Genomic DNA, 576,716 nt, shown 5'->3' with positions numbered 1-576,716 from the left:
GTAGCTCAGTCGGTTAAGCATCTGACCCTTAATTTCAGCTCAGGTCATGAGGTCCCATGAGGACCCATGGGGTCCCAGCTGGGCATGGAGTTTGCTTAATATTCTCTCTCTCTGTCTCTCTCTCTCTGTCTCTCTCTCTCTGTCTCCCTCCCTCCCTCTCTCTCTCTCTCTCTCTCTCATCCACTGCCCCTCCCCAACCCATGCTTGCTCTGCTCTCTATCTCGAAATATAATATTACTAAGATAAGGCAATCTGAAAAGGCTACATGCTGTATGATTCCAACTACAGGACATTCTGGAAAAGGCAAAACAAAGGAAAAATATAAAATTAAATAAAAAGATCGGTGGGCTTCAGGAGTTGGGCGGGGGAGACAAACAGGCAGCGCACAGAGGATTTCGAGAGCAGTGAATACATTCTGTAAAATACTATACTGATGGATACATGTCATTATACATTTATCCAAACCCACAGAATGTACACCACCAAGAGTGAATCATAAATTACGGACTGTGGTTGATGATGTGTTAATGTGCTAATGTAGATGATCGACTGTAACAAATGCACAATTCTGGTGGGGGATGCTGATAATGGGGGAGCTATACATGTGTGGAGATAACAGGTATACAGGAAATCTCTGTACCTTCCTCTCAGTTTTATTGTAGTCTAAAACTGCTTTAAAAAATTAAGTCTTTTTTAAGAAAATAAGGTAAACAAAAGGTGGATCTTTGGTTAAGAATCAATCAGTGCTGGGCACTGGAGGCAAGTAGATGGAAGTGTGGAGCCACTTTCTAGCTTTCAAAAAATGGCTTTAGTTCCCACAAGGAAATAAGAAATATACACATAGTAAAGTAAAGCGACAGTGCAAAGCAGTGTGTGATTGGATGTCCAGTAAGGAGCCAAGACAGTATCCCCTGCAGTTTGGAGAAAGGCAACATGACTCTGGGCTAGAACGGGAGGGGAAGACTTTATGGAGGAGGCAGCACTGGCCCTGACCTTTAAAAGGAGTGCAGGGGCGCCTGGGTGGCACAGTTGGTTAAGCGTCCGACTTCAGCCAGGTCACGATCTCGCGGTCCGTGAGTTCGAGCCCCGCGTCGGGCTCTGGGCTGATGGCTCAGAGCCTGGAGCCTGTTTCCGATTCTGTGTCTCCCTCTCTCTCTGCCCCTCCCTCGTTCATGCTCTGTCTCTCTCTGTCCCCCCAAAAAATAAAATAAAATGAAATAAAAAATAAAAGGAGTGCAAATGGGGTGCCTGGGTGGCTCAGTCGGTTGAGCGTCCGACTTCGGCTCAGGTCATGACCTCACTGCTTGTGGGTTCGAGCCCCGTATTGGGCTCTGTGCTGACAGCTCAGAGCATGGAGCCTGCTTCGGATTCCGTGTCCCGCTCTCTCTCTGCCCCTCCCTCACTCATCCTCTGTCTCCCTGTCTCTCTCAAGAATAAATAAAACATTAAAAAAAAAAAATTAAACTTTGACTTTTCAACTTCCAGCGGCAGGACCCTTTGTTCGCAATAAGAACCTTTTAATGGTCACAGAAATAACAGGAGCTGCTGGGTAACCTTGAATAGGGCCTCCAAGCTCTCTGAGCTGCACTTCCCTCATCTATACAATGAAGGTCAAAGTACCCCTCACGGATTGTTGCAAAGATGAAAAGATAGATTAGGCGTAAAGGCTTTGTTTCTTTTTTTTTTTTTAATGTTTAGTTATTTTTGAGAGAGAAAGAGTGTGAATGGGGGAAGGACAGAGAAAGAGGAAGACACAGAATCAGAAGCAGACTCCAGGCTGTCAGCACAGAGCCCGATGCGGGGCTCGAACTCACGAACTGTGAGCTCGTGACCTGAGCTGAAGTCAGACACTTAACCGACTGAGCCACCCAGGCACCCCTAGACGTAAAGGCTTTTATGGAGAGCTCAATATATGGTAAATTCTCAATTCAGGTTAAATTTTTGAAAGGCACCAAAGGCAGAAACCTGGGTGTAATCTTGGAGCTCTGCCCACTCACTCTTCAATCTCACAAGTGATTCCATTTCCTTCGTATCTTCTGTTGCTCTCGTCTCCTCTCCATTGACAATCAATTTCTTGGTTCAGCCTGGAGTTGTCTCCTGTGGATAACTAACTGCAAGACTCCTCACCAGCCTCCCTTTCTCCATGTCTGTCCCCAGTACGTCCTCCATATTGGTGCAGAATAAAAAATGTGAAAGAAACCTTTAAGATGCCAATCCAATTGATTTTTTTTTTAAGTAAACCCTACCCTCAATATGGGGCTCAAACTCATGACCCCAAGATCAAGAGTCACAGGCTCCACTGACTAAGCCAGCCAGGTACCCCTGGTTGATACTCTTCTACTTTAACCTCCCAATGGCTCCCTACCACCTTCAAATAGTGATGCCCATGGCATGGCAGGTAAGACCCTTCACTCTCTGGCCCTTGCGCTCCCTCTCCCCTCGTCTTCTGTCATATCATTCTCTGCACCTTTTGATCCAGTCAAAATCAACGACTTGCTGTTACCCAGGGTGACATGAGAGATTGTGCCCTAGCAGTTTTGCCCATGTTGAGCCATCTGCCCAGCATCCCAGACCCTTTCCTCTAGCTAAATTCTTTTTCTTTCAGAATGGGCTCAAACATCACCTTTTCTGAGAAGTCCTCTGTGATTCCCTCAGTTGAGTTAATAACTCTTCTTATAAAATTAAGTATGTATCGGGGCGCCCGGGTGGCGCAGCCGGTTAAGCGTCCGACTTCAGCCAGGTCACGATCTTGCGGTCCGTGAGTTCGAGCCCCGCGTCGGGCTCTGGGCTGATGGCTCGGAGCCTGGAGCCTGTTTCCGATTCTGTGTCTCCCTCTCTCTCCGCCCTTCCCCCGTTCATGCTCTGTCTCTCTCTGTCCCAAAAATAAATAAACGTTGAAAAAAAAAATTAAAAAAAAAAAAAGTATGTATCAAAGCACTCACCATCAATTATAGTAACAGCTAATGTGTATTGAGTACTTGCTATGTTCCTAGAACTATTCAGTGCATTTTAACTCACTTAAATGTTCAGTGCATTTTAACTCAGCAATTAAAACTCACTTCATCCTCATTTTATGAAAGGTAAGGCACAATTGGTTGCAAGAAACACCATTATTTTATGTTCTAATTAAACTGCCAAGGGCGCCTGGGTGGCTCAGTAGGTTGAGCATCCATCCGACTTTGGCTCAGGTCATGATCTCACAGTTTTTGAGTTTGATCCCCACATCGGGCTCTGTGCTGACAGTGCAGAGCCTGGAGCCTGCTTCGGATTCTGTGTCTCGTTCTCTTTCTGCCCCTCTCTGGCTCGTGCTCTGTCTTTCTCTCTTAAAAATAAACTGCCAATTTAACCATAGCACACCATGTATAATAAGATGCATCCTTATTTTTGGAGATTTTTAAGTGAGGGGAGGAGGGTGCACCTAGATGGCTCAGTCAGTTAAGTGTCCGACTCTTGACTTTGGCTCAGGTCATGATCTCATGGTTAGTGAGTTCGAGCCCCATGTCAGACTCTGCACTGACCGTGTGGAGCCTGCTTGAGATTCTCTCCGTCTCCCTCTTTCTCTGTCCCTCCCCTGAGAGCATATGCGTGTGCTCTCTCTCTCTCTTTCTCTTTCTCAATAAATAAATAAATAAATAAACTTAAAAAAAAATAGTATGGGGGGAAAAGTGTCTTTGAATCATTGAAATAGAGTATTATTATCCAAATAAGGAAACCAAGGCACAAAAATGTTTAGCAATGGGCCCAAGGTCACACAGTAAGTGGTAAGGGAGCTGGGATTCATTCCTAAAGAGTCTGACTCCAGAGATCACGCTCTTAACCACTTCCCAATACAAGCGTCCAGTTGATCTGCCTGTCTTCCCACTGCTTACAGAGGCCCACAGGGGCTGAGATGGAATTTTATTTATTTCCACATGTCCCGTACTTGAGCACAAAAGGCAGCTCTCAAGAAATATTTGCTGAATGAAAGAATTTAAATCTCCAGATAATCTTTATCCACTTATTTTTTTCTACCGGATGAAAAATAAAAACACTTTATTTTATTCTATTTTTTTATTTTTTATTTTCTTTAACATTTATTTTCGAGAGACAGAGCACAAGTGGGGGAGGGGCAGAGGGAGAGGGAGACAGAATCTGAAGCAGGCTCCAGGCTGTGAGCTGTCAGCACAGAGCCTGGTCAGAGCGGGGCTCAAACTCATGAACCATGAGATCATGACCTGAACCGAAGTCAGATGCTTAACCGACGGAGCCACCCAGGTGGCCTTTTTCTTTTTTTAACTTTTTTTAATGTTTATTTATTTTTGAGAGACAGAGAGAGACAGAGTGTGAACAGGGGAGGGGCAGAGAGAGAGAGAGAAAGACACAGAACCTGAAGATGCTCCAGACTCTGAGCTGTCAGCACAGAGCCCGATGTGGGGCTTGAACTCACAAGCCGTGAGATCATGACCTGAGCCGAATTTGGTTGCTTAACCAACTAACTGAGCCACCCAGGCACCCTCCAGGTGTCCTTTAAAGGACTTTATTTAAAAAAAAAAAAAAAACAGATACAACTAAATCCATCAATTTCCAACTTCACCTAGTACATCACATTTAGATTAGTCTAAAAATAATTAATCTAAATCGTAATTTACATTAGTCAAAATTATCCCAGATGCAATTTATATAGTTAACCATAACATATCCCCACAGATGCCTTCCAACTCAATAAGTCATCTATTTCCAGGAACAAGTTAGTCAAGGAGGCCCGGGGAAGTGGCAAAGTTCGAAATGTTTAATCCTCACAGAAATTATGATAATTACACTTTGGTCTCCTAGTTTGGAAAGTTGCTAATTTTAAGTACAGGTTCAGTTTGCCCTAGTAGAATAATAACACTGTTCTAGGGTAAAGGTTAGAACTTTAAATGCAATTCAATCTGACCAATAAACCCTAGGCTAACGTGGAGAAAGAGCTAAGAGAGAAGAAAATCCTACAAATCTTTGGAAACACATCTTTAATATTGTTAACAATCTAAACAATAGTACTACTCCCAAGAGCAACAATGACCTCACAGAACTCTGGAGAAATTGGAAAGGTAGAAATGAGGAACACAGGTAGAGAAATCACTATGGAAAATAAGACTCGGGAAACTTCCATCAAGTGGATGTAGTGAACTGGGTGGGAGAAAAATGGGGTTAGGAAAGATGCTGCATTTGTTTGATCGGAGAACCAAGTAAGTTACGTTCTCCACACCTCCCTAGTGGTCTCCACAAACACTCCAAATTCAGCTCATGCGTTTCCTCCTTTACTGACCTGCCCTGTACTTCAATGTCTTGCCTGATATTCAAGGCTTTATTAAGTGCCCCAATTACTATAGCTTCCAATAATCTACTTCTCTAGGACCACACTGAATTTGAATGTCAGCACTCCACACTGCTCCCCGAAGACTTCCATGTCCTAATCCCAAGAAACCGTATGTTTCCTTATATGGCAAATGAAAATTTGTAGATATGATAAAATGAAGGGTCTTGAAATGGGGAGATTATCCTGGACTTATCTGGGGGAGCCCAATGTAATCACAAGTGTCCTTAAGAATGGAAGGGAGAAGCAGACAAGGGGCTCAGACTGATGTAATATGGGGGCACAACCAGCTGTTGCCGGCTTTGAAGATGGAGAAAGGAGGACACGAACCAAGGAATGCAGGTTGACCCTAGAAGCTAGAAAAAGACTAGGAAACAGATGCTCCAGATGCTCCAGAACTTCCAGAAAGCTCTTGCCAACACCTTGATTTTAGCCCAAGGAGACCCTTATCAGAATCTGCTATGGTCTGAATGTTGGTGTCCTCTCAAAATTCATATGCAAATCCTAACCCCCAAAGGTAATAATATTGGTAGGTGGGGCCTTTGGGAGGTGCTCAAGTCATGAGGGTCGTGAGTCTTAAGAATCACTTCCTTTATAAGAGAGGCTGCAAAGAGATCCCAGCCCTTTTCACCATGTGAGGATACAACAAATCTACAAGTGGAGGAGGGCTCTCACCTCACTGGTCTGGCACCCTGACGGTGGACTTCCAGCCTCTAGAACTATGGGAGAATTAAACTTCTGCTGTTTATGAGCCACCCAGTCTGTGGTAATTTGTTACAACAGCCTAAACAGACTAAGACGGACACCCAACCTCCATTACAGTTAAGATATGGAACGTGTTGTTTTACGTCGCTAAGTTTGTGGTAGTGTTACCACAGCAGTAGAGAACTACTACCGGGGACATTTGATACTAATGGCTCAATGGGATTCCAAGGATGTCTTATTTCAGGTGATCTGTGATTCGAAAGCAGACAGAGCTATAAGAAGAGTCAAGCTATGATGACAAAACAACTCTTATGAGGTACTTTTCATTTATTTATTTATTTTATTTTTATTAAAAATATTTTAATGCATATTTGTTTATTTTTGAGAGTGCAAGCAGGGAGGGGCAGAGAGAGAGTGAGAGAGAATATGAAACAGGCCTATGAGGTACTTTTTAAAGCTGTTGGTCACTTACGTGATGCCATTTTAAAACTTGAGAGTTCCATTATCCAAGTTGTTGCTGAATATGTCTATGGCTCTTACAATTTTCAGAATGTTCCCCCAAACTCTTGTATATCTTATCTGAGATGTGCAAATACCTAAAGCTACAAACGTAATAGTTACTTTCATCACAACTTGGAAAAGGACACTAAAACTACCAATTTTACAGGGCACTGATTTCACGGTAGCTGTTTACATGCTGCTAAAGGAAAAGCTCACTTAAAAAAAATTACCTAGGGGCGCCTGGGTAGCTCAGTCGGTTGAGCATCCGACTTCAGCTCAGGTCATGATCTTGCCGTACGTGAGTTCAAGCCCCGCGTCAGGCTCTCTGCTGATAGCTCAGAGCCTGGAGCCTGTTTCAGACACTGTGTCTCCCTCTTTCTCTGCCCCTGCCCCACTCATGCTCTGTCTCTCTCTCTGTCAAAAATAAACATTAAAGGGGCGCCTGGGTGGCGCAGTCGGTTAAGCATCCGACTTCAGCCAGGTCACGATCTCGCGGTTCGGGAGTTCGAGCCCCGCGTCAGGCTCTGGGCTGATGGCTCAGAGCCTGGAGCCTGTTTCAGACACTGTGTCTCCCTCTCTCTCTGCCCCTCCCCCGTTCATGCTCTGTCTCTCTCTGTCCCAAAAATAAATAAACATTGAAAAAAAAATTAAAAAAAAAAAATTAAAAAAAAAAAACATTAAAAAAAATTTTTTTTAATTACCTAAAGTTTAGTTATATGTACATAAAAATACTTGACTGTACAAAACTCAAGAATTGGGAGAAAATAAAGACAATTTAATATAATTTCAATCTGAGTCCGTAGTCATTTGGAAGTTTATAAGATGGTGGCAAGATAAAGCAAAAACAGATGAACTTTGATAGTATGGCACAAAAAAATTTGACCATGATTTAATTACGAGATTTCAATGCAGCCAGATTAAAAAGCACAGCAATTTTCTTTGCATTCAAAGGATAATGAAATAACAACTACTCCTTACATCAAGAATCACAATATCCCCAAGGCTCTGTGTCTTCAGAAATCACTCCATGGCTGAGGGCAGAGCTTCCATAACTATGTCCTGACATCCTGGGTGACACTTTCATTGGGTCCTTCTTGCTCTGAGTTGAACTCAGGATACTGTGTCTGTGTTATAATACTTTTTGAAATTTTTTTAAAGTTTTATTTATTTTTACTTTGAGGGAGAGAGAGAGAGAGAGAGAGAGAGAGAGAGAGAGAGAGAGCGCACAAGCAGGGGAGAGGCAGAGAGAAGGAAAGACAAAATCCCAAGCCGGCTCTGCACCATCAGCGCAGAGCCCGATGCGGGGCTTGAACTCACGAACCGTGAGGTCATGATCTGAGCTGAGATCAAGAGTTGGACGCTTCACCAACTGAGCCACCCAGGCGCTTTTGAGCCACCCAATACTTACTTTTTGAACCCAGTATGAGCCACCCCTACTTACTTTTTGAACCCAGACGATGAATTTCCTCCACTAGGAGGTTAACTTCGTGATCCACATTCATTGTTGCCTGAGGAAGAAAGTAAGACTATATTATTGCCATTTCTATATCCCATTAACCACATCTTGCCAAATCCAAGGGCCATTTCTTTTTTTTTTTCATGGTTGCATTTGTCATTGTTAATTTACCATGTCTCTCTTCCTAAAAATACTTGTGTGGTATACACGACACCAGACTACCTCCATTTCCCCTCTTTATATCTTTCCCTTTGGGCTGACCCTCTTCCTAGTCTACACAGGATAATGGGGACAGTGCAGCTATTTTCCTTGCACCCACTATTAACTCTAAGCCCATCCTCATGGTGCTCTGCCCTGCACCAAAATTACAAAGGCGAGTGACACAGGACCTGCCCTCAGGGAACTCACTGTTCTGAACAGAGAAAGACGTGGGTTGGAAAATAGCAATGTGATAGCGTTCCTTGAGTGGTGAGTCCAACCATTAGGGGAGGACAAAGGAGGAAGCCACAGAGGACTTTGTAGAGGTCAGTGGAGAGAGATGAACTGGGAAGACCATCAACAAAGGGTGCTCTATGAATGGGGAAGAGTGTGTGCAAAAGCCCAGAAGCAAAGGAGGAAAAGCACAGCGCGTTTGAGGCAGGTCCTCAGCCAGAAGCTGGAGTGCCAAGATAAAGGAACACACTCCCCACCTTCCCGGAGCCTGAGGACTCATGGGGAAAGCAGATCAATAAGGGGGCAAATTTTTTTTTTTGTAATTTTTTTTTCAACGTTTATTTATTTTTGGGACAGAGAGAGACAGAACATGAATGGGGGAGGGGCAGAGAGAGAGGGAGACACAGAATCGGAAGCAGGCTCCAGGCTCTGAGCCATCAGCCCAGAGCCCGACGCGGGGCTTGAACTCCCGGACCGCGAGATCGTGACCTGGCTGAAGTCGGATGCTTAACCGACTGCGCCACCCAGGCGCCCCAATAACGGGGCAATTTTAATACTCTTAGATTCGCGCGGTGATGCTGCTGGGTCACACGCAGGGCACCGCATCCTTCCCTGGGCAGTGCCCGCTACCGCCTGAGGGCAATGGAGACCTGTGGTGAGGACCATTCATCTCAGAGAGGAGTCCGGGACCAATAGGAGTGGAGAGACCTACCTTGGTTCACTAGGCCTTCTTCAGGCTTGTACACTAAAGACCCTTGACCCATGAAGTCAGTCTAGAGGAGACCTGCCCCTGTTTTTTAAAATGAAAGCTCCCTTGATGCATGTGTGTGATAGTGTGGGCAGGATGGATAGATGTAAGAGCCGATTGGGGAGCCATATAAGAGAACATTTTCCTAACAAGCAACACCAACAATTAGTTTGCACTTGTTATTGGTAGCATTGAGGCAGCAGTATGGATCTGTGAGGGCTACTGAGGAAATTAGCCCTCACTGGACAGGAAAAGGAGTCAAATGCCGAAGGGAATCATGATCCTCTCCAGTTCTGACTCTCTGGCTTCCTCCCGCTTGGAACATTTATCTCTTTAACACTACCCTCCCCCCCCCCTACTCGCCCCCATAATCAGCAGCACACTTCAGACCTAGCTCTCCTTTAATAATGAGACTCAACGAGGAAATCCCACTATTAATGTGAATACCTGCCTCAAATTAAGCAGATGTATGCAGGTTCCGTTTAAAGAAAGGAAAGCAACCAGCATTTTTTTGTATAGTTAATTACACACGAAACTCCTTATCTGTGTTAATTCATGTAATCCTAAGAAAACTTTGCAAAGTATTTATTATTTATCGCCATTTTACGGATGATGAAACTGGCTCACTTCAATGCTGTTGTCCCACAATCATATGCTGTTTCTACAACATCATTCTGGCTTTTTTTTTTCTTTTCTTCTTCTTCTTCCTCTTCTTCCTGGTTAGTATGCAAAGTGTGCTAAATATAATAGTGAGTCGTGTTTGAAATACTGCATGCTGAGCACTTACTAAGGCAGAACACTTGCAAAGCAAGAAAGGCTCCCTGCCCAGACCCCTACCAGTAGGAAAATAACAGGATTAGGAACTATTGCTACATACATAATTTGGCATGATGTATGTATGTATGTATGTATGTATTTTCTTAGCAGGGACAAAGTGGGGGCGGGGGGCAGGATACTCATTGTTGTTACACATTGGAAAGCCCATGACATTTTGTAAGGACAGAAGCCTGGGACTGGGGGTAAGCGGCAAGATCAAGAACAATGAGGAGAGGCCATCAGCAGAGCAAGTCTAAGGGGAAGAAAGAGATTTTCAGTGGGAGGCTCAAGCTCAAGGGAAGGCGGTGGCAGATGCTAGTCGGGCCCTCTAACTGTGTCAGAATCTAATTAGGCATTGTGCGTGGGCACCACAAAGAAAGCGGAACGTCGGAGGGTTGGCACACATGCTGAAATATACGCTTAATATATTTAATGACCTTCTCACAGTTTATGTCTTGTTTGTTTGTTAAGTTTAGAGGCAATACACGGAGATTTTCTCACGTTCGATGAATAAAGCCTGCTGGGGTGGGGACGCCTGGGAATCAGCAGCCGGCGGTACAGCGGCACGCTGGGGGCTGGCCACTTCTTTCAGCGGTCCTTCGCAGTCCCAGACTAGCAGCTGGTGGAGGTCAAAGGAGGACTCGGGTTCCTTCCTGCCAGCCCGCTGGCGCGCACACGCTCCATATTTGGTCATCACTGCTCCAAGTTTGGGAGCTGGCCCGGAAGGGGTCCCCAGCCCCAGTCCCCTGCAGGCCATCACACGGTCACCACCCGCACCAGTGTAGGGCTGGGGAGCGGGGGAGTCGGGGCCCGGACCGCACCGCGGACGCCGGGGCAGCCCCCGCGGGAAGGGCCGAGTCCCGGAAGCCTTTGTCTCCGCGAGTCCGCGCCAGCGCCGCGCGCCCCGCGCTGCCCCGGTGGCCGGTGCGCCCCGGCGAGCCGAGAAAGCCAGCGCCCAAACCGGGTGACGGCAGTCGACCCCGCTCGGGGGTCCCCGCGCCCCCAGGGTCTCGCATCACCCCCACCCTCCACACCCACGATTTGGAGCCTACGGGACCGCACCCACCGCCGGCGCCGCAGAGTCCGCGGCCGCGGGACCACCGCAGTCCTCGGGGGAGCCTGTCCCCTCACCCCCAGCCCTCCTCCGCCCCGCTCTGCAGATCGCGCTCCCGCGCCACCGGCAAGTGCAAAGCGGACACGCTGCACCGCGGAGCAAGCCTTCACCTGGCTACCGGTTTCTCTCCCCGCCCCCCCCCCCCCATTCCGGGCCGGCACGATGTCACGTGAGCCGATGCGGAAGTCGGCAGAACGGGGGGCGTAGGGGCGCGCCCACCCGATACCCCCTCTGCCGGGTCTCAGCCCAATTCCAGTTACAACCTCCACGCGCCTCGGTCCCTCCCGGTCCCGGCTCCCCACCCGCAGCCCCCGATCCCCCGTCTGCCTAGCCTCCACCGGACACCCCTGTCCATCCTTTATGACTGCCCATCACCTTCCCGGGAGACCCACTCACCTCTCCGCCTCTTTATCTTTTCTCGGAAAAAGCCGGTGCAGAGTCGGTCGGGACCTGGCTAATGTGTTCAACTCACCGAGGAGGAAGAGGCTGGGGAAGGAAGTGACTGAGGCGAGGAGAAAGGCTGGTGTGGAGGAGGGGCGGGGGGGGGGGGTGGGAGGTGAGTTTAAGCGCTCGGGAAAGGGGCCGCCCACACTCCCAGGGACAAGCCTATGAGAAGGAAACTCGGGAGAGGAGAACCGGAGAAGGGGGCCGACTCCCGGCAGGTGGCGGGGCGCCGGAGGCTTCTAGGAATACGGACGCAGAACTTCCAAGAGTGCCACCGTTCCTCCGCGCCACTCGGTGCCAATGATTCCCAACCTCCACCTCGGATCCTGGGCATTGATTTCCTGCCAGGATCTCTCTCTTTTAACATAAGAAAGAACGCGCCCACAACGTGACGACTGCTGAGATCTCCTAGGAGGAACGTGACATTGGTTCTCTTTGCCAGGAGCGGGGGTGTCCAGAAAACCAGGAACAGGGCAGCAGGATAGACTGATGGGGGGGGGGGGGGGGGCGGAGGGGGGAGTATTCTTGAAAACTAATTTGTTCTACTGCAAAGAAATTTTGTTTGGACAATGTTAGTTCTTGATCCTGAGTGAATATAACTTTCTTCTCTTCGTTCAATATCCTACATTTAACTGCACAATTCAATCTATTCATACTCCCTTTATTTTGGTCACTGTTGTTTTACTCAGTGTGTGTGTGTGTGTGTGTGTGTGTACGCACATGTGAGAGCACGCAAGACAGAAAGAAAGAGGAGAGAAAAGGAGAGAGAGACATACTTGCTATACCGAGAGTCCCTTCAAAAAGGAGGACACCTAGGTGGCCCAGTCCGTTAAAGGTGGGACTCTTGATTTCTGCCCAGGTCATGATCTCACTTTGTTAGATGGAGCCCACGAAGTTCGGCTCTGAGCTCAGAGCCTGGAGCCTACTTGGGATTCTCTCTCTCGCTGGCTATCTCTCAAAATAAATAAAGTTTGAAAAGTAAACAAAAGGAAACTGAAGCCCTGCTCACAGAAATGACCCAAACTTCCCTAAGGCAAAGGTTGCACTAATAACTACCAACCCCTCCCGAAGCTGATTGGATTAGTGGTGACCATGTGACCCAAGAGCACACGATCCATAAACTGGCCATCATCCAAGAAGGTGACCTGGAACAAACAAACAGCCCTCACCAAACAGGGACTCTGATAATTAACTAAGCAATCGGATTCTCCCTTGGAAATTGAAAGGGGAGAGCGGAGAATGAGCTATCCCATAGAAAGGCTGAAGCTGAGAGAGAACTTGAGGCTGGGGTAGAGAAAATGGGCCTCCAGAAAGCCAAGCATTTGAGTAAGCAGAAACTCCCTGGGGTGAAGCAGAAGGTGGGGGCAGAAATGGTAGAAGCAAAGTCTAAGAGAAGTGAGACCCAGTGATGGAATAAGAGCGACAAAAACACCTGCTCCCCAGGGGGGTGTGACTATCCAGGTCCCCAAGGCTGCGCTGGATCCCTCCACTTCCCAAACTGTATTCTAGTTACCCTTTCGTAGTGGATACCAAGCACTTGGGGCGTGACTTTGAATGCGTCTCTGTTCCCTACCACCAAAAGATTCTAATTCTGCCTGGGTTTCTCATGTCAGATGAAGTATAAGGTGACTCTCAGATCCTTTGAGGCCTATCTTTTTCTCACTAAAAGAAAGCTGAGAGGGTACACTTGGTATCTTTCAGAGTCTACGTAATGCAAAATCATAATTCAAGAAGATCTCATATCGAACACTTCTCCAAGCAGGACCTGGCTATTTGGCCTGGGGCAGTGATCATGGATCTTCATTCTGATAACAGCCGGTGAGATGAATAATCAATCTGTAGCCTGCTCCTTCTGTTATGACTAAGTAATTCGTGTTTCACAGTACTCTACCAATGGGGAAAAAAAAAAAAAGACTATTGAAGCAAGTAGAGGTCCCTATTAATATAAAAATGGATTCAGTCTTTGAAAATACTTTGTTTCTACGTAGGCTGCACTAAGTATAACATATACTTCCTATTACTCTATAATTCAAGACCGTTATTTTTGATGAAAGAAATATTAAAGTGTTTGCCAATTAACATTTTTCCTACCCAATTCCTACTCTTCAGTTTCTATACAGAATTTTGCCATCTTTTCCTATTCTCTCAGGAATATCAACATGTAGCTAAACAATGTGGAATTTTAACTTAAAAAAGCAAAAAACTAAGGTTTATCAAACAGTTAAGAAGTATTTATTATTATTATTTTTTTTAACGTTTATTTGTTTTTGAGACAGAGAGAGACAGAGCATGAACAGGGGAGGGGCAGAGAGAGAGGGAGACACAGAATCGGAAACAGGCTCCAGGCTCTGAGCTGTCAGCACAGAGCCCGACGCGGGGCTCGAACTCACGGACCGCGAGATCATGACCTGAGCTGAAGTCAGACGCTCAACCGACCGAGCCACCCAGGCACCCCAAGAAGTATTTATTAAATATCAGGGATGTGCCAGCAACAGTTTGCCAATATGGGAGGGTACAAAGTAGCCCGCAGCATGATCTTTGTCGAAAAGAACTTTCGGTAATGTACATGTGAAATATTAAGACAATCTTTATCCATTTATTTAATTGCATAATATAGACCAGTACTGTCCAATAGAAATATAACTGTGAGCCACACATGTAATTTAAAATTTTCTATTAGCCACATTAAAAAATGTGAAATTAACTTTAATAATATGTTCTAACCCAGTATAGCCAAGATACTATCATTACCACCTATAAAAATTATTAATGAGATATTATACATTCCTTGTTTTGTACCGTCTTTGAAGTCTAAGGTGTATTTTATACTTACAGAACATTTCAGGTGCTTGATAGCCTTACACACCTAGTGGCTACTATATTAGTCAGTGTTGCTATGCACTATTCCAGAATTAAGGATGGCGTATGTGCTAGTAATTTTCTTAAGAAGTTACATGTTCCTGGGGCTCCTAGGTGGCTCAGTCGGTTAAGCGTCCGACTTCAGCTCAGGTCACCATCTCATGGTTCGTGAGTTCAAGTCCCGCATCTGGCTCTGTGCTGACAGTTCAGAGCCTGGAGCCTGCTTTGGGTTCTGTGTCTCCCTCTTTCTCTGCCACTCCTCTACTCATTCTCTCTCTCTCTCTCTCTCAAAAAAAAATATATATATTAAAAAAATTTTTAGATAAAAATTTAAAAATGACATGTTCCTGGAATGAGAAAAATAGTAACATTATATTTAAAGGTTCATGACAAATTGAATTAGTCATTTTAAAAACATAATTGCTGCATTGTAATGAATAGAAAGCAATATTTGTAAGAAATCTTGAGGGTAACAATTCTATCCTGAGTATATACCCAAGAGAAAAGGGACAGAGATTCATCAAAAAATATGACAGAACAGGCACCTGGGTGGCTCAGGTGGTAAGCGTTCAACTTCCACTCAGATCATGATCTCACGGTTCGTGGGTTTGAACCCCGTATCGGACTCTGAGCTAACAGCTCAGAGCCTGGAGCCTGCTTCGGATTCTGTCTCCCTCTCTCTCTGCCCCTCCCCTACTCATGCTCTGTCTCCTCTCTCAAAAATAAATAAAAATTTTAAAAATGTAAAAAAAAAAAAAAAAAAGATATGACAGAAATAGTCATGGTAGCACTATTCAGAATATTTCTAAACTCAAGTTATCTAATGTCCAATAACATTAGAAGGGTTAATAAATTGTGACATATTCATAAACCGGAAAATGATCCGCCAAGGAAAAGCCACAACCAACAACTACATGCAACAATGCAGATGAACCTCACAAACACAGTGTTGAGTGAAATGATCTGACATAAAGTTTTAAAAGCAGGCAAAACTAATCAGAGGTGTTAAAAATTAGGGTAGCGGTTATCTTTGTTGGGTGGTAGGTGACTAAAATAGGGCACGGCGGGGGCCTTGTGGGTGGTGATCATGTTCTGCTTCTTGATCTATTCACTGGTTAAACAGATGTTTTGAGAATTCATTAAGCTGGACACTTAATTATTTTTCTAGTGGCTGTGCTGTTTTTAAATAAAACAGTAAAAAAAAAAAAAAAAATAGAGGATCTTGACCAAGCAAGGCCTATTCCAGGAATGCAAGGATTATTCAACAGTAGAAAATTTAATCAGTGTAATATATTAATAGAATAGAGGGGGAATCCATGTGTAATCATCTCAGTAGATGAAAAAAAGAAGCATTTGATAAAGTGCAGTACTCTTTTACAATAAAAACCTTCAACAAACTAGGAAAAGAAGGAAATTTTCTCAACCTAATAATAATAAGGGCAACTATAAAAACTCATAGCTGGCATTGTGCTTAATTGTGAAAAACTGAAAGCATTTCCCCTAAGATCAGGCACAAGACAAGAATGTCTGCTAAAGAATTCACAAAAAGGAGATAATAAGCCAGTTTAGCAAGGTTGCAGGATATATCGATATATAAAAATCAGTTGTAGAGGCACCTGGCTGGATCAGTAGGTGGGACATACGACTCTTGATCTAAGCGCTGAGTTTGAGCCACACTCTGGGTGTAGAGATTACTTTAAAAAGATAAGATCTTGGGGCGCCTGGGTGGCTCAGTCGATTGAGCAACCAACTCCCTCTCTCTCTGCCCGCCCCGCACTCATGCTCTGTCTCTCTGTGTCTCAGATATACATAAACATTAAAAAAATTTTTTAGGGGCGCCTGGGTGGTGCAGTCGGTTAAGCGTCCGACTTCAGCCAGGTCACGATCTCTCGGTCGGGTAGTTCGAGCCCCGCGTCGGGCTCTGGGCTGATGGCTCGGAGCCTGGAGCCTGTTTCCGATTCTGTGTCTCCCTCTCTCTCTGCCCCTCCCCCGTTCATGCTCTGTTTCTCTCTGTCCCAAAAATAAATAAAAAACGTTGAAAAAAAAATTAAAAAAAAATTTTTTTAATAAAAAAAAGATAAAATCTTTTTTAAAAATCAATTGTATTTCTATATACTAGCAATGAAAAATCTGAAAATGAAACTAAGAAATAAATTGTGCTTATAATAACATGAAAAAAATAAAATATTTAGGAATAAGTTTAAAGAAGTGCAAGGCTTGTACCCTTGTCAAAATACTGTTGACAGAAAAAAAAATTTTAAACCTAAGTAAATTGGAAAAATATCCTGTATTCATAGATTGAAATATCTAATGTTGTGAGATGGCAATTTCCCTAAATGATCTGCAGATTGAAGGCAATCCCTATAAAAACTCTAACTTTTTTTGACAAGCTAATCCTAAAATTCACATGGAAATTAAAGAGACCCAGAAGAGCCAAAAGAATTTTGAAAAAGAACAAAGTTGGAGGACTCACAGTCCCTGATTTCAAAGCTTACTACAAAGCTATAGTGAGTAATGTAAAACTTACTACATAGGTACAGTAAGTGTAATATAGACGTGTAGAAAATGGAATGGAATTCACAGTGCAGTAATAAATATATTTATTTATGGTCAATTGATTTTTTATAAGGGTGCCAAGACCATTCAATGGAGAAAGAATGGAATTTTCAACAAATGGTGCTGGGACCCTGGATATCCATAAGGAAAATAATTAATTGGATCCCTATCTCATATAATATAAAAACTTAAAATGGATCAAAGGTATAAACATAGGAGTAGAAACGATAAATCTCTTAGGACACATAGGTGTAAATCTTCATGACCTTGGATTAGAGAACATTTTCTAAGCTATGACACCAAAAGCTCAAGCAACCAGAGGAAAAATAGATAACCTGCATTTCATAAAAATTAAAAATGCCTATGCACCAAGGACAGCATCACAAGTAAAAGCTGGGACAGGCCCAGTCAATTTAGGACAACTGGTCACCCTACCCATATATCACCCTTCTCTTTTGTAGATTTTTTCATTTGGTTTTCAGTTCTTCCACTTTCTTTTTCCTAAGTCTTTGTTGCTTCTCCAGTAAGGGAGAGGCTACATTATCCTTTATTGAGCCTGGTCCAAATGGTCTGTGTTGCCAGCTGAGAGTTAAAATTTCAAGATCATTGAACTTAATCACAAGAGGTTAAATGCTATGTGCAAAGAGCAGCCAGACAGGCAGCTGTAGTGATCACAGTGGAGTCAGGAGGCAAGGTGGGCACCGAGAAGTAGACTTTCTAGACCAAATGTCCGAGGTGTTGTCTGAGGGTCACAAAGGCCTGGAGTGGAAGAGGTCAATGCCACAAAGCATGACAGTGGTAGTTAATCTGGCTACACATTAGAATCATTTGCCAACCCTTAAGAAGCAGTGCCCCAGACCTATCTAAACCAGTTAAATCATACTCCCTGAGACACCTGTATTTTAAGGTCCCGAAATAATTCTAATGTGCGGTCAACGTTGAGAACCAACTGGTCTAGTCAAGCCTATGAAGCCTGCAGAAATCTCGTGGCAGCAGTTTCGCTCCAAGGAATTCCAAGGGACTTCTGCTTTTTTTTTGTTTATTAATGCTTTATATATTTTTGAGAGGAGGAGAGAGGCAGAGGGCGAAGGGACAGAGGATTCAAAGAGCACTCCTCACTGACAGCAGTGAGCCTGATGAGGGGCTCAAACTCACAAACTGTGAGATCATGACCTGAGTTGAAGTCAGCCAGCCAATCAACTGAGCCACCCATAGTGCTTTTCAGCTGCTGCAGCTACTGTCTTTTTAGTTGATCCCACAGAATGTAATGGGTCTGTTCTAGTCTCTGCCCAGGCTCCCTCATTCATGTTGTCTCTGGTAGTGGCACTTTCCTAGTTTGAGCAGATGTCCCTTGGCAAGGTAGGGACTCAACAACATTATAAGATTTGAGAGGTGCTCAGGAAGGTCTCTTTCCCCCAAAGTATCTTTTCTACCACCATAATTTGCGCCCGGAATTCCAATCAGTATAGGTTGCTTTAATATAGAAGATGCAAATTCAAGGCAAATAATGCAGTCTTTCAGGGTCTCCATTCCGGACTCTTGAAAAAGTATCTGGGGTGCCTGGGTGGCTCAGTCGGTTGGGCATCAGGTCATGATCTTGCCATTCCGAGGCCAAGCCCCGACTCTGGGTCTGTGCTAACAGCTCAGAGCCTGGAGCCTGCTTCGGATTCTCTATCTCCCTCTGTCTCTGCCCCTCCCCACTCATGCTTTTTCTCTCTGTGTCTCTCAAAAATAAATAAACATCAAAAAAAATTTTTTAAGAAAAAAAAGAAAAAGTATCTAATAGACCCAATTTAGATTGATTATTATTGATTATTACTCTCAATTAAATCTAATATATCCAATATATATGGCTGCATTCCAAAAGCTGTAAATGAGATAGCTTCTCTACCAAGGAGGTGTGGGAGAGGAATCATCCCAAAAGACAACAGCAGCTCTATAGATCTGTCCTGTACAGTAACTAGCCACTAGACCCATATGGATATTTTCATTTAAATAAATGTCATTTTCATTAAATTAATTGAAGTGAAATAACATTAACAATTCAGACCTTCAGTCACAGTAGCCTCATTTCAAGTATTCAATTGCTACAAGTGGTTCAAGGCTGCTGTCTTACAGCACAGAACATTTCTACTTTTCCGGAAAGTTCTGTCGGACAGAGCTGTTAGAGATGGCAAAAAATAATGATAATAAAGATAAAAAATAAAAAATAAATCAACAAAATCTGGAAAATTGCTAAGAATCTTAATAAGATAACCAATATTTAGCTCTTGCAATATTTCCCCCACTCCCGACCCACCAGCCAAAAAACTTTACAAATTAGTTCTGTTCTAGGCCTCCTACTTTTCTCACATGAAACCTAAATTCTTACCCCGAAGTGGTAAATCCTCTAGAAATTTAATCCACAATTCCTCCCCTCAATCCTCAACCCTGCTGCTTGCTTGAGTTTTTTTTCTCTTTTTCTCAAGAAATTTCTTTTTTTTTATTTTTTTATTTTTTTTAATCTTTATTTTTGAGAGAGAGAGAGATACAGAGGGCAAGTGGGGGAGGAACAGAGAGAGAGGGAGACACAGAATCCCAAGCAGGCTCCAGGCTCTGAGCTGTCAGCACAGAGCCCGATGTGGAACTCGAACTCACAAACCACGAAATCATGACCTGAGCTGAAGTCGGACGATTAACCGACTGAACCACCCAGGCGCCCCGTCAAGAAATTTCTTCAGGGAACACTTCAAACTTGCAGCTGCTAGTCCTCATCATCCACCATTTATTTATCTTACTACTTGTAATCCAGCTTCTGCCTTCACCTTTTTGCCAAAGCTACTGTCTCTAGTCTTAAGGTCACTAATGACGCCCAACTGGCAAATGCAATGACCTGTTCCCAGTTCTCACTGTCAAGCAGCGCTCTGTAGCACCTGACATCATCATCAGTCCCCATGGTCATGATCACTACCCGATAAGGGAGAGTGAGTGGCTCAGGGCCACCACCTGCTTGAAGTCTAGGCTGCTGGAGCTCAGAAAGAAGTGGAGCCGTCAGAATGGATGCCGGGGAGCAAGCGGGAAGCAGGGGAACACAGGAAGCAGGGTCCACCGAGGTCTCTTGGGAAGGAAGTGGTAGCCTAAGGCTGAGTCCAAAAGAAGTACAACTAAAGCGGTTTGCAGTTGGAGTTCTGATCCAGAGTTTTCAGCCAGGAGAGAAGATACATGGCGTGTGCCTAGCACAGAGAACACTAAATAAACATTTACAGAGCAGAATTATCTCCACCCCATCCCCTCACTATACTCTGGACCAGATGCAGGAACAGACATTGCCACGGGGCCCAGGACTGGGGATGGAGGGGAGGAATCAGAGCAGGAAAGTCACAGCCCAGGGGAAGGAAATCGTGGGTCAGAACCCTAATCTGCACACCCTAAAGCTCCTAGAGGGACATCAGCAAATACTGCCAACCTGATGGGCACTCTGCCCTCTGGAGGGGACTCTGGGAGAGGCTGGGGTCCACAGCCTCAAGTTCCTTTAATCAGCAGTGGGCACACTGGCAAACACTAGCACTCGTGTAGGCACAGAAAGGCTGGGGAAGGAAGGACAGCTCACCAGCTCAGACACTTGTCAGCATCAAGGGCCGTTTCTTCCTTCTCTGACTCCTTCACTGGCCCCTTTTTACTGCCTAAGCAAAGAAGTCCTCACAGACGAGTCTACACTTGTCTTCTCATTCTGCCCAACCCCACCCTAGCCCACACCCCTCTGGTGTTTCTCTGTATGGGGGTCTTCGATCCCCCAGCCCACACCAGCTTTTCTGTGTCAGAATCTCTAAGGCAGAGAGCCGGTCAGACACGTGGAATCTCAGACTTACTGAAACAGCGTTGGCTTCACGTTTGAGTCTGGAATGCCCCGGTGCGGTCCATCTTTCACCCGACTGCCAGGTTAACTTTCTGAAAGTGCAGCCTTAGTCAGTCACTCAAAACCTTCAGAATCTCCCGGTGGTCTGTTAAATCAAGTAGACACTTTTCACCATGCCTTTTAAATCCTCCCACAACCTTCCAGATTCCTGACTACCCAAAACCATCTGTGAAAACCATGAATCAGTCAAATTGCACTCCATGCTTTTCCTGCGTCTGGTGCAGAGTACTGTGTGGGGATGAGGTGTGGATTAGCTTTCTTCTGTAAACATCTAGTTAGCACTTGCTGTGTGCTTGGCATACGACCTCGGACCCCCTTCTGTTCCTGTCCTGAAACCACCAAATCCCCACTTTCTTGCCTTTGCTCAGATTGTTCCCTTTGCCTGATGAGTCTCCCCTCCTCCTCCCCCACCATATCTTTGCCTACTGAACTTCAAGACCAAACTTGAATGCTCTCACTTGAACAAAATTCCATGTGTTACATAGGGCGGAGGTGACCCAGTTACCTAGTCGGGCTCCTGTCCTGACTGCGTACATCCTCGGGAAAGGAACTAAGTTCTATGTGCCTCAGTTCTCTTTTTATTTACGTATTCATGTATTTATTCTTTATTTAGAGAAAGAGAAAGAGAACAAGTGGAGGAGGGGGCAGAGATAGAAGGATAGAGAGAATCCCAAGCAGGCTCTTGAATCTACTCGGGGCTCAATCCCAGGACCTCAAGATTACAACCTGAGTCCGTATCAAGAATCGGGGACTTACCAGCTGAGCCACCCGGGCCCCCCTATGAGCCTCAGTGTTCTAATCTAAACATTAGTGATACTAAAACCTACTCACTGGATTGTTGTAATGATTAAATAAATTTGTGTCTCTTTTCGTCGTCCCTCTTCATTGCAGAAGGATTTGAAGGGAAATAAACTAATACAGGAGACGTGTCCAGCCCTGTTCTCTTCCTTCATTCCAGGCCCCTCTGCCCCTGATGTGTCATATCCCCCTTCGAGAGTCCTCCAGCACTTTGGACATCTTTTAGGACAATTATCCTGTGCCACCTTATGAAATGCAAATATCACCATCATTTTTGAAGTTTCATAAAGTCAGTTCAGGTTCACTATTCTAATCCTCTAGGAAGTCCAGTGCTCTGCCTTATATTTTTGCAAATTCTCGGGAAATACGTTCTCCTGCTTTCTGTTTGTTCTGAGTTCTCTAACCCTAGTTACAACTCACATTTCATGCATGTTCAGAATAAACATGGAAAAGCTCTATTTCTTTAATTCACCACACACACACACACACACACACACACACACACACACACCATTTCCTTCCCACCTTCCCCAAAAAACATTTGGCATTGGGTGAAGAATGGAAGAATGTCAAGGCAGCCATAATTTACAACATGATGTGAATTTTTTAAAAATACAAAGGTTATTAAAAATAAATTGCATATGAAATACGATAAGGAATGGAACACCACAGTAGTTTTGATGGCTTTTCCATAGTAATACACAGCTGTGAAAAACACTCTTACCTGGTTGTCCTAAACAAAGTGTGGGGTGGGGAGCCTGGCTGGCTCAGTTGGTTAAGCATGTGACTCTTGATCTCGGCTTTGTGAGTTCAAGTCCCATATTGGGCAGGAAATCTACTTATTAAAAAAAAAAAAAGTGGGTTTAGTCCCCATAAGGCCACCAGTATTCTCAAGATAAGATTTAAGGATAAAGGCAATTATATTAAAGCAAAGCAGGCAATTTATAATGGAATACGAGATACTGTGTTCAAAAGTCCTTTCATTGCCCTGTCTCTGGAATTGCTCACTGGCCCCTCTCTCTTCCTGCAGCTCCTACCTGCTGCCAGGCACTGTCCTCACATCTCCCTGTCTGTTTGCCAAGGTCTTGCTTCTCAGGCTCCAGAACCTTCAGTTCCTTTATTATGCAGAGAAGTTTCGCTTTCTAGTCCAAACTCCAAAGTCTCATTAATGTGCTCTGCTGAAAAGAAGCATCTTCTTTGACCCTTGAGCAACTTGGAAGACCTGGCAGAGGCTTTAGAATTTGCCTCTGTTTTTCTTTCTTTCTTTCTTCTTTTCTTTTCTTTTTCTTCTCTTTATTTTCTTTCTTTCTTTCTTTCTTTCTTTCTTTCTTTCTTTCTTTCTTTCTTTCTTTCTTTCTTTCCACATTAATCTCTATCCATGAAACGAAGCCTATAGCAATTTCTTTTCTGTGATATGAATTAAAACAAAATCCTTTTAGAAAAATCCTCTTAAGAAGACAAAAGATGCTGCAGTCTGTTGTTTTATAAAACACACTTACTGAAATTTGTATTGGAACTTGTACCACGGTCATTCCCCTTTGGTAGACTACGAAGTTTTCTAGAGTGGACAGTGTCTTATTCATTTTGTATCCTTTGCAATGCTTAGCACCATGCCTACCTAGCACGGAGTGGGCACTCAATGATTGCTTAGCTGGATGGACTTGAGGGCTGACTATCTAACCTTTTGACTCCTCTCAGGGCTATCTAAAATGAAAGATTAGGGGTGCCCGGGTGGCTCAGTCGGTTAAGCGTCCGACTTCAGCTCGGGCCATGATCTCACAGCTCGTGAGTTCCAGCCCCGCATCGGGCTCTGTGCTGACAGCTTGGAGCCTGGAGCCTGCTTCGGATTCTGTGTCTCCCTCTCTGTCTGTTCCTCCCCTACTCGCACACTCTATCTCTGTCTCAAAAATAATAAACATTAAGTTAAAAAAAATTTAAATGAAAGATTAGATGTATAAACCAGTCAGCTTAGCCATTGTAGTCTAGATTTCTTTAAATTCATCAAAACTTAAACAAGCTTCTAGGAAAGAGGTAATAAGAAAAAATGTAGTGTGTATTGAGTACATATAATTATCAGCATTTATATTCTCTCTTTTTTTTTTAAGTAAGTTCTATGCCCAACATGGGGCTTGAACTCACGACCCTGAGATCAAAAGTCACATGCTCTACAGACTGAGCCAGCCAGGTGCTCTTCAGCATTTATATTCTATTTCCACTGTTCTTTTATTGTGAGATTCATGTTTAGTTTCTACCCTCAGTATCAATGCCTCTGGATCATGTTCAACAGAAATAAGCTACTAAAACATAAAAATTAGTTGAATCCATGTTTAATGGGATACAGGGAAAGTTTCATTGATATTATATTATAGTTTACAACATGATGTGAATTTTAAATGTTAGCAATTACATGCAAAATTCTCCATAATATCTGTCTTTTAGCTGTCAGTTACTAGTAAGTATTTGTGATACACCATTTATTAAATCTTCCTGAGGAAAATTTCAGAGAAATATGATTTGATGGTTTTGTCTATTTAAATTTAAAAGATCTATCAATGAGTAAATTTCAAATGTCTTTTTGGCGGTTGTCACATGTATTTAATTAAGAGATGAAACAACAGAAATATGTGGGGAAGGTACACACACCACATTTGCTCCTTGCTTGTCTTAGCAGTGTGGATGCAACTGTTTGTGATGTTTTAAGTAAGTTATAAGAAGTATTTGAGGGGCGCCTGGGTGGCTTAGTCGGTTGAGGTCCAACTTTGGTCAGGTCATGATCTCGCGGTCCGTGAGTTCGAGCCCCGCGTGGGGCTCTGGGCTGACAGCTCAGAGCCTGGAGCCTGCTTCGGGTTCTGTGTCTCCTTCTCTCTCTGCCCCTAACCCATTCGCATTCTGTCTCTCTCTCTCTCAAAAATAAATAAGCATTAAAAAAAGAAGAAGCATTTGAGGGGCGCCTGAATGGCTCAGTTGGTTGAGTGACAGACTTTGGCTCAAGTGATGATCTCATGGTTCATGGGTTGGAGCCCTGCATCGGACTCTGCTGACAGCTCAGAGCCTGGAGCCTGTGTCTCCCTCTTTCTCTGCCCCTCACCCGGTTGTGCTCTGTCTCTCTCTGTCTCTCTCTGTCTCTCTTTCTCAAAAATAAATAAATATTTTTTAAAAAGAATTATTTGATAAATAGAGACATCTTTCTAGGACTAATTCCAATCTCTTCATTGATTTCTTAGGAACTCAGAACATGGCTTTCATTGCCACAGATATCCTTAAAATAGCTAATTACTTCCTTGGGCTTATAAAGTCTGATTGAGTTTGACACGTTATGTCACTCAAGCATTTAGATTTCAATTTAAAAATTCAAACATCCAGATGTTTCTAAATGGATTTCTCCTCTGAGTAGTTAAGTGGCTTCAGGGGGTTCCTCCAGGTTTGACACATCTCAGGAAGACTGGCTAGTATTAACCAAGTACTGTATATAGATGACTGTCTTTGCAATATCAATATTATTATATAGGAGGAACTGTAACTATAAAAGAGTTAGATTAGTTATCCACCTAGAGACATCTACAATTTGCAAACAGATTACTGTACTTGAAAAATCAGATTGGTTTTTACAAAGTGGCTTTATGAGCACAGAAATAAGGACAAAACAATTTGGATCATCCTAGAGGCTATTGAATTCCTGGAGCATTTGTAGGAAGTCAAAGCTTATGGGAGAGAAGAAAGGTATGTCATAGTAATGAAAGACTTGCGTATTAAAATCTGTAAGTTACGTTATATTTGCCTTTGATAATTTTAACCATTAAACAAACATTTATTGGGTGTCTACTATGAACTTAATAGATCACTCTTATCTCTAACAGGGATTTTCCATGTGCTGTCTAGGACCATTTACTCTTTTGAAGAAATATCTACTTGCTAATGCTTGAGCTGAGAGAATATAAGTCTCTTACCAAACCCTCCCTTTTTAGTATTCTGCAACGGTGTTCAGAAGCACCTGTTTGCAATTAAACCATTGTCCCCATGAGTAGAGAACCCCCGACAGCTAGCTAAGCCAGGCTGATTTTCAAACCAATGAAGGGCAGAGAGATCTTAAGTACACACAGGGTAGAGCCCTCAGTGTGGCAAGATTTGAGATTAGAAAGACCGATTGCTAAGAATACTGTTTGCCGACCTATGTCAAAGTACCTACTTGCATTTCCACAGGCCAAAGGTTGGAATTTGGCCATATTCGGAAGGTCACTTTGTTATTGGTGAAACACTGGTCTTATTTTGTGATACTTCTTGCTTTCAGTTAATGTTATTCTTCTTTTCAATAATCATAAATGTTAAGTATGCTTATGATTAATTATAAAGGACTTTCAGTTAAGTATATCATTCTTAAGTTAGTGTGTATTGTTTAATTTCAGGCTCCATACTTTTCTAATAAGGCATTGCCCAATGACATGTACTTTTGAAAACACCTCAAATTTGCTGTATGGTAACATTTAATTATACGTTCCCAACGCATCTCTACTGTTTATGCTGAGCAGGGACAGGGAGACAGGGAGAGTTCTGGCTGGTTTGGTCCTTGAGCCTAGGCAAGGGACTTCTCCAGTGAAGTTGGAGGTTCTGAGACTTCAGACTATTTTGGCTTCAAACACTGCCCCTCTTGGCAGGCCTCTCTAAGGTTTACTCACCCTGCCTTTCTTGAGCCAGGGCCCCAAGCCTTCTAAGCTGCTTCTCCCTGATCAACTCCCAGGCTCCCAAGGAGCGCTCTGATAAGCCCCTCTCATTGGAAAATCCCTCCTCCACTATTTTCTGTTTCCCTCCAAAGCATTGTCTTCCGTCACGTCACCGTCTTCTCCTGTGGCAGTTTCACAATAGACTTGATAATTTAGAAATTAATATGTTAATTAAAAAATGGAAAATTTAGCTCTCCTCGAGAGCAGGGAAAGCTTAACTCCAAACCCTCTGTGGATGTAAGGTGAAATATTTGCATTTCATCTTTCCAGTGCAGACAAGCAGGGCAAAACAAGGCTCTCAGCGTAAGCAGCCTAAAAGTTCACAAGCTACTGCAAAATGTTCATGCAAAAGGGGATCAAAGGCCATTAGAGGAGAACCAGACATCCTCAAACTGGGAACACAGCCAGTGTGAGACTCAGAGGTGGAGGGCGGGGGTGGGGAAGGGCACAGATACAACATTGAATGCAGGGGACAGGAAAACTGTTAAGTGACTGTCTCCTCCGCTAGACCATAAATTTGTCAATGGCAATGATCATGTTATTCAACATTCTGTTCTCAGCATCTAGTACGCTTATTAACACAGAGTAGGTGCTCAGTAAAGGTTGGCTTGAAATGAACTGAACTTCCCAAACTGTTTTCATGACAGGAATTTATAGGTATATGCAAAACCCCCAGGTTGTCTTAAAAGCCCTACACATCTCAGACAACTCTTGAACCTTTAGAGGGTTAGAGACACATTGAAGCCTTAAATAAATGCGTGTGAGAACAGAATGGCAAAGTATGGAAAGGCTGAGATAAAGGAGATGGGTGAGATACATAGGGAAGTCAGTGCATAACGACTATAATTTAAAGAGGAACTGCAAGAAGAAAACTCAAGTGAACAGTCAGATTACAAATGTATGAGCGTGGGACAAAGAGATCTTTGACGGCTGCTGTTTCGTGAGTTAACATCATGCAGTTGTAATAGTGAAACCTGCACTCAGAATATAAGCAGCTTCAAAATGACTTTACCAATCTTAAGATTTGACCACAAGTATCACATATATGCAGATCTGATATAAAACCAGAACTTGAACTGCATAGTTAAAATTATTTATGCATGACATTCAAGTGTGTGCATTACATACGCTTCCACAGTCGAGTCTGAGTGACAACTGTCTCAACGATTTGTTATTGAAAGCTGCCTTTGTATTCACTTTGAGTCCCGTACATATAAACTTTTTCTGAAAACTATGAGGTAAAACATTTTACTTATTTATTTTTAAGTAATCTCTACATCCAATGTGGGTTTCGAACTCACGATCCCAAGATCAAGAGTCACATTCCCTTCTGACTGAGCTAGCCAGGTTCTCCTCAAAATAAAACATTTTAAAACTGTGAAAAAAAAAGAATACACGTCAGTGAAGATCATAGAAGAACAGAAAGAAAGACAAATATAAATAGGCAGAAAAGTACCTGGGTGTAAAAAACTAAGCAGAAGGGGTGAGCCTCTGTTCCAAAGCTGGTCCCATCATACAATTCCTTTAACTCCAGTTGATCTAATGGAAACAGGCTTAGAAACATCGGGTACTAGTCTTATTTCCAAAAAAACCCAACTTTTTCTTAAAATGATGAAAGCGATGGGGCAGGAATTACAAAAAGGAAAATGTTCAAGTAGATTCTGAAGTCTGGCTGGTATGAAGAATCAGGCATCACTCTCAGCTACCTACAGCCTGCTCAACTCAAGGATTTGTGGCAACATTGTTGCTTTTGTTACTGTGGTAAGGACACTTACCATGAGTTCTACCCACTTAAACTTTTAAGTGCACAACATAGTATTGTCACGTGCACACCTACGAAGATCGCTAGAACTACTTCACCTTGTGTAACTCTTTTCCACCCTTCTCCCCCTTTTTCTTACTATCTTTCATTTACCTTGCCTGAACATCACCTCCAGTTTCGACCTCCATTTTCCCATCTCCAATCACCGAATTTGAAATGGCATTACCTTTTTTGTTTTACAGTTTTATTTATTTATTTTGAGAGAGGGAGGGACGGAAGAGAGAGAGGGAGAGAGAGTATCCCAAGCAGGCTCAGCACTGTCAGAGCACAGCCCAATGCGGGGCTCAAACTCACAAGTCATGAGATCATGACCTGAGCCAAAATCAAGAGCTTAACCGACTGAGCCACCCAGGCACCCCGAAATGCCGTCACTTTTGTCTTAACTCTCATGTGTCCCATTCTAATGTCAAAGAATTGCCAATCACCCCACTCTTCCTTCCTGAAGGAGAGGTCCGCAGCATTTAAGACTAACTTGACCTCACTTTTCACCACTCCAGGTCTGCGTAGAGCAACTTTTCTGCATATTCTAGTATTCTGTTTCTCCCTCCCAGACCGTGCACTACACTGTGTTATTATTACTAGTTTACTCCTAGTTTACTCACTAGCTTCTTACCTCTTTAAAGGCAAGAAATGTTTCCTTCAAATCCTCAAACTTAGCCTAGTGCCTGACATAAAGTAAATATTCAATAATTGATGAAAGAAATGGAGGGAGGAGTGAGAAAATGCAAAGGGAAAAAGGAAGGAAAGAGGAAGAAAGAAGTTAGTTAGTTGGGGGATTCTATTCATGAAAGAGGAGAATGTAATACTGAGTTTGTGGAAACCAATTATTCACAGACACTCTGACAGCAAAATCCTAACTTTGTCTCCTCCCCGGTCCCTTGAAATGTGATGGCTACTTAGGGAGCGTATCTGCAATGAGGTGGGAGGAGCCAGCTTTCACAGGAGCAAGATGTGTTCCAGCCCGCAGAGTAAGGTAGAAAATTCAATCAACTGTTTGTTTTTTTTTTAAGGGTACCGAATGTTACAAATACAATCATCAACAATAAGCACTAAACCAAACTAAGCCAATAAACAACGAACTTCATTTTGGTTACCGATTTCAGGGAAACTTTTGGGTTTGACTCCTTAGCTGCATTTCTCTATTCTTCTTATTTCCCTTTGTACAGATAATGGTTATTTTAATGACTGGCTTCCTCATAAATAATCCTCTTAACATTATTGTCGTTGAGTGAATGAACTGGTTTATTGAGTTACTTTGGTGAAATAGCTTTTTGTCTTTAAATCAAAGTATTGTACTAGGAAGCGTGGATATTGTGAACCCTGGAACCCCTGAGACTGAATCTTAGTGTGATTATCGACTTCTTGTTGAATTGACCTTTATGAGTTTCTTTTTTTTCGTTAAAACTTTTTTTTTTTTTAATTTTTTTTTTCAACGTTTTTATTTATTTTTGGGACAGAGAGAGACAGAGCATGAACGGGCGAGGGGCAGAGAGAGAGGGAGACACAGAATCGGAAGCAGGCTCCAGGCTCCGAGCCGTCAGCCCAGAGCCCGACGCGGGGCTCGAACTCACGGACCGCGAGATCGTGACCTGGCTGAAGTCGGACGCTTAACCGACGGCGCCACCCAGGCGCCCCTCGTTAAAATTTTTTTTAATGTTTATTTATTTTTGACAGAGAGAGAGAGAGAGAGAGAGAGAGAGAGAGATAGCATGAGTGGGGGAGGGGCAGAGAGAGAGAGAGAGGGAGACACAGAATCTGAACCAGGCTCCAGGATCTGAGCTGTCAGCACCGAGGCCGAGGCGGGGCTTGAACTCCAGACTGTGAGATTATGACCTGAGCTGAAGTTAGACACTCAACGGACTGAGCCACCCAGGCGCCCCAACCTTTATGAGTTTCTTTATCGTATGCCGCAAAAAAGTAGCATGCAGTTAATTGTATAGTTCTTAGCTGAAATGTACTTATCTTGGTAAAACCAGCTTTGCAACTGACCAAGTAATGCATTTTGCAATGAGAATTTTTGAAAAGGTTTTTTAAAGATTCTGTAAATCTATTTTTAAGTAATCCAAGAAATGAGTAAAGCTTCTCTTTTATACTGAAACTTAATTATATTCTGCCTTTAAAAAATTAACCATTTGATTTCTTTTTTATTTTTTTAAGTTTATTTATTTTGAGGGGGGAGGGGTGGCGAGAGAGGGAGAGAGAGAATCCCAAGCAGGCTCTGCCCAGACAGCGCACAGCCTGACATGGGGGTCGGTCTCACTAACTGTGAAATCACGACCTGAGCTGAAATCAAGAGTTAGGTGCTTACCTGACTGAGCCACTGAGACGCCCCCTTAAAGTTTACTTATTTATTTTGAGAGGGGGAGAGAGAACAAGCAGGGGACGGGGAGAGAGAGAGGGAAGTGACAGTATAGTACAGTGTGCCAACAACAGAAAGATGTGCCATTGGGTGAAAGAGAGAAACCCACTCTAAAGTAAATCCTCCGGTTAGTTATGTTCATTTTTTGTCAGTTACAGTATATATGGTTTTCAAAGACAAATCATTTTACATAGCTTATTCATTATAATGAGAAGCAGTGGGCCCTTCCATCAAGAAGTGGGATATAATTCTCTCATTAAATCTGGGCTGGCCTTCACGACTCGCCTGTGATCAATAGAATGCATTGAAATGATACTGAGTAATTTCTGCCTCCATCTCTTGGGAAACTTGCTCTTCAGGTAGTCTCTTAAAACCCAGCCATCATTCTTCCGGAAGCCAAGCAAATGGAGAGGCCATAAGATACTCCAGGAGGCAGCCCCCGGAGGAGTTTTCAGATAACAGGCAGCATTAACCACTACCCAGATGAATGAGTCGTCTTGGACATTTAGCCTAACCTTCAGATGACTGCACATGTCAGATATCACAACAGCTAACTACCTGCCTAGTCAAGCCCTTCCCGAATCTCTGACCCACAAAGTCATGTTTTGGGTCACTCAGTTTGGGAGTAATACATTATGCAGCGATAGGTAATCAGGCCACCTGCCTAAGGCCAAAGTCCCAGTTCTAAGAAATAATCTACCCCCACCCCCACCCGCATGCCCCACCCGAGTTTCTATTTGGACAAGTAGAACTACCACTGGGAGGGCTGGTGAATGACAGAGGCCTCCCGTATGGAGACTTGAGGATTAGGGTTAAAGGCTACGAGTGATTTTGTGATACCAGCCTGATGCCCTAAAAGGCCAGACTGGACCAGCTAACTCTGAGGATACCTCAATATAGACTTGGGGACCAGGACATCCCAGCCACCTTGCAGTGGAACCAGAGGACAGCACAGGGACCCCAGATTGTAGATTTAAGGTTCCTTCTCGATCTCACAGTCAAGAAATCACGTGAGGTCTTTCCATCCCCCACCCCCATATACCACCCTCCCGTGATATCTGGGAGAAGAACAAGGAAAAGAGGAAGAAATATGAATGGCTGAGCATTTAAGTGAAAGACTGAATTACTTAAATGATTACACTTTAAGAGAAAGATCCTGAGATATAACTGACAAAATTAAGTTAAATTGCACGCTGCTACTGAGGAAGATTATGTTCATTAGAGGAAATTAAAAAGCCACTTACAGTATTTTAATGTTTGATCCCACTATACTTACGTACCTGTACAGAAATAGTTAATTTTTAAAACAAGATACTTATCCTGATACAAGATTTTAAACACTAAATGTTTACTGGGTTATAACACTTGTTGAATGTATCCAAATCACTAGATACAGGTCAGGTTTTCTTTATCTAGAGGGTTTAGAGTATACTAACAACTTAAAGTCTAGTAGAAAATGAATATGAGAGCTGATAATGACTTTTTAAATAGTTATGTCTTACTAAAGGATATGACCCCTGGTTGCTTGAATTATTTAAACAAAGTGCAAGAGCAAAATTAAAAACAATCCAGAATCAGGGGCACCTGGGTAGCTCAGTCAGTGAAGGGTCCGACTCTAGATTTTGGCCCAGGTCATGATCTCATGGCTCATGAGTTCCAGCCCCACATCAGGCTCCATGCTGGCTGAGTGGAGCCTGCTTGGGATTCTCTCTCTCCCCCTCTCTCTGCCCCTCCCCAGCATGCTCTCTCTCTCTCTTTCAAAGTAAATAAATAAATAAACAAATAAACTTAAAAAAAAAATCCAGATTTTATTTATTTATTTATTTTTTTATTAAAAAAATTTTTTTTCAACGTTTATTTATTTTTGGGGGGACAGAGAGAGACAGAGCATGAACGGGGGAGGGGCAGAGAGAGAGGGAGACACAGAATCAGAAACAGGCTCCAGGCTCCGAGCCATCAGCCCAGAGCCTGACGCGGGGCTCGAACTCACGGACCGCGAGATCCTGACCTGGCTGAAGTCGGACGCTTAACCGACTGCGCCACCCAGGCGCCCCCCAAAAAAATCCAGATTTTAATTGATCATGCTTGTCACTGATAATAGCTGCCAGTTGTTCAACAGCAGTTAAATAACAACCTTTTATGTTCATTCTCTCTCTTTCTTATTTTGACCAAATAAAGCATTCCATTTTACAGAAGAAGGTGCTGCGGCTGAGAGACATTAAACTTGCCCTAGGTTACAAGGCTAATAATTGTCAGAATCAAGTTTCAAACCCAAGTGTATTTGGTCTCAAACTAGGATTATTGTGTGTCTATTACAACTTGATATCTTCTCATTGTTATCGCCATTAAGATTTGTATTCATTCTATACATTTTTAGTTTTTAAGGTTGCACAGACATAACCTCTAAGCATCCTCAGAAAATGAAATACTGGCAACAGCAAAGCACGATATAGGGTTAAAATGGAAAAAAACTTTACAAAGCAGAAACACCGTAGCTCTTTTTTTTTTTTTTAATGTTTACTTATTTTTGAGAGACAGAGAGAGACAGAGACAGAGCATGAGTGGGGGAAGGGCAGAGAGAGAGAAAGAGAGAGAGGGAGACACAGAATCTGAAGCAGGCCCCAGGCTCTGAGCTGTCAACACAAAGTCCAACCCAGGGCTCCAACCCACAAACCATGAGACCATGACCTGAACCGAAGTCTGACGCTTAATGGACTGAACCACCCAGGCGCCCCAGGAACACTGTAGCTCTTAAGCACTATGAAAGGTTACGAAATCCATGGCACTGTAAAATATTTTCATGGTAGGGTAATGGGAGTTAGCAGAAATTAATAAAAGTTGTAGAAGTAAAATAAAGGACAGATAATTTTGTTGTTGCTGTTAAATGAATAGTTTAAAAAGTTGATGTATTTGGAGGTGACCCAGCCCGAGTGCAGAGTTTTCACTTTAGAAAATGCTACTAATGGCAAGCAAACTGCATTTAGTATTTTTTTACAACTACCTCTGCAGGCTTCAGTATTACACAGAATAAGAAAACCATTTTGCTTTTTTCCTTGTTAAAAATTCATAATATTGGAAAAACACTAAATTGAGAATGTTTACAAAAGAAACTAAGAGGGGAAAACGGCCCTCCATAGAGTCAGTAATAAATATTTGTTGGGTTGATTTTTATTTGGAGGAAAGTGCATTTTCATTTTTGGCTAATCTCTTCTGAGAATTCTATTTCTATAAAGAATTGATTTATTTTTGCTGCGCCAACAAATTTGTATAGATTTTTATGCCTTTGCTCCTGATGAACCTCATGCTAATATGAAATCTTAAATTTATTTGGCATTTTCTATGTCATTATTGAAACACTGATTTACAGCTGCACCATCCAAAAAAATAATCATGTTATGATTCCCTCCTAGTTAGGGAATGAAAATAGATCCCATTGGCAATATAGGATAAGATTGCCTTAAGTGGTTTCTGGAGAATTCACTTGTGTTTTTTTAATCTGTTAATCTGATTATATCATTTATATTGATGGCTCCAAAAGAGGAAAAGAAATAAGATTCAAATTAAAAGAAAAGGAAGGCTCCTGTTATAAATACAATCTTGAGTAGAAAAGATTTGCTACAAAGGATTACAAAGAAATAGGCATCCGATGGCAAATAAAGGGGCAAATTATATATATAGTACGTAATAAAAACATGTAGTAATGTGTAATGCATCCATTCGGTTGACATATTTGTTTATATAATAAGTAGTAATATATATAAAATAAAATGTATATCTGTCTATCTATCTAATCCATCCCTTTATTTGATATTGTACATCTATCATTTTGGGTCAAGAGGTGCTTGGTTGGCTCAGTAGGAAGAACATGTGACTCTTTATCTTGGGGTCATGAGTTCAAGCCCTTCGTTGGGAGTAGAGGTTAAATAAATGAATAGATAAAAACTTTTTAAAAATGAAAAATATATAAACAAATGATATCAAGAATATTCACTTAAACGTTAATAGAAGTTGCCTGCAGATGGCAGGATTCCAGGTGATTTTTATTTTTTTCTTCATCCTTTTCTGAGTTGTTATTTTCACAATGACTGTGTATATTTTTACAAAAACAGTAAGAGATTTTTCAGAAACAAAACTTTTGCTTTTTTCAGAAACAAAACCAGAACTTTTGATTACAGATAGGAAACTACACTCCATTCTAAATTCTACATCAATCAATCAAACAAGAAGCACACACTGAATCTGCTGTGTACCCAACACATAGATACAGTATCATGTTTTCTTCCAACTCCAGTTCTTTCTTCAATGAGCTCCATAGCCAATTCCACAGCAACATTTCTCAGCAACTTACTAACATCATATCTTCCCAAAACATCAATTTTAGTTTTTATAAAATAGAAAACCGTCTTCCCGTTTTCATAATTAATTTGCTTATGTAATGCTTCACCCAATTATAACAATTACTATAATAAGTATAACAGGTTGGTAAGCACTAATGAACTCAACTTACTTAATAGGAGCAGAAGCGTGTGGGTGGTTCAAGTTGGTTTCCCCAGGAAACACACTGAAATGAAGATTTGAGTACAGGCAGTTCATTGATAATTGTTGTCAGGAACAGCACACACATGCGAGTGAAGTGGAAAAAGCTCATAATTGGGCAGAGGGAGATCGGCAGTGTGGTAACGTCAGAGGCACCCACCTATTCCTGGAAGAACTCTGGAGCCGAGATGGCTCTTCAAGTTGTCTCAAAACAGTGTGGAGACCTTTAGGCTCCTATATCCACTGGGTGGCCATTGGTTGTAATGCTGCCCCTAGAACGGGGGTATAAACTCAGGTGAGGAATCTTCCTTCTTCCAAGGGCACTTCCTGGAGAGGGGTTCAGCTGTGAGCCCCTGACATTCCAACATTCCTAACAGTTGAAAGAATAGTGTCTCTGTCCTGAGGGGTGGTAATTGGGGTCGCATCCCAGAGCAACCACCGTGGTCCAACTGACACGACTCAGACCATTTGCTTCATGTGATGTATTTACCCATAGGGGAACAACTCCCCCAGGATTGTTCTGGATGTTGTTTTCTAGAAATGTTTACAAGAGGAAAGAGAGGGGAGCGAACTATATCTGCCACAATTGCAGCTCATTTCAAGGTCACGTCTGATATCCATGATCTCTCTACTTCTCATTCTAGATTCCCCTTGACCTCAGCTAACTCCTCTGCAGCCCCAGGTGACTTATCTTGTAAGGTGACACAGACCTTCATCCCTGAGTGGTCTGCGTCCCTTGTCACCTTCTCAGATTGTGACAGTTACACTTGTTCATTTATCATTAAAATTGAACAGGGGAGCACCAGAAGACACCCCAGTGGTCTTCCGAGTGTGAAACATCTTCTTTCCTACTTCAACTGCATAAAGTAAGCACAGTTTTCTCCTGATTAGTAGGTTCAATTAACCTCTAGTATGTTGATTCTCTTTTTCTCTACTAATCTATTGGCAGGAGGTGCCCTAAGTGACTAGACCACATTTGCTGCTTAAAGGTTAGTGGGACTTATAATACGCCTCCTAGTGGCGGCACTCCCCTTTAAGAACCAGGACCTACAGATGCTCAAAACCTAGAATTGAGGGGCTGGGAAGTGCAACCTTCCCTCTCCCAAGTAGGTTGCTGAGGGCAAAGGCAAATGGGGCCAGTTTGACTTCTATCCCTTGGTTTTGTGTCTCGTTTAGTCAGTCTGCCTGGAGATCTGGTTGTATAGAGGGCCATTCATTTAGTGTCCTGGAGTGTAGGGATCCATACGTACAGAATATCATCTCCAGGCTGACACGTGAACTGCACCTTCAAAAGGCCATTCTGTACTCTCTGAAGTCAGCAACTTCTGGATGATGTGGCATGTGAGAAGTCCAGTGAATCCTACAGTAATGCATTTGTATTGCTATAAAGTGAGTCTCTCAGTCTGAAGTGATGTTATGCAGATTCCAGGTTTGTGATAAAAATGCTTAGACCCTCGGACTTCAGACTGTATTATAAAGCTGTAATCATCAAGACAGTATGGTACTGGCACAAAAACAGATACTCAACTCAGATCAATGGAACAGAATAGAGAACCCAGAAATGGACCTACAAACATATGGCCTGTTTTGAAGGGGCACATGCACCCCAATGTTTATAGCAGCACTATCGACAGTAGCCAAAGTATGGAAAGAGCCCAAATGTCCATCAACGAATGAATGGATAAAGAAGATGTGGTATATATATATACAATGGAGTATTACTCGGCAATCAAAAAGAATGAAATCCTGCCATTTGCACCTATGTGGATGGAACTAGAGGGTATTATGCTAAGTGAAATTTGTCAGTCAATGAAAGACAAATATCATATGACTTCACTCATATGAGGACTTTAAGACACAGAACAAGAGAAGGGAAGCAAAAATAACATAAAAACAAAGAGGGAGACAAAACATAAGAGACTCTTAAATATAGAGAACAAACAGAGCGTTACGGGGACAAAACATAAGAGACTCTTAAATATGGAGAACAAACAGAGTGTTACTGGGGGGGTTGTGGGAGAGGAGATGGGCTAAATGGGTAAGGGGCATTAAGGAATCTCCTCCTGAAATCATTGTTGCACTATATGCCAACTAACTTGGATGTAAATTAAAAAAAATAAATTAAATGGTAAAAAAATAAAATAAAATAACAAAAAATAAGATAAAGATATAGTATACTCATTTGATCTAAATATATATTGTATACCAGTATATGGAGTGGAGAATAGACATGATCATTATAAAAACAAAATTAAAAGATTAACATGGTACCTTTTGGATATACTTCATTAATAAACATAAATATATAGCAGCAGCCTACTGAGAAGAATTAAAGAAGACCTAAATAAATGGAGAGTAATACAAAAAAATTTTCTCTGAACAATCATCAAAAATATATACCCAAGAGTAGATATTTGGAAAGGTGTCTTTAACATTTTAAGTGGGTGGGGAAAAAAAATGCTGAGGTATTCAACAGTGTACATAGAATAAGATCCTTTTTGATTACAAACTAAAAGATCAAATATGAAAATCATTTTTTTCTAGTGCAATATACGAAAAACTATTAAATGTTTTGCTTTGGGAGGATGGAAAAAAATGCTTAGACTCTCTGAGAGTATATTGCTGGCTAAGGCTTTGTGTACAGGAAAACAAACTTCTGTCCAGAACATGTTTGATTCCAGAGCTCCTGGGTGGCTCAGTTGGTTAAGCATAGGACTGACTCTTGATTTCGACTCAGGTCATGATCTCACAGTGAGATCAAGGCTGGCAGTTGGGTTCTGTGCTGGATGTGGAGGCTGCTCAGGATTCTCTTTCCCTCCCTCTCTGTCCTGCCTCCACTTGTGCACCCACGCGCACTCGCTCACACATGCTCTCCCCCCGCCTCAAAAAGGAACATGTTTGATTCCAGGAAAAATAATCAACTTGTCACCAAGTGTCTGATTGATCTCCCCGAGGGATGATGGTGCATCAGAAACTCAATTTGGTGTTGAGCTGACACCGAGCTGAGCTGAGCTCAACTCTTGCTGGCAGGTTGATATTTGGCCTTGGTAAGTGGAAACCCATAACGTGGGGCCCATGCGTGCCTTCCATTGCTGCCACAGTAGCTCTTCAGTTCCCAAGCCAGTGTGCCAAGACGGGGGTGGCACCTTGCACAGGCTATTTGGCATCCACCAACCAGGTTGTTTAGTCGACTTGGTTTCCTTTGCCTTCTTCATAGCGGATGCTTTCCGGTGGGTGTCAGCACACAGTACAAAGATATTTACACTCCATGCCCCTTTCCATAGGTTCGACTGTATGCTTCTCCCTTCGACTTCCTCCTCCCTGATCTTCTAAACTGCTTTCTTCCATGCCCCCGCCCTATAGGCCCAACCATTTGTCACTCTCCATGGGTTTATGCATATTCTTGTCTAGGGCAATCTCTCTTACACAAAGTTAATGACCATGTGCACTAAATGAAACTCTCTCCAATGGATTTCCGCTCACTAATGTCCTTTAGGGTCACCCCTGAGTTAACCTGAATCCAAATTTTAATTCCGTCCTGCAAAAAATAAAAAAGCAAGCCACAGACTGTAGAAAATACGGACAAATCATGTCTCGGACAAAGGCTTGTATCAAAAATGTACAAAGAATTTTCAAAACTCAACAATAAGAAAACAAACAGCCCGGTAAAAAACAGGAAATGTTTTTGTAAATTATTTTTAAGTTTATTTATTTACTTGGGGGGGGGGCATGTGTGGGGGAGGGGCAGAGAGCGAGAGGGAGAGACAGAATCCCGAGCGGGCTCCATACTGTCAGCACGGAGCCTGATGTGGGGCTCCGACTCATAAACCATGAGATCATGACCCGAGTCAGAAGCCTAACCAACTGAGCCACCTAGGCGCCCCCAGGCTGGGAAAAGTTTTGAACAGACACTTCACCAAAGAAGATATTCAGATGCCAAATATGTACTTGAAAAGCTGCTCAATATCATTTGCCATTGGGGAAAATGCAAATTAAACTCACAGCGAGATACCACTACACATCCCTTAGGATGATGTTACAAGGGTCTGTGAGGATAAAGAGAAACTGAAATTCTATATATGGCAGGTGGGAGTGCAACGTGGCAGAGGCATTTTGGAACAGAATCTGGCCGTTTTTTTAGAGTTCAACACATACTTACCAGATGACCCAACAATCCCACTCCTCGATATTTACCCAAGAAGGAAATGAAGATTTAGATTCGCACACAAAACCGTACATACGTGTTTACAGTATCTTTAATAATAATCGCCTCAAATTGGCAACATCCCAAATGTCCTTCAATTAGTGAATCGAGCAACAAACTCTAATCATTCATGCAACAGAATACTATTTAGCAATTAAAAAAAAAAAAAAAGAACCACCATAGCAGCCAGAACGTGGGAGAATCTCAGATGCATTATGCTACGTGAAAAAAAAAAATCCAGATTCAAAAGGCTACATACCCCAGAATTGCATGTATAGAACATTCTGGAAGAGGTAAGAGTGTAGAAGCAGAAATCAGTAGTTGCCAGGGTCTGAGAGTGGAGGGCAGAGGTGAGTAAAAAGGGGCAACACAAAGGAACTTGGAGGGGGGAGTCACAGAATGGTTCTGCATCTTGATTTTGGCAGTAGATACGGGACTATATGCATTCGTCAAAACTCATAGAACTGTGTACCAGAGACAATGAATTTTATTGTATACAGTTTACCTTAAAAACCTAGAGATTTCCAGTTAAATAACAGTTGAGGCATTTGCTGGCAGTAACCAACTATTTGATCTTCCCCTGAAAACCCGCATCTTTAAATTTGTAGCTATATAATATAGACCATCTGTTTTAAAATAGCTTTCTCATGATGTCACTTTTAAAAATTGATGGGTCTAGAAATGTTTACTAGGGGGAAAAATTAAACTTGACCTCAAAGAGCATGTGTTAAATTGTATTTTTTTTCCCCTTTCATACCTGGAAATACAAATTTAAATGACAGATATAGAGAAAAATCTCTTTCATTTGTGAAATTGTCAAGCTCTCCAGCACCAAGCCCACCCAGAATACGGCAGGGGGCTGAGAAGGCAGGCTCCCTAGAGCAGGCCTCCCTGTCTTTCTGAGCGCCTGGCCTGCCGGTGTGGGGAGTGTGTACTTGTGGGGAGGAGATCTCACAGGCACAGTGCTCCGCACAAGCTGAGTGATGTTCAGGACTCCTTCGGGAACCTGGGGAGTGAGCCTGGGGCTTAAGCAGTGGTTGCTGGCTGTAGGGTCCATTTAGTTGCTTCTTAGTAAGCCCTTAGGGGTGGGGGTTTGACGTTGCTCTTTTTTGGGGGGGGGGATCACGTGGTCCTGGTGACTTTCCGTCCTCAGCTTGGTTTTGCTCCCACTGTGTATCCTATTAGGAAGGCCTCACAGAGCAGTGAGACTGCAGGAGTCCCCCCGCCTCAACATCCTGTAACTCACATGTTGTGGTCAATTCAGTTTTAGCATTTGGCAAGGAGGAGTGGGGAAGGGCAATGCATGAGGGAATCAGGGTGTTTTAGGGTGTCCCTGACATGACTGACAATGAGATCCCTAGATGGAGGATCCCCGAGGACAAGATCATGCAGTTTATTTTACATCGGTGCAAGATGCTCAAAGTACACTTTGAACACATGGAATACGTGTTAGGATTGGGAGAGAGGAACCCAAAGGTGGTAAGGAGCAGGCTTATTCAAGGAATGGGAGGCAAGACGAAAGGGATAGCACGTCGTGGACTGAGAAGGAAATTTCAGAATTCCAGAACTTGGAAGGGAAGCAAGTATTTTAGGTTGCTAAGGAGGAGTGGGGCTGGAGGTGGCTGGAGTTAAGGGAGCCGAGTTAGGAGATTAGGGTACCGACTGGCTCATCACGTCATTAGTTTGTTTGTTCATTCATTCATTCAACAAATAGTTCCTGCTGAACATTATTGGCCTTGGATCCATGGCAATGAACAAGTATTTTCTGATAAATACAGGGATAGTAGCTGGGAGACCTAACAAACAAGTAAGAAAGGCTCTAAGACAGTGATTTCAGAGTTGAGATTTCCTGGGTTTTGAATCCCAGATCCAGACACTTAATAACAATGTGACTTAATAAATAAATTACTTAATCCATTTGTGCCTCGCTTTTCTTATCTGTCCAATAAAAATATTAAGTGCCTACTTCATAGGATTGTTGTGCTTAATGTGGTCATTAGCATAAAGTTTTAGGACAGTGCCTGAAACATAGTAAGCACTCGGTGACTATTAGCTATTAAAAATGTGAACAGATATATACTTTAATGTCGGGTAGTGACAAGTGCTAGAAAGAAAAATAATTCAGGGAGGGGGATAGAGAGTGGTGGTAGGGCTGTTTCAGATCAGATGTGGAGAGGAAGGTCTCTCTGGGGAGGTGACAGATGAAAAAGGACCTGAATGGTGTGGGAGAACAAGTCATGCAAAGGTCTGTGGGAAGAGTATTTCAGGCAGCAGAAACAAAGGCCCTGGGGCAGGAGAGATTCAAGGCCTAGGAAAGGTGGTGGAGAGTAAGACGCTGAAGACCTTTGTGATCCAATCCCTACCCCAGTATGCTCCTCCAATTTACGCTTTTGGAAGACAAATCATCTGTGGGGGTCTGGTCACCTCCGGCAGGTCCCCTGGAGGGGTATGTGAGATGTCTGTGTGACAAATTGAAAGTTTTAGAGATAGGACAACTTGAGCTTAATGGCAGGTTTTATATATATACACACACATACATATGTATATGTGTATATACAAATGTATATGTATATATATATTACATATGTGTATATATTATATATATATATATATTATATACGTATATCTACCTAAAATGCTGCTGGTCAAGGGGTCCAGTTAGAAAGTATTTACAGCTCCATAGGCCTGTGTGTGTGTGTGTGTGTGTACATAAAAAATATATATGTATATATATACATGTATCTAGATACATGTATATAAATGTATCTATATACATAAAATATAGTCATACACTAGGTTAAAACCCTATGTATGTTTTAAAGACAAGTAATAAAATGCCTGTAACTATGCATATATTAACATCCCATAAAGGCCTGGAGTAAAATGAGTAAATATTGACACTAAGTGGCACAAATAAGATTATAAATAGCTTCATGTGCATTAAGATTTGGCCTCCAAATGAGGCAGAGAAGATTTTGCTGCCAAAGCGTTGCAAGAAACTTTTGGATTTTCAGCGCTTTTTGAATTTTGGATAAAGGATTGGGAACCTGTAATAATTTCCTCCTATGGGCCATCTATAGGATCAGAACTCTAGGGAGCAACATCTAAAAGACACAATAAAAGCCCAAATGGAAAAACCTGTATAACAAATAGCCTTAACCACTGTTTTTGAAATATTTCCTAAGTATAAACCCTTAAGATATTCTACTCCGGATATCTTACAACTCTGCTCTGATCGGGACCGATCAGAACAGGGCAGGATTTTCGTAAAGGAGAAAATTAGGAGTGGCAGGAACCCCTGAGGTCAGCCCAGAGCCTACGCGACTTTACAGAGGTGTTGCTATACATTTATGGCACTAAGTTCCCGGGGACCAGAACTACCTTGCACATAGAAGAAAACTTTGCCAGTTTTTCCCTCTATTCATCAAATTTTGCTTCTCAGGTAAACATGCTTGGAGTAAGAGTGGGAGTTAAGCCTCAGTGTTAGTGTCATTATGAAAGTTCCCAGATAGAATCTTCATAGTTCTTCAGAGCACATAGAAATATTGCATCTATCCTCAGAAACATCTGACATCTAGAAGGTAACAACAAAGGTACCAACAGATACAATCATAGTAACCTGAACAATGTTCCCCTTTCAGTCACCGTTTATGAATGAAACCTTTAGTGCCAGAAGCTTCGAAACAATCTAAACTGCAACCCGTACCTGAGTTCCCCAGGTCCTAGTGAGCAGCTTGCGGTGGACCCCTGGTCCGCGGCCCGGGGTCCCAGCTCCTCCCTCCGGGGCTGGGGGGCGGCTCTCCGCCGCGGGGCTCCGGCCACCAGGGGGCGCTGCGGCCCCCCTCTCCCGGGAGCGGCCGAGCCAGCCCGGTGGGTGTTTCTCTCCCTCTCGCGCTCTCTCCTCCCGGCCTCACATCCGGGTCTGGAGCGCGGCCGCCGCTGTCAGTGCTGGTGCGGGCGCGTCGGGGGCCGGGCCGGGGCGCAGTAAATGGCGGCGGAGGGAGGCGGAGCGGCGGCCACGCTCAGCTCAGAGCCCCCGAAACTTTAGACTCGAAGCCCCACAACTTTCCGGGAAGTGCCGCCGCTCCGGAGAGGGGGGGGGCGTGGACGGAAGGGGGAGCCGAGGCGGGAAGTCTGGGGGGAAGCGCCTGAGAGCCGGGGAGACTCGAACCCGCGGCGGGGGCGGTGGCGGAGTCCGCCTGTGCCTCGCGCCGCGGCGGCCCCCGCCTCCTTTCCCCGCGCCCTCCCCGCGGCCGCCGAGCCGGAGCCGGAGCCGGAGCCGCGCCGAGCCCGGGACTGCGCGGGGCCTCGCAGGCGGCGGCGCGCCGAGCCTAGCCGGGCCCCCTCCTCGCGACCTCCCGGCCCTGTTGCTCGGGCGCCCCCCGCGCGCGTGAGGCCGGGGCTGGGGCTCCCCGCGGCTTCGCGGGGCGAGGAGGAAGCCGGGCCGCGCACAGCCCCCGCCGTCCCGGGGTCGTGGGGCCGGGCTCCGGGTGTTGCATGCGGGGCGGGGCGGCCGTGAGCAGGAGGCGAAGATGGAAGGCTTGACGCTGAGCGATGCGGAGCAGAAATACTACTCGGATCTCTTCTCCTACTGCGACATCGAGAGCACCAAGAAGGTGGCGGCCAACGGGCGGGTGCTGGAGCTATTCCGGGCCGCGCAGCTGCCCAACGACGTGGTCCTCCAGGTAACGCCGCCGCCCTCGCCTCTGGTCGCGTCCGGGGCTCTGCCGGCCGCCGACCGGTCGCTTCCCGGCGGCTCCGGCCTCCAGCCGCCCGCCGCCAAGGGGGTGGGAGTGGGCGCCGTTTCCAGCAGCGCCGGCCGTGGGCTTGTGCCCCCGGACTCCCCAGCTGCAGGCTGGGGCCGCAGGTGCCCGGGTGGCCCGGACTCGCGGCGCGGTCGAGGGGGAGGGGTCGCTGTTAGAGGACAAAAGTCACGCAGAGATACGGTGGGGGGTGGGGGGCGGAGGTCTGTGTATTCTCGCTCAAGAGCCTAAGTCCAGTGTTTCTCGGCTGCCTCTCAAAATCTGTATTTTTCACAACTGGAAGAGCAACTTCAGATGAAGGATATCGGATTGTTACCATGCCTTTCTTTGAATCGTAGATCCTGATATATAACATAGCTCTCCGGATCCTGCAGAGTAGTAAAGTTATCAGTATAGGTAAAATGTTTTTTAAATTCTTGAATAAGCCAGCGGGCGAGACAAAGTGGGTTTTGTAGGAATCGAAGAAGCCTTTTTCTTAAGGAAGCTGAATTCTTGGGGAGATCAAAAATTTGAATTTATAGCTAGTAGTTTGCAAGTAGATATGGAAAGAACTTGTAATTATTGAACGTGTGGCTGATGTAAACTGGACAGTTTTTTGATGCACATTCGGTAACATTTAGTGGAACTTAGGGATTGGGGTTGGGAGATAAGTAAGTATTGAGCAGCTGGAAGTCAGACGTGCCTGTTTGCCTCAATCAGATCCGCAGCTCTAGAGGAGCAAGCAGAGTACATTTTAAGCTTTCTCTATCACATCTGTTTTTTAAAATGGAAGGTTTCCTAGAAGTTCTTATCTAATTTATGTGGTGAACATTATTGTTACTCTGTTTAATGATTCATCGCTGCTGGTAAGAGTCTGTCTAAACAGCATATCAGGAGCAGTTTTTAAGCTTTCATCTTTGTGATGATCCAAGCCACGTTACCCACCTCTCCAAAACCTAAAGCCGTATGCATGGGTGTAATGTAGTATACCCCAGAGGGCACTGAATCAGGAGGTTTGAGGCCTGGGTCTTTGACCCCATTTTATTGTGAACTGGCAGTGTGACTTTGGGCCAGGCACTTCCACTCTTCAAGTGTAAGCGTTGCTCATCTGAAGAATGAGAGTCCGGTTTCTTCCAACAGTTCTGGAGGTATAAAAATGTCCATAAAGGTCTCTGTTTTCGAAGTTAACCTGTGCATGAACTATGACCAAGTTGAAGGAGTTCTGTCCTTTTGCATAATTTTGTGTGTGTCATAATGCTTTTTAAAAAACCTTGGGAGGAAAAGTTGGGTGTCTTAGATAACGACAGCTGGGAGTCTCAAAGCCATGCTGCCATAAAGGGACAAAACGTAAATATTTTAGGCTTTGCTGGCTACTTATGATCGAACATTCTTCTTTGTTTTTGTTTTTGCTACTCTTTAAGAAGGTGAAAGCCATTCTTAGCTCAGGAGCATACCAAACAGGGCCTGTAGTTTGCCAACCCTTGCTAAAAAGAATGGTGGTGGCAGTGTGGGTTCTTTACTTCCTCGGATGGCTTTGGGGTTAGACTTTTAGCCAGAACGTGCTCATTAATGATACTCCTTTTTTTTGTAGCAATAACAAAACATACTTTCAAGTCATTTAGGAACTAAAATTAAGGAGAAACTTACCAAGTTCTGTTTTAGTTTATGTTTTTGGGGAGGGGGAGCTGAAATAAACTGACGTATATATATATATACATATATATATGTGTGTATATATATATTTAATTATATATATATTTAATTATATATATATATATTTTAACTTTTTAAATGTTTTTATTTATTTTCGAGAGAGACAGAGTGTGAGCAGGGGAGGGACAGAGAGAGAGAGAGGCAGACACAGGATCTGAAGCAGGCTCGTGGGGTTCGAACCCAGAAACCGTGAGATCATGACCTGAGCTGAAGTCGGACGCTTAACCGACTGAGCCACCCAGGCGCCCCTAAACTGACTTATATTTTTAATAGTGCATGAAGACTTTAGGACTTTTAATGTATTATTTAGTAGTATTTAGGATAGACAAATCAGCATTACCCTTTGCTTGAAATATGTTTAATCCAAGTTATTTTTGTGTTTTTCTCAGGTTTATTAATATTCAAAAAGAAATTTCTATTGCCTTTTTGTATAAAGAGAGGGCGTAAATACCATAAATATTCAGGATTCAGTTACAAGTCGGAAGCTGCAGAAACTTGCTGAAGCAGAACTCTTACAGTAATACATACTAAATAGTATGGATATCTTGAAGGCAGTTTACTTAAAAATCAGCCTAAAGTGTAAAATGTGAGCTAAAAGGGGAATTGGATTTAGTTCTTTTAAGAGAGTTTGGGATTGTCTGAAGACAGTCCTTTGTTGCTTTCTAAGTGGGATACATTTGGGTCAGCTCCTGTATATTGAGTGAGTTACTTAACTGGACTAGGTGTTGCAGGCCATCACAAGAGGAGTAAGAAGCTCTCAAGGACCTTGTAAATTACAGGGATACCCATGTGTAACATGAAGCACCCATGTGAATGCCATAGGAGAGGTGCAAAAGAGGCTATGGTCAGGAAAGCCTTCTTGACTTGAGATGGACATTAAATTAGTATGGAGGGAGAGCAGTGGGACGGATAAGGCTTTCAGACAGAGAAAAAAACAAGACCGAAGTTGGAAAGGGGAGGAGCCTTTTCAAGAACTAGCAGATTTAAGGTTTGCTGAAGCTGCAGTATATTTGGGGGATAATGGAACATAGAGTTAGAAAGAGACCATACTGAGGAAGACCCTAAAGAAGGCAGAAGATTTCATATTTCAGTAAGCAGTGGAGACTCATTAATGGTTTTTGACCTTGGGTGGGGGGTGAGGAGGAGGCTTTGCAGTGGTCTGGAATGGATCCTGGGTGATGGGCATTCCAACCAGGGTAACAGCTGTGCAATAGGAAACAGATCTGGATGAACAGGTCTGTTACTGAAGGGCTGCTGGCTAGACACTATGTGAGGTGCTTTGTTGGATAATGTTTAATTGAGGCCAAATTATCAAGGCTGGGTGGAGAGCTTTGAACTAATTGTGAAGGTAACAGGGAGTTGTAGTGTAAGAAATGACTCATAAAAGCCATGCTTTACAAGTGCAGCAGGAGTTAGAGGGAAGAAGCTGGAGATGAATTTGGGAACACATTCTCTGTTGAGAATGGTGAGGAGCGAGGCCACGGTGCTCAAATGCAGGAGTGGGGGAGACACCGGGGAGGATGATTTTATCTCCCAGGGGCATTTGGTGCTATTCGGAGACATTTTGGGTTGTCCTAACTTGTAAGGAAGGAGCAATTCTCCCGGCATCTAGCAGACAGAGGCCAGCGATGCCACTAAACATCCTACAGTGCATAGGCCAGCCCCCCAACAAAGATTTATCTAATCCCAAATGCCAGTCAGTGGTGCTGAGATCAAGACATCCTCACCTGGACTCTGGTGGTAACCGTGGAACAGCAAAGGAGGCTAGAACTTCATAGAAATTATGAAGGTAGATTTGATGGGCCTGGGTTACCTAGTGATATTTAGATGAGGGAAGGGTAGAGCAAGGATTATTCTTTGTTGGATTCTACTCACCGCCTAAAAAGGGGGCAGGAAGAGTCTGGTTTTAGGTAAAAGATACTGGCAATTTGACTTCTGGCATTTTGAGATGGCAATGGAAATCTTCAGGAGATATTTGGAAACTTATGGATGTTTGTCCCCACTGAGTGCTTGTTCTTACGGTGAAATTCAGATATTTGGGGTGTCTTCTCTGCTTTTCTCACCTAAGTATTTTGGGGGTAGGGGGGCAGGCAGCTTCTTACGCTGTGGGCATGCATGTACACATCAGGGCTTTGATTGATGTAGTAGTTTTCAGCATTTGTTAATAAAAGTCATGAGAAGGCTGAGTCATCTGGGAGAATGAGTGTAGAAAACAAAGAACAGAGGGCCGAGAACTGAAGGGGGAAGGAGCTGGCATTTATTGAGTGCCTATTATGTTTCTTTTACTGGGCAAATCATTTTCATGTAAGAACTCATTTGATGCTTACAACAACCCTGTAAAGTGTATTATTTTTTATTTATTAACTAGGCACCTGATAGGCAGAGAAGTTAAATCATCAGTTCGTGAATAAAGCGTCTCTCCTTTACCGTTATTCCTTGTTACCTTTCAGCTCTTTCTTACTTTCGCTGTTCATGTGATTGGTTTGCCCATAGTTCTCCTAAAGAGTGGAGATTTAAGATTGTTTGATTTTGAGTTATGTGTGGATTTCCTTCTCTGCATGGTCAATAGTTTCATGTATGATGATGTCTTGAGACATAGCCACTTAAGAGAAATAGGAAGATTCTTGTAGTTGGTATCCTATGCACACAGAGACACAATTTTATATTACTACAGCTGGCAGACATCTTAAAGTATGTTCATTACCCTGGTTTTGGAATGGTAGAGTCAGTGCTGTTCTGAGTTGAAAGATTTGTTTTGGGGGGTGCCTGGGTGACTCGGTTGGTCGAGCGTCCCACCCTTGTTTTGGCTCAGGTCATGATCTCATGGTTTGTGAGATTGAGCCCCTCGTTGGGCTCTGTGCTGAAAACTCAGGGCCAGCTTTGGAGTCTCTCCCCCTCTCTCTGCCCCTCCCCTGCTCACAGGAGCTCTCACTCTCTCAAAATAAGTAAATAAACTTTTTTTTTTTTTTTTTAAGAAAGGTTCGTTTTTAGAGACTGTCAGTAGACAAAGTGAATGAGCTACAGCTTTATAGAATTATGCTCAACAACAGAGAGGAACAGGACTGGGTGGAGAAAAATTTGGTTCATAGGATATAATCATGAGGAGTTTTGCTCTTTGCTGAGCAAAAAAAATTCATTGACTTCAAGATCACCTTATCTAGAAATAATTTATTTTATTTTTTAAAGACGCGGGAAAGTATGCTACCACACTAATCAGTATGTTTTCTTAGCTTTTACTTGGAGCCCCTACTTTGGGAAATGTTTTAAAACTACATACAAATTTTCAGTGTGTAATAGTTTGAGAAAAGGTTCTAGTACTAATGGTTCTTTTATTGAAGGTTCTAACCAGTGTATCCCTATTAATGAAGCTGAAGAAATGTCTTAGATCATTTGTGTTGAGCAACATCTTGGTAGAATATTTGAGTAACACATTAATTTAATGGGTGAAAATGACAACAGTGACACATAAACCATTTTGCTTTTCTCTTGAAATTTGTTCAATTATAAGATTTACTGATTAATGGTAGTATTAAAGTAAGGAAAGAGAGCCTCATTTGTTCACTGAAAGTTATAAACTTAATACAATAAATGTCAGGTTTGTTGTTCTGGAGCAGTGATTTCTTTTTTATTTGTAATTTCTGGATCATTGAAACAGTTACAACAAACTACAAAAACAATCTTGCCTTAATCAGACACTTTTCCTGTATATAGCTGAAAAGCGTACTGTTTGTGACAGAAGTGACACTTAATGGTTTTCTGTAGTATCCTATTTGCTTTTTAAATTTGTTTTTCCTATATCATTGCTAGTTTTAGCCTTTTCTTTTTGCTTTTAAATGAATAGCTCAGAGTTAGTGTCTTAGTATTTTGGGAATTCATGCTAAGCATTTTGATGGAGCTGTAGAAGAGCTTACAGGCCGGTATAAGGAGCTCTAAACATGGGAGGCAAGTTCCAGTCCTGTCTGTAGCCAGCCTTGTGACCTTGAACAGATCACTTAATGTCTGGATTTTCTTTTTCACAGCCTGAAGAGATTGGATTGGGTTTTTCTTTTCTTTTTTTTTAAATGTTTGTTTATTTATTTTGAGAGAGCATGAGCTGGTGGCACTCACGAGGCTGAAGAAGAGAGAATCTTAAGCAGTCTCCACCCTCAGCGTGGAGCCTGTCCCTGTCCCTGTCCTGGAGGCTCTGCCTCCCAACTGTGAGATCATGACCTGAGCCGGAAATCAAGAGTCCCAACGCTTAATTGACTCAGCACCCCTGGATTGGGTTTTTCAAAGAAACGTGTTAGAGTGTTGAAATGGCCACTGTGTCCAGCCACACCTTAAGAACATAGTGCACAGTCCTGAAATTAGTTGTCCACTGTTTTAACAGTAGAATTGATTTCTTTTACAAGTTTTGGAGATTTGATGAGGAGAATCTCAGCCTGGAATGCTGAAGGGACTTTGTATACATGAGGGAACTGCTGAAAGGTTTGTAAGGTCCCTAGATATTTGGCCAGTGAGAATTTGAAATGGTTGATAAAACTTGGCATTTATCACCTTTTGCCTCATATAGGTTTCATCGTCTGTAGCCTTTCCTGTGATATAGATGCATCTTCATTCATCTTTTCCCTCCTTTACCTCTATAAAAGAATCTATGGGGGCACTTGGGTGACTCAGTCGGTTGGGCATCTGACTTCAGCTCAGGTCATGATCTCACAGCTCAGGAGTTTGAGCCCCCCGTCGGGCTCTGCTGACAGCTCAGAGTCTGGAGCCTGCTTCGGATTCTGTGTCTCCCTCTCTCTCTCTGCCCCTCCCCCACTGGCACTCTGTTTCTCTCTCTGTCAAAAATAAACATTAAAAGAAAATAATCTCATCTGATCGGTTGAATATATAGGCGTGACATAAAAATCAGGATGTAATAAGTTCAGCTCAGAAATCTTTTTTAAATTCATACCATACACTAAGTTTCATTGAAATTTGGTAAATAGGACTTCGGCCTTTAAAAAAAAATACTGTATCTTTTCTTCGTTTTGTTTCAAGAATTGACTTTATGTTGAATTTGAATCTACCTTCTTAAATGATGAAGCCAGAATTTATAAGATCATGTATCTCCTACCTCTTTTGGGTTGTGGATTCCTTTGAAATTCTGGTGCACCTACACGACATCTGTCTAAAAAATACAATCACACAAAATTTTGCATATAATTTGAGGTTGCTAGCCTTCCTCCAATTTAGTCAGGCTCATCCCATGGACATCTATGTTAAGAAAGTTTTGAGGACGGGCAGACAGGCCTGTGAAATGCCAAACATAATGTTTGTCTTAAGTCAGTTTCGTATGTTTTCATGAATACTTCTTAATGGCTACTATTTATATTCAGGGTATATATATAATAACAGTGGTAAAATATCAGGAATTTTTCTTGCCTTCATGGATTATGCTAATGTTAAAAAGGAAAAGAACCGTGTATAGTTAATACAGAATCATTGCCGACTTGGGGACCTACTTAGTTGTAGGGGAAGGTTCCTCTGAGGAGAAATGGATGGAGATAAGGGAGCGAGAATGAGATGTTTCACATGGAGGGAAAGCATGTGAAGGGCCTGAAGTTTGAAGAGCTTAATGTGTTTGAGGAAATGAGAAGCTGGAGCCCTTGGGCAGGGGGAGAACATGGCAGGGACCACACACTGCAGGGCCTTTTACCCAGTGGTAAGGGGTTTGGATTTTATTTATTTTTTTTATTTTAAAAAAAAATTTTTTTTTCAACGTTTTTTATTTATTTTTGGGACAGAGAGAGACAGAGCATGAATGGGGGAGGGGCAGAGAGAGAGGGAGACACAGAATCGGAAACAGGCTCCAGGCTCTGAGCCATCAGCCCAGAGCCTGATGCGGGGCTCGAACTCCCGGACCGCGAGATCGTGACCTGGCTGAAGTCGGACGCTTAACCGACTGTGCCACCCAGGCGCCCTGGGTTTGGATTTTAAATATGCGAAGTTTCTGTTAAGGGAGTAGCATCATCTATATTGTTGGGTTTTTTTTTTTTTTTTTTGTTAACGTTTATTTATCTTTGAGAGAAGAGACAGAGTGGGAGTGGGAGAGGGGCCGAGAGAGGGAGAGAGACACAGAATCGGAAGCAGGCTCTAGGCTCCGAGCTGTCAGCACAGAGCCCGACGGGGGGCTCAAACTCACGAGTGGTGAGATCATGACCTGTGCTGAAGTTGGACACCCAACCGACAGAGCCACCCAGGCGCCCCTAGCTATATTGTTTTTTCAAGTTTCTCCCGCTGTGTAGAGCGAAGAGCAAACAGAAACAGATTGGCCAGTGGATATGCAGTAGCTCAGATGGGAGATGACCGTGGCTTAACAGTAGTGCGGTCGCAGTGGATGGAGAGGAGTGGACATAGTGGAGATACTTTGAGGTGGTAAAAATAGGAGGACATGATAATGGATTTGATATGGAACATAAGGGAGAAGGAAGAACTCAGGGATGTTGCGGGAAGTCACTATTCTTACGGTTGGGAGAGGAATGGGTTTTGGGGGCGGGTGGTTTGGTGTGTGGTGGAAAGGTAGTCGTGAATCCAGGAGGGTTTTTTTTGTTTTTTTTGTTGTTGTCCTGGGCTCTTAGAATGCTGCAAGATTGTCAGGGATGCCTCTACCAGAGGGGATTGAACATATTTGGCTTGCAGATGTCCATTTGAAGATTATCAATGACACTTAAAAGCCAAGAACGTAGATGAAATCAGGGAGGAAGAGAAGGAAGAGATGACAGGGAGGAAAGAAAAAAGACTGACTAGAAATGCAAAGAACCCTGAGGAATGCAGTACATTTCTAAGTTGGGTAAACTGGAAGGCCGCTAGGAAGGAAGCTAAGAAGGACAGTCAGAGAGAGGTTGTAGGGAAATTGGGAATGTATATTGGACCGTGCCATGGATGCCAAGCAATGCAAGTATTTGAGGAAAAGAATAGTTAACTGTGTTGAGTTTGGTTGGCTGAGAAGTTGGGAAGATGTGGGCAGAAATACGGCCATTGGATTTGGCAGTCTAGAGGTCATCGGTAACTTTGATGAGCCAATTTCATGGACTCGTAGAGATGGAAACCAGATTTGAGTGACTTGAGGGATATCCGATGGCCCAGGAATTAGAGACAGAGTGTATAGATAGTGTTTGAAAGCTGTTTGCAGATGAAAGGAAACAGACGTGGGGTAGAAGCTAGAGGTGTATGAGGATATACAGGAAGTCTTCCTTCCTTCCTTCCTTCCTTCCTTCCTTCCTTCCTTCCTTCCTTCCTTCCTTCCTTCCTTCCTTAGTATAAAACATACTGCAGCATGATTTTAGTTAGGATAAAAAGGGAAGAAAGGAAGATGAAGGAAGCATTGAAAAAGCAAGATTGTTCAGGAGCCCAACTGCACAGAGAATGGACTTAAAAGAAAAGGGATCCCTTCCTCAATTTTGAAAGGGGGGAAGAAGGAAGAACATGGATATAGAGACAAGTAGGTACATAGATTCAGTGCAGGAGAATTCTGATGTTCCAGCCTAATAGTTTCTACGTGTTTTACATACTGAGGCAAAAATAACAGTTTAGTAGTGGGAACAATCTGAATATGAAAGAAACAAAAAATCTACTTACAGTAGCATCAGAAAGAATACATACTTAGGAATAAATTTAACGAAAGATGAGGTGCCTGGCTAGTTCAGTTGGTAAAGCATGCAACTCTTGATCTTGGGGTTGTATGCTCGAGCCCCACATTGGATGTAGAGATTACTTAAAAATAAAATCTTGGGGCATCTGGGTGGCTTAGTGAGTTAAGCATCTAACTTGATTTTGGCTCAGGTCATGATCCCAGGATTGTGGGATTGAGCCCCATGTTGGGCTCTGTGCCGAGTTGAGCATGGAGCCTGCTTGGGATTCTCTCTCTCCCTCTGCCCCTCTCCCTTGTTTGCACGTGTTCTCTCTCAAAATAAATAAATAAACAAATAAATAATAAAAATAAGTAAAAATAAAACCTCAATCTCTCTCTCTCTCTTTCTCTCTCTTTTTTGTTAAAGAATCACTGGGCGCCTGGTTGGTTCATTCAGTTAACCCGCTGACTCTTGGTTTCAGCTCAGGTCATGATCTCACAGTCTGTGAGTTGTAGCCCTGCCTCGAGCTCTGTGCTAACAGTGTGGAGCCTGCTTGGGATTCTCTCCCTCTCACTATCCCTCCCTACTGTGCTCGTGCATGTTCTCTCTCTGTCTCTCAAAATAAGTAAATGATATTAAGAAAAAAAAAACACCCAAGATTTTTATACTACAAAATATTACTAAGAGTTATTAAAGATTTAGGGGCACCTGGGTGGCTCAGCCAGTTGAGCGTCCAACTCTTTGCCCCAGGTCATGATCCCTGGATCTGCTTAAGATTCTTTCTTTCCCTCTGCCCCTCTCCCCGAGTGGTCCACTCTTTTTCTCTAAAAAAAAGATTAAAGATTTAAATAAATGTTTTAAAGTTGTATTTATTTTGAGAGAGAGCTCACACATGCACGAACAGGATAGGGGTAGAGAGAGAGAATCCTAAGCAGGCTCCCATGTTCAGCATGGAGCCAATCACAGGGCTCGATCTCACAACTGTGAGATCATGACCTGAGTCGAAATCAAGAGTTAGAGAGGCTTACCTTGACTGAACCTCCCAGGTGGCTGAAGATTTAAATAAATGGAGAGACAGTCTGTTCATAGATTGGAAGATTGGATGTTGTTAAGAGGACAGTGGTTCCCAAACTGACCTGTAGATTCAACCAGATCCCTATCAAAATCCTAGTAGGCATTTTTGTAGAAATTGTCAAGCAGATCCTGAAATTTATAGGGAAATGTAAAGGACCTAGAATAGCCAAAACAAAGGAAATAGAAGATTTGCCCTACCTAATTTTAAAACTTACTTTAATCTACATTAGTCAAGACAGTGATTGGCATAAGACTAAGCATGGTAATTAATTGAACAGAAATGAGAGTCCGGAAATGAACACTTAGCATTTATGATCACCTGATTATTTTTTTTTTTCAATGTTTTTTTTTTTGTTTTTTTTTTTTATTTTGGGACAGAGAGAGACAGAGCATGAACAGGGGAGGGGCAGAGAGAGGGAGACACAGAATCAGAAACAGGCTCCAGGCTCCGAGCCATCAGCCCAGAGCCTGACGCGGGGCTCGAACTCACGGACCGCGAGATCGTGACCTGGCTGAAGTCGGACGCTTAACCGACTGCGCCACCCAGGCGCCCCGATCACCTGATTATTAAAAAAGTATCAGGACAATTTGATGAGGGAAGGATAGTCTTTTCAACCAATGGTGCTTCGATACCCATATGTTTAAAAAATAGACTTGGATGTATGGTTGTATATACTTCACACCATACACAAAAATTATCTCAAAATAATCATAGACTTAATTGTAAAATCTCCAAACTATAAAAATTCTAGGAGACACTGGAGAAAATCTTTTTGATCTTGTGTCAGAAATAGTTCTTAGATGACACCAAAAGCATGAATTGTAAAAGAAAATACAAATTGGACTCCATTAAAATGTTTAAAAACTTCATCACTCCAGAGGATATTTAAGAAAGTAAAAAGACAAGACGCAGACTGGCAGAAAATAGTTACGTATTACAAACATAGTATAGGTCTTTAATCTAGAACATACAAAGAAATTTTACAAGTCAGTTATAAAGAAAAAAACCCAATTAAAAATGAGCAAAAGATTTTAATAGATATTTCACCAAAGGAGAAAATATAAATGGCCAAGAAGCATATGAAAGGATGTTCAGTGTTGTTAGTCATTAAGGAAATGCTGATTAAACCACAATGATATGTTGTCACACACCCACGCGAAGGGCTGTAATTAAAAAGACTGACATTACATGGTATTGTGGAGAAACTGGAACCCTTCTACACTGTTCTTCGAAATGTAAGTGGTACAGCCATTTTGGAAAACAGTTTGGCTCTTCCTTAAAAAGTTAAACAAGCTTATCAAATGAATCAGTAATTCCACTAACAAGACCTACCCCAAAGAAATGAAAATGTGTGCACATAAAGAATTGCAAATGTCTCTTAAGAGCATTATTCACAACAGTCAGAAATTGGAAAACAATCCAGCTGTCCATCAAATGATGAATGGATAAACAAAATATGGTATATTCATATGATGGAGTACGATTCTGATAGGAAAAAATTGCTGGTAAATACTACAACAAAGGTGAATGTCAAAAACATTGTAAGTGATAGAAGCCAGATACAAAAGAGTACATATTATGTGTTTGCATTTATATGAAATGTCTAGAAAAGACATATCTGTACAGAAAGAACAGTGGTTACCTGAGGCCAGGGTAGGAGTGGAGACACTAGAGGAAAACATTTGGGGCGATAGTGAAGTTCTAACTTTGGATTGTGGTGATGATGTACAACTCTGTATATTTTCTTAAAATTCAATGAATCATATGCTCACCATGGTCTAACTTTATGGTATATAAATTATACCTCAAACTGTAAATTTTTTTGAAGATGGTTTTGCAGGGTAGGGTAATATGTATGAAATAGTCATCTTGGAGAATGTGAAAGGTGAGTGCTGTAGAGAATAAAGGACCCTCTACTGTGTGTATAATATAGTTGTAATTGCAAAACCTCAATATCGCTTATATAATGTGGCGTTTGTTAAGGACCTTCTGTTTTGGACGTGATATGAAAGGTGATACATTGGTAATTTTTATGTGTTGAAGAGATTGCCATATGAAGATTCATTACAGCCACGTATATTTACATGAAGCACCAGGATGATAATTCGGGCTTACATTTACTCACTGCTTCTGCGTGCTGGCTCTGCACGCCTTATCTGGTATTCGATTTTTTATATGTACTTTATTTAATAGATTTAGAAGGGGCTAAAAAGTTGTGATTTAGAGCGAATTGAGACCAGTTTCTATCTGTTGACTTCAGGTTGTATGCTGAATTTATACACACTTAACTAAGATATCTTAGTTTTTTGGAAAATTGTAGAAACATAATGCCTCAAAGATAGTGTGAGTTTGAAATAATCATGCCTGGTAAGTAGTGATTTGATGGAATAGTAGTTTTATTTTATTTTTTAAATTTAATTAATTAATTAATTAATTTTTTCATTTATTTATGTATTTGGAATAGTAGTTTTAATCTGTAGGAAGGACTGCTTCCAGTTGTCGTCTTCTATTGGAATAATCACTTTCACGATCATTAATCTTTGTGTAGCTAATCTTTGTGTGTCTACTGTTACTCCGAAGCACTGATTTGGCATCTTTGTGTTTCTAAATTTTTGTATCCAGTGTGAGTTTGCATAAGTACATAGATCTGGAACCAAATCCTCACAGTTATACAGTATTAATATGCTCCTTTGTATAAAAAATAGCTGCTAATGGTACTGATCTAAGAGAGATCTTTGCTTCCTGTCCATGGATTATGTCAAATGTTGTATGTGGAAATAGAAATATCTATATCCTTGACAAATCATTGTCTGTAAACTAAGGATTATTGATTTGTATCTCATTTATGACTAGAAGGATCAGAGGTATGTTTAAACTAGAGTGTTTATATTGTATTTTTTAATAGTTAACTTAGAAGAGTTCATATTTTTTCTAGAGCACTTAATTATATTCCATAGAAAAGTTTTTCATTATAACACCCTTATAATATTGTGTCAACAAGTATTGAGTCCTGTATAGTCAGAATAGCCTAGACTTTGGAATGTGACAGTTCTACATTTGAATATTCACTTGATGCTTATTAGCTCTCTTGCCCTGAACAAGTAACTGAACTTCTCGTAAAGACTCCCATTTCCTCGTTTGTAGACTGGGGATAATACCAGATAATGCCAGAAGTTTTCGTAATACCAAACTGAAATGAAGCGTAAACATCTAGCAGAGTGCCTGGTTCTAAGAGGGTGATCACATAAGTTTCATTCAGTCAAACTCTGCTTACATGAGAAAACTCCCAAGTTATAGGATCTTGTCTTTAATAGTAAAAATCTCTCCGTATTTCTTCCAACCTAGATTTATACCTTTTGTTATTTTTGTTGCACGAAATTAACAATACTGCCCCCAATCCTTTGATCCTATCAGTAATGCCACTCGTTTCACCATTTTACTGTGTAATTAGAGGATTTGTTCTTCTGAAGTGAAGTATACCACCAAAAGACTATAATAAAGGATGACTTTAAGGTTTTGATCTTATGTAGCTTGCAGAATGATTATAACCATTAACAGAAATAAAGAAGTGAGGAGGATTGCGTAGTTTTGTGGGGAGACATTGTGCTGAAGTTTGGATGTGCTGGGTGAGATGCCATGTTAGTCCGTGTTAGCGAGATTCGTGGGCATTTCAAAGCTGGAGAGTCGCAGCTTGGTGGCTTTAAAGCTTGTGTGGACCTGATGGTGATTTCTGACTGAGGCCGTTCACTAAACATGAGGATTGCAAACTTCATCATATCTGAAACGTTCTTTTGCAATAAATGGTAAATTGCACTTTTGTCATAGCGATTTTGTCACAGATTTTGTCATAGGTGTTCTCGCTTAAGTTCTCAGAGTTTTTGTGACATTTTTTTGAGACTGTTAGGAAGTATTATATTTGCCTGAAATTAGTCTAGCCTCCATAAAGTTGAACCTTGGATGTTAAACCCAGAAGCATTTGCATATTTAATGTAAGAGATTTTTAGTTTGTAAGCGGTCCCCAAAGACATCCACATGTAGTGTGATTGCATTTTGGCTGAGGAATGCTATCAGTATCTCACTGCAGCTTCCTGATTCTTACTTAACACAAGGTCTCATTTAATCCTTATAGTAAGCCTGCCAGGTATTGGTATTCAAATGTATGCTTTTAGGATACTCTAGAATTAGTGAGTTCTTGAAGATTTGTGGACAAATTCCTTGAAAGTCAGTTACCCTGTAGCATTGCTATACCATTTTGCGGCGGGGGGAGGGGGGGATAGATCTGTTGAACTCTGTCCATATATTCAAAATACTTATTTCCTATTTAATACCCTATAATTACATTGTCATTAACTCAACAATCACTATATAACACCTATCATCACCAACATATGCACTCAGAGCACGGAGTATGTAGAGATGAGGGAAAGATAGTTGGTTCCTGCCCTTTCTGTTAAGCTCCAGTGGTCTAGTACAGTAACTGTGCCTATCAGGTTCATGACCATATCCCAGACACATTTTTGGTAGTTACATGTTTGCTGAATGTTGAATGAGTGAGCATGAATTTATCTTTTTTTTCCCCAAAAGTGTGTATGCTTATCACTAACTTTAATAGATACTATAATAATAATAATAATAATAATAATAATAACAATAATAACAATAACAGTAATAACAAATGTTGTGTAGTACCTAATGTGTGCCAGCTACTGTTATCTTTATTTATTTATTTAAACATTTTGTTTTTTGTTTGTTCAAGAGAGAGCGCTCACACGCACGCACGTGTACCAGTGGGGGAGGGGCAGAGAGAAGGAGAGACAGAATCCCAAGCAGGTGGGACCCAAACTCACAAGCTACGAAATGATGATCTGAATTGAGATCAGGAGTCGGATGTTTGACTGACTGTACCACCCAGGTGCCCCTACTGTCCCTCTTTTTATTTAAAAAATTTTTTTTCAACGTTTATTTATTTTTGGGACAGAGAGAGACAGAGCATGAACGGGGGAGGGGCAGAGAGAGAGGGAGACACAGAATCGGAAACAGGCTCCAGGCTCTGAGCCATCAGCCCAGAGCCTGACGCGGGGCTCGAACTCCCGGACCGCGAGATCGTGACCTGGCTGAAGTCGGACGCTTAACCGACTGCGCCACCCAGGCGCCCCGTGTCCCTCTTTTTAAAATGAAGACCCAAAGGGGATAAGTAACTTCTCCAAGATCACACAGCTAGTAAATGGTAGAGTTGGGATTTAAGTCGTCCCTTTTTTAACCACTATGTTCTACTTCCTAAGTATTATATGAGTAATACTTATTATCCTACTTCTATGCTTCTGTCTTTGCCCTCTAGCATATCTAAAATACTCTAAATTCCCAAAGAAGAACTTTAAAATTACTTGACGTTTCCAGACCTTGTTGAGACACCCATACCTGCGTGCAGGTTGCCCGTAGTGCTGGGAGTCCTGTTAGAATCTAACAGCTAGAAGACCTCTTTACCTGTATCATTCAGGCACATGGCTTCCAACATTGTGTAAATAACTTAAAAATACTTTCTTCTGGGGGTGCCTGGGTGGCGCAGTCGGTTGAGCGTCCGACTTCAGCCAGGTCACGATCTCGCGGTCCGGGAGTTCGAGCCCCGCGTCGGGCTCTGGGCTGATGGCTCAGAGCCTGGAGCCTGTTTCCGATTCTGTGTCTCCCTCTCTCTCTGTCCCTCCCCCGTTCATGCTCTGTCTCTCTCTGTCCCAAAAATAAATAAACGTTGAAAAAAAAAATTAAAAAAAAAATACTTTCTTCTGCTACGTTTATTTAGATGACACTGATTATTTTCAGCTAAGTATATTAATTTTATTAAAGGGATAAAGTTAAAAACTATTTTTATGTAAAACTTTTATTTAAAGACTAAGAACATTCTAATAGATTGTTAAGCTGAGCACTTCTGTTTGCTAAAGCAAAGTTAGTCAAGATCTCCTCTAGGAAATCTGGGTAACATTCATTCATACGGCTTTTTTGAGGGCCTGCTTAGCTCCAGAGGATTGAAACTTGGAAGAAAGTTCATGGAAACATGGTTTGGATCTGCTTAGCATAGAGGTGGCAGCTTATGCCATAGGTATGAAGAAGATCAGACAGGATGACTTTGTTGAGTGAAAGAAAGAGGAAGCCTGAGGTAGCTGCTTGGGACGTTGGAGGAAAATGAACAGAGGCAAGGAAAGAAAGCGTGTCCTGGAAAGAGTAGTCTGTCACATGCCACAAAACTCAATATTGGGTTTCAGGGAGGTGTTAAGAGTGGAAGTCAGATTTCTTGCTGACAAGTTAGTATATTGCTTTCAAAAAACATTTTTTTAAATTTGTTTTAAAGTTTGCTTTTTTTTTTTTTTTGAGAGAGGGAGAGAGAGCACTTGAGTGTGAGTTGGGGAGGGGCAGAGAGAGAATCCCAAGCTCTGTACTGTCAGTGTGGAGCCCGATGCGGGCTTGAACAACAAACTTGAGATCATGACCTGAATTTGAAACTAAGAGTGGGATGCTTAATCAAGACTGAGCCACACAGGTGCCCCTCAAAAATATTTTTTAATTTAGACTTTTGGTTAACTCCTACTAGATTTTTTTTTTTTTAACATTCTCCCCATTGTTATTGAGGTTTTATTTTCTCTTCCGTGGTATTCAAAACAAATCCTTCTCATGATGAGTTCATTTCTGTATTGAGATATTTCCCAACTACGTTTTTAAAGTCCTTTGGTTTCCTTTATAATTTTTGTCGCAGACATAATATTTATTTAAATAATCTCTGAATCATCAAGAACATCTCTGTAATGTTGTATTGTTTTCCATGGAATTAGAAATGTATTTGAAATAATAATTTAAAAACTTTATAATATACCACTTGTGTTTTGTTTTGCTTGAATTTGACATCCTGCTTCTTACTTTTTCCTGATGGTCGCGACAAGATGGCCCCCGTCTGTAATTTTCCTACACTGTTCTGTATGTTTGCACTTCTGTAACACTTGTGCTTTTAGCCTCCTGTTCTTGTGTAGATCTTTTCCTTGATAGGTAGACACCCAAAACCTACTGGACTGGTTAATTGGCACTTCCCGTCTTCATCCCTCCTCAGTAGGTTGATGGGTCCTAGTGTAACCTGTTCATTTTATCATGCTCCTTTAAAAATTCCAAAAGACGGGGCGCCTGGGTGGCGCAGTCGGTTAAGCGTCCGACTTCAGCCAGGTCACGATCTCGCGGTCCGTGAGTTCGAGCCCCGCGTCGGGCTCTGGGCTGATGGCTCAGAGCCTGGAGCCTGTTTCCGATTCTGTGTCTCCCTCTCTCTCTGCCCCTCCCCCGTTCATGCTCTGTCTCTCTCTGTCCCAAAAATAAATAAACGTTGAAAAAAAAATTTTTTTTTAAAAATTCCAAAAGACAATGTATGAGCCCCTTTGAACAATATGAAACCTCTAAGACAAGATTGTATAGATCTTTCAGTTGGACTGTGAGTACACTAGTTAATATTTTTGAAATTGTTAAGTGACTCGTCAGATACAGTGATCATGCATACTAGTAACTTTTCTTTAAGGTGCTGTCTCTCAAGGCTGTTCTGTTAATTTTTTAAAAAGGTAATTAGAGTTCACTTTAGTGGTGAACTCACGAGTTTCTCTGCCCTTCAGAGGTACAATTTCTAATTCTTGAACTTGACAGTAAGCAGGAAGTGGTAGGCAATCTAAATAAGGAAACAGGTCAGTAGTTACTAATTTAATTTAGTTGACACTTAGGGAGGGAAAGCGTAGCACTCTCATAAAATGCCCAGCAACGACAGAGAGAGCTATCAAATCTGAGGAGTCCTGTCTATCAGTCTTAAAAATACCTACCAGCTCACCCCTGCATCTTGCAGTCTTGTTTCTGCTTATTCTCCTAACGTGGACTTTGTGTTCCCACCCAGCAAATCTGTTTTCTCTTTCTCACAGTTACTTGTTCTTTATCGGTTTCTTTTCATCATGCTCCTTTCATCATCTGCAGCACCTCCCCCAGCTTGCATCCTCCCCCTTTTTCAGAACACGACAGCTTTTGTAGGCTTTGGAAATCTAATTTGAACAACCTCACCCTCATTCTGAGACTTTTCATTTGTCTCCCCCCTCCATACTTGTGTGTGTGTCTTGCACTAGATTGCTTTTTGTAAGCAAACTGAATGAAATTCAGGTTTCTTTCTCTTCATGACCTCATGATGTCTAGAGCAGCAAAAGCACGTAGTAGATGTTTAGAAAACATAGCCAGCTTATTAGGGCAAGTCAGTTGCTTAGCCCTGCCTCTTGCCGTGCATTCATAGATGTGATTGGGATGATGAATTAAGGCGATTCTGGATCGCTCACTCAGCGAAGTAACAAGTGGGGGCGGTGAAGCTTGTAGCCCTGGATGTTCCTCTGCCAGCGCTATGGATACTCTCTCTCCCACCGCAGCCAACATTCTGGGCATGAGAAGAGAAGAGGAGGCAGCAAGAACAGGAACAAATAGCACAGAATTCTTGGAGCTCTGACTTCGGTGGTTTGCTGACTGACATTGCCAGTTCCCCCTTCTTCCCTTTCAGAACCCTCGCCCCCCTCCCCCATTTCTTTTTTTATAGCAGAGTGACTGTAAGTTTACAGACGAACATAACGAAGAGTTTGTTGGCAACTAAAATAAATTATGGTAGAATCTGGGTATCTTGGCATCACAGCATATATTGCCTTTCATAAAATGTAATAAAGCACCACTTCTGTCGAGTTCCAGCGTACCTGCCTGAAAGGAGAACACCACAGACCCGTTAAAGATGAGGGTGTGAGGCACCCCATGTGATGTCACACAAGGATAGCATATTCCCAAGCAGAGGCCATTGAGACTTGTGCCATGTCAGAATGACAGGTTATATACATTTGTCATGGCCTGTATAAATCTCACAGGAATAATAGAAACTGCTGATGTGAAACCTTGGAAATATAAGAGCCTACTGTTTTCTGTGCCTTCCTGCAAAGGCTAAGGATTTTAATAGCCAGAGGAAGGGAGTTTATGGTTGACTTTTCTGTTAGTACCCACAGTTTTGAACCCCTAGGGTTAGCAGTCTTCTTCCCTCATCACATTTCTGCAGATTCTCTGCTAGGACTTGATTCTGGAGTGAATCCAAACTTAGTGTTTCTCATTTGCATGTAAGAAATGACCAAAGGGGCATTGTCGTAGTTACTACTTGGGCTGTATCGTGGCTGTTTTCTGCATAGTGCTCTTTTTTGCTTCCTGTATTATTCATTTGACCCTGCACACCCATCTAGCTGCCTTCCCTATTTTTCTTCTTCCTTTTGCTGCCAAATAACAAATGACCCAGATTTCCTCTCTGCTGTGTATACTCTCCTTACCCACTAGTAATCTAACTTTTGTACTACCCCCTCTCCCGCATCCTTTTGAAAAAGGATATTCTTAAAGTTCACTTTTATCCTAGTCACCAAATTCTTAGGACCTTACCTTGTTTTACCATTTCCCTTGCAATTGACACTGAATGACTTCTTGGTGGATATTGTTGTTTGGGTTTTTTTGCTCGTGTGATCCTAAATTCTGTTATTATATGTCTTTAGCATCCTTTCTTCCCAGTGTCTCTTTCTCTTGTTCAGAATTAGCTTTGACTCCTCCTTTCCTTATGTCCAACCTGTGAGATCCTTCAGATTTTCTTTCTTTGAAAGGTTCCAGCTAATCATTCTTGCCTGTCTTTTGCGTTACCCACCTGAGCTCTTACCACCTTGTTGCTGAACTACTGCAGTAGCCTCAATTTAAACTAGCGTTTGTGTAGTTGTTAAAGAACAGATAAATGAATTTCTAAAAAATTTCATGATACTCTACAAAAATGTTCAGTAAAAATTAGTCGTATTCAGAGCTCTCACCGTTGAGCTCTGTCCAGTTTGCTACCTAGTCACCACTACAATCTTTGCTTTGACCTGTGCGCCCCGCCCCCCCCCCGCCCCCCGCCCCATTAGGATGCCCATCTTGTGTAGACTTTCCAAAAACTTGTCCGTGCTTTAAGGTCCAGTTCAGGCTTGCTTTCCCCGCCCCCCCCCCCCATAAATATTTTCAACCCATAGTAGTCCCTGTAATTCTTACAGCATCAAGTCCTAAGTATGTAGCATCTGTCACGGGCCAGGCATTGAGCTGTTCGACGTATGATCACTTATAAACAGGCATTGTTTCTGTTTTACAGCCGAGAAACCTGGGGCTCCAGAGGTTACATGCTCAGCATGAGCCAGGATTTGAATCTAGCTCCATGTGATGACAAAACTTTGTGTTCAAGACACCCAACCATTTTGATGTGTAAAATGACAGCCTTCTATAGTGGCTTATCTTTATCAGTTCTGTGTTATGCTCACAACTAGGCTAGAAGTTCCTTGAGAACAGGGGATGTGTGTTAGAACTTTGTGTGCTTCCCGCGGCCCACTATGTACTGTGAACGCTGTATGGAGTACCTTAGAGGAGAACATTTCGATGAGGTGTTCCTGTCGTGCTGCTAATTACAATAACCAGTCTGCCTCCTTTTTGGTGTGAGCATTCTCCAAACCACGAGTAGGGGAAAGACTGCAGGCATGGCTGCACACTTGAATTAAGGGAGGCAGTAGAACAGCCTTAGGATTTGTTTCCTGAAGTGTGGGATATGTACCCAGCAGGGTGTGAAAGCACACAGTAAGAAAGCTGTAACCTGTTCAGTTGTTTTACAAAATGGATAAAGGAGAAATTGTAGTTTGATACTAGTAAGTTTTTAACACCTTCCTAACACGTTACTCTCTTCGTAAAGAACAGGTAGGCCTTGATGTGGCAGCCACGAGCATATTTTGCAGATAATGGTATTTAGCTGAAATTAAATAGCAGTTTTGTTTTCCTTGAACTTATTATAGTTTTTATCTTCTATTTATTTCATGCGATACTTATTTTTTATTTATATTCTGATACAAGTTCCTTTTAAAATATATCTATTAGCTTAAGTGTCGTGATGTAAAGAAGACCTGTTAGGAACATAACAGCACAAGTGGCCTGTGGACATGGCAGAATTTGTGAAGGAGGTGTGCAGATGTCTCAAGTTTAAGAGACGGTGGCATAATGGAAAAAGCCAGACTTTAGAGTTTCACAAAGCTAGGTTCATATTTTGGCCCTGCTGATTTTTAGTCTGTAACCTTGGGCAAAAACTTTCTCTTTGCCTATTTTGATTTGTAAAATGAAGATAACAATACTCCCTTTTTTATGTTTATTTTTGAGAGTAGTAGAGAGTGCAGGAGGGAGGGGCAGAGAGAGGGGGGGACAGGGGATCTGAAGCAGGCTCCATTCCAGCAGCAGAGAGCCGAAAGCAAGGCGGGGCGGGAACACACGAATCGAATCAGGAGGTCATGACCTGAGCCAAAGTCAGATGCTTAACTGACTGAGCCGCCCAGGCACCCCACCAGTGCCTTCTTTTTAGGGTTATTTGAGGTTGTTTGATAAACCTCAAACAACCCAGATAAATAGTAGTTTTTTTATCATTATCAGTTTTGTTTATAATTTATTTCCTCATTTAGTCAACTAAAAATCTTTGATAGAATTTTAAAGGCACTGTTTAATTCTTAGGATATCTTACTCTCAAGCAAGTACTTAACTACTGTGGGCCTTCGTTTCTCTGGACATTAGTTTTTTCATCTGCATATTGGAAATAATATAGCACTTGCCTTATAGGATTGTTTTGAGGACTAAATTAATTGCTAAAATGCCTAGAATAGTGCCTGCTACTTGGAGCAGTGCTGTATAGCCGTTAGCTACTACTGTTAATACTTCCTTAGAAAGAATGTAGCTTTTTGGGAACTCCTAAGAATTTTTTTCTTTGTTCTTATCATTCTGATGTGGGGATGGAAGGTGTTTTTTGAACTTGTATATGTTTATTAAACACCTGCTGAGTATAAAGCATTGTTGCACTGAGATCATGGTAAACTGGCAAGGGAGAATAAGGAGGCCTTCTGCAAAACTAGTCTGAGCTACCTGTACCCTAAAGTTACTATAGCATGCAGTTAAACTCAACAGAAGATTTAATGAACTCCAGAGAATTGAGGGGACTGATGTTGAATCATTATGAATTTCTGGTATGTTACAGCATTTTCTAATTAAGTAAAATGCCACAGGACATTTGATATTGATATATATAATTTACTAGCATTTCTTTACAGTAGTGCCATGGATTCATATTAGTTCCATGGTTACATTTGCTACTATTCTTGTTCTTCAGTTTTTATCTATTTTGTAAAATATACCTGGTTTTACGACAAGTAGCAGTTTTTATTCTGTGGATTAGTTAGGTACCTAAGATGTTGGTTGTAAAACAAATATGAAAAGCCAAATCATTTCCCTATTTTTCTTGGGTAATTTAATTGGTACTCCTCTGATACAGAGGGAAATTGACCCTAAGACAATATAAAATTAGAGTGCAGAAAGTTTTCATTATCAAATATTTAATACAAAAATATGATAAAACACTCATTCACAGAAATACTGATGATTGAATTTCACACCAGATATTGTTCGTTTAGAGCTAGATTTACAGGACAGGGTTTTAGCAAGTCACGTAATTATTTCCACTTAAATCCCCAATTCAAACATTGAATTTATTAACTCCTTATACTTTTGCGTTTCATAACAATTCATATTTAAATACATATCTGTGTCATTTTTTAAAGGTGGCACATAGCTAGTAATCTATTTGATATTTTGGCAGAAACAGATTTTTAAAAATTAGATGTTTTCAGAGGGTACTTTGTGTTGTAATTATAGATTTGATAGGAAATTTGCATTCAGAGAAATAATATTTCCAATAAGAAGGGATTTTAGAGGTAGAATCCAAACCTTTCTTTTGTTTTGGAGGAAAGTTGAGATATCTTGTGTAACTTACCTGTTGTCACATAACAAACACTTATCAAAACTTGATTCTTTGGCCTACCCACCAAAACCCAAAAACTCTTGTTTTTATGATGTAACATAACATAGTAAAGCTCTGGTATAATTCACCTTATTATGTGAATTTACCACTGGGCAGACGTGATCGCTTAGAAAATACTGTAGTGGTTAAGAGCATTGGTTTCCATCCAAGTTCTGTTAATTTGCTGTGTGTCAGTTTCCTCATCTGTAAAACTGTACCTGCCTCATAAGTTGTTAGGATGATTATATGAGTTAATGTGTTACTGAGCTTGGATTGGTACCTGACATACTGTGTGTACACTATTAATGTTAGCTTATCATAATCCTCATCATTATTGTTATCATCCTTACCCTATAATAACCTGCAGTAGCGCATAGCACAGGTTAGACCACTATCCTGAGTGAATGAACTGTTTCTCTTTATCACAAGTAACAGTAAGTTCCCAGGCCCGTGTTTGCTGATGCCTGGCCGACCACTGGTAACGGAGAATATGTACTGGTGCTTAGCCTTGTTCATTTGGACTCTGCTCACGGACTGCAGACACTTTAGATCTCGGCTGTATTCTGTGGGTTTAGGAAGAATCACGCCCCCAGGAAAGGAGCAATAGTAGTAACAGAGTGTGTAGATAAGGGCATTCTGTGGGGCCCCCAGCTTCCCCACTTAATTTAACCTCTCTGTGCTTTAGTTTTCGCATATGTAAAATAGGGGTGAAAGGCCCTGTCCTTCAGGAATAAAAGTTCCCTCTGCGGAGACTGAATGAGCTAATTTGTAAAGTGCTTAGACTGACATCTGGTCTACAGTGTTCAAATGTTTTGACTTTTATTATATTTTTAAAATTTGACAAATTAGGGGTTACTGTGGCTCCAGAATAGTCCACTAGGCCTCCATGTAATAAAACAGGGGTTTGATTACTATTAACAATTCCTAAAAAATATTATTCCTCAACCAGAAATAAATATTGGGGCGCCTGGGTGGCTCAGTTGATTGAGCGTCTGACTTAGGCTCGGGTCATAATCTCACAGTCCATGAGTTCAAGCCCCACATCAGGCCCTGTGCTGACAGCTCAGAGCCTGGAGCCTGCTTCGGATTCTGTGTCTCCCTCTCTCACACTCTCTGCCCTCCTCCTGCTTGCACTCTGTCTCTCTCTCGAAAATAAATAAACATTTAAAAAAATTTTTTTAAGAAATATTTAATATGGCATATTTAAGGAAATGGTATAAGTGTTGGCCTTTTTTGTTGCCTTATGTATCTTACTCGTTAAATAGGATCATTTGTCTTTAAAGGTCTTTTAGAAGGGCAGTTATAAGCCTGGGCTTGCTTGTGACAATCTGGCTTATACCTCTTGTCCAGGTATAATTATAAATAGTATCCCCTTTCACTCTGGCAAATGTCCCAGGTTGGATGTACATTTTATGGTCACTCTAAGTATATTTACTGTCCGGATTTATTTTGCCAGACTATCCTCATGCCCCAATAATATTTTCTAAAGGCACAAACTACTGTTTAAAGCTTAAGTTTGAGATGGTTTGTGGGATTTTTCAACCCACATTTGCATTTTTTGTTGTTTTTCTTCTTATTTTTACTCTGTATTTTTTTATTTTTTAAAGTTTATTTATTTTTTGGTTAATGTAGAAGATACAAAAAAATCATTATTTTAATTGGGAATTTGGGACTTGAACTACCAACCAACTTTGTAGGCAGTCATACTATTTTTCATATCAGGGTCTTTGTGTTTAAGGCTGTCAGAAGTGTTTTATTTGTTTAGATAACTAATGACTGTGATACTGATTATAAGCTGTAAAATATTTATTGGTCTATATGTAGTACTCTAATCATAGTAGATTGCTAATGGGAGTTTATATGGCCCAAAGCAAGTAAGATTTGTAGTTAAAGAGTTAGGAGTCAGATATTGCTAAAAAGGATGAATTTCTTTAATTACCTACACTATCCAGAAGTTCAAGTTAAGATATTCCATGCAATTTAAAAATCTACCTCAGTCCTCTTTTGTGTTGACCATTTATTTAAGTCAACACATTCTTTATGGTTCCTTTCTTTAGCAAGTAGAATAAAATCTGCTTTCCGAATACTGATAAGCTTCGAGGTCCTATAGCAATAATCTGTATTGTTACAGTGTGTTCTTTTGATAAATTTCTATGGTAATATTAGTAGATGAAAAAGTATATAGTATATTTAAACTTTTTGTATTGAACAGTTATAGGAGACATTTGTAGTTTTTCTTTGTATTGAAAAATAGACCTTTTGTAAATGTAGAAAGGGGAGTGATACTTATCCATTACTTACCTGATACTTCAGTGCCTGATACATAAAAAGGGCTCGAAGAAAGACTGATGTTGCTATGTAACTATAGTAGTTATGACAGATTTTATACATTTCTTATTTTTGAGGTAGTCTGTAAAATAGTGTGTGCCATTGTCAACACAACAATGTATAACAGTTTGTTTTGTATTTTACCTAAGGACATACTGTTGAGCAAAGACTTGGAGAACTCCTCCTTAAGAGGATAGAAAAATGGCTGAAATATGAAATAGGAGTTAATGCGTGAAGGTACAAGTGAAAGAAAAGAATCAAGAGAATGCCTACTTATTTACAGAAGTGTTAAGATTAGCTCATAGCAGGAGAAAGCAAAGGAGTGTGGTCTTGAACCTCAGTTTGAAATCAAAGATCCTTGGAATTGCATAAGGAGAGCAATGAGCGCTAATGGTTTTGGATATGGAAGTGATGTAGCAAAAGTGTATTTGCTCAAGTACAACCGCGGAATATCTTGAGAAGGTTGGTAAGGCTGCATTTCACTTTAGATCTGTGTTTACTAGGGCATTGGCAGTGGAGTTGGCTAAAGTTATTTGGGAATGCAGACATGCTTCTTGAGTGTAGTGATACCCACTTGTTAGTTGGACAGGTTGTGTATTTAAATTGCTTTTATAGCAAAGGAAGATGCTAGAGATTAGTGTGTCTGCATAGTTTGTAAACAAACTAAACATCCTCTGTGTGGACAGCAGTGTTTAAAAGGAAGTTAAGTCTTAATGGAACAACTGGGCTTTCATGTATGCCCCTGTCTTCTTTGCCATTGACTTTTTTTTTTTTTTTAACCTTTTCTGTTTGCCCCTGTGTACTGCAGTGGTGAAGGTGATGTGCAGTGTGCGTGGATCATGTGTAATCTAAATTTCCTTGGACAAATCAAACAATGTTTACTGTTAGAAAATTTTCAACTTTTTTTTTTTTTTAATTTTTTTTTTTCAACGTTTATTTATTTTTGGGACAGAGAGAGACAGAGCATGAACAGGGGAGGGGCAGAGAGAGAGGGAGACACAGAATCGGAAACAGGCTCCAGGCTCTGAGCCATCAGCCCAGAGCCCGACGCGGGGCTCGAACTCGCGGACCGCGAGATCGTGACCTGGCTGAAGTCGGGCGCTTAACCAACTGCGCCACCCAGGCGCCCCGAAAATTTTCAACTTTTAAGGAAATGATAAAAATGATCTTTCCAAGTGAGAAAGATTTTTTTTTTTTATGTTTATTTATTTTTGGGAGAGAGAGAGCAAGCGTGTCGGGGAGAGGGAAGGGCAGACAGAGAGAGACAGAGGATCCAAAGCGGGTTGTGCACTGACAGCAGAGAGCCCAGTATGGGGCATGAGCTCTCAAACTGTGAGATCATGACCTCAGCCACCCAGGAGCCCCCAAGTAAGAAAGATTTAATTCTTATGCCAAAAAAAAAAAAAAAAAAAAAATGGAAGAAAGATTTACTTCCGGTGAAGATTAACAGAGTGAATTTGGTAAATCAGGAGTGTTTGGGCACCATGAGGGAGCAGTTCCCTTCAGCACTATGTGCCTGCCATGTGCACGGTACAATGCCAGATCTTGCATTGGTTCTGGTATGACTAAGTCGTCGTCTCTGCCCCCAAGAAGCTTAGTGGAAGGAGGGGGGATCAGAAGTGTGTGGTTGGTTAACATAATTACACAGATAATTCAAGTCAAATGGTAGAAGCTGGAGTACAAGTACAAAGAAAAAATCATTTGCTTATGGAGGAGAAAGGATAAAAAATGTTACAGGAAGAAGGAGGCTTTTAAGGTGTTCGTGAAGGAAGGGGTGTAATTTTAATAGGCAGACATAGGTGATCTGCTGAGACACAAGCACAAGTATGAAGACAGGATAGCCCAGTCTAGATTGGCTGAAGTAAAACTTGGGAAAGAATTTTGGGACTGTATTATGGAGAATCTTGAAAAATGGACTTAGAAGTTTATTCTTTTAAATATAAATATTATTTAGAGCTATATATTAGGATTGTTAATCTGGTAGCATATGTATGGGAGTGGATAGAGACTGCAGCAAAGTTGATTAAAAATATTTCTTTTAGGGTGCTTGGGTGGCTCAGTCGGTTGAGCATCCAACTTCGACTCAGGCCATGATCTCAACAGTCTGTGGGTTCGAGCTCCTCGTCGGGCTCTGTGCTGACAGCTCAGAGCCTGGAGCCTGCTTTGGATTCTGTGTCTCCTTTTCTTTCTGCCCCTCCCCCACTCATGCTCCGTCTTTCTCTGTCTCAAAAAATAAACAGACATTAAAAAAATACTTCTTTCATTTATTCTCTCAGCCAACAAACATTGATACTTGTGCAGTAGGAGTTCTAGGTGCTAGGAATGTAAGAGGCATTCCTTGTTCTCTGGAGTCTCGTTCTTGTGGGAGATGTTGACAATAAATAAGTAAACAGTAGGGTGCTCTAGAAAGGTCTCTGAGATTATGACGCTTGAGCTGAGACCTGACTGGCAGAGGAAGCCAGCGAAGGAAAGATCTGAGGGGAAAGCATACAGTGCAGGAGCAGAGTAAATGTGCAAGGACCCTGAAGCAGGAGCAGTCTTGATGTGCTGAAAAGAGGAAAAGGTGTTCCAGAATTCTTGTATTATTTATACTGTGGAAATCAGCGTGTAAGGACTGTACCTTCACTGGACAGACCAGTGAAGGATGAGGTAACACATTTTCTTACAGTTAATTTCCCTTGGTTACTCTTCAGTTGTCTCAGTACCTTGAGTCACTTTGCCAGGTAACAAGATCTTATATAAAACCATTATATAATGATTCATTAATGGCCTGAGAATTTTTGTTTTTTCTGTGCGTCCAGAATCTTAGACAGCTTGAACACTCTAGGACCATTACCTAAGCAGGACAGGTTAATATGTAACAATGTGTGTGTAAATGATTATCTTTTATGAAATTTGGTCTCACTTTTTTCCTACCGTGCTTGCTAGGGGACCTGAAGGGACATTATTGCAGGTTTGCCATTGATTTTATGCTGTTTTTTTCTTTTCTTTTCTTTTCTTTTCTTTTCTTTTCTTTTCTTTTCTTTTCTTTTCTTTTCTCTTCTCTTCTCTTCTCTTCTCTTCTCTTCTCTTCTCTTCTCTTCTCTTCTCTTCTCAATGCTGATTTACTTATTTTTTGAGAGAGAGCATGCGTGCAGGGAAGGGGCAGAGGGAGAGGGAGAGGGAATCCCAAGCAGTCTCTGCACAAGCCCGATGACCTGAGGCGAAATCAAGAGTCGGATGCTTAACCAACTGAGTCACCCAGGCGCCCCTAGGCTATTTTTCTACTATTAACCGTAGAACACCCTTTGTACAGAACATGTAGATGGGTGGCTCATTAGCATATGTTTTAAAAATTATTTTGAGTCCACATTAGCATTTAAAAATGAAAACATGTCATAGAAAATTCCAGATTTCCAGTGTCAGAAAAACCTGAAGATGGCATCATTTGGTAGATACTCTTGTCTAACAGCAGTTAGCTAGGGCTCGGTAGCATTTGTTTTCTTCATATCTGCTCTCCTTCGCACACTGCATCCATCACCTGGCCAGTTTCACTAATGTATGCTACTTGTTTGCACCCGTAGACGTTGTGTTTCCGGTGTCTGTTCTAGGGCAGGGAGTAGAGAGCATTGGCATCAAAGCAAGAGGTCCTCCTGTCACCGTTCTCTGTTTTTACTCTGTGGAAGAACAGGGTGTGTTCTTTAAAAGCATTCCTCAGAGTTTGGTCTGCAGACCCCTGGTGCGTGAGGGCAAAATTATTTTTATAGTGGGACACCTGGGTGGCTCAGTCGGTTAAACGTCCAGCTTTATCTCAGCTCAGGTCTGGATCTTGGAGTGGTGAGTTCAAGCCTTGCGTGGGGATCTGCACTATGCATGAAGCCAATTAAAAAAAAAATGTATATATATTGGTGTGTGTGTATACACACACACACACACACACACACACACACACACACACACACACACACAGTAAGATGTTGTTTGCTTTTTTTCCCCACCATGTTATTTGTGTCGATAGGACAAAAGTAGCGGTAGATGTAACTGCTGGTTCCTTAGCCCAAATCAGTGTAATTACCAAACTTTACTACTATTGTCTTCTTTCCTGCTGTGCAGTAAAGAAGCCAGTTTCACTTAAGAATGTTCTGTGTATAGAAAAACATTAATTTTATTAAATCTTAATGCTTAAGTATATGTCTGTTTAGTATGTCATGTAATGAAATGGTAAGTATTCATAAAGCACTTCTGCTGTATACTAAAGTATGGTGATTGTCTTGAGGAAAAGTACTTTGAGTTGTGAGCTGTACTAGTTTTTCATGCAATACCATTTTTCTTTTTTTTTTTATGAAAGGTCATTTATTCATCTTCTCAAACTATGCATTTTTTTCAGTCATCTATTCAGTTTTACTCATTAACTCACCGAACGAACGCATCAAGCTCTCACTAGGTCCGTGTAACAGATCTCTTGACTGCTTCAAATGGCTTAATCCTACACGAAGCACCAGTTGATTCAATATTTAGCATCACAGATCAATTCTTTCCTCCAGGTTTTCCCAAAAGTTTTACAATTCCTATAGTGCCACCAAGGGAATTATATTTGCTCCAAACTCCCAGCATTTTCCTAAGGGATTTTGACTTCTTAGTATGACTTAAGAGGGTATTATTGTAGATCTCTGATTTCCAGAATTCGTATGAAAGAGTTCAGGAGTACCTTTAGTGAACAGATAAGATTCTTCACAAATCCAGATGATTTCTCAGGGGCGTTAAATCGGAGTTCTCATTAGAAGGAAACTTAGGTTAGGGCATAATGTAGGACCAATAGAGGACCAGAAAGAGTGGGATTAACATCAAGGCTAGTCTGTGACTTTCCTACCATGAAATATATGAATGAATAATAGTAGGGAAGTATTATTATGTGTTCTAGGGACTGTTTGTTTATAAGACCTCTAGAAAATAACTAGCTGCAAATTCTCCTGAACAGCTAGCTTGGATATTGGGCAGATATTTTCTTGAAAATGAAGAAAGTGTACCTGATAACTTAAAACAACTGGTGCTTTTTATTACTAATGATAAAATTCAAGCTTTCTGGCAAAAAACTAGGATTTTGAAAAACTTATGTCTGCAACCATGTGCTTGACTGCTTCTCAATATTTCATGACTTTTCTGATGAAATTGGTAGTGATATTAACAAATGTGATTTTTAAACTATTTTATAAATGAAATGTGTCAGTATTTGCTTAACATACATACATAGTTAACCATATTTGGTCAACATACATAGTTAACATACAGCGTTAATATTGGTTTCAGGAATAGAATTTAGTGATTCATCACTTACATATAATACCCAGTGCTGATCATAGCAATTGCCCTCCTTAATGCCTATCACCCATTTACCCCATCCCCCACCCACCTCCCTCCATCAGCTCTGTTTGTTCTCTGTAGTTAAGAATCCCTTATGGTGGCTTCCCTGCCTCGATTTTCCTCCCTTCCCATATGTTCCTCTGTTTTGTTTCCTATATTCTCCATATGAGTAAAATCATACGATATTTGTCTTTCTCAGGATGACTTATTTTGCGTAGCATAATACATTTTAGCTCTATCCATGTCGTTGGAAATGGCAAGATTTCATCTTTTTGATGGCTGAGTAATAGTCCATTATATGTATATACCACGTCTTCTTTATCCATTCATCAGTTGATGGACACTTGGGCTCTTTCCATAGTTTGGCCATTATTGATAATGCTGCTATAAACATAGGGGTGCTGGGGCGCCTGGGTGGCGCAGTCGGTTAAGCGTCCGACTTCAGCCAGGTCACGATCTCGCGGTCCGTGAGTTCGAGCCCCGCGTCGGGCTCTGGGCTGATGGCTCAGAGCCTGGAGCCTGTTTCCGATTCTGTGTCTCCCTCTCTCTCTGCCCCTCCCCCGTTCATGCTCTGTCTCTCTCTGTCCCAAAAATAAATAAACGTTGAAAAAAAAATTAAAAAAAAATAATAAACATGGGGTGCATGTACCCCTTTGAATCTGTATTTTTGTAACATTTGCATAAATACCTAGTAGTGCAGTTGCTGGATCATAAGGTAGTTCTATTTTTTGCTTTTTGAGGAACCTCCATACTGTTTTCCAAAGTGGCTAGCTTTTCCAAAGTGGCAGTTTGCATTCGTACCAACAGAGCAAAAGTGTTCCAGTTTTTCCACATCCTCACCAACGTCTGTTGTTTTTTGTGTTAAGTGTAGCCATTCTGACAGGTGTGAGGTGGTATTTCATCATGGTGGTTTTGATTTGTATTTCTCTGATGATGTGATGTTGAGCACCTTTTCATGTGTCTGTTAGCCATCTGGATGTCTTCTTTGAAAGAATGTCTATTCCCGTCTTCTGCCCATTTCTTAACTGGATTATTTGTGTTTTTTTGGGTGTTGAGTTTGATAAGTTCATTACAGATTATGGATACTAACACTTTACCCAGTATGTCATTTGCACACATCTTCTCCCATTCCATAGGCTGTCTTTAGTTTTCTTGATTGTTTCCTTCACTGTGCAGAAGCTTTTTATCTTGATGAAGTCCCCATAGATCCTTTTTGTTTTTGTTTCCCTTGCCTCCAGCAATGTGTCTAGTAAGTCTAGTAAATTGCTACAGCCAAGGCCAAAGAGGTTGCTGCCTGTGTTCTCCCATAGGATTTTGATGGTTTCCTGTCTCATGTTTAGGTCTTTCAGCCATTTTGAATGTATTTTTGTGTATGGTGTAAGAAAATGGTCCAGTTTCATTCTTCTGCATTTTGCTGTCCAGTTTTCCCAACACCATTTGCTGAAGAGACTTTTTTCCACTGGATATTCTTTCCTGCTTTGTTGAAGATTAGTTGACCGTATAGTTGTAGGTCCACTTTTGGGTTTTCTATTCTGTTCCATTAATCTATGTGTCTGTTTTTATGCCGGTACCATACTGTCTTGATGATTACAGTTTTACAGCTTTGTAATACAGCTTAAAGTCTGGGATCTTGATGCTTCCAGGTTTGCGCTTCTTTTTCAGGGTTGCTTTGGCTATTCAGAGTTTTTTGTGGTTCCATACACATTTTAGGATTGATTGTTCTAGCTCTGTGAAAAAGACTGGTGGTATTTTGATAGGGACTCCAATGCATTTTATTTTTTTATTTATTTTTTATTTCTTTTTTTATTTTTTTATGAAATTTATTGACAAATTGGTTTCCATACAACACCCAGTGCTCATCCCAAAAGGTGCCCTCCTCAATACCCATCACCCACCCTCTCCTCCCTCCCACCCCCCATCAACCCTCAGTTTGTTCTCAGTTTTTAACAGTCTCTTATGCTTTGGCTCTCTCCCATTCTAACCTCTTTTTTTTTTTTTTTCCTTCCCCTCCCCCATGGGTTCCTGTTAAGTTTCTCAGGATCCACATAAGAGTGAAACCATATGGTATCTGTCTTTCTCTGTATGGCTTATTTCACTTAGCATCACACTCTCCAGTTCCATCCACGTTGCTACAAAAGGCCATATTTCATTTTTTCTCATTGCCACGTAATATTCCATTGTGTATATAAACCACAATTTCTTTATCCATTCATCAGTTGATGGACATTTAGGCTCTTTCCATAATTTGGCTATTGTTGAGAGTGCTGCTATGAACATTGGGGTACAAGTGGCCCTATGCATCAGTGCTCCTGTATCCCTTGGATAAATTCCTAGCAGTGCTATTGCTGGGTCATAGGGTAGGTCTATTTTTAATTTTCTGAGGAACCTCCACACTGCTTTCCAGAGCGGCTGCACCAATTTGCATTCCCACCAACAGTGCAAGAGGGTTCCCGTTTCTCCACATCCTCTCCAGCATCTATAGTCTCCTGATTTGTTCATTTTGGCCACTCTGACTGGCGTGAGGTGATACCTGAGTGTGGTTTTGATTTGTATTTCCCTGATAAGGAGCGACGCTGAACATCTTTTCATGTGCCTGTTGGCCATCCGGATGTCTTCTTTAGAGAAGTGTCTATTCATGTTTTCTGCCCATTTCTTCACTGGGTTATTTGTTTTTCGGGTGTGGAGTTTGGTGAGCTCTTTATAGATTTTGGATACTAGCCCTTTGTCCGATATGTCATTTGCGAATATCTTTTCCCATTCCGTTGGTTGCCTTTTAGTTTTGTTGGTTGTTTCCTTTGCTGTGCAGAAGCTTTTTATCTTCATAAGGTCCCAGTAATTCACTTTTGCTTTTAATTCCCTTGCCTTTGGGGATGTGTCGAGTAAGAGATTGCTACGGCTGAGGTCAGAGAGGTCTTTTCCTGCTTTCTCCTCTAAGGTTTTGATGGTTTCCTGTCTCACATTTAGGTCCTTTATCCTTTTTGAGTTTATTTTTGTGAATGGTGTGAGAAAGTGGTCTAGTTTCAACCTGCTGCATGTTGCTGTCCAGTTCTCCCAGCACCATTTGTTAAAGAGGCTGTCTTTTTTCCATTGGATGTTCTTTCCTGCTTTGTCAAAGATGAGTTGGCCATACGTTTGTGGGTCTAGTTCTGGGGTTTCTATTCTATTCCATTGGTCTATGTGTCTGTTTTTGTGCCATCCAATGCATTTTAATGTAAGATATGCAAAAAGGCTTATTGATAAGGCTTTGGATTCCATATAGCAGTTACCATTTGTTGAGTTTTGGTGTCGTATCAAAACATCAAGTCAGAATTATCTGAAAAAGCTATATAAATCGTCCTCTGTTTTCCAATACAAATCCTCATGAAGTGACTGTTCTCTTATGCTTGAAATAAAGCATCATATTTCAATGAATCAAATATGAAGCCGATATGAGAGTCTTCTCTTAAGCTGGACATTAAGGAAAATTTGCTTATATAAAAAACAATGTACTCTTTTCACTCAGGTTTTTTGTTTGTTTGTTTGTTTGTTTGTTTGTTTGTTTTTTAATGTAAACTCCGTGCCCACCATGGGGCTTGAACTTGTGACCCCAGGATCATGAGTCACATGGTCTTATTGACTGAGCCAGCCAGGTGCCCCCACAATCAGTTTTTGTTTTTGTTTTAATTTTGGGAAGTAGTTATTTTCATAAAATTTTATGTTACATGTAATGGGATTATTCTTATTTCTACATGAATTTATAGATACATAGTGTTAAATTTCACAGTTTAAATTCTAATATGGTAAATATCAATAATATAATCCGCAAAAGCTTTGGGGGAGTTCTCGATAACTTTTTATTAAAACATTTTTGTTTCTCAGTAATTTTTTAAAGCATGTATAAGGGATTTCAAGACCAAAAAATGTGAACATAAATGCTCTAGGCTCTCTACAACATTAGTTCTCAAAGTGTTTTATCCCAAGCATCTGATTGATGGACCACTAGCTCTGAAGCATTTTAATTGAATCTAAACCAAAAGGGGGTTTATTTCTAGACTATAGGATTTTTTTTAGCGTCTCTTATGGCTTAAAAATGCTTTGTGCAGTTTCCAAGGGGGCTGTAATATATCTCAACTTCTTCAACTACAGAGTCTTTAGCTTAACTGATGTTCTTTAGAATACATTTTGGAACTACTGTACTGTTCCATAAGCATGCCAATATTAAGAGTTCTGCTTAGCTATGCTTTCGAGACAGCTGGGAATGGAGAGCTTTGGACTTAAGACTAATAAGTCTTTGAATCCTGGGGTGCCTGGGTGGCTCAGTCGGTTAAGTGTCCGACTCTTGATTTCAGCTCAGGTCACGATCTTACGGTTCTTGAGATTGAGCCCTATGTCTGGCTCTATGGGCAGTGCAGAGCCTGCTTGGGATTCTCTCTCTGCCCCTTCCTTCTCCTGCTTGCTTTTGTACGTGCTATCTCTCTCTCTTTCTCTCTCTCTCTCAAAATAAATAAACTTTTAAAAAAATTATATAAAATAATAAAAATATTAATAAAAGAATAAATAAACTTTTAAAAAAAAGGGGGCCCCTGGGTGACTCAGTCAGCTAAGCATCCAGCTTCAGCTCAGGTCATGATCTTGCAGTTGGTGAGTTCGAGCCCCCCACATTAGGCTCTGTGATGACAGCTCAGAGCCTGGAGCCTGCTTCAGATTCAGTGTCTGTCTGTCTGTCTTTCTCTCTCTCTCTCTCTCTCTCCCTCCCTCCCTCCCTCCCTCCCTCCCTCCCTCCCTCCCCCTTCTCCTGCTCATGGTCTGTCTCTCACAAATAAAATTAACATTAAAAAAATTTTTAATAAAAAATTAAAAAGTTCTAAAAAATAAGGCTTTGAATCCTGGCCTTGCCCCTTATTAGCCTCATCTTCCTGTCCTATTAACTGGAGATAATGGTAGCCAACATTAGAGGATTCTTCTGATCATTAAGTATGATAACAAGTAAATAGCCTTCCTATTCCATGATCTTCCTGTTCCCTACCTTCTAAGTAAATGTGAATCTTCATTACAGATATTCCCATGTTAGTAAGGCTAATGAGTCAGAATGGTGTAGAAACTAGTCTAACAAGTGAATAGAACAGTAAAAGTTACACTGATTTGGGCAGCCAGATATAAGTGGTGCACATATGCAGCCTAAGCTGCCTGAGCTTTTAAGCCAGCAAACATATAGTCTGCTTTGCCACTGATTCAGTCCCACTTAAACTTTTATTTTAAAAATGAGAACAATGAGGTCACCTTATTTTTAACCTGATAATAACTAGAAAGGGAGGATTTTAGTTTTTAATATACAGTTGACCCTTGAACAATATGGGTTTGAATAGGGTGGGTTCACTTACAGATTTTTGGTTTTTTTATAAAGACAGGTACAGTACCGTCAATGTATTCTAATTTTCCTTATTATTTTCTTAATAACATTTTCCTTTCTCTAGCTTATTTATTGTAAAAATGCAGAGTATAATACATACAACATACAAAATATGTGTTAATTGATTTTGTTATTGGTAAGGCTTCCGGTCAATAGTAGGTTTTTAGTTAAGTTTTTAGGAAGTCAAAAGTTAGAAGTGTATTTTTGATTGCAAGGGGGTTTGGCCCCCCTAATTCCTGTGTTGTTCAAGAGTCAACTGTATTAAACACTCATAAAATTTCATCTTGGAGAGAATATAGGCCGATGCTTCTCCATATTTTGTGTAGTTTCAATATATTCCTCATTTTCTGTATTCTTATATTTTGAAATTCCTCTCATAGATTCAGGTTTATCTATGTAATTTGGCATCTACTTTGATCTTTCATATTTCGAATAAGAAACAACATCTCGGGGTGCCTGGGTGGCTCAGTCCGTTGAGCATCTGACTTCGGCTCAGGTCATGATCTCGCAGTTCGTGAGTTCCAGCCCCACATTGAGCTCTTTGCTGACAGCTCGGAGCCTGGAGCCTGCTCCGGATTCTGTGTCTCCCTCTCTCTGCCTCTTCCCCGCTCATGCTCTGTCTCTCTCTGTCTCTCAAAGATGAATAAACGTTAAAAAATAATAATAATAATTAAAAAAAAAAAAACTTCTCTACACCTTTATTGTTGTTAGCATTCCTGTACCTCATGTTCTGAGCCCAGAATTAAAGAGCCCTTCTTACATATGTAAAGTACTCTTTCATTGTCACTGTGTACTAGGCAGTCTGGACTATAAGACATGCTTTAGGAGTTAGTGAGGGTACTTGCCCTGAGGAAGCCGACATATCTTGGGAAAAAGACAACGTACAGCATGTCTTGGTAGAAGATTATTATAGGCATAACTTTGAATTATAGCTCTGCCCTTCGGGTCCTCTGGCCTTAGTTACTTGGCCAGTCTGATTCTCTTTCTTCCTCTGTAAATTGATAATGATACCAATTCTGCCCTATTATTTTTAGGATTAAATGGGAATACTTTGAGTAATTGGGTTTGTGCTTAGCATTATGTGTGCTCAATAAACGTTAGCCTCCCTCCCCAACCAACACACCTGGTTACCACCACCACTATATTTGTATATCCAGAAGTAAAATATAATACTTGGGTACTTTGCTCTTTGGTGAGCTCTTCTAGTTATAACTATTAAAGAACTAGTTATTCTTGTTTTATACGATTTTAAAAACTTGGTTCTATTTCTAAGCCATGGCATGCAAGGCAGAAGTCCAACAACTGGAAAGACCGCTGACAGAGCCAAAGTAAGAGCTTGGCAACAAGGAGAAAGTCACAAATCATTACCAAGAACAGAATAAAACAAAAACTCTGTGATAGTGTTAGTCCATTAGGTGAAGAAAACATTCCACTTTTTCTTAGCTTTAAATATATAACTGCAGTACAGTATAGTATACTAATCTGTTTATAAAATCTATACTGTCAAAAATATGAGTCTGTTTACTAGATCTTTACAGACTATATCCTTTCGGTTTTCATCAAAATAATAATCTGCATGTGATTAAAAAATCAAGGATTGTAAGGGCTTTATAAGAGCAACAATTTCTTCTCCTTCCCTATACTTCATATTGTTTCCTATAAAAACCACTTTGAACTTATTAAACTATTTGATGATTACTTCCATACTCTTTTTACAAATTCCCACTTTACTTTGGTTTATCAATTTTAGACATTATCTTGCTATATAGTAAGGGTTTCATTTATTTCTGTTCTTTGCCAAAATTTTGTTATATTTAGCTTCAAACTTTGCTTATTTCTTGTCCTATTAATTCTTGTTTCAGTTGAGAGTGAGTCCATGCCTTTTTTAAAAAACAAAAACAGACTTTATTTTATAGAGCAATTTAACATTCATAGCAAAATTGAGCTGAAGGTATATTTTCCATATACCTTCTGTTCCCACACACACATGGCCTCCACCATTATCACTATCCCCCATCAGAGGTGAAGTTGTGACAACTAATGATCCTTCGTTGACGTATATTGTAATCAACCAAAGGTCATAGTTTACATTAGAATTCACTCTTGGTGTTGTACGTTCTGTGGTCTTGGACAGATGTATAATGAATGACATGTATCTCTCATTATGGTAGCATACAGACTATTTTCATTGCTATAAGAATCCTAAATGTTTGTTTTTGTTTTTTTTTTTAATGTTTATTTATTTTTGAGACAGAGACAGAGCATGAACGGGGGAGGGGCAGAGAGAGAGGGAGACACAGAATCGGAAGCAGGCTCCAGGCTCTGAGCCATCAGCCCAGGGCCCGATGCGGGGCTCGAACTCACGGACCGCGAGATCGTGACCTGGCTGAAGTCGGACGCTTAACCAACTGCGCCACCCAGGCGCCCCCTAAATGTTTCAGTTTTTAACCCCCCACACCCCAACCCCTGGCAACTACTGATCTTTTTATTGTCTCATAGTTTTGCCTTTTCTAGAATGCCATTTAGCTGAATCATACAGTGTGTAGTCTTTTCATATTCTTTCACTTAATGTTATGTGTTTAAGATTCCTCCATATCTTTTCACGGCTTCATAGTTCATTTCATAACATTCCATTATGTGGATGTGCCACAGTTTGTTTATCCATTCAATCACTGCAGGATATTTTGGTTACTTCCAAGTTTGGGTAATTATGAATAAAGCTGCTATAAATATCTGTGTGCAGGTTTTTGTGTGCACATAAGTTTTCAACTCCTTTAGGAGAGTGATTGCTGTATGGTATGGGTACTTTTAGTTTTATAAGAAATTGCCAAACTGTCACATTCCCACCAGAATGACACTTCCTGTTCCTCCCTAGACTCACCAGCATTTGGTATTGTCAGTGTTCCAGATTTGGGCCAGTTTAATAGATTTGTAGTGGTATCTCATTGTTTTAATTTGTATTTCTTTGATGACGTATGATGTGGAGCATCTTTCCATATGCTTATTTTCCATCTGTGTATCTTCTTTGGTGAGGTGTCTCTTAAGGTCTTTGGTCCATTTTTTAATCAGGTTTTTAGTTTTCTAATTGTTGAGTTTTAAGGGTTCTTTGTATATTTTGGATAACTGTCCTTTATTAGATAAGTCTTTTGCAAATACTTTTTCCTGGTCTGTGGCTTATCTTACTCTCTTGACCTTATCTTTTGAAGACCAGATGTCCAGCTTATCAATTATTTCTTTCATGGATCATGACTTTGGTGTTGTATATAAAAAGTCATCACCATACCAGGCCATCAGGTTTTCCTCTTGTGTTATCTTCTAGAAGTTTCATAGTTTCATGTTTTACATTTAGGTCTGTAACCCGTTTAGAGTTAATTAATTAATTTATTTATTTTAAGTTTATTTTTATTTGAGAGAGAGAGAGAGAGTGAGAGTAGGGGAGGGGCAGAGAGAAAGAATCCCAAGTAGGCGCCGCTGTGCAGAGCCCAACGCAGGGCTCGAACTCTCTGTGAGATCATGACCTGAGCCCAAATCAAGAGTTGGACACTTAACTGACTGAGCCACCCAGGTGCCTCTGGAGTTAATTTTTTTTTTAAGTGTTAGGTCTACTTTTTTTTGGCACTTAACCCTGCTTGGTATTCTCTTAGCTTCCCGAATCTGTGGTTTAGTGTCTAGCATTAATTTGGGGAAATTCTCACTCATTATTTTTCAGATATTACTTCTGTTCATTCTTTCTTGTCTTCTCATTACACATTTGTTTGACCTTTTTTTAGCTGTCCCACAGTTCTTGAAGATTTCGTTTGTTTCAGTTTTCTTTTCCTGGTTGCATTTCAGTTTTGGAAGTTTCTATTGAAATATCCTCAAGCTTTGAGGATTCTTTCCTCAGCCATGTCCAGTCTAGTAATAAAGCCCATCAAAGACTCATTCCTCATTTCTTTACATATACCCATTTTTTTGTTTTTTGTTCTTCATAGAATTTCGGTCTCTTGCGTTGCCTATCTGTTTTTGCATGCTGTCTTCTTTATCCATTAGAGTCCTTCACATATTAATCATAGTTGCTTTAAATTCCTGGTCTGATAGTTCCAGCATGTCTACTGTATCTGAGACTTGTTCTGACGCTTGCTCTGTGTCTTCAGATTGTGGTTTTGGGGGGTTTTCTTTGTTTATTTATTTGTTTTGCCTTTCAGTATGTCTTGTGATTTTTTTTTTTTTTTTCTTGATAGCCAAGACATGATATACTGGGTTAATGAACTACTATAAATACATCTTTGGTAATGTTGTGGTAAGGTGTTTGGGGGGCTAGCATTCTATAGTCTTAAGATTATGCCTCAGGTCTTTTAGTATACCTGTGAATTTTGCAATTGCTTCTCAGTCCTACCTGCCTCTACTCTCCCCCATTTAGGTGGGAGAGGATAGATAGATAGGCTAGAGCTGGTGGGTATTTCCCTTCGTCCAGGTCAGTTAGGCTCCAATAAACCTGGGCAGGTTAGGCTCTGGTTAAGTAGGTTCTCTTGAGGATAAGCCTTGTTGAGAAGAACAAGTGGATTTCTGGTGGACTTCAGAATGGTTCCTTTTTCCTTGACTCTGCCAGAAGCACACAGGCAGGGACTTTTCTCTCCTATGCACTGTGAGAGCTTGGTAGGGCTCCGAGAGGTAAAACTCACAGTATGACGAAGGTCTCCCTATAACTAGGTCCCCCTGAAGTTTTTATCTCAGATTTGTATTCACTGAGCCTACAGCAATTCATCAGTTACAGTTCAGTCTTTCCTTCCCTGACGCTAGTTTCAAGGAGGTTAATGCTGATGGGTTTCACGTCTAATAAGTTATTATTCTTTGTATTTACCTTCTGTTAACCTTCAGTTAGGGGGACAGCAGTTTGCTCTGTGACCTGACTTTTACAGATCTAAGGAGAGTTCTTGGTTTTTCAGTTTGTTCAACATTTTGCTTGTTACAATGGAGTTTTTTGACTTCTAAGCTTCTTACATACTAAACCAAAAGCCAGAAGCCCACGCATTTTTCCTTATCCTTCACCTTCCTTATCCTTATCTCTTTAAACTTGTTAGCTATACTTTTACATATTTAATATTGAGAACATTTGCACATTGTTCTAAAACCATAATTCTTTTTTTTTTTTTTTGAGAGAGAAGGCGTGCATACACACGTGTGGGGGGGGGGGGCAAAGGGAGAGGGAGAGAGAATCTTAAGCAGGCTCCGAGCTTACCAGGGAGAGACCTCTCTCCAACTGAGAGATCAAGACTGAGCCCAAATCAATAGACCCTAAAGCTACTGAGTCACCTAGGTGCGCCTAAAATCATAATTCTTAATTGTTTAATATATTCTGATATTTTTTAAAAAATAAAAATATATTTACATTATGAAGATAAAAATATTTTTACTGCAGATCCATTAGTATAATATAGTACTATGATTACATTCTTCTTTTTGTTGTTGTTATTATTTTTTTAATGTTTTTATTTTTGAGAGAGGGAGAGAAAGAGCACAAGCAGGAGAGGGGCAGAGAGAGGGAGACACAGAATCAGAAGCAGGCTTCAGGTTCTGAGCTGTCAGCACAGAGCCTGAGGCGTGCCTCGAGCTGATGAACTACAAGATCATGACCTGAGCTGAAGTCAGACCTTTAATCTACTGAGCCACCCAGGTGCCCCGTGATTACATTCTTCTACAGCTTTCCCCCTCTAAACTTTCTTGATTGCCCTTTTTTTTTTTTTTTTTTTTTTTTTTTTTTTTTTTTTTACTGTTTGCCTTCATCTCCATTTCTTCCCCTTTATTTTTTCTGAAATCTTTCTGGAGCTTTCTGTCATTTTAATCTGGACTGGTTGCTTTCCAGGTCAATTGCATAGCTGTCAACCTGCAGCTTTATTTCCCTGCTTTCTTGCCGTGTATCTGTTTTTTTCCTGGATGCTCTGCCTCTAAGTTTTGCTGAATAACATCCTCAGATATTTTCTCAAGAAAGAGTTCATAGGAGATAGACTTTGTTTATTTCTGCATCTACAAAAGTGTCTGTTCTTTCCATCATCTTGATGCTAGTTTGGATACAGAATTCTAGGTTGAAAATAATTTTTTCTTAGAACCTTGAGGGTGTTGCTTTATTATTTTCTAATATTCAGTGTTACTGATGAGAAGTCTGATTCCAGTGCAGTTAATATATCTTCTTAGTGATCAGCACCTCTCCCCCTTACTCGCTTCCCTTATGCAGATTCTGGATGCTCTTAGGATCTTTGTTTTATCCTTGCAGTTATGAAGCTCCACAGTAATGTGTTCAGGAATTCTTTCACCTGTTGTGTGGAGCACTCACTAGACTCTGTCTGAAAGCTTGTTGTCCTTGGATTTGGGGAAAATCTCTTGTTCTTTATTACTCTTCTGTTTTCTCTACATTTTTTGTAGACCTCATTTAAGTAAATTTTGTCCTTTCAAATTAATTCTCTTTTTTTCTCCCATATTTTCTAATTCACCTTTCCTCTTCCTACTTCTGGAGAAATTTTCTTTATCTTCTAGTATTTCTGCCGAACTTTGTATATTTCCTGACATCTTGTTCTTTGTTCCTTTTTCATAGTATCCTGTTCCTGTTTTATGGAAGCATTAATTGTCTGAAATCTGGCAGAGGATACTGAATAGAGTATCTTTAAGTGTTCTTTCTTTCTTGAATTATATCTTTCCCTCAGAGTTTTTTTTCCCCCTGTTTTTAAATTTGACAGTTTTCTTCCATTATGTAGGTTTTCCATAGTTGCCTGTTGATCTTTGGTAACCTGTTTACATTTAATGCAGCAAATAGAATAACTGAGCTCTGTGTACTTGGGTTTAGCTCCTTAAAAGGCTGCCTTACTTTGGGAGGAGTGGTCATATGCTGACTCTTACTGGATTGCTAAATGCTAGAAACAGAAGCCTTTCTCTGGGGCAACAACCCCTATCCTTATCAGCTGACCTAGTACTTCCCTACATTTCATTCTTTAAAGAGAAAACTTCCAGTTTTTTGTTTGTTTATATTTGGAGGGTAAAGTCTGGTTGCTAATATTCTGTGAGCAGTTGTAGAGATAGGGATCTTAATCTCTGTCCCAATCTCCCCCTTAGTCATACCTGGCATTTCTGGGTGAGTCCCTGGATTTTGCAGGACAAATTGTCTCCATAGGTACTCCTGGCACTAATTTCTTCCACCTACTGTTTTAGGCATGACTCCCATCTCCTTTCTGATTGCTAAAATTTGTTGAGATTTCCTGTCTGCTCATTGTTGCCCCTTCTCTTTTATTTATTTTTGTGGATTTATTCCCTTAGTATCATTTTAAGAAGATTTTTGAAGGGAGAAGAGGTAATTTCCTGTGCTCAGTATATTGTCTTAAACCAGAACTTCAAAATACTTATGAAGGCTTGAAAGCATCTTATAGTTTAGAAGAATTTTCATGAAAAACTATAATAAGACCCACTTTGGTGCTTAAAGGCATTAGTTCTTGGCTCTCAAGAGAATGTGGTTTTCAAGAATGACTTAGTCTCTGAAGTCCTTGACTGAATAAAGTACATTATGATCAGGGTAGTGAATAAAAAATAATTATTATTTGTGGACCAGACACTTTTGTGTTTTATTAAATATGGTTTCATTGAATCCTCACAGCAATCCTAAGAGGTAGTATATTATTTTCCCCAGTTTACATAAAAGGAAACAGACACAGTAAAGTAATATAACTTGCTCAAATACTGTATAAATGATACAGAATGATTCCCTAACCACATTGATCTCTGTAAGTATTAAAATGAACTACAGTCTAGTTTATCTTTTCTTCCTGGAAGTTGGTGGCTTTTTGATAAGTATTATGGAACAGAGTGTTCAGACAAGAAGTCAATAGTGCCTATTTAGGATTGATATTCTTGTGAAGCCAATACAATTAATGAAAACTTTAGCCTCTCTCCTGTCTCATACTAGCAGCCAGGATTCTGTGCTGGTTAGTAAGATGCTACAGTCACTCAGAGTTTGTATTGCTTGGCTATGCTACATTTTATTTTTTTTTATTTTTTATTTTTTTAATTATATAAAATTTATTGTCAAATTAGTTTCCATACAACACCTAGTGCTCATCCCAAAAGATTTTTTTTTTAATTATATGAAATTTATTGTCAAATTAGTTTCCATTATGCTACATTTTAAAGTGTATTCCATTTCTGTGGGGCGCCTGGGTGGCTCAGTCAGATGAATGTCTGACTTCGGCTCAGGTCATGGTCTCACAGTTTGTGGGTTCGAGCCCCACATCAGACTCTGTGCTGACCGCTTGCTTAGAGCCTGGAGCCTGCTTCAGATTCTGTGTCTCCTTCTCTCTCTGCCTCTCCCCCGCTCATGCTTTGTCTCACTCTGTTTCTCAAAAATAAATAAATGTTAAAAAAAAAAAAAAGATTTTTTTAAGTGTATTCCATTTCTAGAAATTTGTCCTACTGTTCTACAAGTGCACAAAGTTTCATGCACAGGAATGTTTACAGCATTATTTATAATAGAAAGCTAAAAGAACCTAAGTGTCAGCAGGGGATTGGTTAATTTGTAATAGGTATATTCATGCACATAATGCTATGTAAAAAAAAAAAAACGAAAGAGATCTATGTATGCTGATATAAAAAGATCTTCAGGTAATACTGTGTGAAAAGTCATATATAGTATGACTATATGTGTGAAAAGTGTTAAGTATGCGTGCTCATGTGTTTGTATACGTGTGGGAAAAATGGGAAGAACATATGAAAAGAATTGTTACTTCTAATGGGGATTGTAGGCACTTCAATTCCATATCTTTAAGTACCATTTTATTTATTTTACTATGAGCACGTAAATTTTACAATGTTATGAAAATAAAGCTTAATGGTTTTCAGTAGCTGGCAGTAGTAGACTAGCAACTACTAACTGGCCCTGGGTTTCTTAGGTGAGTTAGGATCTAATGGAAGAGATCTGGGTATCTGTACCTTATCAAGGACTTTAAGTGGTTCTCAATATTAGGCAGCTGTGCAGTCATGCTCACAAATATGCATAATTTAGACTAAGGCGAAATTACCGCGGAGAGGCAATTAAAAGAATGAGACTGCTTTGAATAATGCCAGACTAATAAATTTCAAAATTTGGAGGCGATAAATGATGTTCCCAGAAATTATCAAATGTTTTACCTTTTAAAAATGTTTGTTTGTTTATTTAGAAAGAGAGAGCGAGAGCCAGCCAGGGAGGGGCAGAAAGAGAGAAAGGGAGAGAGAGTCTCAAGCTGGCTTTGCACTATCAGCACGGAGCCCGATTTAGGGCTCGATCTCACAACCCTGTGAAATCATGACCTGAGCCAAAATCAAGAGTCAGACATTCAACCGACTGAGCCACCCAGATGCCCCAATTACCAAATATTTTAGAGGTAGACAACCTAATTTATACCACCTGACATGGAAGAAATAGACACACATCAGGGATCCTGCTCAGGTGTGTCACAGGTGAATTCTTCCAAATCTTTACAGAACATGTCATTCCAAATCTATTTACAGTATTTCAGAGCAGAGAGAAAAAAAAGTAAAGCTTGTTAGTCGTGTTTACAAAGCCAACATAGCACCACTTCCAAACCTTTTAGATACAGGAGTGTTATTTTTTGGCCAAATCATTTTAAGATTGTGGTTAAAATTTTATAAATATAATTTGAAAAAATAATATATACCATGACTAAATGGCATTCATTTTAGGGATCAAAGGATGGTTTGATGTTAGGAACTCTATTAATTATTAGCATTAATGGACCAAAGAGAAAAATTATGATATTTTACTTTTCTGCCCCAAAATGCACACAATAATATTAACTTCTGTTTGTGGATTTTGAAAACCCACAACCCGAAACAAAACTCTTAGATGAGTGGAACTAGCTGAATAGTTTCACATAACAAAGGTGTTGCAGAATGTTAGCTAGTACCATGCTTAATGACAAAATACTATAAGTGGTCTCGTTGAAGTTAGGAAAAAGATGATGAATAAAATACCATTCCAATTAAAGTCACAATTTATTTTGATAAATGATTCTAGAGATTACCTGGGGGAATAAATAATATGAGAATAGTCTAGGAAATTCTAAACGAGAAAAAAAATTGAGGACTGGGCTAATAACTCTATCAGGTATTTAAATATTATAAATCTAAAGCAAGGAAAACAGTCAGAAAAAAATTCATGTAAGTGTGAGTGGCCTTTTCAGGTTACTGGAGAAAAGGAGATAAGGAAACACTCTCATATTGATAGTGGGAGAATAAATTTGAGTAACCTTTTTGGAAGGCACTTGGTGATAGCAAATGCATTTTTTTATCTTTTTAAGAGAGAGAGGGAAAGAGCACAGCTGGGGAGAGGGGCACAGAGAGAGACAGAGACAGAGAGAATCTTAAGCAGGCTCCACACTCAATGCAGAGCCAGATATGGGGGCTCCATCCCACGACCCTGGGATCATGACCTGAGCCAAAACCAACCAACTGAGCCACCCATGCACCCCACAAATGCATTTTTAAGTGTACTTATATTTTGGTCCAGCATTCTGCTTCTAGGAATTATTCCAAAAATTTCTTTAGAGACAAGTTTTGTTGCATTCACAAGATTGTGATGGGAAACCAGACCTGATACTGTTTCATCAGAGATTGTTAACAAATTTGTATTCACAGCTTCTTTCCTCCTCTGCTGCTTTCAAGGATTTGTGGTCTGTCCAATTGGGGTAGCTTGGAAACATAGTCCTCAGTGACACATATGCCTGACTTGGGCTACACAGTGAGTTTGTTTTAGGTGTCGTGGCCAGGATCAATCATAGGGAAGTGACTGCAAATATTTTGCCTTTGAGCTCTTTTATCTCCCCTTTTAAAACCTCCTTCCTGCGACCTGATGGGACAGTTTGATATATATCAACTCTTAAAATTTTGTTATGCCTGATATAGTAGAAAGGTAGAATCCTTCCTTGCTCTCCTACCCTCCAGCCCCTCCCCCCTCCCCCCACTACCCTCTAGTCCCTTGGAAAGAGCTTTGGGTTTGGAATCCAAGGACCTGGCTTCTAGAGCCAGTTCTTCCACTGACTAGCCCCAAGACTTAGGAGAAACAAGATTACCCTTCTAAACACTTTGTTTGAGAGTCAAGCATCCTAACCTGTTTTTGTACTTGTCTTTCCTCCTTGTACTCACCTTCCTCCTGTTAATTCCTTAATCCATTACAAACGAAATTGTACCCTACTGCATCTCTACTAGTGCTCCAGCAGCAAAAAACCTCCTAATTGCAAAATATCGAATGCGTTCTTTCCTTTTTTATTTGTTCCCATTAGTTTTCTTTTTTGAAAAGTATCTATCACTCTTCTGATTTGAAGAAATTAAATATTTTTAGTAGTAAATACAGACTCATGTAAAGAAAACATAGAAATATCCCTTACTCTCAGCACCCAGAGATAATCACTGGCATGTTCACTGCCATTTATATGTACATATCTTAATATATTTGGGATTATACTTCTATATACACTGCTTTGTATCTTCCTTTTTGTTTTCAAAACAATACTGTAAGCAATGGGTTTTAAATGTTGTGCGGTTTTCTCATTATATAGTTACTTCATAATCAGTTCTTGTGGTGAGTTTAGGTTGCTTCTCATTGTGAACCCCTTTGTACATGAATCTGTATGTGCAGTAATGATTTTCTTTCAGGCTTGCTTCCACCTTCCAAAACCTCTTTACACCCTTGATTTCCTCCTTCTGCTGGTCCTTTTTGCTACTGCTTCTTTCGTAGGCTCTTTTTTACGCCTACACTTAGGTTATGGTGTTATCCAGAGTTCCCTTTCGTGGCTCTGGGCTTGCAGGCAGTCTCATTCATTTACTCCCTCAGCTTCAGTCATCACCTGTTGTCTGGTTCCCGGGTATGGAGCACATCTCGGTAGAGTGCTCTCTTCTGAACACCCTCTCTGCATTTCTTACTGTTCCCTGGGCATCTCCTCCTGACTGTCCCATGGGCACCTGAAACGCACATAACAGGGATAAACAAACCAACTACATGCAATTTCCCTTTAGGTTGTCCCTTTACCTAGCATACGTACAAGGACGTATTTTAGATGTTTTACGTTTGTTTTATAAGCAAAAGTAGCTAAGATATGTAATGATCCCTTACAGGATGGCACGGGGGCAGAAAAGGATAATGGATAGGGGTGGTGATCCTAACAAAATGCCTGCGTATCTTTCAAGGCTTGTGTGGCCTTCTCAACTCTCTCTTTTCCTCTAGTCGGCTGATATGAATCTGCCTCCTTATCCTCCTTGCCCTTTTAAATTTATACAGAAGTGATGCCCCTTAGTGGCAGAATCAGGAACTTCCTCCATTGCTGATCAATCACACGAAAAATGTCTTCTTGTGTGCTTAAACAAATTGTTATTGTGATTTGACACATTGCTGAACTGTTGTAGGTGCTTGTTTTGCAATTCTAATAAATACTTCCGACTTAACCCGTGACGACTAGGTACCTTCGTCTTTTGAGTGTTTCAGGAAAAAAGAAAATAGACCAAATACGCTCCACAGGAGTGTGGAATGTGTATCTTTTGAGAAGGTGAGACAAGGACACTTAATACTTATTTTATTTTAAGAGTATAATGTCTGTACAGTAGACATTACTCCAGCTTTTGGAGTTGTAATTAAATCTCATAACCTAAAATTCTCTTTCTAGTCGGATACTTAACTTGTAGCTAGTCTAGAAATACTTGTTGAATGACCTAATGGTCAGTGGCGATCCTTGAAGACCTTCATGCTTTAAAAAAAAACAAAGCAAACAAAAATTTTTTTAAAGAAAATTAATATAACCACAATTAAATACAATCTGGGAAATTAGAGAAAAAAACCCTACTCTTGATCTCCCCTGACAAAACTGCCGATAGAGTTTTTATGTATCTGGTTCTTTTCAGATTTGTGTTTATGTGGTTAAAATTACATATCCTGCTTTTTTTTCCACTAACTGTGTCATTTTATGACTGTTACTTTAACTGGCTGCATAGTAATCTTTTAGTTGCAGGGACTTTTGGCCCTGTTGCATGTACAGTGTGTATGCAGAGTGGATGGTGCCTGGTTTCTGAAAAATATGACTCTTGAGCAAACACAGTAATTCTAATAAAATAAAATTGTGTATCACATAGATTTTTCTAAATAGGAGAACTATAGGGGCACCTGGGTGGCTCAGTCAGTTAGGCTACCAACTTCGGCTCAGGTCATGATCTCGCAGTTTGTGAGTTCGGGCCCCGTGTCGGACTCTGTGCTGACAGCTCGAAGCCTGGAGCCTGCTTCGGATTCTGTCTCCTTCTCTCTCTGCCCCTCCCCCCCCCCCCAAAAAAAATAAACATTCAAAAACATTAAAAATAAATACATAAATAGGGGAACTATATAACCCTCATATCGTAAGGTCAGTGCTTTATTTTCAGACTTCTAAGCCTGAAACCCGAGGAAGTTGGTTGTCAGTAAGTGTAATATGCTATGTGTCAGCTATGTATTTTGGAGAAGTTACAAACAGATGTTAGATACCTGTTTATTTGGGGGATTATTGTCATTAGTATTTAACATTGTGTTCTCTTACAGATTATGGAGCTTTGTGGTGCAACGAGGCTTGGTTATTTTGGAAGAAGTCAGTTCTACATTGCTTTGAAACTTGTAGCTGTTGCCCAGTCTGGTTTCCCTTTAAGAGTGGAAAGTATAAATACAGGTAAATATGGAGTACATTAGCAGCTGAAATGAAATAAAGTCCGTAGAATTGCTGAGTCTTCTTGATATTTTAGTGGCATTTGTGACCCTAAGTGTCATGGCTTTAATCTCACTACCATGCTTTTTTCATTTGCGAATATTAGAAAAATATCTCTTTCCTAAATCTGTTATGGCGTGTATGTACTTAATACATATTTGATGATAATACAAAAATTGTTAAAAGTGATGATTTTTCAGAACTAATTCACTAAAAATTGCTTAGAAAGAGGTTAGGTGAATAATTTTATCAAAGTAAATGATGAATTGTAGTGAGCATTTTCTTATATGCCTTCCTTATATTCTTCTTTTCTGCTGAGTATAAAATAGCGTTATACTTGTGGTTTTTTGTGTGGGAAAGCTATACACTTGAAATTAGAAACTATTAACCAAAACTTTCTGATAGAGACAATATTAAAATATCGGCAGACTAAAACCTGGTTACAGACATCTGGCTGCCTTATAAGTATCACCTAGGATAATTTGTTTTTTTATGCTTTGGAGGCTTATTGATGCCCAAGTCAGTGGAAATTCTGTAAAGGTAGGCACTTAAATGCAGACAGTTCTTTGGTTGTCATAGCAAAAAGAGGAAAGAGAACACTTGAGGTTTTCTGTAATGTTAGAATTTTTATAAATAGTTTTAAGCACCAGCTCAGTTTATTAGTCAGTGTGAGGTTTTCATTGTGGACTTCTGGTTTGCCACACATCATTCTTCTAGAATTGAGAGTGTATATTCTTTTCAGGTAATTTAGAATTCTTTTACTTACATCCTGAATAAGCTTGGTTTAAGTGTGGAGTTTCAAGGCAAATGCAGATAATCATAGTGGAGGGAAGTGTACTTTCTGTTAAAAATTCTGCTACTGTTTTGTTCTAGTCTAAAAGTATGAGCTATGATTGACCTGCAAAGAAGTTCTGTCTTCTTTCTTCTCTGTTTAAAATTGAATGTAGGATATTTGCTGTAGAAGTGTCATAAGCCAGACTAAAACGGATAGATATGATGCCTTGTGCTGTGTCGTTGGCAGGTGAACAGTAAAATATTTTCAGGAACTTGTGCCATGAAAATGTCTAGATTAATCTAGTCTCAATCTAGTGACATTTTCTATGTTTTACTTACAGCTCTAGCATCTTACTTAAGAGAATCAGTATGAGTAGAAACAGCCTAGCCTTCCCGGTCAGACTGACCTAGGTTCAGATCCTAACTGTCAGTTACTATCGGTGACCTTGGCATCTGGTAGCCTCAGTTGCAAGCATAGAGCCAGACAGGACAGTTATTACAGTTTTAGAAGGTCAGTTTAGTGTTCCTCCTACTTTCTAGGTTAGAGGCTCCCTAAACAGTGTAAGGGAGGTGGTCTAAATGTAGTGATAAACATGTGTCTGTGGTTTCTGTATCAGTTTTTACAAAGATTCTTTTTAATATCTAATTCATATTTCAGTTTTAATGTGTGCCCCTTTTTCTTTTAAAGTAATAATTATTTTTGTGGTTAACAGTGAAGGACCTTCCTCTGCCGAGATTTGTTGCTTCAAAGAATGAACAGGAATCTCGCCATGCAGCCTCATATTCTTCAGATTCTGAAAATCAAGGGTCTTATTCTGGTGTAATTCCCCCACCACCTGGCAGGGGGCAAGTGAAAAAGGGATCTGTAAGCCATGACCCTGTCCAGCCTCGTACGTCTGCAGATCAGCAGGTAATCATGTGCACGTAAACGTTATCGGTTGATGTGCTGTATAGATGTTCACATTAAAACTTATTGAGTGCCGTGTTGATTAAAATTTAAGTCTTAGAATAATAATAATATTCTTTCTAGGAACCTGCATCCCCAGTCGTTTCACCACAGCAGTCCCCACCAACTTCTCCACACACATGGAGGAAGCACAACCGTCACCCCAGTGGGGGAAATAGCGAGAGGCCACTTACAGGACCTGGGCCATTTTGGTCTCCCTTTGGTGAAGCTCAATCAGGTATTTTAAAATTCTTTAGAAGACAGTTATTTATTAAGGGTTGTAAATTAAAGGAAGCTTGATGATGTTCCTTCCAGAGTTTCCTCCAAGATAATTTTAATTATAAATTAAGTGCCTTAATTAGAAGCAAAAGCCAACCATGAAAATTTGTAGGCAGATGCATCAGTTTAAACAATGGTAATTGCATTTACATAATACATATAATTCTTAGACAAAGTTGGTAAATATCAGATGCTCTGAGGGTGAAATGGGTAAATAATAACTTCCCAGAATATTAGATATATATTACATTAGCTCCAGTATTGACAAGGAAAGCACACAGTAACAATTTAAAAAATTTCAATGAGGTATAATTTTATTCATTTTCAATTTTTTAATTAAAGCTCTTTTTTTGTTTTATTTTATTTGAGAGAGAGAGAGCGCATGTGTGTGCATGGAGGGGGGGGGGTGGGGGAATAGGGACAAAGAGTGAGAGAGAATCCCAAGCAGGCTCTGTGCTATCAGCACGGAGCCCCACTGGCCTCGATCTTGCAAACCGTGAGATCATGACCTGAGCTGAAATCAAGAGTCGGACACTTAATTGACTGAGCCACCTAGGTATCCTGAGATATAATTTTAAACTGACAGAAGAGATTCAGTTTGGAAATTGTTAACATTTCTTCAGAGTTAGAGTTGGAAAGAAAACTTCTCTAATATGTATGTGGTGAGTTAAAACTAAAAACCAATGGTTTAAAACAGTTGGCTTTTCTTCAAAAGTGAGTCGGCATGTGTACCATTCTCCCCCTAGGTTCTTCTGCGGGTGACGCAGTGTGGTCAGGGCACTCTCCACCTCCACCACAAGAAAACTGGGTCAGTTTTGCAGATACTCCACCAACCAGTACTCTTTTAACCATGCATCCTGCTTCTGTCCAGGTGTGACATTTTATTGGTATTGCATTTTTATTTGCTTCATTCAGAGTATTGCTGCGGTCATTGTTTTCATGTTTTGCTGTGGCACACTTGATAAATGCAAGTTCACTCCTTTTACAGAACACAGAACTCTGCTCTGTGCCTTTTCTTAAAGTCTCTTCTCATTGGAATGTTTCACTAAAAGTTTTGGCTGATTTTCTTTCTAATTATTCAGTGAAATTTTGAAAGTTGTCTGCCCCTAAGAATATCTCCTATTTGCTTGGCTTTCTTAGCACGTTTTTCATAACTTTCTGTTGCTTACATATTGCTATCATTCTATGCACTTATATAATCATCGTGCAGAAACATTCAGTAACTTGATTATAACAAATATGTGGTTTGCTGATGAGTTTGTGAAGACTTCTTGTATTTTAAACATTCACAGAAAGTAAGTTTTATTTTCAAAGATGAGTAACCTAGCAATCTTGGCCCATATAATCATTACAGATAGAAAATGTACTGAGGAAAAAAATGTTTCATTACAGGACCAGACAACAGTACGAACTGTAGCATCAGCTACAACTGCCAATGAAATTCGTAGGCAATCCAGTAGTTATGATGATCCTTGGAAAATAACAGATGAACAAAGACAGTATTATGTAAATCAATTTAAAACCATTCAGCCTGATCTAAACGGATTTATTCCAGGTGAGTTGTTAAAAACAGAAATTCTTGTAGATGGGACAGGACAAAGTCTCAGTTTCATAATCTCAAAGGCATGGTTTTTATTGGTCAGAGATTATAAAGAAAATCAGTTCTCAAGTTGTGTGTCTAAAAAGCTGATAATCACTGGAGACAAAAACATGACGTGCACACGTGTTAAGGGTACCTTTTTCCCAATGAAAAAAGTCTTAAGACTCTTACCCTCATTTTATTCTTGGATCTCTACGTTCAGAATAACATTAAACAACACTGTTTTAACATTTCAGGATCTGCAGCTAAAGAGTTTTTTACAAAATCAAAACTTCCTATTCTTGAACTTTCTCACATTTGGTAAGTGTGGTACTTCACATCAATCAGGTAATGTGGGTTGTTTCAAAGGAGTTTCCAGCAGGTCGATTTTTGAACCTTAAAAAATAAACTATTAGAGTAATCTTTTCAAGAATGTTCCCAAATAACTCAGTATTGCCTTCCAATAGTAGTCAGTTTCTATCTCACTCTCTGGAAAAGAAATAAATGATGCCAAAACAGTAGTTCTTTTTAAAGTGCTAAAATTCGTTAAGCCATATTAGCTGTTTAAACCATATTAGCTGTTTCTTCTTGCTTAGCATAATGCATGGAAGAAAAGCTAGTTGCTTCATACGTGGTTATCTTTATCCCATTTGGTTTTTAATAAGCCTATACCTGTTATGTATTACCTATACCTATACTAAGCCACGTGCTTAAGAACATTGCTTAGCTCCCATTTAAGTCCATACTAAGACTCACGAGAGCTGTGATGTAGTTGGAATTAGTTATTTAAAGCAAATTATAACCACAAGTTACTTTCTAAAAACAATTATCATATAAGCATAAATGGTATTTCTACTCGATATCAATCTATTTCTTTATATTTTAAATTATTTTGTTAGTAGGGTTTTTAGTAGCTTTGAGTGCTGTGGCAGAAGAAAGATAATGCCTAAAACTGAAAAATCAAGAACTGGCAATATACACTTGCTGTTTATGGTATCAGGCATTAACTACAAAATGGTTGCCTCTGCATCTAGAAAGTGGGACAATAGTTGAGGGGAAGGGGGGGGGGTTCTTCTGCTTTTTAATATCAAGCCTTGTAGTCTGTTGAATGCTATTTTTTTTTTTTTCATTTTCTACACTTTTATTTTGTGGTGATTGTGAGACAAACACAATCCCAACATTTAGACTTCTCATCCTCCTTCCTGAGGACTATCTGACTCCATGGCTCATGCACCCCAAGTACAGTAGGACTTTTTAGAACTTTGATAACAATAAAAACAAAGTTTTTAAAAATTTCAGTGACGTATTAAATGGGCCTGACTTTATCCTGTTACTAGAAATGCATATGAATTAAAGGTCCTTTTTTTTGGTGACCTTATGTATTGAGGGTGCTTTTCAGCATTTTATTATAAGAATTTCAAGTATTCAGAAAAGGTTAAAGAACTGTGCCTTGAACACTCACATGCCCACTGCCTGGGTTCCACAGTTAAACAGTTTGCTATATTTGCTCTATTATACTTTTTCCATCTATGGGGTTTTTTAGGTTATGGATTGTACTTTTTCTGGAAAAAGATTTCTTTTTCTTCTTTTTGAGACATAAAGGGATCCAGAGCAAATGATTATATTTATGGCAAGTTTGTGTTCCAGGGAACTTTCAGACTTTGATAAAGATGGAGCATTGACACTGGATGAGTTTTGTGCTGCTTTTCATCTGGTAGTTGCTCGGAAGAATGGCTATGACTTACCAGAAAAACTCCCTGAAAGCTTAATGCCCAAACTGATTGATTTGGAAGACTCAGCAGGTAAGTTCGGGAGCCTAAGGGACCTAGTTACAGGCCTTGATAAACATCATACTTGATTTGTAAGGCAAAATTAAGATAGATGTTAAAACTTAGCTTAACAACCTCAAGAGCATGTGGATTTAACATCAGAATGTAATATACAGGCTGAACTTGGATTAATGGTTTGTCTTAGCTTTAGAAAGATAAATAATTATATGCGCTACTATTTTACTTTACACTTTGGACTTCCTGAGATTTTAAGAATATTTCACAGAATCTTGTTATTTTGCCACAAGGCAAACGCTTTAGTTGCATTATATACTGTCTGAGGTGGGAAAGGTAGCCTGTGTTATCAATATTTTTCCATTTAATGCATCTTAATTTGTTGAAGGACGGTGCCTGGTTTATCACTAGACCAGCTCAGTCTGCAAGCATTTTCCTTTCAAAAGCCCAACTCTTTTCTTCAGACTCTAAAGAAATCTGGAAATTTTGCGTTTCATTGTAAATACCGCACTTTTGTTACCGTGTTTACAAGAATACTTTTGTAAATGCCCATATTTATTAGGCATTTCTTTAAAAGGAAACAAGAATATAAGGGGTAAAAAAGTGAGCATGTTGTTTTAAAATTCAGAATGAATAAAAGGAAATCTAATGTTAAATTTTTAATGAGACTAATTAAATTACTGTTTTCTGTTTTCCTATCTAAATTATCTTTTCGATATTGTGATAGAAAGAATTTTATACTTTTAAAAGAAAAGCTGAAGCATAATTTGGCTCTGCAAAGGGCATTTATCTATTAGGCAGTGTCTGTTTAATTCAGAAATGCAAATGATCTGACCTTATTGTCTAAATTATACAGAAGGAATCATATGCATGTTATTAATGTCACGAAGAGAACATTCTCCTTGATGTTAAGAATCTGAGTCTGCTTCTGGTTTTGCTAATTATTCCTGTGACCTCGGGCAAGTTCTGACCATTTATTTTTTGCCTTCTGTTTCTCCACCTGAAATGTGGATTTGATGCCATTCATGTTTCTGAATTGTACACTGACCTTTTGGCAACGAGGAAGTTGATTTAAAAATTGAGCATTGATTTTTATGTTTTTTAGAAACACTGTCCTATGAGAATCCTAGGATTTTTCTGATCATTTCAGGTAGCTATTAGGCAACCTCAACTTGAGCAGAAAGCTAAGTATTTTTGTTGACAATTTTGCTTCAAAGTACTTTGATTTCTCTAATTAAGAAATAAATGAAAACTCTATTTAGCTTATTTGATAGTAGCCAGAAGGGGAAGAAATTTTGGTAGCTACAAACATAGTGTATCATTTTAAAACTTGGGCCTTGTATCTAGAATTTTTCTGTGACTTTCTTTGAAAACTGGTAGGATACTAATACAAGGAATTAGTCAAGTTTATTCTGTTATGTTATTTTCTAGAGACTTGTCTGAACCTGTTATCTGTTGCATTCAGATTGGTGAATTTGGCTATAGCATGTAGTCAGTGGTGGCTTTTGTTTTTTATTTTTAATTTAAATAAATTCTGGTTCTTTATAAACTCGACTTACTGCCAGAATTTTAAGGTTGATGAGTCAAGAACTTCTTTTTTGGGCATTTGTCTTTTTATCCCTGTTAAATCTGTTTAGCTAAGAGACACTCTGGTGTGGTTTTAATTTTTTTTTTAATGTTTATTTACTTTTGAGAGATAGAGAGAGTGTGAGCCACCCAGGCTCCTGTAGACACTCTGCTTTTTGCCTACATATATCTGTTTACTATTGCTTTAACTATAATTTTAAAGATGTTTAAAGAAACAGATAATTTTGTCCCATTCCAACATAATATCATATGGTTTTCTGATCACCTTTATTCTAAACATTTGGCTACACAGTATTAAACTCAAATCTGCTTTGCCTACATATAAATGATAAATTTGGAATTCTGTTAATTTGGGGGTTGGAGAAACTGTTTAATATTTTTCCACCTACCTATCCTAAGCCTGAGATTCATATTTAAAAAAATATGAGCCTGGAAGAGCCTGGAGCCTGCTTCAGATTCTGTGTCTCCCTCTCTCTCTGCCCTTCCTCCACTCACACTCTGTCTCTCAAAAATGAATAAAAATGTTAAATAAATAAAATAAAATAAAATAAAATGATAAGCCTGAGATTCATAGTACACAAAGTCCTTTGTATACAGAAATTGTGTGACACTGTAGATCACTCAGTATCCACAAAAATAATTTAAAATAGCTGTGTTTTTAGAAGTTCACCTTAGAAGTTTTAAAAGTTAAAAGGCAGATACCCAAAGAGTTTCCTTTGGCGGAGCTTGCTTTGGGATTCTCTTTGGAGCCTTTCTGACTCACAGGCAAAAGTAGTTCCTGTTCCTCTGATCTCTCATAATATTGCCTACATGCTGCTTCTTCTAGCACACACATCACACTGAATCCTGTTTTGTTTTGTTTTGTTTTCCTCTTTCTACTACCTCTCTGAGCTCTTTAAAAACAAACAAACAAACAAAAAACAAGAAATGTATCGTGTTCATTATAGTATCCTAAGGACCTAGCACTTGGCCAGGCAGGTACTAATAAGTTGTTCAGCAAATAATTATTGAGTGAATTAATGGTAAATGTGTGCCACTTTTAAAGTAGGATATTTTTCTTAACACGTTTCTTTGAAATATGGCTGTTTGTTACCATAAATTTGTGATGTTGGGGCATACTAAATTATTAGCTCTGCAGGTATTCTGTGTTGGCAATTTAAGTAACTTAAAAAATAAACGATGAATACTGGTGACTTAAGTTACAGCCACTTGGGGTAACAAGTTAGGCTTTCTATATGCACGCAAACATGGGTTGGGTTGGGGACCTAAGTAATTTTTCCAAAATTATTTGATGAGGTTTTTAGGATTAAATGTCAGGTAAAACAGAATAACTAATGATCTGTAGGTGGAGTGCTTATGTGGGCCTGAATTAAAATACTTAATATTTAACATCAGCACTGAATCGGGCAGCTAGGGTAAATAAACAAGGAAACTTGGTTTTTATTGTCTTACCAAAAGAAAAAAGAAGCCTACAAAAATCCGTGTATGGAAACACCTTTGTGAAGTCTTCAAGGACAAAACCAAACATGTTGGGATACTGCACACCTTCAGCTCAATCCACAGAGAATCTTCTTTAGAGCACAGTTTCATTTTGACATAGATTTTTTGTGATTATTTGGTAATATCTCCCTCTTAAACTAGCCTGGAGGATCCTAGGCGGGTAGTAACTGGATCATTCTTGTTCATTGTGTCTCAGCACCTGGCAGGGTGCAAACTGAGTATGTAAGTAGGCGTTCACGTTTTTTGAAATGACTAAGTGGCTGAACCACTTGTTTTTAAAACTGTTCTCTGTCTTCATACCACCCTGCTCACATGAGTAGTAATACCTGGTTGGGACGCTCAGAGAATGGGTGAAGTTATTCCCTATTCTGTCTCCTCCTCCATCATCACTGCTTTGTAGTAAATTGAGCGTATTTCATTGTTGCTGAGATGATATGTGGTAGCACAGATCCCCAATCTCCTTGCAGTACTTCTAATATGAATAGACATTTTTTAATGTTTACTTATTTTTGAGAGAGAGCATGAGGGAGCACAAGCTGGGGAGGGACAGGGAGGGGGAACAGAGGATCCAAAGCAGGCCCTATGCTGATTGCAGAGAGCCCCATGTGGGGTTCGAACTCACAAACCGTGAGATCGTGATCTGAGTCCAAGTCAGACACTTAACTGACTGAGCCACCCAGGCGTCCCTAAACATGAATATTTTTTAAAGCCACAAACTTTTTATGGATAGTTTACCAAAAATCCATACTTGAGACTAGCTTTATGCCAATCATTGTTGACTTTTCTGTTTATCCAGAAACTTTTAACATAGAAAAGGCCAACACATTAACACATGCAGATACCTGTTTTCACACAAGTACGCGCTATGTATCCTTGATTTTTTTTATAGTGTTGAACATCTTCGCACTTTGTCGCATATACGGCTGTCATATTCTTTATCATACAGTGTATTCCATAATATAGATGTGGCTTAATTTAACCAATGTCTTATTAACGGATTTTTGGATAGTTTCTTGACTTTACCTTTTTTTTTTTTTTAATTTTTTTTTTTTAAACGTTTATTTATTTTTGAGACAGAGAGAGACAGAGCATGAGGAGGGGCAGAGAGAGAGGGAGACACAGAATCTGAAACAGGCTCCAGGCTCTGAGCTGTCAGCACAGAGCCCGACGCGGGGCTCGAACTCACGGACCGTGAGATCATGACCTGAGCCGAAGTCGGATGCTTAACCGACCGAGCCACCCAGGCGCCCCTTGACTTTACCTTTAAAACAGTGCTGCAAAAAAGATACATATATCTTTATTTTCTACAAAGAATCCTAAATCTTTATTTTAAAAAAGCTTTTTTAATTTTTACTTATTTTGAGAGAGAGGGAGAGAGAATCCCAAGCAGGCTGCACACTGTCAGGGGCTTAGACTCATGAACTGTGAGATCATGACCTGAGCCAAAACTAAGAGTCAGTGGTTCAACCAACTGAGCCACCCAGGTTTCCCTCAATCTTTATTTTTGAAAATTCACTCTCCCAAATGACTTTAGTTACAGAGGAAAAAATAAAGTAAACACTAATATTCATCGTTACCTTTACACCTAAGGAATTACTTCTCAAGCCTTCCCCTCCCCCCCATACACACATGTATACATTCTTAACATTAGTGTCCTTTTTTTCCAGATAGTTGGTTGTTGTATGTGACAAATCAGTACAATTCCAAATATTGGCAAAAAATGCACCATTTAATGAAATTGGTCAAAATGATTAGAACTCCATAAATTCCTGGCAAAGACACTGGCAACAAGATTAGATCATACTTGAAGGAGAAAATCTCTACAAGGATGACATGGTAGGGGCTTTAAAAGATTACGGTTTAGCACCACCTGGATGGCTGGATGGTTAAACATTCAACTCCTGATTTCGGCTCAGGTCATGATCTCGTGGTTCATGAGTTTGAGCCCGGTGTCAGGCTCTGTGCTGACAGTGTGGATCCTGCTTGGGATTCTCTCTTCCTCTCTCTCTGCCCCTTCCCTGCTCATGCTCTCTCTCAAAATAAATAAGATTAAAAAAAAAGAATAAGTAAAGGATTATGGTTTAAATATCAGAGCTTTAGTAATAGTCCTTGTGAATAACTATGATACTTTAAATTATTTTTTGTATAAAGGACAAATTTTGTACTTTTTCTTTACAATTGTGATATGAAACTCAAAAATGAAACAAAAGACCTCTATCTTCCTCTGTAGGAAAGAGAACTCCATGGAGGGGCCCCTTGGTGGCTCAGTCGGTTAAGTGTCTGACTTCAGCTCAGGTCATGATCTCACGGTTCATGAGTTCAAGCCCTGCGTCAGGCTCTGTGCTGACAGCTCAGACAGAGCCTGGAGTCTGCTTCCGTTTCTGTGTCTCCCTCTCTCTCTGCCCCAACCCTGCTCATGCTCATGCTGTCTGTCTCTTAGAAATAAATAAATGTTAAAAAAAAATTTTTTTTGTACATAAAAAAAAAAAAAAAAGGAAAGAGAAGTCCCTGGAAATAAATGAAAGCATTGTCATCTTGCTCAATATTTTGTCTTTATTTAGTGTGTTTAAATATAGGCCCTCAGTAAATGTTCACTGATTGAATTCTTTTATTAATTTTGCCACCAAATTGCACCCCAGAATTATAGCATCTTTTATTCTTTGGTCTTGATACTCATTTTCACAATTTTCTGTGTTGAGTTTTGAAAACAAAGCCCTACATAAATTATTTTTTCTTCATGAAATCTTAGTTATTTTAACTGGATTCACATAGATGCACTTCTTCCATTTTTAGCTGTTCTTGGATAATGGGAACCTTCTATGTATCTGTAGATTATATTCTTTGAAGTATAGTAGCTGAGTCAAATAATAGTTCCTATAAAAGATCAGTACTGCAAAAAAAAAGTCAACAGTTTACAATTTAATTAGGATTTGGAGTGAATGTTTCTTTTCAAACATTGTACACATTTTTGTACTTAAAAAATCCTTGGTTTTAATTTAAAACTGGTAAACTATGTAGGCTCTATAAAGGTCTGCTTACTGAAGAAGTTTCCATTTTGTGGAGTGTTGAACAAGAGTAAAATTAATTTTTCAAATAGAATGTAGTTTTTTAATGGGTATAATATCAAAACAAAGCATAGTATACCTTAAATTCTTTAATTTCTTTTTGCATATCCATTGTTTGTCCCCGTCTTTTAAGTCTGCATGAAAAATGTACCATTAGTAGTTTTACTTGAAGACTTAACATTTATCCAAACCAGTTTACTTTTTGTTTTAAATACTTTTTTTATAAGAATAATATTCACATTTCAAATAAGACATGTAGCTGCTTATGCTTTAACAAAGCTATTAAATGAGATTGCAGCTTTGACTGAGGTTTCATGATTGAAGGATTCTTCCTACCTTTATTTTGCTACTTGAAAGCAAAATCAGTTTTAAACCCTAAGACTCTAGGGAGCATATATATTTCTATCAGATTAATAACAACTGGCAGTCATTTTTGAAGCAGTGTTAGCATGTTAGTGTAACAATGGAAAGATAAACCTAGAATAAAACCAAAGGTCTTTGAGAAAGACCAGTGTTCACCAGGCACACTGTACTGACCCGAATCTGGGAACTTTTCAGAATCTTTGGAGGCTAGAAGGATGGAAACTACTGACAGGGTTTTTATTTTCTGGTGTGATCCTAAAAATACAGTTTGCACTCATCTAATATAATCATTTCTAACTTTAAATGTAGATTGACAGTATGTCAGTGTGATCACCCTGGGTTGTGTTTTCCAGACCCACTTTTATACATGGAAATACTTTTTGCGTAACAGCCCTTTTGGGGTTTACTTTAACAAATAATTTAGGCTCATGCTCTTCTTTTTCAGCCCTGATGCTCTGATGATGTCAGGGGCAGAGCAGAACCCTCAGGAGGGAGGCAGGGTTGACACAGTGTTCCAGCGGGAGGCTAGGTTGGAACACTGCATCAGGTAAGCGTAAAACTACGCCCCTGCCTCCGCAAGACACAGTCTTAAAGACTAACTTCTGTGGGTGGGCGTGAAGCTCTTGGTTGGCATTTATAGGGAGCCAGGTTGAAGGAGGTGCGGTTTACTTACAGACCTAGTGCTTCTCAGTCTCATGACTGTTAGTTTCTAGAACATAGGTAATGTGTTCTTTTTCTACTACCATTTGTTGTTCTATATAAGAGGCAATGTGTGATTTTGCTAATTTATTCTAGAAATAAATTTTGGATTTTCTAGGACAGTGAGTTTTCACACTTTTTAGTCTTAGGACCCCTTTACATTCTTAAAAATTATTGTGGACCACAAAAGAGTTTATGCGGACGAGATCTATCGGTAATTACCTATTCAACAAAATAGTTTCCCTTTTAGAAATTAAAACTGATGGATTTATGCTTTATTTTAAAATAACAATAGAACACCTTTTACATATTAACAGATATTTTTAGGAAAACAACCGTATTCTCCAAAATAAGAAAAAAAATTATAAAAAGGATGGCATTGTTTTACATCTTTGCAAACCTCTTTAATATCTGGTTTAATAGAAGACAGCTAGATTCTCATATTTGCTTTTGCGTTCAGTCTGTTGGATATGTTACGTTGTTTGAAATGTGTCAGGAATTGGCAAACTAAAGACTGAGGACCAAACAGTCTGCTGTCTCTGTGTAGTCCACAAGCACAATGGGGTGGCGGTGGTTTTTTTAATCGAGGTGGGGGGGGGCAGTATTTCATGATACATGAAATTTATATGAAATTAAAATTTTAGTTTCCGCAAATGAAATTTTATTGGACTACAAACCAACCTCATTCCTTCACAAATTATTTCTGGCTGCTTTTGCACTGCAATAGTTGCATGTTTGCAGCAGAGACCATATAGGCCGTCTGCAAAGCCTAAAATATATACTGTCTGGCCTTTGTAGAAAAAGGTTGCCAGTCTCTAATACATGAAGAAAACGTGGCCTCAGTAGTAAAAGGGAGGACTATTTTCAGATAATTACAGATGTTCTTTGGTACTACTCCAAAACTCAACAGATGGTAATTTCTTAAAGGTTAATTGAGAGCCGAAACCATATAGATGAATTGTTTGTACTGTTACATCAAAATCCATAGGTTTGCCTTAAACTTTGAATACACTTTGAGCAAATCTTTTACCCCATGCATGATTTTGTAACTTAGCGCATTGATTACTTGTAAAACATCAGTTTATTGAGTTACACAGACCTTTCTTTCAAACATTGGCACATTTTATTATAAAATGTCAAAAAAGCGTATATGTTAACATAACCTATCTTATCAAAGAAGCATTGTGAAGTTCTTGAGAGTATGGGCATGGATACACATTTTCCAAAATTCGTATTTTTTGCTTGAAAGCTCAAACTTTGTCATTTGTAACAAATACTGAAGACAGTTGGTTTTCCTGGAAGTGACAGGCTCACTTAATTCATTTTTGAGAAAATGCCTGCATCATATCCAAGTCTGCATAATTACAGTTTATCAGCTATTCTTTCAAGGAAAATGGTGTTCCATGACAAAAGTGGCCTGTTCAGCTGACAACTGAGTCACACAAGTACTTTTCCTTGAGACCACTGTAATCCTGGATATGAAGTAGAGTGCTTTATATACGTTCCCCCCCCCTTTTTTTTTTTTGCCATGCAGAGTATTGAGACGTGTTTTCAGGGTTGAGGTTTCATAAAAATAATTTTTAGTGTGATAATTGTGAGCGTTCTTCAGTGAAGTTGTCATGCTTGTTTATTTTAACTGGAATGCGTGGGGTGAAGGGTATAATGACTAATATATTTTGGTGCCACTGCCTTGATTTTTGCTTATTGATAAACCAGCAGTTTTACCCACCATTGCTTTTGCTTCATTGTCGTAGGTGCCGTCACAGGAAAAAGCATTATTATCATTACAAAAACCATTTTGACTTTTCAGAGCCCATAAAAAGTCCCCAGGAGTCCATGGACCACAGTTTGAGAATTGGTACTCGAGGAAAATAACTATTAGAATGATTATGAAGTACAATTATTTGGGTGGCTAACATTTCACTTCTCGGCCTCGAGAGGCTGGACCCAAGGCAGTTTTGTACCAGTGAACCAAAGAGGTTCCCAGAATCTACCCTAAATTGTAACTGCCCTGAAGTGGGGGTAGGGTGCAGTCTGATCCTAAATTTATAAGTAGAAGACTGAGACAGGAGAGCAGAAGTCTGGAAAGCTAAACCAGGGCCCCAGTTTGCCCTGAGATGACATTTCAAACTTCACTGATACAGTCTGACTTTAGATAGATAGGTTCTTTTGAAAATTAATCATTCTGTAGTTAAGACTATTCTAATTCTGCTTTTCTCCATATGAATACCTGCTTTGGGGTATCTCTGACGTTGCTTCATTCACCATCCTCATTTCACTTAGAGCGAACAGTCAAATTTATAGCCATTATCTTCCTTTCCTTAACTTCCTTTCCCTTGGTAATCATAGGGGGAAAAGTCCATAATTTTCGTTCACACTGAGAACTACAATGGATTTATCATAAATAATGTTTTCATTAGTCCTTCTCTGAGAGTTTTGAGCCTTCATAGAATATTATAGGAGGCATTGGTTCTACGCCACTCGGACACGTTTATTGACAAAGGGACAAGATTAAGAAAAAAGTAGCAACTATTCTTGATCTTAGAAAACAAAAGTTTATCAAAATATCATGCTGGACTGCAAATTAGGACTTAAAGAAGTTATATCAGGGTAAGCAAATGGCAAATTTGAGATAGCCGTGGAACAGAAATGGGGCAAAGAGAAATTCTGAGAACTTTTTCAAAATGTCAACAGGTAATTTTTGTTTTAGGAAAGTAACAGTAAAGAAGAATGAATTTAAATGGAGAACCTGAAAGTAACTCAAAAAATATTTGAGTGCCTGCTATGTATTAGGTCCTCTGTTAGGCCCTAAAATATAAAGGATTTGCTTATGGATAGGTTGAAAGGTAAAAACCTTTATATTGCTAAGTTATATGGCCATCTATTAGGAATTTGAAGTGCAGTGCTAAGTTAATGGCAAATGTCTTTCTGATGGAGAAACTCAGGTGCTGTTTTATTCAACTTGCCCATGGTCAAACAGTGAGATGGTGACAGATTTTAGAATCATATTTTTGTTATAGGTTCTCAATAGATTAAGTAGTCCCATTAATTTGGCAATTAATCTGATTTTCAGGCTGGGGTTATATTCAAAACCATGTAAAATTTGGGAAAATTGGATTCAGAGTTTAGTTGCCGTTGAAATTCCTTCTGTTTTTACATTGGAATATAATTACATTGTAATGTAATTATACATTGTAATGATAAAAGTTGGCTTATTGACTTTGCTTTTTGCCCAAGCCTGGGACCTTTCCTTTCCTTTTGCTGTCTGCCTTGCCAATATATGCTGCTTTTTGGTAACGGGGAGGTTTGTAGAGAAAATGTGAGTGAATGAGTTCTAAATCAGCAGTTTCCAAATTATATTCCAAGGGAATGTGGAAGGATTTTGTTTGATAAAAATGGTTTGTGTTCGGGAAAAACTGGTTAAATAAAGTTTATTTGTTCAAGGACATTACAAGTCTTTGATACACAGGTGTGCATGGGGATGTTCAACAGGGAGTTATAGTATCACATTTATTTGAACAGGAAGCGTAATTTTTTAAAGCACCTTAATGATTAATCTTCCATGAAATACACTCCGGGAACTGGTGTGAGATTATTAGAAAATGATTCAAAATAAACCATAAGAGACTCTGAAATAGAGAACAAACTGAGAGTTGCTCAAGGGGTATTGGGGGGGTGGGCTAAATGGGTGATAGACATTAAGGGGGGTGCTGGTTGAGATGAGCACTGGGTGTTATAAGTGATGAATCACTAAATTCTATTCCTGAAATCATTATTACACCATATGTTAACTAACTTGGATTTAAATAAAAAAAGACATCTAGTCAAGTAAGATAAAATTAAAATAAAATAAAATAAAATAAAATAAAATATTCAGAGCACGTGCCTATTCTATTTGTTGTTATGTGTCACACTCTTTTTCTCTATTTATGCCTGACTAGATTTTATTTTCATGGAAAGCTATGGTTCCGAGTAGACAATACATAGCATTAATAAGTATTGCCTGATTATTTGATTTTTAAAGTGTTTATTTGGGGAGCATAAGGAAAGGAAATTCAGTTTATAAATTACTGCTTTTGAAAATCTTCTGTTCGGTTTTCTTTTATAAGTAAATATTCCTAAACTAAAATGTATTGTTTATAGAGAATTTCTCTGTTTTTCAATTGCAGACGTTGGGGATCAGCCAGGTGAGGTAGGTTATTCAGGCTCTCCTGCAGAAGCACCTCCAAGCAAGTCGCCGTCAATGCCGTCACTAAACCAGACTTGGCCTGAGTTGAATCAGAGCAGTGAGGTTAGCAGATCTTCCCTTTTCTTTTACTAACATTAACTGTTTTAAGGTAAGAAGTTCCAGACAGAGTAATTTCAGCAGATAGCTCTGTCAGTATGCATGCATGAGAGAACATACCCAATATGACTGTGATAAAGGTTTATAATGACGTGACTGAGCTTTTCCAGGTATTTTTCATAATAAATACTATCGTTTGGTTTCCAGCACTTATTCCTGCTAAAGCCTTGTGAGTTAGATGGGGCAGACACATGAAGTTAACAAAGGGGTGGATATCTTGGCCCACATATCTCATAGCCAGAGAGGGTCTGGAGCTAAGATTTAAACACAGATCCTTTGACATTCAGTCAGCTGTGCCCACCGTATCACACGGTCTTCTCATTTCCTGTAAGCAAGGTATGTGATAATATATTCCGTATCTCAGCATTGGAAGTGAGTGTGAGAAGTCACTCTCCAGCTTTCCACATGAAAAAAGCATTTTCTACAACCCAAGCTATTTATAATAATTTAGTTCTATGCTATACAAAATGGAACGATTTAACTACCAAATACAGTGGCTAAAAGATAAATCGTGTCAGACCAAGCACAGCATGCAAAACAGAATTTGAGACCAAATACACTGCCTCCCCCCATTACTTGAGCTCCTCTATAGAAAACAATAGAAATAGGGCCACTCTGATTAGGAAAAAAAAAAAAAAAGCCCAGAGGCCCTCCCATAGGGCCACTCCGATTAGAAAAAGAGAAGGCCCAAGGTCCCCCGACTCTGCTAAACCTTAATGCTGTGTAAAACTCCTAGGAAACCACTGGCCCGGTCTGTGAGAGCAGTTTTCTTTGTGAACAAGTACTTTTTTTCTTCTGGTTTTTAATATCACTTTTATAGTGCTACAAACCTAGAAGTTTGTTGTTTCAGGAAAAATTCTAAGCTTTCTATGTTTTCCATGTATTTTAAAGGCTGAAAAACACTAGATGGAAGGGACACTAGTTAATTTTACATAGTTGGAAAGCAGAGAAGGAACTGGCAAGTTTTAAGTACTTGCAGCTGCTTTATGACATAATCACAGATACGTGTCTGAGACCTTATAACATACATTTATCATCAAATAACCATCTAAGTCCTTGTTAGAGGGAGGAATTAAGGCTTAAAAGAATTTACTAGTAGGAACAAAAATTTACTAGTAGGCTTTATAGGAAGTACGGTCAGTTTTCTTGAAATCACTAATTTTTGCTACATCTATTCATTTGTCATTTTTAAAAGCACTATCAGATTAAAGGAATATTTATATTCCATTGATATCAGTTCATAAATAAAAGCAACTCATTCTAAATCAACTCAGTTCTAAAGCCCATCTTCGTTCTCAGTAAAATTGCATGTGATCATTAAAGACGAATGGAGTCCCTTCCAAATTCTGATTTCAGTAGTTGCATTTTCCCTTAAATATTCCTAGCAAGTTTCATTTTGTAGTATTTGCTACAATGTTCATGAGTGTCACAGTTTTTTTTAACTACATGTGAAAAATCAGAATGTTACTAAAACTAACATTGATTTTGAGACAATTTAATAGTATTTATAAAAAGTATATATACTTAGGGTATGGAATTTAAATTACATTTTAATTTTCTACCACAAAGCACTAATACTCTTTCAGCAAATACTCAGCACCTGCAAACACGGACGGGGCACCGGTTAACACTAATAATGGCTCCTCACATTTGTCGAGCATAAATTTTGCTGTGCCAGCTCTGTCCAAAAAGCTCTCACATGTGTTAACTCCTGACAGCTTCGTCACAACCTTGTGATACAGGTATTATTAGCTTCATGTTACCGATGGTGAAACTGAAGCACAAAGAGGTTAAATAACTCGCCTAAGGTCATACAGCATAACTAGGATTCCAGCAGTCTGGTTCCAGAGCATGCTTTTAGCCATTATACTAAAGTAAAGATCTGGGTGTTTCTCTGCTCTCCAGGTAGCTTATATATAACCTTAAAAAACCCAAGTAAAACTTCATGCCACCAGATAAGATAGGTGATGCCTTTTTTTTTTTTTTTTTGGCAAAAATCTTCTGCATCTAAACTTTTCTCCATAATTAGATAATTAGGATTTTAAAAATTTCTTCTCTACCCCTGCAACAATAATTATTGAAGAAACTGATTATATTAACATCACTGAAGTGATGTCCGTGACAAAAGTGAATTGTTGTGGGTTTTCCTTATTCAAGAATCATTTTGAATGCATTAGTATTTCTATCTTAATTTTTATGAAAAAACTTATCTAGAGGGAGAGTTGTTGAATGATTTATATTATCTATTTTTGTAGATAATTTTCATCAGCGTATTTGCTAATCTTTAATTTCTACATGTCTTCTCAAATTGAATATCACTATTTTAAATAGTAAGTCGAACTTTGAAGCATAAAAATGTATACTTTTCCACACTGAATTACAGAAAGGATTTTGGCTAATAGAGTAGGGTGTGTCTGTGTGTAAACATTTGTGTGTATATATTGTACATGTGTAGATGTTTTTCCTTCTTCAGAGAATAACTGATAATTCTTAATCAAATTTTAATGCAATTTTGATATAAAATTCTTAGCTATTTTATTACTAAGATCTCCCAAACAAATGGAATTTACTAAAATTAACATATGATCACTCCACCTGTTTTAAGAGGTATGATATTTGTGTACCTCTTTTAGAGGAGTAGTATTTCATATCAAAATATATCTTCTATATATAACACAAACTCAGATGCTTGATTTGCTCTCATTGTGGCCGCATTCTGATTTTTCTAGCATGGGGTGGGGGGCGGTGCCTGATGGGCAGTTCTGTCTTGTGGTCTGGCATGGCCCTGTTCGTAGTGCTGATGGCAGGGGTTGACTTGCTACAGATTGACATAAGCTCAAACATATATTAATTCCGGAAATCTTTTCATTTTACCTCAATTATATTTTATTAAATATCTCTGCATACGGATAAAATATGTGCACGTACATAATAGAATCATCTTTCAGGGGTCGCACTGGCAAGTCACGGTGACTTGCTTTGTTTTGACCAAAACTTTGGTACGCAGGATTCATTTAGCATCACCAAATCAATACATTAACATTAGAATTTTGAAAGAAGGATTTGAAGTAATACTTTCTCTAATCAAGACCAACCCCTTCACATTTTTACTTTGTTGCCATTTATATCACTTAGATTCTCTTCCTACAGGGTGTTTTGAGTTTTAATTCTGTGACACTTTGAATCTCTCCCGTTGAGATTGCAATAAATTGTTATTCTACGTTGGAATGTGAAGCTGCCCGCCTTAACATTTTAAGATGACCCAGCATAGAGAAGTATAAAATGTTTATAGAAAAACAGCAATTACGGAATTTTGTCAGGCCTTTGAAACACAACTTGCAGTGCAACCTCTGAATTACTTTGCTAAATCTTCTCCAATGATCTTTGACTCCATCTTTCTCATCATGCTGACTTGTCTCTCCTCTGTCTGTTCAGCAGTGGGAGACATTTAGTGAACGCTCTTCAAGCTCACAAACTCTGACCCAATTTGATTCTAACATTGCACCAGCTGATCCTGTAAGTCAATCACTTAGCTTGCTTGTTTGAAATTAATTTTATTAACCCAAATTTCCATTCATTATGGTTTTTAGCTGATATGCATGATTGAGTGGAGTGCTTAGAGGGAAATGGTGGCAGGCTTTTCAATTTTTGTGTGCTTAATGGTGGAAAGAACATTTTTTTTTTTTTTTTTTATCATTCTCTGTATTTTCTAGTTATTTTGATGACAGAAAACTGTATGTTTTTACAATCTGGTATATGTGTCTAAGGAAGTATTTTGTGAAAATTGGTTTAGCTGACCTTGTTTTCATTTGCTAATTAAGTGTATGTTCTAGTAAACATATACTGTGTATCTCAGTGAGTGACACTTAGTAATACTGTTTTATTTGTATGCTTACACATCATGTAATATGTACTATGTATGTAAATATGCAGTGTCCTCTTTTATTTTAACAGTCCAGATGATATGGCTTTGACTTAATTAGTATGTTGAGTTCTGTTATACAGAATCAAGCTCAGCAAAAGAATACAGAGTTGTTGGTCACAGATTCCCATTGTGCAAGAGAGCCTCCGTCTTGTCTTCCTGTGGCTCACTGTGTTGCTTTGAAAATGCTACAAAGTTCACATCTCAGATTTAAAAAATAAATTCTATCCCCGTAGAATTAATTTCATATATGCCCAACTTGGCCCTCAAATTATTTGAAAACTTCAAAACCGTAGCTATTAACCATTCTTCTCACTGTTCACTCCTCCTTTTCCTTTTATTTTTTCTCTTAAAGAGAAGGACATGCTAATAAGCACCTTTCAAAAAGAAAAGAGGAAGTAAGTAGGAAGGAAGGGAAGAAGAGAGTAAAGGTAGGATTTTTTTTTTTTTAATGAGTTGAGTGGAAAGATACGGAAAAAGTGGCAAGGCATTCTTTATAGATGTTTCTGATCAAAGACAGCCATTAGTTTTTAATTAAATTTAGAAATAGCCTTATTTAATGTGGATTTAGAAGAAATGGCATTTAAAGATAGTAGTACATCTTAGTAGTTTAAATGAATGGATCTTTCGTGTGCTTCATAATTTTAAAAAATTTGTATCTGTGAAATAGTGAGGATGCTGTTGTATTGAAAACAGATAACTTATGGAAGTGTTTTAAGTGTCTGTTTCATAGTTCATTAACTATGTAGATCATCTGCCTTTTGCTTCTCTTACTGCTGTTTTGAGGGCATTAACCTTCAGTTTTGATCTGAAAATGAAGGAGGAATAAAAAAACAAAATATAATTTCTGCTGCTTATTAGGGCTGTAATTAAGCTCTTTTGGGAAGTGACAGGTGCTATGAGCTGAAAGACAGTTTACCTTTGCTCTAAGTTTTATTTCTCCATATTATTCTTGTCTCCTACTTAGTCAAGTTATTTTTATTTAAAATACTTAATGGAAGTCCTTTTTTGAGAAGGCAAGTTTGATGTAGCAATAAAGAAATGCTTTGTTTTATTCTCTAACCCTGAAGAGAGGTGAAAATAATCATGGTATGACGATTTTTTGTCAGGCCAGGAAAGAACATTATGTATAAAAATATAAAACTCAGAGGCAAAATAAATTGAGTCATGACTGGCAGGAAATGCCAGGAAATATTTGACTTCATAATATTGATGTTCTTGTAACCTTTTGGAAAAAAATACCCAAATTTATTAATTCTGGCTCTAGTGTTGAAAATGATATGGCTCCACACTTTGTGTTTTTATCTTCAGTGTGGCAGGAGGTTCTAGGAAATTGTTAATTGCTATTTTTAACTTGAATTTAGATCTATAAACTTGATAAAGTTGGCAGTCTTAACTATTTATAATCTGGTACCTAGAAATATCTTTTTTCTGTTACGGTGCTAAACTTAAATCTAAACTTTGTTCCCCAACTAGTAATCTCACTTTAAACCTGGCATTAGGAAAATGCCCTGCTCCCATCGAGGATCTAATAAGTTCTTACCCTTCGCTCAATGCTTATCTGGCGTACTGTCTTCTACAGAACACAGCCTATACCCACAATCCCAAATGATCCTTTGCAAGGCTTCAATAAATAATTACAAGTGAGTAAGGTCCACACAGATTAGAAGAGAGTCGCCTAAGAGAAAAATATCACTGCAGTTCTAATATGCATTTACATACCTTACAGTGTTGGAAACATTTAATGGAATGGTTTTTAAAAGCTAAAAATTATAATTAGCCATTCGCTCAACAAGGTGAAAGTCTGTGAAAAGCCCCACACTTCTCTGTAGCACATAGAGACATCTATATCACACAGTACAGTGACCCCACATGCACACTGAGATGGGTAATTTTTAGGCTCCCAGAATTGTGATGAAATTGAGTTTCTGATAGCTCATTTCCAGAAACTTGATTGCTTTTGTTGAACTACTTTATCATTAATAGCCTCTGGTAGAATCTGCTTCTGCTACTAAATTCTAGACTGATGAGAAGTGTAATGCTCTAGTCTTTGCCATGATGTATGCCCGATCTCGAGTGCCGCCGAACTTCTGAGTAATTCAGGGTATAAAAAGGAAGTGTAGTTTGCTTACAGATTATGCCCAGCCAACTCACCTGGTTTGGTGGGGCCCCCTTCTAAGTGCCTCTGATACTCCCTAGGGATGTAAAATGTCTCTCTCTCTCTCTCTCTCTCTCTCTCTCTCTCTCTCTCTCTCTCACACACACACACACACACACACACACACACACAAATTCCAGTCTTAAGTAGACCACAGCTTAATCATTATAAGTTGATGGTTATAATACAGCTGATTGTGATAATTATCATATATAGTCGTGAGCAGGATTGTGGGCAGAATACTGTGAGCTCACTCAATCCAGTGTATTTGGGCAAGTTTTCACAAAAGAGGTTATGTTTGTATGCTGAGGTTTGAGTGAAACTCTGAATTGGCAGGAGTGGACAAGGGCATCCCAAGCAGAGAGAATATCACAAGCAGATCTGGTAAGTGGCAAGAGTATAGGGTAGACATGTGGTTGGCGATTCGAATGATGGGGCTAAGGGTTGAAACCAGACTGGGAAGAACTTTGTGTGCTAGACCAGGGATCTGAACTTAATCTCCTAGACACGAGGAGCCAGCCGGGAGTGCCGTGACAAGATGAGGTGAGAAAGGCAGTTAGGGAAGATCACTCAGGCAGGAAACAATGTGAAGGATCAATGGGAACAAGAGAGAGCAAGCTGGTAAGTGACACAGAAGTGGAAAGTAGGCAGACTGGGTTCAGACAGGATAATGGGATGTAAGGCAAGTGGAAACTACAGATAAATGAGCATAATATATTTAAAATGTGTACGTGAAATCAGATGTCCAAATATATGACACAAATGTGCCATAAGTGATTAGGAATGAGTTTCCTAGAGGTGATGAGGTGATTTTAGTAGGTGGAAGAAACTGGGCAGAGCCTGCTAGTCAGTCTTCCTACTTTTTTCTCTGTAAATTTGGGGATGCTAATTTGGAGCAGAGAAGGTGTTACTTTGGCATCTTATGGCTCAGGATTCAGAAGCCTGTAGGCGTTCACGGTTCTTGATTTGGATGTGGAAATGCTCAGAGGCAAAGCTCTCTGTTCTGCTGCAAGTCTCAATCACAAGCGAAGCTTCTGACACATACGGCAGTTGTAGGTTAGGCCTGTCATCTGTGGAAAGCCCTGCGAGGGGCCGCCTTGTCCTGCAGCGGGTACAGCCGTTGCGGGCTCCCGGCAACCAGTGGTTGCATGACTGAAGTATGTGACCCAGAATTGATTTGCTGGCACAGAAACTTAACAGAAATTATTTGGAGGATGAATAGAACATTCATGATTTTCTTTTCTTGGGATCATTATCGTGACTTCCATGGAGTGTACTGGAAATATATGAAAAGGCTACTTAATCGTTCCAACTGTTACAAGTTCTATGTATCTGATTTTATACGCACGCAAAATATATATTAGATGAATATTAAAACATCTAAGAAGGTTTTTTTGCTTGTTTTTTCCTAGTTTGGGGTTTGGAGTTAAGAACTTATCACACGAACTATCATTTTTTTCTCCTTTGACCTTGCCTTACGAGGTTAAATTCTGATTCTCATGGCATTTATTTCTGCCACTAACATTGCGAGTTAAGAAAGTAGTATTTATCCCCTAAAGCCATGTTTTTTATAACTGTAAATACAACAAAGAACATCTTACGTGTATTGTTAAAATATTTCCCTGAGAATGGCTCTCTATTATATGAGAAATCTAAACTTGTATCCACATATGTATTTATATTTATAACTGTGATTTTAGAGTTGTAGAGGAAATGTTCGAACTTTGTCCAGAGCCTTGCTGGTATGGGGGCAGAAAATTGCTACGAATGGGTGTACCAGTACAATTGCAACAAAAAATTCATTTGTCATAAATTGGTTGGATGTAGAGATTACGAGAGTAAGCCAGGGAGACTTGTCAAACAAGAGACAGTGTCATGGAACTGAACTTTGTCTAGCAGAGGCTTCGTGTCGCCTGCTACTCAACCAAAAATGGTGTCTGACTTAAACTGAAAAGTCCTGATCCTTCACACTAAATCATAAACATAACTCATAACTGGATATCTGAAATTTCAGGATCTCAAGTGTAGTCTTTAGTAGGAGCACACACAAAATAGGAACTGAGTCTTCATAGAAGGAACTGAGCCCCCTAGCAGTACTGGTCAGTTGCTATTCAGCCAAATGCTTGATCCCATTCTGGTCCCTCCCCGTGGGTCTCAGCTGCCAGGGCCAGGTCTGCCTCGTACCCAGGTGCACCTTTCTCCTTCTCTTGTCTTTCCGAGAGGCTTGTCTCCATCCTCTCTTCTTACTTTGCTCTTTTCGTTCTTTTCGGAGGTCTGTTTGGCCAGTTTCCTTACTCCTTTAACTACACTTGCCACTCACAAAAGGATTTCACATGTATTACAGTCATGAAAAGGTTTAAGAAAAATGTGAAAATGTTGAGAGTAGGAGTCTTATTCCTCTTAAAAAACGCATGCCTTTGTGGAAGTTTTTTAAACAGTTCTGTAGAACTAATCTGTAGAAAGTACGTGTCGTGCCTACTGTTAAAATATAGCAAGGATTATTACCTTTGTTTTGTATAGGAAGAAGTAAATGTCCATTTTTTTCAGCAGTTTAGTGAAAGAGTTCAATCTGTTAAGTGTTTGGGTTCTCACGAAATAGTTATTCACTTTAACCTCAAAGGTTCAAATTCGTATAATTTCATGAGATCGTCTCACACTCTGCCTTCGATTATTGTCTTCAGTGGTAGTTTCATGGATCTTCTTTTCACTCAAACCTTAACCACTCAAGCTAAAGTGTATCTTTTGTCAAGGAAACCAGAATGTTAGGCACGCAGAGTGAACTGGACTTTTCGCTATAATTCTGAAACGTTCCATTAAGAAATTAATTTTCGCGCTTGCCTTCGCATGAATGAGAAAGTCTGTCCGCCAGTTTTTAAAGTGTCGTCAATTTTTACCGTTTCGTGGTGTCGGCGTGGCACTTGTGATGTAAAGTCTGTGTTTCCCGTGTGCCTGCAGGACACCGCTATCGTGCATCCGGTTCCCATCCGCATGACTCCGAGCAAGATCCACATGCAGGAGATGGAGCTGAAAAGAACCGGCAGCGGTGAGAGGGCTGCTGCCTGCTGCCGGGCCGGGCTCCGGTTGGGGGTTAGCGGCAACTAAACGCACAGTTCCTCTTCGGGGGTTCACGTCTAGTTCATCATTGTCTGTTTTTTAACATAGTCCTTTCTGCAAGCATGCATATACGTGCGGGCGTGTATGTGCTTTTCATCTTGTATCAGTTGAGTTTATATTACAAAGTCTTAAAGGAAGGACTCTTGGCATATGTGGCGTTCCAACACCCCGTGGGTTTTTATGATAACTGGTGTGAATTCACATTTTAAGCGTGTTGGGATTTTAACCAAAGAGGTTTACGGTTAAAATAAATTTTAGCTTTAAAATTGTATGTTTTGCTTGAACTCTTGAAGTTTCTCCCTACTTTAAATTTTTTGTTTTTAACGTTTATTCATTTTTGAGAGACAGAGAGAGACAGAGCATGAGCAGGGGAGGGGCAGGGAGACACAGAATCCCGAAGCAGGCTCCAGGCTCCGAGCTGTCAGCACAGAGCCCGATGTGGGGCTCGAACTCACGAAGTGTGAGATCATGACCTGAGCCGAAGTCGGACGCTCAACCGACTGAGCCACCCAGGCGCCCCTCTCCTTACTTTAGATTAAATGTTTTAGTTAGGGCTTCTCAGAGGTATATTTATTTTGTATATAAATCAGCATTATAAATTACCTTTTTTTTTTTTTTTTAGAGAGAAAGATTGTGTACATGGGAGGGGCAGGGGGGGAGAGAGAGAGAGAGAGAGAGAGAGAGAGAGGGAGGGAGGGAGGGAGAGAGAATCGTAAGCAAGTTCCATGCTTAGCAGGGAGGATGACACGGGGCTCGATCCCACCACCCTGGGATCGTGACCTGAGCTAAAAATCAAGAATTGGATGCTTAAATGATTGAGCCGCCACCCAGTCACCCCATAAACTACTAACTTTACAACCATATGTGGGGTGCTTTGTTTAATTACCCTGAAGGGGATAAAATTAATGAAGTATGAACATACAACTTGACTCTTCTGTTATAAAGTATCTTCTGTTACGGCAGAAAACTAAATTCTATATAAACAAGCTTATGTTTTATTAAAAATACTATTTTGTCTTATATCTCATGGCATACCTGCTACTTCTTTGAAATACCTAAATGAAGTCTTGAACTCTGAGATTTATGAATGTATTAATTCAGGTCTTGTACTTTCACCTATTAATTCTCTACTAGATCATACTAATCCCACTAGCCCATTACTTGTGAAAACGTCTGACCTGTCAGAGGAAAGTAAGATAAATTCATCGGTGAAATTTGCTTCTGGAAATACTGTAGGTAAGTGAAAAATAGCATTACAGCTTCCATTTGAAGTTGATTGAGTCTCAATTTAGAGTCTGAATAATTCAAATGTGTAGCTATTTCGTATTACCTTTACTGAATAAAGTAGAGATTAGTCAACCCTTTGACACCTCCTACCCTCTAGATGGGTAAATGGTTGCTCATTGCCTCCTGGACCTGCTTCCTGGAAGCAGGCAGGCTTTCTGTTTGCCATCCCTCTCGGTTAGCCACGTTTAGTCCGTGACTCCTCCCACCAGCTCCTTTCTCTCTCTCTCAGTAAATTGTGTGTACATTCATTTATGCAGCCTGTGTTAATGGAATACTGCGTGCCAGGCTCTGTTCTAGACACTGGGGATTCAGCAGTTAAAACAGAAAAAAAAAAAAATCTTTGCCCTAGTGGAGCTTACATTCGGTAGGGGGTGTAAAAGAAAAACTTAGTTTAAAAAAAAAAGGAGCTCGTATCTTAGGAGATAATTCACTCAGTTGATAAGGATAAAGCTGGGAAAGGGAAGAGGAAGTGACATTTTAAATAAGGTAGTCAAAGAAGAGCTTACCAAAAGATGACATTTGGGTTAAAATCTGAAGGAGATGAGGGATTCAGCTTTGAACATCTGAAGGAAGGACGTTTAAGGCACAGGAAAGGGCACATGTGAAGCCCTGGTTTAGAGTAGTCATCAGGGAACAGTGTAAGAATGGCTCTTACTGAATGAGATGAAAAGCCATTAGAAGGTTTTGAACGAAGAAGTATGTGGTTGGCCTTTATTTTTTAACAGGATCACTCTGGCTGCTGTATTGGTAACAGGCCTGAAGAAAGCAAGAGTCAAAACAGGGAAATAATAGAATAATATTTAGACTATATTAGAATAATACAGGCGAGAGAAGATGACAGCCTGGCCTGGAGTGGTAGCAGTGGGAGTGCTGAGAAACGGTCAGATTCTGACTCTGTTTGGTGGGGAAAGTACGTGGGACTTGCTTACCTGTGTGATCGAGGATGGGGGTGAGAGGTCAAGGGCGATTCAGGGAATTTTGGCCCGATACACTAGGAACTGAGGAAGGCTGTGATAAGAGCAGGTTTGTTGGGGAAGATTGGAAGTTGACTTTTGGACATCTCCAGTTTGAGGTGCCTGTTAGAACATCCAAGTGGAAATCGGGTAGTTTTAGTATCATTCCTGTAGAATTAAACAATTCAGTTATTTGATGAGAAAAAGGAACGGGGTACATTTTGAAATGAAACTAAACCAAATAACCAGTCCCTTTAATTTATAATCCTTGAAAGTGTGGAGTAGTATTAGTGTTCCTTCAGATCGACCCTGGAGTTTCTGTTTTAAAATCTGTTACTGTATCACAACCATTAGGCTGCCTCTGGAGTTCTCTGCTCCTCATAAGAGTTTGAGGAATTGGCAGTGATATTTTCTCAGGCGAAAAACGGTGAACCTCTGGCTAATTTCATAAGTTTTATTGTGGTCTATGCATATTTTTTATTCCTATTTACATTAACTTCTCTAGATTATAACTTGTTCCGTGTGCATAGTTTTGTTGTGTAAATATGCCATGATTTATTTGATTTATATTTAATTGTTAACATTTAATGACACTAGGATGAACTCTTAAGCTATTAGCCAGTTTTTAAATGTCTCTGATTTGAAGTAATAATTATCATATTTGTTTAGAGTGTCTAGAGTAAAAAGTGAATAAAAAATTATTATTAAATAGGGTATATTCCATTTATCAGCAGATGGGTACAGTAGTTCAGACTCTTTTACTTCGGACCCAGAACAGCTTGGAAACAATGTAACTCATCAAAGGTCAGTATTTCTGTCAATAAAAAAACACATGAAATATGTTGTCACATTGTAATATTGAGAATTATTTTAGAACCAAGTATACATTATTTTCCTCTATTCTTCAGTTCTCTGAACGCTGTTAGGTTGCCTCCTGGTTTATGTAGAAGGGAAATGATTTCGATTCTTTCCAACTCTAATAGGAAAACAAAAGGAACCCTTATCTTACCCCGCGGTAGTCTCTGGAAGGTTTGGGAAGTGCTGTAGTAGCATTAGCAGTTTAAGGTAGTCCTTTGTGAAGGTAAACAGCTGAGAGTCTAAATAGGTACTAGAGGTACAGATTTTCTTTTAAAGCCTTGGTGGCAAGTGCCAGCAATTCTGTTTTGAGATGCCATCTTTCTAGATGGCACACCCTCATGTTGGGCTACCTACCCTCCCTGAAGATCTGCGTGACATAGAACTTTTCAGACACAAATAGAAAAGGTGTGGGATAGGGTGAAGGTGGCCAGGGATTTGTCTGCAAGGGTTTAACTTAACCATCCACTAAAATCCGTGGACAGGACAGGAGCATCTTTTTCCCCTCTCCTGTTATACATGCTCAGTATCCTTTGGCCACGTGCCTGGAGGATGTATATAGAGACAAGTAACACAGAATCTCAGAAGAGCTTCTTGAGTCAAAGCCTGCTTCTTCATATAATTCTTTCTGTATATCTTAGAGTTCTCAGTCATCTTGAGTTTTATTCTCCTTTTTATCCCTATAAGTGAGGAGCAGATTGTCAGAGTCCGTGAGACTCTTTTTCAGAATACAAAAGACTTCGGTGGCAAAAAAGTGAATCTCTGGGGGGGGGGGTGTCGAAAATGAGGACAGTCCCCTATACGATGAGATGGCCTGTGGAGACACAGGAATGGTCACCTCAGATAGTTGAGCAAGATTCTGCTTCACTTTCCCAAACTTCAAACTTTAAATAAGTTGAAAGCTAACCATATCTGAAAGTGAAGTCTCTCTTTCTTGAAAATGATTTTTCAAACTAATATTACCTTTAATGGAATGGGAAAACCATTACTAGGTTTTCAGTCTACCTTGAATTCATGTTAATAACTTTCTTTTCAGATTTTTTAAATGTATAATTATCCTTTATAATAAAAGGGTATTTGCCCCATTAAATAATTTTTTGTTTAACGTATATCAGAAAGTCTTCTCTTTATTCATTGGTATACTTGTCATACCTACTTGAGAAAATGTCACACCAGTGAGATCATTTGCTGCTTAGCCAAGTTGAATGCTTAAAAAGAAGAAAGCTCCAATACCAGTAGCATCACGAAGTGTAATGGGTGGATTTTGTAGGTCTCATTCTGGAACGTCGCCTGATAACACTGCACCACCGCCTCCCCCTCCAAGGCCTCAGCCTTCTCATTCTAGATCATCATCTTTAGATATGAATCGGACCTTTGCAGTCACCACAGGTGGGTCAGAAGACCATAAAATCATTTGATTCTAAAGTTCATTAAAGAGCACAACATTTTATTTTCTTTTCTCTTAATATGTCTCATTTTTTTATCTGAAGAAGAATTTTGAATTTAAAAGGTGTCAAGTGAGAGGAATTTTTTTTCTTAATGTGATTGAGTTAAAATGATAAAAGATGGGAACCTGAGAGATGCCACCAGAGAGTTTAAAACAACCATGTGGAGAGAGATTAAGGAGGGAAAGCTGACAGAGGAGAGAGAAGACATATAACTTACTCCAAGGTTTTAATTTCTATGTAACTGGTTGTATTGTTGTTATGTTGATCAAAATAGAAAAGTTAGGACCAGGCGATGAAGATGTTCTGTTTTGGACATTATGAGTTTGGAGTGATGAGGAAAAGGGGACATGATAACAGGCTATTGGACTTGTGGGTTAAGAAAGATTGTATTATTTGGGAATCATTTACATAGAAACGATAGAATGAATGAAAAAAGAAAATTTGGACGTCTGCGCATTTTATAGCTGAAGAGCATTCAGAAGTAGGAGAAGAAAGCCAAGATGGTATAGTATTATGGAAACAGGCATGTCACGACTGTCTCGGCAGAGAACAAGAGAAACGAGGTCTGAGAAAGGGCCATGAGGCTTGGTTATTAAGTCCTACGTAGATAGTTTTACAGGATAGTAAATGCCTTCTAGTACTTATCAAACATTCTTACAAATCTTCATCATTTGATCACATTCACTCCACCTGTTTGTTGTACTAGCAAAGTGTGTATTTACTAAAAAGACAACTTGTGTGTTTACTCAGGACAACAACAGGCTGGGGTTGTTGCCCACCCTCCTGCAGTGCCTCCAAGGCCACAGCCCTCACAGGTAATCCTTCGGTGCTTCCATTACTGGGTGGTCTTATCTGTTAGGCGTTCACTGCTACTCTAGAATTACTTTGAAGATCAGGAATTACCTAATTGTCATTCTTTTTTTTTTTTTTTTAATGTTTATTTTTGAGAGAGAGAGAGACACAGAGTGTGAGCAAGGGAGGGGCAGAGAGAGAGGGAGACACAGAATCCAAAGCAGGCTCCGGGCTCCGAGCTGTCAGCACAGAGCCCCACACGGGGCTCGAACCCACGAACCGCGAGATCATGACCTGAGCCAGAGTCAGACGCTCAACCGACTGAGCTACCCAGGCGCTCCTCTAATTGTCATTCTTAATGAACATTTCATTCAGAGAAGCTAAGTCTTGTTTGGAAGTCAAGAATAATGATTGGAGTTATCTTTTGAAAGAAGCTTAAAAGTGGACCAAATGATAATGTCTTGATAAAGGAAGGTTTAGTGGAGAGAACAACAGGTTGGGTGACAGGAGATGTCCGTTTATGTCCTGGATCTAGCAGCACCTCAGTGCCCTCACTGCATCTCTCTGGCGATGTTATTCCAGCAGTAGAGGAAGTGTCAGATGACCTCTGTATCCCTGCCAGGCAGAAATTGTTTCCGTCTAATCTGTTCTAAGATTCTCGATTATAGCTGTTAGTTTTATGAGACTGGCTGGCTGACTACCTTTTACATGAATGAATTCGGTTGATTTGTCTGGGTTAGGTCCTTATAATGAAGTTGGTTATTTGAAGTTAAAAAGATGGTTTCTTAGTCTTTACGAGCAAGATACTGAAATTTGAAGATTTTAGTATGTATTTTACCTCAAGTACTAGCGAAAATATATATTGGGTTAAACTGGAAACCCAGGGAGTTGGTCACTTGATTCAGGAACCAGTCCAGCGGGGAAGACAGACCTGTAAACAACAATTACAGGACAAGCGCTGCTCCAGGCGTATTTGTAAAATGCTTCGCCACAGCTTTACTAGCTAGTGAAGTCAAGGGTCATGTTGAAAAGGTGTAAGTAAAACAAAGGAAGTAAGGCTTTAAGCAAAGACTTGAGAGATGAAGTAGTGTTTCTTGGGGAGAGGGCCCTCCAATCAGAAGGAATGACATTGCCTGGCATAATCAAGGGAAGACGAGTTAGTTCTGTGCAACCGGAGTGACAGGGAATGAAACTGTGGACATGGGGAAGGGGCAGATCATCTCCAGATCAAGATTTTTCTTACAGGAGATGGAGAATTTTTAACAGATAAGCAGGGAAGAGACTGCAGATTTATTCCTGTGTTGTCCTGTACTTCCATCACAATAAAACTGCTCACAGTGTATTTTAATTCCTTGTTTTCTTGTTCTTATCCTGCACTAGACTGTGTGCTTCATTAGGTCATGGGCCTTATTTTTTTGTTTGCTGTTATTTCCATAGTGCTTGGCCAAAAGTTAGATCCTCAATAAATGTATTTTTGGGTTGAAGATTTTAGAGGATTGCTCTGGCAGAGGAGTGGAAGAAAATTGAAGGGAAGTAATGCCAGAGTATTGGGAGAAGAGTTAGAGTGGTGGTTTTCACACTTTAACGTAACCTTTTTAGAAATATGATGGAACATTGTTTTAATAAAAGTAACTTTTTTAAAGCACAAACTGTTGTGCAGTGGCCCGATGAAAAAAAAAGAGACACAAGCGGAGAATCTGGGAGTAGGGCCAGACCCTCCCTGTCCTCGGATGTACTTTCTTTGTAATAAGAATTTTGTAAAAGTATCTTTTTTTTAAATCTCCTTGAAAAACTTATTTATTTTGAGAGCGAGTGCAAGCAGGGGCCGGGGGGTGTGGAGGGGGGCGCGGGGAGAGAATCCCAAGCAGGCTCCGTGCTGTCAACGCAGAGCCCAGCCGGGTTTGATCTCATGAGTCGGACGCTTAACCACCTGAACCACCCAGCTGCCCCTAAAAGTATCTTTTTTTATTGAAAGTTTGTCATCTTAACCTTTTGAGTGTCTCAGCATGTCACTTACGGTTTTTTAGAGGCTAGATGCTACTGTAGCTCACCTCCCTGAGTTTACAGGTAACAAGGTTATTTGTACAATGTATTTTCAAAGAAGGTTGCTGCCAGTGATACACTAATGTGTGTTCCTCCCTCCTAAACCATCGTGTAGGCTCCTGGTCCCGTTGTGCATCGCCCAGTGGATGCCGATGGCCTAATAACTCACACTAGTACCTCACCTCAGCAGATACCAGAACAACCAAATTTTGCAGATTTCAGCCAGTTTGAAGTATTTGCTGCATCAAACGTAAATGAAGAACAAGAGGATGAAGCCGAGAAACATGCAGAGGTCTTACCGGTGAGTTTTCAAGGGCTTAGCTGATTTTCTGCTGGGAAACGCTTCCCACATTATATTCATAAGTAGGTCTGTAAACAGAGGAACCTCTAAAAAGTAGATACTAGAATGAACATGAGTGAATAAAATATCTTCTGCTGCTGCTCTAGAGGATTTCCGTTCCCTAGGTCTGTGCTTCTTAATTTTTTTAATTGGTCTTAGACACCTGCTGGTTGCAATATAATGCTTAATAAGAATGAGAATCTGTGTGGAAGTTAGTTGTCGTGTGAAAAGATACAAACACAACCATCTGGTCATGGCTGAAACACTGCTCAGGGGCTTGCTTCTTAATGCTGAGCGTCTGATGTGTGATTTGGTGAAGATTTCCGTGTAATAAGTGGCTATGGTTACCATAGCTACACTCCATTTGTGTGACAGTAAGTCACTTCAGTTAGACAGCAGCGTTCCAGGAGATTCTGTTTAGTTCTAGTGGCAAGAACTTCTCTAGGGATTCCTGACCTCACTAAACGTAAATGTGAAGTTGGAGAGACTTATTAAAGCTTCTTACAGATCCGATCCATGGGAAATTTTCTACTAGCCGCTTCTTCAAGCCTGTAACTTTCTGCCTAGCTCTGGGGCCTCTAGGTGTGTGGGCTGTGCCTCCAGGAAGGCAGGGCGAGCCTGAGGGGAAGTCCAGGTGTGCCCAGGGCATTGGGTACTCGGCTCTCTGGGGTGGAGGCATCCGCTCCCCCAAACGCAAGAATTTTCCAGACTGTGCCGGGCTGCATTCTCAGCCCTCCCCTTCTCCCTCAGAGACCTGTCACCTTCCCTGCTCCCTGCCTTTCTGTAGGACAGAATAGTCATTGTATGGGGTTTTCTCAAATTCCTTATTATCAGACTGAACATTTTCTTAATATTTTACTCTCTGATTTGTTAACATATGTATTTATGCATAATTTTATACTGATTACATATAGTTAGGAATGATAATATATTCATCTCTAGGTTGAAAAAGCTTCTGATCCTGCAAGTTCTCTTCGAGTTGCCAAAACAGATAGTAAAATTGAAGAGAAGACAGCTGCTAGTGCTCCTGCCAATGTGGTAGGCGACAAGTCTTGTATAATATCGGTTATTTTGTACATATAAAATGTTATATGACGTCATTTTTACCTTGTAAGATTTTTAAACTGACAGAAATCTTAGAAATAAAGTTAACTGTAGAGCAACCTAACCCACCCACTGCCAGAACTGTAATATACTGAGTCGGTCTCAGAACAAGGTCTGCCCGTTTAAAAATTCTAGGAGATAATAGTCTGTCATCCAGTATAGACCATAGGTTCTCAGAACTCATGTTACTACATTGTTCACATGCGTAAAATAGAGCTTCCTTATTGGTCACATTCAGTTTGTTTTATTGCAGTCTTAAGTGTCATAGGGAAAAATGGTCAACCCTTGAAGAATGTTATGCTCTGGGCTCTTCTTCTTGACTGTTTTGGGGATTATTTTTTCCCCAGCACATTTCATGAAAATTTCTACACACACGGTAAAGTTGAGAGAATTTTACGTTATATACATCAAAAAACCCACACTTGACCGTACCATTACCAGTTTCCTGTACTTGCATTGTCATGTATCTCTCCGTCCTTTATCTACATCAGTTTTTCGTATCTGTTTTTTGCATTTCAAAGTAAATTACAGATACTGGCATATTTTTCTGTTCAGAGAAAAGTCTTGGTAATTTTTTTTTTTCTGTTCTCATCCAGATATTCCCAGTAGTTATTACAGCACGTGCCTCTGAAAGTACTTAAATTGTGCTTTCTGGACACCTTAGTTTGTACCGTATTTCTGTGATGTTTTTTAATAGTGTGTTTTTGTCAGCTCACGGCAACACATAGCACTTAACCAAAGATAAGGCAGTTGATTCTCATTTTTATCTATGAACAGTCAAATCAGGTTATGGTAAATGCCAAAATACCATATTCGAATCTCAGTTTCCAACAAAATGTCCACTTGTATTCAAGAGTTACAAATTACTGGGGCTCCTGGGGGGCTCAGTCGGTTAAGCGTCCGACTTCGGGGCAGGTCATGATCTCACGGTTTGTGGGTTCGAGCCCCACAGCGGGCTCTGTGCTGACAGCTTGGAGCCTGGATCCTGCCTCAGATTCTGTGTCTCCCTCTCTCTCTGCCCTCCCCGCTCATGCTGTCACACGCATGTGCGCATTCTCTCTCCCCCCCACCCCCAAAATAAACATTTAAAAAGTTACAATTATTGTGCATTTTAGTTATGAGTTTTAAAGTATTGCCTAGCTTTCTACTTCTTTATAAATTGCTTTATTATTGATATATTTTAGTATTTTTGAGTAGGAAATCCTAGGATAATGGATACATATTTCTGGAGACTCCCTTTTATACTTATTAAACAGGTATATATATTGAGCATGTTTCTTGTTAACATTTAAACTGTGAATATTATAGTTTTGAGTCAGATTTGGGACTCAAGGAACTCCTGTTGCCCTTTTTTTTTTTAATTTTTTTTTTTCAACGTTTATTTATTTTTGGGACAGAGAGAGACAGAGCATGAACGGGGGAGGGGCAGAGAGAGAGGGAGACACAGAATCGGAAACAGGCTCCAGGCTCTGAGCCATCAGCCCAGAGCCTGACGCGGGGCTCGAACTCCCGGACCGCGAGATCGTGACCTGGCTGAAGTCGGACGCTTAACCGACTGCGCCACCCAGGCGACCTGTTGCCCTTTTTAAAAGAGTATCTTGTTAGGTACATTCACAATTGTGATGTCAACAGCCTCTCCTATTGAAATGTAACTTAGCTGTGGTTACATCTGTATAAATTGTTTTAAAGTGGGACAGATGACTTTTAATTTTTGGAGAATAAGCAGTTTAAAGAAAGCAAATGATGTTGGTGAAGTGCTAATTAACCGTGAATGTCTTCAGGACATGCTCCTTGTTGACGGAATTCTTCTCTTCCAGAGCAAAGGCACAACACCCCTTGCGCCACCACCTAAACCTGTTCGCAGAAGATTAAAATCAGAAGATGAATTAAGGCCAGAAGTTGATGAACATACACAAAAGACCGGTGTCTTAGCTGCTGTTCTTGCATCACAGCCTTCTATTCCTAGGTAATCAGAGTAGTTCTGAAACAAATGTAATTACTAGTAACAAAAAGCACAGCAATTAAATTATCAGACTAGCTCTTTAGTTGAGCAGAGGTTCTCAGCTTCTCCTCTTTAAGCATTTTCTCTTTTATGAGCAGGTGCAATATGCTTTCCACTTTTCCTCTTTCTATTATTAAGTTCAATTCCATTTTAAAACCCAAACGCAAACCCTTGAGCAGATTTTTAAAAAATTGATAGTGTAGAATAACACTAATATTTTAACTACGGTTGTCTTAGATCCAGCTGACTCAGGGGCTTGTGCGCCAAATTCATCCCATGGCCTGTTTTTGTAAGTCCCAGAACTAAGGCTTTCACATTTGTGTAAAAAAGAGAAGAGCCAAGAGAAAGGAAAACAAAACAAAACAAAACAAGAATATGCTGCAGAAACCATATGACCCACAAATTTAAAATATTTACTGTGTGGTTGTATACAGAAGAGGGTTGCTGATGAGTTCTACAGAAGAAGAACAATTAATAATAATTAAGCTTTGATACTTTTGGCTGACCACTGAAACCAAGTAAGTGAGGTTGAACTATGCCATTAAGGCAAAAGATGCTCTTCTACTTTGTGGATTTAGTGATAGGTCAGGGAAGAGTGAGAGAACTTAAAGATAAGAAATGAAAGTCATGTTTTCTTACCCTCTTTATCTTCTCAGGTCTGTTGGGAAAGATAAGAAAGCAATTCAGGCATCAATTAGACGCAATAAGGAAACCAACACAGTTTTGGCCAGATTGAACAGTGAATTGCAGCAACAATTAAAGGTATTCTGAATCTCTACTGGGGAACTTCCATGGACTCAAAACATCTTAGAGTTAATAGGAACTTAGAAGTGATCCAGCAATTCATAGGCTATATGGAACTTCCCAGGTAGCAAGAGAAACAAACGAGTTATCGAAAATGTTCTTTACGCCTTTGAACCTTTTCATATTAGAAGGAATTTTGCATATTCAATTCTGGTCTGATTGCCATACCCTACATATATATGGCATCACTATTTCTGTAATATTCCTGAACTTTCATAATGAAACCCTAGAGAGGAAATGTCGTGACCTCAGGTACCTCCAAGATCATAGACATGGTGCTCTATGCTCTTACTGAATTCTAAGATGATTTGAGTATTGTTAGTTTATCCTTTTATCAAAGACAACTCAGAATCTATTAAAGGGACTCAAACAGGTCTAAAGAAGAAGGAGGCTGCGGACAATTTAGATCATGTCACATGTGGAAGAGAAAAGACTAGCCTTCAGTAGAAATGCTGCTTATGGCCAGCGTGTACTCCTGTCAACTGTACTTGAGAGGAATGGGTTTGTTTTTCTTACTACTGTGATTTCTTTGAATCCCTCCAAATAAAAATTAGCCAGAATCATTTATGGTTTACCAACATTATTAAATATTCATGTCTTGTAAACCAGTGGCTCTCAAATCTTAACATGTACACAGTTAATCAGGGGTCATGTTAAAATGCAAATTCTGGTTCATATTAGGTATGGCATGGGCCTTGAGAATTCTGCATTTCTCATAAGCTTCCAGATGATGACTGTTGCTCTCAGTTCGCGTAGCGAGGTTGTAAACCACAAAGATGAGAAAAGAGTCTGTGGAAGTATAAATTGAATTATGAAATTTGTAAAATAAATGCAGAGTTAGTTCGTTCCCAAAACATTCTGTTTATATCCCTCATCTAGCATTTATCACACTATCTGGAATTACTGTCTATGGCACATTTGTCTCTCTGGCCTACTAAAATGAACTCACTGAGAGTAAAGCATATTTTCTGCTCAGGGCGACCGTAATACATTGTCCAAATCAAAATACTTTTCAGAGAAAAGAGAGAGGGATGTGTTAATGTGTAGGCCAGGACATCAGAAATAAACTGGGGCTCCCCTAGATAAACTCACAACCGTATTGTCTCCATCCCCAAAACCTAGCGCATGTTAGGCATTTGATAAATACCTGTGAATGAATGGTATTTTTGTACAACTCTTTGATCAAAGAAGAGATTTGTAGTCTATGGTTATGAATTTGGTCTGTTGTAAAGGAAGAATGTAAAACTGAGAACAAGCTTGCTTACCATATCTTGACAATGGAAATCTTATCAGCACATGTTTTTCTGAAGAACTAAGGAAGCCTATGGAAACATCTATATAGAAGCTATGTTAAAAATCACTTTTCTCACTATATCTGAGAACAGAAAAAGGAAGTATGATATGAAATAGGAAGAGGTAGCTCTGGTTAAAACACGATACTATCAGGGTGATCGAGAAAAAGAAAAAACAAAGCAGGTGAGTTAGAATTTCCTGGCTGTCTGAAAAGACGGCTCAGAATCAACAGTGATTAGAAATTCTGATTGCAAAATAGATTTATTCTTTGTGAAACTGAAACTCAGATGAGGTTCAGGAGTTTTTATGACCAGATATCACCAGGAGAAAGAATCTGTTTAATTGATTCATCAGCTGTTATTGCAGGGGGTAGGTTTTATGCAAAATGCATGCATGAATAGCCATCATTTGCAAACTTTGGCTTTTCTAATAATTAAAAAACATTTTATTACCCTGATTTATTTTGTAAGAAAAAGATTTCAGTTAAGATCGTATCTTAATTTTGTGTACATTTAAAGAAACTACTTTTCTCACGTGAGGTATCCTTTTAAAATATGAATGACTATCCCTTCATCACAAGTTTAAATTGTTTTCTTAATGCTTAGTTGTTGTATATGTGCCTTCATTTTTGTGTACTTTGAAATATAACTTAGCTTTGCATCTTTTCTCAGGATGTTCTTGAGGAGAGAATTTCTCTGGAAGTTCAACTGGAACAACTTCGACCGTTCTCTCACCTATAAGCCAATTGCCGTTAACTGTGAACATACCCATTTTTAAGCAGTTCTGGGTCCAAGCCAATTTGGAGACCCAGACAGTCAGCTCACTGCTTAATTCAACATTGAATTTTATGATTCTGTTTTGCCCTATATGTTCACCTGTATTTAAGTATCTTTTATTTTTTAATTTCAACAATAAAAGGGTCAGGATGACTTTTTCTGGAGGTTATATTGTTTTTGTTGGCACAGCCCACTCTTCTTTACTCCGTAGCATCAGGAACTCGGAACATGGGTCCAGTGCACTTATGTGGCCAGAACCTCACACTGATTTGATTTACACTACGGCCTTCCCGTTTATATCTCAAGCACAGACTGAAATATTTGCAAAAGGGGAGACAAAATTAAATGAATTGTCAAGTTGTCTTTTAGGTTTACATAAAGCACCTATGGGTTTTTTTTTGTAAAAATCTTTAGAATGAGTTTCCTACTGAATTTTTTTATTCGAAAGAACTATATTGCATGAGGCACTCTTTAACCCTAATCAGCAGTCTTCGGGAGTCATGTGGCACTTTCAGGTTCTTCCATGTCCACTTGGGGGTCAGAATTTATCATTTCTCTTGTGAAAATTTGAGCCATTTTACCAGTAACTTAAAATTTTCGTGTGTGAGGTTTTGACTCAGCAGTCATGTAAACTTACAAGATAGCTACGAAGCCAGGCCTTTCTTATTTGTCTCCTAGAAGGGAAGGGAAAGCGTTGAAACCACCAACAACATAAGTACCGTCCACTTGGAAACATCACCATTTTTTGCATGATTTATGCACTTGACTCTCAGAAGCTTATGCTTATCAGTCACTACAGGGATTATTTTCAGGTAATAATGTTTTAAAACTTCTGAGGGCATTAATTATCACAGAATAAATGGAAATTTCTTGAGATTTCCAGTTTTACCTTCAGCTATCCTGTCCTTCATTCTTTTGCCATAGAGACAGGTTTTTTCCTATTAACGGAGCTTCTGAGGTGTGCCCTATTAAGAATGATATACTGTCTTAGAATTTGTTTTACATTATATGATAAATACATTTTGATCACATTTGTAAATTTGCATTCACTGCTGACCAACAACAGATGTTCCCTTTAATGGTTTATTCTGTCCGTCGGATCAAGATGTTAAGCTGCATGGATATATCATGACAGAATCAAAGTGTGATTTTACACTAATAAAACAGCACAATATTTAACTTCTGTATATTTTTTAACAAGAATTTAAGTTTTCAAGAATTAGAAGGAATCTATGTGTTTATTAAAGATGTTTAATATAGCCCCGTTCACAATCCTAGACTGTACTAGTAGATTTTATTATTATCTTAAAGGAGAACATGAAACAGGAAAGTGACAACTGAAAGCTTCCAATATGAATATCTACTTTAAGTGAAAAATATTATTACTGCATACATCAGCAAAAGTTTCCAGGTAGCTAACAGATTATGGCTTCAGTTTGTTAAATAATTGAATGAAGGCCTTTTAAAGACACAGAAAACTACTCAACACCTATTTTGCTGTTTCTCTTAAAACAGAATTGTCTTACTTCCTTTATTTTTGTTTCTTAAATGTTTTTTTTTTTTTCCCACCAGCCTTCTAATTTAACAATGTCTAATTTAACCTTTTAAAACTTACTTGGTAGGTCTAAAATTTTAATTTTGAAGCCAAAGAAAGAAAGAAAGAAAGAAAGAAAGAAAGAAAATTTTGAAGTTTGCAACCAAAAAACACTTAAGAGTCACAGAAAACTTTTTAGTGCTTTGTAGTGGTTTGTTTTTAATGCTCTCTGGAGGACTACATTCATATTAAGGATATAGACAAGTTTTTAAGTTATTTATATTACTTATACACATTTCTAAATCAATTATATCATGAAAATTTATAAAGATATGATAAGTCACCAACAAAATATTTCTCTAAACTGATCATTTAAAAAAGGCTTTTTATTCCAATTTTGTTTTTCATTAGATCACAAAATAAAACTTTCAAATTAATCAAAATAATATTGTCTATGAAAATAACTACCAAAAGAAGTGCTTCAAAATTTTGGACTCAAATTGTTACTGTACATTTCACATAGTTGAACATGGATGATAAAGCTTAAAAGTTAGGAGGGACTAAAGTCCCTAGGGATCATCCTAGTTCGTTCTCCTATCATCCGTGACAGATCGTCATTCTGCTTCCTGCTGGATCTTCTGGAATAGAAAATACATTGTGTTTGCCAGGGAGAATTAGCACCCAGAATGTTTTCTCACTTGTCCAAACTGCTTTTGATGGCACGTTGGAGTGCTGACAACCATAGGAATTTGTCGTCCCCAGCCTCTGTAGCACAAACCCATTCACGTTTTGGACCTTGAACAATAAATGCATTCCTGATATCTGTAAAAATATTTGAGGTATACTAATTAATGTTGGTAGGTCACAATCAAAATGTTTTAAAATTCAAGAATTGACCAAATCACTTTGAGAATTTTTTGAAAACTAAAAAGGGATTCCAACAAATACAAATCCAGTTTAGAATATAAGTTCCTAAAAATACTGAATAATTTAGATATCTAAGATAACTTTTGTCTTTGTAATTGTTCATTTGTAATTAGCAGTTAGTTTTAAAGACGAAATGGTAGATGAGGTAATGTTCCTTAATTTTTTGTCTCGGCCACTCCAGAAGAACTGGAATCAGTAAGGTCTGCACTAAGAGCTGGTGCAGGTAGAGATGTGAGACCTAGGCCTGCACCACGCCGGTATGAAGGCCGGTGTCAGAATTAAGCCAGTTATGTACTTGAGTGCCAACCGTCTAGCAGGTTATAGAATGATGTTTTGACACAGGGAAGAGCTTACTAAGGGGAGGTGAAAGCAGACATCCTACCCTCCTTAACCATTCCCGGTGATTATAGACAGCTTAACTCAGGTTATCTGAGTTTGTCTTCTAGGTGGAAATATTTATTTTCACCTTTGGTGTTCATCTTTCTTCAGGCTCAGATTTAAAATGGGGCTAACACTAATGGGAAGCATCCCTTTTAATTGAGTTCCTTCTCTAAGATCTTGCTTCCAGCTTTATCCTTACGTCCTGCCTTGACATGCAGTGAAAAATATTGGCCAGATTGTCTGGCCTAATAGAAATTGAGGAAAGAGAAAGATCCTTTTAAGCTTGGGAAGTAGAGTGCAGGATAATAACTAAAAATAGGCACAGTAGTGTTTTTAAGTAGGATTTCTTTTTGTAACAGACGATAGTTCTATTGAGGTTATTAATGAATGAAATGTTTGTTACTAAACATCCTTGGCAAATCTGTTAATTACAGAAGAACTTTCAACTTGAATATGAATTTAAGGAATAAAAGGTGCACAGATCTGTAATAATCACTTAGTCCCAGTGGAATGGGAATGTAGATAGAAATCTAAAATAGTAGCAAGTATAGGCAGTGTAGAGTCCCAGTAAAATGGAAAAGTGATGGATAATAATCTAAAATTGTAGCATTTACAAGAAGTAGCCAGTAGTGGTTATGAGGGCTCCAGCTCTCCTGTCAATTGCTTCAAAGAACTCAAGATGATATTCGTTCATGCCTCCCTTTGTGATTTTTGAAATTGTTTTCCTAATATGTAGGGTGCACATCTGAAAATGCAAGCATTCCTTTCTTTTGCTATTTCTAATAGATGAAAGTTTACATTAATGAAACCTAAAACACATTTGGATAATTATCAGCAAACTTGCAAATTAAAATCCCAGTCCTTTTCCCACTTTTATATTTTCATAGTTAATGAGCATTATATAATACAGTTTTCTGAAGGTATTTAACTCTCGGAAGAAAAAGAATACATACATTTGGAATCTGGAATGTCCTCTACAAGTAACCTATGAAGAGCCACCGACGCAATGAACTGGTAGGTTGATTTTGAAGTCCTTTCAAACGGAGTATGAGATGTGCCCCGACTCGAAACGAGTAGTGCATCATTGAAGAGAAAAAGACTGAGATCACGGGTGTGTTCATAGGTCCTGTGTTAAAAGCGAAGGAGGATTACGTATACATACATACATGCTTTGTGACACAATTCATCATCTTTGCATTGATAAGCCAGTTGTCAAGGCTTTTGCCCACTGCAGACCTTTGGAATGGCTGGTTGAAGTTCTGTGTAGTCCCTTCTGTCTCTCAGATGTGAATAGTCCCTCCTGTCTCTCAGACCAGGGCTGTGGGTGGGCCTCAAGGTGCCTCGATGGAATGGTCTGAACTTACTCATTGGCCAAGTGGTCAATCAGTGTGGGGCAAATGGACGTTGAACTCTTCCTCCTTTATGACATGAGTCGTGCGAAAGCTGTGTTTTCAAACTTCGGTCAAGTTTGGTATTTTAATGTTTGAAGTATTTGGGTAATCGGGAAAGTAAGTTTTTGTTTGGTTTCATCTTTAAGGGTAACAACAGTTTGGGGTAGAGAAAAACACAAGAACCAGTGTGGCACAAGGTGTCTTAAGCACAAAGCAGGGACAAATGCATTGAACTCCTAGGTAGGAAATTCGAATTTCTCTAATTTTGATTGGAGGGAAATCAATAGATGCTACACTTCATCGGTATGAAAGGTTAAGCGGCTCTTCATTTTCACTGAGATTGCTGCGATGGTTTATCAACAGGCAATACGTGACGTCCACCCCCGTCTCTGACCCTCTTTGCTGTTGTGTTGCTGGAGCCGGGTCTCTGTGTCTGGTAGGTGCCAGTGTGCCCTAGTAGGACTTCTCAGCAGGGAATCAAGCAACGGGTTGGGGAAGAACCAGGGGAGCCGCGCCTCCCCCGAAACACAGTGTCCCCGGCGTCCCCCTCCCCACACACCAGGAGTGGCTAAGTGAAGCCGGCTCAGGGTTTTACGAAAGGATAACCAAAAACGAGCAATCCTCAGTTACTCCAAGAAAGGGAGTCACTTTACAGGCTTGATGTTCACAGGAAGTCTCTTCATTTTTTATCTCAACCATCTTTGTTTAATTTTTAAATTGTCTATGAACATCCACATCAAGTTTTACATAAATGCTAAGGTGACATCAGTCCATACCCTTGGTTTTTTTAAGTGTACTTTTTTGGTCACTTTTTCTTTTTGCTTGGCTCCCTCCTCCCTACATTCAATTTATCCAAGTCACCAAGCTAGTACCTGGCTTTCTTCATTTTCTTCCCCGCTCAGGTAATCACACGCATATGCACGAATATACACATCTATTTATAGATACGTTGCCATTGTTTTACAAAAATGGAAATATTAGTCACACTTTTTTCCTGCTTTCGTCCACAATGGAAATCACTTCAAGTTAACTGGTATGGCTTTAATTTACCCTTTTTAATGGCCAACTAATACTTTATGGTGTGGGTAGCCCTTTCGATGCACATTGGTTTTGTTTACAGGCCTGGGTCTTTTTCCTCCCTTCCCTTTCTCTCTCCTTCCTTTCACTAGTTCTTTGTTGTCACTATGAGCGGTGTTCCAATAAACCGATCTTTACATGTAAACAAATCCCTTACATGCTGTTATTTCTATCAGATACGTTTTAGGGGGTTGGATTGATTGGTCACAGGGTTTATGTATTTTTATCGAAAACTTCCAGATTGCTGTCCCTAAAAGCTGCTATAATTACCATTTAGAATCCATTTTATACAATGGTTCTGGCTTGTACATAGCACAAACGTTTTTTTTTTAACATTTTTATTTATTTTTGAGAGAGGGTGGGGGAGGGGCAGATGGGGGGGGTGGGGACAGAGGATCCAAAGCAGGCTCTGCGCGGACAGCAGCAAGCTCCATACGGAGCTCAAACCCGTGAACCGTGAGATACGACCTGAGCCGAAGTTGGACGTTCAACTAACTGAGCCAACCAGGCACACCTCGTGGTACAAACTTTAATGTCCATCGAAATTACCTGGAGAATTTTGTTAAAATGCTAATTTTAGTGTAGAGCTACAGTAGCTCTGCGAATTTCTACATTTCTAAAATCTAATCGGTTTTCAGCTCATCTAATAGATGATGCTGATGTGCAGACCACATTTTGAACAGTGAAGCATTTAAATGATTTATTGGTTACAACCATGTCAAGCTAGGCAAAGGACTGGTTCCGGGAGTTAGACATTTTTTCAGGAGTACGATGCTTCAGATTCAGTTTTTTGGAGAGTATTAGGAAATACAGGTTATGTTAGATGTGTGGATAAATAGAAGAGCTGTGGTCACCCAACCGTAAGCCAGCTTTTTCTTTTTCACACATTCCCTTCCCATTTCTATGTGATTATGATTTAGGCTGGAAGGAGTTGGGGTGCTTGCAAGAAACAATATTCTAGGTCAAGTTGATAGGGTATTCTGACAATAGGGGTGAGGGAGAGAAGAAGCAGGAAAGGCAGGAGGTAACATTTATACAGATAAAGTCTGTATGTAATGGTCTACATGTGGTAAATGACCACTTTAAGTAGGTAAAGAACACCCATATTCTTGCCCTTTTTTGGCATTCATTTTACCATATGACTGATAACAATTATTTTTCCTATCGTAACCAGTTTAGAAAAATGTTCAAAGCTATAATAAAATTTTTCTGTTTTATCTCAGTTATCAGGGAACATGCATACAAGTTTGATTTAAAGAAGTGGCTTTGAAAGGAGTGTCTGCTTTGGTAAATGATCACTTTTTACCTTTGGAAGGGGTAGTATTGAAAGTGGAGGTAAATGAAAGAATTCCAGTTTTGTGACCCACTTGGAGCAGGTGTGTGGTTAGGTGGCCCAGGGAAGGGAAGGAGCGGGCACATTAACTCGTAGTTGAGGCCACTTGTAATCAGAGGACATGAACAGGGAAACAGGCTTGAAAACGCACAAAGAGGCTTCTGTTATTTCAATCTGATTTATAAGAATTTTGTTTAAAATACAGTAAAACCTTGGATTGTGAGTGACGTTCTGCGAATGTTCCGCAAGACGAGCAAACATTTCTAATAAGTTTTAACTTGGTAAATAATGTCTACGTGACGCCGAACATCACACAATCACAACTGAGCCCAGGGTTCTTGAAATTTGCTTTGATATAAGTTCTTTGGATTACAAGCATGTTTCTGGAATGAATTATACTCGCAAACCAAACTTTTACTCTCTCTATATACCTGAGTTCTATCTAGAAAGAAGGTTTTCAAAGCCATTTACTAAATTAAGCCCCTCAAGATCAACAGTTTTCATCCACAGACAAGAAACACCAGAACTTTTTTTTTTAAACGTAACAATTCCTCTACATATATAAAAGTAAATAATTTCATCTTTCATATTGACATAATAGCGGCTAAAGTGGAAACTATAGATCCCAGTAGGGTTTCAGAAAGCCACTTCTGCTCATACTGAAAAGAACCAACCCTAAGGGGTAGGGTTTTTCCTTTAAACTTGGATAGAATTTCTTTTCTTACTCAGAAGTAGGTCAAATGACTCAGCAAAAATGTAACAGCTCTGTTCTAGTTTAAATTCCTAACATCATCCTAGAAGTGTTTTGTTGTTATTGTATTAGATGGCCAAAACTACCAACTACCCAACTAGTATAAATACATAAAACCTTCAAAGGAATTTTCAGAATACAACCTCAGGCATGAACAGACAACTGAGCCATCGGTTCTGTGAGCTGACCTGAGCCAAAACTGTCGCTCCCATACATCCACACTCTGACTTGAGGGTTGTGTGGCTTTTTGAGTTTCCAGAATAAGAATCAGTTCAGAGTCCCGTATCCCTGGGAAGTCCCCCAAACACAGTGGCCCTGGTAAATGACTGTAGGTCTTTTGGGGTAAGGCTAAAAGGAAAGTTTACAATCTATATTGGCAGTGTGATAGGGTTTTTCCAAGTCCCAAGAGGACTTGGTCTGAGAAGTGGATGGCTCCGTTTGGTGATTCAAAGCCATGCCACTATTCACCAGTCCTAGAAGGCTCCACCTTTGGCCACCTTTGCATCAAGGTAGGAAAGAGGGAAGGAAAGAAAAAAAAAAAAAAAAGTCTATTTAAAAACCAGCAGGCTTAACATCACATAAATGAAAATTGGCGTTTCTGGAAAAAACTATATTATAAAAGTTCCAAATTCCATAATGTATTATAAAAGCTTAACATATCCCAAAACTCTGTGGGCGATATCCACAGAGGTACAAATAACCCCAAATTTCCTAACTCGAAAATGACTCTATGATTTCATCTCTACCCCCTGAGGAAATGTTTTCACTTACGGTGCAAATATTTACTTATTTTTACTGTGTCACAGTTCTTGTTTATTCGTTGTTTCATACCTGCTGCTCAGGTGGTGAGTTTATTATGAGGAAGGTTAATTCATCTTTCCACCTGCTGGTCTAATCAGTAGGAGCACTGAGACCTGGTTTTGAGTTTCAGATCAGCACTTATTCTGCAGCCTCAAACAAGTTAAATCCAGATTCCCACCCATAACATGGTTCCAGTCCTGCTTGCTTCACCAAGTGATTGTAATGAGTATATCAAATGAGAAAATTTAAAGCATATGATAAATTGTAGGGGTGCCTGCCTGGCTCAGTCAGAGGAGTGTGCGACTCTTGATCTTGGGGCCATTAGTTCAAGCCCTGTGTTGAGTGTAGAGATAGATTGATGGTGGATAGATGATAGATAGCATTAATAAAATATAGTAAATTATAAAAGCTTATACTCCTGTGAGTCAGTATAAATATTAGCAGTTTCCTCTGATTAGAAATCCCTGATGGAAGTCATAGGAATGGGATTTCTTGGGTTTTATGTGACTTTCCAAAATGATAGTAAAGTTTCAGGCTAAATAATCTGTAATATCTTCTGGAATATGAAACTATCTTGTATTTAATTTCAGCTGTTGATGTAAAATTATATGTACATCTGTTGCTTGGCAAATCACTGAGATAGTGCCTATTTAAATATACATGTACCTCATAATTAGAGTATAAAATAATTTGGTATCCTCTCATTATCCTCAAAATGTACTCTCGGTTGTCCAAATACTGAAGACAAGCCTCAATTCTAAACATTGAGACACCTGGTTTCTGGTTGGACACGTCAAAAAGCTTGGAAGTCCTAACTTCACCCTCACAACAAAAAAGAAGCTAAAAACCTCAGAATCAGCAACTCTTCTTAGATCCATCAAAGAATTGAGGTCGTAAGGTAAACCAGCCACCCAAAAGCTGGGGAGACACTGATAAGGGAATCACCGCTTACTGGAAACAGAAACTCCCTGAGGGAGCAGCATCAGGAAAGAATAAAAGGTAATTGACTGCTAGAGACAGTGTGAACTAGTTTAAGAGATTAGGAACTCCTGGAAGCCTAGCCTTAGGGGAACATTCTGTGCCCACTTGCATGAATTTGAAAGTTGCAGGAATTGTACCTTCCAGGAGCCCCACCAGGTTGTCACTGTAAAATCCAGAGAAAAATCTTTTCATTCTTCCAGATGGGGAAGGGAAAAGTAACTTTTTTGAAACATGCCGAAAGAGTTCTCTTCTCCTTAACAAAGGACTGCCTTCAAGGGAAACTATTTTTATCAGGATCGAACCAACATGGGGGAGGGAAACTTGTACCTCCAGCTCCTTCTCAGTTTCCTGTGTCAGTAGAGGGGCACCAAAATGAAACAAAACGAAACAAAACAGAAAACAAGACTGAGAAGCACTTCTGAAGGTCCTAGCCTAGGGGCACAGCTCACTAAAAAAAAAAAATGAAGACCTCATCAGAAGACTATAGAACTCTTCCCCTCCCCTCCGCTCCCCTCTCCTCCCCTTCCTTCCATTTGACTACCACATCCATAGGACTCCTTATAACCACAGGGATTATAGCTAAAAAGAACTAGAAGGTTCAGACCTTATTTAAGAGATCTCTAGGGAAACTCAGTGACAAAAGGGGAGACAAAAACAAGAACACCAGAATTAACTGTAGCTTCTGACACCACAGCTACAACAAACAGTAAGCACAGGCTAACCTCTAGCCAGATAAACATAACACCTCACACCAAAGACCTATTTACCTCATTTCCTTTCACCCAATATATCTAGCTTTCAACAAAAAATTACAAATCTTGCTAAGAGGAGAGAAAATAGTTTGATAAAGCAAGTTTTAGAACCAGACTCACATGGCAGGGATGATGTTGGAATTATTAGACAGAAATTTTAAGTATTTATGACAAAGTAAGGACTCTAATGAAAAAAGAGTGGACAACATGCAACAAAAGAACAGATGGGTAATGTGAACAAAAAAATGGAAACCCCCCAAAAGAAAATTGCAGAAATTGAAAACACTGAAATGGAAATGAATAATGCCTTTGATGGGCTCATTAGCAGATGGGACATAGCTGAGGAAAGAATCAATGAGCCTGAAGGTACATCAGTAGAAACTTACCAAACTTAGAAGCAAAGAGAAAAAAGACTAAAAAAGGAATGGACTCTCCAAGAAATGTGGGACAATTACAAAAGATGTACATATATCTAATGGGAAAAGACAATGGAGAATAAAGAGAAAGGAACAGAAGAAGTATGTGAAGTGATGATGGCTGTGAATTTTACAAAATTATTGACAGACACCAAGCCACAGATCCAGGAAGCTTATAGAATACCACGCAGGGTAAATACCAAAAAAATCTACACAGGCATATTACATTCAAACTCCAGAAAATCAAAGACAAAGAAAAAATCTTGAAAGAACCCAGAGAACAAAAACAAAACAAAAAAACCACCTTACCAAAGAGGAACAACAATGACATTGGATGTCTCTTCAGAAACCATGCAAGCAAGAAGAGAGTACAGTGGAATAAGCATTTAAAGAAAAAAAAAAAAAAAAAACCAAACCCCAGCAACCCAGAATTCTGTAGCCAGCAAAATTATCCTTCAAAAGTGAAAGTTTATCAGACAAACAAAAATTGAGGAAATTTATTGCCAGTAGACCTTCCTAGCAAGAACCGTTAAAAGAAGGTCTTTAGAGAAAAGGTAAATTATGTAGGTCAGAAACTCAGACTTACATAAAGACAGAGTGTTACCTTCATGAGTACATGAAGGTAAAATAAATTCTAATAATAAAAAACTGGAATAATCCCTAGCATGTCTCCCACTACACCAATATGTTCAAAATTGCTGGTTTGCTAGCTAGTTTCCTTCCATCACTGCAGCTCACTTCTAACGTTACCAAACAAAATCAACAAAATGAAACAAAAACACTGTGATCATGACAAAAGTGACGCAATTGTGTAATTTGATTTTCATTTAGAGTCATTCCAGGTAGGAATAGAGGTGAGAGGATCGGGTTTCTTCCAACCATCACCTCCCCCCTTCCACCCCCCACCCCCCCACACACACACTGACCTATGCCTTTGGGAAACATTCACTGAAATATTCATTGAAATGACAGGCAAATCCATTTTTACTTCTTTTGTTGAAATCGGACAAATTAAGGGAGTTGATGTCTCTCCAGTTTGGTTGCTGTTTGTTGATTTCTCATCTTTGCCATTAATACTAAGAACATAGTTGTGCAAATAATTTTCCAAAGCAGGGATCAGTAAATTATGACCCCACTTGTTTTATAAATACAGTTTTATTGTCACACAGCCACACTGGTTTATTTATGTGCTGTATTGTCTATGAAGACTGTACGATTTATGTATTGGATCGTTATGTTGCTGCTTCTGTGCTGCAAGAGTGAAGTTAGTAGTTGCCACGGGATATTTACTACCTGACCCTTTACTGAAAAAGTTTGCCCATCCTTGTTCTTTTTTTTTCCTCAAGTCTTTATTTATTTATTTTGAGAGAAAGAGGGAGAGTGGGGGGAGGGGCAGAGAGAGAGGAAGAGAAAGAGAAGCCCAAGCAGGCTCTGCACTGCTAGCCTGGAACCCACTGCAGGACTCAAACCCACGAACCGCGAGATCGTGACCTGAGCCGAAATCAAGAGTCGGGAGCTTAACGGACTGAGCCACCCAGAGGCCCCCCATCCTTGTTCTAAAGGAGGAAAGGGGGTGCTAGCTTATGGAAATTAGCACCCTCCCATCTTCTGTTCTTACACTTCTGTGAGGTGCAGAAAAGATACAGTGGGCCCTCAATACAATGGTGGTTCCTTGGTGAGACCTTTTTAATACTAACCTCAATAACTACCTGAGGATAATTAACTGGCCTTCTCTTTCTTATAGTTGAGCAAATCACTGGTGTGATACCCACCACTCGGATCTCCTTTCGGCAGGGAAGTGACCAACCTTCAGAATTCCTGCTTCTATGCAGTTTGTGGTTCTGGCAGAGACCATGTATTTTCTCCCATTCTATCCAGTAGCTGCCTGGAATGTGAGTAAGTGAGTAAAGCACCTTACATTATCTCGGAGGAATGTGTGTGTAAGTTTTCAGTACAGCACAAAGATTTGTTGTAAACTTATGTCAGACATTGTACTCAATCCCAGATACAAGATGAGCAAGTCACAGTCACAGCCTTAGGATAGTTCAATGCTTACCTTAAAGAGAAACTTACTGCCTCATCACAGCAGTGAAGCTGGGCTACATCTTGGACCCTAATCAGATATCTGTTTTCCTCTGATAGAGTCTGTGAAATAAAAAACAAAATTAGACACATTCATAAATTTGTAGAAAATAGAAGTCCCACTACTGCAGAACCATTTGATATCCTGCACACTGTTGAGTAGAACTCAGTTTAATTATGAAAAAGTGAGTGTTTTTACTATTAACAAAACAGGCTTTCATTAGAAAGGCCACAGAATTGACCATGAAAACTATATTTTGAGGGTGTTATCTAATTTTCAATTTTTAATTTTTTTAATTAATTTATTTTTTCAAGTCTTAAGTAATCTCTGCACCCAACATGGGGCTTGAACTCACGACCCCGAGATCAAGAGTCATATGTTCTTCGGACTGAGGCACCCAGGTGCCCCTGTTGTCTAATTTTTAAAGCTACTGAAATTACTGTTTTATTTACAAATTCTTTAAATGCTTTCCTAGTATTAAAAGAAGAAGGAGGAGGAAGAGGAGGGTTGGAAGCAGGAAAGAAGGGATCTATCAAGCAAGGGTAATGAATGGATTGTTACAAATTAAGAAATTAGGCCCTTGTACTGATCTAGCTATGGAGATGATCACTTGTTATGAACAGCGATCCAGAGATAAAGTTCAGACTCTGTGAGTGCCAAGATTTGGGACTTTTTGTAATCCAGTCAACTTCACTCTCCCTACCAAAATGTCCAGATCTAAATTCTAACAAAACAGCTCCATCTTGTTTCCCTACTTTGGCCTAAATAAGTAAATAAATAAATAAATAAATAAATAACATTTCCAATCGATTGATACTTTAACTCAACATAATTCATATGGTGAACTCCTACTAGAAGACAAGTAAATCATAGCTCATACCTGATGGAGCTCCCAGTCTTATGAATTAAGGGTTACAAAAAAGCATGAGAGAGATGTTCAAGGTGCTGCGGAAAACCCAGGAAGGGGGAACTCACAGCTGGAGATGTTGGGGAAACTTCACAAGGAAGATCATGATTGAACTTGATTTTTTTTTTAAGTTTATTTTTGAGAGACAGAGCGAGCGGGGGAGGAGCAAAGAGAGGAGAGAGAGAATCCCAAGCAGGCTCTGCACTGTCAGCACGGAGCCCGATGAGGGGCTTGAACTCACAAACCACAAGATCATGACCTGAGCCAAAACCAAGAGTCTGATGCTTAACTGACTGAGCCACCCAGGTGCCCCTGAACCGGATTTTTTTTTTTTTAACGTTTATTTATTTTTGAGAGCGAGACAGAGTGTGAGTGGGGGAGGAGCAGAGAGACAGGGAGACACAGAATCCGAAGCAGGCTTCAGGCTCTGAGCTGTTAGCATAGCCCGACGCAGGGCTTGAACTCACAAACCGCGAGATCACGACCTGAGCGGAAGTCGGACACTTACCGACTGAGTCACCCAGGCGCCCCTGAACTGGACTTTTAAAGGATAAAGAGTTTATCCAGTGGAGTGGGAAAGGAAGGCAATTTCAGAGAAGGCAAAGCATGAGCAAAGCGCAACTGTGTGAGGAAAGATTAAGATTATTGAAGAACTATGAGTAGATTTCTTTGATCATAAAGTGGTAGGCAAGGCAGCAAGAGAGAAGGTAGAGTGGGACCAGATGATATTCTATATAGGCAGCAGCTAACAGACGACTCCTGAGATTTTTTAGATATCCTCAGTGCGCAGAATCCTGCACCAGGCTGTATGTGCAGGGAGATATGACATCAGAAAAGACATGGCCCCTTTCCCCAAAGGAGGTCATGTTACAGAAGTACCAATCAGAGAGCTAAGACTGAAGACAAACTATGGGAAGGGGTCAAGTTCACTCGTGCCTCTTCTCATATGCACCCTTACAGCTAGCAAGGAAGTGAAATGTGAGAGCTCGCCAGCACATCACACACAGCAGACCCTCAACAGACGTTAGCTGAATGGAAAAATGCATGTCTCCTTTGCCGATGACTGGAGGTTACATTCCTGAGCATGAGATGTAGTGAGCACATCCGAATACATACCGGGCATCCCCTGACGATTCTCTGTATGTCTGACAGCTGATCTCTCATACCGATGTTTTGTTTCATCTAGTAAACAAAGTGATTTTAGGCCAACTAAAATTATGAAAGTTTTATACAGAAAAACTAGATTTAAAATATTTTATGTCACTTGATAGAGGGCTCAGTATGTTCATAACTCTTAATAAGAATCTCAGTTTCGTGTCCCCAATTATTTATTTATTTTTATTTTTATTTGAGAGAAAGAGAGAGAGAGAGAGAGAATGCAAGCAGGGTAGAGGGGCAAAGGGAGACAGAAAGAGGACCTTAAGCAGGCTCCACGCTTGGCGCGGCGCCTGACATGGGGCTCAATCCCGTGACCCTGGGATCGTGACCTGAGCTGAAATCAACAGTGGGTCACTCAACTGACTGAGTCAGCCAGGCGCCCCATCGTATCCCCAGTGTTTTAAAACAAAGACACAAGTGACAGCACTGTATTCAGAAAGTATCTTCAGGGCATAATATGTTATCAGGTTACATTCAGCCTGGCTGCCCATGCAGTACACCCATCACAACAGTATTTTCAGAACGATAGAACTGTCTTCCACGATGCCAAATTCTTTCAGAGAATGATTATGATTTGAAATTTTTTTTTAACATTTATTTATTTTTGAGAGACAGAGCACAAGTGGGGGAGGGGCAGAGAAGGAGACAGAATCCGAAGCAGGCTCCAGGCTCCCAGTTGTCCGCCCAGAGCCCGAAGTGAGACTTGAACTCATGAACTGTGAGATCACGACCTGAGCCGAAGTCAGATGCTTAATCAACAGAGCCACCCAGGCACCCCCGAGAATGATTATGATTGCGATACTTACTGAGTCAGAAAATTTAATTAACACGGTAAGAAGTACCTTCAGAAACAAAGAATTTTGCTTTTTTTTCCTCTTAGTTATCTAGAAAAATCAATCTAAATATCCGAGTCTTCAAACTTCCATATTAATAAAAGTTCTATTGCGCTTACGCAGATGTCTGAAAACATTGTGTCTCATGTTGCTTGGCTTAGAATAGATGCCCTGAGTGCTCCAAATCCCTGAACCCGATGATTTCACATGAAAGGGATAAAAGACTTTGAAGTAAAGAACACCACGACAGGATAAGCTATTTCAGGATCTTTGAGTCAGTACCGCAAAGCATTGTAACATTTTTCAAGGACACCAACTCTTACCAACAACCAACCTGATCTATATAACGTTTATAGTTTTTGACTTGGTCAATCGCAGCGGTCAAGTCCCCACGGTCAACATGTTCTGCAGGAGTATGAAGCCTCAGAGCGTACAGAAGATTAATATATTCTTCAAATCTTCTGGATGGGTGTAAGAGCAGCTCCGGGAGGCTGTAGGAGGCATAGAAAATGGAACGCTGGTCACTTTTGGAAGGTCAAAGTGTGCCCTGTGCTTAGGGCACCCCCACCGTGCTTTCCCTCAGAACTCACCTCAGCATTTTGGTAGCAACGGTCTTATCATGCCTCTTCAGGAAAGCTCGGAATGCTGGTATCGTTTCTCTGCACTAAAGGTATTCAGTGAACTGAGTCAGTATAGACAAAATGGCTTTGCAGCCAGGTAGGCCTGGATTAAAATTAAAGATTTAATTTAATTCTACCTAGTTCTATGTGACCCTGTCAAGTTATTTCACTTCTCTGAGCCTCTGTTTTCCCATGGATACTGTACCTAACTCTCGTGGTGAGGAGAGGAAGAATCCTCTCCATAAAGTGCTTGTCAGGCAGTGTTATCCCCACAGTAAGAAACTATTCACCTATAATACTGCTGTTGACTATGTTTTCCGCAGGAGCATTAGAAAGAGGCTCCACTGTGCCAAATATGTTTTAAAATGCATTCGTTCATCTTAGTGGAGCCCTCCGGAAGTTACCTCATTTTTCTCAGCACACACGTGCCTAAAAGACACCAGTAATGCTAATTTCCAGAAGGCAAATATTCACTGTTGTAATGTTAAGAGCTAACGTTCACTGAGTACTTGCTTATATGCACACCCCGTGCTAGTGACAATATGTGACACTCTGCTCCCATTTCCGTCCTATGGTTGGTCCTATGAAATCGCCTTATTCATGCAACTTTCCCATCATTCACTTGTCTAGCAGTGTTTGAACTCCCTAAGTGGAGTCTCCCTAAGGGAGACGTCTGAGGTCAGGGATCGCCCAGAGGCCTCCCAGCCCCCAAGCCGTCCCCTCGGCCTCAGTGCAGATGGGCGGACACAGCCGGAGTGGACGCAGCCGACACTGGCAGAAGTCAAGGTGCCGTCTTCTACCGCGCTTTTCACACAAATTGAAGAGGGCGGAAAGAAAGATCTCCCGGCCGTCAGAAGAGACCCCAACAAGAGCAGCGAGTGACGCAGAAGGAGCTGAATGTTCCTGCCCAGACTACATATGGCGTCGGTCGCAGTGGGAAGAGTTGTGTATAATGAACTCTCCAAGGGATGGAAGGCAAAGAAATTCCTTATTTCACAACGAGATTTTTCAAATTGAGTGTCCCTATTCCAAGCAACGTGGGTTATCGATTCCTTTTCTCCATAAGAGAGTTGAGCTTGTCAAGGCCACGCAGGACCACACGTGTTGGCAGAGTAGAATCGGGGCTCTCAGTTTTGTTTCTACCTAATTGTTCGACGGTTTTCTGTAAGCGAACCACAGGGCACCTGGGACAGATGAAAGCTTGGAAACGTGTATGATTAGTTCCGTCCAACAATCAGTTCCTGGGGCCTGCTGTATCAAGCACTATGCTAGTCCCTAGTGACACGAAATTAAATAACTCAGAGTCGTCATCCCCAAAGAGTTCACAGCAAACTGGAAGCTAAGAGTAGGGACGAAGTCTTCCCTATTAATCCTAGTCCTTTGGATCGCACGCAAAACTTCGTCTCGAGCTCAGAAGGTCTCATACGTGCCTGGGTGGTAACTCAATCATTACCTTCTCCATAGTTTTCAGAACAACCGGGTAATTGTTGAAGAAATTGGTATATATGTTCAACTGGCTTCCAAACTTTAGGAATATTTCTCCCACGCCGTGGGCCGGGCCCCATTCCTGCAGTCTGTCTCTCAGGTGGTCTAGAAACTGCCTGCCATAGGAGAGAAGCATGCCCGTGAAAGAGTGGCCAGAGATAACCTGGAAACTGAAAAACCAGGTTAGTTGTCATCAGCGCAGGCTGGCAGGGCTTTGGTCCAGTCGTTTTGCCTTGACACAGAGCAGGGCAGGTCTGCCAGGAAAGGGGGAGGAACTGGGGTGTGAGGACGTGGGTTGCCTCTGGAGAAGCCTCATCTCTCCTCACTTCCTTGAGCCAGAAGCCCCGGCCGGCCTCCGGAGGCCTGCCCCGGTCAGCACCCCTCCCACATGGCCAGCCAGGAGGGCGGCAAAGGTTTCTTAAAGTCCTCAGAGGAGAGTGACTGATTCGCTTCAAATGCCACCCCCCTCCCCGGCCCCGTTTCCCTGAGACCCTAAGGTTGTCCTTCATTCCACCCTTGACGGGACTTGAAACCAGGGAGAGGCTTGTTCAACCTGTTCCTTTTGCAGGAGCTGGGGGGGGGGGAGGGGGCACGGAGTGTGAGGCACTTCTGAGTCACCTAGAGAGGTGACTCTGCCTCTGGCAGAGAGGCACCAGCTCACTCTGTCTTTACCGCTGGTGCACGTGGTCACGTTTCTTTGTCAACTGGGGTGTACGTGAAACAACCTGCTGTCATTGAGTCGACACCCCAGCCTTGGGTTCTCGAAGTACAGTATCCTAGTGACTTGACTCCATGAAATCCTTTGTTTTCGTTCCCTTTGCTCACCTGGGCACTGCTGATTAAAAACAGTGACAGGCACTCTCTCTCAAAAAATCAAAATAAAATCAATAAAAGGGGCACCTGGGTGGCTTAGCTGCTTAGGCGTGCAACTCTGGATTTTGGCTTCAAGTCATGATCCCCTAGTCATGAGATCAAGCCCCACAACTGGCTCTGCCCTGAGTGTGGAGCCTGCTTGGGATTCCCTCTCTCTCTCTCTCTCTCTCTCTCTCTCCCTCTCTCTCCCTTTCTCTCTCTCTGCCCCTACTTGCACCCTCCCCACCACCATCTCAAAAACAAAACAAAACAGAGAGTTCTTCCCATCACCTTCTGCGTGAACAATATAGTGAATACAAAATCCCCAGGCACTCAGCTCACTCCTTGAACCACAGCATCGAACTGAGGCAGGGATAAGCCCCCAGGAGTTCTCACTCTTGGTCACAGCCCAGCAGCATGAGCCCTCTCTCGTGAGATGATCAGGGGCTCTGAGCAGGGCAGAGAAGAGCCTCTGTACAGCTTTTGAAATAATTAAGGGTGGGCTCCTCCCAAGGCATGATGAGTGAATATTTGACAGGTAAAATATAAACACAGAGTTTACCTGTTGAGACTTAGAATCCGCAAAACGTCGGAGAAAATGATCCGGATATTTGCAGCACCCAGAATCGCTCTATTTGATGACAGGGCTGCTTGCAGTGGTGCTGCGTAGACCTCTCTCACCGTTTCCAGCATCTGTACATATTTTCTCTCACTCCGTAAGAGTTCCCTGACAACCCCCGTTCGCTTTCCAGCCGAGTCCATCTGGAGCTTTCTCTCCTGTAGAAAGGCATTAAGGACTCACAGGGAAAGCAGAATGACTCTTTCCGTGTTTACAGCCTCCAAGAGCCTGAAAGCTGAAGGAGGCAGAGAAATGACCGACGAAACAGTCGGGCGGTCATTCTGAGATTCCCCCTTTGGGGTTTACAGCATACAAGGTTGAAGGGGACCTTGATAGGGGACTGTGGTGGACCCTGCTGACCACGGCTTGATCCGGTATCACCAACTAGCCCCTCCCATCGGGCCAGTCTTGGATCCCTAGGGGGCCAGACTGAGGCTCGATGTCTATCCATCTGGTCTACTTGAATACGTATTCGGTGACACGTGCTAGGTGGTCACTACACAACGATGGGAGGGCACAGAGCCTCGCCTCCATGATGGTGATAGTCCAGTGAGGAAGCCTTTGGGTTGCCCACTCTTGATTGCTCTCCTGTGCCTTTTCCCCAGTGTTTACTGATTGATTTATAGTGTTTTATTGACAACACTGCAGACAGAAGAACTGAAATGAGCTAACCCTCCTATCAACTAATCTGCTTCGAAATTAATTTTCAGTGCTGGGACTAAGTAATTCTTTCTCTTCTATCTGCACTTTTCAAAAGTTGGAAAATGAGTATCCTTACAATAGAAAACAATGAAAATATTTAATTTTTAAAAATGCAATGGCCTTGTGTTTGAGCCTAGAACTATTAATACTCTTAGAACACAATTTCTCCTTCTCCCTTAAGCCCTCGGATGCCCCACACCGCCCCAAATGAAATATAACAATACGAAGTGTAATGCCATGTGATCTTTGCCCAAAACAAATCAACCATAACTTCATGAACCAGAATTCAAGTATAAAGTAAATGTAAGAGAAAAACCAGAAAACTCACTCTATGAAATACTATAAACACGCTGTTTTGGTAAAGTTTTATCTTTCAAACACAGGATCTATCTATCTATCTATATCATACCCATTTAGACATTCCTAATGAGTTAAAAAAAAAATACATTTATAGCCCCACCTGGCAGCTGGTTTGGAGCCCGTATTATACTTTTATGTGTACAAATGTTTTTAAAATATTGGAGTTCTCCAATATTTTTAATCATTTTAAATTGAGGTTTCAGTTGTCAAACCTATTGTCTTAAAACCATTGTCAGGTGTTGTGACCAACAGTGAGATGAGATACTCTCATATTCATGGTGCTATGTGAACCCCCTTCTCTCTGGTGATTCCGGGGGGTGTACCCGAGGGTGAGCGAGCACCCACGCCATGAGGTCCACACGGGCAGCACTGTGGCAGGTGGATTCCCCAGAGCATGGCCAGGCTTGGGAAGGAACTCCACGGTTGAGCTCAGGGCTGTGGGATTCAAGTTTCTTTCTCGGCAGGCCGTGTGACTTTAGGGAAGTCATTTAAGTGTTCTAACCGTAGTTCCTCATCTACAAAATGTCGCCAACATCTACCTTAAGGGATTGTGAAAAGGAAAACAGGATGAATTTGCAAACGTGGGATGAAGAAAGGCAAAGCAGCTTGTGTGTGCTGTGTGTTAGGGCACGATGGGACCAAGCCTCGACCTCCTCCATGCCCTCCCCTTTGGAAACAGAAAGACAGGGCCCTGAATGTTATATTCAGCCTTCGAAGTCAGACTACGAGTTGGTGGGTCATTTAGAAACTGTGAAGCTTTATGTCCGTGTGCCATTTCTCTAAATGCTGTCCTCCTGTCATATTAGAAAATCAGAGTAGGGTGTCTGGGTGGCTCAGTCATTAAATGTTGGACTTGGGCTCAGGTCATGATCTCATTGTTCATGGGCTCTAGCCCAGAGCCCTGGGTTGGGCTCTGTGCTGACAGCTCAGAGCCTGGAGCCTGCTTCGGATTCTGTGTCTCCCTCTCTCTCTAATTTTTTTAAAAAAAAAAATTTTTAAAGGAAAAGGAAAGAAAAAAAAATCAGAGTAGCACAGAGATGGCTCTTGCTCCCAAGATGTTAATTGGTTAATTTCTTGGTTAATTTCTTTTCAGACCAGGACAGATTCAAAAGAAAAATCTACCTGTTGGATTCCCTCACTTATATTTAAGGTTTTCCCCCCCTAAGGGAAACTGTCAAGAAAAAAGAACCAGAATAAAGGCTGACGCCTTTTGTTTTTGGCGGGGGGGGGGGGGGGGGGGGGGGGGGGGGGGGGGGGGGGGTCAGGAGCAAAACAATGGAGAATTCTTACTATATAATCATTGGCTTACCAGCTTAACCAGCGTCTCAAAATTTAGATCGTCTTTGCTGAGACTTGATTTTGCGTCCTGAGGGTTGTCTTCTCTAACATTTCTTTCCTGAGGATTAAATGCAGACTTGATTATTTGGAGGCAGGCCTTGGGATGTCTAAATGCCCGGTGGGTGCTGTGCCTACGGGAGGCTCTCAGTAGCTGTCTGCCTTCAGCCCCAACCACGGTGCTCCCCAGACACAATGAACTAAGCACTTGACACAGTTGATGACTCTCTTAAATTAAATCTTATGTTAAAAAAAGTAAACTTTAGCTTCCTAGGAACTACATTATACTTGAGAAACTGAATTCAGTGCAGCCCCCCTTCTCCCTGGGAGGCAGGAGAGAGACTCTGCTCCTTGAGGCGGGGGGGGGGGGGGGGGGGGGGGGGGGGGGGGGGGGGGGCGAGGGGGGGGTTGGGGGGAGCTTATCTGCTCACTGAGGCACGAGGAATCCCACACATTCCAGGCCTCTGCCTCAATTCTGCTGTCATTTGTCAGTTGAGGACAAATGGCTTATCTTACTTTTAAAGTTACCAGAAGGGACATCTGGGTGCCTCAGTTGGTCAAGCGTCTGACTCTTGATTTTGGCTCAGGCCCTGATCCCGGGGTCATGGGATCCAGCCTGCGATGGGCCCTGCGCTGACAGCGGGGACCCTGCTTGGGATCCTCTCTCTGCCCCTCCCCTGCTCTCACTCTCTCCCTTCTCCCTCAAAAATAAATCAGTAAACATTAGAAAAAATAATAAAATGGCCAGAAGAAAAAGGGCACAGCACTTTGTAAAATCCACCCTTTTGTCACTCTAATGAAAATGTGTCAGAAACAATCCACATGCTCTCTCTAGAACCTGTTTCCACATTTAAAATTTTTTTTTTTCAACGTTTATTTATTTTTGGGACAGAGAGAGACAGAGCATGAACGGGGGAGGGGCAGAGAGAGAGGGAGACACAGAATCGGAAACAGGCTCCAGGCTCTGAGCCATCAGCCCAGAGCCCGACGCGGGGCTCGAACTCACGGACCGCGAGATCGTGACCTGGCTGAAGTCGGACGCTTAACCGATTGCGCCACCCAGGCGCCCCTGTTTCCACATTTAAATAGAGCTTATTCTTTCTTCATGTTCCCTTGTGGCTTTCATATAAAGTAGCACATCAAAAAACAAAAAAAAAGTCCCACCTGCTGCCTGCAGGGTCCTCCCTAGCAAGGGAACAATGGTCCCGGGTTTGTGGTGAGAGGTAAGGATGATTCCTGCTCATCACTGCTGCCTTTCCTAGTCAAAGATAAAACTACTCATGGTAACCCCTTGAGTTCTATGGCGAGAGTGGGGGGAAAAAAAATCAATGTATAACCAAGACTTTGTTTTTGGGTGTTTATTTTTTATTTTATTTTTTTATTTTTGGGGGGTTTTGCCTTATTCTACTCAGGCAAAAGGAATCTTTGTTTTGTAACTGCAGCCGTTCTTTATGGCTACCCGAAGTAAGAGCCCTGGTCCCCCAGCCACAGTCAGCTGGCTTCTCCCCGGCTTGCAGAGGTCCCACCTGAGCCTGCGCACTTCGCAGCTGCCCCAGAGTCTTTCCACCATTTCTTTTGCTTCCCCCATTTGTGGATGTCCCCTGTTAGCCTGCCATGTGTTTATACTCCTGCTGGGGGTGGGGAGGGGGGCAGGAATCTACTCTGAATCTTGGCAAAATCAAAGTTTCTATGAATGGAACACACTCTCTTCTTTCAGCGTAAACAGCAGTGCTGGTGATTTAATAGAGACATGATGACTTCAAGCCGTCAGTGGTGACAATGACGCCAATAGTTGTAAAGATAGACGTGGCTGCAGACATGCAATGGGAACGACACTCAAACTGACCCAAGGTTAAGAGAATCGAAACGGGACAGAATCGTCTGTGGATCTCACATATAAGGGAGACCGCCTCACCCGGGACATCATCCCGTTGCGCAGGCTCGCACGAGTGCTTCTGCACGGCCCCCCGGACCACCCTGGTTATAGAGAACCTGTTCACTCACACTGGGGCTTTGCTTCACCTCTGGCTCAGCAGCAGCCACTTTATTAAGCATCAATTTTTCTTTGTGGATAGCAAGTTGATTTGGCGTGTGAATTTTGTTTGAATCTAAAAATAACAAGTTTTCTCACTGTATACGATATGTATAATTTCGTTACATTTCAGAGACGATTTTTAAATTTAAGACATCATCCCTTATTTTCTTTTTAGGGATGAACTCAGAGGAAGTGACGGGGCAACAAACTTGGCACATTTATAAGGAAACTACTGTTTGGGGCTGGTGGGCCTATGCCTTCACTCCCTCCATGACATATAAGGGAGGCCATTGATGACATGGTAGGAACTTTCCTGCCTTGTTTGCCTTTTCCAGATTATTGCCGATGCTTCTCCCACAAGACACTCAGTGCCTGAATTAGGGGCAGAAATAGCTGTGAAAATGACAGGTAGAACTCAGGAACAACCATGGGTCTGCTTGTAACCTGTTGCCATGGTTGTACAGTATCAGTGTAAACACTAGAGTGAGTCACTACTGCCCAGGGAGACAGATAGGATCTGATTGGACAGATGGTAGGTAGACAGATAGACAGACAGACATGTGCATATACCTCTATCTGTATATACATATATGGGCAGAGTCTGGGCCATCTGGATGGAGGGTAGGCCCTGCCCGGTCATACCTTCAGAAACAGCTCTGTGTGTGTGTGTGTGTGTGTGTGTGTCTGGTCCTGGATTTGGCAGGCAAGTCCTCTTACAGAATCCCCTATGGAATGGTCTAAACCAATTATCCCAGCAGAAACCGTTATTTTCCATTCCTATGGCTGTTAAGTTTGTGTGTTCTTCAGGACAAATATCTACAGTTTATTTATTATTTATGCATTTGCCGTTTTTAAGTAGGCTCCATGCCCAGCACGGAGTCCAATGCCAGGCTTGAACTCAGGAGCCCGAGCTCAAGACCTGAACGGAGAGAAAAAAATCAGACGCTGAGCTACCCAGACACCCCAATATCTACAGTTTAAAAAATAAACTCCGATGTGTGGAGAAACTCGATTTCTCTATTGTATCCTAATTCCACACCTATGTTTAAGCTGTGGTTTTTCTTCCTGGAAGTCCCCGACTTTGTTTCGTGGGCTTTGTGCACAAACTCTTAAATATTAAATAATAGAAAACCAAATAAGAATGTAACACATATTTTTCCTAATTTGATTTTTGTTTTAAATCAAGGACATTTCTAGGCATTGAGTCTTCGGATTCTGTACTTCTATTACTGGCAGGTGATGGGACATTAGCAGGCCTGCTTCCCAGCAACGAGGCAACTTGAAGTCCAAACATTCTGTGTTATTTTATCAAAATGATTAGATGTTTAGGGGCGCCTGGGCGGCCCACTCAGTGAAGCGTCCAACTATTAATTTCCGCTCAGGTCACAATCTCACGATTTGTGGGTTCAAGCCCCACACCGGGCTCTGTGCTGACAGTGCGGATAAATATACATATTAGATATATTAGACATAATATATATTAAAATTAAATTAAATATTATATATGTATATACACATATATACATATATACACATATATATACATATATACACAATACACACATATATACGTATATATATCTCCTATTACTTCTGGTTCTCTGGAGAACCTGACTAATGCGTGGTCTGCAAGAGTCTTTTGAAAAGACAGATTCAGAGATGGGGCATGAGGGAAGCAGGGCTCTGACCTATAAAAGGCTTAGATGTCCCTGAAAATGTCTTAAGACTCTTCTTCGAAAGGAAGCTTGTGCTTGAGAAAAATAAGTCACTTCGTGGGGGTGGGGGGCAGGTTAAACCAAGGGTCCTGCTCTGGTAACAACCAAGGGGTGGGTGTGCATAACTGCATGGCTTTCATTTTGCTGAGCAATCTGGGGACTTGGCAGAGGGGACGCTGCTGCCGGAAGGTCCTCCGTGGTTGCCTCTCCTCCACTGTGCTGTCCACTAAAGAAGTGTGAAGAGAGGCTTCCAGAATAGCAGGTTAATAGCCTGTTATTTGCCTGCTTGATAGAACTCACAGGTCTATTCCCACTAACAGTCTCCATGGTGAGTCTGTGTTTGGGGTGGTGTCCCCAGCCTTGAAGCAAGAGGTGATTTTTCTATGGGCATCACATGACATTCTATGGACATCATCTGAAGTGATATTGTCTTAGAAACCAGCTCTCTGAATGACAATGCGGTTTTCCGTATTTCCTGAATCTGTATTATTTCACTGAACCAAGAATGGGTGGATTCTGAACATAGTACTGGCAAAATTATTCTTGTTTGCTTGAAGAACTGGCTTTGAACCCACCTTTTTTCCTTTTATGAATCTGAATTTCAACTAAGAAAAGAACACATCCTACTTTTATTTTAAAAAAAAATGTCCTGGATTGCAAATGAAACCATTTTCTTGGGGCGTCTGGGTGGCTCACCCAGCAAGTGGTTAAGCGTCCAACTTCAGCTCAGGTCATGATCTCACAGTCTGTGGGTTCGAATCCCAAGTCGGGCTCTGTGCGGACAGCTCAGAGCCTGGAGCCTGCTTCGGATTCTGTGTCTCCCTCTCTCTCTCTGCCCAGTCCTGCTCTTGCTCTGTCTCTCAAAAATGAATAAACGTTGAAAAAAATTTTTTCTTAAGTTTTCTCTCGAATCAATCTCAGGACTCCACTGAGCAAGCTGCTTAATGCAAATGATGGACTCTGTTCCCGGGGCCCAGACCGTGTCTCTCTAGTCAAGGAGTGCAGCTTCCGGCATTAAGTGGCTTCACTCTGATTAGGAAACTACAAAACACCCTTTTTTTATAATAATCCATGAGAAGGAAATTCGTAGGAAAAATGACAAGTTGAAAGCTTTCCAAGTAGAATTATCATTACTGTGTATGAATTTCTTAACCACGTGTGTCTAACAGCACAGCAATAACCTTACCTTCATGAATAAATCGAATGTTGCTTTGGGGTCACATTTTGTCAGAATAACATCTTCTCCAAAATCCTTGCTTTCTTTACTACTTCTCTTCAGCAGAAAATTTGACAAAAATTCCAGAGGTTTGTCCTAAAAAAATCAACCCCCCACCAGAAGAAAAAAAGAAATTCCAATGAAAACATTCATCTGAACCCCGTTCATGCTCTGTCTCTCTCTGTCCCCAAAATAAATACACGTTAAAAAAAAAAATTTAAAAAAACATTCATCTGAAATACAGGTCGATCAAAGTGCAGCAGAAAAGAGCAGCGTTTTCTTCTTTCTACCTTAATTTAAGTCTAGGAAACAAAGTATTATTCAACTAAAATCTGTAAATGGTACTTTGTAGTTAATTTTGGTTCTCTTATTGTCCAGCATCTCTCAGTGGCTGTGTTTTACAACCTGATATAATCTCTCAGGGGAATTGTTCATACAAAGAGATAATATGGTTAAAAAAAACATCAATGCAAACTAAAAATGTATTTAAGTATTGGGTTTTTTAAGTTGGCCTTCTTCGAAAAAAAAAAAAAAGAAAAAGGTTGGCTTTCTTTGAAGGAACACTTACAGAATTATCTTTTGAAAGTTCCATCAATCCATCTGCCAGAGCTTGTGCAATTTCTTGGTTATTCAGAATGTTAGCCACACTCATGTGGTCAAACATGAATTGCCCTGCGAATATATAAGGCCATCTGCCTTGTAATTGATTTACGTAAGAGAGATGTGATCAAGCAGAAAAACAATTCAATCCTCACCATTGCTTTTTAGTGGATAACAATGTGAAGAATAAAAAGCAAAATTCCACTATGCCATGGGGGCTATCTACCATGATAAAATATAAATTGATCAAGAGTAACCAAATGTGCAGCATACGAAAAAGTACCCATCCTGGTAAGGCTGACATTAAATAGAATATATAAATTGGGCAATAAGGAGGGAACATGTGAAAATAAATCTTGTAAGTTTAAATTGTAGATTCTCAATCCCACCCAAAATGTCTCCTCACTCCCCTTTATCTATGGGCTCAAGTACATAAATACTTTAAGTCTACAGGAAATAACATACACACATAGTTACACAGACATCTTTTATGTTTTTTAGTGTTTTAAACAACATACATTTATGTGAAAATGATTTTATTCCATTTAACTTCTTCTTGCTTACAAATATTATTTAAAAATTCTTCTCTTGGTACACCTGGGTGACACAGTCGATTAAGTGTCCAACTCTTTTTTTTTTTTTAATTTTTTTTTCAACGTTTATTTATTTTTGTGACAGAGAGAGACAGAGCATGAACGGGGGAGGGGCAGAGAGAGAGGGAGACACAGAATCGGAAACAGGCTCCAGGCTCTGAGCCATCAGCCCAGAGCCCGACGCGGGGCTCGAACTCACAGACCGCGAGATCGTGACCTGGCCGAAGTCGGACGCTTAACCGACTGTGCCACCCAGGCGCCCCAAGTGTCTAACTCTTGATCTTGGCTCAGGTCATGATCTCACAGTTCGTGGGATCAAGCCCCACATCAAGTTCTGTGCTGACAGCATGGAGCCTGCTTGGGATCCTCCCTCCCTCTTTTTCTGCCTCTCTGCTGCGTGTGCTTGCTCTCTCTCTTTCTCTCTCTCTCTCTCTCTCAAAATAAATAAATAAACATTTAAAAAATTCTTCTATCTTGAAAAAGCTAACTTTCTCGCTTTTCTTTTTGGTCCTTAATACCTATGAAAAAACCAGGAGAAATAATTTCTCCCTATTTATAGCCTCATAAGCATTTTTCAGTATTGGCTGAACATCCACTAAATGTGGTCAAGTGGATAGTACATGAAACCAAGAATAGCTCTCCCAGTTTTGCCCTGTTTTGGAGGCACTGATGTAAAGAGATGCAGAACATATACTGACGTAAAATATCTACATGTATAGCTGTGTTTTATGGCTCTTGTACAGACAGTTATTGTGGCAAAAGACATCAATAAGAAACAGGGCAGGGAAGGGAAGGAAGAAGTAAGACACAACTAACTACTGGCTTGATTTCAGGGGTGTTTAAGGTAGATGGGAACAGTTAGGGATAAATTGAATAGGCAGTTAAAGATGGGAGGGTTTACCAGATGATAAACAAACAAAACAAACCAAAAAAACCCACCCTCATTTTAAAGGAGGGACTGACTTAGGGGAAGGTCCAATACAGAAAACTGTTTCCAAGACTCTATTGTGATAAATCAGTCATGAGTAAGGAGTGTGAATGGGAAAATAAATTCAGTGATGCCAGTGGGCTCAGCGGAGGACCATGGAGCCCATCACCAAATTGAGGATTTTATATAGAAAATAAATAGAACACCACCCCAGAGCAATTTAAGTAATGGGTGCTGTGTCTAAGAGGAGCTTACCTTTTAGAGCAGATTGTGGTGGGAAAAAGGGCAGAGCCCTCTGGCCTAGCAAACACTTAGTGAGTTTTGTCTAGGTCAACTGCCTGGCACAGGATTAGTCAGACGGTATCATTTAAAATGAACTAGCTTTGGGGCGCCTGGGTGGCACAGTCGGTTAAGCGTCCGACTTCAGCCAGGTCACGATCTCGCGGTCCGGGAGTTCGAGCCCCGCGTCAGGCTCTGGGCTGATGGCTCAGAGACTGGAGCCTGTTTCCGATTCTGTGTCTCCCTCTCTCTCTGCCCCTCCCCCATTCATGCTCTGTCTCTCTCTGTCCCAAAAGTAAAAATAAAACGTTGGAAAAAAAATAATTAAAAAAAAAATAAATAAATAAAATGAACTAGCTTCAGCATTTTGAAGATGAACATATTTGTTCTCATTGGCTATTCCTTACATTCGAAAGGAGATATGAAGGACAAAGGGAATCAAGTTTTACTGAACAGGTGCAAAGGTGAATGTTCGCTTGAGCCATTCCTAAACTTGTATTTGCTGCGGAAGCAGAATAAGCCTCATAACTCACCTGCAACAAAAGTAGCAAGAGTTCTTACCTATTATCTTGGCACTGATGTTCTTTTGCAACTCCTTGAAGAGAGGACTTAACTGTTTCCTTACTGATTTCAAGGTGTCTTCCAGAAAGTCCGCGAGGCTGGACCACATCTGCAGCTTTGACTCACTGAAGTAGATGCCAAAGGGATCCCTTTCCCACGGTCGTCCCAGCCAATCACTGAGAACTGACAGTAGTTTCTCCTTTTATTATTGCAGGCTTAATATCTTTCTCCTTAGAAGACTAAGATAAATACCCATGGTCTCCTTTCAAAGGTAAAATTACAAACTCAAGAAGCACACAATGAATAATTTCAAATACCTATCTATTCTTTGATAGGTAAGGCTGACATGTTATATTTGAAAACAAAATTAAGTAGCCGCTGGCTTTGTAGATCAGGAAGCAGAGTGGCCATCTGGGTAAGAATATACTGACTTTGCTTTACATCCTAAAAAAGAACATACAAGAAAATCCCACTCGGCCTGGCTTCCCCATCATGCCATCCAGAGTCATCTTGGGCTCGCCAACCCTCTAGCTTTCTTACATCATGTCAAGTTGCTCTCTCTCTCTAAATCTCTCTCTAAAACTGTAATGGGTGCTTAAGAGAGTTCTCTCCTCGAAAATCAATTACTGAATGATACTGTGGCATGTGAAATCTGATTTTCTGTCCCGGATGGATAGGTAGCCTTATTTGATTCCTGTCCCTCATTTTTATTGATAGACATGGACAACTCTTTAGAAGATGTTTCCCTAGAAGAAAACTAAGAAGAAGAGAGGGAAAAGGAGGACGAACAGAAGGCAGAGGAGACAGAGGAGGAGAAAAAGAAGAAAAGCTTCCCCAGAAAGAACAGTGTGTGCAGGCTGATGTCCCACCCTGCCAGGCTGATGTCCCCTCTCCATAAGGCCCCATATGCTATCACATGGCAATGCAGTGATATAAACTAAAGTGAACGAGTGACTTCGGCTACAAAAATCTATCAGGCCAATGTGCTTTCTGTAGATATGTGGAAACTTGTCCCTTACAAGTTCCAATCATGCCAGTTTTTCCCAGGCTCGAAAGTCTTTTGGCATCTGGCATTAGAGAAGTCATGCTTTACATGGTTTCTACGTGGCCCCAAACCCAGGTAATAGGAGGCCAGGGAGTTTTAAAGGGGGAAATGATTATATTACCATTACTGTAGCAGAGCAATGTGGTCCTCTTGCTGGTCAGCCCATGTCACATTTAGATTCAATATTTGCAACTTTTAGTATCTAAATCAAATTTTGCTCGCAGATGTATTTTATCTTTGTTTTTCCTCTCAGATAATGCAGTTGAGTTGGAACCTGAGCAAGCCCCTTCACCATCACTCTAGAGCTGCAATTCTTATTTCCAAATGACACTATATTGATTATATCTCACTAAGAAGAATTATTCTTTATTATTTCTCTAGATCAGCAACTATACACGTTTAACTGTTAAAAATGACGTTTTCCCAAATGTGCATCAACCGATGAATAGATCAAGAAGATGTGGTTTATATATACAATGGAATACTCACTCAGCAATGAAAAAGAATGAAATCCTGCCATTTGCAACAGCGTGGATGGAACTGGAGGGTATTATGCTGAGTGAAATAAGTCAGCCAGAGAAAGACAGACAATCATGTTTTCACTCACATGTAGAAGTTGAAAAACTTAACAGAAGGCCATGGGGGAAAGGAATGAAAAAAAATATATATACAGTCACAAACAGAGAGGGAGACAAACCGTAAGAGACATTTAAATGCAGAGAACAAACAGAGTGGAAGAGAGTGGGAGAGCGGGGGGGGCGGGGGGGCGGGAAAATCGGTGACGGGCATTGAGGAGGGCACTTGTTGGGATGAGCACTGGGTGTTGTATGTAAGTGATGAATCACGGGAATCTACTCCCGAAGCCAAGAGCACACCGTATACACTGTATGTTAGCTAACTTGACAATAAATTATATATTTAAAAACATGATGTTTTCAATAGAGTTTGTCCACATGATGGTTTGAAGCGAATATCTGCAATAAATAACCCCTTTCTAAGCAAATGACTGAGCGGCAGGCAATGACATAGTTTGAATAGCGACAGCATTCCTTCAGAGAAAGAATGGAAGACAGTAATTGACATGAGTCAGAACCGGTATTATTAGCTGTGCTGTGTCTTTTGGTGACCCTGGAGTTGGTGGATGTTACCGGGCACTGTGGTCAGCCCCGTGTACTTACTGTGTTGGTAAGAGCCAGTTGCAATCCCAGTGGGGGCAGTAAAGAACGTGCCAGTTAGCTGAGACAGCTGAGAAAGAACTTCTATTCCTGCCTCTGCGCAGTCAAAAATACTGTCATTAGTTTACTCACAGGTTTTGCCTTGGAACAGTTAAGTATTACTTAGGAGCACTAAGCTGGCTAAGAAAGGCCGCGAGGACTTCTCATCTTCGATCCAAATCCCTCATGGAACAGTCCACAAACACTTCACAGCTCACCCCTAAGTGCCGAGGTCCAAACACTTAATCTATGGGGACTACACAACAGGGTGGAGAGAGATGGCATGAGGTTTGACCTGGTGCTTATTTTCAAATTCAGAATACTCAGGCCAAAGGCAGAGAAAAGTCTACATACATTTTCGAAAATAGTTTGACTCAAAGGAGAAGTCTCATTGTAAGAATACAGATTTAAAACTCTTGAAACTTGAATACAGCGGTCAAAATTAAGTATGGCATTAATTTCACCCCTTCTTCAGTGACACAGCATAAAGATGGAATTATTAAATTCAGCACATAGAGTGAATTACTTTGAATGAAACTAATATATTGGGCTATATATTTTAACTCTTTGTGGTCTAAGAATAAACAAATTACCTCAAACTGTTTCAATTGTTTGGGAAAAGATGGCAGTGGCTGAAAGGTTGGGATGTGTTTCGTTTACTGGGGTCTAGTCCTTGTTTTTTAAGTTTATATATTCGCTTTTGAGAGAGAGGGGAAGAGGGTGAGGGGCAGAGAGAGAGAGGAAAAGAGAGAATCCCAAGCAGGCTTCGTGCTGATAGCGCAGAGCCTGATGTGGGGCTCAGTCTCACAAACCGCGAGATCATGACCTGAGCCAAAATCTAGAGTTGGGTGCTTAGCTAACTGAGCCACCCAGGAAGCCCTACTGGGGTCTAATCTTTTAACTGACAAATGGTCCAGTGAAATCAGTAGAGTCCATAGGTATACCTACATATATGTGCTCAACTGATTTCAACAAAGATGCAAAAGGAAGGCACGGAGAAGAGGCGGTCTTTACAAGAAATGGCGGTGGAAAATGAGATATCCGTATGTTAAGGAAAAGAACCCACAAAACTTCAACCTGTACCTTTAACACTATGTAACACAAACAAATCAATGGATCAGAAACCTAAAAGTCAAAACAATACATAATTTAGAAGAAAGCATAGGAGAAGTCTTGTGAACTTGAGTCGGGTAAAGAGTTTTCAGATATGACACCGAAAGCATACTCTATAAAAGAAAAAAAAAACAAATTTGACTTCACAAAAATTAAGAACTTCATCTCTTCAAAAGGGATTGTTCAGAGAAGGAGAAGATAAGTCCCAGGGTGGGAGGAAATATTTGCAAATCAGTTTTCTAGACTACATACAGAGTTCTCAGTAAGACAACACACAACCTAATTTGAAAAATGAGCAAACGATTTGAACAGACACTGCAGCAAGGAAGACAAATGAACGGCAAATAAGCACATGAAAATATGTTCAGTATTATCGGTCATTAGGAAACTACAAACTAAAACCACAATGAAATACTACTGCACACCCACACAAATGGGTAAATTTAAGGAGACTAGTACCCAGTGTGGGGGTGCTACACAACTCAAGTTCTCATACACTGCTAGTGGAAATGAAAAATTCTACAACCACTTTGGAAAACAGCTTAGCCGCTGTTTAAAAAGTTAACACCAGGGGCGCCTGGGTGGCTCAGTCGGTTGAGCGACCGACTTGGGCTCAGGTCATGATCTCCCAGCTTGTGGGTTCGAGCCCCGCATCGGGCTCTGTGCTGACAGCCCAGAGCCTGGAGCCTGCTTTGGATTTTGTCTCCCTCTTTCTCTGCCCCTCTCCCGCTCCGTGTGTGTGTGTGTGTGTGAAAAATAAATATTAACAAAATAAATAGTTAACACTGATCGTATGACCCAGCTATTCTACTCCTAGGTATTTATCCAGAGAAATAAAAGCATATGTTCACACATAGGCTCATACCAGCTTTATATGTAAGACCCAGGAACTGGAAAGAACTCAAATATCAAACATCTATCAACAAGTGACTGAACCAACTGTGGTATATGTGTACGATGCAATAATTCCCAGCAATAAAAAAACAGTGGGCCATTGATACAAGCATCAAATGGATGGACCTAAAATAATTCTTCTGAGTGAAAGAAGCCTGACAAAAAAGAGTGCACGATGTATGTATGGTTCCATTTATAGAAAATTCTATAAAATACAAGCGAATATATTGTGAAGGAAAGGACAGTTGATTCATGGCTGGGGGTGGGGAGAAGTAGGAGAGAAAAATTACAGAGTGGCATGAAGAAGGGGGGGTGGTGACTAGGTTCGTTACCTTGATGTTTTATGGTTTCACAGGGCACGTATCCATATGTCAAAATTAGGCCAATGGCACCCTTTAAACAGTACGGCTTATTAGGTGTCACTTATACCTTCGTAAAGTTGCTTGAAAATGTTTAAATAATGTCCAAAACAGATAAATTTTAGGTTTGGGGCTTATGAAGCAACTGAGCGAATGACGATACCCTAACCGAGGAATCCCGGGCCAGGTGGGGGGGGTTTGGTGCTGAGGGGGCAACCCGGCCTTTTAGGTATGTTAACTCTGAGATGCCTCCTGGATGCCCAAACTAAACATTCGTATGAGGACGTCGAGCTAGCTATGAGTGTGCAGCTGGGAGATCGCAGAGCCGGAAGCACAAATTTGGGAGTCCCGGGCACATGGATCGGATTTAGAGTCGGGAGTGGGTGAGGTTGTCCAGGGAGAGAGCGCGGTGGTGGGAAAGGCCGGACAGCTCGCAGAGGGCGGGGAGCCGGCAAAGGACCCCAGGAAGGGCCCGCTGACGGAAGAGGCAGCGCAGGGAGAGGGTGGTGTTCCGGGAACGGAGAGAGGAGGAGAGTTTCCAGGAAGAGTGTCGGTGTGCGTGAAATGAGGAGCGAAGGAAGGGTGAGGAAAGTAGTCGGCATAGACCAGTGCTTCTCCCCGCGGGCCCCGGGAGCGGCAGCACCTGGGAACTTGTTAGAAATGAAAATTCTCAGCACCCCCCGCCCCCGGCCCCCGCCAGACCTACTGAGTAAGAAATGCTAGGACAAGGTCTAGCAATGCGTACTTAAAAAAAAAAAAAAAAAAAAAAAAAAAAAAAAAAGCCTTATGTATTTATTTTGAGAGAGCGGGGAAGGGATAGAGAGAGGTGGGGGAGAAAGAATCCCAAGCAGGGACTCGATCCCACACGGGACTCGACCCCATGAACTGTAAGATTATGACCTGAGCCGAAATCAAGAGTCCCATGCTTAAACCACAAGACCTCTAGGTGACTCAAATACACATGAACATTTGAGAACCACCGAGAAATCCGTATATAGGAGAGGGTACATAGGCGAGGGAACGTTTATGGTCTCCCTCTCTCTCTCTTTTTTTAGGACAGGAGCTGCTGCTACAGGTGATCCTGATTTGATAGGAATGACCCAATAAAAGAGGGTAGAGGCTGTCGAGGAGAACTGAGTGTAGGAATGCGGCCGTGAGGAGGTGAAAGGTGGTGAGATACAGAGTCCTAGCGGATGCCGGATCTCTGATTTGGGCAGAGGTGTGTCTTCCATCGTAACAGAAGGGAAGACAGAGAGCGAAGGTAAGAAGCGGGGGGGGGGGGGGGGGGGGGGGGGGGGGGAGGGAGGCGGTGGATTTGGTGGGGGGAGGGGAATTCGGGAGTTTTCTCAGGGAAGAAAAAGGCAAGGTCAACAGCTGAAAGCGGTTATTGAAGTATTGACAGAGGAGGAGCAGGGACGGTATAGTCCTCTCCAAGAGTGGGAAAGGAATTTACCAAAGGAGTTTACCAGGTGCTCGTCAGTGTTGCAATCTTATTCGACATTTATGCCGTCAAAGTCAAGTCAGATTAAAAGTCATACTACTTTTTTCAGCAGGCTTCAGCTGCTTTAGTGCAGGCAGGCGGAGGTTAGGTAGATGATGGTGTTTAAGGAACATTGGAATTTAGCCTGAGAAAGAGAGCCAAAGAAGTTCAGATTCTTTGCAAGAAACTAATGATAATGATGAACCATTAAACGCAGGTTTAACAAAGAAGGAACCAAGGATGAAGGCAAGGTTGATAGAGAGTGTAAAAGTGAGAGTGCATGCATGGGAGATCTTCAGGCAAAGAACTATTAGAGTAGGAATATTTGGAACATGGTTGTTGGAATATTTGGCACATGATTTGGAAGTGGTACTCAGGGAGAAAAATGCTGGAGATCAAGCGTTCAGAGGTAATACAGCTTCCGGGGATGACAAGCTCAAGAGTGATGACCGAGGTGGCAGAAAAGAGATTTTTGGACTGAGAACCTGGGATCTTTTGACTGAATCAGGGTCTTGATGGCTCATCCAGGTGGAAGTGACCGTTGACAAGAACTTTAGAGATGGTTTGGGGGCCAAAATGGTGGTGAGAAATCTGAGCGCCATTACGTTTCACTGGAGACAATTCTTTAAATTTTTTTTAATGTTTATTTATTTTTGAGAGAGAGAGAGATTGAGATCAAGTAGGGGAGGGGCAGAGAGAGAGGGAGACACAGAATCCGAAGCAGGCTCCAGGCTCTGAGCTGTCAGCACAGAGCCCAACATGGGGCTCGAACTCACAGACCAGGAAATCATGACCAGAGCAGATGTTGGACACTCAACCACCTGAGCCACCCAGGCGCCCTGAGACAATTCTTATATCACCAAATCTATTGTTCTTTTCCCCTTTTGCCCTTATTTTCAAGCCGTTCAAAGCTTTACTTTCCCAAATCCTTTGTTTTTGTTCTACTTCAGTTAAAATTTTTGCTTTGCTCTCATTATAAAAGTAATACTAGTTCGTTATAGAAAATCGGGACAGGGGCGCCTGGGTGGCTCAGTCCGTTGAGCTTCCGACTTCGGCTCAGGTCATGATCTCGCAGTCTGAGTTCGAGCCCCGCGTCGGGCTCTGGGCTGATGGCTCAGAGCCTGGAGCCTGCTTCCGATTCTGTGTCTCCCTCTCTCTCTGCCCCTCCCCCGTTCATGCTCTGTCTCTCTCTGTCTCAAAAATAAATAAAAACGTTAAAAAAAATTTTTTAAAAATCGGGACAAATAAGAGATCAAAGAAAAAGAAAAAAAGAAAAATCACTTATCTATTGTTAACACCTTGACATACATCCTTCCAAACCCTTTTCTCTACACACCCCACTGCCACTCCCACCTGCCCCACACAGATTTTAAACCGAGGAATCCCACGCCACCCATATTTGATTTCAAATGTAGAAAATCTGAAAAACTCATCTAGAGACAGATGCTGTTAATATTTTGTTGTATTTCCTCCTAGATTTTTCTATACCTATTTTCTATAATTAAGATTACATAATTATAATAACTGTGTAAGAAAAAAATTTATAATATTTTGTAATTCATTTTCCTCTAACCCTCTTCCCATTCTTTTGTTTTTCCCTTTTCCCTGGTTGAACTGTGGCAGGGGCATGCTTTGCATGTATGAATAGTTCAGTGAAATCTGAGGATTAGACAGAGCTTTAAGACTCACAGTTCCCTAAGGAATGGGTAATAAGAAACTGTTCGAGAAAATTTAATCTTATACTCCCTCTGCTTTGCTCTGCTTGGCATTAAAAAATGTATAAAATTTAAAAAACAAAAAACAAGCCCATGATGGCAGAGCTTTTATTTAATAGATGTCTAGAAAGTGAATCTGTCTTATTGTTTCTAAAGTTTCTCTTCAAGTACTGAAATCAACTTGGAATTATAGCGACTGATACTGGACCGAGGGGCGCTGAACATTATCAGCAACCTCGGTGATCAGCAACCAGTCTCATCTTTACCAAGCACTTCACCTGTTTCTAATTTTCCAGTATTATTTAAGTATTTGTATTATTTATTTTTAAGTATTTACATTATTTTGATATTCACAAGCCCTGTAAGGTCAGATACTATTCTCCTAACTTTCGTATGAGGAAACAGAGGTCCACAAACTTGCCTAAGGCCATACAGCTAAAGTGGTATGCCTAGGATTCAAGTTCAAGGTCTTTGGTCACCAAGTTCATGCTCATTCCTTCCAGGTTCAGAACACAGTGGGGAGGCTTTTCTCAGGTTGATAGATTACGGTTTCTGTGCTGGTCAGGCACTTTCTCCTGTATAGTGGAGGCTGATTTTACCATGTTTTCCAGAAGAAATACAAATAATGCTCTTGGCTGGCTCTTGCCACTAGTGACTTTATTTCTGTTCTTGCCCCTCGTTACTTTGACAACTAACCGCAACTCTTTGCCCCCTAAATACCTGAGTATGTGAGGTATAAGAGAAAAAAAGAAATAAAGAGGAACATGGGACTGACTCATACGAACTGAAGGCATTTCAAAAATCCACGAAATATCACTATAAAGTAGGCACGACCACCGCCTTTCAAAACTGACCGGATGCTCCGAGTGGTACAAAGAGGTCCACATGACCCCCTTCTTGTTCAGGAGCCACGTAGCTTCCTAATTTCTCCCAGAAGTCTCTCACTTCAGGCCTCAATAAATTTTTAATACCAATTTTATAACCTGAGGAAAAGAAATCAAAATGTCCTCTTAGTCTGTAACATTATCAGGAACAGAAACCCTTAGTGGTTTGTGAAAAAGCAACCACAACTCAAAAAGCCAGTATCTGGGGCGCCTGGGTGGCGCAGTCGGTTAAGCGTCCGACTTCAGCCAGGTCACGATCTCGCGGTCCGTGAGTTCGAGCCCCGCGTCAGGCTCTGGGCTGATGCCTCAGAGCCTGGAGCCTGTTTCCGATTCTGTGTCTCCCTCTCTCTCTGCCCCTCCCCCGTTCATGCTCTGTCTCTCTCTGTCCCAAAAATAAATAAATGTTGAAAAAAATTAAAAAAAAAAAAAAAAGCCAGTATCTGCTCCTAAGACTCCAGTCTGGAGGGTGCCTCTCCTTTAGCACTGCACCACACTGGGGCCACAAAAGGACCCCAACATGGCCACAATCTCCTTCACATTCTGAATTTATTGGACGCTGTGCACTCTGATTTAGGACATCGTCTCTCTGCCTCCGATGTATATATACCCCAAAAGTAAAGTATATATACCCCAAAATTAAAGTACATACACCCCAAAAGCAGCAGTGTGTTACCAGGCTCACAGCAGGGTTCAAGGTAGACGGTCAGTCAAGCCCTGAGATTTTTGCAACCAAGTTCCGAAGTTAAAATGTTTCTCACAGTTGTCAATCAAAAAAGAAGTCAGAACAGAAGGTTCCCAGAGATGGTAGCCATCCTGGAAACGCTCACTTCCTGGGAATTCTATATGATGATTCAACTAATGAGAATGTGTTTGGACCCATTTCTAAGGGACTCCTGGAGACTATGAATTCTTAAGTCCCAGGAAGGCAGTTGAAAACAAAGTCAGGCAAGAATCCCAACATTTCACTTCCTTCCACCGACAAGTCTAGATACAGAACGGAAGGACCTGTTGAGATCACTGGAGTAAGAAATTTCATTTTGTTGTTGGTTTCAAGGCAAAAGCTCTTGCAGAAACACCACAATTATACAGAGGGAAAAACTTCCGTTTTCAGGTATTTTGTTATGTTTACTATTGACATTTAAAAAAGAAAACAAAGGGAGCACCTTGGTGGCTCAGTCGGTTAAGTATCTGATTCTCGATTTTGGCTCTGGTCATCAACTCACGGTTTGTGGAATCGAACCCCAAGCAGGGCTCTGCTCTGACAGAGTGGCTCTTTCTTCCCTGTCTCTGCCCCTCCCCCATTGTGTTTTCTGTCCCTCTCACACACTCTCTCTCTCTCTCAAAGTAAATAAACATTAAATATATATGTACATATATATATTTTTTAATTTTTTATTTTTAAAGAAAGAAAACAAGAAAAAGGCAGAGTTTAGAAACCTGTCTCATCTGGAGAACAAAAAGTCTGAGATGTTAGAAAACCCTAACAGGCTCTTCTACTCTGTAAGAGGTGAACCTACTATGCCACGGCATAAATTTGCAATTGATACCTCTCCATCATTTAGAGGAGAGCTGCCATGTAATTAATCGTAAATTTAAACCCTGACTAGTAGCCATGCTTTACTTTGGCGGGGGGGGGTGGGGGGGTGGCATATTAAATCAGGTGTGGAACGTAACTTGCCCCAGGCACAGCTAACCTGAACAAAAAAAGACAAAAATAAGGTAAAGATAAACCAAAAGCAGCTTGTTTTCATTAATAATAAAATTCACTAAACCTATCCCAAGCATGCTGAGTTCTAGCTGTCAGCAAGCCCTCTTGCTCAACCAAAGACCCCCAACAGTTAAACCCAGAAATAGACAAGACTGCTTAACTCATGCTCCAAAGAAAACCCATTATGCCTATTTCTCACTGCACTTTCTGGAGACATTGACAAGACGTTATGCAATGACTGGACTCTTCCAATTGGACCAGAAAAGCCCTGATAGCAATGGAATGCCTCAAAGACCACACCTAACGTGTCCCCTTCTCTGCCCGTGATTGTGAGCTGAGCACATACCAACCCTCAGCTCACGATCACGTGCCCCCTGCCTGCTCTCGTGCACGTACCCCACGGAGCTCATCTCCGTAAAACTCTAGTGTCCATCTTGCAGGTGGAGAGGTCGGTTGTTTAGGCTCAAGCCTGCAACTCTCCTTGGCTACTGGCACTCAAAATAAATGTCTCCCTTTCCTTCTTCCAAACCCTTGTCTCTTGAGTGATTGGCTTCTCTTGCCATGAGTTTATCTGCATTTGTTCAGCAACAGTGTTGGCAAACCCAGCCAGGAGCTATGCTTTCGGTTTGTGCAGCCCTCCTGGGATTCCCCCAGATGGATCAGTGGGCCCCGGCAGCCCGCCAGAGCTTTCCTGCTCCGTTCCTGAGTTAGCAGCTGGAATAGATCATTGGGCGACATAGCCACAGAGATGGCAGTTTTATGGGTGATTCACGTATTCGCTTGGCCACGTTGTGAGTTCCCTGCCAGCCAGATCCTTGACCATCTTATTCCCTTTCTTCCCTCATCTCCCAAAGGTGGAAGATTTCATGCTAAAACAGTTCTTAGGTATAACAAGGAAAGAATGTAAGTTATAGAAGGAGGGCTAGACACTGAAACTTTAGTTCTAAAACACTCATCATCTTCTTCCCCCCGGAAAGGATAACCATCATCATTCTTAAAAAATGTTTATGTATGTATGTATGTATATATGTATTTAGTTTGAGAGAGAGAAAGAGCATGAGCAGGGAAGAGAGAGACAGAGAACCCCAAGGGCTCCACATGGTCAGTGCAGAGCCTGACTTGGGGCTTGAACTCACAAACCAGGAAATCATGATGTGAGTTGAAATTAAGAGTCCGAGGCTTAACCAGTTGAGCCATGCAGGTGCCCCACCATTAACATTTTTAAAAGAGGACCCATAACAAATTAATGATACCAGTCAACCCTTTCCTTTGTGGTATAAACCATTTGGAAATACAATGCATTCTATTAGTGATATTTGCTGCTATTATAATTACTATACTTTCATCAAACTTAAAAACTTTTGTGCATGAAAGAACATAATAAACAGAGTACGAGGCAGCATACGGAATGGGAGAAAATATTTGCAAGTCATATATCTGACAAGAGATCAATATCTAGACTAATAAAGAGTATCTACACCTCCATAAAAAATATCAAATAAAACCCATTAGAAAATGGGCAAAGGACTTCAATAGATTCTTCCCTAAAGAAGATATACAAATAGCCAGTAAGCATATGGAAAAATGTTCAACATCACGTCACGATTCATTAGACAAATGCAAATCAAAGCCGTAATGAATATCACCTTAAACCCATTAAGATCGTTAACTATCAACTAAAAACAAACAGAAACACAGAAAACAACGAGTGTTGGCAAGGATCTGAAGAAAATGGAACACTTTCTGTCTGCAACAGTGCACAAGGGAGCATAAAATGGTGGGAAATAGTATGGAGGTTCCTCAAAAGATTAAAAATAAAACTATCATATGGTTCTGCATTCCCATATGTGGATAAATATCCAAAGGAATTTAAAGTAGAATCTCAAAGAGATATCTGCATACTCATGTTCACTACAGGACTATTCACAAAAACAAAGAAGTGGAGACAAACTAAATGTCCATCAACAAATGAAAGGATAAACCAAATGTGATCCACGTATACAATGGAATATTATTCAGCCTTAAAAAGTGGAGGAAATCCTTTCATAAGCTACAACATGAGTGAAACTTGATGACATTGTTAAGTGAAATAAGCCAGTCACAAAGTTAAATACTGTATGATTTCACTTAAGATGAGCTACATAAAGTAGTCAAATTCGTAGGAACAGAAAGTATAATTGGTAGTTCCTAGAGGCTGGAATAAGGGGGACAAGGGAAGTTTTTGTTTAATGGTGTGATGATGAATTTTACGTATCAACTTGACTGGGCCACCGGTGCCCAGATATTTAGTCAAATATAATTTTGGGTATGTCTGTGAGAGTGTTTGGGAATAAGATTAACATTTGAATAAGCCGACTGAGTAAAGCAGATAGCTGTCCCCAGTGTGGGTGGGCCTCATCCAATCAGTTGAAGGCCTGAATAGAACAAAAAGGCTGACCCTTCCTTGAATAAGAGGGACTCCTCCTCTATGACTCCTTTGAGCTAGGATATCAATTCTGTTAGCAAATTGAAAAATAGTATTCTGGAGGTCATACATGTGGTAGGCATTGCTGCAAAGTTGGTTGTTGTCTCGAATCTCCCAGCTTACCTTGGAGTAAATTGATTTCTCTGCTGTCTCCTTCACTAAATATCCCCATACTCTGTGCCTTCCGTCCATCCAGAGCTTTTTCTATGAGATAAAGCAGGCTCTCCAAGGTTAAGCCACAGTGTTCATACACCAGAGAAATGATACCTGCCTTAATGCTGTCCACTACTATCTAGAAAATGAAAACAGAGCCCATTATTTTAGCATATTTGTTAATAAAGACAATGGGTATGTAATACGCTCTGATTTTTATTTTTTTTTTCAATGTTTATTTATTTTTGGGACAGAGAGAAACAGAGCATGAACAGGGGAGGGGCAGAGAGAGAGGGAGACACAGAATCGGAAACAGGCTCCAGGCTCTGAGGCATCAGCCCAGAGCCTGACGCGGGGCTCGAACTCACGGACCGCGAGATCGTGACCTGGCTGAAGTCGGACGCTTAACCGACTGCGCCACCCAGGCGCCCCTATGCTCTGATTTTTAAAGACTTGTTGTCAGAAACTGTGGAAGGAGGAAGATAAGCTTTCTCCTTTGTTGGTTTCTTTTTAAATAATTTCATTTCTTTTCTAATTATAAGAGGAGAAAATTAAGTATACCTACAGTTCCATCCCTCAGGGGTAAATACTATTAACAAGTTAGATTACTTTCTTCCAGTCTTTTTATTTTTGTACATACCCGTGCAAAGACATGTGCAACTTTTAAACATAATAACATTCAGATCATACGATTTCGCAATGGACTTTTAACATAGATTTAAAGTTTTCCTCTTAATTATGAAGTTTTGAATTATCGATAGTGATTGATTGAATATATCCCATTTAAATAAATATTAAAACCACTGTGGTTTGAATTCAACAACCAAATAAAGTTTTCATTGTGATAAAGTTAATTCATTAGCAGCAGACATGTTGGAAAGTCATTCAAGTCCACGATTTTTTTTTTTTTGCCCGCAAACCTCATGCCACTTTCTGAAGGTCACACAGTTCCACCCAACAAAGAACTACCACACAGTTACGATCTACTTTTTGCTTAAACACCCATCACATGTATAATAAAATAAGTAATTATGGTGTAGATTTATGTAAAGAAGACAAATAGGAGGATAGACCTACTTTATTTTTTACATTTTAGTCACCATGCAGTACAATATTGGTTTCAGGAGTAGATTTCCGGGATTCATCACTTACACATGACACACTGTGCTCCTCACAGGTGCTCTGCTTAATACCCATCACCCATCTAGCCCACCCACCACCCACTTTTAACCAGTTTTTGTTGTTCGTTTGTTTGTTTTACCCAGATTCTATCACCAGTTATCCTTTGTGCCCAGCTTGATGCCCCTTATTAAACATCAGGGAAACTGTCTGGGGCCCACCTGGAGATCAAAGCTCTGATCTTGCTTTCATGTGTATCCACTAAGTCGGCCGGTTGTGAATGATCAGAGTCAATTTCTTTCAGTGCCCAGAAAGAATACTGACTTCATATCTTGAAAGCAACCATTTTGTTACAAATACAATTTTTTGAAAACACTTTCTAAGTAGGCCAATGAATATAACCTGCCCCGTGTCATCCCTTCAATATGTCCCTGTGTATCAATGCATACATATGTACACATATATACAAATACGCACACTCACGTATCTCTAAAAATACGTGCTTCCTATGTCTTCTTTGTGCTTCCTTTATTGTTCTTATTACTCTTATTAAAATTAAAATATATAACTTCATTATAGAAAGGACATTTTTTTATGTCTATTTTTGAGACAGAGAGAGAGACCGAGACAGAGAGAGAAGGTGGAGGAAGAGCGGAGGGGGGAACAGAGGATTCGAAGCAGGTGCTGCACTGACAGCAGCGAGGCTGATTTTGGGCTCGAACTCACGAACCGTGAGATCATGACCTGAGTTGAAGTAGGATGCTCAACCGACTGAGCCCCCCACGTGACCCAGAGAAAGAACATATTTTAATTTAATGGCACCTCATTAAATAGGTCACAAACTAGGATTCCTGACATTCTTCTTTTGAGAAATGGTGGTGACATGATAGTATTTAATTCCTTGGGCATTCCAAAGAGGTTTTAAAATAATCCTTAATCACCTTGCCCTTTTTTGGGCCGAGTGCAACAAATTCAATTCAGTAAGAATTCACTGGACACTTAACTACTTGCAAGGTGGTTTGGCCTTTCATGCTTTCTTAAAAGTAATTTTTGATTTATGGGTATCTTTATCGCTTCTGATTTTTAAAAGTGTTTTGGGTCTGTAAATTTCCACTTACACCGTTTTGCTTTCAGAAGATGAATCCTTTTCATACACATGGGGGCCAAAAGATTGCCATACGTCCTCTAGTGGGGATGAAAAAGGAAAAAAAAAAAACCACCAACCCAATTCAAAAAAGGGCAGGCCTCCTAACACACTCTGTACCTCATATGCAGGAATCCGAGATGATATTAATATGATGTGGAGCTGGGAAGCATATGAACCGCTGTCATCATTTTTATGAACACCATGCCAAGTTTTCTTTGATAACAAAGGATAGGAATGGCTTCCAGAAACATTGCTTCTACAGGGAAAAGAGGGGAAGAAGTGAAATTTTAATTTTCTATTCATTTGATTTTGATGCTGGAGCACCTACATGTTGTCTGCGCATTACTCATACTGAACAAGGCATGTGGCCGTAGGACCTCAGTCTCTCCCTGCGGTTTTTGGGGACAGCAGCAAATGGGGTTCTTGAGTGGGGAGGGGCTGGAGCTGGCCTTTGGGCCTCTCCTCCTGCATTTGAAGGACACTGGAAAGGTCTTCTGGAACTTATTTAGCGTTTATCGGGCACTCAGAATGAATATAGTGACATACTTAGGGGTTCAAAATGACGTTTTAAAGAGGAACAGCTGAGAAATTTAAAATTTCCTAAATCATCTGGTCCCCACAGCTTTCTGAGTAATGACTCTATTCTCTTACCCTTACCCCAACAGTCCCATTTGGATATGCTTATTCCATAAAAAAAACATTTCTGAAAAAAAATGTTACTTTTGCTCAATAGCTTTGCACAGAACATGTCCTACAGTCCAGCCTCTTTGTAGGGTCAAGAATAATTGAAATATAAAATTTATTTTGAAAGTGACAGATTTCCCTCTTCAGAGAACACGTTAAAGACCACTGGTCTTGAGGACTAAAGAGTTACTTCTGTTGCTGTTTCATAGGATAGGAGCCAGATAATTATACAAGCTCCCTGCATGTTAGCTAAATTATTCTAGAATGAATTCTTGGTATCATGGGATGGTCTTGAGCTTTTAGGAGATGGAGGTTTGCTTACCGCTTGGGCAAAGCTTCTAAGGATGCCAAAACAAGCTGTTTCTCCAAAGCTTCATGTAATCCCACTCGATCCCTCACAGTCTGGGACAGACGTGGCTGGCATTTGGATTTTAACAATCTAGCGCAGCACGTTCCGCTCGCCCAAGGGGGTCGAACTTTAAATAACTCCTCTGAAAAACAAATAGCACCGGCTCAGTTGTTTACTTCAGTTCTTACTTGCTTCTCTCAGCCAAGTCTACCTAGATAAAGGCATCAAAAATCAAGCTGTACCAGGGCACTGCTCCAAATGGCAATAATTGTAGCCCTTTCTACAGACTCTGTTTGGATTTCTTATCGTCTCAGCACTGTGGCTGTGAGTTACCAGTCATGTCAGGTCAAGAGACAAAGCTCAGAGAACCAGCACCCCTTTTCTTGTGAAAACCAGTTAATCAATGTATAGGCATCACGTCCATTTCTGCATTTCTTCTTGGCTTCAAGTAACCTCCCATTTGTTAGGATCTCACCGGGTGTGAGTCAGTGGAAAAAAAAAAAAAAAAAAGATGGCAGAACTCAAATCACTTTTGTCGATGACTGTTGTGCACTGTGCAGATCAGAGGGCTTAGCTGAGAGTGGGTCTTATCCCTCCTCCCTTTCTACTTTGCTTTTTTTAATGCCATTCTTCCTGCTTCCGTGCCTATTTTCATTCCTCCCTCTCTGTCACCAGTCCCAATTCTGCCTGCGTTACTCTTCTCTCTCCCTGTTTTTGGTCTCCTAAACTCCTAAACCCAAGAGTAACCAGAATAATAATGGAGGCACTGATATTTGACTTTCTGTATTTCATCTGAAATCTTTTTTTTCTTACTCATGAACTTGAAATATACGAGGGGGGGGGGAGAACTTGTTCTGAACATACTTTAGAGACTGCCACCCACATGCTATTCCCGAAAGACCTAACTATCCTCCTCTGTGGGAATTTGTGTGTAAATCCATTCGTTTCTACAATAGTTGGATAAGATAGAGTTTTCAAATGCTGCTCACTTTTACGTAGCGCAATTTTCTCCCAAATTATTTTTCGTAGGCGCTTTTCTCTTTGTCTCTCCTGTAGCTCCTCATCTTCTCTTTTGGGTTCATTCAAGGTCCCATACATAGCAGTAGCTTCCCTAGGGATTGGCCAATCTAAGTTGGACACACAAGCAATGTAATGATGCTTCCAAGCACCATACTCATTATCTGTTGGAGTATAGGGCAGAAACCACCCAAACCTAATGCATTTGGGCATCCATAAGCAGTCCTACAGAAAAAGAAATGAGAAAGAGAGTTTGCTAGAAATTTTTAAGGACAGTTTCCTAGTAATAATGTTTCAGGTACACATAACTTCTTTACATTGAGATTTCTGGTGCCGCTGACTTGTCATCTGAATTTGACTCTAACAAACAAGAACCATCCCTGACTCTGTAGAAAAGTAGTCTTTGATGACAAGATACGTTACATATGAATATATGTATTAGTCATCTTTGTACACTTGCTCCCATAGCATTTGATTTACCCTAGATTCTGAGGATTTTGAGCAATAGTGTATTAGTTTGTTTCAGACCAAACCTTCCACTGGGAACACCTTTGGTTGAACCACATGATCTTGCCAGTATGCAACCAGCTTTGATATATGGGAACAGCAAATTTCACGTGATCTAATTGAGTCAAGTATCTAGACAGAATATTATAAAACAATTCTTTGAAGGCATATAGAGCTACGAATGCAACATCTCATGTAACCATGACCCCAGAGAGAAGGGAAACCCAGAGAGGTGACCCCAACATTTGGCATTACTTTTCATTTCAAGGCATCTGGCAGTTCCAAAGGAAAGCTCAGGCTGAGAAGCAAAGCAGAAAGTTAGGGCTGAACGACAGGGAAGCTGAAAAGAATTTTAGGTATTCTCACGAGGAGGAGAGGAAACAAAATTAAATTCAGGGCTCACTAAGGGCAAGAGCCTTGGTGATCACGCCAGGCTTTCAGCTGAGATCCTTGTCAGCAAGGATAAGGAATTAGACAACTATCACGAAGACTGAAGCCAGCTTTGAAAAATCTCTTTTTCTGACTGGATTTAAGTCATCTATTCCTAGCCTAACCAAATGCCAGAAACAAAAGCAAATTCTCTCTGGAAGAAGATAACCTCATCCAGAGACTCAAATTATTGACTTATAACCAATATCTGATACTCCATCAAAAATACCAAGCACACCAAAGGACAAGAATTGTTTGTTTCTCCTTTTGTCTTTCATGATCTGTTATTAAGTAGAGTAAGACCCTCAGGAGAGCCATGCGTTGTAATTGTTAGGCACGAACTTAAAAAATAAACAACCCTATAATTAATATGTCTGGGAAATTAAATAGCTAGGTGAGAAATTTTGGTAAAATAATCAGATCAGCATTCTAGAACTGAAAACCATAATAGCAGAAATTTAAAACTCAATGGACCAGTTTAAAAGCAAATTAGAATCCAGCAAGAGAGAGAATTAGTAAACTGAAAAGCCAGAAGAAAGATGCAGGCTGAAACACTGACAGCCAAGAAAGGTGGAAAAGACACATAGAGAACATGAAGCTTGCAGGGCGGGTGAGTCAGTCTAACACATAAGTACTGGAACCGCAGAGGAAAAGGAGAGAAAATGGGGCAGAATATGAAGGGATCGTCTCCGACAGCTTTTCGAAACTGAGGAAAGACACTAAATCTCAGATGCAAAAAAAAAAAAAAAAAAAATCACTGTAAATCACAAAATAGGAGAAACACACATACACACGCACATTTCTGGGTACCTCCTAAAAAAATTGCATAAGACAGAAGACAAGATGGAGGAAAAAATCCTAAAAGCAGCTAAGGAAGTAAGGAGCAACAATAAGGGAGCAACAGTAAAACCTCCTGCTTCTTCCAAAAAAAATGTGTGTGTATGTGTGTGCATATGTGTGTAGAAAATTAAAATATTTGACAGTAACATAGAAACTGGGAGGAGGGGAGCAGATGCAGGGTCCGAAGCTTCTGGCTTTATCTCAGAAGTGGTAAAAAAAATAAAAATAAAAACAAAAAAACCCACCCTAGAATGAGTGCTGTAATCTCTAATACAGCCAGGAGAAAACAGCTAAAGAATTTAAAATTAACAATCTAAAAAATATGGAAGTACTCCAAAAGAAAAAAGAGAAACAAGATATAAAACACAAGGAACAAACAAAAAGTAAATGGTGAAACGGTGGACTTAAGCTTACATATATCAGTATGTAAACAAATGTAAACAGAAGAATGACCCCAGCTAAAAGCCAGGGACTGTCAAATGTTAAAAAACAACTCCCCACAACCACATTCTGTTTCCAAGACATATTCCTTAAATACGAGGACATAGAAAAGTAAAAAGTCACAAAACAATACATATGCCAACACCTCGCCTGGGTTCTTAAATGCTGTAAACCCAGGACTCAACAGTTGGTTTTGCATGTGGCCTCTCCATGGAAAGCTAGGTATTTTCTGAGATCAGAAGCTCAACACTAGCCCACTCTGGGAAGTTTGTACACGTTAAAGAAGTAAGTTATTGACTTGTATTCAAGTATGTCTGCCATTACATTTCATTAAATCTTTAAGAAGAAAATGAGACAAGCCAGAGGCAGAGTTAATGGCAGAGGATGTTGGAAATCCAGATTTACATTCTTTAACAGATGTGAGCCAAAGAGGGATCAGATGAGGTTGTGGTTGTACAGCAATTTTCGAGGTGAATGATCATGGATAAAATCATACCATATAATAACCAAAGCTTAACTATAATTTCTCAGGAAAGAAGTGGACTTCTTTAGCCACGGTAAAATGTTTTCTAAATAATTAAATTGAGCATTTGAAGATTCTTAAAATTACACGAATTATTAGAACAGTGTATATCTGCTCACTTACAAAATAAATTATCATATTTAACTTGTTTGCTCTGAAGGGTAAGTTAATTATGGTTCAAATACTCTCCATTACTGTCTTCAGGGAAGGAAGCTACCCCAGTTGTCTCCTTACAGAACACAGCTGTTATTTGTGCCCTATCGGTAGGAAGTGACAAGTAGTCAACCTGTTCAGTTAAAAACTTCCAGGCCCAGCTGACTTGTGCAGCCGCACACAAATCTTTTGGATTCAGAAAGGAAAAGATATATAGAGAAATGAAGCGCGGTAACACCGTAGAGAAATCCACTTTGGCCATTTGCATCTTTTCTGAAAACCACTCTTGGACAATCCTACAAAGAAAGACACAGAAATTTAGTTCAGAACGCTAGTATCTAAAACCGACCAAAAATCTAGGACACATATTGGTCATTGTTCTTTCTATAATGTTCTAACTATAAAAAAAAAAAACAACAAAACTTAAATCCTAGGTAACACACAGCTAGATTTTTAAAAATACTGTATCTACTTTCACTGATCCATTCTAAAGGTGAATAATAAAAATATCTAAAATCTACAGGAAAAAGGTCTGAAATAAACATAGTTATTTAAGTTATAAATCTGGATTTTCTGCCTTTTCCTTTACTCCAAATTCAATAAATCAGCAAGTCCTGTCAGCCCTACAAATATGTACCCTCATATCCAACCACTTTCTCTCCACCTCCACTGCTATCACCACTGCAAAGCTCCTCCTTCTCCCTCCTGCTCAACCGCAATAACCCCTTCTGATAGTCTCCCCCATTCCACTCCTCTTCCGAGAGCCCATTCTCTACATGGCAGTGGAGGGGTTTTTTTTTTTTTTCTAATTTTTTTTTTCATTTAGTAACCTCTATGCCCAACGTGGGGCTCAAACTCACAAACCTAAGATCAAGAGTCACATGTTCCAGAGACTGAGCCAGCCAGGCGCCCCCTCAAGTGTTTTTGTTTTTTTTTAATGTAAATTAGATAATGTCACTCATGCAAGTAAAACCCTACAATGACTTCCCGGTGTTATTAGAATAAAACCCTGTAGCTACATCACACTTAGTGGTGAAAAATCAATGCCTTCCCCCTAACATAAGAACAAACCAAGAATGTTCACTCTCATTCCTTCAATTTAACAGGCGCCGGAGATCCTAGCCATTTCAACAAGGCAGGAAAAAAAGTAACTAGTATACATATTGGAAAGGAAGCAGTAAAACTGTCTCAATTCATGTATGTGGAATCTACAAAGCCACTTTTAAAAACAAGGAATCTGCAAAACAACCATTTAAATTGTCGAACTAATGAGTATAAAATGGTTCATGATTTTCTTTTATCTTTTTTTTTAAGTTAGTTTCATTGTTTTGAGAGGGACAGAGACACCACAAGTGGGGGAGGGGCAGAGAGAGGGAGACAGAGAATCCCAAGCAGGCTCGGCGCCGTCAGTGAAGGAAACTGTGAGATCGTGACCCGAGCCAAAACCAAGAGTCAGATGCTTAACTGAGCCACCCGGGAGACTCTGATTCTCTTTTATCTTTTTAATGTTTATAGGATCTATAGCAACATTCCCTTTTTCATTCCTGATATTGACAATTTTCTCTTCTTTTTTCTTGGTTATTCTTGCCAGGAGTTTATCAATTCAATTACTTTTTTTTTTTTAAACAGCTTTTGTTTTCATAAATTTTCTCTCTTCATTTTCTATTTTATTGATGTCAGCTCTTCATCATTTCTTTACTTCTACTTACTTTGGGTGTAATTTGAGTTTGTTTCTAGTTTCTTAAGGTGGAAATTTAGATAGTTAATTTGAATCCTTTTTTTTCTTTTCTGAGGTAAGAATTTAAAGGATATATTTTCCTCTAAGCTGTACTTCAGCTTCATCTCAGCCATTTAGATGTGTTGTATTTTCATTGTCACTCAATTTGAAATATTCTAATTTCCCTTGTGTTTTCTTTTTTGACCACATGTTTTTTATAAGTGAGTTAACTTCCAAATAGTTTTGGATTTTCTAGATAAATATTTTTGGGTTTTCTAGATATTTTATATTTTTTTAATCTCAAATTTTATTGCATTGTTGTTAAAACTTATACTTAATTAGATTTTAACAATTCTGAAATGTATTGAGTCTTATTTTTTGGACCAGGAAATTATGTATCTTGGTGAAAGTTATTTTGCTCATAAAAAAACTCATCTATTGGGAAGTTGTTGGCTTTAATTTCCTATAAATATTAGGTCAAGGTGGTTTAGAAGATTGCTCAGTTCTATATTCTCACTGATTTTTTTTTTTGTTTAGTTGTTCTATTATAATTTACTCAGTTTTGTTTTATATAATTTGAAACTCTATTATTTGGTACATACATATTTATTATTTTATGACTTCATGATGAAGGGATCCTTTTCTCCTTATATAATGTCCCTCTCTGTCTTTCTAGTAACATTCCTCATCTTGAAGTCCATTTTGTCTGATATTAATATTGCCATCCTACTTTTATATACTTAGTATTTATATCCTATCCTTTTACTTTTAACCAATCAGAATCTTTATATTTACAGTGTATCCTTTGTGGTCAGTATACAGTTAGATCTTGTTTTGTTTTTTCTTTTTAAAGCTCATTTAACAACCACTGCCTTTTATTTGAAGATTTAGTCCACTTATATTTAATATAATTATTGATATGGTTCAATCCAGGTCTTAATTTTATTTGTTTTTTGCTTTTCCCTTTTGTTTTATGAAAATTTATTCCTCCTCTCCTGTCTTGGTTTAAGATAATAAATGTTTTGTATTCCATTTCAATTCCTTTACTGGCTTTTTAGGATATCTCTTGCATTACGCAATTGAGTTGTTGTTAGCAAGTACAATATGCATCGTTGACATTTCATAGTCTATTTAGAGTGAATATTAATATAAAATTAAAGAACAGTGCAGTGGTATAGTTCTTGACATCCTTAAGCTTTGGTCACGATACCACATCTACTTATGTTATAAGCCCCATAAAACATTGGTTTTGCTTTAAACAGTCATATGTCTGTAAAATAACTTTAAAATTTTACATTTTCCCACACGTTACCATTTTCCCACACATTCCCATTTCCCACACATTACACATTTCCCAAACTTGTACATCCAAGTTTCCATGTGTTATCAATTTCCTTAGCCTGAAGAATTTGTTTCAGCCTTTCTTCACTGGAGGTCTTCTGACAACAAATTTTATCCCTCTCTTTTTATATGAAAATGTCTTATTTCACCCTAATGTTTGTAGTACTATTATGACCTGCATTAATCAATTTTAATAATTATCATCTTGTAGCCAGTCTGGTTTCTGCTATATCATCATCTTTCCTTCCTCCTCCTCCGCCTCCTCCTCCTCTTTCTTTTCCTTCTCTCTCCCTCCTCCTCCTGTTTCTTCCTCCCTCACTCCCATTTTATTTTAAAGCCAGCCTAAAACATCGGGTCACTGCACTCATCTCACCCACATAGATGTGTTATATTGTCATCATCATTCCATTTGAAATATTCTCATTTCTCTTGGGATTTCTTCTTTGATATTTCTGTGTGCCTTACTAAACAATAGGAGCATTTTTAAAAAGCATATACTATAATACCATCATCATGTCTAAACAAATTCAATAAGAATTTTTTTTTTAACATTTATTTTTGAGAGAGAGAGATGGACCACAAGCAGGAGAGGAGCAGAGAAGGAGCGAGACATAGAATCCAAAGCAGGCTCCAGGCTCTGAGCTGTCAGCACAGAACCCAGTGTGGGGCTCGAACCCATGAAACACGAGATCATGACCTGAGCCGAGGTTGGATGCTTAACTGACTGAGTCACCTAGGTGCCCCTCAACAATAATTTCTTAGTGTGATATCTATTTTTTAAAAGTTTATAAAAATATAGCATACATCAAGAACACTTCTTACATTACTCTGTGTGCCACCTAAGCACAAATGGATCTTGAATGAATAAAAAATCTGGGGGCTATGTAGGCCTTAGACCAAAGAGATGTTTTATGGTTCATGAAAGATGCATTGCTGGCCCTGTAGCCACCAATTATAAAAAAAAAAAAGAGATACTTAATTCCTAATTGCCCTCTCTGGATATTGGCCATAAACATCTGTTATAATCCCAAGCCACCAAATAGGTCATCATATGTGAATAAGAATCACTAGAACAAGAAAGTTTGGAAGCAATCCAAGGATTAGCAAATGAAAGTCTTCCCTGGAACCACCTAATCTCCTCCAATCTCAGTGAAATTACAGATGTTTGTGACCAGTCTCATAGCTGATTGGAAAAGTTGGCAATAGAACTCACCAGAACTCTTTTATCTCAAGCCATGGGGACCATGGAACTATTGTTCACTGCTAAGTGGCTACTGCTACCCTGTTACCAGGTCCTATTGGACACAGATTAACTCACCGGAAGACAAATCCTGTCTCTGAACGGATCTCATTCTGCAATATGTTTTCTCTGACTTTCTATGACCTTCTCTGAATGCATAGGCTAAATTCCCACAGGGTGGGTCAAGCCCCAGAAAGTTCTAATGTGAAATGAAAACACTATCTCCAATTAGGGATGAAAAAAGAACTTAGTTATCTTCATAAACAAGTTGCTGAAGACCCATGAGACCCAGAGACTGTCTTTATCATTAATTTACCCAAACTGCTTGCCTAACTGGAGCCTCATCTATAATCTTGGGAGAAGGGAAACTTGTATCTTGCAAATGAACACCAATAAATAATACATGTAGAAGGAATTAAGAAGTTAGAAAATGAGCCCTTGGCAGCTATCACAGTAATAATTACATCAGATAAGAATCATCAATGGATTCTAAAACCAGTGGGTGAAAGTATGGTGAGGAACAGGGTACTTGCATAGATTCAAATAGTTTTAAGTTAATTTAAAATTAATCACTCAAAGTCTTTTTAGTTACTTATTAATTAATAAGTACCAAAGACCTAATAATTAATCATCTTAACCAAGGGATGATAAGTCAACAGCATGAGCAATGGGGCAAATCGACATAGTATGCCCCGTGTGATCCGCTGAGAACACAGCGTCACTTCTGTGTTATTCCTGCCAAGAACACATAACCTGAATGTGATCTTAAAGAAGTATCAGCCAATCACAGATTGAAGGTCATTCAACAAAGTAGGTCTGTACTTTTTTTTTTTTATGTTTTATTTTATTTTTGAAGGAGAGAGAGACAGAGTGCGAGCAGGGAAGGGGCAGAGAGAGAGGGAGACACAGAATCTGAAGCAGGCTCCAGGCTCTGAGCTGTCAGCACAGAGCCCCACGTGGGGCTCAAACCAATGAACCGTGAGATCACGACCTGAGCCGAAGTTGGATGCTTAACCAACTGAGCCACCCAGGTGCCCAAGTAGGTCTGTACTCTTGAAAGTGTTAAGTAATAAAAGACAAGAAAGAACTGAGGAACTGCTCCCCATCAAAGGTGGATATAGAGACGTGAAAACCGAATACAACAGGACCCTGGATTGGATTCTGGACTGAGAAGGAAAGGACATTGTTGGAACAATCAGGAGTATTCAAATGGAATCTGTGGATTAGACCATAGAACTGTATCAGTGCTGATTTCTTGATATTGGAGGATGTACTTTGATTTTTCGGCAGAATGTCCTGTTTGTTTGTTTGTTTGTTTGTTTGTTTGTTTGTTTTGAAAACACATACTGAGATGCTTAGCTTTAGTGGGGCATCATGTTTGCAACATATTCTCAAATGATTCAGCATAATAAGGTGAAATGGTAAAATGTTAACCATTGAGGAATCCAGGTGAAAAGTATAAAGGAATTATTTGCACAAGTTTTTGGAATTTTTCTGTAAGTTAAAAATTATTACAAAATAAAAGGTTTTTTGATTTCTGTTTTTAAAGAAGAGGCTGCCTACATCATTTGCAAGGTTTAATGATTGCCTATTATGTTGTGTGTTTCTACTCCTCTGGCTTTATCTGAGGCCACTGCTCATTCTTGATCCCTGCCCATGCAGCTTTGTCACAACCTAAGACAAAACAGTGGTTCAAAATGAACCCAATGGTGGGGCGCCTGGATGGGTCAGTCGGTTAAGTGTCCGACTCTTGGTTTCAGCTCAGGTCATGATCTTACGGCTCATGAGTTCAAGCCCCACATCAGCTCCACGCTAATAGTGTGGAGACTGCTTGGGATTTTCTGTCCCTTCCTTTCTGTCTGCCTTTCACCTGCTTGTGCTCTCTCTCTCTCTAAATGGATAAATAAACTTTAAAATAATTAAAAAGAAAGAAGTAAATAGATAGAGGGATAGACAGATGGATAAAATGAACATATTGGCATGCCAGTCTGGGGAGTGCGTGCGTGTGTGCACACGCACGTGTGTGTGCGTGTGTGTGTGTGTGTGTGTGTGTGTAAGCAGGAGAGCAAAGGATGGAATTGTGCATGTACTGGCAGCATATCATATCCACAGACAAAAGTATCATGAGGGCTCCTCTCATTGTTGAGAGATTAACATTCAAGCCCAATGAGGCAGTGAGGACACCAGGAACAGCTAATCCCCGGGGATCGCTGATCTGAGTCCTCACTGTCCCAGACAGGCTTCACAATCCTTTCACTGGTTCTTGGAGGACAGTATGCTCTCACTTAAAATTATAAAGCAGATCAATAAAATAAGGTGCAAAACAGAAATGTTTTCAGCCTCCTTTTCAAAGACGGGCCTCGGTATCTTGAGTTTTTGTTCCCACCCCCTTCCCACCGCACACTGTCTACTGTTCCATCCCAGCCAAGCAAAGGAGAAGAACTGAATCTGAGTTACTGTTTATTTATTTATCATTTTATTTTTTTAAGTTTATTTATTTTGAGAGAGCAAGTGGGAGGGACAGAGAGAGAGGAGGCGTGAGAGAGAATCTCAAGCTGATCATGCAGAGCCTGACATGAGGCTTGATCTCATGAACCATGAGATCATGACCTGGGCCAAAATCAAGAGTCAGATGCTTAACCAACTGAGCCATCCAGGTATCCCAAAATATTTTCTTTCTTTTTTCTTCTTTTTTTTTAATGTTTTATTTTTGAGTGAGAGAGAGCGGCGGCGGGGGGGGGGGGGTGGGCAGGAGAATGGGAATAGAGGATCTGAAGCAGGCTTCATGCTAACAGCAGAGAGCCTGATGCGTTGCTCAAATCAAACTCACGAAACTCGAGGTCATAACCTGAGCCACCCAGGTGCCCCCAAAAGATTTTATTTTTAAGCAATCTCTATAACCAGCACGGGGCCCGAACTCACAACCCCGACATCAAGAGTCATACACTTCACTGACTGAGCCAGCAAGGCACCCCAAGGATCTGAGTTACTTTTTAAAGTGGACCTCACTTATACATGTTTTACATTCGTTCGTAGCAAGCACTGCTACAAGGACACATTCAAGTATAATGAATCTTTTTTTATTTTTATTTAAAAAAAAATTTTTTTTTCAACGTTTATTTATTTTTGGGACAGAGAGAGACAGAGCATGAATGGGGGAGGGGCAGAGAGAGAGGGAGACACAGAATTGGAAACAGGCTCCAGGCTCCGAGCCATCAGCCCAGAGCCTGACGCGGGGCTCGAACTCCCGGACCGCGAGATCGTGACCTGGCTGAAGTCGGACGCTTAACCGACTGCGCCACCCAGGCGCCCCTCAAGTATAATAAATCTTAAGCAAGAAAAAAGGAACATGCTTCAGCCACATAAAAAGAAGAAAAAAAAAATCAGTACCCAAGCAGCAGAACTAGGGTGGTTTGTGGTAATGACATCGTGGCTCATTGCATTTTAGTTAATGTTGCAAAGTAAGAAATCCGTGAAGAGAAATAACAACATGTAAAGAGACAATGAACAAAATGTGCTTTGCTCCTTTATTGTGACAAGGATATCTTCATTTAAATAATTCATGACACTACTTTGCCGTGTGCTACTGAATGTACAATGTGTACTTTGCAAAAATAACAAGGCTTAGTAATACGGAACTTGAATCTAATTCTCAGCTCTTAAATTTCTGATAAGAAGGAGAAAGAAGCAGCCCAGACCGCGATGAAAACCACTGAGAGGACAGCTTGCAGCGGTGGCCTGGAGAGGGGAAGTCACGTTGGCAGAGGTCCCTGCTTTCTTGCTCCCCGGGCAGTACCCTGGAGTCTCGACTGGTGGCTTTACCACCACTTTATGGCACGGCCAGGGTCTGGGTTAGGTGGGCTTCCACAACGGATGCCAGGGTCACACAGAATAATGATTAGGTTTGGGGAATAAAGGGAGTGGAGAACGTACGCCGAAGTCTTCTGTGAATGAGAGAACAAAGCTGGGTGTGGGGAAAGCGATAAGGTAGGGTGACTGAAGAGTTTAAAATCTTTTTAGATTTTAAAATTGGGGCGCCTGGGTGGCTCAGTCTGACTCTTGATTTTGGCTCAGGTCCTGTCTCGCGGTTTGTGAGTTCGAGCCCCACATTGGGCTCTCTGTACTGTCGGTACGGATTGGGATTCTCTCTTTCTCCCTGTGGCTCTGCCCCTCCCCCGCTCGCTCTCTCTGTCTCTCAGAAATAAATAAACTTAAAAAAATTGTTTTAAAGATTTTAAAATAGTTTGTCTATGCTGATTCATAGCTACATGGAGGCACATAAGCATAAAAAATTAGGTTATCTCTGGGTGGGGGATTCTGGGTGATTTTCCTCTTTTTGCCTACTCACATGTTCCAGTGCTTCTACAAAAGCCTGGAATTACTACTGAAGAGATAAAGAAGGCCCCAGGCTTCCACACAGGTGGTCCCTACCAAGTGGAACACTCATTCTCCTAGTCTTTGCTTGTCTAGCCTCCTACGTATCCTTCAGACTCCAGCCTAAATGTCAGATCCTCAGGGGAAGGCTGTCCTGATCCCCTGGACCTGCTGAGGTCTCCTTACTTTTCCTTTGCTACTGAGCACGGTCGGAGCTATTTATCTGATATCCGGGGGGGCTGGTCAAGCCTGCTTGGGAAATAAAGGAGAATGCATGTACACAGACTTCTCATTGTTATCAAAGTGCAGTACGACCTTCCATGTATGATACATACGGTATAACTTGTGGCCAGTGAAGCAATATGGTGCTGGGGAAGGAGCAAGAAAGTATACCTGGAACCAGCATGGCGGGTCTAAGTTATGTGGCTGGTGGGAAGCCATTTTTCGCAACAATATTGGTGACCATGTAAGGTAATGGCAGTGAAATTTTAGGGTGATATTTCTGGGGTGCTGACAGAATCCCCCCACCTCCCCAACAGGCTGACCATTCCTGCTGCCCACATCCTTGCCTGTCGGAGGAGGCTCCTGCCGCTCACAGAGCACTCCCCTCTCAATGTCCTCTCCTGTCCTCTGCTGAAACCTGTATCCTTTACACTTGATGTGCACTATAATGTAATCTAAGCATGGGTTTTGTGTTTCCGTTCCTGCTGACCCTCAAACTCCATCCATTTTGGGGCTCATTCACTATTGAAAGTCTTTCTCTTCCACTGCACCTCAAGCCGCAAGGAAGAAGTCATGGTGTTTGTCTTGTTTGCTGCTATGCCCCCAGCACTTGGTACGGTGCTTCTGACTTGGCAGGGGCTGAGAAAACACGTGTAAGTTAGAATAAGGAATGAAAAAAATAATAAAAATAGAAAAGCACTACTTGTATTAACTTCCTGTTCATTGTTTAACAATTACTGCTGACTTAACTGGCCTAGAGCGGTGCAAATGTATGTTCTCAGAGTTCCGGAGGTCAGAAGTCTGAAATCAGTTTCACTGGGCTCCAGTCAAGGTGCTGCCAGGGCTGACCCCCTCTGGAGGCTCAGAGGGGAGAATCTGTCCCCTTGTCCCTTTCGCGTTCTAGAAGCGGCCGGCCTTCCTTGGCTCGTGGCCGCTTCTCGAAGCACAGCATTGTCACACGTCTCCATCTCTCCCACTGCTTCTGGCATGACATTGTCTGTCGGGCCTCTTGCCTCCCTTTTAAGGACGATTGTGATTACGTTGAGCCCGATCACGCAGGATAACCTCCCCACCTCAACATCCTTCATCACATCTGCAAACTGCCTTTGCCCCATCACGTAACATCCACGAGTTCCAGGGTGAGGGTGTGGACATACTTGGAGGCCACTATTCAGTCTGCCACATTGCTCTAGCTTCTGAAACACGGAAAACACTCCAAAATATTTGTGCTGGTGCTACATTGCGCTCTCGGATATCCGGAGAGAGGCAGGGACATCCCCTTGTCCTGAAACAGGACATATTTTATTCTCCTAAAATATGAGCTTCAGAGGGCAGGAATGTTTTACACTCTGTTTACTGTTGAATCCCGGGCACCCAGAGTTGTGTTTGGCACATGGTAGGCATTCAGTAAATATTTGTTGAATGCTGGATGAAGAGACAGCATTCTTCCGACACCCATCATTTACTTCCCCTTCTTCCGGTAAAATAAGTTCAGTTTCTATAGGGTGATCCATGTGGTTCTGTAGAAGCCGATTCCATCCCTGGCTCCAAAATGCATATGAATAAAGGCTAATTCCATTTATTTGGGTCAATCTCCTGGCCACAGCAACTGGCAAAAGTAGGCATGGACCTATGCTAGTCCAAGCAGAGTGAAGCTCAAACAAGGAAATTATTTTTATGTCCATTCACAACGGAGGAAACCTCATAATGAAGCCAGGACTGCCAAAGGCAGAGCTGAAGAGCAGAAAGAATCAAGTCACTGGTTTTATTACTGAACCTCTGAATTGAGCTTCAACTGCAGCCAAACCTACTCCGATTTTTTCAATTATAGGAGAGGGAAATATTTCCTTTATTACTCGTGTCAAGTTTGGGGGTTACTCACAACGAAGCATTCGAAACCCACGAAGCAGCAGTGCCAGGGAAAGATGAAAAAGGCATCTAGAGAACCCGAACAGATCATTCTGTTTCGTTGGGAATAGAAGGAACGGGGTACTCATGCATCCTGCATTCCTGCCTCTGAGGAAGAGTGGACTCTTGGGGCCATCAGGTCACCCTTGGCTGTGCGCCACAGCACTCTGGGAATGGAGTCAATACTGCTTCCTCGGCCCCATCCCTGCGTGTTGAGCCAAAACCTCCACGGATGGGGTTCAGAGTCTGTTTTTACAAACTCCAAGTGATCCTATGGGCCCAGCCCTTCTCAGCATCTGGGAATTTGACTTCCCAGTAGCAGCAGATCCCGGGGCTCATGTCAAGCCGAGTACAAAGCACTGGGTGTGTGTAGGGCGGTCTTAGGAGGAGGTGGAACTCCTTTTGGAGGCCCTGAGCTCATGAAGTTCTGAGACCTGCACGGGAATCTAATTGGCTCTCTCCCATGTGTAAAGAGCGTCAGTTGAGCTTTCGATGCATTTTATTTTTCTAAAGGTAGCTGGTTCACAGCTAAATTCCAGAGGGTTGATGTGACCAGAGAAGGGACGACTGGATAAATGGATCATTATGGGCCATATTAAACCTATTTATCTTCCTTTCACTTAAGCAATAAGGAAAATCAGGGCAGCTCCAGGGTTAGTGAATTCAAGGACTCAATGAGGTCATCAAAGGCCAGAATCTTCCATATTTTCACTTTGCCTCCTCAGTACTTTGCTTTGGTCCTTAGGCTCATTCCCTGAGGTGATTTCCGAATGACTAACAAAGTGAGCGATTATCCTCACACAACAGGAACCACAGATGGAAAGGGCGTGTCCCTTCCTCAAGCCCCTATTTAAGTCCCTTTGAGAGCTAAGAAAACTCTTCCAGAAGCTCTCTAGCAGCCACTCGCCATGTGTCCTTAGGCAGAATTAGTGCCTACGTGCCCTTTCATAATCCAGACGCCACCAAGGGGGTGGAATCATCGTGAACCTGTCCAAGCCTGACTCGCCCTTGGTGGGGCAGGGTGACAAGCCACCTCCGAAACACATAATGCCTGGGGAGAAGGGCCTCTGTCAGGAATATGGAGAAGAAACAGGCAATGGTGATGGCACGCGGGTAATCAACAGTGTCTCACCCACTAAACAGGCACCAAAGAAAGAAAACATCTATGTAGCTGCCCAGGCGTCTGATCTACCCAACCTTTACGGGTTGCCCCTTTAGTTCAGAGTTCTTACTTGCCTCTGTCCTTGCTCCCCTCTATACTTGAGATCTGACTACAGGTATTTCTTAAAGGGGTAAATGTGGTTTTAATATCTGGTAATATAACTCTTACTCCTTTTTTTCCTTTATATTTATACTTTTCTTAACTGTTGGTATCCATTTTCTTTAAGTTTTATTTCTTTATTTTGAGAGAGAGCATGCGCATGTGAGCTGGGGAGGAGTAGAGAGAGAGAGAGAGAGAGAGAGAGACAGGAAATCTCAAGCAGGTTCCCCACTGTCTCTGCAGAGCCTGACACGGGGCTCAGTCCCATGAACCCTGACATCGTGACCTGAGCTGAAATCAACAGTCAGACACTTAACTGACTGAGCCACCCAGGCGCCCCTGTCGCTATCCGTTTTATTTTCTGGATTCGCTTTAGAATCAGTTTCTCGAGGTCCATAAGAGTATCCTATTTGGGAACTTGCACTAGGACTGACCTGAACTTTAAGACTAATTTCAAGACAATGGGCATCTTTAAACATGGCACATCTTCTTTTCAGTTTTTGTTTTTAACTGTCCTTTAACACAAGTTTATAATTTCCTGCACGAGGGTCTTGCACTTACTGTTTCAGTTTTATGCAACAGACAAAGGGAAGCAGAGCTAAGAGAAGGCAGTGGGGGTGGGGGGAGTAGGGGGGCAGGCAGGCAGGCCCCACGGCCTGGGTGACATTGTTTGAATCCAAGGATCTCTCCCGGCCTGAAGCTAGACCAATCTTAAGTCAAGGCATTCCCGTTTCTTCTGAAGCTGGTTTGAATTCCATTTCTGTTATTTGCACCTGAAAGCATTCTAACCATGACATCAAAAGAATACACCGGGAGAACAGGAGGAAAGATGACAAACATCCACTGAATGCTTACTGTGCACTTGGGGTTTTCTTCTTCTGTTCCTAAGACCTGCTAGCCTACTTAGGGCTCGTGTGCAGCCACCTCTATGCTTACTCTGCCGTAACCCTCCTGGACATTTCCTGAACAGATTCTTCAATACAGAACAGAGACAAATGTTCTCTTAAAACCTTTCTCCATTTTCCTATGATTTTTCTGGGAATTTCACTCCCCCTACACAGAAGTAATAGGATTCTTGGTAGCTGTGGAAGCTAATATCATGTGCCTTATAAACGGCCGGTAGCGTTAATTATCAGGGCTGCGGCATTTGGGAAATTGTGCAATGGACGACTTCAGGAGGTGCCATTAACACAGATGACAGTGTGAAACAGCACCCCCGGAGTTGTGTGACATGCCACCCTTGGGTATTATTACTGTGCAAAGTTCCTTCTGGAATTGTTTTATAGGAGTCTTGAGTTAATTCAATAGTGAAAAGTCTAGAGCGAAGCAAAGTATTAGTAATCGCCCATACTTGAGAACTTGGAATATCTTGAAAAGTTCCTTCCTCCCAGGGAGCTAGCAAATGAAAAAGTTGTTCTGATCATTTTTTTGCTATTCTTGTAATTAGGAGTGTTTAGGATCTCTTCATTCGGCAAGCATTTACCCAGTGGCTGCTGTGTACCTAGTATTGTTCTAAATGTTAGGGACACAGAGAGTCACCAGAAAAAGTTCTTGCCCTCACAGAGCTACAGTCTAGTGGAGGGGACACACAGTAAGTAAGCAAGCACTGTATATAACATAATGTCAGGTGGTGCTAAGTGCTGTGAAGACAAGTTAAACCTTTTAAAGTGTGGCACCACCATAGAAGAGTGGTACCACTTACAAAATGGGAAGTGAGAATTTCAAGCGCACAGGCTTTGCCTAGCATAAGCCAATGACCTTCTCACCATCCATTCTCCCTCTGTCCCCATCCCCACCCAATAAAACTCAAGGGTTTTCCTTCTTAGCTTCATCCACTTCTAAAAACTGCCCCAGTGACAAATGATGGTTATCCATGACCATGTGATCTATGTGACAGGATGGGAGCATGTCCAAAACCTGGGGCTGAGGAGAGAGAAGACTCAGGAGGAACCAGATTTCCAGACTCGTCTTGGATATTTAGAAACCCAGTGGGCCTTTGAATATGCTCTCTGCTACCTCCACACAGAAACAGTCTCCTTTCAAATGGGTGCTCAGGAACTCAGAGTGATGGGGCTGTTCTGAATTCAAATTTAACCTAGATGCATCATCTCTGGGAAATGCATACACCAGATTTCCTCACATTCACAGATGGGATAGACATCCTGGCCTGAGCTCTCCCACGGGCCGCTTGGAAAGAGGGGGTGGGTGCAGGGAGGTGAGTGTGGGGGGTATTCTCTCTTGACTGTACATTTTTCTGGACCACCCCATTTCTGGTCGGCTGTGATGGACACACATGATGAGAGTGAATCCTTCGCTGTTCATGTCCTCCCTCTCCACCCACACACACATGCACACACACAGAAGAAGACAGTCCATCTGTGTCTTGGGATTGCACTTGCGTGAATGTCGCCCCAAGGACCCACCGGGGAAAGTTACAGGTTTGAACAGCTCTAGCCCTGGAATGAAAGGCCTTTGTGTGGGGCGTTGCCTGCTGCTGAGTCGGGGCAATTAGAAACCGGTCCCACCAGTGTGGCTAGGAGACCAGAGGCAAACTTCTCATGGGATTCTTTGAGGGACAGACGCAGACAGCCCAGTGTCCTTTTGGGAGTCATAGGAAAAGTCAGCCTAATCGAGCAGCAGGGGATGACATTAACGGAAGCTTTTAGACACGTGGTCATATAAGCATAATATACTGGGGGAAATGCCATGATAGAGGTTTGTAAACATTGCTGGGGGTGGAAGATGTGCAGGAAAGGTCCCAGGAGAGGGGCCACTAGAGTTGAGGTGAGGAAGAACTTGCCAGAGTGATGGTTTAAGAAGCTGAACCTTTGAAAAATGTCTTAAATATCATGAAACTCCATTTAAGAAATCTTCTTAAGGGGCGCCTGGGTGGGTCAGTCAAGCTTCATCTGGCTTCGGCTCAGGTCATGATCTCACGGTTTGTGGGTTCAAGCCCCGCGCCAGGCTTTGTGCTGACTTCGGATTCTGTGTTCTCCTCTCTCTCTGTCCCTCCCCTGCTCACACTCTGTCTTGCTCTCTCTCAAATATAAATAAAAGCATTAAAAGAAATCTTCTTAAATCTGAACAATGTGGAATATATGTTAGCACAGAAAAGAAAAATCTTACCTCACTGAGATTAAGAAAAAACTTTCAAAGAAAATTGTGACAACACAGTTCCACAATATCCTATTTAATACCTTTATAACTGTGACTGCTTCCATTAAGACAAAATTATTCAGAATTATAAAACAAAACATCTAAACAATGGCTCCTCTGCCTTGAAAACGGGGTTTGTACCAATACAGCCCGGTTTACATATAAATACTTCAGACATTCAAGCAATGCTAAATTCTCTCATGCATCCATAAGCTTATTCAGTGGTGGGGGAACAGGGACTATAAGAATAAATAGGGTTCAAAAGAAATATTTAACAACCAAAAGTTGATTGCATGGTCACTATTTGACCCAGCAGTTCCATTTCTAGGTAGAGACCTAAAAGAAATAAAGACATCCATCTAGAAAAGCCTGCATGCACACAGACGTTCTTAGCATTATTCACAATCGCCAAAATGTGGAAACAACACAAATGTCCATCAACTTAGGAATGGGTAAATAAAATATGGACTATCCATCCATGGAATATTATTTAACGACAAAAAGGAAAGAAGTACTGATATTTGCTACAAAATGGATGACCCTTGGGAACATTGGCTGAACAAAGAAAATCACGGGCCCCAAATGGTGTCACTTAGACCGAGTTGCCAGACCGCGGCTTAATACCCAATAATTGCAGTTTCAGCCTCCCCCAGAAATGGGGCTTTAACCGGTCAGTCAGGAAAATTTTTCTTCCCATCTGCACCAGCAAGTCTGGTACACAGTCTCTATCCCCCGAAGAAAGATGAGGCAATCTACGTGATAAGACCTGTTGCTTTTTCTTTCCCCTAGCAAACAGCCTTGTTTGGAACAATCCTTTTCTTTTGCTAATAGCTTTCTTACCCCCACCTTCCAACCATAAAAGCTTTCCTTCCATTTTGTTTTGTACAACTCCTCTCAGAGTCCAGCTCCACTTGCTAAATGGGTGCCGCCCATTGGCTTGGTTGCATTTTGTTATTTAACAACAATACAAGAACAGAGCCAGTCACAGAAGACCACGTGTTGTAAGACTGTATTTATATGAAAAGTACAGAAAAGGCAATTTATAGAAACAGAAAGTAGATTTCACGGTTGCCCAGTGCTGGGGGTGGAGATGGAAAGTTACTGCTAATGGGTAGGAAGTTTCTTTCGGGGGTGTTGAAAATGCCCTAAACTTAGATTGTGGTAGTGTTTACACAACTCTGTGAATATACTAAAACCACTGACTTGTACCTTTTGAATGATGACTTTTATTGCATGTGAATTCTGTATCAATAAAGATGTCTAAAAGAAAGTCAATTGCGCTGACTTGAAAGACTAAAATGAATTGGGCTTTTACATTTAATTAAAATCAAGCATAACTCGAATTGGATTAGACTATGAGCAAATAGTTTCTGTAGATGTTAGCAGGAGAGGAGACATGGCTGACCCAAAGAGAGAGGAAGAAAGACTTAATCCAGGGGCACCTGGGTGGCTCATTTGGTTGAGCATCTGACTCTTGATTTCACCTCAGATCGTGATCACAGGGTCACGTGGGTTTGAGTTTTGCATTGATTGTCTCTCTCTCTCTCTCTCTCTCTCTCTCCTTCCTTCTGCCCCTCTCCCCTGCTTGCTCACACTCTCTCACTGAAATAAATTAAAAAAAAAAAATCTAAATTTTGGGGAATAAACTAATTGATGTTCAGCAACAAAACCACCACTACAAATTAAAGATGGGTTCAGGATGCCAAATCTAGAGACCAGAAGTTGACATACAACTTCCCCTTAAAAGCAGCAGCCCAGAATATGTTTCATATGAATAGCTTCATATGAAACTATGAAACCTACACAGCTCTCTGCAGAAATGCAGCTACTATGAAACAAGGCAAAGTAATTCCACTGAGCAGATTAGTCCCATATCCTGATGCCATAGTAAAAACTCAGGTACCAGACAAAGGCTACGACTTCCAGTGACAAAATGTCAGGCCTAATGTTAATGAGCCTCAAAATATACCACAAGATCTCTATTGACCTCCAGTGGTTACAGCTAAAATTGCGTGGTTTATGATACATGAGAAGAGAACATGATGAACAAGAACAAGAGAACAAGCAATTTTGGACTTGGGGTTTGGTCTATTATTTTATCTTGAAAGCTGTAAAGTTGGACTAAAAGGAAACCCAGCCGATGACTCCCATAAAAAGTTCCCTTCCCTGATTTTTAAGCATTGACTAAAGAGCTTATTTGTCTGTGGCCTGTTTTTGCAGCCTTTTTCAACACGGCCAGGAAGGTGCTTGCCTCCCTCCGGTGACTTGGTGACTCCATCGGGGACCGTCTGTGGACAAACCACTGTGCACCCACGGATGCAGGCGAGGGTACGCAGGAGAGCAGGTGAGCAAGCAGGTAGGAGAGAAGAAATGGCTGACTGAAAAGAGACAGGCAGGAGGAAGTGTGAGAAAGGGGGGAAGGCAGGTATTACAAATTAAAATAGGCCAGTCCGGTTTTGCACAACTCTGGCGCTTTTTGGTAGCTACCTCAGCAGTTCAGAGATTCGCCTCTCCCAACAACCTCACCACCAGGCTGTAGTGAAAACAACTAACACCGAACGTTGCTATACCTACAGTTTCCCTAAACAAACCTAGTAAACAACCCCCAAGCACTTCATACAGTCTCCTCTATGGGCTTGAAGGAGTCCCAGCTCTCTGTCCTTTGGGTGAAAGGTTTGCTCAGTTGAGAAAGTGCAATGTTCCGGAAGCGAGATTCTACTATTACCCTCATTGCTAGCCTCAGGCTACCAGAAACCCCCAGACTGGCAAGGCCATTGATCTGGGGATAAAGTCTTACAAGCACCTGCTACTGGGCTGGCTGGATTCTTCAGCCAGGAACAGGCGTGTCAGAGGGCTCTCTAGAATATTTTCAGTCCCACATCTAAATACCTTTAATTTCTCCAAAGAATCCATTTCTACCGTTCATCTGACAAATGAATAAGCCACTGGTTGCTCCGATAATAACTCATGTCTGATATGTGCTATGCTAACTAGCAAAGTATCTTGTAATAACTGAGACATTGTGACCTTTCCAGTAACAGTGCTAGCTAATCACGCTTAGAGCATTAAATCCTGATCAAAACACTAACTGTTCCTGTATGTAATTTCAACCAGTGCATTCAAATATCACACCATCTCTGCTGGAGTATTTCAAAGCAAATAACAGACATAGGAGGCAAGGGCAAGAAAAGAACAAGAAGCCATTGGCAATCGGTGGCGACTATCGTTAACCATTCTTGCCCGTATTCCTAAATGTTACTTTCCTGGTCACTCCTCGGATATTTTTCAGATCCTTTCATTTCAGATCCGTTGTTCAGGTAACAATTATTTATGGACCGCCTGTGTACCAGATATCTACTTGACATATATTATCCTTCCCTTCTAAGGAGAATTTAATATACTAAGAGAATGTTAAAAATTCACTGGCTGAAGTCTCTGATGTTTGCAAAAGCTAAACATCTCACTGTGGTGTGGAGGTGTTATAGCCCTCCAAGGCTCCATTTTATCCTCAAGGAGAAAGCAGCATTAGAAGATTCTGTTTATAAACCTTAAAATACCAGTCGCTTTATTTGTTCTTTCTAAGGGAAAGAAAAAAAAAGAAACCCTTAAAGGTTATATAAACATTTTACTATATTTTATCTTCCTTTAAGAACCAATGATGATTACATCCTTGGGCTACATTTACCTTAACTGTGATTTAGTGCATCGTAAAAAAATCGTGAATAAGAATTCTTGACGTTGCTTGTTAGTCCAGAGGTCAAACCAATGACTTATAAGAGCAACTCTTTCCTGAAAGAGCTATAAGGGAGAGAAAATGTCATTTTCCTGTATAGTTCAATCTAAGTTGCTAAGCAATCCTTAGACAGTCTACCAACCTCATGGCTAATATTTGCATAGCACATTACAGTTAGCGAAGCACTTTCACTGTGTAGCAAAGGTCTATCCCTTCCGCTTCAACTGCTTTTATCTGGGGATAGAGAGACAAGCCCAGGCTTGTTGGGTGGGCTGGTGGGAAAGGCTGGCCAGGAGATATAATTACAGTGGGGCCCCGAGGAGGGCCTCTCTGGAGAACAAAGAGGTAATGAATCCTGGCTCTTGTTTCTACCTAAACCAATGTGGCCTGGGGAAACAGACGCCAAACATTTCATCTTGAAAACACCTACAGGCTACACTTGAATAGTGAAAACAACAGGGCCATTTTAAGTAGGTATGATTTTACTAACCCACAGTTCTACATCTTTATAACCCTCACCAAAACAAGAGTTAATAAATATTGCTAAGTAGCCATTGTTAGACGTGTCTCCAAGGAAGACATACGCCAAGGACCCCCCCCCCCCCCAAACCTGGGTGTCGGTCCAGCTTTGCTCAGATGATATATACAAACTCACTGGCTTTATTACTGGGTCAGGCTTTGGCCTTAGCCCGGCTAGTCTCCTTCCCTTGGAACAGGCCTGAACCACGCATGAGCTATCAGCCGTTAATGATTGACAGAGTTGCCTAAGCCAGTCAGTAACTACTTCCTGCACCACCTTTCAAAGGAGGGGCATCCCCGGGCCATTGGACTGAACTGACAAGAGAGGATTAAAGAAATACACAGAGAATTAATTATACATGAATACTCTCCATATCGAACACCACCAAAGCACCTCCTCTTTTCTTCTCCCCAGCACACAGTGTTTTCTGGAGGCTTCTCTTTTGTCCCTGGAGGTACAGGGGAAAGGGGAGGCAGACCTTGGGGCTCCTCATAAAGTAGGAGTTGGAGACTGGAGGGAGAAGAGACTGTCTTGGGGCCGACAAATAGAAGTTTGTTTTTGTTTGAAGTGACTCCAAAACTAAATTCTTCAGAGTTTTGTTTGTTTTTTTTTTAAATACGGTGACATGAGACTCCGAATGTCACAGTAAAATCAGCCCTACAAATTAAACTTCTTTTATTCCAGAATATCTAACTTACCTCTCTATTTAATGACTTGTTGCTGAAAGGTGTCCAGGCACTGAATCTTGTGTGAAAGCACTCCATTTCCAGAGTTTTTCTAGAAGAATCCTGAGCTGACATCTCAGCAAATTATTTTCTTCCAGCCCTAAGATATATACATTCATTTCAATAGAGGCTTAATTAAGATCACCTAGAAACATCCAATATATTAATGTTGTCATCATGGGAATTATAATAATTTCTGTCATTCATTGACATCTATATATTTATTTAAATTTTTTATTTTATTTTATTTAAAAAATTTTTTTCAACGTTTATTTATTTTTTGGGGGACAGAGAGAGACAGAGCATGAACGGGGGAGGGGCAGAGAGAGAGGGAGACACAGAATCGGAAACAGGCTCCAGGCTCTGAGCCATCAGCCCAGAGCCTGACGCGGGGCTCGAACTCACGGACCGCGAGATCGTGACCTGGCTGAAGTCGGACGCTTAACCGACTGCGCCACCCAGGCGCCCCTATTTAAATTTTTTAAACATTTATTCATTTTTGAGAGAGAGAGAGAGAGAGAAATAGCACAACTGGGGGAGGGGCAGAAAGAGAGGGAGACACAGAATCTGAAGCAGGCTCCAGGCTCTGAGCTGTCAGCACAGAGCCCGACGCGGGGCTCAACTCACAGACCGTGAGATCTTGACCTGAGCTGAAGTCGGACGCTTAACTGACTGAGCCACCCAGGTGCCCCATACATCTATATATTTATTTAGATAAAATTACAGCAAATTATGTGTGTATATATACATATTATACATATATATATATACACGTGTATATATACATCCCTGTGGAAGATAATCCATACAAATATGCACAGGGAGTTCATGAACTCCAAGGCATTGCAGTTTATTCTGTCCTCATCTGTTTGTACCCAAACGTGAATCTAAATCAGAGTTGTTTTTCACTTTTCTGGGAAAATGGCTCAGAAATTGGGATGATGCTCTACCAACCAGGAATACTGCTTTTTCTTTCCCTGGAAAGCAGTAATCTGAAGGGCTTAAAGAGGGCATTCTACCTGTCTATCTTTTGAGGACACAATGAGGACATAGAGAATAAACTTAGCGTAATGTATCAGTCATCCATCGCAATGGATTCATTGCATCCCAAAATTTAACAGCTCAAAACAACTGGGGTCAGGAATCGAGGCACAGCATAGTAGAGTACCTAATCAGTCTGCTGGGGCTGTCATAGCAAAATATCACAAAGTGAGTGTCTTGAAGAACAACAAAAATTTATTTTCTCACAATTCTGGAAGCTAGATGTCCACGATCAAGGTGCTGTCAGAGCTGGTTTCTAGTGACACCTGCGTGCTTGGCTTGGACACAGCCACCTCCTCTCTGTGTTCGTACCGGGCCTTTCTTCTGCGTACATATAACGAGTACAATGGGTAGGCAGCAGAGAGAGAGAGAGGGAGAGGGAGAGAGAGAGAGAGAGAGAGAGAGAGAGATCTTTGGTGTCTCTTCCTGTCCTCCTAAAAATATCAGTCCTGCTGGATTAAGGTCCCACCTTATAACCTCATTTAATTTTCATTACCTCTTTATAGGCTCTGTTTCCAAATATAGTTACATTGGAGGTTAGGGCTCCCACATGAAATTTGGGGGGACACAGTTAAGGCCATAAAAGGTATTTCTGCTTTAGGGTTTCTCATAAAGCTGCAGTCAAGGGATTGGCTAGGACTCCAGGCTCATTTGAAGGATGTGAATCTCTTTCATGTGGTTGTTCGCAGGATTCAGTTGCTCATGGACTGTTGGACTGAAGGCCTCTCTTGTCTTAGTTGCCACATGGGCCTCTCCACAGGGAAGTTCATATGGTAGCTGGCTTCCATCAGAGCAAATAAGAAAGCAAGAGAGGGCACGCAAGAGAGAAGCCAGCTTCTTGGTAACCCAATCTCAGAAGTGATATACCATCGCTTTTGCTGTTAGTCAGGACAGGTCACTCGGTCCAGCCTACTCTCCAGCAGGGGGGATCATACAACAGCATGAGCCGTCATACAATCTATCTCAGTTCACCCTTTGGGTCAGTTCTCTTCTTTTTCCACATGTAGAACATGGTCGCCCACTTCTTAACGGACACAACCCAGAAGTGCCACCTCATCAGTATTTTTAGTTCAGATCCCAGAAGATGTGGATGATTCACAACAGTCTCTACAGATCCAGATATAGCTCCTCATGCTCTAGCAATCTCTAAAGATAGGTTGGCCCTAGCTCCTATACATACAATGGTAGAGCAGGGAAAGGATAACCACAATAAACATTCCCATTTGGAAAGGAGAAGAATGACATATAAAATAACTGATCCACAGCAAGTCCGAAATCCTGCTGTGCGAGGCTGGGGCCCAGTTATCATTTTTAGTCTCAAACAATCGCATTCTCTTTCAGGCCATGTCAGTGATTTCTTTGACGGTACTACTTTCTCAAAATCTACTCTAAGTTATGCTTTGATTCCAGGCAGTGTTCTATTCTTATATTCTACCATTGTTTAGAGGCATTTCCCTCTCTCCCCCTCTCTCTCTGAATTTAATTGCAAGGATTTTGAGCCTATCAGGCTTCTTTGGGAAGAGCCCAACCCTAAGTCTTTCTTCCCTGAGATCTTTTTCCAACTGAAAGTACTTGCGGGTTTTCACCTTGTTCCATTCAGAGATCCTAACCCCATACTCTTGCTTGGTCCTTCCACTAAGCAGCATCTGTTGCTGACAGGCCTTCTCAATTGTTTCTTTACTAGTTGAAGATGTGAATCGGTTCCATCTTCTAACCTAGCAAGTACCTGAGTTTTTGGCCGTCTCTGAATTCCTTTACATTCCTGCTTGCAAACTAGCCAAATATTCTCTGAGCTCCTCTATTTCTGGTAGGTACCTCAGCAAATGCAGCCAGGAGTAACAAATTCATTCTAAGAACATTCATTTTCTACCTCTCTGCATAAAGTACAAGCCATTTACGCTATTCAAAACTATAGTTTTGCAAGTGTTTTTTCCGCTGTATAACGTGGATTGACATCGTTCCAAGTGTCCAATAACAGTTTCATGCTGCCAGACTGGATGTTAACACCACGTAATTTGGAATGTGTTGCTGTTGCTATGGCAGCATCTTGCTCCTGGAACCAATATTTGTATCTACCAAAGATTTAAGAAAGAAATAACAGTAAACTTACACAAAATCTTCCAGAGAATGAAACAAGTGGGAATTATTTCCAAGTCCTTTAATGACGTCAGCATAACCTTGATAACAAAACCCAATAAGGACCTTGAAAGAGAAATATTATAAGTTTATTATCATAAACATAGATGCAAAAATCCTAACCAAAATCTTAGAAAACCAAACCCAGCAATATATAAAAAGATAGCATATCACCACCAAGTTGGATTTATTCTTGGAATGTAAATTTGGTTTGGTATTACAAAATCAATGTACTTCTTATCATTCATAAAACAAAGGAGAAAAATTATATAATGATCTCAGTAGGTATGCAAAGTGCATTTACTAAGCTTCAGCATCCATTCCTAACAATAACAACAAAATGTTAGCAAACTAGAACTTGAAGGTAATTTAGTAATCCAAATAAGGATGTATTATAAGAAACACAGCAAACTTAAACTTAAGAGTGAAATGTTTGAAACTTTCCTTCTGATTGCTACTACTACCTTTATTCAGTATTATCCTGGAGGTTCTCTCCAATGCAATAAAAGCAGAAAATAAAATGTATACTAATTTAAAAAGAAAAGTAAAAGTTGTCATTACTTATTAATGGCATAACTGTATGTAAAAAAATATCAAAGAATCTACAGATAAATTATCAGATTTAATGCATAAGCTTAGCAAAGTTGCTGTGTATAAGAGCAACATTTAAAAATCTGTATTTCTGGGGGCACCTGGGTGGCTCAGTCGGTTAAGTGTCCGACTTCAGCTCAGGTCATGATCTCAAGGTCTGGGAGTTCGAGCCCCACATCAGGCTCTGTACTGACAGTTCAGAGCCTGGAGCTTGCTTTGGATTCTGTGTCTCCCTCTCTCTCTGCCTTCCCCCACTCACGCTCTGTCTCTCTCTATCAAAAAATGAATAAATGTTAAAAAAAAATTTTAAATCTGTATTTCTGTATACTAACAACAAACCCTTATAAATAACAGTATATCATTTGTAATAATTTTTAAAAATCCAATTTAAGTTCAGTGAGGGGCAAATATTCCACATAGAATACTAAACATCCTATCAAGAGAAAACTCTCAAGATCTAAATAAGAGCATACATATGTACAGGTGTTGGTTCTACAAAATTAACCTATTAATTTCTATGATCTCAGTCAAAACCAGAAGCTTGTGTGTGTGTGTGTGTGTGTGTGTGTTCGACAAACTCATTATGAAATGTGTATGGAAATGCAATGTATCAAGAATAGCAAAGACAACTTCAAAAAGAACAAAGAAGGGGTGACTGGGTGGCTCAGTCAGTTGAGCGTTTGACTCTTGATTTCAGCCCAGGTCATGATCCCAGGGTCAGGGGATCAAGCCCCACTTTGAGCTCTGTACTGAGCATGGACTCTGCTTAAGATTCTCCTCTCTCTCTTTCTCTCTCCCCCCATCCCCTTCCCTGCTCACATGCCCTCTCTCTATAAAAAAAAAAAAGAGAGAGAAATTGAAAAAAAAAAAAAGAGCAAAGTGGTAAGACTTACTCTATGATGTTAGGACTTACTCGTGATAAAGCTACCCTAAAGAACAGCATGAGATATTGGCAGAAGAACAGACAAACCAATAGAAACAGACTCACGTATATATGGTCACTTGATGTGTGAGAGAGGTGGCATGCAGAGCGGTGGAGAAAGGAACATTCTAGTGAGCAACACGTGGAACAAAACAGCTATCCAGTTGGGCCCCACTGACCCCAGACTCAGGAGAAATAATCAATGGTTATTGGGCTAAGGCCCTATGTTTGAAGTTGGTTTGTTATTCAGCATTAACAACTGATACAGAAGTTGGTACCCGGAAGTACAGTGTGGCCATAACATAACTGAGGGCATAGGGCATTGACTTTAGGAACAGGCAGTGTGTGGAAAGTGGACGGGTGGTCAGCAGACCGTTAGTAGAGGCAGAAGAGCAGTGGAGCTGCTACGAAAGGCCAGGCAAATGGTGACTGTGTTATGTGGCAGTGAAACGTTTAGTGACGCTGGTGTCTGTGTTAGTACGGACAATAGAAAACGTACCAAGGAATACGTAGACCTGACTAAAGAGATTCTAAGCAGGATGTAGAAAAGGCTAATCGATTTTTTTAGCTGCAGATCATGCAGTCAGGGAGACACGAAATGATCTGAAAGATCGGTTTTGTTTTGGGGTAGAATTTAGTGGAAATAAAGAACATCTAATACAGTATCTTCGGCTAGAAAAAAGTCTCAAAATAATAAAGGTCTCATTTCAAAGACTTCCTTTATAAGGTCTTTAAAAGGTTTGCAATGGTACTGACCCTCTCATTTAGAAAATGAAAGAGTTTTGGGGCCCCCAGGTGCTTCAGTTGGTCAAGTGTCCGACTCTTGATTTCAGGTCAGGTCACGATCTTGTGGTTCATGAGTTTGAACCCTGCTGTCAGCACAGAGCCTGCTTGGGATTCTCTCTCTCCCTCTGCCCCTTTCTCTCTCTCTCTCTCAAAATAAATAAATAAAAATTTTAAGTTATACAAAGAAAACAAATGAGTTTCTAAGAATCTTAAAGACTGCCCCACAGCACCTTGAATCACAGCACAAGGCAGAGAGGAGTCTATCTTAGAGGTTGGTGGAAGGAGGTCTTGTATTAAAATAGATTATAATTAGGTGCATAGAAAGAAGACTGTTCTGGTGAACGCATGACCAGCTAGAAAGAAAAGGGACCAAGAAACTTTGCAATGGTCTCTGACACACCAACTTTCTATAGGCAGAAAGCAGGCTGAGAAAGCTAGGCAATTACAACCATAAATCATTTCTTTCTTTCTTTCTTTCTTTCTTTCTTTCTTTCTTTCTTTCTTTCTTTCTTTTTCTTTTTTTACATTTATTTATTTTTGAGAGACAGAAAGAGACAGAGCGTGAGCACGGGAGGGGCAGAGAGAGAGGGAGACACAGAATCTGAAGCAGGCTCCAGGCTCTGAGCTGTCAGCACAGAGCCCGACGCGGGGCTCAGACCCACGAACCGTGAGATCATGACCTGAGCTGAAGTTGGACGCTTAACCGACTGAGCCACCCGGGCGCCCCAACCACAAATCATTTCTTATTGGAAAGGATGGATGATTCAGAAGGTGAAGCCAAGAGTCAGTAGTGCAGAACTAAGAGGAGCTGAGGACAATGGAATAGGAGGCCACACCCAAGGAGGAGACCTGGACTGTATGCAGTCGAGGAATAATCAGGGCAACTGGCCTGGCTAAATTTCAGAGTTGCTGTGTCAGCAACTGCCATGTGCCTTGTGTTTCCTGTCTTTATGAACAGGAAATACTACCCTTCTTGTGTGTCACCAGCATAAGGCGGGTGTCTGGGAGACAGCCAGGTTCACAGGTCTCCAGATCAAGAAAAGCCACAGACGCGGAGCCTCATTTGCAATTGGCCCTAATGCAGATCACAAGAGATTAGACTTCAAGCCTCGTACCATAATTGGATGAGACTTTAGGTGTCCTGGGATGGAGTAAACGTATTCTGCATGCAAAAGGCACGTGAATTGTTGTGGCCAGAGAGCACAACGGGGTATATTGTCTGCACATATGGCCAGGAAAAATTGCTCCCATCCTTGTGTATGCATATCAGTTCTTCCGTCAAGAGGCAGAGGATGTTGATGGATGTTGATGAAGTGAAGATGTGTGGCTTCTGGGCCTAGGCCTTAAGAAGATTCGCAGTTTCTCGTTTGGTACGCTTTGGATCTAGCTGCCATGTAAATAAGCTCGAGCTACATTACAGAATGATGAGAGACCATCTGGAGAGACAGAGGTTGAGCCAGCGCAAAGCTGTTTCAGCCACCCTCGTCAAAGCACCAGATGTGTGAATGAAGCCATCTCGGGTATTCTGCTCCAACTGAGCTCCCAAGTGAACGCAACCATATGAAGGACCCCCGAACTATAACAGGCAGAAGAACTGGCCAGGCGAGGCCAGCAAACCCAGAGAATCGTGAAAAGTAATGATTTCTGTTTCAAGCTACCTCGGTCTGAGACTGTTTGTTATCTAGCACAGACTGACAGAGCCATATGCCGGTGAGCATCCAGAACAGTCACATACAGCGGGTGAACGTGCAAACTGGTGTCAGTGCTTTGCAAAAACGGTTTGACATTATTTCCTAAAGTTGAACGTGTGCCTCCAATGGACTCAACAGAAAAACACGAACATGTGGACCCAACATATCCACGAGCACATTCACAGCTACATGAGATAGCTCCAAACTGGAAAGGGTACAATCATTCCCCAGCAGTCAAGTGGATAAATATATTGTCATGTATCCCTGTGCGAGAATGCTGTATATCAATGAACAATCTGCTGCTACACACAATATGTGTGAATCATACACATAAGACATTAAACAAAAGAAGCTGGAAACAGCATGCCACATTTTGTGTGGTTTAATTTATACACGGTTCTACGCCACAGTGTTAGAAGTTAAGATGGCAGTTACCTTTGGGTAGGACAGAGAGGGTATGACTGGGAGGAACATAAGAGGTGACTCTGGGGTGCTGCTCCCTGATCTATGGGGACCCAGTGGGGTTCACTTTACAATTCACTGAGTTCCATACATACGATTCGCATATTTTTCTACATCTTCTATTTCTTTTTTTTTTAAGTTTATTTATTTATTTTGAGAGAAATAGAGTGCACGAGAGAGCGGAGGAGGGGCAGAGAAAGAGCGCGACAGAGAGAGAATCCCAAGTAGACTCTGTGCTGTCAGCACAGAGCCCCATGTGGGGCTTGAACTCACGGACTGGGAGATCATGACCTGAGCCAAAATCAAGAGTCAGACGCTTAACGAACTGGACCACCCAGATGTCCCTACATCTTCTATTTTGATCAAGAAGTTTTAAAAAGATATCACTTATAAAAGGCCACTCTTTTTTTTTTTTCAACGTTTATTTATTTTTGGGACAGAGAGAGACAGAGCATGAACGGGGGAGGGGCAGAGAGAGGGAGACACAGAATCGGAAACAGGCTCCAGGCTCTGAGCCATCAGCCCAGAGCCCGACGCGGGGCTCGAACTCACGGACCGCGAGATCGTGACCTGGCTGAAGTCGGACGCTCAACCGACTGCGCCACCCAGGCGCCCCAAGGCCACTCTTAAGTATCGAGAAAAAAATAAAAGTACAAACTTTATGAAGAAAATGATAAAATTTTTTTGAAGAACACTTTTAAAGAACCAAGATAAATGGAGTGATATGTTTTATTCATGAATTAGAGAATTCGGAAGAATGAAGACATTAGTTTTCTCAAATGGATCCACCAATTCAACGCAATCTCAATTAAAAAAAATCCTAAGAGATATCGTGGTATGTGTGTGGAACTTGGAAAGCTGATTTTAAGATATTTATGGAGGTTTAAAGGGTCCCAAATAGTCAAGTCAGTCTGGAAGAACAAGGGAGAGAGACATGTTTCTAGGAAGACTCACTGTAAAGCTGTAGTAATAATGTCACATGGCATTAGTATGGAGACAAATATCGAAGCCAGGGGAACAGGAGACAAAGTCCAAAATAGACTCCAGTATACATGGGTACTTGTTAGATGATAAATCAAAGAAGAGATGGATTTTTCCATTTATAGAAACCAGAGTATCTGTTTTAAAAGAAGAGAGAAGAAATTGGACCCCTTTCCCACACTATACACATACACACACGCACATCAACTATCTGAAGGCTTTTTATATGTAAAATCAATTACACATGGTTTGTGATCCCCCAGAAGACAAAATTAAGAACAATGTGTGATGTCAGAGAGACAGATTTTGGATCAGTCTAAGTGGGAAAACAACCGCTTCAGCGGCTTTAACTGTCTCAGGAGGTTAAGTCCATTACTGGAGATATTAAAAAAAAAAAAAAAAAAAAATTGGATGACCACTTGGCAGTGAAATTCTAGCTGGGATTCCAGCATCAGAAAATGTCTCAGTTTCTAAGCAACCCTCTGTTGCTATAAATCCCAAGAAGAGAGAGAACAATGGGTCCTGGCATAGCCGAAGAAACTTTATGGGAGAACCAGGAGATTTTGAGAATAAGACAAACATTTGCAGGCTCCTCTTACCACATGTGAGAAATGGAAGCATGTTTTAAAAATGAATATATTGGAGGGGCGCCTGGGTGGCGCAGTCGGTTAAGCGTCCGACCTCAGCCAGGTCACGATCTCGCGGTCCGTGAGTTCGAGCCCCGCGTCGGGCTCTGGGCTGATGGCTCAGAGCCTGGAGCCTGTTTCCGACTCTGTGTCTCCCTCTCTCTCTGCCCCTCCCCCGTTCATGCTCTGTCTCTCTCTGTCCCAAAAATAAATAAACGTTGAAAAAAAAAATAAAATAAAAATGAATATATTGGAAAGGCATGTACCAGATTAGGAACAATTTTAGAAATATTACAGAGCGTAGCATGACAACACTGAATTTGGATCCCTGCTCTGACCTCCTTTCCCCCAAGTAAAGCTTTACAAGTAATTTAGTCTCTGAGCCTCAGTTTCCTCATGTGTAAAGCAAAGCAATGCTGTGCTTGGCAAACTACAGTATAATAATGTGTTGTTCAGATAAAAACCTCATGGCAATGTGGGAAATTAAATACCTCCTTCTGAATCAACATTAAATCAAAACAAATCCTTAGTTTCCTAAGACGCCCAGCTGTTGTTATGTGAAATCCCTCCAAGAGCCAACATAAGGAGTTTTTATTTAGCAAGTTCTTAAAATCGTTGTTATCCTCTGTGTTAAGGGATTACTGAGTTATATAATAAGCAGAACATTGCAGAAAGAACAGTCACTATCTCTGCTGGTGGACTTAAATATATGAGTACAGTATATCATATACAGAGATATAAATATAGAGATAAAAATGCCAATAGAGAGTTAGAGATAGAGATAGAAATTTCCACGGGATTATTTACATTCTTTTAAGATGTCATTTTTGCTGATTATTCAACCGGAGGACAAATGGCATGCTGGCAATCACTACTTCTTTAAATTGAATGATTTCTTTTCATATTCCAGCATTTTATATTTTTCCAAATAGTAGCTCCATATGATATTAATAATCATGTCCCAGAAAAGTAGGATCCATGGTTAAATATGCTTAGGAAATGATTAAGCACAATGAAACAAGTTTCTGTTTTGTAAGATGTTATAGAAACTGTACTATGATGATGCTCACTGTGAATCTCCAAGAGGGGGAAATAATATGCAGCATTTCCCTTGTTCATTGTTATAGGAACCTGTCATAGTGCGTATTGGTTATGTGATGTGGTTATCGTGTTGGTTATCTAATGCTGCGTAACAAAGAGTCCCAAAACCTAGTGGCTTAAAACAACAAATATTTATTGTCTCACAGTTTCTGTGTCAGGAGACAAGGCATGGTTTAACTGGGTCCTTTGACTCAGGGTCTCTCACAACCATGTTTCAGTTGGGGTTGTGGTCATCCAAAAGCTCAACTGGGGAAGGATCCACTTCTAGGCTCACGTAAGTGGTTTGTTGGCAAGATTCAGTTCCCACAGACCACGGGAACAGGGACTCAGTTCCTTGCAGGCTCTTGGCTGGAGGCTTCCCTCCCATGTGAGCTTCCTAACTTGTTAGCTTACAAAATGACAGCTGGTTTCCACCCACTGAACAAGCTAAAGGGCAAGACGGCAGGCAAGATGGAAATTGGCATCTTTGTGTAACAGAATCCCAGAAGCAACACAGCATCACTTTTTGATTAGTCAGAACAGAGGTCAGCAAATGTGGTCAGCAGCCCATATTCAGCCTGCCAACCACTTTTGCAAATAGTTTTATTGGAATACAGCTAATCACATTTATTTACATATTGTCCATGGTTGCTTTTATACTGTAACAGGAAGAATTGAGTAATTGAGAAAGAGAGTGAGAGACCATATAGCCCACAAAGCCAAAAACATTTACTACCTGGCCCTTCACATAAAACATTTGGCAACCCCTGCATTGGAAACAAATCTAGCCCACATTCGAGGGGAGAGGATTCACAAGGGCATCACTATCAGGAAGCTGGGGTCGTTGGGAGCCAATTTAGAAGCTGCCCACCACTTAGCACTTGCACCAAATAGGCACTTGGCAAGTACTTGCTGAATGAGTAAAGGAATAATTGTTCGCATCTACTAATTTTCCAAATTCAAGGGCTGAAAAGCAAGTCACTAGCTAAGAAAAAGCCAAATTCCTTCACTGATTATTAGGATTTGACACCTATGTCACAGCTGTGACAATCTATCAACTTATGTGGATATTATTAGTAATTCCCATCATTATATTAAGTGAGTTAGATGGTAAAATAGGCTTAGAATCGAATTAATATGTACATCTGACAGATCATTCTTTCACAACATCGGCAAATTGGAAGGAAGGGAAGTATTTTAGGGTAGTCGTTTGGAATGAGAATTCTGGGGCAAGAATACTCCTTGTGAATTATGTTTACAATATGGCAGTCACCACTATTTCTAATACCATGAGAGACTCAAAACCTAGGTATACAAAACCAAATTCTCATCCATTTTTCATCTTTGCTCTGTGTCCTTTCTCCAAGAGCCACAGTACTGTCCCATGCAGTTTTTCCTTGATCATTTAGGATTTCTCTTATTTGCACACAAAGTAGCGTGTCACTCCTGGAAAAGTAAAGGTCCAGCCACTCACTGCCTTGCTCATATCCCAGTTTTCCACGGAATTGAGGCCCCAGTGTGGATGACACCAACTGGGTATCTCTGTCTTACATTATCTTGCGAAACAAGGGCTCTAAATGTTTCTGAAGTGTGTTCTCAGAAGGTAATGAAATAGGAAACCCCAATCTGTGGCTCTTCTCATTTATAACTAGATCCAACATAGAGATTGTTACAAAATCAAAGTGGGGAGGGAGCCATGTAACAAATGGTAAATTTATCTTAATTTTTGTTTGAGTGGGTCTTCTAACCGGCACTGTGCTAGTAAATCTTTTTCCCACACACTAGCTCCTTCTCACATTCACCCTGGGAGTTAGATTACAGAGGAGAAAAACAGGGTAAAGAAAACCATCCAAGGTCATACAGGGAATAGTTGGTTATTGAATTTAAAAATTATACTGGATTTTTCCTAAAGAGTGAGTGTAATAAATTGGATCTATGGCTGCTATGGGTTAATCCGGAAATACGATTTCTCTTTCATGGCCGACTATCCTTTACAACTGGCATATTGATGAGGAACTCAGCAACTCACCTACTACTACCTCTATGCCTAGCAAAAAAAAAAAAAAAGAAAAAAAAAAAGGTGGGGTGATGGGTGAGGTGGGGAGGAGCCTGTTATGCGACAACCAAAGCCAGATTAAGGGTTGAAATGGCTGGCCAATTGCCGGTCTGTACAGCGTTGAATTATCACCAGGATAGCACAGGACCATGTTGTCATTAACGATGTTCCCACAGCCTCACCCGGTTGGAGAAATGTACATTCGCCTGGTCCTGCCCCACTGTAGTAGACAAAATGACTTGAAGTGCAAGTTAGAAACAAACATTGTTCTCTGCCACAGAGGTACCTACATTTGAGTCCTTTTATGATTCACACCTGCAAGTTGCACAACGCCTCATTTATTATCTGAAATTTAATCCCTTAAGCATGATCTATATTTTCAACATTTCAGAGGCTATTGCAAAGTCACCTAAACTTTTAACATAAGTACCTGGCATTACTTCCTGAAGAAACTTTTAGATTCTATGCATGGAAAACAAAAATCTATAGAAAGTCTTCTTGCAACATGAAAAAAGAATCAAGTACTAGGCGTAGGGAAGAAATCCCAATTTAATCCCTTAAATATGCCTCTGAAGAGTTATCTGGTTTTAAAGACTGTGAAAAAGCCAGAGTACAAGGACAATGTGTGTGATTATGAAAACAGAAATGAAAGATTATTCCAGTTAAATGCCTGTTTTTCAGGGCATATAAAAACATGACTTATTTTGAACATAAACTGGTATATTATTTTTATTAAATGCACAAAAAAGTAATGGATGATGAAGGTAACGGCATGTTTTGAGGAAATCTGCACTACTGATGGCACAGGAGGTGATAGGAAATGCCGTACTTGTGAGCCCAAATGCACATAAATGTTGGATTGGCTCCCCGATAAGTAAGTTTAAAACTACAAGATTAAAGTTGCAACAAGAAGCGATTGCACTATTTAAACTCATTGGGGAGAAATAACCAGCCATGGCTGTTGTAAACTTTCAAGTTCCTAATCCCTACTTTCCCCTACTGAAATAAGTTTTAGAGCATGAGTTTTGAGGACTCCCAAGGTGCACAAAGGTCAAGAAGGGCCCGAAAACAAATTGCCTGGGTTTTGCTGAACTTCGATACAGATGATGTCGGGATATTCTGTTCTGATACTATGGAGAAAGTTATTAAAAAGCGCAGCACTTTGTACTTTTAAAAAGAAGAAAAAAAAATGGAAGTATCATGTCTTTAGTTATTTGTCCTGTTCATCAAATCTTAGCATATTAACTCCTAGAGCGACACAATTCGAACCAGGAACTGTATTCTCAACAGGGTGTATTTCCCCGTCACTGCCCCCAGCTCCACTCCCCACGCTCCCGTGACTCTACCGTAGGGAAGAGCTGAAAACTGGAAGAAGGAGGAGAGGCGTTGGTGTGAACCAGTCTGGGGTCGGATGAAAATCACTGTTTTCCAAAGTGCTCAATAACTTGACTTCATTTCTACCCCAGATGAAAGCTCTGGAAGAGGTTAAGAGTTTCCTTGGCACCGCCCAAGTCAAACCCACGGAAAGATTGCTTTTGTTTCTCCCCGGAGCCACTGCAGCTTTTTGGATAATCGTGGGGCTGCTGCGGCTCTCAAGGTCACGGGTGGGGGAGGGGCGCAGCGCCGCTTCGGGTCTTCCGGAGGTCGCGCAGGGAAGCTAAACCGCCCCGGTGCTGTGCCCGAGGGGTCTCAAGCAAAAGTTGCGCGGCCCGGAGGCCAAGGGCTTTACCTCCCGGAGGTGGCCGAGGGACCCGGGCCGGAGCGCCTCCTCTTTGGACCGCCGAGTGACAAGCGGGGGCTGCAGCCAGCGGCCGCCCCGGAGCGCGGCGAGGACGGGTGGCGCGCGGTCTCCATGGGGACGGGCAGCACCCCCCCCCCCCCCCCAACCGCGCTCCTCGGAGTCCCCGCCCCGCGCGCCTGGCCGCAGCCCGCAGGTGTCCGCGGGGCGGGGGGTGCTGGCCCTGCGTGGGCCACCGAGGCCTGTCCACCGCCGCTGCGGGATTCCGGCCAGTCTGGGGCCCCGGCTCCTCCGCCGTCCCCCGGGGGGGGGGCGCTGAGGTGGGACCCCCGAAGGCTTAGAGCGGAGGGGCAGACGCCAGTCTGCGGGACCCCAACCAGGAGGAGATGGGACACTGACGCCAGCGTTAGCTTGGTCGCAAAGAAAGCCAGCAGTTTTAAGGCCGTGTGATGGGAAAGGTGGGGTTTATCTTCAGCAAATCCTCGGAATATTTTAATACTTCTTGTCAAGTTTAGCGTTATACAGGAGGTACCAAAACCAAAGCAAACACGTTTAAGGGATCTGGAAGTAACACTAAATATAAATGGTTTGCTCTGGTGTTTTGTTTTGTTTTTTTTTTTACCATCGGTAATTAAAATTTGTCTACAAGGAATATACAACATATAGTAAATTTGATTCTCATACAGTTTTATTCTAATCCAGGCATCTCAGCTTTTTCCTGTTGCCTTTAACATATGTTTAAATTGTGTGTACCAATTAGAGAAGCTAAAATTTTATTACCTGAGACCCACATGGGGTCCCTTGACACAAAGGACAAATGAACCAGATGAATAAACAAGATCAATCTGATGCTCTGTCAGTGACCCCACAGGAAACAGCTTGTGCTTCACTCTATCTCAGGACCCATCCAAGAAAAACATGTCACGCGGCAAAATTTCCTTTTTGCTTTGTCAGACCCTAAAACGCTATTTCCCCACCCTGGAATCCCTAGTCTCTCAACCCAACTGAAAAGTTTGGAAGACTGTATTTAATATTCTGCTCATTTCCTCATTTTTAAAACGAGTATCAAAAAAGAGCAATCAGATAAGTTGATCAAAAATCTTTGAGCTCAGAATGGCAAAAATTACTAAGATTGAGATTTGTTTGTATCATTCAGTGGGTTTCACTCACCCATTCCCAATTAGGTGCTTGTTTCTCTGTCCTGGAAACGAAGAAGAAGCAGGGGCGTCTTTTAAAATGTGAAGGTAGGGGCGCCTGGGTGGCGCAGTCGGTTAAGCGTCCGACTTCAGCCAGGTCACGATCTCGCGGTCCGTGAGTTCGAGCCCCGCGTCAGGCTCTGGGCTGATGGCTCAGAGCCTGGAGCCTGTTTCCGATTCTGTTGTCTCCCTCTCTCTCTGCCCCTCCCCCGTTCATGCTCTGTCTCTCTCTGTCCCAAAAATAAATAAACGTTGAAAAAAAAAATTTAAAATGTGAAGGTGACTGAGCTACGATTGAATAAACAAAATGTGGCTATCCGCACAACGGAATGTGATCTGGTCATGAAAATGATTCATCCATGCCACAACATGGATGAACCCTAAAACCTAGAAAATATTATGCTAAGAGAAGCCAGTCATGAAAGACCATGTAGGATTCCATTTATACAAGATGTTCAGAGTAGGCAAGTTTGTAGGAAGTAGACTAGTGGTTGCCAATGGCAGGGGGGTTGGGAAATGGGAAGTGAGCTGCCAAGGGGTTTCTCTGGAAATGAAAATGCTCTACAATTAGAGTGTGCTGACAGGGGCACAACCGTGACCCCCGCTAAAAACCACTGAGTTGTACACTTGACAAGGGTCAGGTTTATGTAGGCGTTATATCAATAAAGCTGTGTAAAATGAGCAGTAAACTGAATGTTTGCTCTACATTATTGGGTGTCGGCAGCTGTGATAAGCATCCTACACACACTTTTTCACTTTCTCCTCATGACCCCTATGAGTTGGTTAGTAATCTCATTTTCCAGGTTAAGAACAAAAGTTAAGCCCAAAGAAACTAAGTAAATGTGCGTGAATACAAAGCTAAGGGGAAGAATGGGTATTCAGCCCAAGGTCTAACTTTAAAGCCCCTGCTCTTTTCACGACTGACACCAATACTGAAATGTCCACAAGGTGCAAAATCTGGAAGAGAATTACATAACCTTGAAGTTATTTATCATTTAAAAAAAAATTTTTAATGTTTATTTCTAAGAGACAGAATCAGAGCACGAGCAGGGGAGGGGCAGAGAGAGGGGGAGACACAGAATCCGAAGCAGGCTCCAGGCTCTGACCTGTCAGCACTGAGCCCGACACAGGGCTCGAACACACGAACTGTGAGATGGTGACCTGAGCCAAAGTCGGATGCTTAACTGACTGAGCCACCCAGGCGCCTCGAATTTTATAAATGCAGTTTACTTTTGAGGATTGAACTCTTGTATTCCCAGACAGATTTCTTCAAAATAAGGCAATAACGACAATTTAAACAATCACTTTATTAAAAATAGCAAATTGCACAAGTACTCATTTAACATTTTGTTGGCACTGGCCCCTGGAAAACAAACCCGTGTGTGTACTGATTGTCTAACGTAAACTGAAGCGGGGCTGCCCCCAAAAGCCTGTGCATCATCAACTTCGAATCAACACGGGAATGAGTAAGTCTGGTGAGCTCAGAAAGGATGAACCTTCAGCCCTATTAATAACATTTTGCACAAAGCACTTCAAGTATAACCCCCATAAGGCAACAACAGAAAGCATAGCAGCACAGCCTCGGCATCACAGTTCCTGATTAAGCCTTCAACCAGGCCTAGGCTCCAGTTATGGCGAACGACAGCAAGGCAACTTTACTAAAAGCAGCAGTGAGAACAATCATTGCACTGGTACTTTGATTACTTTATTCCTTGTTGTGGAAGATGATTCTGCTACTGGATTCAGCTGCAAAATTAAAGAATGCTGTTTTTCTTCAAACCGCAAGAAAGCAACTGCATGTCCTTTTAGCTGGTGGACGTATTCGGGACGTCTTGTGCGTCCGCCAGATGTAGTTTTTGTCTGAATTCATCAGTTAAGATTTTCATTTTATAATCAGTACTTCTTTTAAATTTCAGGCAATTAAAAAAAATAAATTTCGGGGAATTACACTCAGGAGCTAAGGGAGAGAGGTATTGAAATAAAGGAAATATGTTTAAAGGGAAGTGTCTATGTGACTGTGAGAAACCTGGATGTGATAAGACAATTTTTAAACGTAGTGAAGTAATTATACTATATCCAGAATTTGAAGACTTAAAAAAAGGCACTAAATCAAGACTATGTTTCAGATTCTAATACAGCACAGGATTATTTCCACGCGGCAAGAATTATTTTCATGGTAAGGAACCGATGAGAGGCAAATATGAAAACTTACTGGATTAAACAAAAATCATTGGAGAGAACAACACCACTTTATCATCCTTGGGAAAACAATTTCTTTGTAAAAGTCAAAAATCAAATCATCATAGCTCTAAACCTTTCCCTCTAATCCTGAATTATTCTTCAAGATTAGAATTAGTATGGAATTCTTGCAGAGGTTACCCCCCTCCCTTCTTTTATCACCATTGGCTTTCATCTTGTTCTTTCATCCATCCATATGATCCACCTGCTACCTATCTCTTCAAGACCCAATTCCAACAATGCTGTGAATACGCTGAGAACAACTAAATGCTAGCGATACGCATATGACAGAGGTTGCAAAAATATACAGACATGAGTGCTGTCATCAAAGCCGTTGCCATCCAGTTGGAGGGCTGAAATTTAACACATATAAAAATCAAAAGATAGTGAAATAAGGCAGAATGCTAGTTGGAGGTATAAATAAAATGCTTTATGAGAGTGGTCGGCTTCGGTGTTACTTGATAGGGGAAAAGGGGGAGGCCAGAGCAGTGGTAGGTAGAAAGCACAACCTGAACAGAGGCATTACGGTGAGCATGAACATGATGTGTTCTTAGACACCCAGAGAACCAGCTTAGTGGGAATGAAAAATATAACAGGATGCATAGGCTGTGATTATATTATTGAGAGCTGTTACAAAGTCTAACATGGTAAAAAACTTGGTCTGAAATAGGAATGGCAAGAGGAGAGTGATGTTTTTAAGAAGACTAATTTATTTAGTGTCATTGTCTAAAGTTTACAGCAGCACTGTCCAAAAGAAATATAATGCAAGCCACAGGTATAATTTTTAAAATATATTTTATTCACACTAATATATAAAAAAGCTATCATTTCAGCATGCAATCATAAAAAATCTTGAGACATTTTACATTATTTTTTTATACTAAATCTTTGAAATCAGGTGTACAAATTATACTTTTAGCACATTTCAATTCATATTAGCCATGTTTTGTGTGCTCAGTAGCTATGTGGCTAGTGGCTGCCATATTGGACAGTGCATCTCCAGAGCTGGAACAGAAATTTGAAAGGTTATGGAATAAAGGGATGAGGGTAGGGGATGAAGGAGGAATAAAAGGCAGAACCGATGATACCTGACAACTAAATATAATCAAGAAGTGGCAAATCATTCCATGTCCATGTCCCGGCTCAATGGCAGATAGTTCCACGACTGAGTAGCAATGTCTGGTCTAATCGTAGAAGGGATTTAAATAACCTTTGGAGACTGAAAATAACAGAGGCTACCGATGACAGAGAAGGAAATTAGGAGGAAAGTATGAATATAGAGAGAACATTTGTTGCAAATGAGGAAACTACATTTGCCTCAAAGCTACACGCTTGCATCCCAAGATCTGAAACCAAACAACCTAGAGCCCATGCTCTTGTGTTCCGTCATGTTGCCTTGTTTAACTGTGGTGGTTGAATCAGGCAAAGTGGTGAGATAAATGAGTCTAAATGTTTAACAAAAACTCAGATAAAAGGATAGGAGATACTGACATGTCACAAGCATAGAAAGAGTACAAAGCATAGAATATGAAGCTCAAAATGAGTATAAAGAAAAGAAAAAAGCACCAGGCATTACTACTAAGAGACGCCCCCTAATTAACTCATATCTTATCCCCATATTCAAGTCTTTCTTGGCCAGGATATGTTACATTAATGTTTCCCCACAGTTTATGTGGCTTCTCAAAAACCTTATTTTCTTCATCTATAAAATGGGAAGTATAACACCACCTACTTATAAGGGTAGGACCAAATGAGAAAATGCAGGTAAAGCCCTTCATAAAATACTTGGCAATTAGTAAGTACTCAATTAAGATTAACTATTAATCGTTATCACTGGATTTGCATATACTTATTTCTTCATTGTTACTGTATAGTTTAGCAAGTAGTAACAGTATCTGTTACAACAATAATAGTAATTTATATATATATTAGTTTAGAAAAACTAGATAATTACTCCATCATTATATGCAGCAATTATCCCATATTACAGAGGACACTCTGAGATGTTAAGCAATTTACCCAAGGTTAATTAGCAAAATTATCAAAACCAAATTTCAAAAATCAAATGTCTTGACCCTACAACCAGCATCCTTTTTGGTATCTCATTATTTAGTTCAGAAGGATGTCATACCTCTCAAATTATTTTATAGGCAGGATCATTTCTCATTGTTCTTTATCTCACGTTGTGCCTAGGACTATGTCCAAAAATACGTTTTGAAAAGTTCCTGAAATAATTGCTCCAAATTGTAATGTCAAAACCTGAATATTTTACACACGCCTTGGTGATTTCTTTCAAGCTCCTCCTATAATACACCTTGTATATGCATCTGAAGTATTCTATGTAATGACAGGAAACTAAGCATGGCATATTATGTCTGCATATCCAACTGCTATTTAACTTAAGAATCTAAGATTTGAGATAATTTCTACGGCAACTAACCCAATCCTCAATTCCCTTGGTTGATTTTTAAAAATTTGTTTTAAAAATCCAAAAACAGTACAAAGCAAAGCAGAACAAATGAGAAACAAACAAAATTGTAGCATACAAAACAACTAAAAATTCCATTTGGAAACCCAAGGAGAAGAGAAATGGCCCCAGTAAATCATCATGGGTGTCTTTGTTCATTGATTGAGGTATTCACCAGAAGTTATAATTTGTAAACTTTTCACTGTTGATATTAGGCAAAAGGATACATGGAGGAATTCAATTCTTCTAACTGTAACACAAAGAAACAAATTTAATTTCAATTTTTATGGGAAAAATATCTTAAGTAGATAATTGTTTACACATTTTAAAGTAAGCTGGTTTTCATTTAAGCTTTCTCTAAACGAAAAAATAAAATATTGAAAAAAACTTCCCAAAAATTTCCAGCTTGGGAAATTCACTTATGCAAAATAATTATAAAGTAGCTTTAGCATTTATTAAACACAAATATGAGAAGAGAATTAAACCAGATAAGGAAAACTAGAGTTCTATAAGGATTCTTAAAACCATGAACAATTATAATCATCTCTAATAGTTTTTTTAAAAAGTTGCCATTTTCATGATCAAAATCTTAAAAACCTTTGTGGATTACGAAAAGACTTCACATATCATTCAGTTTTCAGTATGTGGTAGAATTAATCACACCTGTTTTACAGAGGGAAAAATCAAAGTTACAGAAATGTTAACTACATTGACAAAGTTACACAGATATAACTGAAGTGCAAACCCCAGACTAAACAAAGGCTTTCTGGTTTCAAATTTGGTCTTCTCACTACTCCACAGTCACTTTCCTAAATGTAATGCAAATTAAGCTTCTATTTCTTAAGAGGACCTGATAAAAGGAAATATTTGCGAGGCTAAACATAGTCGATGTGAAAAAAAACACACAGCCTTGAAACTTTAAAAGTATAGGCATACAATTTCTCTCACATTTACTTACTCAAAGGATAAAGAAAAGCAACAGAATTAATCCTTTCTTGTCATTAGTAAATATGTAAACTATTCCAAAACTGAAGAACACTGAATTCAATTTTTCTTTATTTTTACTCCAAAAAAGGTTTAAAGAAGCCAATTTAATTAATACCTCTCAGTGTAAGAATCATAATACACACAGAATTACGTCCTCCCAAAAGACGTACATTTTAGTTCTAACCCCCAATACCTCAGAATGTGAGTGTATTTGGAGACAGGGTCTTACAAAGAGGTAGGAAGTTAAGATGAGGTCAATAGGGACTAGTGTCTTTAAAAGAAGGGGAAATTTGGACATAGGCACCCACTCATAAAAGGAAAATGCCATGGAAAGATGAAGGCAGTCATCTACAAGCCAAGGAGAGGGGCCTCAGAAGAAACCGACCCTGCCAACACCTTGCTCACTAACTCTGGGCCTCCAGAGCTGTGAGAAATAAATTCCAGGTGTACCCAGTCTAAGGCACTCTGTTATGGCAGCTTTAGCAAGCTAATACACAGAGCAATGCACTAAAGGATCTGAAACATACACATACTTCTGTATATAACATAAGTAACCACCACCTACCTGAGTAAATAACACAAATCGTATTTAATCATGTCAGGACCGCCTTATACATTAAGATTGTATCATATATGTACAGAAGTGAATCTTTCACTTCTAGATTTCCCAGCATTCTCAAAATATATGCTTAGATATAAATGTGACAATTTCTTTGAAATATGTTTCCCTAAAAAAGAGTAGGACACGACATGTATGAAACTTGAAAATACTACACTAAGGGAAAGAACCCAGACATAAAAAGCCACATATTGTGTGATTCTCTTTATATGAAATATCCAGAATAGGCAAATCTGTACAGACCGAGAGGAGATTAGAGGCCACTAAGGGATGAAGAGGAGGGAGAATTGAGAGGTACAGGGTTTCTTTTTTGGGGTGATAAAAATGTTCTGGAATTAAACAGTGGGGATGTCTGCAAAACACTGTGAACACACTGAAAACCACTAAACGGTATACTTCAACATGACTAAAACGATGAACTTTCTTTCAATAAAAATTTTTGATTAAAGAAAGAATGAAGAAATATATACAAATCCTTTTATAAGTTTATATAAAAGAATTATAGTATATAAAAGAATTATACTCACATCAGACAGAAGCCTGTCCAGATTGGAGTCGCTGGCTGTTTTTCTCTTATCCTCAGGAAGTTCCTCTAACTCCCCATAGAGCTCCAAATTCAAACGAGCTAATTTCTCCTGCATTCCCCGAACATGTTCCATCTGTTCAATGGAACATTCATTTCCTGGGGGAACATCCCAGAACATTAATAAAGATTAGGACAGTTCAAACTAACTGCCTTGAGGAAAAACTTATAAATTTAAGGTACTCACAAGAACTTAGTTTTCGTTCTGTTGTAAATTACAGTGTTAATGACTGCCTATTTTCTGTGTATAATACACAAATCGAATTTCTGACCAGAAAAGCAATAATCTAAGAAATGACTGTGGGTACTAAGAAAATCGGATTGGAAAGATTTTCTTTAAAAAAACAAAATCGGGGGCGCCTGGGTGGCTCAGTCGGTTAAGCGTCCGACTTCGGCTCAGGTCATGATCTCACGGTTCGTGAGTTCGAGCCCCGCGTCGGGCTCTGTGCGGACAGCTCGGAGCCTGGAGCCTGTTTCAGATTCTGTGTCTCCATCTCTCTCTGCCCCTCCCCCACTCACCCTCTGTCTCTCTCTCTCCTTCAAAAATAAATAAACATTAAAAAAAAAATAAAATAAAAAAACAAAATCATCAGGGCGTCTGGTCCGTGGAGCCTGCGACTCTTGGTCTTGAGGTTGTGAGTATGAGCCCCACAGTGGGTGTGGAGATTGCTTGAAAATAAAATCTTTTAAAAATTTAAAACAACAAAGCAAAACAAAACCCCAAAACCCAAATCATCCCTTAGGTAAAGAAAATTCTTTTTTCAATAGTAACATCATTTCTAGAAGCAATAGCATCATCTAATCATGTTCAATCTGACAACTGCCATTTGAACTGAGCGACCCAACGTTTTATAATAATGAGTGAACTTGTACGTCCTGTAAGAACTTCAACCATGAATCATTTTGCCACCAATTATTCCTTTAATAAATATAAATGAGGAACACCTGGGTGGCTCAGTCGGTTAAGCATCTGACTCTTGATTTTGGCTCAGGTCATGATCTCACAGTTGGTGAGTTCAAGCTGTGCATCAGGTTCCACTCTGACAGTGCAGAGCCTGCTTGGGATTCTCTCTCTCCCCTTCTCTCTGTGTCCCTCCCTCCCCCCATCAAAAATAAATAAACTTTGAAAAAAGAAATATAGATGAAAATATTTATGAAACATGAAGAATGTTATGAAGCATGAGAAACATAATGTAGTATCTTCAGTTGTATGCTCTAATGTAAGTGCAAGACAACTTAATTGCTAAAGGACAGGTCTTACGTTACTTACTGAGTAGAGTTCTCTGAGGTGGCATTACCTGCTCAGGGCAACTAAAATATATACAGTACATATTACATATTTTCATATACTTTAAGTATAGCCTCTACAACCTCTTGATACTAAAAATTTTTTCTAAAAAACCTTGGTTTTCTCAAAAGTATACTGTAGCTCAGCTAAAGCTGAAGTATATATCTTGAATCAGTATGAATTTATGTAAATTATAATTTCCCCAGGCTAGATTTGTACCATCTTCATAGATTGACAACATTAAATTATGTTGACTAATAATTTTGAAGCTAGTTACAGCTCTTTAAAAATCATCCTTTCTTTATAGAAAATATCTCATATTTCCTCTATTTTAATGATGTTTTCTAACAATTAGTAACCGGGAAGATCGAGTGGGAGAAATACCTCAAGAGAGAAAGGTGTGTGTGTGTGTGTGTGTGTGTGTGTGTGTGTGTGTGTGTATACTGGCATACATATAAATGTATCAATATGTAACATATATATAGAAAAAGAGAGTGAGAAAAGTGGGGAGGGGGACAGTATAAATCTATAAAGTAGAAATCACTAGGAATCCAGGTGATCTAACATGAGAACAATAGGAGCTCCAAAAGGATAAAAAGAAACAGATGGAGAAATAAATTAACAACAGAAATAATGTTCATTCAGATGAAAATGAGTTGGTAGATAGGAAGGGTGCACTGATTCCCAGGCAAAATTGATGAAAAAACATAAGGAAAAAAACTTTCAAACATCGAGACAGAAAAAAATTACCTATTAAGAAAGAATTCAACGGGCAATCCACCTTGTATCTACAATACTTCTAGATAGAAAACTGACAAATAACAGAGAATGACTTCAATCCAAGAAAACAAGCTACATAAGAGTAGGGGCAGAGGGTCGCCTGGGTGGCTCAGTTGGTTAAGCATCCAACTTTGGCTCAGGTCATGATCTCACAGTTCATGAGTTTGAGCCCCATGTCAGACTCTGTGCTGACAGCTCGGAGCCTGGAGCCTGCTTCAGATTCTGTGTCTCCCTCTCTCTCTGCCCCTCCCCCACTCATGCTCTGTTTCTGTCTTTCAAAAATAAATAAACATTAAAAAAAATTTTTTAAAAAGCGGGGGCAGAAAGGGTGTTGGCAAGAAAGCAAAGAAGTGATTCAAAGATTAAATCTCAGGTATGGGAGAGAAGAGAGAAGGGAAAGTGAAAGTGTTCTAAAGATACCATCTAAACTGGGTCAAGGTAAAGCAAGGAGGTAGAGATATAATAAAATATCTCTGTGAAATAAATAATATGTTTTTCATGTCTTCTTTTCAAATTGTCTAACCAAGACTGGAAACCCAGAAACTAGAAGAAAAGATAAAACATATTTCAGTATTCAAAACTTTTACAAGGTTAAATATACCATAAAGTCCACAAACATACTCAATTTGGTTAAAAAAAAAAAAAAAACAAAAAAGCCAAAATACAGCAGCTGGAGTGGTTAGTATCCAAAATATACAAAGGGCTCTTAGCAATTGGCAACACCACCACCAACAAAAGGATAAATAACCAAACAGAAAACTGGGTAAAGGTCCTGAAAAGAGCAATTCAACTTCTTAACATATACAAACTCAACAGTAATAAAAGAAATATCACCTCATACCAACAGTCTGGCAAAATTAAAAGGCTAGTAATACCTATTTCTGGTTGAATTGAGAGAAAAGAGTTCTTTCATAAACTGTGGATGAAAACTAGAAGGCAATAGCTTTTTTGGAAGGCAATCTGGATACCTGTACTAAAATCAGAATTACTGCTTTGACCCACTAATCCCACTCATGGTAATCCATCACAAAGAAATAAAAGCACTGACATACATATGTATGTAAAGAGATGTTCACTACACCGTTATGTTCAGGGGCTCAAAAATGGAAACAAAGTAAATGCCCTTCAACAGAGAAATGGTTGAATAAACTGCGGTATATTCACAACTTGGAATATTATGTAGCCATTGGAAAAAAAGAATGAATTAGGGGTGCCTGGGTGATTTAGTTGGTTAAGCGTCCAACTCTTAATCTCAGCTCAGGTCTTGATTAATCTCAGCTCAGGTTGTGAGTTCAGGCCCTACGCTGGGCTCCACACTGGGCACGGAGCCTACTTAATTAAAAAAAAAAAAAAAGAAAAGTTAAAAAAAGAATAAATTAGAGCTATACCAGGTGACCAGGAGAGATTTTCATTAGATATTCTTTAGTGAGGAAAGCAAGATGGGGACAAGTACATATAAGATACAATTTGTATAAAACAATGAAAACTAAAATCTTTGTGTATGTTTATATATATATTTGTGCCATAACCTAGAGAAAAATATGAAAAGATATACACCTGGTTCTTAACGTGGTTATCTAGTTGGGGTGGGGGGAGGTGGAGCCAAGAGAGGGTGTGGTCAGGGAGGGGATAAGAAGCCAAGGAACTCCACGATGAGATACCACATCACACCTGTCAGAACAGCTAAACTTGACAACTCAGGAAGCAACAGGCGTTGCCAACGATGCAGAGAAAGGGACATTTTTGCACCGCTGGTGGGAATGCAAACTGGTGCAGACACTCTGGAAAACAGTATGAAGGTTCCTCGAAAAATTAAAAATAGAACTACCCTACGACCCAGCAATTACACTACGAGGTATTTATCCAAAGGACAAAAATGCTGATTCGAAGGGGTACATGCACCCAGATGTTTGTAGCGGCACTATCAACAGCCAAATTATGGAAAGAGCCCAAATGTCCATTGACCAATGAATGGATAAAAAAGATGTGGTATATATACACAATGGAATATTACTCTGTGCTCAAAAAGAATGAAATCTTGCCATCTGCAACAATGTGCATGGAACTAGAGTGTATTATGCTAAGTGAAATAAGTCAGTCAGAGAAAGACAAATATATGATTGCACTCATATGTGGAATTTAAGAAACAAAGCAGATGAACATAGAGGAAAAATAAAAACAGAGGGAGGCAAACCATAAGAGACTCTTAAATACAGAGAATAAACTGAAGGTTGCTGGAGGGGTGTTGGGGGTGGTGGGCTAAATGAGTGACGGGCATTAAAGAGGGCACTTACTGGGATGAGCACTGGGCATTATATATAGGGGATGAATCACTAAATTCTATTCCTGAAACCAATACTACACTATATGTTAACTAGAATTTAAATTAATTAATTAAAAAAGAAAGAAAAAAAACCAAGGAATAAAGAGGTATGGGAGGAAAGGATAGCACTTCAAAACACCAGTATGTATGTTGATGACATTTATGCATTCATGTGAAATTCTGTATGTGTGCATTCAATAATTTTCAAATTGCTTTAAAAAATACAGGGATATAATTTTATCAGAGAAGGGTTATAAGGTAAGTTGCAAGCTGAACATAAAAACTCTTGACCATATACTTTGTGAACTCATATACAAAAGAGAGAGAGGCAGAGAGAGAGGGGGACAGAGAATCCGAAGCAGGCTCCAGGCCCTGAGCTGTCAGCACAGAGCCCGCCACAGGGCTTGAACCCATGAAATCGCAAGATCATGACCTAAGCCAAAGTCGGATGCTCAACTGACTGAGCCACCCAGGCACCCCACCTACCTGGAGTTTCTAATGGAACAATCAGTTAACTGTTCTTATAGCTGCATGATTGAACAAAAACACCAGATTCTTTTAAATTTAAAATCAGGGATGGTAGGCAAGAAATAAGTTTAGGCTTAAAAGGGTAAAGAAAAATGACCTTGAGGCTTTCCCAAACTAAAATACTAAGTCTAAAATATTTAACTGATGAAGAATGTTCCTTCTATTTGTTACTTTCAGGATAGTTATTGCATAACAGCAATCCTACTTCAACATTTTTACTAACCCTCCTTTCTTACAAAAACTTTTTCATGAAATTTTAGACGACAAATTATAGTTCATGACAAACGAAATCTAGATGATTGCATTTTATGCCAATAGATTCTTTTTTTTTTTTACTAAAAGAAAATGATATTTTTGAAATAAATGGCAAAATAGGAGCACCTGGGTGGCTCACTCAATTGAGCATCTGACTCTTGATTTCAACTCAGGTCATGTTCTCACGGTTTATGGGATCAAGCCCTGCATTGAGCTCTGCACCATCAGCAGCCTGCTTAGGATTCTTTCTCTCTCTCTCTCTCTCTCTCTCTCTTTCTCTCTGCCCCTCCCCTGCACATGTGTGCTCTCTCTCTCTCAAATTAAATAAATGTGAAAAAATAAAAAATAAATAAAGGAATGGCAAAATAAATGCAGAAAATAGGACGCGAGCATCTGGAAAAGAAAAACAGAGGAATATCTATGGCTTGCCGAATGCTTGAAGTTTTCCGGAGTGGAAATCATTCAAAAGGCTGAGAAGCCCCCTCTCCATCTCCTGAACGTCTGAGACATCGGTGAGGAAGGAGTGCTGAATGGGAGCCGGCTGTGTGCCTTTTCCTTCTCCTCCCTGAGGTCTGGTCTTTTCTTTCATCACTCTGCAGATAGCACAATGAAAACATTAATTGCATATAGTTACCTTTATTATTTTTTTATAATGTTTTTGTAAATGTTTATTTATTTTTGAGAGAGAGAAAGAGAGCACAAGCAGGAGAGGGGCAGAGAGAGGGGGACAGAGGATCCGAAGCGGGCTCTGCGCTGACAGCAGAGAGCCCGATGTGGGGTTCAAACTTGCAAACCACAAGATCATGACCTGAGCCGAAGTCGGATGCTTAACTGACTGAGCCACCCAGGCGCCCCAGGATTTTAGTGTTTTAAATTTCTTCTTTGAACTTTTCCTGTATTTGAATTTTTACAATAAATACAAATCATTTGTATGACAATAATAAAACCACCCTTTTAAAAAAGATAAAACCTACCATGGGGCACCTGGGTGGCTCAGCTCGATAAGTGTCTGACTCTTGGTTTTGGCTCAAGTCATGATCTCACAGTTCATAGGTTCAAGCACCACATCGGGCTCTGCACTGATGGTGTGGAGCCTGCTTGGGATACTCTTTCCCTCCCTCTCTCTCTGCCCCTCCCCTGCTTGCCATCTCTCTCTCTCTCTCTCAAATAAACTTAAAAAAAATTATACATACATACATATACATACATATATATATATATATATATATATATATATATATGAAAACACACTCAGCTTAATTAAAAAAAACATATTTTTTTCCCTCTTCTGGCTAGTGCATCAACTTTGTTTATGACTTTTCTCACTCTGTCCTGTTTAATATGAGACAAAGTAAGGGTCTTCAAACTAGTCATTCATTTTGCATGTGCTAATACCCTACACACTATACCCTTCACAAATTTTTTCTAAATCACATATAATATATGCTGCCACTGTTTTAAAAGTTAAGCCAAGAGAAAAACAAGTGTTCTAAGAATTACTAGATTTAGTATTTACGTTGCAGCGTTTTGCTGTGATAATCTGAAAGAAATGAATTCACCTTTTTAACTTTGGTCGCTGGGAAGTTGACTGTGATGCAGGATTTGAAAACCCTGTGCTTTTACTAACTGGAATGGCATTTTTTTTGGCATTAACAGCCTGAGTAGAGTGGGCACTAAAAGACTTAGGACTCCGCCTCTTCAGTTTCCGCTCCTCCATTGTTTTAAGTTCCTTATTGCACCACGGCCAGCTTCTTATGACCTAAGGAAATACAGCAAAATTATACACAAATGCTAGAATATGTGAAAGTGAAAGGGTTTTAAAGACCCACTTCATAGGCTTAAAGAGGATTGAGAATTTCAGAGCTCATTAGATAAAGTTAAAATAAGGATCCCTTAAGTTTAACCTACGGTGCTATGTACACAGAAGCTCTAAGCAAAATGGACTGGTAGACAAAAATGTTTTCCATCATTTTCTGTATTCACACATCCACAAATATTTACTCTTTTCCACTTGCCAGGCACTATTCTGGATATTGGGAAGATGGTAGTGAACAAGACAAAGTCCCTGTTCTCAAAGAGCCTACATGATAGAAAGGAAAGAATGCGTCAAAAAAGAAACAAAATAGCCAGAATGAGTCAAAAAAGAAACAAAATAGCCATGTGATAGATATTCCCAGCCTGACTCAAGCGCTAGGTGGTCTTTAGATCTCCCTGCTAAAATTTATTCTTGGAAGAATAACAGACGTATAATTGACAGGGGGTATTTGCATTTTAACTAATGACTAGAAACCTTATGGCAACTACCAAGCACAAACTCAGTGTCTGCCTAGGGATAATACTGATTCTGGTTCTTCGATCGAGCGAAGTTCTATAAAATTAAACTCGTTCCATGACTATTCTGAATATACTTTCTTTACCTATTTCCAATGATACATGAAACTGTATATGTTTGTTTAGTTTTGCTAGTATCAGAAAAGTTACACTATGAAGTTCTAGCTGGCCCTTCCATACAGAATATGTGTAAGGTCTTCTGTTTATCCAATAATTTCCCCTTATTTCATGTATTAACTACCTTTATCTTCCTTACAGCCATCCATCGAAAAATATCCTTCTACATTTTTACTTATGCATACTATTAAATTGTTCTTAATTATATTGCTTCCTGTATCACGAGATGAGAAATTTACATGGCTATTTACCTCATCAGATTGCAAAGTGCTTTAGCACTATTAAGCTTTTTGTGTACATGGTGTTGAATGTAATCATGCTACGGCCACTCAAAAAGATTCAAATCCACTGATGTCACTCTTAAAATAATTACTTAAAAATTTTAACTAAAACAGATTTTTTTTGCCATTGTCTAAATACAGTACCACCAGCACTGGAATTTAAACCATTTCAGCTCAGTTGGCTCAGGCTGACCCTACACAATCACAACTGGATTTATATATAATACCTCCAAAGAAGCAAAAGTTTTAAAGGAAAGGTTCTAATGATCAGTCTCTAATCCCAGATACCAAGTGTAAATCCATTCAAATCTTGGCTAACAATTTTTCCTTTAAGAAGAATTTTCAGTAACACAACAGACACTTTGGGGTTGTTTCGACAGGAACACAAATTAAATGGAATTTTAATAAACAGCTGAAGAGAGACAATGGGGCATCAGTTCTCCAAAGAGACAAGCATCTGTTTAAACGTGTGATACACATAAACACATGCACCTTCGAATTTAATGATGCTAATAGACCATTTGGTGATACAGGAAAAAGAAAAGGTAGTAAAGCAATTCAAATAAACCAACAGTGGTCTAAACTATGATATTCTGAGGGGCCAGGACTGGAAATGTATCCGCTTTTGGAAGGCAAGCCGCCGGTACAACAAGCAGCAAGGAACCATTTAGAGAAGGCCTTCGCAGTTACTCACTCACTGAGTGCCAGGAACCCACAGCCTTCAAGAAGGACTAAGAATCCCTCTTGACTTCACCTTATTCTCCTTCCCCAATCAGCCAACACGGTGACCCTTCACCTCCCAGAATTGAGCGGTGTATAGAGTGGGTGGTGGAAGGGGCCTGAAGGGGACAATGCGGAAGCGCCTTTGGTTCCACTTCATACCTGAGGAAGGAGAGGATCGGAATCCTCTTCCTCAACCTGCAAAGACTCCGGAGTCTCCGAAGCCACCGCCGCAGCTGCAGCCTCCGACGCTACTGCTGCAGCTAGAGCCGGGGTCACATCCCGGACCCAGCGCCACCACAGTTCCCTTTGTTTACGGAAGTGACGCAAGAAGGCGGAGCCTCCGTGCCCGCCCTTTCCCACCCCCCCTCCCCATCCGGGCGGGAGCCTCGCCTCTTCCTGCCACTCCAGTACGGTTCCCGTCTCCGCCCTTGGCACCACATTGCCTCTACTGTCCTGCTCTCAGCTGTATTTTAGGCGGACGTGGAAACAAAGACCCATAGTTGGACTTTTATTTTGGGTTCTGTGGCCCACAAGCGCTGAGGAGTAGGCGTAGCAGTGGAAGCAGGCACGGGAGACGCAGAGCGCTTCGCGGAAGCTGTCCCGCCCCCTGGCTGAACGTGGGCTCCCACAGCACTACAATTCCCAGCATGCCATTCGAGCAAGAGCGGAGGCGGAACCGGAGTGTCGTCATAGCAACTGAATCAACTACCTCGCGGAGACTTCTCAAGGTAAAGTTTGGAAGGCGCCATGAAAAACCGTGATTCTGTTTAATGACACCATGCCAAGCCCCTAAATGAGATTCTATTTCTGTTAACTACTCTGTTCAGACCCTATACAGGCGTTATGTCCCATCGTCACTACAATTCCATGAGGTAGGTGTTACCCTCTTTTTAGATGTGAGGACTTTGACACTCAAAAAAGCTAATAAATGCTCGTTTCTCGTCACCAAAACAGTTCTATCACTATATACATTTCTTCTGGAGAAGGAATTGTGTATTGTGAGGGACAGAACTATCCTAAATGAGGGGCGAGATCCAGGTTTCATTCCCTCGTCTGGATGTCCTTTCCCGTGTAGGGAGGTTTTAGGTTTGTAGATCTTTAGATTGAAGAGGCAATGGATAGTACCACATATTTCTCCTGAATTTGTTAATGAGGAAGCCGTATCTAGAGATTGATATAAATACATCAATGCTAGAGAGGCAGAACAAAGTAGAACCCACGTATTCTAATTTGGGATGCCCGTCCACCATCACGCCCTCCATTTTAAAAAAATCGGAAAACTTTTTTAAACGTTTATTCATTTTTGAGAGACAGAGTGTGAGCAGGGGAAGGGCAGACAGACAGGGAGGCACAGAATCCAAAGCAGGCTCCAGGCTCTGAGCTGTCAACACAGAGCCCTACACGGGGCTCAAACTCACAAACCGTGAGATCATGACCTGAGCCACTCAGTCGGTTGTCAGCAAGATATCAGCAAGAGGACAACTCATCTTTCCAATATCTTTTCTCCAAGTTCTTGTTGTAGGAACACTCCAGCTTTAGAAGAAGGCTTGTGTTATAGGCTTAACCAGAAAGCAAAGTATACCATTGATCAGAAAATTAGCTATACTGCGTAACAACCCTTCCATCAGTTTTCTCTCCTTTGTTGAATTTTAATTTAATTTGAGCAGTATCACCAAAGAGTACCACAAGACTAGTAAATACTTGTAGGGATAGCTTACAGTATAGCAGAGAGAGTAGAAGGGAGGGAGGGGGGCAGCAAGGCAGGGAGGAAGGGAAGAGTAGAAGAGGCCCTCATAACACATAATAACCAACAAGGAAATTTTAAGATGTTATTTAAAACCTAAATTGCTACCACTCTGCGTTTTAAGAGCTGTCAAGGGGAAATAAATCTTGTATAGGGAGAAAAGGGGAGATGATACTCTAAGAAGATGGCCCATTGTGTGTCATAATGGAGCAAGGAGTGCTGGATATGCACAGGTGGGCAGGAGGCTGAGTTTGGGGATATGAAATTGAGAAAGTTGAATTGTTCTATATAATAATCTGGGAAGAATTGCTCACTGTAGTAGAAGGTAGGGGTTGGGAAATGTTGAAGAAAAGGACAGCAAAGAAGGGAGCAGAGTGAGAAAGGAGAGTCAAAGTGGAGGGAGGGAGAAGACTTTAAAAAGATCAATGAGGTCTATTGTTCGATTTGTAATTGGTAGTGTTGTTCTAATTACACACACACACACACACACACACACACACACACACGTCTTCCATGCTTCCAAACTTCAAGATAAATTCTCTACAGGATCAAAGCTTTGTATGAACATTATGAAAATCAAGGAAAAGCATTGTGTTCTGCATCTTTGGGAGATTTACGGAGAATAAGAGCAACGTGTGTGTAACAGTAACGTGATGTATAAACAGCACTATGTCAGGTGAAGGAGGAGCTTAGAGTCTAAGGTGAATGGAAAATTATAAACCACAGTCTATGCTGTAATCTTGGAAAGAGAGGAGTTTCCCACTACATGAAGACAAGTATTATATTCCATTTTGCGTCACTCTTAAAGGGTAGGGGTACATGGGATGACAGCTGGTAACATGCTGGTCTCTCCTACCAATCTGTTAGCTACTCATGAAAGGATCTAGGTTTTATACATCTTTATATCCCCAAAGTTTAGCGTAGTGTCTGGCATACAATAGAAAATTAGAAAATTTACATTCAATTAATGAATAAATGAGGAAAAAATTAGACCCATATGATGGCAAGTGGCAGATGGCATTATTAAATCAAGTGTCACCATAACTCAGATTACTTATTCAAGAATTAGAATTTAGATTGATTCTTAGTCATACCTGCCTCTGGTCTCCAGGTGGCAGTATTATCTCATATTAAATTGTTCTGAGACCAGATTCCATTTAACTTTGAGAACATAAATGAGTTAGAATAAAAACTGAATTCTTAGTTTATTTCTGTAATTGTACAGATCCAAAGAAGTAATAAAATATAATTACATGAGATTATGGATTTTTCCTCTAATTTCAACACAAACGAAAGCAGTTTCCAAAACCTTGATAATAAATACAAATTAGGGTAGTTGTTTACAAAACACATGCATTCCTTCAAATTATGAAGTTGCATGTGTGCATGGTGCATGTGTAGGGGGAGGGAGAGGGAGAGAGAAAGTGAGTGAGCAGTAATGTGTCTAGAAATAAATAATCTCCCAACGAATAGCATGACCAGATTAAATGCAGGATGGTTGGATGAATGTGAATTTCAGAAACACAAAGAATGCTTTATTTGTATAAGTCCCATGCAATATTTGGGACACATTTATACTAAAAAAATACTTCTCATGTATCTGAAAATCACCTTCAGCTGGTCATCGAGTTTTCCTTTACTAAATCTGGCGGTTTTACCAACACGTATTCTGTTGCTGTTAATTCCAAAAGAAGCAGAACTTCACCAGGTCTGCAGACGCGGTGGTGTTGCCTTATTTGGAGAGATGGAAAGGAAGTAGCTCGTAGGATCAGCTTCCTCACTGCAAGTGCAACCTTCTGCTCATTGTAGTTACCGGTACAGATCAGAGTTCTATAGCTGAGTAAATTATTTTCAGGAAATGGACCCCTCAGGCAAGTGCAGATGGTATAGTCTAAAGAGGTTATTTTATACAAACGCAGTGTTTTCTAGCATTCACGAGCCTGGTTGTAAAAGTCAAGCACTGTGAATAAGCCAGGAGATCCTGGATCCCTTCACCTCTGACTTACACTTTTCACAGGTGCCTGAGGTATACCAGCTATGGCAATAGAAATAGAAGGATTGTTTATGAAATAAATCCTATTTCAAAAAAGTAAAGAATTTTCTGATAAATTAAATCATATGTCATAGTTTCGTGTACATTTGCATTTTTAATGTAAGCATTCCCTATCTTCTAGATAAAATGCACTTCAAAATTTCATTTGCCAATATTTCTGAATTCAAAATAAGCTTTCCACAGGAACATTATTGTGACTATAAGATCTTCAGATTACTTAATAAGAGTACATTTAATTGATTATATGACTGAAACACCATTTGTAGTTAAATTTTCTTTCAAGTTTAAAGTAATAAAAGTTTTTTTTAAATTTTTATTTTAGAGACAGAGAGTACACATGTGCACGTGAAAGTGGGGGAAAGGCAGGGGGAGAGAGAGAGAGAATGTTAAGAAGGCTGCCTGCTCATCGTGGAGCCCAACTTGGGCTTGATCCCACAACCCCAGAGTCATGACCTGAGCTGAAATCAGGAGTCAGACGCTCAATTGACTGAGCCACCTAGGTGCTCCTGTAATAAAAGTATTTTAAAGATCAAGAAATATGGGACACCTGGGTGGCTCAGTGGGTTAAGCGTCTGACTTCGGCTCAGGTCATGATTTCACGGTTTGTGGGTTTGAGTCCCGCACCGGGCTCTGTGCTGACAGCTCAGAGCCTGGAGCCTGCTTCAGATTCTCTGTCTCCCTCTCTCTCTCTGCCCCTCCCCTGCTCATGCTCTGTCTCTCTCTCTGTCTCAAAAATAAATAAAACATTAAAAAAAATTTAAAGATCAAGAAATAGAGGGGCACCTGGATGACTCTCAGTGAGTTAGGCAACTGACTTCGTTTCAGGTCATGGTCTCACGCTCTGTGAGTTCTAGCCCTGCATCAGGCTCTTGCTGACAGCTTGTAGCCTGGAGCCGGCTTTGGATTCTGTGTCTCCCTCTCTCTCTGCCCCTCCCCAGCTCACACCCTGTCTGTCTCTCAAAAGTAAAATAAAAACATAGAAAAAAGATCAAGAAATAGAAATGTTTTTAAAATATTAAATGTTCATATTTGATGAAATTCACTGACCTATGTTTATTTTTCTCTGACTCTGGGCCAGAAGCCATTCTAAGGGCTTTAGATGAATTAACTCATTGAATCCTGCTAATAACTCTAGGACACAGATTCCATTATGATCCCATCTCACAGATGAGGAAACTGGGGCAAAGGATAAATAGCTGCCCAAAGTCACACAGCTACGAAATAGTAGAACTGGGATCTGAGCTGGCCTATGGCTTCCTTAGGCACTGTTCACCATAGTTACATTAATTTAAAATAAAGAGGTAAGGGGGGCACCTGGATGGCTCAGTTGGTTAAGCACCCCACTCTTGATTTTGGCTCAGGTCACGTTCTCACGGTGGGATCGAGCCCTGCGTTGGGCTCCACGTACAGCGTGGAGCCTGCTTAGGGTTCCCTCCCTCCCTCTCCCTCTGTCCCTCCCTGGTGCGCTTGCTCTCTCTGTCTCTCTGTCTCTCTCTCTTTCAGAAAAAAAAAAAAAAGAGAAACGGGTAAGGGACTTGTCTGAGAAGATTTTGAAGGTGACCTCTATCTGATCACTGTCTGGGATAGTGCACCGTATTATTCACTGAGCCTAGAACAGTTCAAAGTGAATGACTGGTTTTTTTTGCTCAATTCGGTGTAGCATGAATGCCACTTTGGTGCCTACCAACCACAATGGTGTTATTTTGGAGTTTGCAGACGGACCGAAGGATGTCAGAAAGGGAGAAGGATTTACCTGAGGTACCTGGCTGAGAGTTCACGAGAGGTGGAAGTGGATGAAAGAGGGCAGTGTGCCCTGTTTGTACAGTGTGAGAAAGAGGTTTCTGGGGTGGACATCAGTTATTGAGCCGAGACCCGGAAAGAAGAATAAAAAGGCGGGGGATTTAACTTTGCGTGATCATTTCCATGAATGGGAAAGGAGAAGTGGGAGGGATACTGCCCTGTGTCCCTGTTAATTCTCTCTCACTCGCTTAGAGCTATGATTGCCCGAGGGGGGTCTTGTACCCCGGTTGTGGCAGTGGTGGACTCATCGGAGGCCCCTGCTCGGGGCTGTGACCTCTCACGGGCTCAAGGCACAGACTTCAGTTCCCAACTGGCCGCCGTTAGATGCTTGGCCTACCCTTTACCCTCCCTCAAAGAGAGTAGAGGCAGTGAGGGTAGAGGTGAAGAGCCCTGAATGTCCTGTATAGGGAACAAGCTTCTGACCCTCCTACTAACTAGTTCCCCAACCTTGGGCGCCTGTTGCCTAAGCTGTGAAAACGGAGATGATACCACCCGTTTGGCGATGAAGGCACCTGGCAAATACTTGTTCTGGTCCCGCTTAATCTTCACGACGGTATGAGGGATCGTTCCCATTTTCCAGGCATGGAGAAGGAGGCTCGGAGAGGCTAACACGGTGGTGGCGATGGGCACCCCTGTCGTGTAGCCCAGGCTCTGCTGCGCTGCCTGCGGTAGAAAAGGAGATCACTGAAATAAAATGGTTTACCGTGTTCTTCCAGAGTGAAAACTTTAAAAAGCATTTTGCTACTTCAGTCTTCATAAATAGGAAAAAAAATAAGTAAAACCTAGAAATGTATTTTCCTAAGGTAACAAAAATGGAAAGGTTTCTGAAAGGAAAATATATTTATATACATTCAAAAAAGCTTTGAAATGATTAAGCATACACTCGTAGCAATTCGTTCATTATAGTGACTTTTATTTTAAAATTATATTGGGGGGGGGGTGCCTGGGTGGCTCAGTCAGTTAAGCATCATGATCTCATGGTTTGTGAGTTGGAGTCCCGCATCGGGCTTTCTGCTGTGAGCACAGAGCCCGCTTCAAATGCTTCATCTCCCTCTCTCTCTGCTCCTCTCCTGCTCTCTCTCTCCTAAAAATAAACAATAAATTTTCCTAATAAAAGAAACATTTTTAAACATTTTTTAAAATAAATTTTTTTTTTTTTTTTGAGAGAGAGAGAGAGCGCGCACAGTCAGGGGAGGGACAGAGGGAGAGAGAGAATCTCAGGCAGGCTCCTGGCTCAGCACAGAGCCAGTGCAGGGCTCAGCCTCACGACTATGAGATCGTGAGATCATGACCTAAGCCAAATTAAGAGTCAGACGCTTAACTGACGCAGCCACCCAGAAGCCCCTAAAAATTGTTCTTCACATCACAGGTAATGCGAGCTTGTTCATTCACTATGCATTTACTGAGTATCTACTCTATGCCACGTATTTCCTAGATTAAGTGAACAATACAGACAAAAATCCCTGTTCTCATGGAGCTTGTATTCAAATGTGAGCATGGCCAATTATGCCCGAATTAACCAAATCATTGTTATAGAATAGAAAGGGATGACTCTTAGGGGAAAAGATTGAGCTGGGAAAGGGCTGTGGGTGGGTTATAGACACGGCGTTCTAGGAAGGCAGGTGAGGTTTGAGCAGAGACTTGAAAGAAGGGAGGAACTGAATCTTCGGACTATCTGGGGTCAGAGCAGAGGAAGGACCAGCACCACTGTGTGACATGGGAGCATGCCTGGTGTGTGAAGCAGAGAGAGAGGGAGACATAGATCTGAAGCAGGCTCCAGGCTCTGAGCTGTCAGCACAGAGCCCGACACAGGGCCCAAACTCACGAACTGGGAGATCATGACCTGAGCCGAGGTCGGATGCTTAACTGAGCCACCCAGGCACCCCTCAAGTTTTTGGCCAGAGCAACTGCAAGAAAGATTTTCCATAGACTAAGATGGGAGGACTTATGTGTTGAAGTGTGTGGGAGGGGGCAGGAAGTTCGCTTTTGGTTGTGTCATATTTGACTTGCTGATATTTAGACGTCCAACTGAAGACGTTGAATAAACAGTTGTATATTTAAGCCTGGAGCCCAGATCTTGCCTGCAAATATAAATTTGTCCAGCATATTATTGGTATTTAAAACCATGAGATTCCATGAGATCACCAAAATAACACAGAGAAAACTACCAAGGACTGAACCCTGGGAAAAAGAAGGAACCAGCAAAATTAGAAAACGGAAACAGGAAAGACTAGCAAAGGAGAAAAGAAAAAATATCCACAGAATGTGTAGCATTCACATTTTGGTATATATCATTCCAGACCTTTTTTCTTTGTATGTAAATGGCTTCCTTTTTTTAATAGTTAATTTTAGAAATGTATTCTAAAATACCACTTTATGGATCTCTTTAAAAACAAATTTTGAGTAGATTAATGTACGTAAGTGGTCTTAAAGGTAGTAAAAATTTTATAATGAAGAGAACTCTCCTCTTCAGAGACAACCCGTGTTATTGGTTTCATCTCATGCATGTATAAGTGTATGGATATATGTGTACATGTGTGTATACAGACATGTTTCCCCTACACCCTTAGCATAGGCACATTGTTCACTTAACAATGTATCTTACATTTTGTTTCATATTGACATATACAGAACTACCACTTTCTGAATATAGTAGGATATCAAGAGTTAATTGATGATAGCTGCCCAATTTTCTAGTCAAAACTGTTAAGTAACATGCCTTGAGGCCCCTTCCCCCCAGCCCCCACCTCCCCAGCCTTCCAGCCTCCTGCAGAGCTTCTGGTCTGTCTCCCCTTTGGTCCTGTTTATTCCTTCTGATCATTCAGTTCTTAGAATTTCTTCTTTTTCTCCTTATGGAAACATATCTACCAGGAATTGTAACCTCTCATGGTTTTTGTTTTCTTTTTGTCCTGAGAAAATGTAACTGTTCATTCACTAAATATTTGGTAGGGATTTTCTACCTCTTTGGAATATAATGTGGGGTAGGGGACAGAGTCTACAGGAGCTCATCCTACCTGGAGATGCGGGCTTGTAAACAGGTGATTACAGTGCCCCATTTTACATGTGGTGACAGAGAAATGGACAGAATGCTTTGGCAGCCTGGGGAGTAGAAGGGGGAAAGGGGAGACTGACCTGGCATAAAAAATGAAGCTACTGTGAGACAGCCAGAGGTACAACTTACGTGACCAAACAAAATGGTTTCTGTCCTCGGGCCTAAGGGTAAGGAACAAATTCCTTGGCCTGGGTGAGCATGCCCTTCACAACCTGGCTCTGGGTATCTGCCTCCTCTCCCTCGGCCCCTTACTTGCCACTGTGCCCTTGGAGGCACTTCCATAACTCTGCTCTCGTGAGTTCTGCTTCCTTGGCCGAGAACGACCCTGTATCCTCCACCTCTCAACAGCTCAGTGATCATAGTGATAGCATCATCACGAGAATGAGAATAAACGATATAAATGATTTTAGTAGCTAATATCTGTGATGCACAAATTTGCATGCAGTCTCATTTAATTCTTTTAACAACTGTATGAGACAGGTACTGTGTTAACCCTATTTTTAAAATGGGGATACTAAGGGTAAAAAATACCAAATAGATTACCAAGGTCACACAACTGGTCAGTAGTGGAGCTGGGATTTTTACCTAGCTCTAGCTGATCCTAGAACCCACCTCGTAACTGCTGTTGCCACTTAGAATTTAACTCTTTAGTAAAATAATCCTGCAGCTTGAATATCTTCGACAAAAATGTCCTCATAAGTACTCCAGTAGCATTATCTCTTCACTTATAATAAAATGCCCATTATGATTACTTTTCACTTTTATTATTCTAAATAGCAAAAGTTATGTCTATTATAGAAAAGCTAAAAATGCAAATAAGCAAGGTAAGAAGAATAAGGAAATTACTACCCACAGTCTCACATTCTGAGGAAAAAAACAATTTTAATCAACAGAGTACATCCTGTGTGATTCTGTGTACATGGATTCTGGAAAAGGCAAAGGAAAAGAAAACAGCAGTTGCCAGAGAGTGGGCTGGGCCTTAGGGCTGATGGAGTGTCCTGTATCTTGATTAGGGTGGTAGTTAAGTGACTGTGTATATTAAAATTAACAGAACTGCACAACAAAAAAAAGTACATTTTACTGTATATAAATTATACCTCAATAAATCTAACTGAAAAAATTAACCCCTTGAAGTATATCCTTCCCCACTTTTTCTTATATATAGTAAATATATATCTTTAAAACTGATTGTTATTGATTAAAATAAAATCTATCAGAACATTTTAGATTTACAGAAAAATTGCAAAGCTAGTACAGAGTTCTCAAATCACTGCTCATTATTCACATGTTACATTAATATGATACATTTGTTGTAATTGTTGAGCCAATATTGATACATTTATTTTAACTAAAGTTCACAGATTTCAGATAGCCTTAGTTTTTACCTAGTGTCCTTTTTTGTTTCAGGATCCCATCCAGGATATCATATTACATTTTTCTTTTGTGTCACCTTAGACTCCTCTTGGTTCTGACAGTTTCTCAGACTTCTTTGCTCTGATGACCTTGACAGTTCTGAAGTACTAGTCAGAGGACTATAAGATGACTCACTATTCGACGTTGTATGATTTTTTTTCTCATGATTACACTGGCGTGACAGATTTTGCAGAGGAAGACCACAGGGGTTAAGTGTCATTTTCATCACATCTGTATTATGCTTTGTAATCTACCCTTCACTCAAACATATATCAAAAGCATATCTCTTACTCACTGCATAAATCTGTAGCTCTCTTAATGGTGATAATACGCTGTTGTATGGATGTAGCAAAATTCATTTAACCAATCACCTGTTATTGGACACTATAGTATATTCACTATTCATAAATGCTTCAATATATATATTTGTGCAAACATCTTTGCAAACTTGTCTGATGACTTCCTTAGGATAAATCCTGAGCTCGGAGGATCTGTTGAGGTGAACTCTATTTACTTGTTATTGCTGTCTAAGGTTTTTCGTACATAGTGCCACAGTGTCCTCCAGAAAACCTGTTACCAATTTGAGCTTCTAGAAATGGCGTTTCTGTGCTGTTTTCTTATGTTCTAGCTAATGCTGGATATTACTCTTTTCAACCTTTGTCAATTGTAGTCAAAAATATATCATGTTGCATTGTATTTGTCTTCCTATTAGTGTCTTCTGTCAAACAAGGAGGTCCTAAAGGAAAAAGACCATATCCCATTCATTTTTCCAATACCCAGAGTCTAAGTTACTGCCTGAAAGAAACAGGCATTCAGCAGAAGGGAGGGTAAGACAGGAATCCATCCATCCATGACCGCGTGATCTGACAAGAGAATCCATGCTAAGGAGAGCCTTTCACCATCTACTGGGTGCAATCGTATCCTCTGGGCCAGTGCCCTATATGCATTATGTAACCTAAAGGCGTGGTTCTAATCGTGTGAGCTTCAGACCAGGTAGGAGAGAAATCTACACTAGACCGAAAGAAGGTAAACAGGATCCTGTTGTTTTCCTCAAGTAACAAGCATGATGGCTCGGGATTTATTTTACCTACTCTGAGAAAGAGGATCATCTTGTAGGTCTTTTATGCTGTAATGCCATTAAGATAGCACAGCTTTTTGAAACAATGAAATATATTTGTGAGTCCCAGATCTTTTTCTTTTAGTCATTACCACCTTTATATCTGTCACCTTATGTGTCAGTCGTAACTGCCCAAAATTGTATTATTCTTTTTTTTCTGTACACTTCTCTAATATTTTAGTCACACCTTTTCTTGTAAAACCTTGAATTTCTCCCCTTTACCATACTTTGCTCTTCCCAAATCTTGGTGTCACTTATAAATGTGTTCTGTAACCAGACTGATAAATGTTACTGTTTCAGTTTGTCACTGGAAGAGGACACTACAGAAAAAGAAAAAACGTAGCTTTTTCATATTAAATATTTTTAGCTTTTCCCCCCTACTTTTGTAACGTTGACTCACTACTTAGTATGGTCTGAAGAAAGAGAAATGATTTTGAGCCCTGTCTGTAACTCAGCAGACTTTTAAGGTTATTAAATTTTTCAATTTTCAGTGGGAGATTTTTTTCAAGGCGATGCAATTTGGACGATACCCCACATCTAAGAACTTCCATATGTTGTTCACAAAGACTTCCCCATCCCTTCCAGTGATCACTTAAACTCTCTCCGGGGTGTAGGAGCGCCCTTACTATTCTTCCAATCTATGCTCACAAAGAGTGAGGCGAAATTGTTAGATGGGGTGAGAGAGGGAGAGAGAGAGAGAGAGATCATATATTAGGACATGATGAAGAGAAATTCGAAGATCCAGACCAGTGTCTGGAATAGGACGTGCTGTAGCATTAAAATTAACTTTACACTTTGGATCTTTTTATGATATATAAAGAATCTCTTGGGGCGCCTGGGTGGCTCAGTTGGTTAAGCGTCAGACTTCGACTCAGGTCATGATCTCACGGCTCACGAGTTCGAGCCCCGTGTTGGGCTCTGTGCTGACAGCTCAGAGCCTGGAGCCTGCTTCAGGTTCTGTGTCTCCCTTTCTCTCTGCCCCCCCTTCCCCCTCCCCAACTGCTTGCACTCTTTCTCTTTCTCTATCTCAAAAATAAACATTAAAAAAATTTTTTAGAAGAATCTCTTAGTAGTTAAATCTATCAGCAGAGAAAAATGATTGATGCTGGTTTTTAAAAGTAATCTCTATGTCCAATGTGAGGCTCAGACCCATGACCCTGAGATCAGGAGTCGAATGCTCTACCAACGGAGTCAGCCAGGTGCCCCTGATTGATGCTATTTTGTTACATAAAAGAGAGAGGTTTACAAGATGGTGACAAAATATTTAAAACAAGTACTTTATAGTGAAACAAACCTAACCATTGCTCCTGTCTGTTCATTACTTTATCATTAAATCCGTTTTCTTTTCTTTATATTTTCTTTTAACTTTTCTTATTATTTATTTTTGAGAGACAGAGAGAGACAGAGCATGAGCAGGGGGGGCACAGAGAGAGAAGGAAACACAGAATCTGAAGCAGGCTCCAGGCTTGGAGCTGTCAGCACAGAGCCTGATGCAGGGCTCGAACCCACAAAACCGTGAGATCATGACCTGAGCCAAAGTCGGATGCTTAACCAACTGGGCCACCCAGGTGTCCCAAATTATTTTTCTTTTATATACACATGGGACTATAAACATTTAAGTTGGTTGCTTTAAAAATATGCCTTTAGTTTTATCTCTTGTCCTTAGTGATTGTCATACTATTGTCTTGTTTGGCTGACTTAGAAATTATTTAATAATTCTTCTCATTAAAACATCAATAATTATGATATTTGAAAAGGTAATAGTCTCGGGGCACCTGGGTGGCGCAGTCGGTTAAGCGTCCGACTTCAGCCAGGTCACGATCTCACGGTCCGTGAGTTTGAGCCCCGTGTCAGGCTCAGGGCTGATGGCTCAGAGCCTGGAGCCTGTTTCTGATCCTGTGTCTCCCTCTCTCTCTGCCCCTCCCCCGCTCATGCTCTGTCTCTCTCTGTCCCAAAAATAAATAAACGTTGAAAAAAAATTTATATGAAAAGGTAATAGTCTCTAAGTTAAATTGGTTGATATTTTAATAGTATATTTTTTGTTGCTTTGAATGAATTATATTTATCATTCAACTAAATGCCTAAACAACTTTACTCTTAACTCCTTTAATCTAGAATTTAGAATTGAATGAAGATGAATAGAAGTCAAAAGAATAGAAGGTGGGACACAATGAGGAAATTAAACATCATTTAAATTATCAATGTTGTTTACCTGAGACTGTAACTGAGTGAGAAGGAAGGGGATGAGAATTGAGTTACAAGAAGTAGCTTCATACCATTTCTATCTTTAAAGGATAGAAGTTGATAAGGACTCTAGAATGTTTCCTTGACAATCTGAGGAAAGAAGATTTGGGCTCAAAGTCTCCTCTGTCACACTGGACTTTAGGCACTTAATGATCACTTGATAATCATCAGGCATTTAGGTTAGCTAAAATGACCCCAATTCCAGAATGTTAAAAATTTTAGTTGGGGTGCCTGGATGGCTCAGTCGGTTAAGCGTCCGACTTCGGCTCACGTCATGATCTCACAGTTTGTGAGTTCGAGCCCCATGTGGAGCTCTGTGCTGACAGCTCCGAGCCTGGAACCTGCTTCAGATTCTGTGTCTCCCTCTCTCTCTGCCCCTCCCCTGCTCATGCTCAGCCTCTCTCTGTATCTCAATAATAAAAAAATATTTAAAAATAATTAAAATTTTAGCATAGCCAGAATATTAACAGCTACATTACACCTTTCATATACAAAGTTAGGCATATAGATTTCCCATTAAGTATTTTAGAAAAGAAGTTACCCGGGGCGCCTGGGTGGCTGAGTCGGCTGAGCGTCAGACTTCGGCTCAGGTCATGATCTTACAGCTCGTGAGTTCGAGCCCCGCGTCGGGCTCTGTGCTGACAGCTCAGAGCCTGGAGCCTGCTTCTGCTTCTGCTTCTGTGTCTCTCTCTCTCTCTGGCCCAAACCACTTGCATTCTGTCTCTGTCTCTCTCAAAAATAAATAAACATTAAAAAAAAAAAGAAAAAAAAGGAAAAAAAAAAGAAAAGAAGTTACCCAGACCCTGTTAAGCTCCTTGGCATGCACGGTGATGTCAGCCTAGCCAAATGTTTTGATAAAACAAGAACTTCAGATGGAATGATAAATTTAGCCATTGTGTAAATCAGTTGAGATTTTTTGAACAACTCTGTAAAGTCAAGATGGCAGAGGCAAACTTGCCCACATAGAACAAAAAGAAAATAGTAAGTAGTGTTCTCTGTTCCTGTACTCTGTTCCCATCACATCGCTACCTTGCTCAAAAGCCTCCTGGCTGTCCCTGTTTCTTAGAGAAGCATTCCCTAAATCTGTCCATGGAACACTGGTATTCTATAAGATGGTAATAGATCTTACCAAAAAATGGATGCCTATGGAAATTTTTTTTCTAAAATGTATTTTTAAATCTATATATATGCAAGAAAAATTCTAAACACCTTTAAGAAATTATTAACATGGGACAGTCTTTGTTTAGCAATGGAGTTCCAACTTCTGTGCATCAAAAATCACTTTTAAAAAGTTAAAAAAATGAGAGACTGAAGAAGTTACATGCTACACATATAATTAACAAAATATTGGTGTATTATGTGTATATATATATATATATAGAGAGAGAGAGAGAGAGAGAGAGGAAAGATATAAAAAGAATATATATAGAGAATATATAAAAAATGTGGACAAAAGACATGAACAGGTAATTCACAAAGGAGAAGATCAAAATGATCAACAAATACATGATGTTCAAATTGGCCAGTAATCAGGTAAATGAAAATGAAAATTAAAATAAGATACCATTGAATACTCAGACTTGCAAAAACTAAAAAGTCTGACAATATCAAGTGCCATCAAAAGTGTAAAAAAGGGGGGCGCCTGGGTGGCTTAGTCGGTTAAGCGTCCAACTTCAGCTCAGGTCACGATCTCGCGGTCCGTGAGTTCGAGCCCCGCGTCGGGCTCTGGGCTGATGGCTCAGAGCCTGGAGCCTGCTTCCGATTCTGTGTCTCCCTGTCTCTCTGACCCTCCCCCGTTCATGCTCTGTCTCTCTCTGTCTCAAAAATAAATAAACGTTAAAAAAAAATTATATTTTTAAATGTAAAAAAGGATTGGGGCATCTGGGTGGCTCAGTCGGTTGAGCTTTTGACTCTTGATTTTGGCTCAGGTCACGATCCCAGGGTCATAGGATCAAGCCTCGCTTTGGGCTCTGCACTAAGTGTGGAGCCTGCTTAAGATTCTCTCTCTCTCTCTCTCTCTCTCTCTCTCTCTCTCTCTCTCCCTCCCCATCCCCACCCCCGGGCCTCTCCCCTGTTCATGCCCTCTCACTCTCTCTCAAATTAAAAAAAAAATATGAAGCAGGAGTCTCACACTGCATATGGGAATATGATAAGTACCACTTTGGAGAGTTGATTGAAAATATATCTGGAAAATTAACGTTGTGCTTAACTCACGATCCAGTAGTTCTGCTTCTAGATACACTCACAGTATTCACTGCAATATTGTAATAGCAAGAATTGGAAGTAATATACATGTATAAATGTGCCTAAATTGGAGAATGGATATACTAGGAAATATTCACTCACTGATTCAAGGAGAATTTATTGAGCACCTGTGGTATGCCAGTACTGCTCTGGGATACATCAGTAGACAAAACAGAAACATCTGCTCTCACAGAGCTTACAATCTAGTGAGTGGGAGGACGTAGGGTGGGGAGGAGATACAGGAAAAATATGATGGATAAGATATGGTGAGATGTGTCATGGAGAAAAATAGAGCAGAGAAGGGAGAGCGGGGGGAGTTGTTGGTAGTCAGGAAGATCCCTCAGTGCAGGTGCCATATGAGCAAGCCCTGGAGAGGTGAGGGCGTGAGCCATTAAGGCATCTGGGAAGGGGTGTTGGAGGCACAGGAGGCTACTAATGTGAACACCTCGATGCCAGAAGAACCCTGGTGAGTTTGAGAAACAGCATTGGTGGGGATGGGAGTGGGCGAGGAGGTGGCCAGTGTCGGGAGCCACGCAGGCCTGAAGTCACTTTGAAACCCACTGCTGTCATCATTGGGGCACACATTTATTGAGCACTCACAATATGCCTGGGCACCATGCTAAGCTTTTTACACATATTTTGTTACTTAACACTCACACTTGCCTTAAGTCTTCAGATATCTAGCCCCATTTCATAGATGAGGAAGCTGAGTCATAAAGAGGATAAGTCATTTTGGATCAGTAAATTATGGTGTGCTTACTCAAACCCAAACCAACTAGCAGACTCTCTCAGCTGCTGGGTGGGCTGCCTCTTGCTTTTATTCTGTCTAGTGCCGTGTGTCTTTCCCACCATCTTTGGCTATGCCTCAGGTCACCTGCTGGCCTTGTTCACTGCCATTACCTAGAGTTTTTGTACCCTCTCCTCCAGAATCTGGGAAGAGATGGGATAGGACATCTCCTCTATTCCCTGGTCTCCTCATCCTTTCCATCTCCCCAAGACTACCATAGCAGGCAGTGCAGGTCTACGAAACTTCCTAAGGAAGGGCTGGGGCAATTTCACAGAAGAGTTTCACAGGTTGGACTTTCTCTTGATTCTGAAAAGGGAGGTAAAGTAAGTCTCAGGCCCTTACAAGAAGGTCTCCCCTTCTCACTTATCCCCATTCTAACCTGGTTCCTCTACTCCTTTTAGGCACCTCCTTCGACGTGGAATCTTCGCTATTCTCTTTATTATCTGGGCAAGAGCTTCAGATGTCATTACCTCCTGATCACTAGTTTCTTTCTGATTTGTTAGTGGCAGTAGGGTGGTTTCCTGTTTCATCTGCCACATGGATTTATGACGTTATTCCATTTCCATTATAAACTAAACTTTTCTAACTACACTCATTCCCCATGAATCTGAGGCTGAAAGAGGCCAATTAGGAAAGAAAAAAAAAAGCTGTCTTGGGTTTTTCACACTTTCTTTTTTCTTTTTTTTTTTTTTAAGGTTTATTTATTTTTGAGACAGAGAGAGACAGAGCATGAACGGGGGAGGGTCACAGAGAGAGAGGGAGACACAGAATCTGAAACAGGTGCCAGGCTCTGAGCTGTCAGCACAGAGCCCGACGCGGGGCTTGAACTCACAGACCACGAGATCATGACCTGAGCCGAAGTCGGACGCTTAACCGACTGAGCCACCCAGGCGCCCCTCACACTTTCTGAATCCAAAAGCAAATCTCTGACTACTTCAAGGTGAAGCTGAACAGTGGCACCAGCAGTTTTAAAAAAGCTGGGAAGTGAATGACAAAAACAAGGTCCAGAGCAGTATTTCTGGAATATGCTGCCATTGGGTGTAAAGGTATTATCTACAAGGACACGAGATAACGACAGGTGGTTGTCTCTGGGGAGATTAACTGGGTTTTATGGCTCAAGGGTGGGGGAACTGGCTTTTCACTCTCCACCCTTTGTACAGTTAGAGACTTGGGTTTTTACCACTGTACACAATACATTTTTAAAATCTTAAAAAAATTTTTTTTTTACGTTTATTTATTTTTTTGAGACAGAGAGAGACAGAACGGGAGACGGTCAGAGAGAGAGGGAGACACAGAATCCGAAGCGGGCTCCAGGCTCTGAGCTGTCAGCACAGACCCCGATGCAGGGCTCGAACTCACGAACCGCGAGATCATGACCTGAGCTGGAGTCGGACGCTCAACCGACTGAGCCACCCAGGCCCCCCTACATTTTTAAGAAATAAAACAAACTAAAATTAACAGTGTGGAAGTGAACTTTTGAGAACATACAGTTATCGGGGCGCCTGGGTGGCTCAGTCAGTTAAGCGTCCGGCTTCAGCTCAGGTCATGATCTCACAGCTCAGGTCATGATCTCAGGTCATGATGACACAGAGCTGTCAGCTCTGAGCTGTTAGCACAGAGCCTGGAACCTGCTTCAGATTCTGTGTCTCCCTCTCTCTGCCCCTTGCTCGCTCACACTCTGTCTCTCTCTCTCTCAAAAATAAACATTAAAAAAAAAAAAAAGAAAAAGAAAACACAGTTATTTTTGTAACAGCCTGTTTTAAAAAGTGCTTGGTTATCACAATATGTGCAATATTCCCTTTTCTCTGATGCACCTCATGAAATGCAGCTTTGTTTTGTGAGGACAACCTGAAGGAGTAGACTTAACGCAACTGATACGAGGACCTGACCTTCAGCGTGACCCTCAACATCGAGTGGCCACATTACGGGGAAAAAAAACCCTTTCCCATTTAATATTTGTGCGTGTTATTTTGTATAATAAAAATATGAGAGATATTTAATAGATATCATTTGTTCTTCATGAAAGGTTTTGATTTTTTTTTTATGGATGAGTCTTAAAAATGGAGGAATGTCCACATTTGATCATTTCTTGCAGTTCATCTGAGGGGACAGTTTGGGCTGCCTACTTTAGTTCAGGCAGGCACAGTATCTACTGTTTTCTAACGGTGTTTAATCAAGATGTTGTTACATTAAAAAGCTTTTAACTTTTGATGGTCATCTATGAATACATTATAATTATAAAAAGCACTGTAGGGTCAGTTATTTTTGGGAAAGGATGACTCTGAAACTCCTCAGCCTTTCTCCTTCTGGTTCCCATTCATTCTCCCCTTCTGTGAACCTTTGCTTTAGCCTAGCAACCCTGTCCCCTGGTTCCACTTCACTTCTTACATCTTCCAGACCTTGTTCTTCTTCCTTCTCTGACCCGGAACCACACCCCTCCACTTTTAAAACTATCCATTTAGGACCAGAAGAAATCTACCTTTTCCTTTAAGCTTTCCGTGACCATCCCCAGCTGCAGTGACATTAAACGCCACCAAACTCCTGTTAAGTACCATTTCTTTACCTCATTAGGTTATTATCATTTACTAGGAGCAGTGTACAGAGTAATCTTCCCCGGGGCGCCTGGGTGGCGCAGTCGGTTAAGCGTCCGACTTCAGCCAGGTCACGATCTTGCGGTCCATGAGTTCGAGCCCCGCGTCGGGCTCTGGGCTGATGGCTCGGAGCCTGGAGCCTGTTTCCGATTCTGTGTCTCCCTCTCTCTCTCTGCCCCTCCCCCGTTCATGCTCTGTCTTTCTCTGTCCCAAAAGTAAATAAAAAACGTTGAAAAAAAAATTAAAAAAAAAAAATCTTCCCAACAATCCCCAAAGATGTCCATGTCCTAATCCTTGGAACCTATGAATATGTTAGGTTGCATGGTAAAGAGGAGTTAAGATTGCAGGTAGAATTAAACCTGCTAATCAGTTGATGTTAAGGCAGGGAGAGTATCCTAGATTGTCCAGGTGTGCCCACTGTGATTTTAAGAGTCCTTAAACCTGGAAGAGGGAGGCAGAGAAGAGAACCAACAAGATGCAGCATGGAAAGGACTCAGCCCGACATTGATGTCTTTGAAGGGCGTCATGAGCTGAGGCATGTGGGTGGCATTAGAAGCTGGAAGGAAGAATACAAATACTCCCATGAGAGCCTTCAGGATGAACGCAGAACTGCTGACAGCTTGATTTTAGCCCCGTGGGATTCATTTCAGATTTCTGACCTCCCAAACTGTGAGATAATACATTTGTGGAAGCCACTAAATTTGTGGTAATTTGTTACAGCAATAATAGAAAATTAAGATACTAAGACTGCTTAGTTATTTTTTTTTAAGTGTTTTGACATCATCCTCTTAAGTGATTTAAGTTCTGAGAAGATGAGTATCGAGCCTTAAATATCTTTGTAGGCCAACATCAAAATGTATATTGGGCATAGAAAGTGTCATAATCCCAATTCTAAGAATCCGGAAAGGACCGGGAGAGTTAATCCGCCTAGAGACTGTATACTGACTTTGAGATGTCATATACACACACAGCCTCTATCCAGCAGGGCGGTCATTCTCCACTTTAACAGTTCTGATGGTGGCCGTGAGTATTTATACTGGTATTAAAAAGCTCTCCTGGGGCGCGTGGGTGGCTCAGTAAGTTGGGTGTTGACTCTTGATGTCGGCTTAAGTCACGATCCCAGGGTTGTGGGATTGAGCCTCATGTCAGGCTCCAGGCTCTGCATTGAGATTGGAGCCTGCTTAAACTGCTTAAGATTCTCACTCTCTCTCTGTCTCTCTCTCTCTCTCTCTCTTTCTTTTTCTCTCTCTCAACCCCCCACTTAAAAAAAAAAAAAAGTTCTCCTGAGCTAACTTGAAGGAAAGGAATGTAATGTGCGTGCAGCTTCATACTGAATTACATTTTCAATACACACGATGGAGAGGGTTTCAGATAGCTATTTTAAACCGTGGTTCCATTGCTTGACTGGTGTTTGCAAAGCCAGTAGTTAACATTTACAGTGTGCTCCTTGAGAACCAGGAACAGTTCTCAATGCTTTACATATATTATCTCGTTTCACCCCACAACCCCCAAAGTAGGGCCTATTATCATCCCCATTCTGAGGAAACCAAGGGTCAGAGCCATTAGGTTGCCCAATGACCTAGAGCTTGTAAGTGCTGGAACAGTGATTCAAGCCTACACATCCAGTCTCCAGAACCCAAGCTTTGAATGTTAACTTGTGTCCTCTTAGTGGTTTATCATGAATTTCTTCATACTCGACGGTCTGAGATGGTTAGATAAAAAGAAATGTTGGGGCACCTGGGGGGCTCAGTTGGGGGCTCAGGTCATGATCTCATGGTTCATGGGTTCGAGCCCTGCCTTGGGCTCTCTGCTGGCAGCGTGGGGCTTGCTTTGGATCCTCTGCCTGTACCCCCTCTCTCACTGCCCCTCCCTTTCCCTCTCTCTCAAAAATAAACACTTAAAAATATAAACAAACAAACACATAAATAAATGTTAATTATACATGGGTCTTATTCCATTCAATTTTCCTACTCTTTTCAATCATTTATTTTGTGATCAGTATTTGGAAATTTTTACCTAATTTGCATCTCAGCTTTTCTGTGTTACTAGTTCTGTCAAAGTTCTGGTGGATGTAGGGGCGCCTGGGTGGCGCAGTCGGTTAAGCGTCCGACTTCAGCCAGGTCACGATCTCGCGGTCCGTGAGTTCGAGCCCCGCGTTGGGCTCTGGGCTGATGGCTCAGAGCCTGGAGCCTGCTTCGGATTCTGTGTCTCCCTCTCTCTCTGCCCCTCCCCCATTCATGCTCTGTCTCTCTCTGTCCCAAAAATAAATAAACGTTGAAAAAAAAAAAAAAAGTTCTGGTGGATGTAGCAGTAATCCATCATAAAGGTAAATAGTACATACTGGATTTACTCATTTGTGAACATTTGGATGAGAGATTAAATTTTACATTGGGTTCCCAAAGAACATATTTTTATTCCATTTGTTTACATTAGATTATCATCCATATAACGTACATTAAAGTATAAACAGTGAATATATCTGTTTGGTGAAAATTTAGGTGATTTCTATCTTCTTGACCTTTCTTTTCCAAATCCTTTTAATGAATGTGAATCTTTTATGATTCAAAATACTATATAAATGTTAAATCACAAATTTATTCATATTACACAAAGTGTATGTCTTTCCACTTCGCTGTATTTTAAACACATTCCCATTTAAAAAAAAATTTTTTTTTTCTAATGTTTATTTTTGAGACAGAGACAGCGTGAGCAGGGGAGGGGCAGAAAGAGAGGGAGACACAGAATCCGAAGCAGGCTCCAGGCTCTGAGCTGTCAGCACAGAGCCTGACAAGGGGCTCGAACACACGAACTGTGAGATCATGACCTGAGCCGAGGTTGGACGCTTAACTGACTGAGCCACCCAGGTGTCCCTAAACACATTCCCATCTTATTGATACTATTTCAGTGACATAATCTTATTCTATAATATGAATATATTACAGTTCACTTTGCCAAGATCGAATCACCTTATTCTCATTTCAGTTGTGAGAAACAATGCTACAGTAAATACTTTGTAGCTAAGTTTCTGTAACTAAGTTTCGTGGGCTCTGGTTATTTCCTTAAGATACATTTCTGCATGTGAAAATGTTGTGCCAAGGATTTGCAGGTTTTTAGAGCAGATTTTCATGGCATTTTAATAGAGGCCAGATTTCCCTCCAGAACATCTGTGCCACTTTTCCCTTCCTCTCTAGCAGTGCTTGAGAGGGTTAGATTTTCCCCTCCCTTGACAACACTGGGTATTTTACCTTGTATTATTTGTGACTTTAAACATTTCCTTGTTGTATATATGTGCCCTCTTTTGTGAATTGCCTGCTTTCATTTTTTTGTCCATATTTTAAAAATCTGTTTATTTTCCTTATTGATTGATAACAGCATCTGCATTAAAGAAATTAACTCTTTGCCTTATTTTTTATGTGATTACTTTCCCTAGCCTTTCATTTGCCTTTACATATTGTTCATGGTGGGTCTTTTTTTTTTTAATATAATTTATTGTCACTGTAGCTAACATACAGAGTATATAGTAGATTCTCTTGATTCATCACTTACAACACCCAGTGCTCATCCCAACAAGTGCCCTCCTCTATGACTGTCACCCATTTTCTTCTCCTCTTTCATCCTCACTCCAATCCTACCCCATGGTGGGTCTTTTGGCTTATTTGTTTGAACTTGAATCAGCAGGATGAACTATGCATACTTCTCGGTTCATGACTCGCCTTTCCTTACTGCTTCACATAAGGCTCCTCTCATGCGGTAGCTAATTTTTTCCATTTTCCACCCTCCTTCTGCAGCCCTCTTGTCCTATACCTACCCTTGGCCCTAGGCTCCTACTCTACAGTGTGACGTCTGTAATACAGGTTCTTGAGTATGTGTATGTTCTTCAAATACACAGAAATGGAAGTATATGTAGTATCGTTTCATGTGTGCCACGGTTTTAAATTAGACCACATAGATTTTGCTGTCTTTACTTCTTCACTCAATGCTATGATTTTAAGATGAATTCATGTTTTAGTATATATATCTATAGTATAAAGCTACAGCATTTAACTTATCCATTCTAACAACGGACATACAGCTCCTCTGTGTGATGGACAATGTTGGCATGATTATCCCTACATACGCCCATAGTCACTGCTAGATGAGTTTCTTCTGGACCTGATTCTCAGTTATTTCTGTGCTATAACCTCCGTAACATGTGGTGAAGCCAGTGGACTCCTCAAAATAGTGTTTTTAAATGCGTAAGATAAAATACAAGGGGTTATGAAAGAAATTACGTAGAGTAATATATAGTAATTGTGTTTCTTTGTTGATTAAATATGTAATAACTAATAACTACCAATTTCAACGTAGTAATAGCCATAAATAATAATGTAACATGAAAATATTTATGAGTTGTATTTATCCCCGTGTCACAGATACTGTCCGTCAGTGGTTTGCTGTCCACATCCATGATCAAAGAAAATGCTAGACTTTATTGGCACATCTAAGTCTGTCTCCGTATGTCTTTGTATGGAGTGGTGTGTATCAAGCAGTGCATTCTTGGCTCTCCCTCAACATATTGAGTGAACCAGTCTGACAACCAAGCCTGAGTTTTATCTTTCCCCATCAGTTGGTCAGAGGTACGAAATGAGGCACCAGTGCAATAGAAGTGGGAGAGAGGGGAGCGTGGGCCACCTGTTTATGTAACTTACACAAACCCTGGGGACATGCTGAACCTCCATCCTGTGTGTACCATTTACCTTTTATGACAGGCGACTGCTACACCAGTCTGAACTTAACTGTCTGATGGATCTTATCGTCACGAATTCATGATGGCTTGCGCTGGTTACATAGTCACTTGACGTCCCATGTCGGGAGCTCAGTCTGTACTGAGGCCTACTGGCACACCAGGAGCCACTTTTCCAACGGCAACTAGTTCTCTGCCACCAAAGCATCACTCTCCACCATAAACCTAGGCTCTGGGTTGCAACTCTTCTATTCAGGTTTACCAGTGATTCTTAGTATCTTTAAATCCTTGCACATCAAGGATACTTCTAATACAATTGATTCTCCGTTAGCCTAGTGACCTAAAATGGCTAAAACATTTTCTCTTCCCTCAAGGCCCCACTTGAAGCCGGCAGCCCTCTGAACTGCTCAATAATAGGTTGGCGTGATAGCCCCAAATTCGGTAAATGCTGCCTTTAAAATCTGAAGGCCCCACCAAGCCCTGTCTGTGCCTCCTAGTGCTCGTGGTGCAGGATACAAGTTTTTCCTATTCCTTAGGTGGCCTGTGACATCCCACACTGCTGGATCTCTAAAAGTTTCACTGAAGTAGCAGGCCTGTGAGTCATGTGTAGTGTTTATCCCCCTCCCTGTGGCATGCAGAGGTCATACTAGGCCACCCAGAGTACTTGCCACTTCCTGTTCACCAAGCCTACTTACGATGCCATCGTGGACCAGCTTGCTTTTCTGGAGAATGTCAAGATGATCAGGAATTTTGCAGACAATATTGTGAAGAAGCCAGAAGAGTTTAGATAGACCTGAGTCAACACAATAAAATGTACTTCTGTCCTTCTCGTGTAAGGGTAAGACTATTTTTCATCTTCTTTACCCTTGGGTATTGAAAAGAACGTGTTTTTAAGATCAAGAGCTGTTTGCATACCACATACCAGAGCTTGTACTGGTCTTTTGTGTTAAAGATGTTATATCCAGCCCATCAGCTGCAGTTGGAGCTACCAAGTGGTTAAGGTTAATACACCACCGTTAAGCCACATCATCCATCTGGTTTTTGCAGAGGTCATACAAGTAAAACAGGAATATGATGGAAACCAAAACCTCAGCCTCCTTTAAATATTTGCAAGTTGTGTGAATTCCTGAAGTTTCTCTTGGGATATGTTCGATTTACTGTCTTGGCATTTTGATTAGGGATGGAGGGGGTCATTTTCAAGGATTTCTTCATAACCCCCCCCCTTTTTTTAAGTAGGCTTCATGCCTAGTGTGGGGCCCAATGCCAGGCTTGAACTCATGACCCTGAGATCAAGACCTGAGCTAAAATCAAGAGTTGGACATTTAACCAACTGAGCCACCCAGGTGCCCCTCCTGCCCCTCACCGACCCTGCAATAACTTTTACATGGTCGGTCAGGGAGTGTGAAAATTCTACCAGATGGTAAGTATGTTCATTCAAATTTCACATTAGGAAAGTTATTTTATATCTTCAAGATATTTTTAGCCTCATAGTAACATGGACTTCTGCCTTCATCACTTGACATCCATAAGTCCTTACTCTACCCACTGGTCCATGATGGCATTTTGGCTTTGATTGTTCCAGTGACAGTTCAGAGCCTATTATGTAACAGTTTTCAAAAAGTCTGGGAAGATTCATTTCTCTAGCGTTCATTTTCTATAGTAAATGGCTACACGATTGGGGGGATGTTTATTATGCATACTTGAGGAGGTATTATAAAGTCCTTCCTCAAAGAGACCCATACTCCCCTTTAATCATAGGCTCTGGTCTATGAGTTGGTTTAAAACTGAATGAGAGACCACAATATTTTTCCATTTTGTAGCTGACATCGATCTTAGCAGCTGTTTGTTATTGTTGTTTTTGTTGTTGTTGTTGTTGTATTTGTTGTTGCTGTTTTATAAGGCAAATAAGTAATACCTTAACTGGATATCTGTGTTTATTCTAGGAATATCGTAATCTATTAACCATTTGCATAGATTTCTGTGGGTAGAGGTACTCTGATTGTCACTCCGGCCTACTATTATGGTAGTTCTGTCCATACTGACTCTGTTGGTAGGTGCCACTCCCTGGCCTCTGTCATTCTAGAATTCTATCACCTCTTTTGAAGGCTGGTTTCAAGGCAGACTTCTCTTCAACATATAGAGGAGATGTGTCATTGAGTTTCTCAAATAACCCAATGCAAACTTCTTGGTGCATTTCTTATTCCCTTATTGAAGTCCGTGTTCTCTAGGGCTTTCTGGGGAATATAGTCAGATAGAGGGTTCTCTGATCAAATGTAGTAAGTGTAATTAATCTCTTTTAACATTTTTACCTCTCCGAGCCTTGAGACCCCTTCCTTACCATTCTGCCATCTCAACCTCATATACAGCAAGAAATCTGCATGGCCAACCTTCAGGAGCCCATCTGAGCAGCATTTCAAGATGACTTAAGACTTCCTTTCCAGGAGGCATAACCCCACGTCACAGGAGAGTGCTTTAATGTCAACAAGTTCCCCACTATGCAGATTTATTTTCTTTCCCCTTACCACCACCCCGATTGAACATTCTCAAAATACACTCCCACACATGTTCTTCCAGTTCTTGCCAGTACTTATTATTCTGGTCCTGTAATTGTTTTGATTGTATAAGCTATTTCCTCCTAGAGTAGGAAATGTATTTTCCCAGTAGACACTTGTTATGCCTGAGGCAATGAAGGATGTGGTGGCAGATCTTACACAGAAAAAAAAAAAAAAAAAAAAAAGCATTGTCTTGCGAGACGCCTGACTCAGGTAAGGTTTTTGCAAAGCTTCCAGCCATTGTGAAATTTTTCTCTCTAGCAAGGGGGAAGGGGTTACTTCTCCTGGCAAAAGATTGATGGGAACCTGGGGATTTAAGATATTTCAGCTTATCCACCCAAATGTCACCGTCTCAGATGTCAGGATACAACTTTTCCTACCACAGCCTTGACTTTGGCATACAGGACTTTTTGAGACCATGCATTCACTCTCCTTTGTGGTTTTGTCACCATTACAATTAAATCTTGAGTCTGATATATATATATATATATATATATATATATTTTTTTTTTTTTTTTTTTTTTTTGGCATATGTTGCCCTACAGACACGGGAAATGAGGGATATTTTATTTTTCATTTTCATTTTTACCCTTTTTTCTTTTTAGTTACTTTTTATCAAGCTATAATTTACATACAGCAAACTGTACTCATATTAAGCATAATGCTTGATGTATGTTTACATTTATGTACACCCTTGCGAGTATTACCCATTCAAGATACTCTAGATTTCCAGCACTCCAGAAGGCTCCTTCATGACCCTCTCCCAATCAACGATTTCCCCTCAAAGATATCAATGTTTGACCTCATTTATCATAAATGCATTTTTCCTATACTTTAACTTCACATGAAAGAATCTGTGGTTTGTACTTTTGCTCATCATTGCATCTGTGAGATGCACTCATGTGTTGTGTGAAGCATTAGTTCATGTTCATTGCTGTTGAGCATTCCACAGTGTACCACAATTCATTTATCCACTCTCCTGCTGATGGACATTTGGGTGACTTCCAGTTTGTGCTATCATGATAAAACTGCTATGCACATTCTTACATATGACTTTTGGTGCATGTAGACCCTCCTTTCTTTTGGGAGTAGAATTTTTCCAGTTGTTATTGGCCGTACGTACATAAAACTCTAATGCTGTCAATCAGTTTTCCAAAGTGGTTGTACTGATTTAAATGCCCCTACCAGCAACGTATAAGATTCTAGGTGCTCCATATCCTCACCGCTTACTCACTTCTCATTAACAGTCCTTTTCATTTAAGTCATTCTTGTGGGAGTGTGGTACTATCAAATTGAAGTTATAATGTGTGTTTCCTTGATGAGCAATGACATTAATCATCTTGTCATATGCATTTTGCCATTTGTTTATCCTCTTTGTGAGAGTTTTGGGGGCAGTTTTTAAATATCTGACCATATGGGGCACCTGGGAGGCTCAGTTGGTTAAGCGTCTGACTTCGGCTCCGGTCATGATCTCGCAGTCCGTGGGTTCGAGACCCACGTCGGGCTCTGTGCTGACAGCTCAGAGCCTGGAGCCTGTTTCAGATTCTGTGTCTCCCTCTCTCTGACCCTCCCCTGTTCATGCTCTGTCTCTCTCTGTCTCAAAAATAAATAAATGTTAAAAAAAATAAAAAATAAGTAAATATCTGGCCATATAGGCTACTTTTCTTCTTATTGATTTGTAAGAATTCTTTATATATTCTGGATCTAAGTACTTTGTTGAATACATGCTCCAAGTCCTTGATTTGTCTTTTAACCCTCTTTAAAAAAAAAAAAAAATCTCTACACCCAATATGGGGCCTGAACTCATGATCCTGAGATCAAAAGTTGCATGTTTCTTCTGACTGAGCCAGCCAGACACCTTGCCTTCTAACTCTCTTAATGGTGCCTTTCAGCAAACAGAATTTCTTAACTTCAATGCAGTCCATTTATCAATCTTTTCTTATAGTTAGTGCTCTTTATGTTCTGTTTAACCCTAAGGTCATGAATATGCTCTCCTGTGTTGTCTTCCTAGAAGCTTTATCATTTTACTATTTACATTTAAGTCCATGATACCTGTCTAGAATTAATTTTAGGGTATAGTATGAAATAGAGCTCAACGTTCGCTTTTTCCATATAGAGATCCAGGGGATCCAGTACCAGTTGTCAAAAGGACACTGCCATGGAGGACTTTGTATTTTTATGGTAGGCTTCGGGTTGGTAGTTGGATGACATGAGTGTGTTTTCTTTTATCAAGACTTGAAAAACAGCGAACAAATGCCAAACCATTCTATAATTCTTATAATCACCATTGCCGTCTACACGACTGCCAAATTACCGCATAACCCATGCTTTGCCTTCCACTTTCATCATAGTCCAATCCAACATAGATGATTGCAATTCGTGAAACCATTGTCATCAGAGATTATAGGCATCTTACACACTACCAACAATGGGTTTCTTTTTGCTGCATGACCAGTGGGTGATCCAGGTTTAGAATCCTGTCCCGAGGGTTTTCTTTCTGTGGCCACTTCTGATATCAACTTGCTTATTCTGGGTTTCCCCAAAAGCAGAACCTGGTCTCGGGTTACATGGTGGTAGTGTCTTTGGGATGTGATTCCAGGAAGTAGAAATGAGAAACCAAGGAAAGTGAGCTAGGGAAGGAGGGAAATGTAACACTAGACTGCATCATTAAGAGATTAGTGCTGGGGCACCTGGGTGGCTCCATCAGTTAAGCATCCGACGTCAGCTCAGGTCATGATCCCATGGTTTGTGAGTTCAAACCCCGCGTCGGGCTCCGTGCTGACAGCTCGGAGGCCGGAGCCTGCTTCGGATTCTGTGTCTCCCTTTCTTTCTGCCCTTCCTTCACTCATGTTCTGTCTCTCAAAAGTAAATAAATGTTAAAAAAAATTTTTTTTAATAATAATAAAAAAAGATTAGTGCTCATTCCTACTGAGACCTTGGGCAGAACCGTGTGGAAGGAACAGATGAGAAGCACTTTCCCCCACTGCTGCGTGTGCACCTCTGCGTGCAGTGTGTCGGTGCCGTGGGCTCCCACGGTCCTACGCCACCGTGCCAGAGACGCCGCGGGCGGGAAACAAGACTGCGCGGCCCGCTCTTCAGGCAAGGTGCCGAGAGAGAAAAAGAGCCAAGGCTCGTGTGGAATCATTTGCATCCCAGTCAGATGTAAGAAAGGGAGAGGTACACAGAAGGTTCCTGCTAGGCTTGGTTTTTTTTTTTTTCCAACTGGAGTATAGTTGACACGCACTCTTATCAATTTCAGGTGCACAATGGTGATTCAACAAGTCTGTATGTTGTGTGGTGCCCACCACAAGTGCAGCTACCTTCTGTCACTATACAGCACAATGGCTGTACCTTACTTTTAAAAGCCTTTAATTTTTTTTAGATTTTTTATTTAAAAATATTTTTAATGTTGGATGTGAGGGCGATCTGGCTGCGACATCTGTCACCCCACTGATCGCCAGGGTTGATTCGGCTGATCTGGCTGGCTAGGCGGGTGTCCCCTTCCTCCCTCACCGCTCCATGTGCGTCCCTCCCGAAGCTGCGCGCTCGGTCGAAGAGGACAACCTTCCCCGATAGAGGAGGACCGTTCTTCGGTCAAGGGTATACGAGTAGCTAGAACCTAGCTAGAACCCCTGCTAGAACCTCCAAACAAGCTCTCAAGGTCCATTTGTAGGAGAACGTAGGGTAGTCAAGCTTCCAAGACTCCAGACACATCCAAAAAAAAAAAAATATTTTTAATGTTGATTTATCTTTGAGAGAGAGACAGAGAGACAGAGCGCAAATGGGGGAGGGGTGGAGAGAGAGGGAGACACAGAATCCAAAGCAGGCTCCGGGCTCCGAGCTGTCAGCACCGAGCCCGAGGCGGGGCTCAAACCCACGAACCGCAAGATCATGACGTGAGCCAAAATCAAGAGCCAGATGCTTAACCGACTGAGCCACCCAGGCACCCCAGGTTTTTTTGTTTTTGTTTGTTTTTAAGTAATCTCTACACCCAACAGGGGTCTTGAACTCACAACCCCCGAGATTCAAAGTCACATGCTCCACCAACTGAGTCAGCCAGGTGCCCCCCCCCCCCCACGCTGCACCTTTCATCCTAGTGACTGATTCATTCCTCAGCTGGAAGCCTGTACCTCCCACCCAATGCATATGTTGATATAGCTCAGCGGACCCAAAGGTAACAATGTAGCCAGGTATAGAAAGTGTCTGAAGCTCACTGTTTGAAATCCTCTCTCCATGTCTGCTTTTCTCTGTATTCTGCTTCATTTCCAGGTCCTGGCGGTATAGCTTTTTTTTTTTTTTTTTTTTTTTTACTTCAGGGTGGGTAGAAAATGACCATCCGTGTCTTTTATGTTTGCATGTTCACTATTCAATATAGCAATCAGACTGAACCAGAAGCTCTTTGTCTCAAGTCCAAATTCCTTGAAAGTACATTTTATTGGTTCAGCTTGGGCCAGGTATCTGCTGCTGCTGTGATACATTTGAGCCAGTGGAGCCGGGTCATGTGGTTCTGATGTAGATACAATGAGAATGCAGCTCTGTGGATTTGGTATAGGGCAGGGTTGTTGTCTTATGGACAACACTTGGTGTCTGTTCTGGAGGGACCACCTTCTGCGGGATTCACTATAGCAGTCAAATCTCGCAAAATCTTGTGGTTGCTGTCTTCGGTGTAATGCTGAGAAAGTCTTTCTCCACCTCATGATTATATAAATATATCATTTTATATTTTCTTCCCCTATATTTATATGATTTCTTTTTTTAGTCGAATATTTCATCTACCTGGAACCTATTTAGGTACAAGTTATGAGATAAGAACCTAACTTTAAAAAAATGCTTAGTTATTTAGGCGGGCCTGGGTGGCTCAGTCAGTTAAGCACCTGACTCTTGATTTCAGCTCAGGTCAGATCTCATGAGTCGTGAGTTCAATCCCCACGTTGGGCTCTGCACTGACAGCCTATTTGGGATCCTCTCTCTCCCTCTCTCTCTGCCCCTACCCCCCTCCATCTCTCTCTCTCTCAAAATAAATGAAATTTTAAAAAGTGCTTAGTCATTTCATCACCAATTATTCAGTAATCTATCCTCTTCTCACTGATTTAAAATACCATTTTTTTCATATACCAAATTCTGTACACAACATGTGTGCATGTGTCTATAGGTGTAGTACTGTTTTTGGAGTTTTCCATTGGTTAGCTTATTGCTATTTCAAATATATATATATATATATGACAGCTATATCAAATATATATATATATATATATATATATATAACATATTATAGAATGCTTCAAAACTAATATGTATGCTATGAAACACATACTCTCATTTGTCTTAAGTTCCTTTAGAAAAGCAACTGAATCTATCTATATATTTTTTAAGTTTATTTATTTATTTTGAAAGAGAGAGAGAGTGAGCATGAGCAGGGGAGGAGCAGAGAGAGAGAGAGAGAGAGAGAGAGAGTCTCAAGCAGTCTCTGAGCTAACAATGCAGAGCCTGCCGTGAGGCTCAAACCCACAAACCATGAGATTATGATGTGAGTGGGAATCTAAAGTTGGATGCTTAACCAACTGAGCCACCCAGGTGTCCCTCTATTAGTATCTTTATAATGCCTAGCACAGGTTCCTTGTATGCTAGATAATGATGATAATTGCAGTTTATATGTAAACATATGTATGCACAATTAAAAATACATATTAATTTATAGTTTTCTTTTTTTTAATTTAAAAAAAAAATTTGTCCTCCAGTTGGTAGCAATTTGTTGTGGAAACTATTGGAAGCTAATACTCCTGTTCATTTCTGAGAGCTTTTATTTTTTTAAGATTTTTTTGAAGTTGATGTATATATATTGAGAGAGAAAGAGAGAGAGAGAGCACAGGGAGGGGCAAAGAGAGGGAAAGAGAGAGAATCCCGAGCAGGCTCCTTGCTGACAGTGTGGGGTTCGATCTCGAGAGCCATGAGCTCGTGACCTGAACTGGAATCAAGAGTGGGACGCTTAACTGACTGAGCCACCCAGGTGTCCCCTTCCAAGGGCTTTTACTATTGATGAGCCATTGATTGAGCTGTGGATTGGGCACCCCACGGTGATGTGCTTGGAGCCAGATCGTGGGCAGGGCTGTGGACAGGGTGGTTTGCTTTGAAGAGACTGGACTTGGGAGACATGTAACTGATGTGTCCTAAACAGTTGAATGCTTGGCTGTCAAGCATCCATCTTCTCCTCCCTTATGGACAGAAGTGTCTCACCTCATGTCCTCCAACTCTCCCACATAGCACTGCCTGTGTCCAATGGGATGAACATCTGGGGGTGATGTCACAGGAGCATTTCAAAATTTCCTTGTCATTATTAGAATCCTCATTTTCTGGGCAATGTCCATTTCTCTTTTATTTAACTGAAATCCTGCTTAGTGTTACATCTTTGATATTTAGTATCCTATAGCTGAAACTGAAGTTCTCAAATGTGAATGTGCGATCTACATTCAAAGTACATACGCTGCTGATGACCATGATTCTTGAGCTAAATAATTTTAACAATAATGCTACCTTCTAATGTGTTAAAACAATAGGTATAAGCCTATAGAGCAGGGGTTGGCAAAGTTTTTCTTGAAGGATCAAACAGTACATTTTTTAGACTTTGTGGGCTGTATCATCTCTGTTGTGACTATTATGGCACGAAAGCAGTCAGAGACACTATATAACTTAATGAGTGTGGCTGAGTTCCAATAAAATTTTATTTGGGAAACACTGAAATTTGAATTTCCTATAATTTTCACATGTCATGAACTATTATTTTTTTTAACCCTCCACCCCCCCCCCCCCCACACACACACTCAGGGTGCCTGTGTGGCTCAGTTGGTTGAGCGTCTGACTCTTGATTTCAGCTTAGGTCATGATCTCACACTTCATGAGATCCAGCCCTGCATTAGGCTCTGGACTGACAGCACAGAGCCTGCTTGGGATTCTCTCTCTCTCTCTCTCTGCCTCTCCCCGACTTGCTCTCTCTCATACACACACTCTCTCTCTCTCAAACTAAATAAACACTAAAAAAATAATAATAAAATAAAATTCCTCCCCCAAACTATTTAAAAGTGGGAAAACCATTCTTTGCTAGTGGCTGTATAAACAGAAGCAGTAGGACGTATACTGACTTCTGTTATAGAAGATGCTCGATCTTCCTTATCCACCCAAAGTCACTACTTATTGTCTTTTCTTCCCTTTTTTTAATTAAAAATTTTGTTTATTGATATTTATTTTTGAGAGACAGAGAGAGACAGAGCCTAAGCAGGGGAGGGGCAGAGAGAGAGACACAGAATGCAAAGCAGGTTCCAGACTCTGAGCTGTCAGCACAGAGCCCGACACGGGGCTTGAACCCATGAACCGTGAGATCGTGACCTGAGCTGAAGTCGGACACTTAACCGACTGAGCCACCCAGGCGCCCCGACCACTTCTTTTCTTTTTTTTTTTAATTTTTTTTTTTAACGTTTATTTATTTTTGAGACAGAGAGAGACAGAGCATGAACGGGGGAGGGTCAGAGAGAGGGAGACACAGAATCTGAAACAGGCTCCAGGCTCTGAGCCGTTGGCACAGAGCCCGACGCGGGGCTCGAACTCGCGGACCGCGAGATCATGACCTGAGCTGAAGTCAGATGCTTAACCGACTGAGCCACCGAGGCACCCCACCACTTATTTTCTTAATAGGACTCATTTTGGGAAAACTTTCCCCACCTTCTCCTCTCACTGAAAACTGTCTGTGTGCTTTAGGTTGTGCCGTAGGAGCCTGTGGCCTTGAATGTAGTGATTGCTTCCATCGAGGTGAATACTGCAGTTGTATGGGGCCTACTTTCTCTCTTCCCACAGGACCTCGTAGCAAGAAGGAAGACACGAGCCTGAAGATGCCAGAGGCTGCCGCATGAATCTTAAGAATGAAGCTGACACAGCAGAAGGCTGAGCCAAGAAACTAAGAGAAATTGAATTTTCATTACATTTTTGGAGCTCCTGGATGAAGCCGCTCATGACACTAAACAGCCCCAAGGCTTTTCCACTACGTGAATAAATAAATCTTCTTTCCTATTTAAGCGAGTTTGAGTTTAGGTTCTCTGTCGCAACAACATACAAACTGAAGCAAACCTCTTGCCTCTAACGTTTATTGTAACTGTAAAACACAAACAAAAACGAGGCACCAACATAACCACCAAACCAGAAAAGTTTAAATCAACAATGTTATTTTTTTTGTTTTCTGAAACTAAATTTCTTCTCCCCAAATGCCAAAGAACGTGGCGTTGATGAATGCCTTGCGGGTTGTTGTGAGTTCTGCACAACTTCGTGTCCTGTGCGTGAGGCGTGTGCTATGTAGCGAATCATTTCTTCATTGCTTTTCTTTTTTTGAACTATTGTGAAACCTTCATTCACAGAGTTTGCTGTGACAGCGTTCAGCCTTCTCTTGGTACAAATGCAGAATTTATATAGCAAGTCCATTTCTGTACTTTTCCTTCATTGCTAAAACGAAGAACGTTATTGTGCTTGCCTTTCAAATATATTGATATCAAAGTCTCATTCTATGAAATTACTCTATGAAATGTGTTTGATCTATGAAAATACGTTTCAACTACGGATTGAAAAGAGAGGCTTTGTGTTTCAACAGGAGACCAATTCAACTGTGGTGACTGTGTCATTTTGTCACTGGGACATGCCAACTCTCAGCAGCTAGGCAAGCCTACCACGTCTAGACCTGCTCCGTTCATTTTTGGCCCAGTTTCTGCACCTTCCGCTGACTCCCACCTATGTCCCATAATTCACTAGTGTTGTCTATTACTTCCGTTAGGGCTTTTAAACTAATGGTACAGTTTGACAGAGTCTCTCTGCCTCCAATTGCATATAAAGTCCGCATACTAGTTTTCAGTTGGATTACTAGAATCTGTCCATGCGCTGCCTATTTTAACTAGCAGTGGTGAGTGAGTCACCTGTTGCTCCAAAACTCTAGCAAAGATCTCAAGACCACTCTGGCTCGTACCAGGAAGCAGTTCTGGTCTTGCCTGTAAGTCTGCAGGGTTGCACCGCATTAGGCTGCTGCAGGACAGCTTGGCTCTTGGCTTTGGGTCAAGGGTAGCACTGCCTGTCTGTCTGACTTTGGGGCCCAGACTGAAGAGACAACAGTTAACTGGCATCGGCTGTCTTCATGGCAGTCACGGGAGTGCGAGACACTGAGCCAAAGGACGTGAGGACATTTAAGTTTTTCTTCATGTCATGTTGCCTGACATTCCATGGACCAGAACAAGTTACATAACACGATATCAATAAAGTGGGGGAAACACCCATCCACTCTGGTGTGCTGTAGGTTTCCGTGGCCGAGGGACCGAGGGAAGAATTGTGAGCAATAATCCAATCTGGTACCTATAGCTTTACTTTGTATGAACTTTGTCTCTGTTCCTCCAAACCTCTGATCTCAATTTCTGTTGCTCATATGCCCTATGGGAGTGGAAGGGCTTTCTGTAGCTAATTCGAATTGTAAAGGAAGAGAATAGTTTCCAATTAGCTTAGTGGCCATAAAACCGGTAGCTGTTACAGCTAAGTTTCCATTTTGGCTCTACCTTCTGGCTTTGTTGATTTATTTAATGATAAAATTAATATTTTTAAATATGTTAAGCTTTAATTTGTGTTTTCGTGCAATAAAAAATAAAAACATACGTGATTCTATCATTTTGATGTATCTTTGAAAGTACCATGTAACTAGTAAGAGATAAGGGGTCTCATTCACAGCCAGATTTGTAGAACCTGGCATAATTCTGGGCATATAATATATGCTCAATAAATATTAGCTGATTGAAGTGCATTGTTTTCTTATTTATTAATGATTGCTCTTGATCAACAGATAGTAACTTGTATCTGAATAGACATTTTCTTTTCTAATACAATGATGTATATATAATCAATATCCTCCAACCTCATCAGTGCCTGTTAACCACAACAAAAAGATATTTGTAACATGATGCATTGAAAAGTGTTAAGTTTGTGTTTGCTCTTTTCTGGACCAATACAGATTATTGGTTCCTGGTTTTCTCAGGTTTATTTAAAAAAGTATCTATTTACATAACCTTTTGATGTGCAAAGAGCCCTTAGAAGAATATCTACATGGATAGTTAGAAATATAGGCCGGGGCGCCTGGGTGGCTCATTCGGTTAAGCATCCAACTTCGGCTCAGCTCGTGATCTCACTGTCAGTGAGTTTGAGCCCTGCTTTGGGCTCTGTGCTGACAGCTTAGAGCCTGGAGCCTGTTATGGATTCTGTGTCTCCCTCTTTCTCTCTGTCCCTCCCCACTCACGCTCTGTCTCTCAAAAATGAATAAACATTAAAAAAAATTTTTTTAAAGAGATTCTTAAGAAATATAGGCAAAATCTACTAATTTTCAAGTTTATAAATCAAACAGTGAAAATGCCATTTAAAATTACTTTTCAAAAGCATTTACACTTAAAATTATGTGTAATGCAGGTATAAAAGGATCATCATGCATGAGAAAGGTTGTAAAAAGAATCCATGCTCCTTGAAAGAGTATTTCCTTCTCTGAAGGAAGTAAATTAATTCCTATAGTTGATTTTAGGAAAAATACTTCCTAAAACAAAAAGAACCTAATTGAAAGACAGATTTGCTTTTCATAATAGGTCATTTACTTTGGGGAAGAACAAGACCAAAGTAACAAAATACTTTCTTGGGCTTTCCTCAGTGATTCTGAAAGTTCAAGGTATTTCCTTTACTTTCTTACAGGAAACATTTATTATAGCTTAAACATGCATTAATGTCTCAAGTTATAATCATCTTGCCAGATATACTTATGGCATAAAGAAAGGAAGGAAACTAATATTCACGAAGTGTCTACTCTACGCTTGATAAGGTACTAGAAGCAAAGGTTTGTTAAGATGCGGAATTTTGTCATTTCAGAAAAGAGGAAACTGGGCTCTGAAAGTTTAAGTGACACAGGATTTTGACTCCAAAATCACGTTCTCTGGCATGAGCCAAAACTCAAGAAAATGGTCTATTTGATAGTGTAGTAAACTGGCATGAACTCCACTTGCAAGTTCAATAATTATAGTGTAGTAAAACCAAGTTTTATTTAAAGATAAACAAATGACAACTATGTACATATGTTTTGCAATAGACAAATCACAGTGGTCCAAAGTCCTACAGTGGGTATTCCCCCAATGCCACATAAGAGGCCCCGAGGAATGGTTCAAATGCGGATCTACCCACCAGATGCTACCCGGTCTTGGGCTTGTGTTGACGCGTTGACTTCTCCTGGCTAGAATTTCTCCTTGTGGTTGTCCCTGCAGTGCCTGAAGCACTGACCTTACCCCTAGCCTCGAAACCCACTTCCTCTTCTTGTGGTGTCTTGTTTTTCTCATGCTTGGAGACCCATTTTCTAGTCTGGTGGATCCTCTAGATATCATTCTTTGACACTTCTTGACTTACAAGAAGTCTTCCAAATCCCTTCTAATCCAAGCAGTTCTCTTTCATCAAAAGGGGGTCCTCCTCTTGGTTATCCGTTATAAACATTTAGCAAGTGCTTGTTGTGTTTAAAATCTGTTTCTAATGTGTTCATCCTGTTTTCAAAGAATTTATCATCTACCTAAAAGCTATCCAAAAAAGTAAAAGCTTCCGAGCGAGAGCTACAGATAAGAGTAGTAAGGGCTACATGGCTTTATACGAGGAAAGGGCGAACATGGACTTCTGTGGTTCTGAGGGAGTTGAGACTAGAGCAAGCCTTGAAAGCATGAGGTGACCACAGGTCCACCATCCCCCCGTCTGACATCATGCGCTGGCTAGCATTAAAGGACACATCAAAGGACATTAAAGGACACATGAGCAGCACAATGGGGCTGCCATTCTGGAGGAACAAAGGCATCAACTTACTCTTTCTCTTATGCTTCGTCGCTTTCCCTCTCCCCCTGCAGAACTTGGAGAGTTTGTTTTCTTCTTCATCCATGGTCTCACTCTCAGAGCCTGCACTTGTGAGAAAACCCAGGCTGGCTCTGCTCTGGGCCCAAGGGAGACATACTTGTGGCTTCTATGTTGTCTGGCTCCACTCACCAAGTAAGAGATAAATATCAGGCAGACCCTCTGGTCATAGGAATCACGAAGGTGCATTTCCCTTGAAAGAGCTCACGTCGTATCTCTCTAGAGACCCTTATGGTAGGATGAGGCACTATAGCAATAAAAAATGGCTGATGGCTCAGATTTGGAAATAAGAAACATCGTCGCTAAAATAATTTTTCTAAGTGCAACAGTAAGAATTGAGGTGAGTCCAGAAGGCTTCAACTGAGCTAAAGGCAGAATTTGGAAAAATATCAGACTGTTGTTCCTCTGCTCCAGGGTAAGCTGATAGTACTTAGTGCCGAGGACAGTTAATCAGAGGTCTTCTGTGCTTCTAGGTGCTTCATACACATTCTTGGGAACACATATCTGGTGAGGTGGTGGCTCTGTTACAAAAGCCTAGAGAAGTTAACTTGCCCACATTTATGAAACTATTAAGTGACTTATTCAACATTTGTTTGGATGTGAATGTAAGGTCATGGATTACACCAATTTTTATTTAATACAATTGAAGAATTAACCATCTGAGAGTCAAATGAATAGTCCTAGACTGTTCCAATGCTCTAATTTACTAATTTGCTAACTTAGCTAGTTTTTAAGGTGTGTAGAAATGGTGATGAATAAATGTTACCTCTCCCAAGTAAGGTATTTGCATTTAAAACTGGCGCTGGGATGGGGGCACCTGGCTGGCTCAGTAGGTGAAGCATATGACTCTTTTTGTTTGTTTTAATTTTTTTAATGTTTATTTATTTTTGAGAGAGAGAGAGAAAGAGACAGGGCAGAGAAAGAGGGAGACACAGAATCTGAAGCAGGCTTCAGGCTCTGAGCTGTCTGTCAGCATAGAGCCCAACGCGGGGCTGGAACTTACGAACCGTGAGATCATGACCTGAGGTGAAGTCGGACGCTTAACCCACTGAGCCACCAAGGCGCCCCTGGAGCATACGACTCTTGATCTTGGGGTTTTAAGTTTGAGCCCCACGTTGGGTGTAAAGATTACTTAAAAATAAACTCTTTTTTCAAAAAATAAAAAATAAATAAAATTGGCACTAGGATGTACCTTAATGCAGTTATAGTTTCTTTCTTTCTTTTTCTTTCTTTCTTTCTTTCTTTCTTTTTTCTTTCTTTCTTTCTTTCTTTCTTTCTTTCTTTCTTTCTTTCTTTCTTTCTTTCTTTCTTTCTTTCTTTCTTTTAAAGCAATATAAACTCCCCACAAATGAAAACTTACGTCAAAACCCCTTAAGTAGATGTGCCTGCAGCACAGCAGCTCAGGCTCAGATGCGGGGGTGTGGAGGCAGGGGTAGACTTATAGAGTCTTTTCTTCCTCCATTTCTTTTTTTCCCAAGGGTGTCCCTGAGTGAACCCAGGAGAACTCCATGCCTCAAATTATACATGTGATGACCATCTCCTAACTTAATCCCTGGGGACTGAGAACTCTGATCTGGAAGATCTACAGAGGTCTTCAAGTGTACATCTCACAGGTGGACATAGAACGTTCATGGCAGCCAGACCTTGTCTATAGTTCAGAAGTCTCTTTCCTTGAGAGGAGATTGGCCTAATCTAGATCAGCTTAAGGTTCAATTATGTCATTCTGATTATAAGAAATAGAAACAGGCTAGAGCTGTCTCCAAAGTTCACATCATGTCATGGGTAGGGGGTTAGGGAAGGGAGCGGTTGAGAGCTCGGTTATCTCAGTTTGGTTCTGAGAGTTGCCACATTTATTTACTTCACAGACCCCACCCTAGCCCCAGAATGAAAAACATTATGTAATTGTTATGTCATGATATTTCATATTAGTAGTGAAGAATGTTTTTAACTTGTTTGGGGGAAAGAACTGAAAAGACTGACTCTATTATATGTCTACATGTCAGAATTTCATTGATACTATCTTTATATATTCGTTCTCCACAAAAGTGAAAGTTTTTTAAATGTTAATTTTGCTTAAACGTTTCTGTCCTTACATTGATTCAGGAATCAATTTATGCTTAGGGAAGCAAAATTCATATTGCCCATCACATTAAAGCAAGTTTCTCAAACCTTCCTAGTGCGGTTTGATAAAACATTTTTTTAGGTCTTTCATAATCTCTGGAAAAATAAACTACTAATGTCAGGGAGCAATCTGTTTTCCCTGATATGTTACTTTTATCAGTTATAAATGTGTTGGCCAGCAAGCAACTGAAAACCCAAGAAAGAGAGGCTTAAACAAGTGAAGGATATATTTACTTCAACCAACAAGGTATCTGGGAGTAAGCTTCCATAGCTGTAATGGTGGCTTAGCAAGGCCTTCATGTGGCTCTCATTTTGAACATTGAAAGATACCTTCATTTCAGGCAACATGTTAGTTACAAGTGGGAGAAGGAGGAAGAAGGAAGGGCAAAGTGCAAAGGAAACTGCCAGCCCAGTCTTTAAAACAGCTTTTCTAGAAGCTGTAAGCAGAGACTTCTGTTTATACTATATTGGCTGGAACTGAATCACATGGCCACCCTATTTCTATTCAGCCAGTCTAGGAAAGCAAGTATCTCTGTTTCCAACCAGCACACTAGAAAAAGAGGCTGGTTGGACAGGTGGCCAGCTTACGATATCTGCCGCCACTGACTGGGGCTTTTTGTCTCACTGATACCTTGTCATGTGGAATTCTTTCAAACAAAAACTTTTCAGTTCAGAAGTTCCAGTTGAAGAATGCAATGTCCTCACCACTTATTTCCTCTTTTAAATGATAGATTTGGGCTGTCTTGTCTCTAAATAGCTACTTACTGTAGCTTGTGTTTTGAAAGCAGCATATCTAAGATCAAATGACAAAATGAAGGGAAACATCTTGTGACCTTTTTGGTTTTAGTCGTTTGGGATGTAGTTCTTCCCAGGACAGACAGCTCAGTATTTTTAAATATTCTGATGTTTATTTGTTCAAGACCAAAACAAGACTATCATGAATAGTGAATATAGGAAAAAAGAGGCAAACAATGAGATACATACTTTTGAAAATCACTTGAGTCTATTGAGCTAAAACAGTTCCAATTAAAGAACTGTATTATGTTTGTCTAGGAGGCAAAAAGTTTGCTAATTTTCATGGTAAAATTTCACACTGTAGTTCTTAAACTCTGTTAAAGACATCTAAACATTATTCCTTGATCAAAAAATATCTAATTTTGAGTAGCAAATCCTATATGATTCTAGTCATCAGATTATTGCAATTCAGAGCTTAAAAAATATTTGTTTTTACAATTAAAAAAAGACACTCTTGTTATAGGAAATTTGTAAAAGGAGAGAAGATTCTTTCATACATCTGCTATTATGAATACTTAACATTTTGGAATATTTCTGTTCATGAATAGGAAATAATAATAGCCAGTGTCAGTTGAATACAAACTCTATGCTAATAATTTTATATGTATTCTACAACCTAATCCTCTCAAAAACTCTAGGAGCTAGGTATAATTTTATCCCGTGTTTATAGATGAAAGTAGTTATGGTCACATAACTTGCTCAAAGTCACATGGTTCATAAGTAACATAGCTGGGATGTGAGCTCAGAAAGTCTTCAGAAACCTCAAAATTCTCAGGACCTGAACGGGAAGTGTTAGGTGTAGAGGAAGCTGAAACAGACTTGAGGGCTTCCCAGTACTTTGCTTGTATCATGAGATTCGAGAGTCCAGTTGCCAAGAAAGACTGATGTTTCCAGCTGTCCACCCGGAGCCTAGATCCAAGGGCCACTTGGTTCTTGTTTTTCCTGAGGGCTGAAACTGCGTGTCTCCTAGATTCTGTGAGCTCCTCTGTAGTGTTCAGTAAGTTTTTTGCCTTACTTTCCAGAGTATTTCTGATGCTTCCTACCAAAGAACAGTGATATAACAGATTTTGTGAAAACCTAAACATTTTTTCCACGGGAAAATGCACGGTTTCTGACAAGAAAACTGTAGATGAACTTAAGAACAGTTCCTTAGAAAATCTAATGTTCTATTCATAAACATAACGCATGGTGTGTTCCTTATATCCTATCTAATTAATCTTTTAAAAAAAGTTCTCTTTCTTATTACTGATTTGGTTATTTTATTACTGGAAGTTATGTGCATAGGCCCCTAACATACTGACCCTAAGACTGTGTACATTTAGCCATTTCCATTTGGCAGGGACCTTACCTATTTCACATACTGCTAGCTAGCATACTGCTTATGCTGAGTACAAATTATTCCTGCTCTTTCATTTGTTTGAGTTAAACAAATTCTGTTGTGTTGATTCCTGTGTAAAAACTTCAAACAAAACAGGCAAACTGAAAATATCCTTGTAACTCCTCTCAATCCTCATCCTCTTCCTGGAGGTGAACTCAGTTATCAGCTGGAGGTGGAATGTTCTTGCTGTCTTCTCTACCTTTACCTACATGCATGTCCACATACGGAAATCTAGAGGTTTGTTTTGTAGGTTTTATTCTTTAAAAGACTTACACATGCTCATGGATGCAATTTGCTCCTTTCATGACCACATGTCAGAGAGAGAGGGAGAGAATCCCAAGCAGGTTCCACACCGTTAGCACAGAGCTCGAGGCAGGGCTAGAACTTACAGACTGCGAGATCATGACCTGAGCTGAAAATAAGAGTGGGATGCTTAACCGACTGAGCCACCCAGGCACCCCCACCACTTCACATTTTTAAAGTAACTTATAACAGTGTACTTCCATTTCTCTCCTCCCAGCCTTTACGCTATTGGTATAATAATTTAATTATACATGTTGTTAACTCTATAATACATTGTCATTATATTCGTTTACACATTCAAATATCACTTAAAGAGATTTAAATAACGAGAGAAAAAAATCATATAATTTACCCATATAATTACAATTTCCAGTGTTCTTTATTCCTTTGTTTAGATCTGCATTTCCATCTGGTATCATTTTTCTTCTGCCTGAAGGACTTTAATATTTCTTAAAAGTGTAGGTCTTCTGGTAATGAATTCTTTCAGCATTTGTATGTCTCAATACAATATAAAGTTTGTGGTTAAGATGATTTAGTCTTCGTTCTTTTTTTTAAATTTTTTTTTTCAACATTTATTTACTTTTGGGACAGAGAGAGACAGAGCATGAACGGGGGAGGGGCAGAAAGAGAGGGAGACACAGAATCGGAAACAGGCTCCAGGCTCTGAGCCATCAGCCCAGAGCCTGACGCGGGGCTCAAACTCACGGACCGCGCGAGATCGTGACCTGGCTGAAGTCGGACCCTTAACCGACTGCGCCACCCAGGCGCCCCTAGTCTTCGTTCTTAAGATTAGTTAACAATTCATTGTAAGTTTGAATGTGGAGTGTTTATCCATGTTTATATTTGTATTTTCCGGCATAATAATGGAATTTTGTTAGTTTTAGTGCCTACAATGGGCCAGACTTTTTCTGGGTGAAAACGCTGTCCCAGAGCCCTCATGGAACCTAAACTTCAGCCATGGGATCTCACAATCAATGTGTCTAGTCCCCATTCACCATTATAATTGTGCCTAGATTGCCCCACAACATTTTCCTTTTAAATCCTGGGATCCCTTTATGACATTATTTTCAACTTCTTCCATTCCCTTCTTAAAATTTGAAATTATTCAATTGCTATTTTAGTATTCATTTAAACTTCTTTGGAATTCCTAAGCTTAGAAGTTCTTGTACAAAGAATACCAGAAAACCGGAGAAATGTATAGTTTTCGCAACTTTGTAGTATGTTGTGGTGACTGTATAATACAGTTTGTTCTCATCTGAGCCATAAACTGACAGCTTCTAATTCTCCAGGGAACTTTGTTTAGCAGAGCAGCTGTTAGTTTGTTAATCCTATTTTGTGTCAGAAATTCCGTGTGAAGAGTTGATATAGCTCACTTAGTGGCAATGATTATTTTGTCAATGCCAATTAGCACTACTAATTTAAGAAGTGAAAGTAACTTGAAAATATATACTGAGCAACATTTTTATCTGGTTTGCCTATGGTATCTATCAGAAGTAAATATATAGCTTTGTTTTACATTTGTTCAACTAACAAATATAATTGTGAAACATTCTGTGGAAATATAAAAGCATCAAGACTAAACATATGATAAACCTCCTTAAAAAAAATGTTCCATTGAAAACGGATATATTTTTTTTTTAAAGTTCGTGTTGCTGATGGATAATGGGTGCCTGTGGGTTAGGGCACAGGGTGAGAGTCTTGACCTCAGGTCTGGAGTCCAGACTGCAAATACAGGATGGGCTCGAATGAGGCCTGGACAAGGACAAATGGAGTTAAAGATACAGAACTTTGTATTGGAACGGTTCAAAATGGAAAAAATGGAATGGGCTTTTCCATGAAACAGTCAGTTTCGCTAGATGTATTAAGCAGAACCCAGGTAATATGGAATGTGATAGGATATACCTGTGTTAAGGAACTATTTCTAAAATCTCTCTCCATTTTAAGATTTTTTAATTTTACTAGTGCTATATATCATAACAAAAGGCTAGAAATAACGCAAATGTTCAACATCAAGGAAAAGGTTACACAAACTGTGACTTACATGCTTGTTAGAATATATATAAAGTTACAAGTTTACAGGCTGAGTCATTAATGAAAAGCTCTACGTAAGTATTTTTTTGAAAAACAAACAAAATTACAAGTTCATATCGATTATAGGAGTATAAAATACGCTTATTAACTATTATTTACAGAGATAAATGATACTTAAAAATAATAAAAATACTTGAAATAATAAAAATTACTGACTGAGTAGATTCTTTAATTTGAAGTAACATCCTTTAGAACCTTAGACATTTTGTTTTTAAAGAGAATCTATGTATTTTATTGAACAAAATTAGTGCTCAAGGATGAACTAAGGATTAATTGATTAATCCTCACAACAACCCTAAGAAATATTATTATTATATGTTTGTAAAAAAAAAAAAGTCAATGTGGAAAACAGTGTACAGAATCATGCTATTCAAGTCTACACAGACCTAACCTTGCATGCATATGCATCTGGAAGAATAACTTTCCCTCTCTCTCTCTATCTGTCTTATACACACACACACACACACACACACACACACACACACACATATACACACACACACCTGCGTCTGGAGAATGGAACCGGGGTTCAAAATAAGCTCAATACCTTTTTGTACTATGCAATTAAATTTTTTTTTACATTTCTTATTTTAAGATACTGTTTAAAAATAAGCTATGGGTCTACACTAGAAAAAAAATTCATTTTTAAAGTTTACTTATTTATTCTTAAAGTTTATTTATTCTGAGAGAGAGAAAGAGCGTGCACACAAGTGGGGGAGGGGCAGAGAGAGAGAAGAAGAAGAGAGAGAGAGAATCCCAAGCAGGCTCCACACTGCCAGCTCGGAGCCCAACGCGGGGCTCAAACTCACAAACTGTGAGATTAAGACCTGAGCCAAAATCAAGAGTCAGTCGCTCAACCGACTAAGCCACACAGGCTCCCCTTATTTATTTATTTTTAATGTTTATTTATTTTTGAGAGAGAGCACAAGCAGGGGAGGGGCAGAGAAAAAGGGAGAGAGAATGTGCTGTGAGTGTGGAGCCCTACGCAGGGCTCAAACTCGCTAACTGTGAGATCATGACCTGAGCTGAAATCAAGAGTTGGATGCTCAACTGACTGAGCTTCCCAGGCGCCCCAGAAAAGGAGTCTTTTTCTTCTGAATTTGAGGTCCATAAAAAAGGCCTAGTTCCTGACCAGAAGTCAATGCTTGCGATGGGTTAAACACTGTACTTGAGTAATGCTTAAGGTTCACGTACCCATTGAAGATCCAGGCGAGAATGAAACCAGCCACTAGATCATGAAACAGAGATTAGGACAAAATAAGAAGTTTAAGTTAAATGAGAAGTCAGAAATCAGGAAGGAGAACAATTTCTAGGCCAGTGGCATATCAAAAGTTTATAGCTACTGGGTGGTCAGACCTAAAGATGGTTAAGAAATTCACAAAAAGAGCAGAGGGTCAAAAGGCCTGGGAGTCTGTCGGGCAGTTCGTTGAGAGGCAGCAAACCTTTAGTCCTAAGACTGCTTCCTAATGGTGACCCAGGCACCTACTATGCACCAATAACATTTTAGCAGGCATAAACTAACATATTGAAAATTTAGGGAGAAGAGTGCTCTTCTCATTATTATTATTATTATTATTGTCATCTCTATACCCATCATAGGGCTTGGACTTACAACCCTGAGATCCAGAGTCACATGCTCTACTGACTGAGCCAGCCAGGCGTCCCCTCTCCAAGTCAGTTAATAAACAGTCTGACCCTAGAGTTTCTAGGCAGGTGTTGTAAAAAGGCTAACTCTTGCTGTTTGAGACCTAGCAAACATCATAGACTAGTGTGTTAGTTTTCTGTTACCACTGTAATGAAATACCACCAACTAAGTGGCTTAAAACAACACAATTTATTCTCCTACAGTTCTGGAGGTCACAAGTCTAAAATCAGTTTTTGCTGGGCTAAAGTCAAGGTGTCCAGAGGGCTGCGTCCTTTGGGGAGGCTCTAAGAGAAAAATCCATTCTCTGCCTTTTTCTGGCCACATCCCTTGGCTTGTAGCTGTATCCCTTCTGTCCTCACAGCTCCTTCTCTGGCTCTCTTTATTCCCTCTTTTCTCTTAAGGACCCTTGTGATTACATTGGGCCCAGTCGGATAATCCAGAATAACCCCTTACATAAATCTAGTGATTATGGATGTTAGTCACATCTACGAAATACCTTCATAGCAACACCTAGATTAGTGTTTGATGAGATCACTAGGGATTATAGCCTAGCCATAAAGCTGATCATTACATGTACCTAATATTTTTCTTTAACATGATCACTATATATGTTTACTGAAAAAGAAAATTTGTTTTACTACATGATGAAAAACCCACATTACACTCCGTAAACGTAAAGTGTGTGAAAGTAAACACCATGGAAATACTTGTTCAATTCCAGCTACATACCACTGCCCACCGAGGGCTGAGACTGTGGTTTGGGCTCCTTGTTCACAAAAGCAGAGGACCAGGGGTTAGCGAGATGGTGACAATTCCGCACCAAACTGAACCCTTCTCCTTGATAGGAAAAGAAGGACTGAAAGACTTTCAAAAGAACATGACTTTCTCAATATTTAATGGAAGCATCTGTGTCCCAAATAAAATCCTGTCACAGATTGCCAGGAATTCCTGTTTCAAACATTGGGACACATTAGCAATGTCTTCAAAACTAAGGTCTTGATTAAGACAGGCTGAGTTTAAATCAAGAATTTTGGGGGTGCCTGGCTGGCTCAGTTGGGAGAGCATATGACTCAGTCTTGGGGTTGTGAGGTCAAGCCCCACGTTGGGTGTAGGAATTACTTTAAGTAAATAATTAATTAATTAATTAATCCAAAAGTTCTCCTTCACTTGCTAGCTATTCACTGTCACACAACCTCTTTGAATCCATTTCCTTACCTGTAAAGTGGCAGTGATAAGAAAACCTCCTTCAGGCGCGCCTAGGTGGCTCAGTCGGTTGAGCCATCGACTTCGGTTCAGGTCATGATCTCACAGTGTGTGAGTTTGAGCCCCGTGTCGTGCTCTGTGCTGACAGCTCAGAGCCTAGAGGCTGCTTCTGATTCTGTGTCTCCCTCTCTCTTTACCCCTCCCCCAGTCATGCTCTGTCTTTCTCTGTCTCAGAAAAAAAAAAAAAAAGAAAAAGAAAACCTCCTTCATGGGTAGTAGTTATTTAAATGAGATAATGCATGTATAGCCCATGCATGTATAGACAATGGCCTAATGCCCAGCACATTGTATGTACCTCAAAAATGTCCGTCACTTTTGGGGTGCCTCATTCATTAAGAGTCCAACTCTTGGTTTTGTCTCAAGTCATGATCTCATGGTTCATGGAACTGAGCCCCGGGTCAGGCTCTGCACTGATAGTACGGAGCCTGCTTGAGATTCTCTCTCTCTTTCTCTCTCTGCTCCTCCCCTGCTCATGCTCTCTCTTTCTCTGAAAATAAATAAATAAACATTAAAAAAAAATGTCGGTCACTTTTAAAGCAGAAAGGCACTGTTGTAACTCTGATATCAGGACACTTTCTGGAATTGTTAGCCTTCTTCCTCCCTACCCTGAAGTTGAGACAGTTGTCCTTGACCAAATCTCTTCACTCTTGAAGTGCAAAAATCAATCTTTGAGTCTTTTATTTCAACCATGGAATCAGCACCGGAGTTCAAATCTAAGAGACTTTGTGGAAGAGCACAGAAGTTGACCTAGGTGGGAGCTGTGGGCAAGGTCAAATAGATCCTCAGTATTGGCTTTCCATAGTCATCATGGGATATCACCAACAGGTATTTAGGGGTGAGCACCTACTGTGGGTGACAGTCTTGAGGGTAATGTGTCAGGTGGCCTTTGTGAGCATTAGGCTGGATGCCTGCAACTCGCTCTGAGAGGCCACCGGGAGCCACAGATCATGTGACATTGAGCTAAGGGGCACATGCCACAAGGAATGAAATTATAACTCGTTCAGAATTGCACTCCACATTTCCCCTTGCCTGCCTGTCTGTTTCTCAGTATAATTTGAGGTGTTGACTATGGCTCACAAAAATCTAGGTGGTCTTGGGTACTAAGCTGTCTTATAAACTACCTTTTTCTTTAACTTCCTTGTGGCTAAGATCAGGAGGCATAGTTTAGGATTTAAACTGCAGAAAGAGGGCTCTTTGATGAAAGATGCTCATATGTTGTAAACATTCTTATTTGAGAAAACTTTAGTCTCCTATATTATAACCCACAGGTTATAATGGACATACAATTTTTAATGGTTGATTTTATTTTTCTTAATATACTTTGTTTAGATAGGGAGATCTGGGGAAGACATATTATTTCAACTTTTTATGGGCACAAACTTAAAAAAATTTGGTTCTGTTTATAAAATCTTAATTGTATATTGAATTATTGCCAAGTTTTCCTAGTTTATTGGGAAACATGAGTTATGGCCAAATGATTAATAGAAGTTAAAACTTAATTCTTGAAATTACAGTTGGAGTTATTTGAATGGTAAGAAGGCACTGTTTTCCAAATTGCATTTCCATATTACTTTTTAAATGGCCTAATTTAAATGACCCAAATAGGCACACATTCTTTCTCCATCGTATGCACTTAAAACAATATTTTACAGAAGAGAGCTGGTTTGCTATAGTTACAGTCTTACTGTGGAGAAAAATAAACTGCTAAAATGCTTTTCATTGAGATGAGGCATACATCCAGATTTTATGCAGTCCAAAGCTTATGTAATTCTGGAGTCCTTTTCTGAGAAAAAAAAAAAAAAGAATACCAAACAATTGACTTTGCAAATATCACAAAAATATGTGACTCTGTGGACACATTAAGGTCCCCTTACGGGGCTTAGGAAAAACCCAGTAAAGAGGCCCTGAGGCTTCAGCTTCATTGCCTCCATAGTAAAGTCACCTATGACTAAGATATGTTATTGTGGAAGTTTCTGAGAATGTTCCAGTTTCCCAAATTAATTAAGAATCTCTTTGGGTTCAGTTCTTGGGATGGGCAAATAGTACAAACGATCAATCACCTGCACAAGGTGATGAACTATTCCGTTAACTGACAGTGTTCCCTTACCATGTTTGTTTATTGAAGTACGATAAAACAATTAAAAATTCTAACATTTTGCAGTTTTCAGTGGAAAGAGGTAGAATTACAAGTAGCCCTTTCACAAGATGTGAGAAAAATGAAAGCAAAGGATTGTCCATCTCTGAAAGCATTTTTTCCCTCCTTGTAGATTTTTCTCCTGGAGACTTACTAAGTAAGAGAATTACATCTTCCTTGTATCTACATAATTATTTCCTTAAAGAATGTTATATACGTACATATATTAGGTTTCATTAGGGGTGGAAAAGAAAAAGAAAAAAAGAGTAAATCAAGGAGCCTAAACTTAAAATAACTTCTCTGTAACTGAGAAAGGTCAGTTTTCCTGACCATGTCTTGCTTAGAACTCCATGATCAAAAAGAGGTAGACAATTTAGATATTTACGCCATGTGGGAAATGCAAGAGATTTCTGCAGATAATTCTAGAAGAAACTTTGTTTCAGAGCTTCCTGAAATGAGAAAAGAAATGTCCTTCATCTTCCTTTTGACTAGAGGGAACCGGTCTCTGAATTCTTTCCGGTCTCAGGTACACAGTTTTAACAGTGTAGCGTCCGTTCATGTTTTATATCCATTTCTTCTTTTTGAAAATGAAGAATGAAATCATTAAATGGCCAGAAGAGGGAGGAAGGAGAGGTAAGAGGCATGGAGTTAGGATCCTCAATTAGAAACTGGAGAAGGAAAATGATGAATCTATTGAATAATAAATTCATCTGAGTCACCTTATCATCTCACGAAACCACATTTGGTGCACGGACACTGGATAAGAGAGAGGTCCACTGCATGGTTGAGGTGACTTGGCACACCCACGTGGGGCGGGACATAGTTGGTCTGGGCAGTGTGGGCAGTGGGTGGTCACTGCAGTTGCCAGGTGGGCTCATTTGGTTCAGGCACGTCCCCTTGGTGATGCATAAACACTATTCGTGACCTTAGAACATCAAAAATAGTAAGAGGGTTAACTGGGAATGATGGCACCCATATTAAGCAATTAATTTATAACTAATCTAAAATCAATGCACACTTCACCTTTTTCAACCAAGGATTTGAGGCAGCTCACTAGGTTGACATGTAAAAAAGGAAATAAATACAATGTTTTTAAAACTATGGCCATGGACACCTGGGTGGCTCAGTTAGTTAAGCTTCTGACTCTTGATTTCAGCCCAGGTCATGATCTCACAGTTCATAACATTGAGTCCAACTTGGGCTCTGTGCTGCTCTCTCTCTCTCTCTCTCTCTCTCTCTCTCTGTCTCTCTCTCTCTCTCTCTCTCTCTGTCTCTCTAAATAAATAAACTTAAAAAAATGATGGCCATGGAAAATAGAGTAGGAGATTAATCATTGTGGTTGTGGTATTGAAGACATATAGAAGACATATATCCTGGCCAGGAGAACATAGACACTATAGTAGAATAGTAAATTTGTCTTGAAATTTCATGGAAACCAAAGTGAAAAGGAAACTACGGTCATTTACAAAATTTTAATTAACCATGAGAGACAAAACATTACTTCTGGGAAACAAAACTTTCATAACATGTTTAAAAGGAATTTTTCAAGTGAAGCTATTGTAAACAATGTTCAAAGCAAACAAAATAATTAGTTTATAAGCTGTTTCTTGTGTTATCTGTTGACAAAGGCCAGCTGAGTTTTCAAAAATTGCTGAGTAAGAACAGCTTTGCAGGGAGTAATCCATACTATGGAAAGGATCCAATATGGATTACTAAACAGTTACGCAAAGTATAAATATGGAAGCAACGTGCTAAAAATAATACATGTTAGTATAATACTGGTGTTTCCAATTCCTTCATAATAAGGTGTTGGAGAAATTGGTTAAGAGAAGTGGTTTTGATTCAGGTTTTCTTTCTTTAAAAAAAATTTTTTTTAAGTTTATTTATTTTGAAAGAGACAGAGAGAGCATGCGAGGTGGGGGGGCAGAGAGAGAGGGAGAGAGAGAATCCCAAGTAGGCTCTGCACTGTCAGTGTGGAGCCCAAGGCGGGGCTGGATCTCGTGAACCGGGAGATCATGACCTGAGCCGAAACGAGAGTCTGACGCCTAAGGGACTGAGCCACCCAGGCTCCCCTGATTCAGGTTTTCTTTTTATCTTTGCCATTCATTGTTCTTTGTAAACTTCATATGTTGAATAACGGTAAAAGATTTGTATCTAACTGCTCTGATTGAGATTTTAAAGATTTTTTTCTTTTTTCTGCCTTTAATTTTCTATAGCTATTTTCCTCTCTGAATCACAGGTCCTTCAATAGTTCTTGTGATGGTTGCTTATAGAACAAAAGAATGGCAACATGATTTCAGTAAGACATTTGATAGACTTCCACATAGACAAGATGGAGGGATACAAATGGGGAGGCAGATTTGTAGCAGTTGACCAACTCTATCTCAAAAATGTTGATGGATTGAGGCACCTGACTGGCTCAGTTGGTAGGGCACATGACTCTTGATTTTGGGGTCGTGAGTTTGAGCCCCACGTTGGGTGCAGAGATTATTTAAAACATATAATATTGAAAAAAATAATTGATAGATACAAAATAATTGATAGATAAATCACTGCTATTCTGTTCATGATTCTGGCATGCTGTAAAGATTAGTCCAGGTATTAGAGGTGCTGAAGGGTGGTGGAGTAGATGAGCTCAGTTTTGGACATTTATGTGGGACTTTCAGGTTGAAATATTCTTTATCAGTTGAGTAAATTGACTTAGAGGACGGAGGGAGGTCGAGAGATCTAGTTATGTAACAAGAATTTATTAATTACTAACCATGGTACTAGGCAACGCCTGAAGAATTTTACATGTTGTAACTCACAACATTCATATCAGGATTATTCTATTTTGATCTCTGTTTTACAGACGAGGAACGGAGATATGACAGGTGAACTACTTGTCCTAAAGCCACACAGCTGGTGAGTGGTAAGAGCTGAGTTGTCAACCCTGGTTGAAGATATAAAGAGTTAGGTAGGAAGCGATACTGAAGTCATAGGCATGGTTGAGTTGCTCAAGAGGCCTGTAGGAATCGAGGTCCATCGGCTTCTTGAGGATCTGTGTGTTGGCTTTGGTGGTTTAGGAAGATAAAGGCTGCATTTTCTGAAGAGTGTGTTCATAGCTCTGGTTCCCCAAGGTAGCAAAATATGCTATAGAATGAGTAAGGAACAGCATGACAGAAAACCTAGGAACAGTTGCAAGAAAATGGGAATGACCAATAATGTGAGAGGCAGCATAGAGTCAAGAGGCAGAATGAGCAGGAAGTGACATCAGCAGAACCATTTCAGAGGCAGGAGGGCTGGGAAAGCAGATTGCAGTGGCTTGGTTTGTGGACCTGGATGCTATGAATGCAGACTTTTCTAGAAGCTTGACTATGAAGGGAAAGAGAAGGGGGGGGTGCGGGTGGCTAATTATATAGGGAATCAGGATGAAGGTAAGGGGTTTAATCTTTTGATGACAGAGACTTGGGTATGTTTTAAGTGCTGAAGTGGCAAATGGAGAGAGAGATCAAAGATAGAAAGAAGGGGGTAATTGTAGGAGCAAGGTGTTGGAGGGTGCAGGAAGGGGTGGAATCCTAAGCACAGGCAGGTAGAACATCCGCCTGGACATGAGCTAATGATGAGTATGAATATAGGTAAATTTGTAGGTAAAGTAAAAGCCTCTGTACTTTCTATCTTGAGGGAATAAAGCCCAGATAAGCTAAGAGATTGGTGTAGGGTCTCACAGCCCATTTGGAGCACTTTTGGAGCTAGAATTCACTGCACTTTCCATGACATCACGGGCTCTGCCAGTGAAAAACTCCTCCCCTTCGTCGCCTTCCAAGATACTAGGTTATTTGGGGATTTCCTCATGCTTTTTTGAGGAATTCTTTTCCGTTTCTTTCTTGGATCTCTTTTCTCCTCTCAACACTTAAATGTGTTCTGTGCCCCCTGGTAGTGTGACACAGTTGAACAGTTACAGACTTTGGTGCCTGACCTGGCTTCAGACTCTGACTCTGTTCTTCCTAATTTTGTGATCTTGGGCAAGGTACTTAACTCCACGGAGCATCTCTGTTTCGTCATGGGTAAAATGGGTGTGATAAAACTGAGCACCAGATTGCGTGAGGATTAAGTGAGATAATATGAACAAAATGCCTAGCGCAATCCCTCGTGCATAAGAAGTGCTCAGAACTACAACTCCCTGTCTGTTCTCTCTCCCTTGGTGAGATCCCTAGGCTCTTTGCCTCAGGGCAATTTTGAGAAAGTCACTTAATCTTTCTAACTCTGTTTTCTCATGCCAGAACTGGAGACGGTTCCGCTTATCATGCAACACTGTTGTGAGAACGATGACTGGAAATCTCCAGGAGGATGGTCAATAAATGTTTGTCGAATCTGAATCTCATCCACCTCCTGAGTTTCACTCAACGACTCCTATGGCCACCCCTCCAAAGCGTATTTTCCAACCTGTTCTTCTCACTTGAGCATTAGGCTCTATTTCTAACCACTTGTTGGATCATCTACCAAAGGGTATAGTTATTTTTATTTTTAACTTGTTATATATTCAGGATTCATCTTCGATCTCTTCCACGTCTAAGAGATTTGGCACGCCCCTTCTCCTGACCGTTACTTTCCCTGGTCCCTGGTGGGAGCCACGTCTTCTCTCATTTCTTCTCATCGTGCTGGTCATTTTCTATTTATTCTCTCTCTGTCATGCTCACCACAGCGGATTCCCATGTGGCACCTCTCAGTCCCCCTCGCCATGTGGCTTTTCATTGGAAGCCCCTGTTCACAAGGGAGAAAAAAGCTTACGTTCTGCTCAAGAACACAGCCACGGTTCCATTAATTTGGAAGCTAAGACTACCCGCTTGGTTATTCGAGGCTCCTCCTGCCACGGGATGTGTTGGCTGCTTACTAAGGCGGAATTTGGTTGTTGCTTCGCAAAACCGTCAATGGCAATGGCTGTCCTCAGGACTCAGAACCTGCGGGAATAAAGGTCTGGGTCACCCCGACCAGTGCTGACCAAGAGTAAAGAGAACACGGCAGAAGAAGGGAGCTGTGATTATCAGCTCTGATGTCAAGACTAGTTACGGAGGTGGGTGCCTAACTTACGCTAATTGATTTTTTCCTTTATTCTCCCACTTTCCTGGGGGAGCTGCCCTGTGTGCAGTCGTGAAGGGAGTTATGATTACAGTTTCGGTCCTTCTCAGAATGTGACTGAACTGACATGACCTCTGACTGACAGTAGCTCAAGGTGTTTCCCACACGTGGGGGGGATCAGAGTCTTCCCATCTGAGGGAAGAGCGAAAACAGGCGCTAAGAGGCAAAACTTGTGAACTGTTCTTGTGAGCCTCTATTTGTGCCTGTTCCTCTCTCCCCTCACCTATTCTCTCATCTGTCTGACCCTGGGACTCAGATCCCCACCCCCCAGTGGCTTCTAGCAATGTGAAGTACAGGCAAGACGGGCAAGTGGGACAGGACAGGTTGGGATAGCTCTTCCCCACTCTTTCTCTGCTTAAGTGCTACATTTTTTTTTTCTGCAGTGAACGCACTTCACTTTTTATTTTTATTTATTTTATTAAAAAATTTTAAGTGTTTTTTTTTTTTTTTTTGAGAGAGAGAGAGAGAGAGAGAGCTAGCAGGGAAGGGGCAGAGAGAGAGGGAGACACAGAATCCGAAGCAGGCTCCAGGCTCCGAGCTGTCAGCACGGAGCCCGACGCGGGGCTCGAAGTCACGAACCTTGAGATCCGAACTGAAAATCAAGAGTCGTCAGATGTTTACCCGACTGAGCCACCCAGGTGCCCCTGTGCTTCGTCTTTTAGAGGAGATCATCTTCTCCGTGGTACCAGGCCTCACAGTGCTTGGGTAACACTTTCTTCCTTTGACCCTTTTCCAGGTCAGGTTCTATGGAAAACAGACTCTGATACTCTGCCTGTGAGAGGTCTCCTGGGGAGTGCTTTTGGGGTTACTACTTGGGGTAGGGAAGAGAGGAACACAGGGTTGGGCAGAGTGAGCTGGGATGGCCCTGCAGTTAGTTGTCTCGACTTGGGCCAAGTGGGCTAGCCCTTTACATCTGTGTAGATCAGTCATTGATGTGGTTGCTGGGTAGGGTGCGGGGAGAGCATGTCTTCAGTGAGGAAGTTTATTTTAGTGGAGGACAGGTCCCAGAGAGGGATTTGGCTAATGCCTGTTGGCCACTGGTACTCTGAACGGCAGGCGGATGACTTCAGTCCTGGGAGAATCGAGGTGGTGCTCCCCTTATACCCTTCAGACTAAAAGGTCCTAAAGGCTTCCCACTGTTACTGGTCCTTGGGTGTCTCAGCCATCTATTGTTGGCACTCTTTTTTTTTTTTTTAAGTTTATTTATTTTTGAGAGAGAGAAGACAGAGAGTGAGAGTGAGAGAGCGGGAGCATGAGTGTGGGGAGTGGCAGAGAGAGAGGAGACAGAGCATGCCAAGCAGGCTCTGTGCTCTCCGCACAGAGCCCAATGCGGGGCTCAAACCCACGAACTGTGAGATCATGACCTGAGCCGAAGTCGAGAGACAGGTGCTTAACCTCCTGAGCCACCCAGGATATTGGCATATTCTTAACTTACTCACACTTCTGTGCACTGTCTCTTTGTTAAATTTTCTTAATCGAACGATCTGAGTTGATATATTTCCTTTCCGGGCTCTTATGTAGATAATAATTTAAAAGTCACGTAAATATATAAGTACAAACTGTCTTATGTTCAAGAAGTATAGTGACCTATCACAGGGAGACCTGATCTGGCTGGGGAGCTGGGAAGCAAGGGCAGATTTTGTCAAGAAAGTGACATTGGAATCATACTCTTAAGAGGGAGTCAAATTAACTATGAAGAAGAGAATATGAGAGGAGAGGGAGAGATAGAGAGAGAGAGGATGAGAATGTTCTCACTGAAGAAAACATAGTCTGAGCAGGCAGGAAATCAGGCTGGAGAAAGATAGGGAGAGCACCGTCTGGACTTTATGATCCTCCTTAAAGATAATCCTAAAGATAATGAAAAGGCTTTGAAGGTTTTTGAGCTGAGGAGGAACACAATCAGATTTGCACTTGAAGATCTCTGGCTCGTCAAAGGCCAGTGTCATTTTAATTTTGGGGAAATTTCCACTTGCCAGCCAGTGTCTCTTAAAAGCAGAAAAGTTTGGGTGTTTTGTTTTGTTTTGTTTTGTTTTGTTTTGTTTTGTTTTGTTTGTGTGTGTGTGTGTGTGTTTTGGTTTCTACAAGTCTGCAGACTAGCTAGACTGAAATTTCTATCACGTGGCAAATCCTGCACTTAAACTAGAGTAGTTCCTGGGCAGAATGCTACATGCCACAGTGCCTGGTGTATCTTTCTGACACCATGATACTTTGTTGCATTCCCCCCCTGCTGGGTAAAGATAATACTAACAATATAGCAACCATTAGACTTTTAACACAATAACAATTTGTACTATATGTCCAAAAGGTGGAAAATACTGTATACTCTATCAGAACTTATTTTATTTCCCACTCATTTTGGGAGTCTTTACAAAATATACAGACCTCTACAACTGTGGTCTTAGAACTGATTTAGTAGGATTTCTCTCTATTCTTTCTTCAGGTATGTTAATGAAAAAATGTGAATGGAGAGTGCCAGTCTTGATTTCACATTTGGATGTAGCCTAGGGCTGCTGGGCTACCTTATTGGCTTCTCAGCTCTTGAGGACTCTTGAACAGAGATTAACAGAGATGTGGGTACAGCCCAATCCCTTGCGGGATATAGAGTGAGAAGGAGGGGTGACCGCCACAAGAGTGATGTGAACAGAGCCCAGAACACCAGCGCTGTGTGGTGTTTCTACCCCATCACCCTTCCTTGGCACCCACTGTCCTTACTTACTCAGAGAGGTCCAGAACCAGGAACTGGGAGTAATGTGCCATTGTGGGGTTTTGGCCTCTAATAATCTGGGCACGAAGTATCTCTTTATTTAAGAAATTAACCCAAAACAGTTGGTCTCACTGGGTTAGTGTTACTGACTTTTTCCCTTAAAAAGATATGTTGAAGACCTCTCCCCCAGTAACTCAGAGTGTGACCTTATTTGCAAGCAGGATATTGGCACTTGTACTAGGTTAAAATGGAGTTTTCCTGGAGTGGGGGGGGGGGGTGCCCTTAATCCAATAAGATTGGCATCCTTATTAGAAGAGGAGAGACACAGAGACAGAGACATTGGGGAAGAACATGGCCGTGTGAAAATAGAGGCAGAGATCGGAATGACGCATGTACCCATAAGCCAAAGAACGCCAAAGATGGTTGGCAAATACCAGAAACTAGAAGAGACAAGGAAGGATTCTCCTTGACAGGTTTCAGAGGGAACAGAGTCCTGCTGACACCTTAATTTCAGACTTCTGTCTTCCAGAACAGTGTGACAATACATTTCTGTCGTTTTAGGCCACCCAGTTTGTGGTAATTCATTATGGCGGCCTGAGGAAACTAATACAGTTGGCTTCAGTTTTTATCCCAAGCCCCTGAGGTGAAGTCCTACATCCATTATCATTTAAAGTTTGAGTCACATTTGGTAAGATTTACTGAATATGATAGGAAAAAAAAATTATTGAGCACTATAGAAAGTATTTCATTTCAAATGGGAAGAGTACTTTGTTTCTATTAAAGGTAGACTTTAATTTTTACCTTTTGGATAATTATCAAGAATACATTAACCACACATCCCCTGGTTGGTTGCTGAACTTTTCTTTCTCATTAAGAATGTTTCTTTACATTTTTTTTTAACATCTATTTATCTTTGAAAGACTGAGAGAGACAGAACACGAGTGGGGCAGGGGCAGAGAGAGAGGGAGACACAGAATCGAAGCAGGCTCCAGGCTCTGAGCTGTCAGCACAGAGCCCAATGAGGGGCTCGAACCCACAAACCATGAGATCATGACCTGAGCCGAAGTCAGACACTTAACTGACTGGGCCACCCAGGTGCCCCAGGAACATTTCTATTTCAAATTCACATAATCATAAGTCATTGCTTAATCTCTGAGATTTCAAATTTGGTGCCCCTCCTTCTTAATGTTTTTTTTTTTATTTTTGAGAAAGAGAGAGAGAGTGCATGTGAGGGAGAGGCAGAGAGAGAGGGAGACACAGAATCCAAAGCAGGCTCTAGGCTCTGAGCTGTCAGCACAGAGCCCGACGTGGGGCTTGAACCCACGAACCACAAGATCGTGACCTGAGCTGAAGTCATACACTCAACTGACTGAGCCACCCAGGTGCCCCTGGTGCCCCTCCTTCTAGTCACCATGCTCTTGCCTATTTTTTCTTCTACTCCTTCATAACCACTGAACATTCTCTCGGGCCTGCCCCAGGTTGTATGTGAAGCTTTGCTGTTGTATTTAGGTCATTTACTTACACTGTTTAATCCACCTTGTACTCCATAGTCAGCCTTTTGATGATGACCCTCGCCATTACCTTGGCCACCCCAGCCCCATGCTACTTGGCCAATGTTCACACTACGTTGATCTGGAGCCATCCACGATCTCTGTTCTGGGGTTTTAGGGTGCAGAGGGTAGATCTGTGTACATGGGGTCCACTCCTTACCCAAGCTGTCCAACTTCCCTGAGCCCTCCTCTGGTAGTTCCTGTATTCACCACGTGTTGAGTTGCTAAGAAACTCCTCACCATTGCCTATGACATCCCCTGCAAACATGAGTTTGCTGTCTTTACTGAGACCCGGGCCATGGGGCAATTTTACTTTTATTCTTGGTCTCATCTTTCCATATCCATCTAAATCTCTTCAGAATCTTCAATCCTTTGATGACTTACTTCTTCACCTTATAAATTCCTATGTATCCAACTGTAAGTAACAGAAAAACCCATCCAATAGAAGTTTAAGCTAGTGCTTCTCAAACTGTAAAATACATCTGAATCACTGGGAGAACTTGTTAAAATATAGATCTTCATTTAGTTGGCCTGGGGTGGGCCCTGAGAGTCTGTATTTCTTGCAAACTCCCAGGCAATGCTAATTAATGCTCCTGATCCCCGGACCACAGGGATTTCTACGTTACGAGCACGTGTAGTCATCCTTGTTGGGTAAGCTCAGTATCTGCACATGGCTTTGATTCTTCTGGTCTGCCCCTCCTGGTCTCAAAATCCTGCCGTAGCTCCAAACACCCCATCCTCACTCGAGTGCATCCAAAGGCAGCAAGGCGGGGGTCTGAACAGAGATGAGAATGAGACGGCCTTTCTCCTCTCCACCTCCTCTCATTAGGGAGGTAAATGTTTGCTGAAGCCTCCTGATTCTCTTTACAACTCCTTGGCTTAGAACTGGGCCACACCTGACTAATCACTGTCAACACAGAAAGGGCTAGATAAATTATGACTGATGTCAAGAGGCTGGACATACTGGTAAACAAGTTAAGTCCTGTCGGCAGAAAGAGGAAGGATGGCCCAACAGAGTAAGCAGTTTCAGCCATATCTGGTTTTCAAGTACCATTGTGAGGGGATATGTATATATATATATATATATATATATGTATATATATATATATTAATAATACTGCTTCATCTAACCAGTTTTTGAGCTTCTCTTCAGGCAGTTTTCTCCGTGAATGTTCTAGTTCTATCACATGTATACCCTCTCTATTCATATGCCTGAGATCTGGCTTTTGTCCTTACTGTCATAACGTAATCACTCTTTTGGGGGTTGCCAGAAACGCCTCCCTCGCGTTTCCACCCTTATGCCTCTACCCTTCGCATTGGTGAATCACCCCTCAGATCTCCTCCTTCCCTGTTTCCTTCAATGCTTCTTTCCTCTCTTGCCCTCTGGCTGGGGGCTTTCCCTCACTTGGACCTTGGCTCTCTGTTCATGGCTCCTTACACTCACCTATCAGCTCTTGGGACATCTCTTCTCATGATTGTTAAGCGTCACCTCCGCGGCCCCCAATTCCTCTGTGGATTCCCCCCTCAGATCTTTTCCCGCCCATCAGACACTCTAAAGGCCGGTCACACCAAACCTCTTCTCTTCCAAACTGTTTTCTTTTCCCACCTCCCTTTAGTAGCTGGCATTCAATTCTTCTTGGGATAAATTCGCATAATGTTTTGTTCTCTTACCTTCCAGAATGTTAAATGGTCAGTTGTGACTGATGCACCAGGAAATGACAGATGCTGGATGCCAGGATGAGTTGTGATGGAGAGCACAACGTGGAAATCTCAAAGCAAATGGTGGAGGGCTGGCTAGATTCTCATTCATACAGAGGGTCTGAGAGTGAGGTGGCTGCAGATTGGGGAGATTTTGTTTGGATGGAGCTGCACTGGGAGTTCTGCCTTCTCTTCCCTCCTCCTCCTCCTCCACAGTGGGCAAGGACACTGGCATCTAATACCAAGCCCAGTGAGGAGGGGTTCCTCGGGACCTCTGAGCGCTTGGCACACGTTGCTGGCCAACAGCGGGTGGGTGCTAGACTTCCACCTGAGGAAATTTCTACATTCTATGGCAGCAGAGTAGAGAGAGGGCTATGCCTGGCTGGTGAATGTTCTACCTTTTAACCATGAACCTCGTAGATATGCCTGGTATGTAGGGTCCACAGTAGGGGATCAGCCTGGGGTCATTTTAAAAGGGATCCCTAAAGGGTCACCCCAGTGGCAAGAGTCTGTGTGGAGTGGACTGAAGGAAAACCAAGACTGAGGTCGAATGAGCAGTTCAAGAGAATTCATTGCCTTATTTCAGGAAATAATGGTTAGGCCTTCCCAGGAAGGGGCCACGGAAGTGTTCACAGAAAATGCCAATATCCACCAGGCCCAGAGGGTGTGGTGCCCTTTTGTCAGAGCGCTGGTCTAGTACAAACTTTCCTGCCCCTCCATGAATCCCTCTCCATATCGCTGTCCGCAAGCTGGCCGGGATAGGGTGAGGTGGAGAGGCCCAAGGCCCCATGCCCGGACTTCTGCCCAGAGAAAGTCCCTGCTGGGGAATGGGGCAAGTAATTTTAATTACTGAATTGAGATCATGTCTTATCTCCTAGAATAACAGTAGGATTCCCAATTACCCGAGAGAACAGAATAGTTATGGGACTGTCATTCAGGTGAAGAGGAAGAACTATCATCCTAGAATGGATTGTTAATGGGACAGTAGGCAATAGAACTTAAGTTGCTCTGGGGTGCCTGGGTGGTGCAGTCGGTTAAGCGCCGACTTCAGCCAGGTCACGATCTCGCGGTCTGTGAGTTCGAGCCCCGCGTCAGGCTCTGGGCTGATGGCTCAGAGCCTGGAGCCTGTTTCCGATTCTGTGTCTCCCTCTCTCTCTGCCCCTCCCCTGTTCATGCTCTGTCTCTCTCTGTCCCCAAAATAAATAAACGTTGAAAAAAGAAAATTAAAAAAAAAAAAAAGAACTTAAGTTGCTCTTATGGATACTCTTCATGAATCCTATTTATTCGATGTTCTGGTAACGTATAGAGTTTCAGTTCAGCTTCTGGAGCAGTGAAATCATTTGATAAAAAAAAAAAATCTAGTCATATTGCCTCAGGTTTACAAATTTACAAACATGTCCTTGCTCCTTTTATATTAGTTTATGTGGTTAAACTACATCTTTCCAGACTAAGAAACAAGTTCAAGGGATGAGGACGAACACATAAAGAACAACGTTTAACCACAAGACTATTGGAGCAGTAAAGGTTATGCATGATAGACAACATGTATCTAGACTACATAAAGACCTATTACATCTTTTTTTATAAATTTTAAAAAATGTTTTATTTTTGACAGAGAGAGAGAGAGAGAGAGCGAGCGAGCATGAGTGGGGAGGAGCAGAGAGGGAGACACAAAATCCAAAGCAGGCTCCAGGCTCTGAGCTGTCAGCACAGAGCCCGACGTAGGCCTCGAACTCATAGACTGCAAGATCATGACCTGAGCCGAAGTTGGATGCTCAACCGACTGAGCCACCCAGGCGCCCCAAGACCTATTACATCTTAATGACAAAAAGACAACAACCCAATTTAAAAATGGGCAACAGATCTGAACAGCCACTTCTCCAGATGGAAGTTATTTCCTTAAACAAGTGGCCAGAAAGCACACGAAAAGACGTCAAAATCATTAGCTCTCAGGGAAATCTCAGTCAAAACCACAAGGAGATACCACTTCACAACGGTTAGGATGGCTATGATGGAAAAGACACATAATGACAAGTGTTGGTCAGGATGTGGAGAAAGTGGAACCCTCATACACTGCTGGTGGGAATGTAAAATGGTGCAGCTGCTTTGGAAAATGGTCTGGCTGTTCTTCAGAAAGTTAAACATAGTCACCTAATCCTAGGTATGTTTTTGTCAGAACTGAAAACGTATGCACACAAGAGCTTGTACGTGAATGTTCACAACAGTATTCATAATGGCCAAAAAGTGGAAACCCAAATGCCCCTCAATGGATGAACGAATCAACAAAATGTGGAACATCCATACAATGGAATATTACTCATCCATAAAAAAGAATCGAAGTTCTGTTATATGGTACAACATGGATGAGCTTTGAAACATACACTAAGCAACAGCAGACACAACACAGCACATATTTTATGATTTCCTTTATACAAAATGTTCAGAAGAGGCAAATACATAGAAACAAAGATGAGTGAGTGCTAAAAAGAACTGTTTGGGAGGGGGAGAATGAAGGGGTGATTAAATTGTTTTTTTTTTTTTTAATGTTTACTTATTTTTGAGGGGGCAGGAGGGGCAGAGAGAGGGGGACAGAGGATCCACAGTGGGCTCAGCGCTGACAGCACAGGGCCCAAGGTGGGGCTCAAACTCACAAACCGAGAGATCATGACCAAAGCCAAAGTCTGCCACTTAACTCGACTGAGAACAATCTAGAAATCGTTCTAAATTTGATTTTGTGATGATGTTTGCGTAACACTGGGAATATATTTTAAAAAACACGGAATTGTACACTTAAAAATTTTTAAAAATATTTTTATTTTTGAGAGACAGAGTGTGAGCGGGGGAGAGGCAGAGAGAGACAGAGACACAGAATTCAAAACAGGCTCCAGGCTCCGAGCTGTCAGCACAGAGCCCGACGCCGAGCTCAAACCCACGGACCCGGACCGTGAGATCATGAGCTGAGCCGAAGTCAGAAGCTTAACCGACTGAGCCACCCAGGTGCCCCTGCACTTTAGGTAGGTGAACTATATATCACTTTAGGTAGGTGAACTATACGGTATATGACTTTGAAATGTTGTTTGTGGTCCACTAGACGGGGAGCCTCATGATAGCAGGGATGCAGCTAGCTGTGCACATTACCGCATCTCTAGCCAATGCCTCAACAGGCACCGGACAAACACTTCTTGAGGAAACCGCACACCTTTATACTGTACCTGCCGTTTATACAGTGCTTCATGGATTCAAGGCCATTTTGTCACTGAGAGCAGTAGTTCCTTTGTGCCTCCTAACAACCCCGAGGGTGGTCAGAGAGGGTGATCAGGAAACTGCTGCTGGACGACCGGGAAAAGACCCCAAGACATTTCTGCCTACTAAATTTTTATCTCAAGTTGCTCTCTCAGGCTTGCCTGTCTTGCATTCCTCGTGTCTCCCTGAGAGAAGAATCCACTTTTTTTTTTTTTAAATTTTTTTTTTCAACATTTATTTATTTTTGGGACAGAGAGAGACAGAGCATGAACGGGGGAGGGGCAGAGAGAGAGGGAGACACAGAATCGGAAACAGGCTCCAGGCTCTAAGCCATCAGCCCAGAGCCCCACGCGGGGCTCAAACTCACGGACCGCGAGATCGTGACCTGGTTGAAGTCGGACGCTTAACCGACTGCGCCACCCAGGCGCCCCAGAATCCACTTTTTAGTACAGTCAGCAAGCACAGCTTTGATAGACTGGTTCCCAAACTGCAACCCGACAGCACAGCAGTGTGGGTCAGTTGGGGGGCAGAAACCCAAGAACCTAGGTTCCTTTTCTGGGCAAACGTAGCGATGAGACCAGTAGGATTTTAGCTTTGGGAATGTGGCCTCAGTCTCTTCAAATACTTCTAACCCTAAGGTCTGAGTTAGGGGGCTGTCCCCCGATCATCGCGTCAATAGCAGTTAGTTTAAGCATCTTCCAGGCACCGAATTCAGGTTTCCAGCTTCTGGTCCCCTTCTGCTACTCCCCAACCTCCCCACCCCCAGGCTTGGGAGGAGAAACTCCCAGCCAAGAACCTTTCCGGTGGGAGGAGAGAGAGCCAACTTGCTAAGAAAAGCTCCCTCGAAGCCCTTCAGAAAAGAGGTCCTCAGAGGTTTTATCGGATGGGGACTCGGACTCCTAGTCGGCTACAGAACCCCCTGGCCACTGTGCGATTTAATGATGTTCTCCTTCGGGTCCACCCAAGCCGCCAGAAGCCTTGGCCGACTTCCAAGGTGGGGCTGGGAGAGCCCGGGGGACCCTCGGAGGCCCCGAGCGTTCCTCGCGCGGCGGGGCGCGCCTGACTCACGGCCGCCGCGGGCCGGAGCGCAGGTGAGCAGCCCGAGCGGGGTTCGCCGCGCGGTCCCCGGCGCCTCCGCCTCCGCGGCGCCCGCGCTGCGCTCCACCCCTCCCCGCGCCGGGCCCCGGGGGCGGGCGAGGGCTCTGCCCAAACGCCCGTGGGCTTTGGAGGGAAGCGGGGCGGCGAGCTGGGAGCCCCCGGACCGTGCGCCCCGGGCCGCCGCGGCGAGCCCCGCTGGGGCGCGGGGCCGCCGCCTCCCCTCAGGCGCTGGGCGCGGCGGCCGCGAGAGCCGCAGGTGGTTCCCCGGGCCGGCCCTTTTCTCCTCCCCCTTTCCTTTCTTTCGCCTCCCCTCCCTCGCGCCCGGTGTCGGCGGCACTTCCCCCGCTTCCTCCTCCCTCTCCAATCGGGAGGGAGGGAAGGAGCCGCCGGCTCTTTCCTGCCTCCCTGCAAACTTGAGCGGGACTCCCGTCTCCACTCGCCGCCGTGGCCACCGCGCCCCGCGCCCAGGAGCTGCTCCTTGAACTTCCTTTCGCCGCGCGGCCCCGCGCACCCCGGCGGTGGGAGGACGCGGCCGGGCCCCAGGCAGCCGCGGCTGCGACCCTCCGGAGCCCTTCCCCGCGGCCGCCCGGGCTCCCCCGCCCGCCCGCGCGTCCGTCGGTCGGTCCTTCCTGCCCGCCTCGCCTCCTCCCCGCGGCAGGAGCCACCCGGGCAGCCCCTCGGCGCCCCGCCGCTGCCCGGACTTTCCTTTGTGTTGGATGCGCACTCGCGCCCCGCGCCGACGGGGGGTGGACTGAGGGCTGCGCTCGCCCCGGGCGGCCCGCGGCGCCGCGAACCCGCGCCCCCCGCCCCTCGCCATGCCCTTCCACCAGAGGACCGTGGAGCCCGCGCGGCTGCGCCGGCCCGAGGCGGCCGGGGCCGCGGGCGCGCCGCTCTTCCGCTCGCTGGAGCAGGTCAGCTCGCACGCCCTGGTCTGCCTGCTGGCGCAGCTCGCCGACCTGTCGCGCTGCGCGGGGGACATCTTCGGCGAGCTCGAGGGCCAGGCGGCCGCGCTGGGCCGCCGCACCGCCGCGCTGCACCGCCGCCTCGACGCCCTGCACGCCGCCGCCGCGCGCCTAGACCACCGCCGAGTGAAAATCCGTGAGTGGCCGGCGGGTCGGGGGAGGGGAACGAGGTGGGGAGGTGCCGGGCCAGCTGCTCTCTCCCGCCCCCTGGCGGCCCCGGGTCAGCTCTCGGGCCGCGGCGCGGAGCCCCCGACCCCTCGCGTCCTTCGAGGGTCGGCTTCGCGGGTGGGCACGGCTGCAGGTGGCAGCCGGTGCGGCGCCCTCAGACTCTCGGATTCCGGGAGGTTCTTGGTCTCTGGACGAGTGGGCGCGGAGTGTGGGAATCGGGCTGGCCCGTCCCCCTGCCCGGTCCTTCCCTGTGTGTGTGTGGGAGGCAGAGAGGAGACCCGGGGGCGCTGTAGACAGAGGAGGAGCCAAGGTCGTGGGAAAGGGTCAGGGGAAGGTAGCCTATACGAGAAGTCAGGGTGCAATATAGGTATGCATATAGAATGATTACAGTCCTGGAGACTCCGGAAGGCTCTGTAACAACCTTAGGGGATCTCAGTGAGCGCTGGGGCTGCTGGTCGCCTCTCTGCCTACCGCGTACCGGCGCTCTTACCTACAAATCAAAGTATGCAGACTTTGAGTGAAGGGGTGTGTGTGCGCGCCTGTGTGTGTGTGTGCTCGGGCCATTTTGCCTTCCCACCCCACGAGCCCTTTGTGATTCAAAGGACCTTGACCTTGAGTTTAGACTGAATCCCATTCATCTTTGCCTGACCTCCTCCAATCCTGAAAATCAAGTCTGTGTCCTGACGTAGTGATCTCTCCAAGCACCGGTTTCATTTCAGCAGCTTAACTAGCCCCAGTGAATGAAGTAACTGGAATTTCCTGCTGGCCCAAAGCAGAGAAACTTTCAGTGTGATATTTGTGTGGTTTCTCCCCTTTTAGTACATGGGCTTGGTCATAATCCTAAGTGTAAAGAATAAATTGGAGCTCGTTGATGGATTGCAGGCTATGAGGGGAGGTGTTGGTGAACACGAGCCTAGATTTCCACAGCTCTGGATGAAATACTGTCTCTCTCACCGTCACTTCATACACCGTCTCAAATAGCTGGTTTTCCATTTTTTTCCCTTGCTGGAAGAACTTGGCTGTGCTTTAATTACCTTAAAACCGGAAGTGTTCACGTATTGTTGCTGTGCATCTTTCTCCACGTTGTGAAGTTATCATGTGATGACTTTACATTTTACATCTCTTTCACCGTGTTGTCAGATCCTTTTAAGTTGTGGACAGTTCCCAACTGGGGAGAGCTTTCCTCCTCCTCCAACCCCCCAAATGAGGGGGAAAAAAATCAAGGTGGTCTCATCAAGTTGTTGGACGGAATCTATCTATTTACTGTGAATAATGACCTCTTGCGTCCGGATATACTGTCCTAGTGGAGTCTCATCATGCCTCATTGCTTCTATGTCTTTTTTGTGTGGAGTGACTGTGTGGGTGAATGAGAATTTCACCCATGAGGAATGATGTGATGGGGCAGATCTGACTGCTAGGTGAACTGATCTATTGTGGGAATTAAAGAACAAGAAAAACCTCCCTGACGGTCAAGAACTCCTCCTTTTGCTAGTTTTGTTTTGCATTTAACCATTACTCTTTGTGTGCCTGTGCACCAATCAGCTAATATTCAAAGCTGAAACTGCCCAAGTGCCCTAAATTAACTAAAATTGTCCTAATTAGCGACTGAAATAACTCTCTTAAAAACTTTTCATAAGTTTGTTTGAACCTTAAATGGCTTTGATTTTATACCAGAAAACCTGGCTCATCATTTTTTTTTTTTTTTTATGACGGAGAAAGAAGGCTTTTATGGAATGTAATTATGTGTGAGCATGGAAGTGTATGTATAGAGAAGAAAGCTGAACTGTAAAGACATTAGTTTTTGGTTTCTCACCTTCACACATTTAATTTTTTTATTGGTAAAGAGCAGTGAAACACCTATGTATTCGTTTTAGTTAACTTCTATTAGGTTTTAAAAAAATGCCTCAAATTTGTTCCTAAAGTGAAAGCTACATCTTGAAATCATTTTGGTACCATTTTAGGCAGGTCTTCCGAATAACGTACTCCATTAGAATGGGCACGTAGACTTTTAGACTTGGAGTTGACTGTGAAGGCCATCTACTTCATTAACTCAACGAGGGAGGAGATAGAGTCTGAGAGGTGAAGTGATTCACTTTAATTGTGTGGTGGGCTCATAGCACAGCCAGGCCTGGAGCCCAGACCTTCTGTTTGGCTCACTTGCTGGTCCCACAACATATGTCCCTTCCTTTTAGGGTCACGTGGGAAATAGGAACAAAGTTTAGATACATTCCACAAACAGTCCAAAGGATGACTGTGACTGTTAATTTCATCCTTCTTGTCAGATAACCCTTTTAACAAGTCTCCCAAGGAACAAGTAACGGAACTAAAGAGTTTACCAGAAGCCTGAGCTGCAGGGGGAGATGCTGCATATTGCCTTGCCTGATGGGTCTCTGCCATAATAAAAGGCACGAGTGCAGCTGTTTCAAAAACATGGGGACTTTATCTTTGTAATACGGAAACAGCATTTTAGTGCCGTGGGCAATGATTCTAAGAAATAAATCATCAGGTTTGCCGTTCCTCGAAATCTCACAGGTAGTTATCCCAAATAACTTTTTGTCGTAAGTTGGAGAGTTCGTACATTATTTTTTCTCCTACCGATCTTTAAAGACTCCCCTAATGCTGTCCCGACATCCCCAGGTTGAAAGGAGTGCTCCCAACAGCATCCATTATGGGCCTCCAGTGTATCTCTTTATCACCACATTTACCAGCATGGGCTGAAATTGTGTATTCACTTCTGCTCCCCTTTGCTAGACAGCAAGCTGCTTGAGGTCAAGGGTGGCTGCATCTTTGTTTTTTTTCAAAGCTCAGAACAGTGCCTGGAATGGAATAGCTTAGTACATATTTGAATGGAACCAATACTTGGTTTCTTAGTGCTCACTGTTGAGAAGAACCGTCAGGAGGGACTATAATACTCATGGCTCCAAATCTACATGAACAAGACAAACAACTTTAAAAACAAATGAAAAAATAAACTCTTATCTTTTTAAGGTTTTGTGCTGAAGCACTAGTATGCTCCTTTCCCTAGAAGCCAAACTTCATTAATTTTGCTGACAAAATAAGTGCTTAATTGAAAATAGTAATAGTAGGGGTGCCTGGGTGGCTCAGTCGGTTCAGTATTGGAATCTTGGTTTCTGCTCACGTTATCATCTTGCAGTTCGTGATTTTGAGTCCCGTAACCAGCTGGCTCTGGGCTGACAGTGCAGAGGCTGCTTGGGATTCTCTCCTGCCCCCTCTCTCTGCCACTCCCACACTCATGGGCACCCCCGCCCCTGTGCTCTCTCTCTCTCTATAAACATAAAAAAAAAAGATTTAAAGAAAATAGTAATAGCTAGAAATGTGGATAGTTGTCTCTCCGGTCTGTAAACAGTCAAAACAAACTTTGCAGAAATCAGTAGGCACCCAACCTCATAGCCTGTTTCATTCTTTCAAGCCCTATGTGGTTTGTTTCTTTCTTTTTTTAATGTTTACTTAGAGAGAGAGAGAGAGACAGAGACAGAGTACAAGCAGGGGTGGGGCAGAGAGAGAGGAAGACACAGAATCTGAAGCAGGCTCCAGGCTCTGAGCGGTCAGCACAGAGCCCAACAACGGGGCTCGTACTCACAAACTGAGAGATCATGACCTGAGCCAAAGGTATACAATTTTTATAGGAGAGATGAGTGGTGTTGAAGATAGTTGGCTGGCAGAAAGATTTTTATAGGCACTGTCTTTACATGAAGAAGATGTGAGTTTGCAGTGCCTGTGTTAGACAGATGCTATAGCCTAATACTGCTGGATGGTGCTCTAGATGTCTAGCTGCATTGTCCTACATCACAGCAGACTGTCCCAACCAGAGGGTTGGCTGTCCTGATGTCAGAATGTCTTTCTTCCTCAGAATTAGCCTTCTATGCAGGTGCCTGTCAGAATTCTAAAGACAGAGAGTGGAGACTTCACTGCCCTTCTAAGAACAGGTAGTGTGGTTCTATTTGTGTCTGCCTGCCTGCTGATAAAGTGTTTGTATTTCTGGTGAAACTGGCTTAAGACTTGCTTTCATTGAAACATACCACATGCTAGGGAGGGTGTTGGTGTCGGAATGTGGTTTCCACCCCCCTCTAATCCCTGGAGGGCCCCTGAATGTATTGACAGAAACTGACAGTAGCTAGGCAGTCAGGCTGCGCCTCAGGTTAAGGAGGCTGTATGAAGTAAAGCAGTGTTTTCTGTGCTTGCCTGACACTGAGAATTGTCTAGAACTCTCGTTAAAGTTACGGATTTCCAGATCCTTCCCGAGCCTTACTGAGCCAGAGCTTCGGGATGTGTAACCAATGCCGCCGTGTGCTTAGCGCGCTTTGAGGTGCCCTGAAATGGACAGGAGGTCTCACTGGATTGAGAATTGGGAGACTGGAATGTGACTTCCTGCTGCCATTTTCTAGTGGCAGATTCCGATTAATTTATTCAACACCTCCAGGCATTAGTTTCCTTAAATAGAGACTTTGACTAAAATAACCTCTACCTTGGCATTTTGTGATTCTGATGAGGGGTTACTATTTGCTGATATTAGTATAATATCACTGATCAGTAGTGACTTGCAAATATCACTGATCGATGATAATCCCTCTCTGATTCTTATGATTAGGGATTTAAACATTTGTGTGTGTGTGTTTATGAAATAAACTCTTCATGACTATAGGGACTCTTTCTAATCATATTTAACCCACATGGAGTTCATGGAGCTTGATGTCTTGAGGGGTTAGGGGTCACGGCTTCCTCCTCATCTTTAAAAAGTGCTAACATCATTATGGAAGGAGAATTGTAGTTTAAATGCATTTGCCATATGTCAGATTTCTACAAGAGAGTTATTTATTTTTGTAATTGTGAAAGTGTCCTTTTAAGCCAAAACATCAATTTACTTATTGACTCTTGGGTATAATACACTTACCTGGTTCAAAAAACTACCTACGTTTAGGTTTGGAACGTGATTCTAGCAATAATCTAATTTCCCTGTATATAAGAGGAAAACCCAATATTAAAATTTCTTCTGCATTGAGACTAGCAAATAATTTTTTTTTAATGAGAGAAATATTTGAGTTTTTTAATATTTTGGAAGAAAATTCAGAAAAAAAAATGATGCAGTGCTTTCCTTGGGCTGTCATTTAAAAATTTTTTTTTTTCCAACGTTTATTTATTTTTGGGACAGAGAGAGACAGAGCATGAACGGGCGAGGGGCAGAGAGAGAGGGAGACACAGAATCGGAAACAGGCTCCAGGCTCCGAGCCATCAGCCCAGAGCCCGACGCAAGACTCGAACTCACGGACCGTGAGATCGTGACCTGAGCTGAAGTCGGACGCTTAACCGACTGAGCCACCCAGGCGCCCCTGGGCTGTCATTTTAATGTCTTCTAAAAAATTAAGTTTTAGGTATAAAATAAAATGCTTTATACCTAGCTAGGCACCTAGTGATTTTTATTTATTTATTTTTTTTATCTAATTTCTCCTCAAATTGACTTTTACCCTGGGATAGATTAGTTCTGCAGGATTTGAAGTTCAGAATCAACAGGATGGTGACGATGGTAATCTTGCCTTCACGTGTTACCTTTGTGGTCGGCACTTTTCGGAAGGAGCACCGTAGCAATGCCTTAGACAAATGTAGCAGAAGAGAGGGAGCTTCTGTTTTTGAGGGAGGGCTCTTCTGAGAAAAGGCCCTGGGGGTCCCAGCCTCAGTCCCTTTCCTTGTGGACCAAATGACAAGTCTGTCAAAGCATTTAGCATCCCTCAAGTAAAAAATGACGTTACTAACATCAACGCGGTTGTAGGAGTGCAATCCCAACTTTTTGGTATCGGGCTTTCTGGTGACTTTGTATTGCCTGCTAACGCCAACAGCTACTCTAGGCCAGACTCTTTAATACGGGAGTCTCCTTTTATCTGCGGTGGGGGGGACCTTCCAGGACCCCCAGTGGGGGCCTGAAACCCTGGATGGTACCAAACCCTGTGCATACTGTGTTTTTTTCTGACATCGTGTTAGGCTGCCGTTGACCCTCTGAAGATGTGTCAGGAGGAGGATTGCCCGCTTCTGAACTGCGGCCACGGCGAGCAACCGAACCCGTGGAGAGCGGAACCGCGGGTGAGGGGGGTCTACTGTGTGTACAACAGCGCTAGGAGGTGCATACTGTTATTGTGTCTGTTTGACAGGTGATGCAGCTAAGGCACAAGTCATTTGTTGACCCACGTTCACAGCTAGTAAGCGAGGGAGTTGGGGTTTGAACTACGGCAGGCTTGTCCCTCTTGAAATCCTGCGGTGCTGTCTCTCTTGGACTCATGACATTGTGCCCTCAGATGAGGAAAACTGACCCCAAGAAGATGTGGCGAAGTCCTGGCACGTATCTGAGGGAGTAAGCCCCTGTCTTTTGCTCTTTTTGTTTTGAAACCTCTCAGTAGATGGCTAAGAAATTTGAGACCCGCATCTAAGCCACTTCTCACAGCTCCTGGCGTGTCGCTAACGTGTATTTAACATTTCCTGTTGTGCAGATGACTGAGAAGGCCGAGTTAGCATCTGTGTGTGCACTGATGTGTGCCTGTTACCCCGGCCGACCCCTGTGAGGCTGCTCAGCTGGAGCCTGCGTGGTGAAAGCTGCCCAAAGTAGGGGACAGCGGGTGTCGGTGATGAACACGAAAGTACTTCTGATCTGGCCGCGCCCGGGTGGCTCAGTTAGTTGGTTGAGCGACCGACTCTGGATTTTAGCTCAGGTCGTGGGATCGAGCCCCACGTCCGGCTCTGCACTCAGTGTTGGAGGCTGCTGGGGATTCATTCTCTCTCTCTCTCTCTCTCTCAAAAACAAATAAACATTAAAAAAACAAAACAAAAACGACCTTCTGATTGAAAAACCGGAGTGTTCTGCCCGGGGATCTGAAAGCGTCCATGGTTCCTGACAGCAATGTGTGAAGGGCTGTTGCTTCCCTCTGCTTTACAGGAGGCTTGGAAGAGCGAGCCCTTCTCTCGGGGCCTTTGTGTGTATGTCCTCTTTCTCGGAGCCCTCTTCACCCTCATTTCCTCCTATTGTAGGAGCTGCACACCCGCTCAGCTCCCACTTGGTTTCCTAGCTGGAGGAACTCCCCTTTACCTCAGTTGCCCAGCCTGCTGCTACTTGATTTCATGCTCCCACCCAGAGCCCGGGAGGCTCGGCTCACACCTCGGCTTTCCTTGGGCATCCTGGAACTCGGAGCACATGTTAGCACTATTTCATTCATCTCGTGTTTCCCACACTTTCTGAGTCATCACACACACCAGGGCCTTGTTTAAAAACAGATTCCCCGCGATTCTGGAGATTTTGAGTCATCAGGTCTGGGGTGAGGCCAGGAACACGCCTGGCCGACAAGTACCCCCAGGTGATTCTGATTAACCAAGTTTTGGAAACACCGGTCTCTGTTGTGTGTTAGGAATCTTGTCCGTGGAGGGCGGCAGGATATGTTCGTCCAATCGGGAGATGTATCTTGGGATATTGTACTGGTGCTAAGTTATGGGGATTCAAAGATGAATAAGACAGGTACTTTACAGTCTTGCGTGGATGAACAGATGCGTAACTAAATAGTACGGAATAGGGGCCCCTGGGTGGCTCAGTCAGTTAAGCGTCCGACTTCGGCTCAGGCTGTGATCTCGTAGGCTGTGGGTTCAAGCCCCGTGTTGGGCTCTGTGCTGACAGCTCAGAGCCTGGAGTCTGCTCAGATTCTGTGTCTCTCTCTCTCTCTCTGCTCCTCCTCTGCTCACACTGTCTCTCTCTCTCTCTCTCTCTCAAAAGTAAATATTAAGAAAAAATTAAAAAAATATTCAGGAATAAAGTTCACTTTTTTTGTGAACACAAATAAAGTTCATTTATTTGTGACATTGTTTCTAAAAGAAAATCTGTTCTGAAGTCCTAATTGCCAATTTAAGTTGGATTTTTAGAATATATCTAACTCAGAAGACCTTCCTGTAAGCATGTGGACAGAGGCCTTCCCACACATGTAAAATACTGATTTGAAATGTTCAGAGCATATTTTGTTTAAAAATTAAGTTCTAGAAAAGAAATATAAACCTTCTGGAAAGAAATATAAATTTGGAAGATTTTTTTTCCTGGTGGGTTGGTGGAGTTTTCTTTTTTTTAGTAATGCTTTATTTTGACTTATTCTTCTGATTTGTTTTACAAGAAACTTCCTTGCATGCAGAAAAGCAACATCTTGCTCTGGGAGGACAGACAACTGTTTCAGGTTATTCCAGCAGGGATGTCCTCTGTTATACTTTCCTCTATTCCCAGCTCCCTTTCTGATTTTAAAAGCTGGTCAAGGGGCACCTGGGTGGCTCAGTCGGTTAAGCGTCTGCCTTCGGCTCAGATCATGATCTCACGGTTCGGTTTGTGAGCTTGAGCCCCTCGCGGGGCTCTATGCTCACGGCTCAGAGCCCGGAGCCTGGAACCTGTTCAGATTCTGTGTCTCCGTCTCTCTCTGCCCCTCCCCGCTTGCTTGTGTGTGCTCTCTCTCTCTGTCTCTGTCTCTCAAAAGTAAATAATTTGACAATAAATTTCATATTAAAAAAAAAGTAAATAGACATTAAAAAAATTAAAAATAAAAGCTGGTCAAGATGTTATCAGCAGTATATAGAGGACTACGTGGTAATGTGCTGGTTTAAATTGCAGTGCCACACGGTAAAATCGAATGGGGGCTTTCAGTGTGACAGTATTAGAGGTCTAATGAGACGTTCTGAGGGCTCAGAGACCGTGTGTAGCAAAGGAAGTTGAACTAAGCAGATGCTATGCTGTGTATGCCTCATTCTCTTGGCATCTGAGAGCTACTGCTGAGGAGCACTGTGGTTTCCCAGCTCATGGCCTGGCCACTGTGACCATCACTGAGGCAAGGGCTTTGCCTGCCCCCACCCCCCCCCCCCTTCCCCAAGTCATACCCATTAGCTTAGCCTGTGGCATGTTCAGAAGCTCCAGGCAGCCTGACTCCACAGCCAGTGCTCTTTACCTCTACGTTAGGTGAGGGCTGAGTTTGCCGGAAAATCATGATGCAGCCCCAAGCATCTTAGCATCAGTTTTCATTTAATTTATTGAACAATATATCTACATTGTTGGAAAAAACAGATCCAAAAAGCTGTGCAATGAAGTCTCCTGCTTCTGTCCCCTATCTGCTTTGCTATCTCCCCCCACCCCCGCTAGAATAATCACTTTTATTAGTTTCTCCTTGTCCTTCCAGTTTCTTCATGCAAATATAAAAATACTATTTAATGTTATTTTCCTTCCATTTGCCATACACATAACTTCAGGATTATCCTGTTCTTCTTTATTCATATACATAATTCAAAGAGATTATTTTCACTGTTTTTCCGTATGTCTCTTAGCCAGTTTCTTTTTTCTATTTGTGAAGTTGCATTTTTTTTTTTGGTCCGAAAATGCAAATCATTTGGTAAAAATTAGATTAATTAACATTGAAATAGAGTGTTAATTTAAGGTCTTTTTTTTTTTTTTTTATTGCCAATGCTTTCATTTTAGGTATATTTTAAATAGGAGCTTCCCAAGAGATGATTAATCTTTTCCTTTATTAAGAAAGGAAAAAGGAGGAGGGACTTGTGTTAAATGTCTGTAGCAACACAGTGTAGGTTGAGTCTATTTAAAAGTGGGCATTTTCTGCCTTCTATCTGGATATCCTGCATGCTGAATGTGAATTACTTCCTGGCTTGGGAGGGGACTCTTACCACTATAGGGCTGCATTTGAATTTTGGTGTGAATGTTTTACTCTGAGATAGTGTTTTCATTGGCTAAATACATGCATCTGATCATGAAGTCTGTTTGGGATTTTAATTTCACTGAGTGACAGAGTGACGTGACATACACGTGGAGGAAGCAACTGTGGTCATTTGAGTCATTTTTTTTTTCCTGTTTGTTAACCTGCTTAAGACGAAAGGTTTGCACTGAATTAATACAGAAATGACTAATTACACATTATTCATGGGTGTAGCCTCAGAAACATAACACAACCTATGATGTAAGTTTTGTGTAAGTAAAAGTACATTAAAAAGCCTTAACTTTTAGGAAGTAGGTCATAAAATAGTTTTGATTGTAAGATTAGTGTATATTCACCATAAAGGTCAAACCTGTAAAATGCAGAGTATGTAAAGAAGAAAAAGTATCACAACCCAGAGAGTGTCCAATTCCTGTTTGTTTGTGGTTTTTTTTTGCTAATATATCTATATGACTGGCTCTATATCTAAATATAGCAACAGATAACATTTTTTAATGGAACATAGGGCATCATTCTCTATAAGTAGTTTTGTGTCCTGATTTTTTAAAACTTAGCTTACATTGTGAGAATTTTCTCCAGGTCATAGACATCCAGAGACTGTTTTAAAGAGGAGAGGCATTAGGGTGCATCTCTCTGACAGCTTCTTATTTTGTGTGGGCTCCCAAGTGAAGTCCTTTTGCTGTTTTCTGAAGTCTTTTTACACAAGAGTTATCAAGTGGACAGAGGTTTGTTATCTTCTGGGGCTCCCTAGAGATTCTTCTCTGTGTTATTTGTGAGCTCGTAAATTGCACTCATAAGGTAGCATCTAGGAGGAGATGTGCTGGAATTTCTATCAGCCCAGTAGATTGCTAAGTCTCTGATGCCATCCCCATCTTCTGGAAGAATTAACCCTATTTTGTATCTAAGGTTGTTGACCCCCAGTGACAGTTCTCTGTATCCTAACAGCAAACAGATCATTGAGTCAAAAGATGGTTGGTTGTGTCCTCTCCTTATTGGTTCTTTAGCTGAGTAGTATGCCTATTTGCTAACGAATTATGTTGCTTTGTTTTTTTAAAGAGAAGTTACATTTCTCTTTTTCCTTTAAGAAACAGATAACCCATTTCCCCTCCCGCTTTACCAAGACTTTAATCAGACATCTGTCTCTAGGTTTCTCACCTTGGCTGGTGCCTGCCCTTGCAACATACGTGTCTGTTTAGATTTAGCTCGACAAGATTAAAAAACAACGACCTGTCAACTATCTCGTGCTGCAACTTTGGCTCTTGTTTTATGGGAAGATGGTGATTAAACTTATTCCTTTTATTCTAAATGTTGGGTGGTTCAATTGAAAAATTAGTAGTCTATAGAAACATCGAGGGACTGAGCAAATTCACCCATGGTAATGATGGCAGGGAATGAAGGCATGATGGAAGTGGGAGAAATGTCTTTGAGGGCCATTAATATATTTTACATAATCTAAATATATTGCTTGCAAATTGCAAGGTCTGCTCAATAAAAATAATTCATATGAACATTTATGGGATAACATTTATTGCTAACATTTATAGGATACTTACTATGTGCCAGTTTCATTTAATCCTCATAAAAACTGCAGGAGATACATAGTACCACCCCCATTTTACTGATTTTACTGAGTGGCTACAGAGAGGTAAAGTAGTTTGCCCAAGGTCATACAACTGCTAAGGGGTAGAGACAAAATATGGCATAGGTGAGTTCTGTGTTAACACTTTATGTGAATGATTGCCATTCTTTTTTTGGTGAATTTTCAAGTTCATTTTAATATCGAAAAATTAATGAGGTGGGCTGAGTTGATCAGTATTTTCTATTTTATTCTGTTTTTCTTTTTTTTATTGTTTATTTATTTTTGAGGAAGAGACAGAGCGCAGGTGGGGGAGGGCAGAGAGAAGAGTCAGAGAGTCCCGAAGCAGGTTCCAGGCTCTGAGCTGTCAGCAAAGAGCCCGATGCAGGGCTCGAACTCACAAGCTGTGAGATCATGACCTGAGCCGACATCACAAGTTGGATGCTTAACCAACTGAGCCACCCTGGCACCACTCAATGTCTGGCTTATTTTTATTTGCTCTATTAGGGGAGACTATTCTCTTTCCCTTCTCTCCCCAAGCTTGCCATGTTTAAATGTTGTAACATTGTAAAGTACTATCTCAAGCCTGTACCTCAAGGTTTCCTTAGTTTACTTGTTAGGGATGCAGGATAGGATGAGACTGGCTGGCCTTCCCTCCACTCTCTAGAACGTTTGCCTCTGTTGATGGCGAACACCTTCAGCTATGTGGTGCTTTCTGGTGGCACCAGCCAAGAATTGAACTTAAATCAGCAGTTCTGAAGTTGTAATTCCTGGGTCAGCAGCATGAGCATCTCCTAGGAATTTGCTAGAAATGCAAAATCTTGGCCCCACACCAGACCTCCTAAATCAGAGTCCGTGGGGATAGGCTCAGCAGTCTGCAGAGCCAGGGAGGTGAGTCAGCTCGGAGACCTGCGGCCTGTGCTGGTTCGAGGGCTGCGACTGGGGCTGCCAAAGCTGAGTCCCCAGAGGCTCCTCTAGAAGCTGGACCATATGGTCCAGGACACTATGGGTTTATGAACTAATGCTTCGTTACTGTGCAACAATGAGAGTTTTGCTTTAAGAATCGTTGGCTCCCTGCCGATTTGTGCGTTAGAGGCATGCTGGCTAGCGGGAGATGAGTATTTGGAGATGAGTATCCCAGCCCCTGGGTTTGTTCCTCATCCTCAGGGTTGAAGGCAGCCTCTCTGATTTCCCTTTCCTTAGGAACTTTAAACAACATCCAGAGAGCAGGGAGGTGACTCACCACAATCACAGGGTAGGGACATACTTTCTAAACAAAATCTGAGAAGAGAGGATTATCCTCTCTGAATACTGATTATATAAAACCCCCATTTCGATATTTTAGTGTCTCCTAGAAGACGTAACTAGGAAAACCTTAGGCAGACATGGGAAATCTTAATTGTGGATGGGACATACACATTTGAATAAACACCAGAAAAATATACCAGTGTGAACGTACTGAGTGGTCGGCGTTCTGTTGCTGGTAGCTGAATCCTACTTTGCTCTACTGATATAATGCATCTTTTCCATGGATTACTTCCTTAGTTAATAATCTGCCCACAAAGTAGCTGTTAGTGTAGTATAATCCATTGTAGTTTGGAGAAATGAGAGATAATTATAGCAGTTTGATAAAAGGCAGCAGAGCATAGCGGTTAAGAGATAAGATTCACTAGCTGTGTGACCCTGAGTAAATTACATAACCTCTCTGTGCTTAATATTTTTTGTCTCTGTAAAATTGGCACCATACTAATGGTTGTACAGATAAAATGACATATTTAGAACAGTGCCTACCCCATAATGAACAATAAATATTAATTGGTACTTTGGACTGCCTCTTACTATTTTTTAAAACTATTTTTTTACCTTTTTTTTTCTGAGTGTATTAAAATCTAAACATAAAGTTAAGACGTTGGAATAAAGGCTTGGACTTAATTATTTGATCGAACTCTTAAAATTTCCTAATGAGTGTGCGTGTGCTGTGGTTAAATGAGTTTTCTGGATAGCTGATGGCTAGGTTTGATAATTGGACTTAATGTGAGAGTTAATTAAGATCATTGTTTTGGGCATCTTGATAATTCAGTTCTGAGAATCTAGAATATTGGATTCAGTTTATTCAGCATGTTCTCTAAAAATGGTGTTTTGGTTACATCTCTGATATCAGTTCGTTTTGATGCTGTTTTCCTCTTTTCAAATTGAGATCAGATAAAATCAAGTTAGGGGTTTTGGTTTGTTGAGTTCCAATGAGTTGGTTTTATTACACATGTAATCTGTAGTTTAGAAACTTGTCAAGTTACAAAAGTTAATTTGTAAGTTATTTTAAACCGACAAATACATTTCCTCTTACTAACCATGCTTGTAAAGCATAACCAGGCACAGGGCAGCACCCCCCAAAATCTGTTCTTCCTGAACTATCAATACCCAGACCTGCTGCGCTGCAGGGCCTAATCATCATGGAAGAATTTTCTATGGCAAAATGGATTAGAAATGACAGCCAGGATACAAGATCACAGTTTTCTGTCCTCCCAATCCCATTCCCTAAGCTGTGTGACCCTGGCTTCCTCCGTAACATGAGTGACTTAGATCAGGCTTCCAAATTCCTTTTTTTAGGGGGAGATAGACCTCATGATTTTACGATAGCAGGACATGTGCATGTAAAGCTTGGGAAGCAGGGGATAGGAGAGTTTCCAGGGAGTGTGGGTGCGTGGGACTGAGCACTTTAGACCCTGTACTCAGCCAGAATGTTGGCTGTGGATGTTCATTCCAGGTAGGAGCTCCAGGCCAGCTGAGGGAAGGTGGCCTGCAGGGTCATGTAGGGCAATTGGCAGGTATATGCAGAACTTTTATATCTGTTTGTAAGAGGCTGCTTGTACTGGCTCTTTTAAAATGTTTTTAGGAGTGTTTAAATGGGTAACAGTTTTGTCAGTTTGAAAAGCCCACTTCATTTTTTTTTTCTTTTACTTACCTCTGTTTTATATGGGCATGCATTTACATTTGATTTCTATTCAAAGATTGTGGGTTTTTGTTTTTTTTTTTAAGCAAACAACATGCAAAGCATTACAGATCCTTTCCACTTCCCTTGTGCATTCTCTGTAAAAGGATCTGAATTGTTTATAGAATCCAGCGAGCTTTTGGTAAAGTACATGTTTTTAATTCGTGTTGAACATGTAAAGAAAAGACAGACTTGAGCTTGTTAAAAATTATTCCTGTCAAGTCCCATGTAGCTTCACATATCAAACATGACTTGAAAATGTTTTCCCCAAGTGGCTATGTCTGAACAATTTATGTTCTTGAGGGAGTTCCTTGGAAGGAATTAAATTCTGGGAGGTCACATTTTTCTTTCAAGTTCGATTTCCAAGGTGAAAATGAACTTCTGTTTTTTTAGCTTGAACTTTGAAAAAAATTCAGTGAAGAACTTTTAGAACACTGTGCAATGATTGTGTTCTATGGAGCTGGATTTCCCCATTTCTGTAGCCAGAAATGAATCTGGACAGTTTTCTTTGTAACTATAAAAACGAAGAGAGAAAGGGAAGGGGAGGTAAAAAATGCTGAGTCTGGGAAACTGTTCTAGTTACTTAAATCTTAGCTGCGTAAGTGTCTGTTTATATTAATGGGGCAGGACCAAATAACAATAGTCTTTTTTTTTTCCCCTAGTTAAATATTTCCCCACTGGGAAATCACTTTGCACATTTCTCAGGCTTTCTCACTGAAAACATATGAACAGCTAAAATTTAATATTTAGCATAATTAAGAAATATACAGTTTTTACTGTATTCTAATCATAGTGGCATATTTGGTTATTCATTTTTTTTCTTGATTATTTGGGCTAATGGAGAAGAGGTAATGGGAGAAATCTAGAAATGTTTTTACTCTGCTGGGTCCTTTATGTTTTGACAGTCATAATGGAGTATGTTAAGGTGAGCCATGGCCATATCTGTTTTAGAAAGAATTGGAAAGTGTTCTGAATCACCTATTGTGTCTCTTTTGTTCAGTTCCTCCCCCCCCCCCCCCCCCCCCCCATTTCCTGTTAGAAATAGATCATGTTAGCTCTCAGGTAGCATTGTGGATCTAGACCAAGCTGAAGTATGCTTTTCATATATGGTGGTTTTTATTTTCCTGGTTAGAGATGATAGTTAAATACTTTAATTTTTAAGTTTTATTGTTGAGTGCTGAGTGATCAGAAGTATAGCTATTGAGGGGAAAGAAAATCATAAGGAGGAGGCAGTGATAAAATTATTCATTGACTAATGGTTACCACAGCACTTTGAAAGGTCATGTATTGTCTTTAGCATGGACAGACTAAGAGGTCACTGCTATGGGACAGTTAAACTACCTGCTTTGACTTTTCCCTAGTGGCTGTAGAAGATTTATGGTGACTCATTTCATACTGTAAACCTTTCCCTCGATGATGAGCTGGCTTCAGGCCATGGAAATGAGCAGTGTAGGTTGACTAGAGTGGAGAACCAAAGGTCATGGATAGTCATTTAAAGTTTTTAGCTGATTTTTGAGAAATATACTTCTATATCTTTAAACATCAAGCTCGGTTTGCTATTTCATGTTTTCCTTTGTAGTCTGAGGTATTATCTGTTGACTTCTCAAGGTGAAAATTTAGCTTGGTTTCCTTCTCCTCCATCTGACTCCCACCATACACGTTCACCTTGCATCCCCATATCCCCACTGTACACTTATATTGTGGTTTTGTGTAGCTCCGCTTTCGATGTTTATGACGTTAAGACAGCATACGCTGTTTAGAGCAGAGCCCTTCATCAGACATGATTACTTTTCCTTTACTGTATACCTTTTGTTTTCCCTGGCATAAATACCGGCCCTTTTGGGGATGTGTGTGTGTGTGTGTGTGTGTGTGTGTGTGTTTTATGTGTTTGTTATTATCTCAGCTGCAAACTCTACCCTGTCAGTATTTTCTTTTTACTTTAAGAATTCTATCAATTTTATCTTTTTTTTTGAAGAAGCTTTTCTCCCAGAGCTTTCGGATCGATTCTAACCTAGGTTGATATTTCTCTGTGGCTGGTGCATGATGGTCACTCTTTTCTCCTTATTCTAGAGACTTCTTCTCTCATGATGCCTGTCTCCCGCAACACCTTCTTCTTGGTTTAGTCCTTCATTTCGGTGGAGCTCTGCTTCCAGTAGCTTCCTAAGAAATACTGTACAACAGGCTATTTCTCATTTGATTGATAGTTTTGCTGGGTAAGGAATTCTGGGTTAAAAATCTGTTACTTAAATTTTCTGTTTTGAAGACATAGCTTTCTTAGTTCTTTTGGTGTCTTTAGTTTTCTGATGTTGGTGCAGAGAAGCTCAAGACATCCTGATTCCTAGGGGCGCCTGGGTGGTGCAGTCGGTTAAGCATCTGACTTCAGCCAGGTCACGATCTCGCGGTCCGTGAGTTCGAGCCCCGCGTCAGGCTCTGGGCTGATGGCTCAGAGCCTGGAGCCTGTTTCCGATTCTGTGTCTCCCTCTCTCTCTGCCCCTCCCCTGTTCATGCTCTGTCTCTCTCTGTCCCAAAAATAAATAAACATTGAAAAAAAAATTAAAAAAAAAAAAGACATCCTGATTCCTGACCCTTTGTGTGTAACTTCCTTTTCCTCTCTAGAAGATTTAGAGTCAGTTCTTTAAAATTTTTTTTTTTTAACGTTTATTTATTTTTGAGACAGAGAGAGACAGAGCATGAATGGGGGAGGGTCAGAGAGAGGGAGACACAGAATCTGAAACAGGCTCCAGGCTCTGAGCTGTCAGCACAGAGCCCGACGCGGGGCTCAAACTCACGGACCGCGAGATCATGACCTGAGCCGAAGTCGGACGCCCAACTGACTGAGCCACCCAGGCGCCCCTAGAGTCAGTTCTTTAATCTCAGCGTTCCAAAATCTCAGTGATGTCCTTCGGTGTGAATGTGTGTGTTTTAATTAATATTGTTGGATACTTGATGAGCTCTTTGAATCTAGAAAATCTTTTGCTTTAGTTTTGAAAGAAGTTTTTGAATTAATTTTTAGTTTCCTCTCCCTAATTTTCTCTCTTCTTTATAATTTCAGATGTTAGATTTTCTGGAATGATCCTCCACCTTTATCTTTTCTCTATGCTTTTCCATCTCATTGTCTTGTTTTCCTTTCTGAGATATTTCTTATTCTTTCTCTTGCAGGCCTTCTATTGAGCTTTTTATTTCTACTATTTCATTTCTCCTTTGTATAGCACCTGCTCTTAATTCATTGATGTACTGTCTCTTCTTATCTCTTTGAGAATATTCGTAAGTTTTATAAGTGTTATTTACCTTCAACAGTGTTTCTTCAAAGTTGTTTTTTTCTTTTTTGGTCTCTCTGTATTTCATTTTAGTGATTTTCCTGAGATGTCTGGTAGTCTTTGATTGTCTACTCATTTATAAGTGGGAGAATGAAAGGCCATTTGGAGGGTCTGAGGGTTTTGATGCAGCCTGTTGGTTGGGTGGACAGATTATGTGCAGGATCCCTGTTGTCAGTCACCTTAGGTCATTGTAGGCTGGTCAGATTCTCCAGAGAAAACTTGTTCAATCTCTTAGCTGGAGGGTGAGTCCTGGCTGTCAGCTATCGAGAGACTGTGGAAAGAAGGCTGGGTATCTTAGCATTCAGAGTGCATCAGTTTACTTAATCCCTCTGCTTGTGGTAGGTTCTTGACTGTGCCTTGTATTCTCAAGCCAGAAACCCTCTGTTTTAACCTCTTTTGAGAATTAACTTCCAGTCTTCTGCCGGGGGTGTGTGAGGGGCAGTGACTGGTGGCTTCGAGTGGGATGGGGGATGTGGTGTTCAGACTGCAGATGCAATCTTCATTCAATGCTTATTTTAACTGTTACCCCTTTCCCAAGAAAATCAGTTGACCTCTACTTCCAGAATACTTGTTACGACCCATGCCTGAACTTTGAGAACTCTGCAGTGTAAATTGAATAGGTTCTTAGCTTTGCTCCACGCTGGTTTAGGATTGGCTTTATCAAGTCTCAAGTCAGGTACTGCTCAACTTGTTTCCTATTCCAGCTTCCAAAAATTTTCTTGTTACCTCTCCTCCCATTCTCCCCATCTTTTTGCAAACAGTTCGTTTGTTGCAGTTTTAGTGGGGCTTTGAAAGGGGTCTAGATTTGATGCTTGTATTCATTTCACCCCCTTTGTCTAGAGCCCCTGGACACTTTCTATGTGTCTGTCTGTCTTCTCAAACAGAACATCTTTCCTGCACACTTCCTCCCCCGTCATTGTTCTGTTGGGGATACCACTGTTCTTCTAGCTATCAGACCAGATCATAAGGGTTAGCTTTGACTTTTCATTTCCCTTGCTTCTCCCATTATGTAGCAAACCAGTGAGCAATTTCTTTCTGAACAAGGTCTTCCTTATTCTGTAGTATGAGTCATGGGGCCACCACACTCATGAGGGGGAGGGACCATAAAAGTAGCAGAGTAGGCAGGGGCTTAACGGCCTATCCTAGTGAGCCTCAGTCCACTCTTAAATGGAGAATTCTGTCTGCTCCCAGGAGGAGAGATGGGAGCTGGGTCTTCAGTTTGTCTCATTTTGTCTTCGGGGGTAGGTGGTGGTGATGTCTTCTGGGTTGAGTGGACCCTGCATGGAGGGCTGATAGGAGGAAAAAAATCTTGTTTTGGGGGGCAGTTTAACCATTTCATAACCAAGACTAGCAAACCACTGACAACATGTCTGAGACCAACTGTGTGGGTCTTCCCCTTCCCTTAAGTAATTCTGACACTAATTACCTGGACCACACAGGTTAAAGGCTCAGTCTGAAAAGACTGTCCCCCTCTTCAGATGCCAGTTGCAAGTCCCAGGTTGTCACCCATATTTCTGACCAACTGGATATAAATCGGGAGTTCTCACAACTCCCTCCTCTGGTTTGATGATTTGCTATAAGCTCACAAAATTCAGGGAAATGCTTACTTAATATGTATTAGTCCATTATAAAGTCCATAAGAAAAGATGTAGATGAAGATGTACGCATGGGGAGCACAGGAGCTTCTGTCCCCGAGGAATTGTGGTGTCCCCCCCTGGCACGTGGATGCGTTCACCAACCGGAAGCTCTCAGAAGCCCATTTTTTAGGGTTTCTAATGGAGGGCCCATCACATCGTCCTGGTTGATTAAATCCTTGGCCGTTTATGGTTGAGCTCCATCTGCAGCCCCTGTTTCTTCCCCAGAGGTTGGGGTGGGAGTGACAGTGGGTGGGGCTGAACGTTCTAACCTTCTAATCATGTGGCTGGTAACCAGCCCCTATCACCTAGAGTTACCTGACTGACATATATTCCAGTGTGGTGGAAAGGGGCTTGCTGTGAATGACAATCATCTTTGCCCCTCCAGAAATTCCAAGGGTCCTGGGAGTTGTGTGCCACAAACCAAGACCATATACATGTGTACTTCTTATATCGCAATATCACCACTAGAGACGGGCCCCCACAGTATACTTACCAGCCCTTGTCGTTTGAGGACCACATCGTTTCAGTAGTCCTTTAAGAATTTTCCCTCTGCAGTCATTCCTTGGTTTGTCAAATTCACCTTGACTTTGCTTCCAAATGAATGTTCCTAAATTAGTCATCATTGGGTTTTTTTGTTGAAATATAGTTGACAACAATATTGTATTAGTTTTTGGTATATAACATAGTGACTTGACATATATATATGTTATGAAATGCCTACTATAGGTCTAGTTACTATCTGTGGCCATATAGAGTTATTATGATATTATTGACTACATTCCCTATGCTGCTACATGCCTGTGATATATTTAGTTTATAGCTTGAAGTTTGTCCCTCTTAATCTCCTTCACCTATTTCACCCCCGCCCCTACCACCCCCTGCTGTAACCATCATTTCTGTGTTTATGATTCTATTTCTATTTTATTTTGTTTGTTGTTTGTTTTGTTTTTTAGGTTCCACGCGTAAGGAAATCAATCAGATTGTATTTGTCTTGCTCTGACTTACTCCACTTAGCATACTACCCTCTAGGTCCATATCCCTGTTGTCACAAATGGCACAATTTTATTTTATTTTATTTTTTATGGCTGAGTAATATTCCACTCTATATACACACCACATCTGTAGTCATCCACATGTTAATGGGCACTTAGTTGCTTCCATATCTTGGCTATTGTAAATATTGCTACAGTGAACACAGGAGCGCATGTATGTTTTCAAATTAATGTTTTCATTTTCTCTGGATTAAATACCCAGAAGGGGAATCATAGGGGATTTTCTAGTTTTAATTTTTGAGGAACTTCCATATTGCTAGAACAGTCTTTATGTCACTTCTTAGTTGAAAACTCATTACCTACGAATTAAAGTCTAAAGTCTTGACACACAAGGCATTTTCTGATCTGATGTTTGAACTTCCGTGGTCAGCACGTGGGCTTCTCAGTTCCATCTCTTTGCTGACTCTGTGACCCGGGCCATGCCCTGTCGCCTGTCTTGGTTTCCGCTTCTGCAACATGGGAGGATTGTCATGTCTAGCTTCCAGAGTTTGGTAATGATCACATGAGACAAATCTTATGAAAAAATTTTATGAGCTAAAAGTCATATAGAGACTAACTTACTTTTTATTCATATTCCTAAATGTCTAGGTTTATGTCCTGTTTTTTTTTTTCTAACACTAACCCCTTTTTTCATAGCTCAGCTGGTTTGTCACAGTCTGAGCAAGTCTGCTACGACTTGCTTGTGTTTGCCCCACATCCTTTGTTTCTGCCATGTTAATAGTGATAAACAATCGGATTAGTGATCAGTTATTTAAGACTAACATCTGCCCTGTCTGGTTAGGGTCTCAAGCATGATGTCTGGATTGAGAATATGTTAGAATGATGTTCCTAATTATGTTCGATCCTAGAATGATTTAGGCAATTTTCAGCCTAAATTTTCTCTATTTGTTGGAAATGGCACCTGTATTTCTGGGGTGAGTTCAAGATCCCTTTCTTTCGAAATGTCTTTCTTTTCTTCTTAAATAACAATAAAAATTAAGGAATGATTTGCTTTACTGTTATATATCTCTCTCTGAAGTTGAGCTGAAGTATAAACTCAGGGATGGTAGCTGCCTGGTGCTTCTTAACATTCTTTATATGCACATACAAATATTCAGACAGAGAGAGATCTAAATGTGGTTATCCATGGATGAAGTTGAAAGAGTTGAATTTTGAAGGTTTTACGTTCTCGTGTTTAACACTCTGACACTTGGGAAGGTTCTGTCACCTCTTTAGGCCTCCGTTTCCTCATTTGAAATGTGTAAGAGAATGAAATTACATCATCTCTAGAATCTAAAGTAAAAGAAGAAGTACTTTTTGTTTTTGTTTTTTGGGGGATTTAAACATCACTCAGTAGCTGCCCAAATTGTGATATTCTAGGGGTGCCTGGATGGCTCAGTTAGTTAAGCATCTGACTCTCTATTTCGGTGCAGGTCATGATCTTGCAGTCCTGAGACTGACCCCACATCAGGCTCCGCGCTGCTCGGGATTCTCTCTCTCAGCCCCTCTCCCCTTCAAAATAAAAAAACAAACAGTAAGAAAAATAAAGATTCCAAATTGTGGTAGTCTGAACTGATGTCAGATAGAACAGATGATCGGGCAAGAATTGAATTTCTGGTGACTTCAGTATATACTATGACTTTGGTCACTGAATACAGTAAACACGTTTCTCTATTTGGGGTAATAAAAGGGAATTTTGTTTTTCCTTGGAGTTCTGCTTAAAGTTGAGACTGTCCATGCTGGTTTAATATTTGGCATGTATGTCCATTATAGAGTTCTTTCTGAGTGGTCCTAAATTTTTCACAGAGCCTGTAAGAAAGATATTATAATGTTTTTTTTTTCTGATTTCAGAGGAAGGGTTAAATATTAACTGCTAAAATTGTAGAACTATATAAGTCATGAACTTTCTACATAGTCCTCTTTCCCAGATAATTATTATTGCCAGTTGGCACACAACAGGTTTTGAAAATTATGGATGTTTTCCAGTTGTCAATACCTCTCATTTGATAGTTCCCCTTCGAAATGAATGTCCATGGCGAGGTGGAAAGGATATGAAAGTAAAGAAGATAATTAATAAAATAAGGATATATTCCTTGAGCTGGCAGTTAAAGCGTCTGCAATTCCTTCTGTAAGCCGCTCTGCATTTGACTTACGTGGGATTTGGTGAGTGAATGAAATTCTAGAAGAGAGCCGAAAACATTGTGGTTGACCAAACATCGACATTTTATCCTGCGTGTTCCCCCCTGTTCTGTAGAATACCGTCCTGAGTGTATGCATTTCCATTCAGTCGTTTCTAAGAGAAATTATGTTGTGTTGAGTGATGGTTATGCTATCCTCTTTAATTTTTTCTACACGGCAGAGTGGAGGCTTCACCCTAATTTTTTCTACACAGCAGAATGGAGGCTTCACTCGGGCGATTTTGCTGCATTATCTCAGGTTATGACATAACATCAAAATCCAAAATTTTGGTGTAGATTAGAAAGTAGTGCTTGTGTCGAAGTTCTCTGTTATTTGAAGCTATCTTTTAACCGTGCCACAAGTTGCTTCATTGTTCTTTTGATTCTTTTTTCCCTTTCACCCCCTCTTGACCAGTTGTTGAAATATTCTTTCATTTTTCTTTCAGTGAGAAAGGGCATTGTTTCATTCCTTGATTTCATTGAGAAGGACACAGTTATATGGCAGACTGTGCCTTTTATGGTCCTGCAAAAAGCCTTCAACTAAAGAATTGATGCTTAAACTGTCACTGGACTTTGAACTCTGAAACAGCCCAGAAATAGGTATTTAAAATTCTACTTTGGTTTTTCTTGTTAGGCTCGTGCTATTAATTAAGTTCTGAAATGGGACTCTGCTGTTCCTGCATTTATTTATTTATTTTTAGAGAGAGAGTGTATGAGCAGGGGTAGGGGCAGAGGGAGAGAGAAAGACAGAATCTCAAGCAGGTTCCACACTCAGTGTGGAGCCCAGCGTGGGACTCAATCCCATGACCCTGGGATCATGACCTGAGCCAAAATTAAGAGTCAGACGCTCAACCAACTGAGCCACGAGGCGCCCATGTTCCTGCATTGAGAGCTCTGACTGGGTTGCAGTTCTCGCTACTTCTTTGCCTTTGCTAAGGAATTGCCACATTACGGGGATGTTGACTGATCGCCCTGAATTTTCCCGTGGAACATAGTTCTGGAACACTGATCATTACAAATAGAGAGATGCAATTTGACATTGAAAGAAAAACCGGATGGAAATATCATTCTGTACATTGCAGTGAAAGCATTCTTTTTATAATAGTCCTGTTGAGAGAGTGTGTCTTTAATCCAGCGTTGCTAAAAACATTGTTTTTACAAAATTGAATCTGGAATCTGTTTTACAAAAATTTTACAAAATCGTTACAAAATTGAATCTGGAATCTGTTAGCACGTATTAGCTGTGTGATTAAATTGTCGTGGAAAAGATTCCTTTGTTACAGAATTTTATTCCCCACACAGCCAGCCCTACTGCCTGCTTCAGATTCATCAACATTTTGGTGTCTGTTCTTACAGTCCTCATTACACTGTTTAGTAATCCTCCTATTGATAGACATCTGGGTTGGTTTTCAGTTTTTACCATTTGAAGTCATGACGCAGCAAAAGTCCGTAAAGCTATCACCAGGTATTCAAATTTTGATATAGAGCGATAGTTTCCAGGCTTATTCCTGGACTAAGTGTCTCAAGATCACTAATTTGAAAGATGGCATTGATTTGACTATATCAGCGTCTGTGTATATGTGTTTAATTCATATCTTTATTTTCTTTTTAATATGAACTTTATTGTCAAATTGGTTTCCATACAACACCCAGGGCTCATTCCAACAGGCGCCCTCCTCAATACCCATCACCCACCCCCCATCAACCCTCAGTTTGTTCTCAGTTTTTAACAGTCTCTTATGCTTTGGCTCTCTCCCTCTCTAACCTTTTTTTTTTTTTTTTTTCCTTCTCCTCCTCCGTGGTCTTCTGTTAAGTTTCTCAGGATCCACATAAGAGTGAAAACATATGGTATCTGTCTTTCTCTGTGTGACTTATTTCACTTAGCACAACACTCTCCAGTTCCATCCGTGTTGCTACAAAGGGCCATATTTCATTCTTTCTCATTGCCAAGTAGTATTCCATTGTGTATATAAACCGCAATTTCTTTATCCATTCATCCGTTGATGGACACTTAGGCTTTTTCCACAATTTAGCTATTGTTGAGAGTGCTGCTATAAACATTGGGGTACAAGTGCCCCTATGCATCAGCACTCCTGTCTCCCTTGGGTAAATTCCTAGCAGTGCTATTGCTGGGTCATAGAGTAGATCTATTTCTAATTTTCTGAGGAACCTCCACACTGCTTTCCAGAGCGGCTGCACCAGTTTGCATTCCCACCAACAGTGCAAGAGGGTTCCCGTTTCTCCACATCCTGTCCAGCATCTATAGTCTCCTGATTTGTTCATTTTGGCCACTCTGACTGGCGTGAGGTGATATCTGAGTGTGGTTTTGATTTGTATTTCCCTGATGAGGAGCGACATTCATTTCCTTATTTTATAATCAGATCATTTTAGTAGATGTGGCTTTTGAATTGTGTTTAGTTGTAAAGCTGATTTTTCCAATCCTTTAGTTAAATAAACGTATTTCGATTCCTTGTTAACTTTCCCTGCCAAGTTATAATTGCTGTTGGTTTTGACTGGGTGGCCTTTCCTGCAGTTTGTCAATTTGGCTAAATCTACTGACCCTTAGAGATGTGGCATTTGAGGTATGTTGTAGACTGTCTGCTGGTTTCTCTGTGCCTCGCTCTCTCCTGAGTTCTCAAGGCACTCCAGACCTACCCATCTTAGAGCATCTGTCTGTTATACTGTGTTTGTACTTAACTGTGTGTGTCCTTACAGATCAAGTGCCTTGAGAGCTGACATTGTTTTTGTTTGTCTGTTTTTAAGTAAGCTCTGCCCACTACGTGGGGCTCGAACTCACAACCCGGAGATCAAGAGTTGCATGCTCTACTGACTGAGCCAACCAGGCACGCCGAGAGCTGATGTTGTTTGACACATCATTTCACCCCTACTAGACCCAGCGTATGTTAAATACATGACTGAATGCAATACCGGGATTAACTGTAGAGAGAGCCTGGGGCTTAAATGGGGAGGGACTTGGTCACCAGGTAAAGAAACCTGGTGCTGAGTTCATTGGCCAGTGGGGAACTAGTCATGCTTGGACAGAGGAGGAGCTGGCTTTGGGGGACAGTTTTGTTAGCCTTTGGACTCAGACAGCTTAAGCTGCCAAAGTGTATTCAGCAGGATTTTGGCAATGGGAGTTCTTTTGAAATAGACTTTTGTTTTATGTTTATTTATTTTTGAGAGAGAGACAGAACACAACCAGGGAAGGGGCAGAGAGAGAGAGAGAGAGGGAGACACAGGATATGAAGCAGGCTCCAGGCTCTGAGCTGTCAGCACAGAGCCCGACACAGGGCTTGAACTCACTGACCGCAAGATCATGACCTGAGCCGAAGTTGGATGCTTAACTGCTGAGCCACCCAGGCGGCCCAGATTTTGGGTTTAATCTGCGCAGTGGTGCTAGTTGAAGCTACAGAAGTAAAAAATTGTGGTTAGGTTCTGAGTCTGTAGAAAGTTAAGAGGGGTGGCTGGCTTGGTCGGTGGGGTGTGTGACTCTTGATTTCAGGGTTGTGAGTTTGAGCCCCACGTTGGGTGTAGAGATTGCTTGGAAATAAAATCTTTAAAAAAGGAAGGAAGGGAGGAAGGGAGGGGGAAGGGAAGGAGGGAAGGGAGGAAGGGAGGGAGGAAGGAAGTTGTTAGAAACTTAGGTTGGCCCAGAGCATCTGAAAGTCCTCTCCTAACAGCAAGAGCAGTAGACAGGAAGACTGAGAAATAAATACAGAATTTGGGGGAGAGAAAAGGGAAGATGGAAAATAGACAAAACTGTAATAAAGGGCTGAAGAACTGTTAATTTTATTGCCTTTATTTCTTATTCTACTTTTCTGATGTGGCTTTTGTGGTGACTAATTTTATGTGTCAACTTGGCTAGGCAGCAGCACCCAGAGTTTGGTCAAACACCCATTTAGATATTGCTGTGAAGGTATTTTTTAGATAAGGTTAACATCGGGGCGCCTGGATGGCTCAGTTGGTTAAGCGTCCACCTTCGGCCCAGGTCATGATCTCATGGTCCATGGCTTCAGGCCCCGTGTCAGGTTCTGGGCTGACAGCCTGGGGCCTGCTTTGGATCCTGTGTCTTCCCCCTCTCTCTCTGCCACTCCCCTGCCTGCACTCCATTTCTCTCTCTCTCTCTCTCAACAATAAATAAACATTAAAAAATTTTTAAAGAAAAAGAATTAACTATTAGACTTTGAGTAAAGCTGGTTACCCTCCATAATGTAATTGGGAGATCTTATCCTATCAGTTGAAAGTCTGAAGATAAAAGTACTGAAGTCCCCCAAGGAAGAGGAAATTCTGCCTCCAGAATTTCTGCCTTTAGACTTGAGCTGTACCATCAGCTCTTCCCTGGGTCTCTAGCCTGCAAGACTGCCCTGCAGATTTTGGACTTGCCAGCCCCCAAAACTGCATGAGCCAATTCCTTAAATATCTTTCTGTCTAGACGATGGTCATGCACGCACACACACACACACTACCTCTTGGTTTTGTTTATCTGGAGAACCCTGACCAATACCGATTGCAGCATAACTAGAGTCTAGTTGTGTTTTCCATTTACTGAGTTTGCCTTTAACATTTAGCTCCATCTAGATTTTTTGAGTCCTTTGACAGACAACTCTCGCCTTACTGGGCAGTTATCCAATTCTGCTCTTGCTCAGTAAGTACCGTGTGTGTACCTAACTCTCTTGCGCCATTATATTATTGTCATTGTTGCTGTGTTTGCCTGTTGCCCCAAATGAATCTGGACCTTCCTGTAACCTAGGATTTGCTCCCACTAGCTTGTGTGGCTTGGGTAACCCAGCCTAGGTGGCATGTAAGAATTTGTCACTATGTGCCTATTGAATGCGTTTAGCTCTTCCCTGATACTGGAAAGAAGGTGAAAGGAGCACCAGAACGAAAAGTGTGACCAACACGCACCGGGAGAGGTTGGCAAGCACGTTGGCAGCGTCTTCTAGATCACGGCCTAGTCCTGGATGGCAAACGGGAAATGTAGGGTGGTGGTTTGGATATCATGGTGAGCCGTTATCTAATCAGTATTTGTTTCAAAATTTGTCAAAATTTATCCAGGCATGACTTCACCAGTCACAGCCAGGTGAAGCTGTACATAAAATATATTGTAGATGGGGCGCCTGGGTGGCCCAGCCAGTTGAGCGTCTGACTTTGGCTCATGTCGAGATCTCATTGTTTGTGAGTTTGAGTCCCACATCAAGCTGTCTGTGGTCAGCATAGGGCCTGCTTTGGGTCCTCTGTGGACCCCACTCTGTCTGCCCCTTCTGCGCTAGAGCTCTCTTTCTCTCTCTCTCAAAAATAACGTAAAAAGAAAACACAGAAGCATTAAGAAGGAAAAAGAAATGCTTGCAACCTCATTATTTACAGTTAACTCTGAACATTTTTGGTGTAGATCTACCTAAAGTTTTAAATATACTTAGATATATGCAATGATAATATACGTGTTGTTTGGTTCCTTTCTTTTCTCGAGTAAATGTCATGTCATATTTTGCTGGTTTTTTTTTTTTAAGTTTATTTATTTTGAGAGAGAGAGAGAGAGAGAGAGAGAGAGAGAGAGAGAGAGAGCGCGCGCGCAAGCACGAGCTGGGAAGGGGCAGAGAGCAAAGGAGAGAGAGAATCCCAAACAGGCACGATGCTGTCAGCACAGAGCCCAATGCTGAGCTCGATTTCACAGACTGCTGGATCATGACCTGAGCTGAAATCAAGAGCCTGACACTTAATTGGCTGAGCCACCCAGCTGCCCCATATTTTGCTATTTTTAACTATATTTTTAATATCTTCAAAGTATTCCATTACATGGAAATATATACTAATCAATCCCCTGATATTATTAGACATTTAATATGTCTACTTTTTTTTTATTCTATTTTAATCATGGGTTCAGTGAACATATTTGCACATGTATCTTTGTGTACTTGGCTATTATTTCCTGGGAAGGAATTGTCAGAATCTCTGGATCACATGTAGGCACTTTTATTTTTTTAAATTAATTAATTAATTAAAAGTTTATTTATTTTAGTAATCTCTATACCCGAAACAGGGCTCAAACTTGTGACCTCAAGATCAAGAGTAGCATGTTTTTCTGATTGAGCCAGTCAGGTGTCCGTAGCCAACTTTATTTTTAAAGGAGATTTTTGCTGTATGTTTAAGTGTCCTTCAGAAATTTTTTTACCAGTATTCATTAATTCCATTGGTTTGTGAGAGATCCATGGACAGTGTTCTTAAAAGGTGTACAGGTATGTGTAACTGACTGATTATATTTTTCTTCTAGGACAGGTTTCTTTTTCTTAAGTCTAGAATATTCTGCATAAGATCTTGTTCAACCTGTCCAGTAGTGATTCTACTGGAATAAATTAATAGTCATCATATATCCATGCTTGTTTGAACAAAATGCTCAAGCATCCAAAATATGAGTAGCCAGTCTTACAGCATTCATGAGTGACTCACTTGTTTGTCTGAGTAGAGAAAAGATGGGAGGAGGCGAGTCAAATGACTAAGAATCTTCTTTAAAGGAACCATGATATAGTATGTAAGACCAAAGGACTCGCCCCAACCCCAGTCCTTGTGGGAGAAAGGATAGCACATTAAATCATGAGATATTGTCACAGAATTCCAAACTATAATAAATGATTCAACTATGAGTTGAAAATAATGTTTTTTCAAGGATTGGGAACGTAACATTTCAGTTAGTACCTTCATGTGGCAAGCAGCATTAAAAGAGTAATATTGCAGGGACACCTGGGTGGCTCGGTCGGTTAAGTGTCCAACTTCGGCTCAAGTCATGATCTCACCATTGGTGAGTTCGAGCCCCACGTCGGGCTCTGTGCTGACAGCTCAGAGCCTGGAACCTGCTTTGGATTCTGTGTCTACCTCCCTCTCTCTGCCCCTTCCCCGCTCATACTCTGTCTCTGTCTCTCTCTTAAAAATAAATAAAACATTAAAAACAATTAAAAAGGGTAATATTGCAGCCTCAAATAGAATTTTTTTCTTATATGGATTATAATTAACCTATACTTGTAATATAGGCAATGATGATCCAGGAACCTTTCAGAACTGAAAGGAATTTACGAAAGCCTGGTGCCTATTCCTATTGTTTTTGTTGCTGTAGTGGTTAATGTTTATAAAGCCAAATTTATTTAACTGAGGAACTATTACTTATTCTAAGATCTGTTTTGAAAAACAGCTTTATTCTAGGAATAAATTTGTTTTCTCATTGAAATTCTTCAAGACTCTTTTTCCTAGTGAGATTTAATACATTCTCCATTGAGCTCGGGGACATTCTGGAAACTTCGAATTTCTAGCCAGAAAATGGAGACATAGTTTCCTAGGATCAGCCCTGTTGTTTCTTATTTCTGTTATTGCTGTTAACAAATGTAATAAAAGGTGAATCTATGATGTGAGAGATGAGATTTAAATTTTCTCATATTTAACCTTTTCTTTTTGCTTAAGTAGCATCAAACAATTATTGGAGTTTTGAAATTGTATGGATAAATATAGTTCCTTTGGTCTCTATAAATTAAGGGGGCATATGGGACTGAATACACCTGCCTTTCTGTGTTTTTGGTCAGAGTTCTGTATTTTTCTCTCTGAGATTTCAAGGGAGGAGTAAGGAGTCCTTTTATGAACAATATTTCTGTGTAATCAAGTTTGTGAGTTTGATTCCTTATTCAGATGGAAGTACTAAGACACACAGTAACCTGAAATTTTCCTTGCCCAGACTCAACTTCTAGATCAGTGAAACTTTAGATGTTTCAGCGTAGCCCAATTAAGAAGTAGAGGAAGTTTTCAGTAAAAACTGAACAAATGGGGGCGCCTGGGTGGCTCAGTCGGTTAAGCATCTGACTTCAGCTCAGGTCACGATCTCATGGTCCCATGAATTTGAGCCCCGCGTCAGGCTCTGGGCTGATGGCTCAGAGCCTGGAGCCTGCTTTGGATTCTGTGTCTCCCTCTCTCTCTGCCCCTCCCCCGTTCATGCTCTGTCTCTCTCTCTCTCTCAAAAATAAATAAACGTTAAAAAAAAATTAAAAAAAAACTGAACAAATGGTTTAAAAACACAGTACCGATTGTGGGTGTGCTCCTGCAGAAGGGGAATGAAGCAGGTGTGGTTCCTACCTCCCACTGGCGTCACAACTGCTAGGTTGAAACCATGGGCTCCTGTGTCTTCGGCTGTGTAGATTTTACAAAAGATGTACTATTTTGTATCAGCAAAGACATAACAGGTATGTGAGGTGTTACATGAAGGAAGGACATCATACAAGTTATGTATTTTGGAAAGGCGTGTGGTAGGAGAAAATACCTCTTCATTTGCTTTTTGTGTTTAGTTGCCTGACTTCTGATTACATTCACTTATCACAGTGAAAATGTTATGAAATACTTTTACTATCGGCTATCTTTGTAATTCCCGTGCTCTTCAATCCTCACTGAGTCAGTTGATGTTAGAGCATCATTCTTTTAACTCCAGATCCATAATTTGGCAGTAGATACCCAGGATTATGCTGGCTTTTCTATAGTTGTAGAGAAATATAATATAGCTGCCATTCAGAAATATCTTACATTATTTATTTATACTTTCATTAGTAGTGAGGAGAAGTATGAGAGTGATTTTTTTAAAAGCATAGTTGAGAATTACTGTATCTCAGGCACATCATATATGCTAGTTCCTGTTCTCTTGCCCTTTGCCAGTATGTGTAAATGTCGTGTAAGTGTTCCAGCCCTGACTTGGTGTGAGTACAGCGTAGTTTACCAGGCTGTTGACATAATACGTGTGAGAGAACAAGGGTACAACTGTAAATTTAAAAGAAACAAAACAGGGGCGGATGGGGAGGCATCAGACTTGGGCTCAGGTCGTGATCTCCTGGTTTGGGAGTTCGAACCCTGCACTGCGCTCTGTACTGACAGCTCGGAGCCTGGATGGAGCCTTCTTCAGATTCTGTCTCTGTCTGTCTCTCTCTCTGCCCCTCCCCTGCTCACACTCTGTCTCTTCTTCTCTCTCAAAAATAAAAAATAAACCATTAAAAATTTTTTTTAAGTAACAAAAGAAAAAAAACATATTCAAAGTTCTTTCTGCTAGCCCCAGGAAATCACTTTGTCATTAGAGAGGATTTTGTCAAATTAACTTACAATTCTTTAATTCCAATTTAAAGTTAGAAGGACTCACATAGACCATAATAGAACTCAGTGATGGCTCCAAGCTTCAGTTTTAGGAGAGGACTGTAGATAGCAAAATTTTTGCCAAGTTAGTTTTATGATTTCCTCATCACATACTCTTAAATGGTATGTTCAGGAACTTTTTTAAATTTTTCCAAATATTATATCTTAAAACCTCTTTTTTTGCAGTTGTTGTATCATTGAAATTACTTGTAGATTTTTTTTTCATTACCTAGATTAGTTCATTTTCCAGATAGTTCAGGGACATTTTAGGAACCCCAGCTTCTACACAGAAATTAAAGGCATGCTTCATAGAGATAGGATGACTTAGTCTTGGTGTTTTTTATCTTTCTCTACTGCTGTTAACAAAAGGTAATAAAAGGTAAATTCTTTTACAATATAAAAGAAATGAAATTTAAATTTTCTCATGTTTGATAATGTATATTATTAAAACAAATTAAACATAAATTTTGGTGCTGACATTATGCCAGGAACTGTTTATCCTTTAAAATGCGTGGGCATTGGTTTTTGTTGGGTTAATAATTTTTCTTTGGTCTCTCTCGCTCTCTCTTTTTTTTTTTTTAAGTTTATTCATTTTTGAGAAGAGATAGAGTGAGCAGGGAAGGGGCGGGTGTGTGTGTATGTGGAGAGAGAGAGAGAGAGAGAGAGGGAGAGGGAGAGAGAGAGAGAGAGAATGAATCCCAAGCAGGCTTCACACTGTCAGTGTAGAGCACCCCCGTGGGTCTTGAACTCATAAACTGTGAGATCATGACTTGAGCCGAAATCAACAGTTGGATGGTTAACCGATTGAGCCGCCCAGGTGCCCCAGGCCCTGAGTTTCTAATGTTATCCAAGGCAATGACAGTTTGCTTATGAAACTTTTCTGAAAATGTGTATACATTTCTTTTAAAAATTATGGAATTGGTAACTAAAATGTAAGTAATAAAACTTGGGTTGATTTTTTTCAAGTACCTTGGTATAGGTGCCTTTCTGTTGTTTTGGCTGTAAATCATGCAGCCTTCTCAGAGGACATACTAATGAGTGTGGCTGCCCATTTTTTCATGAGTATGGTTAGGGAAATCCAGGTCAAACAGAACATCAACTGTGAGATGAAAAGTAACAATGTGTGAATGTGTGAGAGTGTGTGTGTGTGTGTGTGTGTGTGTGTGTGTTTATGTGGTGGAGGACGATGCGTACAGATTGAAGCAACAGTAAGTCAAGCTGAAATCCTCTAAATGAAAATTGATTGTGGCAGCTGATAAATGTGGAAATGGGTAATAAAGCATGGTGTGTAAGGAAACATGTGTTTTCTTCATGGTTGTCCTCTTAGGATAATTTGTGGTGTTGAGAACCTGCCTCAGGTTTGTTAGTAATGTTTTCTTAGTTGGCTAATTAGGATGTGCTGCCAATGTGGTCCAAAGAGTGGTTAGCTCCCAAAGAAGTTGCCAACAGAAGGAAAGCCTAGGGATCTGCAAGCCTGGGAATGGAAAGCCCATTTTATTGAGAGGTGGTGGCAAAAGGCGAACACTGGTGTGCCCGTGTGTATCATCCCAACGAATGTTGGCAGTACTCATTTATATATTGCGTCTTCCCTCAATCAGATCTTCCGTTTTCCTATATTATCCATGATCCTCCTACAGTCTCAGCAAGGGGATTCAGTGCTATGTTGCTGACTTTCCCCCATAGATAATATATCGCTAGGAATGTTTTCAGCTGGAACAGAAAACCTCTGCGTTGGAGTAAACAGACATTGATTTTTCTCAGGTAACAGAAGGTCAAGCAGGTAGGCAGTCCAGGGTCATGCAGCTGCTCAACACTGTTAAGGACCAGGTCCTCCTATTTGGGGGTGGGGGGGGGTCATGTGGGGTGGGCCATCTTTGTCACGTGGGTTCCTCCTTAAGAGTACAAGAGGGCTGCTGCGTCTTTAGGGTTTACTCTCAGCTGAAAGAACAGGTAAGAAAGAGGGGAGGGCTTTCTTCTGATGAAGCTTTTTTGGGAGAGGCGATCTCTTTCTGGTGACTTCTGCCTACATCACATCGAAGAGTGTATGCCCACCACTGGCTGTAAGGGCGTCATGTGCTTTTATCTGGGCACATGGCTGCCCGACATTAATTGGTGCTGTGTCAGTAAGAAAGGGTGGGGAATGGATACTAGATGGTCAATGTGGTGCGTGCCACAAACTGCGGTTATCGTTCTGATGATTTTACTTTGGAGGTGATCCTCGTAAAATAATTGCCCACCTACAATGATTGCGCTTGGTGTGCCTTTGCTCAGTTCTTTTCGTTTCAAAGTTGGAATGCAAAATACTAAATACCAGGTAGGATTTTATTAGAAAGACCAATTGTAATTTCGTTTTCAACTATTGCTATGGAACGTGGACCATCTTTTCTCTGACTCATCTCAACCCTGCAGACTAGTCAAAACTCATACCCAGTGAGGTTATTTGCTTCACAGAGTTTTTCAAAAACCGTCATTCAACAGCCTCTTACCGAGCAGCAACTCTTAGAGGTAGCGTAGAGAGGGGTCAGTGGATAACATGCGGCCTCTGACCTGGTGGGGCAGGCGGGTCGGCCAGCTGCTCAGTGCAGTGCGTGAGAGGGAGCAGAGGGACAGCTGGGTACAGAGTTCAGAGGTAGTATTTTTACCGGTATTGTGGGAGGAGGGTGACAATGGAGCCCTAAGTAGTGTTAGCGTTTAATTTCCATGTGTTAAATTGTCTTTTTATGTGTGCTTAATTAGTATATTAAAGAGAGATGTTGTCACTTTAATTAGGAAGGAAAAGGACTTTTATGACTCGGGTCGTTAGTACCTAGTCCTTCCTCTTCCTCTCCGTCCCTCCTTACTTTATAGCTTTTTCAACAGGCTCTGCTCAATCACCGTTCTCCAAATAGCCACTTTAGGTTTGTGAGTATATTGTGGATTTTAGTTTCCCCAAATAAAACAGTGTTAGCCTAACGAAATAAGAGAAAGAAATTCTTTAAAAAAGAAAATCAAGTAATATTGGAGCTCATAGGGCAGAATTTGTAAATCTGTCTTCTGATGTCCCCCAATTCAGTGCATTCCTGGGCACATACACCAGAATGTGGTTGATTTATTTTCACATAATTGCAGTCATACAATAGGTATTGTTCTGCAACTTGCTTTCTTTTTTTCCTTGTAATACATTTTGAAAAAATTCTTTACAGGGCACATGGAATAGTGGTTTTCTCGCTCTAAGATGGTACCGCTCTCCCCGCCCCCACCTGGGGAGTATTTTTAAACATGTAGGGGAATTTTATGAAGAAATATCCTGCTTCAAATGCCAATATTATCCTACTGAGAAACAATGGTATGGGAAGACCTTATCTTTTGGACATTTTTTAATGTAATTAAAGAATGTGATTGTACCTTAAGTATCTCCTTACCAATGGCCACTGTCTTGAAATGTAGATCTCTGTGCATCTGTAAGAGCCTAGCATAAATTACTGGATGAATTGCTGGGTCAGAAGGGCTTGCGCGTTTAAAATTTGGTTATATGCTCCCAAATCATTCTTCAAAACGGCTGTACAAAATTACAGTCCCAATAACGGTGCACACTTTTTCCCATATCCTTTTCAACACTTGATATTATCGGTTAAAAAATGTTTTGCCTACATAATAAGAAAAAATAAAAATCTTGTTTACATTTCCATTTTCCTGTCCAAAAAGGCCTATTATTGTACACTTTCAAGAGAGCGGTAAGTGACTAATTTGCTTTTGGAGACGCACAGTTAGTGCGCATCTGCTCTTGATATCCTGCTGCCTGGTTCATTCATGTTTCAGAAACAGTCCTGTTTACAAATCAGCCAACCCCTTTGGAGTGTCTTTTTAATCTCATCTGCAGGGAGTATCATAGTGATTGGCAGGAGTGATTTTTATGAAAGAGGGAACTGTTTTCCAAACTCTGGTTGCTCCCCAGCTAGTGGGATGGTAAAACCAAATTAGGGACCATGAGCAGGATAAAAAAAGAAATAGAAGAGAAAATAATGGAGACTCTCATGTACACTAAAGGTATGACATGTTTCATGAAATGTATATTTTAGTATGTGGTTTAAGCGTGTCTGTTTATGTATGTGTATGTATGTGTGCATAAAGTCTGCTGCGTTGTGTTGTAAAATCTCTCTGTGAGTTGAAGATTGCTGATATGGAGAATATTAGCTTTAACATTTTTTCAAAGCACAGTCTCTTTCTATCCTAATCAAGGCAGAAGTTTCATACTTAGTTGTGGCATTATAAAAAAAAAAATAAGTTGCTAATAGTATCAATAAAATGCAAAAGGTTAAAAGCTAAGTCTTTTAAAGGAGCTTAAATGCTTAAGATAGATGTCACCTAATTGGGCTTGGAGATACAATGGGTGTGGAAAGCCAAATTGGCTTGGGTGCGGGATGAAGAAACGAGTTACACCCTACTCAAGTTAATTTCACTGAGCCGTCCCTGCTCTTGACTCTGTGGTTAGCTATATCACCGACAGGCAAGAGAACACAGAGTTGATCCTGATGCCTGACAGTTTCTCCCTGTGAGCGGGCGCATGTGCAACTGATCATCCGAGGGTAGTAGCTTGAACTAATTTCACGTGTTTAGCTTCCCTCAGTTGCAGTCCAGATCTTACGTTGCTTAGAAAATTACCTGTTGGTGATGATGATAAATGGTGATAATTAAAAAAAAAAAAAGTGCGATGGAACACCGTGCATGTGGGTGTATTTAATTACCTGGCAGGTGTTCATATTTCTGGAGTGTGAAACTTCTGGGTAAACAATGGCCTTTCTGTTAAAGATTCTACCCGCACTTTTGTGTTTCTTTCCTCTCCTACGTGGGTATTTTCCATCTCTTAGAGAGCAACAGTAATGATTAACCTGTGTTGTACGGTGTATTTCCCAAGTGCTTATGTTTTTCATTTGTTTTACCTCAACCAAATCTAATTTTCTTACTTGAATTATTCTTACTCAATAATTGCATCTTCATAAAAAATGATATGAATGGAAACTTTCAATCTTATTTTCTGGATTTGTAAATAATGGTGCTGGAAAATTTGTCCTTTTAAAGTTCTGTGATGTGACCATAAATTAACTTCTTCCAAATTTCTTTCAAATTTGGCAAACGTAAACACCAAATAATGAATGTTATTTCATAGACCAAAGAAGATGGAAGTGAAAGTTCTTTAAAGACTATCAACAACTCATATTATTGGGTGCTTTATGTTCCAGATTGTTACCACGAAGCATAGAGAGGCAGTGTTGACATTGAGCATACTTATTGTGTTACTTTAAATTTAGTTAGAGCCTTTTAACTTCCACAATGTTTAAATAATTTCATACATATTGTTATCGAATCTAACCCTGTGTGTAAGAAGATGGCGTCCTGGAGACAGAGCGTGAGTTTTTCTGCCCATCTCAGTATTTGCCCAGTGGTACTGAAGCATCCTGATACCTTGTGGTTACAGGTCAGCATTTCCTGTCAATGTACCATACTGTCCCCCCTCCTTGAGAACAGCCCTTGCCACTCACTGTCCACCTGAAGAAGCTGCGGCATTAGGAAAGGGAAGACAAGATGACAAGATAGGCGGCCTGAGTGTTGAAGTTTCATAGTTCCTACTTCAGCCCTTCTATTTTGTTACACATTATGTAATGTGTGTGGTTACCTAAATGGTGTAGATGCTAATTGAACCAGTTGGCTTGAGGAAAGCGTCTTGCACGTTGGAGGAAGAAATTCTTATTAGCAGATGTTTGGAAACAAAAAGGAAAGCTAATGTTGCAGCACATTATGCTCCATATGTCAAACTGAGGAAAATGTGTTTTGTGAGTTTCTTTGAGTAGAATCCTTTGTGTTCTTCAATGTGCTTTTTCTCTTCTTTTTCTAACATGTGCCCTCCTTAAACTTAATAAATTAAGGGAAAAGGGACAAGTCCAAAATTAGAAAAACTGAAGAGATGCCAGTGAAAGTCAGTTATATATGTTTTTTTCTTTGAATATATTAGATATTACATTAAATTGGTTGGCATGTGTATTTAAGTCTTGACAGATGACTATCATGGCATGTTACCAAATGTGAGGCAATTTAAAACAACTTTGTAACAAGTAGATCTAATTTCCTCTTTTTAAGGAAGACCCACACCAAGACTTCTAGCAACAGAATTCCATGATTCCTTCCAATGGCTTCCGTAGAAGGAAATGATGTGTCTCATATATAGGTCTCATGTATGGGAGATCCACATTGTTTCAAGTTTCAGAATGGCTTCATTGACCTGAAATAAAGCTACTGAATAGAAATGGTATATGAAATGAGGGTGTTCTCTGCCTTTCCCAGTGAGCGACTAGAAGCTTACAGAGCCCACACTCTCCCAGGGTTGTGGGCTGTGAGTTCTGGATGTGAAGGTTGAACCACTGCTTGCCGCTGTCCATCCACTAATTCTGCTTGTTATCCTAATGGCTGATGAGGGTGTAGTGTATGTACTTTCCCATAATAACCCGGTGTATCATTTCCCCTCGTTCAGCTTCTTGAGGATTATGTGATACGTAATAATGACTAAGCTTCTATATGCAACTTCTTCCTAATTTTACCAATAAATGCTTTAACGGTTCATAAAACCCCCGCATATTTTAGGGTACAGATTTTTATACCTACTCTGTTCAGTTATCTATTTCATGGTTGACTGTATTCCTCTTACTAGTAAGGATTTTCTCCTTCCCCTCCACCCGCTCAAACAACCCCATCCGTTACCTTTCTCTCACATATTTTGCTTAGATTTTTTTCTTCTTGCCTCTTCCATGGTGCTAATCCAGAGAAAGACAGTGTAAGTTCTGAAGGCGGAATAGAAGTTTCCCTTTAGGTCTGTTACATTAGGAGGGTCCAATAAACTATTCCTCTAGCATTTTTATACCATCATGTAGGCCCCTCCCTCTGAATGCATGTTGGGTCGGCGACTTCTACTGACCGAAACAGCAGATGTGACACTATGTACGTTCTGGACCTAAGTCTTAAGAATTCTGGGCAATTACATGCAAGAAGTCCAGTTACCCTAATGGAGAGGTCACACGGACATAGAGGCCTGGCTTTTCCATGTCCTAGCTGATCCCTGCCAGCTCAGTGTAGCTTCATGTGAAAACCAACAAGATGAGCCAAAAAGAACCATCTGGCTGAGCCTAGCATAGATTGCAGAATTGTGAGTAAATAAAACAACTGTTTTTTTTTTTTTTTTTTTTAGCCACTAAGTTTTAGGGTAGTTGGGCAGCAAGAGAAACGAAAACACCGGTACGTTGATAGACATTGATAAATGCATTTTAATTGCGACTTAGCAATAATTTGTATTTATGTGCTAGAAAGGTAAAATATAAATTACTGTTAATTAGCTATTAGAGTAGGTTTATCAATGTGTTATGTGCTATGTACTAATGTAGTTACATCAAGATGGAAAGAAGTGAAATAGCCATTGTAGAGGTTTGACTGTCACTCAGTGCTGTTTAATTAAATGCAAGCTTTGCCATCACTACTGAATAAAGCAGTGATGACTTAAAAGTTTTGCAGCAGTTTGGACCACAAAGCTGGAAGAGCAATGTATGCAAGAAAATTAAAAATATCGGGGCGCCTGGGTGGCTCAGTCAGTTAAGCGCTGACTTCGGCCGAGGTCATGATCTTCCAGTTCGTGGGCTTGAGCCCTGCATCGGGCTCTGTGCTGACAACTCAGAGCCTGGTGCCTGCTTTGGATTCTGTGTCTCCCCCTCTGTCTCTGCCCCTCCCCTGCTCACTCTCTGTCTCTCTCTCTCCAAAATAAACAAACATTAACAAAAAAAATTTTTTTTAATTATTTTTTTGGTGGGATGAGTTTTTAAGTTCCTTTTCCTTCCAGAATCCTTTTTCTGTTTCAATTGACGGTTCAGGCTAAATGGCTCTGTAGGTTGACTGATTACAAATGTTTTCACTCAAGCACACTAGCTTTTAAATCTGTCTGTAAGTTGCTTTCTTAAAAAAGTGAATAAGCTTAGGAAATAATTATTCCTCAAAGTACCCAAAACTCCTGAGCATGCTTTTGTTCTGTAGACAGATCTGATTCATCAAGAAACATCAAGATAATTGTCACGATTTAAATTTTTAAAAGAAACCAAGAAGCCTTTGGCTCCAATGTAGAACTTTCTGTTGCTTTCTTGGCATAATGCCTTGAATTGAATATTTTGTGCTGTACGTTGCTCCATTTTTTGTTTTGCTTTGTATTTTTGCCCCTGGGACAGGAAACTACAGAACAAAATATATTCATTTTGGTAACCAATGCTGGTCCTTTGGTGACTCACTATTCTTCAGTGATTGGTACAGAAAAGAGAGGCTGACACTTGAATGTTGCTCCCTAGTGGATGCAGACGATGAGCCAAGATTTTATTTTTTCATCACAGATATTTTGTAAAACTGGGAATCGCTGTTTTGACACAGGAAGAAAAACTTTCACATTAAAGCACTCTCCAGTTTGTCAATTACTTCTTTCAGGTCGGGTAGTATGCTCCATTTTAATTAAAATTCTTAACAGGCTCCGACAGTTTACATTTGAATTTAATCTGTGTGACTGTATAAAAGCAATTTTATAGAAAAACATTTTCTTACAGACTATAAGCTTCATGATGGCAGAATCATGTCTTACTTGCTGGAGACTCTAAAATCCCGAACTGAGGACATGTGTTAGCATTTGTAAGTCTCAAATTATTTTTTGAATTAAGGAATTTAGCTTTTTAAAAAAACCATTTGTTGTTAGAAGTTTCTGGTCTAGATAGAATGTCAACAATTCCAGACTGGCATATTATGCTGAAGGATCACATTTTCCAACTTCTTCCTTGGTAGGTAGTCACCGATCTTTTCAACCCCAATTCTGTAAAATATTGGTAATAACTTTTAATTAAAGTACCCATGTATGCTGACTCTTCAATATATTATTTCGGATTCTTGCAACAGGTTATTTGGAGTTAGAAGTTAAAAATATTGCGTAGCTGATTTTCTTACAATTCTCTACTGAAAACCTGTGTGGCAAGGGATTTATGTGGTATGTTAAGAATGTTTAGATGTTTCTGGAATTACTGAGTTGGAAGATGCTCGAGTAAGAAAGATGCATTGGGAAGGCTTTTGTATTCTTATAATTATATGACAAAAAGAAAAATTTTAGGTTTTGGGGAACTTTACTAGGTTTCTATGTCAACTGCTTGCATTTACATTTTTCTTCCACATAAATGAATATAAAGAAATTTTGGTTCGAGGTTTATCTTTTTGCACATATTATACCTTCTCTATTTCAGTCACTAAAACACTTTCAAAAAACTTAAGCAGTATATATTGAACACGTATTTTATGCCAGATACCTCTTAAATTCTTGTGAACGAAAGAACGAACTTTGTTCGTTGAACGAATTCAAGTGAACGAAAAGACCCAAGTCCCCACTTTGAGGAAGTTTGCATTCCAGCATGGGGAACACACAAACAATACAAATAACAGAAAGTAGATACTGTAGAAGGTTATAAAGTTGAGTGCTACGGAAAAAATAAAGTAGGGTAATGGAAATCAAGGAGAGAGAGTTATCATTTTAAGTAGGCCAGGCTGGCCTCATTAAGAAGGTGACTTTTGAGCAAAGCTGGAAGAGGTGAGGGAGTGAGAGTGGAAGATGCTTGCAGAAGATGCTCCCTGCAGAAGGAAGGGGAGGGAAGCAATGAAAGGGGCAGGGAAGGGCCACAGCAGAGTCCTGGGGCCCAGATTACCTCTTGCCTCTAAGGAATGCTTTGATGATTCAACTCGGTCCCCATTGCTGCTAGATCATGCCAGACCTTACTGGGAATGATCATTGTATATCACTCAATTACTATTCATCATGTCATAAAATAATACCAAAAAGGAAAATGATTAGAGTAGAACCACATAATAAGATGTGACATTGAAATATTTCTATTGTCCTTTATGGTTTTAAGCACCTGTTTAAGTCCTACAGTACTTCACAGTCATACAGTGATAGAATTCCTGGTCAGGCCCCAGAGGCCTTATAGATGTTTTGGGTTCAAAACTATTGACTTCAGATTCAAGGTTAGAGAGCATATAAATCAGCTAATTAAAATGAAAGGAGTAGGAATATGTAACGTTCCTTGTATCTGTGCCTGTACAAAGCAAGTACTCTACAAATATTAGTTGCATCTAGAACCAGAATTTTCTTACGTTTACTTATTTTTGAGAGACAGAGTGTGAGTGAGGGAGGGGCAGAGAGAGCAGAAGACAGAATCTGAAAGGGCTCCAGGCTCTGAGCTGCCAGGGCAGAGCCTGACGTGGGGCTCCAACTCGAGAATGGCAGGATCATGACCTGAGCTGAAGTTGGACGCTTAACCGACTGAGCTACTCTAGGCGCCCCTAGAATCAGAATGTTGTTTGTTTGTTCGTTTATTTATGAATATAATGTATTGTCAAATTGGCTTACATGCAACACCCAGCGCTCATCCCAACAAGTGTCCTCCTCAATGCCCATCACCCATTTTCCCCTCTCCCCCACCCCCCATCCACCCTCAGTTTGTTCTCTGTATTTAGGATTCTCATGTTTCATTTTGTTGTCTGATTGCTGATGCTAGGACTTCCAACACTATGTTAAACAACAGTGGTGAGAGTGGGCATCCCTGTCATGTAGACAGCAAATAGATGGGTCTTCTTTTTTTTTATCCATTCTGATACCATATGCCTTTTGATTGGAGCATTTTGTCTTTTTACATTCAGTGTTGTTATTGAAAGATAAAGGTTTAGAGTCATTGTTATCTGTAGGTTTCTTGCTTGTAGTGATGTCTCTGCAGAACCAGAATTTTAAAGCAGAGGATAAATTATAATACTTATATAACTATATAGAAGACACATGTCAATTTTTAGGTTAATTTTCATTTAAAAGTAATACTCTATTTTTTGTCTTATCTTTTGTCTTTTGTCAACTTTATTTCCTTACCTCATAGTCCCTGCTCCTCCAAGTCAAAATCGGATTTTGAAATAATGACAGTAATATTATTGTAATATAAGTAATATAAGTAAATTGTAATATAAGCAATATATTGTAATATATTGTAATATAAGTAAAAATTGTAATATAAGTAATAGCAATGCCTGTCTCCTTTTTTTAAAACATTGTTTTATTTGTGTGTTACATCTTTTCAATAGACATGATTTTTAAACTGACTACCTGACAGTATGGAAGAAATTATTTCTTCATGAATGTTATAATATGAAAAAAGTGTTTTTGAGAATTTTTTGCTGTCTTCTTATTCTCTGGCGTCCTATGATTTTAAATAACTAATATGTGTCAGTTTGAGAAAAGTTCTCTCTTTAATTGAGAGTGTAAATCCTCTGGTTCTATTAAAATGGTACCTAATTTTAACATAATTTTGATGACTGAGATGTTTATTTCGGACACACTGTGTGCTAAGGGTTGTCTAGGTGCTAATATAGGTGTATCTCCATCTAATGCAATACATATAGCTTTTAAAACCTATGTAAATGATCATGCATTTGAATATTGGTCCTACCTGTTTTAAGGATGTGTCCTTATTCAGGTTAATTACTTAATTCTCTGAGACTCAATTTTTTAAATTTATTATTATTATTTTTAATATGAAATTTATTGTCAAATTGGTTTCCATACAACACCCAGTGCTCATCACAACAGGTGCCCTCCTCAATACCCATCACCCACCCTCCCCTCCCTCCCACCCCCCATCAACCCTCAGTTTGTTCTCAGTTTTTAACAGTCTCTTATGGTTTGGCTCCCTCCTCTAACTTTTTTTTTTTTTCCCTTCCCCTCCCCCATGGTCTTATGTTCAGTTTCTCAGGATCCACATAAGAGTGAAAACATATGGTATCTGTCTTTCTCTGTGTGACTTATTTCACTTAGCACAACACTCTCCAGTTCCATCCACGTTGCTACAAAAGGCCATATTTCATTCTTTCTCATTGCCACGTAGTACTCCATTGTGTATATAAACCGCAACTTCTTTATCCATTCATCCGTTGATGGACATTTAGGCTCTTTCCATCATTTGACTATTGTTGAGAGTGCTGCTATAAACATTGGGGTACAAGTGCCCCTATGCATCAGTACTCCTGTATCCCTTGGGTCAATTCCTAGCAGTGCTATTGCTGGGTCACGGGGTAGATCGATTTTTAATTTTCTGAGGAACCTCCACACTGTTTTCCAGAGTGGCTGCACCAGTTTGCATTCCTACCAACAGTGCAAGAGGGTTACCGTTTCTTCACATCCTCGTCGGCATCTATAGTCTCCTGATTTGTTCATTTTGGCCACTCTGACTGGCATGAGGTGGTATCTGAGTGTGGTTTTGATTTGTATTTCCCTGATGAGGAGTGACGTTGAGCATCTTTTCATGTGCCTGTTGGCCATCTGGATGCCTTCTTTAGAGAACTATTCATGTTTTCTGCCCATTTCTTCACTGGATTATTTGTGTTTTGGGTGTGGAGTTTGGTGAGCTCTTCATAGATTTTGGATACTAGCCCTTTGTCCGATATGTCATTTGCAAATATCTTTCCCCATTCCGTTGGTTGCCTTTTAGTTTTGTTGATTGTTGTCTTTGCAGTGCAGAAGCTTTTTATCTTCATGAGGTCCCAATAGTTCATTTTTGTTTTTAATTCCCTTGCCTTTGGAGATGTGTCAAGTAAGAAATTTCTGCGGCTGAGGTCAGAGAGGTTTTTTCCTGCTCTCTCCTCTAGGGTTTTGATGGTTTCCTGTCTGACATTCAGGTCCTTTATCCATTGTGAGTTTATTTTTGTGAATGGTGTAAGAAAGTGGTCTAGTTTCATTCTTCTGCATGTTGCTGTCCAGTTCTCCCAGCACCATTTCTTAAAGAGACTGTCTTTTTTCCATTGGATATTCTTTCCTGCTTTGTCAAAGATTAGTTGGCCATACTTTTGTGGGTCCAATTCTGGAGTCTGAGACTCAATTGTTAAAAAAATTGATCGAAGGGGGCGCCTGGGTGGCTCAGTCAGTTGGGCATCCGACCTCGGCTCAGGTCACGATCTCACAGTTTGTGAGTTCAAGCCCCATGTCAGGCTCTGTGCTGACAGTTCAGAGCCTGGAGCCTGCTTCGGATTCTGTGTCTCCCTCTCTCTCAATCCCTTCCCTGCTCATGCTCTGTCTCTGTCTCTCTCTCTGTCTCTGTCTCTCTCAAAAATAAATAAACATTAAAAAAAATGAACGAAGGATATCTTCATCTTCAGAATGTGAGGAATAAAGGTGATAATTGCAGAGTGACGTGCCGTATGTCTAGCGTAGTGCCTGACACATTGTAGGTGCTCAACAAATGGTAGCCGGTAGCCGCTCTTAATCAAAAACAGTCATTGTGTCGCTTACTAGCTATTGCTTTGGTTTGGTTTGTTTTCATCTCTGACATGTTTCTACCTAACATGTTAAGCTTACCTGTGCCTACCCTGTTCTTCAGTCTCTTGAAAATAACCACGTAAGTGTTTGATGAGTACATTTATGAAGCAGATCCAATATTTAAAAGAATCTTAGAGTAACATATTTTGACAATGATTACCCTTTAATTATAGTGTACTTCTCCTTTTTATTATCTTTTTCGCTCTCCTGCTCACAGCCCTTATCTCCCTGTACTCAGCCTCCTTTTGGATCTCCCTTCTAATTACTGCCTCCTTCCCACTTGTATTCTAGTCTGTCCATTACTGCTAGACTAAATTTTCTAAAACAACACTGTGCCCCTTTTATTTTCTTTAAAAAAACGTACATTGGCTCTCTGTTACCAAGTCTGAAGTCCTTTGCCTAAACTTCATGGTTTACCACAATCTGAAACCGTCTTATTTCTTCACTTAATTTTCCGTGATTCGTAGTCCATTTTGTCAGTGGAGACTGGACACAACACTATATATTTCATATACGTTCCTGTCTTGAAAAGCTTTTGTGTGTACCATTCTGTCTGCTTACATTGTTCTTCCTTATCTTCTCTACCATAGGACAAACCCACTTTGTCAGGATGTATTCAAGTTCTGTGGTCTCTTCAGCGTCTTTTTCTGACTCTGATTTCAGTGATTTTTTCCCCCTCATGTATAAAACAGTAAAAAATTAAATGGGAGAATGTATTCGTAAAATACTAAATGCTCATTTCAGTCTTACCTCTTGAGGGGAAATATAAATTCTTGTAGAATCTGGTATTCTGTCGCAGCAACTAGCCAAGTGCTGACTCCCCAGTGAACATTTGAGTGATTAGATTCTCTAAACTAGTGTCTTTAAATCCATATTTGTATGAATTTGGGAGTATAATATAATAGTTTATAAGGGAAATTTAATCAGGTGTTAATTGAAAGAATATTTAAAAAAAAAACAAACTAATTTGGAATAAATATAAAACATGATCCCTTTTTTCTTTCTTGTAGTCTGAAATGGTATTTTAGAAAACATGGATTTTGTTAACACTTCAGATTTGGGGAAGTTGATAGGGGAAAAGGAAATGCTTCTCAAGTCATTTACAAACCCTTTAGATTTGTCTGGTATAAAAGTGAGAAGAAGGGGTGGGGGGAGGAGAGAGGATGAAAGGGCCAAGATGTACCATGACTCAGCTAAGTGATTCTTTTCACCTTGATGTTCACGATTGTCTTGAGTTGGTAATTATCCAGCACCTGGCACTTGGTATTTGCCTAACTGACTTTGTTATTTTTTGCTTTTTAAAATTTACTGCTTATTAAGGTATAATTTATAAACACTCAAATGCACAGGTCTCAATGTACCATTTGATGAGTCTTTAGCAATAAGTGTTCATGAACAGCCCAAATCCGAATTAAGATGTAGACTATCCAGGACCCTAAACAGTACCCTGAGTTCCCCTGTTCCCCGTTCCATCCAACAACCCCACATCCTACATGAGAGGCACCTCCTATTCTGATTTCTGTCACCTCATGTTGATTTTGAACTTCATGCACAGGAATCCTGTTGCGTGTGCTTGGGTTTGGCCTCTCTCAGTGTAATATCTCTGAGATTCATCCATGTTGTTGCATGTATCAGTAGTTCATTCCTTTTTATTGCTGGGTAGTGTTCCATTGTGTGAATGTACCTAAATTTGTGTGTCCATTCTCCTGTGGATGCACATTTAGGTTTTTTTTTTTTCCAGTTCTGGACTATTACGAATAAAGTTACCGTGAACATTTGTATGTAATTTTTAGGGGGAGCATAGTGTTGTTTTTCTCGAGGAGGACTGATGGGTCAAAGGACTGGTATATATTTCACTTTAAGAGAGGCACCTGGGTGGCTTAATTGGATAAGTGTCTGGCTCTTGATTTCGCTCAGGTTATGATCTCACGGTTCGTGGGATCAAGCCCCACGTTGGGCTCCGCACTGACGGCACAGAGCCTGCTTAGGATTCTTTCCCTTTCCCCCTCTCTCTGCCCCTCCCCTACTTGTGCCAGTGTTCACTCTGGCTTTCTCTGTCTCTTAAAATCAAGAAATAAACATTAAAACAAAACAAAACAAAACAGAACAAAATGCATCTTTTTCCAAAGTGGTTGGAATGTATGAGCGTTCCAATTCCTGCCCATCTTGGCTACTACTTGATATTATCATTCTTTTTAAATTTAGCCTTTCTGTTATGCGTGAAGATATATCTAATTGCGGTTTGAGTTTTTCACTTCCCTCATGTTGACTACCTTTTTGTCTGCTGATTGGTCACTGGACTATCTCCTTCAGGGGAGAGTCTGTTCAAGCCTTCTGCTCCTTTTTATTGGGCTATTTGTCTTTTTGTTATTGAGTGGTAGGAGTTCTTTATATATTTTGGATATTAGTCCTTTGTCAACTATATGATTAGGAGTATTAGCTCATATTGGCTTTTTATCCTTAGCCACTCAGAGGTAACAGTTCTAGAGAGCAACTAACTACTCTTTCAGACATTGTATCTTTGCAGGACTGTGTAAAGGCAGGAAGATGAGGGAGATGTGGAAGCCAGGCACCAAGAGAGACCTTTTATCATATGTTCTCTCCTTTTATCTTACTTTTTAAAAAAATTTGGAAAAAATGTTTATTTTTGAGAGAGAGAGAGAAAAAGAGAGAAAGTGTGTGCGCACGTGCAGGGAGGGGGAGGGAGAGAGGGAGACACAGAATCCTAAGCAGGCTCCAGGCTCTGAGGTGTCAGCACAGAGCCAGACGCGGGGCTCAAACTCATGGACCGTGAGACCATGACCTGAGCCAAAGTCGGACGCTTAACCGACTGAGCCACCCAGGCACTCCTCTCCTTTCATTTTCTAAGAAATATTTTTCTCTTTCCCAGAATACCTTCATTCATGGCTCCCCCGAAGACCTCTTTCTATGTCTTATTGAGAAGAACTGGGTTACTTGGCTACCTCTAGCCACAAGAGTGGCTGGGAAAATGTCTTCAAAAAAGGTCTCTATGGTGATAGGTGGGTAAGCGAGAGTGGGGTCAAGAATGTAACATGAAACGCCTACATAGCAAGTCAAGGGTAGGGTGTCTCAGGAGAGGAGATATATGTACCAGGCTCTTAGAGGTGTGAGGGCATAGCTTGTTCAAGCAACTTGTGCTAATTTGAGAGAAAAATTAATTTATTGCTTGAAGAGCCTTTGTAGGTATTTATTTGAATGTGTTGATAGCCAATAGGCAGAACATCTATCTGAGCTGGGAATTTGATTTGGAAGCACTTAGGGAGCTATGGTGGCATTAAGATTGCTCAGTGAGTTTATAAAAGGTGAGAAAAAGGCAGAGTGTAAGCCCTGGGGAAAAGTTACTTTCAGGGACATCCAGAGGAGCTTGATCTCCAAAAGTAAACTGAGAGCAACGGCCGGAAGGATAGACAGTGTTACTATATCCCCGGGAGGAGTTTCAGGAAGGAGACGGTGGTCCATGGGGTAGGAAGTCCCTGAGAAGCCACTGCTAAGGTGTCGGGCTGACCTGTTTGGTTTTGACAGGAAGACATTCTGGATCTTCTTCTCAAAAGCAGCTCTTTGGAGTGAAGGGAGTATAGGCCAAATTGTAGTCAGTTGAGAGAAAATGGAAGGTGAAAAGGTGATGGCATTGAGGTTAGACTACTTAATGAAGACATTTGTTGTAATTCCATGAGCAGAAAACTTTTTATATGGAAGAAGCAGTGAATGTTTATAGAGGTTGTTGATACTGGAGAAAGGGTGGAGGTAATGACTTCCTTTTCCTGAGGATGAGGGATTCTTTTTTTGTTTGGTCTTTTGTTTTTTGTTTTGTTTTGTTTTTTGATAGCGGAGGAAGGGGTTATACATCTTCACAGGCTAGCGGAATTTGGCAACAATAAGGGCACTTCGTTCTTTAAGGATGGAGGGATGGATGGGTGCAACCATTCAGGGGAAGGCAGTGATGAGGGATGGGTGGTTTGGGTGGGTACAAGGGGAGCAGGAGGTGTTCCTCCGATTGTCACTGTTTTCTTTCAAATAAGAGGGGCAGAATGGTTATCAGTCGATACTGAGTTTGGGACAGATGGGAGAATTATTTTATACCTCTTTGGCTTTTCGATTGTATTTTTGACTGGGTCTGGAATATTTTGGAAACATAACCAGTTAGAAATATTGCCTGTTGGTGTCAGCAAAGCTGACAGTTCACGTATTTTTGGAGAGTTCAGTCTGATACTATATCAGCCTCTGTGCTTGGAGGGGTTCCAGATTGAAGGTGGCTTCAGTTTTACCAAGCAATAATTATTTTTTATTTTTTATTCTTTTAATGTTTTTTTTTAAATTATTCTTACTTATTCTTGAGAGACAGAAAGAGACAGAGCGTGAGCAGGGGAGGGGCACCAAGAGGGAGACACAGAACCCAAAGCAGGCTCCAGGCTCTGTCAGCACAGAGCCTGATGCGGGGCTCGAACTCACGAACCGTGAGATCATGACCTGAGCCGAAGTCGGACACTTAACCGACTGAGCCACCCGGGCGCCCCAGCAATAAGTATTTTTTAACACGCCTACCATATGCAAGACATTTCAAAACTGCTGTGAAAACACTAAGAAATTATAGAATAAGTTTGATTTCCTTAGCCTAATCGTCAGAACACTAGATTATTAGCCATGCCATTTTATGGTATAAGATGGTAAAAAATAAACATACAACAAATAGATACTTCATATAGACAATAGATCGACCTATTAAGACAGTAATACATAGCTGATATAGACATCGAGACCTTAGACAATAAGAAAGGGAAAAATCTTAAAAATATGCATGCTGTACTAATTTGTGTCGTAACTCAAAACGTTCAAAAGATGAGGTTTGCCGTTCTCCCCGAGATTACAGTCTGTGTAGTATGAGTTGTACTGATGAGAATTCTGAAGTGCTGATAAAGCTCTATCAGATATATATGATGAAATACAGCGTTCTGGATTTTAAAAGCTGAGTTTCTTCAAAAAGTAGCAAAACTTCAAAAATTAGTTTATATGTAAGAAGAAGAGGTTTGCATACATTAGCATTTTAAGCAGTTCAATGAATAAAAGTTATTTGATGGCAGTCACTTATTTTGTGGTGAATGAAGTATACTTAAGCTAAATTCTCAAGTTTTCGGATAATGCTTTTTATCCTGAAGAAGTTTTCAGGGATACCCATGATTCTTCCCAAGAGTATAGATGGAGGGAAGAAATAACTTGACAGTGTTTCCAAATGGACATTTAAAAAAAAAATGATCAATTTCCTTAAAGTTTCTGATTACGAACACTACGAATTTTGTTGTATCTCCTCTTCAGACAAATCTAGTAATTCTGATGTGAGTATGAATGTGCTGTTAACCCAGATTTAATGTTATTAAAACAGATGGCACAAAAGAAGAAGGAAAGTCTTTGACCATCCCCTCTGAGCAAAGCTTAAACTTATTTATCCTCATCCAAAGGCAGTTTCTCTCTGTTTTGGCCTGACTTCTGGGAGCCCAGAACTCTTAAAAGATGTTTTCTTGAAAATAGTGAGCTCTTTTCTTGTCTGTCCTAGTATTCTTGGCTGAGCTTCCTATGTTCTGCCTGCTTTTACTCATTAATATTCAGCTTGATCCATAGTGACCGAGGAGGCAGCAAAGAGTTGGAAGTTAGTGCAATGAAAGGTCCTATGAGGGCTTTCTGAGCAAAGATGCAAATGTCCCCAGGAATAGTGTAACCAAATTTCACCTTCTCAAGTCAGTTGAATGCTTAAGGCTTTCAACTGATTCAAATAAGGAAGGTTTTTTTTTTTTTTTTTTCTTTTCCTTTTGATGTCGATTCAATTAGGACCTAACTTTTCTGCCTCCTTTACAGTTAAGTATGCTTTTCTCGTTGAAAAGAAAGTAATGAATTCGGCCAATATAGGCATAACACGTTTCTTAGCTTAAGCATATTTACATGGATTGACAAATATTAAGTTGTATAAGAACTGTTGTCTGCGATGTGGCTGAGATGAAATTGATTGTAATACATGGAAACTGTATAACTTTAGAATGACTTGTTTCCTTTTTGCATTTTGGAAAAAACATCTTTAGCTCTTCATCCAAAGGTATAATTATTTCTTTCAAAGACTGCTTTGAAAGAGTAATCAACTTACATAGTTTACGAGGTTGTACAGTATGCAGTCTTTTAATAGAATTTTTGGTTTATTTTCAGGAGAAAGTGATTGTGTTCTGTTGAAAAAAATCTGAAAAATACATAATTAAAGAGAGTGGTCATTATTTCTCCAGACTGTATGACTTTACAGAGGCTGCTTCCATAGAAATCAACTTCTAATTACTACATATTTGCTTATTAATGTTTGAGGCTTTGTAAAGGTTAGAAGGAAATCCTTTTACCACAAATATTTTTGTAGCAGTTTGCTGCCACAACTAAATATGTGCATTAAAAAAGAAATCTGGTAATTGCCTCTCCTTACTTGTTTGAGAGAGAACAAGGGAGTGTGAGTGAGCGAGCGCGTGGGGGAGGGGCAAAGGAAGAGGGAGAGAGAGAATCTTAAACAGGTTCCATGCCCAGCACAGAGCCCCACGGGGAAGGGGGGGGGGAGGCTGGATCTCATGACCATAAGATCATGACCTCAGCCAATATCAAGAGTGAGATGCCTAACCAACTGCTTCTCTTTAATTTCATGTAATATTGATATAAAAGTTACTGGGCTACAAAGAAATTTGGTACTTTTAAGTCATGATGGGATCTGGTCCCCATTAAAATAATTAGGGATGACGATTTTTTTGTTAACTCATTTAGTTCAGTTGTCCAACACAGTAGTGACTTCTGGGTAGGGCTGATGGAAGAAAAGTAGAAGCCATTATCTCCCCCGAGGTGGCTGACTTGATTCAGTCACACTATGAAGAGAATATTCCTCCATGCACAGATAGTGGAACTTCCTAACATTATTTTAGTATTGAACACTTTTTTTTGAAATGCTGCCGTGAAAGACAACTGTGTTTTATCCTTAGAATTCTGCCAGTGTCTCTCAGAGGCTGACTTGGGATGGTTGGAAGTGGTTGAGCTCCACATTGATATGTGTAATGTTTTCTTGTAACCCTGTCCGTGTTTGATAAAAATGTTGAGTTTATCCAGCATTCATTCATCCTGTAGATATCTACTAAGCACTCTATTAAGTGCCAAGGTCAAACACTTCTTGTAGTTACTGACTTTCTGCAGTAATAGTTTCTGCTAACCAATGTAGCTTCAAATGACTTCTCGTCTTGGCCAGTGACTACTGTGGAAAAGAATGGAGGGACATTCTTTAATTACACAGAAATAAGTAGTTCACAACTAGTACTTTGAGTTACATATTAAATAATTCTTCTTGGGGTACTCAGGGAAACTTAAAATAGTGAAATGGGGAATTAGCCTAACTATAGGATGTCGTATTGCAAAATATGAAGATAAAGCTAGTGGTTGTCAACTTCCTAGCAATTAAATTTGTCTTGTTTTTAATGCCAAATGTTAAAATATCCTCCAAGATATACATAAGGATGGAGCATAGGAAATTAGTATATATTGCTCATAATGAGTGATTGTATAGATGCATATGTTATATGTTTATATTTAAAAACTTAAAGTAATTAAGCTTTTTCCGATAAAATATGTTAACAAAAAATTTGGAGAAAGGAGGTTTCATATTGTTTTAGGTATATATGTGCAGCAGCAATTTAGATTAGTCAGAAGTATTCTGATAGAGTAAGAATGTGTATGTGATATACAGTAATTTTTTTTTTATAAAATAGCTTTTTCAGTATTAAAAATTTTTAATGTTTATTTATTTTTGCGAGAGAGAGAGAATGAGAGAGAGCGAGCAAGTGTGAGCACCTAAGGAGCAGAGAGAGGGAAACAGAGGTTCCAAAGAGGTTCCATGGGATCATGACCTGAGCCAAAGTTGGTCGCTTAACGGAGTGAGCCACCCAGGTGCCCCTACAATAATGTTTTTGTTTATTCTTGATAATTAATAGTGATAGTTATAGTTTTAAAAACATGTTGTAATTATATAGACAATATTTGCTAATGCTGAAAATTTGAAAACTCAGCAGGCTACCCCTGGGAGTTGGTAGAGCATTATAGTTTGCCTTTTTTTCTAATGTTTTTTTAAATTTTGAGGGGTAGCTGAGATTTAATTGTGTATATGTATTTACATATAGATTGTTAGTTATAGTTTGATGCTCTCCCCCCCATTTACCATTATCATAACTTTCTTCAAGTATTTTCTTGTAATTATGAATGGAAATATAATATTCCGTCATATGAATGTACCATAATTTAACCACTTCCGTATTGTTGAACATTTTTTCTAAGTTTTTACTATTGTTAATTTACTGTAGTTTGTCATAATCATTAATGGACACAGTTGCTTAATTTTTTGATAGGAGTATTTTTGTTGTATCTGTTTATTATGATAAAGTTTATACATGAAATATGTATATGATCTTTACTAATATTTAATTTAAACTTTAATATGAAACATATGTATATACACAAATTTGCTGTATTTTTTACTTTTTGAAAGTTGTAATATTATTCAGAAAAAATGCTACTTTATTTTTATTTTTATTTTTTTTTTACATTTTGAGTAAAATTTTATTTTTCACCTAATAAGTAATTTTCCATATGTAGAATACATTTGTGTTTTCTTTTTTTTTTAGATTTTCTTTTTTGTTTTTTTTCAATATATGAAATTTATTCTCAAATTGGTTTCCATACAACACCCAGTGCTCATCCCAAAAGGTGCCCTCCTCAATACCCATCACCCACCCTCCCCTCGCTCCCACCCGCCATCAACCCTCAGTTTGTTCTCAGTTTTTAACAGTCTCTTATGGTTTGGCTCCTTCCTTCTCTAACTTTTTTTTTTCCCTTCCCCTCCCCATGGTCTTCTGTTAAGTTTCTCAGGATCCACATAAGAATGAAAACATATGGTATCTGTCTTTCTCCGTGTGACTTATTTCACTTAGCACAACACTCTCCAGTTCCATCCACGTTGCTACAAAGGGCCATATTTCATTCTTTCTCATTGCCACGTAGTACTCCATTGTGTATATAAACCACAATTTCTTTATCCATTCATCAGTTGATGGACATTTAGGCTCTTTCCATAATTTGGCTACTGTTGAGAGTGCTGCTATAAACAAGAAAAAATGCTACTTTCGAGTGAAGATTGACTAGGTACCGTTTTGCATTGTTGCATTTAATTATTTTATTTATTTTTTTAAAGTTTATTTATTTTGAGAGAGAAAGAGAGAGAGAGAGGCAGAGAGAGAGAATCCCAAGCAGGCTCTGCACTGACAACATGGGGCTCGAACCCATGAACCACGAGATAATGACCTGAGTTGAAATTAAGAGGTGGATGCTTAACTGACTGAGCCACCCTAGTGCTCCTCATTTAACTATTTTATTATTTTATTTGTGTAGCTTTAGATGTGACCATTACTGTCTTTTACACTATGGAAATATCTAATTAAGTGTGTTGCTGAAAGTAGGAGTGTAATAGGAGAATACTGAGCTAGGTGTCATAGTAGGAATATGGGAATGGGAAATAGTGTCTGATTAACCAGATGGGGAGTGGGGGTCCTCATTGTAAGACCTGGAGGAGGCATAACTTTGAATTGAATATTCATATAGTTAATCCATATAGTTAATGAATATTCATGTAGTTATATGAATCTGTAACACAGGATCTTTTTTTTTTTTTTTTTTTTTTTTAACACAGGATCTTTAATGCAACGTTCGATTCCTACATTGAGGAATCAGCTATGTTTTAAATTCTCTGGCAGGAGCAAGCTATCTCTGTTCTTGTCTTTATTTTCCCATTATATACTATATTATACACACACACACACACACACACACACATACATACTTTGCGTTTCAAATGATTTTTTCTCCAAATTTTTATTTAAATTCCAGTTAACATACCGTGTAATATTAGTTTCAGGTGTAGAATGTAGTGATTCAGCACTTACATGTACCCAGTGCTCATCATAACGAGTGCCCTCCTTAGTATCTATCACTCATCTGGTACATCCCTGTACCCACCTCCCCTCCAGTAACACTCAGTTCGTTCTGTATAGTTAAGAGTCTACTTCTTGGTTTGCCTCTCCTTTTTTTTTCCTTCAGGTTTTTATTTTAAGTATTTTTTTGGAAATGATTACCAGAGTCTACTTCTTGGTTTGCCTCTCTTTTTTTTTCTTCAAGTTTTTATTTTAAATATTTTTTTGGAAATGATTAGCATGTCATAATTTTTTTAACTCTTTTTTTTTCCCCCTGGCTCTATCATTAGTGTATAAGAATACAGTGATTTTTGTGGATTTTTTTCTCCCTCAGGTAACACTGTTGCTTATTTGTCATTCCAGAGGCAAGGAAAGCACAAATTAAAGAGGAAATGGGATAATGGGCTAAGAAGGGCTAGGAGAAACCCAAATGGCTCCACAGGAGTTAGAGAGGGAATGTTTACGACATATGCTGAAGTTACCAAAATTGGGAAGTAGGAGGTAAAGCTGGGAGCAGGGACGCTTCACTGATACCTGGTCTTTTCTGTGACAGACACATAAATCGTAGGACAGATTAAGAACAGATTTTTCTCAGTTATAGGGATGGTTTATCTTTTGGAAGGAAGGTTGTCACATTTTTCCAGTAAATACCCTTGGATCTTTCTTGGGAAATGGTATTTTGTTGCATTTTGAAAGTTCTTCTTTTTTAATATAGATTTTCTTTCCATTTATCAAATTTATTAATGTATTTCCAATTCATACATCTTTAGTTACATTTTGTTCATTCTTTCTCTTTTTATTTTGTCTATTTTTATTGGTTGAAAAACATCTATTCACTTTACGCCTGGATTGTTGACTTTCAAAAGAATTGTCTATTGTTTTTGTCCATTTCATTGCCATCTCTTACTCTAGTTTGTTTCTTTATTGAGTTTGCCTTTTCTCATTTTATTTTGGTTTGTTACTTTGTTCCTTTTCTGAGTTCTTCATCAAGAGGCTTGGTTTCTTATGCTTGTCTTTTTTCTTTTGACTTTGTCACCAATATAATCACTTAGTCTTACAGCAATAACTTCCCATTAGAGTTACTTCAGCAGTTTTTCATGTGTTTTGTTACGTTATCTAACCTATGAAAGAACATTTTATTATATTTTGAATTTCGTCCCAGGTTCAGTATGTCTTAACTATTTTGTATTTTAGTTCGCATATGTTTAGACAGTATTCAAGATGGATTTTTTTTCCTATCTAATTTTGTCATAGTAACTGCAAATGGTAGGCCAGATTTTTTTACTTCGTGCATGACCAGTTTTGTAAGTGATATGGTTAGCATGAAAATAAAGCAGGTTCTTCTGTCTTATTTATGTACCCCTATGTGGCTGTTAGGTTATTCCAGGCTAATATCATTGTGTACTTGAACTGTCTTATCCTGGCAGGCGCCTTTCAAGTCTTAAGTTACTCTTGTAGTTTTCTCTCTGCCCCATCATCCCAGCCGTCCTTTTGTTTACATGGTTGCTCACTTCGCATTTATATATTTACTTATTTGCTGGCTAGACCAGACCATTTAAAAATAGTTTGTTTTAAAACACCTTGCGGTTCTTTGCCTGCTTCCCTAGCAGCTAGTATGTTTTGAGCACCCACCATACACCATGGTAGTGAATTTTCCAGACCTCAGCTCATCCAGTCTTCACAGGATCCTTGCAAGGTATTCTCATCTGACAGAGGAATGTCTCATTTGACTGAGGCATTCAGAAGCTGGACCTGTTCCCCCAAGTCACATGCCTAGCAGGAGAAGAGACATAGGGCTATCTACTTGCTGGGGCTGGCACCAAAGTGTGGTTTTCCTGTTACAGTGATAGTGATATCATTCTTCTGTTCTGGTTTTTGCACACACTGGGTACAGCTGGCAATCGCCCCTAAGTTTTGGTCTGCGTGTATTTTTGGTAGGTAATCAATTACATTAAAAAAACTTAATGGTACTTAAAAAAAATAGACATTCATTCCATTTATTTTATGTTTGAGGTATTTCACAGCTAAGCTACCAGGTGTAATCGAGACATTTGTGCTGTTCTCCTCTATCCCTATAGTTTTTGCATTTTCTTGTTTTTCCTTTCTGAGATAGACTTGGAGCTCTGATTGTCTATGGACCTAAACTGGAAGGTAGTGATATGTGCTTATTCTAGCTAGGCAGCTCTGAACTTTCCACACATCTGACTTATGTGCCATGGGCAGTGTAATTAACTCTCCCAACAATCTCTTTATGCAGGAGTCAGTCTTCTTCAGACCTCTTACCTTTGACGTTGATATATCAGCAATGACTCCAGGGGGAAGTGGTAGAGGGGTGGGGGCCACCCCTGTTGGTGCTGCCGTGGCCTGATCTGCCCCATCTGCCCCTCCCCACCGTTCCCTTCCCTCCCAAGACTAGCTTCTAGGGTTAGTTGGGAAGAACTCCTACAGGGGGGTCTCCTCACTTATCCTGTTTCCCCTCCCTAGATGTGGCTTATGTACACAGCCAGGTGAAACCGTCCAGAGGACTCCTGTCTCCACTCCCTACTTCTGCCCAGAAGGTAGCCAGCACATTGGATGAGATTTGAAGATGGAGGCAGGCTCACAGGGTCACGAAGGGGAGGACACTGGGAGGCCTTCCTGCTTGTCTCAGACCTGTGACACTAGTCAACACCCCGAGACACTAGTCAACATTGCCGTGAACTAGAGGAGGCTGTGCTTGCTGATCAATAATTGGGAATAGTATTGCATGTTTAAAAAACATTTTTTTAATGTTTATTTTTGAGAGCACGAGGAGGGGAGGGGCAGAGAGAGAGGGAGACACGGAATCTGAAGCAGGCTCCAGGCTCCAGTCCCGATGCGGGGCTTGAACTCACCAAGTGTGAGATCGTGACCTGAGCCAAAGTCAGATGCTTAACTGACTGAGCCACCCAGGTGCCTCTGCATGTGTTTTATACTAGAATCCTCTACCTCACAATTCAAAGATATATTTATTCTAATGTTAGATGTTTGTGTTTCAACATACTGTTAGAATGGCATTATAGACCAGAAAAGAAATGCTTATATTTCCACTTTTTCCATTAGCACTTGTAGTAAAATTGTTTGAATTAGTTCTTCTTATCTCCTGTCAGCAGGCACCATCTTGACTCCTTTTCTTGAACTGATGCAGAGTTTAGTTTTTTGAGTAAGTCCTACTCCATCATTACAGTAATGAGACCCTTTGTGATATGCTCTCACTACCCCTTGCTCTTCTCCAAACGAGTCATGTTTTAAGTCATTGTAACATTTTGTTGACATTAAATTCTTTTGGGGGTGCATGAGTCAGTTTCATAAATTCTTTCTTCCCTGTTGCTTTTGTTGTGACCTTCTCACATGTTGGTCTTGTTGACAAATTGTTTCAGATCATTCAGGTCACGAAATACTTTATTGGGTCTTCAGAAAGAACAGGGCTTTGCCTCACTTCTAGGCCTGCAGTCGCCGTTTCCTTTGTGCAGATTTCCTTTCAAGCTCTTTTTTCTCTTTGCCCAAATCTGAAAGGTTCTTTTCTTTGCATCTTAAATGTCATCTCATCTTCTTTCTTGGCAGGAACCAAGGAGTATCTTCTTATTTTCGTGTGTGTGTATGTCTTTAAAATGCCGTTCAAAACCCTGATCAGTATGTTATGGTTGTTTTATTGTTGCTTTCATTGGGGTGGCTTCCACTTGAAGTGTGTTCTTTTTTTAATCTTTTTTTTTTTTTAATTTTTTTTTCAACGCTTATTTATTTTTGGGACAGAGAGAGACAGAGCATGAACGGGGGAGGGGCAGAGAGAGAGGGAGACACAGAATCGGAAACAGGCTCCAGGCTCCGAGCCATCAGCCCAGAGCCTGACGCGGGGCTCGAACTCCCAGACCGCGAGATCGTGACCTGGCTGAAGTCGGACGCTTAACCGACTGCGCCACCCAGGTGCCCCTTTTTAATCTTTTTAATGTTTATTTATTTTTGAGAGTGAGAGAGACAGAGAGCAAGCAGTGGAGGGGCAGAGAGAGAGGGAGACACAGAATCTGAAGCAGGCTCCAGGCTCCGAGCTGTCAGCACAGAGCCCGATGCGGAGATCCAACTCAAAGACTGTGAGATCATGGCCTGAGATGAAGTCAGATGCTTAACCGACTGAGCTACCCAGGTGCCCTTGAAGTTGGTTCTTAATAAGTACTCTTCCCCTTCAGTTTTTAGCAATTAAAAAATTTATATATTTTTCTGCAGTTTTGGTTCCTCAAACCTGTCTGATCTCTGCAATTTTCTTGCTCCAGGAATTCATCTTGCATTGTTCTCATTCGCTCATGCACATTGTACTCGTATATTTTTAGGTTAGTGAATGCTCTAGAGTGGGTTACGGTTTTGATTTTGTCAGCTTACCTGTACCTTTAGCTTCTTCGTAGAGGAGTAGTTCTCACACCTTCTGGAATGATGGGTTTGAACACAACTTCTGATGAGTGTCTTATAGAAAAACTTTGAAACCCTGCCCCCGAAAAAGAGGAATGAATACATAATTTCAGAACTACATACATCCCAAGTTTCTATAGACGTCACCCCTCCTTTTAACAAACTCCATGGAGAACATACTATTACATAATATGTTTGATTATATATGTTTGAACTTGCTTTTTCACTTCAGCATATGTTGTGGATGTCTTTGGCAGGTCCTTTAATGAGGTGGGAGTGCTGAGTATGAAAGCAGCAGCCCATCAATCCCTCCCATAATTATTAGAGTTAATTTAACTAGCTTTTAATAATCACATTATCCTGTTCTTCCTCTATAAGTGGACACTTAGCATGGGGAAACTTTGATGGGCCATTTACACCTTTTCTGTGTTTTATTTTAGGTAGCCTGTCCCCTCCTCTTGCTCACTGCCATACAAGTGGACAATGCAGGGGGAGTGATAGGGGCCTCTGAGGCAGGACCAGGGACAGCCGGGCTCAGGGCTAAGGCAGATGACTCCGAGATGAGAGGATGGTGATGTGGGGACATTGGCTTCTTAGGAGATGATTTATATGTATTTTTATAATTTATTAAAAACAGTTCCCCCAGCTTTATTAAGATATAATTGACATGACACTTTATATGTTTTTAATATCAAGCATTACAAATTAGATTTAACACACAATTATTGCTTAGACAGGTGTCATTTAGATGTGATTGCGGGGCACCCCCTGACCGGTAGGTCACTTTGTGGAGGTCATTATTTCCTTCACACAGAAGTGCTTTTAGAAAAGCATAGTATTTTGTAGAGGTAGAAGAAAGAAGGAAAAATATGCTTCTCTGCCATAATGGTGCTTCTTCAGTTCCCTTTATGGTGTCCTCTTTTGAATCTTGAAGTTGAATATGTTCTTTAGAAAGCTGAGTTCATATCTTGTCAAGATTTCATAAACTTCTCTGGTCATATTAAGCAGGTGAGTAGTTTGTCTACAATGATCTAAGCTGCTCGTCAGCAAATGATGTTTTCAACCTGTGCTTTGCTCTCAGCAAAGTGTATCTTTTGACAAGTGCTTCCCTTTTTCAATTGGACAGGACTTGGGCACAACTACCCAGGAGTGTCCTACAGATTGCCCAGTGTTCTACGTCATTCAAGCTCATGGCTTTAAACCAGGTCTTGCCTGTGTGCTGGAACCAGTGGGAGAGCTTTCGAACAATACTCATGCCTGAGCACCGCTCTCAGACCACTGACTGAGAACCCGGGGTTGGGGCCCGGGCGTGTAGCTTGTAGCAGAATCTCCTTGGGCGGCTCATGCACAACCTTGATTCGGAAGTGCTGATCTCATAGGTGTTCTTCCTCCAGCATTACCAAGAATGTTTGCATCGTTTTTCTTTTTTTGTTTCCCTCCAGAAAAAAGTCCACATTTTAAGTTCCTATAGATTAATCCTTATTATTTTTTTTTTTTTAATTTTTTTTTTCAACGTTTATTTATTTTGGGGACAGAGAGAGACAGAGCATGAACGGGGGAGAGGCAGAGAGAGAGGGAGACACAGAATCGGAAACAGGCTCCAGGCTCTGAGCCATCAGCCCAGAGCCCGACGCGGGGCTCGAACTCACAGACCGCGAGATCGTGACCTGGCTGAAGTCGGACGCCTAACCGACTGCGCCACCCAGGCGCCCCGATTAATCCTTATTATTATACTATGGATTATTCTATAGATTAACGCTTAGCTAGCGGCATACAAAATCATGTGCCTCTGAAAATATCTGTGTATCCCTAATTAATGAATTTGCCAAGGGGTGTTTTCTAGTTTTGAAACTTCTGAGCTCTGTTTCTGTGTATCTATGGTGTTTTAATCGAAATCCAGCAGGGGGCGGGGGCACAAAGATTTATTAGGAGAGTTCGGTGGCCAGAGTGAAAATGCGTGGTGGTGGCAACCGCAGGGGTGAGTGTGAAGCTGTCATCACCTGGCACTCCACTTTGCTCCAGTGGCATGAGGGCACGAGGGCACGAGGCTGGTTGAGCAGCACCAACCATGTTGACTTCCTGTACACGTTGCCTGTGTCTGAACAGATCTCTTTCCACTCTGGTTAGCTCACATGTTCTGTTCTGAAGTCTCCCCATCGCCACGTGGTCACCCCTTCCCCTAGAGTCTCTGGTCTTCCTCCTCTCCCCAAAGTGAGTACTATGGTATTTGAGTTGCCTTTCCCACTTTTGCTTGTAATTATAGTCCCTCTTGATTCGCTTCTTGCTTTATGCGAGTGAGGTCGTTTATCTTCCCAAACAGACTGTGACCGTATGAGGAGCAGCCCTGCGCGTTAGGTCACTTTTTCATCCCCGCTGCATCTGGGAGGGCCGTGCCGGAGTGACCGGGTCCTGCAACGACCCTCCCGCAGAGCCCGCAGATCGCTTCCTTTTGGCTTGTGGCTTGATGGATGATGGATGATGTTTCCCCCGACTGGATCAACCCTAAGAAGAGTGGTTCGTGTGACCTGAGTTCATTGTGTGCCTTTGACCTGGTTCTGGCTGACTGGGCTGTTTTCCTAGACAGTTTACTCCCTTTGCTAATAGTCTTGGTGGGAGGAGGCGGGTGGGATATAGGCTGGTTGCAAAAATTCCAAAGATCTAGTAAGACCTGTTCTCGGCCTCTCCCTTCAGGTTCCAGTTGTTGTCAGGTGGGCCCTGTGGTCTGGTTTATCCAGATTTTCAGGGGCTCCCCTGCACTTGCTAATAAGCATTGACCCAAATACTTGGTGTGGGAGGGTGTACCAAATGAACCTTTTCCTTTGATTTCGCTTTCTCTCCTGTTACTGCCCCTCGCCTTCCCTCTTCCTACTCTCAACCTCTCTTACTAGAGAATTCATAATGTCAAGGATTTGTCCTCTACTGCACCTCCTATCAGTTTTGCTACTCAGTGGAGTTAGTGTTCTACTTGAATTACTGTTTTCCATTGACTCGTGTCTTGGTGTTTAAAAAATGCAGGGTTGTAAGCTGCACATCTCGTACTTAGGAAGTCACATTTGCGACTTCTAGATTCTGTGTGGCAACTGTACAACAGTAATATAACTGTGTTACGGTGTGTACTTTACATGTGGTCTCTTCAGGGTGTATTTCAGAAACAACCCTGACAGGAAATAAAATCCGTGTATGGTTTGTTATTTGTCCTGCTTCAAGAGAATAGGAAATCAGAGTCTAGATTGATTATTTTAGGGGTTTTGGTAACTTTGATTAGAGTAGATGTTTTGAAAGGGAGTGCTAAATCTGCTTCCACGTCAGTAGAGACTTAAGCAGGAGTCGTGGGTATTGGCGTAAAGTTGGGCGTTGCATCTCCGATCAGTTGTTAACAGTTTGAATAGCATCTCTCTCTTTTTCCTCCTCTCCTGTTACTATCATTATTTTTATAATCATCAATTATTATTTGTACAAGTAGTAGCAGCAGCAGCAATAGTAATTTTAAGAACCTGGCTTGCCCGCAGCAACTTCTTACTCAACACGTCTCCGGAGGCAAGGGAAACAAAAGCAAAAAGGAACTACTGGGACCTCATCAAAATAAAAAGCTTCTGCACAGCGAAGGAAACAATCAGCAAAACTAAAAGGCAACCGACGGAATGGGAGAAGATATTTGCAAATGACTTATCAGATCAAGGGTTAGTATCCAAAATCTATAAAGAACTTCTCAAACTCAACACCCAAAAAGCAAAGAATCCAGGGAAGAAATGGGCAAAAGACGTGAATAGACACTTCTCCAAAGAAGACATCCAGATGGCCAACGGACACCTGAAAAAATGCTCAACATCACTCATCATCAGGGAAATACAAATCAAAACCACAAGGAGATACCACCTGACACCTGTCAGAATGGCTAACATGAACAACTCAGGCAACAACAGATGTTAGCGAAGATGCGGAGAGAGAGGATCTCTTTTGCATTGTTGATGGCAATGCAAGCCGGTGCAGCCACTCTGGAAAACAGTACGGAGGTTCCTCAAAAAACTAAAAATAGAACTATCCTATGACCCAGCAATTGCACTACTAGGCATTCATCCATGGGATACAGGTGTGCTGTTTCAAAGGGACACATGTATCCCCATATTTATAGCAGCACTATCAACAATAGCCAAAGTATGGAAAAAGCCCAAATGTCCATTGATGGATGAATGGATAAAGAGGATGTGGTAAATTTATAGAATAGAGTATTACTCGACAATCAAAAAGAATGAAATCTCGCCATTTGCAACTACGTGGATGGAACTGGAGGGTATTATGCTAAGTGAAATTAGTCAGAGAAAGACAAAAATCATATGACTTCACTCATATGAGGACTTTATGAGACAAAACAGATGAATGTAAGGGAAGGGAAACAAAAATAATATAAAAACAGGGAGGGGGACAAAACATAAGAGACTTAAATATGGAAAACAAACAGAGGGTTGCTGGAGGGGTTGTGGGAAGGGAGATGGGCTATATGGGTAAGGGGCATTAAGGAATCTACTCCTGAAATCACTGTTTCACTATATGCTAACTAATTTGGATGTACATTTAAAAAATAATAATAATAAAATAAATAAAAAGAACCTGGCTTGCTTACTTCAGTTCTTTCTGTATCAGAGTGATTTCTTTAACTGGCTACTTGTATTCATATATAACTTGAATGTCTTTTTATGGCTAAAGACAGGGAGTATGTTTATGAAGAGAATAATCCTTCCCACCAAGAGAGTAGCTGCATTGACAAGAAGGGACTGAAAGGAAACATTTTAAACGTATAGCAAGGGGACCTTGAGCCATGTAACAGTGCGGTATTTGGAGGGCAAGGGCTGGAAGGTTCTCCTGAATGGAGAGGCGGCTTGGATGTATGGCACTGACCTGGTTCACACTCTGTAGAAGCTCAGGGGGCCTGAGGTTTCATAACCTTGGAGGCTGAGACCTGGGGGAGAGCTGGGCTTTCTCACTCTTTCCTAGAGCCTTGGAACTAGACTGAACTCAGATCCCAGATTTGCCATTTTCTAGCCTTGTGATTTGGGTGTATTAGTGAAGCTGGCTGTGTCTCAGTTTTGTCAGCTGAAAATGATGCATGTCACTGCGACCTTGGAGGGAGAAGTTTCGTTGAGTGACTTAGAATAAGGCCTGCTATATAGCAAGCACTTGCTTCACTTGGTTGTCATTTGGCTACAAGTAACAGATCGTAAACAGTGGGGGTTAACACATTTGGATGTTTAATTTTCTCCTGTAATGAGAAGTTCAGAAGTAGGCAGCCTAGGGCCAGCATGGTGGTTTTGTGACACCATCATCAGTCAGACTCCGGTATTTCCACTGTTCTGTCCTTCGTGTGTGTCTTTGTCGCCTCATAGTCACAAGACGGCTGCCTCGGCTCCTGCCGGAAGGTGGTTCCAGGAAGGAAGAAGAGGAAGGCCAAAGGGCAGCAGGGTGAGCACTAGCTGAATTGCTTCATCTTGTGAAGAGATTTCCCAGAAGCCTCACCCATCAATTTCCACTTATGTCCTGTTGGCCAAAGTTGTATCATGTGCCATACTAGCAAGGGAGGAAAGGGAACATAGTTGTTGTCTTTTTTTGATTGGACACATTCATTATCATTTTTACCAACAGCAAGCTTTTTATTGGTAATGACGAAGAGGTAGGAAATGGGTAATGGGTAGGCGAACTAGCAGCGTCTGCCATAGCACCCAGTATTCCCATAGACGGTAACCTTGAATGAGACTGTCCCCAGAGATGGGAACCCTGGAGCAGGAGGTTTCAGGATCCCATCAGGAACTGCGGAACTGTGCAGACCTTCTGGAGACTGATTCATAGACTGCAGCAGCAGCAGCTTTCATTTCCAGGCCGTCCCAGTTGCCATGAGCCTAGCATTGACCCTTCCACATCTTTCTCCCGGTTTCTCAGCCTTGCCCATCTCCCCTGCCCTATTACTTCCCAGGGGACTTCAGTGTCCTTATCAGACATTTCCCCTCTATTCTGTTGCCCACAAATTCCAGGGTGCTTTGCGGGAGTGCCTGGAGGCAGCAGCCGTCCGGTGGTCCCGTCAGCACCCAGCACTGAAGCCAGGATTCAGGGCAGCCGAGCATCTACGAGGGGTGGTGAGCGGACAAGTAATATGCCTTTGGGACATTCCCAGTGTCCAGCTCTCCACTTGCTGTACGTTTTCCTCTTCTAATCGAATTCTTAGGCTTACGTACTTCCTCCGTTTTATTGGCATTCCATTCCCATGCTGAGTGTTGATGAAATGGAAAAAGAGCCTTTGCCTGAATCTGTCAGCAGGGGAAAACTTGGCTCACGGTCTTGGACCCAGGCACGGTGTTTCCCATCTGTGGGGGCCGTCACCAGAGTGATGTGCCTACAGCACACATCAATCAGTGATTCTGAATTTTGGGGAGAGCAAGAGGCCAGATGTCATCATCTGAAAGCTTACCCCAGTCAGAAATAAAGATTTCTCAGCATGGGAACAACCACTTAAAACTTAGGCTTGAGCTTTGTTATAGGCTGTTTTCCTAATAGCCAATATTTTGGCTTGCATTTCGTTAAAAGCATAATACCAGCCAACACTTAAGCGGGCTTCCATACCTGTTCACAGTGGTCTCACTTTGCCTCCAGAATCCATAAACTTTCCATTAAAAAAAAAAAAAAAGGCCTGGTATGGTGGCTACTCAGGATTTGCTTAAAATCTACTTCTAATTCCTTTAGCTCTCTATAGAGAGCCAATGCACATACAATTAAGGATCACTCATTATGGAGACATGAATACTTCCTCGTCTGGATGAAACTAAAGTAGTATTTCCAGGGGGGCGCCTGGGTGGCTCAGTCGGTTATGCATCTGACTTCAACTCGGTCATAATCTCATAGTTTGTGGGTTCGAGCCCCACGTTGGGTCTGTGCTGACAGCTTACTGAAGCCTGCTTTGGATTCTGTGTCTCCGTCTCTCTCTGCCCCTTCCCTGCTTGCACTCTGTCTCTCTGTCTCTCAAAAATAAATAAACGTTAAAAAAATTTTTTTAAAGATGGTATCTCCAATATCTACTCTCTTAAAAAAGATTTTTCCCCCTTCAATTAAGTGGCTTATAAGTGCATAGATCAGCAAGGGAATTTCATTGTTTAAAAGTATATATGCTTTTTATTTGTTTGTTTATTGCTTTTTAAATTCTGCAAACCAGCTCATTTCGTACAGGGAAGATATATTTAAAGCCCACAAGTTAAAGATAAATGCTGCTGTGTCAGATTAATTGAAAAGGAAGACGGTTGAAAGATCAGCATGTCGACTCAATCATATATTTTGTATGTGGAAGCTTTCTCATAGTCAAATGTTCAAACAGTGTAATTCTCCTTGACCCTCCTACCCACTTCTTAGTCCCCTCCTCAGAGGTGAGCAGTATTTTCACTCTGTCATATGTCTTTCCAGACTTTTTTTGTATACATTTATATTTACCTATGCAAATTATCCTTAAAACTGAGTATAGTATTATACATTATACAACTTTCTGCTTTCAACAGAACAATATATCCTAAAGATCGTCATATATCAGTACATTTACACTTGTCTCCTTCCTTTTAAGGTTTCTGTTTTAGAGAGAGAGTGTGCGCAAACCGTGGGGAGGGAGAGGGGGGCAGAGGGAAAGAGAGAGAAAGAGTGAGAGAGAGAATCTTAAACAGGCACCATACTCTTGCAGAGCCCGACACAGGGCTTGATCCCATGATCCTGGGATCATGACCCGAGCCGAAATCAGGAGTCGGACACTCAACTTGACTGAGCCACCCAGGCACCCCATCTCATTCTTTTTTATTACTGTATAGTATTCTGTGTTGGCTATACCATAGTTTCAGTCATCCCCTGTCGTTGGGCATTTACATTGTTGCCAATGTGTTTGTCTTGGACATTTTTTTTTTCTTGGAGGAGTATTACAATGATATAGTTCTCCTGTTTGTCTTACTTTATATAATGTGAGTGTGAGTATTCCTTTAGGATAGAAGCAAAATATTTTAGGCATAGAGTATGTGCATTTACAATTTTAGTAGGTATTTCCAAGTTGCCTGCTTAAGTGGCTGTGCTAGTACACCCTCCCCGTAGCAGTGTATGAGAGTTTCAACACACTTTCTCATTTGGCATTTCTTTTCTGTGTTTTTTACACTTTTTTTTTTTTTATTTTTGGGACAGAGAGAGACAGAACATGAACGGGGGAGGGGCAGAGAGAGAGGGAGACACAGAATCGGAAACAGGCTCCAGGCTCTGAGCCATCAGCCCGGAGCCCGACGCGGGGCTCAAACTCCCGGACCGCGAGATCGTGACCTGGCTGAAGTCGGACGCTTAACCGACTGCGCCACCCAGGCGCCCCTCTTTTCTGTGTTTTTTAAACAGCCTTTCGTGGTTAACTTTTGGGCACAGTTTTATTATATGATGTGTTCTGGGGCTACATTTAGCACTCGTGTATTTAATAATGCATTTAAATCAATGCTTTTAAAATACTTGTGTATTTAATAATGTTTTTAGTTTCAAATGGTGTGACTGTGAAATTGCTTTTGTTCCACCGAAGCAGCAGAAGCACATGGAGAAGCTGGGTCACCCTGAGCTCTCTCCTTGGGGGAGCGATGGAAGCGGGAAAGCCATTATTAAGATGCCACTATTGGCTGCTCTGTGTCCTTGGCCCTGGGAGTTGCCTACCAAACATCCTGTAGCTTTCTTCTTAGCCGACCCTCGTTTTTCTGCTTCAGGAAAGTGACCCCCATTCAGGAGTGCATCACTGAAATACCATTTTCCATGCCACTTGAGTTCGGGCTTAAACATATGAGGTAGTTCTGACTCATGAGAGGTAAAAAAATGAATGAGAAGAACTTACTCTAAAAAGAGAGACACAAGGGGCGCCTGGGTGGCTCAGCTGGTTAAGCGTCCAGCTTCGGCTCAGGTCATGATCTCGCGGTCCGGGAGTTCGAGCCCCACATCGGGCTCTGTGCTGATGGCTCGGAGCCTGGAGCTTGCTTCGGGTTCTGTGTCTCCTTCCCTCTCTGCCCTTCCCCTGCTCATGCTCTGTCTCTCTCTCTCTCTCTCTCTATCAAAAATAAATAAACATTAAACAAATTTTTTCTTTTAAAGAAAGACACAGGAAGAGAGGAATTCTTAATGTGCACGGATTCTTTCTTACTGTGACGTCTGTGGTGTTGTCTCCATCTTTTTGATAAGAAGAACATGCTAAGGGAAGACAGGAAGAAGTTGGGTCTGCCAGATCAGTTAGGATTGCTCTCAGCTGCAAGTACCAGAAATTTAACTGAAGTGGCTTGAGTCGGGATTTATTTATTTGTTTATTTAACATAAGTTTTTGTGAGATTTGTGTTTTTTTTATCCTGACTCAGCTTCTTAGGGATGCCATCAAGGCTCACATTTATCTGCATGTTGACCTTTGTCCCTTACACTTGTCACTTCTCTACTGAGACTGTTGTCTCAGTTCTAGGCAGAATCAGCTCCCATTTAGCAGAAAACAAAAGCCTTTCGCAGACTGATTCTTTCATCTCTTTGGCCTGAACTGGGTCACGAGACCCGTCTTTGCCCCCAGTGGTAACTCTGAGGTCAGATGTTAGGGGTAGGGGGAAGCGTTTTTCATCATTTGCTTATTAGACAAGTCATGATTTTTCTCCTGCTTCAGACTCTCCAGTCGTACAACAAATAAATTGTCTTTGTGCTTGACCCATTTGGGGTTGGGTTTTTTTGCCACTTGTAGCCAAAATAATTGTAACAGATTCAAATAAGCAAATGGGACTATAATGCCAAGAATTATTGTGCGTCTTTAAGGCACGAATTTAGTCATGTGCTCCTTTGATGGCTACGTGCTGTTTGTGCCTTTCTAGCATACGGGCCCTATATTTTCTGTTAACGCTTTTGTTTTCCTTTGGAGATCTCCTGTCCCGTTCTTGGTTTCTGTGACTAGGCACAGCTGAGTGACTGTGAGCACTTGTCCCAGGACCGGACAGAGTTACCATCGTGAGCTGGTGGCATTCAACCATGGGGCTTTGGCCGGAGCTCTTGGGAGACGGGATGAAAGGAACACGGGGCAAGTGTAGCAGGGAGGAGAGTTTTTGCGGTCGGGTCTTTTGAACTGTCTCTGGACACTTCACTTTTTGCTTATGTCTTTTTTTTTTTTTTAATTTTTTTTTTCAGCGTTTATTTATTTTTGGGACAGAGAGAGACAGAGCACGAACGGGGGAGGGGCAGAGAGAGAGGGAGACACAGAATCGGAAACAGGCTCCAGGCTCTGAGCCATCAGCCCAGAGCCTGACGCAGGACTCGAACTCCCAGACCGCGAGATGGTGACCTGGCTGAAGTCGGACGCTTAACCGACTGTGCCACCCAGGCGCCCCTGCTTATGTCTTTTAAGCTGGGTTTCTAGTATTTGCAACCGAATGCCTAACATAGCGCCCAGACCGAACTTTTCTTTTTTCTCAAGTCTTCGTTGGCTCCAAGATTCGTTTGGTACTTGGGGAGGAGGTGTCGGTAGAGTCCTGTGGGGGTGAACAGCCAGCCTCTCCCGTTATCCGGCTTGGAGCTGCTGGGGTGGGATGGGGAAGGAAGCTGAGAGTGTCCTCGTACGTCCCCAGGTCAGGTAGAAGGGAGGAGCGTGAGTTGGTGCCGGGACATGGTGCGGCTGAGCACATCTCTCCCTTAAAATAGACATTCCTGGGGGGCGCATGGTGGTGCTGCCTCAATACCGGTAGTAGTCATAGCAGTGGTGATCGTGGAGCACTGCTGTGTGCCAGGTACTGTGCCGAGCACTTCGCGTTCATTATCTCGTTTAATCGTTATCCCAACATCCAGGGTAGGGGATACCGATACCACCATTTTTTGGAGAGAAATGAAGAAACTCAGCCGAACTGACACCGTCAGTGGCCGCACTGGGACTTGAGCCTGGGCAGTCTGACCCTTGGACCCCTGGTGATCTATTTCCAGCTTGCCTGAGCAGCCTCTGCTGTGCCCTGTGTTCTTCCCGGCACCGATGCTCTGCCCCGGCTTTGGTCCCCAGCTTAGCCTCCTCCCACTCTGTGTACCATTTCTATTAGCTTTGGCCTGTGCACCCCTGCCCCTTTGACGCCTATGAAAAGTCTAGAAAGGTGGAAAAATCCACCTTTCTTGGTCACTTTATTTGAAAGTTACATATTTCTGGGGCACCTGGTGGCTCAGCCAGTTGAGCATCCAGCGCTTGACCTCGGCTCAGTTCACCATCTATCTCATGGGTCGTGGGATCGAGCCCCATGTCAGGCTCTGACTGACAGCGTGGAGCCTGCTTGGGATTGTCTCTCTCCCTCTCTCTCTCTCTGCCCCTCCCCTGTTTATGTGCATGTGTGCTTGTGCTCTCTCTTTCAAATAAATAAGCTTAAAAGAAAAGAAAGTTGCATATTTCTTGGGAATTCTCTGGCACGTTTCATCTATATCAGCAGTTGTTCATCTTTTTGGGATCGTGCATGCTTTGGATAAGCTTTGTCCTTCCTACAGAAAAATCATATTTGCATGTAAATTTGTGTATAGTTCCATGAGCTCATACTGTGGTGAAAATTACTGTTTTTGGTTTTGTTTTTTTTTTTGAATACACCTAGAGTCACTAACAGAGTAGATGTGTAATACAGTGGGGATGAACAAAATATCTCTATTGTGTGAATCTTTTTCCTGTGTTTAGGATTTCTTCCTAATTCCTCAGAGGAAAGGGATAGTCTTATTCTTTTTTTTTGTTATTAAAACATTTTTTTTAATGTTTATTTATTTTTGAGAGACAGAGAGAAACAGAGCATGAGCAGGGGAGGGGCAAAGAGAGAGGGGGACACAGAATCCGAAGCAGGCCCCAGGCTCCGAGCCATCAGCACAGAGCCTGACACGGGGCTCAAACTCACAAACTGTGAGATCATGACCTGAGCTGAAGTCAGACGCCCAACCGACTGAGCCACCCCGGTGCCCCAGGGACAGTACAGTCTTATTCTTATAGTGAATTTATTTGTATATTACAATGGTAACAAGCCCAGTTTTTATCTTATACATTGTAGAGTTTTATTTATAGTGGCAGTCGAAGGAGAACCGTCTGCTTTATTTTTTGCCAAATCATTCTTGTTTCAACTAGTTACTGCAGTTTGTAGTCCAGAGTAATGGCTCAGGGAACTTTTTTTTTTTTTTTTATAGAAAGTTAAATTAAAACAGAAGTTAGTAGAAATAAAAGTTTCAGTACGGATAAGAAGTGTTATCAAACCTAATAGGCTCAAGAAATGAGTTTGTGCCTCCAACCTATCACATTGTAACAATGCCTGTTTTATAGAGAAAGCAGGAATTCTTGGATACATAGTACATTGAAACTTGTATAAAATTTTTGCCTCTACCCTTTTACTGGTTTAAGTTGACATGCATATATGGAACGTGAAAATGAGCTCTTTTTTTTGTTTTAAGGATCAACTGTTAACATTCTGTTGCATATATGAATTATAGCTTTTGTGTTTGGATTATTGGTGCTAAGATTTAAAAACCTTGAGACTGTTTTGTTGTTGATAACTGGCTTCCTTTATCTCAGAAATTGCTTGGTATGAAAAACATGTCATTCAAAGTAGCTTTCATGATTCCCTGACAGACAGACATGTTAGCGCTTTTCAAACAAACTAAAGCCTTCATTTAATACGATTTCTGCCCTCGTGAACTAAAGTATGTGCTTAGACAAAGCAGTATCTTGGCCCAGGATTCTTTTGTTGGGGCTCACTGTCGTGGAACAGATTTCCTTGCCCAGCAGCTGCGGTCTTGCCCCATGGCTGGACAGGGACGGTGGCTGGCAGGTTGAAGCATCGGAGGGACTGGGGAGAGAGGGGAGGAGACAGCAGCTCTCCTCTTAGGAGGCTCCCGTGACACCACCACATCTCCGCAGAGGACCTCAGAGAGAGCCACACCTCCGAGGGCCCCGAGAGGCTTACTGCCTTCCCCTCGCCGTCTCCTGCTGTTGGAGCCTAGATCGTGGGGCTTAATTTTATTTCATAGTAGGTATGAGGTTAAAGACATTACGAAGCATCCATTTGGTCTCCCGAATGGGTTCCCTTTCAGCAGTTGTCTTTCGGAAACAGATCTCAGCAGTCAGCTTCAAAGCCACGTGGGGAAGGAGGCAGACAAGAAACTCCACTCTGAGATTAGGACTACTGACAGTCTCACGTTTATGAGGCATTCACCATCGCTTTTGTTTTTGCTTTTGTTGTGTGCAAAGCAAATTGTGTTTCTTGAGTTCCCCGGGCTTTTGTACACTGAAGAAGCAATCAGAGCATCAAAGTTTTAATCCTGATTACATTCCATCTCACTTCCAACTCAACTTCAAAAAATGGGCACAGTTTTAATGTGTGGTATGTAAATTGAAAATCCTTGGTATGAGACTCTGCTTTTTTGTTTATGGAGCAGATGAGGTGTTTTTGCCTTCTGATCTGTTTCAGAGATGGTCTTTTTCTTTCAGAGACTTTCTTTTTCTTTTGGTTGGTGGTACTTGATGTCAGTATGTTGCAAAGTAATGTTCATTGCGGTGACGTCAGAATCTGATAAGGAGACTATGGCTGATTCATCTGTGTCCATAAGGTTAACACTGTGGTGTGCAGTCAGTGAATGGATGAATTTATTGCTTGAGCTAATTTCTGGAGCTACAAAGTTTAATAAAATAGTGTTGTTAATGAGATGGAAGAGGGAGATAAGGAAATAATTCCTTGGGGAGCCTGGGTGGCTCAGTCTGTTGAGCATTCGACTTCGGTTCAGGTCACGATCTTGCAGTTGTTGAGTTCAAGCCCCGCGTCGGGTTCTGGGCTTGACAGATAGCCTGGAGCCTGCTTCAGATTCTGTGTCTCCCTTTCTTCTGCCCCTTCCCCGCTCATGCTCTGTCTCTCCCTGTCTCTCAAAAATGAATAAACGTTAAAAAAAAAAAAAGTAAATAATTCCTCAATGGTAGAGAGCATGACGGGCAGATGCACTGGGTTTATGGTAGCACTGGAGAGCATTTTATCCACCTCTTGGGCATCTCCCCTTGGAAGAGATCCTGTCTTAGCCGATTAAGGAAGTAGCACGGGTAAGCCAGATGAAGGTGTGCAGGGCACTGGGAATCAGAACACAGAGGGACAACACAGTGCATGATATGTGTAGGGAATGTAGACACTGGGGATATGATGCTAGGTGGCCGGTGGCCAGAGACCTCTGAAGTGGGCAGGGCCTTCTCACAGAGGGCTTTGCATAGCATGCAGGATTTGGGTCCAGCCTACAGAATTGGCCCGGAGTGACATGGTCAATATGCCGGGTAAGTAGATGATTCTGTGGGCTTGTTCAATGAACAGACGATGAAAACATCCATCATGATGGACGTGGTGGGGGCTTAGTATCATTTTGTTGCTTTGAAATTTTGTTGATAAATTAATTACTCATAGTCTGTAGCAGATGGAGTGAGACAATGGAAACGGTCTGTCTCCGTGGGGAATGAAGTATTTTGGTGGTGAGCGGGGGAAGGGGGAGGAAGAAGGAGAGGAAGAGGCAGAGTGTTGACTCTCCTGGCTGGAGCTGTTGGGGGAGCCCTCAGGCTGCACTGGGTAAGAGAATGAACGGCAGGCAGGCAGGCGCAGCCAAGGGCTGCTCGGCTGCTCGAAGCAGTAAGTACTTGGACTCAGGAAGCTCTTCACTTCTTTGTGAAGCCCCCTCACCTGTGTCGTTGACTGTGCGCTCACAAACCTCTGTTGAAAAAGCAGAACAGTCTCTCTGAATTATAGTTGAAGTTCAGAGAAGTGAAGTGAGATGTTGCATAGTATGCAATTAGGAATGGAAAGATATGATGGCCCGAAAGATACTGTGACTTGAGAACTCACGTCGTACTTGCCCTGCTTGGGGGCCACAGAACAGTCCCAGCCCCTTTCCTCCCAGCACTGCAAGCAGTTTCCCTCCAGCAGAGACCGCTGCATGGACAGACCCTTAACAGCATAGAAACTGTAATCAGGTGAATGTGAATCAGGTTATCTGACGCCTCACGTTGATGGAAATCTTGCCTTTTTGGTCATGCCTAACAGCTTAGAAATACCCTCCAAATCAAATAATACATGGCGGGGGAACAGCGCTAAGAGAACCAAGATGGTCTTTTTTCTTGCTCAGCACCTCTCTGCCACACAGAGCCGATAAAAATCTGTTCTGTTTTCTACTGCTGCAGTATTTTAATTCTGGCACACTCTTTTGAGGTGAGAATGTGAGCATTTACATTTTTTGTTTGTTTACATAAAAAGATAATTAGATGAGAGTATGCAAAACATGGTGACATCCAAGTTAGCTCTGTTGTCTTGGTAATTTGTGCTATGCCAATCAGTTTCCTGCTTTGATAATGCGCTACAGTTATAAAATGTCCTGACTGTGGGAGGCTGTGTGATGGATATACCAATCCCTGTACTAGTTTTGCAATGCCTTGTGAGTTTATGATTATTTAAAAATGAAAAGGTTAAAAAATAGAATGTGTCACTGCAGTTAATGTTAAGGAAAGCTGAGATTTTCTTTAAGTTTGAAATACTTTGCTACAACGAAATTATAGCACACATAACATCATCCTCATCATTCATTCATTCACCAAATATTTATTGTGCTCTTTGCTTGGGTCGTGCATTATCCTACTTGGAGAATAATGGAGATGTGCCCTTCTTTAAGGAGTTAGCCAGTAAGAGCCTCACCTCACCTCCTTTGTCTCCGTGTGCTGGAGCTGGGATTTTTACCCTGGGATCCGCGGATTTCTGGGGTAACATTTGTGTGTGTATATGTGCTCCCTGCAGAAAGTATCCTCAGTGTTCATCAGATTTTCAAAGGCTAAGGACCGCTGCCTTGGATGATTACTTCCCTTGCGTAGATTTCGAAAAGAACTGAAGACTGTATTGGCACTGAACACATTTTTATTGTCCCCTCCATGCCACATGGTCAGCTTGCTTACACAGCTCTCCTGTTTACAGACTCTGTGTGGTCTATTAAATTAGTTCCAAGTAAAGCTTAAGATTCACAGTGTATTTTACATGTTCTCTCTTCTATATGTGGTTGGTACAGGTGTGTGATTTTTTCTCTCAAAAGGAAAATTAAAATTGATCTGGAATTTACATTGAACTGCGTTGCCTTGCAACTGTAGCTGTGCCCTTGGTAGCATTTAGTGTGTGTGACATGTTTTCATCTTAAAGGGGTGAGCTGTTCTTATAAAAGAGAGTCAAAGGGAGAGAAGGGGATTTTGGACTAAAATAAGGGATTTTTGGATTGTAAGCATTTATAATGGTAACTTAAAAATTTTTTTTAGTATTTATTTATTTTTGAGAGACAGAAACAGAGTGTGAGTGGGGAGCGGGGCGGGGGGCAGAGAGAGAAGGAGACATAGAATCCAAAGCAGGCTCCAGGCTCTGAGCTGTCAGCACAGAGCCCGACGCGGGGCTTGTCATGACCATGATATCATGACCTGCGCCGAAGTTGGACGCTTAACCGACTGAGCTACCCAGGCGCCCCTATAATGGTAACTTTTAAGTCAGCCTCTTGTCCTTAGACTGTGGGCCACTTGAAGGTAAGGGCCAAACTCAGTCACATTTGCTTCACAGCATCTGGTGTGGAGTCTGGCACTCAGTAGGTATCTAGTAAATATTTGATAAAAGACCTTCTCACATAAACACCATTTCTGTGCAGGTCCCACCAAACTTCATAGTGTTTACCCATGAATGCACAGGAAACCTTTACACTGATCGCAGAATTGTAGTGGCCAGAGCACTGAGTGATGTTTTGTTTTCAAAATGCTCAAAATCCTCAAGTGGTTTCCTCTAGAGGTGCATAAAATACTCTTATTCTCTCAGCAAACTATTCCATTTTAAAACTTAAAACTAATAGTTACATTCTGGTTAATTTTGGGAGTTGAAGGCATCTTTCTCCTTTCCATAAAAGGAAAGTGAGGCTAGCAAATATCAGGAGCTGAATTAATTTTTGTTCGTGTTGACGATTTCTCCATTTGGAGGGCTTTCTCTGTGGGTGCTGCACATGCTTATGTCCACGATGATGTTCTTTGTAGATTTTTGAACTGTCTAGGAAGGAATTGTTTTAATTGATCACAGCACAACCGTGTCTTGAAAGTATGAGTTCTTAATGCATATGATCATGAGGATGTGATTCTAAACATTTGTGTATACAGATGGTAAAAAGAACAAAAAACATGCCATATTCATTCCAAGTAGATTCTCTTAGCTGCATTGTCCGTGGAAAATAATAAATACCCCAAATTGTTGGGGAAAGTCTGAAATTAGATTGAATAAACATTTAAAAATAATTCTATTAATATGAAAAACATTTGCATTTTTGTGTAAACTGAAATTAAAAATGCAAATACCCATATTTATGCTGAAGAAATGAAATAAACATGTACAGGATCTGCATGCTGAAAATTATAAAATGCTAATGAAAGAAATCAAAGATGACCTAAATACCTAGAGGCGTACGATGTTCGTGGATTAGAAGATTCACCATATCATAAAGACATCAGTTCTCCTCTGAATTTATCTTAGATTTAATGTAATTCTTATCAAAGCCTCAGCTATGTTTTCTGTAGAAATAGACAAACTTATTCTAAAATTCCTCTGGAAAAGAAATGGTCGTAGAATAGCCAAAACAACTTTGAAAGAGAAAAAGAAAATGGGACTTAAGTCCTACTCTATAGGCTGAATAATCAAGACATTGTGGTATTGGAGATGAGTAGACGATAAATAGATGAGTAGAGCAGAATAGAGGACTCAGAAATAGATCCATACAAACGTGCTCAGCTTTTGACAGGGAGAAAAACAATTCAAGCCAGGAGGATTGCCTTTTAAATAAATGATGCTGGAGTAATTGAACATCCATTGGCAAAAAAATGAATCTTGACCTGAGCCTTATACCTTATACAAAAATTAACTCAAAATGGATCATGTATTTAATGTAAAATATAAAACTGTACAACTTCTAGAAAAGAAAAAAACACATAGAAAATCTTCAGGACCTGAACTAGACGACAATATGCACCAGGCTTTTCACTGAAGAGAATACACTGATGATGGCAAATAGCATATGAAAAGACGTCTAACATCATTAGCCATTAGAGAAATGCAAACTAAAACCTTGTAACTAAAACAAAGAGATACCACCACATATCACTCAAATGGCGAAAATAAAAAATAGCACCAAATGCTGGTGAAGATACGGAAAAACCACATCAGTTTTGCATTACTGGTCCAACCACTCTGGAAAATAGTTTGTCACTTCCACTTAAAAGTAAAAATAGACTCAGGGCGCCTGGGTGGCTCAGTCGGTTAAGCATCTGACTCTTGATTTCAGCTCTGGTCATGATCTCACAGTTTGTGGGTTCAAGCCCCATGTTGGGCTCCGTGGTGACAGTGGGGAGCCTACTTGAGATTCTTTCTCTCTCCCTCTCCCTCTGCCCCTCGCCCTCTCTCTCAAATAAATAAACTTAAAAAAAAAAAAAAAAAGGACTTGCACTCTTAGGCATATATCTCAGAGAGATGAAAATTTGTGCATGGCGTCAATAGCTTTATTTACAATAACCAAAAACCAGAAAGTACCTAAATGTTCTTTGGTAGTTGAACAAACTGTGGTGCACCCATACCGTGGAATAATAGTAATAAAAAGGTATGAATGATTGATACTCAAAACAAAACATGGGTAAACCTTAAGAAAATTATGGTGAGTGAAAAAAAAACTGATCTCAAAAGTAAACATGCTGCAGGATTCCATTTATATAGTCTTCATGAAATAATGACAGAGATGGAGAACAGATTAGAGGTTGTCAGGGATTAGGGATGGGATGGATGTGGCTATAAAAGGGGTAGGGAGCATGGGGGGGGGCCTTATGGTGATGATATGTGTGTATAAGTGTGGTGGTGGGTCTGCAGAATGGCATGTAGAATTGCATAGAGTTACATGTGTGCACACACACAAAATGAGCCCACATATAACAGGTAAAATCAGAATAAGAAGTGTGCATTGTACCATTGTCCATTTCCTGGTTCTGACATTGTGGTGTAGTTATGTTAAGATGTTAATGCCGGGACAGGGTGCCTGGGGCTTTCCTGTACGTTTCTTTGTGCCTTGTACATTGATAAGGGTTTCAAAATAACAAGTTTTAAAAAATAAACCTGATGCTTCATCTTCACATCTTAAAAAAAAAAAAAATCAGCCTAATTTTTAGTCATCATTTTTCAGTATAAGCATGGCACTGTGTCGTAGTCCTAAGGTGTAATGATACGCTTGTTGTGATTTAGGGGTTTGTAATCTGATAGATCTTGGGAAAAAATTAAGGCCCAGGTACATCAATATTAGCCTCAGTTTTTGTCTTTAAAATAAAGGTGTTCCTGGGGCGCCTGGGTGGCTCCGTCGGTTGAGTGTCCAACTTCGGCTCAGGTCACGATCTCATGGTTGGGTTTGTGAGTTCGAGCCCCGCATCAGGCTCTGTGCTGACAGCTCAGAGCCTGGAGCCTGCCTCGGATTCTGTGTCTCCCTCTCTCTCTGTTCCTCCTCTGCTCACACTCTGTCTCTGTCTGTCTGTCTGTCTCTCTCAAAAATAAAGATTAAAATAAATTTAAACAAAGGAATTCCTGAGTTTTTGTGATGCTATTGCCTAATTTAGGAAAAACTCCTGTGGTCAGTATTAGCTATCATTTAAGTTTCACCAAAGAGTAACTTTTTAAAAATCGTATTCCCCTCACATGTGTTTTCTGCACGGCACAAATAGCAACACATGTCCAGAGATGGGACTGAATGCATCACAAAAGGATGAGGAGTGTTTCAAAAGATTACAGAGGATGTTTGATGTTTCCTTAATAACTTAGGTGCTGGTTTAGCCTGAGGTGGGGTATATACGAAACCAGAGCGCATAACTTGAACAGCTTGTAAAAATAACTGTGCATACGGTTGCTATGTTAGAATGAAAGAGTTAAAATCAGGCCAAGGAGTATAAACAAGAGGTCCCCAACAATCTTGGTGACTTTGACTTTATTTTTTAAATTTGTAAATTTTTTGTTTTAAATTTTTATTTAAATTCTAGTTAGTTAACATATAGTGTAATATTGGTTTCACGAGTAGAATTTGTTGATTCGTCACTTACGTATGAGCACCTATATATGTGCCACATAACAAGTGCCCTCCTTAATACCCGTCACCCATCTAGCCCATCCTCTGCCCACCTCCCTCCAGCAATCCTCAGTTCTCTATATTTAAGGGTCTCTTATGGTTTGCCTCCCCACCTCTCTCTGGTTTTTTTCTTCCTTTCCCTATGTTCTTCTGTTTTGTTTCTTAAATTCCACATATGAGTGAAATCATATGGCATTTGTCTTTCTCTGACTGACTTATTTTGCTTAGCATAATACACTAGGTTTTTTGGTCCTTCTTTTCCAGTTAATCCAAATTCTGTCCTCTACATTTAATCTCTTAAAAGGCAAATGAAGGTACATAATATTGGAATAAAATTCTTTGTCTCTGGTTGGATTTAATGTTTCCATAATCATCATCAAAAAATACTTTTAGATGGTTAACAATTGACTTACAAATGGCGGTCCTTTCTAAGTAGCTACACAATGATACCTGTGGGCATTTCAGCTGTTTTTGTGGGATGAATTTTCCAAAGGACATTTTGAAATATTGGATGTTGGGATTATTAGAAAACATCATTTTCCCCTCTCACAAATTAAAGTTTTGGATCCCCACAATTGCCAAACATATAAATTCTAATGAGGATTAAGATCTAAGTGTCTGAATTCTCTGCTTACTAGAAACATTAAGGGTATTAAAAGTATCAAAAATTATTTTTCCATTTAAATGTACTGTAATTTAATAGAAGAGAAATGACCTGAACCTGAGGAAGCATGGATTGCAATTGATTTAACTTAACACTGTTCTCTTTTGATTAAAAAGTAAAAGTTTTAAACTATTTAGAAAGAAAATTCTTTTTTTTTATTTTTTTTATTTTACTTAAAAAAAATTTTTTTTTCAACGTTTATTTATTTTTGGGACAGAGAGAGACAGAGCATGAATGGGGGAGGGGCAGAGAGAGAGGGAGACACAGAATCGGAAACAGGCTCCAGGCTCTGAGCCATCAGCCCAGAGCCCGACGCGGGGCTCGAACTCACGGACCGCGAGATCGTGACCTGGCCGAAGTCGGACGCTTAACCGACTGCGCCACCCAGACGCCCCTAGAAAGAAAATTCTTAAGGTTTGTGTTGCTCAGCAAGCTAGAGTTTAATGCCCCTGGATAGTGCCGATAAACACTTCATTTTTGCAGCAGGCATTGCTAAATTAAACTTTAAAGAAGGCAGCAAGAGAACATCAAAACACCTCCATTTTTGCTTCATTTTAAATTTACTACATTCTTCATCTGGGCATCCAGAGTATCATATCCTGAATTATTTTCAGCACCAATCAACCTAGAAGACATGCAGATGATGTTGGAAAGTTAGTTTCTAGACTTCCTACAGGTGTAAACCTCACTCAACCTGAGACCTGGCCTTGAGATCAGATTGGACCCAACCGAACCTCTGTCATTTGATAACCACAAGGTATCCCACGCACTGGAGGTTTCTAGAGTATCTGGGTTACACACTGGGGTAGATAAGCCGATTCTAATTTTGTTAGCACCATTATTTCTGCAGTTATTATACAAGGAAGAAAAAAGACTGAAGAGTTCCAGATCATTTGCATACCGTGCAGGTTCCCATAAAACATCATGTGGTGTTGAATTCGTGTTGACAAAAGTATATAAGAGAATTCAGAACAGCTAGGTAGCTCGGAATGTTTGATTAGGTTATCACATGTCCCTGTGTTGAGAGGTAACAAACAAATCTGATCCTCATTTCACAGCTGGATGAACTTGAACACCCAGAGAGAAATGGTGTGCTGACATTCAAGCAGGGCACCTGCCGGAAAGCTGCGCTCTGAACTCCGAACTTTGACTTTCACATCTTGTGCAATCTAATGACTGAAAACATGAGAGTGACCTGAATTAAAAAGAAATGTGCAGAAGGCCATTTACTGTAATTTCATCTTCAGTATAGTGCTTAGGGTGTGAGGATGCTGCCGTCCTAGAAGGAACAGAGGCAGGATTGAGCATGGGGTAGAACCCTATACTTTCTTCCTGCTCACCACAGGGGAAGGCTGCCATCATTTTTGTTGGTTTGCACAAATCTGAATCTGTGAGCGTGGCGGAGAAAAGATCCAGGCTCACATTTTTTTTTTTTTTATTAGTACTTGGAAAATACACAAATGATGTCTAGGAGGGTGGCAGCTGGTTCTGTTAGGGATGGATCGTCAGCAGGGTTTGGGAGAGTTGAGGCGGGCAGGCAGCTACATGAAAGTGTTAGGCTATCCTTTGGGTCGATCCGTGGTTCTCTCTTGTAACTACTATTTTGTGATATCCTTTTCCTCCCTGGAAATGGGAATTTCTTAGTCCTTGCAAACTATCTGTACACGAAAGACTTAAAAGTCAATAGGATGCCCTAACAGTAACACAAGGGGCAATGAAAGGACCCTCGGTAGCTTTTCTTACTTGTTGCTCTGACGAAACTATACTAGAAAGTGTCACGAGACAAGCAGGTGCTTACCTGATGTGGAATGTCATGATAAGAAAGCTGGTGACTCAAGCACTCTGAGCCCTGGCGTGGTCACCGTTGCAGCTTTCCGAAATGGTGAACAATTGTCGAGAAAATTCCGAACGAAGCAAACTAAAACGATTCTTTCAATGTCAGCGGGTATCGGCATTTCTGGAAAACTTAGCGTACCTTAAAGCCCAGCACAAAGACTTTATTTTGATATAAAGTAGAAATGAGTTTCCGAGCTCAGATAATATGAAAAATTTGTTTGTCTTGACTGACATAAATCTAGAGCTTATGAAATCTGTGATGCATGCAAGACTATATACTGTCCCTGTGTCCAGTGTCCCTGCTGCCTGCCCACAGAATGCCCGTGATCTGACGAGCTGAAATGTAGCACACATTTCTGAGATGCCTGCTAAGGAGAGGTACGCTTTCCAGGGAGAACTGCTGTTCGTTTGCTGCTGCTTTTGATGACTTTCCTACTTTTGAGTTGAAGTCACACTGTCATACCTTCTGCTAATTTCTCCTGCTCTCATTGGATGTAGTTATGGGTGTGGATGGGGGAGAAAGATTGTAGTTTGTAGTGGTGGGGAGGATTTTGATGAGTTTTGCAATATTTTATGAGGGAAGGTGGGTCTCTACCTTTGATAGTGCTTTTGCCCCTGAAAAGTATCATCGGCCTGACCTCATTGTCTCCATAGTTAAGCTAGAGATAATACTGAACATTTTTAAAATGTTTATTTTTACTCAAGGGAGAGAGACAGAGAGGGAGGGAGGGAGGGTGAGGGAGAGAGAGAACGAGCAGGGGAGGGGCAGAGAGAGAGAGGAAGACACAGAATCCGAAGCAGGCTCCAGACTCTGAGCTGTCAGCACAGAGCCTGATGTGGGGCTCGAACCCATGAACTGTGAGATCATGACCTGAGCTGAAGTCAGACACTTAACTGACTGAGGCACCCAGGTGCCCCGAGCTGGAGATGATACTTAAAAACTATTGTGAAAGGATTGTTAATGGGATTTTGTTTTGAAGCCCTTAACTCTTCATTGACTATAGAATTTCAAAATCTTGAAAACACCTAATTTTGGTCATCAGAGCGGATTTGGTCATTGATAGCTGAGTATGACTCTGTAACTTATCAGACTTATGTTTGACTAGTGTGTACCAGCAATCAAACTGATGGGATAGACACAGTATTTGCTCTAACATAATAGCAGTGATTGGTTATAATATTGTCCTCAAATAATGTTAATTGTGTTGCATTTCAGATGTGACGCCTCATGAACGTATGCTTCTCTGCGTGTCTCATTCCCACCCCTGATGCCCAGCGCCAAGGCTGTTCAGGGGCCCTGATCCCCAGATTCAGCACATTGGGCTGGGCTGAGCACCAGTCCCAAGCCGGCCAGTCAGTTTCTCCTCTTGGGAATTGGTATTGTAACAGAGGGAGAGGGAAAGGAGAGGAGGAGAGGGAAAGAAAGAGAGAAATTTGATTAGACTTGAATGCTAGGGCTGAAAGAAGGCGTGGCTCTTTCTGAAGACTGAGGGAAGGATCTATTCTAGGCCTCTCTCTTTGGCCTGTAGACAGCCATCTTCACATTCTTCTATCTGTATCTATCTCTACGTACACATTTCCCCTTTTTAGAGGGATAACAATAAGGATAAGACATGGGATTCGAGCTACCATAATGATCTCATTTTGACTTGATTATCTCTTTTAAGACCATATCCTCAAATAAGGTCGCATTCTGAGGTACTGGAGTTTAGGATTCCAGTATATCTTGTTGGGGGGGGGGGCGGTGCACAATTCAACCATCAGAGATGTTCTAAGCCCATATCTTACCACGTGCACTGGGGAGCACAGGAAGATGATTTGTAAAAAGGAAAAATAAGGCACAAACAAGACATGGCCAGAAATAACTTCATGGATTCCCGACTTGTCATTTCCAATTTTTTTCTGGAGCTCAGTGTATTCCTAATGTCGGTTTCTGTGAGCTACCATTGTGGCCTTCCAGTATATTCCCCTTGCTTAAATTTGGTTAAGGTGATTCCTGCTATTTTTAGCTAAGGGATGCTAATTAAGAAGAGAACCCAAGTGAGACCCGCATTGTGGTGTGCTACTTTAAGGAGCTGGGGATTGATTACCTTGTAGGTTTTGTGAGGCTGTCACTGGTTAGATGGGCTACAAAAAGAAAGCAGGAAGGACCATTAGAAGCCTGCTGTGATCAAATCATGAGGTAATGGAGGGAAGGTCAGAAAGGAGCCAGTAGATATCAGACTCTTTTCAGAGTCCCTGTTACTGTATTTTGTGGACTAAATATTTGTGTTTCCCCCACATTCATATGTTTAACTCCTAAACCCCAATGTGATGGCTTTAGGAGATGGGTCCTTTGGGAGCTAAAGCCATGAAGGTGGAGCTCTCGCAAATGAGATTAGTGCCCTTCTAGGAAGAGACATGAGACCCTGCTTCTTCTGTCTGTTCTCTGCATGTGAAGATTCGATGGGGAGACCACCATAAGCAAACCAGGAAGCAGGCCTTCACCAGACCCTGGATCTGCCACTCAGCCAGTGGTATTTTTGTCATAGCAACCTCAGCTGACTAAGGCACAGTATAAATCCATGCATTTAATTAGGCTTGAGTGAAGGATGTGGATTAAAAAGATACAGAGAGGGGTGTCCGGATGGCTCAGTCAGTTAAGCGTCTGACTTCGGCTCACGTTGTGATCTCACGGCTTGTGGGTCTGAGCCCCATGTCGGGCTCTGTGCAGTCAGTGCAGAGCCCGCTTTGGATCCTCTTGCCCGCCCTTCTCTCTGCCCCTACCCCACTTGTGCTCTCTCTCTGTCTCTCTCAAAGTAAATAAATACTTAAAAAAATAAATAAGTAAAGAGATAGAAAGAAGGAAAGTGAGGAGTGCATGTGGATTTTGAACTTTCTATCTTGGGTTTGGTATTAACCAGCCAGAGGACAGGATGACTGTGTTTGAGGGCGGACCCTGAGGTTTGATCTGGGAGTGCTGAGACTGAGGGCCTGCAGGGCGGTCGGATGGAGATGGCCAGGACAGAAGCTGGGTATGGTGACTGGAGCGCGGGAGCTGGAAACATTGTAGTCATTTTATTTATTTATTTAAAAGAAATTTTTTTTTTCAACATTTATTTATTTTTGGGACAGAGAGAGACAGAGCATGAACGGGGGAGGGGCAGAGAGAGAGGGAGACACAGAATCGGAAGCAGGCTCCAGGCTCTGAGCCATCAGCCCAGAACCTGACGCGGGGCTCGAACTCACGGGCCACGAGATCGTGACCTGGCTGAAGTCGGACGCTTAACCGACTGCGCCACCCAGGCGCCCCTGTAGTCATTTTAACATGTGATGGTGTTTGAAGCCATGTTGACCAGAAGATATCACCAGGAAGTAGAAGAGAGAACCCCCGAAAGGGCCATTTGTGACCGTCACCGTTTGAGGGACCATCAGAAGAGGATCAGGAAAGAAGACTAAGGTGGAGAAGCAGCCTTCTGATGTAGCAACTAGGTTTCAACAGACTCCCCAAACAACAGAATAATGAGAGCAAAAGTTGTGAAGCTGAGCTCTTGTGTGCTAGGGCACACAAGCGTGCAACAAAAAAACCTGAAATAACATAGATTGTTACTTCAAGATTGTAAGAAGGGAAGAGAATGATTGCTCAAGAGGAAGGCAGGATAGAAGGAATGTTCCCACATGCAGGGGGAAATCCCTGTTCTTTCCAAGCTATGCTACTTAAAATAGCCATTATTCATTGAGGCCTGCAGAGTGTCGGGCTAAATGCTCGACGTGCATTATCCAGTGTGCCCCTTCCACAGACCAGTGAGACTGTAGAGAGAAGTTAAGCAGGTAAGATCTTTCTGCCATCCTGCAAATCTATGCAACTTGTACAGTGTTGAGCCAGTAAAGCAGCCAGTCGGTCTGAACCCAAAGTTACCCCATCCCTCATATTCATCCCCTACCCTCTAACAATATAACACAATGAATTCAAAGAATCAGCTAAGTACAAGAAAATGCAGACAAGGAATTTAGGCCATCTTCTGGAATTTATAAGATGGGATTTGGCAAACATCCTATGTTATTGAATTAAAGGAACAATAATAAGTTGAAAACAAATTGTAAATGTCAGTAAGAGGCACAGAGGTCCTGTTTTGTTTAGAGAGAAATTGGCCCCAGGGTTAAATGTGTAAATGAAATAATAGGGGTGGAAATGAGAGGCTCATTGGGTGGTGATCAGGGAAAAAATCAGGTAATGGAAAGCTAGATGAGCACTTTCAATAAAGGTCAATGATACAAGAAAGGTCACCACTAAGAGAACAATTAACCAACCTGGACACACTTGTCAGAAAGCAAGAAAGGCGTGAGTTTGAGACTGAATTAGGAGATGAGAAAGTCAAAGATTAATGCAGGATAATTGAATAGAAAGCGTGTCATGAAGGAGGACCTCCCCCTGCCCCTGCGATGAATATCGGTAGAGACGAAAAGGGAGAAATTAATGAACTAAAGTTGTTCTTCACTGGGTAAGTCAAATGAAAGTGTGACATTAATGCATGTCATGTCTTTTCTGGTATGTGTAAAAGGGCGCATGTGAAATAAAACCACACGTTGACAAATTAAAAACTTATCTCTCATTTATTGTAGTAATGCCTACTAACTCACATTCTCCCGCCTTCCCCACCAGGAGCCCTGACTTGTTTTGCCAGGAGCCAACCATTTGATACTCATCCTGTCTTCTTCTTGGGTCCCAATCCACTGAGTACTTAGTGGTCCTCAATAAATACCTGTTAATTCCGTGTGTTCTTTTGTTTCCATTTGAGGCAGGAAATTTAAGAGATTAAAGTCTTTGTTAGATCATTTTAGGTACTTGATCGACAGTTCACTAGCTCAATTAAATAAATGCTATTCTGAACTAAGAACTAGGGAATGTTAAGTTTACATTAGATTTTCACATTATTAGAAAATGATGTCGATTATCCCTTGGTTTACAATTACAAATTTGTATTTCTCTTCATTATTGTATTTTTAACCTACGATGTCCTTGGAATTTATGGGGTTTTGTTTGTTTGTTTTTAATTTGAGAGGGAGAGAGAGAGAGAGTCAGAATGTGAGCAGGGGAGGGGCAGAGAGAGAGGGAGACACAGAATCTGAAGCAGGCTCCAGGCTCTGAGCTGTCAGCACAGGGCCCGACACGGGGCTCGAACTCCAGAACCTTGAGATCATGACCTGAGCCGAAGTCGGACGCTTAATCAACTAAGCCACTCAGGTGCCTCCAAGATGTCCTTGGAATTTTAATTCCAAGATGTTGGAAAACCTAATAGGTACTTTTATATTTAAGTGTAACTTTGTCAAATCGATACAAGACTATATGCTACATAAGAGAACAATGTTATATTTTGTTGTTTCTTTTGAACTTTTAATTCAAAGATGACATATGCATATAGCAGGTGCATCATATGTAAGTGCTTTTTAACTTGCAGATGCCTGGGGCGCCTGGGTGGCTCAGTCGGTTGGGCAACTGACTTCAGCTCAGGTCATGATCTCGTGGTCTGTGAGTTCGAGCCCCACATTGGGCTCTGTGCTGAGAGCTCAGAGCCTGGAGCCTGTTTCAGATTCTGTGTCTCCCTCTCTCTGACCTTCCCCCATTCATGCTCTGTCTCTCTCTGTGTCTAAAATGAATAATCATTAAGAAAAAAAATTAATTAACTTGCAGATGCCTTACTGTTTATTGAACAGGTTCATAGTGGAGTTAGTTTGTCCTGCTTCTTGCACTTTAAATGGATTGTGATGTCCAGTAATGTGATGCCCAGTAATGGATTGTGATTCTCCCTAATGTGCGTTTGCTAAAGGAAGCAAGAAAGACAATGATAATATTCAAATAACAAAAAAAGGAATGTCGTTTACATGCGACCCACTAGAAGTAAGGCAGATTAGGCTTTTTGTATACTACTCACTATTTGGAGGTCTTAACCTTTTGATTCCAGGGTAGAAATCTTGTGCACTTGAGAAACCTTTGTTGATAGAGGTGTTTTGTTTATTTGTTTTTGTTTGTGCTTAACTCATGCAAGGTTGGAATAATTTGCTACTGCTTCTGCTAGAGACTGTTTTACAGGGTTATTTCCTTGAAGCGTTGAGAGTTCTCCCCGTGTCCCCAGTTGAATCTAGGTGAAAAATGGATGTGACCTGAAAAGGTTACACGACCTCCTGAATCCTTAGGAGAAGCTCTGCTAAATTAATTGCAGCCAACTCCTTGGGATGCCCTTTTGTGGTGCCGTCGGTTCTTTCAAGAATCTTGGATATTTTGCCAAATGTACCACCCCTCTGTAATCTTAAGACTATTAACAAATGGAATCCTGTTCAGTATATGCCATGATTGTGGAACAATCCACTGAGTCCATCAAAATCCTATTTTGACTTGTCCACATCATCCCCTTAGTCTGTTTTTAGATTTATTAAGTACTTTTCATGCAAGTGATGAAAAAGCTTTCATTTAAGAAATTATTTCCACATGACCCTAGAGGCTTCCCATTGTAGTTTAGCAATAGTTGACGCGCTCCGTCGATTGTTGGACAGTGCAAAGTGGAGTCCATGCTGGCATGTCCGGGAACCCTATTCCTAGAGCCAGGAGAGTCTCGGGGGTGGTAACAGAACCCCTTCATTTGACCGTCAGAAGCCCCAAGAGTTGTAGCAACCTCTCCAGGCTGACTCTACTGGTCAGGCAGTGACAGTTCGGACTCTGTTCTTTTTACATCAGATTGACCCTTGAATACCTAGAGACTTTCAGATACTTGCCAAAGCAATGCCTTTCTAGTTGCTTTCTAGTGCTTTCTAGTAGCACAAGAGCTACGAGGGAAGAGGTGCTTTCATCCTGGATATTCTTGTTTTAAGTTTTCCAAGAGAGATTTAGGACCTCTTTTTCTCCTTGGGGTGAGAAGGAGTGCACAGTGCGAAAGGGGAAAGAGACCAGAAATGCCACCACGCTGTTAATAAGGAGGAGAAAGGTGGCCATATACGATAGGCTAAGTAAATACGCTGTGGGAAGAAAACTGTTTTTCAGAAATCACTTTCCCTTGTAGGGGACTGACCTATTTATGAGTCCCCCCCTGGAGGCCTACACCCTGGGCCGTGTAGCCTACAGTAGTCTTGGCTTTAGCACAGTGGACCTTCCTGGGTTTGACTTCCTCAGGTGTTGTCCACAGGTTGAAGCCATGTAACGAAATGTTGAGCCCCCAGTTACGGTCATGTGCTGGGTGGGCTGTGTGGGGGGACGGGGGCTGAGGCATGTGTGAACCGCAGACACCCCCTTGCAGCCATCTGCACCTGCAAGGCCTTGGTGGGGTGCTCCTTGTTGTAAGCAATACAACAGAGGAGTATGTTTGTGTTTCCTTGTGGAAAAGGCCCAGACAAGAAAAAGGCCACCTGTGGATGCTATTGATTTGTGTGTAAACTTGGGGACTCATTAAAATGTTACTAGGTAGCCCTTCCCTTAGTGATGTCGGTGTGCCCAATTTACAGCACATGCGCAATCAATTATTTCTCTATTGACTTCATCTTCCTAGGAAGCAGAATGGCGGTTTTCGGCTCTGGCGGTTGCCCTTTGGGAACCATGTTGGATTCTGTAGATTTGGCACTGGGCCGTGCATCCGTAGCGTTAAAAGCTCCCTAGGTGATTCTGATGGATGGCCGTGGTTAAAAACCACCGAAATAGACTAGAGCATGTAGATCAAAGAGTCCAGGGGCAATACACGACTACCCTGATTCATTCTGCAGGAACAGGTATAGGGGCTGTTGCTTAGAGCCAGGGAGCAATTTCGGAAGCCCGGGGGAATTGGCAGTCTGGTTGGCAATGAGAAGTTAAGCTATGAAGGGTTTAGCTCTGTTAGGCTCCTTCTCCCAATTCCAATTTGACTTAACATGGAGACTCTCAACTTACCCTGGAATGGTTGTGAATGGGAACCTATTGTTCTCTGCTACTAAAGACCAGAAATATATGATGCTTTTAGAAAAGTCATTTCTCCACTCTTGGAAGGTACTGAACAAGTGTAGTGTGCTTTTCATAGATTATTCCCAACATCCATCCCCCTCACCTCCAGATAATAAATGTAACCAAATAAACAGAAATTTCCCCCTCCCCCTGGTCTTGGAAATTTACAGCATCATTAGCATATCAAAGGCTGGGAGAGTCCTGCTGTTAACAAAAACAAAAAAACTTTTTGAAACTTTGTTTGAGTTAAAACAAACTTATTTGCATAGGAAGAGACTTTTTACTTCTATACCTTCAACGGGGCTCTTTTCCCTTAACACTGGTTTTGGAAAGACTGGCCAAGTCCCTTTTTGATTCAGTAATTTTCTTAACAGTTAATTTCTGACAGATGAACCTCTTTTTAAAATCCCCTTTGAAGTTGGACTGAATTAACAAATGGAAGGCTTGGCAGAGCAGTTTACTAATTCATAACTATATCCCTCTGCTTTCTTTGTGTTGCTAAGTACTATAATCTTTGACCTGAAAGGAAGAATCTGCTAACAAGTAAATATTTAAAAGGCCCCATGAAGTATAATGTGCATGAGTTTGTGCCTGGGGAGCCCGTCTGCTGGATGAAAGAAATGACTCACTTTTCATCTCCTAAATAGGCTGTTGTTTTACAGTAGGTTGAAAGGAAGTATTTTAAGTGCTAAGAGTCAGATCTCTCTTTATTTTTAGATTTAGTTAGCCATTTGCTTCACTGATTCGAAGGTGGCACGGTAAGTCATGATTCCTAAGTGTGTTAGTACCCTGGACGAGTGAGTTAGCATTCCTGTGAATGAATGACCTCTGTGCTCCCAAGGACTACTTGGAACACAGTTCGAGGAAACAGAAACATGACTCATTGATGTGCTTGAAGCGTATCAGGGGGGACTCACTCACTCCAGAGCCAGACCTGAAGTGTGGTAAAGCAGGCAGAGCTCAGATGGGGTGATACCAGGGCTCTGGTCCCGACGGGAGTGGTCTCACTACCAAACATCCATGCCTTCTGCGCCTAATGGGAGGTGTGAATTACTTGTTGTTAGCATAGCTTCTGGCTTGAAGCTTAATGCGTCTTTGAGTTGTACTGATTTTCTGGTTTGCATGGAAATGGGTGTGTGTGTGTGTTTTAATGACCTTCAGATGGAATTCATCAAGGCTCCGTGAAATGAACCTTTGTTTTTAAGATTTGAAGTGAACTGTCATAGCAGTTCAACTAGGGGAGTCCACAACAGGAAGTGAGGAAGCAACTTCACTTTGATTTATAAGGCTGTGGACTACTGATTTTCCGTGGCTGTGGCATCTGGTATATAGAATGATGAATATGTGATACCATTGGAGAAAGGTTCTTTACTGTTTAAAGGGAAACGTTCTGCTCTATCAGGATTTCTTTTCACAAGCTATAAAACAGTTCCTAGCTACCTTGTTTGATGTGCCTTACTATGGTTTTTAGAAAGTGTTAGATCACCCTACTGAAATATATCCCAGATATTTTTCCTGAGCAAATAGCGATCTGCATATCTGACACTTCCCACTTTTTCACTCTTGCTATAGAGTTTCCGCAGTGATTATTGTATAAAAATAATCTTGTGTTCTATTATTTTCATTCAGTGAAACCTAGATTGACAGGTACCTTGAAATGTTGGTGCTGTGCTTGTGAATTACCTATGTATTCTTTAAAAGTGATAATCTGGTTTATCTGGTATTATGTTTGGGCAGCCGGTAGTGCCGTTTTCTTGAGGATCATGATTCATTCTCTTTAGTTTTATTATGGCTGTGAGGATACAATAATTGTCATAGAATAATCGTGCAAAAAAAATCCCTCCAAAATATTTCAAATGGTAACTTTCAAAGTTAAATATTTGAAAATTTCTGTAATTTTATCTTTTTTCTGCAGCTTAAGCCACAATGTACTATTTACTACCACTGTTTCCTTCTTGAAAAACTTGTATCAGTAGTCCTTTACCTATTATTTTTTTCTGACTGTATCCTGACAATTCTCAAGTTCAAATAGAGGTCTGACAGTGTAACGATTTACTACAGTGCTGTGTGCCTGACTGATACCCCCACTAGGTGGCGATATTGCTATTCTTGTTTTGTTTTTTTTTCCGCAGGTGGCGGTATTGCTTTTGTTTTTTTGGTCTTTTGCTACGGGGTTCAGAGAGGCTTGCTCAAGACCAACTTGTCACTAAATATGTATTGAAATCAAGATTGGAATCCAGCTTTGTCTCATTCAAATATTTGTGCTTTTTGCCTCTGTGGCCTACCGGCATGTTTTCTTTGGGGGGGTGGGGGAGAAGGAGGAGGAGAGGGATAAAGCCTTATTTCTTACATTATCTATTAAGTAAATTTTTACTGAATATACACAGACTTAAGATTGTTCTTCTCAAGGAACTGCTCATTGTTGGTGGACAGGGGAAAGGATAACGGGGTACCTAAGACACGCTACGGAATCCTGCGGGGGCAGCTTTTTTGCTGCCATGCAAGTTCGCGGGATGGAGTGAATGAAAGGTAGCTGCTTCGGAAGGGCAGACGTGATGCTACAGTGGTAGGGGCACTGAGACGAGTCTAGAAGGGCAGAGTGGACTCTCTTGTGGGGGCCTCAGCTCGGGTCTGATTAGCAGTGGTGGGTGGTGAGCAGGGTTTGACGGGAGCAGGCTTTGGAGGCCAGAATGAAGCACAGACGCGGGGCAAGCTGAGGCCGAGTGCCGCTGGAGCTTTCCTTAGGGGAAGAAGGGAGAAAGGCAGAGGGACATCTTGACTGCTCTCAGTCTTGTTCAAAGGGAGGTTACCTTGGCATGTGGGTGCAAAGGTGGGAGTCAGGCTTAAAGGGAAACCTTATGGTTTGGGGCAACCAGGGCATCGTGGAAGGCAAGAGGGGAACTGTTCTAGAGCAACAGGGGCCCAGTCAAGCCCGTGGGTAGGCTGTTCTCTCTGTTTGCGAGGTGGTTCGAGACGCAACAGGATTGGGGGAGGTGCCAGGTTGCAGGGGTGAGGAAGAGGGAGCCCTGGGGGTAGAGGAGTCCTGACTTCTGACTCCAGACAGAATTTGTGAGGAGGAGCAGAGCGGCGACTGGGGGCAAACATCGTGTCATTTGAAGCAGTGGCAATCAGATGGAAAGGAACACAGTATCTAGAAAAAGAGATTGACGATGCCACGTAGGGAGCAAGTTCATTCCTGCTGCAGGCAGGGATGAACCAGGAGAGGGAGGATGGGATAAATGAGGTTTCGAGGTGAAAAGCAGGGACAGGGAAGGGCTGGGCAGGGCAGTCCCTGCCCCCCCCCCCCCCCCCCCCCACGGCGTGGAAGGCTTGCCCGAAGCCACATGGCTCCTACTTAACTTGTCCCGCCTGCGGTTTATGGCTTCCCTGACCAGCTTGGGAATTGATTCCTCCCCTGTGGGCAGGTCACAACATAACCGCACCTTGGGTTGTGGATAGGAGCCCTCCAGGCAGGTAGTACACAGGTGGGGGGGGGGGATCACACTTGCCTAACAGGCCCCCCAGGTGATTCCCTGGCCCTTTCTCCAGAGATTCTGTGTGTCTGGAGTGGGGCCCCAGGGTCTGTATTTTAATAAGTGCCCCCAGGTCGTGCTGATGATCAGGCAAGTCTGAAACACTGCTATGGGCGCCTTACAGGCTGGACACTGGCCTCTAATATTTCTTGAAGGCAAATACCACTTCCCCTTGAATCCACCCACGCCTCTACCGCCTGGGACTTTATGGAAGGTGGGTGGTTCTGTTCTGCCACCTGCTGGTCAGCTGCCGGCAAAGCATGTGGTGTCTTCAGGCCAGCCGGGTTCGTAAGACGCGATTGCAAACGTGATTTTCAACAGACTGTAGATGAGGCAAAAAGTCTTACTTCTACTAGAGCCACCTGGTCTGGTTTAAACATTTTACGCTTAATGTTGCAAATCTGACACAATGCATTTCCTCTTCTCTGGAGCCTTGTGTCCGGCCTAGGTGTTAAAATGTTAATAACAACAGCACGTTTTGAGGTTAGCGTACTGCCGTTAATCTCAGAAAGACCTTTTTGCATGTGCTGCGTGTCTCTTCTCTGGAACAAATGTTTCACTTTTCGAGGCGGTGGTGAAGACAGATGGGCTTCAAGCCCCAGTGTATTGGAGGAGCTCCATCTTGGAAAATTGCTTTATCTCTTAGCATCAGTTGGTTTTCACTGTAGTTCCAGTGAATCACCATCATCATCATCACCATCATCCTCATCACCATCATCATCATCACCATCATCACCACCTTTTGAAACTGTGCCTGGCTCTGGGTCCTGACGTTGCCAATGACCCATACCTGACAATTTCTAAACATTTTATGGAGGACCTGTTAGACTTAGGGCCGCGCAGAGTAAACTACTTACAGATAATTTCTACAGCCATGGAGCTAGCGTCCCGGGGTAGCCGACAGCCTCTCAGATTCCTTGTTTCCTCGTCTGTAAAATGCAAGTGGCAGCATCATCTCTAAGATCTCTTTTGTCCCCACGCTTCTGTAATTTCGACAGTCAGCACGAAGTGTCGGACTTGGTGTCCCCAGTGACCGTGGAAGGCAGTGTCTGCTCTTGGCCCTTTGCTTGGCCACCAGGCTTTCATATTCTGGGCCCCACTGACACCAGCCTGTGGTCAGGATGCTTCTGAGGAGGCTGATTTCATTTGCGTTCGGTGCCCTTTTGCACACTTTCAAAAATTGGAGTTGGGAAAATGGTAGGCTTCCTTACGTTCTTTTAAATATTATCGATTGAAACGGAGCTAGCCTTTAATTTAGCTTTATCTATAAACAAGATAGAAACTTTCTTAGAGGTCAGGAGTTCTTAGTTGGAAGTAGGGGGCATGCCTCACATAAACCATGAAGCTTTTTAAAAACATATGTGCCAAACAGAACACCCAAAACCCCATCTAAATATGATCTATTGAATGAGAGTCTCTGATCAAAGAGGCTTCTGCTGTGCAGCCATAGCTGAGAAGGAAGGCACTCAGTTTCAGGTGGGCCTGACCTGTCTTGTATCTCTTTGAGCAATGCTGGGCCCCAAACATCTGGGACTTGCTGTGGCCCAGGCACTGTGCTAGGCCCTGGACCCTGGGCACCCACAGATACTCACAGATTATCCCATCTGTCTGTAGCCATCTCTCCCATCTTTATTAGGCTCGTGGCAAAACATTTTATTAGACTAAAGATTTCTTTAGTTTTACTTCATGAGGCTATCCCCTAGTTAGGTAAATTAGATTTTGATCTTTCCTCGGGCTTCATTGTAATCTCATTTTTTTTTTAATTTTCTTTTTTTTTTTTTTACATGTATTTATTTTTGAGAGACAGAGAGAGACAGTGTGAACAGGGGGGGTGCAGAGAGAGAGGGAGACACAGAATCCGAAGCAGGCTCCAGGTTCTGAGCTGTCAGCACAGAGCCGGACATGGGGCTCGAATTCCTGAACTTGTGAGATCATGACCTGAGCTGAAGTCGGACGCTTCACTGACTGAGCCCCCCAGGCGCCCCTAGTGATGTCACTTTTGTAAGTAACATCATTTGACATGATCTCAAATACAAGCTAGAGCCTGCTGTAATTTCCTACGTGCTGAATAAGTAGTGTTGAACTATGTGATAGATTAAAAGTTATTTGAGACCTTTTTCTTATTTTGAGATGTAACTTACTTTTAGCTAAGCATTTTCTTTTTTCTTTTTTAATTTTTTTTAACGTTTATTTATTATTGAGAGACAGAGAGAGACAGAGCATGAACATGGGAGGGGCAGAGACAGGAGAAGACACAGAATCCGAAGCAGGCTTCAGTCTCCAAGCTGTCAGCACAGAGCCCAACGTGGGGCTCAAACTCACAAACCGTGAGATCATGACCTGAGCCGAAGTCAGATGCTTAACTGACTGAGCCACCCAGGTGCCCCTTAGCTAAGCATTTTCTTATCAACTATAACGAATATCGTGGTATGAAACTATACAGTAACTGGGATTTTTCATCTGTGTTCATTTTTTCCCCCCTAGAAAGATTATCAGCAAACTTTAGGAAATTCCTGGAACCCATTTTGAGAGAGAGAGAGAGAGAGAGCTGATGAAATTTGGTGTTTTCCTTTGTTTTCTTGGCCATTTGAGAGAACTGTCATTACTTAGGTATGACGTAGGGAGCTGCACCTGGGCTCTTTTTGTCACAATTCCTTTTGAGCTGTTAGATTTCAAACTTTTATTTGAGCCATTCATTGCCTCATCACTGTGGGAGGAGGAATGTGCCTAATGATTGTGAACAGGACATGAGTGCAGTGACTTGAGAATTTTGTTGACATAGATGAGATAAAGCTGCTCAGTCCTTTCCTTGGAGATGATGTGAGCGAACCGTTTCCCTGAGGGGAGTCTGGCCCTCCCTTCCAGCTCCCCGGGCCCTCATGACAGGTGCCACCCGCTCCCGGCCTTACTCCGTGTCACCTGGCTTGTCCACCAGCCATGTCTGCTTCAAGGTCAGTGGCTACCTCTTTGCTGCTGCTGCTGCTGCTGCTGCAAATAACCTACTAAATACCGAGTGCTGATGATGTCAGCGTTTTCTCATTTCATTTTCATAACAGCCTGAAGAAAGTCTCCAGTGTGCAGGGATTGGAGCATAGGGTTGCGAACCGAGGGCATTGCCCACCTGGGTGCCTTTTGAGGCTGCACTGTCTCCGTTCTCCCCACGTCTGAGGGGGACGACGGAGTGGCCGAGCTCGGGGTAGGGGTAAGGGAGGTTGAGAGGGACGTCTGTCTCATGCCTTCATTTGTGTTTGCTGAGCTCTGTCAGCCTCCTCCAGGCTGCCGTCAGTAGAGAGGGTCTAGTGTGTGTTTTGTAGAAGTACTTCATCCTTCTCTGAAGTTCTCTTTGATGGCGTGTCTCAGAGCAGCGTCTAATGGAAACAAACGTTCTCTTGGCCTCACGATCCATCTTTGACCCAGGGGAACAAGTGTTTCAGCCCCAAGTCTCTGAATATCTCAAGTGTCCTTTCGGTCTTTCGTCTCCCAAATTTCCTCCTATCAAGATGAGTTTGTTATCTGCAGACGCTGACACATGTGATTGCACAGGACCGCTGAAGTAGTCATTATCCAATTGGATTCCCCTTCTCTAAATAGCCTTTTTACTTGGAGACTTTGATGACTGTCGGGAGTTGGCAGCGTCTAGGACTGTAAAAATTGTCGAGCTAAAGAGAAAAACATATAAAGATAAAGCCGTCTTTATATTCTGCCTCTTATGCTTTCACGAGTTCCAGAAAGTTAAATTTGGTAGGCTTTTTAAGAAAACATTCTTAGGCAATGAGTGAAATGTTAATAGACACAGTATATGGGAGAAACACAAAAGGCCATGCCCTTAAGCAAATTTGCACGTCAAGTATAGAAACGCAGGCCTCATTTTTTAGATATATCCTGCTGGCAAATATTCTTTTAATTACTCGAACAAGGTGGTAGGAAAAGGATCAGGTAAATTGGCTTATAAGAGGTACCACGTCCATGGTTCCTTTAGTTGCAGAGTGAGTGAGACAGTTTTTAATATTAACTATTTTAGAAGAATTTTACAATAATTTGGGCAGGGGCGCCTGGGTGGCCCAGTCAGTTAAGCATCCAACTTTTGATTTTAGCTCAGGTAATGATCTCATGGTTCCTGACATCAAGCCCCACGTCAGGCTCTGCACTGAGGGTACAGAGTCTGCTTGGGACTCTCTCTCTCTCTCTCTCTCTCTCTCTCTCTCTCTCTTTCTCTGCCCCTTCCCCAATCGTGCTTGCTCTCTTTCTCTCTCTCTGTCTCTCTTTTTCTCTGCCCCTTCCCCAATCGTGCTTACTCTCTCTCTTTCTCTCTCTCTCTCTCTCTCAAAATAAATAAACTTAAAGAAAATGACTTGGGCAGTATAATACCATTTGTGAAACTTAAGACAAAGCAGTATTATATCTTATTGTTGAATCCACTGATATCCAGAAAAGTGTGAAAAATATGTTTGGGAATGATACAGACCACATTTAGGATAATGGCTACAGTGGGAGACAACAAACAGGAGGGAAATTTATCTCTAACATTTTATTTTTAAAAAACAGAAGCACATATAGTGAAATGCTAATTGTGAAATGCTGTGCTGATTTCTCTCCCTTTCTTTATGTTTAAAATAACTCTGAATGAAAATTGAATGTTAGATAGTTAAAAAATTTACAGTGTGGGGGTGCCTGGCCGGCTCAGTCGGTAGAGCGTGTGACTCCTGATCTTGGGGTCGTGAATTCAAGCCACATGGTGGGTGTAGAGATTACTTTAACAAAATAAAAGCTTAAAAAAAAATTTACATTGTAAGTTTAGCATACATATTATAAAAAATAGAAAATCTAAAATAAAAAAGATTAAAACAATCTGTTATATTGTATTCTGCTTGTAACATCCACTGATAATATTTTCAGTATATCATCCTAGCCTATGTTGTATGCATTTAGTATTATATCTATGATGTTTGTACATTTTCAGCGAAACTATGAGTAGTGATTTGAAGTTTACGTATTTACTTGGTATTTTAGTGTAATTTAGGTATTGAAGTGAGGTGTTGCAACTAGTGATTTTCAATTTTTAGTTTGTAAAGACTCATCTGGAAGCTTGTTTAAACGTGGATTCTCAGGTTCCTCTTCAGAAGTGTGTACCAAAATAAACTCCAGGAATGTGCATTTTTTAAACAATTTTTTAAAGATTTATTTATTTATATTGCAAGAAAGTGAGAGAGGGAGAGAGAAAAGTGGGGGAGGGGCAGTGAGAGGGAGAGACAGAATTCCAAGCAGGCTCCGTATCAGTGCAGAGCCCGATGTGGGGCTTGAACTCACAAACTGTGATATCATGACCTGAGCTGAGATCAAGAGACAGGTGCTTAACCGCCTGAGCCACCCAGGTTTTTGTTTGCATTTTTAACAAGCCCTCCTGGTCCCCTCACTCACCCGCCCCAAACCATGGTGATTCTGATACAGGTGTTCTAAGGAACACAGTTTGGGAAAATATTATGTGAGTTGTCTATGCTTGGGCAGTCTATACACCTCTGAGCACAGTTTATACTTCTTTTTCTAATCCAGGGTCAGCAAACTACAGTCTGTGAACCAAATACAAGCTACTACCTGTTTTTGTAAATGAAGTTTTATTGATACCCAGCCACCCTGATTTGTTTATGTGTTGTCTGGCTACTTTTTTTGTCACGATGGCAGATTGAGTAGTTGCAACAGAGATTGTAGAGCTGACAAAGAATATTTACTGTCTGGCTCTTTCCAAAAATGTTTGCCGATCCCAGCATGTAATCTAGCATTTTGTGTGGGAGAATATCAAAGAAACTGGAGTACTTTAACAGGAGAAAGTTGAATATGGTGACGAAGGGCATGTAATTGACCAGTTTAACTTAACAAACATGTATTTAATCCTTACTGTATCCCAGGCACCGTGCACGTTATGACAAAAGGCTTGGTTTTCCCAGTTTACGGTCTTTAATGGCTCAGATGTAATAAGATAAGTGCATCATCTCTCTTTACGTGGTGCTTTGGAAACACATGGCAGGGTACCTAACAATCTAATCCTTGCAGTAAGGAATGATGGCCTAGGAGTCTTTAACCCTCAGGAACTTGCCTAGCAGGTGCCCATGGTAAATGAGATTCAGAAATATGCATCTGCTCCCCACCCCCACTTGTTCAGATGCATAGAGTGTATTGCCATGCCCCAACCATATTTGGCCAATGGAATGTTAGCAGCTTTGATGCAGAAGAGACTTGGGGAGTTGCTCTTTGGTGCCATTACTATGAGAAAGTTAAACTTGGACTGGCCTGCTGGTCTTAGGATGGAGAGGGGCAGGAGGGTTTACCTTAGGGGTAGCCCCTAGGTGACTAACCAACCTGATATGCTTGGGACCGCCCCAATTTTAAAACAAGTTCCATATCCTGGGAAATTCCTCAGTCTTGAGCACACCAGGACAGACTCCTTGGAGCAGAGCCACCCCCAGCTGAGTCCAGCCTAGACTAGCTGACCTCCAGACAACCCACAGACTGATGAGAAATCACAAATGATTGTTGTCTTAAGCCACTGAGTTTTGGAGTGGTTTGTTAGGCAGCAGTAGTTAAGTGATACAGTGCCCAATAAATATTTGCTTTTTTGAGCTGAGCTAGCTCCTGGTTGAAGTTTTGAAGGGTGAGTAAAAGTTCAGCAAATGGAGAAGATGACGAGTGTTCCAGCAGATGGAGAATCGTGCATCAAGCACCGGGGACTTAGAGTCTGTAGGGTGTGAGTGGGCATGTGGAGGACAGCTTTGAGGGGGGCACAGCTGAAAGCGGGGCAGTCCATTCCCCAGGGTATTGCAGTCGCCCAGGTGAGAGACCTGAGGCTGTAGGGGGTCATCAGGGGAGAAGGGAAGGCCAAGGTTTGGTCATCGGGCAGACATTTCTTCAAATCTCAAGTCTGTTACCTAATAACTTGGGGATCTTCGGCAAGTGACTTCATCACCTTTATCTTCAGGGTCTGTATCTATAAAATATGTGTAACGTATTTTGCACAGGGCTTTTGTTAGAGGGGAAAAACTGACCAGAAAGGGCGTGTTGTTTCCATCCTAACTCCACGCTTCCCTGTCAAGATGGCAGCAAACCATTTGGCTGCTTGAAAGCTAGTGGCACGTTATGAGTGTCTGCTCAGTGGTGTCAGAACTTTTCAGAGTTTTCTTTCCTCCGCTGTTCTGTGGGTCCGGTTAAAGGTTTGAATTTATCATTCATTTTCACTCAGCTATGCCCCAGGGGAAAAGGGATTATTTGGATTTGAGGAGAAGGGATATTCTGAAGTAACTGAACATACTGATTGTATTCATCTACGTACCGTCAGTCATTTAAAGACCACTCTTCAGATTAACGCCACTTTGGCCAAAAAGTAGCACTTTTCATCACATCACGATCTACGTCACACAAAACTAAAAATATTTTCATGTGTGGGAGCAAGAGGTACAATGGAGATCCTCCTCTCAATTATGCTGTGGACCTAAAACTGCTCTTAAAAAAAAAAAAAAGTCTATAAAAAAGAAAAAAAAAAAAAGACAGAGAACTGAAAGTAATTTCCAAACTAAAAAAATGTGTATCCCTCCCCCCACACACACACCATCTATAAATGATTTTATAAGAATGCATTTAGGGCACACCCAGATAATCCAGAATAATCTCCCACGTCAAGATCTCTAACTCAATCATATCTGCACACCCTTTTCCCATATAAACTAATATTTATAGATGCTTCTCCCCCCATTACTCACACTAAAAAATTAGTGATTATAAGGGCTATTAATTTTCTACCAAGCCACTGTTTTTTTGTTTGTTTGTTTGTTTGTTTTACCAAATTACCATGTTGGCCAAATTCGGTGATATATTGGAGCCGGTGTGTACAGGCTTTGAAATCCAGTTCTTACATTTTTAGGATTTTAGCAAGCTGGTTGTGAAGCTGTTGGTAGCTTGAAATTGGCCATGATTGGGAGCGTTTACGCCATGGAAATGCTAGAGATCAGGGCTTCCCACACCCCTCACCCAGGGAGCTGGCATTGATTGGCCAAACCCCCTAATCACCAGGAAATTCATCTCAGAGTACTTCTCACTCCTCAGAACCCCCTCAGGCCTCCAGAGGCACGGCCTAAGGCTCCTACTTGCTGCTTTTCTTTTCTTTCTTGCATTATGGTTAAGATAGCTGCGTGTATACCTTGTGTCCTATAATGTATTGTAAACTCCTGTAGGACAGGATTCTCTATCTTTTGTGCTTTAGAACCAGCTTGCCTGGTTGATCTCCTAGAAGGAGATCAATAAGTATTTGAACTGGTCCCTTTATCTGGGCTCTTTCCCATCATTGGAGATACTAAAAAAAAAAAAAAAAACTGGTGTCTAGGGGGAATTGCAATAACCCTAAATGTATGTATTTGCGTTTCTGCCTCTTTCCTTCTTTGGCCACATGTTTTAATTGGGGTACAGGGTTCCACCAATGTATGATTTTTAAGTACTTTATGCCTAATTTTGTTTGCTCAAATTGTTAGAAGTAAGATTTGTTTGGCCCAGGGGAATCACTTGCGGGTGTCAGCAATGTCTAACCCATGTATAGTGTGACATAGTATGTAATAAAGGGGAACCAAATTGATAAAATGGCTGCTGGAAAACCGGATATATTCGGTGTTCTCCACAGGTTTTACAGTAAACCCCTTGGAGGGTCACTTACAGGTTGATTTAAAACTTTTCTTTGTCTTCAACAGGTACCAGGAAAAACTGATGCAAAACAATTTTCCACTTCCACAGCGCAACTCAGTTCACACGGCAGAACACAGGAGGTCTGGGCCTGTCTGTGTGGATTAGCAGACAGGATGTGGGCTGCTTTTCTGAGCTGGGCTCATTGTGATTGCCGCAGGTTGTGGGCCAGATCGTTAGATTCTGGAATTTTGGTAGATGGAAGCAGTGCAGATGTCCTAACAAAGTGCGAAAAGCACAGAGCCTCGCAGTCGATGGCCCTGTTTCTTCTCAAAGTGAAGCAGCCTAACTCTATGACTAGTAGACTTTCATTACCACCCTTTAATTCCCATTGTATAGATTTTTGGTCAGATTATGAATTTTACTTTCGCCTCTTGGAATTTCGTGAGAAAGGAAGGATTGCCATCAAGGTCTAATTGTCTCCTTCCCGGAAACATGTTAAGATCAAACGAAAGAGGTCCTTGGAAACGAATAGAGGGTTCTATTGTTCACTCCATGAACCAACACTCATTAGGGCTGGCTGTGTGGAGGTAAGAGACACGGAGGTGAACAGATGAGATCCCTGCCCTTAGGGAGCGGTCCAGTCCAGTACTGTGCTAACTCAAAGCCCATCCGGGATGGGCATTACGTGGGCCCCCGGGAGGGGTTCAGAATTTCAGGCCCACCTCCGCACCTGAATCAGACTCTGTTTTAATAAAATCTTCTGTGATTTATGTACAGTTTTTATGTACAGTGATTATGACAAAGTTTGTGAAGAAATGGTTGAGTAGTGGGGGGGGGCGGTGCCTGGGTGGCTCAGTCGGTTACACGGCCAATTCGGCTCAGGTCATGACGTCATGGTTCCTGAGTTCAAGCCTTGCATCGGGCTCTCCGCAGTTAGCTCCGAGCCCGCTTTAGATCCTCTGTCCCCATCTTTCTCTCTGCCCCTTACCCCCTCACTCACTCTCTCTCAAAAATAGGTAAACATTTAAAAAAAAAAAGGAAAGAAAGGAAAGAAATGGTTGAGTAGGTAGAAAAAATAATAATTATGCAGATCACTGGAGAGGCCATAGGAGTGGCATGAAGCACAAGGAGATCATGATTAAAAACTTTTTTTTTAATTTTTGAGGGGGAGAGAGAGAGAGAGAGAGAGAGAGAGAGAGAGAGAGAAAGCGGGGGAGGGGCAGAGAGAGAGGGAGACAGAATCCGAAGCAGGTTCCAGGTTCTGAGCCATCAGCACAGAGCCCGATGCGGGGCTGGAACACGCAAACCACAAGATCATGACCTGAACTGAAGTCGGATGCTTAACCGACTGAGCTACCCAGGCGCGTGCCCCCCACCCCCAAATTTAAAAAAAAAAAAAAATTTTTTTTTTTTTTAATGTAGTTAGTTTTGAGATGGAGAGAGACAGAGTGCAAGCAGGGGAGGAGTAGAGAGAGAGGGAGACACAGAATCTGGAGCAGGCTCCAGGCTCTGAGCTGTCAGCACAGAGCCTGACATGGGGCTCGAACCCATGAACTGTGAGATCATGACTGAGACGAGCTGGCTGCTTAACTGACTGAGCCACCCAGGCGCCCCCCAATTTTTTTTTTTTTTTTAATTTGGAATTTTATTTCAGTCTCAGAGTAGTTTCTCCTTGTTCTTCTATGAGAAGAGTCTCAAAGTCAGTACTTAGTTTTAGGGGGCCTTTTCATCTGAACCCTTTGGACGGAGACATTTTCTTGGTTAGGGCTAGGACAAGAGTTCCATTCTTGGTAATCATCTGCCAACCAAGCCTCCGACACTCCATGGTACCCATCAATCAGCGATGGTTTCTCTACCAAGGGCAGCTTTTATCCCCTTGCGGTGGGCCCGCCCCAGGGGGCTGAGAGCAGTATTGTGCTGCCATATTGCTCCCATATCAAGTGATCCCACGGGAACACTGAGGCGAAGCCTTCCAGCGTCAGACCATTTCAGGAGTCCCTTTCAGATATGAAGACGTTGAAAGGTGGGATTGAGGCTCGTGATGATCCATAATTACGAATGTCTGCCTTTAATCTTTCTATTTAAGGGAAATGACACCGTTCATTTCACTGAAAGGAACCTACCTACTCTGTCTTTTAAAGCTAGAGCCTGATGAAAACACTGTAATTTTCTCGCTTTTAAATATCGGAGCAGTGGTAGGGGAGGGAACCCTGAACATAGGCCTGATTTTGTCTTCCTTGACTTCCTTCTTGAGTAAATCAATTTAATTCCTTAGGGGATGGGCGGTGGGTGACAGGGAGGATTTAGTGTTCTGTGGGAGTTGGCTAGCCGTGGCCCTGGGGGCAATGTGGTTTTTCTTTTTGTTTTTTTTTTTCGTTATAAACCGTCTGGCTCAAATCGTTCACCTCTCGATGTTGAGATGAGCTTTCGTTATTAGCGTGTACAAATTACCTCGTAGAAAGTTTGCATTTAAATCGACTCTTCAATTATTTACAAGAGCTGACAGTTGGAAAACCTACTGTACCCCGTCCTGGACGCTAAAGGTCCCTGTGGGTTGTCTGGGTGGTTCATGTGGTAATCTGATCGGGCGCGGACTTCAGTGCCCCTGGCCGGTCAGGGCTGCTTCAGAACAGGACCCAGTTCACCGTGACTCTTCTCGCCGTTGAAATTAGTTCCTACCCTTGGCTGGCATTTTCCACAGATGGCAAAGGAGGCAATTACACGCCTGAGTGGGCTGAGGGGTTTGTCTAATCCTATGTCTTGTCATGTTTAACAATTTTTACTAAATCAAAGACTTCCATTTGAGCTAAGCTCCTTTTTAAGGATGTCAGTATATATTGAAACATGAAATATTGTGTCTCTTGGCAAGGACTTTCCAAATGTATTCAATCTATCCATGTGACTCTTGGTAGAAACATAAATAAATCTTTCCAAATTAATGGATATTTGACTTAGGAATTCCCAAAGAGGATGATCCCAGAGCTTCCTTTAGTAATATAGGCTGGTGCCTCCCAGTTTTTATAGGTAACTTTTTTGGGGGTAAGGTATGACTTAAATCATTCCAGAAATAATATAATTTCTTATCCCTTTGTCATTAGTGATGGATGAATTTCTCACTGTCCTCAAGTGTTAAGAACTTCATATAAAAGAGGCACTGAATCAGAAACCTGTATTAGATCCGCCTGGGGGCTGCTATCCAGAGGCTGTTCTCCCCCCTTCCCCCCCCCCCCCCCATTGCAACCCCGGGACATCTCCCTCACCAGTACAAGGGCAAGGGTGCTGGCCAGGAGGCAGCTGGGACAAAGGCCTTGTACAAGAGCTACGTATTCCATTCCATGGGTGCTTATCAACTCCCACTAAACACATAATTTAAGCAAGATTCTTTATCCGATTCCTCGATAATTCCTGAAGCCCGGCAGTGGCAAAGCGGTAGGAAGGGAGCAGTTATTGGCACATGCGATGACAGCAGAAGTTTCTGTTTGTCAGCCTGACAGGAGAGGGGAGATGAAAAAAACGCTGCACAGCGAGGGATGCGGACAGAATGTGTGCAGCAGGTCTGTCCAAGGTCTGAGAAGAGTGTATTTATTCTATTGTAGATTTTCATGGGAAAAAATGTTAAATTAAGACGTTCTATTACCCTGAAGATGATGTTTGAAGAAACGGGTTCGACTCTAAAAGAGATTTTCCACTGCAGGGTGGTTGTGATCAGCAGTAATGTACGTGAAGTGCCCATTGCAAAGTAGCCATGACCCTGAGCAGTAGATTTGTATGGCTCTGGGGTCCAGATAATTAAAATGTGTGGTTCATTGTAGTTACTGAATAAATACAGTTTGAATGAATGAAATAGCTTTGCAAGCAGCCCACTTAGCGATTTTCTAAGTTAATGGGAGTACATATCTAATAAGGATAGTGAAAATCTAAAGGTTTCCTCCAAAGCTAATTTAAACTATTATGTTCTATCTCGGCCATAGAGGAACTCTGATCCGGTTGTAAAAGTAATTAAATTATTTGACCTCCTTTTACATAAGTGAAGATATTAATAGTCAAGGGCCAATATAACAGAAACGTGGAATAGCTAGTCGATGGAGAATTTATTGTGCAGACGTATCCACAGGTCTTGTGAATAACGGGGAATATGTTAGATCGGAAGTCCAGCATAAGTGTGTGCTTACTTTGAAGGAGAGTCATGAGTCTAGTCCTTGAATGTACCTTTCTGGCTACTTGGCAGTGAATATTCCTCCAGCCCCTCTCATGAGCTTGCTCTCAGATGTGTGTAAGGATAGGAGGCACTGGAGGAAAACACAGCAGTTACCAATGACACCATTTCATCCCTGCTATTGTGTGTTGTGTGCATACTCCAAGGAAGGTGGGTTGGAAAAGCATTCAGCAGTACTTATGGAGGGGAAAAATAGCACAAGGTTTATTTCAGGCTTCAGGTATCTCTGAATTAAAAATGCAGCTGTAGGGGCACCCGTGCGGTGCATCCTACTGGATTTCTGCTCAGGTCATCATCTCAAGGTCTTGAGATCGAGCCCTGTGTTGGGGCTTGTGCTGGCAGCGTGGAGCTCACTTGGGATTTTCTCTCCATTCTCTCGGTCCCTCCCTTGCTCGTGCTCTCACTCTCTCTCTCAAAATGAATAAATAAACTTAAAAATTTATATAGCTCTAGGATGTAGACATCAGGGAGGGGACAATTGTATTCTTTTAGGGGGGAAGGTCCATAGATCCTTAGAGAGTGCATACATGGATGTCAGGGATTCCTACGAATCTCTGGAATGGAAGGCAGCATTCAGGATGTTTGTATATTTTCCGGCACAATGGTCTTTTTTTTTTTTAACTTTTTATTTTATATTTTGAGATTCTCAAAAGTGTCTTTGACTCTGAAAGACTTATTTGATGTTTGAACTTGAATAGGCACTGACTGGTGCTATGCATAATTATTATCATTTTCACCCTTATGAAACGGATCAAAGTAGAGGTATCATTCCAGTTTAATAGCTCAGAATGCTTGGTGATGTAGCCAGCACTCCCAGTAAGTGGCAAACCTTTGAATCCAGTGGTGTCTGACATGACCTGGTCCCCATTCCTGACCCCTCTGTGTGATATTATGTATGTCATATACCTTGTGTACCCCTGAATTTCTCCATCTGGGAATCGAGGGATTTAAACTACATGAGCCCTTGGGACACCTGGGTGGCTCAGTTGGTTAAGCAACTGACTCTTGATTTCTGCTCAGATTACGATCTCACAGGTTCATGAGTTCGAGCCCTGCATTGGGCTCCGTGCTGGCAATGCAGAGCCTCCTTGGGATTCTCTCTCTCTCGCTCTCTCGCTCTCTCTCTCCCCCCTCCCCCAACCCTCCTGTGCTCTCTCTCTTTCAAAATAAATAAACTTAAAAACAAAACAGAAAACTACATAAACTCTTGAGGACACTTTTAGCTTTTAAACTGTTTCCACAGGGCACCTGGGTGGCTCAGTCAGTTAAGCATCTGACTTTGGCTCAGGTCATGACCTCACGGTCCATGGGTTTCCAGCCCAGCGTCAGGCTCTGTGCTGACAGCTCAGAGCCTGGAGCCTGGCTAGGATTCTGTGTCTCCATCTCTCTCTGCCCCTCCCCTGCTCTCAAAAGTAAACATTAAAGGAAAAGAAAATTAAACTGATTCCAAATCTGTTAATTACCTGGACTGTTTTGTAGCTTTGCCCTTCAGTGCCCCAGTACGTGTTCAGTCTTGTGGTTTTCTTGGTAGTGTGAGCTGTCCATCTGAGACACGCTTCATAGCAGCTCTGTGTTTTTCTTCTACAAATGTCTCAGTCCTTGTAAACTTACAGAGCTTTTAAACTTGCAGAGCATTTTTCTTAAAGTCTCAGTGGGCTGCAGTACACACATGATGCAAAATCCACCTTTATAATTTTTTTCTTTTTTTTTCTTTTTTAAAAAAAAATTTTTTTTTAACGTTTATTTATTTTTGAGACAGAGAGAGACAGAGCATGAACGGGGGAGGGTCAGAGAGAGGGAGACACAGAATCTGAAACAGGCTCCAGGCTCTGAGCTGTCAGCACAGAGCTCGACGCGGGGCTCGAACCCACGGACCGCGAGATCATGACCTGAGCCGAAGTCAGCCGCTTAACCGACTGAGCCACCCAGGTGCCCCTATAATTTTTTAATCAAAGTTTATTTTCTGTTGCAAGGTATTAGTTTTAATATGTTTGCTCAGTGCCCAGTAAAGGAAAGTGAGATGGACCCAGTCCTCTACTTGTTGCTTATTAGCTTACTGGGAATAACACTTGGGGAGGGGATGCCTGACCCAAGTCTCTGTGATGCAAAGTGATAGGGACTCTTAGTGCCCCTGGGACCATGGAATTATGTTGGCTTTGGGTGAAATGCTGCACCCAGTGCATTCCAACACGTGGCTGTAGATATTTTGCTTGTCATAATTAATGGTTTTATGAGTCTCCAGGCTACAGCCTGCAGCCAAATGCTGTTAACATAGCTCTCAGATGATGGTTCTTCACGATAGCATGATCTTTCAAAGCTGGAGAGGAATGACCCCAGGGGCTGCCAGTGGGGAGGCAGAAGAGGGTCCTTGGTCTCACCCCGCACTCTGACTGCTGGTGGAAGACAGCAGAGACAGCAACAGGTGCAAGAATGGCTGCATTTCACCTTTGTTGAAAGCTGGGAAAGAAGGAATCGCAGACTCGGTTTAATTCTCTTTGGGAATACGTTTTCTTAGATGATCACATCCCTAACTCAGCCAAAGAATGCTGGATGTTTATTAAACTGTATGTTCTTCTAACCCCCCTCCTCAAAATCCTACCTTCCTAAGTGTGGTCTGATGATAAATCATCAATTCTTCTTCTTCTTCTTTTTTAAATTTCCAGAAGTCTGTATTCTGCACAGGCTTGCATTTCCGTAGCTTTGCTGGAGTTCAGAAGTTTGAGCTGCCACTGAAGTATTGACTGTGGAGAGGAGGCGGGGTTTTCTGTCTCCAATGAGGTGCCTTCAGTGTCCGGGAAGCCTATCGCCTTTCCCAGGAGCGCTTACTCTGTGATCCAAGCAATAGCCACGCAGCCTGGTTTATTGTTTGTGGAGTCCTGTGGATCCTGAGCGGTTCACGGACGGGGAAGGAGGGCAAGTGGGCGCTGTATGACTCGGTGCTGCGCTGCGACAAGGGAGCCGAACTCTTTGATTTCTCCTGGGACACCTGTGTGGGCGAAGTTTGAACGGGGCGCCCGGGTTGACCCCCGAACCTCGTTCTCCAGCCCGAGGAGCTCCCTCCGTCTGCAGCAGACGGCTGCTCCCTGCCCGTGTGGGGAAGGATGCCTGGGAGAGGAGCAGGATTACAGTATGGGATGCTAGGTATCCACCAAAGAATCGGAGTGCCTTGGTTCCGTTCTCCAAGTCCTGACAAGTGTTCCTGAAATGAACGCGTTGCTTCATTTTTAAAGTTACACCAAACCAAGTGCCGCAATGTGGCTAGGATAACAAACAAAAAAAAAAAAATTTTTTTTTTCTTTCTTTTCTTTTTGTTTCCTAACCCCTCATTTTCCTTTTCTTTGTAATTGGGTGACCTAGGAGCAAGCAGTCTTGCCGCATCACGCCGTGCCTGACTCCCAGCGCTGTCTGAATTAGTGGGAAGGAGCAGGTTCGTTTAAAGGACATGGAACACTTGTAAAACCCAGCGTCTGGTTTGCGGGGCTGTCCTTTGTCTGTAGTCGAGCTTGGTGTGCAAGAAGATGAAAAAGGAAGGCTCTTCAGGTTCTTTCAGACTCAAGTCAAATTCAGGGTCTCTCTCACGTGCTGTGAGTTGGATAAATTTCTCCTCCTTGTCCAGGCAGACAAAGAGGCTGTTCCGCAGTGATGGAGAGCTCTCGGTTTGTGGGCAGCAGGTGGAAGCAGATGATGAAAACTGGAATTACAGAACCCAGCCCCGAAAAGGTGATTTGATGTTTTTTGTTTGTTTGTTTTTGTTTAAATTCTTAGAAGTTTGCAATGTAGAATTCTTTTTCTATCTCTGATTCCCCTTCGTGATTTTTGGCCCCCTTAGGACTTTTTGTTTGTTTTCGTTTTGGAATTCGGTGTCATTCACATTGATTGTTTCCATGTCTAAAATAAAAGCGCTCTTCCAGCTAGATTCAGCTTGAGACGGTGTCCTCCTGAGAAGGGCGAAATAGCCGCCTTTTGTCTTCAGCACTCTTTCCCCTCCGCAGATCCGCACACTCAGGTGACTTTTGTGAAAAGTTCAATGGTAAAACCACCCTCACGGAGCTCTTTTCTGAAACAGTATGCTGACAAAACTCTGGGAGTCAGGAATGGTCTGCTTGCACCTTCCTTTAAGAAGATTGATGAAGTTCATGACACTTGCAACAAACAGGTGTTAGAGTGACATCAAGGAAGCGGAACACACGAAGGGCTTGCCCTTGATACTGCGGCCAAAAGGAGTTTTTGGATTTCTTTCAAGTTCCTTTTCAGACCCGTGTTGGTCTCTGTGCCGAGGCTTGGCATGTTTTGCCTTCCTCAAGGTGAAGAAAAATATGAGCCCCAGTGGGAGAGAGGGAAATATTTCAGTATTTCTTAACACACCCCTGTTCTGTGTTTAGAGTTTCTGAGTTCTTCCTCTTAGAATGTTTACTGTAGAGACTGAACTGTTAAGCTCTAAAATGGTTTCCCCATTCAGTGCTGTGGCAGAGCCCGGTAGGGGGGCGCTATTTAAGTATTACAAAGGAGTCCAGACATTCCGCGTGATTGTGTTTTCCCTGTTTATCACATTCTTCCCGTGCCGAAAGGAACCTCGCTGGAATCTTTCAGCGACCTGTTCTTTCCCTTCTTGTAGGAAACAAAACTGCTGAAACCCGAGAGAGTAAACACAGTTAAATATGTGCCGATGGGCGCGGTGGTTCTCTTCCATGGACTCAGGATTTCACACGGCTCTTCCTCCTGTATACTGTGCGTTAAGCCATTTGTTCTTCTCTATTAAACTGTGGCACAGGAGGGACGAGTTAATGCTCTTACAAGATGTCAGTTGTTTATTATGTCAAGGAGGGGGTCAGCAGTGGTCCGCTGCCGCTGAGCCTACATATGCAGGTTTTTAGTTCAGATGGGGCATGAGTGCCACGCAGAGAAAAGGCATTGTGCTTTCTGGACAGAGTTCTGTGGTTTAGGGAGTCCACGAACTTTCCTCTTCCAAATCGGGAACGAGCTGTGGTTGTGGCAAATGGGTGGGTTGTCATGTTGGAGGCAAAAACGTTTGGAGGGTGGATACAGTCGTGTTGTGGTGGTCAGAGGGTGTAGTTTTGATCCCCTTGGCCTTTGCCAAAGGGGGTTCTTTTGTGACTGTTTTAAATCCGTCACTGTCACGTTTCTGTTAAAGATGATGCGCGCGTGAGCGTGTCGCTTCAGGATTTCTACTGGAGACGCTCCATCTAAGTTAACACTAAAGGGAAAGAGACTGTCAATTTGCATGTGTTCGTTTTAGCTGGGAAATGAAGCAAACACTTGCTGTCCACTTGACTTGTGAAAAATAATGACGTTCTTGTGGAGAACTGGGATGGCTTGTAAAGGGAGGGGGGGCTCGTTTCTGCAACAATACAGAAGATTGTGCCCTTTATCCCTTAATGTCATTGGGGATACAGTCGCCCCATGAGGAGAAATGGAGGCATGATACAGGGCATAGATTTATTCGGTTCTTGGAAATAATTGCCTGTGGGTAATATTACCATTTTTGACATATGGAGTTGGGGGGAAAGCCTTAAAGAGCTGCCTAGAGATCATAGTGGGTACGATTCTATTCTGTTTTTTACTGGCATCGGGCTTACAGAAGAAAATTGTCTCCCAAGTTTGACACGCTGTCCCAGGGGCACGTTATACCTGCCTACCCTTATTTCAAATGGCCCTTACCTTCGGAGAAATACAGAAGTGACATTTGTTTACACTTCCAGATCAAAAGAGGATAAATCTTTCAGAAAAATTATTCAGGATTAGAGTGTGTTGTTGTTGTTGTTTTCCATTAGCAGCGTCCAGTACAGCTAAAACTCTAGCAAGGATTCTCCATCAGTGCTAAGAATGCCCAATGGCCATACTAGGATTTGGTTGCACATAAATGTGCAGTGGAGACATGCTGGTCCGATGGGAATTGCATAGCAGCTTTCTTTTACTTCCTATCTGTCCGTCCAGACCACATGCTTTCCTTTCAGCCTGCTCCCCAACTCCCTTTAATCTACACAGGTTTCTAAAAACCTGCTTTCCCTGCTCCCCTCCCCCACAGACAGACGCCACCACCAGGCAGTGGCAGCTAGAGGTAGGGCAGTGTAGCTTAACAAGTTAACCTTGCTTTAGGGTAGCGTCCTGTGTCTTCCCCCCCCCCCCCCCATGGTACCTCTGGCTGCTGGGGTGTCCAGTTATGCAGCCTTAGGGCTTTCTCCCTTCCATCCAGCAGCTGCCGCAAGGCCAGAGTGCCTGCCTGCTCCCTGGCCGCTGTCTCCAGGTCACATTCCTTTGCGCAGTTAGCCCACGGAATCCTTCCTGTCAGTGTGGTCAGTGTGTTGTATGTATGTTCATTTTCTAAAACAGTTCTTTGACGTTTCATTTCAGACGTTCTTTTTGCAGGGAATGCCCATGCCGGATTGCTGACTAGTAACATCAAAATAAAGGTCTTAAGCAGTTAGTCTTATGGGTATCTTTCCGTACACAAACCTATTATACATTTGTAGTTTAATGTTGCCGCTTATACTCAAGAAACTTAGTATGAAACTACAGTGCCTGGAACATTTTTGGACGATGTTATTATAAGATTAGATGCTATCAATAGGTTACTTTTCCTGAGTCTAAAAAGTAACCAGAGGATACATAATTGATATGTCCAAAGCAATCCCAACTAGGCACCTGCATGTTTTCTTTTATTCCAGCCCATGGCAAGTTTCAAAACTTAAAAACATTTGTACTCAGGAAGGTAAAAATGAATTAAGTAACAGCAGTGATCAGTTCTTATATTCTTAGTGGGATATGACCCATTACAATAGCAGATGATGTTTTGACTTAATTAGCCATAAAAATCAAGGGTGTGAATCAGTATCCTCTTGGGTATAAGTTTAGTGAATCATGAGCTGTTTTAATAGATGCCAATGTAGTAAAAAAGTGGAAGTCAGTTGTAGGTGAGACAATAGGTAGCGTTTCACATGGATCTGTGAGAGCATTTATTGAAGGAACTTCTAGTACTACATGTGGGATGCAAAGAAATATAGCACCCAGGCTGTGAAGTCATGGAATCCATTCTTAAATGGAGAAGCAGATAAGACATCTAATGGGGAATTAAAGAGAAAATGCAGGATAATTGTGAAAACTGTAAAATGAATGGCTTAGATGAGAAGGTCCAGATAAAGATACTTTATCTTGAGCATTTTCATGTTTTGCATGGCCTTCTGGCTGTTAGCATTGATTCACACAACACTTAATGAGCTCCTGCTTTGTTTCCAGCACTGCGGAAGGTTCTCAAGGGAAACTAATGACTAGTATTTATTCTGTGCTCCCCCATCTTGCTCACTTACCCTTCTCTTGTCAAATAAAACCAAAAGAGGTGGAATAATAATGGGGTAGCCTCTCACTGAGCAAAGCATGTTTTGTTGTATCCCCTGCTCTGTTCAGCTGGGCAGAGGCGTGATTGATGATCCTGGTATTGGCAGGTCAGTGCATAGAGAGGGTAATTGACATGCAGAGCCTCAATTTAAACCATAGTTTCATTCTCCTCTTCAGGACTTTTATCATATGTGCTAGTAACATTACCCAATTTGAATTATTTGAATTTCAGTGTTTTTTTCCGTCCCAGGAACTACAAAAAAGAGCCAGAGAACGGGCTTGCTAGGTATCAGGGGTAATGAATAATCCATACACAAGATAATCAATTGTTGAGTGTGGGAGTTGGCTGTGTTTAAAGTAATTTCATCCCAGTGTCCTCCCTAGTAAAATAGTTGGCAGAAAACAGGATCCTTATTCATAATTAGATTAGCAATGATTTCAGCTATCACAATGGGGGGGGGGGGGGGGCGGGGAGAGGCACAAAAGGCCAAAAGCAGCAAGGTCAAGATCCTGTTTCCATGTAAACAGCTGTGACTTATTTTTGATCATAAAATCTTTAAAATTGTGGGATTTAAGGACATTTTCTTCACGGCATTAAAGAAACCTAAAAAGTATTGGCAAATATTGCTAAAGTAGCCCCCCTGCATTTGAGAGTAAAACTAGATAAGTAAGTAATATTTCTTTTGAGGGTCACTAGGTACATTGGAAGAATAGCTAAATGGAGTTCAGCGTGGTGTCTTAATAAAAGAGATGAGCAGAATATTCTCAGTGCAGTAACTGTAATGTTTCCCTTCTTTCTACTGAAACTGACATTCTGTGAAAGAGACGAATAGTGAGTGCCACTTAATATTTTATCTGGTTCACTGAGACTGCCCTTTGTTGACCTTTGATTATTTTTTCTTTTGAAGTTGGGAATCTCTGTTGTCTTGCTGCCTTGTTTTATTGCAAACATGATCTTATTTGTTATTAAATTGGTGAAATTCTGTTGAAATGGTGTTTTATCTAATATCCTCTATTGTCTTAAAAATTTGTTGATTTGTTTTGAGAATTAGACACTTACTTAGATTCGTAGAAAGAAAGTATTAAAAGAAGTAACTTTGGGGCGCCTCGGGGGCTCAGTCGGTTAAGTGTCTGACTTCAGCTCAGGTCATGATCTCGAGGTTCTCGAGTTCGAGCCCCGTGTTGGGCCCTGTGCTGACAGCTCAGAGCCTGGAGCCTGCTTCAGATTCTGTGTCTCCCTCTCTCTGCCCCTCCCCCACTCATGCTCTGTCTCTCTCAGAAATAAAAATAAAAATGTTTAAAAAAAAAAAAAAGAAGTAACTTATTGTCAGAGCATTCATTTGGAAGTTTGTAACCTGTGTTCTTCTTCACTGACATGCCTTTACTCGGTTTTGAAAACTTTTTTGAAATTGTTCTTTTCCAACAGTTGTTTTTTAAAATAATTTCAAAAGACCCTACGCATTAATTAGTGTTAGTTTTTATAAGCCTCTTACAATTACCGTAGAATGTGTTATATTTCTACGTAATTTCAAGGGTTTTTGGTTTAACCATAATATTTTCTATCAAAGTTTTAAATAAAGTGTTTTTTAATGACACTATTTCCTATGAAACACTTCCGTCAATTCCAGTCGTATCAGTTTTAAATTCCTCAAGGTCTTTTGTATCTGCAGCCTCTTGTCCATCCAAACTATTCAGGCCTGCTCTGCTCTCACCTTGCCTTCTGAGTGGTCTTCTACTCCTTCTTGTTATCTTCACTCTGGTCCCCCTTTGAGCCATCGGTAAGTCTTGAGTCTACACTGTAGTCAGAGTGATCTTGCCCAAATGCAAATATAATTGGCTCACTCTTCTGTTGCACTCCATTGCCTACAAAATAAAGCCTATCTTAATGGAGTGTGGGCCCTGCGCCCTCTGCCCCCCCCCCACTCCCCTCCCTCCCCTGCCCTTTTTTAACTCCCCCAGTAGCAAATGGATGCATTGCTCTTTGCACAGCCCTACTGTGTATCTCCTGCTCCCTGGGCCATCATGCTCCAGTCCCCGCCCCTGCCTGCTGGCTTCCTGCTGGACCTTCTCTGCTTTCTTTAGAACTCCTCGAAGCCTTCCCTAGTTCTCAAAGGGTAGAGCTGATTATTCCCTTCTCTGTGTGATTTCTCTACCTTCTATGTACCTCGGTAATTATGTTTATTATATACTAGATTGTACTTATAGCTTATGTGTCTGTGTCTTTAGCTAGACTGAACACTTTTAGGACAGAGACCAAGTCTGATTTATCCGTTTTATCCCCCAGGCTAAGTGCTCAATAAACGATTGCTGACCGGGTGAACATAACTCATCTGGGACCCTGTTAATAGTGCTGTTTGCACAGGGCACCGTTCCGAACGAGGCGGGGGGGGGGGGGGGGGTCATAGGTAGCCCTGTGTGCTCACTTTGTCCAATATACTGATGACTGTAACCTCACAAGTGCTCCCAACTCTGAAGTTTCTTTAAAAAAAAAATTTTTTTTTACATTTATTTATTTTTGAGAGACAGAGACAGAGCATGAGCAGGGGAGGGGCAGAGAGAGAGGGAGACACAGAATCCGAAGCAGGCTTCAGGCTCCGAGCTGTCAGCACAGAGCCTGATGCGGGGATCGACCCCACGAACTGTGAGGTCATGACCTGAGCCGAAGTCGGACGCTTAACCGACTGAGCAACCCAGGCACCCCCTGACTCTGAAGTTTCTTGAGTATCGCAAAAGAGAGGGTTCACTTTGGGGGAGCATAATTTTGGTGGCAGTCTTCCGTTTCCTGTTGCTCACTCAAACTGTGTGTGAATCAAATACTTTGTAGAAACGTTTGATCACGAGTGTTTGCACCCCCAGGGAAGCTGGCTTAGCAAACAGAGATGAGGTAGGAGACCGGCTGATGCGTGTCGACACGGCGAGGCAGCAGCGTGCTCGTGCGGTTCTTTCTCAACCGGTTCCTCCGCTTCCACCCTTGCTCTCCCTGTCTCTGGCCTCCCCCGACCCCAAGGAAGGCTAATCTTGATGGAGCAGCCTCAGTGATCTTGCAAAACATCAGCCATAAGTCATGTCATGTAACCCTTGTGTGGTTTTCCTTCTCAGCAAGTTTGATAGTCTCCACAGTGTGCGGTAAGTTCCTCCGCGGTCTGCCTCCCTCACTCCACGGCTCCCCCAGCGGCACCTTTGAGTCACATCAGGACCCTTGCTGTTGAGAGCAGGCCATGAGGTTGACCTTCCCTTCACCCAGCTATGCCCCTTTGACCGTTCCCTCTCCTCTTTCAGATATTTGCTCAAGAGCCATCTCCATGTCCCTGTTTAAAGTTGTCACATCTTACCCTCCTCTTAGCCTTTCTAGCCCCATCTCTATTTTTCTCCAAAGCACTTACCACCATCTAACATACTATATGCTTTATGTACAGCTGACCCTTGAACAAGACAAGGGTGATGGGCACTGACCCCTATGCAGTCAAAAATCCCCATATAACGTTTGACTCGCCGAAAACTTAACTACTAACTAAGACGGCTGCTATTGACCGGAAACCTTACCGATAAGCTAAGGAATTGATGAACATATTTTGTATATTCTGTGCATTATATGTTGTATTCTTACCTAAGCTAGAGAAAAGAAAATGCTGAGAAATTTATAAGGAAGAGAAAATACATTTATAGTCCTGTACTGTATTTATTGGAAAAATTCGTGTATAAACAGACCTGCATGGGTCAAACTCTGTTCGAGGGTAACTGTCTTTATTTTCAGTACTGTCTCCTAATGCTAGAACTTAACCTCTAAGATAGGAGAGGTTTTTGTATGTTTTGGTAAGCAGTATTTCCCCAAGCCTGGCACAGGGTAGGTATTCAGTAAAGTTTAGTGGAAAGAGAGAATGGTGCATGGAGCACTGAGTCGGGAAATCTAATAGTTCTGGTTCTGTGACTTGCTCATAATATGACCTGGAACAAGTCACATCATCTGTTTAAACTCTAGTTTTCATTTTTGTAAAATGGGATAATACCTAGTCATCATACGTGTGGGTAGGAGGTGCAGCTTATTTATTGAATAAATGAGTTTATGTTTTATTGATACTGTATCAGCTTACCATAGGTTGGATCTGGTTGTACTAAATGATACTGTCGAAGAGGTTGGCAATTATCGATAGTCAATTAAGCCAAAAGATGTAGTTATACTAGTGTAGAATGTACTATTCTGTAGAATTCTCAGTGTAGAAATACGTGTTTTTAAATCGAGTTTTCTAAAAAGTTTATTTATTTATTTTTGAAGGGCGGGCAAGGGAAAAGGAAGTGAATCTGACTGTGTAGAGCCTGGTATGGGACTCAAACTCACCAACCATGAGATCATGACCTGAGCTGAAGCTGGACACTTAACCAACTGAGCCACCCCTAGAAATAAGTGCTTTTACAGTACTTGTATAACTCAGACAACCCAACTGGAAGCTGTCATCTCCATTACATAATCCTTCAGGTATTATGTACCACAGTTTTGATGTCAAATCCTGAAATGGTTAAAATACTCAATTGAACGTCATGTGTAGATCAGTCCCACTGCCTATAAGCATCTAATGAGGGCTTGCCATGGCTAGACACTATTAATAACACGTTACATGAGAAAACTCATTTAATAAATATTGTCTGGATACCATAAGTATCAGATAATAGCGTGATAAGCAAGGAAGGGTCACTAGGGAGTACTGAAAACCGGGCAGAGAAACAGAGGTGGTGAGACAGGGAATCGAGTGTAATTCTTCAGAAAGAGAAAGGATGTTGAAAGCACGTAGGGTATCTTGAGGTCTTGGACCCAGTATCTTTGGGTTCAAAGGTACAGGCTCTGCTGTGAGACTCTTTAGGCATGTGCGTCATACCTTACCTGAATTTGAAGCTCCTTGAGGTCTATTCTCTGTCTTATCCAGTGTCTTGCACTTTGCAAGAGTAGGTATTTGTTGTGTGAACATATGGTCGGGCAATGTTAAGGGGAAACTGCTTGGTTATGGCACACAGAATGGATTTGAGCGGCGTAGAGCCTGAGAAGCGACAAAGTGCTGAGCACTTGGAAGCAATTATATAGGCACATGAGTTATGGATAGTTATGGAGCTACAGATTTTCGTGTGAGGCTTTCTTTATTAAGGGAAGTCCCAGGATTTAAGACTTACTTGTTGGTGTCGCATAGCATCAGTGATTTTTGTAGTTATGGTTATGTGTTTTCTCGCTTTACAAAATGTGGGTAGTCTTCACATTGCGTGTCTAATCTTCCTAATTAAAGATGATATTTATGGTGACCACTATCTTAATAAATGTGATCGGAAAACTAACATATAACCAGCATACATATTGTTTGTATACAGAGCCATGCGTGTGTGACGCTGGGAGGCTGGAAGCTGGTTGTAGTGATCTGTGGTCTGCCCCTCTTCAGCTCTAGTAAACCTTTCTCTTCTGTACCACCAAATTTGGCATCCCAGATTGTTCTCTGTCATTTATGGCTGAAATTCGATGACTGACTAGTCATCAGAGACATTATACCAGCAATTATTTATTTAGTTCTTGCTGGAACCCATCACCATGCCAGTTGCACAATATTTTGGCTACGTAAATATATATGATACATGGTGGGCGCTTGCCTATCAGGTGTCTGAGACAGTCGCCCTTGAAGGATTTGTTAGCCAGTGTTCCCAGCTAGTGCTCCCCCTGAGCCAGTACTACCCTTTGCTAGACTCATTCCCACGATCTGGGTTTGTCTTATGGATTCTTGTGTTTTGAGAGCTTCTATTGCCAGGTAGGCTTGATAGAGAACAACGCCTTGGGAGAGCCCCATGGAGGAGCAAGCCTCTCTCAGATTCCAGGAGAAAATGGCTTGAATTGTGAGTAACCTGGAATGACCCTGCTCACAGGGCCTTCCCTAGAGCAGGCACTCATTAAGTGCCATTTTCATGCCCTACTACTTTTGAAAAAGAGTGTGTTGTGGGCGGGACTGAGTGGCAGATAATGGGAGAAGGTGGCAGTAGACTGGAGGAGGGAAGAAGATGGGATAAATAATAAGGCAAGAGGAGCTAATGAGTCTCCATACTTCTCCATGCTGCCTTCCCTGTGCTAACAGTTTTCTGATCCGGTCTTCTAAAGCGGTAAAGTAACGGTAGTCTGCTGGGACTCGGTCAAGTTCCTGGATATGCTGTTTGCACAACTACTTGTACACTTGTAGTATTTTGAGGTTGTTTTCAAGATACAGCTTAATAAAGTTTGTATGTGTGGTTGAAAGGGTGTGGAACAAGGACAAAGGCTAATGTATTCACTGGTTAAAATAATTTTAGTGGCGCACGTAAATTATCTGATTTGGGTTCAATGTATGTTTATCCTTCTCGAAGAAAAGCCCATTTGCAAGTGAAAGCCACCAGCAGTTGAGATTTCCATAAACCGTATCACTCGATTTTTGTCTTTTCAGTAAACTTTAAAAGAGAGAGTAAGAGTAAATATATTTTACTGTTGATACGGTTCCCTTGCCCCTGTTCCCGAAGGTTCTCGTTTACTTTGTAACTGGAAACGCCTCAGCTAAAGTAGAAACTGGGTGTCGGGTGTTTCTGGATTACATTTTGAGATAAACCAGAATTCCTACCTGAACACAGGCGTGTCCTGCTTCGGTCTTGATTGGTTGGGGATTCTTTTACAAAGCATACAAAAGACAGTTTGTGAATTTGTCTTGGTGGGTGGTTGTGGCTGGTGTTGGCTTGGTCGCTGTGGTCATTTTGACCAGTAGTTATTTATTTACGTAGTTTTTTTTTCACCAACAGAAAGTACCTAGAGTGCTTTGACTTCCTGGGAAAGGAACTTTGACTTTTACCTTAAAGTAATTTTATTGCAGAGTTAATCAATATCCTTTATTCCTGCTATAAAAATATCTTTTAACCGTTTTTCTTTTTAGCTGGCCGTCCCATTATTTGTCCTCAGGTATGAATGCCTGAATGTTGTTCTGTCCTAAGGATCCCACTTCTGTTTGATTTGTAAGGAGTCTTTGAGACATCCGGTTGCATTTGGGGCATTCTGATGGGCTACTGATGTTTTCTGAATCTGGCAACGTTGGGATTTTTCTCTGTTAACATTCCTTCGGATCATCAGACCTTGGTTACATCCACGCACTGGGGTATGTGTTAGTTTATCCACTTGACCTGGGTGCTTAAGTCACTGTAACGACGGAAAGGTCACAGAGCTAGTTTTAGAGATCTTGAAGGTTCTGTGTCAACTCCGACTAACAGAGGTCAGAACAGAAATCAAATTAGTAACATTTCCTCAAATTTCTGAGCAAGTTGAGCCAGGTTGCTCTATAACAAATGCTTGTTTGGGATGGAATAAAGAATCTTCTACAGTAGAACTATAGTATGAATGTCTTGAGTTTTTCAGTGCCAGAAAAATTTAATTACAGTTGACTTTAAAAAAAAAATTTTTTTTTTAATCTTTATTTATTTTTGAGAGAGAGAGACAGAGTGTGAGCAGGGGAGGAGCAGAGAGAGAGGGAGACACAGAATCCGAAGCAGGCTCCAGGCCCTGAGCTGTCAGCACAGAGCCCGACGCAGGGCTGGAACTGACGAATTGTGAGATCGTGACCTGAGCCGAAGTCGGACCCTCAACCGACCGAGCCACCCAGGTGCCCCCAGTTGACTTTTAATTTTTTTATTTTAATTTTTTTAATGCTTTATTTTATTTTACTTATTTTTTGAGAGAGAGACAGAGCATGAGCGGGGGAGGGGCCGAGAGAGAGGGAGACACAGAACCCGAAGCAGGCTCCAGGCTCTGAGCTGTCAGCACAGAGTGTGATGTGGGGCTTGAACCCACAAATGGCGAGATAATGACCTGAGCTGAAGTCGGATGCTTAACCGACTGAACCACCCAGGCGCCCCTATAGTTGACTTTTTGTCAATGACTCTCAAAATTTTGCCCGTGTCCACAATAATAAGTACACTTTAGATTGGTTTATAGTCCACACATTGTGTATACATTTGACCCTTGAACGACATGGGTTTGAATTGCATGGACCCTCTTATACATGGATTTTTCCCCAATAGTTACAGTACAGTACTGTAAATGTATTTTCTCTTACTTATGTTTTTCTTAATAATATTTTCTTTTTTTCTAGCTTACTATGATGTAAGAATATAGCGTATAATACATACAACATATGAAATATAGGGGTTAATCGACTTTATGTAGTTAAGTCTTCCAGTCAACAGTAGGCTGTTTAGTAGTTAAGTTATTGGGGAATTCAAAAGTTACACACAGATTTTCAACTGTGCAGAATGGGGAACGAGGGAAGGAGTTGGTGCGCCTAGCTCCCATGTTATTCAAGAGTCAACTGAACACACACACACACACACACACACACACAATGAAGCAGAAGTTTTGTGAAGCTACTTCATTGTCACATGACTCCATGCAACAATTTTCTCTTCTGTTTTATTCTTTTTTTTTTTTAACTTTATTAATTCATTTAGAGAGAGAGAGAGAGCACACAAGCAGGGGAAGGGCAGGGAGAGAGAGGGAGGGAGGGAGGGAGGGAGGGAGAGAGAGAGAGAGAGAGAGAGAGAGAGAGAGAGAGAGAGAATCCTAACGGTGCAGGGCCCAACTTGGGGCTCGAACTCACAAACCTTGAGATTATGACCTGAGCTGAAATCAAGAGTCAGAAACTTAACCGACTGAGCCACCCAGGTGCCCCTTATTGTTTTATTAGGCAGAAAATGTCAGTCCTCACCTACCGAAGTGATGTTGTGACTCCCTTATTATATCATAGCCTTCAATGGGTAGAGCACTGCTTTCAGTAGACTTCACTTCCTTGGGTAGGTTCTTAATATTCTTGTGTACCAGGTCACTCCTTCACAATGTTTAAGAGTGACAAACTAGGATGGCGTTTCTGTGAATAATCCATGGTCATTTCAATCTTGTAGAAGGGTCTCGCACCTCTGAAGTGTCTTGAGATGCAATGTAGATTTGTGGTGCGTCTCAGCAATCATCTGCTCTGAGGACTGACTTACAGTCATGAGCATGTAAGCATTCCCCATGGCAAGTTCTCTTCTAGGTTGACCTCTGGGCCCCTCTCCCATAAGGGGAAATGCTTAAAAATTAGGCGGGACTGAGTAATTTCCAGTGTAACCCTTGTTGCCTGATGGAGCACAGTGTCACAGAGCTTGCGTTCGGCAGATTATGTGCACCTGCTAACCGACCCAGGGGAAAGCTCATGAATAGCAATGTCTGAAGAATTTCTGCCTTGTTCTGGGGATTTTTCTATCATTATGCTTACTGGCCTACTGTCTGTCCCCCTTAGAGGAAAATCAGTTGAGAAGTTGCGTCCATTTAAGTTCCCTTTCCAATTGTTGGACTCTGGCCTGTATGTGTCAGATATCCGATGTCTAATTGGAGGGAGAACTCATTTCCTTTGAAACATAAGGTTATTGTAGAAAAAGAAAAAAACAACAACAGAAAACAACAACTGGTAATTGGTTAGGATACTTTTCTAATATGGACTACATGTTAGCTGATATAAAATGTTAGAGGAATATGCCTTTTATTTATTTGTGTTTTCATATAATAGAAGCCTGCCTCATTCATCTTTCAGGATCTTATTTTTTATTTTTTAATTTTTTAAATGTTTATTTATTTATTTTGAGAGAGAGAGACAGTATGAGTGGTGGAGGGGCAGGGAGGGAGAGAAATCCCAAGCAGGCTCCATACTGACAGCACAGAGCCCAGTGCGGGGCTCAATCCCACGAATTGTGAGATCAGGACCTCAGTCGAAATCAAAGAGTCAGACGCTCGACCGACTGAGCCACCCAGGTGCCCCTCATCTTTCAGAATTAGCAATATTTTCTTATGAATGTTGTTCTAAAGCATACTCTGCAGATAGAGTCTCTTTGCAGGTTATGGTTGACACGGTATTCAGACGTGTATGGTCTCATTCCATTGTTATGACAGTCCTGTGAGGTGGGCAGAAGAGGTGACATCATCCTCTTTGGTGGCAAGAAAACAGTCTCTGAAAGACGAAGTGACTTACCTGATGCCATATAGATAATGTATAGATTGGGTCTGAGTCCAGTTCTTGTGACATGGTCACACTCTTTCCATGACACCGTGCAGTGTCTCTGCTCAATCCCCACGGCACAGTTGAACCTTGCTTTGAGGCTTCGGGCGTCCCTGTGAATCGTCACTGAACGGGTAAGAACCTGGTGATGCTCCCTGGTGGATGCTGAGATGAGTAAGATCTTTGCCTTGGCACAAAGGGCTCTCCACTGCCTGCTGCTTGTGCCACTTCTGCTGGAAGGCTGTCAGCTCTCTTTCCCCGTGTAGTTGTGCCTGCCTCTTGTCCTCACCGCGCTCTGACTTGGTATTTCTAATTTGTTACCCTGTGTGGAGGGTCGGGGCGATCCGATTTATTGCAACAGGGCTGGTGAAAAAATTATAATAAGATCTTGAGCCATAAGATCCCGTGAGTGATGCTCTCTGGTCAGAGACCATTTTGGCTTCTTGACTTCTTGACCGGATGTTGAGTGGGTGAGTTTGTCAGAAAAGTGATCTCTTGATAAGTAGGATGTGACTGTAATAGGTAAATAAGTTTTTTCCATGTTTATCTTTTGTTGGCTTTTCTTCTCAGGACAGTTGAATGAAGCACGCGTTTGCATGAATGTTATGAAATTGTGACTTAGGCCATCTCGGTTCTTTTTGTAAATGCTAGATTTTAAACACTTCTATAAAACCACTGTGAGTTTTCAACGAGGATCACCGCACTGTTTCACGTAATAAACAAGTGTAGCTTTGCCGCTTTTAAGCTTTGGTTTCACCATCAGCCACTTTCTCTAATAACGTGTTATGTTCTCCCTCTCCTCTCCCTCCCCTCTCTTCGTTCCGCTGATATTTGGACACCAGGTATATGCTCGTGTGTTTCATATGGTTAAAATTGCCTCCCCATATCGTCAATTCCATATCTTCACATCATCTGCTTCAAAAAAATTAAAAAAGATACTGAAGATGAGACCGTATTCCTGTGACTGAAACCACTTCTTCTCCACTGAGTATTTTTAGTCAAACACTTTAAGTGACATTTGATCCTCATTAACACAAATGGGAATGATGTAAAATGGGACTGAAAAAAACTGGTCTGACTCTGTCTTTTCTGCGAATTTCTTCCTTCCTTCCTTCCTTCCTTCCTTCCTTCCTTCCTTCCTTCCTTCCTTCCTTTCTTTCTTTCTTCCTTTCTTCCTTTCTTCCTTTCTTCCTTTCTTTTTCTTTCATGTTTGTTTTTGAGAAAGAGAGAGAGGGGGTGTGGGTAGGGGAGGGATACAGAGAGAGGGAGACACAGAATCTGAAGCAGGCTGCAGGCTCCAAGCTGTCAGCACAGAGCCAATGTGGGGCTAGAACTCACGAACCGTAAGATCAAGACCTGAGCCAAAGTCGGACGCCTAACCGACTGAGCCCCCCGGTGCCCCTGAATTTCTTTTTTTAAAAATTTTTTTCATGTTTATTTATTTATTTTTATTAAAAAAAAAATTTTTTTTAACATTTATTCATTTTTGAGACAGAGAGACAGAGCATGAACAGGGGAAGGTCAGAGAGAGAGGGAGACGCAGAATCTGAAACAGGCTCCAGGCTCTGAGCTGTCAGCACAGAGCCCGAGTTCAGCACAGCTCAAACTCACGGACCCCGAGATCATGACCCGAGCCGAAGTCGGGCGCCCAACTGACTGAGCCACCCAGGCGCCCCATCATGTTTATTTATTTTTTAGAGAGATAGAGAGAGTGAGTACATGTGCACAAGCAGGGGAGGGGCGGGGGGGGGGGGGCAGAGAGAGAGAGAGAGAGAGAGAGAGAGAGAGACAGAGGATCCCAAGCAGGCTTCACGCTGTCAGCCCAGAGACCAATGTGGGACTCGAACTCAAGAACCATGAGATCATGACCTGAACTGAAGTCGGATGCCCAACCCACTGAGCCACCCAGGCGTCCTCTGTGAATTTCTTAATAAACCAGTAATATCCCAAATACCCAGAATTAACATGATCTTTGAATAGTCTATGTTGAAATGTTGCAGTCCTCATTTTGCACCCTAGGCCCACAGTAGTAGCTCATTGAATATATAGGAGAGCTCCAAAAATGTTGAGATGCAATTTGAATAAGTTGAAAGTAGAGTTTAAAAAGCAAATGTTTTTTTTTCCCCTGTGACTCAAGAAACGAGGCTCAGAGAAAAGTAACAATTTCAAGAAGCACTGTTAGCCTTTCTCTCATTTTGCAAACATTAGAGAATTAATAAAAGAGGCTCACTCCTGATATCAAAAGCTCTGGATACCCAATAGAGTTATGCTGTGTTTTGGTTGTAAAAGTCTCAGACATAATAATTATAAAGATGTTTTTCTTTTCAGATAAAGTGACATTTCGAATATGTCTGTTTTGTGAATACCTGATTAGAAAAGCCAGCTGGGGCAATTGTTTAGAGGCAGTGACCACATGGTTTCCTCTCTCAGTGTCATTTAAGAGCATTTTAGTAAATATTTGTATGTAGTCTCTGAATTGGAGCTATGAAGGATCCAAGTAGAGTTACCTTCACAAAACCAGACTAACCTGTTAGGGGCCGGTGGAGCCCTTTCTCCTCTCTTCAGTGGTTTTCAGATTGTGTTCCTGTCTTTTCTTTAATTTTGACCTTCCTGACCCCTCTGGGAAGGTCAAGCAGCAGATTCCTTTGCTGACCTTCCAGAACACTTTTGGGAAGCTTTTCCTTCAATGTATCCCACAGAAAGTTTTCTTAAATAGATACGCAGCAAATGAGCAACTTCTGAAGGATGGAAAAGACATCTGAAAACGGGGTCTCTGGTGTCACTTTTATTCTACTCACAAAAATAAAATTCATTCGGCTTTCAAAGAATTGAAGGAAAAAAACCAAACCAAACTCAACCCCCCCCCAGCCTCCCAGCCCCCCAAAAACCCCACAAAAGACAAACAGAAAACCCCAAGGGCCCTGGGCTGTAGCCTTTCTTTTGCATGAAGTGAAGTGCTCAGAGAAAGTCGAATCACTTAATAGAGCTGTCAGAAGCACATCTGCCTGAAAATAAGTGCTTTTTCAAACTTTAAATGTAGTATTCTATTTCTGACATACAACTTTTTTTTCCTCTTGAGGGGCTGTGGATTTATTATCATTAATAGCTGAGTTTGCAGAGGTGCGTGAAATAAAAATAGAACACAAATGCCAGCCATTACCATCAACAGAATCGTAGGTGACTTCTGGTAGGGCTGAACTTTACTGATGTCAAGCAAAGAAGGGAGGGAGAGAGAGGGAGAGGGACACACTGGCAAGGAGGGAATGAAGGAGGAAGGAGGAAAAGAGAAAGAGGTAAAACAAAAACAAAAAACGGAAAAGGCTTAGATCTGTTTAGCATGATCAAAGAGGAGGATCAGAAAAGAGCTGTTTCTGTGGTTTGCTCTGTTCTCTGCGGATCTTGTAACTCTGTGATTATCATGCACCGCCACCCTGAAATTGGTCTGCCGATTTGAAAATCATTTTCTTGCTTATTTTTAGACTCCTCTAAGGACAGGGAAAGGACTTGAAGGAGCCTAAATCGTGTGGTTTCCTCAAACCATTACTGTTGTAAATCCTATGGGTCCCGAAATAACTTGGCTATTCCTGAAGTTTCAAACTGCCTGACCGCTCAGAAGTTCTTGGCGGTTGAAAGGGAAGTGATTAGCCCCTTCCTTTAAGCCTTGTCACCAAGGTTTAAGTGGGTCAAAAGTTGGAGAACGTGAGTTCAGAAATAAACTACCTTTTTATGGGAATCTTCTAGTTCATTACAGAACTTTGAGTTTTTCAGATACACAGTGGGCTTCAAAATAAAGTATTTTAAATTTGTAAGTCTTAAGTGAACTTAAATATTAGAGTATTTCGTTATCTGTGCAGAAATTATCAGGAGCCTAGACATTTTAACTTGACACATCTTCCTTTTAGTTTTTATCTGTTTACTTGATGATTAAAGGTAATGACAGCCCAGTTACTCTCTATGGTTATGGGCTTATGTTTTATTAACAAGGAAATTGTGGCAGAACTCGTGTTCCTCTTGTTTGGCTGGTTCATGATCTTGAGTAATTCTGATTTGTAGACTGACTTCTCCAGGCTGATTTAGGAGGGTAATTTCGCGAGTGGAAGAGTTACACCTGTTTCTGTGGCTGGCGGTTGGTGATTGTTGTAACTTCCTCAGATTACTCAGATGCTTAGGGGAAAAGGATACAACTGACCTCCCTCTTTTTAGGGTTTTCGTTTGTTTGCTTTTTGTTTTTAGAGGGGTTTTCATCGATATGTGTATTTTGGGAGTCTCACATTGACGAACTATGTGGTAGGAAAGGATATGAGGATATTTATACGCGCTCTAAACAGACTCTTCAAAATATGCACATATTAGGCATATTGGTAATGGCAAAGCGTTACGAAAATTAATTTTAGACTCTAGGGGTTTTATTTTTCTCCTGTAATACGTTTCCTAATAAGCTCACTAAGAAAGGGGATTTGGGGTCATTATTATGACATCGTTTTGGGATCCTCCCTCCAGCTGGACACACTGACTTCAATGTTCTTGTATGGATATTTTCAAAAATATTTTTTTTTCTTTTCCACTTCCATCATCCTTCAAACATTTAATTAGGCTGAAGGAGAATAGGAAAAACTGCTTTCTGAGTTTGTTGGAGAACCTGTCTTGAGAGAGAATGTTTTTTTTGTTTGTGGGTTTGAAAAGGAGGCCGCGGGGCACCCTGGGTGGCTCAGTTGGTTGGACGTCTGACTTCAGCTCAGGTCACGATCTCGCGGTCTGTGAGTTCGAGCCCCCCGTCGGGCTATGTGCTGACAGCTCAGAGCCTGGAGCCTGCTTCGGATTCTGTGTCTCCCTCTCTCTCTCTGCCCCTCCCACGCTCGTGCTCTCTCTCTCTCAAAAATAAGTAAACATTAAATTAAAAAAAAAAAAATGAGGCCTCTTTAGACTATTAGTCTTTTTTGTTTTTTTAAAATTTTACTGAGACATAATTGACATATAGCATTAGTTTTAGGTATACAACATAATGATTTGATATTTGTGTATACTGTGATAGACTATTAAAGAAATGATGATTTTATAAAAATTCCACCATAGATTTAACTATTAATGATCAGTAACTATTATTTAATAATGAGTTTCAGTATAGTTATATGTAGGGAAAATAGTATCTATTTAATTTTTTAAATATTTTTTTAATCTTTACTTGTTTTTGAGAGAGAGACAGAGTGTGAGCAGGGCAGGAGCAGAGAGAGAGGGAGCCACAGAATCCGAAGCAGGCTCCAGGCCCTGAGCTGTCAGCACAGAGCCCAACACGGTGCTCGAACTCACGAACTATGAGATCATGACCTGAGCCAAAGTCGGATGCTCAACCGACTGAGCCACCCAGGCGCCCCAGTATCAATTTAATTTTAAGGACTATGTTAAATTTTTTAATGATGTCTCATAGGAATCATTATGCTACAGGATATATATCTCATCTAAGTTTTATACACTTTCCACTAACATTTTGCTTTTGGACAAAATATTAACGTGATAATAATTTTGATTTATGCTACGAACGTTGATCACTTATTCTGTTTCAGGTATCCCACAGGGCATTACGGATTAAGTGAAAATGAGCAAGTCTCTGCTTTGAGGACCTTTCATTTTAGGTGGGCAGGTGGAATTGAGACACTATGATAGCTGCATAGATAAAGTGCCCTGATGACTTAGTGCAAAGAGAGATTGATTCTGCTGGAGGAGAGGAGCATGATCAAAGGAGGCTTCAGGGAAGTGAAAAACAGGCTGTGGAAGAGGGGGCTGCGTTTAAATTTTTTTTTTTTAACGTTTATTTATTTTTGAGACAGAGAGAGACAGAGCATGAACGGGGGAGGGTCAGAGAGAGGGAGACACAGAATCCGAAACAGGCTCCAGGCTCTGAGCTGTCAGCACAGAGCCCGACGCGGGGCTTGAACCCACGGACCGCGAGATCACGACCTGAGCCAAAGTTGGCCGCTTAACCGACTGAGCCACCCAGGCGCCCCGGGGCTGCATTTTAGATGAAGGAAATGATGGCCTGATCAAAGACAGTGGAGGTATGAGACCATACGAAGTATGCACAAAGCCTGCCGACAGAGCCCCTGAGCGGGGATATGACCAGAAAATTTGGGGAAAAGAAATGGACTCCCAAGTGTCAACCCTTTTACTTTACTGCTAGACGAGGAGCACGGGGTTTATCCATACCTTGTATTTTTCACATAAGTGGAATCATCATCATCATCATCATTTTCCTAAAGGAGAGAATAGAGCAGATGAAGCTCTTTCGGAGAGAGGTAGTTAGTATGAAGGTGAATGAAGAGGTCAGATTTAGAAAGAAAAAATAAACGATTATAAGGCATCAAGGAGTGTTGTAGCTTGAAGAAACATCTCAGCCATGGGTGGTACCCTTGGAAGCTACATCAGGTAGGATGGATGGAGCAAGGTTGCACGGGAAAGACTCCTTCCTGCTGCTGTTGCTGACGAGGTGCACTGTGTCCCTAAGGTGGACACAGTGGGGTGGGTGGGTGGAGTTCCAGACCGGAGGCCAATGGACAGCAACGGAGTCGCGGCAAATCTGCACGCGTAAGGGAGACCAGGAAAGGATGTGAAATCATCTAAGGGCTCAGGTCAGCTTGCAGACTCATTATTACATTCCCTGGGAAAACAGAACCAGAGGGACCCAAGAGTTCTTAAAAAAAGAAAATCAAGTCATTTGGCTATTAGAGCCAGGGTGGCATGAATGAGATTAGAGACGGGAGTTCGCGGGAAAGAGCCGAATGAGGGCTGCTTTCTTGGCTGTGACGTCACGAAGTCCAGACTCAGCTTTGAAGGGAAAAAACATCGAAATAACCCTGGCTCAGGAAAACATATTTTAAAATGGCCAATTAGAGCAGAACTCTCATGATTCCTAGAGGAGAGATAGTGACCTGCATGAGCCTGCCTGAGGCCAGAAGCCACTGAAGAACTCTCGGGAAGCATCTGCCAGTTTCCTTGGCCTTCTGTAGCTGATTTGGGTCCAGCACGAAGTAACCTGTCTTTTTAATGAGCCAGGATTCAGACATCTCAGAGAATGGTTGCCCCTGGATTAAGTAGGTCAGCTCTGCCTCCAGAGTACAGAAAAATCAAACAGGAGACAGGGTGCGATGATGATAGGTGGAGGAAGTGTCTAGAACAAAGACCTGTGTCCAGGTTTCCGCACGATGAACTAGCACTGCTATAGAAGTGGCCAGACTGGCACACTAGACCATGGGAACGAGCTGGGGAAAAGGTGAAGTTAGCCAATTTAAAGACACGGTGCTCTAATATTTTTTCATCTTTCTCTTGGGCCTGTGGGAGTAATAAATATATAGAAAAACTCAGAATGTTGGTAAAAACAGAAGTACCATAGAACCGTTGGGGAGCTGGCAATGACTAAACCTTTAGTGTAAGATGTTCCAGTGGTGCCCCTCAGCCTTGGCCACCAGAGGGGCTCCTCCTCTGGTCATTCTGATCTCAAAAGTATCAGAGGGTTTCGGCATCCTCAGTCTCTTGTAATAGAGGGGAAAATGGAAAATGATGTTTGGCAGTATGTCTTTAACCTCCTCTGACTTTCAAAGCACTGAGATGAGCGCCCAGAGATATAGGTATGAAAACAAGCCTTACCTGGTGGAATACGTTTCTAGTTGATGCAAAACAAACCCTGGGATGGGTACAAAGAAGGCATTTTTCATCGCCGTCTGACCCCTTTTGGTAGGAGTAAGAGCCAAGATGCGTAGAAAGAAAATACTGGTTTGCCTGCTGTTCTTGTATAATTTTGTCACGTGTTTTGCCAGGAACAAGTAGAATCTTGAGCCTTTCTAGATTTCGCTAATTCTGTGTCTCATGTAAATTAATTTCCTAATTTACTGATATCTTCACTATTTTACTGAAACGACAAAAATGTTTCTAGCACACAAGTTTCATAGTGCCGGTTTGGGAACTATAAATATCTGTAAGCTTTTGGCTGTGTGTGTGGTTACCACTCCCTCTGGCAGAGACGCTAATGTTCAACGTTAACACAATGCTGGATGTTGTAATCCTACGAGGGAATCAAGTGGTTGTGCTCTAAGGTCATGGCTGGCAAAGGCACCTGTGTCCTGTCCAAAGGGCGGTGAATTCTGCAAGCATGCATCATCCCAGGCCTGCTCGCCTCACGCAGGCTTCCTAGGTATGCATTTCTGTCTCAGTAGCAGTCCTCGCTGGTGACAGATCATAATAATTTTCATGGGAACTTCATATTTTTTTTCCCCCTAGATCGAACAGTGTGCCCTTTCATGTTTTGTTTCTCACACATAGTCGCAATTGTTTGATGGTGAAAACAAGTGATTGAAAAAATATTTATATGTAGTTTTATGTTTGATGTCAATAAAAGCTGATTCCATTTTCACTGCTTGAGTTTAATGCTGTGACCTTTTCAGATGGTGGTACCCATGATTTCACTAATTCAATAGAAGATGGTATTTATGCTGCTTAGGAATGTTCTAGGAAGATTTTTTTTTTTTTTTCTTCAGTAAGAATTTAGCCACAATGGTATGGAAGAAACAGGTTTTAAGCCCAGGTGATTATGAATTAAAGTTAGCTTAAAAAGAGAAAAAAGTGTCTCCCTTCACACACGATGCTTACTTAGCTAACTGCTGTGACGAATTACAACCAATGGGTGGCTTGAGATGACTGAAATGTATTCTCTCCCAGTGCAGGAGGCCAGAAGTCCGAAATCAAGATGTCCACAGGGCCATCTATGCTCCCTCCAGAGGCTCTCGGGGAGAATCCTTCCCTCCTCTTTCAGCTTCAGATGGCTCCAAACAGTACTTGTCTTGTGGATACGTAACTCCATTCTTGTGGTCTTTATCTCCTCCTCTGTGTGTCTGTGTCTTTTCTGTCCCTTTTAAAGATAGTCTTATTGTCCTTACCACCACCCTAACCCTGTATTAGCTCACCTTGACCCTTACCTTAAGTACATCTACAAAGACTTTATTGCCAAATAAGGTCACATCCTGAGGCTCTGGGTAGATAGGAATGTTGGAGGGGACACTATTCAACCCAATTACATTCAATTATAGATGTTTTAACCTGGTAAACTAGCGTAGCTTAGTTAGGAGGTAATAGGCAAGAAGCTATCATTGATCATCATTAACTTTGTGTATTCTTCTGTTATATAACTTACTAGATTATGTTAGTTGTTTATTCATCCGCCTACCTCTTCCACTAAACCATGAGAAGGCAAAGCTTGTCTCTTTTCCTGACATCATGTGCCTAATAAAACACTTATATATTATATTCATATACATATCTATATTTATATATGTCACAGTGAAAAATTAACGGGGTAGGCTAGGATTGAATTTTACAGTTAATTTAGTCCCCACCTTCAGTGCACACATTTATAACTCTATGAACTGCTGTGGGGACAGTTCGATAATGCTACAGATGTGGCTGTGATCGAGTTCTCTTTGCTTTCCGATTCAGTATTCTTTCTAGCATATAAAGTCATCTCTATATTAAAAGGTTTGACTGTAAGTACTCAGAGTGCTGGTAAAAGCATACAACCACCCAAAACTCTGTGCACTCATCTATGTTCAGAAATCTGAATTCTCCAACATGCAGAATTTCTCTGTGTGCAACTTAAAAAGGTGACTAACCCCAAAGAACACTTTGAGGAATACCTTTGCAATTGGTAAATTGCATGGGAGACCACTCAAAATAGGAAAAGACCAGGAATGACCCTGCCCGTCTGTGGGGGGGGGGGTGTGGAGGGGGTGTCACATAGTGAGATGGAAAAGGCTAAGTCAGGTGGCTTGACTTTGATCTTGACACAGCTGCTGGTTAGTTGGGCAAATCACCTCATCTCTGAAGCAGTCTATCAGATGAGATGAGTGATAAGGTTCCGGCTCTGTTCTAAGAGTTAATTCCACTGTCTGTCATTCCACATGCAGATGTTTTTCGACCCAGCAGCTTCTGGCGAGGGTCCTCTCCCATGTCTTGGTGGTCAAAGCAACTAGTGCACTGGCTTCCTCATCACAGGGAACTTATTAACCAGACACTGCTGGTAATACGTGAAGACAAGGAGTAGAAACCAAATGAGGGTATGCTGAACCGTATGTTGAAAACCAAAAGACACGGAGCATCCACACCATGTCCCAGGGGCTGCAGCTAGCACCCCAGGACACAGACAGACAGATTAGTTCTGTGAGTCAGTTTCCTGCATCCCGTGGAGTCAAAAGGAAGACCTGCACACAGCAACGGGTCTTGCAAACAATGGCCACTTCCGGTGACCAGGGGACTCAAAAGTCACTGAGCGTCTGGAGGGCACTCACAGTTCAGACAGCACTTTCAAGCAGGGTACTCCTGAGGCCGCCTGTGTAGGCTGTTTCTCTTTAGATATGCAATAAAATTCCTTCTTCCACTTTGAACCTGTGTTAAAAGAGTTTACGGTAATCTTGAACTCACCAGAGCGAATCTAGCTTTTCGGCGGAGGAGGAGAAATTTAGCAAGTGGATTGTGGCTGCAGCAGAGTTAGAAATTCACATCCTCTGATGCCAGCTAACGTGCACCGATCTTTGTTTCCTCATCCAAAAATTGGCAATGCCGCGGAAAGGTAACGCGCTTCAGATTTGTATCCTAACACTCAAGTTTGTTATTAGCAGTAGTCGCAATAGTAATGATAGTCAACATGTCCATAGCGCTTACTATTTGTTCGACACTGTTGTGAGTGCTTCACATATATCCACCCATTTATATAGACTCAGACAGCTGTGTGCAGAGTTTCACATCATAATGTTTAGTGCTAAATATGTACCAGCATGTGAGTTGTTCACACCAGAAAGAAAACAAGTGTATGAGTAACGTAGGAATAACAAAGTCAGAGTAGTTGTCATAATTAATAGCAAAGAGTGAAATGAAACCAAGTCAAGTGATTTCCTTTTTGTGTTGTTGATCACGTGAGGTCCTGCATCTGGTGCAATGGAAAAAAAAAAAAACAAAACTGCTGATAAGACAAACAAATGGGCTTGCCCTTACGCAGTTCTGCGCTGCACTATGTGAACAGTCCCAGCTCCCTTCACTTTCCAAGATGATCCTGGCTGATTCCATGGTGTGAAACAGCGTATGAAAGATAGGGAGGTGTCAGCAGCTCAGCCCAGAAAGCCGGGGATTGGGCAGTGGCTTCCTGTAATCACAGTTGCTGGCTGACTGCCCTGCTCTCTGGCAGTGAATGTGGGGAGGTGGGCTGGGAGACAGCTGTGCCTCGCACTGCAGGCTACATGGGACTGCAGAGCACCAGCCCCTCCATGGAAATGCTTCAGAATGTTCTGCCTGAAAGGTGAGGGGGCTTTGGGCCCATTTGGTGGGTAAATTTTAGTTAGGAAAAACTGTCATCTAGCATCAGAGTCTAAGTCACAGTGCTAGCACTATTAAAATCAAAGCTTGAGCGAGTTTGTAAGTCTGAGAGCGAAAAAGTCATTGTTCTTTTTTGTTGTTGTTGTTGCAAACAGGAAGAAAGACCTCCTGCTGGGGAGATGGAATTTTATTTTAGACAGAAAGGATATTTCTCTGTTTGGATGTGTTTTGTATGCGGTTTGTCATAGCCAAAGTAGTTACAGGTTTAGTGTTAAGGAAACTTAATGAAAGTAGGAATGGTTTACAGTTGTTAGCATGAGTTCTGTCAGAGAAGTTTTCATGAGATAAGTTGCCCATGTAAGGGATCAGCATGAATGGAAAGAGGGAATCGATTCTCTTCCTTTAAGCTTTAATGTGTGAATTCAGGAATGGATTTAATTTTACTGTAGAGCATGCTTCTTGTTCTAGCTATGTATAGATGATAGTGCTTCCTAAGTACCGTAAGATGGTGAACATATGAGTATATGTAGAGATTCCCTGATTAGTTAGGGAGTGTTTTCTCTTTTTAGGCAAGTGTTTTTCCTTCAAACTCTATTTTTGTTCCGACTCTTGCCTTCGTGTAATTAGTTTAGACATTAGAGAGTGTGTTTGTCTATGAGATTGTTGGACTGGAAGAGTTAAAATTAATTTCCTTGGAACTGGGGTAGACTCTTTTGTTCGTATCTTTCAGCGTATGTCATTCCGTTGATGGAAAATTCTTGACAGCTTTTCAATTTTGGGACATTAAGTGATCCTGGCTTTACTCACTTTGCTGATTTCAACTTTGTCCACAAAGCCTATTAATGAGTTAGAGACATGGATTCTGTAGTTTGCACTTTTACAGTTTTAACTCTGATTTGACACCTTAAAAACCAGCAACGTCTTTGATACTAAACTTTGAGCTTGGTATGTTTGTTTCTATGGTTTTTACACATTTGATGAAAGCAAGGGGGTAAGAACAAACCAGGACATCACATTTCCCTCTCCCTAAGAATTCAATTCGTTCTTGCTATAGAGAGTATCTGTCTAGTTGCAGTGGATTTCTAAAGAGCTCTGCAAGAGTGAAATGAATTCGGATAGTTCTGAAAAGTAATTTTAGATGAAATGAGTTATGAGCTCTTGTGATGCTGTTTGTTAAAAAAATGTGTTTGCTCAAAAAAAAAAAAAAGTATAACCATGAAGAGCCAGAATTTAGTATTATGGGAGGAGGGTGTATGCTAGCCTAGTGTAATTTCCAGAGTAGTTGAAATCATGATGATCTAATGATAGCTTGAGGTTTAGGATTTTTAATTGAATGCAGGTGTGGAGTTGTTGCAGGGTATGACTTCTGCAGCTTCAACGTATTTGTCTCCACCTATTCCCATAACAGCCATTTCATTTTATTAAAGAATCTATCAATTTCATGGACTCTTAGTTTCCGTGGTAACTTAGGAAATTTTAGAAAGTCAAGTGAATGGCATGTGATGACAAGCGAGTACTTTTGTGCTGAAGAGTGCGTTCTAATCAGGAATCCACAATCCCCTTTAAAGCTCACTCTCTGATCTCCCAGCAGTCAGGACACACAGTTGACATTTGGCTCTCTTCCTGTGACTTATAGCCTTTTGATTTACAGTAATGATTTGTCAGCTGGCCTTTGTGCTTCATACGAGGCAAACACATGATGAAGGAATAGCGAGTGAGGTTGCACACAGGAGTATGAAGGGCTCCTTGTGGGTGCTTTGTGTTCCTACTGTGTCTGTGTTTCCCTCTGTCGGAGACTTTTTCAGAGGCTTCCATTAATTAGCCTGTGTCTGTGGCCAGCTGAGGTTCTAGGGGCTATTGAGTCTGTGGTTTAGCATTGACATTAAAGGAAAGATGATTGCCCTTCTTTTGGGTAAGTCATGTTCCTGAGTATTTTAATTGTGGAAAGAAAACATTCACATCAGACAGTCTCCCACACTGCTGCAGGGTTTCCTTTTCTCCATTCAGACCTATTTTTTTTCTAAAGTCATGTCTACTCAGTTTTTGCTCGGTTTGGTGCTAGAGAAAGTAACTTCTTGGAAGAGAGATGTCATCTCTGTCATTTCTGTTGGCTGTGATAATTCACATGGTTTCAATTTCTCTCTATTATTGCCATTGAAGCAGTTCAGAATTGTTCACTCCACCCAATTCATTTTATATGAGCAGCATCTGAGCTCCCACTCTCTGGGAGGATGCTCTCTTGGGTTCTGCCAAGGTCCCTGTGGTTAACAAAGCCATGGTGTGTTGTTCCTTCACTATGTAGTCAGTGATGTCCTGTGGTCTAGGAAGTGCGTTTCCGGCTCATCAAATAATATGATTAACAGCAAACCACCGTGCATATATTAGAAACCATTCATGGATTATTCTGTTGAAACTATTAGAATAACATATTTTTACCACGAATCCTGGGTGGAACACAAGTTTGTCTGAGATGATTCAGAATGCAGATTTCTTAATTAGAGCACATCAGCTTCCTCTTTGTAAATATTAATTATCTTTGTAGTGGCATCTCTAACTGTGAAGACTGATTTCTTCCTTTCGGTTTCCAATCCATCACAGATATTTTGTAAGACGACATTATGTGCTGCATGATGTCACACAGCTATAGAAGTGAAGCATTTTCTCTTGTTTCTTGTAGCAGACCGATAGCAAAGCATTGGCCACCTGACACCGATCCTAGAGTTTCTGTAACAAATTACCAGTAGGTACGTGGCTTAAAACAGAAATTTCTCCTCTCATATTCTAGATGCTAGAATCCAAAATCAAGGTGTTGTTAGGGTCATGTTCCCCGTGAAGCCTCTTGAGAATCTTTTTTTTTTTTCTTTTCTTTCTTTTTTTTTTTTTTTTTTTGGCTTCTACCAGTTTCTGGTGGCCTCGGGTATTTCTTGGCTTGTGGTTGCATCTCTGGCTCTGTTTTCACATGGCCTTCTTCCTGGGGTATCTCTGTAATTTAAAAAAAATGTTTTTTTCATGTTCATTTATTTATTTAGAGAGAGTGCCTACATGTGCACACGAGTGGGGGAGGGACAGAGAGAGGGAGGGAGAGAATCCCAAGCAGACAGCGCAGAGCCCAACATGGGGCTCGATCCCCACAAACCATGAGATCATGCCCTTCAGCCATCCGGGTGCCAGTATCTTTGTAATTTTTATAAAAAAAACACGTGTCATTGGCTTTCAGGTCTACCCTAATCCAGTATATGACCTCATCTTAACTGATTATATCTGCAAGGATTCTCCTTCCTAATAAGGCCACATTCTGAGGTTCCTGGTAGACATGGAATTGGGGGGGGGCACTGTTTAACCCCTTAGAGTAGACTGGGCTAAAATCACTTTGATTGAAGGTAACCTGATAGGGGGTGTATTGAATGGAGAGCTGCACTGTAAGAATGACTCTCCAGCGTAGCTGCTTGGGGATGCACTTGAAACTTAAGTTTGAGACGGGTTTGTCTGGGCAGGTAGAAGGGTCAAGAATGTGCCCACTGTGATCAGTCACGCAGGAGAAAATGTTGCCTTTTTCTTTCCTAGAAATGATCAAGTTTTCTTCATTGAACGCTTGCCCTACTGAGAAAGGGGAAAATAAAAAACAAAGTTGAGCTTGGTTCACTGCAGTCAACTCAGTGCGAGCCAAAATTTAAACAGTTGCATTAGATAGCTCAGTCTGTTGGATGACTCAGTCTTTCAGAATTCTCCCATTATCCTCCTTCTCTCCAAAGTGGATTTTGTTGCTAAGTCGTCCCCTTATTAATGTAACACAAGTGATGCATGCTAAGTTACATACTCTTGAAGCATTGGCTTATTTGTTACATAATTTTTAAAATTGTCAAGCAAGATACCTCTCTGTAGTTGAGTTAAAAAAAATAAAGTGTTGTTTTAAAAATGTCATTCTCCATGTGGAAAGGAATCATCATAATCCTTTTGTGGTCTAAGAATAATTTCAGTATGTTTTATGAGCATCATAGACTTTAGTTTCTGAATTTAGCATGGGGTTTTACTTAGTCAACATTCTCTCCAGGGATTTTAAACCTGGCTTTGGTGTTGGACTAGATTCTTTCCCTTTCTCAGCTCTTCTTGTCAGGCAAGATCTAGAAATCCAGTTTCATGGATTGGAAATGGAGTGGGTGTACCCCAGCTGCCTGCATGCTCAGCGTGGTAGGGTCCTGTCTTTAGCCTTTTCTGCTTCACAAGTTACAGACAGACTTAGGAGAGCCTTTAGGTTGTCTAATAATAGCAAAGAGTTATGTTGGAGATTACAGCTATGAACTATCTCAGGCATGTGCTTCTGCTCCCACGAGGGCCGTTCATGCTAGAAACTCCGCTCTCTCCCTCCTCGTGCGCCCTGGAACAGACCACAGGCTGCTTTCCAGTTGTCTTGTGTATGTTGTGCATGTAAAAGAATTCCTTAGATTCTTTTCTTGGCAGCATTTGGAAAATAACGTCTGGAATCAGAAACAGATTTGTTATTTCTGCGCTGAAACAAGTGCATTTTTCAAGTTAGCTAGCAAGTAACCATTTGCTCTGGAAGGTTTCCCGCCCCTTCTTAAGTCAGTATTAAACTGTCAAGTAAGCACTGAGCAAGGTTTATGCTATTTTGCTATTTGACTCTGAGCGTCGCTTTGAAAGACTTTAATAATCAAAATGCAAAGTGACCTTGAGAATATTGCATCTTTTTGAATCTGGGTATTTTACTACTCATACATTGAGATTTTGAGATTTACTTAAATTAGCAGCAGCTTTTAGAACTATAGTCCTGCAGGTCTTTCCTATTTCCCCCCTCTTCTTTCATTTAAAAATTGCATATAATTGTTAGTCAATAACCGACACTTCCCACGGGGAATTCACATTTGCTCAATCTGCAATTTAAAGTAGCACTTTTAATAAACACACTGGTGATATCATGCATTTTTCAAACTGGCGGGCAAAGCCCTTGAAATTTAATAAACCAAACAAAGCTAGCCCTTTATTGCCTTTGTCTTTCCCTTGAAAACTTTATCATGCTTTCTGGTTCTTTCTTCCTTGTCCTACTAATCAAAATCTTGCTTTTAAACATGTTAAAGGAAGGAGAAGCCAGATCACCATGCTGAATAGATGATATAATACAAACTAGGAGGTGCTGTCCTTCAGGAATGAAAAAAGCAGTTGACCGAGCCTTGCTGCCTAAAGCTCACAGGCTGGGGGTCCGCTTATTTCTGGAGCACGCTCTGTGCAAAAATAGTGCTCTGGGTAATTTGGTGGAACTGAATCAAATGACTTGAATTCCCAAAAGCACTGGCAGCGGTTTTGGTTAAGTTCTCCATTTTAATATCTCCTGTTCCCTTTTTACCTTTTCTTGTTTCCTCTTCTTTCCTGTCTTTTCTATTTTTTTTTTTTTTCCTTTCCCCCTCTTGTCTTCCTCTGATTGCCCACTGGGGGAGCTGTATCATACTTCAGCCGGATTGAACTCCTAGTTACAGAGGTGTGATCGGCAGTCTGCACACGCGTTAGTAAAGGTGATATAGTTAATAGACGAAGGCAAATGGATCAGTGTGATGAAGGCAGTTTACCACTCGGGACACCATGTCACCACCATCAGCCAGGCACAAAGGTATGCAGGGGCTCCTATTTTCTTATTGTAAACACCAGAAGGAAACACTGCTTGAAAACAACCTAAGGGTCTTTAAGCAATTCATAGCTTTTGCGTGATTAAATAGCTTGGCAGGATTTGTTGTTGTTGAGTGAGAGTGAGAGTGAGAGTGAGCAGGATTTGTTGTTGTTGTTTTTTTTTAATTGGGGGACACTAGGCGGGAATATGGATATTCTTAAATTGAAAAATGTCAGATTATTTTATGAAATCATACGTAGCAATTGAATTTGAAATGAGGAGGTCTTAATTCGACAGGCAATGTAACAGCAAACTATTTGGCATAACGTTAACAGTGTTCATCCCCCGTCTGCTGGCAACGTGACACTTACCAGGTTTTACTGGGGTTTAAATTTTTTACTGTGGGTCCTGTCAATGTGGCTGATATTGAACCTTTGAGACAAAAAGCCATGCTGACTTGAACTCGGGTTGAATTTGTACGTGGGAGGAGTGTGCATGGGAAGAGAAACATGAACACTCATGACCACTCTTTCTTTGGAATGTCTTCTTATAACAAAAAGATATAAATAGCATAAAGTGAACTTTAGGAACTGTGTGTTGAAATAGAATGAAAGTAAATTTATGTTTCAGTGGAGAGTGGTTTTCAAAGGTCAGATTGTATATAGGTTTGTTCTTGAGAAATTTTGGAAGGCAGCGTTTGAAAACAAAGAGAATCTCTCCTTCGATGACCTCAAGAAGACATCTGTGATCTTTATTTCAAAACTGTGCAAGCTCTGTTGTTCCCGAAACTTTAGAATGAAAGTTGTGACCGATGATGCCTCTGCTCTCCCAAGTGAACCGCTGTTCACAGTAGGGGTGGGAGTGAGGGAAGGCTGGACCGTGGCTTCAGAGGGTGTTCTCAATAAAGGGAGGCAGAGGGTGTCCACATTGCTCAGGCCAGCCTCAGGAGAGAAGCAGGAGTCCAGGAGATTCTAGAGTTGGCAGAAGATCGGCTGGGGAAACTGATTTTGCACCAGAAGTTAAGAATAGAGATCTTTCGGGCGCCTGGGTGGCTCAGTCGGTTAAACATCCAACTTCTCCTCAGGTCATGATCTCACGGTCCATGAATTTGAGCTGTGCGTTGGGCTCTGTGCTGACAGCTCAGAGCCTGGAACCTGCTTCTGATTCTGTGTCTCCTTCTCTCTCTCTCTCTCTCTCTCTCTCTCTCTCTCTGCCCTTCCCCCACTTGTGCTCTCTCTGTCTCTCTCAAAAATAAATAAAAAACACTAAAAGAAAAAAAAATAGTGACCTTTCTGTTTTTAAACAGAAAAGGTTCCTCCCCAAATGCAAAGGGCGCTTTGGAAAATGCCTTGGGATTAGATGACAGGGCAGGAGAAAACAAAAGTTGTGGAAGCACTTAGCAGCCGCTGGTACTCCACTGCTCCCGCCTAGCCATCTCCTGCAGATTGCATTTCTGCTTTCTCCAGACTCTTCCCTAATTTCCAGAGGACGAAGGAAGCTCTGATCCCTTCTTTTTTCCTAGAAAAGTGTTGCTGTAACAGAATACCCAGTTTTAGGCAAAAAAAGGCCAATATTATCCCAAAGTGGATAATTTGTACATCTAAGTTCATCCAGAATTTGTTGAGATTCTGAAATACGTCTGAAGTTCATCGCATCTGACCAAAATGTTTTGATGGAATTTTAGGTATAAGCGTTTATTCATCAGATGTTGATGGGGGCTTACCACATGCCTGGTGCCCCCCATCCCCAGGAAAGCCTCTGTCTCTGATGCTTCTGGGTTCCTCAGAACCCCCAGGCCTGGGTTTCTGCAGCATCCAAGACCTCCAGCCTCTTTCCTGTCTACTTGGGCACACTGTTGGGGGTTCCTCTTTCCCCAAGGTGGACTTTAAGAACAAAGCAAGTTATGGATTAGACCTACCTTGGGCTTCTGAAAGTAAAGACCAATTTGTACCTTAATCTGTGAGTATAGTGTAACTATGCAGTGAGAAAGACGTCCTGCTGGATTTTTTTTTTTTTTAAGAGAGAGTACACAAATGGGATAGGAGAAGAGAGAGAGAGAGAGTGAGTGAGAGTGAGGGAGAGAGGGGGAGAGCAAGCATGAGATTCCAAGCAGGCTCTGCACTGTCAGCACAGAGCTCAATGCGGGGCTCAAATTCACAAACTGTGAGATCATGACCTGAGCCAAAGTCAGATGCTTCACCGACTCAGCCACCCAGGCGCCTCACATCCTGCTGGATTTTTCTCACAGCATATTTACATCAACTTTTGTGAAGTTTTCTGCAATCGCAGTTGTATAAATACACCCAGATGAATACAAAGTACTAAGAGTCACATATACTGGCAAATGAGTGTGATAGCAGTACAAATATTTTGAAAGCCCTGGAAGCCAGCGAGAGCATACTGATACCTTTCTAACTGCTTCATCGGAAGTGTTTGCTGCCATAGCAATTGAGACAAAACCTTTCCTTTTTGGAAATGTTTCCTGGCAGAACAAATACTTGATAAAAAAAATTTGAGCAAGATTTGGACTCCTCGTGATGCCTTTCATAAAACTGTTTTGTTTTCAGACAATCTCTCCATAATTATATGAGCAGAATGGATGGATGCATACTTTTATCTTTACATAGATGGTAGTGTCCTTATTTTAGGATGACTGCTGAGTGAGAAATTGGTAATGAGGTCTCCTTAATCGCTGGGTTATTTCCCATCTCCCCTAATTCCTAATCCTTCAGTGATTGGTAGCCCACTTTTCATCTCAGAATAAGCTTGTAAGCGTAAATGTGGTCCAACTGAATTGTCTGTGAATCACAACGGAAGTTTAACACAAGTAGCGTCCTGGAAAGGCGACATTGTATATCCATCCCTCCAAAAATGCCGTCCGTAAACACTGGAAGGATTGAGTACAGGTGAGTAGACTTTTGATGGCTTTAAGCTTGTTTTGAATATAAGACATTAGTCTGATACTCTCCATCACTTTAAAAAAATTTTTTTTTTCAACGTTTATTTATTTTTGGGACAGAGAGAGACAGAGCATGAACGGGGGAGGGGCAGAGAGAGAGGGAGACACAGAATCGGAAACAGGCTCCAGGCTCTGAGCCATCAGCCCAGAGCCTGACGCGGGGCTCGAACTCACGGACCGCGAGATCATGACCTGGCTGAAGTCGGACGCTTAACCAACTGCGCCACCCAGGCGCCCCTCTCCATCACTTTTAAATTCGGGCTTGTTAGGCGATGCCTATAGAGACGGCTTCTCTTCAGTCACTTACTGGGAACGCCTAAAGCTTCAGTGTCCAGTGTCTTTTCTGTTTCCCGTAGAAAGTTAATGTTGGTACGGCAAATGTTGTAAATCTTCATTTGTGTGCTTTTTGGCCTCTGAGAGCAAATTTGGCTGAAAATGAGTTGATGTTACTTGCTCCCTGCCCCTCACTCACGTTCATGAAATCCTAGAACGGCTCCATTGTTGGCATGTTATCTGTAGGCGATAACGTGTCTGGGAGCCAAGGGGAAAACAGGAGACCCTAAAATAGATGAGATTGCTTTGGCACGTGACATACCAAAAGGTTCTCCCAGCCTCCTACTATTTTGGACTGTGTTTGACTAGATGTTCTTTGCTTTAATTTCCCCCTTTCCCTCATTTTAACACTGGAAAGTGACCTCCATGTTCTGTGCATGAGGAACCACTACCTTTGTCTGTCTCCTGCTTGACGTTGGCCCCTAGCAACCGTATGTGATGCCCGAGATGATGTCAGACTCTATGGGTCCTGTAGAGAAATGAGAGAAGAGGCTTCTCTTGGCCAGGGTCATGCTGCCCTCACCACACAACGAGAACCCGCCCTGTGATCCTCTAGTCACTGTCAAGAGCCCTTTGCTGTTTGCCCATAACACGAATCTAGTATTTGTGATATGCCAGTAGGGCCCACATTTTCTATTCCAGCCTCGACCTCTCCCCTAAACTTCAGATATGAATAGCCATCTGCCCGCTCCACGTTTCCAACTGGATGTCTAGCAGACTTCATGAATATATCGAAACTCCGGACCCCCCTTCCCGTTTGCCCCCACATCTGTTCCACTGTGTCTTCCCCATTCCAGCTGGCGGGGGGCGGAGGGGGGGGACAAAGGCATTTTTCCAACTGCTTAGGCCCCAAACCTTGAAGTCATATAGGACTCCTTTCTCTTTCACACCCCACATTCAGTGTGTTTGAAAATCCCATCGACCTGATTGTTAACGTCTTTTCCAGAATCTGACTACCCCCCAGGCCTCTACTGCCCCCTCCCTGCCTGAGTCCCACTTGGACTACTACTGTAGAGACTTAGCTTCTCTGTAGAGACTGTTTCAACCCAGTAGCCTGTGTGAACCCTCAAAAACCCAAGTGATCGGGAGCGCCTGGGTGGCTCAGTCGGCTAAGCCTCTGACTTTGGCTCAGGTCGGTGATCTCACAGTTCGTGAGTTTGAGCCCCGCATCGAGCTCTCTGTTGTCAACAGAGAGCCCGTTTCAGAGCCTCTGTCCCCCGCCCCCCTCTCTTTCTGAAAAATAAACAGTAAAAAAAAAAAAACAAACACCCCCCCCCAAAAACCCATAAGTGATTGTGCCATTCCTTCGTTCAAAACCCCCTTTCGCTTGGAGGAAAAGCTTGAGTCCTGGCAACTTCTCTTTATTTTGGGGCCAAAATTAAATCTTGGGAAAGAGGGGTTGTTATTTAAGCGACAGGGCTTGCAGCTGTGTCTAATCCTTTAGTCTGGCAGAAGAGGAAAAAGAGTCCCAGGTGAGTTGTGCTCTTGTTTGATGCTCATAGAAGGTGTGGTGTTTAGTGAGATTCCTTTGTCTTCTCTGCAAGGGGAATGAAGATCTACCCTATCTCATTTTAACATTAAAGATAGCAGTCTGTGTATTTATGTGTTTATTTTAAAAATATATATATATTTGTTAATGTTTATTTTTTGAAGGAGAGAGAGAGACAGAGTGTGAGCAGGGGAGGGGCAGAGAGAGAGGGAGACACAGAATCCGAAGGAGGCTCCACGCTCTGAGCTGTCAGCACAGAGCCCGACGCGGGGCTTGAATTCACAGACCATAAGATCGTGACCTGAGCCGAAGTCAGACGCTCCACCGACTGAGCCACCCAGGCGCCCCTCAGTCTGTGGATTTAATGCCTGAGATGTACCTTTGGTGTTTACTAAATAGATTCGATAAAAGTTTGGGTTGGGATTTTGCAACATTGATTCCCATGGCTTTTTTGGTAGAGAGCCCATCCAAATTAGAAAGCTCACTTACATGTTTAATAAGTGGTTTTTATTCTTATGCAGGTATTTGTTTTGCTGAGCTTTGGTGTGTTATAAGGGATAGCGAAAAGTCCTCTCATGACAAGTACAGGGTGTTTTCCTTTCACAGCATTATAAAACTGGAGGGCAGGTCTGACCCCCTCATTGAGTGCGATTTGCATGTTCTTTGAGACACATACCGCTCTTTACGTGTGTGGTAGTGATTGGTGCTTTCACTTCCCTGCTAGATTCTACTTTCCTGGAGGGCCCAGCACATCAGCTTGACCAAGAAGGAATTCCAATCAGTATTTGTGGATTAAAGGCATGAAATGTAATATGTAGCCTCGTTCAGGTGAAAAGGATGTTAGACATCACTCCCTCTGAAAATAAATGGGCATTTGGGACGATCGCTTAAAATACAAAAGTGTATTTTTCTACATTCAGCTGAAAACATGTAGGCAATAAGCAGAGCAAGAAAGATTTTTAACTTTCAGAGTCTTATTTTCTGTAACAACTGGATAGAAAAATCTAATGCAGCGATTTCAATCGTTAATGGCTGGTGAGAGTGGGAAGCTGATATAAAGAGGGAGAAAGGTAACATAGTTCTAGAAATTCAAACATTGTGGTTAAGGGGGAGGGGATGCATTTTTCAGGTGCCTTCTTGGTCTTTGAAGTGGCAGGGTCACTCAGGGAAGTGGCCAGGGTCCTGCTGGTCCCACTCAAGCCCCATCCTGAAGGGCTTGCACTTCTCTTGACCAAGGGATTGAGGACTTACTCACCAAGGAGAAACATACCCTTATCCAAGCAGTTTCTTTCCACTTAGCTTTAAAACAAAAACAAAACAAAACAAAAAACACCACCAGTCCAATGCATAGTCTGGTGAATGGGCAGTTGAGCCTGGGCAAAGAAAGAAAAGTGGTAAAATTGTCTTTAGAAGTATGGATTTTTTTTTTTTTTTCTCTTAGCAGACCAAACGTGAGGTTTTTGGGGTTTTTTTTGTTTTGTTTTGTTTTGTTTTTTAAACATCTGCTGAAATATTTCCATTGGAATTTTACGTCCTTTGGTCTTCTCATCCCTTGTTGTAACTTTTCAGGTGCACTGGATTATTTCCTAGGGCCCCCTGTATGCAGTTCATTCCACTTTCATCATAACCTTTGTTCCCCGTTTTCTCTGTAAATATGCATACGATTTGGTCACCGTAGTTTTCTCTCTGGACTAGGTAGCATGAGAACAAGCTGGTTATTATTCAGGACCTTATGTCAGACTACGCCTAGAGGTGCTCTATTAATATCTGTTGAGTGATTGAGCACTTGGCTGCGTTAGAGACTTTATTCCTTTCCTTCATCTCTGTGAACTGTCATGGTTATTAAAAGTTACAAGAACTTTGATGAAGAGGTTGTCTTTTCAGCTCAAAAACAATGAAGATGACAGACCCATCATTTTAATGACCAGTTGAGATCTTACTAACATGCACATTCAGGAATATGAGCCTGAAGCCTTCTTGATGTTTTTAACCAGAACTAAAATTTCTGCATGTGAAGCAGAAAGACTCTTAACCTGGGAGTCAGGGAGCATTTCCGGATCCTGAGTCTATCATTTACTGACTCTGAGGAAGCCACTGAACCACTCTGAGCCACCTAATGCATAGAAGTGACTGTCCTGCTTGCTTGTTGGGGTGATTCTGTGGGAATCAGATGAGATAAGGCGCCCGGAATGTCATGGGAAACTGGCAGTTCTCTGTCTCCTCCTGTTCCCATTCTCCCACACTTCTGTCAACCCTCCCGCTTTACTGTGCTCTGGAACCCATCTGTCCTCTCTGTCTTCTGGGCCAGTGCTGCCCAGGAGTGGGCATTCTTTTCCTGGCTTATCAGGCTCCTATCTCCCTGATTCTAAGCTACTTGTTCCCTGGACCTACCCAGACTCTCTCGAGAATGTGGTTTCTTCTCTGGTTAACACTCTTCAGTCCCCTCACCATGTTATTGTTTTTAGGTTAAAGTCGATGTCCTTAACATGACGTATATGAGTTCTTCATGAAAGAACGCCTCCATATTCTCCTCTTCAGCTTCAGTTCCCACTAGCCACTCCGCTTTCCATGTTTACCACTTTTTTTGAGAGAGACCGACAGAGAGAGAGTAGGGGAGAGGCAGAGAGAGAGGGAGAGAGAGAATCCCAAGCAGGCTCCGTGTTGTCAGCACACAGCCTGACTTGGGGCTCCAACTGTGAGATCATGACCTGTGCTGAAACCAAGAGTCAGACGCTTAACCAACCGAGCCACCCCAGCACCCCCATATTTCCCACTTTTGTTCGTCTTTCTCTGCATGTGCCAGGATTGTCTGCTTAGGAGGAATCTCTGTTTCTCCCCTGGTACATCATCCTAACATTTCGATTGGACCAACAGGACCCTGTTCAGACATTCCCTCCTGTAGAAGTCCTCCATGCAAACCTTCCAAAGCTGGTTTTAACTGCTCTGTGTGGCCTGCCATGTTGTCCTACAGCAGTTTTCTCGTGCTGGGCAGTAAGGCAGGGAGTGTGCGTTCTTCCTTGCCCTCGATGCCAAGAATCACATAAATGTTGGCTGCTTGAATCAATTCATTAATACTGAAACGTTTGAAAAATGTGAGGGGAAAATTCTGGCGCATCATCGGTCTTAGCATTAGAAACAAAGTAGGAAACATTCCCCTGCCCATGTATAAAGGTATGAACTGTTCACACCTGGGATACTGTGCCTCATTCCAGCTGTTCTCTATAAATAATTTCTCAGGTGTTGAAATGCACAAAAAGTTTCAGTTAAGATGATGTGCCTCGGAAGGAGAAGCAACTATGCCAAGAAATCCTAAAATAATTGGGATTTACCCGGGAAAACCGTGTTTGGGATGCAGCGCCACAATATTCTCTGTAAGAGGAAGTGGCGTGGATGTTTTCGACCAGAGCTAGGCCTTCAGGACGAGGGATAGAGGATTCATCGCCTGGAAGAGTGGTGCAAACTGAAAATATTAACCCATTCGAGAAAAGCACGCAGAAACAGCGATTGAGCCAGAACTGATTATCAAGGTGAAATGGTCTGACTCTTTTGGCATGGAGGCATCCGAATAATGGAAAACTCCACTCTGCCGACGCTGACGGGCAAAATTTTGGCCCCCCCCAGGACTTTCATCCCCTGGTGCCGTGCCTGTCAGTGTGTTCCACTGCATGGCAAAAAGAGACTTTGCAGATGCAGTTCAGGTTACCACTCAGTGACCTTAACGGGAGAATCGCCTGGATTATCCAGGTGGGCCCATGTAATCATCGGAGCCTTTAAGAGCAGAGCTTTCTCCCAGCTGCTGGTGAAGGCGAGGTCAGGAGGAGTCTAAGCGTGGGAAGGAGTCTGAGTGTTGCTGGCTGGAAGATGAAGGGAGCCACTAGGAAGCCGTGAGAAGGAACTGAATTTTGCCAACAACCTGAATGAGCTGTCAAGCAGGTATTCTTCCACGGGGTCCAAATAAGAGCCTAGGCCAGTCAACACCTTGACTTAGGCCTTGTGAAATACATATATTTTTAAGTTTATTTATTTTTGAGAGAGAGAAAGAGAGAGAGAGTGCGTGTGCGCACAGGGAAGGGGCAGAGAGAGAATCCCAAGCAGGCTCCACGCTGTTAGCATGGGGCCCAATGCAGTGCTCGATCTCACGAACCCGTGAGATCATGACCTGAACCAAAATCAAGAGACGCTTAACCGACTGAGCCACCCAGGTGCCTCTAGGCCTTGTGAAATCTTAAAGGACACTGTGAGATAATAAAAGGGTATTGTGTTAAGGTGCCAAAGTCATGGTAATTTGTTACAACAGCTGTAGGAAACTACCACACCAACAAAACAAAAAACGGTGCCGGAGCACGGGAGCTTTTTGGTGTGGGGACCCTCTGTCAGGAAGACTTGATTTCCAGTGGACCTTAGTATTGAATGGACCAAGTTTGAAAACACTAGAATTGAATGTCCTTTCTGACAGCTGTAAAGTGTCTTTATTTCGGGGTGATCCAAGATCTTTCCCTAACATCGGAGCATCATAGTTGATTCAAGGTATGCCCCTGAGTGGGTCTCCGACTTCTAAGGCCTCCAGTGGAAAAGTCAAGACTGATCATACGTTATTATATGCTGACTTTGTACAGGAGTAGTTAACAATAATCAGAGGAATAAAGATTGTTTTTGATAGTAGAATATCAAAAGCTCATTCTCAGTTTTTCCAAGTGTTCTGTAAAACCAGGACATCAGAGGTGTTTACTTCTTTTTAGTACTGTTTTTCTAATATTGCCTTTATGAGAGCCATTCTGTTTGTCAAGGGCCCCTTCAAAGCCTTGAAATATACTCTTTTTTTGTTAATAAAAATGGAGGAGTTGATTCAATGTCATTTAAGAAATACTGTACTCTCACCGGAATTCTAATTTTTTTTAAATGTTTATTTTTGAGAGACAGAGAGAGAGAGAGAGAGAGAGAGCACGTAATCAGGGAAGGGGATGAGAGGGGGAGACACAGAATCCGAAGCAGGTCCAGGCTCTGAGCTGTTGGTGCAGAGCTCGATGTGGGGCTCGAACTCGTGAACCTTGGGATCATGACCTGAACTGGAGTTGGACACTCAACCCACTGAGCCACCCAGGTGCCCCTCTTGTTGCAATTCTCAAAGCCATTTATTTCGGTTGTGAAATGCAGGACAGGCAAAAGTTAAGTCTGGGCTGTGCTTTGCCAATGTGGTGAATTTATTTGTATGAAATATTAAAACAGTCGACTTGGTATGAGTTGGCTTGAAATATTAGAACAGTTGAGTCCGCACGGGATGATGATAGAGTCAGAAATTAACAGAGCTAATAACCCTACTTAATCACTCACCTTTGTAGGAATTAAGTAATGACTGCCTGCATCTTTCTAGAGGAAAAATCATGAATTATACATTTATTCCTCTCAAACATGAAATAACAGGCTCATCAATAATTCTTTTAGTGACTAGTCAAAGAATGAAAGTTAAAAAGACTTGCTACTGACTTGATGGGCCACCGCTGCCGATGAAGTTTACAAAGTTGACAGTGTTTTGTTTTGTTGTTTTTTCTTGCTTTAGTTATTTTATAGGTGTAACAAATGTGAGCTGTAATCCTTAATCTGGGAATGAGTTTTATTTGATCGGTGCATTAACTTCGTCGTGCAGAGATTGTCTACATTTTCTTTCCTAAGCCAGTCTCTCTTTGGCATCTTAGCATATTTGTTTTTTTTCCCAAAGAAACGTGTACTTAGTCTGAGAGCAAATTCATTATACGGTAGTGTTGGAAGGCCAGGCTAACATTAGTAGCAACTTGTCCACTAAACAGCTACTGAATTGTCACCGTGCACTTCCTTTCTTCCTTGATATTAAACTTGGCACAATCGTTAACCTGGATCTGCTTCGCTTTTTTTTCTTTTCTTTCTTTTTCTAAATAATTTCACATCTCTTCCTTCTGAGTGGAAACCTTTGGCTCTTGCTGTTCTACTGTCCTCCTTTACTTCTCTATTACTCCAGTTATTCTTAGAGTGTTAGGAATATATTTTTAGAAGGGAAATAGAAACAAAATCTTTAGGCTTATCATGTAATCATGTGAAATTATATTGACTTACAAAGCCTTGTAATTAATTATGCCAGATAACTTGCTTTCTCCCCATAATCCTGTCTTCTGAGCCTGAGAGGTGCAATTTGCCAGTTCCCCGGTAAATTACAAAATGCGAAGCGGAAAATGGCCCGCGTACGGCAGTGGAAGAATTATGGGAGGAAGAAATAGTAAGAAGGAGCTGGCCTCTAATTCACAGGTTCTTGTCTGGGGCTTTCTAATCACTGATGACTTTGGCTCCACCTGTGGAACTATGTGGCCTGTGGGGCAAGTCACTTAACTTCCCTGGGTCTCTGACCTTTCATCTCTAAAATGCAAATGGTAATTCCCTAACTGATAAGATTTTTCATGAACTTTTAAGTGGGATAATGGATGTAAGGCTTTGCCCGGAACCTTGGCTAAACCCACTAACTGTTAACTGGCATTTTTCTTTCTGTCCTGTGTGCGTGCTGACCGCTCACAGCCTCTGCCCGTCTCACTGGTATTTGTCCCACCGTAGTGCAAACAGGATCTTTTCACTTTGGGTTTTTGGTTTCCTAAGTGGATTGGTAAGGGTCCTAATAGGTACGCACTTCTTTCTACTTTTCATATGTAAATACCCTCAGCAAAGGTCTGGGCGCTGGTAATCCTGCTGCACTCGACTTGCCATTTAACTGGAGCTCTAAATTCAGCTGCTCTTCACGGATGTAAAGGGGGGGATTTGTTTTCATGGTGTCACAAGCCTCATAAGCTTCATAAACTTCTTTTGTCACTTCAGATTTAAAAAAGACACCCCCCCCCCACTTTCTCTTTCCCTGCTGCAGTTGCGCACTGCTGTTTGTGAGTAAAGTTGGAGCAGTCATCTAAATGTCTACGTGGTTTTTGGTGTTTCCTGGTGTTGTTTCCCTCTGTACTTGACTTCAGTTTCCAGAATATGTACCTACGAAAGAAATCCTTATCTGCACAGACTCCGGTGCCGTCTCACAGAGCTGGTCTTGACCTCCTATGTCAATAGGATAAAAAAGGAGGAGACGGAGGAGGGGAGACCGAGATTTGTGTACTGCTTATACAGCTGGCTCAATTTGCTTTTCCTGCTTAAACACGGCAAAGCAAAGACAAGCTAAAGTTACACACGTGACAGGGTGCATTACCTTTTAAAGCGTATCTCTGAGTGCCAAGAGGCAGGATAGATGCTGGGGGGATTTCAAAAAGGTATCAAGAAAGACAAACTTCTTGGGGCACCTGGGTGGCGCAGTCGGTTAAGCGTCCGACTTCAGCCAGGTCACGATCTCGCGGTCCGGGAGGTCGAGCCCCGCGTCGGGCTCTGGGCTGACGGCTCGGAGCCTGGAGCCTGTTTCCGATTCTGTGTCTCCCTCTCTCTCTGCCCCTCCCCCGTTCATGCTCTGTCTCTCTCTGTCCCCAAAATAAATAAACGTTGAAAAAAAAAATTAAGAAAGACAAACTTCTTATGGAGAACTATCAAGATGGATTTTATTCAACTTAAGACCATACGTCGGGTATGTTCAAATTCACTAGTGTTACAGATGAAAAGTAGAAAGGCAAGAGGAGATTTAAATACAAACGCAGATTCTTTAGAAAGTAGATACAGATACAGAGAAAGTTAAATTTCGAAACTGATGGGGTGTAGCCAAAACTGCAGGCAGAGGAAAATTAGTAAACCTACATGTTTTTATTTTTAGACAAAAAAAGGAAAAGCTCTTGACTCGAGGAACAGTGTAAAGGAACGTAGTTACTGAAACACCTTATAAGAAGAATGGGAGGAAAATGGCAATCTGCTGGAACAAATTCCATGTCCCAGGTGTTTCAGGTGACAGAGGAGGGAAGTGCATATATGAGAAGGAAAAGAAGTGGGAGCTGTATATGGCAAAATACGATATTTTGACATTATGGCTTGGGAACCAAAGAGCACATTTTACAATTTGTTTTTAATATATGTTTGTTTATTTTTGAGAGAGAGAGAGAGAGAGAGGGAGAGAGAGGGAGGGAGGGAGAGAAAATGAGTGGTGGAGGGGCAGAGAGAGGGAGACCAAGTATCTGAGGCAGGCTTTGTCCTGTCCGTGCAGAGCCCGGTGTGGGGCTTGAACTCACAAACTGTGAGATCATGACCTGAGCCAAAGTCGAATGCTTAACCACCTGAGCCACCCAGGTGCTCCTAAAATTTATTTTTAATCTTGGGATCATTTTGGCTAAATATTTTCAAAAAAATTTTTTTTTCTAAAAGACTTCCTCATAAGATCCCCAAATATTTCTCCAACAGTTAAGTAGTCCTTAGGACTGCCCTAATGTATCAGCCCAGCTCACCATTTTGTTTTCTTTTGCTTTGCAACCAAAGTGTATCCGTGATTTTATATCTTCTAGCTTTGGGTGCATTCTATAGTGAGTGTATAGGCCTGAGTCCTTGCTGTTTCAGACAAGCCGGAAGCATTCTGTCTTTTATCTATCTGTTTCACATTGTTTTGTGCCCAAAATAGAACTTAGAGTTCAACTGGTGCCATTTTACCATTTCAGATTTGAAACACCCAAGGCCCAGAGACATGAAGGTTCCAGGTCTCACGTCGCAGGGTGCAAACTAGCAATTGCTGTCCTGGGCCAAAGACTTTTGTCTCCAGCATAATTTGTCGACAGCCCAGTTGCTGTACGTACCAACCCTTCCTCAAGACCCTTTCAACCAATTTTCTCTTTAGCATTTATTAAACGGGGCTTTGGCAATCAGGGCTTCCGTCGTTCAGATGATTTTCAGAAAGACTCTCTTTTTTAGTTTATTTCTGATATTTGAAGAGTGGCCCTGTGATAATTTTTATGCTATCCTTCAATATTTCAAAATCTGTTTTCACTTGGGAGCCCGTTTACCGTGGGAAGAAAACCATTAAATCATCACACTAGTGTTTCCTTTTTGGAAGACTTTTTGGCAGTGTCTGCTAAAGCTGAATATATGCATTCCCCGTAAACCAGCAACTTCCCCTTCTAGGAGTCTGCCCAGCATAAAGGTAGAAATGTGTTCACCAAATGACATCTATGAGAATGTTCATAGCTGCACTGTTCATAAAAGCCCCAACTAGAAAAACAACAAAATAACAAGAAATGCCCGTAAACAATGCAGGGAGTCAGCGTTCTGTTCGCTGTTCAGCCGTGAGAATAAACAGACTCCTGCATGCACCACACAGGTGAATCTCACACACACAGTGTGGAGTGAACTAGGCTAAACACAGAAAGTCTGATTCTGCTCCTACAAAATTCAAAACCAGGCGAGAGTAGTCTATAGTGATTGTGTGAGGGTGGTGTCACTTTGGGGGTGGGGGTAGCGATGACAAGAGCAGGAACAGAGTTCTGGGAACCGGGCGTCCTCTACATCTTGATCTGGGTACTGGTCACATGGGCGTTCGCTTTGTGACACGCTTCTATTTTGTGCGCTTTTCTGTACCCCATAAAAAGTTGACTGAAAGCCCAGGCTTAATTTTAGCTTTTAGTTTTCCTGCTTCGTTTAAGTCCGTGTGGGGCTCAGCCCTCTGTCTGCTTCGCAAAGTGCTTGTTCTTGCCTTAGCTATTCCCAGAGGTCCTATTACATGGTGAGTAGGTAGGAGGAAGCCTTCAGCATCCCAGACCTGGTTTGAATTCTTGACCCGCCACTTGGCATGCTAATGGCTTTTGAAAATCACCTAGCTTCTTTCGGAGCCACTATTTCCTCAACTTGAAAAATGGGGATAAACAAAAGCTCCAGCCCTCGAGGGCTGCGATGTGTGTTAAATGAGATACTGTGCATGAAATGCTCAGCCCGGAGTAAGCACCATTTGCTTCTAGCTATTATTTTTCTTTTGTTTCCCTAAAGACTGTTCTATGCTTTTAACATACGGAACAGTCTTGCCATTTGGCACCAGGCTTGACCTACAGCTTAGACACAGGCTTGGGCTTTCCATTCTTACCTCCTTGGAAAAGATTTCATACTCGAAATTACTTCTCTGTACTAGTACTTCATATTCATGATTACAAATCCATAAGCCAATCAAGAATTCCTCTCTTTAAAAAAAAAAAAAGTCATGAAAGGGTGTGCGCATTGGGGAGGATGGAGGTCGTTTCTTTTTTCCATTAATGAAACTCATTAGTTCAGAGAATAATTCCCAGCCTTTCTGCTTGAAGATTATTGTCATTCATTAACCCAGATTGTTGAATCTTGTTTCATAATGTGAATCTAAAAAAAGGCTCTGCCGTGGCTTGTGAACTCGGAAACAAAGAAGAGAACTTGAAGAAAAACGAAGCAAACATTGTTTGAAAAAGGAAATCCTAAGGACTTATTTCAGTTCTTGACATTACTTGACCTTGCATCTCCTTCAGTGCCCACCTGTTTTTCTGTCTTCAGAGCAAAACTTAGTAATCAAACACGTGGTCTGCATCCGATCTTCCCGCTTCCCTACTCCCTCGTCACTTGTTCATACACCAGAATCTGGATTTCTGGCCCTCCGATGCACTGTGCATTCTCTTCAGGGACAGTAAAACTTCCACGTGACCAGATGCAGTGCTCAGGGTTCTGTCTTTGCCTTATTAGCATATTCTGTGGAGTTGCCTACTGCATTTCCCACGCCCCTCAAAAGTACTTCTTCTCCTGAATTCAAGAAACTACTTCAGCCACTTCTAGCTCCTGGAGTGGATTCTCCTCCCCTTTTTCTAAGGAAGAGCCATAGGGTTCAATCTTCTGTTCTCTTGTGCGCCTGCCTCCTTTCCCTAAATGTTGTCATTCGGTGGCTTGAAGTACCTTCTGTATGCTCGTTTCCAAGTGGTTTTAATCTCCAGCACTGGCCTCTCTTTTGAGCCTCATGCGACTGCCCGTGTGAGATTTCCACATGCCATGTCTGGATTCCTTTCCCCTCCAACCATTCCTCCGCTGGGGTTCCCCTTCTCAGTAAATGGCATCACCAGCCTCCATCCAGGCACCTTTGAGAGAAAGGGTTCTCTTCGATCCTCCTTTTCTTTCTGCCTCACATCCAGTCTTTCTGTTCTGCCTCCAAAATTGATTTCAAATCCACCCATTTCTCCCTTTAACAATGTTCAAGCTGCCATCATTTCTTGCATAGCTCGTGGCAATAGCTTCCTAATTCTACTTGCCCATACACAATCTGTTCTCCACACGGTGGTCAAAGAGAGATCTGATTGAAGTTCGTGTGTGTGTGGCATAAAGTCGAACTCGGCCAACTTTTCACTCAGGCGATGTCATAGGTAGACATGACGCTGAATTTTTTTTTTTTTTTTAAGATAGAAAATTTCAGCAATATATGTGTGAAGAAAAGCATTACTAATCAACCCTATCCAATTCCTGAAATGGAGGGAATGGGAAATACTGCCACTGTGTTCTAGATCTTTCTCTCGCTTCCCTTCTCAAAACCCCCAGCTACGTGTGGAGGAAAGTCCTTTCTGAAGCACAAAGAAAAGCTACCACGGAGAACAACCTGCACACACTGTGCTTGTTTTCAAAGATCGTTTGCAGAATTTTCCCCTGCTCCCCTTCTGATCTTCTGATGGGGTCTATGTATCATGGACAACAGGAAAGACATCTTAGACAAATGTCCCATTTGCCTTGCAAAATTAAATTATTCATGTATTGAGATGGGAGCAAATTACTTTCTCTATCCAGGATGATAGCTCTCTGATTTTTTTTTTAAAAAACTGGATAGGAACATTAATATTTCATGCTTTTATTATAATACCTGGGTGTTTATGAAGAAATAAATATTTGCAATTAATGAGATCCACAGAAATTCCATTTGATTGCCATTGTTTCTTGATAAAAGTTGAAGGTCTTCACTTTATCAAAAGAAAAATTGAGTAGCAGAATAGTTTCTTTTGAAGATTTGCTTTCTATTAAATTATTACCACGGATTATACTTTGAAAAAAAATACTCTTGAAGATATCACCAAATACATGGGAAAGCATTTTTATTCTGCCTGATTCACAGAGGGTCTATTTGTGCAGTGGTGTTCAGAAAAGTCATATTTTCTCAATAGATGCTTACTTGTAGAGCGTTTTATTCTTCAGTGGCATTTTAGAAGTATAAATATTGAAGTTACTATGTCATTGCCTAGATTACTCACTGTCTTGTCCATAAGAACTCCCACATAGTGGGGAGGTAAGGCCAAACGTCTATTATTTTTTTTCCAACTTTAAGTACATAAGGTAGTTGCAAAAGTGACTTCGCTGAATTTTTTCTTTTAATTTGTAAAGTCATATTGCAACAACCCATGAACTCTTCTGGTTTCCTGAAAATCATTGCTGTGAATCTTACACCTCACCTATTTGGCATTATTTTTCATCTGTGACATGAATTTGAGCATGTCTTTAAAAAAAAAACTGTAATTCTTTTTTTTTTTTTTTTTTTAAAGTTCTCAAGAAAGGTTGCCCATGGGAAGAAACCCAATTCTGGACTGTGTTGAGTTTTTCTACTCAACAGCTGACGGTGTGGAATACTACTTGAGTTCTTGGGGACCACCAGTGCAATCTGAATAAAAGAATTCTTCGTTTCAGCTTCTGACTCAGGGAGTTCTGGTGTTAATAGCCATATTTCTGGATTTGAATCAAAACTGAGCTAAGAAACTACAAATCCCAATTGAGTTTGGATGATATTACAGCTTGTTCTTCCTGAAGAACGTGGCTGGGAATCCTGCAGCAGGTTCTGTCGTTGGCTCACCCAAATCCCTGTCTGGCCTGACCCCTCCTATCATGGTAGCTAAGCAGATGCCTTTACTCCCAGACTCCCTTGCAGCTAGAGTGCAGGTATGTGACAAAGGCTCTGTCCACCAGTATTGAATATGGATGCAGTACGAAACTTAGGCAGTAGCTGTATAGGTTGTTTGCATCGACTTGTAAGCCTACTAGCAGCATCGGCCTCTTGCTCTTGAGGCATTGGCTTCTCTGGACACTTCGCATCTAGACTTGCCCAGGATCAGCAGTGACAGCAGGTGGCAGCAACAGCAGTGTTTCACTGTGACAGTTTTGGCAGTGCGGCATGTCAACTCCTCATCCTCTGGCCCTCCGGGAGATTCTGGAAGCTCCTTACTATCTCTTAATCAATTCTTTTTGCTTAATATAATGAGTACGTTCTGTTGTTCCCATCTGAGTATTCTGACACTGCCTTCATAGCCGCTTTAACAAGGTGTGGGCTGTCCTGTTTCAGTTATCGGATGCTCTTTTCCTTAATACTGGTAGTGGTTAGATGTTCTTGTGTGTTCTTTATCAGAATTTACGGAGTACTTCAGTTCTGTGTAACTAAGGTTGGGGGAAAGTCAGCATTTAAAAAATACGTACCGAGAATATGTGATTTTTCAGTTATGGGCTTTTATCATGACCATATTGTTTATGCAAATTCTACTCTTAGGAGAAAATCAGTCTACGTATCAAATAATCAGGAACTAAAGTATTCACCCCAAATTGCCCAACATTATGAAATCAAAAGAGAGACCGGTAAGGCGAGAGGCTAACTCAAGTCAGCGGGTGGACGCATCCTACCCCTGGGCCGTTGGCGTCTAGCTAGAGTAGATAAAGCATTTAAGAGAGGCAGAAAGTGTGATGACCCAGCCAAAGGTTACCAAAAAGAGGGCAGACTAGTTACCCCCATTCCTTCTTTCATCAACATGGTCACCCTGGGATCTATAGCATTTGCCTACCTTTTTGCCTACCTTTTTGATTCAGTTTTCCTTTGCCTCTAAAATTTTTCTGAAACACAGACCACCGTCTTCTATGAAAACTTTTGATATTTAAGCCTAACCAACTGAGGTCTAACCTCTTTGACTTGACAGGCAAGGTGCCTCGCAAAAACTGGACCGGTCCTGATTGACTTTTCCAGCCGCATCTCCCACCGCCACCCCTACGAGCACCACTTTGTCATCCCAGTGGGCCAGCAGGTTCTCTCAGGCAGGTTCAATTGCAGACAACAATGTAAGCAGAAGCGGATTTAACACAGGGCGTATGGTACTTATACAATCATCGGAAAAGCTCGGGAAACTGGTCCAAGCTGAACTCCCAGGAGCGACCCCCCCCACCCCCACCCCAGACACCATCTCAGAACTGACTTACCAAGGGAGCCGTTTTCTCTACTGCAGTCAGGAAGCTGGCACCCAGTGTTTGACTCCAAGACCACACTGCCTCAGCTGTATACCTTACTAGCAGATGAATGCCACCCGCTCTGCCTCCCATCCCCACAAAAGTAGGGATCGGGCACTGAGACTTCAGTTACCACTCCTACCAAAATGCCCCCACAGCCAGACTTAGCAGCAGAAATAGCCAAAGCAGCAGCAGTGTGGACTGATGTCCTCAGTCAAATTCACCAGCTGGACCAGCTTTGCAAACCAGGTGTAAGGGAGTTTGGGACATGTGGTTTTCAGCTGCTAGACATTCACATGCACTGCATTCTACAAGGTGGTTTGGGGCCGTGCAGGCGATGTGCACCGTCCGTTACACACGTAACTCAGTATTCCCAACATACAGACGACTCAGTTCCTTTGCTCGTGCTCTTTTGTTTACTTGGAATGTGTTTCATATCCTTCTGCATCTAGCAAATTCTCACTCATCCACCTGCTATGTCGTGTTTCCTCATTTTCTCTGATATTATTTCCTTCTAGTTCCCATTAGAGGGCACCCTCTCTTTGAAAATGTGTCTTATTACCATTTGATTTTATCAATCTTCTATCCAATCGAATTCCTAACAGATAAGGAATAGGTTGCTTATTCATTCATTTTGCTCTTCAATCAGCAAACTTAACTGGCATCTCCAAAACCAACAAAGGCCCGGTTCCCAACCTCAAGGAACGAAGGTCCTAGTAGAGGAGATAGATAAGCAAAATTAGGGAGGGATAAAGCCACAAAGGAGTGGGTAATGACTCTTCTGGGGAGAAGGCATGGGAGACAAAAAGGTCAAGGGAGACTTTGTAAGAGAAGGTTGTCTTCATCTGGGTTTCACCAGGGCCTAGTACTGTGCTTGGTGTATAGTGTCTTTAATGAGCAAGTCGAGGCTGGAAATGAATGAAGTGATTTTTTTTTTTTTTAAACTGACTTTTGTGTCTAGTTAAAGCTGTCCACCAATACTGTGATACTTTAACATTAGTTGTTCTTTAATACCATAGAAGAAAGCTAAATTCTCTGGATCTCGTTTTGTTTAAGCTTTTTCCTTCTATAATTCATTCCTTTAATAAAACAATACTTGTGTGCCTACTGCGTATCAGATCTGGTGCTCAGCCCCCAGGCCTTGTGAATCCAGAGAGCCATGGCCTCTGGATCTTGTGTCTAGATCATGTGTCTAGTGGGACGTGTAGTCACTAAACAAACAACTATCCGAAAACAAGTGGTAGTGCAATAAGAAAAGCATGGGTCTTGATCAGGGTGATTAATAGGAGGTGTAAACAGAGTCAGAGGGTGAGGAAAGGTTTCTTTTCCCAAGGAAATGTCAGTTAATCTGAGAGCCAGAGGATGATGGGAAGAGAGCAGGTAAAAGGCAATTTCCTCATCCTTCTGGCCTCCATTTTTACCTAGCAACCAAAAGAGGTGTCCTTGAAGTCTTACCTCTCCCTGACCTCCAGCTCCCGTAATCGTTTGATTGCCGGTATACTTGGTATTCGGGAAAATGAATTCCAACTTCAACATACAGGGAAGCTTTTCAAGAAACGACTTACATCTGTGAAGTGAAAATAGCCATTATCTGTACAGAAGTTTTTATTTTGTTATTTGCAAGCTATTTCCTAAGAGAAGTTTTCATAGAGGTTAGGCTGTTGCAGCTCTGTAGGATAGATGCTTTTAAGTTCCTGGCTTTTTTCCTCCCTCATCCATTTCATAAAGATGGATGCTTTTCCTCTTTCTTTGAATGTACCCATGAATATTATGTGTTGTCACTTTTTTTTAAGATTTTATTTTTAAGTAATCTCTACACCCAACATGGGGCTCAAACTCGCAACCCCAAGACCAAGAATCACACACTCTTCCGACTGAGCCAGCCAGGTGCCCTCTTGTTGCATGCTGTCCTGTTATATCAGACTGTGGAGTAACTGACTTTGCAAGGTGAACTGCTTGGATTTGGCTCTAGCCCCACAAAAATATCAGAGACGGGGCTTGCCGTGTGTGGAACACACAAAGCCTTAAGGCAGACAGTCTCAAAAATTAACCTAAGAATGGATCGTTGATGCTAGAGCATGAATAGATTTAGAGTAAGTGCATTTTATTAGGAGAGGAGGAAGAAAAATGTGTGTGGAGAATGGAGGCAACTTTAGGGAAACCCCATCCAGACAGGGCAGACGCAGGGAAATTAGCTAATCCTTTGATCCCTGTGGGAATCTTTTGCAACCCTTCTCTTGCCATTTGCATAGACCTGAGAAGAATTTGCAGGCTACTGCTGAAAGCACTTCTCTGCCCCAAGACTCCCAAATGATCCTCTTTACCACTGTGATGTTTTTAGGGCATTCTACACATTTTAGTTCTCTCTGAATGAAGCATTCACATTGCCATTCAACATGTCTAGTTTGGGGTGCATTCTAAGTCAAATTATACAAGAAGCTATTTGTGGCATTCAGCAGCTGCAGAAAGCAGAGGCGATTTTGGGGGGTGGGGAGCAAGGGAGAGTGGTGGTAGCAAACACAATTTAAGTGAAGCTGGAAAGTTCGGAATAGAGTTACCGTTGTTGGTGGGCAGTTGTGATTGTACTGACAAGAGGAAGGAGGGAGGTTACCGAACAACAAAGTGAATTTTGTCCTATTTCAACACGGGACATCCTGCTGGCATGAACTCTCCATAGATGCTCTGGGATTCGTTTTGATAATGAATGTAATATATCCTCTGGAGTCTGTGCCTGATTCCTCTGTCCAGTGGGGTACAGTCGGTGAGTATTTCTCTTCAGAAAGTAGTTAGAATAAAATAATCCCATTCCGTTGTGCATAAATGTCAAGACAAGTGCAGGTGTTTTAGGACCGCCTGCGAGAGCCTCAATGTTTATGCAATCAAACATGGTTTGCTAATGAAAAGCGGGAGCTTCATTTGAACTTGTTGTATCGTGTAATGATTTATGTGGGCTGCTACTCACAAAGAGACGGGTGTTTCAGATAAGGTGATACAAACGGGTTGGGCTGACTCTTCTGAGAGCTGCTGTACAATTTGACCGAGGTTTGGGAAGATAAGTTGCGTTACAAGAACCTATCTGCTTCGTTTTCTCCCCAAATATCTGTCTCGCTTTTCTTTTTACCTGGTTCGGGGAAAATACTTGCTTTTGTGTCTTTATTGTGGGTCAAAATCGTTACGGTGATTTCTACTCCCTTCACCTTTTCCCCTTAGCGATAAAAAACAACAACTAAATACAGTGCACTGAAATAGGAACTATCTGCACCTGTCTTTACAATTCCAAGCTTCCTATTTTTGACTGCACGTTGAAACTGTTGTTAGTTAGGTCCATGAGGGAAACCGCTCGTCTTAACCCTTCCTAACATTTTACTTGCTAAGATGTGACGGATTCCATTTTTTTGTGTCTGCTGTTTTGAGCCCTCGTGATAGTGCCGGGGAGGAGCTAAGCCTATCATTTTAACAAAGTCAGTGGCCAGCCATTATCTAGCACCAGCATTCTTGCTTTGATTACCATTTGATTTTTCTCAAATTCTGTGTGGGCCTAATTAGGTGGGCCGTGCAATCAACACGCCTCCCTTCCTTCCAGCTGTGCCCTAATTGTATTGCCCTCTGGTTCCGGGAAATGCCAGCAAGCACGGGGGCACTTCTGTGGCGTCAGTTCAGAATCTACATTGTGAACTCCTTGCTTTAGACGTATTAGGTTACTAGAATGTAGAGCTACTGAACATATGTCCCCCTGCAATGATTGATGTCTTCACCCTTGCGTCTTGCTCCCATTTGCTGTTCAGTTATCAAAAATAATTCTTATCTCCCTCCATTGCAAAGAAAAAAAAATCAGGGAAAGAGTATGAAACATTGAGCTCATAGGAAACGTTTTATTCCTTTCAAAAGTCTCTGACTGCTTGACTTTAATGAAAGTTCTGTACCCTCCAGACTAATTCGGAACATCATTTTATGCCTGGCTGACCTTCCTTTGCTCCTGCTGTGACCCCTCCAGCATAATTACAGAATCCTCATAGCACTCACGCTTAATAAGGAGCTAGGGTTTCTCTGAAGAATGCTGCTGCTGTCCATCCAATAGTTTCAGACTGTGTAATTCTTCTTTTTTTTTTTTAAGCCAACCCTAATGAGACAAATGTTATCTTCACCTAGGTCAACCTTTGCGATGACTAGAAAGCCAAAGACAGTTTAGACATTTTAACTAGTGCTGCTGTCAGTTCATCAGCAAAGCAGAGCGGGCTGTCTTAATTTGTCTAATTATCATTTTGCGTGTGAACCAGCTGGCCTCTTAACAAAAGCAGTAGGTCACACCAGTTTATTAATTGTAGCGCTCATCTTAACCATATGGGAAACAATACAAGCGATCACAGGAAGTAGAGAAAAGAAAAACTGAACAGTTTGTGAGGTTGTTCCGTTGCTTACAAAACAATGCCTTCAAATGATGCTTTAAGTCTTTATTGATCATTCACTGTGATTAATTTAAGTGATGATAAGAAATCATTTTCCTTCAGTCATTTTAAATAAAGCATGTTTGGTGTGTTTGTGGGGAATACGGCTTCAGAATCATTTTCTCCCTAAATGAAAACACTTTCGGGGCACCTGGGTGGCTCAGTGGTTAAGCGTTTGACTTCAGCTCAGGTCATGATCTCACAGTTCGTGGGTTCGAGCCCCGTGTCAGGCTCTGCGCTGACAGCTCAGAGCCTGGAGCCTGCTTTGGATTCCATGTCTCCCTCTCTCTCTGCTTCTCCCCTGCTCATGCTCTGTCTCTGTCTCAAAAATAAAGATAAACATTAAAAAAAAATTAATAAAAAATGTTTTACATAATTCAGGGGTGTTTCCTTGAGCTGCGTTTGGTTGCAGATGCGAGGTAGTTTAAGAAAATTCACAGAGATTATAGAGTAGGGGTCTTCCTTTGGTGGAGGAAGATGAGAACGGTCTTTTGAGACTTGTTAAATTAGAGCCATTTCTTCCAAGCTTTTCTGTCAAGAGACAGTAGCAGAGGAGTCATTGTCCTGTACCAGTGTTTCGTTAGTTTACAGCATCCGCCTGTAGGTGGCGACCTTCTACTTTATATTGTCAGCTGTCCACCCCCCGCCCCCCAGTCCCACCCCACATGTAGTCTTGATGAGGATGTGCCCTTTGCTCCATTTTTTTTCTAAGTAGAAAATTCCCAAGTACAGATTTCTTGTAAGTTTTGTAATACCATCAGTCGATGAATCCTTAATATTGTCCAATTTTAGAGGTGCAAGACAGCCCAGAGTATAAAGCACTTCAGCTCATCACGTGGCTCTCAAATTAGATCTCTCAGATCATCACATTCATTATACTTTGGCTTTTCAGGCCCCAATGAGATTTCGTTTTTCTTTCTTCCCTGAAGATTTTAAAAGGAAGGTTGAATTGATTTTTTTTTTTCTTTTCAAATTTAAGGTTCATTTCCTTTTAAGTTATTTTTATTACAAAAGGATATAATTATGGCAAATTTAAATAGCACAGAAAATTATCCTCTTCTGTAAGACATGGTAGACCCCTAATAAGCATTCTGTGTTTTGAATGATTGAATTAGGAAAGGCAAAGTGAGTTAACTTTAGAATTGGACTAATTGCTATGTAGCTCTAACTCATATACATTATTTTTCTCCTGAATGAGACTTTATATTCCTAATGTAGGCTGAGCAGAATGAATTAGATGAATCAGTACTAGGTGGGTGGATGGATTAGAGCTCTACAACATGTCATGAGGGATAATTGGCACAAGCATAAGAGGCTTAGAGTTAAGGAAATCATTCGTTCTTTCTGCGAGACAGATGCAGTTCACTTTTGAGGAAGTTATACTCGAAGGAACATGGCCTGTATTTTTGAACTAAAGAGTTACTACAGCTCTGTCAAGGAATGTGTCTTAAGGAAAAACAACCAGGGCATGCCAAGTGGGTCAGTCAGGGATTGAGCATCCCAGGTGGAAGAATGACAGGTGCGAAGGCATGGGGGCAGAGATGAGTGTGGACAGTTGGAGCCCTGCCCCCCCAGCCTACTCCCAGTGAGGGCAGAGAGAGCCTGGTGTCCTAACGAGTGGAGCACACAAAGGAGGATTCACGGGGGTGCTGGATAGCTCTGTGATGCACGTACTGCGGGTCACTTATTTTGTGTAATAAAAGACAGTGGATTGGATGCCTTTTGAGACTGTCTTCAGCTCTGTCTAGGAAAACAGGAAATCTCCCCTTTTCAACTTGCCCTTGCCATAACCCTGCTCACCATTTCTTCCAACCTCAGGACCCATTCCCTTCACAGAGCTCTCCGCTGTCAGCCCCGCCTCGTGCCCATTATCTCGGGACAGTCTCCAGATTGTCCCCTGCCCCGCATTAGAGAGACATTGCATCCTTCCATCTCTGCGGGCAGGGTTGAACTTGGCATGCTGTGTCAGCAGAGCTCCCTTTGTGTTTTAGACTTTTGATTGGGGTTTCTTTTTGTCATAGCATGTTTTCTGTCTGCCTCGCCTTTCATTTGTTCAGCACTTGCCACGTGAATGTTGTGGCTTGACTAAACTAGTCACAATGGTAGCAGACGTTTTGAAATTGACCGAGCAGATGGTAGCAATGGTTTTAGATTAAATTATTAACTAGGATCCACAGCAGAAGCCTTTAGCTTCAACATATGCAGAGTAAAGGGTGTTTCCTAGCATCAGAGTTAACTGGCAAAGTGGATGCCAGATCAGGTTCCTTCTAAATAACTGATACATTATCATCTCTTAAGGTTTCCCTTTCTACACCCACCAGCTCCCCCCACCAGATACTGATGGGGAGATTTCCACGGGTCTTGCTTTCCATATGCCATACGATTCATCATTAAAGATTAATTCAGAAGCAGAAGAAAGAAAAGATCATTGCACTAGTGGAGTTCTAGAATGTTGGGGATTTTTAACATACTTTTATGAAATATCATAATTTAAGGGACAATTAATATAATTCTTCATGAACATCTGTTATCAGACACGTTTTCTTTCTGGGATGTGCCTCCATAACGTTACCATTTTTAAATTAAAAACATTTTTTAATGTTTATTTATTTTTAGAGAGAGAGAGAGAGAGAGAGAGAGAGAGAGAGAGAGCCCGAGCAGGGGATGGGCAGAGAGAAAGAAGGAGAGAGAGAATCCCAAGCAGGCTCCATACCATCAGTGCAGAGCCCAGTGCGGGCTCAAACTCACGAACTGTGAGATCATGACCGGAGCCGAAATCAAGGGTCAGACGCTTAACTGATTGAGCCACCTAGGCACCCCTCTACAACATTACTGTGTGTGTGTGTGTGTGTGTGTGTGTGTGTGTGTGTGTGTGTTATCATTAGATAACTGTAGAAAGCATAAGATTGAGATCCCACCCAGTACATAATTGAAATTTCTCTACTTGCTGTGTAACGCCTTTCTTTATAGCTGGTTTCTCTAAAACTTGTATTCTCTCCAGGATATGCATCTGACTGTGGTGTTCCTTAAATCTCTTTTAATCTGGCACATTCCTATCATTATTATTTAATTGTATAACTGGAGAGGCCAGACCTGCAAAATGTTCCACTTTTAGTTTGTTCATTTTTAGCTCTTGTATTCCCTTTACACTGGAAATATTTAGCTTCTCAAAAATGTTTAACTTGATTTTACCATAGGTGATGTTTATCCTTGGTATTTCATCACACCAGGGGACACATGTTATTGCTTCTCCCTTTTATGTCTGCTGGACTAGGAAGGTGGCAGGCTGGTCCTTTTCCTGTGCAGTGGCTCTAATATTTCTCTTACATGGCAGCTTTTCAGTAATGGAATAAAAAATTGACCAGTGAATCAAAGAAGAAGTTTTGAATGCTTAAGGTCTTAGACTATTGAGAGAGGAATAGTAGAAATTTGTGAGAATACCTGCTGTGAAAAAATAAGAGAGAGATTCTTTAGTCACATGTAACCAACTCACCTTTTGGGTTATTTCTAGTCAGTTAAATGCCTAACAGCAAGAACCTATAGTCAATTCAATTTGTCTTGAATAATATAAAGTATACTTTTTTCATCTGTTGTGTTAAATCCTTAAGGCAGTATATATATATATATATATATATATATATATATATATATCTTAAATTACAATTGGTTAACAAATGAATTTTACTGTAAATTTTTTAAAAAATCCTTTACTTGTGAAATTTGATCTCCCTGAAATTCAATTTTCTCTCTGGACATCTTGTATTTTATCTGATAGCCCTGTGTTTTGTTTTTTTTTTTACAATTTTATTTATTTATTATTTACTTATTTGTTTATTTTTAAATTTACATCCAAGTCAGTTAACATATAATGTAATAATGATTTCAGGAATAGAATTTAGTGATTCATCACTTATATATAACCCTCAGTGCTCATCCCGACAAGTGTCCTCTTTAATGCCCTTTGCCCATTTAGCCCATCCCCCCACCCCAAGCCCTTCAGCAACCCTCATTTTGTTCTCTGTATTTAAGAGTCTTTTATGGTTTGTCCCCCTTCCTGTTTCTGTGTTATTTTTGTTTCCCTTCCCTTATATTCATCTGTTTGGTTTCTTAAATTCCACGTATGAGTGAAATCATATGATATTTGTCTTCCTCTGACTTAATTCACTTAACTACTATACTCTAGTTCTATCCACACGGTTGCAAATGGCAAGATTTCATTCTTTTTGATCACCGAGTAATATTTCATCATATCTATATGTACCACATCTTCTTTATCCATTCATCTGGTGATGGACATTTGGGCTCTTTCCATACTTTGGCTATTGTCAACAGTGCTGCTATAAACATTGGGGTGTGTGTGCCCCTTCGAAAAAAGCACTCCTGTATTTTTGGATAAATACCTCCTGGTGCAATTGCTAGGTGGTAGGGTAGTTCTATTTTTAATTTTTTGAGAAAGCTCCATACTGTTTTTCAGAGTAATAGCCCTGTGTTTTAAAGTTACTCTCTTATTTATATGTTTATTAACTGTGTTCATCTGCCTGTGTTATTTGCTTTGCAGCTTCAATAATGATTGTTATTTTGATAGATAAGAATTGTAGACTGTATATACCATTGCCCTCAATGTGAATGAAAGTGTTTATAAAAACACGAGACCTAATCTTCACCTCCAAAAGTTAGAGTTGTGAGAAGACTCTAGGATAGGACTAAGCTCTCTATAAGTTTATTACTAAAACATTATTATGAATGTTGAAATGGCTTATGCTGCTAGGTAATTTTTAAATATCTCTAAAATCTCTTACTATTAAGTGTATGTATTTTGTTTTATAGGCCCAAGGACCTTGTATTGGGTACTTTCTGCTATGATGTTTTCCAGTGCTCCAGGTCTGAAAAGCACAAGAATGAATGGGTGTGTCTGTGGATTTAAAAGTTGTATTTCATGTATTCTAACCATATGTAAAGATAATGAGGACAACTAAGTTAACTTAGTCACATATAGTCTTTCTTTTTAGATGTCAAGCTTGGCTTTTTAATAGCCTAAAACAAATTAACAGTACGAGTCCTGTTTATAGATAAGTTTGGGCTGAGAAATTTTACATTTTGAAGAGGTAAATTTCCTTTGAGAAGAGCTGAACATTACCTTTTAGCACATGACCCTGATCAGTACTCCATTGTATCAGATTTTTTCCCCTTCCCTCCCTTCCAGCTTAAAAACCACAGTAATCTTTATTGATTATACATCCCATTTCCAATTGATCAAGCCTTCAGATTTTGTTTAATTCAAAATGTGTATATTATATGGCATAATCATACCTCATTTCTGCATGTAATTCTTGTGGACAGTATTTGAAAGTGTTCTTATTTAGTAAATACTGTTTAACAAAGTATGTGAAAGTTTTTTGGATTCAACATAAAAACCTGTAATGCCCCAACTGCATTGAATGCACAGAGGATGGCCTGAAGATTTGCAGAAATGGAGATAGGGGACATGGGGAAGGACTAGAAGAGATAGAAGCCATATCTGTGAGTACTGGGAGCCATAGACAGCTCTGCTCTTAAGAAGGTTTTGGGGCTAAACATATAATCTTTCATCCTTAATAAAAACAATAAGGGTGTATTTTAAGGTTATACTAAAGATGAAGACCTGTGTGGAAACAGAGTCCTTTATTAAACATGTAGGATTTGGGACTCCTGGGTGGCTCCGTTGGTTGAGTGTCCAACTCTTGTTTTTGGCATAGGTCAGGATCCCAGGGCTGTGAGATTGAGCCCCAAGTCAGGCTCCACGCCGAGGTTAGAGCCTGCTTAAGATTCTCTTTCCCTCTGTTCCCCCCCACCCCCAAGTTCGTTCTCTCTCTCTCTCTCTCTCTCTCTCTCTCTCTCTCAAATAAAATAAAATAAAATAAAATAAAATAAAATAAAAACAGCTAAGGCTTAATTTAAAATTTTTATACCTTAAGCATATGTTCCTGAAACATACATGTTACAGACTTAAATACAGGCTGGTAAGACCAAGGGAGTTGTTGAAAAATCGCCCTGAGCAAAAATGGATTCAGACCTCCTCACCTCTGGCATGGGTTGCTATACCAGCTCCCAGCTTCTCTCTCTGCCCCCAGTGGAGTCCATTCACACCCACTGCTCATCTTGTACAAGTGATCTGTTTGAAATGCGACACTGGCCCTTCAACTTTCCCTTGTCAACTCCATCAGTGACTCCCTGGCCCACCCGCGAAAACCCACCTCCTTGTGGGAAGCAAAGCCCTTCAGGGTCTGGCCCTGCCTCTCTCTACCTCTCTTGTCGTCTTTCTCCACATCACCCTCCCCCCCCCCCCCCATAAGCTTATCAGGAACCTCAGAACCTCTGTGTGCCCATGACTGCTTTTCCTAAGAGTCCTCTCTTCCTCTCTGTTCTCCAAATGGTGTGGATGCCCTTTGCCATCTTTCCCATTAATATCATGGTCTTATCTCTTTCCCTATGCTTGTTCATTACTTTATTATTCTTATCTGTTCGGGTGTGTCACCCCCATTAGACTCTGACCTTCCTAAGGTCAGGGACCAAGTTGGATTTACTTTTAACCTGGATGTCAGATGTCGAAGGCAAGGCAGTTAACAAGTTCTCGATGTAAAATTGCTGATTGGTGGAATGCAGATGCATAGTTACAGTTGAGTTTTTTAGAATATGTGTTACTTTGTGAAATATTTCTTTATCTCTTTGCTAATGTGTTGTGTACCTACTCCCGAGAAGTAGTTAGATAACTATAGACATAATCAGGTGATTCCTAGAAGAAAAATTTTAAATGTTTGGTCAGAAATGAGATTTCATTTCAGAGAAAGACTAAGCAGAAATGTTGGGACTTTATAAGGATGCAAATATTTATACAGTAGAAGTGGTGATAGAATGCCCTAGACCAGGAGAAGCCACCAGGATTTTTCAAGTGATGGAGAGCATTTTTTTGTTTTTGTAACATATGGTAGTATTTTTAGAGAACAATGATTCTCAAATATTTTTATTATTTATGTGTCCTAATAAGGACTTTTATGTAAGATATATTAACTTGAATGTACTAAAGATATTTTTTTCTCACCTTAGTATGTGCTAATTAAAGAGAAATCAGGACACCCAGATTCTCATCTTAGCTCCTACGTTGCATTAGCTTCTAGATAACAATTTTCTCATTTCTCACTGAAGATGAAATCTACCTTCTGGTTCACTGAAAAATTGACTGTAGCCCTAATAGAAATGAGAAAGTTCTTGATAAGCAGCTAAGGGTTTGGGAGGAAAGCAGACTGACTTAAATTAGACACCCTGCATGAGATAATGTGAAATTTAGGTAGAGGTTAGCAATATGGATCTGGAGGACAGACAAATGAAAGACTGTAGTTTGAGAGGAAGATGGCTGAGTATTTAAAGGCAATAGCCTAATCCATGGATCAGTAGTCTTCTTCCCTAAAGGTCCAGGGAGTAAATATCTTCAACTTTGCAGGCCCTGCAGTCTTTGGTGCACACAGCCTGAGAGCAGCCATAGTCCGTAGATAAACTAATGGGTATAGTGGTGTTCCATTACACCTTTATTATTGGACACTAGAATTTGAATTTCATATAATTTTTGCATCATGAAATATTGTTCTTTTAGTTTTTGTTCAACAATTTAAAAAGGGGCCAGCTAGAATTGCCTGAAGGGCTATAATTTGCTGATTCCTGCCTGCCGTTCTCCAGTAAAATCATTAAGGTTTCAAGGCATAATAAGTAAGTAGCACAGGACAAAGGTTTAAGGACAGGCTCTTGGAAGCTTGTTAAAAGTTTGTTAGAATCCAGAGAAGGAACAGTCAGATGTAGGAAAGGAGCAAGTGTTGATGAAAAGCTCAAGAACTGGGTCGTTGGTGGTATGTAATTAAAGATGATTCGAAGAGGAGAGAGGAGACCATTGGTTCTAGTTAGAGGCGCACTGGTGACCACTGAGAATTTTTTGTAAACGGATAGAGAGAATTTTAGGCAGTAGAGAAGATAGTAAGGGCATAGAAACTGGAAGTTGTGGGTTTAGAGCCATCATTCATGGAGCTGGTAGTTGAACTCTGAGACAAGCAGAAAGACTGCGAGGTCTGTGAGGTTGATTCTCTTCTATGGAAGCATGACTGACCCTTTATTAAGCTTAGGGCTGCTTAGCTATCTCTTAAGATTTCATTCATCCGTCTAACAAATATACATGCTTACCATATACTAGGTACTGTTCTAAGGACATATCAATAATTACTCCCTAAATCCTCATAGTAACCTTATAACATCGATACTATTATTGCCTCCATTTTACAGATGAGAAAACCAAGGTATGAAGAGGTCCCTCCTCTAGTAAGTAAGTGGCTAGTATCCTGGATGGGATGGCTCCAGTGTTGGGCTCTTCACTCCTCCCTATGACATGCCGTCAATTTTCCATGTCTGGAATATTAGAACTTTTTTTTTTTTTAAACAATTGCTGCTATTATAGGGCTAAAGTTGGAAGAAGACGTACCATGGGTTTATATATTCTCTGTTGAATGTATAAATGGTGCAACTAAAAATGAAAAAGAATACTAGAGCCTTCCATAAAAACCTGGCTCTTCAATAAACTATGACACCGAGGCAATGCAGATTCTAAGCCACTTCCTTCTTCTCATGCTGATATGCAGGGTAGAAAGTAAGAGATGCTACAACTGTCTGGGAAATCTTTATAATTAATAAACTCTTTCGAAATACGAGCTAATGCGTACTATGGTAAGTAGCATACTTTATTTGGCCAACAGCTGAAAATCTGGACTTGGAGGAGACAGCATGGAATAATGCACAGAGGACAAAGTACCCCGGATGCTGGGACAGAAGCCTGATTTCTACCCCTGGCCTTACCACTGACGAGCGTGTAACCGAATACCAAATAGCGGCATTGTCTTAACACACTTCTGGCCACTTACTAGGAGGCTTACTATGGAGTGAGAAAGGAAATTACTCCGTATGGACTCCTACGACAGTTCATTTGCTTAGAGTGACTCTAGTCACTTCTCCGACTAGTCCTGGCGTCCTGGTAAGGTCTCACCCCTGCCCAGCAAACATAGTCCCTCCTTACATGAGCACCAATGGGATTCACTGTAGATGTTTGTTTTATTGGCATCTCCTCCTTAAGGTTTTTACTCAAATCTCACCGTGCAGTGAGGTCTGCCCTGACTTTTATTTGCTGCTGCAACCTGGCCATTTCCCCCGCCCTAAAATTGTTTTTATCCTGTTCAACTTCTTTTTTTGCCCATTGCACTTACTGCCTTCTCACATGTCGTGTGATTGTAGTCTATCATCAAATAATATAAGCTCCATGCTTAAAAGAATATAAGACCTCATGGTTGTACCCCCAGATGCGTGACACTTACTATTGTGCTCAATATACCTTTTTAATGAGTGTTTGGAAGCCGTGGCTGTATACGTGCATGCTGTTGTCAACGGCAAGTAGGTGGCGTGACATTTAACCTCGGAAACTTGTGGGTTGTGAAGAGGGCAGCTCTTGTCCTGAGCGCATCCGATGCTACTACCTGTCTGTAATGCAGTGAGGCTGAGACGCAGAGCCAGATAACTCTTGCTTATAAATTTGTTTTCCTAAGGGGAATTTCGCTCGCTAATTTAAGGCAGCTATATAATTTAACTTCGGAGTCGTTTCTCATTTGAGTCACTTCTTGTTTGCCATCTGGCCGTGTAATTACTTGTAAGTAAGGCTATGTGTAGGATGAGAGAACACAAATTGGAAATCTGTGATAATATGTGTGGTGAGATGATAATATGCGTGTTTTACTTTTTTGTTGGCTTTGTTTTTGCTGTTGTCCAAAATCTAAGATTAAGGGTGTGGGGGGTGGCAGGGAACATTTGGGGAGGAATCATTCCAAAGCTTTCCCTAGAGGGAGCCCCTTATATAAATTTTCTCCTTTGACTAAGAGCTTTTGTTATAAACTAAATGTTTTGCATTAGTGGATTATTACATTTTTCCATTCATTTATAAGTCTGGCCCTAAGCTATGAAACAAGAGGTTGTCTAACATGTCTCCAGAACCGTTCTGCCATGAATTGAAAGTCGGCAGAGGTATAAGGATCATTCTTTCCCTTGGTCCGTTTTCATAGTATTTCCCGACCTGGGTTTTCCTTTTTGTTCCAGTCCCTTTACCCCAGAAGATATTTTTCTAGTGCCGGCTTGTGTATTATTATTTCTGATTCTTCCCTTTCTATTTGTTTCCCCAGTTCTGGGAGGTTAATTGCAAATGGACAGAAGAACCAAATCCAGTAATGTGTATTATTCAAGTTAAAGAGAAACGTAAATAATGTTTGTTTGGAATTACTATTCTGTGGGGGGGGGGGGGGGGGAGTGTAGAGTCAGATTTAAATCATTACAGTACAATTACAATGCTGATTCTCAGTCACTGGGGAAAAAAAAAAAATCAAAACCAAAACCAAACAAACAAAACCCAACTTGGTAAGAAGCCAGGAGGTACTAATTTCCATGAAAATGCAACCAAGTCATCATTTACAGCTCTGAGGAGATTCTGTCATAAAGTTTTACTGCTTGTAAAGGTTCCTTTGGTATGGGAGGCAGAGCCTGGGGGCGTGGTCGGGGAAACAATAGTTTGGCTCTTCCCCCCCACACCCCCACCAAATCAGTTCAAATGCCTGAATGAACTGGAGAGTCCAAGAATCAAAACATACTTGCTGTAAGATTCTTGTGGGCTCCAGTAAAAAAGATCTGGATGTTCCTAGTAGCCTAGTGAAAATGGGGCACACATTTGCTTCGCCTTGACTTGCGTAGAGGAAAATCTGCACTGTTTTTGTGGACTCCAGAGAGGAGAAACTTCTGATCTGTTGGAGAGAAAGTGAATAAGTGAGCACCGAGGCAGAAAGACTGATGTGGCTATCATGCAAATAAGAATTGTGATTGGCTTTCTCTTTCTTTCTGTACACTTTGTCACTGCGGCTCTCAGCCTTAAAGATTAGGTTTCACTGGGAGCTTTTCAGGTTCAAGGACTGTTAATGGCTTGAAACTGCCTGACAATAAACTCAGCCTCAACATTACATCAGCCCCCCGGCAGATGTCTAAGGATTTGAGACTGGAAGAAGAAAGTTAGAATCTGGAGCGGAAGGATACAGCTCGCCACCTGCTTGATGGGTTGAGCTTCTAATGTGATTTAAATTTCTAAGCTCTATGCAGGCATCTGGAAATGGTGGTCTTCATTAATGCAAAAATCAAGTCTTTAATTAAACTTTTTAAGAAAAAAAGTAAGTAATTTCTCCCCCACCGCCCGTGGTGTGTGTGTGTGTGTGTGTGTGCGTGTGTTTTATGTACTACATCTTTTTGCGTGATGAAATTAAAATGTGAAACAATATAATTAGCACAAATTAAACTCTATTCTTCACCAGGTTGTTCAAATACCTCAGATTTTATAACTCTAGGGCAGAATTGTGTGATTTTAGCATGTCTTACTTATTTATGGTTGGGATTTTAGGTGAATTTGCTTCTTTTGTGCTTCTCAAAAGAAGCCCTTTGAAAAAGGGGGGAAAAACCTTGTGTTTACCTTACGTCCACCTTGATATATGGTTTTTTGGTTCTTTGGCTTACTGTGCAGGGAGGCCGTGTGTGATCTATCACGTATTTTTGATGGGGATGATCCTCTAAAACTCCCTGGAACTGTCTGTTATGTATTTTAGAGCTCGAGGACAAACTCTCTCTAGACTGTTCAGTCACTGTGTAGAGTACAGCTTTTGTGGCATGGTTGCATTGTGTACTTACCGGTGTTTTAAATTTCCTTAACTCAGGTGCTTCTTCATTCTTTGCAGAGTATAAATTTTACAAACACATTGTTTTAATTTTAAATAGGTGTGGGATTAGTTTAATGTAGTTTTTCAACCAGTAATTTAAACTAGCTAAATGTGGATGGGTTAGAGAACTGGTAAGAGAGATACTGGAAAAAGCAACAAAAAACAGTGCTCTCGGCTCATTCTCTGTAGCTCCCTTGGTGGAAGGCTATCTTTGGACGGATCGATTAAAATCTGCCCTGGCAAGAGTGAGATGCTCCAGAGAAGAGACAACTGTCCTTTCATAGGAGCCAGTTGGTAGCTGCACAGTGGGGCTGATGGTATGATTGCACAGACACAAGAACCATTACTTGGATTTGATTTGTAATTGGTAAATGGGAAGTTTCGCTTTTCAATATTTTCCAACCATGAGGCACGGTAATTCAGTCTCAAATAAATGCCCATCGGCACAAAACATTGCAGTTAACCACGGCTACCCTTTGGAGGACATATGGTGAGTTGCGCGCTGCTCAAGATTCCCAGGCACATACATAAGGACTAAGTCACGGCTTTGTGGATTTTATGTATTCATATTGATAGTTACAAGCACCATGCAAAACATTGTTCAACCAGAGGTTACGTGAAATACCAGGTGCCTAATTTACATGCTGTTCCTGTCAACCATTAAAACAGCAGAAAGCACACAGACGTTTCTGTTTTTAGCTTGATGTCTAGTTCTCCATGTTTATTTTCCCATTTAGCAATTTATGGAGAAGGTGGGGTGATTTGAGAAATGAATTATTTGGAGACGAGACTTGCAGCATTTAACAGCTATAGAAAAGATGGGCTATGGGGGAGAGCTACCCTGTGACTCAGGTGCCTAGGGGCACTAAGAAAGGCCAGGTTCCCCTTCAGCCATAGCTATAAAGTCAGGGGCCTCATTAGAGTAACTTCACTGCTCCTGCTGCAATCAGGCTTTACATGTATTATTTCATATGATCTTTATAGTAGCTCTAATACGGCGCTGTTAGGTACTTTGACTTAATTTGAAATGTGTCCAAATAGAAGAGTTCAGTAGTTCATGCATGCTTGTTCATTTTATCTTGAACACTAAGACACTTAGTCTGTGTTCTCAGGAAAAAATGAAATAGACACCGAGATCCCAAGCCCTTGGAGGAATCAAGGAAAATTATTATAGAGATTTAGGGTACTCTCATGATTACCTATCATTTCCTCCTCTGACATCCTCTTTTTGTGTTAGGAAGATTCAACTGAATTGGATTATTTTGGGAAAAGTTAATTGCATTGGAATTAAATTTTTTAATATAAAAGTATTCTATGGAAAGAAAAGTATTCTATGAAAGCAGGAAATGTAGAGAAAATTTTGTCACACAAATTGATTTCTACTTCTATTAGATATGCTATTTAAATGTATTTTGATATACTGAATATGCTTAATTTTTTTTTTTAAATTGTGTTTATTACAGTGATGTCTTAAAGTAATGCTTTAGAGGGGACAGATTTGGTCTCAAACTCTTAGTAGGAAATTTGTATTTGTCTTGGCAATCTAACATTTACTGATGCAATGGCACTGTATGATTAGATAATAGATACTCGTTATGGTGGAGTTAAGTAGGAATTGGAGGTCTCTATCAATTTTCTTTTCTTTTTTTTAAAATTTATTTTGAGAGAGAGCGAGGGTGCATGTACACGCAAGCAGAGGAAGGGCTGAGAGAATCCTAAGCAGGCTCCACACTGTCAGCACAGAGCCCGATGTGGGCCTCGATCTCATGAACTGTGAGATCACGACCCGAGCCAAAATCGGGTCGGACGCTTAACCCGCTGAGCCACCCTGGCGCCCCTCTATCAGTTTTCTTAATTGTTTTCTAACGTTGGAGCAGAGGAAGTGCCTAAAATGCTGGAAAGCCATCAACTGAGGAAGCAATTCTACCAAAACGTTGTGGGGGGTGATGGACAGTTTCAGCTTTCCCTTTAGGGGCAAAACACTGTGTGTGCAGGACCCCTGGAGCCTAAGGTGAACTCTTATTCAGAATTTGCTCCCCTTCCCCCTTGTCGGCCCTTACCCCGTGGGTGTGTTAGGCACCAGAAACCCATCTTGACGTAAAATATTTGAAGCCACTGCAACTTATTTTGACACCGTAATTTATTCTGCCTTTCTTTCTGCAGCTGTTTCCAACCTAGATGAGGAGAGTAGATGGACAGTCCACTACACGGCCCCATGGCACCAGCAGGAGAACGTGTTCCTTCCCGCCACGAGACCGCCCTGTGTGGAGGACCTGCACCGCCAGGCCAAGCTCAACCTCAAATCAGTATTGAGGGGTAAGATCGCATCCTGCCAGCTTGCGGTTCTTGGATCACCGACCGCTAGAAATGAAAGCACAAATGTGATTGCTATTTGTAAGAGAAGACCTATTTATAGAGAACATACAGTCCGCTGTTTCTTTCAAGGTATCATGAATACTTACAACCTAATACGAGCCCGCGATGTCCTGGTTTCTGTGGGAACCTGCCAGTTTACAGACACGCAGATCTGTCCTCAAAGACCCCACCCCTGCTTAGAAACTCTCTCGAGTGTTCAAGCCACGGGTACCAGTTGAATCCAAATGAACCCTGCTTACATGGGAAGCTTTGCCATCGCCTTTCTTGAACCATCGGAAGTGTTCAAGGCAAATTTGTTACAGCTAATACTTTCTAGTGGTCTGTTTCTGCTTCGTTCGAGTTGGGGGAAAAGGGGACCTACATATAGACTTTGAAAGCGCTCACAGTGGTTTGTTTTATCAGAATGTGGGCGGCACCCAGCTGGTCTCCTATTAAGCATAGGTTCTGTCAACAGCCGGGCAGACAACGCAGTGGCTGGTGAGAAATACAGGAAGCGTGTACTCCTGTATCTAGTTTAAAATTTTCATTTTCACTTCACCTTACCGTGGATGTGAAGGAATCTGAATGTGTGGCAGGGAGGGCTTCTCAAAAGTGATAAAGAAGAGGGGTCCCTGGGTGGCTCAGTCGGTTAAGTGTCCAGCTCTCGGTTTCAGCTCAGATCATGTTTGTGAGTTCGAGTCCCACATCGGGCTCCGCACTGACAGTGTGGAGCCGGCTTGGGATTCTCTCCCTCCTCTCTGTCTGGCCCTCCCCTGCTCACATGCTGTCTCGCTCTCTCTCTCAAAAAAAAAAAAAAAAAAAAAGTGATGAAGAAGGGAAGAAGTTCTTTTTTTTTTAGGAAGAAGTTCTTTAAACAAAGGAGTGTCCTTTAAGATTCAGAGACTTTTTTCTTAAAACAGCAAACTAATGTTCTTACTCTACCACCAGTTTTCTCCTATCAGGCAATATTTGGGGCATAGTTTTATTTAAAAAGTACTTGTTGCTGGGGTGCTTGGCTGGCTTGATCGGAGCCATGCAACTCTGATCTCAGGGTCCTGAGTTTGAGCACCACGTTGAATGTAGAGATTCCTGAAGTAAATAAGTAAATATATTAAAAGAAAAAGTACTCGTTGTTTATCTGAAATTTAACTGGATGTCCTGTATCTTGTCTAATTGTGAAAGACTTAAATCTGGAAGAAATCTGTTATTGATTCAAGGGAATCCCAGCATGAGGACCCCAACTCATATTTATTAAACACTTGTCTATATGCCAGCTTCAGTTCTAAGCCCATTACACGTATTATCTCATTTAATCCTCACAATAATCTTTTTACTATTTCAATGCAAATTTTACAGGTGATGAGGTGGAGATACACAGATTAGAAACTTGCCTGAGATCTCAAAGTTAGTTTTTTGTTTGGTTTTATTTATTTTTTTAATTTATTTATTTTTGAGAGCAAGAGCTGGGGCAAGGGAAGGGCAAAGAGAGAGGGAGACAGGATCTGAAGCCGTGCTCAAACTCAGGAGCCACGAGATCATGACCTGAGCCAAAGTCAGATGATTAACCGACTGAGCCACCCAGCTGCCCTCAAAGTTAGTTAATGATGAGACCAGGATGTAAACTTGAACAGTCCTAAGCTGCAGAGCCCATATTCTTAACAGCTGCATTATATTGGCTTTAACATCCACTTGTTGGAAATCTTTTGTTCTGGCAGAAATGCAGGCTATAAAGGCGGGGTCTTGGCTCTCAAGAAATTTTTACTTCTATAGTACAAGTCAGAACTGTGAAAAATTCTCAAGAGATGTGCCAAAAATTGCTGTATAGGAATTAGAGAAAGCAGATAGTTTCTTTCGTTCTTTTTTGTTTGTTTTGAGAGAGAGAGAGAGAGAGAGTGCACATGCACGCAAGTGGGGAAGGAGCAGAGAGAGAGAGAGAGAGAGAGAGAGAGAGAGAGAGAGAGAGAGAATCTCAAGCGGGCTCCACATCACCAGCGTAGAGCCTGGTGCAAGGCTCAAACTCATGAACCGCGGGATCATGACCTGAGCCAAAGTTGGATGTTTAACCGACTGAGCCACCCAGGCACCCCAGAAAGCAGATAATTTCTGCTTAGAGAAAGAGGAATAGCTATCTATAGACTCAAAATAGACTTGGTATTCTGAATAGAACTATACAAACATTTAGATGATAGCCTTAGTTTTTTTTCCTTGAATCTTTTCTAATGCTTAGATTACCTCATGTATCTTACGGTATCTTGTATCTTCCAGTCTTGGCATTGGACTGTACAGAAATTAGGTTATTGGGTCCCCTTTTTCATTTAGCTGGTCATATATTTAGCGACTGTAAGCTTAAAGTGAAAAGAACTGCATTAGTTGGGCTCTTTTATACAGCCTTGGAATTGTACTTGACCTTGGTTGCGTTCATGATGTACCTAAATCCGACCAAAATTTCTGCTACATCCCTTCACTACCTAGTGATTTATCTTCAGTACCTTTTGAGCAAGAGCTTCTCTCCTTATAGCTCACCTTCTTCCCCCAAATAATTAATAAGAATATTAAATGGCACAGTTCCCGGTACAAACCCCTGAGGCCATGCCATTGTTAACATTTCTCTCAAGAGCTATGAACAACAGAGCACTGCACTCACTGTCTGGCTTGTGGAGAAGCTCTCAGGAAGGTATGTGTGAGTTTGAATATCAGGCCTGGCTTTTTTGTTTGTTTTTGTTTTGTTTTTGTTTTTGATCACTCTCCAGGAAATTGAACTTCGCTACCTCTTTCATGTGTTTTCAAGTATCAGATCACAGTGTCTCTTTTCTTCCCATAGAAGATTGAACACCTGTATATAGATTTTTCTGATTTTATTTTCTTTTCGATTATTCAGTAGCCCCATATGAAATATCATCACCACTGGTTTTGCCTACACTTGAATTTTATCTTGAAAAGGCAAATGCCTTAGTAATTGCTTTAATGCCCTAAAATGCCTCATCAAAGGGATTTGCTATTTAATAAAATTAACAACTTCGGAAAATTCTTGGAGCTCAGCTTTTAAAGTCTGGATTTAAATACTCCCTAAGAGATTTTAGGTAAATAGTAACTTTAAGAATAGTGATTGAAATGGGAAAGAGCGGCTGAGTTGTTTTCCTCTTTATTTATTTACTTTTAATCACGCGTACAGAACTTCATGAACCACACCTCCCATACATCATGCTAGCAACTCAAGATAAACATGAGTACAGAGCATTTATTGCCTCATTATGAGTGAAGATTAAACAGAAAAAAGTTCAGTCCCTGAATATATGACACTATCAAGGTATGATGTTATACAAAAGCTATCAGTCCAAGTTAATTTGACCTCAATGTTCTTTGCTTAAAAATACAGGAAGGTAATTGGGGCACCTGGGTGGCTCAGATGGTTGAGTGTTGGACCCTTGATTTTGGCTCAGGTCACCATCTCACTCACGGTTTGTGAGTTCGAGCCCCAAGTCGGGGCTCTGTGCTGACAGCACGGATCCTGCTTGGGATTCTTTCTCTCTCTCTCTCTCTCTCTCTCTCTCAAAAATAAATAAATAACCTTTAAAAAATATATAGAAAGGTAGCTAATTATTCACAATGAGTAATCTATTTTGTTCCTTCTCTTCTTACTGTGACCTTATCCATAATTTCAAGGAAGGAATACTATTCTTTAATGCTAAACAGGTTGGCACTTTTTATGAAAATCATTAAATGCCCATTGTATCAGTTCTTCTGTCGGTTTTTACAAGGAGCTCAGTTCTCAAGCATCATAAAATATGGAGGGAAATGATACAGTGAGTACTAATAAATTCATAACTAAGTGTTATAAACTTTGGCTTATTAAACTAATGTAGAAATACAGGTAGGTACTGAAGGTTTTACTGGAAAATGTTTTCATGAAAAAGCTAAGTTTGAGTTAGCACATAAAGGCAGATGATAAACTCAATGTAGTAAGTATTTGAGCATCAGTTCTGTACTATGCCAGGAGTTTTTAGATGAACTAATGAAAGTACATGGGTCCCTAACCTTAAAGAGCTGAGCTTGCTGTCTTGTGTCAAGACTGAAGTAAATAGACAGTGGTGTAATGGAGAGGTATATGAAGTACAGTGGGCAGGTAGAGAGCTCAGTCAGCTGGAAAAGAAAAGCTTTGGGAGATGCCTTCCCCCACGTCTGTTCCCCTCTCATCCTGCCATCAAAGAGGAGGTGGGCAGTTTGTAAAATGGCATCTCGAATGGCTGGAGCATCTCGAATGGCATCTTGAATGACTTGTACATGTCTTCCATGTACAAGTTCACTCTGTTCTGGTCCAAACAGAGCAGAGATCTTTTGTAGTTGTTGTTGGCTAGTCTCTGGAGAATTTGATAGAATTTGGTGGCCATACTTTTAGAGCAAATGATTTGCTTTTGTTGATTTGTTGCTAGAGATTTAGGTAATGATTTACTGCTAATGACCACATACATGTACCTAGATTTATAATTTTTTGTAACATTTATTTATTATTTTTGAGAGACAGAGACAGAACATGAGTGGGGGAGGGGCAGAGAGAGAGAGAGAAAAGGAGACGCAGAATCCGAAGCAGGCTCCAGGCTCTGAGCTGTCAGCACAGAGTCTGACGCGGAGCTCGAACCCACGAACCGTGAGATCATGACCTGAGTCAAAGTCGGACGTTTAACCGACTGAGCCACCCAGGTGCCCCCATGTACCTAGATTTATCAATGGTATTCTGATATTTGGCTTAACAGGACATCTGGCTGACAATGAAGAGTTAATTTCTAAAGATGGGTCCCCTTATCTGTAAAGAATTCACTTAGCTTTTCACTGAATTTCCAGAAGAATTCTACCTTTTAATCTCCATAGTTGTTTGAACAGTTCATAAACTTTATCAGAGTTGGATGTGATGATGACTCACATCTGCTTAACTAAAGTTTTATCTGGATGATCTTTAGCATCATTAAAAGGGCCACACTAAATAGGAAAAGTGGAGGTGAGGGATGGGGCCTTGATGAAAGCTTCAGATTTTATTTTTTTTGTAAGTGTAGACCCCCCCCCCCCGTTCAACAATTATGAGCATATTAAGGGCTGAGATAAGACACCTTATTTTCAAGCCTCCTTCCCCCGAAAGCCCAACCTGAGAGAGAGAGAGAGAGAGAGAGAGAGAAACATAATTTCTCACAGTATGTTTAACAGGCAGTTTAGTTACTGTGTCTGTGTCCACCCCTGCCAGAATTAGTTCACAGAGCATCTGTTGTTGTATCAAAAATGTTCTCTAGTCACAGCTATATCCTCCCTGAAGAAATGCATTTTAGCAGGTCAGCCCGCTCTGTGGTTCTAGAATTAGAAGTGTGAGTGCAGGGATCTGACCTGTGTGAATTCAGTCAGCGGTTGGTTATATTTATTACAGGAACTGAAGATTTGCAGTGTGAAGAAATGACTGTTTGTACCAAGTGGTTAAAAACAATAGTACACACACCAACCTGTTCAACACTGGAGAACGGTACACCTTTCTTAAAATCACGAACAAGTTTTCAAGTAGTCCCAGCCAGGTTCCGCTGGTCGTTCCTGACACACAGACGTTATCTAAGGGACACTGCATCTACCTTCCATTGGCAAGGAGCCTCCTAGTTCGCTTTTGGCTTAGATGAGTCTGTTCTGGGAGAGGTTGTGAGATTCTCTTGGGTTTGATGAGGCGCCCTGGCACGTGGGTCGCTAGGGGATCCCAGATGCCCTGTGGCTTTGGCTATAGATGCTCCTCTTGGGGGTCCTGTGGCCCCTTGCACAGGCCTGTTTGTAGACGGAGGCTTGTGGATGTTGACTGAGAGCTCTGTCTTCTGGAATGGTGTGTCCATTCACCATCTTGGACACACTCAAGGTGAATATCTTGCTTTGCCCACCTGGGCTAAACCTTGAATTCTTTTTCTTTTTGGTCACTTTTTAAAAGTTATGACATGTCACGCAAGTACATAAAACATCTACCATGTAACAAATAACTGTAAAGTAAATATCAATGTAACCATTACCCTGGTCAAAAGTAGAATGTGGCCTAACCTCTAGAAACCTCCTGTTCTTCTTGCTTTCCAACAGGAAAAATCCAGGTGTAATGAAAAGATATTGAAAAAAAAAAAAGAAAGAAAAGAGCATGGGACATGTCTAGGTTCAAATCCTGCCTGTTATGTACTCGGCATCTATGATTTGAGTTTAATTTTGGGTTTATTTCTTCAACATTTTGAACTTGTTTTCTCATCTGTAAAAGAAAGACCACAGTGTCTGTGTTTGTGGGAATAAAATGAACTTACTTTTGTAAAGTACCTCAAAGGTCCCACCCCTTAAGCTGGAAGCACTGTTTGTGGAGGGCAGGGTGGATTTTCATTTAAGTGCAATGGAATACAAAGGAGATTTTATAAATCTCAGCCCTCTTTCCCAAATGATGTCCTGTCGTGATTTAGCTGCTGCCTTCCCTTCTATCCATTATGCTCCAGAGATGCGCTGTGGGGAGGAGGGAAAGAGGAACAAAACAAGAAACATGGCCAGATGACAGGGACAGCCACAGGCACTTGACCCCGAGGTCCATTTCATTCACATAAGCAAGGTGCCTTTTTCTCCCACCCTCCATCCACCTCTGAAAGATGTCTGGACTGCTAGAGCTGGAAGGGCCCTCCCACACCCTCTGATTAATAACCCCCTCTTCATTTTGTAGGTAAGTAAACCAAGGCCCAGAGAAGAGATGGGATTATCTTATAGCTACTTTGCAGTTGAAAGATGACTAGGTCAGGATTTGAAATCGGGTTTCTTGCTCAGCCCGGCCTGTTCAGATCTCCGATCCTGAGGGCTCTGAGAAGACATACCGCTTGGATGCTTGTCCTCAACGTTCAGAAAGGTCACAGGGACAGGCAGCTGGGTGGCTTAGCTGGTAAGCGTTCGACTTCGGCTCAGGTCATGATCTCGTGGTTTCCTCAGTTCGAGCCCCACATCGGGCTCTGGTGCTGACAGCTCAGAGCCTGGAGCCTGCTTCGGATTCTGTGTCTCCCTCTCTCTGCCCCTCCTCCACTCACGCTCTGTGTGTGTCCCTCTCTCTCTCTCTCTCTCTCTCTCTCTCTCTCTCTCTCTGTCTCAAAAGTAAACATCAAAAAATTTTAAAAAGGAAAGAAAGGTCATAGGGCCACAGGGCTCAGTCAGAATCCAAAGGCCCATGACAAGTTCGGTTTCGTTAGCTGATTCACTTAGGGATTGCGTGTTAGCTCGTGCCTGAAGGTGGGGCTTCTCTGTTGCTCTGGAACTCTCTTCACTCAGTCCTGATTTCACTGAAGCTCAAGTAAGTTTAAGAGAAGTACAGGGAGGAAGCTCCATCATGGGACATCGGGTGTGACAAGTGTCTGTAACTGTCCATTTCATCCTAATGGCATTTGGTGTGTATTTTTAGAACTCTAATATGTCATCAGTACCTCGATGGACTTAAAAACAAACAAACAGGCACAGGGTGTAGAAGGGATAAGGGAAAGATAAGGGGACCAATGATTCAGCACTGAGCCTACTCTTTGGTCATTACTTGTGTACTTCCTGAAGAATCCTTAGGTATTGATAGGCAGAAGGAGAAGGGGAGGGATCACTGGTTAAAGGAAGGTTATTTTTAATATTTGATAAGTAAGAAATGTTCAATTACTTACACTCGTTCATACAGAATTTTAACTTCTTTTCTAGTTTACACACAAATAGGTCTAGATTTCAGGTGGGGAGAGTGATATGGTATTCTGAAAAAGCCACTGAACACGGGTAGGGAATATATTGTTTCATCTTTCCTAAAACGGAGCAGCATTGCCATTTTATTCCGTTGCCACTAACCAGTCAAGAACATGAGATGAGAGGCCAGACTTCTGATGCGAGTGCGGCCAGTATCCCGTGGGGTTTTGGAAAACCATGTCTCGTTTTTGTCCTTGGCTTCCTCCTCTGGAAAACAATGGCTGATGTCTAAGTTCCCTTCGGAGCTCAAGAGTTCTGACTGGCCTCCCAGTACTTAACTGCTTAAGGGTGATGCATGTGAAGTTTACTGACACAAAGACAGGAGCGCCTGGGTGGCTCAGTCGGTTAAGCATCCGACTCTAGATTTCGGCTCAGGTCATGGTCTCGTGGGTTCGTGAGTTCGAGCACTGAGTTGGGCTCTGCACTGACAGGGCAGAGCCTGCTTGAGGTTCTCTCTCTCCTCTTCTCTCTCCCCCTCCCCCACCCCCTCAAAAGATATAAGCTTAAAAAAAATAACCAAGATAGAACTTACTGCTGAGCATAAGATGTGACAGACCGGGTTATCAAAAATCTGTGTTTGTGTTGACATAAAAATGTTCTAAGTGCATCCTGCAGGTGAAGCACAAGGCCGAACACTGCAGCCGAGTCAAAGCTGAATGAATGATATTGCTGCTTTCACTGGAAGCTTAAAGCTAGCCAGAGAGAGAGAGGATATATTCATGAGTGACAAGGTGGATGAGGGGGGTATCACTAAGCCTCGCCCCTGCCCCTGGAGGTTGTCTTTAAAACATAAATCTGATCGTTTCTCTCCTTTGTTAAAAATTCCCTAAGAGCTCCTCTCACAGACAGGATGAAACCTCGGCTCCTTAGCATCTGAGAACTGTCTTGATCTGCCCCCGGTCTCAGTCCAGCCTCACCTGCCAGCTCACCATTTCTCCCCCATGCTTCTCTACCCCTCCGCCCAGGTTCTCACCTGTGCCTTCACCTATACGGATAAAGTCCTTGTGTCGGAATGCGAACTCATCTTGTCCTTCCTTTCTCTGCTGCGTGTCCCAGTCGGGTCCTTCTCCCTTTTGTATCATAACCTCTTACACCTGGCCAACTCCTGTTCCCCTGTAAGAGTCCCCACAATATGTACCTGGACTCCCCAGGGCAGACTTGGGCAAGACTTCTACACTTTTCCACACATTCCCACAAAACCTTGTAGTTCTCCATTAAGCTGCTTGTTCTGCGCTGTGTAATTGTATTTAGTCGTTTATCTCCCTGCCTGACAGCAACACCGTTGGGAGCAGGACCTTTCCTTGTCTTTTGTGTGACCCCAGCACACAGTCTGTGTGCTTTACTTAATTAGGTTGACTTTTCAAAGACAAATGGTAATGTTATTTAAAAGCTTCTCTTTTTCTGTGTTTGGTATTTTGTTGGACTATAAGCACTGTTGTGTTTGTGAAAGTCCTGGAAAGGTCACCTAGAACTCAGGAGGTGAGAGCCGAAGCCACAAGACAAGGGGTGGAAATGCAGGAGCGAGGAGATAGAGAATTGGGAGAGTGTAGGGTTGAGCCCAGAAGCCTCTATTTTAGGGGGCTGGGAAAGAGAAGTTGGTAAAAGAGTAGTTGGGGAAGAGGAAAGTCAGGTCAGGATGGGCAGTCCTCATGAGACTCACAGATAGGGAGAGAGTCTGAAGAAAGGCTACTAAATTGGTCCTTAGGCTGCCACTGGTGACCTTCCAAGGAGCAGTTCCAAACAAAGCTTTGGATGGAAGAAGCCAGACTTCATGAGAGAAAAATCATTTTTATAAGCAGAAAAACAATACAAGTAAGCTTTTGAGAAATGAAGTTGGATAAATGATGTCAGCAAAACAGAAAGGGAACTGTATTTTGAGGTAATGGCCAGATAGAGGTAATATTATGGTTTTAAAAATCAGAGCCAATTGAAACATGGTCGTAGACAACAGGAGCCCATGAGGAGGGGGAAAGATGGCGGATACAAACAGAATGGGGAGGATGTTCCCTGAGGAGGCAGTAGGCGGTGAACTCAGGGGCACGGGGGGGGGGGGGCAGGTTTCCACCTGTGTCTCCTAGACAGACAATTGGGGCAAGTTTTGAGACGGAGCAAAAGAAATGGTGAAGTCGTTCATTAGGTGGTGTTGGAGACTTGACAGAAATGTGGCCCCCCACTCTGTTGCTACAATATTGCAAGTGCTTTGGTGAGAAGAATGACTTCATTTGGTGCTCTTGTTCAGCGCTTGTGAATTTAATTAGGTTGATCTTTCAAAGACAAAAGTTCATGTGATAGTTATTAAAAGCTTTTTTTTTTTAAATGTTTGGTTAATTTCATTAAATTTCGTTAATTTTCGTTAATTTCATTAAACGTCTTTTGGAATTTTTGTCCTTAGGGAAAGTTGTCTGACTTGATCAAACAGTGGGCTAGATTATCTACTGAGGAAAGAGAAGCGCAAAGACAAAAATAAGGAATCAACAGAATGGAAATGATATACCAAAGGGGTGGTTTAACTTCTCTTGCTGGATTTGATGGCTCAGGGAATTTTTTTTATAATACCAACTATTCTGAGTGTGGTAACCCTGAAAGGGTAGTTAACCTGTGAGCGGGAAGTCTGATGCAAGAGCCAGGGAAAAATGAACAATCCGTGCTTTTTCAGTAGGTTAAGAGACATGTTGCCTTTTTTTTTTTTTTTAATGGTAAGCAACACACAAAAGATAGAAAAGCAAAGACAGTCATTTAAATGATCCAGGTCTTAACAAAGCACTATGGATTGTTTAAACAAAAGGCTTTTTGTGTTGTTTTTGTGTCCATAGCCAGTCTGCTGTTTCAGCAATTCTATTTTAATTCCTGATAAAGTGAGTAACTTGAGTGGCCTCTATATTTCACTCAGTACAGCATAAAAATGCTACATTGAAGGTACGGTGGATAAGGCTCGTTATCACTCTGTGTACAACTGAAGTCTCCGCTGTTGGTTTAGAATCTTTGCAGGCTATTTGATATTGAGTAACCTTGGTGATGCTCCGCTCCGGCCAGTGATAGGGCTTTCTCATTCTAAAGTGAAACGAGATCCCCTCCAGTTTGGCTGAGCTGTGGTGCCACTCAGCTGGGGCTGGCAAACTCTTCACATGCTCACATTAATCATGGGCACCAGAAAGCGTTCGCTTTCATTACAATCAGATTGAGTTCTTTGATGCTCCTTGAATTAATTTGGGGATGTGAGGAGAAGAAATGTTAGCAATCAGTTTTCTACAACGGCCACTAACCTTTAAGGATAAATCTGTCCGTGGTTTGCAGTGAAAAATAAAGCTAACAGTTTTTTCCAACTGCTTCAGTCTTAATACTTAATTCCTAATTTTTTTTTTTTTTTTTTGGAGGTTTCTATTCCTAACAGAAAGTAACCATAGAGGGAGGATCCTCGTCCAAATGCCCTTTTTAAAACCTATCTACATGAAGTGAAATTGCCTGTGGTGTTTAAAGTCAGTAAGGGAGATATTGGTCCCAGGATCAGGAAGGGAGTGGTTCTTTCCAATACACGTTAATACGTTAGTCAGCAAACTCATTTCCTGTTTGACTCTTGGGCTGATGACACAATTGTGCATTTTCTCTCTGCGGTGCTCTATCTTTCCCTATCCTGATCACTTTATTTCCCCAAGTCCACTGTGTAGACTGACATAGGATGTCATATGGAATTGTGCTAAAATAATTTTTAAGGGTATGAATTCTGCAGTCTGCCTGTCATTTTTTATTTTTATTTTTTCCTCCCTTGGCAAAGAAACCTATCCATTTCAAAGGCATCCATTCCAGGGGCACCTGGGTGGCTCAGTCAGTTAAGCATCTGACTTCAACTCAGGTCATGATCTCATGTTTCTGAGTTCAAGCCCCACATCCAGCTCTGTGCTGACAGCTCAGAGCCTGGAGCCTGCTTCGGTTCTGTGTTACCCTCTCTCTCTGCCCTTCCCCTGCTTGTGCTGTGTCTCTCTCAAAAATAAATACATATTTAAAAATTAAAAAAAAAAAAAAAAGAACAAAGGCATCCATTCCATCACCATATCCTGTCTTCTACCCTACTCCTACCCAAAACTTCTGGGAGCTTTCTCTGGTTATATCTCACCAGAAATCTCTTGGGCGTTGTCCATGATACAGTTAGGTTTTGAATACTGGATTTGATCAGTTTCCCTGAAATTCTACTGAAACTAATAAATTTCCTTGGATAGAAAACACCGATTGAGCCCTGGACGTCTCATCTTCCCTACCTCATCCTCTTCCTACCTGCTTTTCCCTCATCCTTTTGCTTTTTGAACATATGATTGGGGCCCCTCCCCCATTAAGTTCTGTATCGATACTGGCCCCAGCCCTTGCTCCCCAGTTGTGCTTAATAAACATTGGTGACATGGCCAGTATAGATGAGGCAGGTCATATGCCTTGGGTTTATTACAGTGGAAAGCGTGTTCAATGATAAAATACACCTGGGAGAGGAATGGGGTGGGACCTCTATTGTGTAATCACAGTACCCTTTCAAGTGCTGTTTGTTCATTCATTTAATGAACTCACCGAGCCCCTGCTAGCCACCCACACAGAGTCAGATCGATCATGCAGGGCTTAGAAACCACTGAGAGGAGATTGGCTTTTACTTTCGGGGCCTGGGAAGCCACTGGAGGGGTTTGAACTCAGGAGTGACATAATCTGATTCATCGTTTTTAAGTGGCTCAGTCGGGTTCTGTGTTAAAGGTTCACCACATGGGTGCCAGGGTGGAAGCAGGAGACTGGGTGGGGATTAGTACAGAACTCAGGTGAGAGGTGGTGGCCGCCTGAAGCTCCCTCCTGTGTTGGAGCTGGAGAGGGATGTTTAAAGCAGGAGCTCTTCAAGCATTTTAAGGGAGGCTCGATGTGCAAGGTACTTGCAGTAGCAAAGTCAAAGCTTTTTCTGAAACAAACCAGTGTTCTTGAGGAACTAAAAGCAGATGCCACGTTTAGCATTCCTCCCCTCCTCATTGACCCCCTACCATAAGCTAAAGTCTTCTTCGTCTTCTGAAGTTATTCTGTGAGTGAGTGTGAATCACTTGTGACATAATAAAAGAAACAGATCAACCCTCTTTTCCCCTCGGGCCTTTTGGCATTTCTCACTTGGAATATGTAAGAAGTCTCAAATGATCCGAATTCTGTTTCCGTCTTTTCTCCTACTGTGGCTCTCAGACCAGCAGTATCAGCATCACTTGGGAATGTACTAGAAATGCAAGTTCTCTGGCCCCACCCCAGACCTAGTGAGTCCGACACTCTGGAAGTGGGGCCAGCAGTGGGTTCAACAAGCCCTCCAGGTGGTTCTGAGGCACCTTACCTTGGAAAACCTTGGCTCTGTAAGTTGCCATGTGAACTTGTTTCTCCGTCAGCGAGGCCCCTTGAAAGTTGGAAGTATCCCTTCTGCTGCACTAGCTCATTACAAGCTAGGATTTGAACACATTACTGTTCACATGCAGGGTTTGAGCTCTGGACGGCTGCTTTTCATCACTCTGGCTGTTAGCAGAAGGTGACTTATGCAAGTTGAAACTCATTCCTTTCAAGGGAGCTCCCTTTTCCTTGACACTCGGGTGATACTTGGCATATTTCCTGATTGGCCTTCTTTCTTTCTTACCCAGTTAAGCAAATGATATGCTAGCACCTGGGACATTTTGCCTTACATGCACCATTAAGAGAGGAGACATTTGTTTTCAGAACTTTTAGAGAGGCTTGGGCTTAATCATTAAAGCCATGCATTTTCTCTTTATCTTTTTATGTTTTATGGTGCATTGGATGCTAAGTATCATTGAAATGATGACTCTGGCAAAGAAGTGATCTTATGGACTCACCTATGCATTTGTTGGAAGATAAATTTGGGTTTACTACTCCATATATAAACAGTAGGCTTTTATGCCATTATAAATATTACTGTAAAACTATATAAAAATTCTTACTCTGAAGAGGGGAGGGAAGAAAAGAACCAATCATTAGTCTAATACTAAACCAAAGGGCATATTTCTTTGAAATCTATCCTTTAAAATTGCAACCAAATTATCTAGGAAAATACCCATATCCAAGATCTATAATAAATTCATAATGTCTTTAAGATGTTACACAGCTTTTCAGCTCACTTGGTAGGCTATAAATAACCAAGGAACCCAAAAACGTCTGAATGTCTATAATCTCTTAATCATTCTAATTTTTTATTCTTAAAAACAATTTAAATGAATTGAAGTTCAGCTGTTTCAAAGAATTTGCAGAAAATCCGGATGTATTTTTGAAACATCCACTGGGCCTGATTGGCAAGGCAGAATGTGAACCACAGTATGAGTAAGATTTTTTTTCTTTTCCAGTGTTGCCAAACCCAATAAATTAATGAGCTAGAAGGTGAATCACTTCTATTTTAAAATACGTTTTGGTTTAATTTTCTTAAGAAAATAAATTCCCTAATGGTTACGAAGTGCGGTGTTTGAATGCGACAGATTTTCCCGTGTGCTTGCTTGAAAGCTCAAATTAGATTAGCTGTATAATACCCAATACAGCTGTTGGACTGGAATTGATTTTCATTTAAGCATGCATGTTTATAGGCTTATGTGTCCTTAGTTCTCCACTAATGGACAAAGATAGATCATAGAACTGGCCTTTTCCCCTGTTGTTGATAATCTGATGGATAAATAATTGGGAAAGAAATTTGTAAACCTGGATCTTCCAGGAACTTTATACCTGGGTTTCATAATCCATAAGACACATATAGTATTTGTTCTCTTTCAATCCCCACAGAAATACTTTAAACACGGATCAAATAATGATGGCCAAGGGCTTCCAGTTTAGAAAATAATGCATTTATTTAGTAGTCATTAGTAATGGCTTTAAAAATCAGTGATCTGAAGAAAGGACTTTTTTAGACTATGGTTCATCATAGGACATCCTCACTGAAGCAGCACCTCATGACTATTATTTTTATAATTAATTTTGGAAGTAGAATCCTCCCAATTTCAATGACCTTGGATTATAGTAGGAGGATTATGAAAGATTTAATATGTTAAAAGAAACCACATTTAGATTTTAAAATACGGTATGCCTATGTTTTGATGATCACTGGGTGTTATATGTAAGTGATGAATCACTAAATTCTGCTCCATAAACCAATATTATACTATATCTTAACTAACTAGAATTTAAATAAAAGCTTATAAAAAATAAAATAAAATATGGCATGTCTAGAATGCTCTGCTGCTGTGGAGTACCAAAATTGTGCCTTTGACTTGAATGTTCCAGAACTTTCCTGGCAGTTCATTCCTGGACGCACCAACACGACCCATATGACTTGAGGAATGACAATATTATCTTCTTATCTGTTCCTTCTGGCTTTTACTGTAGCAGTGCTTATTTCAAATTTCCTTCATCATTCCTTCACTTCTTTTTTTTTTTAATGTTTATTTATTTTTGAGAGAGAGAGACAGAGCACTAGTGGGGGAAGGGCAGAGAGAGAGGGAGACAGAAAGTCCAAAAGCAGGCTCCAGGCTGTCAGCACAGAGCCCAACGAGGGGCTTGAACTCACAGACCATGAAATCATGACCTGAGCCGAAGTCAAACACTTACCCGACTGAGCCACTCAGGCTCCCCTCTTCCCTTCTTTTTCGCACAGCCTAACAAGTCAGCAGACTTCTCATTTTTTTTCCTTGTTTGTTTGTTTGTTTGTTTGTTTGTTTATCCATCCATCCATCCATCCATCCATTCATTCATTCATTTATGAAGAGAGAGAGAAAGCATGAGTTGTGGAGGGGCAGAGAGAGCGGGGGAGAGAGAGAATCCCAAGCAGGCTTTGCACTGTCAGTGTAGGGCCCAATATGTGGCTCAAACCCACAAACCTTGAGATCATGACCTGAGCCAAAGTCAGACACATAACCAACTGAGCCACCCAGGGCGCCCCTCACTTTTTTCCTTTTAGCATCCCCTTATCATACGATATCATTTCTTTGGGGACTAGAAGACCCCAGTGTCTCCTCTCCTTCTACTGTTCCTCCTTTTCCCTCTCATTTAAGCAAGTCGGGCTTATTAGCCATTTATTTAAGGTAAGAACTTTGTTCTCTTTGAGTATATTTCAAACTCTTTATAATAAATTCAGGAAATTTTTTGCTATGTATATGTTTTCTCTTATAGATTTATAAATATGAGACAATCAACTCTGGTGCATTATACCATTCGGTGATAAAAATGTCCATGTACTTTTACTGACATCACTGAATGATTGATTGGCTTTCTCCTCCTGTAGATAACAATCAAGCTCCTATTGTGGTTTATTTGGAATATATGTGTCAGTATCAGGACTTTGAGCTGAGTCCTGGCATCTTAGGGAAGTGGGTAAGCAGGAAGAAGGTGATAAATGCAAGTAAGATCATGTCACTTCTCTGTTCCAAGTCTCCAGAGGCTGTCCCTTGGCCTCATGGTAAAAGCCAGAGTCCTTAGAACCCTCAAGGCCCTAACATAGTCTGTCCCTTGTTTACCTATCTGGCTATGTCTCCTGTTCTCACCCCAAACTGTACTTTTCTCTAGTTCTTTCTCAGGTTGACGGGACATACTTTCTTTGCTCAGAAATCACCGCTCAGTGAGACCTGCTACAAATGCTAGTCCCTATTCCCTTCCTTGCTTTATTTTTCTCTTAGAAATCCAAAATCAAAGTGTCAGTGGGGTCGTGCTCCCACCGACCTCGAGGGGAGAATCCCTTCCTGCCCTTCCAGCTTCTGGGGGCTCTGGAAATTCCTTGGCTTATGGCTACATCACTCCTAATCTCTACCTCTGTCTTCACGGGCTTTTTTCCTTCTGTGTGTGTATGTTTCTGTGTCTCCACATGGCCCATGATCTCTGTTTTCTCTTCTTATAAAGACATAAGTCTTGTTGGAGTAGGGCCCAGCCTAATGCCCTCACTTTAACATGATTACATCTGGAAAAGCCCTATTTCCAAATAAGGTCACATTCACAGGTACCGGGGGTTAGGAGTATCTAACACATCTTCTTAGGAAAAGAAATGTAGCCTCATGATATTTTGGTAAAGATATAGCCAAAGGCTTGGTAAAATTGTGGTATCTTGAAGAATTGTGCAGCCAAGCACATCTTGCGGACTTGCTCGCTGGCTTTTAAAAGTAGAAGAGTTTGAGGTAGTTATGGTTTATGTGGTAGATTCTGGAAGCGGTGTCCATCTTCTGAGTACTGGCCATGGGGAGGATCCTGTGCAAAGTCCTGACATATCCTTACCTCAGCTCTCTCATCAGAGAGCAGCGCTCTCAGAGTTGTTTGTTGAATGAATCTCATGACAGCTTCCGAGACTGAGTTGAGTAAAGTCCTGGCTTTACAGAGGTGGAATCCGAGTTTCCAGCAGGTTCAAGCGTTGTCCCCTAGACGTCACAGTTAGTACGTCCCCTAGTACGGCCAGGTCTGTCTTGATTCCAGACACTCCACTGCTTCCCCATGTAGAATCCCTCCCAATAGTTAACTTCCTGTTCCTGAAACACAGAGAGTAGCTTTTCATTGCTGTTGCAGATTCCTCACCAAAAGCCTCTCAACCTCATCCAAGAAGGATTGAAGTAAACATGAAATAAGCATAGCAGGGATCCGGAAAATCTGAGATTCAGCGTTATCCCTGTCTGGAAGAGTCACTTGAATAGTTGTTGAATATTCTCCTCTCCCTCCTCGTTCACGAGGTAGGATTGCCCGTTCTAGTCCCCTCTGAAGTTAGATATGGTCACATGGCTTATTTTGGCCAAAGAAATGAGAGTAGAGTCAGTAAAGAAAGTAAAGCTTTCTGGCAGAAGCCCTAGGAGCCAGTGTGAGAGTCACCACGTTCTCACCGTGCTGCCATGTGACCGATGAAGACAAGTACTTCGCTCTTTGCAGTCCCCAAGTGACTGTGCTAAGTAGAGTTCCTGCTAGCTCTACTTATACCAAGACAGCGTGCACCAAAGATTCTCCTAGTTTCTGAAGCCACTGAAGTTTGGGAACTATTTGTAACCGCTGCATATTCTAGCTAATTGTGACTGATTCCGTAAACTGAAAAGTAAAGCACGGAGCATGGAAATTCATTGAGGATTTCCAGCAGAGAAGATTATGTTGAATAACTCCTCCAAGCCTCTTTATTTTACTTATTTTATTTAGAGGTTTGTTTATTTTTGAGAGAGAGCACACAAGCAGGGGAGGTGCAGAGAGAGAGAGGGAGACAGAGGATCCAAAGCAGGCTCCGTGCTGTCAGCGCAGAGCCTGATGTGGGGCTCGAACTCAACAACTGTGAGATCATGGCCTGAGCCCAAGTCACATGCTCAACCAACTGAGCCACACAGGTACCCCCAAGTCTCTTTAGTAGATAGACTCTTTTAACATGTCTAAAATAGCAACATGAACAGTCTAATATAGCGAAATAGATGAAAGTTTGGAGGCCAAGAAAGGTTTAAATTCGTAAGATGGTTAAATGACCATCCAGTGGTATGACGTTATTTTTCTCTTCTGTACTTAAAACTTTGGTCTAGCAAGGAATGTTTGTCCACTGTTCTTGCACTAAAGAAAATAGTTTGACATGAAAGGAAAGAGGAGGAAATTTATGGTTGAGAAACCAGAGGATACAACGAACAGTGATCCCTTTCTCCAAGCAGTACCGTGAGAACAATAGGTCGGCTTTAGCCCAAATTTCTGTTGCAAGAGGAGTATGTGTTAAAGGTAGATCTTCCATTACATTTAGTATCTCATTTCTAGCCTGTAGCTGCTGGCGTGGCTCGCTTTAAAGTATGCTCTGCCGTGCAGTTATTCTCAGTTTAATGTTGGAAAGGTCTTTGTTTATTCATGATGGCTTGCACTTACTTATATCTCACTCTCCAGACAATAAACTCTATTTAATGAACAAAGCCATGGTTTTAGAAACTGAGAGCTGTTGCAACTTGACAAGAGGAGATTTTCCTAGATTTCCCCTAGCGTTGGAATAAGACAAGTGACAGTGGAATTCGATGACTTTATTAGATTTCAGAAGTTTGATAAGAGTGAAAACATTGGTCATCTGCCATAAATGTATGCTGCCCAGTCTCACCTTAGACCCGGCATCCTAATTCAGTTGACATCCCACTATTTAAACATTTCTGTGACGCAAGCTTCATTATGGAAAAAAGGGGCATTGTCTCTTAAACTAGGCTCAAAAGGTGATGGTGGAAGTACTAATATTTGCCAGATTTCCATACTTTCATGGATAATAATTTTGCAGTGTTTTGGTCTTTTAAGATGTAATGTGTACCCAGTCGTGTCAGCTATTTTTAATATTGCCAAAAACATCAGAACTCGTCTCAGCTTTAGAGATGATCCAGCCCAACAGCCCTTCCTTATTTTCCAGCAAGAAATCTTTTCAAACACATCTGACGGGGTACCCAATACATGAAAAAGATTTTCAATATTATAAAAGCTTGTAATTTTAAACTTATACTTCTTGTAGGGTCTATTAGTGAGGGGAAAAGACTAAGTGGAACAACAGAAGGACTTCGTTTAAAAGGGCCTTGGCTTGGGGCGCCTGGGTGGCTTGGTCGGTTAAGCGTCCGACTTCGGCTCAGGTCAGGATCTCACGGTCCGTGAGTTCAAGCCCCGCGTCGGGCTCTGTGCTGACTGCTCAGAGCCTGGAGCCTGTTTCAGATTCTGTGTCTCCCTCTCTCTCTGCCCCATCCCCATTCATGCTCTGTCTCTCTCTGTCTCAAAAATAAATAAACGTTAAAAAAAAAAAATTAAAAAAAAAAAAAAGGGCCTTGGCTTGAGGCACCTGGCTGGCTCAGTTGGTAGAGTGTGTAACTTTTTTTTTTTTTTTGGTAGAGCATGTAACTCTTGATCTCAGGGTTGTGAGTTCCATCCCCACATTTGGTGGAGAAGTTACCTAAAAGTAAAATCTTTAGGGGCACCTGGTGGCTTGGTCGTCTGAGAGTCTGACCCTTGATATCAACTCAGGTCATGATCTCACAAACTGCTGACAGCACAGAGCCTGCTTGGGATTCTCTCTCTCTCCCACTCTCTCTCTCTGCCTCTCCTCTGCTCATGCACACACACACACACACACTCTCTCTCTCTCTCTCTCTCTCTCTCTCTCAAAATAAGTAAGCTTTAAAATAAAATAATAAAATCTTAAAAATATATATTTAAAAGGGCCTTAGCCTTCACTTTTTATTTTGTTTTGTTTGTCAAGTATTTGAAAATAATGAATTATAACATAAGTAGATACAAAGTGGTAACTTTGTGTGTGTGTGTATATGTGTGGCTGATTGCATTTAACTCTTTACTTTTCTATTTCAAGTATAATTAACATACAGTGTTATATTAGTTTCAAGTGTACAATATAATGATTCAACGATTCTATACTTCGTTGCTTATCACAGTAAGTGTCCTCTTAATTCCCTTCATCTATTTTACCCATCCCAACCCACCTCCCCTCTGCTAACTACCAGTTTTTTCTCTGTGCTTAAGAGTCTGTTCTTTTTGTCTCTTTTTCCCTTTGTTCATTTGTTTTGTGTCTTAAATTCCACATATGAGTGAAATCATATGGTATTTGTCTTTCTCTGACTGACTTCAGTTAGCATTATACTCTCTAGATCCATTCACGTTGTTGCAAATGGCAAGATTTCATTCTTTTTTATGGCTGAATAGTATTCCAGTGTGTGTGTGTGTGTGTGTGTGTGTGTGTGTGTGTGTGTGTGTCTGTGTGTGTGTGTACACACACACGAACACAAACACACCACTTCTTTATCCATTCATTGATTGATGGACACTTGGGTTGCTTCCATAATTTGGCTATTGTAAATAAAGCTGCAGTAAATTTAGGGGTGCATATATCTCTTCAAATTAGTATTTTTATTTTCTTTGCTTAAAAACTCAGGAGTGGAATTACTGGATCCTATGCTAATTCTATTTTTCCACAGTGGCTACACCAGTCTGCATTCCTACCAACAGTGCATGCAGATTCCTTTTTCTCCATGTCCGTGACAACACTTGAGTTTTTTGTTTTAGCCATTCCGATGGTGTGAAGTAATGTCTCATTGTAGTTTTGATTTGCATTTCCCTGATGATGAGTGATGTTGCACATCTTTTCATGTGTCTGTTGGCCATCTGGATGTCTTCTCTGGGAAAATGTCTGTGTGTATCCTCTGCCCATTTTTTAATTGGATTATTTCGGGGGGGGTTGGTGGTGGTGGTGTTGAATTGTGTAAGTTCTTTATATATTTTGGATATTAACCAATTACTGGGTATATCAGTTACAAATATCTTCTCCCATTCAGCAGGTTACCTTTTTGTTCTTTTGATGGTTTCCTTCACTGTGCAAAGGCTTTTTATTTTGATGTACTCTCAAAAGTTTAATTTTGCATTTCTTTCCCTTCCCAGAAGAGACAGACATGTCTAGAAAAATGTTTTTATGGCTGATGTCAAAGAATTGCAGCCTAAGTTTTCTCCTGGGAATTTTATGGTTTCAGGTCTCACATTTAGGTCTTTAATCCATTTTGAGTTTGTTTTTATGTATGGTATAAGAAAGTGGTTTAGTTTCATTCTTTTGCATGTCGCTGTCCAGTTTTCCCAGCACCATTTGTTAAAGAGACTGTCTTTTTCCCATTGCATATCCTTGCCTCCTTTGCCAAAGATTAATTGACCATAAAAGCATGAGTTTATTTTTGGACTCTATATCCTGTTCCCTTGATCTATAATTCTGCTTTTGTGCCAGAATGATACTGGTTTGATTACTATAGTTTTGTAGTATATCTTGAAATCTGGGATTGTGATACTTCCAGTTTTCTTCTTCTTTTTTATTAATGTTTTGGCTCTTCTGAGACTATTGTGGTTCCATGCAAATTTTAGGATTATTTATTCTACTGTGGAAAGTGCTGTTGGTGTTTTGAAAGGAAAGGAATTAAATCTGTAGATTGCTTTGGGTAATATGGACTTTTTAACAATATTAGTTATCCCAATCCATGACTGTGGAATATCTTTCCATTTATTTGTGTCATCTTCAGTCTCTTTCATCAGTGTTCTATTGTTTTTGGAGTACAGATCTTTCACCAACTTGGTAAGTTTATTTCTAGATATTTTACTCTTTTTTGGTACAGTTGTCAATGAGATTGTTTTCTTAATTTCACTTTCTGCTACTTCATTATTAGTGTATAGAAATGCAGCAGATTTCCATAATTAATTTTGTATTATGTGACTTTACTAAATGCATGTATCAGTTCTAGTAGTTTTTTGGTGGAGTCTTTAAGGGCTTTCTGTATATAGTATCATGTTGTCTGCAAACAGGGAAAGTTTTACTTCTTCCTTACCAACTTGGATGCCTTTTATTTCTTTTTCTTATCTGACTGCTGTGGCGAGGACCTTCAGTACTATGTTGAATACAAGTGGACATCTTTGTCATGTTCCTGATCTTAGAGGAAAAGCTCTCAGTTCTTCGCCATTGAATATGATGCTAGCTGTGGGTTTTTCATATGTGGCCCATTTTATGTTGAGGTGTGTTCCCTCTAAAGTGGTAACAGTTTTTATTGGTTTGTTACACAAGGTTCACCCTGAACCCTTAGGAGACGTCAGCTGATAGGACCACAGAAGAGTTAATTTGCAACACAAGTTAGTGAAATGCAAAACTACTGAGTATTACTTTTTTCTCCTAACTTTAAGGTAATTAATTAAAGAAAATCAAATCAAATACTTACAGAATCCCAAAACTACACAGAACAGTGAAAAACACTAATCACGCTTTGTGTAATATTCTCTCTGTAGAAGGAAAGTAGAATTCTGACCATTCTGTTTACATTTTTTTTTTTAGAAAACTTACTAATGTTGGAAAAAATGTGAAAATATTTCTCACTGAAAAGAGATTAATATGAATAAATCCCCATTAAAAATAAGTTGTATTCTGGAAGTTTCAGAATTTTTTTTAAAAAGTTTCCCTTTGGGGCGCCTGGGTGGCGCAGTCGGTTAAGCGTCCGACTTCAGCCAGGTCACGATCTCACGGTCTGTGAGTTCGAGCCCCGTGTCGGGCTCTGGGCTGATGGCTCAGAACCTGGAGCTTGTTTCCGATTCTGTGTCTCCCTCTCTCTCTGCCCCTCCCCCATTCATGCTCTGTCTCTCTCTGTCTCAAAAATAAATAAATGTTAAAAAAAAAAAATTAAAAAAAAAAAGTTTCCCTTTTACTCCATATTAAGAGTGGTTGCAAGCTGAGCCCACAAATTAGTTAGCTCCTAAGTAACTGAAGCAGCTATCTTGTGATGACATAATGCATTTTTAAAGTTAGTTTGACATCCTAAAAGATCCTCATGACTATTTTCATGGGGTTTTTAAAAATCTGATTAGCAGTTCTGGGTGGGAAACTTTATTCACTCCCACTGTGAAGTAGCAAAGGAGAGTAAGCATCTTTTTTTCCCCCGGTTGGAGAATTTTTATCCTTTCGCTAAAGTGACCGTTCGTCATCTCCTGTCTGAGAAGAATCACAGATCCTAGTGTTGTTACAGAGGAACTCTGAAGATGCCCTACTTTACTTCGGTGCCATTAGGTGCACAGTCTTGTCATGCTGTGCGAAGGGGAACCCTTCCCAAACCAAACACATTTCACACTCCTTTATGAGCCGGATATTTAAAGGTACCCTGTGGTGAGTGAACCCTTTTGCAAGGCAAACCCTCCTCTAAGGTGCTGGCTGGGTACTAAGAAATCTCTTGGGGCTTTAAAAAGCCACTAATACTTTTCTTGCTGCACTTGCCCCCACTGATCCGAGTAATTGCAATGAGCACAGTGGTCCCTCCTCGATGAGAACCGCTGGTCTCTGAGCAGCCGACGGCCCCAGCCTTGCTGCGAAGCAGGGCGCCATGCTTCTGGTTACCTTCCACTTGCCGGTGCCAGGTATTTCTCTGTAGTCTGGCAGACGGCTCAGACTGCCACCCGGCTTCACATTAAATTCCACTCAATGATTATAGCCTGTTTGGCATCAAAGTTAGGTTGAGAACTAAAAATAAAATGAGGGCATTGTAATCCGTGACTTCTCGTGTCCCTTCCAGCTGAGGAATCTATAAGAAGCATAGCGCGAGAAGTTTTGTATTTTTAAAAAAAATTTTTTTAACGTTTATTTATTTTTGAGACAGAGAGAGACACAGCATGAACGGGGGAGGGGCAGAGAGAGAGGGAGACACAGAATCGGAAACAGGCTCCAGGCTCTGAGCGGTCAGCACAGAGCCCGACGCGGGGCTCGAACTCACGGACCGCGAGATCGTGACCTGAGCCGAAGTCGGCCGCTTAACTGACTGAGCCACCCAGGCGCCCCGAAGTTTTGTATTTTTTGATGAGCAGTTGCATCATCCACTGCCGTGCATAAACAATTACAGTAATTAAGAACCTGGTTTCATATTCTGAGTCCGTTGCTTATCTGTATAACATTTACTGAGAAAATAATTTAATTACTCTAAACCTGACTCAGAGGGTTGTTGTGAAGTCTAAAGGTAATCATCCCATTAAAGCATTTGAACATGGTATGTAGTGTGTAATCTACTAACTCTTAGTTGTTTTGATCATCATTTTCATTATTAATAGTATGATTATTTTGAAATCTTACGCCTAGGAAAATATTGCTAGAAAAGGTAAATAAAGAGAAGCAAACAAATTCTGGTTTTTTACGCCCTTCCTCCCCCACCCCTTCCCTGGACTGTACCCTCTGCAGAATGTGATAAGCTGAGGCGGGATGGCTACCGAAGTTCACAGTACTACTCCCAGGGGCCGACCTTTGCAGCCAGTACCAACCCCCTCTGCGATGATTATCAAAACGAAGATGAAGAAACAGATCAAAAGGTAAGGCTTCCCAATTCAACATGGGAACCTGGACTGGGTCCCAGAACAGAAAAACGACATAAGTTGAAACACTGGTGAAATCAGAATAAAACAGGGTTTCAGTTAATAATGGTATGTCAATTTCTTAATTTTGACCAAGGTACCATGATTATTTAGCATGTTAACATTGTGGGCAGCTGGGTAAAGGGTTCACAGGAATTCTCAGCACTATGACTGCAACTTTTCCGCAAGTCACAGTTAGTCTAAAATTTAAAAAAAAAAAAAAAAGGTAAGGTTAGGATTCAAGGAATTCATTAAAGGGTCACAATCAGTCAGTATATTTGTGCATTTTGAATATTCTCTTTTGGGTAGAAAAATTGAAGGTCCTGTTTTTGTTTTCTGGGGTTTTTTTTTTTCTCATGACCAAGAACCCACTCAGATCCTAAAACAAGAGCTCTAAGTATAACAGGCAAAAGTCACTGTTTCACAAGCAGTCAGTGTTTCTCAGGAAGATTGAACAGAAGCAGCACTTTGACTTAATATTATAGCACTGGTCAGTTCACTTGGAGATGCTGTGTTACCCTGGCTGTCTTTCTTCTCATGCCATCTCTTGTAGTATGTACAAACTACTTAAGGCAAATATATTTTCTCAGTAATAGATGCCCCATGAGCAGATAAAAATGTGGAGAGATTTTGACTTATATGGGTTTTTTAAATTCATTTTACTTAGTACTATGGACTTAAAGTTTGATGGACACGTGTTGATTTAGAAACCATTTTTTAATCTAAGAAATTTCAGTAGAATTAGGTCAATGCATAAATGCGTTACTGCTTAGAGAACATTCGTCAAAATTTATTGTCCTTCCCCACGTAAATAACATCAGAGAAAAGGGTGGATAACAGTTGGTCAAAAATGGGAAATGTACTACCATAATTTTTTAGTCCTCTAATAAAAACCCAGGTTTTGATTTGAGAATATTTTTTCTTATCTCTTTAAAAGTATGTTCCCATATTAGCTTAGTCCTCTGGGACTCAAAATACACAATACTGTATTAGGAAATACTGTAGTAGGAAAAGGAGCTACCTCAAAATTGATCTGGTTTTTAATTTTAAAGTTTTTTTTTCTCATTGATATGAATAAGGAAAATAGAAATCAAAAGATGAGTTATATGGTGTGGATTGTGTTCCCTTATTTAATTTTTCAACCTTATTGAAATTGTAATAGACAAATAAAATTGTACATATTTAAATCCTCCGTTTTCTTTGTGAAATGGCCATCACAATCGGGTTGATTAACATATCCAGCATCTCACAGGCTTACCTTTCCTCAGTGGGGAAACAGCAGTAAGCAAGTATAATATAACACAGTGGTGATGCACATTATGAAGAAAAATAAACTGCTAGTAAGAGTTTGAGAGTGACGGGCTGCTTTTTGAGATTGAGTTTTCAAGAGGGGGCTCTCCGAGGGTGTCATTAGAGCAGATCTCAGAATGAAGTGTGGGAACACCACATGGGAATATCTTTGGGAAGAGCTTCTGGGAAGAAGAGATAGTAAGTACAAAGGCCTGGGGACCCTAGTGTGGTTAATCCTGTGGGAGAAGTAGCCAGATACCAGAGTGGCTTGCGGTGGGCAAGGGGGAGAGAGGTAATAATGACTTTGGGGAAACAACCAAGGGCCAGATCACATAGGAAGGACCTGACCGGCCGTGGTGAGAACTTTGGATTTGTTGTTCTTGGGGAAGATGGGGAGGCACTGGAGGAACTGAGGTGGTAAGTAGGGTGGTCTGATTTACTATTTGATGCAATCTGGCTACTATATGGAGGCAAGACTGTGGGGAGTTGAAAATGGAAGTAGAATGGTCAGTCAGTAGGCTATTGCAGTAATCCTGGCAAGATATAGCTGATGTGGGCTAGGACCAGGGTGGCAGCGGAGAAGATTCTAGGCTTATGTTGAAAGTGGATCCTATAGAATTTGCTGAAGTTGGGAGAAAAAGAAGAGTCAGGGATAATTTCGTTTATTGTCTTTCCAGCTTGATCCCTCTAGAATCCCATTTCAAAAATTATTTGACCCCGTGAGAAATTACCCTCTTCATAGCCTCAGTTATCTTTCCGCATCTTAGATGACAGGACCCACAATTATATTCACTTCTTTGTGCATATTTGGAACTCTGATGGCTCCTCTCTCCTTCTGTCACTTTCCTGAAGACATCCCAATCCCATTTGTTTGTTTGTCTGTTTTTTTTTTTTCCTGTTTTTACTTTTATTTGCATGTATTTCATGCAGAGTTTACTCCCGGGCCATAAGTTTTTGTTTCTTCAGTTTCTTCTGGGATATCTTTTTCTTCTGTGCAGCCTCCTCTTCTGGTTTAGGAATAATCTGCTCTTTTTCAGTAAGGACCACATGTATGGGTTAATCCGACCACGAGCCCTGTAAGTTCTACGCCGCATTTCGGGGGCTTTGTTCACCTGGATGTGCTCAATGACCAGAGAATCTACATCTAAACCCTTAAGTTCAGCATTAGTCTCTGCATTTTTAAGCACGTGCGGTAAAAATTGGGCACTCTTTTTGGGCCACCGACCCTGCGTCCAGCCCCACTGTTTGGCCTTGGGCACACCTACCAACTCCACTATTGTAGTGTGGGAATGGCACACACTGCTTCTGCAAAGTGACATCTTTCAGATACTTGGTGGCTTTTCGGATATGCATACCCTTGATGGCCTGGGCAGTTTCCCGTGTGTTCTTAAAGTGAACGCGAAGATTTGAACCTCTTGATTTGCATGATTTTGTCGGGTTTTCCGGGTCAAGGGAAGAGCGAACCATTTTCAGAGATCACCTCAGGCCACTTATGGGAAGAGCCCAATCCCATTTGAATCCCGCTCTACCTCTGCTCTGCGCTTAAAGCCTGGCTCACTAAACGAGGCTAGAGGAAAACACCAGGTTTTACTGGCTGCTTGTGCTATAAATGCCCAACCTCGGACCTAAAGTGCCAGCAGTCCTAACATATGAGCTCATCAGTTCACTCTCCCACTGCCCAAATTATATTTCTCAAATCTCCAAACACCGTGTTTTCTGTTTTACTCTCGGATACCATCTGTGATATCTACTGCACTGTGGGGCGAAGGGGGGGGCGGGGGGAGCAGTCCGAAGGCATATCCTTTCACAACCAAACCTATTGAACGGCTTGCGTCTGTGCCTACACCTACTCACCCTTTCCTGCCATTGCAATGAGTGCACAGTCCTTGCTTCTTTTCTGCCCTGTTTGCACCCATGTGCTTAGATTAGGGCATGGCATGCAGTCAACACTCAGTATTTTTTCAGTGGAACGATTAAGGCCAACTTCTCAAGAACTTCATCCCTGCAATTTGCCCCTTTCTCTTTGCCCTAATCCATTCTCTCTCTTTATTGCATCAGAACTCTTCATTATATGAACAAACTACCTTGTCTTTCATCTTGAAGAAGCCCTCCTTTGACCTTTCACCCCCCTCCAAATTCTGCCATATTTTCCAGGTCTTCTTTAGAATAGAACTCCTCCAAAGAACTGTCTAGACTTGCGGTCAACACTGCCTTTTCTCACAATCTCCTCTGAACCCCCTCCAAATAAACTTTTATCCGTAGCACGCTACTGAAATCAGTCTTGTTAAGTCTGTTCATCACGTCTATCTTGCCCAAATCTAATAGTTAGTTTTCAGCCCCCCTCCGATTCAGCCTCTCAGCAGTGTTTGACATAGTTTACTGTCCTTCTTCAAGTACTTTCTATACTTGGCTTCCATGAGACCACACATCCCTGGTTTTCCTCCTGCCTCACTAGCCAGTGCTTCTCAGTCATGGTTGGATGCTATTCCATATATCTAAACATTGGTTTGACTCTGCTCCCCTGAAGCAGGTTTAATCCTTGGGTGATCCCACTGAGACCCATGGCCTTAAATTCCAGACACTGAAGTTTCCTAAATTTCTATCACCAGTCCAGACCCATGCATTTAGCTGCTTACTGTCCGTCTTATGGGCATCTCAGACCTAACCCAAATCCCAAAATGTTCATTCTCACATCCCTACCTACTCCTCTCATAGTTTTCCCCACCTCGGTAAACCGTATAATTCCGTTCTACCAGATGCTGAAGCCAAAAATGTTGGGCACATTCTTGCTGCTTTTGTTCTCTTTACACCTTCAGTAAATACTATAGATTTATCAATTATAGAGCCCCTACTAAAATCCCATATCCGATGTTATGCGATGATGAAGTCCAGGGCATGTTTCTGAGACTGGGTCATTGGGGCACGTTGGAGGTGAGGTCGTGAAAGACTGATGAGGGATGGATCCGCTCTGTGGATACTGAGTTCACCAAGAACGTTAACAGGAGTAGTGGTGGAAGGAGGCTGAGGTGGGATGACAGGGGAGCCATGGTAAGTGCTGGAGTTAGGTTTTATTGCATAGCTAATAGGAAGTCACTAACATATTTTTTTTTAATGTTTATTTGTTTATTGTGAGGGGGAATGGGAGAGAGAGAGAGAGAAAGGGAGAAAGAAAGGGAGAATACCAACCAGGCTCCATGTTTGAACCTGATGCAGAGCTCAATCCCACGAATCATGAGATCACAACCTGAGCAGAATTTAAGAGTTGAACGCTGAATCAGATGAGCCACCTGGTGCCCTATGGAAGTCACTAACATTTTTAAGCAGACGACTTTATGATTAGGAACAAAAGTTGTATGTACCATCTTGTGTTAGATGGAAGATGTTGAGATAATGTTGGAACTGATTTTCTAATTTATAGAATATATCAAACCTGACTCTAGAACTTCTAGAGAGGGAGTATTTTAACAGACTGATTTCTGATTTGAAAAATAGAGAAATTTTGTCAAAGATTCACACCAGGTTGACAAAATAAATGGTAACTGTGTGAGGTAATGGATGTGTTTACTAGTCTTATTGTGGCAATCATTTAGCAGTATATACATATAACAAATTATCACATTATACACCTTAAACTTACACAATGTTTTATGTTGATTATATCTCGATAAAACTGGGTGGAAAAGTGAAGCTCATTTAAAAGAAAAAATTGGACCAAATTACAAAAAGCATCAAGTTCAGATGGTTTCATAGAGAGGGTTCCACTAAAGCTTTTAAAGAGTAAGTAGATAGGGAAAGGGGGAAAAAGGAGAGGGAGGCAAACCATAAGAGACTCTTACTTTTAGAAAACAAACTGAGGGTTGCTGGAAGGGAGGTGGGCAAGGGTGGGCTAAATGGGTGATGGGTATTAAGGAGGGCACTTGTGACCAGCACTGGGTGGTATATATAAGTGATGAATCACTAAATTCTACTTCTGAAACCGAGATTATACTATATGTTAACGAACTAGAATTTAAATAAAAACTTGAAACAAACAAAAGGAAAAGAAAATAAAAAGAGTAAGTAAATCCAATGCTTGAAACTTTCTCAGAGCAAAAAAAAAAAAAAAAGAAGGATATGGTGTGATTTTTTTTTTCAAACGAATTAGATTTACCCTGAGATCAAACCTAACAAAGACCACACAAAGTAGAAAATCAGCTGGCCAGTCCCACTCATGAATATTATCATTAGAAGTCACAGTAGAATGTTAGGAAACATAATTTAACAGCTCGTTACAAGACAGATGTTTAAAAATGAACCTGGATTTATCCCAATAGGAATGCAAGGATTTTCAGTATCAGTTAATCTAATCACATGTTAATATATTAATAGATTTGAAGAGAACGATCGGATCAAAACCATAGATAGTGACAAGGTATTTGAAACAATTCAACATCCATTCTTGATAAGAAACACTCCGTAATATAGAAACAAGTAGATACTCATACCTTAAAATGTATCTGCCTTGTCACCAAAGCCAACATGCTATTCCATGGGCCATTCTTCCTAGAATGAGACGTAAGACAGGACATTCACTTGTCACTATTATTACATTGTATGGGAAGAACTGGCCAAAACAATTAGAAAAGTTGTAGGGTAAGAGGCTCAGAAATAAGGGAAGACTGAAATTAAATTATCATTCTTTGTACATGATATGTTTGTATACTTGGTGGCTCCAGGAAAATAAAAATTTGAAACTGCTATCAACAACAGTAAACTTCAATGACATAGAAAGGTATGATGTTGATGTATGGAAACCAATACTTTTCATATCTACAAAAGCAAATTACAAGATATAATAGGAAAAATCTATTTAAAGTTGTAATGGCAGACGGGGTGCCTGGATGGCTCAGTCGATTGAGTATCTGACCCTGGATTTCAGCTCAGGTCACGATCCCAGGGTGGTGGGATCCAGCCCCATGTCAGCTCCACACTGAGTGCGGGGCCTGCTTGGGATTCTCTCTGTCTCTCCCTCTGCCTCTCTCTCCTGCTCTTGCGCACTGGACTGGCTCTCTCTCTCTCTCTCTCTTATGCTCTTAGATGAGACGACTCCATATCAGAAAGCTGTCATTTCTGCCCAAGTTAATTTATAGAATTAACACAACACCAATAAGATGTTGAGTGGTTTAGTTTCGTTTTGGTTTAAGAGTGATTTGGGAGATGGACGGAGAAAGGGAAGGACCAGAGAGGATCTAAGGGTCATAGCGGGGAAAGCTGTAACCTAGAGGAGCAAGGAGGAAGGAGAACTACTCGCCTCACCAGGTACTAAAAAGAGTCAGGAATTGCTCAGTGTGGAATCTGAATGTACAGGCCAGCAGGACAGAATATTAAACATAGACTATAAAGACCAGAAGTCTACCTAAATCTTCATGGGATTTAGTACGTGATCAAGTTGACATTTGAAATCAGGTGGGAGTTCAGTAACTATAAAAGGGGCTCCAAGCCAGTAGTTTATGGTCTCTGTGTTAAGGCCAAGACCCTTAAGTGCAATGCATGCTCTTAAAAGTCATTTTAACAGTTGGGGTTATTTTAGATACAGAGTATGTAGAGGTCAAATTTGAGGGAAAATGCTGGGGAAAGCCTTTACTTTGTATTTTCTAGGTAAGTGGTAGGGGTTGGGGTATGGTGAGGAGAGCAGTGGACTACACAGAAGTTAACAAACGCTTAGACTACAAATGCTCTGACCTGGAAAGAGGTACACAGATGAAAAGCATCTGATTTGCATTCAGCAATGGGAAGCATCTATTATGTGCTTAGGATAGAAGCACGCTCCTGAAAGGAGAGCTGCTGATAAGGTAAAAGCTAAAGACATACGTTAGAAGAACCTAGGGGACATCTGTTCTGGGTGTTTATTCTAGAGAATTGTTCTAGAATAATTATCCTAATGCAAAACATGTTTACGAAGCAAGACTCCTGTTTATGGTATAAGGAATGGTATTTTGCTAATTATCTCCACACGTATCTTTCAAAGTGTAGCAAGAAAAATAACTATTTCCAATGATATATGTTATATATAAACTTGCATGAGAGAAATGCTGTCTGCAAAGGGCTTTAGAAATCTCACAGAACACCTTTTTTTTTTCCAACCGTGAAATCAGAGAATAAGTCAGTGCTTTAGTATTATGCTAGTCGCAGCCTTTTGTGTGTGTGTGTGTGTGTGTGTGTGTGTGTGTGTGTGTGTGTGTTCTTTCGGTTTTCAGTGTGTACCAGGTACTACCAAACAGGTTTTTCAGGTATTTGCAGGAAGTTCAGTTATGGGTGCCAAAATATTTCCAGTGAGTTGATAGGGCATCTCCCCAACTGCCATTGTTGGAGGTTATGTTTGATGATATGTTCACGGAATCAGGGAAACATTCATAGAGGCCCCATTGTCTCAGCAGAAAGGATGTCAGTTATGAGTTGCTCAATCTCTTATATAAAATTAACTCCCAAACACGTAAATTAGACTGGGATTATGGCAATAAAAGGTTGGCTTTTAAGGTACTGATGTAACCTGAAATTTTCTATTTCCTGTTATTCTTTGAACTAGCATCTCAGGTTCTGTTTTAGTCCTCATTGATGAGAGATACTTCAACTGAAGGAGGACTTTGAAAAGACAAAAGGGATAGTAGACTTGCTCTGTAATTGCACATATCGGAGGCTTATATAACATGATGCTTGAGATCGCCGGTTTGGGGCAGCCTGTCCACCTGTTGAAGCTGCGTGGTTTTGGGTAAATTGCTTCTCTCCATGAGCTTCGGTTTCCTCGCTGTAAAGAGTTAGAAGCCCCATGTTCTGGTTTGCTCAGGACAGCCCTGTGTTACAGCTGCTGTCCTGCGTAATTATTAATAGCACCCCCTTTCACTTTCAGAGGAGTTCTGGTTTTGATCATAAGTTACACAGCCACCTTACCTTCCTTGGGGAGGGATGTGGTGAGGTTGAAAGGAATTCATGTTTATGAAAGTCTTCACTTGGTGCCTGGCACATAGAATATGCTCCAATAATGGCTAGTTCAGTATTACTAAACTGCTTGAGTTTTCAAACCAGACTACAAAGAAAAGGGCTTCACGGACAATGAAATTTGGCCACTCTCCCACTCCCCCTAAGTCTTTTATTATAGACTTTCCGCAAAGAATTTCCTGCCTGAAGCAACAAATTTGAGAGGTTTCAGCAACTACTAACAAACTTCCCATTGTTGTGTCTTTGTTGGTTATCTCTAAATAGAACTACTAGAGGTCACACTAGCACTAACTTTACTTTAGAACACTTGCCAGACTTTTTCAAGTTATATCTCATTTCCCACAGGAACTCCAATGGAAGAAGTATTTTAATGATCATTACTATCATTTTTCTTAAGTTTCTTTCTTTATTTTGACAGAGAACAGAGCACATGAGCAGGGGATGGGCAGAGAGAGAGAGGGAGGGAGAGAGAGAGAGAATCCCCAAGCAGGCTTTGCGTGCAGTCAGCACAGAGCCCGATGTGGGGCTCGAACTCACAGACTGTGAGATTGTGACCTGAGCTGAAGTCAAGAGCCGACGCTTAACTGACTGAGCCACCCAGGAGCGCCTCATTGCTATCATTTTGATGATCTGGAAACCAGGACTCAGAATTATGAAATAGCTTTCCCAAGACCACATGGCTAGAATGCATCAGGGAGGACGCGAATGTAGGGCCTCCGCTTTATACTCCATTTCTCTTCCTTGCACCATGTTGGTGAAACAAAAGAGGGAGATTACTACACTCCCCAAATGCCTTCTTACTATGCCTGTTGTTGGCATTTTTCATTCCACTGTTGACTTGTCTGCTATTCGTTCATTCACTCATACCATTCTTTCAAAAACCACTTAAGAACCACTTTGTCTCAGTATACAGACATACTGCCTGGCCTAGGATGGTTTATGGTCTAGAAACCATGCCCTAGATGACTCTAGTGTGGTCATTTGTATTGGGTCTCTGTGAGTAATTCCAGGGCACAGTGGAAACCCAGAGGAGTCTATGCTAGCTCCTTGTGTTCAGCGCTTCCCAGTTTGGGACACCTTGGTTACTTTGTATCTTGCAAGCAGGAATGAGAAGCCTGGGGACTGTCACTTTTCCAGACCTTTATGCATTCAAACCAGTGAATTGTTCCAGTGGCTCTTGTTGCAAACACCCCATTAAACTGGAATAAGGCTCCATTCATATCTGCCTTCCCCTTTACATGGGGACACAGCATTCCTGTCTTGTTGCTCTCCGTATGCCTCTGTATCTCCCAACATGTGGAAAAGTTCAGGAGCCAGAGACTAGGCTCCGTGCTATATGTGAATCTATTTAATACTTATTGCAACCATGCAAAGTAGCTTGGATTGTACCCATAACACAGATGAGGAAACTGCATTTTGGAGAGACTATATCGCTTGCGTAAGATCACATAGTTTTAAAATACTGAAACTGAAATCTCGGTTTTAAAACAGTGTTTTTGAGATGTAATTTACATAAAATATGCGTATTTAAATTATACAATTTAGTAAGTTTTGATATATGTGTACACACATGAGCCCATCACCATAATCATGGTAGTGAACACCTTCAGCACCCTTAAAAGCGAAGCAGTCTTTTACATTAGTAAAAGAGTGAATAAATAAATACGTATTGGAATGGAATGTATACCCAGTAAAATAAATGAATTGTAGGCTCACACAGAAACATGGATGTGTCTTAGAAACCTAAGTAAATAACACAACACCGAGAATGAACCATTTTTATAAAAGTCAGTAAACATGTAAGTTACACATATTGGTACACATATAACAAAAAGTAAGGGGATAATTAACACACAATTCAGGACAGTGGTTATCTTGGGGAAAGCGGGGAGGAGCACTGAGGTAGATGTAGTTATTGGTAATAGTTTGTATAAGTCACGGGTTGGGTGGTAAGTTCTGAAATATTCATTATGTTATATATTTTGTATATATCATTTATTAAAATTAAAAGATTATAAGAAGTATTATATCAGTTGAAACATTTGAAGTCTTAAGTATTTTCCATTCTTTTAAGGAAAAGATCCTTAATACGCAGTCCACAATATTAGTTTCAGTCCACAATATTTTAATCCAACATGTAATAAGGACAAAGGGGCTGGCTTTGTGGTAAAAGGACTAATATGCTGATGGGGAGAGAAAGAACAATTGAAGCTATTTAATATTGTGGATATGGACACCACCATCTGGCCATCAGGGAGCCGCTAGATGGGCCAAGAACTGTGCTTCCGTATGGATCCATTTCCACTGCCCCTGCTTTTTTTGTTGTTGTTGAGCCTGGGGTTGGCGGGGAGGGGATAGGAGAGAACAGAAATAAGTCAGGATCTTTTGTGTCTAAGTATATTGAAAGTAGAAGAAGCACATATAGGCAAAAAAGGCTGCGGAAGTTTCGACACCTTGTAAAGCCATCTATGATCAGGAAAACCAAGAGTCAACCCAAGACAGATTTCCTTCTGGGAAACAAAACAAAACAAAACAAACAAAAAAAACCCAACATCAAAGACAGAGTCAATGTCCTGCAAAAAGGAGTGGAGTGTATGTTAGTATTCTTTTAACTAATGCTCTACATAAGGGCGCCTGGGTGGCTCAATCGGTTAAGCATCTGACTTTGGCTCAGGTCACGATCTCACAGATCATGAGTTCAAGCCCTGTGTCAGGCTCTGTGCTGACAGCTCAGAGTCTGGAACCTGCTTTGGATTCTGTGTCTCCCTCTCTGCCTGCCCCTGCCCTGCTTATGCTTTGTCTATCCTTCAAAAATAAATAAACATTAAAAAATTAAAAAATAATAATAATACTCTATATAGTTTCATCTGTTCTACATTCATTTTCATGTAATAATTGCTAAATGAATGCTAAATTTAGCCCTGATTATAATTACATTTTTTAATTGCTAGGAGCATAGCAGATTAAAAAGGAAAAAGCCTGGGCTAATCTGTGATTCACATTTAAGCTCACTTTTTGATAACTTGGCCACCTGCCAAAGAGACCATGTTTCAGGCTCCACTGTCCATCTGGTGGGAGCTTGTCTGGCTTCCAGACAGGACCTAGGAGTCTCTGAAATGCAGGTCTGCAGCATCCCAAATCTACACAACAACTGCTGGTGTGGCCAGTGATTTCCCTTTCTAAATTAAGTAATCTGGCACAAGGAATTGTGGTTTCTCCTTTCATTTGTGACTCTTCATTCCTTCTGGGATCAGGGTATGGGGTATCAGGGAACGTTATTGACCAACAGACAGGTTTAAAAATTGCATTTAAGGTCTGAAAGCAAGGCAACTTTACACTCCATGTTTGAAAAAAGTAATTCACTCTATATTGAGGCAGTCCATTAATATGAAGCATGGTGAAGCTATTTGAATTGTTCTGTTCTCAACAGAGGGAGTTGAGTTGCTCAAAACCTATAGCTCGTAAATGACAAGAGCCAGGATGCTGGTACTTAGTGTTTTACTCCAGGGTTTAGTGCTTCTTCCACTGCACCACACTGCGGTGGCTTTTCTAGATTTTTAAAAGGTTTGTTCTTGAAGAAGAGATATAAACGGAGGTTTTATCTTTAGATCAGACAACCTAGTAACTTATTGCAAATATTGCCAAGTTGTTATTTTAACACTGTTTAACAGCAGAGACTCTGGGGTCAAGTCCGGGTTCTAATCCCAGCTGTCCACTTGTGAATGTCCCAAAAGTAAAATTACTTTGTTCTATTTCCTTATTTATAAAATGAAGCTAATGCTATAAATATTAAATGAGGTGCCAATTTCTATAAAGTCTATAACCCAGAGCAAGGCATGCAGCAGCCAGTAAATAAATGGTGACCCTTTTTTAGCTAAAATCCTGAAATAGTTCTCTATGAAATTCTGATTTAAAGCTTCCTGGAACTTACATTCTCATGGGAGAGAAAACAAGGTAAATATCTAAAATATATGTATACTATTGATATGTACTAGAGAGAAAAAGCAGTGAAGGGAGATATAAAATATTAGGGAGGAGTTGAAATTTGAGGTATGCTCAACAGGTAAGACCTCAACAAGAAGGAGACTCTTGAATAAACACATGAAGAAGAAGATGGTGTGGATGTCTAAGGGAAGAGCATGTCAGGCAACGGGAGCAGCAAGTGCAAAGGCCCTGAGGCAGAAGTGTGCATGATATGTACAAGAGACTACATGGAAAGGATGGAGTGGCTAGAGTGAAACAAGGGACTGAATAGTAGTAGATGAGGTCAGAGGGAGTGGTGAGCCGTTTGCAGATCATGTAGGGTCTTGTCGGTCATGGTAAGGATGTTGGGGGGTTTGAACAGAGGAGCAACACGATCTGACTTAAATTTTAAAAGGATGCCTCACACCTCTGTGTTGAGACATAGACTTGGAGCGGGAGGGTGGGCACAATAGGCAGAAATGTGGAGACCAGGTAAGAGGCTCACATAATCCAGAGGATTACAGTGTCCATCTTAATGGAGTAATCATGATGTGTTCGGCTATTGAGATGCAGGAGGTGGTTTCCTGCGCCCCTGCTGGATTTATAAATCCTAGGAAGGATAGGAGTGCGGTCGTTCTGGAAGTCATACCGTCCTGGTTTTTATCTTTCCTTAGTTGTAGCACTGTGTACTAGTCACATTTGCATAGAACTTTATTCTCTGCCATGCTTGGGAAATTGTCTCACAAATGAAGAGAGCCCTTTATAACAGATTACCTTTGAGAGTTGTCGTACTGGAGCTCTCCCTGGCGGTCATCCCACGGCAACCAGGCTAAACTCAAGTACTTTCTCTTTGTGATAGTTATCGATTCTGACGCCGTCAGTCAGCTAAAAGAAAAGTAGGTTACTAGGGCTGTTGGGCACCACTGAGATGCACACAGACTGTGGAACGGTGCTTCACCATCTCCCTTGGCAGGTGTCACATGGAAAAGGGAACCCTCCCTGCAGGATGTCACCGTGCTATTTATTCTTCATCAAGCTGTAGCTTTACTTTTCTGTTAAACTGGTTTCGTTAGGATTTGCTTCCTGTAGGCTTGAACGTGTGTGCTGTATTTCAAGATTACCTGAGAAATTATTTCTGTGTGTGTATCAGAAAATTGGAGTGACCTTCTAATTGGCAACGTTGAGATTCAGTCATCGACATGAGACCTCTATGCGAACTGTCATGAAATTCTCATATACAGTTAGTTTTAATTTACTTGTGTGTGTGCCTGGGGGGCAGGGGGAATCTGCATCTTAAGGGTAGAGAATATGTATTATAAGTCATACGTAACCAGCGTGGTACAAGTGCAAAAAGGCTGGAAATTATTTATATCACTGTGGCTTCGCTGCCACTGCTGACTCAAACATTCCCTTGTTTATCTTTCAAGGATAGGTAGGAGTTGGAACCATTGATAGGTGTTGTAACCATTTAAGCAGAATTGGATCAAATGTGAAATGGATATGGTGTGATCTAATATCATAATCCAATGTAATTTAATATCATTATCAGATGTCGGTAACATATGCTCATTATAAATCGAGTATATTTATTTGTCAGTTTAATTACAAACATCTTTTCACAATTTTCCTTAGGTGGAGAAGAAACTACCATATCATTTTACATTTTTACGTATCAAGAATATAAAGTCAAAAATAGAGATGTTTCATTATGATTTATTTTATATTATCTATTTCCACAACACCTTTATTATTGGTAGTCTTTTTGCAATAAAAGAAAAAATCATGAACTTGTCAATTCATGACTTTGCTTTCTTTCTTTCTTTTTTTTTTTTTACTAAGATTTTTTTTTTTTTTTTTAAGTAACCTCTACACCCAACTTGGTGCTCAAACTCACAACCCACGATCAAGAGTCCTTTGTGCTTCGACTGAGCCAGCCGGGTGCCCCCATGATTTTGCTTTCCTAAAGTCACTTTTATAGGACCATCACCTTTATTTCCATGATGTTTAACAGCCATAGATATTTTCAGAGATTTTATCTCATTAGGTCTTTTTTTAATAATTTTTTTTAACATTTATTCATTTTTGAGAGAGAGAGAGAGAGAGACAGAGTGTGAGCAGGGGAGTAGCAGGGAGAGGGGGTGACACAGAATCTGAAGCAGGATCCAGGCTCTGAGCTGTCAGCACGGAGCCCAACATGGGGCTCGAACTCATGGACCACGAGATCATGAACCTGAGTTGAAGTTGGAGACCTAACCAACTGAGTCACCCAGGCAGCCCTTATCTCATTAGGTCTTGAGAATGGCTCTTTGTGGGACTCAGGAGGGAAACATATAGCCCCACTTTACAGCAAAGGAAGGGTTCAAGAAGAGCCTAAAAGTCACGAGACTGTCAGGTATAAAGTGAATAGACTCAGGTCTTTGGATTCTTAGTTTAGGCCCTATCCCCCAACACCAAACTATTTTAATTGGCTCTTCTGTAGTCCTTGTGAAATTTGTGCAGGGCTGGTAGTTGTAGAATAAAAACAGATATTTTACAGTAAGATGAATTCAATAGTAATAAATAGTGATTACAGTGTTCTTCTAAGTAGTTGAAATTTCTAACAGATGTATTTCTTCTGTAAATTTCTTACCTGTATGCTTTTAGAAACTTGCATTAAATCCAGCAAGGTATCAATGCCTGCTTTTTAAAGATAGATAAATCCTCACAAACATAATATTGAACGAAAAAAGAAAGTCACAAAAGAGAACGTCAGGATTCCCTTTAGGTCGCACATAGGCAGACAAAGCTATGGTGGGGTGTTAGAAGTCAGAGAGTAGTTACCCTTGCTTAGGGGTGTGTGGTTTGGGGAGGGGAGTGTTGAGCTGACTTGGGTGCTGGTTACACAGGTATTCCCTTGGGAAGGTTCATTGACTTTTTATTCTGAAGTAAAACTCTTTTAAACGCCTTATTTTCAGAGGTGGTAGTTAGTTTAAATGCTTTCAACTCGAAGACCAGTTCTTAGACATTTATTGTGTATTATAAACTGCCGTTTCTCAACAAAAGCCAATCACCCTTTTTTGTCATCGTTGTTGTTTGTGAGGACATTGTGTTTGAGTTCTTGGAGCTTCCTTGTCAAAGAGCCAACTGTCGTGCGGCCATGGTACCGTCCATGGTAAAATGCTTCCCCAAACAGCGTTCTTGCTTCCGCTTTTTAAGATGTTATGGGAAGAAAGGTATTGCAGAAGGGCTCCCCAGTTAGGATGTTAATCTGTATTGAAACAGACACTGCCAGAAATGTTTTCATGGAATTCTGATAAGGCTCAGAGCAGAGCTTCAGTCAGCTTCTTAGAATTTAACAATTTCACACCAATTGTTTTCATATAAATGGTTTCAGAAGAGCACACAATAGCTCTATGATTCCAGAAATGTTCCTTGAGGTCAGCGCCTGAAGGAAATGAGGTTGAGGCTAGAAATGACTTTGAGCAAACAAAATTTTAATAAAAATGGAAACCGATGGCCACAGCCATGATGCTTCTCCGGGCTTCTGGCATTCAACTAAATCCATAAGCTTTCTGACCACAGTAAATATCGGAGAAACAGGAAGAACTGAAAAGATATCGAGGGTCAGCAAAGCCGTTTGCAGACCTCATGCTTTAGAGACTAAGGCGACGGCGTGAATCATATACATAACGGGTCATGCTCAAGATGATGAGCAGTTTTCTTGCAAACTATTGCTTCTTTCTTAAATGTGGCCAGTTTTTTTTTTTTTGGCTCGCTTTTAATGAGTTGAAAAAATATTTTATTGATTTACTTATTTATTTAACATTTATTCATTTTTGAGAGACAGAGACAGACTGAGTGGAGGAGGGACAGAGAGAGGGAGACACAGAATCTGAAGCAGGCTCTAGGCTCTGAGCTGTCAGCACAGAGCCCGACGCAGGGCTCGAACTCACAGACCGTGAGATCATGACCTGAGCTAAAGTCGGCCACTCAACCGACTGAGCCACCCAGGCGCCCGCGCCCTAGTTGAAAAAAGGCTTTAAACAAGGAATGTATTTTTAAATGTTTTTGCCAGCTATTTGCACACTACAGCATCTACTTACTGTTTTCCCTGCAGTGTTCTATTTCTTCATCAGAAGAGGAAAGACTTATTTCCATCAGGAGACCTAACACGCCAACCTCAAGTGACTTCTCTGACCTTCATACTCAAACGAACTGGACCAAGTCACTTCCTTTGCCGACGCCAGAAGAGAAGATGCGACAGCAAGCCCAAACAATCCAGGCTGATGTGGTTCCCATTAATATAACTGGTATGCTTTGCTGTACAGATAGGTTTCTAAACATACTTGGGAAAATGACTTTGGCTTCTGTTTGTTATATGCTCTTAGCATCTCACTTGTACATCAAAGGTAAATAGCTATAGTCTGGCTTCCTGCTCTGTGTTTAAGGAAAGGAATACTAAAATTTATATGTGTGCATGCATATGAAATATCTCTTGCTTGTAAGATTAGAGGGCTGTCACCAAAGGTTGATGTCATGGAATTCATAGAAAATGTGTGTGTCTTTTTCATTGAATTGCTTCTTTAAAATATTTTGTTTATTTGGGAACATCTTCTAAATGTGGCCCTGGGTAAGGAAACAGTGGTGTTTCCCTTCTAAAGGGCTGTTTTATGTAGTATTTATGGAAGTGAAGAAGTAACAGTTTTGTGATATTTTTGAGTGATAGATTTTCTTGCCCTTTTGTCTTCTCAAATTGCTTAAAATAAGAATATCAAGTGAACTAACAGTAAGGATTATGAAAATACTGTTTTAAAGTTAAGAGGATGCTGTCAAGTCATATTTTGATCCTCATAATTTGAATTCTATAATCTTCAAATTCAAGTTCTTTTGGAATATTATGCTCAGATTTTAATCATCTGTAATATTTAAGGGGACAGATAACAAGGTACATGAAGCTCAAAGACAGTATTTCATGAACTTAGAGGAACTGTTAAAAGGCACCAGATTTTTCCTGCTTTATCAGTTCCGTACCTCATAAAAAAGGTCTGTGGTTTGGGAAGCATACCATGTGTAAAATAGATGTGTTAAGAGTTAACGTTGGACAGTGTATTCAAGAGAAACTGGTTGCTAATAATCGTCATTGATAAGCAGTCCTTACAGAAGCATGGCCTCTAGGGCCAGAACCTAAAAAATATCAGGTGACCAATAAGGCTGAGTTTTCATTAAATATTAGGATGAAAACCCATAGCACCCTTGCTGTATTTCTGAAGCTAATGCTGTGGTCTGCTGTTAGAAAGGTTTTTGTATTTTGATAGTTAATGCAGACTTTTTTAAAAAAAAAAAACCTTACAGATGTTTAAAAATTACACTTAAAAATTACATCTATTTTGAATTCCTGAGAAATTTAGTAAATAAGTGCATGAATTCTTTTAAATTCCAGGTACATTCTCCCACATTGATTGTATTTAAGCCTTAAAGGAATAGCGTAGTATTTTATTCCATTTTCTTTGCAAATAACATTGATCTTCCCAAGTGTGATTCTCATGCACCTAGATCATATTTTTTTAAGGTTATTTTTAGAAGTAGCTGTGTTTCAGAATAAAGTGTGTTTATTGCTTAATGGAATATGTGGACACAAATTTTCTATAAGAAAACGCATTACATTATTTGATTGATTAAATGCAGCAGAAACATAAATTACATTATATATGATTAGATGCCTCCAAAGTAATATTGTAAGATAAGAAGATTGTGCTTTGAAATATGGCAGTCCTTAATGGAATTAGGATAAATGCATTATCTTGAGATCAGGAAATTTAAAACAGAGTAACTACAGCCTCAGAAATAATCATTTGCAATGAAATGCGTTGTAACCACAGAAGACATTGCCATTTCTTTGAGCTGTAATTCCCTCCTGTTGATGACTAAGTAGATATGAATTACACAGAGTTTAAAAGGAGGCCTTCAAATGCCATATAGGAAAGGCAAATGACAAAGAAGTGAGCAAAATGAGTTATGTCAAAATGCAGTTTACTTTTAATTGAGTGATTAACATTTTCAGAACTGTAATAATCAAATCTAGTATCTAGTTGCATGTGTATTGATTCATCTTCTGGATCCATGTGTTCACATACATATACATGCGTTACATAAAGATGTTAATTTTTCTACTATTCTGATACAAAGAAGCACTAAATTTAAAATTTTCACTTTCAGCAGTCGAGTTGACCTAGGTTATACCACTTCCTCCTCTTTAAATGATGTGTTTCTGCAGCCCTAGAAGGCTTTTGAGACTAAAATATAGCTTCCTGTAGGGAATTGTCATGTGTTCGTTTATTTGGATGAACATTGACCCTCCGGTTTGATTTTCAGTCAGGATCAGCAGGGGAAAGAAATGTCGATAAATATATTATTTTACGTCCAGAGTGAAGCCGGCCAGGCATAGCAGCAGAACATTAGCACAATGAGCTGCCAGCATGAAAATCAATTTAATCCCCTCAGTCATAGTCCTGTAGGGACTCATCATGTTCTAGGAGTTGAGGAAGGAAAAAAAAATGTTTCAAATGAAATGCATATATGTGTAGGTTTCCTATTCGCCATGTGGATTAAAAGCCTTCCACCTGGAAGATAGAGTGGTACCATGCTTAACGGTTTTGGCACACTGGCTTTGTACTAATGTCTGCCGTTAGCTAAGTTTATTTCTAAGTAGTAACCATGACTAAGGCTGTTTTTCAATGAAAGGGAGTGAACCAGTGCCTCTCAACAAATATTTATTGAGTAACTACTTTGTGTCAGGCATTGAACTGAGTGACACAGGGGGTGCTAAAGTACAAGAATCGTGGTACCTACCCTCAAGAAATGTTTAGTCCACCATCGGGGACAGACATTTGAGGCCATGATGCAAGATGGAGAGTTTGGTGCCTTTAATGGCATATGTCTTAGATGTCCATTCTCATGGTTTGTTTCTTAATTTCCTTGGAATTTGAGTGGTTTATCTCTTGTTTTTGTTTTTAAGGAAGCAAAAGTAGAGACTAAATGCAGCTATCTGTTGATGTTTTGTCTGTTTTTAATACCTTCATACAAGGAAATTGTTTTCCTCTGCGGCAGGGAACTATGGACCATTGAAGTCATGGCTTGCCCCCTTACAAGCATCATACGTGCTATTGTACTTAGTGATGCGTTTATTACAGTGATGATACCTTCGGGTGTTTCACCATCTTCTCTCAATCATTTCTGGTTTTCTCCATTAGGAACAAAGTTGCAAGCGTTTGTTTGTGTTTGTTGCTTCGTACATGAAATGTGCTTTGATCATTCAGATCTTTTATCCTCTGTTTTGCTTTAAAGAAGTTTCTAATCACAGTTTATTCCTATTTAAATAGAGGGTGCCTTGTTTACAACATACTCACTTTGTGTGTCAATATTGCTAAAAAGAGTGAATGTTTATATACTTCTTTTTGTACAACATAAGCATGATGGGAGTATATAATTTGTGTATATATGTATTTTTAAAATCTCTTTTTGAGGAGAATAACCATTTAACAGAGACAGTGCTACAAAACTTTCTTTAATTAAACTGGGAAAGAATTTAAAGCAGACCAATCAGTAACTGCTACTTTATTATTTTATGGTTCCCATTGGTGTGCTAATCACACAAGTTCGTACTTTAGAGGACAAAAAACAGTCCTGTGGATATGGCATTCTAGGTTTGATTGCAAAACTACCTGAAATGTCTGAATTAAGATCAATTGTCAAAAGTGATCAAGAAGCAGAAAGAAAGCAGTTCAGCTTTAACAACAGCAGTGCTACTGGGTCTCATTGTGGTAAAAGTACTTTATCATTATAAGGCTTTTTATTGGTCATTACAGTTGTATCTACACCATAACAATTACCGCAGCCTGCCCAAATGGTCAGCCTCCTTGACAGAAAGAGAAAGCTCTGCATCCAAGAATTCTTGATTATCTGTATCCTCACACAGGACAAGACATCATATTGCTCTCTAGAGAGAACACGTGAATACAATAGGCTCATTGCCTCCACCACACCCTACGCTGATGTGGAGAGTGATTTTGGTGACTGATAGGGCCTATGTAAAACACTTCCAAAATGACCCATTTTTGTAAATAACAGAGAACCAGTCTTCAAGTCATGTTAACAAATTTGCACTTGTTACCCCAGCTCCTGTGCAAATGAGATCAAGGTGCTTCCTTTGGAAGTAGACCGGAAATGAAAAAATAGCCTTATGACGATAATGTGCTTTCCTTCTTTTTTTGGCCTTCAGCATTCATTCATCATCATATGACTGGCTAACATCATTATTAATAACCTTCTTATCATTTTACAACAAGCTTCTCGAAGAGAGTGCATGGTGTCGGCTTGCTTGAGAATAACATTGCTTTGCTTGTTCTACTACTCTATATTAGGGGAGAATTTCGATCGCCAGGCCAGCCTTCGGCGGTCTCTAATTTACACAGACACTCTGGTAAGACGACCGAAGAAAGTCAAAAGGAGAAAGACTATTACAGGAGTCCCTGACAACATACAGAAGGAGCTAGGTATGGCTCATCAGAACTGTATTCTGTTGCCCCTCGTTACTGCTCAGCATTACTACGCTAACCTCATTGTGGTGCTTACGAGATCAATACATTCTGATAGCCGTTTGGTGCCCCCAGAGGGCCAGCTTCTCTCCTGAGTGCAGCACTGGGTACAAGTCTTAACATCCCCTGCAGATGATTTGTTGAGTTTTGGTGAGACGGTTACAGGAAGAGCTTATATAAAGACTGTCAACTGGGGTGATAGACATTTACAGTAATGTCAGCATCTCCATGTGCCTTGCACATTGGGTATTTCCACAATGAAATTTACCTTTCATTTAGATTTTAAGTTTTCATAAAACCAAAAACTCATTCTAGGACTCCAGATAATGTCTATGGACTTCATTAGTTAATACTGACAACGGTGATGGCCATTTTGTCATCAAAGAGACAGCAAGTGTGAGATAATTAGTAAATTTCAGTACAACAGAAAATACTCATTTATGTTGGATAGTACCTTAATGGAATGTCCAAGGAAACAGTTTCATAGGTTTTTAATTCAATATTTTTCAACCTGTGATAAAAACAGAAAAGAAAGAACCCCCCCTCTTTTTTGGGGGGGCTAGCGGAGAAGGTTATTTATTTCATAATTCACTTATCCATATTATTTCTGCTTATCTTTATAGATGCTTTGGGTAACCCTCTCACTCTCCTCTTTCTATATTCCCTTCCTCCTTTGGTTTTCAGTGGGCTCATTGGGAATGTCTACACAGACAGCAGCGCACGCTGGGCCGGGGCAGGGACTCCGGCACCAGATGTGTGGATTTGAATCCCAGCTCTGCCGCTGACGCCCGGGGTGGCCTCAAGCTGGTCACTTCACCTGCCCGAGTCTCCTTCCTCATGCAAATAATGTGGTTGTTGATGTTGACAGAACATACCTCATAGGGTTGTCTGAGGGTGTCATGAATTCATACAGGTGAAGCACTTGGTGCCGGTAGGTTCACTATAGGTTAACATAAAAGCTGCTTTTGTAATTACCGTAGGGAACTTAATACTACCTATTTTGAAATTTGCCTCTTTCTCTTCAGCCAACCTGTGGACTTATTTCCTCATAGTTGCTTTCACCTGATATTTTTACTTTTATTTGCTTTTGAAGGTTACAGTCTAGATACTCGGGATAATTCTTTCGGAACTTGCCCCGCAGTCTTTGAGTCAAAATGGGTTTATCCTAGCTCTAGTGATCTGTTATACTTTGAGGTAGCATTGCCTGCTTCAGCTTCCGATTGCTACAGACATTGTTCCTATGTGTTTTTTCCCAAAACACCTGCTGAAATGCCCTGTTTTAGGGACAGAAGGCTCACTCTTCTTTACTTGGCATTCTCTCTTTTACTGCCACCCAGTTCTCCGATATGTATGTTCTGCCTTCCAGACCGAAGCCACAGTGGGACAAGAATAGCAATGCTTTGCTTTTGCTCTAGGTAGTTCCAGTGACCCAGGTGACATACAAGTGCCCGTCTTATTTCATAACACAGGGTCTTATTGCAAACAAAGGCGAGATTGCATCCACAGGGTTTAAGAAATCTGTCTTCCGTCCGTGCCCCTGCATCTGCTTCCAGATCTGGGCCGGTCCTCCTGGATCTCATTCTTTCAGACTCTTTCTCTTTTTTTCTTCCTTTAGGTGACAGCTAACTTATGTGAGAAACTAGTACATACTCTTATGTTCAGTAGATACTTAATGGGCTAATTTCTTACAGCACTGCAGTAATGTTTATATTTTAACTGGTCTTTTAGGGGACGTTCCTTAACCTAAAGGAGTGACTTTAAAGACATACCCTTTGTAAGATAACAAGGTTGGTATTTCAGGGTAGTCTACATTTTAAATGGCTGTGCAACCAAAATAGGTAGGTTTTGGATGGCTTTGTGCAAAGAGTATAAGAATAATTTGACTCAGAAAAACATATACATACACACAAGTATTCAGTGTGAATTATCTCTGTGTCTCCCCCTGTTCACTCCCCCTCCCTCCCTCTCCCTCCCTCCCTCTCTCTCTCTCTCTCTCTCTCTCTCTCTCCCTCTCTATGTATATATGTAACATGATTTCTAGAACCTCAGAGATAATGAAATTTATCACTTTTATTACTAAACCAACCAGTATGGAGCCAATAACTCAGTTGCCTCTTTGATCTTAGTGGAATGATCTGATCAGCTAGGTAAATCAGGTCTTCTGTAATTGTATTTTTAAAATCAGTAATTGAGTCCCTGGGGCCCATGCTCCCATCTCTTTTATATGTGACGTAGAAACACCAACAATGCTGGAGGAAAGGAAATAGCCCTGCCCACATCTTTGCGCTGTGGTCTTGGCCAAACAGAGACAGTTGATGTCACTGCGCAGTCGACATAACCTGGATCATAGCTGGTGGTCCCCTGAGACAGCTGTATTGAAGTGAGAGCTAGTTTAAAAAAAAAAAGAAAGAAAAGATAAGAAACAACTGTAGTTTTATAGATAGACTAGTTGAAAGGATTGATAGAGTAAGGGAAAATAACATTTGAATAGAGTAACATTTGGGGCACCTGGGTGGCTCAGTCAGTTGAGCGTCCGACTTGGGCTCAGGTCATGATCTCACAGTCTGTGAGTTCAAGCCCCGCGTCAGGCTCTGTGCTGACAGCTCAGAGCCTGGAGCCTGCTTCGGATTCTGTGTCTCCCTCTCTCTCTGACCCTCCCCTGTTCACTTTCTGTCTCTCTCTGTCTCAAAAATAAATAAATATTGAATAGAGTAACATTTAGCAGAAAATTTGGATCATGTATTTTCTTCATTCATTTTATGACTTCTGGTTGATCTTGCCTTTTCTCCCCAATATTCCGTACTTGAAAGGTGTCTGGTTTGAAAGCTTATAGACACTTGGTGTTTTCCTTAAAAATTAGTCTTTTTTAGATATGAAGGAGAGGGAAGTATGGCTGAGTCAAACAAATTAGATTAAAAAAAAGGACATGATTATCTGAAAAGAAAACATTCACTAGGAAAGATACTTCCTGTCCACTAGACACTGCCCAAATTGCTGGAGATTTGGAGTTTTAAAAATCAAACCAGAGATTCTTCCAGAATTAAAGTTGATTGTGCTTCATTATATGCACTTTTCACTTCAGAAACCATAAACAGTGGACTCTAGAGATGAGTTGTTTTATTTTATTTTTTTTATTTTTACTTTTATTTTTATTTTTGAGATGAGCCAGTTTGTACTTTGAAGTCAAGCTATGAGATTTACTCTCTAAAGTCTTTATGGCCTAGAATTCGTTGCCTTCCATTTAAGTGAATCGGACAACATTTCTAATTTTTTCTTTACTCTTATTATCTTATGTATACATAGAAATGTATTTGAACAACCCATTATGAGTTTTCATCTTTTAGAATCAGATAGGATTATTTTGTTGGTATACAATTATATTTGGCTCCTGAAGAGTTTGAATAGTCCTTGAACAATATGTATTCCCCAAGCAGAAAAAGCTTCACTTAAAGGAATCCCCCTTCTGAATGATTTTTTTTAAATTTTTTTTTCAACGTTTATTTATTTTTGGGACAGAGAGAGACAGAGCAGGAACGGGGGAGGGGCAGAGAAAGAGGGAGACACAGAATCGGAAACAGCCTCCAGGCTCTGAGCCATCAGCCCAGAGCCTGACGCGGGGCTCGAACTCCCGGAACGCGAGATCGTGACCTGGCTGAAGTCGGACGCTTAACTGACTGCGCCACCCAGGCGCCCCCTGAATGATTTTTGATAGCTTGTACGAAGAACATTAAGAACATAAGACCAGACATGACTTTTTAAAAATCCATCTATTAAACTTTAAATTAACTAGCTTTGATTACATGTTTTTTTTTGAATTCGACATACCTTGTAGTATTGCGTAATAAGTAGAAGAAAAAATTTAATTATTTCTTTATGTTGTAAAATCAGATAAATCCATTCAAGATTTTTAGCAGCACCCGAGAGGTCTATATTTGCAGTCCTCTCTTTTTTTTTTTTAAGTTTATTTATTTATTTTGAGATGGGGGAGGGGCAGAGTGAGAAGGGGGAGAGAGAGAATCCCAAGCAGGCTCCACACTGTCGGTGCACAGCCTGATGCGAGGCTTGAACCCATGAGCCATGAGAGCATGATAAGAGCTGAAGCCAGATGCTTAACAAACTGAGCCACCCAGGTGCCCCACAGATCTCTTTATTTATAGTCTGTTTTTGTTATTGAATTCTGGTCAAGATAGTGTTCATCTATATCCTATAATATGTGACACTTTTTGTACTATGAAAATATTAGGCAGTCTGTTTTGGGAATAGAACTTTGGTGGTCCCTATGACGGATGATATGTGAGTTGTTTTTCACGCATGTTTTTTAAAGTCTTTAGAAAAACTTTGTTAATAAGAAAGTTGTACTGGGCTGTAAATGGCGAAGAAACGGTTATATTTCCATTTTCAGAAGCCTAAAATGGTTTCACATTCAGAATTGTTACCTGAAAGAATCAGTACTTTGTTTATGGCCCTTAAAGACCATTAAAAATCTACCACTGATCCCGTGCAAAACGGCTGCAATCTTAGAAGAAAAAGCATGAAAATCCATTGTTCAATGGAATAAGGTAACTTGAATATTTGGAAGCAAACTGGTGCAAACTGGTGGAGCCATGCAAGTCGATTTTCCCACCTACTAAAATACGTCTTAAAATAGCAAAACCTTCATCTTTTGTTTTCTTTCCTCAAAGTGGATTTTTCTCCTGCTCCTGCCCTTTGACCCACTTCCTCTCTTTCTAAGGGAGAACCTTGTGTGCATGTGTGTGTGCGCACGTGCGCGTGTCTGTCTGTCTTCAGTGAGCGTAACTGGAAGAGAAGTAGGGGGAGGAAACAGATCCTCTTTGCTAAAAGATACCAGTATAAAAATATTCTCCGTCATCACAGTGAAGGAAAAGGCTTTATGCTTTATTCCTCACAGGATGACATCTCCTTTGTGGTTCATACAAGAACATCGCTGCCATTTTTGTAATATCCTTGGTATTTGGATGTCCAGTCAGGGACACGTAGTTAGTTCACGTGGGATAGGGAAGGAGTTCGCGGGAATCCCATCACCACTGGTGTCCTTGCCCAGGTGAACAGTGATGCCAGCAGGCACCCAACTTGCATTGCTCAGCAAAGCCCATGATTGAGAATTTTTCAGTTTTTGAAACAGTGTAGAGAAAACTGGTTTTGCTGTTACTTTTCAAGATTTAACGTGTCCTAGTGGTTAGTTACTATGCATGAATTGGTTTCTCTCTCCCTCTCCTCTCTCTCTCTCTCTCTCTCTGTCTGCCTCTCCACTTTGGCTAAATTGTTGGTTTCATGTTGGATTTGTGTTTTTAAGATTCTGTTCCTTTCTAGGTATTTTGAAATCTAACTGTTATCTACACTTAAGGTTTTTTCTCATCCATTTCCCTGTTTGGCCCTCCTTATGCTTCCCCCCTCCCTGCCCCGCCCCACCCCACCCCACCCCACCTTTAAACATATCTGCTCTCATTTGGTTTTAGAGCTCCAAGAAATGAATAACCCTAATTTGAGGAAATGCTCACTGGATGAATTCTTGCAGCTTTTCCCCCACCAGAACATAACAGATTGCCATTGGATTTTGAATGTCACTGACAGACAGATGACAATGGTCTAACATGGATAATGAAATGTTTGATACACAGATGGGCCTGTAAATCATTTTTCCCTTGGAATTCCTTCTGACATAAAAAATTAATATAATCAACACTGTTTTCTACCAATATCCCCTGTAAATGGTATCTCTGTAGCCCTACCATTGAACCACTACATTCGTTTGTCTTTGGGAAAGATTGTCACAGCTTGACAGATACTCGGCACAGTCACCTGGCGGGTGACAGGCCACCTTGAAATCTTTACCGAAAGGAGGTTATTTGAAACGTATCTCTTACACAGAGTGTTCAGCTTTGATCTTAAAGAGAGTAACTGAGAATTCCATATGTAGCGCTCACCCTATTGGAGGGTTTGAAGTACAAATCGAGAGAAGCACATGACATTCATAAGAAGGGTTTTTATTTTTAGGAGTATCAGTAACTGTTTAAACTCTCAGGTGCCTACAGGAGGAAAGAAAAACTAAATCGAATTGAAAAAAAAAATATTTTTAAGTACAGCAGAGTAAAAAGGGGATGAGGGTATCAGTGATGAACTAACATATTTTTATTTTTAGGTAACAAGCCTCTTTCTGCTTTATCTCCAGCATCAGGCACCGGCCAGGATGAGGTCGGTGCTCACTCAGTGTATACCCCAGACCACTACTCCACACTAGGAAGGCTTGACAGCTCTCGGGCTGCTGGGCAGCGCTCAGAAACCAGGGACTCCAGCTGTCAGACCGAGGAAGTGAAAGTTGTACCACCTTCCATGAGAAGAATCAGGGCACAGAAGGGGCAAGGCATCGCTGCCCAGATGAGCCACTTCTCAGGCTCCTCTGGGAACATGTCTGTGCTGAGCGATTCCGCGGGTATCGTGTTCCCTTCCCGCCTCCACAGTGATGCTGGTTTCCACAGCCTTCCACGTTCTGGAGCAAGGGCAAACATCCAGTCCCTCGAGCCACGGCTGGGTCCCCTGGGCCCTGCGGAAGACCTGGATGGCGTGCGCCCCTACCAGAGCGGGAACCCACAAGTAGATGAAAACCGAGGACACTTAGGAGGTGCCTCGAGGACCGGAACACTTTTGAGGCCCAAGTCCCAGGAGCTGAGGCACTTTGAGAACGTGATTAGCCCAGCCTGCGTGGTTTCTCCTCACGCAACCTATTCCACCAGCATCATCCCAAACGCCACGCTCTCGTCGTCTCCGGAGGTCATTATTATTCACGCTGCTCACAGTCCAGGACAGCTGGACGGTAAAATTACCAGCTCCTGTTCATACCTGAAGGCAAAATCCAGAGAGCACCTCCTGTCCAGGCATGCTAGTAAAGAGGGCCATCAGTCTCACGGCGGTCACTGGACTGAGGGTCCCCCCACTGTTCTTTCCCAGGCCCTAGATCCCCATCCCCCCAGTGCAGCCATGCTGTCCTCCCTCTGTGATTCAGCGGTCTCTCTAAATACTCCAGCTAGTCGGGAGAATGGATCCCAAGCCATGACCTACGACTGTAAAAACAACCTGGGCTTTCCAGCGCACGCCCAGGATGTGGATGGCAAAAGCGAGTCCAGTTTTTCCGAGGGCGGGGGGCACGGCAGCTCGGAGCCCTGGGAATACGGCGCCGCAGGTAACGGACGGGCATCCCCACTGAAGGCACGTGCGGCAACTCCCGGCTTCTCCACTCCCGGAAGTAACATGAGCAGCTGCAGTTTGGATCAAACGTCGACCAAAGATGATGCCAGGTCCCTGTATTCAGAGGAGCACGATGGCTTCTACGCATCTATGCACCCCGACCCCGGACACGGATCTGGAAACCTGTGCAATAGCAGCGATGGCTTCGGGAACCCCAGGCACAGTGTGGTCAATGTTTTTGATGGGCGAGCTCGGAAGAGCCAAGGGGACCGGCCGCGTGACCATGACAAGTCCCTTTCGCGTAACATCTCTTTGAAGAAAGCGAAGAAGCCGCCCCTGCCACCCTCCCGGACGGACTCCCTGCGCAGGGTTCCCAAGAAGGGCGTGCAGGCCAACGGACAGGCGCTGAACGAGAGCCTGATCGCCTCGCTCCAGCACTCGCTGCAGCTGAACCTCCCGGGCAAGGCCAGGGGCGGCAGCTCGCCCTCGCAGAGCCCCTGCAGCGACTGTGAAGAGCCCTGGCTGTCCCGCTCCCGCAGCCAGAGCACAGTGAGCGCGGGCAGCAGCATGACCTCGGCCACCGCCCCCAACGTGTACTCCCTGTGCGGGGCCACGCCGTCGCAGAGCGACACGAGCAGCGTCAAGTCCGAGTACGCGGACCCCTGGGGGTACTACATTGACTACACGGGCGCGCAGGAAGACCCCGGGATCCCCGGCGGGGGCTGCCCCGGCGGCAGCGGGGCGCCGGCCGGAGACGGGCCAGCCTGCCAGGTCCAGGAGGGCTCCGGGACCGCGATGCCCCAGGTGCCCGGTGGCGCCGTCAAACCAAAGGTCACGTCACCGGAGAAGTCCCACAGAGTCACTTCTCCATCCAGTGGGTATTCCAGCCAGTCGAATACACCCACAGCGCTCACCCCTGTGCCTGTGTTTTTAAAATCCGCATCACCAGCAAACGGGAAGGGGAAGACTAAGCCCAAGGTGCCAGAGAGGAAGTCCTCCCTGGTATCTTCAGTGTCCGTCTCCTCGTCGTCCACCTCCCTGTCTTCCAACACTTCCACGGAAGGAAGCGGGACGATGAAGAAGCTGGATTCTGCGCTGGCCTCTCCCCTTGCTGCCGTTCCTCTTCCCCCTCCCCCGCCTTTAGTAGACTCCCCCGAGGGCTCTCTGCCTCAGTCTCCCCTTTTCCCCCCTCCACCACCGGAAGCTCTCACTCCCTTCTGTCCCCTCCCTGGCCAGGGCTTTCCCCCTCCCCCCAGGGCACTTAGCCCCCTTCCTCTGGGTGCCTCGGCTTCCCTGCCGCCTCCCCCTGCCTCGGTACCCTCGTCAGCTCCCCCGCCTGCCCCACCCCTTGACCCCAAATTGATGAAAGATGCCAGGCCGTCTTTCAAAAAATCTGGCCAGCCCGAGTGCTCCTGGGAGGCCGTTAGGCAGCCCGCTAGCAAAGAGGAGGGCACGAGACCCCCCATGCCCCTGATAACCACCGAAGCATTGCAGATGGTACAGTTGAGGCCCGTGAAAAAGAACTCAGGATCCGAGCAAGCACTGTTATATGAACAAGTATCTCAGGAAACACTAACTCCGGTTGTTCCCCAGTATCATTTAAAGCCATCTGCTTTCCTGAAATCCCGAAATAGCATAAATGAAATGGAGAGTGAAAGCCAGACTGCCTCTGTGACAGGCTCGCCGCCGACTCCTGCCAAGAGCTTGAGTCAGGGTCACCAGGACGGTGCAGCCGAGCGTGGCCTCCTGAGCCGCAGCCCGGGCCGCGCCGCGGAGCCAGAGGCCGGGGCCGCCCCGCTCCAGGAGCCCCCCGGCCCGTCCCCAGGCAGGAAGCCACCCCCCATTTCCAAGAAGCCCAAACTGTTCCTTGTGGTGCCACCTCCGCAGAGAGATTTCACAGCGGAGCCCGCGGAGAACGTGAGCGGAGCATCTCCCAGCCCCACGAGGGGAGAGGCAGCCCAGACTTGTAGAGCCGGGGCCGGTCCAGACGAGACCGGTCCTGGCGGCTCGGATCTCGAGGGAGGGGCTGCAGCTCCCGCTTCCCCCGGCAGAGTGAGAGCCAATGTCCCCATGGTGCAGCCCGATGTCTCGCCAGCCGCCAAGCAGGAGGAGCCAGGTGCCGAGAACAGTGCAGACGGTGGAGGCAGCGCGGAGAGCTGCCTGTCTCTACAGGACGGAGGGCGTGAGTCTGCTTTTCTCTCTCCTTCCCCTCCGACCACATGCGGTCCAGGCAGAAGATAGGGCCGGTGCATGTTCAAGGTAAAGCTAGCCGCATGTGGGCTCATTGTGCTGCCTCACACTTAGGTTACCAACTTGGCATTTTATGATATTTAAAAAAAAAAAAAATCTGGATCTGAGGGTAGGGCTTACTGAACGTCAGAAAATAGAGGGGCAGCGTGGTCCGCAGCAGACAGGGTGTTTATTAAACAGCAATGAATAATCTCCCTTCTGGAGAGCTGCAAAGAAATGTTGCAACAAAATCAGAGGGAGAGATTCAGTAGGAGCCCCGGACTTCAACAGAAGAGAGTGAGCTTTGGCTGTCTTTTATTTGTGATCCAAATAAAAGATCAAACTGCCGACCCCACTGCCTGTCCCGGGGTTCTCACGTTATCGGGAATGGCAGGGAAGCAGATGGGGAAGCCTGGTGAAAAGTGCCAATTCAAGTCACTTGTGCGCGTCCTGTATCGGCTTGCTTCTCTACAGCCGGGGTGCCAGAGCCGGACACAGGGGCTGCTTCCTCGGAGGCCTGCGACTTCCTTAGGGAAGAAGGGAGTGAGGAGGTGATGACCCCCAGCAGACCCCGGACCACAGAAGACCTTTTCGCAGCTATTCACAGGTATCCCGAACTCCTCACTCTTATCGGCGATCGACTCTCTGAGTCTTTCTAAGTGGTTCCTCAGTCTGTCTTCCTTGAGCTTTTTTTCTGTCACCCATTAACTTGATTTTTTTTTTTTAGTGTGTTTCTATGTTTTTTCCTTTTTTTCTTCTGACTCCCAATTTCTGTTCTCCTTTGTTCCACTGATTTTTATGAAGGCGTGGGGACAGGGACTCAATGGGTGCCTTCTGCCCAGCACTGCACTTGCTGGCAAGAAATGCAATGTGTCAGTCACGTGACGGAGTATTTACAAGAACTGGATTAGAGCGACGGATGGTCTAGTCCAGGGGGAGGAATGCTGTGTTTTGTGGACAGAAGATAGGCACAGGCTAAGCTCTACAGGACTGCTTCTTTCCTAAGGGTGTTTTATTATTATTTATTTATTTATTCATTTATTATTATTATTATTTATTTTTTTTTTTTACTTCACGGAAATAGCAGGATTTTTTAGCGCAGTTTTCTTTGGCTACTGAAATGTTTCCATACAAGGGTACAGTCTTTTCAAAGCGGGAGCGAAAGGAATTGAATTTGTTAGTTATACTGTTAGTGCCATCTACTGGCATCAGAAATTGTTGGGCTTTAAGAAAAAATGTGGAGTAAATGTTTCAAAATAACTGCCTGAACTGTTAGAGTCTTTACATATGGTCACCCTAGAGAGTGAATATGATTTAGCACCAAAGCTATATATATATATTGCCTTATTTTTCTGGCTGTAAACAGCCGCGTACTCGTTAACAGTGTCACTGTAAGAATAGATGAGATTGGATATGTGCAAGTGCTTTTAACCACAAAGCTGTATCAATCCTTTGCTGCTTTCTCAACTCCTTTACCACAGTGTTTTTGGACACTCTTATGCGTGTCTTTATGCTGCCAGCACCTTATGTGGCCCTGAATCAAGGTCCCTTTTCTCTTCCCGGAACGAAGCATCCTATAAAATCATTTGACCCTCCATGTAAGTAACCTTGTGTCAGGACTGTTTTCCCAGCTCTTGGAATCTGAGAAGGCTGTTGCATGAGATGAAAAGCACGGTGTTATCCCGATCTGAAATTCCTTGTGCAGCATATAAATATCTAACTTGGGGAGGAGTTGGCGGGGGGGCGGGGGGGGGGGGGCGGAGGGGACCAAGCTGGGGAATTAGGTGTTTGTCAAGAATTCTGTTTTTTCTTTTCTTTTTTAAAGGTAGAGTCTTTTATTATTTTTATTTATTTATTTATTTATTTATTTATTTATTTATTTTATTTATTTATTTTTTTTATTTTAGAGAGAGAGCCCGAGCAGGGGAGAGGGGCAGAGGGAGAGAGAGAATCTTAAGCAGGCTCCACACTCAGGGCAGAGCCAGACACAGGACTTGATCCCACAACCTTGGGATCATGACCTGAGCCGAAATCAAGAGCTGACGCTCAACTGACTGAGCCACCCAGGTGCCCCAGCAATTAGGTTCTTTACATCTTGGCTCTAGCATTGGAGCCTAAAGACCCTAAAGACTGCCTCTTTAGCAATGGTTTCTTTGACCTCATTAGAAATAGAAAGGTGTAGCTACTTATGAAATTATTTCTGAAAACTGTTAAAATGAAAAATGCTACGTCTTTGAAATGGACGTTAGTGGCATTTGTAGAAGTTTATACAGAGGTTTCTATTCTAACCATGCTAGAGACATAATAAGCACACCGTAAATATTTTCTGGATTAAATGAAACCGGTTGGGATTTCACTATCAGGAAATTCTTCCAGGATGTGGCATCTTTCATTTCATAGGGAATGCACTGGTTTGCTAAATGGGCAGACATATATGTTTAAAATAGCAGTCTACAGAGAAGATACGTTGCTCGTTGCTCTGTGTACTAAGTACTTGGTCTCAGTGAGGAACCCAACTATTGTGGGGCCAATTTACTGTGTGCTTTTCTGAAAAATACGCCAAATGTCTCTTCCATATTTTACTTTGGCAACCTTCTTAAGACACTGAAAAATCTGTGGTGCCTCCTAGTAGTGAATTATATCTACTACAGATGTGGAAATCAGCCAGTCTGTATCATTCTGTGTACACGCGATAGAAATGGAGACCAAGTAGGGTATGGATTGGAGAGCAAGGGAAGACGACTGCTAATTTCTGTTTTGGTATTGATAATGTATGAACGGACATAATAAAAATCCATCTGAAGTCTGCTTTTTTGGGCTTTCTTTTATTTTATATTCTTCAGCACCTAAGCTAATAATTTAGAAACTTCTTTTTTTTTAATTTTTTAAAAATGTTTTATTTATTTTTGAGAGAGAGAGAGACAGAGTGTGAGCTGGGCAGGGGCAGAGAGAGAGGGAGACAGAATCCACAAAGCAGGCTCCAGGCTCTGAGCGGTCAGCACAGAGCCCGACGCGGGGCTCGAACCCGTGAACCACGAGATCGTGACCTGAGCCGAAGTCGGACGCCCAACAGACTGAGCCACCCGGGCGCCCCACCTAAGCTAATAATTTAAAAGAAAGAGTATCTAAACTGAACCCACAGCTTTCAGATTTTATAATGCAAATGAATTCACTTCAGATTTAAAGCCAGATGGAAAATGTAGAACACCAGTTGAGGTGTGAAATTTTTATATTTATTGAAGTAATTAGTTTTCAAGCCAGCGTTAACTGTTTGAGTGCTTTTTATAGCCATCTTCTTTGGAAATACACACACAGAGCATGTATGTGTGTGTGCGTGTGTATACATACATATATGCAGAGAATTTGTGTGCTTAGATTTAATTCTCATTTTCAGGGGCAGCTGCTTTTGAGAAACAACAAAAACTTTTATAAATTCCCATCTCCTCTCTTAATTCTAAATCTACAGTTAAAGGCCATAACTTTAATCAAGTATACCTGTGGCTTGATGTATGGATTTCAGCACACCCTTACCTTTTTTTTTTTCTTAATGTTTATTTTTGAGAGAGAGCGAGAGAGAGAGAGAGAAAGAGAGAGAGAGAGAATATGCAAGTAGGGGAGGGGCAGAGAGAGAGGGAGACACAGAATCCGAAGCAGGCTCCAGGCTCTGAGCTGACAGCTCAGAGCCTGACGCGGGGCTTGAACTCACGGACTGTGAGATCATGACCTGAGCCGAAGTTGGACATTTAACCGACTGAGCCACCCAGGCACCCTGCACACCCTTACCTTTTAAAAAACAAACTAAAAATTAGGCTACAAAGCAGTACCTGCAAGAATGAGATGGGCAGAACTGCTTTTGAGAAGTTCAAATAAGGCAATCTATATAGCTTCAGTGCTAAATCATTCACTCTCTAAGGTGACTGCTATAGGTTGTGAGGTCAGGCACTATGGGTAGGAAGATACTCCATCAGGTCCTAGTTCTTATATTAAGCTGTGTGACTTCACTCTTTGGTATCAGTTACCTTCCCTGGTCAGACCACACCAGCTAAAGCCATTTCCAGCTCTGAGATTCTGCGATGTTATTATTTTTGTGGTTTCTGTCAGCTGGTCATTAATGTATTCCAGAGCACCGCTCTCTGTTGACAACCATGCAGAGCCATTGGACCAAAGGGTCATAGGCCAGGCTCTGCAGTCTCAAAGGGGCTGGTGCCACGTCAGCTTTGGCCACCCTTCAGACTTTGTTTCAGTCCTTACCATCTCCTGTCTCCTGCTTTGGGGGCTTCTTTTTGGCCAGAAGCATGGCGAGGACTGTGGGAGCACCGAGCCCAGGGCAGCCGTTAGGGGTCCATTCCTCCCGTGTCTTGCTGTGCAAGGCCAAGTAAAAACAGCACTGAAGCGGGCCTAGCGGCAGGAAGAAAGAACTCTTTTTCCCTAAATGGCACTCACAGGTCTGTTGAGCACATCTTCCATGCCTGACACTTTATGGCTGTTATTTGCATTCATCTTTATTGATAAACTAGGAGCTCTCTACCGTTGTTTCACTTTCCAGATAGGATACTGGATCAGAAACTTTTTTTTTCTTTTAATTTTTTAATCTTTATTTATTTTTGAGAGAGAGACAAAGTGTGAGCAGGGGAGGAGCAGAGAGAGAGGGAGACACAGAATCCAAAGCAGGCTCCAGGCGCTGAGCTGTCAGCACAGAGCCCGACGCGGGGCTCGAACTCACGAACCGTGAGATCATGACCCGAGCTGAAGTCGGACGCTCAACCAACTGAGCCACCCAGGCTCCCCAAGGATCAGAAACTTTAATTTGCCCAAGGTCACAGAGCAAGGAAGCTTTAGCAGGGGATTTAGCCCAGGTCTGTGTGACTCCAGAGGCTCTTCATCTCATTGAATCCTCACGAACCTGTGAGGTTAGTATCCTCGCCCCCATTTTTACAAGTATGAAAACGGACTAGTTTGTCCAAGGTCACACAGCTAGAGGTTGGTAGTGCTCAAGTTCAACTCTCAATCTGTATATACAGTACCAACCTCTTGGTGCTGCAAGCACCTGCTGCATATTCTATCATTTTATAGCAAACAAAAAGATGTACCCATGTCTTTGTTTTATTAAATGTACCGAGTTTTTCTTAAAGCACCTGCATCTGGCTGAGAGATTCCTTGCAGACTGAGTTGTTATTGTGAAGAGACCAGCAAGGGGCCCCCTGGCTCATCTGCTTTATTATCTCTGAGTCACTCTGCATACAAAACACATTGAACAGCAAGCTTCTTAGAGACTGAGGACAAGAAGCACCTCCGGGAAACATCTTAACTTTCCCTAAAGGCCCCTCCTCTGTCACATTCCACCCACATTCTTCAGATTGTCTTGATCACTGAGAGGTTTTCTGAAGTCAGTCAGGAAACAGGATCTGGTGTGGAAGGTTCACTCTAGTTTTCTGGAAAACTGGATTTTCAGAAGTTGACATACGGGCCAGTAAGAGCCAAGGAAGCCTGGTTTTATGTCACACTCTAGAATGTATGAGAACGCAGAGCTGTAGAATTGTTCTAGAACCTGAAGTGGGGGCCTCCCCCATGGTAGGGGATATTCTGGGGGTTGACTTATCTATTAGCCCTGTTGAAGGGCTAGTACCAAACAAGAAAAGGAAGATTACAAACAAGGGTGGTCGGCAGTGAAATTCACTCGGGATCGGTCTAATACGGGAGTGTTAAATAAAATACGGCAATAGAAACTTTTGAAATGATCCTTACCACAGTCAGTTAATGTGATATCTTAAGATTCATTTCAAAGTAATCCAGTGAGGGTACAGATGAAAGAGGGGCAGCCATGAGTCCATCATTATCGTAGCTGGGTCATGGGCTCACATGATAATAAAATAAACTATTAAAGGAACTCTTAATAAATGGTGACCGGAGTATGCAGTAAGAGAAGCAGGGCGGTTGTGACCGACATCCCATGGCCCACCGGGAATGAACCTTTATCTCCATGTTCTTAAATCTCAGATCCAAGAGGAAAGTCCTTGGCCGTAAAGATTCAGATGATGATCACTCCCGAAACCATTCTCCCTCCCCGCCAGTGACACCCACTGGTGCTGCCCCCAGCCTGGCCTCCCCGAAGCAAGTGGGGTCAATTCAGAGAAGTGTCCGTAAAAGCAGCACCAGCAGTGACAACTTCAAGGCTCTGCTGCTAAAAAAGGGGAGTCGGGCAGACACGAGTGCCCGCATGTCTGCAGCCGAGATGCTGAAGAACACAGACCCTAGATTCCAGAGATCAAGGTCAGAGCCTTCGCCAGACGCCCCCGAGAGCCCGTCAAGCTGCTCCCCAAGCAAGAACAGGCGGGCCCAGGAGGAGTGGGCCAAGAACGAAGGTTTGATGCCTCGGAGTCTGTCCTTTTCCGGCCCCCGGTACGGCCGCAGCCGAACCCCGCCTTCTGCGGCCAGCAGTAGATACAGCGTGCGGAACCGGATCCAGAGCAGCCCCATGACCGTCATCTCGGAAGGCGAAGGGGAAGCCCTGGAGCCTGTAGACAACCGGGCTCGCCGGGCCCCGGGTGCTGCGAGGGGATGCTCCCTGGATGGACCGGTGGGGGATGAAACGGACAAGGGCAGCCTGCTCTGTGGCGGGGAGCCCGCCGCCTCGCCGCAGGCACAGGGTCCCGGCCCCGCCAACGGGACAGTCACGGCGGAGCGCACGGGTCCATCAGAACGGTGTGGAGGTCCTCTGGGGGAGGAGAGCTAGGGACGAGAATGTGAGTCTCCCAGGTAACGTGAGGGAGACGCACAACACCTCGCTCTAGGAAGTCTGACAGGTACCTTCCCTGCCTTGCCCGTGGATCCCGCTCAGCGTTTGTGCTGTGGGCCCCGGGTGCTGCCAGCCCTACAGCGGAAGGGGGGTGTTATTTAGGCCTCCCCTCGGCACTTGCCCTGTGGCTGAAAAGCAAGTAGAAGCTTAACTTCCAGAAGTGCTTCCTGGGGAAGATTTCTTTTTTTTATTCCTCCGCACGCCCTTTTTTTTTTTTTTTTTTTTTTTTTTTTTTTGACTAAATGCTGGGTGGGTGTGTGTGTGTGGAAGGGTGTGTGTGTGTGTGCATTTTGAACCCTTTTGTGTTAAAACACACGCGTGCGTGCGCTCACACACACATACACACGCGCACACACACACAAACAGCATGTACAGAAATAGAAGGAAAGATGGGTGGAAACATGGAATCTTCTGGACTAGGTGGGAATTGCTTGAAAAGTATTCTGTTTGGGGAAACTAGTGAGTTTCTGAAGAAAGAGGGGAGAGAATCATTCCTTCTAAGAAAGAGGGGGCATATTGGCTGGTGCTGCAGAGGACACGGGGTCCCGGCCCCGGCGTGCTTTCGAGGTGAGCTGTGTCGCGATGAACCCAAAACGATGGGAAAGGGCTAAATGACTAATGGGTTCAGGTACTTTTTCCTGGGGAAAAAAGGCTTGGTTTCGTGAACATGACAAATGTGGGGAAGTGGCAGGGCAGTCACTTGGAGCCTGCTCCACTGCGGCCACAGACACACGCCTTCTGGCCTGAGTTTTAGACACGTGGGCAGTCTTTTCATGACTTTCCTCCTTGAGTAGCGGCCGAGGCCTTCCTTGAGAACGAAGATGACCGCGTACGCGCACAGAGAGGGTGAGAGGGGACAGAAGGGAAGAGGGGCAAGTGATAAAACGCTGCTGGAAGCTGTTTCCTGCTTATGAAATAAACTTATTTTTCAGAATTCCACTTGAAGACTTGCACTACAGAACTGTGGGTGGAGATTTTCCTTTTACGGCCGTTTTTACCAGAGTGTAAACTCGCATTTGGCAATTTCTTATCGCTTGACATGTCAACATTTGCTGACTTTTTTGGATATCCTTTTGGTGACACCAAAGATATAGGTATGGCTATTTTTCCTTGACCTGCCTACATACAGTACCATGGCCCCATTTAGAAAGGTTTATCAGAATCTATTCTATATTCTCATACTTTGAAGAAAATGCTGGATACCTCTTGTTAGTCAAATACACTAATAAAAATTGGCAGGGCTTGGCTATTAATTAACCCTGGGAAATGAGATTTTAGATTAAAAAGATTTTTTGCATCATTTGGTTTGTGAGTTTTTATATTTTTTATAAGCAATTGAGTTGGCTAATTACCTTCTAATCTTCTCCAGCTAGAATTTTTAATACTTATAGGCGTGGGAGAAAAGTGTGTAAAGTATTTATTTTTACGTCCTACTCTTGTGCCCCGCCCCCCCCCCGCCCCCATTCCCTCCCAACTGCCGTGTACCTGGACTCCTCTATTTGTTGGTTACATGAAACAAGCCTTGTCGCCTTCATTAGAAGGACTTGGGACGACAACACGGAGATCCTTGGCCCGTGTGCAGTACGGCTACCAGCGGTCATCTCTTTCGGCATAAAAACGTCATCTAAACGTTGGACCGCACGGGCCAGACTATCAAAAGGTTTATTACACATCACAACCGTAGACCCCCATTTTAGACACGGCTTTGAGACAAAAACAAACCTAAGGAATGAAGGCTTCTTCCATCCTCTGAAGAAAACAAAACCCTTCTTTTCACACAGCCCGCAATGAAGACCTGATGTTTGGCCAAAGGCTAACGGGCTTTTCACCATTTGGAGCTACCGTCTGCCGTGCTGGGCCCGAGGATCTCCTCGTCTACATTTTAGAAAAGTGGTGTTGGCTTCTGAATATGAAACCTCCTCGCTCCCTAAGCCCGATTAGAATGTATGTGAATATCAGACAACTTTAACTTAATATATAAATCATTTATGTCGAAGGTAAAGTAAAACAACATCACCACTAATTATAAAACTATTTTAAAAATCCCCGTTTTTAAAGAAAAAGGATACTAGGTTTGAAAATTTGCTTTGAATAAAACAATTGTAAAGGAAATAGTTGAACCTTACTTCTTTTCGTTTGCGCGTGCATTTTGGAATAATAAGATCGGCCTTCTTCCACAGAACTGGTGAGTGCTTTGCTGGATACAAACAGAACAGCAGTGAAGACCAGAAGGTGCCTGTGGGAGGTGGGGACCCAACAGAGAGGAGATAGAACATCACAGATACTGTGGATGGTGCCATCTCAAAGGACATATGGAAAAACAGCCCTGAACGGTGTCCTCTGGACTTTGGGATAAATATGAATAATGTATCGACTGATAGTTCAGGTGGTGTGGCATGCGGAGAGATGCGAGAACTTTTCACAGGCGTGGATGAAATCTAGGGAAACCAGAATCTAGACTCCTCCCTGGACCATATGGCACCTTTAGCTTTGCTACTTTATTCCTCTGTGAGGAATGGGGTCTGTTTACAGACCCCGTCACCTTGAAAAAACCCGTGAGGGTAGACTTGTTGACTCTTCCTTATATCCTGAGACCGTAAGTCACTGATAATCATAGAAGTCCTAGGGACAAATTACTTCCGCCTTATTTTTCCTGAGAGTTGGGGGAGAAGCAAACGGTCATGTGGTCTGTCCGGTGGAAGCCACCTCAACTTTGGTCTGATTTCTGCCCTCCTATTTCTGAAGGACGTTGGTTACAACCATTTCTTCTCACCTGAGGGTAAGAGTATATTCGTTAGGAGAGTCACAATAACAAGGAGACAACACACCACCCCCCTGGAAGGACAGGAGAAGCATGCGACTGGCTTTATCGGTTCTGCCTTAATGTGTTTTCAGCACATGAAGTGAATATGAATAATTGTGTTGCTGAGATTCCATCAAGAAATGAGTACAACAGGATAGTACACTTGGGTGATATTAGGATATTATTGGGCAGGGTGAGAAGGAGGGTCTTTCAGATAAAACATGGACCTGACTCTTGAGGTCCGTTTGATTCCTGAGGTCTCTTTTGCTGTCGTTAGCCCTTTAGTTACTGTAACACAGTCTCTTCCGATGAGCTCCTCTGCCTTCCACACAGGTCAGCTTTTATTCATAGAACAAGGACTAGAGCAATCTGGAGTCATGTGTTTGGCATTTTAAAAAAGCCCTTTATTAAATATTTCTAATATGCTAGGTAAGGTATAAGGGAGTCCTAAGATTTAAAACGGTTAAGCGTCCAACTCTTGATTTCAACTCAGGTCATGATCTCACAGTCTGTGAGATCAAGCTCTGCATAGGGCTCTGCACTGAACGCATGGAGCCTGCTTGGGATTGTCTCTCTCTCTCTCTCTCTCTTTCTCTCTCTCTCTCTCTCTCTCTCTCTCCCTCTCTCCCTCTCTCTCTCTCTGTCCCTTCCCTGCTCACACTCTTTCTCTTTCAAAATAAACATTAAAAATGTGGATGAGATCTCATTAAGGGGCTTCAAATCTAGTGAAACACACACACACACACACACACACTGTGAACTATCCTGTAAAACGTGTCAGAATGGTTGAAAAGGAAGAGCACTCTGAGTTCCACAGCGAACCCTGTTGGGATCCCACACCCTGTGTGTCCTCCTTTACCATTGGAACACCTGACATTGATTCGAGATGGCAATGCACCCAACTGAAACGCTACACCTCACAGCCTCCCCTGTAGTCAAGAGGGTACAATTTTGACCAGTGAGACATGAGCAGTGGTCTGGAAATCTCCAGGAAGGTTGCTAATATAGGAGCCAGTCCCATCTCTTGTTGCTTTGTTTCTCCCCGAAAGAATGGGAGGCTAGAAGAACAGTACTTTTCCGACATTTCAGCACCAATGGGTTGAAAGCCACATGTGTGGAAGGTGAAGGAGAAAGGAACCTGGCCCATTGATTGCATCTAGAGTCACTGCATCAGCCTTGGGTGGTCTACCTTCTAGGTGCACTGTGTTTTTCACTCACTTGCAGTTGAGTGATAGGGGTCTCAGAGGAAGATGTCATTGCTTTTTTTTTTTTAAGGTTTTATTTTTAAGTAGTCTCTACACCCAAGGTGGGGCTCAAACTCACAACCATGAGGTTGAACGTCGCATGTGTACTGACTGAGCCAGCCAGGTGCCTCAGGTGTCGTTACTTTTGTCTAGATGGATGGGGGAAGGGTTGGTTGTGAACCTGAACTAAGACTTTATGGACAAGGAGGATTTCACCAAGCGGCGGAAGTTGGGAGAAGAAGGACCCTCCAGATGGAGGGGATAGCATGAGCAAAGGCACAGAGTCCAGTATTTAGAGGAAGCCATGTAGTTAAAATGTCTCCAGGAGAACATAGTAGGACGTGAGAGTAGAAAGGTCATCTTAGGCAAGAATGTAGAAGGCCTGGGATGTCCTCCCAAAGAATTTGGGGGTTTTGTTCTGTAATATTGGGAAAGAATGAAGGTTTTATAAGAAGGAGAATGATATGACCTGACTTCGTTCTTAGTCTTCTAAAGCTATATACTCTTTCTTGTTGAGTACATCTAATCCCATAGCCTTAAATATGTGTGTGTGTGTGTGTGTGTGTGTGTACACACACACACATATATGTATATACATATATACGTATTCACATATATACGTACATATGTATATATACACACACACATATAGATAGATACACACACACACACACACACACACACACACAAACACACTGGTGATTCCTGAACATCTCCTGTCCTTACTTCCTCTGTGAACTCCAGATTGGTATATTTGCTGCTTACTCAACACCTGCATTAAAGGTATTTTAAGCCTCCTATCTCCAAACCATACCCCCCACCACCATCTTTACTTTATCAATTAATGGCATTACACAATGGCTCAGGCCCCAAATCAAGGCCTATTCCTGTGGCCTGTTTCCTTTTCAAGCCGCATCTCAACCATAAGCAAGTCATGTCAACCCTACTGCCAAAATAGTTCACAAATCCAATCACTTCTCACCAGTTCCACGGCTGCCTCTCAGGTCCAAGCTGTTGTCTCCTAACCAGACTACTGCAAACACCTCCCAACTGGTCTTCTGGTCTTTACTGTGCATCTTCAACCGCTCTTAATTTACCATAAAAATAAGCTCTTAAAAACAAGAGATAGCTCTCCACTGCTTGAAACCCTCCACAAAGACTGAACCTTACAGCCAATGGGACTCGAACTCCTTGCTGTGGCCCGCAAAGCCTTTAAGATCTGCCGCTGTCCTCCTCATTCAAATAGTCTGGCCTAATTCTCCTTTCTGTCCCTTGACAGGCGCCATTGCAACCTCAAAACCTTTATTTTAACTACTGAAAAGAAAAGTGCCTGTATTTCTATGTTGGCTTAAGTTCCTCAGGAAGTAGACACTGAGACCATTAGGAATGCAAGGTTTTATTGGAGTGTAACACCGTTAACAGGAAAAGCGAAGAAGGAGGATAAGGCCAGGAGAGCTATCAGATTGCAGTAATGACCTTACACGGCTGCCCAACCTATGGGGAACTCTGGGGAAAGTTCACTCACCGGAGGTCTCCCGTGTTGGACAGAAACAGCGAGGTCCTTTACCACCGCCTTGTCTGGTCTTCGGCAAGAGGCCACTCTGAGAAAAGCATGCCTTCAATTCCCACCGCTTAGTAGAATCACTGGTCCCCAACCCTTGGGATAGTATGACTTCAGCTTGAAAGCTAAGGTGGCCCCCGATGAAGCCACCAATTGGAGGCTATCAGCCAACCACACTTCTTGCCGCTGGATGGCCAGTCTTGAGAGGAGATCTGAGTGGCACGTCTCCATGCCTGCCACAGTTTGGCCCCTTGCACCTTGTGGGTCTGCTTCCCCCACAAACGCGGAGGGCCATTCCGCCAAGGCTCTGGTGGACTTCTCTCTTCCTGAGGAGAAAGTGTTTTTTAGAGGAGCTTGGTGGGACCAACTAGAGCCCTTCCTGCCACCGGTCTGGGGCCACAGCCAGTACTTCTCCTCCCTCCTCCACTCACTCCATGCCCTTTACCCTCAACTGCCACCTCTGCTCATCTCAGTGGCTTTCCTAGTGGTGTGACCCATGCTCTCATTCCTGAGGGTTCTGAGATCGTGAGAATCAAACCCTTCTGGGACCAGCGCTGCTGCACTTGTCCATTCACAGTTCTAACTCGGCAAGGAGCACAAGAGATACACCACGTGGGTGCCCTGAGTTTCCATCATGTAACAGCAGACTTACCTCCTCTTGCACTCCAGGGTCAGGCATCCCTAACAAGATGGTGGCTCTTGTCTGCTGGACCCAGACACAAGGAGTCCAAAGTCCCCAGGTGGCAGCAATAGGTGAAGTTCAACAGGACACTTGTTGTGTTGTCTAGGGAGGGTGTATGCCTTTGAGAACAAGGACCTCTGGCTCTGCAGAGACCTGGGCGGTGGAGTGGGAAATCTTGTGTCCCTTGGTAGCTCATTGGGAGTGACGGTAAGTACTGTCACTCTTGCTTCCACCCCTTGGTTCTCAGAGCCACGTATCCTTCCTGTTGTGGACACAGCACTATGTAGGATCTCTGATTTAGGAAGTATATAACTTGGTAGGGTGTTGGCTGCAACCAAACCAGCAGCTTCTAGGTGGTGCCATACGTGAGAGGCCTAGTGGACCCCATGGCCATAGGTAACTCTCCCTGATTGGGTGTTCTGATGTGTAGATCACACGTTCAGTACATCCATGCCAGTGGATCAGAGATTTTGTTAAGTCTCTAGAGGGGGGGTGCTGTTGAGACCCTATAAACAGGAAAGGAAGCTGCATGTCTAGAATAAGTGTCTGAGCTTGTGTGAAGGAACTGCTGGCCGTTTCAGGAAAGAATGGGCCTTAGGTAGTGAATTTGGCCTCAAGTGACCGGTTGATCTTCTCAGAGCCTCACGAGGGTCCCAGCCCTGCTATCTATTGCTGGCAGGCTGGGCATTCAGAGTTAGCAGTGTTGAGGCCAGCCCTTGGTAAGCGGGAGTCTGTGGTGTTGGGGGTTCATGCATAGCTTCTATCTCTGCCTCCGTTGCCACCGTATTTGTGTGCACATTGTGCCAGCACTGGGGTGGGCACCAACAAAAGCTAACAGCAACAGGTTGTCATTTTGTCTTCTTGGTGGCTTAGCGCCCCTCTGTGGTGTGTGCTTTCTGGTGGGCATTGACATGAGCCGGTGTTTTCAAGCTCTGTGCCTGCTCCCACATGTCCTTCCACGTGTCTCTATCCCCAGGCTCCCTTGTCTCAATCATCTTTTTTTTTTTTTTTCCCCTTTCCAAACTGCTAACCATTTGGCCAGGCCATTTGCCATTGCCATGACCCCAAATATATTTCACCTTTCCTCCCTCACAAAGTAAATGACTAGTTCCATTACCAAAAATTCAAACCCCCCTTCTTTTTTGCAGAAAGGTTGCATAAAACTTTTTCCCTGAGGTGGTCTTTCAACATCACCCCTGAGTGAGGGTGTAATGCAGCTGTCGTCCATGTTCATCTTGCATCCTTAAAGTAAGCCAACTCATCAACATGCCAAGTTCAAGCTTTTCCTTCTTCCTTCAGTTGACCCAGACAACCACAGGGAAGTAGGGGAGGGGGTGGTGGGTACAACCATGAGGACATGGGAGTTGGGGCGACCTGCTCATGCAGCTTATGTATGTAACTCTGGTCCTGCTCATGATGGCTCCTGGATGTATCATTTCTGCCTCATGATGAACTGTGACTGGTCCTACCAACTTTGTGACCTGGTGGTTCTGACGGGACCTAGCTAAGATGGGCAGTTCTGGATACATCATCCCATGGTGTCTCATGGTTGCATCTCTACCAGGGCCCAGTAGCACACCAGAAGCTGTGTTTCAAAAAGGATGTAACTCTCTCTTACAGTTAGCAAGCCTCCCTTCAGGAACCCAGGTACCTGCATTGTGATTCTCCCACTGGGGATTGTCATGAATTCTACATTGCACTTTTTTTTTCACCACTGACACCTCTAATGGCACAGGTCTGCCAGATCACGTGGGCCATGCTGCTAATTCCTTCCCAACTGCCACTTCTGGGTGTGTTCCTAACTGATTCCTAGTTATGGGTCATCATTTCCTGTTCCTTTGCGTTTTTTTTCTAGTAATTTTTAATTGAATGCTGGGAGTTAGGCTGTTTGTTGGTGGATTTTGTTGTATTCCTTTAAATAGTACTGGGCTTTATTCGGTGCACAGCCACATTTCTTGGAATTCGTTTGAGCCTTCCAAGGCTTGCTTTTAAGTTTCATTAGGGAAGGTCCAGAACAGTCTTCAAGAGACAATTTAACCTTACTACTAAGGCAATACCCTTGTGAGGACACCACCTGATACATACATGCACCACCTGATACATACACCACCCCATGCGTGATGAGTTATTTCCACTCCTGCTAGCAGAAACAAAAAACTGTTCCCTAAAACAACAACCAACAAAACAAAAACTGTTCCCAAACCTAAATAAAATCCGTGAATCATGACTTTTACTGCTTTCTAATTTTTCAGTTCTTGGCTTGGGGTAGTTTCTTTTTATATTTTCACAGACCAGTGCTTGGCCAAGGACTCAAGAGGACTCACTGTAGATGTATAGAGGTTTGTGTGTGTGTGTGTTTCTTCATCCTCCATGCTGCTCAACAATTCAGCAGAAACAATTTTTTTAAATTTTTGCTTATTTTAACTTTTATACTTTGGCATCCCTTAATACTGATCTCTGTCTCTCCAACTCAGTGTGACTGCTGGTCTCCATTTGACTTCCCCCTCCTGCTTCGCTGCCTAGAAGCAGCCTTGAAAACAAGCTTCAACGTTCTTTGAACTCACCATTCCCGCCCCCCTTCTCTCAGAGAACACAGTCATTTGCTATGCACTTTCAATGTCTGGTTTTACCGTCACAGCCAGAAGTGGACGTGGAATATTGTTTTTGATTTAGTGCCCTGATTTGGGGGGGGGGGGGGGGTTCTAAGCTTACACTCTTTCCTCACAGGTCAAGGAATCAATGTGGGATTGTCCTACCTTCCAAGTATTTCAATCTTAATTATACATTCAGGAATTGAGGAAATAGCCAGTGACTGGTTGGTCTATAAACACAGGGACCAACTGGAAGCCAAGCTTTGAGTAGAACTCCATTTATTTCCTAACCTCTGTATGGTCCCACTTAATGGGGGAGGGCAACTATGATGACACTTTGGGTTTCTGGGTGTCCAGTGTCAATTTGGACCCCAGTGTATCTGGGTATTTCTCTTTCTCCAATGTACATCCCCGATGGATATTTAGAAAAATATCGGGGGACTCATTACTTCGCACACTTGCTGAAATATTGCAGGGATCTTTTCCCTGGGAACCCAACCATCTTTTCAGTCAGTGAGTCTTGGGTCTGAAAAGAGGCTCAACTCTGGAAACTGGGCAAGGGATTATAGTTGTGGGGAAGGGGAGATCTCAGTCCCCTGCTTATCTTTTCTTGCTCTCTTTTTGATCACGTATAAAGCATTACCCTTGTTGGCTACCCCATCTATTTCGTCCCTCCAGATGCCATGTTCTATTAACCATCTCCATAAGACTACAGGTTAGGTTCCCTTGGCTGCCCTTTCTTTTCTTTTTTTTAAATTTTTACTTATTTTTAAGAGAAAGAAAGAGAGAGAGGCAGAGCACAAGCAGGGGAGGGGCAGAGAGAGGGAGGGAGACACAGAATCTGAAGCAGGCTCCAGGCTCTGAACTGTCAGCAGAGAGCCCATCATGGGGCTTGAACTCATAGACCGTGAGATTATGACCTGAGCCGAAGTCAGACGCTTAACCAACTGAGCCACCTAGGTGCCTGCCTTGACTGCCCTTACCACCTTAGTGGTTAATGTGATAATGCACCCTGGTGTCTGCAATTAGCACTGCCACCTCAGCTCCTCACGGTCTCCTCATCACCCCCACTGCCGTCAGCAAGCCAGACTCCACCCCAGCCAGTCCTGCCGGTCTGGACTGCAGAGGAGAGCTGCCACCGAGCAATGTGGTTTTGCTCACACACCTCTCATCTGTGCCTTCCCCGTGGCCTTGCTAAATGGCCGGTCCTCTGGGCCTTCCCAAGGAACATAATTTCTATGGATGGAATGAATTATTGCCACCCATCTCCCCTCCCCCCCCCCCCAATTCATATGAGGACGTCCTAGCCACCTATGCGATGGTGTTTGGAGATGGGGCCTTTGGGAAATAGATTTTGATGAGGTCATGAGGTGGAGTCCTCAAGATGGGATCAGTGTTCTTATAAGAAGAGAAAGAGACCAGAGCTGCCTCTTGTTGGTTCACAATTGCCTCAGGAACATCCCAGGTGTCCTCTGAAATTGGCCCCCGAACATGGAGGGCAGGGAGGGACCAAAGAAAAGAGGTAGACGGCTCCATACCGGTAGGTGGCAGTTTTGATAAGCAAGGGAACCCATGAGGTTTGCCTTAGGTGACCGGCTGTAGGATGAGTGGTGTTCTGCAACCCCCCCAACCTCTGATGTTTACAGTAGACCCCCCTTAGGTGCACCTTCGATCCCTACAGCTCCGGGTGCCCGCAGCCAACCTCAATCCCGGAGGCAGATGATCCTCCGTGTGAAGTACGGTCAGAGGGTCAGTAGCGGCCTAACGCCACCTCACAATGCCCCTGTCACTCACCTCACTTCATCTTGTCACCTTATCATCTCACATCATCGCAAGAAGGGTGAGTACGGTCCAGTAAGATTTTGAGAGAGAGACCATATTCATAAACCTTTCATTAGAGTATATTATTATATTGTTTTCATTTTATTATTGGTTATTGTTAATCCCTTACTGTGCCTAATTTTTAAAAATTTAAGCTGTATCATAGGGATGGATGTATAGGAAGAAACAGTATATAGAGAGTTCAGTACTATCGCGTTTTCAGGCATCTGCTGGGGGTCTTAGCATGTCTCCCCTGCAGACAAGGGGGGATGGCTGCACTTAAGAGGCCTTAACTGGGTGAGTCATGTATCCAGTCCAGATGGTCCCATCACCACTTCTGTTTTGTTTTAATTTTTTAATGTTTATTTTTGAGAGAGAGAGAGAGAGAGAGAGAGAGAGAGAGAGAGGGAGACAGTGTGAGCATGGGAGGCACAGAGAGAGAGAGAGAGAGAGAGGGAGACACAGAATCCAAAGCAGGCTCCAGGCTCTGAACTGTCAGCACAGAGCCCGATGTGGGGCTTAAGCCCACGAACTGCGAGATCATGACCTGAGCCGAAGTTGGATGCTTAACTGAGCCACCCAGGCATCCCGTCCCATCACCATCTCTATCCCAAGGCTGTGTCCTTGCAGGGGCATCTAGGAGCGGGAAGGGCAAGTGGAACACACATTCCAAGGACAGGGCAGAGGTGGGAGCCTCCAACTACCTGGGTCCAGCTCTTGGGTCAAATGGCGGTGGTGTCTTCTCGGTGACCTCCTCCGATACCTCCCCCCAGCTGCTGCGTAGGGACAGAGAAAGAAGACGGCTGTCTGCAAAGCCAGAAGCCAGCCCTCGCCAGGCACTGACTTGGCCAACACCTTGATCTTAGGATTCCCAGCCTTCAGCACTGTAGGTACTTCTGCTGCTTGAGCCACCCTGGCTATGTGGTTTGTTACGGCAGCCCTAGCAGATAAGGCAAAAATCTCCTGATGGGTCTTATTGCCTTGGCTAATTATCCTTTCCAGCAAGGCCCCTTCTGGGAGCTTGGCATTCCTTCCTCTATTATATCTCTCTTGGCAGTTCAGGCGTTTCAACATTTCTATCGCTTTTTCCAGCCCTCTGGGAGTCACCTACCCTAAGGCACTGAGTCTGCACCATTGCCTGCAGTTTGTCTCACGGTGTTAAATCCCGTGTCCTGAGTGACATCCTCAAGTCGTAGACGTTCCCTCTATCCAGTCTTCTGACCGAGCACCTGCGGAACCTGGTCCCACGGGCGCGCTCCTGGCCCCTGCCCCTACAGTACCTTCGGCACATTATCCATTGCTTCCTTCATCCGGCCTGGCATGAACCCAGCCAGGTGGTGCTATGACTTAACCTTGGGTATCTACCTGGGAGATGGGGTAGGTCAGCTTCTAGGGCACCTGTTGCCTTACAGGGCCAGATCTCTATGCGTCTTGCATTTCCTCCTGTTAGGGCGGGAGAAGGGGGGAGGGATGGTTCAAGTTCTTAATGGGGAAAGGGAGAGCCTCTTCTGCAGGCCCAGAGTGTTCAGAAACTTTCAGGGGGGGTCAAAACTGTTGGGGGCATCCACCCGGTGTCCCCTTCTCATTATCCGAGTTTGGTCCTGACCTTGGCAGAACAAACCTGGCTTGTTGAGCATTTTTGGTGGTTACTACTTTTACCATCACTTCCTGTACTTGACCTCCAGCTTCTTTTGCTTAATTTCTGTGTGAGGTCAGGGCTTCTTAGCAAGTTACCAAAGAGATTCTGGCTCTCTCACAGTTTTTGTTGTTGTTGTTGTTGTTGAAGGGTCCTGGGTTGGGCAGAAATAGCTAGTTCTTGGGCCACCACCTTGCTCGGTCTTTGGCTGGAAGATGCCAGAAAACAGCACGCTGTCAGCTCCCACTGCCTCGCTTGGGCATAGCAGCAGACCCTTGAATCTGCAGCAGACCCTGAAGAAAGTATCAGCTGGAGATGTCATCTGACCACACCCCTCAGAGCCAGGCAGCTGGTCCTTTCTCGAAGGTGGATCTGAGGGGCACATGTCCATGGGCTTGCCTGCCACAACCCCCAGTCTCAGAAAAGAAATGACTGGTCTTTGGCCACAGTTCCACGGAAGTCCCAGAAATGATCAATGACAACTTCACATCAGTAATCTCTCAGCAGCCTCACTCTGGGAGCCATGCCTCCACAACTAACCCTCCATTCCTAAGGGATTCGGGAAGTCTGCTAACCCTTGACCCCACTGCTTCCTGAAACCCCATTCAAGGTCAGCAGTTTTCTTTGTCCAGAGAGACTGTGCAAGCTCAGCTCTCTCTTGCTCAGCAAGCACTACGTGCAGCCTTTTGTTCTGAATACCGAAGGTGGCCTCTTCCTTTGACATGGCCATCTCTGCCCAAGAGGTCCCCAGCCCACCAGGCTTTCATCTGACTGGCTCCTTCTCGCCATCCCCTGTCTCAAACGTCTCTTCCTCGGAGAGGTCTGGCCTGACCCCCTGTGTGAGGTCCACTGCCCCCTGCCGAGCCACACTCTATCCCAGGGCCTCATTTCATTTGCCCGCTCTCTGTCTCTAGAATACAGACTCCAAGAGGACACTCCCTGCTGTACTTCTCAGGACGGGGGCGGGGGGGGGGGGGTGGACTGAATGGAAGAGCCAAAGGTGTTACAGGGTTTGTTAATTTACAAAGTTGCCAATGAGGGCGGTTTCTCCCCACCACCTCGCAGCAGCCCTGCGCCTGGTGCGGGGCCTGGAACACAGCAGGTGTTCCACACGGTGAAATGTTTAGGGAGACAGGTTAAGTGATAACTAGAAAAGAAGGAACACATGACATGCACTGGGTGTTAAGGGAACTGTTTTCAGACTTCTAGAAAGACAATCTTACAAAAAAGTGACATAAACATTGACAAATGTAGACGGCTCTATGGGAAGAATTGGTGGCTGGGGGTGGGGGGTGCGCCCACCTTAATCTCTCTCACGATCCCTGGGATCCCTCCTTAAAATCTTGAACTCCCAAGGAAGCTGGATAACTCTTCCCAGGGAAATGGGACAATCCAGGCAAAGGAGAGATGGGAATGATTGCCCCACATAAGGGTCTAGGGGGAACTAGGATTTAATTTGGGGGGGGGCGGGGAGGATCAGGCAGAATCTGACCCTGTTGACAGAGTGGTTGGAGCATGTGGGGCAGGAAAGCCTGAAGAGGAGAGGAGAAGCATAACTGATGGGACAAGAATTAGACCAAAAGCACAGGTGGATGGTTTAGCCTTAGGAAAAAGCGTAGGGGCACCTGGGTGGCTCAGTCGGTTAAGCATCCGACTCAGGTCATGATTTCATGGTTCACGAGTTCAAGCCCCGCATCAGGCTCTGTGCTGACAGTGTGGAGACTGCCTGGGATTCTATCTCTCTGCCTCTCCCCCACTCACTCGGTTTCTTTCTCAAAATAAATAAACTTTAAAAAAAAGCCCACGCATAAATTTCCTATAAATAAGAGAAGAAAAACGTCTCCATAGAAATGTTGACATAAGAGATATTTTGTAGTCGGTGCCAGCCACGTAATTACAACAACGGATTCATTGCTATGAGAAACATTCTCTGGATTTAGGGCTGAAAAATGTTTTCGTTTATAATTTATGGAAGAGAAGGGAAAAATGGGATATGCTGTGCTTGAATAGTACAAAATCCATTTTAAAATTTTAATTTTAATAAAGAAATTTCTTTAATGTTTATTTTTGAGAGAGACAGAGCGTGAGCAGGGGAAGGGCAGAGAGAGGGGGAGACACAGAATCCCAAGCAGGCTCCAGGCTCCGAGCTGTCAGCACAGAGCCTGATGCGGGGCTCAGAACTCACAAACCGTGAGATCATGACCTGAGCTGAAGTTGGATGCTTAACAGACTGAGCCACCCGGGGGCCCCGTTTTCAATCTTATCTCAGAGACGCAGAGTGAGTGCAAGCCCTGCGATCATGACCTGAGCCAAAATCAAGAGTCGGATGTTCAACCAACTGAGCCACCGAGGCACCACTCAACTTTTTTTATTGAACATATTTCAGATCACAACCAAATGCTGGTCATCAGAAGTATGCTTCTCTTCTTTCAAATGGAATTTACTGTATAAGAGATGTCTATTTTATATAGAACTCTAGAGTAAATATTAGAAATATTTACCTCCTACCAGTAGAGGCTGGTACTGTGGATATTCTAGTAGGAGGGCTAGAAGGAGTCCTCCAGTTGGTTTTGTTAAGTGAGCTGAAAAAGAAATTTAATTTCTTTTTGGCAAAAAACCAATAAATCATCAGTGCAAGCAAATACCTTTGGAAAAATAATTGCCTGAGATTTTGAAATTTTATATCCGTAATAATTTCAAAGCCAGAAATCTAGCTTGTCTCGTATCAAAAATCACAACCTAAAAGGTGCAAAAGAATTTGATTTTCGTTCTCAGCTGAAGGTCACCTCTCTAGGCTTGAGAGCCGAACTGTTCCACACAGGATACCTCTTTAGCATTTTTATTGATAATAGCTAGAGGGGATAACATCCAAATGACATAAATTCAAGTCAAAAAAGGCCAACATGATTGTGATACAGCGAAGAAGGGTCAAGCAATAAGACACTTCCTGGACCCTCATAGAAATACCCACCCTCCAGAGCTGTGACTGCTTCTCATGTTTCTAGAAGACTCTCCCCTATTACCTGTGTATCTAGATAAAGCTTCAAGCATTAAAAGGCACCTTGGAAATCAGCTCAAATCACCATAGTTCTCTCGGGTAGAGATACTAGACCTGCATTTTACATGTCGGTACGTTGGATATCTACGCTAAGCAATGGTACTTCCTTTTTTCCCTCATTCAGTTTCTTTGCAGGGTTCATTTTTCTGAATCAACCACACTTCATTATTTCTATCAAGCAACTTGAAAGGACTGTTGTAGCCTGCGGTATAGTAAACCTTCTCATTGAAAACTTTTCCTTCTTCCCTCAACATGCTTGCTAATGTCAAAAGTTGTTCTTGATTCTTTTGAGCACTAGAGAATCCATCGAAAGACCTGCGAAGGAGAAAGCAAATAACCACGAATGAGGCTCATGCTGACATAAAGGTCAGTCTGAAGAGGCAAGCAGAAGCCGGTACTATTAAGTGCTGCTCCCAAGCTCCCCCGCCCCCTCCCCCACCGCCCCCCAGCATTCTCCTCTGGTGTCCATTCTCCAAGTGGCCTCACTGAGGGGACCCCAGAGGAGGCACGTGTCCCATCTGCTGGCAGGCAGATTTGGGACTTTCACCATTTCGTGCTCTAATTCTTGCTTTTCAGACTAAGGAGCGTACAGGTGACCTGGGAAACTTGCTAAAATGCTGATTCAGAACGTCTGGGGTGGGGCCCGGGCAACCGTGTTCCTAACAAGCTCCCAATAATGCTGATGCTGCTGGTCAGTGGTGACAATGAAAGCCCCTTAGAAGATTCCCTTTCAGACTTTTAGTTTGCTGTGGAATATTTCCCCTTTCTTCCTCTCCTGGGGAAAAGGGTAGGCTCTACATTACAGATGAGTATGATACAGTTTCGAATGTAAGAATTTATAGAGGAACATTTAGGCAGCTCTTTATACCTAGCCCGAGAAGAGATTTAACAGACAGGATCAATATGCTTGGGAACACTGAGGATACGACTGACCCAGGAGTAAGGGATAGCCTCTGAGTTGGGTCTGGAATGGACGGAGTTGGCTGGAATGGATGGTCTTGCTGGGTAGAAAAAGGGAAAATGGACAAGGATAAGAAAATGAACAGAAGTTCAAAAACACAAAGCATGTTCATAGTGAGCCACAAAATGAGCTCTGAAAGGTGAGTCAGAGCCAGAAAGAAGAGACTTGTATGTCATCCCAAGGCCTTCAGAGATTATTTGAAGGATGGTGAGCAGAAAAGTAACTTGATAGGATCTGGGAAAGACAGATGGAAAATAGACTGGAGGGAAGGAGCCAGTTAGGCGGTTGCTATGGGGATGGGGAAGAAAAGACAGGCAGAAGATTTAAATAAAAAGTGGGGAAAGAGAATAAAAGTTTAAGTATAGATTTTAAAGTATACAAACAAAAATGTCCTGAGGTTAAATTACGATGGTACATAGACCCAGCTGAGTTGCCGACATGTAAACACGATGAATTTGATTTTGAAGGTTAAGAATGGGAAACACAGAAAATAAAACATATTCCCATTATGCCTTCTGTAGCATAGGTTTTATTGTCAATGTGCCAATGGAACGATTGGTCCTACCATTCTTCAGCTAAGATGTAAGCTCTCAAGGGTACAAACCATGTCTATTTCATTCAACAATGTTCATCAGACACCCAGTATCTTTCAAATCCTCACTGAATGGTGTAGGAATCGATGTATGTACATGTACATGAAATAAAACATTGAAGATAAACTGATAACACGGTTCTAATTTTCAGAATGTTGACTGATAATTATAACTCTGAACCACGTGTTGAGAAATATTTTGCTTCCTACATTTAATATTTCCTTAACCAAGAGCCAACTTTTAGTATGCTCTGCCGAAAGGGAACTGACTTTCGGATCCCATTTCTTCCTTGAAGTCAAGTTTTGAGCCCCCTAGTTAGAAATCATCTTTTGTTTTCTGAAGACACATTGTTCTACCGTGATCCATCCACAGCTTTACTCAGTACACAAACATCTGATTCCCTTCCCACGCACCTGCCCTTGCCAGGAGCTGCAGGGTATGAACATGTACCATGCTGCTGTGTTCTTGAGAAAGTTACAGTCTGTACATAGATCGTTATAACTGAGAATAATAGGAGAACGGAGTGGCTGGCTGACGGGAGAAACTGAGGAAGGCATCACAGATGAGGTACTATTTGATACAAGTCCTGAAGGAGAAAAGTGGATGCTCCAGGAAGAGGGGAAAGAGGAAGCTAGAGCTAGTAGGAAGACGATGTGTCTGTTTTAAGTATTTAACAGACATCAACTGATGTAATCGTCATGGCAACCCTATGAGACAGGTAGGCACTCTGACTATACACATCTTACAAAAGAAGAGCTTTAGGCAAAGAACATGTGAGTAAACCTGCCTGAGGTCACAGGTAAAGAGATGTGGCAGATCCTGGCCACGGCAATCAGGCAACAAAAAGAAATGAAAATATATGCAAACTGGCAGGGAAGAAGTAAAACTTTCACTCTTTGCAGATGACAGGATACTATAGATAGAAAACCCGAAAGACTCCACCAAAACACTGCTAGAACGGATATAGGAATTCAGCAAAGTCGCAGGATATACAATCGACGTACAGAAATCAGTTGCATTTCTACACACCAATAATGAAGCAGAAGAAAGAGAAATTAAGGAATCAATCCCATGTACAAGTGTGCCCGAAACAATACGATACCTAGGAATAAACCTAACCAAAGATATGAAAGACCTGTACTCTGAAAACTAAAAAATACCGATGAAAGAAACCGAGAAGACACAAAGAAACTGAAAGACATTCCATGCTCATGGACCGGAAGAAGAAATATTGTTAAAATGTCAATACTACCCAAAGCAATCTACACATGCGATGCAATCTCTATCAAAGTACCAACGACATCTGTCGCAGAGCCGGATCAAACAATGCTAAAATTTGTATGGAACCACAAAAGACCCTGAAGAGCCACAGCGACCTTGAAAAAGAAAAAGCAAAGCTGGAGGCATCACAATTCCAGACTTCATGTTATACTACAAAGCCGTAGTGATCAAAACAGTATGGTACTGGCACAAAAACAGACACATAGATCAGCGGAACAGAATAAAAAACCCAGAAAGGAACTCACATTTATATGGTTAATTAGTCTTTGACAAAGAAGGAACAAATATCTAATGGAATATTGGACTGTGTCTTCAACAAATGGTGTTGGAAAACTGGACAGCAACATGCAAAAGAACGAAACTGGACCACTCTGTTTCACCATGCACAAAAATAAATTCAGAATGGGTTAAAGACCTAAATGTGAGACCTGAGGCCATAAAATCCTAGAAGAGAACACAGGCAGTCACTTCTTTGACATCACCTACAGCAACTTCTTTCTAGGTATGTCTCCTAAGGCAAGGGAAATAAAAGCAAAAACAAGCTATAGGGATTATGTCAAAATAAAAAAAACTTCTGCACAGCAAAGGAAACAATCAACAAAACTAAGAGGCAACCTATGGAATGGGAGAAGATATTTTCATATAAGATATCTGATAAAGGGTTAGTATCCAAATTATATAAAGCACTTATAAAACCCAACACCCCCAAAACCAAACAATCCAATTAAAAAATGGGCAGAAAACATGCACAGAGCCCCACATCGGGCTCTTCACTGACAGCATGGAGCCTGCTTGGATTCTCTCTCCTCCTCTCTCTGCCCCTCCCCAACTCACGTGGTCTCTCTCTTGCTCTCTCTCTAAATAAATAAATAAACATTAAAAAAAAGAAAGAAAGAAAACACGAATAGACATTTCTCCAAAAAAGATATACAGATGGCCAACAGACACATGAAAAGATGCTCAACATCACTTAGCAGGGAAATGCAAATCAAAACTACAATGAGATATCACTTCACACCTATAAGAATGGCTAAAATCAACAACACAAGAAACAACGGGTGTTGGCAAGGATGTGGAGAAAGGGGGACCCTCTGGCACTGCTGGTGGGAATGCAGACTGGTTCAGCCACTCTGGAAAACAGTATGGAGGTCCCTCAAAAAGTTAAAAAAGAACTACCCTACGATCCAACAACTGCACTACTAGGTATTTATTTACCCAAAGAATACAAAAATACTAGTTTGAAGGGATACATGCACCCTGATGTTTATAGCAGCCTTATCTACAACAGCCAAAGCATGGAAACAGCCCAGCGTCCAGTGGCCATCAATTGGTGAATGGATAAAGAAGACGTGGTATATACATAATATGTGGTGTATATATACATACACATACACACACACACACACACACACACAATGGAATATTACTCAGGCATAAAAAAGAATGAAATCTTGCCATTTGCAACAACATGGCTGGAGCTAGAGAATATAATGCTAAATGAAATAAGCCAGAGAAAAACAAATACCATATGATTTCACTTATATGTAGAATTTAAGAAACAAAACATATGAGCAAAGGCACACACACACACACACACACACACACAAACCCAACAAGAAGCAAACCAAAAAAACAAACTCTTACCAATAGAGAACAAACTGATGGTTTGGAGGTGGGTGGGGGGATGGGTTAAATAGGTGACTGGGACTAAGAAGGGCACTTGCTATGATGAGCACGGGGTCAAGTGCAGAAGTGCTGAATCACTGTATCATACACCTGAAACTAACATTACACTGTACGTTAACTAACTGGAACTTAAATCAGAACTTAAAAAGACAGAGAGAGATGGAAGAAATGGCCTGCTCCGTGAAGGGCAGGAAGGTCAGGGGAACATAACCAGTGGGGAGACGGGGTTGGGTCACGTGATAAAAGACATCATGAACAATCCGAACTTCACCCTGAAGCAAGTAGAAAGCCACAGAGATTTTTAGTGAAGTCCCAGGTTGGGGTTTATTGCTTTGCTGCTGCTGTAGTAAGGAAGATGGAGGACTCCAGTGTGGAGCGGGACAGGAAGAGAACGGCGGGCAGGTTGCTCCCAACAGCCGGGAGGCTGCTGAGGCGGAACACACGAGATCTGAGATGAATAAACATCCGAGCATCTGCGGGGGATCGGGCACTGTGCCAAGCACTAGGGTACACGAAGATGACTCGGGTGTGGTTCCCGTAAGATGAGGTCCTGAGGAAGTCCCAGGGATGGAGAGAAGGGAACAGAATCATGGATCATTTCCAAGGAGAATGGACCAGATCTGGCAATCAGTTGTCAGGGAAGAGCGCGCTGCTGGTGGCCGTGGAGACCTCTGCTGGGGAGGCTGTCTGGCTGATGCGGCCCTTTTCTTTTTTCTTTTCTTTTCTTTTCTTTTCTTTTCTTTTCTTTTCTTTTCTTTTCTTTTCTTTTCTTTTTTTTTTATAGCTCTTTGACTGTTTATTTTATTTTTTCAATATATGAAATTTATTGTCAAATGAGGCCCTTTTCTGAGACAGCCACTAGAAGATCACTGCCCCTATAAACTGGCAATTGGGGGAAGGCTCATTTTTAGAGCTGTTGAGTTTAATCCCCACACCCTTCACATGGAAATGTCCGACAAGTAGAGAAATCAGGGCTAGAGACAATAGGAGAGTCACAGGACACAGGGAGTTAGAGCTTTGTAAACAGATCACCCAGAGTAAGTCTGTTCTGACATGAGGGTCAATGTGGAGCATTCTTGGGTGAGAGAGAGGAACAGGGTGAGAGAGAGGGACAGGTGAGAGAGAGGGACAGGTGAAAGAGAGGAACAGGAGAAGACGAACGGCCAGAGAGTGACGTTCTCAGATTTAGGCTGTGTAAGTATCCAGAGAATAGATTAGTCAATATACAAAGTCAATATACGATACACAAAGGCTTCAGGGGTCACACGGGCAAGGACTGCCATCATGTGACAAATGCAAGGGCACTGCCAAGGGTGGCAAGGGCAGTTCCAAGGAGATGGTGCGGTCTCTTCCAGACGGTGGTGTTCTGAGGAATACATGGGAAACAGACAGAGAAACAGATGCTTTTAGCAGGTTGGTGGTGACAAGAGGGACAGAACGGAATAAAGGGACTCCCATATGAGACTGTTATCACATTCCGTGTGTGCTTTTAAATTTCAACAGAGAGAATTGAAGGAATGCGTCAAACAGGTACCCCAAGTCTGAAACGGTACATAGGAACCACTCAACTAACAGAGGCAGTAACTGCAGGAAGCGGGTACCATCCCTTGGGCCGGAGAACGCAGGGAAGAGTCTGGGGCTCTCAGAACCTCGAAGCCGGGAGGAGGGGTACCGTGCACCATGTGTTAGGATTTTCGTACAGGTTTACCTCGATGGCAGGTAAGGGCAGTCTTGTGCTTTGAGAATGATGTGCATCGCGTCTTATTTGCGGAAGGTCTGTGACACAGACTCTTCATGACACGAAGTGATTATACCCTGCAAGAGACCCTTAGTAACATATAAAACTAACCCAGCAGGAAAACCCCACAAAATGCATCAGACCTCTGTTTTGTGCAAGGGCGAAAAGCCTACTGAAATTGCATAGGAGCTAAACTGAGTGCAGCCAAGGAAAACTGGCAGTCCGCAGGGCTCTAAATTATCTACCACTTACCGGACGAACACGGTCATTTCTGCTCTGTCTTCAATGAAGACATCTGACTCTGAAGGCCTGGGCGGATCAGGTTGCTGTTCAGAGGGGATGTACAGGGAAACGGTAATGGTAGACTCGCTAAAAGGGCCTGAACCGGGCTCCACGTAGCTTGTCACTGGAGCAGTCATCTTTATTTTCATCTCTGGGCCATAAAATAGTGAATTTAAATACCATGAAAGGACCGTGAAAGCAGATTTAGTATCTGTATGGCTACTTCTAAAGACTGAATCTACTAATTTCTTTGATCTGAGTTTCCTGACTTACCTTATGCTACCGACATAAAATTTACCTTTAAGATAATTTGCATCTTTAAAAAATAAGGGCAAGGGGCGCCTGCGTGGCTCAGTCGGTTACGTGTCAAACTCCTGAGTTCAGCTCAGGTCATGACCTCACAGTTTGTGAGTTTGAGCCCATGTCAGGCTCTGCACTATGTGCAGTCTGGGATTCTCTCTCTCTCTCTCTCTCTCTCTGCCCCTCCCCCACTCATGCTCACTCATGCACTCTCTCTCAAAATAATAATAATAAAAAAGGGAAAATGATTCAATTATCCACTGGCCACATTAAGCACTTTCTGTACGATTAATATTTTTGGTGAATACATTCTAGTTTCAGGGATAGAAAGGAAAATTAGAGATCATAGAGTCCAGTCTATTCGTCACGTTTTAAAATTCAGAAACTGAGATCCCGTAGACTAAGTGAACTGGTAAAATATAAATAGCACCAGAGCCAGAACCAGATGTCTGGCGACCCTGGATCTTGTGTTCTTTGTACCTTCCTACCTCCTGATGACTCTTACCATAGCAGTCACCAAATTATCTGGAAGCATTCGCCATGAAAAGGACTTAACACTAGCTACACAGAGGCCCAGTTCATCCGGCAGAAACAGACAAGAACAGAGCCTGAAAAGCACTACCCGGTACTACCCTCCTCTAGACTCTGCTAAGGGCCCCGAGCAGAGTCCCTGTCTTCACACTTTAAGTCTTTCATGATCTCATTATTTTTCTATTCTAAAGTATATTTCTTTAGCAAGCTAAAACGCAAGAATAAGCCTGGGCACTCAGCCACTGTATTATATATATATAATTATAAGGTAAATTGTCTTCACCTTTCTCATTTTTGCCTTGAATGTAGCTGTTCAGCTTCGTAAAACCAGTTTGGATGGCTGAATCCCAGTCCATAGACTCAACGGAAGTGCTGACCCATTTGGCTGGTCCATAATGTCGGATCTCGTAACTTCCGGACTAAAATAGAACAGAGGAAACTTGGGAAGCAATTCTAAAAAGGCAGGACGTGAGAGGCAACAGAACAGGTGACTTGGTCTCGGGTCCACCAGGATTGCCCTTGATCTCGGGACCTGCGCCCCGCTGGGATAGGCGTCTGGTTCTGGTTCCTTAGAACCGGGCAGGGCCCCTCCCCTGAGGCTCCCATCCTTGGATTTGAGCCGCTGGAGGCCTCGGCCCCACACGCAGGGGTGGGGGAGTCGGTCGGCTCTATTCTCGTTGAGACCGAGCATCTGTTACGTCCCCTGGGCCGGGAGGGTCCCACTGCGGCTAATTCGTTTTTCTTTTTTAACCTCAAGAGAAGTGAAGATGTAGCCACAGATTACGGCTAACCGACCGAATTTCCCCATCTGGGCAGCATTTCCCCACCTGGGAGCCCAGACGACTTCAAAAATTGTACTTTTTACTTAAATCTGTGGGACCCGCCGGCCCCACCGCAAATCAGCCGGCGCGCTCTGGCCCGCACCCTCCGCGCCCGTGGGAGGCGCCTACCTGGGGGCCCGCGTCCTCCGGGGCCGTCCAGCCCGGCGTCTCCACAGCCTGGGCCGCCGCGCGCTCGGCTGTCGCGGGGTCCGGCTCCAGCACCTCGGCCATGGGCGGCGCCGACGCTCCGGGGAGACAGGCTGGCGAGCGGGGCCAGGAAGGGGCCGCGCCGGGGCCGCTCCGGGCCGCCCCGCTGCGTGTGCGCGCCGCGCCCGCCTGCCCCGGCCCCCGAGTCCCCGCCCCCGCGCTGCCCCGCGCCCCGGTCACCGCGTCGACGCGCGTCCCTCCTCCTCTCGGTGCCGGGGACCCGCGTCCGCGGGAGCCGCCCCGGCCTGGGCCGGGAGGGGGCGCTGCGTCCGCGGGAGCCCGGATTCCCACCCGAGCTGCTCCCGCCGGGGCCGCGCCCCCCTTGTCGGATTCCCTCCGCAGGGGTGAGGGCCGGGGTCCGGATTGCAGGGTCCGCTTAGGCCCGGCTTCCTTTCGGACTCCCTCCCTCGCCCTTGCTTTTTAAATTACCAAGGTGTCCACTGTGGGAGCGGGGCGGTGGAGGACAAAGCAACTGGCTTTCGGGGTTTCTGGTGTAACCGGTTCGGGAAGGTCTGCGCGGCTCCACCCGCGCTGGGAGCCGGTTCTGCAGACCTGGCTGCTCCCGGGGAGCGGCGGGATCGCCGGCCAGCACCCTAGGTGCGCTCCGCGAAGGCGGGAGGGAGCCTGCCCTCCCAGGGCGACGGTGGGCTGGCGCCTGCCGGCTCTAACCTCGCCTGTGTCTGCTGGCACCCCGTGGGCCCAGGGCTCCATGCGCGAGCTGGAAAGGGGCCCGGCCAGGGGCGTGAGGCCCTCCCTACTCACACCTAGACGGTGTCCTAGGTGCCAGCCAGCCATCAGGGTCCCTCGCAGGAGGAGGCAGATGGCGCCCCAGTCGTGCCTGGAGACGATCTTCAAGTGTCCTTGTTTACTGACCTTTCCTTGAAATGACCCCCAAACCTCTAAGTCGGTCCAACTAGAACTTTCAGGCTGGGGAGAGGGAGGTGAAAGGGGGACAGAGAAATCGGGGGGGGGGGGAGCGGGTACAGCCACAGGACTCTAGTGCCTTTAAAACAAACGTTTTGTTAGATTCATTCTTTATTTTTTTCTAAGAGATTTACTGAGATGGAAATCACATACTATAAAATCCACCCGTTTAATGCGTACCATTCAGTGGTTTTTAGTATATTTACAGTTATGCAACCCTCACTACAATCAACCTTAGAGCATTGTTATCACCTCTCCCCATCCCCCAAACCCCAAATTCTTTAGCGGTCACTCCCCAGTGCCCCATCCCCAGCCCTAGGCAGCTACTAATCTGTCCTCTGTCTCTGTAGGTTTGCCTTTTCTGGCCTTTCGAATAAACGAAAGAGTGCTTCGTCTTAATCTGTGAGGCTGCCGTAACAAAACACCACAGACCGGTGGCTCATAAACAACAGAAACTTCTTTCTCACTGTTCTGGAGGCTGGAAGTCACAGATCAGGACGCCAGAGAGTTGCCTGAGGCCCTTCTGGTGGCAGACTGCTGCTGGTGTCCTCACAAGGTGGAAGGAGCAAGGCAGCTTTCTCTGGCCTCTTTTATAAGGACACTAACCCCGTTCATGAAGGGGTCTGCCCTCCTGACCTAATCACCTCCCAAAGGCCCCACCTCCTGATACCATCACACTGGCATTTGGTTTTCAAAATGTGAGTTTCGGGGAGATGCAAACCTACATGACGGGCTTGTCTCACTCGGCAAAATATTTCAAGTTTCATCCATTCGTGTTGTAGCATGTTTCAGTACTGCATTCCTTTTTGGGGCTGACAAATATTCCACTGGAAAATATTTTTCATCGGTGGATGGGCATTTGAATCGTTGCAAACCACCCTCCTCTAGACTCTGCTAAAGGCCCTGAGCAGAGTCCCTGTCTTTACACATTAAGTCTTTCATGATCTCATTATTTTTCTCTTCCAAAACACATTTCTTTTTTTTTTTTTTTTATTTTTTTTTTCAACGTTTATTTATTTTTGGGACAGAGAGAGACAGAGCATGAACGGGGGTGGGGCAGAGAGAGAGGGAGACACAGAATGGGAAACAGGCTCCAGGCTCTGAGCCATCAGCCCAGAGCCTGACGCGGGGCTCGAACTCCCGGACCGCGAGATCGTGACCTGGCTGAAGTCGGACGCTTAACCGACTGCGCTACCCAGGTGCCCCAAAGCACATTTCTTTAATAAGCTAAAAACGCAAGAGTAAGCCAGCCCCTGGCAATCACTAAGTTACTTTCCATCTCCGTGGCTCTGCCTAGTGTGGGCATTTCACATAAGCGGAGTAGAATGTGTGTTTTGTGGCCGACTTCTTTCTCTTAGTGTAATGTTTTCAAGAGTCCTCCTGGGGCGCCTGGGTGGCGCAGTTGGTTAAGCATCCGACTTCAGCCAGGTCACGATCTCGCGGTCCGGGAGTTCGAGCCCCGCGTCAGGCTCTGGCCTGATGGCTCAGAGCCTGGAGCCTGTTTCCGATTCTGTGTCTCCCTCTCTCTCTGCCCCTCCCCCGTTCATGCACTGTCTCTCTCTGTCCCAAAAATAAATTAACGTTGAAAAAAAAATTTTTTTTTAAAAAAAGAGTCATCCATGTTGTAGCATGTGCTAGTATTTCGTTCTTTTTTATTGTTGGATAATATCCCATTGTACGGTTCTGCTTGCAAAGCAATTGATGTTCTCTTTTTTCTTTTCTCCCTCCCTGCCCTAACAAGTGTGCAGTGGCCTGTGGATAACATCAAATGTGTTATTATGCCGACCTAAGTTTGAATTATTTAGTGAAGGCTAAATAATGAGTTTTGACCGTTTCTTAAAAAACAGCCCATTGCTTTTAACCTATATAACGTGTGATCCACTGCGTAGGTGACTTTGCAAAGTCGGGAATACAATTTCGCTTTGCAGAAAATTTTGAGAGAAAAAGGAAATAGTTTACATTGTTGTTTAAGAAATCTGTTGTTCTTCTCCTCTGCAGAGTACCTTTTACAGTTCTCAGTCCCTTTTCTAAGGGGGGAGCCTTTTATTTATAGAAAAACAGATGTTCATTTAATTTGGAGACATTCATTTAATAGGGTGTGGAAGGTACAATTAATGAAGGTAACAGCAGGTGACTCTGCTGAGTTATTTATAGTTATAAGGTGATAATTAGTCGTGTAAAAGAACAGAAGGAGGGAAAGAAAAGGATTTATTTCCAAATAATAGGATTTCAATTGGAACGAATTTAATGACATTCAGAAGGCTCAAGTTTTATACCCATATGTCAGAATAAGCCAGCTAGTTTTCTTCTTGATTAATTATGGTAAAATTGTTCTATTAGCTCATACATAAAGATCTCATTTTTAAGCAATCGCGACACCCAGTGTGGGGCTCGAACTCGCAACCCCAAGATCAAGAGTCGCATGCTCCATCGACTGAGTCAGCAGGGCGCTCCTATTAGCTCTTATTTAATCAATGTTGGTATGACACCGTGAAGGAGATGTTCTAGTTAAGCTTTGGGGCACAGGTGGTGCCCCGTGGCTCGGTTCTACCAGCAGGTGTCTCCCTTCACCCCAGCACACGGGGAGAGAGCCCCGCGGAGCCCTGCAGCATAATCACAGCCAATTCTCATTACCGGCAGCAGCTTTGTTCTATAACGTCATCACGAACATTGAATTACTGAATACTAAACTCTTGCTTCTAGAGGAAATACAGAGTTAGGTTCCTGTGAGCCTGTGGTCCCTGGTCTTCTGGGTGTTCTTGTATAAAGATATCTTATTTAATAGATATTGTTGATTCATTAACACTGAACTCACAACCAACAACACTGGAACTCATGCTTGAATGAGGCTTGTATAACACGCATACTGTCTCCAAAAGGCACATCCCAGCTTTCCTGCACGGAGGCACAGGAGATGGCACTTCAGCACTGTGTTTGGGGCCATTTTAAGCAACAAAATCCACAAGAAGCACAAAACTGTGAAAAACATAGCACTACCCAGACTGCAGAAAGGACACTTGTTAACTGCGTGAGAGCTGAAACCAGAAGGCTGAGCTCCGCCCTATTGGGCCTCAGCTGGGAGCGTGTGCATCCAGAGCTCCCAACTTCTCACCCCTCTCCTCTCCACGTGCAGATGCCCACTAGTGACCAAGAAAGTGCTGTGAGTATTGATTTGGGATTACAAATACATACCAACAAGTGGGTGACTGCAAATACAGAATCTGTGAATCGTGAAGATCGGCTAAAGGCTTCCTGCAGTAAGTTACACGAGTGACTTCCATTCATATTTCACTGATGGAAGCAAACCATAGGGCCTTGATGAACCTCAAGGAGGTGGGAAAGGACAATCCCACTGTGTTCTCAAAGAACTCAAATAGTTGAGAGAAGCACTGATATTCATTATTGATATCATTGGGTCATTCACTGATTGTTCCATACTTGGGGCAGATTTCACTCCCAAAAGAAGTTGCAATATCATCTCCTATCCAACATGCCGTTCTTATCATGTGACTTTGATGCCTCCCCACTCCCACCCCACCCCCCACCCCCCACCAAGAGATGGAGGTCTTGTGCTTCCTTTTCTTGAGACAAGACAGGTTTGTGAGCACAGGAGAAGTAACACTATGTGACTTCTGAGGCTAGATCATGAAGGACTTCCACCTGATTCTTCCTTTGGGCCAGTTTCTCTTGTAATTCAACAACCAGGCTGAAGGGAAGCCCAGGCAGCTCCATGAAGATCCATGCGTAGGTTCCAAGCTGTCTGGGCTGACAGCTGGCATCACCCTCAACCCCTATACATGTGAGTGACCGCGTTTTCAGCCCATGCTGCCTCCCCACCATTACCACTGCATCATCTCCAGACGTCCCTGATTTCTTCCAAGCCGAGGCCCTGGAGATCGTGGAGCAGACACAAGCCGTTCCTGCAGTACCCAGAGAATCTGTGAGCACAATTAAATGGTTGTTTTTTTTTTTTTATGTCACTAAGTTTGGGGTGATATGTTTTCCCGGGCAATAGCTGAAAGAGTACCTTCTATGTATAGAGCTGTAGTAGATGTTGGTGGGTTTTAGTGATGAGTAAAATTTGGTCCTAGTCTTCACATATTTGATGGTCCGGTCACTGTTTGCCCTGGGGCTACTCTTACACCCATAACGTAATTAAATATTTGGTCTTTTTGTAGTAATCATTATCTGAAATATGGTAACTGTAAAATGTGTAGCAACTTGCTAGTCTAACAGGAAATGTAACCTTTCCATTAGTCGGGCTTCTCCTTTAGTTTTGGTGAGAATTATCATCCTCCTCCATTATTTAGACACAAAACAACCCATGAAACCCCCTTTACACTAAGCACTTTGCTCAGTCCCTGACACATAATCGCTTGATAAATGTTGGATGAATGCCAGCCAGAATGTATATCAGACACATAGATAGTGCTTGAATGTTTTTAGGAGCACCTGTGAGTCACCTTTCTAATGGGCCACAGAAAATGAAGAGACATTTTTTTTTTCGAACGTGGGGTCAAGGGTAAGGAGGCTCAGGTCTAAAGCTGAGAATGTCTTTAAAAATGAAAACATCAATTCTGATCAATAGGAGGCCTGATGTAATTTCTGAGACGGTGATGAGTGGCTATTAAAAAAAGGAAGGGGCATATCCATACTGATTTTTTAAGAGGGTCATGCTTTGAAGTGAAAAGAGATAGCCAACTATGCCACAGCTAGGTAGCTGCATAACTCACATTCTCAAAAAGCTCTTGAAAAGAAAGTAAACCCTTGATGTAGTTAAGAGGAAATATTTTTAATAGATCATTTGATTAAGGGCCATTTTTTAAAAACTAAGGGCAGTTAAGATGTTCCCTTAAACTCTTATCTACGGGGCTTTTGCGGTTGCCATACATTATTACATTACTTCCTGACTAGGAAAAATGAAAGAATTGGGAGGAGGTGGACTTGATTCCCTACTGACTTTTTTTAGAGGAGAGGTGCCCAGTGTTTCAGTGCTCCCCGTTCTGAGAAGAGGAGCTGCTCAGCCCCAGTCTCGAACATACACCTATGAATCAGTCGGTTCTCAGCCTGTTCTTGGGTCCTGCGTAATGGTCTCCCCCGGTGGTGCCTCCTGAGTTTGTTTGGACCTGCATGTTCAGAATGAGTTCCGGGCATGGGAGAGGTCAGTGGCAGATTGACTTGGCTCCATGACGGAGGAAAAGTTTAGCAGCAATGCCTGGGACATCTCGTCTCCTAGATCAGTGCTTCTCAAGCCGTGATGAAGCATCTTCTCGCCTTAAGAAATAAAATTCTAATTCATCATAAACCACTCTGTGATTCTACTGCACAAGACTGTGTGCTGCTCACCATGTGGTTCTTAACCCATGAGTTCAACAATAATTTAATTGGTCTATACCATGCTCAGTGAGATGAGTCTACTGATGAAGTGCATGGATTTTGTAAAAATGTTGAGTTCCCATGGCATTTCTAGACACTTCCTGTCAATTTCTCTATCTTATGTCAGACTGGTAACACATAGTTTATGAGCCAGCACCATTTCATGGATCATGCCTTGAAGAATACTGATTTAGATGACCTTCCCAGTCTCCTGGTGCTTTCTGTTGTGGAAGGTTATTATTGATTCAGTTTCTTTAATGGATGTAGGCTTATGCAGGTTGTCTATTTCTTTTTGTAGGAGTTTTGACAGATTATATCTTTTAAGGAATTGGTTCATTGCTTCTAGGTTATCAAATTTATGGACGTGGAGTTGTTTATAATATTCCTTTGGTATCATTTTTTCTTTAAAAAAATAAATAAAAGAAGAATATAGAATCTATAGATTCTATAGTGATGTCCCTTTTATTTCTTTTTTTAAATTAATTAATTAATTAATTTTGAGAGAGAGAGAGAGAGAGAGAGAGAATGTGCACAAGCAGGGGAGGGGCAGAGAGAGAGGAGAGAGAGAATCTCAATGCAGAGCCTGACATGTGGCTTGAACTCCCTAACTGTGAGATCATGATCTGAGCCCAAACCAAGAGTCATTTGCTTAACCGACTGAGCCACCCAGGTGCCCCTCTTTTATTTCTGATATCAGTATTTGTATTTTCTCTTTTTTTCTTAGTTGGCCTGGCTATGACCTTATCAATTTTATTTATTTTCAAAGAGCCAGCTTTTGGTTCTCTTGATTTTCTCTGTTGAGTTCCTGTTTTCATTTTCATTGATTTCGCCTCTAATTTTTATTATTTCTTTTCTTCTGCTTACTTTGGATTTAGTTCACTTTTCCTTTTCTAGTTTTGTAATGTGAAAGCTTAAATTATTGATCTGAGATCTTTCTTCTTTTCTAAAATGTGCATTAAACACTATAAAATTCCCTCTAAGCACGGCTTTTCCTGTATCTACAAATTTCGATAAGTTGTATTTTTTTTTCTTACTGATTTTCCACCTGCTAGATCTGTTTCTGACAGAGAGGTATCTCCACCTATAATCCTGGATTCATCAATTTCCCTGGCAGTTCTCTCAGTTGTTTTTAAAACTTTTTTTTAATGTTTCTTTATTTTTGAGAGAGAGAGAGAGAGAAAGAGAGAGAGAGAGAGCATGAACAGGGGAGGGGCAGAGAGAGAGGGAGGCACAGAATCGGAAGCAGGCTCCAGGCTCCAAGCCCCAAGCCATCAGCCCAGAGCCCGACTCGGGGCTGGAACTCATGGAGATCATGACCTGAGCCGGAGTCAGACACCCAACTGACTGAGCCACCCAGGCGCCCCTCTCTCAGTTTTTACCTCAAGTGTTTTGACACTCTGCTGTTAGGTGTATGAGCATTAAACATTTCTATGTCTCCTTGTAGAACTGACCCCGTTAATGTTATGTGATGCTACTCTTATCCCTGATAACTTTTCTTGCTCTGAAATCTGCAATTAATATAGCTACCCCTGCTTTCTTTTGATTAGTGGCAGCATAGTATATCTTTCGCCAACCTTTTATTTTTAGTGATATGTGTCTTTATATTTATAGTGGTTTCTTGTCGACACGATGTAGTTGAGTCTTGGGGTGCCTGGGTGGCGCAGTCGGTTGAGCGTCCGACTTCAGCCAGGTCACGATCTCGCGGTCCGTGAGTTCGAGCCCTGCGTCAGGCTCTGGGCTGATGGCTCCGAGCCTGGAGCCTGTTTCCGATTCTGTGTCTCCCTCTCTCTCTGCCCCTCGCCCGTTCATGCTCTGTCTCTCTCTGTCCCCAAAATAAATAAACGTTGAAAAAACAAACAAACAAACAAAAAACGATGTAGTTGAGTCTTGTTTTTAATCTACTCTGATAATATCTGTCTTTAATTGGTGTATTTAGACCACCAAAGGTTAAAGTGTTATTGATATGGTTGGATTAGCCTCTACCATATTTATTACTGTTTTCTATTCCCTGCCCTGTTCTTTGCTTCTGTTTTTGTCTTCTTTTCTTGCCATTTGTGGTGCTATCTGGGCAATTTAGAGGATTCCATTTGTCTCATTTCTTAGTATGTCAATTATGCTTTTTTTTTTTAACTTCCTTTACTGGTTGCCCTAGAGTTTGCAATATACACTTATGACCAATCTAAGACAACCTTCTTTTTTTTAATGCTTAGTTGGAGAGAAAGCACATGTACATGAGTGGGGAGGGGTGCAGAGAGGGGGAGGGGTGCAGAGAGAGAGAGAGAGAGAGAGAGAGAGAATCCCAAGCAGGCTCCCCATTGTCAGCACAGAGCCCGATTTGGGGCTCGAGTTCATGAACTGCGGGATCATGACCTGATCCAAAATCAAGTGAGACGCTCATCCAGCTAAGCCACCCAGGCTCCCCTCTAAGTCAACTTTCAAATAACACGATACTGCTTCACCAGAGGCACAGGTACCTTATAATAACAAAACATTCTTCATTTCCCTCCTGTTTCTTGCTGTCATTGAATATCATTTATATGAATGCTATAATCATCAAATACATTATTATTATTATTTTGAACCAATTGTTACCTGTTAGATCAATTAAGAATACGAAAGGGGCACCTAGGTGACTCACTCGGTTAAGCTCTAGACTCTTGATTTCAGCTCAGGTCATGGCTCATGGGATTGAACCCTGTGAGTTGGGCCCCTGTGTTGTCAGTGAAGCCTGCTTGGGATTTTCTCTCTGCCTCTCTCTCTGCCCCTTCCCCATTTCTACTCTCTCTCTCTCTCTCTCGAAATAAATAGGTGAACTTAAAAAAAAAAAGAATAAGAGGGTGCCTGGATGGCTCAGTCGGTTGGGCGTCCGACCTCGACTCAGGTCGTGATCTCACGGTTTGTGGGTTCGAGCCCCGCGCCGGGTTCTGTGCTGACCGCTCAGAGCCTGGAGCCTGTTTCCGATTCTGTGTCTCCCTCGCTCTCTGCCCCTCCCCCACTCATGCTCTGTCTCTGTCTCTCAATAATAAATAAATGTTAAAAAATTTAAAAAAAAAGAATAAGAAAAAAACGTTTACTTTACTTTCTCTTATTCCTTCTCCCAACCTCTTCCTTTTTTTATCTGAGTTCTAACCTACATCATTTTCCTTCTCTTTGAACAACTTCTTTTGATATTTCTGGCAAGGTGGGTCTACTGGCAACATATTTCCTGTTTTTGTTTGTCCGAGAGAGTCTTTATTTATTCTTCACTTTTGAAGAAAAATAATTTCATAGGGTACAGAATTCAGGTTGGTGTTTTCTTTCTTTCCGCACCTCTCAACGCTTGAAATATCTCACTTCACTCCACCAGCTTGCGTCATTGCTGAGGAGAAGTTGGGCATAACTCATCTCTTTGCTCCTCTCCAGGTAAGGTGTTTTCTTGCTCTGGCTTCTTTCAAGATTGTTTTTTAATCTTTGATTTGCTGCACTTTGCATATGGTATACCTAGGTGTAGTGTTTTTTGTTTTTGTTTTTGTTTTCCTTTTTTGGAATTATTCCCACTTGGTGGTCTCGGAGCTTCCTGGATCTGTGATTTGACAGTAATTTGTGGGAATTTGCGGTCATGATTTCTTCAACTATTTCTTCCGTGCCTTTCTCTTTTTCTTCTCTTTCTGGTATTCCTGTTATGTGTATAACACCTTTTATAGTTGTCTCTTGGTTCTTGGATATTCTGTTCTGTATTTTTTTCTCTCTTGGCCTGTTTTAGAAGTTTCTAGTAACATATCCTTAAGCTCTGAGGTTATTTCCTCAACTGTGTCTAGTCTACTAGTAAGCCCCTGAAAAGCATTCTTCATTTCTGTTGCAGCGTTCTTGAACTCTAACATTTCTTTTGAGTTCTTTCTTACAATTCCTGTCTCTCCATTGACATTACCTTTCTGTTCCTGCATGTTGTCTGTATTATCCTTTAGAGCCTTTTGCATATTTTTCAGTGTTATTTTACGTTTCTGTTCTGATAATTCTGGTATATCTGAGTCTGGTCCTGATCTGAGTTGCTCTGTCTCTTCAAACTGCATTTTTTTTCTTTTTTTGGTATGTCTTGTAATTTTTTTTAATGTTTATTTTTGAGAGAGAGAGAAAAAAAGAGAGAGAGAGAGAGAGGGCATGAGCAGGGGAGGGGCAGAGAGAGAGGGAGACAGAATCTGAAGCAGGCTCCAGGCTCTGAGCTGTCAGCACAGAGCCCGATGAGGGACTCAACCTCATGAACTATGAGACCATGACCTGAGCCGAAGTCGGACACTCAACTGAGCCACCCAGGTGCCTCTGCCTTGTAATTTTTTGTCAAAAGGTGGACTTGATGTGCTGGGTAAAAGGAGCTGCAGTAAATAGGTCTTTAATAATGTGGTGGTTAGGGCAAGGAGGAGGAGGAGGGAGAAGGAAGAGTCTCTAGTCCTATGATTAGATCTCAGCCTTTAAAGAATCTTTTTTTAATGTTTATTCACCTTTGAGAGAGACAGAGTACGAGCAGGGGAGGGACAGAGAGAAAGGAAGACAGAGAATCTGAATCAGGCTCCAGGTTCTGAGCTGTCATCACAGAGCCCAACGTGGGGCTCAAACCATGAACCCCGAGATCATGGCCTGAGCTGCTTAACTGACTGAGCCATCCAGGTGCCCCTAGGTCTCAGCCTTTTTTAGTGAGCCTGCTTCGCTGGGCTGTGAACTTCACAAGTGCCTCTCCCTTTTCCTTCACTCCCTTGAGTAGAACAAGATGGCCAGAAGGGCTGCAGTTGGGTATGTTCCTTCCCTGGTGTAAGGCTCCAACAGGTGGGGCCGAGAATTTCCCTTTCCCCAGGTTAAGTAGGCTCTCATGAAGCCCCGCCAATTAAGCTGGGGTAAAAGGGCCTCCGCCTTCGTCTGAGGGGAGCATTTGTGAAGACCGGAGCGCTCCGGCTATTTCAAAATGGTTCCCTTCCCTTCTCCCCCTCCCAGAAGCAGGAGGGGATTGTCCTCAGACCTTCACTGCGGAGAACCGGGCAAGGCTCCTAGAGGCAAACTTCACGAAGTGTGGGGGCCCCCTCTGGAGTTTGTGATTCTTAGATTTAATCACCCTGAGCCTCCAGCCATCTGTCCGTCACAGTTCGGGTCTCCCTACACCCACACCGGTTCCTGAGGAGGTTTTTGCTCACGGATTTCCACTCCTGTAAGTGGTGATTTTCTGTTTCTGCCTGTTTTCTCTCACTTTGGGGGCAGTGGTTTGTCCTGTGACCTTAGTTCTCTGACGGATCCAAGAAGTGTGGATTCTTCAGTTCAGCTTTTCCTTACGGCTGGGATGGAGTGTTGGCTTCCGGGCTCTTGACGTGCCAGACCCCAGGCTCCTTTCCTTCTTATAAAGTGATGCCTGGACAATATTTTCTGGGCCAGTGCAGAATCTGGTGAAAATGGCCACATTCCAGTCAGTGTTTACCTTTTCTGGCCACACTTCCTTCTTCCCCCAAATAGTTCTTGGTTGTTAACAATCGGTTTTTTCCTTTGTGGATTCTCTTCAGCTCCACTCTGTCTGTGGGGACAGGCCCACCCGTGTTTTCCAGGCGGGTCAACATTTAAGCAAGGGCGGTCTTTCGTAGTCTGCTTGCAAAGCCTGCTTC

At 41.7% G+C, this 576,716-nt stretch overlaps 6 protein-coding genes, 1 long non-coding RNA gene and 1 pseudogene across 22 annotated transcripts in view; 3 read left to right on the top strand and 5 right to left on the bottom strand.

Moving 5' to 3' along the window:
* ABRACL (ABRA C-terminal like) overlaps positions 1-11,796 on the bottom strand; it is a 13,537-nt gene extending 1,741 nt beyond the window's left edge. The window contains exons 1-2 of one of the 2 annotated variants that reach the window (XM_043592471.1): positions 11,580-11,796; positions 7,983-8,049 (exon numbers count right to left, since the gene is read on the bottom strand). In XM_043592471.1, the coding sequence (XP_043448406.1) occupies positions 7,983-8,043 (61 nt within the window). In that variant the 5' untranslated portion in view covers positions 8,044-8,049; positions 11,580-11,796. Of the gene's footprint in view, positions 1-7,982; positions 8,050-11,503 lie in introns of both variants that reach the window. The other variant, XM_043592470.1, reaches the window with a different exon arrangement.
* A 31,663-nt stretch (positions 11,797-43,459) lies between these two features.
* On the top strand, positions 43,460-134,082 carry REPS1 (RALBP1 associated Eps domain containing 1). Of its 8 annotated transcripts, none has more exons than XM_043592462.1 (20): positions 43,463-43,983; positions 93,958-94,081; positions 95,605-95,801; positions 95,922-96,075; positions 96,863-96,987; positions 97,509-97,671; positions 97,953-98,016; positions 99,343-99,497; positions 110,863-110,984; positions 114,474-114,554; positions 120,074-120,161; positions 121,367-121,468; positions 123,207-123,276; positions 124,598-124,716; positions 125,526-125,590; positions 127,726-127,911; positions 128,893-128,988; positions 130,872-131,020; positions 131,713-131,818; positions 133,825-134,082. In XM_043592462.1, exons 1-20 carry the CDS (start codon positions 43,831-43,833, stop codon positions 133,891-133,893), a joined length of 2,388 nt encoding a protein of 795 aa, XP_043448397.1. In that variant the 5' UTR covers positions 43,463-43,830; the 3' UTR covers positions 133,894-134,082. The 8 variants fall into 8 exon arrangements, with proteins under 8 accessions (XP_043448404.1, XP_043448403.1, XP_043448397.1 ...); XM_043592465.1 differs by having other exon boundaries at positions 43,466-43,983; positions 96,863-96,924; positions 123,204-123,276; XM_043592463.1 differs by having other exon boundaries at positions 43,467-43,983; positions 114,477-114,554; positions 123,204-123,276.
* A 1,351-nt stretch (positions 134,083-135,433) lies between these two features.
* ECT2L (epithelial cell transforming 2 like) lies at positions 135,434-217,837 on the bottom strand. 2 transcript variants are annotated; one of them, XM_043592459.1, is made up of 23 exons: positions 217,691-217,837; positions 206,741-206,832; positions 203,563-203,689; positions 202,297-202,409; positions 183,526-183,688; positions 180,472-180,724; positions 179,456-179,624; positions 178,567-178,705; positions 176,154-176,322; positions 171,829-171,957; positions 165,378-165,470; positions 163,155-163,337; positions 160,762-160,865; positions 160,164-160,289; positions 155,202-155,288; positions 152,774-152,988; positions 151,328-151,475; positions 149,845-149,918; positions 149,589-149,745; positions 148,380-148,445; positions 146,330-146,418; positions 137,725-137,897; positions 135,434-136,285 (listed from the first exon to the last, which is right to left on the bottom strand). In XM_043592459.1, exons 3-23 carry the CDS (start codon positions 203,662-203,664, stop codon positions 136,158-136,160), a joined length of 2,880 nt encoding a protein of 959 aa, XP_043448394.1. In that variant the 5' UTR covers positions 203,665-203,689; positions 206,741-206,832; positions 217,691-217,837; the 3' UTR covers positions 135,434-136,157. The 2 variants fall into 2 exon arrangements, with proteins under 2 accessions (XP_043448394.1, XP_043448395.1); XM_043592460.1 differs by lacking the exon at positions 217,691-217,837 and adding an exon at positions 217,308-217,683.
* Positions 217,838-220,185: 2,348 nt separating this feature from the next.
* CCDC28A (coiled-coil domain containing 28A) lies at positions 220,186-234,729 on the bottom strand. The gene is made up of 5 exons (XM_043592458.1): positions 234,575-234,729; positions 232,523-232,722; positions 231,393-231,556; positions 225,734-225,888; positions 220,186-223,850 (listed from the first exon to the last, which is right to left on the bottom strand). The coding sequence occupies exons 2-5, from the start codon at positions 232,678-232,680 to the stop codon at positions 223,812-223,814; spliced, it is 516 nt and encodes a 171-aa protein (XP_043448393.1). The 5' UTR covers positions 232,681-232,722; positions 234,575-234,729; the 3' UTR covers positions 220,186-223,811.
* Positions 234,730-234,780: 51 nt separating this feature from the next.
* On the top strand, positions 234,781-270,552 carry LOC122490028. Its single transcript, XR_006299068.1, has 2 exons — positions 234,781-235,143; positions 268,581-270,552. It is a non-coding gene; the product is annotated as an uncharacterized LOC122490028 (long non-coding RNA).
* Positions 270,553-300,610: 30,058 nt separating this feature from the next.
* On the top strand, positions 300,611-543,114 carry NHSL1 (NHS like 1). Of its 7 annotated transcripts, none has more exons than XM_043592450.1 (8): positions 300,611-300,908; positions 479,179-479,331; positions 503,804-503,931; positions 520,298-520,490; positions 524,601-524,732; positions 530,965-534,159; positions 534,681-534,813; positions 540,204-543,114. In XM_043592450.1, exons 1-8 carry the CDS (start codon positions 300,626-300,628, stop codon positions 540,937-540,939), a joined length of 4,953 nt encoding a protein of 1,650 aa, XP_043448385.1. In that variant the 5' UTR covers positions 300,611-300,625; the 3' UTR covers positions 540,940-543,114. The 7 variants fall into 7 exon arrangements, with proteins under 7 accessions (XP_043448385.1, XP_043448389.1, XP_043448388.1 ...); XM_043592451.1 differs by lacking the exon at positions 300,611-300,908 and adding an exon at positions 410,072-411,156; XM_043592456.1 differs by lacking the exon at positions 300,611-300,908 and adding an exon at positions 435,767-436,185.
* LOC122490026 lies at positions 506,197-506,980 on the bottom strand (annotated as a pseudogene).
* A 13,049-nt stretch (positions 543,115-556,163) lies between the features above and the next one.
* Positions 556,164-564,944, bottom strand: HEBP2 (heme binding protein 2). Its single transcript, XM_043592449.1, has 4 exons — positions 564,721-564,944; positions 564,054-564,189; positions 562,910-563,090; positions 556,164-556,713 (listed from the first exon to the last, which is right to left on the bottom strand). Exons 1-4 carry the CDS (start codon positions 564,820-564,822, stop codon positions 556,515-556,517), a joined length of 618 nt encoding a protein of 205 aa, XP_043448384.1. The 5' UTR covers positions 564,823-564,944; the 3' UTR covers positions 556,164-556,514.
* Between the last annotated feature and the right edge of the window lie 11,772 nt (positions 564,945-576,716).

The sequence above is a fragment of the Prionailurus bengalensis genome, chromosome B2 (assembly GCF_016509475.1).
Source record: "Prionailurus bengalensis isolate Pbe53 chromosome B2, Fcat_Pben_1.1_paternal_pri, whole genome shotgun sequence".
NCBI classification, from domain to species: Eukaryota; Metazoa; Chordata; class Mammalia; order Carnivora; family Felidae; genus Prionailurus; species Prionailurus bengalensis.
The sequence above is the reverse complement of the archived record's forward strand: the minus strand, read 5'-3'. Positions and strand labels throughout refer to the sequence as shown.

Bases quoted from the DNA above. Each gene is read 5' to 3' on its own strand.
- CCDC28A (XM_043592458.1), bottom strand. From the start codon at position 232,680: ATGGAGGAGCGGAAACTGAAGAGGCGGAGTCCTAAGTCTTTTAGTGCC. The intron at 231,557-232,522 runs GTGAATTCATTT...TGCTATCTGCAG, and splicing joins CAGCGACCAAAGTTAAAAAG to AGTGATGAAAGAAAAGACCA. The intron at 225,889-231,392 runs GCAAGCCATAGA...ATGTTCCCCCAG, and splicing joins CGGAAAACTTCAAGCATTCG to GAAATGAATGTTCCATTGAA.
- NHSL1 (XM_043592450.1), top strand. From the start codon at position 300,626: ATGCCCTTCCACCAGAGGACCGTGGAGCCCGCGCGGCTGCGCCGGCCC. The intron at 300,909-479,178 runs GTGAGTGGCCGG...TTCTTTCTGCAG, and splicing joins CCACCGCCGAGTGAAAATCC to CTGTTTCCAACCTAGATGAG. The intron at 503,932-520,297 runs GTAAGGCTTCCC...TTTTCCCTGCAG, and splicing joins ATGAAGAAACAGATCAAAAG to TGTTCTATTTCTTCATCAGA.
- ECT2L (XM_043592459.1), bottom strand. From the start codon at position 203,664: ATGTCAGCTCAGGATTCTTCTAGAAAAACTCTGGAAATGGAGTGCTTT. The intron at 165,471-171,828 runs GTCAGTTTTGAA...TTGACTGCGCAG, and splicing joins TGTACCACTCGGAGCATCCG to AGGCAGGAATAGAAGTTCTT. The intron at 149,919-151,327 runs GTAATGATTGAG...GAATACCTTTAG, and splicing joins TTCTGAAAACTATGGAGAAG to TGCAGAGAAACGATACCAGC.
- HEBP2 (XM_043592449.1), bottom strand. From the start codon at position 564,822: ATGGCCGAGGTGCTGGAGCCGGACCCCGCGACAGCCGAGCGCGCGGCG. The intron at 564,190-564,720 runs GTAGGCGCCTCC...GTTCTATTTTAG, and splicing joins CGGAGGACGCGGGCCCCCAG to TCCGGAAGTTACGAGATCCG. The intron at 563,091-564,053 runs GTGAAGACAATT...TTTATGGCCCAG, and splicing joins TCAAGGCAAAAATGAGAAAG to AGATGAAAATAAAGATGACT.
- REPS1 (XM_043592461.1), top strand. From the start codon at position 43,831: ATGGAAGGCTTGACGCTGAGCGATGCGGAGCAGAAATACTACTCGGAT. The intron at 96,076-96,862 runs GTATTTTAAAAT...TTCTCCCCCTAG, and splicing joins CTTTGGTGAAGCTCAATCAG to GTTCTTCTGCGGGTGACGCA. The intron at 121,469-123,203 runs GTAAGTGAAAAA...TCCATTTATCAG, and splicing joins TGCTTCTGGAAATACTGTAG to CAGATGGGTACAGTAGTTCA.